This window comes from Saimiri boliviensis, chromosome 10 (genome assembly GCF_048565385.1).
Source record: "Saimiri boliviensis isolate mSaiBol1 chromosome 10, mSaiBol1.pri, whole genome shotgun sequence".
Lineage (NCBI taxonomy): Eukaryota > Metazoa > Chordata > Mammalia > Primates > Cebidae > Saimiri > Saimiri boliviensis.
The window spans coordinates 69,915,024-70,416,737 of record NC_133458.1 but is presented as its reverse complement, the minus strand read 5'-3'; the positions used below and the strand labels follow the sequence as shown (position 1 = coordinate 70,416,737).

The 501,714-nt window shown below is 37.2% G+C and overlaps 3 protein-coding genes, 3 long non-coding RNA genes and 1 other non-coding gene across 7 annotated transcripts; 5 read left to right on the top strand and 2 right to left on the bottom strand.

Annotated features, from left to right (window-relative positions):
- Positions 1-10,478: 10,478 nt before the first annotated feature.
- Positions 10,479-10,584, bottom strand: LOC120365459 (U6 spliceosomal RNA). Its single transcript, XR_005580394.1, has one exon. It is a non-coding gene; the product is annotated as a U6 spliceosomal RNA (small nuclear RNA).
- Positions 10,585-70,550: 59,966 nt separating this feature from the next.
- Positions 70,551-103,291, bottom strand: COL1A2 (collagen type I alpha 2 chain). The gene is made up of 50 exons (XM_003921214.4): positions 103,230-103,291; positions 102,549-102,584; positions 101,353-101,445; positions 100,013-100,066; positions 96,707-96,751; positions 96,560-96,613; positions 96,415-96,468; positions 96,054-96,107; positions 95,582-95,635; positions 95,021-95,074; positions 93,450-93,494; positions 93,103-93,156; positions 92,959-93,003; positions 92,523-92,576; positions 91,940-92,038; positions 91,752-91,796; positions 91,539-91,637; positions 91,070-91,123; positions 90,845-90,952; positions 90,429-90,482; positions 90,229-90,327; positions 89,268-89,321; positions 88,704-88,802; positions 88,232-88,285; positions 87,625-87,678; positions 87,414-87,467; positions 87,088-87,141; positions 86,081-86,125; positions 84,854-84,952; positions 83,525-83,632; positions 82,756-82,809; positions 81,743-81,796; positions 81,000-81,053; positions 80,842-80,895; positions 80,644-80,751; positions 80,230-80,283; positions 79,304-79,357; positions 78,143-78,304; positions 76,844-76,951; positions 76,061-76,168; positions 75,631-75,684; positions 75,437-75,544; positions 75,243-75,296; positions 74,764-74,871; positions 74,219-74,272; positions 73,974-74,081; positions 73,386-73,644; positions 72,781-72,965; positions 71,846-72,088; positions 70,551-71,019 (listed from the first exon to the last, which is right to left on the bottom strand). The coding sequence occupies exons 4-50, from the start codon at positions 100,013-100,015 to the stop codon at positions 70,873-70,875; spliced, it is 3,825 nt and encodes a 1,274-aa protein (XP_003921263.2). The 5' UTR covers positions 100,016-100,066; positions 101,353-101,445; positions 102,549-102,584; positions 103,230-103,291; the 3' UTR covers positions 70,551-70,872.
- On the top strand, positions 80,889-95,153 carry LOC141580090 (uncharacterized). Its single transcript, XR_012512121.1, has 3 exons — positions 80,889-81,116; positions 88,402-88,539; positions 90,154-95,153. It is a non-coding gene; the product is annotated as an uncharacterized LOC141580090 (long non-coding RNA).
- Positions 103,292-104,815: 1,524 nt separating the features above from the next.
- LOC141580091 (uncharacterized) lies at positions 104,816-122,408 on the top strand. Its single transcript, XR_012512122.1, has 3 exons — positions 104,816-105,076; positions 105,808-106,035; positions 122,118-122,408. It is a non-coding gene; the product is annotated as an uncharacterized LOC141580091 (long non-coding RNA).
- Positions 122,409-139,571: 17,163 nt separating this feature from the next.
- LOC141579962 (uncharacterized) lies at positions 139,572-387,799 on the top strand. The gene is made up of 3 exons (XR_012511953.1): positions 139,572-140,274; positions 255,405-255,493; positions 387,778-387,799. It is a non-coding gene; the product is annotated as an uncharacterized LOC141579962 (long non-coding RNA).
- Positions 144,004-147,629, top strand: LOC120365282 (histone H2A.V-like). Its single transcript, XM_074379872.1, has 2 exons — positions 144,004-144,040; positions 146,961-147,629. Exons 1-2 carry the CDS (start codon positions 144,004-144,006, stop codon positions 147,335-147,337), a joined length of 414 nt encoding a protein of 137 aa, XP_074235973.1. The 3' UTR covers positions 147,338-147,629.
- A 99,095-nt stretch (positions 387,800-486,894) lies between the features above and the next one.
- Positions 486,895-497,729, top strand: BET1 (Bet1 golgi vesicular membrane trafficking protein). Its single transcript, XM_010345441.3, has 4 exons — positions 486,895-487,070; positions 491,958-492,082; positions 494,560-494,616; positions 496,506-497,729. Exons 1-4 carry the CDS (start codon positions 487,052-487,054, stop codon positions 496,659-496,661), a joined length of 357 nt encoding a protein of 118 aa, XP_010343743.1. The 5' UTR covers positions 486,895-487,051; the 3' UTR covers positions 496,662-497,729.
- Positions 497,730-501,714: the final 3,985 nt, after the last annotated feature.

Here is a 501,714-nt window from a genome sequence, read left to right as displayed (position 1 = left end):
ATTGTTTAGTTGGGGTGTTGTCAGGTATTCTTTACAACTTTCCCGTTTAGCCATTCCTGAGCTTGTGCTTATAGGCCCCTCTTAAAATTATAGAACATTAGATATGAATGGAGTGTAGAGATCTTGTATACTCATTCCCATTCTTTTCATCCAAGGACTCTTTATTATGTTTTCATCCACGGACTCATATCTTGAAAGATTTTGTCACTTAAATGAAATCACATACATCACTGTCATGGATGTAATGCTAATAAGCAATAAAGTTAAGTAAGTGTACAAACACTTAAGCGCTGTTCCCTGCAAATAGCCTTTTAATTTTGGCTGTCATTCTGATCGGAGGTTAATCACATGCTTTAAGAATTAGATATTGTAAAAACCAGATAACTCTGCTAACAATATATGGTCTGCCAATCACATTCTAGACATTTCTATGATGTCATCAACAGCAAATTAGAATTTCTGATCAGCATGCAATAACCAGTGTTAACCCACAGGATCGATTTAATGCCTGCCAAAAGTAAAGAAACTTGACATTCTATTTAATTGCAATTTCCAGAAGGCTTTCTGAAATATTATAAATAGCTTCTGAACCTCCTTTTTCTTCTCTCAAGTTTAAGGCCAATCTCTCTACCTCTGCTCTGAATCTTTTCTTATCCTCCTTTCTTGAGGGTGTTGATTCCTCCATCAGTTATCCCCATGCAAATCATCCTTTTTCTGTATCTTCCAATTCTCCCTATCTCCTTGCTGTTTGCCTTCCTCCAATAGCTTTTTCTTTTTAATGAAAAACACTCATGGACTCTATTCCTGTGTGTTTACTTCGTGATCTCTTTCCTCCTCTGGCAAGCATTTAGAAATTTTTTTGAGCAGTGTTGACTCTCTGCCTTCACTGGCTTAATTAGCATTCTCTCTTCAGCCATTTCATTGTTCTTCACCAAGGTGGTGTGGTATGACCACTTGTTAAATCCAGGGGACACTTTATATTCTTTATCTTCCTGGATCGTTTTGTGGCATCTGACGTTATTGACCATTCTTCTTTGTTATTCATCAAGTTTTCCTCCTTGATGGATATTAATCAGGGCTCTGTTTTCAGCCCACTTCTTGCTGTTTTAAAATGATCTTAGAATCACTTAGCCATCATTTGGTGGTCCCATCCATTCCATGGGATCAATTTCCTTATATATACACACACAGACCTACACACACCACTGATTATGTCAGTTCATATTTATCCTCATACTGTAAGAACCATCTGCCTACTGGATATCTCTGCTAGGATATACTTCAGGTACCTAATACTTATCATTTCCTAAACAAGCTCATCGCTTTCTTTCTCCTTTATCTGTTTTCAACTTTTATGCTTTAGTTTTCATCATTAACCCAGTTATCCAAGCAAGTGTTTGAGTCATCCTTGCTTTCTTCTAAATAACTCTCAACTGTGCTGCCCCATCTCTAGCAACTTGATGTTACCTTGGTTAAGGGATGTTTTCTTGCCTGCATTTCTCATCCTTTTATGCATCTTTCTTAGGTCACTCAAAAATGCAATACTACTGCCATTCTGCCATACCTCTTTCCAGATGGAACTTTCTTAAATTCAAATCTGGTAATGTCATTTCCTGCTAAAAACTAGTTAGTGGCTCCATGTTTATTTCCTTACCTCTGAACTATCCAGAATGTTTACTAATGCTCAGCAGGTTGCCTCACATCTTAATAATATTTTTAAAAGAGAATGACAGAAACCATCTGACAGAAACTCAACTTATGCATTACTTTATTTTATTTATTTATTTATTATTATACATTAAGTTCTGGTGTACATTTGCAGAACGTGCAGGTTTGTTACATAGGTATACACGTACCATGGTAGTGATTTGCTGCATCCATTGCCCCATCATCTACATTAGGTATTTATCCTGATGCTATCCCTCCCCAATCTCCCCACCCTCTGCTCTTCCTCCCCTAGCCCCCCAACCCCCAGGCCCCAATATGTGATGTTCCCCTCCCTGTGTCCATGTATTCTCATTGTTCAACACCTACTTATGAGTAAGAACATGCGGTGTTTGATTTTCTGTTCTTGTGTTAATTTGCTGAGAATGATGGTTTCCAGTTTCATCCATGTCCCTGCAAAGGACATGAACTCATCTTTTTTTTATGGCTGCATAGTATTCCATGGTGTATATGTGCCACATTTTCTTTATTGAGTCTATCATGGATGGGCATTTGGGTTGGTTCCAAGTCTTTGTTATTGTGAACAGTGCTGCAATAAACATACGTGTGCATGCGTCTCTGTAATAGAATGATTTATAATCCTTTGGGTATATACCCAGTAATGGGATTGCTTGGTCAAATGGTATTTCTAGTTCTAGATCCTTGAAGAATCACCACACTGTTTTCCACAATTGTTGAATTAATTTACACTCCCACCAACAGGGTAAAACATTCCTATTTCGCCACATCCTCTCCAGCATCTGTTATCTCCTGATTTTTTAATGATTGCCATTCTAACTGGCATGAGGTGGCACCTCAATGGGGTTTTGATTTGCATTTCTGTAATGACCAGTGATGATGAGCTTCTTTTCATGTTTGTTGGCTCCACAAATGTCTTCTTTTGAGATGTGTCTGTTCATATCCTTTGCCCACTTTTTGATGGGTTTCTTTCTTTTTTTTTTTTTTTCTTGTAAAGTTGTTTAAGTTCTTTGCAGATTGCAGATATTAGCCCTTTGTCAGATGGGTAGATTGCAAAAATTTTTCCCATTCTGTTGATTGCAGGTTCACTCTATTGATAGTTTATTTTGCTGTGCAGAAGCTCTTAAGTTTAATTAGATCCCATTTGTCTATTTTGGCTTTTGTTGCCATTGCTTTTGGTGTTTTAGTCATGAAGTTCTTGCCCATGCCTATGTCCTGGATTGTATTGCCTAGGTTTTCTTCTAGAGTTTTTATGGTGTTAGGCCTCGTGTTTAAATCTTTAATCCATCTAGAGTTAATTTTTGTATATGGTATAAGGAAGGGATCCAGTTAGCTTTCTGCATATGGCTAGCCAGTTTTCCCAACACCATTTATTAAATAGAAAATCTTTTCCCCATTGCTTGTTTTTGTCAGGTTTGTCAAAGATCAGATGGTTTCAGTTGTGTGTCACTCCTTTGAAGGCCTCTGGTGTGTTCCATTGGTCTATATCTCTGTTTTTGTACCAGTAATGTGCTGTTTTGATTATAGTAGCCTTGTAATATAGTTTGAAGTCAGGTAGTGTGATGCCTCCAGCTTTTTTTTTTTTTTTTTTTTTGCTTAGGATTGTCTTGGCTTTGTGGGCTCTTTTTTGGTTCCATATGAAGTTTAAGGTGGTTTTTCCAATTCTGTGAAGAAAGTCATTGGTAGCTTGATGGGGATAGCATCGAATCTATAAATTACTTTGAGCAGTATGGCCATTTTCACAATATTGATTCTTCCTAACCATGAGCGTGGAATGTTTTTCCATCTGTTTGTGTCCTCTCTTATTTCCTTGAGCAGCGATTTGGAGTTCTCCTTGAAGAGGTCCTTCACATCCCTTGTTAGTTGTATTTCTAGGTATTTTATTCTCTTTGTAGTAACTGTGAATGGGAGTTCACTCATGATTTGGCTCTCTGTCTGTTATTGGTGTAGAGGAATGCTTCTGATTTTTTGCACATTGATTTTGTATCCTGAGACTTTGCTAAAGTTGCTTATCAGCTTAAGGAGATCTGGGGCTGAGACAATGGGGTTTTCTAAATATACAATCATGTCATCTGCAAACAGGGACAATTTGACATCCTCTCTTCCTATTTGAATACTCTGTATTTCTTTCTCTTGCCTGATAGCCCTAGCCAGAACTTCCAAAACTAAGTTGAATAGAAGTGGTGAAAGAGGGCATCCTTGTCTTATATAGCAGCCAGTCAGGGAGTTGCAAAGTCCCCACCTTCCTAGGACAGAGCACCTGGGAAAAGGGGTGGTTGTGGGTTCTGCTTCAGCAGACTTAAATGTCTCTGCCCAGCAGCGTTGAAAGGAGCAATGGATATCTCATTATGGTTTTGATTTGCATTTCTCTGATTAGTGATGTTGAGCATATTTTATAGGTTTATTGGCTGCTTTTATGTCTTTTGAAAGGTGTCTATGTTACTTTGCCCACTCTTTAGTGGGATCGTTTGTTTGTTTCTTGTTGATTTGTTTAAGTTTCTTATAGATTCTGGACATTAGTCGTTTGTCAGATACACAGTTTGCAAATATTTTCTCCCATTCTGTAGGTTGCTTATTTACTCTGTTGCTACTTTATTTTGCTATGCAGAAGCTCTTGAAAATAATTAAGTACCACTTAATTTTTGTTTTTGTTGCATTTGCTTTTAAGGACTTAGTCATAAATTATTTGCCTAGGTCAATGTCCAGAAGAGTATTTCCTAGATTTTCTTCCAGGATTTTTATAGGCTGAGGACTTACATTTAAGTCTTCAATCCATCTTGAGCTAATTTTTCATATATGGTGAGAAGTAGGGTTTGAGTTTCATTCTTCTGCATATGATTAGACAGTTCCCCCAGCAACATTTATTGAATAAGGTGTTTTCTCACATTGTTTATTTTCATTGACTTTATTGAAGATCAGTTGGTTATACAAATGCAGTTTATTTCTGGCTTCTTTATTCTGTTCTGTTTGTCTAGGTGTTTGTTTTTGTACCAGTACCATGCTGTTTTGGTTATTACAGCTTTGTGGTATAGCTTGAAGTTAGGTGATGTGATGCCTCTTTGTTCTTTTTGCATAGAATTGCTTTGGATATTCAGGCTCTTTTTTTGGTTTATATGAATTTTAGAATAGTTATTTCTAATTCTGTGAAGAATGACATGGGTAATTTGATAGGAATCACATTGAATCTATAGATTGCTTTGGGCACTATGGACATTTTTATCAATATTCATTCTTCCAATCATGAGCATGAAATGTTTTTCCATTTATTTGTGTTACCTATTATTTCTTTCAGCAATGTTTTGTAGTTTTTATTGTAGAGTTCTTTCATCTCCTTGGTTAGATGTATTGCTAGGTATTTTATTCTTTCTGTGGCTAATGTAAATGGAATTGTGTTCTTGATTTGGTTCTCAGTTGGAATGTTATTGGTATATAGAAATGCTACTAATTTTTGTGCATTGATTTTGTATCCTGAAACTTTACTGAAATCATTTTTCAGGTTCACAGGAGTCTTTTGGTAGAATTGTTAGGGTTTTCTTTTTCTTTTTTTTTTTTTTTTGAGATGGAGTTTCCCTCTTGTTACCCAGGCTGGAGTGCAATGGCACGATCTCGGCTCACTGCAACCTCCACCTCCTGGGTTGAAGCAATTCTCCTGCCTCAGCCTCCTAAGTAGCTGGAACTACAAGTGTGTGCCACCATGCCCAGCTAATTTTTATATTTTTAGTAGAGACAGGGTTTCACCATGTTGACAAGGATGTTTTCGATCTCTTAACCTCGTGATCCACCCGCCTCGGCCTCCCAAAGTGCTGGGACTATAGGCGTGAGCCACCATGCCCGGCCAAATTGTTAGGGTTTTCTATGTATAGAATCATGTCATCAGCAAAGACAGATAACTTCCTCTTTTCCTGTTTGGATTTCTTGAAAAAGACATATTTAGTACAACGAATTTGAGCATCACCCTTTAGATCCTTCAATCAAGTTGAGTATTCCCTGCCAAAATAAAACAAACAAACAAACAAAAAAACCCAAATATCCAATTTGTATTTATTCAATCACTTAAACACTGACACAAAAGAATAAATTTAAAGAAATCCTAAAGTATTACACAATTATTTTGTTTGTAGTTTTTGTTTAATCTGGAAGTTTTCACAATGAAAAAAGTGATACAGAAATCTTCTCAATAATCATTTGGAAGTTGTATAAAGTAAAAGTTTTATACATGATATAATATTAATTATATTAATATTATATCATGTATAAAAATTTTAATATAATGAACACATCCCAAATTTACATTAAATTCACATATGTCCTATTTGTCTTCAGATTGGAAGCACTTGAGATTCAACCTTAGGTCTCTGGTTCTTTCTGTCTAAATTCTTTTCCTATCTCAAGTATATTCTGTTTTTCCCACCTTTTTAGCTTCTCGTCTATCTTGTTTCCTTCTCCTACCAATTGTAGTGTTTACCAAATATTTGTACTTCCGAGAAAACTCTTCACCCCTTTCCCTGGTGGCTTCATTTGTTTTAATGGCTTTGGCAAAGGTGGAAGCAGAGGAAATGAGAGACAAGTGGACAGACTGGATTTTAGAAGTAAAACTGACAGAACTTGCTGATGGATTGCATGTGAGAGATTAGAGACAGGGAGAATCAAAAGTGATTTCTGTTTCTGGCAAGCAGTGGCTTCAGAGACTACTTACTGATAGGGGAAATACTGCAGTAGGAACAAGCTTAAGAATGATTATCAGAATATTTCTTCAGTTAATTCTTATTTACATTATATATTATGTTTAAAAGTTAAAACCCAGAAAATACAATACATATTAAATTTTCATATATGAAATTCTGCCCTACCCTACCACTCTTAATACTTTTTTCCCCAGGACAGACAAACAAAAAGTACATCTCCCACTCCATTCCCAACTTGCACTTTTTTTCAGGTGAAATCAACAGTTTCCCAAAATGAGTTTTTAAAAAATTGGGTGAGTGGGGGATGGAATGGTAGTGTAACAATTATTTTGCCCTGGGTCTTTCTAAAAAACTAAGAGCAATTTTCCTTTCTGTAGAATAGTTGGTTTAAATTAGCTAAAATTCAGTTCACTGGTTTTTCAAAGGCATGGAAGAAGTCCCTTAGGGATGGTGAATATGAGTATCTTCTATTGTTTCTAAAATAAAGGATCTTAACCATTGATCAGGTCAAAGTGAGGCAGTTGGAAGTGGAGAAGAAAACTAACTGACCTGCCTGGTTGCAAAGCCACATGGCCCAAATGGTACTGACATTTTCACTAAGGAAAAAAATAGAGGTTAATTAACTTAGTGGTGTTTCAGCTGAAATGATCAACACTGCCCTAGGCCTAAGGTAAGTTTAAGGCTGTTAGCAGCAATTTTGGCCTTCCACTTTACATTGTATCACCTTTGAATGCCTGTAAACAAATTAGGATTGCTTTTTGTGCAGGGCTGTGTAGCTCACACGGATATATGAAAATGTATTCGGTAACTGTCTTTAAAGCACTTTAAATGATTTATTCTTTAGCCAATTTTTCCTAAGGGATACTTTGTCTCTCACACTTCTAATTGCCATCTAGCTAGATGATAAAGAGCAATTTTCAACTAAACACTTAGTGGGTTGTACAAGATGACTCATAGATCTTTTGCTCTGTGCACACAGAACATATACTTACATTTTCCATCATGAAATTCTGTCTTTTCTAACTAGCATATTTTTTTTGGTGACATTTAGATATCATTTTAGTTTGGAGAAATGGCAGGTATAACTTTGTGGTCGTTAGAAAAAAGTTTCTACTACGGGGGTAGAATAATGTGGTAAAAAGAGTGTAGGTTTTGAAAGAGGAACATTTGGGATTTGACATTTGGCTCTACCATTTGCTAGCTAAACAATGTGGCAAATCATTTTACCTGTGGAACTTCAACTTTCTTACTTGTAAAATGAAGATAATCACACTTATCACTCAAAGTTGTTTTTATGACTCAATGAGTAATGCATAGTTCTTGACACCTAGGTGATGCTCAATAAAAAACTCTTTGTTTCCTCCTTCAAAGTTCATTTTCACTGATAAATGCACAAGCAATTGCTCTTAAATCTGTTCTCTTCCTGGCTATATCTAAAAGTAACCACGTGTCAGAGACCAGATATTTAATTAATAGAAAATAGCCAAGTCAAATGCAGATACATTCCCTTAGATAATTAAATAATCCTTGATTCAACCTGTTTAAAAAAAAACACTGTGACATAGAAGGTCCCTACTTTTTTTCCAAGCTCCCTTTTTGCCTTATTTCCAAGTTTTAAATAATTTTATTTAATAGTCTCTTTTTGTGATCATAAATAATCTCTGGAGATCATTCTTGATCACACACATATAAAGCTAGTTTCATGTTTTGTCATGATAGTTCGCACAGTTCAACAAGTGGTATTAACTGTATATGCTTCCTTGAACATCATTACTGAGTAGTTACAGAGGCCAAATAATTAAATTCTGTCAGGCAATTTCATTAGGGAATACAGGATTCAATTCTTTAAAAACCTGTGTTTTTTTTCTTCTATCCCAAGACTAGAAAACCAAGCCCCCAAAATTCTATCCACCAAGATTACACTGTCATTACTAATAGATTCTGGTGAATTTCTTTGTGTTTGAAGTCTCCCAAATACTTTGAGGTCCTTGGCTGGCTAGTAAGTGGTATTGCTCATCACCTGTGAGGCTTTAATCATAAAACAGGTGGTTTGTTGTTTTCTTTTTTGAGGAGGGGTGGGCAGTGAAATTTGTAGTCATTGTTTTCATATCTTGCTTCTTAATGATAAGCTTTCCATATTTGATTAAATGTCGTTTTGATAAGGACAGAGGCAGAGAAATACTGGGTAGAAGAGGGCAGTTCCCTGGAAAAGGCCTCACCCTCAAGCCCGGAAACTGCTGCCTAAATCAGAATAATTATTGCTGTTTTCCTACTCGAATGTTGCTTTTCCCAAACCACCCTGGCCTGCTGTGTGCCCTTCCTGTATAACCACAAAAACCCCAAACTCTACTGGCAGAAGAGCAGAGCAGCGCAGCAGAGAAAGAGAGAAAAAAAGAAGCATCTGAATGTCAAAGAGGCAGCTGGATGTTAAAAGAGGAGTTAGGCTGGGGATGCCCAAACCCTAGGGGAAGAATATCTTCCCACTCCATCCCATTTTCGGCTCCCTATCCCACTGAGAGCCACCTCCATCACTCAATAAAACCTCAGAAATTACTGTGGTTCAAGTGTGTGTGACCTGTCTTCCTGGATGCTAGACAAGGACCTGGGTACCAAGAGGGCAGGGTATAAAAAGCTGTCACCTTTACTCTCCACTGAGCTGGTTAATACGTAGCCATCTGCGGATGGCTACTGCTAAAAGAGCATTAATTGTAACACACCCCTAGGTGCTACTGTGGGGCTGGAGTCCAGAAACACTTCCCCAGGCCCTGGCACCCACTCACCTGGATGCTCCCACTTCCACATGGGTTTTGTGTGGTGGCTGAATAAATGAGCCACACCCATGTCACCACGCCCATGTCAAAAGTCCCGAGAAGGGGTCCAAGGAACTCTCCTATCTCAATTGATTCTCAAATTTGACTCCAGGGTGGACCTCGTATTATGAGATCAAAATTGAAGACAGTAAAATTCTCTGTGAGGTGCAATGCATAATTTTTTTTTTTGAGACCGAGTTTCACTCTTTTTGCCCAGGTTGGAGTACAATGGCATGATCTCGGCTCACTGCAACCTCTGCCTCCCACGTTCAAGTGATTCTTCTGCCTTAGCCTCCTGAGTGCTGGGATTACAGGTGTGCACCACCATGGCTAGCTAATTTTGTATTTTTACTAGAGACGGGATTTCACCATGTTGGCCAGGCCGATCTCAAACTCCTGACCTCAGGTAATCCACTCACCTTGGCCTCCCAAAGTGCTGGGATTACAGACGTGAGCCACCACACCCAGTTATAATACATAATTTTTAAATAAGAATTTAATCAGTGTTTTTCACATAAGTAAAAAAAATACTATGAACAGGGAGAGCAAAGACAAATATCCTGGGCCTTCCAATTTATTCTGTAATGTGTACAGTCTCAGAAATAAATTTGTAAGTAATAATTTATAAAATTTATCCTTTAATTTGACTACTCTTCTGATCAATTCTTACAATAGTGTTGGGCTAAGAAAAAATGTCAAGAAAACAATTATTTGGTACCTCTCTGCTTTATAAAGCAAAAGAAAAAAATCTTCATGATTTTCTAGCAGTCTTATGGGAAACTTCAAAGATAGTTTTATGTGTGAAGAAAATCCTGACATTTTTATTTTTCTGAATCTAGGATGCAATTGTGGGAAAGCAAAACCAAGAGTTACTGCAGTACTTTAGATCACCTATTAATATAAGGTCAGATGTGACTGGGAAACAATAAATTCAGTATCTATTGATCAAAATGACAATACAATATTTTAAATAACAAGATGATGATGACACAAAAGAAAGGAGTCTTACCTTTGCAGCAAAGGAGGAACTTTAAGTTTTTGCTGCTTAACAGTCAAGGGCTTGAAAAAAATCAGCACAAAATACAAAAAACTGTTTTGATGGGATATGGAATTTCTATGTTGTCAGAACAGATAGAATGTAAAGAAATGAACTTTTCCTACCCTTTGTTAAGAGGAGACCTAACAGTTTGAGACAAAGTGTCATTTTAGTACATAGAAAACCAAATTCTAGTTTTACATTAATATGGTAGTTAGCAGGAAAGGATTTCTTAGCTCCTTGCCCTCTTTTTTTTTTTTTTTTTTTTTAATGGAATGTATCATGATTCTGTGTGTCATCCTTGTTCAGAGGCCATGCTAATCTTCTTGTATCATTCCAATGTTAGCGTATGTGCTGCCTAACTGAACTCCCCTGCCCTATTTCTGTTGTATTTTTTTGAGGCAGGGTCCTGTTCGGTCACCCAGGCTGAAGTGCAGTGGCATGCTTATAGTTCACTGCAGCCTCCATCTCCTGGCCTGCCCTATTTAAAAACAGTCTTACAAATAAACTCATCAAAATGAAGGGAATGTTGCCAACATTCAAATATATTTTATTGCTCTTTTCCAACTCTTTATTTGCAGTGAGGCAAATAAATTGTTTTCTGCATACTTGCAACTTTCTATATCTATTCAAGGTGTGTTGTACACAATTCATTTTCACATTCTAGAAGAACCAAACCTTTTAGTTTAAGACGGAAAGTATTTTCATTACCTTGCATTCATAGTCATACTTTTCTGCTACTATTGCTTTAGTATAGTTTTGATTACTTCTATAAATTCTAACTTTCTAAGTAGCCGATTTCTATTTCATAGATAAAACTGGAAGGGGGCAAAGAAGTGTCTATTATATACACTTTAGAAAATTAACAAAACTCACGAATACATTCATATAACCTCCTAGAGTCACCGACATCCATTTTTCACTCTTTAAATCAGAGTAAACACAATCATTGGTTAGGAAAACACAATCATTAACACAAACAACAGATATACCCACTATAAGAAACAAAGTGTATATATTAAAAATACGTTGGGGGACCAAATTTTTAAATTCTACTTCCCTTAAAAATTATCTAGGTGTCCAAGTTATCTATTAAATAACTTGATCTAAGAATAGGCTAAAGTTTTAAAGTTAAATAAGATTCTTAGTTATGTTGACAAACTACAACTTAGAAAATTGTTTTTCAGTATTTTAATTCAAGAATTTAAACCATTTGTAGTCACATAACTTAATGTGGAGATTTAGAACTGAGATCCCCTATGTTAATTTGACTTACCTATTACTTAAAAAATTATTGCCCAGAAATATAAAGTTATAAACCCATATATAACTTTACTACTTGCTTCAAGAAATTCCTGAACAGCAACTTATCTATATAGTTCGTTAGTCTGACCAAGCAACTTTTTTTTTCTTTTTGAGATGGAGTCTTATTCTGTCACCCAGGCAGGAGTGCAGTGGCACAATCTTGCTTTACTGCAACCTCCGCCTCCCAGGTTCAAGGGGTTCTCCTGCCTCAGCCTCCTGAGTATGTGGTATTACAAGCGTTTGCCACCACACCTGGCTAATTTTTTATTTATTTATTTTATTTTTGTATTTCTAGTAGAGATGAAGTTTCACTGTGTTGATCAGGCTGGTCTCAAACTCCTGACCTCGTGATCTGCCCACCTCAGGCTCCCAAAGTACTGAGACACCATGTCTGGCCCAAGCAGCGTCTTTTATCAGGATAACAGATTGCTTACGTGGCCAAATAGGTAGCTTATTAAAAAAAAAAAAATTACTTACTGGCCAGACACAGTGGCTCAAGCCTGCAATCCCAGCTCTTTGGGAGGCTGAGGTGGACGGATCACTTGAGGTCAGGAGTTCGATACCAGCTTGGCCAACATTGCAAAACTCTGCCTTTACTAAAAATACAAAAATTAGACTGGGTGCATTGGCTCACGCCTGTAATTCCAGCACTTTGGGAGGTCGAAGTGGGTGGATTGCCTGCGATCAGGAGTTCAAGACCAGCCTGGCCAACATGGCAAAACCCTGTCTACCAAAAAACAAAAAACAACAAACTAGCTGGGCGTGGTGGCAGGTGCCTGTAATCCCAGCTACTCCGGAGGCTGAGGCAGGAGAATCACTTGAACTCTGGAAGTGGAGGTTGCAGTGAACCTAGAACTTGCCATTGCACTCCAGTCTGGGTGGCAAGAGTGAAACTCCAACTCAAAAAAATATATATACATGTATATATTAGCCAGGTATGGTGGTGGTCACCTATAATCTCAGCTATTTGGAAGGCTGAGGCAGGAGAATCACTTGAACCCAGGAGGCGGAAGCTACAGTGAGCCAAGAGTGTACTACTATACTCCAGCCAAGGCAACAGAACAAGACTTTGTCTCAAAAAAGAAAGAAAGAAATAAAGAAAAATTATTTATTAAGGCTTATTTCAAGAAGTTGGCCCTTCTGGGTCTCTTAATCCTAAACTATAAGTCATGAGCTGTCCTCCAGTTCAATTAGATTCTTGTCACGATAAACCTGCCAGAAACAACTGAAGCCTAGATCCCTAAACCTTATAAATATCCTCCTCTTACCATCCCATTTTGAGATATCACTAGGATCTCTCAAGGTGGCATTCTCCCTTGCTGTACCAGACCTAAAAAAACTGAGCTTTGACTGATCAACAGAAACTATAAGTTAATCAATGTTTGTTGCTTAAGGTTGAGAAATTCGTGGTAGTATTGTTATACAGCAATAGAAAACCAGTTCAACCCCATTGATAAAATTAGGAAAGAGTCATATAGCTGTTTTCAAGCTAAAAGTTATCAAACAAGCCTAATCTCTAAAAGATTCACCTTTATTTTATTTTTTAACATAAAACATATGACTCAAAAGATTCGCCTGTACAATATGAACTCATGTTTTCTTACAAACCTGCTTCCGATCTTGAGATTTCCATAATTTTTAAGCCAGTTTTAAATGAACAATTTATTTATTTCCTGAGAAATTTGCAAATGCCAGAGTTATATCAGTGCTTATTTTTCTCTATGAACCAATTAGAGTGGAACTATTTAGATTTGAGAGACTTTATAACTTATTTACATATATGAGGTGGAAAAATGTCAAACTCACAAAATGAAAGGTAAAGGTTTTTTCACAATTACGGATTGACTTACTGAGACTGAGAACTTGAAGTTTCAGTTCAACAACCTCAATCATGAGTCAACAGTAAACACAGAACCATGAAAATCACTAGCGCAGACCTCAAAGGAATATTTTACTTTTAGTGAGCATAAAATGTTTTCCTGATTGAGTTGAGCTCACAAATAGTCAGACAAGTAAACAACAAAAAAAAGGCTAACAAACCAGATTTTTTACTGTCTGTCACCCAACAGAAACTGATCCCCTTTATGTCCCGAGAGAGGTCGGTAGATGATCTCATCATAAAACCAGATTCCCAAATACAACTCTTTTTTTTTTTTTTTGAGACGGAGTTTTGCTCCTGTTGCCCCAGCTGGAGTGCAATGGCATGATCTCCACTCACTACAACCTTTGCCTCCTTGGTTCAAGCAATTCTTCTGCCTCAGCCTCCCGAGTAGCTGGGATTACAGGCGCCTGCCACCATACCCAACTAATTTTTGTAATTTTTTTTTTTTTTTTTTTTTTTTTTTTTTTTTAGTAGAAACAGGGTTTCTCCATGTTGGCCAGGCTGGCCTTGAACTCCTGACCCCAGGTGATCGAACTGTCTTGCCCTCCCAAAGTGCTGGGATTACAGGTGTGAGCCACCATGCCTAGCCCCCAAATACTACTCTTTTGAATGAAGAACAAGTTGTTGACTGTGTACCATCAGACTTAAGTATACATAAGATGCTTTTTTGACTATGAAATCAAGACTGTCATAATGGTCTGATGTACCCACTTGTCCCCAGGTCTGGCTGTAAAGTTAGATAAGACTTAATTAAGAGTTGACTAAGAACCAGGAAAAAAAACTAAAATCTCCCATGGTATACTTAGAGAATGATGATTTAGACTTATTTATTTATTTATTTCAATAGGCTTTTGGGGAACAAGTGGTGTTTAGTTATATGAATAAGTCCTTTGGTGGTGATTTCTGAGATTTTGGTGCACCCAATACTAAAGTAGTGTACATTGTAGCCAGTGTGTAGTCTTTTACCCCTTAGCCCCCTCCCACTCTTTCCCTTGAGTCCCCAGAATCCACTGAATCTTTATGCCTTTGTATCCTTAAAGCTTAGCTCTCACTTATGAATGGGAACATACAATGTTTGGTTTTCCATATTTGGGTTAGCACCAGGAATAATGATCTCCAATTTCATCCAGGTTGCTGCAAATGCCATTATTCTGTTCCTTTTTATGGCTGAGTAGTATTCCATGGTATATACATAAACCACATTTTCTTTATCTACTCATTGATTGATGGACATTTGGGCTGGTTTCCTATTTTTGCAATTGTGAATTGTGCTGTTATAAATATGCATGTGAAAGTATCTTTTTCATATAGTGACTTCTTTTCCTTTGGGAAGATATCCAGGAGTGGGATTGCTGGATCCAATGGCAGACCTACTTTTAGTTCTTTAAGAAATCTCCACATTGTTTTCCAAATCAGTTGTACTAGTTTGCATTCACATCAACAGTGTAAAAATGTTCCTTTTTCACCACATCCACGCCAACATCTATTATTGTTGATTGTTTGATTATGACCATTCTTGCAGGAGTAAGGTGGTATCACATTGTGGTTTTGATTTGCATTTCTCTGATAATTAGTGATGTTGAGTATTTTTTCATACATTTCTTGGCCTGATCTAGTGTGTTTTGGTATCAAATAGTCTAAACAAGGAGTAGGATGGCCAAAGGGGCTGTATTACTGATGACCTTGAATGTTAAGAAGTGACAGTAAATCATTTTTTAATATGTTAAAATACATTTTTTATAAAAGATAAAATCATAACTTTTATATTAATATGAAAATAAACATATGTTAAAGATTTTGTTTAATTCAACAGGAAACAGATGAAGTGTTACAACAAAGACAATGAAGAATTTTTAAGAATTATTAATCAGGAATATTTAAATGTGCTAATGAAGGTAAGACTGGCTTCATGGGGACAGATGGGAAAGGAGGCAAGTCAGTTGACTCTTCACCAGACAGAATTTACACTTCATAGACAATAATTATTGTACATTGCTATCAGTTGTCTACAAGAGAGTTGTAAATAGCTCAAGGACAATAAAGGACAATAATCAAATATCTGGAATTTTATGATGTAAATAATATATACTTTTATACATTGAAGCACAGTTCTTTCCTTATAATAGCCTCAACTGTCTTGATGATGGATAAGCAGTGAAAAAACATTTGAAAACTACTTTAGGGGAAAAAAAACTACATAAATTCATGGTTTCTTGGATGTAGCAAATGATTGGGAAATAGGATTCAGAGATCATTCATTACCAAGTGTGGCAATTGCCTACTTGTTGGGTGGATTAATTCATGGGAGCTAGGATAATGACTTATATAGTGTTGGGGACAATAAAGGGAAGAGGAATAAAACATTTTAAGAAGTGATCATTTTGGAAACTCAAGTTCTGTGACTTTTAAAGAGTACCCTGTTATTGAAAATTGTATTAGAATCCTAGATAGAATGGAAAAAGTCAAATTATCCTTGTTTGCAGATGATATGATCTTATATTTGGAAAAACCTAAAAGACTTTACAAAAACTATTAGATACATTCAGTAAAGTTTCAGGATACAAAATCAACATACAAAAATCAGTAGTTGGCTAGGCATGATGGCTCATGCCTGTAATCCCAGCACTTTGGGAAGCCAAGGTGAATTGAGATCAGCCTGGCCAACATGATGAAACCCCATCTATTCTAAAAACACAAAAGTTAGGGCTGGGCATGGTGGCTTGCACCTGTAATCCCAGCACTTTGGAGGCTGAGGTGGGCAGATCATCTGAGGTCAGGAGTTCAAGACCAGCTTGGCCAACATGATGAAACCCCCTGTCTATTAAGAATACAAAAAATTAGCTGGGCATGGTGGTGTGCACCTGTAATCCCAGCTACATGGGAGACTGGGACAGGAGAATAGCTTGAAGCCAGGAGGTGGAGGTTGCAGTGAGCTGAATTCGCACCATTGCACTCCAGCCTGGGCAACAAAAGTGAAAGTCACACACACACACACACACACACACACACACACACAGCTCTTGCACAGCAAAATAAACAATCAATGAAATGAAGAAAAACAAAAACCTACTTTGTGGGAGAGAATATTTGCACACTATCCATCTGGCAAGAAACTAGTAACTAGAATATATAAGGAGCTCAAAAAACTCAACAGAAAAACATTAAATAAACTAAGTTAAAAACATGCAGAAAGCTGAAACTGGATCCCTTCCTTACATCTTTTACAAAAATTAATTCCAGATGGATTAAAGATTTAAACATAAGACCTAACACAATAAAAATCCTAAAAGAAAACCTAGGCAATACCATTCAGGACATAGGCATAGGCAAGGACTTCATGACTAAAACATCAAAAGCAATGACAACAAAAGCCAAAATAGACAAATGGGATCTAATTAAACTCCAGAGCTTCTGAAGCAAAAGAAACTATCAATAAGAGTGAGCTGGCAACCACCATAATGAGAAGAATTTTTTGCAATCTACTCGTCTGACAAAGGGCTAATATCCACAATCTACAAAGAACTTAAACAAATATACAAGAAGAAAACAAACGACCCCATCAAAAAGTGGGCAAAGGATATGAATAGACAGTTCTCAAAAGAAGACATTTGTGCAGTCAGCAAACATATGAAAAAAAGCTCATCATCACTGGTCAGAGAAATGCAAATCAAAACCAAAATGAGATACCGTCTCACACCAGTAAGAATGGCGATCATTAAAGAGTCAGGAGGCAACACATGCTGGAGAAGATGTGGAGAAACAGGAAAGCTTTTACACTGTTGGTGGGAGTGTAAATTAGTTCAACCATTGTGGAAGACAGTGTGGCAATTCCTCAAGGATCTAGAACCAGAAATACCATTTGACCCAGCAATCCCATTACTGGGTATATATCCAAAGGATTATGAATCATTCTATTATAAGGACAAATGGAAACATCTGTTTATTGCAGCACTGTTCACAATAGCAAAGACTTGGAACCAACCCAAATGCTCATCCATGATAGACTGGATTTAAAAAATGTGGCACATGTACACCATGGAATACTATGCAGCCATAAAAAGGATGAGTTCAGGTCCTTTGCAAGGACGTGGATAAAGCTGGAAACTATCATTCTCAGCAAACTGACACAAGAACAGAAAACCAAACACTGAATGTTCTTACTCATAAGTGGGTGTCAAACAATGAGAACACATGGACACAGGGGGAGGAACGTCACACACCAAGGCCTGTAGCAGGGAGATGGTGAGATAGGGGAAGGATAGCTAGGGGTGGGGGATAGGGGAGGGATAACATTACGACAAATACCTAATGTAGATGACAGGGTGATGGATGCAGCAAACCACCATGGCATTATGTATACCTATGTAACAAAGCTGCACCTTTTGCACACATATCCCAGAACTTAAAGTATAATAATAATAAATAAATAAATAATGGGCAAAAAAAATCTTAATAGCTTTTTCTCAAAAGAAGATATATAAATGGCAAACAAGTTTATGAAAAGATGCTCAGCGTCACTGATTATCAGAGAAATGCAAATCAAAACTACAATGAGATATCATAATACCCCACTTAAAATGGCTTTTATCCAAAAAGAAAATAACAAAGGGCAGCAAGGATATGGAGAAAAGGGCACCCTTGTATACTGTTGGTAGGAATGTAAATTAGTATAGCCAATATGGAAAACAGTATGCAGGTTCCTCAAAAACTAAAAATAGAACTATTATATGATGCAACAATCCCACTGCTAGGTATATCCCTAAAAGAAAGGAAATCAGTATACAGAAGAGTTATCTGTATGTTTTTTTGGATACCCCATGCTTTTTTTTTTGCAGCACTATTCGCAATAGCCAAGATTTGGAAGCAACCTAGGTGTTCATCAAGCGATGAATGAGGCGTGGTGGCTCACATCTGTAATCCCAGCACTCTAGGAGGCTGAGGAAGGCAGATCACTTGAGGTCAGGAGTTTGAGACCAGCCTGGCCAACATGACAAAACCCCATCTCTACTAAAAATACAAAGAAAAAGACTAATTGAGAGTGGTGACAGGCACCTGTAATCCCAACTACTTTGGAGGCTGAGGCAGGAGAATCTCTTGAACCTGGGAGGCAGAGGTTGCAGTGAACTGAGATGGTGCCATTGCAGTCTAGCATGGGCAACAAGAGGGAAACTCCATCTCAAAAAAACAAAAAAGAGAGAGAGAGACAGATAAATGAATCAAGAAAAGTAGTACATATACAAAATGGAGTAATATTCCACCATTAAAAAGAATGAAATCCTCTCATTTGCAATAACATGAATGAAATGGGAGGACATGTTAAGTAAAATAAACCAGGAACAGAAACACAAACTTCACATATTCTCACCCATCTGTGGGAGCTAAAAATTAAAACAACTGAATTCATGGAGATAGTAGAATGATCCTTACCAGAGGCTAGGAAGGGTAGTTGGGTGGTAGTGATGGTGGGGACCTGAGTATGGTTAATGGGTACAGAATTTAGTTAGATAGAATGAATAAGAGCTAGTATTCACCACAGAGTGATTATAGTCAACAACAATTTATTGTACATTTAAAAAATAACTAAAGGAGTATAATTAGAATGTATACAATACAAAAAAATGATAAATGCTTGAGATGATGGATATCCCATTTACCTTGATGTAATTATCACAAATTGTATGCCTGTATCAAAATATCTCACGTACACCATAAATATATACACCATGTACCCATAAAAATTAAAAATAAAAACAATTTAAAAATGAAAGAAAGTGTTTTAGTTCTCAAGAAGTGGGAGCCAGAAAAACCAATACAAAGAGAAACTTTCTATAACAGAGTAGGCGTAATGGCATTTTAGGGAAAGAAAATCTATTTAAGAAAGTTGAGGATGACATCACAGAGGAGACAGATCTTGAGGGGACACTTGGAGGATTTGTAGGTGTTTGTCAGGAAAATTAGAAGAAAAGATTTCCAAGCAATGCAAAATGCACAAACAGAGGCAGAAACAAATGTGAAACAGCATCTTATGCTTGAGATTCAGAAACTAGAATATATTAGAATTTCTGAAGTATAAGGTGTTACGGGCAGTAAAGGTAAGGATTACAGGAGGTAAAAATGGACAAGTAATTAAAGGGTCTTCTAAGCCATGCAAAGGATCTTTACATTTTATTCTGTAGACAGTAGAAAGTTACCGAACAATGTTGAGAAGGGAAGTAATCTGATAAGACCCGCATCTTAGAAGGCGGAATGGTTAAGATGGGTTTTTAGGAAGGTTTGGATAAGATAAACATCAAAAAGATCACCGAGAGAGTTTGTAAGATAGCCCATTGCTCAACGAAGGCTATGGAAAGGAGAAATTTTGAAATATACTTAAGACATGGATTCATAGAACTTGGTAATCATTGAAAATGGAGAACAAAGAAGAGAAAGAAATGACTCAGATTTTTCTCGGATATTTTTGTCTTGGGCAACAGCAGTTGTATGTTATCTTCCAGATGCTATCTAGGGAGGAATTGGATATTCAGGTGAGAAGTCTAGGTTTGGGCTAAAAATGATCAATTTGGATATCATGGCTATAAATTAAAAGTATGGCCAAAAATAAGTCTTCCCATAAAGAGGATAACATAAACAAAAAATGAGAGAAAAGAAGAAGGAATCATAGGAGAGGAGTAGAGAAGGGAATACAGAAGAGGAGCAGGGTGAGAATATCAGAAGGTAAGAACTCCTTTTAAAAACCTGAGAAATTGGCCGGGCGCGGTGGCTCAAGCCTGTAATCCCAGCACTTTGGGAGGCCGAGGCGGGTGGATCACGAGGTCGAGAGATCGAGACCATCCTGGTCAACATGGTGAAACCCCGTCTCTACTAAAAATACAAAAAATTAGCTGGGCATTGTGGCACATGCCTGTAATCCCAGCTACTCAGGAGGCTGAGGCAGGAGAATTGCCTGAACCCAGGAGGCAGAGGTTGCGGTGAGCCGAGATCGCGCCATTGCACTCCAGCCTGGGTAACAAGAGCGAAACTCCGTCTCAAAAAAAAAAAAAAAAAAAAAAAAAAAAAACCTGAGAAATTGGGCTGGGCATGGTGGCTCATGCCTGTAATCCCAGCACTTTGGAAGACTAAGGTGAGTGGATCGGTCACGGACCAGCCTGGCCAACATGGTGAAACTCCATCTTTATTAAAAATACAAAAGTTAGCCAGGTGTGGTGACATGTGCCTATAGTCCTAGCTACTTGGGAGGCTGAGGCAGGAGATTTGCTTGAACCCAGGAGGCCGAGGCTACAGTGAGCCCAGATAGCATCACTGCACTCCAGCCTGGGTGAGAGAGCAAAATTCCATCTCAAAAAAAAGAGAAAAAAGAAAATCCTGAGAAGAATTTATAGAAAAATGAAGAATGTGAAATTGCAAGGGGATAAAGAAGATAAGACATACAAAGAAGGAGGATTCAGCATTCTTTTATGCCTAAAAGTAGATAAAAAGAAAAAAAAAAACTAAAATAATCCATTGGATTTGTTAACCAGGAGGACAATGATGACATTCATGAGGGTAGTATCAGAAGAATGTGGCAGTGGATTGAATGGTAGTGGGGGAGGCTGCGGATGAAGAAAAATTGTTCAATGAGTACAATATACGTTATTCTGGTGATGGATACCTCAAAAACACTGACTTCACCACTACACAATCTATGCATGTAACAAAATTGCATTTGCACCATATAAACTTATACCAAAAAAAATGTGGTGGAGGAATTAAGATTGCATTGATTAGAATGATAAGCTATGAGGAGCAAACCTAGGATAATTCTATCTTTATAAGTTTGGTTATTAAAGAAAAGAGAAACACAAGGTCTGAGAAGGAAATAGGTGACATTTTAAATCAGTTTCTGATAGAAATCATCAGTACATTTTTGCCATGTCTTTGCTATTGTGAATAGTGCTGCAATGAGCATGCATGTGCCTTTTTTTATTAGTGCATTTTTATATGGTAAAGCTAGCCTGAGCTTTTGAAGTAGGTAGAAGATTTTATGAATTATTGGTTATATTTAGAGAAGATGTTTAAATGTATGAGCTTCAGAAAATGATAATAATAATTATGTAATTAATTATAATGTCAAAAAGCATATAATAAAATGATTATACCTGAAAAAAAAAAGAAAAATTGTCTCCTTCAGGGGTTACCATCCAATATTATTATCCACTATTTTTAGCCCTCTTAAGGCTGTCTCAAATAATCATGCAATCTAAGTGAAAACAGTGTGCCAGCTCTGCCTTGGAGCCCTTGGGTAAGTTCCTTGGTTTTCCCTTTCAGAATTGACTCAGAATACACCATCTTTTTTTGATGTACTTGATCAATTATTAATTATTCATGAAACCATATAAACATTTCAGAGGGAATTTAGGAAAATCCTAAAGTGAACCAAGGGAGACATTGCTCTGTACCTGTCTCTTTTCCTAGTGTGAATTTAGTAGGAAAATATTTTGAGTTTGAAAAGAAAATAGAAGGAGGGATTGAGGAAATATTATCCTCTTCTTAAAAGTTTTGGTGAAAAGACAATTATGTGACCATTCATCCTTTTCATATTAGCAGTGTAAACAATGCCAGATTCTTTATAGCAATATTAGTGTTGGGTAAATTTAAACTCTTTTTCAAACCTCAATTTTACATCAAAAGTCTATGCTAAACTGTTTAATTTGCTGTTCTGGCATCTGAACATTTCAAAATTTCAGCTTAAATTAATATAATCTTCTCTGTTTACCTTATATGTGAACATGGGGTACCATTTTTTGGATCAATGGTTAAAGGAAGAAAAGGAAGAAGAAAGAAAAAAGGGAGGGAAAGAGGAAAAGAGAGAGGAACAAGGGATGATGGGGAGGGAGAAGGAGGACAAGAAAGAGGAGGAGGAGGAGGAGAGAACTGATGAGAATTAAAGAGGAAAAAGAAGGAAAGAAAAAGAAAGGAAAAGCAACCATCACCACCACTATGCTGATTCTAGTTTCAGTTTGGTTACTAGCTTGTTACAGAAGTGTTAGTTTGATCTCTCCTGGTATCTCACTTGGTGAGGATCTTGACATCAAGTGCTTTGTGGGTGCCATCAGGGCAACACTGTTGGAGGATTAAAAAAAAGCAAGCTGGAGTGAGATTATCTGTGTCAGGAATCTCTCAAGGTCTTCTGAATTAGCAGCAGTTGGAGGCTTACTGAAAGGAAGTATCAAAGACCAGGTAGTCTTAGCCAGAGATGCCTCAATAACCAAGAGAGAACTACCAAGAGGCAGCCAGATACATAATACTTCAGCTAATTTTCATAATTGTCTCCATTTTCCAGAAGCTGTAGTATTGGAAGGAATGGGGAGGAGGTGTAATGAGGGATATTAGGAATAAACATCTGAGAAAGAGAATAAAATTGAGCTATAAAGATGAACTAGCCTGTAATTCTAGCACTTTTGGAGGCCAAAGCAGGCAGATCAGTTGAGTCCAGGAATTTGAGACTGGCTTAGGTGACATAATGAAACCCAGTCTTTATAAAAGCAGTACAGAAATTAGCCAGTTGTGTGGGTAGTGCATGTCTATGGTCCCTGTTACTTGGGAGGCTAAGGTGGGAGGATCACCTGAGGCAGGAAGCTCACTGATCACAGTGAGCCGTGACCATGTCACTGCACTCCAGCCTAGGCAACAGGTTGAGACCCTGTCTCAAGAAAAAAATAAAATAAAATAAAAATGAACTCAGGTGGACTTATAATAACTGAAAGTGACCCAACTGCTTTGAGAGCAGCCTGAGTTATTATTAAGAAGAAGGAAAGTAAAATTGCACAGTGCAAGGCTGAAGGCAGTGATTGGAAAAAAATAAAATTTTGATGTTTGTTCCTCCATAGAAATCCAACTACAAAATAAACCACAAATAAGTGGGATCATTTTGTTGGTGGTAATGCTGTGAAGCAGAGTAATGAGTAGAAAGTGACTATGAAGAGAATAGTAGGAGGCTACATTTGCTCTGGTTGTCAGGAGGGCCTGCTTGAGTTGAGAGCTTCCATGATAAGAAAGAGCCACTCATTCCAAGCTCTGGAGCAAAAGTGCGAAACACCTAGGCCAGGCCAGGTGGCTCATGCCTGTAATCTCAGCACTTTGGGAGGCTGAGGCCGCTGAATCACTTGAGGTCAGGAGTTCAAGACCAACCTAGCCATCGTGGCAAAACCCAGTCTCTACTAAAAACACAAAAATTAGCCAAGTATAGTGGTGCACACCTGTAATCCCAGCTACTCAAGAGACTGAGGCAGGAGAATTGCTTGAACCTAGGAAGCAGAAGTTGCAGTGAGCTGATATTACGCCACTGCACTCCAGCCTGAGGGACAGAGCGAGACTCTCTCTCAAAAAAAAAAAAAAAAAAAAAAAAAAAAAAAAAAAAAAAGTGTAAAACACCCAAAGGTTCGGCTAAGAAAAAGGGCCAGTGTGAATGGAGTTATGGTAAGTGAGGTGAGGCGGAAGATGACAGAAAATACCTCCAGCAAAGTGGGCAAAGGTCAAGACCCTGTGTACCGTGGTAGAACATTCTGATTACTATTTTGGTTTCCTCAAAAAAAAAAAAACAAACATTTTTTTAAAGCATTTTCTTGGCCCTGGTATTCTGTAGAAGACTCTGGGTTTGTTAATTTAATTTTATTTGATGGATCACACATTCATAGAATACCAAATAATTCTGGTCTCAGGGGCAAGAAAATACTAAGACACCTCACACTTGTTTCCTTATGGATTCATTGCTACTATTATACTTAGATAGTTATAAAAAATTTATACTGTTTCACTTTTCATATCACTTAGCTCTTCATACTCAAAAATTAAACTCTTGTTCATCAAACATGTGTACATACTTAAGTAGTTATAATTAACATCTAGGATCTGGATAATATTATTTTCTAAAAGATTGAAATAATAGATTCAAGTGTTGTTGTAAATAGTTCATGTTAATCATGGCAAGAGAAAGGTATTAATTTGCTAGCAAGTGGAAAATGTATAGAAACAATTAATGTGATAGTATGTAGAAAATGTATAGAAAATAATGAAGGCAGGATGGCCGAAAGTTCTGCTCTGTGATATTTATGATTTAAAACCCAGAATGGGAAACCTTTCCTCTTGGACTTAAAGAGATAGACGTCATTAAACTACAGAGATAGAAGTCTCTGCCAGGAGCAGTATGCCTATTGTCTCTCATTAGAGCACCGTTCTTCCATAAAACATGTTAAAGATTGTGCAGCCTGTTAGAGACGTGTGCTTAGCCCTCTTGCAGCAATGTTTCTGGCTTCTTCTTTAATATGAATTACTGACCTGTCAGCACAATCCTTAAAGTTCTACCTGCTACATTTATGCAAATAGTCTCTCTGAATCCAACATGATACCTTTTAGTTAATCCTGGAACATAAGTATTGCAGCTGTCTCATGGAAGAAACTGAGAAAAAAAATTCTGTTCAATATGGAAATAACTCTATAAAGCTCATGATAAATGAAGGCTTATGAATTGTATGTCAGTTATTGCAGTAATCATTATAGCAGTATATTTTCTTGGGTTCTTATCGGAAATTACTTTCTTTTGCACAATCTTGGGAATTATTCCTGTGTTCCATTAGCTCTGCAAGATGACGTCCTAAAATGACGGATGCAGTTCTATTGTTTTGTGAGAGTGCTCTTTAACTGCTCTTAGGGCTCCTTGTTTGAATGCATATTATATTCTTTTTGAATACTATCTGAGAATATGATTCATAGTTTAGTCTTAATGTTTTCAAAAAATCACTCAATGAACAAGAAGGAAGCTTGTTCTGGTAGAAAGAAATAAACAGCAGAATGGGTAATCCTTGTTCTAGTCATGATTCCACTGCCAACTCTGAATTGTGGCGAATTACCTTAGGTACAGCGTCTCTTTTTCATTTATAATGTACTTTATTTTTTCTTTTTTCTTTTCTTTTTCTTCAAGGAACAGCTTTACTGACTAGAGCAGGATGTCAGGTATTAGCTACAAGAACAAAATATATTTGGAAGCATACCAGGCTCATCATCATGAAAAAGAACAGGGTAACAGATTACTAACAGCTTTCCTTTGAAATAACAAACATTGATTGTCTACATAATGACAAATAAGAAAATATTCTCATTAACTGAATTAATTGATTTAATTATAACTTATTCTTAAATCCCTCTTCAGTTTGTTTTCTGTTACCCTAAAATTGTCAGTATTTACTAAATACTAAGTATGCAACTTAAAATTCTATTGGTGAGTCTAATGAATTGATAGAAACAGGCTTCAGAAAGTGGGTAATAACAAACTTCTCTGAGCAAAAATAACATGTTCTAACCCAATGCAAAGAAACTAAGAACCTTGAAAAAAGGTTTGATGAAATGCTAAGGAGAATAAACAGGTTAGAGAAGAACATAAATGAGTTGATGGAGCTGAAAAACACAACACAAGAACTTCACAAAGCATATACAAGTTTCATACCTAATTGACCAAGCAGAAGAAAGTATATCAGAGACTGAAGATCAACTCAATGAAATAAAATGAGAAGGTGAGATTAGAAAAAAAAGAGTAAAAAGAAATGAACAAAGCCTCCAAGAAATATGGGATTATGTGAAAATACCTAATCTATGTTTGATAGGTGTACCTGAATGTGATGGAGAGAATGAATCCAAGCTGGAAAACACTCTTCAGGATATTATCCAGGAGAACTTCCCCAACCTAGCAAGGCAGACCAAAATATTCAAGTCCAGGAAATACAGAGAACACCACAAAAATATTCCTCAAGAAGAGCAACTCCCACGGACATAATTGTCAGATTCACCAGGGTTGAAATGAAGGAAAAAATGCCAAGGGCAGCCAGAGAGAAAGGTCGGGTTACCCACAAAGGGAAGCCCATCAGACACACAGCGGATATCTCGGCAGAAACCCTACAAGCCAGAAGAGAGTGGGGGCCAATGTTCAACATCGTTAAAGAAAGGAACTTTCACCTAGAATTTCATATCCAGCCAAACTAAGCTTCATAAGTGAAGGAGAAATAAAATCCTTTACAAACAAGCAATTGTTGAGAGATTTCATCACCACCAGGCCTGACTTAAAGAGCTCCTGAAAGAAGTACTACAGATAGAAAGAAACAACCAGTACCAGCCACTCCAAAAACATACCAAATGGTAAAGAGCATCGACACAATAAAGAAACTGCATCAATTAATGGGCAAAACAACCAGCTAACATCAAAATGGCAGGATCAAATTCACACATAACAGTATTAACCTTAAATGTAAATGGTCTAAATGCCCCAATCAAAAGACACAGACTAGCAAATTGATGTGCCGTATCCAGGAAATGCATCTCACATGCAAGGATACACATAGGCTCAAAATAAAGGGATGGAGGAAGATTTACCAAGCAAATGGAGAGCAAAATAAGCAGGAGTTACAATCCTAATCTCTGATAAAATAAACTTTAAACCAACAAAGATCCAAAGAGACAAAGATGGGTGTTACATAATGGTAAAAGGATCAATGCAACAAGAAGAACTAACAATCCTAAATATATAGACACCCAATACAGGAGTAAGTTCTTAATGACGTACAAAGAGATTTAGACTCCCACACAATAATAGAGTGTTAATACTCCACTGTCAATATTAGACAGATGAACGAGACAGAAGATTAACAAGGATATCCAGGACTTGAACTCAGATCTGGACCAAACAAACCTAATAGACATTTACAGAACTCTTCACCCCAAATCCACAGAATATGCATTCTTCTCAGCACCACTTCACACCCACTGTAAAATTGACCACATAATTGGAAGTAAATCACTCCTCAGCAAATGCAAAAGAATAGAAATCACAACAGTCTCTCAGACCACAATGCAATCAAATTAGAACTCAGGATTAAGAAACTAACTCAGAACTGCACAACTTCATGGAAACTGAACAACTGGCTCTTGAATGTTAACTGGATAAACAATGAAATGAGGGCAGAAATAAAGATATTCTTCAAAACCAACAAGAATGAAGACATGACACACCAGAATCTCTGGGACACAATTAAAGCAGTGTCTAGAGGAAAAATTATAGCAATAATTGCCCACATGAGAAGCAAGGAAAGATCTAAAATCGACATCCTATCAACAAAATTGAAAGAGCTAGAGGAGCAAGGCTAGCAGAAGTCAAGAAATAACTAAGATCAGAGCAGAACTGAGGGAGATAGAGACACCAAAAAAAAAAAACCTTCAAAAAATTAATAAGTCCAGGAGCTGGTTTTTTGAAAAGATCAATGAAATAGACCACTAGCTAGATTAATAAAAAAGAAAAGAGAGAAGAATCAAATAGGTACAATAAAAAATGATAAAGGGGATATCACCACCAATTCCACAGAAATACAAACTACCATCAGAGATTACCAAAAACAACTCTATGCACATAAACCAGTAAACCTGGGAGAAATGGATAAATTCCTGGACACTTGCACCCTCCCAAGCCTAAACCAGGAAGAAGTCAAAACCTTGAATAGACCAGTAACAAGGGCTGAAGTTGAGGCAGTAATTAATAACCTACCAACCAAAAAAAGCCCAGGTCCAGATGGGTTCACAGCTGAATCCTACCAGACATACAAATAGGAGCTGGTACCACTCCTTCTGAAACTATTCCAAACATCCAAAAAGAAGGAATCCTTCCCAAATAATTTTATAAGACCAACGTCATCCTGATACCAAAACCCAGCAGAAACTCAACAAGAAAAGAAAACTTCAGGCCAATATCCATGATGAACATAGATGCAAAAATCTTCAATAAAATACTGGCAAACCCATTGTAACAGCACATCAAAAAGCTTATTCATCACGTTCAAGTAGGCTTCATTCCGGAGATGCAAGACTGGTTCAACATACGCAAGTCTATAAACATAATCCACCACATAAACAGAACCAAAGACAAAAACCACATGATGATCTCAATAGATGCAGAGAAGGCCTGCGAGAAAATTCAATAGCGCTTTATGCTGAAAACTCTCAAAAAACTAGGTATCGATGGAACATATCTCAAAATAATAAAAGCTATTTACAACAAACCCACAGCCAATATCATACTGAATGGGCAAAAACTAGAAGCATTCCCTTTGAAATCTGGCACTAGACAAGGATGCCCTATTTTACCACTCCTATTCAATACGGTATTGGAAGTTCCAGCCAGAGCAATCAGGTAAGAAAAAGAAATAAAGGGCATTCAGTTAGGAAAGGAGGAAGTCAAATTGTCTCTATTTGCAGAGGACATGATAGGCCAGGCATGGTGCCTCATGCCTGTAATCCCAGCACTTTGGGAAGCTGAGGTGGGAGGATCACTTCAATTCAGAGGTCTGAGGCTGCAGTGAGCCATGATCATACCACTACACTCCAGTCTAGGTAACAGAATGAGACCTTGAGGATAAGAGAAAAGAGGAGAGGGGAGGGGAGGGGAGGGGAGAAGAGGGGAGGGGAAGGGAGGGGAGGGGAGTGGAAGGGAGGGGAGGAGAGGGGAAGGGGAGAGGAGGAGAAGAGAAAAGAAAAGAAGAAAAGGGAAATGAAGGAAATCTAAGCCATCTAAATTCAGTCTATGGGATAAACTCTACTCCTAGCCTAATGTGATTCTCCTTCATCAGCCTCCCCCAAGGTTTTATTGATGAATTTAATAGGATGGATTTATGGTGATGTTGCTTATAGTTTCTAGCAACAGAAGCATACTGTTCTTTTATTAATAGGTTTCAAGGATTATTAATGACCAATAGGACCACACAAGACTTCTATGGCTGAGATGTTTGAGTTAAATTTTAATTCTCTTTTGCCCATCATATAGTTTAGAACTGAGGCTTATGAATCTTATTTCATTTTTCATGGAAAATAAGCTGGCTTTTTGTGGTAGTGATACAGCCAATGAAGACCCCTCACCTGTTTCTGTTTCAACATAATTTCAGATAAATGTCTAAAACCAACTTCAAATATAGTATTTTCATGAATACAAACTTGGGGATTCCTCTGTGCTGAGCTTGCTTATTGGGGACTTAAGAAATATTAATGTCAGTTAATTGAATTCAGAATAATCTGGAAACTGATAGAAGTGCTTCTTCTTGTTGGTTGTCATGAAATTACATTACTATTGTTTGTGGTAGTCCTGTAAAATAGAGCTTTCACTTTTCCCAGAAACAGTAGAAAAAGCAAACATTTCTCTAGATAACATGAGTAAACATGAATAAAATGTATTTACAATATCCTACCTTGATGATGGATTTTCAAATCTGTCTGCTTTAAGATATTAAAAACCAAGAAAAATTGCACAGGAAAATAATCTTGTATTTCTTTATCAAAACTACCAAAAGTCAACATATATCATAAATTGGAGAAATCCTGTAAGTCTGGAGTATTTTATAAAGTGTTATCTTTTATGTGTTAGCTTGGTGTGCTTGGCAGTACAGGGAGGGTGGTGATTACTGACTTTCCCATCTTTAATTTAGTTTTTCCCACTAAAAGTGACAATCGACATAAGGTAGGCTGGGAAAACAACAAAAGTGCATTTTCCCCCCAATTAGAGGTAAAGAATGTATTCTTTTTTGTGATGGATTCCTGTGCATAAGGCTGAGTAGGATGTCAACAATTAATGAGCTGTTATAGTTAACACCATTGCTCAGAAGCAATAGGAATGCGAAGACAGGCCTTGTCAGTGAGAGGTGGCAGCAGCTGGCTTTCTAGATACCCTGCAGAACCCTGTATGGGGGCTTTACTTTGGTGAATTTATCAAAAAAATATGGCCCTGAGCTTGTCTAGACTTGAAGCTCTAAAGTTTTTGTCTGCTCACAGGAATGGATGCATTTCTCAGAGACAGATTCATGTAAACCAAACTCACAAGGCTGATGTCTAAAATTGAGTGCCAATTCATTAATTTTTAATAGGAAATAGAAGTGTCCCACTAACCAGAGAACTATAGTCTCTGTCTGTATAGATAAGTGAACATGAGACGTCGATTATGACCTCAAGCTTACCTGATGAACATAAAATCACAACAAAGGGAACAGGTTCAGTAAACATTCTTTAACAGTTAATGCCATCTCAGGATGCAGTCAGTTTTATTGGCCTGAGAGCTTCACTTCTCACTTTTATATCTCCTTTCATTAGTCACTCTGTGCTAAGTTTAACCATTAAAGGTCCATCTTCAATCATCTCCCAGTCTTAGGAAAAACTGTAATCTTTTATATACTGAGTGCAGGCAAAGTTTACTTTTGACTTTTGCTCTTGCCAGGTATCATTTATAAAATAAAGTATAAATTAAGATTACAAGTACAATTTTAAAAATGTGTATTTAGGCAGCACGCAGAAGTCACACGTATTCTCAGGAGGCTGAGTTTTAAACAAAGTTGAGTCATACGGAATTTATGAAAAAAATGCATTGATTGTTATTTACCGTTAAAGAAGGCCGGAAGGGTCATCTGGGTGTGGAGCAGGAGAGATGCTAGATCTGAAGGTCTGAAAAATGTCTTGTCTCTGAAGTATTCAGTAATAAGTATACTTAATGATACCTCATCACTACCTGGATGAAATATGCGTAAACACTGTCCGTGCGCTTCTCCTTGGATTCCAGACCCCCACATGCCTTAGTAACTACAAAGGTGATATCCTGAATTGTGCAAACTAAAGTGAAATTAAGCTCTCCTGTGGCATGTAGCTGGTTGACCTCTGGACTGTTGGGAAAGTCATATTGAATATATAGTTTTAAATTTCTTGCGCCACACTACTTTTGTTTTTCTTTACATTTCCAGTAAAGTGTGGTATGTGATAAAGGTCAGTGAAGAAAGTAAAGGAAAGGGCTTCAGGATTGCTCAATGTCCACTTTCACATCCCCCATTCCCAGATGCATGCACAGACCCTTGTGCAGTAGCATCTTCTGCAGAGGCTTATAGTCTAGGCATTGTTGGCCATGATTGACCCTTGTGTTCACAGGTACCACTTTGAGAGGTGATCTAGAATGGACCTAAACCCAACTATTAAGATTCATTTGTATTACAAATAAAATCAATGTCCATTCCCTCCATTTCAGAAAATCACATCTTTAAAGAGTTTTGTATTTTGGTCCTGACTCTGCTCTTTGCCAATCCAAAGTGTGTTTGTAGGTGGCATTTCCTGAAGATGTTCAAGGGAAAATAGCTGATTGGAGTCTCTGTTTGAGGGGAAACAAGGATGTTCTAGATTGGAGAATTCCTGATTCTTATTAGAGAGAGGGGAATGAGTCTATATTTTTGAGACGAAAGAAAAGAAAAAGGGAATCTGGGAGGCAAAAGTTTCTCAGAAGCAGTGGGAAAAGCCTGTGAAGTTACACAGATCTGTATTTGAATTCTGTCTTCTTGCTTACTAGAGTGATGGTGGATGAGTTACCTGGATTCTTTGCTTTAGTCTCATCAGTATAATGAGAAGAAGAAGATATCCAATCACAGAACTTATTATAACATCAAATGAGATCATAAACAACAAACCCATCAAGGTGCCTAGCCCACTATAATGTTCAAGTGTTAGTTTACTTCTTAACACATAATGTTGAATTGTACCAGGTGAAAAAGATGACTTCTGGGATAATAACCTTTTCTTCCTGGTTGATTGAAAGTTTCTCTTACCTTAATGTGATTGCCCTGATAAAACGCAGAAAAGAGCTCTTTCATGCCTTGTCTGCAGACATCCCTGCCGGCAATCTCTTTCCCTGATTCACTTAGTGTACTTACCCTTGCTGTGATCACCCATACGAGAGGGAGATTGGTTCAATTCTGCAATGAGGAGAATATTTCACTCTCCCACAGCGGCAGTAATGGCTCTTCTGCCCTTGGGGAGAGAGATAATAGGGGCTACTGAGTTATTTGAAAGTTTCATCTAGATAGTTTTGTCCTTTTCCACTTTTGTCCATTTGATCTTAAGCTACTTTTTTTTTTTTTTAATACTTTTTGATGGCATGACAAGCTGGGGTCTGGAGATGGTTCACTTATTGTTATATTCTTATTTGTTTTTCAAATCATTTAAGATGGATCCATCTCACTTAGTTTTTAAAATTAGTAGTTTCTTGTACCCTCTGTTTCTTAGACTTCTTTACCTTCTGTATGTTCTCTGGATACCATAAATACAGTATTACAGTGAACTAACATTTTTGCCAAGTAGAATCAAATCCAATCTCACAAACTTGTTTTTCAAATGTAAGAACTAAAGCTGTGATTACTTGGGGGCCAAGGGCATGAAATGAGAATAGGAAAACAAGAGTATAAAATAAGGCAGATTGTTTTCCAACAGGAATATAGATATATAATTAAAGTGATTTTCAGCTTTTTAGACATAGCCTAGATTTGACTGTATCTGGGATAGCAAGAATACTTTGTGTCTTTGATTAGCAATGAAAACATTTAATTAAAAAAATACATATTCAACTGTAATGTCCTATACTGTAAAGCCAATCAGCCAAACAGTAGATATAGGAATGGAATATGGTTACTATATACCTACACAGAAATTACATTTGGAGAGTGCTGATCACTTGGTTTTCAAACAAGAGGTGATGATTTGTTACAGTCACTACAAAGACCTCAAAGAAGCCATAGTATGTTTGTAGTTGAATTTTAAGATATAGAAAACTCTGAAAAAGCTTTTTAAGTTGTATTCAAATCGTTGAGTGAATCAGAGGTAAGAAATGTTCTAAATCAATAACCGACATTCTAATGTGACTTTTATGTAATTCCTCAAGAGGAGGTCCAGGAGACTCAATACAACGTGACTTCTAGTCAAGCCCAGAAAACCTGCCACCCTGTTCTTCCAAAAGTAAAAATGAACACATGGGAATGAGTAAGGCGACCCACTAGGGATTCTATTGCTTTTCACATGTTATTTTCCATTCTGCCTGCCTCTCCCAACAATTTCTCACCCCCTGCTATTTCTTTCACTGCCAGTATGGCAGAGAAAAACAAATGTGGTATTGGTACATATTGGTGAATATTGTACATATTGGTACTTGAGTAAGGTTTTCTATTTCTGTTCACAGTGCAAGGGTGCCTGCAGAGCAGGAAAATTTTTCTCCAGTCTCAATTGTCCCTTTGGCCAGATGCTGACTGATGTTCAGCTGAATTTAGAAATAGTTTTTTAAGATGATATTTCAATGCATTACTTTACAGATAATTAGGACATAAATTAGATTTCATAGAACCAACGTAGCAAGATGGTTAAGAAATTAAGCTCTGGAACAGAATCCTCATTCTATAGATATCTTATTAGGTATGTAACTTTGGGCACATTACTTAAACTTTTTGTGCCTCAGTTTTCTCACTTGTAAAATGGGGGTAATCATAATGTCTACCTGATAGGCTTGTTGTGGATCAATATGTTGATATGTAAAGCATTTAGAACATGAGCCAGGCATGTTCTAAATGCTTTACATGTTCAGATTAGTGCAATAGAAGTGTCTGTTTTCTTAAGTTTACAATTCCTTATTTGCAATTCTAAAATTGAAAAGCTGAAAAAAATTGGTTCGTCTTTTAGCAAACTCATTCAGTGGCAAGATCTGACTAAAACTGATCTGTGGCAACTTACAAACTTTACTTATCCCATTTTGCATGCATATTCATATGTATGATGGTAGAAGTATTAATGTGTTTGATTAAGAGCTACTGCCACACCTCTTGGGGTTGTTACATAAGATATCCACAACTTACTTAGATCCAAGAAATTCTGAATTCCAAAGGACATCAGGTCCTATGGGATTTTCAAAGGAATTGTTGAACTGTGTTGCTGTTATTTCATCTGATAAGACAATCGAGCCATTCCTGTTTTTTATTTGTTAATGGTTTGAAAATGTGAAGGCTTTCATACATGGTGGAGTTAAATAACACAGTTATCTATTAAAGTTTGGGAATGAAAATTCTGCTTAATCAGATATTCTGACTAGTACAGAGTTGATTTATGTATGATTGAGTATCATCAATCCTAAAGCTTTCTTCAGTAAGTGCAACCTATATTAACTGAACACGTCCTTTGTACCAAGTACTATGTTAAACAATGTACATGAATTTTCATTTAATTTTCTAAACAGGTCTGTAAAGTAAGCTTTTAAAGTCATCATCTCACTTTACATGTAAATAAATTGAGAAGTCATATAGGTAATCAGTGAAACTCAAATCCAAGTTTGGGACACTTGACACGCTTCCTCTTAAATATAAGTTGGTTAAATATTAGTTGACTATCCTTTGATTATTCAGAAAATATGACTCATGACATTATTGTGTTCCAAAGACATCATTAATAACATTACTAGTTATCATGACTGCATTTATTATGCCTTTTCTCTATGCTAAACATTGTGTGCTACAAGTAGAATTACACCTGAATTGTAATTCCAGTTTTAAAAAGTTGATTCAAAACACCTTAACAAATATTGTTTCATTATTTCTATTTAGTTTCACTAGATTTGCTACTCTGTGGTGAGTGATTTAAAATGAATAGTGAATAAAGCAAAGGTCTTGCTCTTTAGGAGCAAGGTAAAGTGGTTGCTCTGGAAGTTAATATATATAACTTTTTACTCTTAATTTAGAGTTAATAGGGTACTTAATTTAGGATTAATAGGTACATTTAGTCTACACAAAATGTGGAAACTTTGCTATAATATAGGCTTAATATCCCCCCACTATCCTTTATGTGATATAATTATACATTATGTGATCATAAATCATGATGTAATGTGCCTTATATATGGTAAATTATTATATATTATATGATTACATCCACATACACTATAAATCCACAATAAATTTTATAGTTTTTGACCTAAATATATTTTAAGGAAATTAAGTAGTAAATAGTATTTTATATTTACCCAGATATTATATTTCCAAGCATCTTCATTCCTTCCTGATGATCTGAATTTTCAGGTGGTATCACTTTCCTTCAGTCAGAAGGATTTTATTTAGAATTTTAGCAGATCTGCTAGATGACACATTTTCCTAGTTTTCTTTTATTTGAAAATTGTATCACAGTATTTCACTTTCATCCAATAGGATATATTAGCTGCATATGAAATTCTGAGTTGATGCTTTTTTCTCAGCCTTTTGAAGATGTTTATTTATGGAATTATGGCCACCACAGTGTTAGATGCAAAATCTGGGATCATTTGAATCCTATGTAATTATGTTATTCTTTTTCTGTCTGCTTTCAAGATTTTCTCTTTTTCTCTGTATTTCGGCAATCAAGACTATGATGTATCTACACATAGCTTCTTCATTTATCATGTTTGAGGGTCACTGAGGTTCTTCGGTCTGTATATTTATGCCTTTTACCCAATTTTGGAAAAATCTAGATAATTCTTCATATATTTTTTTCTGCCACATTCTTTCCTGTCATCCTGTGATTCTAATTATACATATGTTACATCTTTTGATACTGTCTTTGAGTTCTCTGAAGCTGTAACTGGGTGACAGGAGCAAGCTGCGGGGGTGTCCCAAGATGCTTACTGGACCCCAGAGCTGATGTGTTTTTTCCAGGTCCTTGGGAAAATAACACTTAAAATAACATTTTTTTGAGGTTCATCTGCGTTGTTGAATATATGAGCAGTCTGTTCTTTTGTATTGCTGAATAGTATTTTATTGCGTGCATATACCTGATGTGTTCATCCATTCATCAGTCAATGGCCATTTGGATGGCTTCCAGTTTTGGGCTATTTTGAATAATGCTGTTATCAACATTTGTGTATATGTCTTTATGTAGATGCATGTTTTTATTATTTACCTCATCTGCTTTTAAAACTAAGTATTGAATTCTTATTTCAGTTATCTTTTCCAGCTCTACAATTTCCACTTTATTTGCATTATTAGATTCCTCTTTTCTTATGAATATGCCATTCTTTTCTCAATTTTTATGAACATATTAAACATTATGATTAGTTTATTATTAGTTTATTATTGTTTGTAGAAACAAAGTCTCACTATGTTGCCCAAGCTGATCTCAAATTCTTGGCCTCAAGCAATCCTTCCACCTCAGTCTCCCAAAGCACTGGGATTACAAGCATGAGCCACAACACCTGGCCACAATGTTATTTTAAAGTCTCTATTGGTAGCCCCACTATTTGGGTCATCTTTACTTCTATTTCTTTCTCAAATTTTTCCTAGTTTTTTGTTATATATTCTAATTTCTTATCTTGCCTAACAATATTTGATAGAATACTGGATATTCTGTATGAAAAATTATATAGGCCTTAGATGATGATGTCTTTTCCCAATGATAATTTAATGTAATTTTGGCAAGTAGAGATATAGGTCACTTTTATCTAGTCAAGAGTGGATTCTATACTGTGATGGAACTGGTCTAGTTGTAATTTGCCTTCATTCGTTATTCTTTATTTCTAAGGTATAACCTTTTTATGGTCTCATATGAAATCATATGAGTGTGTTTCCTAGGTCCCCTCTACTTTTGTGAGTCCTTCATTATAATCTATATGCCCTTGGTACTACCATATTACTAAAATCCTTGCTTAGCTCTTTGGCATACCAGTACTTTCTGCTAGATCTTTAGGAGTCTTGCTTTATGTATATGCTGTTTTGGGGATGGCCACCCTTTGCAAGGAAATTGCATGCAGAATTTTGTGCTTACTTTTATGTGTTTTCTTCCTCAAATTTTAACTCTATGACATGCCCTCAACCCCAAACTCTGTCTCTTTAACCCAGTGAGAGTGTTGTCAAGTCAGGTTTGTCTTTCTTTTTAATCTCTGTTTCTCTCAGGTGCAAACGTGCAGATGCCTTGAAGGGAAACACAGGACAGAAGCTCAACTCAATGTGCTTTCCTTCTCTCCAGGACTGCTGCTTCTCAAGTCCTGTCTGCTACAAGTGCTTTTGAATGTTGTCAAACTATTGTTTCATGCATTTTATAGTTAATGTGGGGAAGAATTTATCTGATATAAGCCCTTCTGAAACAGCTGCAAGCAGAGTTTTCCCAATTACTTGGAAAAACATACAAGAAAATCCCTACTTTTTGCTACAATATAATTCTGTCATAGTAGTGAGTAATATTTGTTTTAATCAGATGCTTTTATGATGCATCAGTTTAGAGTTTCACTTGTGACCAAAATACTTGACATCAAATAAATCCCAAATTATAAATCAATGCCATAAAATTTACACTAGAATATAATAACTTAAAATTGTAAGTGCAGGCTGGATTTCTTTGTGGCATATAGAAAGGACTTCAACATATGTGATGCATAATATATTAAAGAAAATTTTATTGTACTAATATTGGGCTTCATAGTTAATGTATCAGTTACTATTGGCATTTGGTTTATTATATTTTAATCTTAGAATGTAAAAAAATTAAGGAATGACAACTTGGGTGCCCAGTTCTTTTTACAAGGTCTCTAATACAGTTAAATTATGTGCTACATTTTATCTAAGTAACCTTTATTGAGAATTGACAGAATTATTTTATTGATCTTACTTCTATTAAAAATATTATCACACATAAAATATTTATTGATATTGCTGTTGGTGACTATCAAGATGCTGCTTCTGCTAAACATTATTTTTAAAGTAGTGATTGGCTGGGCACAACGGCTCATATCTGTAATCCCAGGATTTTGAGATGCCAAGACAGGCGGATTGCTTGAGCTCAGGAATTTGAGACCAGCCTGAACAGCATAGTGAAATCTTTTGTCTACCAGAAATACAAAATATTAGCCAGCATGCACCTGTGATTTCAGCTATTCAGGAGGCTGAGGTGGGAGGATCACTTGCACCAGGAAGGAGGAGGTTGCAGTGAGCTGGGATCATACTGCTGTACTCGAGCCTGGGTGACAGAGTGAGAACCTGTCTCAAAAAAAAAAAAAAAAGTAAAAATTGCCAAATTGTTTTTCTTTTTTTTTTAACCCATGTCTAAGTTTTTGCAAACTTTAAGTATGGCTATTACATAACAGAACAGGAAGTAAGTTTTCCCTACTGTCATTGATACTTTGACAATTATCAAAAAGCTTAATATTTTATTATAATCCATGTGAATAATGAACATTTCCTTTGAGAAAGAAGCTTCAGCTTGACTTATAGAATTGCAGAAGCAGCTATAAAAATTTAAAGATTATATACAAATGTTATTTTTAAGGGAAAATTTAACACTTTAGAATGCACAAATGAGATTACTGTATATAAATTCAATGCAATGCTAGAGCCTTTGGGGATTATTGAACATGTAGGAATATGTAATTTTGTCTTTAGCTAAGCTATTTTACTATTCTGTATACAGTAAAACTAACTTGTAGAAAACAGGTAGCAATGCAAATAATTCTTGTCTATAAACATGCAAAGAAATTCTATCTATAGAGGAAAACCACCTTTTCTCCTATGAAAAAATCAGTTTTGCAAGTTCATTTCAATATTTCAGATTCATAAGTTTGTCTTCTATGAAGTCTCTTTTCAACCCATTGCAATGGGTCTGCTGATTAATTAATGAGTTAAATAACATCTTTGACATGTGTTCATTTTATATTTTTATGACAGTCAAGTTTTTACTTGTTTTGAAAATTATTATAATTGACATAATATGTAAGTTCAGATGTGGATGGAATTTAGGTTGATCGAAGAGGTGAAATGATGAGCCATGAAAGTGGGAAAGACAAGAGCCTGCTTCCTTCTCCAGGCTTAAAACATAGATCCACTCAATACAGGAAATAAGTCTACAAAACCACAGAGATTCCTCCGAATTTTCTTGTTGCTTGTTTTAGTAGTGCTTATACAGAGCCTATTTTTGCATGAAATCTGCTGCATACACTGCAATCCTTATTTTACTCTTTATTCCAAACATCATTCCTTTGTTTTTCTCTTTATTTCAAAGTTTATAGATTGGTTTAGTAACTAAAACTGTCCACATTTCTGATAACGACTATCAATAAAGAGGGAGTGGAATAGCTAGAAGCATAAACAATTACATATTTGCAAATCATTCAGATACAGGACAGTTTTCTAGGCCACTTACAAAATAAAATTCGGTGCAATTCTGTACCTCTTCCCCTGTGGAGAAAATGCCAAGAGTGATTTTCCCATCATTGCTACCGCACTAGATATCCAGATTTTCTCTCTCTTATCTTTGGCTTGGAGGAGTTCCTGAAGTATCATAATTAGAAGGTCAGGGTGGGGGGGTTCTCCATGGGGTGTTCAGACAGCACTTAGGAAAATCTTACAACCCAGGAGGCATCATCCCTGCCCAAAATCAATAGATGAAGTACTGCTTTCTACTGAAGTCCTTCTTGTTGCTAATGAGAGGTTCAACTGGGATAGTGACATTCTCATACAAGTGAAGACTCCTGCTTACTCATCTTCCATTTAATATCTGAGGACTGGATAGTACTCTTGGTAGAAACCCTTAATTAGGTCCACCCATTTGTTTCTTTCCAGGCAGCAGGCCCTCTTCTACCTTGTTTGGGCTCATGAGCTCCGGAGGCTCCTTCTGGTACCCTCTTTCCTTTATTCACCTCTTCCCAGTTACCTTTTAGACAAACATGGGAGAGGTGAGGAAAATCCATTCCTCTCTGTTCAGATTTCCAACACAGGCACTGTCTCTTTCTTCAAATTCAGTTCTCCTGTTCTTTTCACAATAAACCTTGATGGCTCATTACCCATAGAGGCTAAATCATTAACAATCAAAATTAGTTCTTTTTCTTAGTATCTGAACCCCGCCTCAAGACAAGGGAAAATATTTGCATTCCATCATTCTCTGCATGAAGGAAAGGAAGTAAAAATGAAATCGTTTTAGTTTGCATATTATAATAGTCACAAAATTGGTGTCTTGCCATGAAAAAAAATATGTTTGTTTGGGAAATTTTAGGAGGTAGACAACAGATATTGGAGCTAAAAATCTGTCCTCATTACTCGACTTTCCTTGGTTCAAAATACAGAAGAAATGCTACACTGGCCTAGAATCTCTTACCCAAATGACTTGAGGTCTGATGTACATTTTAGAGTTTAAACATTTTTGTATTTTAGAATGGTAACATAAATTCATATCACATATGTGGATTTATTATGTAACTTCTTCCAGAGGCACCTGGGGAAGCACTGCTTGCTTAAACACATTTTTTCTCCACAAACATGAATATCCACACTGTGTAGAATAAATAAATGCTGGCCAGGCATGATGGCTCATGCCTGTAATCCAAACACTTTGGGTGGCTGAGGAGGGCAGATCACCTGAGGTCAGGCGTTTGAGACCAGCCTCGCCAACATGGTGAAACCCAGCGTCTGCTAAAATTACAAAAAATTAGCTGAGCGTGGTGGTAGGTGCCTGTAATCCCAGCTACCTGGGAGGCTGAGGCAGGAGAATCACTTGAACCTGGGAGGCAGAGGCTGCAGTGAGCTAAGATCGCACCACTGCACTCCAGCCTGTGCAACAGAGTGAGATTCAGCCTCGTTCGCACATTCTCATTTATAAGTGGGAGCTAAACAATGAGTGCACATAGACATAAAGAAGGGAAAAATAAATACTAGGGGCCTACTTGAGTGTGGAGGATGGGAGGAGGGTGAGGATCAAAAAACTACCTGTTAGATACTATGCTTATTACTTGGGTGACAAAATAATCTATACACCAAACCCCTGTGACACAAAATTTACCCATGTATCAAATCTGCACATGTATCCTTCGAACCTAAAATAAAAGCTGGAAGGAAAATAATAAAAGAAGGTTAGCCCAGGACACAAGGGTTTTTATTTTTAAGTTTTTTTAAAAAAGGAAAACAAGAAGAAAAACTCCCACCAGTTCTGTCCAACTGGGATTTGGTCTTGCCTTTGCCTTCTAAATTAGGGACCTCACTGCATTTAGCAATTGTATTCTTTATATGTGTGTTGTGTGACCAATTAGTATCCCTAGATTCATCTTAGATTGAAAAACATCACCAGATAGAAATAGTTGCATTTATAAGACCTTACATTTATAGGACACCTCTCCCAGAAAGCTCAAAGCACAGCACTATGGCATAATCTAGTTTGTTCCTAGATTATTTCCATGTGTTTGGTAAGGGGAAGCTTCTGTAATTATTATTGTTATTGAACATTTCAGAATGGAGAAGTTTTGTAGGTTGTAAAGATCACATAGCATTGGTGATAGAAGCAGGAATGAGACACTCAGCTTCCATTCCAGCCTTTATTAGTGATTTTCAAACTGAGGTCCGCAGACTGAGGCCTAGAGGGCTGAAGAAGAGCCACCTGTGAAGCTGGTTAAAATGAGAGATCCCTGGACATCACTTCCCTAGAAATTCTTATTCAGTAGGTCTGGAGTCAGGCCCAGGAATCTATAGTCTTTACAAACATTTCAGTTAATTTCAATTCACAGACTGATTTAGGAACCAGTACTATATGTCATATGACAACAAAGTTACCCACCTTACACCCTCAAAAAAAAAAAATTGCCTAGTATGTTTTTTCCTATTCTTTTAAAACCTGCATGTATAGTTTTAATTTGTATATCATGTTAACAACAATCAATAGTTTGTTAACAGAGACTGATCAGCTTAAATGTATTTTGGAAATTTTACTCATTCATATTTATGGTAATTACTGGTATGTTTAGAATTATTTATACCTTCTCATCCTGAATTTTCAATGTGTTGTAATTCTTTTTTTTTCTCATGTCATTTTTCATGTTGCATAAAATAAGAATTTTCCTCATTTTTTTCCTCTTGTTAAAATTTTCTCCCAAAACTGGGAAATAAGGCAGAGGGAATAAAGCGTATTCTTTCATGTCATATTGGAGGAGACTAAGGACAGTAGATTACTTAGTGATCTAGAGGAATATGACAGTGTTTAAATTTGCTGTTTACTGTTTGACTATAGCTTAGATGCTACGAAGTTACATACTAATTTGTAGATTCTTATCCATTAAAAATGATAACCCTATTCATAACTGTTTTGTTTTGTTTTTTCCTAAAGGATATTTTGTATTGCTAAAATGTAATTTTCAAGAAGGTAAAATTATGACTCTCATAAAAAATGTTTAGATGTCAAACATTTTATTCAACTCATTTATTAACAAGGGAACTAGTAAGATATTAAAACAAGGTCAAACAACATTTGGGGAGCTATATTTATGTCATTTAATAACATGTTCAAAGAAAATTTAAATATAGAACTGGCTAATATTCTACAGGATGGCAAATCACAACCTTTGAAGTTGTCTTCTACCAAAAGAAATTATTTACATCTCCACTAAAAAAAAATGTAAAAGTTAATATATAAACTCATTAAATCTGGGACCCTTAATCAATGATAAGTAGTGAGTTAAAAAAGTACATTTCTGTAAATCAGGGGTTGATAACTATAGACTGCAGGGCAAATCTAGCTTGCTATGGGTCAAACCTAGCCATGCCTATTAGCTCATGTATTTCCTTTAGTTGATTTTGTGCTGCAACAGTAGAGTTGAGTAGTCATAACACAGAACCTGTAGCTTCCAATGCCAAAAATATTTACATGTTCTCTAGTTCTCTACAGAAAACATTTGCAGAATCTACCATATATATATATGTATACACACACACATATATTTACACATACATCGATAGATATACATTGCTTTATAAACTTATAGAAACAAACATTCACATGGATAACTCCAATTTCAATTTGACAGCTCAGAGTCCTTTCTAGGCTCCCTCTTTTTCATATTTGTGCTTTTTGTTTTGTTTTGTTTTGAGACAGTCTTGCTCCGTCGCTCAGGCTGGAATGTAGTGATACAATCTTGGCTCATTGCAGCCTCTGCTTTTTCAGGTTCGAGACCGGTCTCAAACTCCTGACCTCATGTGATCCGCCTGCCTCAGCCTCCCAAAGTGCTAGTATTACAGGTGTGAGTTACTGTGCCCAGCCTAAAGATATTTTCTGAGAAATGCTTTATTAGAAAATTTCATTGTTGTATGAACATCATAGAGTGTACTTACACAAACCTAGATGGTATCGCCTACTACACACCCAAGCAAGATGGTATAGCCTATGGCTTCTAGGCTACAAACATGCACAGTATATTACTGTACTGAATACTGTAGACAATTATAATACAATGCTAAGTGTTTATATATCTAAACATAGGAAAGGTACTGTAAAAATATGATATAAAAGATAAAAAATGGTATGCCTGTAGAGGGCACTTACCATGAATGGAGCTTGCAGGACTGGAAGTTGTTCTGGGTGAATCCGTGAGTGAGCAGTGAGTGAATATGAAGGCCTAGGACATTACTGTATATGACTATAGACTTTATTAACACTGTACACTTAACCCACACAAAATTTATTTTAAATTTTTTCTTCCTTTAATTATAAATTAACTTTAGCATACTGTAACTTTTTTACTTCATAAACTTTTTATTCCTTAAGTCAAGATAGAATTCCTGGATCTATTTGCTATGTCTCACAATTTCCTCCACAGGTTCAAGATGTTTACATCTCATTACCTCTGTTTTATGCTCTGGAAGAATTCCTCAGCAATATATTCAAGCTCACCAATTTACTCTGTAGTAAATATATTAATACCATATTATTCAGTCTATTTACTAAATTGTGAGTTTTAATAAGTGTATATGTGTACACACATACATATTAAAAAATATACATACAAATATATATTTATGTTTTTTATTTTTAAATTTTTATTATATATGTATTTTTATAGACAGGGTCTTGCTATGTTGCCCAGGCTGGAGTGCAGTGGCTATTCACAGGCGCGATCCCACTACTGATTAGTACGGGAGTTTTGACCTCCTCCGTTTCTTAACTGGGCTGGTTCACCCCTCCTTAGACAACCTGGTGGTCCCCACTCCCAGGAGGTCACCATATTGATGCCGAACTTAGTGTGGACACCCGATGGACATATCACATTACAGCCCAGAACTCCTTGGCTCAAGCGATCCTACCATCTCAGCCTCTCCAGTAGCTGGGACTACAGGTATGCACCACTGAGCCTGACTTTTTTTTTTTTGAAACAGAGTCTCACTCTGTCACCCAGGCTGGAGTGCAGTGGTGTGATCTCAGCTTACTGCAACCTTTGCCTCTCAGGTTCAAGCAATTCTCCTGCCTCGGCCTCCTGAGTAGCTAAGATTACAGGCATGTGCCACCATGCCCAGCTAATTTTTGTATTTTTAATAGAGATGGGATTTTTTTCTTCTCCTTTGGTTTAGTAGGGAGGTTTAGTCTGCATCTTAGAACTAGAATCTATAAATAAAATTTAAGCTCATAAATTTAAGTAAGCAATGACATTTAATATCTGTAGTTTCTTAAAGATTGACTCTAATTCTTCTTCATATTTGGAGCCTAAAGACTTTTCTGAATCATTCTCATTCATGTATAGCACCACATGGAAAACACATTTCCTGGGAGACCAAATTCTTTAACATGCTTAGCATCAATACATTGATACTATAACATGGAAGAACACTGATGCTTTATCTATGTATCGTATTTGACTAAATTCATACTTTGTTTTTATCTTGAATTAAATTAAGTATTCTCTTGAAAGTCAGTCAAGGATTTTTGACAGATAGCTATTTGGGGTCCTGATTATGGTTCTTATAAACATGTGTTATTTGCACAAATCTCTACTAGTTTTGAAAATTTGATGATCTATTAAAAAGATTTGTTTGGCAATTTCTATTGCCTTTAATTGTATCACCTGGCTCCTGCCAGGTAATCTTTGGCTTCTGCTATCACAATAACATTTTATTTCAGTGCTGCTTCATAATATCTTTTGAACGCATGCTAAGTGAAAATTTGGAATCTAAATTTAAGTCAATGTGCAACTATATAGTGTGTGAAACCAAAGGAGGTAACAGTCACAACCCAATGCCAAGATTTCTTCTTTACTTGGGTGAGTTTGTTTATGTGCACGCAATGCCAGCTACATTACTACTTACTTTTCAAAGTATTTTTGGACATAACGTGTGAAAAGGTATGCTTTATAGACAAGAAAACATGGTATTTTTGTTAAATATGTAAAATACTAAATGAGGAAATCTAGACAAAATAGACATAATAGTAATGGGATAAGAAGAAGCAATGAGATTGGTTTCTGTATGAAATAGGTCTCCTTTAGCTGTGTGGAAAAGGAAACCTGACTCCAAACAGCTTAAGAAAAAGAATGTATTGGTGCCCATCACAACATTTTAAAGGTTTGACACAGGATTGAGAATATCGTCAGGCCCTAGTTTTGCCACATCTCTCTAGTTTCACATTTCCTGTGTTGGCTTAATTTTCAGGCTAACTCTAGGCCTAACTTCTCCAAGGCTCAAGTCCAGAGGAAAAGAGAAAGTGTCTGCTCCAGCAGTTTCCACAAAAATCCTGGGAGCCAGTGTGGGTCATGTGGTCCCTGACCCAATCTCTTGGGGAATCTGTTGCTCCCACTGGCCAGGAACTAGGTCAGTCTGCCACCCAAAACACATGGATTGATAGCCGGGGGTGGAGAAATACTTCTGCAAGGGAGTTTGTGAAATTTAATTTTAAAAAGGAGGAAGTGGATATTGGAAAGTTAAGAACAACAAAATGTCATAGAGTATGAAAGACACAGAGATAATAGATTTTTAGGTTTTTAACTCTTGATTGTAGAATCTGAAAGTGGCTATGAGTTCTCTTTTATGACAGAACCAATCAAATTATAAAGGTTTTTAAAAGTCTCTAATTAGTTTTCTTTCATCAATCTTACATAATATTTCTGTTCATTTATTTATAGACTAAAGAACATTTATTTAGAGTCAAACCAAAAAAAATGTAGAAAGCTAAATAGAAAAAGGAAAAAGGAAATGTTTCTTTAATTAATCCAAGTGCACTTGAGACTGTTTTTATTTATTATGATGACCTGGAAAACTTTAACATTGCTCCATTTGGCTCTAGTGAATAGGTAAATAATAGTAGGAAAATTCTGTTTTCTCACAAACTAGAGGTAAACCAGACATATTGTTTATTATTCCCATAAATCCCAGATACAGTGCACTGCTTCTGGTCAGATCTCAATTATTGTTTACTGACCTACCCAGTAGCATAAATATATGTAAAATATTATTGCAGTATAGTATTCTACCTTCGGAATTGATCTATAACACCTTTCTTCTGAGGCTTTAACACAGATAAAAATAGAAAATTAAAACAACAGTATAAGTGGCCACTGGCTTTCTTTCTTTCTTTTCTTTTCTTTTCTTTTTTTTTTTTTTTTTGAAACAGAGTCTCACTTTGCCATCCAGGCTGGAGTACAGTGGTGAGAACATAGTGCACAGCAGCCTAAACCTCCTGAGCTCAAGCAATTCTCCTAAGACTCCCAAGTACCTGGGACTATAGGCATGGGCCCCCACACCTTGCTAATTTTTGTGTTTTTTGAAAGAACTGTTTTACATCTTGCCCAGGCTGGTCTGAAACTCCTGAGCTCAAGCAATCCTCCCGTCTCGGCCTCCCAAAGTGCAGGGACTACAGGCATGAGCCACCGTGCCTGGCCTCCACTAGCTTCTTTAACCAACAATACTCTCCACATTTCCCTGTGACTGTGGCCCAACATGCACACCCTTAGGACTAGATAAACACACAGAACTGAGTTGTTCTTCCCTAAAGGTCATAGTTAGTCTAGAGTGTTACCTGGCTCACAGCTTCTCTATGTCATTTGCAAAAATAAATGTAAGGTACCATCTCTCCTAAGGGTACTTGCATGACAAAAGGAGATTCTTCAAGACTCTAAATAAACCCCAGGAACAGTAACTGGGATTGTGGGAAGAGAGGTTCCTGGGGGAGGGGATATGCCAGAGCCCCACATTTTCCATGGAGTATCAGACATGATCCAGGTATTTTTCCGTTGAGCAACAAACATGATCCAGGTTTGGGCTTATAGATGTAACCTAGCTGTCTCAAAGTACATCCACTTCCGGGCATGAGTGTGACCTATAGATACTAGAAGCCCTCCCTCTTCCAGTTCGTGAGAGAGTGAATAAATAAAGACTTGGCAGCCATCTCAGAGAGGTTGCTGACACCTGCTCAGGACAAATCCCAGGGCAATGTGCTTTCTATCTTCATTGCATGTTCTGCAAGAAGGACGAAACTTTGTTTATCCTCCATCCAGCTAAAGAGATTATATTTCATGGCCAGCTGGTTCCCTTTGAGGCAGAATTTGGCTCCTTAAACATGGTACTTGTCTAGATAAATGTTTAAGTTGTTTCACAAAGGACAGAAGATCACCTTTTCTTGGCAGTTTTTTCACTTTTCATTAGTCTAATAGGGGTTATTTATATGTTTGCTGACAAATTTTTTGTTTTGCTTTCCCCACTAAGAACAGTAGAGAAATATTTTATGTCAGTAGGAGGAATTTCTTCTAATATATCATTATTCAAAGCATCCTCCCATGAGTTTATGAATATTGTCATATTAGGTCTGGAGTTATTGGCCGTCAGTACACATATTCTCAACTAATTTGGAGGGAAGTCTTTCTTCCTTTTGGTTTTTGGTGTATTTCCTTTTGCTGCTGTGTGATACTTTCCATACTCACCTTTCTCAGCATAGCCTTGTGTGGTTAGAATTCAAAATTAAAGTCACAGTGAAAAATCTTAAAAAGTATATCTGCTTCTAAAGAGCCATAAATATCTCCCAAAGCCCTGCAGTGAATAGTCATGATATCTATTGCAATGTCTAGCACACAATCTGCTTTGTTTTGCTTGTTACTTGAGTGAAAAAGATGTAAGTAGTTTTGAATTATCTGTTACTATACCCAAATAAAAAATGGGTAGGAATATCAACTCTTTTCATACATCTTCTATTATGGATTATTTTGATGTTTATGCCACTCATTTTCATGGAGGCCTCACCTGCCACCATGGGCTGGATCCTCATGAATGCAGTGGACTCAGATGTGACAAAGCTTCAGACTGTTTCATTATGGCCAGTTTGCCTGGTTTCACATTTAAAAAGGAGCTGGGAAGTGCCAGTCCCTGCAGATCAGAAAGCAGCGACCATAAACCAGGCTAAATGAGACACCTCTGATTTTTCAGGCATGACTGAGACTGATGGTGCCACAGCTGTGTAGGGAGAATGCATAGTAGAGTGGTTATGTGTGTCTCTGGAGTCAGGCTGTCTAGGTTCAGGACCCAGATATTCCCAATAACTTGCTGTGCACTTTACTTTTGGACAAGTTATTTAACGTCTCTAAGCCTCAGTTTCCTCGTAGTAAAATGGAGATAATAATAGTATCTAACTCACAGGGCTGATGTAAGGATTAAATGAGCTCATGCTACTGGAGTATATGGAACAAGGTCTGGCACCAAATAAACATTCAGTGAATGTGAGCTGCTAAGTCCTGTCTGCCTTATAACTACTCCTTGACTCTGCACTACTAAAGCTCTTGGAATCTGAAATGCTGATTTTGGCACTTGACCATGCATTAATTCCTTCATCTCCATTTATTGAGGTGATTTTAATCCCCTGCAGGTTGCTGAATATGGTTTAAACAGAGTGTAAGAGAATAGACTGCCTATTGTAGTGCTGTTCACAATTAAACTGACCTCTGATAAATACTTCCTCAAAGTTACAGGTCAATACTTAAAAAACTCAAGGAATATTGTGTCTATTAATGGCGGGTAAGTGTCCAGCTAATAGAAGCCTTACTTTGTTCCTCATTGCTAGCATATTGGGGTTAATTATAAGAATCTTTACCCTAAGAATTGCAATATCATAGGAGTGTAATTACGATGGGAGTGTCTAGAAACTTGCATTATATGAGAAATAGTTAAAAGAACTGAATGGTGCAGTGGATGAGAATTGCTGTTTCTTTCATGTTAGGTGTTGTTGGAGAGATTTGCAGTTTTTAGATTTCTATTTACATTCAGGCTTTAATACAAATCCCTGAGGCTGATTTGGGGTCATTACCAACAAAAGTCATAATTTAGTATCCTTACTCTTGCAGCTGCTATGGCTTTTTTTCTAAGTCAAGTTTGTCATGCTTGCAAATTTCTTTGTATAAGCAGTTCTCCCTAAAGGCTCCTTAGTCTTTACTCAACTGAGCTTCTTGAGGGAGTACCTATCAGTTTGCCAGGGAGCATAAGCATTGCTGAATCCCTAATCAAACTCACTTTATGCCCTGTCCCCCAGACTCAGTAGGCTCTAGAGCAATGAAACAGAAACAAATAAAACTAACATACTGTAGATATCCAGGAAGCCGTGTTTCATGATCAGCTAGAGATAACTGGGTTGGACAGAGTGGATTCGACCTTCTGAGCTGTTTGAGAGCACGCTCTTGGTTTGAAGATAAACTCTGTAACTTTACTGCCAACTGTACCCTCTTTTTTAGATTGCCTTGCACTCTGGGGAGTCTCTCTCTCAAGTGGTTTTTGCCATTCAGTTTTAATTACCACTGTAATTAAGTTTATGGTTTATCTGTGAAATTAAAAAAAAAAATGCCACGTTTATATTGTATTTAAAGTGGGGGACTGAGTATGTAAATATGTAGATCAAAAACATCAGTGGAATGCCCCAAACTGCTTTCTTTTATGATCTGATGTTTGGGATTATTGGATTTTGCACTTTAAAGAAAAACAATTACTTTAGCTTTGTGTTTGTTTTTGTTTCCAAAATAGGAGATAATGCAAATTCAGACAGCTATTTGCAGGTCTTTCCCATGTGGATGTGCCTACCCTTTAAAGCTTTCTACTACCTGAATGCCTCTAACTATAATGTTGGTTTAGCTATGCATTTTGGATGCTTTGCTAACCATTAAAGTTTGCTGTTTACACATCACAATTATATCTCCATAACCTTTTTTTTTTTTTTGGCAATAGTTAAAACTCACGTAATTGTAGGAAATTTGACGTAAATTTCAGTCCTTTCTGAAATACTTAAAACACTGGATTTTTTAGAAGTGCATGAGGAATATTATTTTAACACACAGCTTTTATTTTCACCAAGCCCACGTTAAACCAAGGTAATTTTGTTCCATGTTGCGTAATGTTCTTACTTGTGATTATTCCTGCAGGTTTCTCTCTCTCTTTTTTTTTAAATCACAACAACTAAAGGGCAATGACAGCTGCTGGAGTTACAATTGTCAGACATTTTAGGTAGTTTTCCCCTTTGCAATAGACAATTCTGTCAAATATACTAAATAGTGTATATGTTGAGATTGCCACCAACTGGCGAAAATAGAGAATTTTCATTTTAATGAGTAATTAAAAAAAAATTTTTTTCCCAGAATATGAATTTGTACAGTTAGGTTCTTTAAAAAATATGTCTCAAATCCCATTAGGAGGATAAAAGGTTTCATTATTACAAATCAAGTTAAAGTTCTACTGAAAGCATAAAACGATCATCATTATGAAACCATTTAAAGACCTTTATTTACATCTCTTGTAGCCTCCACAAAGAAGGAAAAGTGAAAAAAGTTATAAAACTAAATATATCAAAGTGTTATCAGTGGTTTTAGTTGAGCGTTATCAGTGATTATTGTTGATTAAAAGGGATCAAAATAATTTTTTTGCTTTCTTACACTTTTACTTACATTTTTCCTGCAGAAAGCTTGTACTGCCTTAAAAGAAAATATAAACCTAAAGAGGAAAAATAGTTATATGTAGGTAAATAATTTGAAATTGTATTTCATGCTCTATGAAGTGTTAAAAAAGAAAAAGCATCACCCTAAATCAATACCACATTTAACTAAAGAGATACAAAAGGAACAAAAGCTTAGAGATTGAATTGCAGCTTTCATCACTCCACTAGCACAAATTTTAAATTCAAATGCATACATAAGAATTTATTATGTAATACAGATGTCATTTCAAATCCATGTGCAAGGGTGCCTTGGTCATCTTACATGGTATAACAAATCTCAGATGATAAAAATTCTAAATTCAAAATTAAATAAACTTTAAAACATGTAAGTGATGCCAGGTGTGGTGGCTCATGCCTACAATCCTAGCACTTTGGGAGGCCAAGGTAGGCAGATTGCCTGAGCTCAGGAGTTTGAGACCAGCTTGTGCAAAAAGATGAAACCCTATTTCTACTAAAATACAAAATAAATTAGTCAGGCATGGTGATATGCACCTGTAGTCTCTCTGCTACTTGGGAGGCTGAGGCAGGAGAATTGCTTGAACTCAGGAGGTGGAGGTTACGGTGAGCCAAGATTGTGCCACTGCTCTCCACCCTGGGTGACAGAGCAAGATTCCATCAAAAAAAAAAAAAAAAGAAAGAAAAGAAAAATCTAAGTGAATATTTAGATTAACCAAAAAGGCAAAGAAAAATTATGAAGAAAAATATAAAGAAAAAAATTGAAGGAAAACATGTGTGTATGAAAATTGCCATAAAAGGAAATGATAAAAAGGAAAAATTATTTATAGCATACAGAACTGACAAAATAAATAAGACATTTTTTTAAAGGGTCTATGAGCATTTCAAAAACACATTTAACTTGAAAAGATTGTACTTTTTATAAAAATAAAAAATTTTGCTATTAAATTGGCCAAGATTTAAAATATTTTATTATATCCAATGTTATCAAAAGTACTTCATGTTGTAAAACTGTTCTGCTGCTTAAAATTATTTCTTATGAAGATATATAACAACATGGAAAAATGATCATATAAAATTTAAATTAAAAAGAGGATTTAATAATAACACGGTTTTTTTCTATTTGTCCAGAAGGATATATTTCAAAGTTTCAATAGTGATTATCTGTATTACTTGAGTTAATGGTGATAATTTTCTTCATTCATATTTGTATTTTTTAAATTTTTTTTTTTTTTTTTGAGACAGAGTTTTACTCTTGTTGCCCAGGCTAGAGTGCAATGGCATGATCTCGGCTCATCACAATCTCCACCTCGCAGATTCAAGCCATTCTCCTGCCTCAGCCTCCCAAGTAGCTGGGATTATAGGCATGCACCACCATGTCCAGCTAATTTTTTATATTTTTAGTAGAGAAGGGGTTTCTTGTAAAAATAATTGCAAGTATATAAACTGCTTCTTAAATTTTCTTTAAAATCAGGGTATAAAATAATACATATAGCTTCATTAATGTTTTAGTAAAGATACAAGCATGTGTGTATATCTACTTATTTATATTTTAAAATTCATATAAGTAGATTAAAATTTATTTTAGAATTTTAATAGTGATTATTTGCATGGTTACTTCTATGGCTATGTTTTTATGGTTTAAGTAGTGGTTACAGGTTATAGGTAGTTATAAGTGATAATCTTCTTCATTAATTTTGTAATTATTTTACTACTGATAAGCAAAAATGTATGTGCTCTATGTATACATTAAAAATTGTTGTTAGAAAATATTTGGTAATATGAAAAAACAGTCATGAAAACTCTAGTTAAAAACAGAAAAAAACACAACCTAGTATATGCAGTTTGTTCACTGCTAGAAATGGAAGCACATGTCTATTTTATTCACATGTGTATATTAATAGATTTTTAAAACTTGGAAGGGTATATTCTGAAGTTTTAATTGTGATTATAGTACTGCGGATATAGTGGATAGTTTTCTTCTTTATTCATTTATAACTTTTAAACTAGAAATGATAAAGCCTACACATAGATATCAAATATATATATCAAATAGTATACATTAAAGAAGTGCAGTGGCTGGGTGTGGTGGCTCATGCCTGTAATCCAAGCACTTTGGAGGCCAAGGTGGGCGGATCACCTGAGGTCGGGAGTTCAAGACCAGCCTGACCAACATGGTGGAACCCCGTCTTTGAAAAATAAAAAGTAAAAAAAAAAAAAAAAGAAGTGCAGTGTATGTCAATTATATCTCAATAAAGCTGATACAAATATATAATGCTGTCCAATAAAAACAATTACATCTATTATTTCTAAAAAGAAACATGAATAATTTTAAAACACAACAGTGTTCACTTTTTACTAGCTCAGTGTTTATTTTATCCCATTTGTATGGTTGGTGTAAAAGTAATTGTGGCTTAGTGCAAAAGTAATTGCAGTTTTTGCCATTAATTAAAAATAATTAAAAGTAATTAATGAAAAAATAAAAGTAATCATGGCAAAAACTGTAATTACTTTTATACCAACCTAATACAATACCCAAGACTTTTAAAAATATTTATTTGCTAGCACTTGGTACAGTAATGAATTAGCATTTTAAACTAATTTTTACAAGTTGGGATCTGCACATTCTTTGCAAGGTTGGTAGAGTGGGGTGAGTGGGGTAGAATATTCCTACTTATCAAGATATGTTAGTCCCTAAAAAGAAATGAACATCACATCCAAGAAGCTGACTACTTTGTGGAAACATTCAGCTATTTACTTTTTCATCACAAGATGATGATTTCGTATGATTCACAGATTTAAGTAAGCAAGCAAGCATGATATGAATTTTCAAAGTAAACCACTAATTTAGATCCTAACATCTCTCATTAACATATCCTGTGCTGAAGTAGTAACTTTATTGATTATGTGAACTGTTAAATAGTCCATCTGCAATGCAAATGTAACTTTAAAATTAAAAACCCGACATCAATTCATTTTCCTTAAGCAACTTCAGAACTAAATTAAATAAAACACTTGATATGAGGCAGCCAGAGTTTTCTGATGAAGCTTTCAAATATCTGGCATGTTAAAAGTGTGCTGTGCTGCTAGGTATGTGAAAGATGACACTAGAGAAAGAATGACAGTCTCAATCATTTTTTAATAAAGGAAAATATACAGTTCTGTGCCGTTGCATACTGCTTGACTGGTGGCAATGGTAATATGTATTCAGAGATATGATGATGTATCTGTTTGTCTTGCTGAGCTGTGCAGAGACCTCTTGGACAGATGCTCCCATGTGACTGCTGGCTGTATAGTTTGGTCTGCCTTCTTTGCAAGGCTCACAGTCTAAAACCCAAGCAGCTAATTTTTAAATACTAATGCATAGCACAGACCTAAGAATGAATAGAAATACTCATCCCTGAGGCATGTCGTGAGTTGATTATAATAAAATTGCTTAATTATTTATTAGTAATTCCTTTATAAATTACTCTGGTTTTGCTGGAGGGCATAAACTGTGAGAGGGGAGAAAAGAGAGAGCTGAAATAGTCAGGGGACACTGTGGGTAAGGGTTTCCCATACTACACAGATCCCTTTTAACTATCCTGCAAATGCTTTGGAAACAGGAATCTTTTAACAGGGAGTTGAAAGGTCAGATTTGTATTTTCTCTGTGTAATGGACGATGGATTTGAAGGGAATGAGAGCAAAGAGGCAGGCAGTAACTAGTTAAGGTGAAAGGCTGAAGTGAAGAGTTGCAGTACAGCTGAAAAAGAAGTGGAGAAGCCCCAAAAACAAAGGCTAAAGAAGGTAAAGCTATAGAAAAACATTTAGGAGGATTTGGTAGTTGATTGGATATGACAGCCAGAGGTAAAGGAGAGGAAATAATTGAATTTTCTGTTTTATATAACTAGGTAAATAGTAGTAACCCCCTTAACTGATATTGAAATCACAGGTGCTGATGCAGATTAGAAGGGGAAGCATAAGTGGCTGTTGACCTACTTTTCCTAATGGATACATGCAGTCACTCAGAAATTTTATAAGAGCAATTGTATGGCCAAAAATACAATAAACAATGACAGCAAAACTATAAACAAAGTCCTCCAACTAAATCATGAAAGGCCCGGAAAATATGAGAATCTTTTTATGAAGCTGATATCAGGGACATGGACAAAGATGGAAGAATTAGATTATATTAATTGTATTTGTTATGTTGCAATGGGAATGATTTTACTTGCTATAATAATGAACTCTGTTCTACTGGGTATTCTCACCTATTCATTCATTAGAATGAGGTTTTATTCTTTTCCTTTCACAAAGTAAATATACAATGTGATCAAATAAATTTTGATGATTGCCAACAGATGGTGAGGGGCTCAACTTGAGGACCATCTGATCTTTGGCTTTTCAGTTCTTTCCGGCTGTTCTTTCTACTTAATTACCTTCCCCTCACTTCCTAATCCCTTCCATGTAATTCTACACCAAGATTGGGTCTAGCACTATTAATTTTCCACAGCCTACACTGTTTTCTGATAAGATGTTCTTTCTTAGCTGGTTGCTAATGTACCTAAACAGTCTGGTTTTAGCAGAACCTTTCAATCCTATTTGAATCATGTCTTTGCTCAATTTATTAATTCAGTTAATGCAGAGAATTTAAAACTTGCTCTTAGAATTTAATCTCATTTCACATCTGACACAATGAATCAACCACCAGTGATTTTACGTGGTCAAAGAACCATTTCAACTGAGCTGTCTTTTAAATCCTTCTATATGAGACATATATTTTTTTTCTATCATTAAAACAGGCTTACTAGAGTGATATATATGCTGCAGTAACAAATTTCCCTTATTACCTGAATGCATCTATGCATCTTTTGTGAATGAAACAGAGAAAGTAATGCTGTAAAAGATATTTTAACAATATATCAGAGAAGCACAGAAAGATTAGCAATGTATGAACACTCAGAAAGCACCTCCGAAGGCAATTTTCTATAGATTTTGTGTGTTTATTTATATAATTCATATCTAGATTGAACCTTTTTTTCCTTGACAAGTGTATTTTAACATCCAGTTCAGTATAAAGAGGCTGCCCCTGTGTTCTGTTCAATAGTCCCTAATAACACTGCTTTACAATGGTAGACGAATAAAATTTTGTTGATTGAAACATGCAGCGTCATAATGGGTTCTCATGTTTCTGTAATGTTTAGTAGTAATTTAACCAAGTGCTTGTTCTTTTGAATCAGAAATTGTACATCAAAACTATATATCGTTCTACATATAGCCTGCATTTGTAATACAAGTCTTAGTTTTAAATATACCTTCTGTGTTTTGTGAATGCTAGTTAAAAATAATCCTATTTTCTTCTGATAATGAAGGTAATATATATTTATTTATTTGTTCATGCAGAGAAATTAAAGAAAAAAACTCTGGCGATATGCATCACCTCACTAGAGATAATGGCTATTAATATTTTTACATACATTATTTCTGGATTTTTATGCATATCTATATAAATAAAAATTTTAAAACAAACTTGAACTTATTTTGTATGTATTGATTTTTACACATAATCACTATGCACATTAACAGATGAATTTTACTCTCTCTGTGTGAGAAAGACAATAATTTAATTAAATTTTAAAAATTCCTCTTCATTTAGCTCATGAATCTATGCTTTGGAATAAGCATGAAATGAGGGATAGGAATTTGCTTTTTTCTTAATTCCAGTTTCTGTGTGTCTCACATAACATGTGCATCTTGCTACAGTGACTATGATTCTGATGGTAAAAATACATATTGTTCTTATAACATGGTCTATGCTCAAGCCAACAACTTTGATGCACAATCACAGAAACGGCCATGCATTCTAATACTAAAAGAAAAACTGTGGAAGTTATGGTATTTGGTCTCCAACCTAGAGATTTTCAAGGTTGAAAATTTTTTCAAAATTTTTTCTCCATTATGTGCTGGTTTAAAAACCTAACTTCCTGCATGAGATGCAACTCCTCTGTGATCTACTTGCTTATCTTAGCAAATAGTTATCAGTTTTTTTTTTTCTGTAAGTATGTTTTGAGATTTAAAATACTGGATTACAATCCATCAAATGGATGCACCATGTCTACTTAAACCAACCCACTATTATTAGACATTTGGTTAATTTCCAATGTTTTATTATAAATAAAGCCATGACAACTGCTGTGACTGAGATATGACATGAGGGTCAGTCATTATATTTGCACGTGGACTTAATGCTGTTGTAGTGTCTTTCTTTCAGGTACTTTTCCCACTGTTATAACGCTAAGATATTGGAAGAAGGGGGATGTGACTTCCCAATAACCAGTTGGGGGTTGCCTTCCCTGGAAGAGGAGGCAATAAAACATGATTTTAGAAATATAAGCTTTTGGTGTTTTTTTGCAGACTCCTTTCCATGACACCTGTTCAGAGGGTTGGATTTGAACATAGTCATGTGAGCCAGTTCAAAGAGTGTATTTGCGGGGCTTTTGAGAGCTGCAGTGTTCTAGTTCCTTCTGTCAGCTTTGTGCTGCAAATAGCCATGGCATTTCCCAAAGTTAGAAGACTTCTGTGATTCACGTGCCTGTTCTTCAGACCCGTACAGCTTTCCCTCCAAGTTTAGGTTGCCTTGGACAGCTGCATTCGGGGACAGTTATGTGCTGTTCGATTTATGCAGTGGAGAGAAAACTTGAGTCTCACAGCTTTCTGAGAACCCTTCATATGGACTCTACTGGGTCAAAAGTCTGTGGAAAAATCAAATATTAATTTACTAGCATTCATTCCTGGTCCAAGATATAAACTTTTTAAGGTTTGTGATATATACTGATAAATTTCTCACCAGATATTTTGTTCCAATTTATACCACATCAACTCCAGATGGAAGTGATAGTTTGTTTAAACCCTTATCAACCGATGGTTTTTATTTTTATTTTTATTTTTTTTTTGAGACGGAGTTTCGCTCTTGTTACCCAGGCTGGAGTGCAATGGCGTGATCTCCGCTCACCGCAACCTCTGCCTCCTGGGTTCAGGCAATTCTCCTGCCTCAGCCTCCTGAGTAGCTGGGATTACAGGCACGCGCCACCATGCCCAGCTAATTTTTTTGTATCTTTAGTAGAGACGGGGTTTCACCATGTTGACCAGGATGGTCTCGATCTCTTGACCTCGTGATCCACCTGCCTCAGCCTCCCAAAGTGCTGGGATTACAGGCTTGAGCCACTGCACCCGGCTAACCGATTGTTTTTAAAAGAAACATAGCCATAGATGAAGTGAGCTTTTTTAATTTGGTGTTTCTTTAATTTCTAAAGGGATTGAACATTTTTTGTGCATTTTACTAACCTTTTGTTTGTTGTTATTCATATTATTTGTCTCTCCCACACCCTTTTTTTTTCTGTACAAGCATTAAAAAACATTGAAGTCTAAGAACTCTTTATATTTCAAGTCTTTATCTAAAAACAAAATGTTCAAATCACTTGAAGAAACATAATATATATGTATTTTTCTTTTTTTTTTTTTTTGAGATGGAGTGTCACTCTGTCACTCTGGTTGAGATGCAGTGCCATGATCATAGCTCATTGCAGCGTCTACCTCCTGGGCTCAAGGAATCCTCCTGCCTCATCCACTGTAGTAGCTGTGAGTACAGGTGCACACCACCATACCTGGCTAATTTTTTAATTTTTTGTAGAGGCAGGGTCTCACTATGTCACCTAGGCTGGTCTCGAGCATCCCAAAGTGCTAAGATGATAAATGTGAGCCACCATGCTTGACCAACATATATATTTTAAAGGATAAAGAGGTGCTAGGAAGAGTGTGAGTTGAGTAGACAGGAAGCAGACATTCAAATACAAAGTATTTGAATTAAATTAAGTTTCTATTTTATCCAGAACATTACGGCTTTTGTGATGCAGTTTGTAATAGAGATGGTATTATGGTCTTTCATACCCTTGCCCCCTTTAAAATTTAGAGCTTCTGTTGTCTAGGTGGCTACATTTTATATCATATGACTCTCATGATGGGATACCTACTCAAAGGTCAGCACTGACTAGGCTGTCTAGGGATTTATGAACTATATCGAAATCTCTCTTTTAGGAATCAGAATGACAGATAATATAATAATGAAACCAATTAATAGCACATATGGAAAAAAAAACATGCAGAATGTGAATGAATCAAATTAGTGGTGAAGCTGTAGAGGAAAGAGATGAAAAAGTCACAAACTCCTGCTCCTGAGAGCTCTAAAGCTACCTTAAATAGAGAGCCAAGCCATGTCATGATGGTGTAAGCCTAGAGTCCCAGTCACTTGGGAGGCTAAGGCAGTCGATTGCTTGAGCCCAGGATTTCGAGGCCACAGAGTGCTATGATGGCACTGTGAATAGCCACTGTATTCCAGCCTGGGCAACATAGCAAGACCCTGTATCTAAAAAAATAAATAAATAGGCAGCCATGTTGCAGCTCCAGTTTCAGTAGGCTGTTACTTTTCTTGCTCTTATTTCTCTATGTATGTCCCTGTCACTTCAACTCCCTTGAGTGGATCCCCGTTAATTATGCTTAAATACTGTAAACCTGAAAAACAAGATGGTTATAAAGTAAAGTATCTACGACACAGATCTTGACTCTCTTAGTTGCTACAACGCTATACATACTCCAGCAGTAATTTTTATAGTTTCTTCTTTTGTTTAACAGTTGTTCAACAATATGAGACAGCCAGGTGGGAAAGGGTCCCTGGAAAAACTCCGCCAGCCTGCACACTAGGAGGCAGGCGCCCTGGGGTGGAGGCACAAAAGTTGCATTGTTTTCAGCGGGAAGTATCCTGGCTCCTCCTCTTTCTGTGTGGAACCTGAAATTCAAATGGCCAGGCGAGAAGCACTCTGGCAGGGACGCTGGCCTGGGGAGAGTCCCTGTTTTCCCCCTTTCTCTCTTTTTCACACAATAAAACCCTGTCTTACTCACCATTCAAATTACAAGCCTGAATTTTCGTAGCCATGGGACAAAGAATCCCGCCATTAGCTAAACTAAAAAAAAGTCCTGCGACAATAAAATTACGAAGTCTAGAGTCTATATTATTGGGCTAGATGATAGAGATACAGAGATGAATCAGACAATCTGCCACCTAGAAGTATGTAGTTCAAATACACTTTTCTGTATAGCGTGGTCATTCATTACTGCAGATTGTCAGATCAATGGTGACCAACTAGTTGCTAGGCAACTTGAAAGACAGGAATACAGAACGGATGCAGCTTCATTCTGTTATAAATTCTTCTTTGAAATGTTTGTCAAGAACTCTGAAGGATCTGGAGTTTTCTCTACTTCAAAGCTAAGATGTTAGGCGGCCGGTTTAATAGATGCCGGCAGAGGCATGAAGCTTCTGGGTCACAGAGACAGAAGACTTTGTTCCGGCAAGGCAAGGAACTAAAAGCTTTACATTTGCTTCAGGCCCCCTTTCCCCAAGTCCCTTGGGGAAAATGCAGAGCAGTCCAAATGGATGTGTTGCAATTGAGAAACACCAGCATACAGAACCCAAAACTACAATGGGCTTTGAGCAAACCTCCTTGACATTTGCCCTGCAGGGGGCTATTATCTTGATTATAGTGGACAGTGATTCCTCCCTTGGAGGAAGACATTAACTCTCTCTTCCAAGGTTGTACACTATCATTATACAAACATCCTTGAACAGATATTTCAGAACAAAGGTCATCAGTGTCTCTGCTTGCAAAACATGCAGAAATGTCAAACATCCATGAATTGTGTTCTAACAATGTTCTTTCTCTGGGTATTTTTTAAGACCATTTAAAATTGTGACTCATTTTTACTTTAAGGTGGTCCTGTATTCCTCCATATTTGCCATATCCTGTTTACTAGGTGTACTAGTTAAAACTGTTTTTGTTTTACATAACAGAAATTAACTTTCTCTAACTTAAGCAGAAAGGAAAGTTAGTAGAAGGATACCGGATTATTTCATAATTGAAAGAGCAATCAAAAATCTAGTACTGTTTTGGGACCTCATCCGCAAAAGTTCACAGTCATCTGTAGAGTGCTGTCATTATCATGCCTCCATTATTCCCTGCCATTCTCCACTCCAACTTTTAAATTTTCAAAAGAGAGGAGTTGAGTGGCTCAGTTTGGCTAAGGCTCTTCCTCTAGATTTTCAGTTATGCCTAGAGGGGAAAGGCCATGAAAGCACAGACCCAGTAAATCTTGGCTGTTCCTATAGAAAGAGGGATGATTTCTTTGGAGCTTTGGCATCCTTCGCAATTGCTTTCTATTATATCTGGATTCATTTTGATTGATATTCCATTGCTCACAAGAGAAATGCAGTTATTGTTTCGAGCATTATTTCATTTCACTTTTTAAATCAATTCAGTACTGTTTTGCTTTGTGTGTCATTTTCTGTTTCTTTTTTTTTTCTTTTTCTTTTTTTTTTTTTTGAGATGGAGTTTTGCTCTTGTTACCCAGGCTGGAGTGCAATGGCGCGATCTTGGCTCACCGCAACCTCTGCCTCCTGGGTTCAGGCAATTCTCCTGCCTCAGTCTCCTGAGTAGCTGGGATTACAGGCACGTGCCACCATGCCCAGCTAATTTTTTGTATTTTAGTAGAGACGGGGTTTCACCATGTTGATCAGGGTGGTCTCGATCTCTTGACCTCGTGATCCACCCGCCTCGGCCTCCCAAAGTGCTGGGATTACAGGCTTGAGCCACCGCACCCGGCCTTGTGTGTCATTTTCTTGGCCTTTTCTTTTCTTTTCTTTTCTTTTTTTAATACCATTTTCCAAATTTTATGGAGTCATCTTTTGAAGTGATCTGGGCTAATTTAGTAATTCAAGAGTTTTTGGTAAATATAAGTAGTCTCTGGTAGTTGAAGATAGATAGGACTATATGTCTTTCCTTGTCAATCTTGCTACCAAGAGGCATGTCACAAGTAGAGCAAGACTTGCCCTAAGTTTTGTTAATGTTAAATATTTATTAGCTAGCCATGTATCTTCAAGACCATATTTCAACAATGAAAAATTATTTTTGACATCTTTTATGCTAATTAACATACCCTCTTGTGTAGATTTTAATAATGGTATTTGAAATGACAGAGTAGCCAATTCTAAAGCTATGCATTTTCTTAATTAGGATATGTCCAAGATTACTCAATCAGCCCTGGAGTGTGGATTAATGTTACTTTATTGCCCTCATGCACATATATACATACAACCTCCCTTGGAAATATTTTTAAAGTAAATTACCCAACAAATAATATAATAGGTCAGATTTTAGGCATTTAGTCATGCACTCATGCTAATTTCCACACTCCTTTGTAATTAACATTCTTCCTGACTGGATTAATTGGGTTTGCAATAAGTAATCACATTTGTAATATTGCAACTGTTCCCAAATTAATTGCTCACATGTTCAATGAGCCATTACATGTTCTTTGTAAAACAGCTTAAAGAGCCCACTATTTGAGAGCTGCAGTCCTAAACATTTTGAGGAGAGGGATATAGAATCATCTAAAAATATGATAATGTTAATAAACCACTGATTCTCAAACTCAGAGAGTATATAATAACCACCTTGGTGTACTAATTAAATGTAGAAATATCTTGGCTCCACCTCTAGCAATTCTGGTCTGGTAAATATTTTGTGGGGTCTGGAAAAACGTAGAGAAGTACAATATACTGTCTTCCTAGAAGAAGACACCTATGCACAGACTTCCAACTTTGCCAGTGACTTTTAGTAGGGTTTCAGAACCTTGTGGCTTTAAGTCTACTACAGTTCTCAAGACCTCCTGCAAATTACAATCACCAAGAGAATTTTAAACAATATTGCAGACCAATTAGATCAAAATGTATGTGGTTATAGGATGACTAAACAGTCTGCGTAATTTTCTTCCCAACCCAGAATGGAGACTAGAGATTTTTTTCCCAATGTATCAATCTATTTTACTGAATTAGACTTACTTGGCAGTTATCTCACAAAAATGATGATAAAAAGACCAATCACCCTATACATCTTACAAAATACACCTTAATTTGTGTTTTGGTGAGAAGACGCATCATTTTTGTCGTTTATTTGTCTTTCCCTCCTTAAAGGTTCAAAGGATTTAGTAGACTTTGTTCTGTTTTTGATACATGGCCCTCCCAAGTTTGACAGAAAGAAAGCAAAGCTCTTTTTATAATTTATGGTGTCAAGGCGACTGTTTATTATTGATATTTTAGTTGAAGAAAGACTAAGAAAACATGTGAAGGTTAAAACTGACCATAAATTCACTGTATTTTTAAAAGCATGCCCAGCTGTAACTAAAAGTAGATATTTGTTGTGAATAACTCAGAGAAATGGTTAAATGGGCAATTTTCTAGAGGTTTTCTGAGGAAGGTTTTTTTTAAACAATTGTTTTGAATTAGGAACAAATCTTACGAAGAGCAAAGTAGCAGATGGAAACTCTAGTTATATTGATAAAGTTTTAGAAATTATTTCAGACTTCTGTATTATAAGGGAAAGTAGATCTATAATCAGTGTTAAAAACCATGTTGAAAATATCTATAATCAAAGCTTTTTCAATGTTTCTTTGAAGTGGATCCACTTATAATATGACTCATAAACATTCAAAGCACTGGCAATAATAGGGTAATTTAATATGGTTAAAGCCCTTTAGTGAATTCACATAGGCCAAGAAATTTCTCTGAGGACGTTAATTTAATAATTATGATTCTTTTTTTTTTTTTTTCAAACGGAGTTTCGCTCTTGTTACCCAGGCTGGAGTGCAATGGCGTGATCTCGGCTCACCGCAACCTCCGCCTCCTGGGTTCAGGCAATTCTCCTGCCTCAGCCTCCTGAGTAGCTGGGATTACAGGCACGCGCCACCATGCCCAGCTAATTTTTTGTATTTTTAGTAGAGATGGGGTTTCACCATGTTGACCGGGATGGTCTCGATCTTGACCTCGTGATCCACCCGCCTCGGCCTCCCAAAGTGCTGGGATTACAGGCTTGAGCCACCGCGCCCGGCCTATGATTATTTCTTATGCTGATAACTCTTGAGTTAGAATTTCTACAGCCAGCAACAAAGTTTTAGAAAATCAAATTGTAAAAATTAAGTGTCAGAAGTTTGGCAGATTTAACATGTATGAGTTATAGTCCTTTTGTGTAGAAGAACTGACTTCCAAGTAAGCAAAGGAGCCATTTTTTCTGCTTAGAAACCTTTTTTCCCCCTAAAATTGGATACACACCTAAAGGTATAGGGAGAGACCACTCAAATGTGAAATGCAAATTTGCTCTTTGTCAGCAATTTTATTTTTTTTACTGTGAAGGTAGACTTGTGGGTTTATTTTTGCAAAAAATTGAAGGAATTTTTATACTTTTAATAAAAACTGGATGCTTTTCTATTGTGTTGTGGAGAAGGACTCACCACAATTATGTTTGAGAGTTTGCTGGAAGCTATCTGTGGTAGGGGAAATTGCAGTATAATTGAATTGTAGATGCACTGTCATTTTAGACCACTGTTGTTAGAGAAGATAGTACTTGTGAAAAGATAGTTACTTTTCTTGTGATGGAATTAAAGTCTTCTGGGAGGATTCAGGCTTGAGGGGATAATGAGAGTGATGGTTCTAATGCTCAGGAGTGCTTACTTCCCACCAACCTTACAGGCTGCTATGCATTCCTATCTCTGATCCTAACAGTCCCATGGATAGTGTTATCATTATCCCCATTTAACAGATTAGGAAATGGTGGACAGGATATAAATCCAGATAGCTCTGGATTCCTAAACCCTATTTTTTTTCTATCACTCTCTCTTGTCTCTGTTCCGTATAATCCACCCACCTATTGCTTAAATCTTCAAAGGTGCTCGCTTTATCTTGGGGCAATATTTGTAGCATTGGACAGCTCTACTCAACCAAAAGTTCATTCTTTGCTTAAGCTTATGTTTTTCTCTTTGTGGCTTCCATTTATTGGCTCCATGGGAGAGATACTAACGATGGATCAGAGAGGGAAAGTAAAATAGTGAGTACTGAGAACATGAAGGTAGATCACTATGGAAGTTGAGGAGAAGACTGTGTGTCTGGCGTTAATAGGATATAAGCACAGGAAGCTGTTCTATTTTCTTCTCCTAAATTGGAATTTTCATTCTCCAATGGTATGCTTGTGGCAGTTAAAGGACTGGGGTGTTCTATTATCCAGCCAGCAGGGGGAGCAGTGAACTCAAATTGACATTCTTCAGGGATAGAAAGGTCCATTGACTTGGCACGGTATTTTATGAGTAGATGTTCCCACTCCGCCTAGCATTAATGGATTCCGTTTTTAATACATTGTTTATGTTTTCTTTCATCATTATTGTGGTTCATTAAGCCATTGGACACCAAGAGCAATACTCCACTACAAAAATATGTTCACTTTGCTAGTAAAATGCATTGTGTACTTATGAATTTCTTTAAATTTATGGTGAATCTCAATTTTAAAGATAACTTTCTAGATTCCAGTAGAATTGTTAATTTCGACCCAAATTACTCCTATGTTTGAGCTCAGAATAATAGGTTTGCTTTGGAGCAATCAGATGAAAAGATTTGGTTCTATGAGGTGATTTGAGGATCCCTGGGAAATAATTACAGTATTGTCCTCAAGATATTTTACAGTGCCAGGAGTTGCAAAGCTTTTTAGATTAAACTTTATCACTTTTAAAAATTAAAAAAAACTAATACATGCACATTTTACCTAAAAGGCATAGTTCAATTAATTGTTCCCCATTATTCCGTTTGTTTGCTCTTCTTTAAAAAGGTTCTGAAGACTGGTGCATTTTTATGCTGCAAAGTACAAGAACAGGTCACAAGGTATATGTCAAGCCCTGTTAAAGCATAGAACAGGGGACTCATACCAGAAAAGTGGAAGAATAAAAGACAAGCTGCAATTTAAATTTGGACTAATGCAGGTTGGTTCTCTCACGTCTTAGGATAGGAGAAGCATCATGTTCTGAAGTAAGACACTAAAGATGAGATATGAAAGTCATAGTTCAGACCAGCCATGGTGGCTCACACCTGTAATCCCAGCACTATGGGAGGCTGAGATGAGTGGATCACCTGAGATCAGGAGTTCGAGACCAGCCTGACCAACATGGCAAAACCCTGTCTCTACTAAAAGCACAAAATTAGCTGGGTGTGGTGGTGCATGCCTGTAATCCCAGCAACTCAGGAGGATGAGGTAGGAGAATCACTTCAATCTAGGAGGCTGCAGTAAGCCAAAATTGCATGTGGGCAATAAGAGCAAAATTCTGTCTCAAAAAAAGAGAAAGTTATAGTTCAGAAAAGTCCAGGGTTTAATGATGTGGATAATACTTCTTTTGTGCAGTGGCTTATAACATCTTATTGGGACATGGACCCCTAGGAATATCTGAGTATCTGATGAAGGCTGTGGACTTTCTTCCAAGAAAAATGCACATACCTACAAAATGTATTTAACATTCAATTTCAGGAATTCACTGATGTTCCTCTTCCCCTGAAGCCCATCAGGGATCCTTGTTTAGTATAATACTCTCTAAAATGGAAGGGGTGGTGCTGCATGCATCCCAGGGGCGTGCAAAATGATCAAATGATCCACTGGAGCATAGACCCATCTATTTGTATTTACTTTCTGTTTTTACACATTTTTTTTTTCTGTAGAGGTTTTATATTGCATATATTAGAACCGTAATATATGCATAACATTTATTTATAAATAAGTAAATTTGTTGTAAAACTCAAATTTTTACTAAAAAGGAGGCATAACTCAAAATTTATAGACTACTAGTTTAGAGAGTTGTGCTAATTAAGTGTAAATTCTACACTTTTATCTTCCTAAATTAGAGGGCCAGTGATCAGAAAATAAATCAAGAGGTTACCACTAGTGGTCAGGAAATTTTGGGCCTAGTGATGACAAGTCCATTTGCCAATACTTTACTCAGCACTTTCACACATTCCTGGTTTGGTCCTCCCAGCAGTTCTGTGAGATGATAGCTATGCTAATAGAAATCTCTAAGAGCAGGCATGTTAACTAAATTCGCAGATAACCTAAACAGACTTTCCCTAGGGCCCTGGGCTAGTCAGTGCTACTAAATCTGGTACTCATAACCTTGGCTGCTGACCACAAATTATGTGTTCATTTCACTGAACAGCAGGGATAAGTCAATCATTATGGGTTGTCTATGGCCCCATTGCTGCAGTTACTGGTGCTCCCTGAGGATATGGAGTTGTTGAATCCCTGGCTGATCCAGGCAGAGGGATAGAAAACATATTTTAACTACTTGATCAGAGGGCTAGGAAGCTGAGCTAACAATTCAGTATTAGCTCTCTCCTGTTGGTACTGTAATACCAACATATTTCAAAACAGATAGAGGACTCTGGAAGGGTTTAGATACATCTATGTACAAAAAAGATTTATAATGGGTTATTAAATGGGAGTTCTGAGGCTGGCTTCCAGAGAAGTGCCAAGTGCTCTTTCTCCCAAATTTCCCTTGGTGCCACTGTCAAAGGCAAAGTACTCATCTAGATGGATTGTTGTTCTGACCCAGAATGACATTTCCAACTTTTCTTATATATAATCCAATCTCTGAACTTCCTTTTCGGTGATATTAAGTGGAATAGCATAAAAAATCTTTTGGCATTAAAGATAATAAATGTGTTCAGCATTGCTCAGGTGTCTTTGCTCTTTGCCAGTGCATTAGCTGTATTGATTTTAGAATTTTAAATGACCCCTTTTACCAGACTTGATTAATATCCCCTCCCCAGATCCTGGCTACCTGCTTCTTCTCTCTTCCACGTGTGATTTCTCCCCTATCACACTCGTACAAGTTAGAGGTGGCTGACCTTCACTCGACCAAGGGTCAAGAAATGTGAGGAGTATTCTTTGGGCCCTGTGATCAGCCTCTAAAGAGCAGGCTGGTCGTGGAAGGGTCAAACCTTCAGTGCATTGCTCTATGTCCACATTGAGCCCAGGTCCTTGGAACACTCACAGTGGACCTCCTGGCTTGGTAAGTACCAGGCTGTTCTAATATGTGACTTCTAGAGAAGCAGCATTGAGCCAGCCAGAGAGCTTGAAGGTGAAATGAGATCTCTATCAACACAGGCCAGTTCAATCCAGATATCAGTTACTGCATGAGACAAAGGTTAATTTCCTGAGACTTCTTCTAATTAATTGTGTCCTCCATTATCCTCAGAGGATATGTCATTTAAAATTCTGTTCACACATTATTTTATTCTATCTCTGGAACTGAGCTATGAGCTCCCTGCACGCCCTGAAGATACTGTGGCCTGGTAGAGCTTTGTACATCCTCCCAAAGTTCTCTCAGGGCAGCTGGTCCATGGTGGATGATGATCCTTAGGCCAGGCTTGTCCTTCTCTTCAGGAAACAGGTGGGTGGGAGGTTGATGACTTCTTCCCTGGAGATGGCTACTCTTGAATCAGATTCTTTTCACTCGTTGACTGCTTATTTTCTTTCATAATATGTTAAGAGGAAATTTGTTGTAAATAATAATGTAATATAACTACGTTATTGCAAATTTGAAAATTTTACACCTAAAAATCATCCTTAACCTTCTACACAAATGCGCCTACTCTCAGCATTTTTTTATGTGTATGTTTAACATATCTAATTATAATGACAGCGTTCTCAAATAGATTTTCAAGTTTAAAAACTCCATTCTAGGCACTTTTTCTTTTGTTCAGTCATCGTCATAAATGTTACTGGGATACCAAAATTTATTTCACTATCTGTCCTATTATTATCTATTAGGTATGCTGTACTTTGTTTCCTCATTGTTGTTTACTGGATATACCATAATTTGGTTCTTCATTGTTATCCATTAGGTGTACCATTATTTATTTGACTGTTTTCTGTTGTCTCACATTGATAATGATTAAGTGATTATTAAGTGAGCATTGACTTAGGAAATCTGCTAATTCAGATTCAGTTTGACAGAGGTCATTATTATTATTTAGCATGGTTTTGGCCTCTACCTGGTACTCAATAAATGTTTTATTTTTCTTTTATTATAAGCCCGAGGGCATAGTTCATATTTGATCCAGAGACTTCTATTTTATCTTGTTTGTATGGTTATTTTAATACCAATTTATAGGGAGTACCAGCATTCTGATCCCAGGAGTTTTCTTTATATGGTTGATCAGGTATATTGATTCCTTCCTGTCAGACATAGAATATTAGAGCTACAAAGGACTATGGAAGTAACCTCATCAGGTGGTTCTTCAATTGGTGCGTATCAGAATTTCACAGGATGCTTAAGAATACCAATTTCTTACTAAATCTGAATTTGGCATATTAGAACCAGGAATCTGCATTTTGGTGAGTAGACCTTGCTAACTTTTTAGGGTTAATATTTCATTTTTACCATGTTCAGTCTTTTGCCTTTAAAACTAATTGAATCTTGAGATGACTTATAACACGAGGCAAATATTATAATCACAATTATGTTCTGCAACAGGAAATAAGCTCTAAATGAATCTTAACATTTTACTTGACACATTACTATGTTTAAGTGTATTAAAGATGTCACTGAAAGGTGCAGGGGAGGAAAATGAACTTGATTTGGCAGGTAGGTGTTCGTGGTACTATTATCCACAACTGTCTATTCTGATTGACAGCACACACATTACCTCTTAACAGGCATTGTATTCCGTTGCCTCAGATTTAAGTGTATGGCATTTTTACTGAATATTTGAAATTGTTTTAGTTAATAGTATTAATTGCTCGTAGACCAACTTTCAGACACTATTACAAAGTGCTTAATATATAATAAACCAAAAGTTTCTATGGACCTTTGATTATAGCAAAATTAGTTCAGCAATGCCATGTTGCTTAAGTATTACATATTTTGAGTAGGGTAAATGCTTAATAGTGCTGAAAAGGATTTTTTTTTTCGTATTATAGCATGGAAACTGAAATGCAGAGGCTCAGAGTTTCAAGATCACTCAGCCAGAAGGAACAGAGCCAGAAATGGAGTTCAGCTCTCCTGGGTCCTCGTTCTCTGCTCTTTCTACCACACCAAACTGCCCTTTTTGCATAATTTCTATCTAATCAGAGGCACTTGGTCTAATGGCTGGTAGAGATGCATATTTATATTGCAAAGAGCATTGAAGCAAGGAATTTTACTCAATATGTTCTTTTGGAAAACCAAACATGCTTTATTTCTTTTTTTCACAATTTATTTAAACATCTCACATATACAAAATAGGTACAATTTAATTTTTCTGCTTGCCCAAGAAACAAAGCTTCTATGGAACCATGGAAGAAGATGAAAATGAGACTGGCAAAGAACAAATGCTGAATTTGAAGAAGAGGACAACTTTGGGCAAATAATCTGCATACTTTTAATTGGGAATAAGATGGAAAATACGAATGCTAAATCAAAATTTTTTAAAAATACACCACATGATACAACTCAATACAGGAGTATTTCTTCTCAAATTCTTCTAGCACCATCAACATTCTTCAAGTATCTGAAATACTATTAGTTAGCACCTTGTATTATGAACAAAACATAACAAGGACCTCAGTTCACCTCTGTCTAGGTCAGCACCTAACAATGTGGATCACACTCACGAGAAAGTGTTTTGAGGTAGTTTAAACCTTTGGAAGTTTGGGTTTTAAACTTCCCTCTGTGGAAGATATTCAAAAGCCACAAGTGGTGCAGATGTTCATGGTTTTTATTTTATTTTTCAGTTTTTATTTTGGTTTTCTTACAAAGTTTGACATTTTCCACAACAGGTGTAAGAGTGTTGAAAAAAATTCCAAATTTTTAGGGGAGCAGGGGAGGGAGTTAATGAAATTGTATTGCACAATGCTCTGATCAATCCTTCTTCTTCTCTTTTGCCCACAATTTAAGCAAGTAGATGTGCAGAAGAAATGGAAGGATTCAGCTTTCAGTTAAAAAAAAAAGAAGAAGAAGAAATGGCAAAGAGAAATTTTTTTTTTCCAATTTCTTTCTTTTTTAATTTAGGTTGAGTTCATTTATTTGAAACAGACTGGGCCAATGTCCACAAAGAATTCCTGGTCAGCACCACCGATGTCCAAAGGTGCAATATCAAGGAAGGGCAGGCGAGATGGCTTATTTGTTTTGTATTCAATGATTGTCTTTCCCCATTCATTTGTCTTTTTCTGTTAAAAGAGAAAAAAATAGATACATAAAGCATCACTATTTCTGAATCCGATAACTTCTGAACCATAGATTTCATAAGAACCACATTTTGGCATATATCATTCTGAAGACGTCTGCCCCAGATCAACAAGTTAATCTTTGAAATAACAGTATCAAGGGTGTCTTTAGTGGGAGGGGCTCCCTATTTAACAAACAAACAAACAAACAAAAAAACAAAAAAAACCCTAACAACATTTCAATACACATTCCAAGTGACTTATTTCTACAAAGTCGTTTTTAGGATTGTGGTGTGTTCATCCATCTATGTGTGTCTTTGGGAGTGGGACCTGGGTGGGTAGGCAGTATTGTGAATTTTAATTTTTCTTCTATTTATAGCATATTATAGAGGAAGCATTAAAAGTTAAATGTAAGCTATACTAATAAGTAAAATAAAATACACATAACTATAAGTTATAGTTTAGGCCACTAAAGTCTCAAGAAGTTTTAAGTTATGGCATACATTACCTTTAAAAAACTTATGCTGAAGGAAAAATGATGCATGGACATAGTATACATTTCATTATTTCAGAAGACACTATCTGATCAGAAATACTCTGAGTTTTTCAACTGAATTTAAGTACAAAATTAATATGTATAAATAAATAAATATAAAATACATACAAAAACTGAATTTCGTTATGAAAAACACAAAATAAGTTAGGTCTTTTATTCTTCTGTTCATTTATTCCCCCATCTTTAGGCCCCCCTTAAGGGAGGCTCTTAGTTAGAACCATCCCCCTCTCATCCCACTTTCCAAAGCTATTCCCATATTTCACTGTTACTTACAGAGCAGCCATCTACAAGAACAGTGTAAGTGAACCTGCTGTTGCCCTCAGCCACAAGTTCAACATCATTAGATCCTTGCAGAATGACAGCCTTTTTCAGGTTGCCAGTCTCCTCATCCATGTATGCAATGCTGTTCTTGCAGTGGTAGGTGATGTTCTGAGAGGCATAGTTGGCCAGCAGGCGCATGAAGGCAAGTTGGGTAGCCATTTCCTTGGAAGTCACTCCTTCTACGTTATATTCAAACTACAGAAAATAAGAAGAAATTCTGGTTAGGTGGAGAAGGATTCAGATACTAAGAGTCAAACTGAATAAAAAAAAAAAATCTCAGGAAGAGTAGACTCAGATCCAAGCTTAAGAGAAGGGTAATTTTAAAGAAAACTTAATTCACTTGTCTTTGAAACATCAGTTACCTAGATGAACATAAGACCTACTAGGCTGAGGCAAGGTCATCTAAAAAAGGTATTTGTTTCAATTAATCCTTTCTGAATATGCTTCTGTTTTAGAATAATAGAATGAGGAGGTAGAACTTCTGATATTTTTCTTTTTCTATAATTTTGTAATTTATGGAATTCCAGTAGGCATTCAGTAAAGTTGGTGAAAAGGTTTGATTAAAAATTCAGAAAAGCTGCTCACATTTTGAAAATGCATATGCATGAGTGTGGGGTATATGCTAGCCAGTGCTCCTTCACACTAAATGAGATTAGTCAGTTTTTGCAATGATTATCAATTAAGTCAAATTTGAATAATGGCTTTGAATTATATGGATGCGTCCAATCAATCCATCTTCTAATGTGCAATCTAGGACAAAATGGAACCCAGGAAAAGAACAGGTTCTTTTAATAAGCCCATTTTTGTCAGAGATTAAAAGGCAGATAATTAACAGTCTTACCACAATATTATTTAGCAGAAGGAGAAGTGTTTGTGGGATTCCTCACCTGGCTGCCACCATTGATAGTTTCTCCAAGCCAGACATGCTTCTTGTCCTTGGAGCTCCTATACCAGTTCTTGGCTTGGATGTTTTCAGGTTGGGCTCGGATACAGGTTTCGCCAGTAGAGAAATCACAATATACTTTGATAGCATCCATAGTGCATCCTTGGTTAGGGTCAATCCAGTAGTAACCTTTTAAGAAAATAGCATTCAGATCATGAAACTTCTCACTGAGCAGAACATAGATTCTAATACTTACTAATGAAAGATACTGACTCTCATAAGTAACTTTTTTGGTTGTGCTCTTATACTGTCTACCCTGCATTTAAGAGGAAGGGGGTGCCTATTTTTAAGATTATACAGTTTCTTCTCTACCCACCTCCATGAAAAATCAAATTGGAGTACTTATTACTATGAAAAATAAAAAAATGCATTTTAAGAGAAACAAGGTTGGGTGCTGTTTGGGAGAAGATGATGCTTCATTAATTGGGTATGATTTCACATAGTGTAATCTTTACCCAAATGCATTTTTACTCAAAATGTCAGTAGAAACTAATTTTGAAAAGCTCAGTTTGTCAGAAGGGCCAGTCTGGTCTAGACATATTGACCTACCGCTGCTCCACTCTGGGTGGCTGAGTCTCAAGTCACGGCATGTGCGAGCTGGGTTCTTTCTAGAACCTTCAGGAGTAAGAAGGGTCTCAATCTGGTTGTTGAGAGACTTCAGAGTAGCATCAACTTCATAGTCCTTGGGTCTGAGAGAAGGTGCTGAGCGAGGCTGGTCAGCTCTGAAGAAGTCTCCATCGTAACCAAAGTCATAACCACCACCGCTTACACCTGGAGGCCCAGGAGGGCCAGGGGGACCAGGGGGGCCCTGCAAAGGTGAAAGTCAGAGAGGAGAGGTTTTGTATTTTGTTACACTGAGAGACATCCATGGCAGTAGATTTTCAATTGAGCTTTATACGGAAGCATGTTCTAATAAGTAAAAAATAATCAAGTTCATGTAAATAAATAACGTGCTCCCAGGCACATTTGCAGGGATGGGCTTAACAAGCCATTGCATATAGACAATTTCCAGATATTTTAGAGGATATATTGAAATGGGGTTAACTTTAATGTATTGCCGTAGTTGTCTTGGTTTACTTTGAAGGATATATTCCTTAGGTTGGTGATGTTCTTTATTATTTCCCAAATCATACTTACAGCAGGACCTTGGTGACCCTGAGGGCCTCGAATGCCAGCAGGCCCAACCGTGCCAGGATGTCCAGTGCGACCATCTTTCCCAGCAGGGCCAGAAGGACCAGCAGGGCCCTAAGGAAGACAGACACCAAGTACATGTGAGCTGGTGAATCCCACCAAGGGAGCAGCAGCCTGGGGCTCACTGCTCGCTTTAGCCTGAATAAGTGAAGTTATTCAGAGATGAACTGTCTTCTCTTGAATCCACCTACCCTAGGACCAGCAGGACCCACAGAGCCAGGAGCACCTTGATCACCATGGTGACCCTTTAAAGAGAGAACAGGAAAATCACACTTTCAGAGCACATGTCAAGAGACAGGTTTTTTTTTTTTTTTTTTTTTTTGGTCCAAATTGAATGGAAAACTTTAGTTTAAATGGACTCAGGATTGAGAAAATTGAAAATGTAAAGTGGGGCTCTTTTCTCCCATTATGTCTATTATATTCAATTATTTTTTTCACAAGCTATTTCAGCAGTGCAATATTAGTCATTCCTCTAATTATGTTTATTTTAAGTGGGGTTGAAGGACATTGTTGCCAGGAGATTTTAATATATGTATATTTCTATCTCCCTTAACCCTCACCTTTCATGTTGGGATGAAACAGCGTTATCTCCAAGAGCGAGATGGAGTTAGCCAGAGAATGAGAAATGGATATGATATAGGCTATAGTGGAATAACAGCAGTGAAAATATGAAGATTCTTTTGAGCTGAAGGCCCTCAGGGTCAGTTTATGTGTGAGATGGCTACAGTTTACTTACAGCAAGACCAGGCAGACCCTGCAATCCGTTGTGTCCCTTTAAGCCAGGAAGACCTCTGGGCCCTTTATCACCAGGCTCTCCCTTATCACCACGAATGCCTTGTGGGCCCTATAAAGAAAGAGAAAGATGGATAAGCCTAGTCTTTTTAAAAAAATGACACTCACTTCGCCACAAATACTGCTTAAGTCATTTACAAATGTAACTCAGGACATGTAAGGGTCTAGCTGGGCCCTTGCTTCTGCTCGCAATCTGCTTTAGTTGAGCTGCCTGTAAAGTGGCTAGATCCTTGTAACTGTTCAATGCAAACAAGCAGAAGAGACTTAAGCTAGCTCAAGTTATTTGTATCAATCCTCGGCATGGACTAAAATTTTTTAAAAATATTAAGTCTAGCTGATATATTATTCATTTTCTTAATAGGTGCTTCGGACTGATTCTCTCTAAATGTTAGTTTTGTAAAGAAATCTTCACCATGTACATACACTAGGACCTCTTGGACCAACAGCACCAGTAGGACCAACAGGACCAGAAGGACCCTGTGAAATGGAAAAGAAAAACACAACTCAGCCAGGCCCAAGATTCCCCTCCTCACTTCCCTGCCATCCCCAAATGTGAGGAAGTCAGAAGTGAAGCCCACAAGAATGCTGCACTGAGGGACTGGTATTCACACACTTACAGTTTCACCACGGTTTCCATGTTTGCCAGCAGGACCCACGGGGCCATGAGGACCAGGTGCACCTGCAGCACCAACTGGACCAATGTTGCCAGGGTAACCACGCTCTCCCTACCAAAGGCAAAATGAAGCTTAGCATCAATCTGGCTTGTATTTTAATCACTTTTGGATTAGAGAAAGATGAAAAGTATACTAACCTTGTGTCCAGGTTGACCATCGCGACCTGGGGGACCATCGTTCCCAGGATTGCCCTGTGAAGACACCACACAAATTAAGGCTCTTAGGGAGGCTCTGCTACCTACCAGCCCCTATGTCTTGGCTAATCACTTCCAGTGCTCTGTAGCAAACCCTTTTTCAGACTGCCAAAACTAGGGATAAACATCTGCCAACCTAGATATTTTTTAAAGATGTTTTAAATACTTGGGCCCAATTTTTCAGTGTGCTAGTTAAAAGCTCATTCTTTGGCCTAAGCAGTTTTTTATATTTTCAATACTAGGTGTAGATATTATGGAACAACTGATCGTCTTGTTCAGAAATTTGGAACAAGAGAACCTCAGCTCAGTATATAAAGTTTCACACAATGAAATCCTGCTAGGTTTTATTTTACAAACCAAGTGTTGGACTCACATCACGACCAGCTTCACCAGGAGCACCATTGACTCCAGGACTCCCCACGGCACCAGGGGGACCACGAGCTCCAGGAGGGCCAGCAATGCCAAGAGGACCAGGTTCACCCTAAACAGGCAGAGAAGATAAAATGACATTCCTCTCATTGGAAGGAATGCTAACCCCTGCCCCCACCTCCAAAACAGCACTACTCAGGAGATTCTAGTTTGAAGAAAGAAGGTAAACTGAATGTGAATGGGCCACACAATTATAAGAAGTATCATTAGTGTTATCCCTGTCCTCCTTCTCCACACGTAGACTGCCAGCTTTACGTAGTCATAGGATGTTGCTCTGTGAAAGCCTCGTGTCTTTCAGTATCCCAAATGAAATGAATTCGTAAAGTTGGTAGAGTTTATGGAGATGAGATGGTTTTTAGTTGTTGCCAATGTATAAGGTTTAATGGAATGATTCAGAACTTTCAGAGTTTCATTCTTCCTACAAGATAAATGATGCCAGCATTTCATATTGCAGAGGAGTAAATGCAATTAGAGACTGTATCGTTCTTAAGCGCGTAGAAAGAACAAAAATCATTCTGCATAATTTTAAGCTGTGTCTTTATAGTATGTGTCTAAGTAAGGTGGTATTAAAGCTTCTAAGATAAGTGACATGTGATCTGTATCAAGAAAATGCCATGAATAAAAATCTTAAGTGAAGTTATTCAGTGATCAATCTGTCACATTTGAAGTGGCAGCTTTTAAAATCTTTCCTTATGTTAATGTAGTCAGAATGGTGTCAAGCACTCACCAGAGCACCAGCAACACCTGGCAGACCACGTTCACCTCTCGAGCCAGGCAGACCCAGAATACCAGGAGCACCAAGAAGACCCTGAGGACCTGGAGTGCCAGGAGGTCCCTAAACAGGAGAAAAAATACTGAGTGTTATGAGTAAGACCCTAGGTGATAACACAGGTTGGCTTGAAGATTGTGAGAATAAACTGTCTTCAGCTTAGTAAAAGGCTAATAACCTCCTATTACTAGGACATATACTTGGATATCTTTTCTCTAGTGTTAACAGTGAGTTTACATCTTGGCATATATACTTTTGTATCTGGTTCATCCTTGAGACCAATGGCACAACATTTAAAAATATGTGGTTAAGATGAATAAAGACAGTTGGGGTGGTGGAATAGAGTTTTTATAGCCTCCAGGCAGGAAAACAAATTAAAAAATTATTTTAAGTTATTATGGATACATAATAATTGTACATAGTTGGGGGGGGTGTTCCTTGAAAAACTAAAAATAGAACTACCATATGATCCAGCAATCCCACTGCTAGGCATATACACAAAAGACAGAAAATAAGGCTGGATGTGGTGGCTCATGTCTGTAATCCCAGCACTTTGGGAGGCCAAGATGGGTGGATCACCTGAGGTCAGAAGATCGAGACCAGTCTGACCAATATGGTGAAACCCCATCTTTACTAAAAATACAAAAATTAGCCAGGCGTGATGGTGTGTGCTTGTAGTCTCAGATACTTGGGAGGCTGAGACAGGAGAATTGCCTGAACCAGGGAGATGGAAGTTGCAGAGTCGAGATCGTGCCACCTGGGTGACGGGGAGACTTCATCTCAAAAAAAAAAAAAAAAAAAAAAAAGGAAAGGAAATCAGTATTATCAAAGGGAAGCAAATTTTGACTTTGGCCTCTAAGGTTTAATAGGGGCACCTTTTAGAGTAATATTAATACTGAACAGTGTACGTTTAAGAAATTGGTAGCCTACTGAGATTGATTAATCTATAGTAGGATGGCCACAGCAATGGGATTCTGTTCTAATCCTAGTACCGGTAAGGTGCCCTCAATAGCTTAAAGAGCTGTTGTGATAAAACTGTAAGTTCCCTCATTTATTGTCTTCCCGATTTTGTGCTTTCTGAGAATTTGTGGAAGCCACAGCACCTCAGTGTGGCTGGACAGATTTCCTGGCTCAACTGAGCTCTGCTTGAAAGCCTAGAATACTCATCAACAAATAGATGCCATTTGAAAATTTGTTTAGGGGCTTTATTTTAACTCAACATAAGGTATTGAGAAAGAGGAGTTGGAAATCACTTACAGCAGTACCAGCCTCTCCAGAGGGACCCTTCTCACCAGCGAAGCCAGGGGGACCAACTGCACCTGTTTCTCCAGATCGGCCAACTGGACCTTGGTCACCACGAGGACCACGGAGGCCTTCTTTTCCAGCAGGACCGGGAGGACCAGGAGGGCCAGAAATACCCTGTGAGGAAATGTACAAGGTTGTTTCCTTTCTGTTAAGCACTAAAGATCTGGAAGAGAGCAGCAGAGATTCTAGATCCTAAGATGCAAACAATGTGATGCAATAAAATAATACCCTGGTCATTTGGGGGAAATATTTGGAGTTTTTTACAACTTTTCTTGCAGAAAGAAGCAAAGAAGCAACTCCTGTCTTCCTTTATGAGGCTGTAACAAAGCATATTATGGAGGAGAGAATGTGGTAAATTTCGGTGAGGAAAAACATCGTGCCACTGATACTCTGGCATATTGGAATCAGAACTAAGTAGAGTGATAAGAGTTAATGATAAATGAATGGGACTCTGAGTTTTGAAGGACTCTTCCTTTTCTTTTTTTCTCTTTCTTTCTTTCAGAAAGCCAATATGGACATTTTATTCATAATTGAGGAATCACACACGATTTTCAACTAGGTTTAATTAAATGCCTACAGGGAATGAAGATTTTTCTGTTATGAACCTGTAAAAAGGATTCCAAGAAATCAACATCTTTGCTATTTTTCTTTCCCTGAAACCTTAACCGGAAGACTTAATCCTTGGTAATTAATTAAATTTTCTTGAGTCCTGACAGGAGAGTCTGAATCAGAATTAAATTAGAGACCAAACCACCTTTAAATTCAGGAACAATTATACCTTAACAATGGAGGCAGAATGTTAGCCATAAAGGGTAATTAGATATAGAAATATCTGATATGTGACTAAAACTGTTCATTTTTTTTTTCAAAGAGACCATGCCCCTGAAAGGGGACTGGTGTTCACATGAATAAAAGCCTCTTAAACGGATATTATAAAATATAACTTGTGATGGTTTTACCTTAATGGTTCAGAAAAAACTGATTTCACACCAGGAGAGTAACAGCAAATAATAGTCATGTGTTTTCATGACGAGTTTCTTATCAGTTTCCTATCAGAAGCCAGGCCTTTCGGCTAGAGTAAATGAAGACACATGTTTGGAGTGATTTACTTACAGAGGGTCCTGGGGGACCAGTCCGTCCAGCAGCACCAGGGAAACCAGTCATACCCTGCGAGCCAAGCACATTAGAATTCCACAGTCAATATCAACTCCAAGAAGTTGGGTAAGATAGGAATTTCTTTTTCTTTTTTTTTTTTTTTTTTTTTTTTTTTTGGAAAACCAGTACACATGACCAGGGAGAGACCAAGGGGTAAGAGGTAGGCAGCTTTATATAGGGTATTACTCAGCCAGGACCCTGAAGGCCCTCCTTCTCCACACATCTTCCTTACCAGCATGCCACCAGTTGCAATGCCCATATTTTGCATTAAGGTTTCGATAGCCCTTTCTAAAATGCTGACATATTATCTTATGGTTCTAAAGGCATGAAGATAAGACACTATGTCCTTATTATATATTAATGTGTATACATTAATAACTATATTAACCACCTGGCTGAGTGGTAAGGAAATGGACACTTAACAAGTAATGGTGTTCTTGGAGGAAAGAACAACAAATGACCTAGAACATTCAGCACTGTCCAGTGAGAGAAGAAGTCAGTAAAGTCCATTTTTGGAGAGCTCTGGGTCTCTAGAGAATTGTTGTGATAGCATTGGCTGCAAAAGGGAACGAAGTAGTGAGGCAGAAGAAGGGACATATTAAGAAACAGATGAAGGGAACCAAAGAAATAGTCTTTACTACTTCACAATTAAACTGTCTAGGGTCCACTTGGTTATTACTTCCAGTTAGGTGATAGCAACCTATACTGAGTTCTAGCTGGGTTCAGGTTAACATCAATATTGGAATTTCCCTGAAGAGAACGAACTTGAACCTCAAAAGTTTCCTCATAGTAGTCCAAATTTACCAAGAATTTCAAAGCTTTCAATTTGTCCTTAATAGATTCTGAAGAAAGAAAAGTGGTCAGAGTCCATTGTAAATACTCACAGGGGGACCTCCATCACCACGACTTCCAGCAGGACCAGGGGGACCATTTGGACCCTAAATGCAAACAAAAAGATGGGGTCAAATCACACACAAACCCTTAAAAATGTTAATCTTTTCTTCAAAGGGATCATTCCTGCATCTCTTAGAAAAAAATGTAGAAATAAAAAATGACTATCAGAATGTTCTTCAGTATTACCACCCTGACGAGGTTATTAGAGAATTAAAATAAAACAATATTTATGAAACATTTATACATTGTAAAACAGTGTGCAAATCTTAATCCTTCCTTTATTTGCCATCTTCTCTCTGGTATATTCCCTGTTGTATAGTAGGCACTTGACAGATGTATGTTTAATTGTATGATCTAATGGGTAGCTACACAGGCTGTGTGGACCATCAGTGAATTCAACTTACAGATGGGCCAGCAGCTCCGACGGGGCCTGTGGGACCAACAACACCATTTTCACCCTTAGGCCCTTTGGCTCCTCTTTCTCCTTTAGCACCTGGTTGACCAGCAGCACCCTGTTGGAAGGAAACAGCTCTGTTATTCTAACCCACTCTATTTCCCAACTTAGGATATTTTCAGATTAATCTTCATTATGTGATACTCACAGCGGGACCAGCAAATCCATTGGGGCCAGCAGGACCAACCTCACCACGTTCACCCTAGGTGGGAGAATAGATTTTAAAATGTCTTAGCAATCCTAGGTTCATCAATGTCTAAACATCATGAGGTGTGGGTATCCAAAATGATCAAGATTCTTACTTACAGGGCTTCCCCGAGGACCAGCAGGACCAGCAGGACCAGCAGCACCAGCTTCGCCCTATAATGGGACCAAAGATGAGTCTGTTAATGTGCCTGACATGGATGCTTGAAGACTTGAGAGGTAGAGAAAACAGTGGTGGACAGTGGGCTATTGTCAGAGTCTGTAGCTGCCTTGGAAGAGATAACCAATACACATCTCATGGAGTAAAATGAAGTGGATTTTTACTTAATGCTATATTCATTTTGGGGGTTAAGTGGTATTGGTTGTACACTTGAAAAAACACTATAAATCAGTGCCCACAATACCAGGAGGAGGACATTTTAATTTTTAGATGGACACAGGGCTAATCTATTTGCTACAAGCTTTGCAATACAATAAATAAGATCTATTTTAAGTGGACTGTTCGATAGGCACACTATGTATTTTATTGATTTTTAAAAAAAAAACAATTGAAGGCTTTGAGAAGCCTCAGTGCATTAGGATATTGTTAATAGGCAACATGGAAAGACTTTAAAACAAATGATAGGGATTAGTGTATAGATCAGATAGGTGGCACATCGATAGGAAGGAAAAAATAATTTTAAACATAAAGCATTTGTTTCCTGCTGCTCTATCATAACAGCTAGGCTTTTAAATAGGTGGGTTTTATACCAAGGCCATAAAAATGAATTGCTGGGGCTCTTTGGGACTAGGGAAGGCAGGAAATTTTAGGTATTGTTGCTTGCTCAGTGAAAATGCATGCTTACCCGGTCACCTGTGGCTCCACCAGGACCAGGGGCACCTACAGCACCAGGAGCACCCTAGTACCAAAAAGGAAACATGTTATTAATAACACCCCATATCATCAAAAGTGAACCTAGTTGTTTCTTTTGCTGTGCTTATACAGTGACTGAACACTTTTACTGTGCTCTGGTTGGACATCAAGAAGGCTTCTGATGCATTTCAGTTCTAATTATCAAGACTATTAGAAGCCACTCTCAGAAGGAGAGTACTCCAGTAATAAAGGTTATGGAAATGTGTAAGTCAAAGGCAGGTCAGAAATTTGGGAGATCTGAACTTTCTGCTATTGTAAAATTCCCTGGAGAGCAGCAAATGAGTAGCCTTGCTTGAAACTGTTAGAACTATGTGATTCAAAGGAAGTACTATTACAAATGTGCTACAGTCAGTTTTCAGCTCCAAAGGAGAGGTGAAAAAAGGAATCAAGGCCACAATTGGTGGCCTGACACCACGATGCTGACACCCTATATAGGGATAATTAGACCATCGTGTGATTATCTTTGGCATCTTCATGGCATTAACAGCTAATCTTTAGGGCTGCTCTTTGGGTGACAAATTTCTGGGGAGTACCTTTGAATAACTACAGAACCTTGTTAGAGGTTCTGGCTTCTTAAAATGTAAGAGAGTATTTTTTTAAAGCTCTATTATCACTTGAAACAATCATTCAGTGTTCTATTAAACCTAAAGCTTTTGGTATACAGTCTGTAGTTGGTATAGTTAACAAAGGGAAGTTAGAAAATTCAGGGTATTATTTTCAAAGAGGTTAAATCCCATTCAATTTTTCGTTTGGAACATGTAAAATGATACTATTAGTAATAGACCCAGGAAAGAAAGGAATACTATTTTATTAAACTTGAATCGTGTGTGTGTGTGTGTGTGTGTGTGTGTGTGTGTGTGCAGTTCTAATTTGGAAAACTTCTCAATTCAAATGCTAAAAAAAAAATCTAAGTACAAACAAACACACAAACAAAATTCTACTCACACGAGCACCATCTCTGCCAGGGTTACCAATTTCACCTCTGAGACCAGGTTCACCCTGAAAGTATAAAGCAAGGGCAACTTTTTGTTTTCTGACCAAATTTTTGAATCAAAATTAATATAAAATTAATAAAAATAAAATAATAAAAAACTTTAATAAAGTTTTTTTTTTTGTACAGGCGATGCTATTGATACCGTCAATCATTTAAGATTTTTAGCAATGCCACAATTCCTTACTATTCATTTTGTAGAATGTTAATTGAGGAAAAAAAATGAGGAAAAAATAATGCAAGGCCATCTCCAGATTATTGTTAAACGATCTTTTCTAATTTCCGTACACCCTCCTGAAGCATAATCAAGCAAGGTACAGATTCATGTGGACAGAATTGTAAAGGAACATCACAATGGGCTGCAGCGCCTGATCACTCTTACGGCATAACTAATGCAGCAGCACGGTTGACAGCTGTTCAATATAGCTTCTTCCCATTAATTAGGGCAGGATGAGGCATTATTGTTAGTGGTATTAAAATGAGCCTCATGTATTACTCAACACCATCTGTTTGTGTGAAATTCCATGGTAGCAAGGAATCTTGCCAGATTAGTGAGTTTAGAAATGTGTAGGTGCTAGGTGGCAGAGGGAAATGTATGTAGATAGATATCAAAATGCTACTAGACCACCTGCCAAGAATTGTGAAAACCTGGGCATCCTTGTGCAGCCTTCTTCGCTAGAGTTCATCAACAATATATATTAGGGTTCAACACTGGGAGGGTACCTTTTCTCCCTTGCCTCCAGGTATGCCAGCAGCACCCCTCTCTCCTGGGAGTCCACCAGGACCAGATGGACCAGCAGTGCCCGCAGCACCAACAACACCAGGTTCACCCTTGAGTCAAACACATATGAAATCAATTTTAGTGGAGAAAGAAGAAAACAAAGAATCAAACTCTTGAAGAGTTCCAATTTAAACAGTTATCTAGAAAGGCTTCTTGTCTGCTTTGAAACACAAAGAAGGACTGGGCTATTGAAAGGAAGGAGAATATAGCAGAGAGGGATGCTGTTAATGACATGGTGACGGAAGAGATGAGGGTGTGGGAGTGCACAGCTGCAATTCTTCTATAACCTGCTTCAGTCCTCTTAAGGGTGGCAGGCATGGAGAAGAATAGGATAGGACAATGGGAAGCAGAGAGTAAAAAATGTTTATCCACACACATTTTTCAAGGATAAGTCTCTTAGCCCAGATAGAAAACACGGAAAGAGACCCTATCAATTGAGGAGATGTTTGTGTTCTAATCTCCTTAAGAGTAGAGACTGTATCTTCCATTTTTATATAAAACCCTACAATTCCGCACACTTAAAACCTGTTGACTAGCTTCTGAGATAAACAGATCCCTTTGAAAGTACTACCTCATAACACCTTAGTTTCTTTATTTCCTCTCCTTCTGACGTTGTTTTTATTTTTTCCCGAGAATATCTGTCCATATGCTAATACAGCTTTTGACAGCTAATGTTTACATTTTTTTCCCGAGAGTTAAGAATTAAAGCAATAGGCGTCATCTTCTTTTTATTGTGGTTAAGGTAAACTCTTTTTCAGAAATGTGTAATAAGTCTATTTTAAAATCTAACCACAGATTTTATCTTGGAACACAAGTTTCCAGACGTATTTTTTGGGTGAAAGTATTGCCCAAAGAATTTTCATCATCATAAACTCCTATTATTAAAATTTAGACTACTTTTTGAAATTTTACTCTATGGAATGAAATGTTAAGAAGATAAAAGTTTTTTCTCTGAAAAAATGTCCAATGTATACAATGTTTCTAGATTAAAACAAACGCATAAACAGGGCGATAAGAAAAGAGTAAAAACCCATACTAATTCATTTATGTTTGGGGAACACTGAATTTCCCCCCCCACCAGTTTGTTGCTGTTGTTTGTTTAGAATAATTCAGGTCCACTGGAATCAAATTGCTCTTTACTGAGAGGCAAGTCATCACAGAACTGGAAATAAATAAAAATCCGAAAAACAATTATCTTTCTATTGTCAAGTGTCTACTTATTCTAGGGTAGACTGGGCCAAACCAGCACTATATAAAACCTAAGAGTTTACCTTGTTTCCATCAGGCCCTGGGGGTCCAGAAGGACCGCGGCTTCCAATAGGACCAGCAGGACCAGCGGCACCACTCTCACCTGGGGGACCACGTTCCCCCTGGAAAAAAGTGATTAGAAGAAATATTGCACCATTCATCACTTTCAGGGGTACTGTTTTACATATGAGAGTTTACACTTGTGTAACTTTTGAGCCCTGGTTCTGCATTTACTAGCAAATTAAAATTTATTTTGTTACTAATTTCTCCACTAGTAAAATGAAGAGATTGATGAGATCTTCTCTAAAGTGTCACTTAGCTCTAATGTTCCGTGACTACAACTCCAGAATTTGTTGCTTCTAAAGTATAATATTCAACTTTTGAAATTCATTTTCCTTTTCTGGGGAGTCTTTCCTGTGATAAATCCATAGGTAAAAACAGATGCCATTATGTGTAGTATTGAAAGGAAAAGATTGTGTTATTTTGTTGAATACAATGGAGGTGTAGATAAGATTAGCTATTCTCCTATATATGCCCCATTTTTGTTGTGTAACAATGATGTAATAGTTATAATCATGTGTATTATAACATATATATGTATTTGTGTATATATCTTTGTTTATCTAAATATCTCACAATTTACATCTAAATATCAATAGAACATATAGCATTCTATAGCCCAGAATATTTATCACATAGGTTCACACTGTAACTGTTTCAAAAGACCTTGGTATTAAGTTGGTTCTTTGAGCTTCCTACATATGTGTTAACTATTGACATGATCGAATACTTTAAGGGCAAATTAATCATTTCAGTTATGCTAATATCCACAGAGAAACTAAGTCTATTTTTTTCATATGACTACCCATAAGTTCAGCTTTAGACTTTGAACATGAACACACATTGCCAAAATTAAATTTAGATCTTAGTAAGGTATTACTTTTCCTTAGCTCAAACTGAGCCACTGTCACAAATGTGGTGTAGTTGTCTATATAAATCACTGACTATAATATATATAGTAATTTATTTATGTTTCTTATAACCATGTAATCATTGAATAGGAAATATGAGCACTAAACAAAACAGTCTACTATCAGCTTAGAAATCTAATGCTCTCTACAGTCTACATTTGACTGTAGAAGAGCCCCAGAGACTTGTTGCAGGGTCATCAATGGCTTTAAGGAGAAAACACTACTACTTTTTAAAAACACATTGCCAGAGTTTATGAAAGTTAATGAAGTAGCACTTACTCTTGGACCAGCAGGACCAGGGAGACCAAAGTCACCAGGGAGACCCTAGGCAAAACATGAGAATAAATAAAGCATGAAATTTATGTGTGATCTCTAAATTCGCTGCTGATTAAGATATTTGAAAAATTTGAAAGAGTGAAACAAAGCCAGCGCTATCTACATGAGTGCATAAGTGCACAGGCTAATAAGAAAAACTTTTAGTGTGGAAAGATACAGACAGAGATAATTTTTTTGGTGACAGAAATGTATCCATCCCAGAGCTTGGTATCAAAAAACTGGTTTCCCATTATTTAGCTTATTGCCTTTTTAAAAAGTGACAAAACTGACTATTTCCTTTGATAATAAGATAAATAATAATGAACAATATTAGGCGTTGCCTATTTTTAGCTATATAACAGACTGTCTTCTTAAGAGAAATCATCATATTCGGTACATTACCTAGTTAATTGTATACCCAAGTGTATCTCTTTTATTACTGACCAGCTGTCTCCTTAATGTGCCCTACTGTTGACAAAGGAGACCAGGCCACAGAATGTAACTAAATTGAGGCACATTCATCACAATTAGAGAGAAAATGACTCAGAACTCATGCCCTGATTGTGGATAGCAGTGTCAGATCTGAATGCCAGGAAAAACATAAAATAAATTTTTCAGGGTCTAGTTTGATTGGAAATCATGCATTTGCTTTTTCATTACGGAAAGGAAATAATTTGTATCTTAACATTATCAAGAACAATACAAAAAGTAAGGCTATTAAATGAAATATTCATTGATAGATTTTACTTTCATAATGTGATGTTTCATTAAATCTGGAAAACAAAGTCATCAGAACTAAAGTAATTTGGCTCATTCTCTCCATCAGCACAAACATATGTAAAACACTATCATTAACATATGAAATATGAAATTTTCTTTTACATATGATAATTGCATAGCAGTGTGGGTATTAAAGAGGGGGAAATTCCCAAGTTTAGTAGTTACTATTTACTATTACTTGCTTTACTCACCCTTTCTCCTGGTTTGCCAAGTTCACCAGCTGGACCTGAGGGACCAGGCAGACCCTAAAAATGAAAAGAAATACAAACAATGCTATGGCTATGTTCAGGAGATTTGCTAATAATTAACTTTTGGGGGTGGTGGCTACCAAATATCAACATAAGCATGATTGTATGTTATTAAAGCATTACACAAAAGTTTGTTTGAAAAAATGCATCTTTCTTTGCTTCAGTACTGAAATCATGTTTATTGTGGTGGAGGAGAGGGATACAGAACGGTGATTTACAGCTGAATAGTGTGACCAAAGGTGGTATTGTATATGTTTGAGTTGACTTACCTGGAAGCCTGGAGGACCAGCGGGACCCTGTTCACCTTTTCCACCTTGGACACCCTGAAAATGACAGGAAAGAGAGCATAAATAGCATGTAAACATATGTCACCACTGCTGTCTAGCCATATAACTTTTGGACTGAAAAATGGAGATGGTCAGTTTGAGCGACTATATGCATTCTAGGGCAGAAGAGCACGAGAGTGGGAGAAATACTCACCTGTGGTCCGGGAGGTCCCTGAGCACCATTGTTTCCATCAGGACCTGGAGCACCCTAAAAATTTTTAACAGAAAGTCTGATGGTTACCTGAGAGCCAGGCAGTTTAAGATGTCTCAAAACCTCATGTATTACTTCCTTAAAACAAGTTTGTCATTTTAGCATGGATAAACTCACTGTGGGTTCCCATCAAAGCCCAAATACTGCCTACTAACTTTTTAAATTTTTAATTTGTGCGGGTATATAGTAGGTATATATATTTACGAGTTTGCCTGCTATTTGATAGGGCTCAAGTGAAGTCTGCAGATATAAGGCAATTTATAAAAGCCAGAGAATGCTGCTACATATTCATACCCTCTTAATTAAAAAATAAATAAAACAAAAGCAAAGTGCTTCTGTATTTTTGACCTAATGTACATTCTGATTTGTTTTTGCTCACTGTCTTACAAGTTTGGTTTAAAAAAAAAGATATTTTATGATAGTAAAAGGAACTGTGGGGATGCCATCTTGAAAAGAAAGGGACAGAATGATATCAGATGCTGAAAAAAAAAAAAAAGTCGTTCTTAGATGAATGCTATGTGAATAGATCTGTACACAGGTTGGCACCTACCCGAGCACCAGCAAGACCAGCATGACCTTTATCACCGTTTTTGCCAGGATCACCCTGTAGTAAAAATGAAAAACAAAACAGAACAAAAAACAGCCTTACACATTTAATGTCAAATTAACCACAATGATTTTGGAATGCTGATTTCCTGCTTGCTTTTGTGTTCTTTTGAGATCCCCAGTCTATGGATTCTGTTATCTAAGGATAATTCATCACCATGCTGCTCCGGGTACCGTAAGATGCCTCTGAGTCTGTGGAAGCATGGGGCTCAGGAGACAGATTTTCAGCAGGGATACAGGATATAAAAGGAGGTAAACTTTTAATGTGGTAAGAATGTGATAAGTGGCCTGTAGTTTTCCTGTGCTGAACGGAAACCCCCTGAGACTGGACTGATTCCCAGGAGAGAAATACTAGAGTTTTGGTAAAATATAGACACCAAAAGTGCTGAGAGTAAGAAAAATGTGATGATTCTTACAGTGGGGCCTTTGGGTCCAGGGAATCCAATGCTGCCAGGCTCTCCTCTTGCTCCAGCTGGGCCAATTGGGCCAGGCCTGCCGTCGATGCCAGGGAGGCCCTAAAAGCAGAGTTTATTTCAGGTTTACTCAGGGTCAACATGTTCTTACAACCTCAAGCTTATGATGCTGCCACAGGATGAAACAGAGTAATTTTCTGAACACACAGAGCTTCTTGTATAAAGCATCAATAAATTACAAATCCATTTTCCTTTTCTAACTAGGATGTTGGTGCACACATAGCCAATTCAATCTCATATGTATGCAATTTCCCTGGTTCCCTTCTCTTGCCATACCCTTGTCACCTGCTTCAATTTTCCCTGCCATGTTTTTCTCTTCCTTGCTCTGCTTTCAGTCCTGCATTCATTTGGACTCCATAATTACAATCTATTACTGTGCATTCCCAGTTGATGTATGTGTCTGATATTTATTTTCAATGTGCTCATGTATAAATAAGCCACAAAATAGACTTCATAAGGGTGCAATAAGTGTCCTTGAAAATATAATGGAAAATGAGCAATACTTACGACAGGACCTTCTTTTCCAGCGGGGCCAATATTTCCAGGGGAACCAGGAAGACCCTATAAAATAAATGAGGATGCTTTTATATTGGCATTTTAACTCACATATTCAAGAATCAGATTGACTGAAGTCTCACAAAGGCACTTCCCCACTGCCTCGTTGCCTAGGGTAAATCATTAGGAATATTAGCCACTAGCTGGGAAGTATGAAAAGAGCTCTGAAATTTTTCTTGTATTTTTTTTGTGGCTTTCCTTTTAATGAACTTTAGTGCAACTGATCCATTCATAGATATCTCAAGAAACTGTTAAGCAACATGCTATATGGGCAAAATGCATCATGTTGTTTACCTCATAATAGAAAAACTAATACTTTAAGTAAGCCATTTCCAAAGTGGATATTTTATTGCTATATTTGGTGTCCCTATTACTTGTTTATGGTACAATTACAGTTGATATTCACCCATAAGAGATAATGGAGGCAAAAAAATTACTCTATTGCTATGGATTAGAGTGTCTATGGACCTAAAGGTTATTTCTCCATAGCTAGTGTGATGCTGAATATATTACAGCACTTTGTGATTGCTGGAAAAATGACTTCACTTATGAATCTAATAAACGAATAATGTATAGACCTAATATATTTCATGAACACCTTATATAAAACTCACAAATTAAGATAAAAGATTCATGCTGATAGGAGAACCAATCTAATTTGGTTATATTAAAATAGATCTATTCTTCCAAAAACCTCATAGCCATTGTATCAAGTAATAAATAGAAAATTTATGAACTAATTAAATACATAAAAATATCTACTGAGATTCAATAAAGTTAAAAATGCAACTGTCAGCAAGACTACTAACAAATCTACTTTTGATGTTTTTATTGTTAGCTTTGATATTAACTAAACCTTTACAGAAGGAAATAATGCCAGGTGTGATTTGCTCAGAATCAGTCTGAAACTTACTCTGGGTCCCATGAGACCAGGCTCACCAGGGCGACCAGCATCTCCACTGGGGCCTCGGACTCCAGCAGGGCCACTTGCACCTCGACTACCAGCAGGGCCCTATTCAAAAGAGAGAGGGGAGGAAGTTGCTAAAGCTAATGACACACCCAGCACCAGAAGCATCAAGTTCCTTCCTAGGAAGTAAGCAATGGACAGCTTACCATGACGCCAGCTCTGCCATCAGCTCCAGGAAGACCACGAGAACCAGGACTACCCTGCAAGAAGGTACATGAAATAGAGGGAATTAAAGAAATCTCTTGACTTTAATAAGGTAGAGTTTGTTAAAACATAGCATGATTTCCTTATGGAGGAGATACAGACACAAACCAAGCCAAAACACTTCACCCAACCCCCAGAGGAATTCATAGATGAGCATCCTGCAAAAGTAGGTCAACATTGTTTCCAGGCCAATTTTATAACATATTAAATTGAGAGTCACTGATTTAATAAGGCAGATGGAAAGCAGATGCTTCTTTTGCCTAAGAAAACACAGTCAGTAATTTTGACCAATTCCCAAGGAAGAGGTGTCATGATCTGTCTCTGGTGTGTCTGGGTGTTGGGAGCATTTGAAACATACTCTCAGCCCAGGAGGTCCTGGAGGGCCAGCAGATCCAGCTTCCCCATTGGGGCCTCTCTTTCCTTCTTCACCACTGGGACCAGGAGGACCCTGGGGTCCAGCAGAGCCCTGTTTAATGAAAAGAACAAAAGAAGGGGGAGTAGAAAAATAATTTTTATGTGATATCCACCTGGAGAAACTGGAATGAAAAAATAATTAACTTTATAAAACTGTGGTGATACTTACGGGCTCACCCTTGTTACCACTCTCTCCTTTGGAGCCAGCTGGACCAGGCTCACCCTAGGATTCAATACAAAACAGTGGTCAAATGACAAACACTTGTCAAAACTCTCTTGCAGGCAAATCTCTTAGAATATTTGTGGGTCAAGGTGAAGAGAAGCTCAAGTTCTTTAAGAAATGTGCCTAGTTCATATTTAAATCGCCTACAGAGGAATGGTATTAGTCGAAGGGACAAAACTGATATTCTAAAACGTTGCCTCATTTGTCTTAAGGTAATGATCTAAGATAACAGGAGGGGCATGTCTGTGTGCATATAGCAGATGGGAATGTACGTACATATACATGAAATATAAACTAAAAATGCTAAGGAAGGGAAATAGGAATAATAAAACTACAAGTGGAAGTTTAGATAGTGATAAAATGATGGCAGAGCTGGTATTTCAGGATGATGAGAACCACAGTCGGTACCACTTACAACAAGTCCTCTGGCACCAGTAGCACCAGCAGCACCAACAGGGCCAGGAATACCACGGGGACCAGGGAGGCCGGGAGCCCCAGCAACACCAGGAAGGCCCTGTGAAGGAAAATACAGTGTGGTCCATTAGGGAGGTGATGGGCTGCAGAGGCAGCACACATTAAATGCCTTTAAAATTGTAGCAGCACATTTTAGCTACACAGATATACTCACAGCAGCACCCTTGGCACCAGTAAGGCCATTTGCTCCAGGATTACCCTACGAGGAAAAGGAAAGGAGAAGGGTATCACTTAATCGGAGTATTTCTGTTCTTCTTTGACCTCACCTTCATTCTTCTTCTTCCCCCTGCCCTGCCCTTGTTTTTTTCTACTCAATAAAGGTTAAAGACATTGGCTACTTACGGGAGGTCCAACGGGGCCGGAGAGGCCTGGAAGACCCACTTCACCACGGGGACCAGCAGGACCAGCAGCACCAGGGTTACCAATAGCTCCAATTTCACCCTAAAAGAGGAAATTAAACCAAGATTTTAACTAGCAAATAATGAAACAGCATATCTGTTTTGAAGACACCAAGTTTTAGGAAATGTCTTCATAAAACTTCAAAATTGCAATTATTTTTCTTAACTGTTCTATTACGACAAGATTTGAGTTTGGTTTTATATTTTCCTTGCCTGGTTCTGCCATCTTGGCTACTGTTGCTACCTTCCTTCTTCTGCCTCTCTGTGGTTGAAGTCAGTCCTAACTAACTTGGGAGAATCAATTTCCATGTTGCCATCTATATCAATGATCACAGTGCACAAATGCAGAGAGATGATCTATTTCAAATGTAGAGTGAGAAAACTGGTCATTCTATGTCCATTTTGAAGGTAAGGAATAATTAAGGTAACTTTTGTAATTATCTCTCTATCTGCAAATACAGTTCCAATCTTTCACATGACAGTAAAAAGTTCATCAAAGTAGTGACAATGGGCACCAATGTTTTTACCTTGGGACCAGGGGCACCTGGGAAGCCTGGAGGGCCAGCAGACCCAATGGGACCCTGAAATCAAAGCAGAAGGTGGTAAGAAATGTCCTCCAAGTAAATTAATGAGACAATAATAATGACAGAAAATTGAAGTTGTTTTCAATGGCATGATACTATTTGATATTAGCAAAGAAAAACCTGACAGCCATTCTGTTGTCATTAGGATCACATCAAAGGCAAGACATTCATGGTATCCAGGGTGGGGGAGATTTTGCTTCATACTTCAATCAAAAGTTCAGGTACTTATAAATGGCATACACTACTTATAAGTAGAGCCTTCAAAAGACCTCACAGAACATTTGGTAAAGTGTCTGAAATGATGCTATTTCATAAGTTAATGAACAGCTCCTACCCCACACTCTCAATTCCTTTCAAATTCCCCAGTGTCAAAACTTACAGCAGGACCCACGGGACCCACACTTCCATCACTGCCACGGGCACCCTAGGAAGAAAATAAAGAGGAAGATTGGGGGTAAGTTAAACGACAGTCATTAGAAGATTTTTTAAGAGGATAAAATTGAACAAAAATGGAAGCACTTACAGCTGGGCCAGGGGCACCAACACGTCCTCTCTCACCAGGAAGCCCACGGGCTCCCTAGAAGCAGAAATATTTTCAATAAAATCCAGAATGCTAATTTTAAAAAAGTCATAGGAATCATTTGCTTTGTTCAATTTCCAAGTGTACAAGAATACATTAAAAATAAATAAGTCACCTTCTAATTCCAACTAAAACGTAGTGGATTTCAATTAAGTAAGCAGAAGGCTATTAGAAAAATATCAAAGAATACAATGCTGAAGGATACAGTGATTAGCAAAAACATTAAAGAAGTTCCATCTCACAAAGAGTGTGTACACATTTAAATTTACAATGAAGTAATCAACACTTACTGTTTGACCTGGAGTTCCATTTTCACCAGGCGCACCAGGTTCACCCTACATGGAGAAGGATTCAGTTTTTGTTCAGTAAATATAGCAATTATTTTTTCTGACAGTGCAATTTTACCCTATTATTTCAATTTGAATCATTCATATATTTCATAACATTTCTTACACATATAGATTGTTTTTCAATTATGTCAGACACACAAATTTTAAAATGTGTTAACATGAGTTTTTATTCAGATAGTACCACATCTCAAGGTTCTAAGGTGATGTGGTTATTTGAGTGTACCTCCTCCCCAATTTCTCCATTACATTCTGGGTATCATTTATATATTAGAAATGATATCATAAAAAGAGATGGCAAAGGATAAATTTACTTTCAGTGTAACCATATTTATCCTCTTTAAAGTTATTTTGAACACTCAGTTATCACTTTCATAAAATGTGCATTAAAAAATTGAAGCTTCATAATATTTTTAGAGCTGTAGTATTTATTTCCAATCTATATTATTATCCTGAGTAAAAAACCAGGGTAGCAGTGGTAGTTGCAGGATTTACTACTATGGCACAGGTAAAAGAACTTTCTTTAAAATAATCTGATGTAGATATAGGGAAAATATGGTTTAAGAGACCTCATAAGGACCCTTCATTTCCAGGATTCTATGTGAAGTCTATTCCTTGGGAATAAGCATTGAATGGAAAGGGGGATAATTTCTAGCCTATGACTTTCTAACCTCTAGATGTGTGACTTTGGGCAAGTCACTGGCTGTCACTAAGCCTCAATGTCCCACCTCTGTCGAATGAGGGGATCTTGAAAGCTCTTTGCAGCTCTAACATTTTATGATACAATGATTAGTAGTCTGAGCTGTTATATCGGGCTCTTGGGAGAATGAGTTTGACCTTATCCATTTGTGTGGCAGCTGGAAAGTTAGAACAGACTCTCCATATTCATGTTCATTTCTGGTCCCACTAGTATTCGTTACTCATTAATTTGTAATTACGTTGGTATTCACTTTAATATCACATTATCTCCTTAATAGGAAAGAGAACATTTTATAGTTGAAAACGCTGTCAGAGAAGAGCCTAGCCAAGAGATAACACACTTCTGAGACTTTAATTACCTAATTAAAAATTTTTTGAGTGTGCACAGATAAATCACAGGCAAGAGGTTGAAAAGTGTATAGTGACATGAATGTACCTACCTAATTAGTGCGTGGCAAAGGAGAATTTACAGTTTAAAATAATACAAAGTGTCCTAATGTCTGATTATGTTTATTTACTTTTATTTTGGCTGCAGAGATACACTGAAATTATAGAAAGAGGAAAGAAAATGGAAGAAGAAACTATTAATATTATTTTTATCTCAATTGTTTAATTGGCATTGAATTAAATAAATATTAATAATTGACCTTTTGTCACAGACTCTCATAATCTCCATCACTGAAAGCTTTGAAGTACGGAAAAGGAAAAAAAAAACTTTTAGAATATGGGTAGTATTCAGTATAATATACTTTTTTGGAGAGCATGGGGAATTTCAATTAATTGCTTAAAAACAATGCTTCTAACTTAATATTTACCTTCACACCAGGAGCACCAGGCTGTCCCTTCAATCCATCCAGACCATTGTGTCCCTGAAAGGCAAGACTTATTATAAAATGCTGTTCCATTATAGTGTTTGGTCAAATAAAAATTGTATGTTTTTGCCATTAATCTCTCCTGGATGAATCTTGTTTGCTGCAGTAGAAAGAAGTCCAGTGTTCTAGGTCCCAGCAAATTCACTCTATTTCCCTAGGTAGGTCACTTAACTTCCTTGCCATTGAGAGAGAAGGATGGAGGACTCACATCTTTTCCATACTTAATAATTTTATGATTTTCAGACGGTTGTAAATACTCGTTAAATAATACATGTTCTATATAATTTTCCCTGTAATGAGCTTGTTTTTTGGTAGCTATGAACAGACTGAAAAAATTGCACCTAATTTTACTTTCGAGAAATACGACTCTTTAACTCTTTCTTCCCTTTGGCAAACTCCAGGAGTTTGAAACCGAGTATATGTCACCCAGGATTTTAAACATACTTGAGTTTTTTCCAAAAATTAATAGGCATTTTCCCTCATCTGAGTAAAGAATGTGCTCACCCTAATGCCTTTGAAGCCAGGAAGTCCAGGAGTTCCAGGGAAACCACGAGCACCCTTAAAAAGAAATGCGGAAAATGGTGAATAATGTTTTACCGTAAATAAAAAGACAGTGGCGTCTTCCCTCCAAAGTATTTATTCTCATCAAAGTTCAAGCTTTGAATCAAAGTCTAGTATACCTTTAAGCACAGAGCAACAAATAAACTTGCTCTGATGTGAGTAACTGAGAACATGGTATTTGCAGAAAACACAGTTTAGTTGCTTATAGTATGCTTGTTGTCATTAATATTCCATTATTTGCATGAATAAAATATATACACATTTTTTTACTAGGCTCTTTTATTTTGTTAGGTACCTCCGATTTGTGGTATGAGTTTGGGTGACATCTATGTTGTCATTTCGATTGATGCTAGTTTTAGCAACTATCTTATAGACCTATGATATCTGTGCTATCTACAGATGTAAAAAGTCTTACCTGTGGTCCAACAACTCCTCTCTCACCAGGTCGTCCGGGTTTTCCAGGGTGACCCTAAAACATGAAAACATCATCGAATCAACTTCTTCTTGGTAAACTATCAGACAAAATGGGGGCATCTCGGTTTTTACAAAAGGGGAGAAAGTTATCACATCAAAATGTGGATCCAGATACACATTTAGTATTTCCCTTAATACAAGCAGGTTAATTAATACCTCATTAAAATAATATTTTCCATATATTAAGAGTTCTGTCAAGCATATTCAGCTTTTGGCAGAATACTTAATTTGAATCTACAAAATCTTCTTGAGGCAAGAGTATTTAAATCGCATTTTGAAAGAGCTTAAGAGTAAATACTTACGTCTTCACCAGCCTTGCCAGGAGGGCCAGGTGGACCACGAGCACCTGCAGGACCCTAAAAAATGGAAGACCCATTGTTTCATTAGGGTTATATTCATAAACTTCCTAGAAAAAAAGTTATCACAAAGGCATAAAAATGTACTCACAGTTTGACCAGGTTCACCAGGCTCACCAGCAGGTCCTTGGAAACCTTGAGGACCCTAAATGAAAAAAAAGAAGGTTATACTCTAAGCCTTTATTTCTTAATTCTCTGTCTTTTTAAATAAGAGGCATTACAAGCTTTCGGTACTTACTGGGGCTCCAGCTGCACCAGGAGGGCCTCTAGGTCCCATTAAACCCTGTAAAGAAAACAGATATATCGATGGTTAGCACTGATTAGTTGTCATTGTGTTGGATAGGACTAACTTAGCAGTGCCACAGACATTTTGTGTTGGACAGATAAACAGAATGGTGGTTTTATTCCAAAGTATTTGTTCTTCCCAAGGAAGAATTTAAGGACTCAAGTTTCCTGCACTAGTTCCCTCCCTTTGCTTTTCCTTTTCTCCTAATCCAAATCAACAGAAATCAATGAGAATTAGATGGGACGATCATAGGTTCCTTAAAGTTGTGCATGATTGGGCATATTGAGATCGTTCTGATGCAATGAAGTGAATCAGTCTTTGCACAAGTGCAGAATATACAATTGTCTTCTCCACAGCAGATGAAGCATTTACACTCGGATTTCCGTGATCATATGGTCATCTTCCTATGTAATATTTAACTAAAAAATTGGTATTTTTTATTGCCACAAAGGCCATAAATTGAAAAGAATAGAAAGTCCTACTTAATGATTAGAGGGAAGTTTGTTATAACCTCATTGCCCCTCTAAGGGCTATTGGTGACTGATGAAAATGTCAAACAAAAGTGGATGTAATGAGGGGTGAAAAAAATAAAATATTATTGAAATAGCCTTCTGGAAGAGTCTATTATATCATATTATTGTCGAAAGTATGGCCCAAAATGATGGAAGGTTGTTTTCTCCCTTTGTTCTTTCTGTAGCACAAAAGTAGGGTAAAATAAACTGTTACTAGATTGTAAGCTAAGTACACTTTCTTGATTCCTCTTTGCAGTAATCAATGCCTGTGTAAGCTCATCCATAGGTCTGTTCTTCATAATGCTAAAAATATTCCATGTACTAGTCTCAAGTAATTTGTTCATGACATCAACCGTGGGGACTCTGTGGTCAAGGCTACCCTACTGTATTAATGCCTAGAGTGAAATAACATGGATTTTATTTAAAACGTACATCATTTTAATTACAAGAATTATTCATTTGGTTTTAGAAATTGCTCTGACATTAAAAGAAACTGTCGCTTTTCAATCACAATAGCTTTTTAGGCATACATTAAAAATAATTTTCTTTGACACCATGAATTTCTAATTACATTTATTTATTTTTTCATGTATTTGCAACAATTTCATTTACATAAAATGTCGTGTATTTTGTGGAGGCTGTGAGACACTATGATTACTCATTAATTCAGAGAAGAACCCTTGGGGGTTTTACAGTTATTGATTTTCCAACATGGAAAATTATTTTAATATTTTATTGCTGCCTATCTTCCCTATTTGTGAAACACGTATCTGTTGATTACATATGTCTGTGCATGTGTGTGGATGTGCAAGCTTAAATTATATTTCACTGATATTTCAGAGTAAAATACTTTGCTTTATGCCCCCCAGAGAGATGTTCCAAAAACATGGGAATCTGAAATCCATATTAATTTTCTCAGCTTAGTGGGCTTTTTAAAATGACATTTAGTAGCACTTTACTTTCCACCCACTTCGCTTCTTCTTGAGATATAGGTACTGCCTTAAAACTGACTAATATCCAACATTAGCTGAAACAGCTAATTTCAAACATCCAATATAAACAAAGCCAAAAGAAATGCTCTACTTTTGGCCGGGCGCGGTGGCTCAAGCCTGTAATCCCAGCACTTTGGGAGGCCGAGGCGGGTGGATCACAAGGTCAAGAGATCGAGACCATCCTGGTCAACATGGTGAAACCCCGTCTCTACTAAAAATACAAAAAATTAGCTGGACATGGTGGTGCGTGCCTGTAATCCCAGCTACTCAGGAGGCTGAGGCAGGAGAATTGCCTGAACCCAGGAGGCGGAGGTTGCGGTGAGCCGAGATCGCGCCATTGCACTCCAGCCTGGGTAACAAGAGCGAAACTCCGTCTCAAAAAAAAAAAAAAAAAAAAAAAAAAAAGAAATGCTCTACTTTTTCATTTCAGATATGAACATTTTAAATTGCTAGAAAAAAATCACGGAATTAGAAGTCATCAATTAAGGGTACATTATTTCTCAAGTGAGAGTTTTAATTTACAGAAAATATTATCTCACCCTTAGAGAGTATTAGCTTATTGTGGGCCATTAGTTCCAGCAGAACATCTTCTTTTGATGGTAGAGCACTAAATGCAGTGCCCAGGTAAAATTTACATTTTAAAGACCATGTTGACTTTGGGCAGATAAATAGCTTTGTTTTGAAACAATTAATGAAAATCACTAAATTGCATGTGTGTGTGTGTGTGTGTGTGTGTGTGTGTATATATATATATATATCAAATCCTGTAGTGCTTAATCAACCTAACACTTTGACTTCTGGCAATTTTTCCCTCTATTTTGTATATGCTGGTATACATTTCACATGCTTATATTAGTATTTTCCCCCTCAAACATCTCTCTAATGCTTGTTAGAAGCTTCATTTGTTAATAGTCACCATCATCATATAGGGAACCTTCTAAGTGGTATTCCACTGATAGGGTATGGTGCTGAATATTTGTACTGAGTGACATAAATGCCACATTTTTACTCATACTCTATGCTATATTGATTTACAACCAATAGACTAAAATATGATTTTTTTGGTCAAAATGTAGAAAAAGAAACATTTCCTATATTGTTAACTCCTTGAGGAAGGGTCAGGATCTGTCATGTTCCTTGAGATTTCCCCAGTGCATAATACAGTTTAGGACTCATTGAAGGTACCTGATTAATATCCATAGACTAAATGAGTGGTTTATTCAAGGACTAGGTACATAATCCATGATGTCGTCAAATATTAGACATCTTGCCTGGCAGCTACTTCTAGTTCTGTCACTAGTCACCTGAATGACCTTGAGAAAAGGGCTTAAACTCTCCCATTTTAAAATGAGTTAGCTGGTCTAGAACTTGTTGATCCTTTCCAACAAGTTCAGGGAACTTAATAAATATTTGTGTCTCTAAGTGTTGCTTAAAATTCTAAGCAATGTTAAAGAATTTTTAAAAAGTTAATCAGAGTGATTACTTTTTAAAATTGAGTTCTGGTTACTGTGTCCAAAGATAATATATTTCTTGGACATAAGTATATGACCTATCTTAATGAGGTATTTTTGTAAAGAAAAGTGAACTCCTTAACTTAGGTTTTCACAAATTCGAAGACAAAAAGAGTTGTTTTTATATGATCTAAGTATTGAGTGTTCACTTAGGTAGCTAAATAAAAGGCATTGTAAACTGTGACATAAAATAAAATTTTTATTTAGTAAAATTTTTTGGCTAAGATAAAGAGAGAAGCATACCATTGGTCCAGGGCCAAGTCCGACTCCTTTTCCATCGTACTGAGCAGCAAAGTTCTAGAGGGATAAAAAAAATTACATATGCAAAATATTTTTAGTTACTAGCCCTGTAGTTCATTTTCTTATTCCACTTGTAAACATTTTTCTGTTGTTATTGAAAAGAGGGCCAATGTTTTTGTTATAATTATTAGTTTAAAATTCTTATTGAACTAAATTCCTAAAAAGTCAGGAGAGCTGTAAGTTAAAACTTAGCCCACCCCTCTTTGAAATGGAGAACTTCCCTACTTTATTTTTTGAGCCCTTTTTCTGCCTTAACTCTGTGTCTCCACTTCTCACCTTTTACCTATACTCTGAGGAAGAGAAGCTTTCTAAACTTTTGACATTACTAAGGGCTCCTGATAAATTGAGCAGAGCTCGAGAGGACATCTTTGCATTTTCACCTGTTGCCCTTCCCCACCAGAGTTGCACAAAATGACTAAGAGATCTTTTTCTTGTTAGAGTTTCAGGAAAAATATTAAGAGTTTTCAAGTTTAAAAGAAAATTAAATTAAAATGGCCCTTGGAAGATAAAACTTTTACAAAATAGTTCACAGTAATAACTTTACTGTTAACGATCTCTCTTATAGTGGTAGCTCTATTAAAGAAGCTGCTTTTTAATGCACTTCATAGATAAGCAATCATAATAAGATCTTTGGGGGAGAAAGGTCTTATTTTACTGGCATACAGTTGGGTATTAGAATCAGGCTTCTGATTCACAGTGCTAACCAATTAAGCAAATATGTTTTCCTTCCTGCAGTGAGGCCATTTGGCACTCACACCATTGTTAAAGACATAAAGCTAAAAGAAGATATTAATGAAAAAAAGGAAATGTACTTTTCTCCAATTAGTTTTAAGCAAATTAAACCTAAAACCACTTTGAATGTTGGTTCAGCAGACTTGAAGCCAAGGAGAATAAAAAGGGTAGGATGTTTGTGAAATTGCTTAAGATCAAGAATTTCACTTATGTAATTCAATCTAATCAAACTCTTTAATAATGCAACACCTCTTATTTGTGCCTTACTGATAAAAGATATTAAATCTCCAAATTAAATAACGGTAATGATGGCCACAGCTAACTTCAGTGCACAAAAAGACCAGTCCTGTAATTGACAAGGGCTCACAAAGAGAATGGGTAAAGCAGAATCTTGACTGAAGAAACCAAATAAATGAAATAAAATACACTAATTTTCAAGTAGAAGAATTACCCCTTAACTGCTAAAAATGAATTCCACAATAAGCCTTCTTTCAACAGAGGCATAAGAAGCTAAAGTTAGCTAAAAGTTAGCAATACTGAAGACACCTTACCCCACCGAGACCAGGGGGGCCAGGAGGACCAGGTGGACCAGGAGGGCCTGTGGGACCATCTTCACCATCTCTGCCTGGGGGGCCTGGTGGACCCTGTTATGTAAAAAGTGAATAAGGTCATGGTTAGACAGGCCCTGTAGAAACCTAAGAATTACATGTGGGTGGGATCAGTTGTTTGGCTCTTTCTATGTGAAAGTAGGGTGGAAACTGAATATACTGTATTTGTCATTGATTGAAATTCACTTATGAGTCTATTTTACAAAGAGGGTTAGTAACTCTCAAGACATCACAGGGTAGTTTTCCTAAAGAATTGTCTCAGCCATTGAATATTAATTCATACTGAAGCTCCAGTATTCAAACGTAGAAATTAGAGCCAAAATGTATGCTTCATATGTTTAACAGTGCACAAGGATTTACTTAGAATTTTTATTCCCGATCTCAGACTGTGATGAACTTATTCAATTGTTTTGGTATGTTACATGTGAATGGATGAATTGATAATGACAGTTAATAAAGTCATTTTACCATAGGATAGAAAATCCTGCAGATTTCCTACCATTAATTACCTCATGTTGTTAAAATAATTAACTGATATAATTCTACTTATAATAAGTTGTTTGAGTGGAATACATGTAAGTCTCCACTTCCCTAATAGATATAAGATATAGGTATTTATATATTGGCAAAAGTGTTATATAATGCAAAATCACGTCGTTATAAATGTCAAATAAGCATAGCAAGGAGATTTTACAATGCCACAAACAAAATGTAAGTCTGACTTGTACATGTATGAATTTGAGCAGAGAAACATGCTACTGACTACTTGTTCACTATTATTCCCAAGCTACCTAAGGGATCTTACTCCAAAAGCAAACTAAATATGTTAAAAAGAGGACTGTGGTGGTAGGTAGATACATTTTCACTATGCATGTGTTGGATGGGTCAATTACAAAGCAGACCATGCAAAGAATATGACTGTAACAGTTTTGCTTTTTTAAGGGATAATTTTGACCTAAAACAAATATTGATTATATATAATAATGCTCATTCACCTCTTCTGCAGTGTATTATCTGTTTAAAGGGGTATACAATTATCTGGACATATAATAGTCTCATAGATTGCCAGTTCCTGTAGTTTCTAATACATAGTTATTCAAACGTGGGCCAAAGCCCTTTATAGTTCAAACATTACACACCCTTTCTCCGCGTGGTCCTCTATCTCCAGCTGGGCCCTACAAGAAGATACAAACAGCACAATAATAAATGTCTAAGAAGTAATTTCCAGTGAATGAGCAAATCATTCTTGATAATAATTAGTTGGTAAGACTGATCTAACTACAATGTTATTAGATAGTACATAAAAATTGGCACAATGCAATAGATAAAAGTATATTGTTTTTTATTATAATTATACGTAATTTTTTTCAACTGGGGGACTGGAAACCACATAGTCTTCAGCTATTAAGTTAATACTATGCATAGCATTTTGAGTAAGATAAAAACTGTAGATGAAATGATCATTTTGTTATATTTTTAACAGCACATTTATATAGTCAAAGCCCTTTAAAATAAGCGTTTTTACTACCTACAATTAACACAATATGCCTTCCATCTCCAGAATAAAATAAGTCTTTTTTTCTTTTGTAGGTAAATCACCAGTTTGTATCACATAAATGTAATTACAGATGATTCTGGAAGATAACAAAACTTTGTTATCTTAAACATAGAAGCTGTTTTATTTTATGCTTTAGCTAATGCATATTCATGTGAGCAAAATCTTGATAAAGTATTTTCCTTCTATAGTCTACTATAAATTTAGTTAAATTATGTTATCCCTGATAATTTTATATATTTATGAAGAAGTGTTGTACTCTTACCTTTCTTACAGTTTCCTAGAAAAGAGTAAATAAAAGATTATTATGAAGAAAATTGTATTTAAAAACAGCTTCAATTTTAGTGTAGTATACAAATATACCCTCACAGTACATTATATTACACATTTACTATTATCTTAGTTTAACATTTCAAAATACAATTTAAAATTTTACCAGTAAGTCAAATAAAAATATGTACCTACAGAACCAAATATATATATTAATACTTATCTGTAATTATGCCTCAAATTCAATTCATGAGCTAAGAATGTGTTCATAATAAATGCTTTTGCAAATGATTCCAAAGGAGTGAAAAGATTCTCTAGCTCACTGAAGTCTTCTGCTTCACAGTAGCTGATCCTAAAACTTAAGCTTCTATTGGATTATTTACTCTATATTTCTTACGAGTATTTTATAAAGCTAGCCTTATTCAGTAGTCCCACCCATTTTGGAAAATAGGGTGGGTACTTTCTAAGGCAGCCAGAAAGGTTTTGAGTATCATAATTCTTCACAATTTTCTTGGGAATCTGGGTTGGTCAATATTAATGTAACTTCTTCCCTTCCAAGAGAAGGCATCACTGTAGCCAAGGGAATCAAAGTATTTTTAAAAATTCCAAAACGAGTTTTACTCACCTCTTGTAAAACTGTAGAAAAAAAAAGTAGAAATAATTATTAGTATCACTTCATGGATCAATAGCAATAATTAACAAATAGAGACACATGTTAATAAAATTGAGTTACCCAATTAAAGGACCAATTATATTTTTTATTAAGACTATTTTGATGACTTGGAAATTATGCAGGTCAAATGTATGGCAGGGATCAGCAGGGTGATATGTTTGCAATATTAATATGTAAATATATTTTGAATTAAATTGTTAATTATTTACTATTTTATAAATGCTGTGAAATATTAATGTGTCTGAAGGATATTTTGAATGCTTAGCAATTAAGCTGGTAATGTGCACAGATGAATCACTGAGTGTAAGACAAGATTCGTAGATTGATGAAGGAATAATTTATGGTTTAATTCATTTTTAATACCTAAATATCTAAAAAAGGTAAAATTTAGGAAAGTATGTTACCTTAAAATTCTATATTGAATTTGTTTTTTATAAAACATTGAAGTGGACTTAATTTTTTTATAAAACATTGAAGTTACCTAGCACTTCACTGAGTTTGTACCATTCTTAATATCCTTTTTCAAAAGGTCTAAATTGCACATTATTAAATATGAAAATGAATTAATTCAGACATCTGAATTTTGCTTCAAATTAGTTCACTTAAATTAGGTAAGGTCATTTTACCAATATGTATCATTTTTGTCCCTAAGAAAGAGCTTTGTATAAATGGAAAACTGTGGATTAAAGATCATGAAAAATAATGGAAAAAATAAACGAAAGTAATATCCCCCCTTTTTGCCATAATTGCTTGGAGTCCTTAAAGAGTGAATTCCTCTCCTACAGTATAAAAATTATAGGTTAATACAGGATACAAGTGTGGCCAACCTTGCAATAGGATGAATCACCCCTAAAAATTGCTTTCATTAGGTGGCCAAAAAGTGCATTATTTGAAGTGAGAACATCTGTTTCAACAGTTATAATTCAGGAGGGTGGTCACATCCAGCACTGACATTTAAGGGCAATTTATGAGCATTACTGTTAAATTACAAGAATGATATGTTTACTTCATTGTGTCTATCGGTAGGAAGAATAATTATGCCTGACCCGATTAACGGAAGTCCTTATGATTTTGGAAATTTGCCTTTTAATTAGACAGACGTGGACCATTTTGAAGAATGCGTGTTTGATAACATTTATTCGAGACTGTGGTTGGCTGTTGATCAGAAGGTAAGTTGCCTTTGTACCTTCAAATTTCCCTAAGTCTGCGTTCATTTTAATCTCGAGGAGTCAACATTCTTTCCTTCCACTCTTAGCTCTCATATGAACTCGGTAATGTGAATCTGTTCACTGGTTCACTGCAATTACTCCTTAGTATCCAGTGTGTACACTAAAAGTGAACAAAGGGGGACCCCCCTCCCCACACACAAATGCATTAGTAATTATGCGGTGGTAGACACCGTGCTCTGTGGGAGGAGCAACTTTTCGGAGTACTGGGTGTGGTCAGACTCCACCATTCCCCATCTAGTCAATATCTGTCTAGTACTTTGGCAGCCATTTTCAAGACGAAAACGGAGTGATCTTCTTCATTCTGTTATGACATGAAAATCTGGCCATAACACCTAGAGCTGGAAAGTGGCCTTGGGGTCCCTTTAATCTCTGTCTCACATTTTAGAAAAGGCCGTTTGACCTGCCCATGGTCACGCGACAAATTAGTATCAGAGTTATGGGAAGAATCTCGGTCTCTTGAGTCTTCTGTCAATGTTGATATTTCTCAACTTGCTGTGGGCGTTTGATTATCATTGGGAATATGTCAAAAAGATAATTTTCAGGCTTAACAAAAGTTAGAGAGGATTTTAGTTTAAGAATGTTACTATTTCCATGACCAGAAAGTGAATTGAGACACTAATATTTCTTTTCAGAATGTATCTATTCCAAGTAGCATCTATTCTCCTTTCCAGGGTTCACTGACTAGCCGCTGGGGAAAGGCTCCAACCAGAAACGTTGATCATTAATCTATAAACCCGTAGAAGCTTTAATTGGGATTCCATTTGCTTCAGGCCTGGTCCCCTGTACTTTCATTTTCCTTCCTCCAGAGGGCGCCTCATAACCATCATCATCATCGTCATCCTCCTCCTCCTCCTCCAGTCAAACCCTTATAATGCCCAGAAGATACAAGCTCTTAGGAGGTGAGTTTTGCGTTACTTATTTGAAGGATTTTTAATGCAGGCCTCAAGTTTTACGAGGTGGACATCAGTGCGTTTATGGGGCCTGTGGGGTGGAGGCCCTTGAGTTCCTCCACCACACTAGCTGTTAATAGCTCATCCTTAGAGAAAAGACCTTCTGCTCCTTTTGGGGGTTACTAAGCTGACGATCCAAATGAGTTAACTGTCTCACTCTGAACTTAGAGGAAAAGTTCCCTAACTCTTCGCGAGCCTTCTACGTTTTCATTTTTAAAAGTAATTTCCATGTTTCTTATCAATTCCGGCGTTTTCCCTCATTCTGGAGAGCCTGCCCTCCAAGCGGACCTGGAATTCAGGTTACAGGTTTTCCTTTCCAGAGCAGGGTGCCCTTCCATCTAACCTCTCTCCCCGACCTCCCACAAACAAGCTGAAGGCACTTACATTGGCATGTTGCTAGGCACGAGGTTACTGCAAGCAGCAACAAAGTCCGCGTATCCACAAAGCTGAGCATGTCTAGCACTTAGACATGCAGACTCCTTGTGTCGCAGAGCCCCTGGGTCACCGGCGGAGGTATCACCTGGCGGGCGCGGGCATGCAGTCGTGGCCAGTACCTCCAACTTAGCCGAAACCTCCTGCTGCCGTGGTGCTAAAATAATAAAGCCCGAATCTGCCCTATTTATACGGCAAAAGTTTCCCTGGCCCAAGGGTGCCTCCAAAAGGGCCTCCACCAATGGGAGGGCTGGGGCTGGGGGCCCGGGCAGCCACAGCTGGGAGGAGACTGCGGGGGCGCAGAGGAGGGAGCGATCGGGGGAGGGACGTGGCCACGGGGCTGGCTTCTTAAATTGGTTCCATTCTTTTTGAGGACGTGGACACTTTTGAGGCTTTCAAGGGGAAACTCTGACTCGCTGTCTGCATACCTCCGCCCTCCCCATCCTCCCGCCCTCCCCCGCCCTCCCCCGCCCTCCCCCGCCCTTTCCAAGTTTGGAAATGCTGTGGGACACGTCGGAGAGCTCTGCAGCCCCGAGGTGGGCAGAGTTTGCAGATCTCCAGGCAGCCAAGCAGCTAGAGAGGGATCAGGAGCCCAGCGATCAAAGCAGGAGCTGTCCAGTCCTGCCTCACCTGTGCCCTGTAGGCCACCTGTAGGGTGGAGGGCTCCGGGGGGCGTTGGGGGGGCAGGGAAGGAGGGAGGGAAGACTCGACTGCGTGGCGCAGCCGGAGCAGGCCTCCCCGCCCCTCCACCCCTGCACCCCGCCCCCGGCCCCGTCCAGCTTTTCTCCAGTTTTGGGGCTCTGTGAGCCCACTGTTTCAGCAGTGATGCACTTTCTTTCTCTTAATGACTTCGGGAAAGAGAGGTCCTGTCTGTGGAGGGCTGGGCTGCAGTCGGAGGACGCCTTTTGTTGGCACGTGGGCTGGGCAGCAGGCTCCAGGCTGCTAGGCACCTGGCTTACAGGGAGGATAGGTTTTGCGAACTCTAGACTAGGCCAAGTCGCCTGGGAAGGTCCTTCGACCTCCTAGCTTGCCTTTGCTGAGGCTAATTCCGAAAAGGGTTTTTTGGGGGGTTATCCGGCATTCCGAAATGACTGCAACCGACCTGGAGACCCAGAACTTCTTTCTCGGTCTCTCCTTTCTGAGTCTGCAGTGGGGAATCTTTCAGGATTTCCAGTCTCCCCTCCTCTTCTCCACGGGCTCCTTGTCTGAATTCACCAGCTCTATCCTGAGCCTGGACCCTTCTACCTTCCCGTGAGCCCCGGATCCCCCTTGACCTTGCTGCCTACTCTCTGTCCCATCTCACAGCCACACCCAAGCACCTACCCGACTTCATCCTAACTCCTCTCCTCACCTAGGAGAAAACGCCTAGCACATCCAGAGGGTCTTCTAATTCGAGCTTGGGGTCTTCGTAGTCCTCGCTGGTAACATCCCAAGCAGTGCCCCCACCAAAGTGGAGGTTAACTCTTTCCCCAACACCCAACATCCCTCCCTGCTGATGTGGCAGGGTTTGAAGCAGGCAGTCGTCAGCATTTGGTGGGAGGCCCTGGACCTAGAAAGAAACAATGAAAGTGGAGAAAACGAAACAGGAATGTTTTCTTTCTTAAAGTGAGAAACAGGTTTCAATTGTAGCTGTTTTTGCATGTCTTGGAGGAAAATAGTTGATTAGGCGTTTGTTTTAAAGGAGGAATTTTTTAATGCTCACAGTTAGATCTCTGTTAAATAATTTTGTGACTCCAAATAAGGAGCAGCTTTTCCTGGGGATGGGGGTGGGACTGTTACTGCCTCCATCCAACCTTCCACTCCCTACTAGGGAGAGGAGGAGCTGGTACCTTGACCCTGAGGCGGGAGGCCAAAGGTCCCGTGTCCTTTTCTAAAGCCTCGTGGGATGCATTCCAGGCCCTAGGTTTGAAAGGCCTTGTGTGTGTGTGTGTGTGTGTGTGTGTCTGTGTGTGTGTGTCTGTGTGTGTGTGTGTCTGTGTGTGTGTGTCTGTGTGTGTGTGTCTGTGTGTGTGTCTGTGTGTGTGTGTGTCTGTGTGTGTGTCTGTGTGTGTGTGTGTGTGTGTGTGTGTGTCCTCTCCTCTACTTGGACCCCAGTGAGGTAGCAAGAGCCTAGTGAGAGTGCTGCTCTATCCCAGAAGTCATCGCAAGGGGGGCATCTTTAGGTCAGTTCTGTCTCTAAGAAACAAAAATGAGTGGGCTGTAGTTCCTTGAGAAACTTTTTCCCTGTCTTCCCCTCATCTCCCCCCTCTTTTTGCTTTGCCTTAAGGAAGAATTTCTGCAGAAGTTAACTCTATCAGCAACTTCTGTGAATAAAAGGGACTGAATATTCTAAAGCAGGTTACTCTTTCTAAACGTAAAAAAAAAAAGTTAATGAAAGTAAAAGTGGATAACAAAAAAACTGTAATAAACTCTTCTCAGAGATAAGCTTGGATGATTTTTGAAGTAACTAGGAGTGAAATAATTTGAAGGGGTGTCTGGTCAGTCCTAGAAGGGGGTTTACAAAGGAAGAATCCACATTCAGTTTTTTTTTCTAACTACGCAACAACGTTTGAAGTTTTCTAGGTTCTAACAACAACAACAAAAGACCTGAAGTTTGATTGTGTATTCCAAGAACATTTTTACCCTTTCCCTGAAATATCGCCATTACAGAACTAAAAAACACTTTTAGTGGAAATCATTTTTATCAGGAAAGAAAAACTTTAATACTACATCATAACACATTGTTTTCCCCTGCATTTCAGAACAATGAGCAATAATTTCTAAGAATCGTTGTTACTGCTCTGCTGAATTGCCTTTGTAGGGCATACATGTACATTTGTCCTGTGTTGCTGAGAGTTAAAGACTAATTCTGAGCAAAATGACTCAGGGTCATGATGCAACAGCTTTATGAAAGAAACCCTTCAAATACCCATCAGTGAGGTTATCTGATAAAGCTTCTGGGGTCACCTTGGCTCGATCACTGGAATTGCAATAGATACCCAAGATTTTAAACATTTCATTGTAGGTTTTTATGTGGCCAAAATAGTTGAAAATGTAGAATTTTTTTAGATGCATGATTATAATTTCTCTTTTAGCTAAAAAAGAAAAATCCTCATCAAGTTTTTGAGAACAAGCACACGTCTATAAACTTAGAGAAAAAACGTCTCTGCTAAAGGCAGCAGAGTGAACTGATAACTTGAAAAGCATTCTTGGAAACTGATGCAAATACCAAATGCCGCTGGGCTCCCTCCCTGCTGATGTGGCAGGGTTTGAAGCAGGCAGTCGTCAGCATTTGGTGGGAGGCCCTGGACCTAGAAAGAAACAATGAAAGTGGAGAAAACGAAACAGGAATCTTTCTTTCTTAAAGTGAGAAACAGGTTTCAATTATAGCTGTCTTTACATACATCTTGGGGGAAAATAGTTGATTAGGTGTTTGATTTAAAGGAGGCATTCTTTAATACTCACAGTTAGATCTCTGTTAAATATTTTTGTGACTCCAAATAAAGAGCAGCTTTTCCTGGGGTTGGGGGAGGGACTAGTAGAGCTGCAGGGGCTGACCCAGAGCCTGAACTGAGCGCCCTGTTGAGGGCCCTGATGGTTCCCTCGTGGGAAGTGGGAGGGGAAGGAGGGAGGGAGGAGAAAATGAGTAGAAGAAAAAACAAATAAGGAGTGGGGTGGGGTCAAGATTGAGAGTAGAGGGATGGAAGAAGGGAGGCAGAGGAGACTAAAGATTCCTACAACTTGAATTGAATTAACCCGCTGCTAGACGGGTTAATATCTGGGTCCCTATTCCCAAATGATTTTCTATGAAAGAAAATATAATTTCTTTAGCTTCCTACAACCCACTGATTACAAACTGGGCCCACATGTTTACATACGGCAAGAAAATGGTTGAGAGTCTGGCTAATACGAAAATGCAGAACAGCCTGACAAGGCCCTAATGTCTTAACCTTATATTTCTTTCTTTGACCAAATTAAACATCGAACTGACATCTTCTTTCAAACAGTTATTGAGGATCCACTCTGTGAAAATACCATGCTATCTCATTCTAGTTCCAGTTCTAGTTGACTTGGCTGCCAAGCAAGTGCTAAGAAGGTATTTGCTGATAATGTGGTAGCTGAAAAGAGTTAAGGGCTGATATATATATGTAAAATACATGAGTGTATATATATATATCTGTGTGTATACATGAAAATATATATGTATATGTGTGTATATATGTACATATACATACACACACAGATATATATATATATATATATATATATATACACACACATGTATTTATTTTTGAGAAGATCTCACTTTATCACCCAGGCTTGAGTTCAGTGATGCAATCTGGGTTCACTGCAGCCTCGACCTCCTGGGTTGATGTGATCCTCCTGCCCCAGCCTCCTAAGTGGCTGGGACTCTAAGTGCATGCCACCACACCAGGCTAATTTTTTGGTATTCTTTTAGAGATGGGGTTTTGTCATGTTGCCCAGCATGGTCTCAAACTCCTGAGATCAAGTAATCCACCTGCCTCTGCCTTGTAAAATGCTATGATTACAGTTGTGAGCCACTGTGCCCAGCAAGGGGTGATTTCTTTCTGTGACATTTGTTTGAAAAGTATAGGGATTTCTGCTCTCATATCAATTAGGATATTCAGTTTCCATTGATTATTTAAATGAGACAAGACATATGGTTTTCTTTTCTTTTTTCTTTCTTTTTTTTTTTTCTTGAGACGAAATTTTTGCTTTGTTGCCCAGGCTGGAGTTCAATGGCTCGATCTCAGCTCACTGCAACCTCTGCCTCCTGGGTTCAAGCGATTCTCCTGTCTCAGTCTCCCAAGTAGCTAGGATTACAGGCATCAGCCACATGCCTGGCCAATTTTTGTATTTTTCAGTAGACACGAGGCTTCATCATGTTTGTCAGGCTGGTTTCAAACTTTTTTTTTTTTTTTTTTTTTTTGAGAGGGCTCAATTTTTATTCCTTTTTTTTTTTTAATAATAAGAAAAAGAATAAAGAAGAAGAAGAAAGAGAAAGAGGAAGAGGGAAAGAGAATGGGGATATTGCTTTATTGCCCGGGCTAGAATACAGTCTAAATATGGGTATGCCTATAATTGTCCTTAATAATGGAGACATGAAAGAAAATGAGGGAAGAGAGTAACAAACAAGGAGCCAACCAACATTTCATTTAAACTTCTAAGTTGATATGATGTGGTACTGATAAGAGTGTATATTTTGTGTATTTAAAGTGGAGAGTTCTATAAATGTTAATTACATTTACTTGTTCCAGATCTGAGTTCAAGTCCTGGATATCGTTGTTAATTTTCTGTCTCATTGATCTGTCTAATATTAATGTTGAAGTCTCCCACTGTTATTGTGTGGGAGTCTAAGTCTCTTTATAAATCTTGTATGTCTGGGTGTTCCCGTATAGGGTGCGTATATATTTAGGATCTTTAGCTCTTCTTGTTGCATTGATCCTTTTATCATTATATAATGTCCTTCTTTGCTTCTTTTGATCTTTGTTGCTTTAAAGACTATTTTATCAGAGGCAAAAATTGTAACTTCTGTTTTTTGTTTATTTATTTTTGCTGTTTGGTCGGTAAATCTTTCTCCATCCCTTGTTTTGAGTCTTTGTGTATCTTTGAATGTGAGATGGGTCTGGATGCAGCACACCAATGGGTTTTAGTTTTTTATCCAAATTGCCTGTCTGTCTTTGGATTGGGGGATTTAGTAAATTTAAATTTAGAATTAATAATGATATATGTGAGTTTAATACAGCCACTTAATATTAGCTGGCTATTTTGCCCATTAGTTGATGTAAATTCTTCATTATATTGATGCTCTTTACTTTTTGGTATTTTTTAGAAAGGCTGATACTGTTTGTTCCTTTCTATGTGTAGTGGTTCTTTCAGAAGCTCTTGTAAAGCAGGCCTGGTGGTGATGAAATCTCTGAGTGCTTGCTTGTTCACAAAAAAACTTTATTTTTCCTTCACTTATAAAGCTTAGTTTGGCTGGATGTGAAAATCTGGGTTGAAAGTTCTTTTCTTTAAGGATGTTGAATATTGGTCCCCACTCTCTTCTGGCTTGTAGGGTTTCTGCTGAGAGAGCTGCTGTAAGTCTGATAGGCTTCCCTTTGTGGGTAACCTGACCTTTCTCTCTGGCTGCCCTTAGTATTTTCTCCTTCATTTCAACCCTGGTGAATCTGACGATTATGTGCCTTGGAGTTGCTCTTCTTGAGGAATATCTTGTGGTGTTCTCTGTATTACCTGGAGTTGAATATTATCCTGCCTTACTAGGTTGGGAAAATTTTCCTGAATAATATCCTGAAGCGTATTTTCCAGCTTGGATTCATTCTCTTTGTCACATTCAGGTACACCTATCAAGCGTAGATTAGGTCTTTTCACATAGTCCCATATTTCTTGGAGACTTTGCTCGTTCCTTTTTATCCTTTTTTCTCTAATCTTGTCTTCTTGTTTTATTTCATTGAGTTGGTCTTCAACCTCTGATATCCTTTCTTCTGCTTGATCAATTCGGCTGTTAAAACTTGTGCATACTTCACGTAGTTCTCGTATTGTGTTTTTCAGCTCCATCAATTCACTTATATTCCTCTCTAAATTGTGTATTCTTGTTAACATTTCGTCAAACCTTTCTTCAAAGTTCTTAGTTTCTTTGGATTGGGTTAGAACAAGTTCTTTTACTTCACAGAAGTTTCTTATTATCCACATTTTGAAGCCCGCTTCTGTAATTGGAACACACTCGTTCTCCATCAAGCCTTGTTTCGTTGCTGATGAAGAACCGTGATTCCCTGCTGAGGGAGAGGGGTTCTGATCTCGGGTATTCTCAGCCTTTTTTGGCTGTTTTCTTCCCTTCGTTGTAGATTTATCCATCTGTGGCCTTTATAGTTACCGTCTTTGTAATGGGATTTCTGAGTGGATGTCCAAATTATTGATTCTCAGAGCCGAAATCTGAGCAACCCACTGCACGGACTAAATCAGCGGCGTTAAGGTTGATGGTGCTTTTCTGACTCTGCACCAAGAACCGACGCTCCGAGGCGCCGGCAAAACCGCCTCGCCGGTCACAAGAGTCGCGCTGGCGACCCGTGGGGCTCCTCCGCTGGGAATCTCCTGGTGCGTGAGCAACAAGAATTCATGTGAAGGTGTGGCGTCCTCTCGTTCTTTGCGCTTTCACTGGGAGCTACAATCCCGAGCTGCTAGTGATCAGCCATCCTGGATCTCTCTGGTTTCAAACTCTTGACCTCAGGTGATCAGCCTGCCTCGGCCTCCCAAAGTGCTGGGATTACAGGCTTGAGCCACTGAGCTCGGCTGGTAAGAAGTATGCTTATTCAAGTATTATTTAGTGTTATGCCAAGCACTTACTGGTTGGTGGGTATATAATTATGAAACAGAATGCCAAAGTCGTTGTCCTTAGGGAGCTTATAGTCTGTTGGAGGATAGAGAAGAGTGTGATGAATACTGTAATGGAGGATTAGAGTGCTTACATGTTTATGGGAAGATTTAAGATGGATACCTCATCTAGGTTCAGGTAAGTGGAGTCAAGAAGAGCTTCTTGGAGAATGCAACATCCTTGTTCAGTCCTTAAATACAAACAGAATTTTAAAAAGAAGTGGGAGAGTGGTGTGGGAACAGAGGCACTAGAAAATTTGGCAATCTGAGGAATGGAACATTTCAATATGATGGGATTATGGTGAAAAAGGGGGAGGATAGAGGAAGGAGCTAGTGATGTGATTGGTGCATTTTGCAGGGACCAGATTTAAAAAGAACTTTTAATCTGGCATTTGGATTTTCTCAAGTGTGTTATGTGAGCGTTTAGATTATTTTAAACAGAGAAGGCAGGAAACTAGAGAGTTTTTTGAATAAGATGTCTGGGGCTGCATTATGGAGAAACGATTGGAAGGGGAGCACAGTAGAGACAGGGAGAACAGTTGAGAGGTTGCAGCAGGAATTCTTATGGAAAACGATGATGGTCTGAACTCGGATAGAAGTGGTGGAGCTCAAGAGAAGTTTGGTGAGCTCCAGAAATGTTTCAGAAGTAGAAGAAAAGTGCTCTGATGTTTGGTAATGGGGAGAGAGAGAGAGGAAGGACTCAAGGTAACTGGTTTTTGTAACTGGTTGGCTGGAGGTGCTGCTGTCCAGTGACTTGGGGAACATTTGAGAAAGAGATGGCTTGGGGTGGGGAGGGGAAGATAAAGAGGCCAATTCATGTTCAGTTTTGGCTGATTATGGGCCATCTAAGAGGAGTAGTCTCATAGATAATTAGATACTTAGGCCTCAAGTTCACAATCTATTTGGTTGACTTGTGGATAAAGGAGTCATCAGATGATTGATATCATGGGAGTGATGAAATCCCCCAGATTATATCTGCTTATAAAAGTCAAAAATAATCAAACGACAAAACGACAAAAAAAAAAAAAAAAAAGAAAAGGCTAGAAAGATTACATCAATTAGCACCTTGGTGGTCACTGGTGACCTTGGTGGCAGTGGTTTCAGTGGAACAAAATCTGGGTGAGCAAAAGTGGAAGAGGGAAAGGTGAGGTAATAAACACATGTGCTGTGGAATTTTAGCTATAATAGGAGTCCAGAAGGAGCTGGATAGAGTTTAAGAATGATATTAGGATTACTATGGAAGAGGATTATGCATGTTTATAATAAGACTATCTGAAGCAGCTGCCTAATTTAAAAACTTACCCCCATTTTAAAGCCTTCCATTACAATATTTTTAAGGTTTTCTATGTTATGTCTCTCTTCCTTTGCTTTTTAGTATTGAAGCAAGGAACATTTAAGTAAGTATGGATTTTTTTTTTTTCTCTACTTGGTAGTGAATCATCAATTTTTCTCATGAGGTCCCTTTAAAATGTGTAGACAGAGTTGATTTATCTCATATTTCATGAATTCCACTTTAATCTTCAGTGCCCCATTTTTCAAGTTTAGAAATATGAAATAGGCAACCACTTCTTTACTTACATGTGATTCTGAGTATTCTTGTATACAGATTGTATGGAGATAGTTGTTTTGTGGTATCTTGTTATTGACTATTCCAATCCCCATAATTCAGAGGGACGTGTTTGGGCACATAAATTTCAACTTTCAATTAAGTCCACCTTTTTCTTTCAGGAGATGCTGATTATATTTCTGCAGCCAGTTCCAAATTCATTCTTAAATTGAGAAACACCAGAATGCTGATGCATTCCAAAAGTCCACTCTGGTTTATTAGAACTTTGGTTGGCTTGGCTTCCAGACTCATATTTTTCAATTCTTTTCAAGTAGCTGGAAGAAATAAGGAGACATTTACTTCCAGTTGCAAGAAAGAGTCTGGGTGTTGATAATTGATTAATTCATCTATGAACTTTTTGGTTCATATATTACACAGAGAAAAAGAATTATAAAGACTAATTCTATGTGATACTATATGTGCCATTAATACTGTTTATATTTTATTTTTAAAAACTGGCAAATTAAGTTATTTATATTACTGATAAACTTTTTTTAAAAAATCTGAGATGGAGTTCTGCTCTGTTGACCAGGCTAGAGTGCAGTGGCATGATCTCAGCTCACTGCAACCTCTCTCCCCGGGGTTCAAGCAATTCTCATGTCTCAGCCTACTGAGTAGCTGGGATTGCAGGCACCTGCCACCATGCCCAGCTAATTTTTTTCTTTTTTTGTATTTTTAGTAGAGACAGGGTTTTGCCATGTTGGCCAGGCTGGTTTCAAACCCTTGACCTCAGGTGATCCACCTGCCTTGACCTCCCAAAGTGCTAGAATTACAGGCATGAGACACCACACCTGGCCACAATAAACTCCTTAAAATTTGATTTTGACCATTGGAATTCTTTATGTGAATAATCTTTCAGTTAGTTAATGTGATGTCATAACTACCTGTTAAATAATGTGCTAAGTGCAGTGGTGGAAATTTTAAATAAATTATCTCAAAGTGGCAACAATCATTATCTAAGTCTTAGAGGGCTTTATTTCTTTTTTCAATTTCACAAGTAAGACAGAAAGCTGAAGTGACTTGGGTATGGCTTCCTAGATATCCCAAAATGGATCAAGTCTTTTTGTTGTACATTTTCAATATGTCTTGTACTTCTAATATCTAATATTTACCACAAGACTGGTTGGTTAATTAATCAAAAGTGATAATTGTTCCTTGACTAGCTTGACTTGAATGTGAAGTTTTTTATAGCAGAGACAATGCCAATTTCATTTACCCTTCTAGCACTAGATCCTGGCATAGAGCCTGCTGAGTTGTAGATGCTAATCAAATAAACAACTGATTTGGCATGACATAGCTGGAAAATGGGGAACTTAAATATAAATGCTGGTCATTTACTTCACTGATGATTTACTATTCAACCCACACGTTAACATTTTCTTTTATTGATATAGTGGCAATCAACATGTGAAATTTGCTTAACACATAAATGTATTTTAGGCAGTTCACCCAATAGCCACACCTAATTGTGACCTAACAGCTCATAAACATTTTAAGTCAAATTTATGAAGAACAAAATACCATGAGAATAGGAAAAAGCTAATTTTGTTAATTATAAAGTCATGAAATAACTGAGAGTTGGAGGACAATTTAACATCAAAATCATAATCATAAATGTGTGGAAGCAAGATTTGTTTTTCTACCATATTCCTATTGCCTGTCAAGTGTCTAGTATACAACAGGTATTCAATAAGTGCTAGTTGCATGAATTAATTCCTTTTACAAATGAGAAAACATGCCTAGGGAGGTTATTTGACTAGCCAGCTTATGGTAGACCTGTAACTAGGGGGCTGGTCTCTCGACCGCAAGCCTCTTGCTCCTTCCTTTAAATTAAAATAACATCTAGCATTTTTCTGTAATATTTTTCAACATTTAACACAATCTGAAGAGTTTTACAAGGAGAAAATTATTTTTCTAGAAAATTGAAGCTCAAAGTTAGACTTTCTCCAGATCACTGGTTCTCAAAGGTGGTCCCTGGACAGTAACATTAGCATGACCAGAACTGAGAACATCCCTTTAGAAACACAGATTCTTATGCCTTATCTCAGACCCACTGAATCAGAAACTCTGGGTGTGGTTTCTTAGCAATCTGTGGTTTAACAAGCCCTCTAGATGATTCTAATCATGCTGCAATTAGGGAACTACCAGTGTTGGGAATGTGACTGTTATGGTTAAACTTGGATTTAGATAAATTACTCTGAAAGCCTCATGGAGAGTAGATTAGAGTAAGGCAAGATGGAAACCTGGAATTCCATTTACAAAGACAGCTTCTTTTCCCTCTTCTCCTTCACTCCAAAGTGAAGTGAAGGAGAAGGCAAACACATTTGTTTGTTCTCTCTTTAATATGTCTGTTGACTTACTACTTTTATTCTATTTTATTTCTAGTAGACCAATAATAATTGTATATATTTATGGGGTACAATGTGATGTTTCAATACATGTATACTATTGGAATACTCAAATCAGGCTGATTAACATATTTATCATCTCAAATATTATTTCTTTGTGGTGGGAACATTTAAAAAATCCTTTTGTTTTTTTGTTTGTTTGTTTGTTTGTTTTAGCTACTTTGAAGTATACAATACATTATCATTAACTGTAGTCACCATGCTGTGCAGTAGATTACCAGGACTCATTCCTTCTGTCTAATAGGAACTGCGTACCCATTGCCAATGTCTCCCCTTGCCTGTCTATGCCCTTCTTTTTTTGATTCTCCTTGGTACAAGGGGATGGGTAGTGAACATTCTGAAAGGCTATTAATTATTCTTTACAGTATTTGTAGAATGAAAGGGAGACCATTTTAATCCTTTTTTTTTTTCTGATCCCAGCTCTATTTAAAGTTATTGAGTTAACATATTTACCATGAAAAAACATGTACTGAAGGGTATATATGAACTCTTCAAGAAAGTTGAATGTGACTTGAGTAATGGTTAAAACCTGGTGCTAATGAAGTCAGGGCTGTAGCCTCAGTTCCTCTATGGATCAATTAACTTCCCCTGTTACAGTATCTTGGCATTCACTAATCAGTGAACTTGGGGTGCCATTCTCTTGGTAATTAAGCAGATCATGTGAGGCAAAAAAGATGCATGGTTTACTGCAAATTTATTATTCCTTCCAGAAAATGCCTTCAGAAGCCCAGGTGATGTTTTGAAACATTTTATTTGCACATTGACATCAGAGACATAGGCTTCTATTTCCTATAGTTACTGTGTCACATTTTGATACTTGAAAGGAAATGACACTTTGGAGCCTTGAAAAATGGACTTTCCTTCTGAAATACCCAGGAGAGTAGGTAAGAGAATAGATCTTCCCATTCAGAACTTCAGAATGTGTAAGATGCTGGACTAAAACACTCACAGAAGTCATTGTGTCCGTGAGTCCCTACTGGGTTTTCTGAAAGGGACCTCATTTTACCACTGTGGCCATTTATGCACACTGGCAGATATACCCCTGCCCAGACGTGGAACAGGACCTGTTGCATAGCATAAATTTAAGAAGCTCAGTTCTAGCATTTTCCAAGCATTGTTTATTACATTTCACTCTGGGGCTCTATTCTTTTGTCTGGGCTTCATACTGAAACAAAACTAAATTATATATCCATTCTATGTCATCTATCTTCTTTTCTTGTACTTGAGTTTCTCTTTTGATAATGTGCCTGGTTCTTCTACGATTGGTAAAAATCAATCACTCTCTTCACTCCTTCCTTCCTTGCCTCCTTCCCTCCCTCTCTCTCTCCCTCCCTCCCTCCCTCCTTCCTTCCTTCCTTCCTTCACAAGGAACTACTTCCTTCAACAAAACTACTACTGCCTGTGTAAGACACAATGTTAGAAATTCGGCCTGATGAGAGAATTGCTTGAGCCCGAGTTCGAGAGCAGCCTGGGCAACATAGAAAGACCTTGTCTCTACAAAAAATTAAAAACAAAAAAATTAGCCAGGCATAGTGGTGTATGCCTGTGGTCTCAGCTACTCAGGAGGCTGAGGTGGGAAGATCAGTTGAGCCAGGAGGTCAGGCTGCAGTGAGCTGAGATTGTGCCACTGCACTCCAGCCTGGGTGAGAGAGCAAGATCTTGTCTCAAGAAAAGAAAAAAAGGAGAGAGAAAATAAAGAAAAAAAGAACCAGGTCTGAGCCATGATCTTGGCAGCTAGCCATTTATTACCCCTTCCTTATACACTGGAGGTTTGAAACCTGCTTCCAAACTTCAGTGCCATGTCTGTGTATTCATGTCTGTTGCTGTTGCAGACCTAACTGCCTGGATCTCCAATAGTGCTTCCCCAGGACTCGACAGTCCTATACTTGTTGCAACACCTGCATGCCTTCGTGGAGGACCTCTCTGATGGCTGTTCTGGCTTATTGTCTCCATGCTTTCTCTGCTTCTGACTTTCATCTGTTGTCTGCAGCTGAGTGCTTTCCTGCTCTGCCTGATGCCAATCTCCACTTTGCTCTCAGAATCTCCATCTGAGAGAAGAGGATCGGTTTTGCCAGTTCCTCCTGCCACATCTTGTGTTGAATTACATGTTCAACAAATAATGATTAATTTCTTATTATTTGCCGAGTGTGGATGTAGGAATAGAAAGAGGAATAAGATAGAAATTTCAGTCTCAGGAGACTGTTACAAATAGAGTAGATTCTCCCTAATTGTGAGGACAAGGAGATTTTGCAGTTGAGGTACTTAAGATTTTAGGGGGATAATACAGTTATAGAGGTATTAAATGCAAACTTGCATGAATCTTCTTTGTATTATCTCTAAAATAGAACCATCAGGACAGCATGCTAAACAAAGAATATAAGTTAACACTTTTCAAACCTTAAATTAATAATAATGGTTATGTTACAGTTGCTTTCCATTTACCATCTCTTGCTTAATTGAAATTTCTCAGGGTCTTTCTCTTCTGCCATTTCAGTAAAATGCCCATAAATTTGCTTTGCTTTGCCAAAATAATATACATATAAAAGATCTTTCCCCTGAATCTGGTTCTCCAACCAAACGTGCAATGCCTTTCTGATTTCATGATTTCGACTTGTTGACTTCTGCATCCTCAAGCCCAGAGATAACTCCCCAAAGTATGTGCCATCAGGCATCTCTTACACAAATGCCACTTCCCTCCTTCCTTGTAACTGCAGGAGTTCCACTTTAAGGTCCTGGTTGATGTCTCCTCAGATTCCCTAATTTCCTAAAGCCTTAAGGCAGAAACCTCTGTTACTGTCATGCCATCTGCTTTCCCTTATTTTTTTAATTCTCATCACCCAATTTCCTCTTTGTCTAATTATCCCCAAAAGGAGTGGCTCATAATTCTTTTATACTGGAACTAAAATTGTTGTGGTTCGGAAAAAAATATACAAAGCGAAACTGCAAATACTGAAATATCTTGTTTATTAAAATTTGATGTAGAGGCAATTCATTCAGGGGTAGAGGTTACTGTAACTTACCTGACAAAATAATGCATTAGCTCTTTAAAGCAAAGATATTTTTCTTTAATGCAGTGAACAATGTATTAACAAAGGTCTAAGGGAGTTAAAAAGTAACTGGTTCTACTTGGGGAAGTTGAGGAAGCTTCCAGGAGAAGGGAATACTGGAACTGAATCCTGGAGAAATTCACTGAAACAGAAGAGGAAGAAAAACCCTTTCTAGGAAAGATGATACAATATTTGTAATGAGAGGTGACATTTATTGTAATTTGTACTTACACAGTTAATGTTATCATAATGTCCCTCTAGAACAGTGATTCTAAATTCAAGGTGATTTTGTCCCCCAGGGGATGTTTGGCAGTGTCTGGAGATATCTTTGACTGTCATACCTGGGGGCAGGGGTGTATGCAAGAGAATTTAGTGGAAAGAGACCAGGGCCAGGGGTGCTGCTAAACATCCTATCATACATGGGACAGAGCTGTAACAAAGACTTACCTCAAATGTCAGTATTGTCACTGCTCTATAAGGTAAGTCTCACAAGGGCTAGAATCTGTCTTCTTCACTACTGTGTCTTAAAGCCTATCATGGTTACAGTCAGAGTTGGTACTCATTTAACTTTTGCTAAGTGAGGAAAGGGATGAAAGAGAAGGCATGTTTGGGAAAGAGCAGTATGTATGTTAGCAGTTGGGGTATGATTAAAGAGCGGTGGGAAAATAAGGCTGCTGATGTGATAGAGAAAAATAATGGAGGACACCTTGTGCCATATTGAGGAATCTTCCTTTACTATATTGTTCATGAAGAACCACTGGAGGGTTTTATGTGGGAGAATGACGCCAACTGATTTATGTTTTAGTAAGATAACCAAGCAGCAGTGCAGAGTTCAGAGACTCGGCAGGCACTTAGAAGGATATTGTAAGATTGCAGGCCAAGGGATGGTGAGGCCCTAACCTAAAGCTGAAGCAGTAAAGATAGAGAGAGGAAGAGAGATGTTTAGGACATGGAATTCATAGGACTTGGTGATCAATTAAACGTGGAAAGCGGAGGTGAGTGTTCTAGCTTAGACTAGTAAGTGGGTGTTGGTATCGTTACTTGGAATGAGGAAGACAGGAGAAGAAACAGGATTTGTGTATATGCATGTGTATGTACTTGGCTTTGGATATTATTAGAACCTTAGTTTGTATCATTATCAACGGGACTTTTGTCACCATTACCCAGGTACGGAAGATATCAAGATATATAATTCCAGTTTTAAGGAGCTGACACGTTAACAGCAGCACTACTTACAGCAGACAAAAAGGTAAATATGACCCAAATGCCATCAATAGATGAATGAATAAACAAAGTGTGGCATATCCATACAATGGGACTTTATTCAGCCATAGAAAGGAATAAGGTGGATACATATGCTACAGCATGGATGAACCTCGAAAATGTTAAGTGAAGGAAGCCAGACACAAAAGGTAAGACACTATATAATTCAATTTACATGAAGTATCCAGAATAGCTAAACATGCACAGAGACAGAAAACATGTTAGTGGTGGGGAGGTGCTGGTGGAAGGGGATAATTGGGAATAATTGCCTAATTGGGGCAAGGTCTCCATTGAGGATGTTGACAATGTTCTGGAACTAGCTAATGGTTACGGTTGCACAGCACTGTGAATGTACTAAATGCCACTAAATTTTACACATTAAGATGGTTGAATACACTTTTAAGATGGCTTACATTATGAACATTTCATGGGAAAAGCAGTTTTAAGGGAAGCACAGAGTCTCATGAGAAGGAAAGATGAGTAAAAATATGGGAAATCAATGTAAGCCATTTATAACGGTCTCAAATAATACAAAATGTTCTTCAAACTGGAGAAACTGTCTGGATAAAGCCTCACCAGCAATGAAAGCTCATGGCAGGAGCAGGGAGCGAGAAAAGATTTAGGAGACCATTTGCTCTGTTTTTACAGTCCTGATGGCCACACTTCACGTGAGAGATAGTGGAGTTATTCCAGAGACATAAAGTGGTTCCATCAATGTCTTGTGACCCATCAATGGCAGAGGTCTGAAATAGAACAGTTCACCAATTCTTTGAACTTAAATCTTTTCCTTCTAAAGACTTTGTCTCCAAAATATTTGCAAAAAGTAAAGCCAGAAAATGGCAGTGGTAATTAGAAGAATTATAAATATAATAGAAAAAGAACTGTTTAAGAAATCAGAGTGGGAACTCTTGATACAATTTAAAATTGTAGGCTCTTTAATGTTTTGGATGAATTTCTCATACAAATGAAAATTGTAGGGTCTTTAATGTTTTACATGAACTTCTCAAAGGAAAAAAATTGAGGAATCTCTACTCTTTGTTTTTAAAAATGAAGAATGGGCAAAAAATGTACTGTAGGGAATAATAAGAAACTTGCTGAGCAGTCTCACTATTAACTGAAGGTATCTTCCTAAGGTAAGATTATTACGTATACTCTCTTATTTTCTACATCTCTTTTTTAAAAAAGAAAATATTATTTCTTCTATGTTTATAATTTCTTTCAAGTAAGACAATGAAGAGCTTGTATCACTGAATAGTTAGGATATCATCATTTCTCAATATTACTTAACCTACCTCTTTCTCATGTGAATCATTTCTTATTCATTCAGCAACCATGTACTGAATCATAGGAAGTGAGGATAGAAGGATGCTTCAAATGACAATTGCCTTCAAGTTGCTCATAATTTAGAGGGCATGCATGAGAGATAAATAATGTGAAAAAGATTTGTGATAGAAGTCTTTCTATCGGAAAACAGAAATAAGTCTTCCAGCTTTGCCTGAGAATATTAAGATGGATCCCCAAAAAGAGAAGATCAATCTTGATGGGTGAGGATTTGTTGGGTTGGCACTCTAGGAAGTAAAGAGGAATATGCAAAATCATGGCATCATGGTTCAATCAGGTGGTTCACTTACTAAATATGTATTTTATATCTACTATGTCTCAGGCACTGTGATGGGATTTGGGAATCTAAGGCAAGAGGATTCCTGCAGAAAAGATAGGTATTAAACAAGTCTACAGAATAAACTGTAATGAAATATCTTATGGGAAAACGTGTAGGGTGCTATAGGAATGCATAGTAGGAGTCCTGATCTAGTTATGGGACATAGAGAAGGGCTCTGAGGAAGTGACAAACTCAGAACTGCAATGGTGTCGTAGCTCGGACTGCTGTAATTTAATAGACCAGGTTGCTTAAACAACAGACAGTATTTATTTCTCACAGTAATGGAGGCTAGGAAGTCCAACATCAGGGTGCCAGCAAATTTAGTTGCCAGTGAGGACTCTCTTCCTGGCTTGCAGACACACTCTGCCTTTACATGGCAGAGAAAAAGAGAAAGAGAAAAAAAAAAGGGGGAAAGAGAGAGAGGGCACACTCTGGTGTCTCTTCTTCTTACAAGGACACTAATCTCATTGTGGGGTCCCTATCCTCATGACCTCATGTAAAAATAATTACATTTCAAAGGCCCCGGTTCCAAATGCCATCACATTGGGGGCTTCAACAAATGAATTTTTGAGGGACACAACCATTCAGTGAATGATAAATGGGTACAAATTGGTGGAGGGAAGGAAGATGAGTGAGATAGGATTTCATTCATGCAAGTATATTCCAAGTTAGCCAGAGGATAATTAGGGAGGGCCTTGAAAGGCATGTTAGAAATTTATTTTAACAATGAGAACCCTCTGAAAGTGTTAAATCCTAACCCAAATATGAACTCTAACCTCGCTGTAATTCTAACTCTGTTCAAATGTGTGTTTAGAAACACAACTCTGTGGTCTAGAGCAGGTGTCCCCAAACTTTTTACACAGGGGGCCAGTTCACTGTCCCTCAGACCGTTGGAGGGCCGCCACATACTGTGCTCCTCTCACTGACCACCAATGAAAGAGGTGCCCCTTCCTGAAGTGTGGCGGGGGGCCAGATAAATGGCCTCAGGGGGCCGCATGCGGCCCGCGGGCCGTAGTTTGGGGACGCCTGGTCTAGAGAATGGATTGGAGGAGGTAAGCGGAACTGAAGAGACTCTTCATGATGACAGATGAATTGTGGTAGGGTAGAGGGGGTGATGACATTGAGGTTGAAGAGAATTAGGTGAATTTGGGATGTGAGAACCAGGAAAAGAAAGTAATTAAATATGACTACCAGGTTTCTGCCTTGTGGTAACATTTCTGAGACAGAGAATCCTGGCAGAACTTGAGGGCTTGAAAATACAGAATTCCCTTTTAGGCATGCTGTATTTGAAATACCTGTATGTAATTCCCTATGGCTTCAACATGGGCTGCCTGTGGGAAAGAATCAGAAAAGAAGTGAAGAAGTAGATGCCAGTGCCCATATCATAGAGGCAGCGGGATATGTTGCTAGGAATGAGGAATAATTGAGGGATTCTCTACAGGGCACTTCTTGGTGTGATTTGTGGTTTAGAACAGTTGTTCTGGCAGTGGGAAGGTTAGCTCATGGGGACTAATATTGGATACAGTCAGCTAAGGGGCAGTTGCATCATGAAACATGGTGGTAGTAGGTTAAACAGGGTAAGAATTATATTTCAGAGATAGCTTCATAACATTTGTTGATAGAATATCAGGGTTAAAAGAATTGAGAATATCTAAATTTCCATTAAAGTGTTGAATAGATGATAGTTTCATTAACGGGGCAAGGAGGGGAAAGGCAGACTTCTGAATTTGAACTTAGATTTGGACATGGAATGCTTTGCAGAACACACTCCTGCCTAGCAGGCAGCAGCTGCTGGCTTCTGTGACATTGCCATGGATAGCTTTATTAATGCCTACTCATTTCAATTTCTCTCTATAACGTCTTTCTTTCTCTTGAATCTTAAGGATGGACTTCTTCTTATCTCCCTACAGTACCCTTTGGAGAAAAACCTTTTATCAAGGAGATACTGAATATCATCACTGATGTAAGCACTGCAACTAAAATAGGTTGACTACTGTTTTATGAACTCAACGATAGCATTATGTACACAACTAGCTGGATTTTTTTGTTATTTGAGACCGAGTCGCTCTCTGTCACCCAGGCTGGAGTACAGTGGTGTCATCTCAGCTCACTGCAACTGCCACCTCCCAGGTTCAAGTGATTCTTCTGCCTCAGCCTCCCAAGTAGCTGGGATTACAGATGCCCACCACCATGCACAACTAACTTTTATATTTTTGCTAGAGATGGCGTTTCACCATGTTGGCCAGGCTGATCTCAAACTCCTGACCTCAGGTAATCTGCCTGCTTCAGCCATATTTTTATTTGGATGCTTTGCCATATTCTCAGTTCAACATATTCATATCTCAGCTTTCCAGAATTCTACTGTTCTGTCCAGAATCCTTATTTTCACCTAGTCTCTTAGTGTAGTAATGTTCTTGTATTTGTATGCATCTGAAACCTCAAGATCATCTCTGATCCTTTCATAGTCTTTGTTCTTCAAATTCAGGAAATCATGAAGTTCTATTTTTTTTTTCCTTTAAGATGCCTGTTATTTCAGTCCTTATGTTACTGTCTCTGATATTCTAGCTAATAGACAAATAAAAAAAAAACATTCATTAAGCCCCTACCATGTGCCAGGTAATCAAAGAAGCTCAGAGTGTAGTGCTAATAAATGGACAAATGCATAAGCCAACAGCTACTGTTTAATATGATATGGAATCCTCATAGAGCACAGTGCACAGTAGAGGCATCAATGAGAGAGTGATTAATTTAAACTGTGAAAATCAAGGAAAAATATACAAGGTACAGCATTTAGAATCCACTGTTCATAGTTAGTATGGCCAGAATACAAATTGTGATTCAGAAAGTTACAGAAAATAAGGCCGTAAAGGGATCATATACATAAAACTAATCAAGAAATGCATCACACCACATCCAGATTGTTGTCCCAACTTTTTAGCTGCTTTTGATGTCTCTAGTTTTCCTTCACCAGTTTAACAAGAATTTATTTTGAAGCATATTTACAATGAATTTTCAAAGCACTGTCATGTATGTCACCCATTTAACTGTTACAACACTTCCTAGAGGTAGTATGCTCAAGCCAGTAACTTTCTCAACATTACATAGCCAAGTTTGAACTCTAGGTTTCTAAATTAAATCGCCAAATACTTGCCATTTATCTATGCATTTTGAGTACTTCTGCCAAAATGTCTATGCATTTTGTATATTTCTGCCAACTAGCAATGTTATGGTTACTTACTGCTCAAAAACTTTCATTGGCTTCCGATTAAAGAAGAACCTCTTTGCTTGGTGTTTTCAAGACTATCCGTAATATGGAACCATCATATATATTTAATCTTATTTTTTACTGTTCCATAAACTGTGACTTTGTGTTTTGGTTATCTGCTGGTGCCTGACAAACTACCTTAAAATAAGTGGCTTGAAACAACAAGAATTTTATTATATCTCCTGATTTATAGATCAGGAATTCAAGTAGGGCTTAGCTGGGCAATTGTTCTATTCTAATTTGGACTGACTGAGGTCTCTTAGGATCCCAGTGGCGGCTGGTCTGGTCTAAAGGGTCCAAGGTGGCTTTGTTCACATGTCTGTTTGCCCTAACAGAGATGACTAGAAGGCCGAGCTCAGCTGGAATTGTTTACTGAAATGCCTAGATCTGGCACTTCTAGCATAACAGGAAGATTTCTTATTTGGCTCCCAGAGAGTGTTCTAAGACAGCAAAGAGGAAGCTGCAAGACTTCTTCTGTTTTAGCATTGAACATTATGCAGTGTCACTTCCACTACATTCTGTAGAAAAAAGAGAGCCACAATGCCAACTGAAATCAAAGAGGATGGAATTACACAAGGACATTTTTACTTGGAATCATGTTCATTAGGGAGCAACTTCTGGAGATTGCTTTATATACACACTTGACTTTTGTCAAACAAATTTTCACTGTACTTGCTCATGCCACACATATTCCTGCATCTAGACCTTTAACTGTGTTGATCTTCCCAAAAGGTTTCTTCCTCCTTTTACTTTCCCAGACCCTACCTGTCCTTCCAGGCTTGTTCAGTTTCAACTTGAGCATTTACAATCTTTCTTTGAATACTCTAGTTCTTAAAAAATCTTCCCCATTTTTGAAATACAATAGCATTTATAGTCTGACAGTAGGAATAGAAAGAAGACTGAGTTGAAGATATTTGGGTAGAAGAATTAACAGGACAAAATGTCTATTTGGATGTTGTAGGCTAGCAATAGGAACTGGTCGGAGATGATATTGTAGCTTTGAATCTTGATAGGTGAGAAGATTGAGCATCATTCACAGAATCATGAAACACCAGATGGGCAGTGAGTATGGGAGAAAATGTTAATTCCCTTTTGAAATATGTTACTTTGGAGGCATAGTGGAAGAGCCAGGTAAAGGAGTTGTGCAAACAATAAAGAAAGAGAAATGGAGATTGGGAAAGAGATGAGGATTAGAGAAGTAGATCTGGAAGCCTCCAGGCAAGGAGATGCTAGTTGAGTCTGTGGGATTGAATAAGCCTGCCGAGGAGAATTTGTGGAGACGGAACACAAAATATCTGAAGACAGACTTGCAGCAGAAAGAATATGATGAATCAGAAAAAACAAAGAGAGATAAGAAGAGACCTGGGGGAGTGCCAGGGAGAGCAGATCTTCATAAGCCTAAAAGGAATGTGAAATGGTCAAGTGTTAAATGCTGAAAATGTGTTTAAGAAGCAGAGGGCTAAAGAAGATCATGATTATGAGCTCATTGACTATGGATCTAGAAAGTGTTGGGAGAAAGCCTGATTGTATCCAGTGTAAGTGTCCATGGGGTTAGGAAGCAGGAAGTGAGGCCAGGCTGGCCACTTTTTCAAGTTTAGCAGTACAGGAAAATAGTATATCTTCTACAATAGAATTACAAACAGAACTTTTAATGATGACTGTTCTTATTGGATGGTAGTCATTAAGGAAAGTAATGTACGTTTGCATGTATCTGTGTTTGCGTGTGTGTGTGTGTTTTCCGTGTGTGTGTGTGTAACTGTACACTATGCAGCAATGTTTTCTGAGCCCAGATCTGTATTTAAACCACTGGAGGAGCCAATTACACTTTCTAAGGCCCAAAATCAGACTTACTGAGTGCGACTTTATTTATTTATTTATTTATTTATTTATTTATGAGACAGGGTCTCACTCTGTCACCTAGACTGGCATGCAGTGGTACAATCTTGGCTCACTGCCACTTCTACTTCCTGGGTTCAAGTGATTCTTTTGCCTCAGCCACCTGAGTATCTGGAATTACAGGTGTGTGCCACCATGCTGGGCTAATTTTTTAAATCTTTAGTAGAGATGGGATTTTGCCATGTTGGCCAGGCTAGTCCCAAACTGCTGGCCACAAGAGATCCACCTGCCTTTGCCTCCCAAAGTGCTGGGATTACACATGTGCCACCTTGCTGGGCCTGAATGGGAATTTTTGAGGCTGGGCCCCAAGCATCTGTAGGTTAAAAAATGCTCACAAACTGACTTAAGGGTTTTGGTATATCCAAGGACCTTGAGTTTCAGAAAATAGTTTTTATCTTTATGGGGGTAGGGCTAATATGCAGTTAGGTTGTCAGAACAAAAATTGCAAAATGAAAACTACGATAAGAATTCAAGATGTGGCTAGGTGCGGTTGCACACGTGTAATCCCAACACTTTGGGAGACCGAGGCTGGAGGATTGCTTGTGTCTTGGAGTTCAAGACCAATCTGGGCAACATAGTAAGACCCCTGTCTCTACAAAGAGTAAAAAAATTAGCTGGGCGTGGTGGCACATGCCTATAGACCCAGCTTCTCAGTGGGCTAAAGTGTGAGGATCACCTAAGCCCAGGGAGGTCAAGGCTGCAGTGAGCCATGATCATGCCACTGTATTCTTTTTACCCCAGGACCCTCTATCAGAAAATAAAATAAAATAAACATTAACAATTCAAGATGTAAAGAAGCAAAAATGGAAGACAAATATCTCTAACTGAAGACCAACAGTTTAGTAGCTACAGAAGTCATAATTTGATATAGATTTTATTTTTTCTCCTTTCTTTTTTTTTTCTTTTGCCTTAGCAAGCAATATGGACAATTTTATGAAAATCTATCATCAGAATTCCAAGGCATTTTCCTTTCCTTTCCTTTTTTTTTTTTTTTTTTTCTGGGCTGGGAGAGAAGGATAAAAAGAATGTGGTTTGTGAGGCAAGTTAAACCTCAAGAATTTTTTCAAACTAAACACTCCCTAGCCATTGGATGTCTGGAAGTCTGGATATTGGGGGCAGGGAAGTTAGCAGAGCTGTGGCTGTAGGACTATTTGTCATTTCCTGGGAGGTGCCTGTGCTTAACCCTTAAGGGAAGCACATTTGAACACACTGGGCTTTGACCAAGAGGAGGGCCAACCCTCCACTTTTCAGATTGGTGTTTTCTTTCCCTACTGCTCTGTGGAAGAGACTGGCTTTCCTTGAGGGAGAAGCAAATAACAGCGCCATTTGGATGTCAACGATATCAGCGCTGTTTAATGCCTCTATGTTTTCACACTTTCTTGTGATAATCCAAAATACAGAAAAAGTGTCACATATTATTAATCATTTTTAGATAGGAATGCATTCATACTGTTATGTTGTGTGGATTTTCACAAGAAAATCTTTGTCAAAACTGAGTCTGGCTTTTGTTTTCAAACTGGTATGCCAGGAAAGTGTTACAAAATCCTGTCTCTCCTTAAAGTATAACAGCTGGTAAGAAAGCACAGCATCTCTCTCCCTCCCAGCCCTGGAGTTGTCCTAAGTAGCTCACTGCCAATACCATCCCCCATAGCCTCTCTCCACTTAGTAAAATCCTTTGCTAAGTTGATATCTAGTGGTAGGCAAAGGAAGCAGCTTGGGTTCGTTAGCTTTAGGAAGATTGAGGACAAGATAATCCTAGTTAAGAAGGAGCTTTTAAATGCAACAACTTGTATGCCATCTCCAAGATTTGTAGTTAGAGTGCTGTTCCTGAAAAGGAATAATTCAAGATGAAGAGTGGTCTTAGCCTTATTGAGAGCCTGAGCTAGAATGGGAAGCCCCAAACCAAAAATCACAATTAAGTCTGAAAGCTCTACCTCTTCGATTATGTGAACACCACTTGGCAGCTTTTTGCTGTATGCAGCTTACAGTAGATAACAACTTCCACTGTCCCTCTAATCAGTGTCTTACAGAACTGAGCTTGCTACAAATAAACAGGGACACAAGAATGAAGTGTCCACAAAACGGCACACCCTTGGGTCATCGTAATAACTACTTAGGTTGAAGAGAAATCCACAGGATTCATGAAGTCCTTAACTAAACACATTAAGAAACTATATATTACATTCTCCCCAAGTTAGGATAAGTGCTTTAAATAGCAGTCAGGAAGGAGAGGTTGGAAAGTTGATCTCAGAATGGCCTCTCTCTCTATCTCTCTCTCTCAAATAAAGCGTCAGTGTGTAACTCTCATCTTTTGAATAAAATTAAGTCCCCAAGGAAATAAAAGCAACTCATTTAAATCCAAGGATAAGCTGGGTGGATCCAATACACTTAAATGTTCATGTGAAAGCTAGTGAAGTGACTTAAAAGGTAGAAATTGGGAAGTGGGGGGAGAGAGAGAGAGAGAGAAAGAGAGAGAGAGAAAGAGAGAGACAGACAGAGAGAGAGAATCACAGAAGTTTTATAAGCGCATATATTCTGCTACAGAAAGGATGTCTGGTTTCTCTGATGAGGGCTGAGGGCAAACTCCCTCTGTGAGGGTGCCTCTCACCCTCATAGAGAGAGGTTGAGCCACGCTGGCTTCTCTCTGGAAGGGAGGGTGGTGGAGCCACCACCAGGCTAAGGTCCAGCTGGTCAGCTATGTGGCACTGCTGCTATTGTTGAACAAAATTCTTTCCTCATTACGTATCTTTTCTCAATTTAATAGAAAGTACAGTTTGGGATTTTTCTCTTCATGAACTTGAAGGCAATCCGAAATGAGAAGCTTATTTTCTCCCCATTTCACAAGGAACTAACTTACTGAATCCATAGACTGACACTTCTTTATATTTTATCATATATAAAATGAAGTCTAAGGGCACAGAGGAAAAAAAACTCAGAAACTTAATCAGTTCTATAGGATGAATATTCAAGGACAAACCATGATTTACCACAGAGAAGTCTGTTAAGGTTGATTGGCTGTTTTTAATGAACTCTGATTGGTTGGTGTTTTGCTTTAAATTAGTTGTGTGAATTTAATGATCAGCCTAATATTGCTCCCATCGTATATGTTAAGGGCGACTTCTAGAGTTGGGGCATTAATATTTTTGGCAAATTGTTTAAAAACTTGGCAAGCACAGAAATGAGAGAGGAGTGAAATACCCTTTGAACATCATTTCCTTCATCTGTAAATCAGGGGTAATATTTTCAAGGCCTATTTAATAGAATGATGAACAGAACCATTATTTGTGAATTAAGTAATTGCTCTTGAAAGTCAAACGGAAGGTGAGAGATAAGGATCCAGTTTCATTCTCCTACATGTGGCTAGCCAGTTAGCCAATCCCAGCATCATTTGTTGAAAAGGGTGTCCTTTCTTTACTTTATATTTTTGTTTGCTTTGTTAAAGATCAGTTGGCTGTAAGTATTTGGGTTTATTTCTGGGTTCTCTATTCTGTTCCATTGATCTATGTGCCAACTTTTATACTACTACCATGCTGTTTTGGTGACTATGGCCTTATAGTATAGTTTGAAATCAGGTAGAATGATGCCTTTCCTTACTGATATGTGGGAGCTAAGCTATGTGGATGCAAAAGCATAAGAATGATACAATTGACTTTGGGGACTTGGAGGGAAGGGTGGAAGGGGGTCCAGTCATAAAGAAAAATATTCTTAGGCAGCAAAGTAGGGTGAGTGTGACAAATCAGGTTATAAATCCTCTGCATCAAATTTGCCTACTTATATCTAGTTAAAATGCGTCTGTAGGCAGCTTTGGGGAGTGAGATATACAGGAAAAAAGGGAGATGCCATGAAAGTAACTTGAAAACTGGGGTATGTCTTAAGAAGGGGCAGAGAGACTAGGACCCAAGCCACTGTTTTTTGATATTTATCATAGTCAGACCTCTTTTATTTTCCTTCTTTCTTGGAACTAGCTCAGTGTGGTGTATTAGTTTGCTGGGGCTGCTGTAACAAAGTATCACAAAGTGGGTCCTGTAAACCTCATCTCCACCCTTTTTGGCATCAGGGGCAGGGGTGGGAGGGGGATGGTTTCAGGATAAAACTGTTCCACCTCAGATCATCAGCCACTAGTCAAATTCTCATAAGGAATGCACAACCCAGATCCTTTGCATGCACAGTTCCCAGTAGGGTTTGCGCTTGTATAAGAAGCTAATGCCTCGGTTACGATCTCACCCTTGGCTTACCTCCTGCTGTGTGACCCTGTTCCTAAATGGCCAAGGACCTTGGCCCAGGGTTGGGAATCACTGGGATAAGCAACAGAAATGTATTGTCTCACAGTTGTTGATCTAGTTGTTGGGAGGACTGGTACATAGAATTAATTAATTCTATATACCAGTTAATTAGTTAATTAATTCTATATACTAATTACCTCATTTTTAATGGATTGCCTCTTTAAAAACTGTATCTCCTGTAAAGTCACATTCTAAGGTACTAGAGGCTAGGATTCAACAAAGGAATTCTGGGGGGTCAGAATCCAATCCATAACATGGCATTGCCACCTTTTCCTGTATGCTTGGGTGGTCCTACAAGGAATAGTTTACTGGAAGTGGTGAGTGGAACAAGTGCTGTATAGAATTTTTTTTTTTAATGTTCATTCAGGGAACAGCTATGGGATTAACTTTAATTTTTTTTGTTTTTGTTTTTTGAGACGGAGTTTTGCTCTTGTTACCCAGGCTGGAGTGCAATGGCGCGATCTCAGCTCACTGCAACCTCCACCTCCTGGGTTCAGGCAATTCTCCTGCCTCAGCCTCCTGAGTAGCTGGGATTACAGGCACGCTGGGATTACAGGCACGTGCCACCATGCCCAGCTAATTTTTTTTTGTATTTTTAGTAGAGACGGGGTTTCACCATGTTGACCAGGATGGTCTCGATCTCTTGACCTTGTGATCCACCCACCTCGGCCTCCCAAAGTGCTGGGATTACAGGCTTGAGCCACCGAGCCCGGCCAACTTTAATTTTAAAAATGAAGAATGTCAACACCAAATCTTCCTTTAGAAAACTTCTAATCTGACCTCATCATTTTGACAAAAGAGCCCCCTGAGGGAAGGAGCTTGGTCACAATTACAACTCCTGATTGGATTTAATCAGGCTTTGATTTCAACTCCAGTGCTTATCCAGTAAACTGTATCCCTAAGAGGTAAAGGGACATACCTAAGGTCCTAGCAGAGCTTGGGGCCCTGACTCACTTCCTTTTCCAGAACTCTGTGCTCTTTCTGGTTAGTGTATCCTGAAGAGGTGCGAGATACACTTCTGAGCTTTATGTTCTTGTGCTTAAGTTTCCAAGGTCATTTTGCCATCTGAGACAACTATATTACTATGCACTATTGGAAGTTGTAGTGCTTTTTTCTCATCAAAATCTATTTTCACCATATTTTTACTGTGCGGTGTTTGCTTGACTTTGTATTTCTTAACTTGCTGGTTCGAACTCTTATAATAATGTTATAGCAGAAATAAAAAGAAGATTGGCCATTTCTAGTCATTTCTAGTCATTTCTAGTCAAAAGGTATCTATTTCCTGCAAGTTGTCAGGAAGAAGGAAACAGCTTCATATAGCTTTTAATCTTTTAGACACACAGCTTCAGAAAAAGAAAGAGTTGCTGATCAGTTTCTGTCCTTATAAAAAGTAGAATAAAGCCTCCTTAATTTAATCTTGTGAGTTTTTGATTATATGAAAACATTGAATAATAGAAATAAGATAATAAGGGAAAGGTTAATTGAGGAAAAGTTTTTCCAAGTATACCAGAATAAAACTGACAAAGAAGTAATTCTCTCTTGTTAACCACTCTATCGCTAGCATCTAGCATACTGCCTAGAAAATAATATGTGCTCAATAAGTTTGTGTTGAAAGAAAGAATGAATAGATGAATAAAAAGCAGGCTTCCAATATAAACAGATATTGGCAATACTTGGGCTGGTGCCTGATCTGTTATTCTAATTGCAAATCTTGCTTCGTTATTTATTAAATTTGAATCTCAACGAAGCAGTTCTCAGTCTTGTTTTAATTACCGTAGGTTCTTTAACGCAATAAGCCTGAATTTCATTAAAAGAATTACATTATCCAAACTTCATTAATTCGTAGTTTTCTTTTCTTTTATTTGGTATGGCATGGTGAGGTCTAATTTCGTTGAAATGACCCAGAGGGGAGTAAGCGATACCAAATAGGAGACAAGAAAACTGATTAAAGACAAGACTCCAGTGTTTACAAGAATCCCTGTCTTCCTTTATGAAAGCCAACCTCACCCGAGCAAGAAAGAAACAAAATATATTTTTCTAGAATAAAGATAGATGAGTGTCGTTGTACCTGAAAAATTGTTTGGAAGTATGGAAAATAATCACAGCTTTAAAGATAAAAATCATAAACATCTCCCCAGATACAGCAAACAGCATTACCTATGTGGAAGAAGCAACCTTTAAATCCAGCTGGTTGAGTAAATCCTATCAAAATAGTATAATATTTCTTCCTCAACTTTACTTGACTCCAGAAGTGAAATGAACACCTAAAATGTTGTCTTTTAAATATTATTCAAATTCTTTATTTTAAACTTCAGTGTCTTTTATGTTTATGATTGGCTTACGTGTGTGCACATAAGTCTCCTTGCTTAATTTTACTGCTTGCAGGATAAAAACAAAATCGACATTCTGAGGCAAATCCATTTGTCATCTCAAATGGCTAACTGAGATTGGCATTGGCCTTACCTAGCTGGGGCCTGGCATTCTCCTTTAGTGAAGAGCCAGTGCTGATTATAATCAAGAGAATACAGGCAAGAGATGGAGAATGGTTTCCTTTGGCTTATCTTATTGTCTATTTTATTTAGCTCTACCATCTGGTTTTCAGTAGATAACCACTGTTTTCCCTTATTCTTGGTACCAGGACTTATTTTCATGTCTACCAGTGTTACATTTTTCTCTGAAATGTTCACTATAGCATTGGCTTTTATAGGAATTTGATTCTTTTTCCCCCAGACATAAATGTGTTGTCCTCAGGCTCATTTGCCTACACTAAGCAAATAAAACTTCCATGCCTCAGTAAGCCTTTGCATCCATTATTATTAGTGGTGACATGCTATTGGGCCTAATGAAAAACCACTACATAATAATTAGATTTCATAGAGAAGATAACCAGCAAGCTTTCAAAAAAAGTGCCGAGTGTAATCAGAATGTTGCATTTTACTGCCACAAAGTATTAACAAGAGCTACTCTTCATTGATAATTCTCCCCCTTTCCCAAGCATTCAACTTGCATTTATAGTTAATCTCCACAACAACCTAAAGATGTTGGATTTTCTTTTTCATCACCTATATACAGATGAGAAAGTCTAGAATTCAGGCCAGACCACTGATAAGTGGCAGAGCTAGGCTCAGAATTAACTCTGCCTAACTCTGAAGCCCACGGTTTTGCAATAAAGAGCTGCCTTTCTATATGGTCTGTGGTTCAGACCATATTTTATGTAGTAAACTTAAAATTTCTAAGCACTTAGATCACTCTAAATTGCACCTTTAAAATGTCATTTTCCAGAATATTAATAAAAACCTCTATTCCATTGTGATTAATCCTAATTAAGTAAAAAATAGGGAAAGATCAAAACAAAAATATAGACAATAAAAGAAAAAATATTCTTCTCAACCAAATGCCTTCGTGGCACTTGTAAACTTAGAGCTCTTTCTGACTCCTGGCCAGAAATGAATAGGGCAATAGAAATGAAAGCAGAAACAGATGTGAGCAAGTCTCGGTGACCTGCCAAGGAAACGGTAATGTTCTATACAGACGAAGACACAAATACAGTGGATATAATCTCCTTAAAGCCATTGTTGTCTCTATTCACCAGGCACCAAACAAAGAGAAAAGTGCACATTGTTCATGGGTGACTTTTTAAAGCTTAGCTCTAAGGCTTGGCACGCAGAATTCCATTTCCGTTCTGAATGATTTTCAGTTTCTTTTGCTGAGCATTATGGGAGCAAAGTCTTAACTGATTGCAAATGTTTCTGTGGTAAACTTTTCCATAGAAGTCACCAGCTGGCTTTAACAGTGCTTATTCGTTCGCAGTAAAACTTGGAAAGAAGGACCGGGTAACAACAAAATCTTCCTGTAGGACATAATTATAAGAAGTTGTGAATAAATTTGTTTTCTGTGTTTGTTAAATGGCAGGGTGCTCAAAATGCACAGGTAAAAGAAAAAAAAGCACTTGGACTCTAATTCCTTCTCAGCCAGACGACTTCCAGTGGTTTAGGAGTGCAACCCAGAATAAGTGTGAGTGGTTTCCAGAAAAAACAGTGTAAGTGGCCAAACCAAGCAATCTACTTAAAGTTGGGCACAGCAGAGCTGGAGGCCATTATGAGTTTGAAGCAAGAGACATTATTTTCTTTCCTTCCCCCACGGGTGGACCAAAGTATTGAATTTTAATAGGGAATCCAAACCTGACTAGACAGCTGGGGAAGAATTGAATGCTTAGCAGTTAATCAGTGCTGTCATCTGTTGTGTATCTTCATTAAGATTGAAATTCTTTAAAATAGCCTTTCCCATCAGGATTAAAAGACAGAAAATCTATTATCACCATTTCTGGATCTTCCTTCTGATATTTCTCAGGAGTCAAAAACCTTCATTAAAACATATAGCCATCCTCAAAATGGACTTTCCTGAGAAGGACTTTATTATTTAAGGCATTTTTTTTTTTTTTAGTAGAAAGACAGCAGGACTTTCCTTCACAAAGTAAAATTATAAACCTAATAGGCAGTCAAGTAGCATATCCACCTAAAATACTTATTTAAAATAATAAACATAACAAATAGTCAAGTAGTATATCCACCTAAAATATTCGTTTTTTTTTTTCTCCTACTTTTCAGCAAAGGTGAATAATAAGGTTATTCCTAAGAAAAATCATTTTTCTTTGTTTTCCAGATAATGTCAGAGGTGGTCACTCCTATAACACAACCTCCAGGACTTCAGCACTTCATGGACATGGAGTCTGGGGTGTTTGTTTTTAAAATTAAACCTTGCTATTAGAGAGGAAACCTAAATGTCTGATGGCAATGTGTTGTAATGGCATTAAGGGAGCTCACTCACTTTAGTGTTCATTGCATCCTTCAAAGGGCAGGCTAGAGAGGGGCGCTCTCAAGCTGATTTGTACTTCGTTCTTCCTGCATAATGCCACTTCTTGTTTGTGGTCTGTGGAAATCCTCTCCTTTCTTGGCATTTCTCTCCAGAGGTCTGAGAGGTTTCTCTCTGGCAGGGACTCATGAACTGCGTCTCCCTCTCCATGTGTCTCTTACCCTTTTGGTATGATGAGTAATGCTTTATATATGAGGTCTAGGGAAAACTCAAGAACCATACATCTTTGAATCTTTTCATATAGTACCTAAGTTGAGTTCATTTTGAGAATTAAAGAGGAACTTAAAGGGTAGAGGAGGAGGGTTTTCCCATTGCTTGTAAAATGATGACACCGAATAGGTACTATCTGATCTGCTCAGCTGTGTTTAGACCCTGTTGTGACCTCTAAATTCCTGTGAGAATCAAACTCATAGAGAATATTCTTGCAGGTACTGCGATTGTCAGCCTCAACTCAACCCATAGCTGTGGACACCTTAGATCTGTGGTTTGCATTGTTTGTGTGGTTTTGGCACATTTATTGAATTCTAGATTGGGGAGAAGCACACTTCAAAAGATCAAATGGTGAATAGCAGGTTTAAGGAAAGGGAAAAATTTGGAAAACTTCCCAAAGTTACCACACTTTCCAACAAGTCACCATTCATCTTTAGAGCCTGTTTGAATCAAGTTTCTGAATGCTCTGTCAATACTTTTATATTAATGAAGTGAGATTCTCACATGTGCCAGTAAATGCTCAGCTTTCCTTTCATGCTGAATTGAGTTTGAACTCTCATCTCTTACCCTCAAAAAAGCATATTCTATATCATACAGCATGATCAAGTCAGCTCAGCATCCTATCTGACGTATATGATGATAATGTTGTGTCTCCTCAGTGCAGCAAACGTACGTTTTGCACATTGAGCTGATACTCTACAATGATGAAGAGTTGACAGTACACCAGTGTGCTGCAACTAGTTGAGAAACTGCCCCAGAAAGGCCTCACTTTCTGACCATTTCTAGCCTCAGCTTCAAGGTCTATTTCAGAGGTAGGCATTTGAGTGGTAAAAGTCTGTAACTTTACACATTTTTTTCTTGTTGATTCTTATGAAGAACTATAAAGGGTTGGAGATTTTATCCTGCTTGCAAACTAACAAGTAAGGCTGCCACATGAAACTTTCGACAGTTTCATGAATACTAGTAGAAGACACAAGACTCCTGGGTTAAAGACAAAGGATTTTTAAATTATTTATGGTAATCGTAATGGTCAGAGTAAACATTTTCTGACACTTCTCTGAGTCCCATAGAGTGATGTAAAAATGGGCCAAATGACATCTGCGTATGCAGTGGGTTGCATTCCAGGAGAGGAAAACTGTATTTATGGAACCCAAATATTTAACACTGGACAGTAAGTTTTCCTTTATTTACTTGCAGAGAGGCATCATCTCTCTTTTAGTGGATGAGAAGCATGCCTGCTCTTTGTTTCAGAGGGAAATACCGTCTGTTTCTTCTAAGGCTTTTCATCTTATTAACATCCTTGAAAATATAGTCTAGAATAAAAAAGCAATTGGTGTTTCTCCTGAAAAATGTGCAGAAATGTGATACCTACAAAGAATTGTCTCCTAATAATTTTGTACCTGTCAGAGAACTAGTAATCATTTTTAGGGTAAAGGACAGTTGAATATTTTTCAGCCGTAATCTTAATTCTATCCTAAGTCATGTTATGTTTCTGTAGGATTGTTTATACTGGTTTGGGAAATTAAGGAGGAAAAGAAAGGGATGAGAAGAGTTGTTCTTATATGCTGAATATATTCAAGGACTCAGAACTTCATGGTTCTTGGTAATGATAAGTAGTGGAAACAAATGATTCTAAATGGTGAATCCTCTTGTCTTTTGATTGCTCCTGAGCCCTTGCCTCAATAAAGTACCAGTGTGTAGTGTTAAAGTAAAATTTCAGCTGAATTCAATTTAAAGAGTTTAATTTAGCAAGGAATGATTCATCAATCAGGCAGCTTCCTGAGCAGAGTAGGCTCAGAGACTCCATTGCAGCCATTGGTGGAGGAAGATTTATGGACAGAAAAAGGAAAGTGAGATGCAGAAAATGGAAGTGAGGTAAGAAACAGTGAATTGGTTACAGCTTGGTGTTTGTCTTATTTGTACACGGTTTGAACGGTTGGCTACATTTGATTGGCCCAAACTTGGAGATAGGCACAAGGGCAGTCTATGGTCTGTTTACACCTCCACTTGTTATAGATAAGGAGGTACAGAGAAACCTTTAGGCCAAACTTAAGATGTGTAAAGAGGCAGCTTCAGGCTAACCTTGATTTAACAGTATTATGTTTTGGCTGTCGTCTTTGCAATGTTCAAACATTACACAACCACTGTAAGATTATTAAAATGTTTATACCATCCTCCCCTGCAAACTGGGACAGTAACCTTACTACTACAGGTAGATTCAGATTTTTAAAATTGGTTCCATAATTGTCATTGGAAAAACATCCACTTACAGACTGGAAAGAAATTATTCTTTAGGTAGTTCAGAGGTTGTAATCTCTTTACTAATTAAAAATGATATAATAAGTTCTAAACTTCAGCAGACTAAAAATACAAAGGAAGAGAACTTTTTGCAAATGGAACCATTAAAGGGGGTTATTTGAGGAGTAAAGAAAGAATAGTAATTAAAATAATGTCTCCATTTCAGAGGGGCTCCAGATCAGTCTCCTCTCTGAATGAAACATTTTCTCAGTGAGATGTTGGTCTAGTGAGCAGTGAATTTTAAATGATGGTTTTGTATGTTCCAGGAAATGTAAACATCAATACAAGAATTATGTCCTTCTCCTTTTTCATTATATTTTCCTCTCTCCAAGATGGATATATTCCAAGGTTAGAATTCTTACAGGGTTCTCTCTGCTAACCAAAAAGAGCTGCTTCATGAACGCTCTAGGAAAACACAGCTTCAGCAGATAAAAAGAATGGCAGGGAAAATGACTGCTTTGAAGTCAGAGAGATTATTTTCTCCCCGAGGTAAAGGACAGCTTCAACCTTCTCTTTTTTTCTGCCTGCCATTACTCTTCTTCTGGGTCTCCACCATGAAGTAAGTAATTTCTAGGTGGTTTCACTATGGAAAACTAAAAACACTCTGAGAGAATTTAGAGAAAACAGACATGCTCATCAGAAATGATGATAATGGGATAATTTTTCAGATAAACAAGATTATTTTTTAGTATAAGTATATTCCTGTTTTTTCTTAAATTTCACAAGCCTATATGTTTATTTTTACATCTTTTAGTGTGACTACTAGAAAATTAAAAATTATACATATGGTTCATACTATATTTCTATTAGATAGTATTTCTCTATAATAAGTATTGTTAGTATAACTTCCCTAGAATACAAACCTCATGAAGGCAAGGGTGGTTTTTTGTTGTATTTGTCAACATAAATGTAGCTAATTTTTCTAATGTAAGAAGTATAACATGCTTTTTCTTGAGAACCGAATTGATGGTTTTGGAAGAGCCGTTTAACATTGGAGGTCAAAAAAGCTCAGGTGCCAGGGTTATCTCTATGATCCCCTGCATTCTCTCAATCATCATTCCTTTCCTTTATTAACTTCTCTACTCAACCATGAGTCCACACATTATTATTTCAGGAACACCATGTCCAGTATCATTAATGCATTCTTCTTTGGCTTTTCATGTCTTCGATGAAACATGACACATGTCTCCTTATGTATCATTCGAGAAATAAGATTAGTACCAGATTAACTCAGTGATCTGCACTTCTGTGCTTGCATCCAACAGTGCAAGGTGACATTGGATCTGCTCTAAATGTACAATAAGCAACAGCAAATGGACCTTTTTCATTTCTGCATGTTTTGTTCAACTCCCACTCCTATTTTCTGAAAATATGTTTTCAATATCTGTTCTTCATAATCCTCCAACTTTTCTACCTTTTTCATTGCTCTCAGAGGTTATATTTTCAAGAGAAAATAGCAACTAGTATATAACATTGGGATCTCTCATCTCCCCTTTTCCAAATATACGTATCTGCCTACATCTGTATCTAATTAATTCTCCTTTCCTCCTGTTTAACAGAGGAGCTGTTTTCATCCTCCCTAACACTAGCATATTCACTTGCATTTTAGATTTGTATGCCATCTCTACCTCTGTCTCCCTTCCTGCCCCACCATTATATATGGGAATGGCTTGTACCTATCACTGAACTAATTATTCTTGCTAAGATCAACTATAGCCCCCGTGTCTCTAAATTCAATGGGCATTTCCAGGCCTCCTCTTACTTAACCTTCCTGTGACATTTCTCACTGTGGATCATTTCTTACCCTTGACTTTCTAAACACAATCCTTTCCTGCTTTCTTTCTACCTCTTTATTGACTTATCTTTGCGGGATGCTTCTTCTTTCTTTTGACATTAAATACCAGAATTCTTCAGTGCTTGATGCCATTTTTTCCTTCAGTACCATGATCTTATGCTTTCTCTTTATGTCTGTGGCTTCCATTACTATCTGTATGCAGATGACCCACAAATGTTCAACTTTAGCACACCTCAGACTCATATTTCTCTTTGACAGTAAAAGACTGATCTCTAAAAAATACCTCAGGCTCATTAAGTCAAAATGGAATTCTTTTTAAAAATCCAATTCTCCTCAAACCTGGTTCTTTTAAAGCATAATCTGTTTCCATGAGTTTTGCCCTCTCACCTTCAGAAAGTTCACACTTGCATTGCAGTGGGCCATCTCTCCAAGCCTTCTCTGATGTTTCCCCCAATAAATTGATTGCACAATTAATTCCATCTTATTATCTGTTTTTTGCACTAACATACAAGGCAAACAGAAACCTTAACTGGAGGATGAAGTAACGAAGACATAGCTAATACTATAATAGATCTCATTGATATCACTACCTTTGTTTTTAAAAATTATTTGTTTATTTTTGAGACAGTCTCACTGCATTGTCCAGGCTGGAGTGCAGTGGTACAATCTTGGCTTACTGCAGCTCTGCCTTCTGGGTTCAAGCAATTCTCCTGCCTCAACCTCCAGAGTAGCTGGGATTACAGGTGCATACCACCACAACTGGCTAATTTTTAATTTTTAGTAGAGATGGGGTTTTGACATGTTGTCTCAAACTCCTGATCTCAAGTGATCCTCCTGCCTTGGCCTCTCAGAGTGCTGGGATTAGAGGTATGAGCCACCATGTTCAGCCAGTACCTTTATTTTTATAGGCAAGGAATGTTGAGGCTTAGAAATCCTGAATTGGGATGGAAATGAACAAGATCTATCATTTTCAAAATCTGTAAGCATAGGCTCTGTTACACTGCCTCACCTGTTTCACAGGTGGTAAATGTAGTCAGTTTTTTTAGAGGTATTTAGTATATCTATTTCATATATGTTTTTAGACATTTTCAAAGATTAATTTAAATATGAACTTTAATGACATGTGACATATGCAAAGAAACTGTACAGATGATAAGTGTCCAGCTCAACAAATTTTCACAAAACAAACACAACTGTGTTATGATTCCTTACAACAACATGTAAACAACCAGCACTGAAAATCATCATTGATCTTCCCTTCACGTCATCACCACTGCTTCCTTTCTACCATCCTGACTTCTAACATTAAAGGCTAATTTCTAATTTACTTTCACAACGTAGCTCAAATCCATTTTCTAAAAATAGATTCACTGTGCCCCAGAAAAATAGATATATGTACCTATAGCAATCCACCATGAAGACCTCAGAACCCGTTTTGTTCACTATTTCAGTGCTGGAGTCAAGCAAGTTCTTTTCCCTACTCTGATCTGGTAATACTTTGTAGGACAGACATGACATCTTTGCCAGAAATTGGGCATGTTCATTCTGGTATGCCAACTTGGAAAAGTTCATTAATATCTTTAAGATTCATTTGTCTCATCTCTAAAATGAGAACAATAATATTACACTCTTAAGATTTCCATCATCTTGGAATATGTTAACACATACAAAAATCATATTACGGTGTTTAGAAAACAGCATAACTTCAATTAATGCTAGTTTGTGGGAGTTATTTTGAGAAATGGAGTCTTGCTCTGTCACCCAGGCTGTAGTGCAGTGGCACAATCATGGCTCACCTCCTAGGCTCAAGCAATCCTTCCACCTCAGCCTTCAGAGTAGCTGGGACTACAGGAATGTGCTACCACACCTAGCTAATTTTTTCAAAAGGTTTTGGTAGAGATAGGGTCTCACTATGTTGCCTAGGCTGGTCTCAAACTCCTGGCCTCAAGTGATCCTCCCTCCTTGGCCTCCCCAAATTCTGGGATTACAGGCATGAGCCACTGTGCCTGGAACAGGAGTTATCATTAGTAGTACTATATGCAGAATTTCATACCAAAATCTTTCAGAGGCAGTGTACTTAGTGACTTCCTGTACAACTTTTGGCAAATGACTTAACTCTTGAGTGTTTAAGTTTTTGTTTTGTTTTGTTTTGTTTTGTTTTGTTTTTAAAGAATAATAAGAAAAAGAATAAAGAAGAGGAAGAAAGAGAAAGAGGAAGAGGGAGAGAGAATGGGGGTATTGCTTTATTGCCCGGGCTAGAATGCAGTCTAAATATGGGTATGCCTATAATTGTCCTTAATAATGGAGACATAAAAGAAAATGAGGGAAGAGAATAACAAACAAGGAGCCAACCAACATTTCGTTTAAACTTCTAAGTTGATATGATGTGGTACTGATAAGATTGTATATTTTGTGTATTTAAAGTGGAGAGTTCTATAAATGTTAATTACGTTTACTTGTTCCAGATCTGAGTTCAAGTCCTGGATATCGTTAATTTTCTGTCTCATTGATCTGTCTAATGTTAAGGTTGAAGTCTCCCACTATTATTGTGTGGGAGTCTAAGTGTCTTTATAAGTCTTGTATGTCTGGGTTTTCCTGTATCGGGTGCGTATATATTTAGGATCTTTAACTCTTCTTGTTGTTGCGTTGATTCTTTTATCATTATATAATGTCCTTCTTTGCTTCTTTTGATCTTTGTTGCTTTAAAGACTATTTTATCAGAGGCAAAAATTGTAACTTCTGCTTTTTATTTATTTATTTTTGCTCTCTGTTTGGTTGGTCAATCTTTCGCCATCCCTTGTTTTGAGTCTTTGTGTATCCTTGAATGTGAGATGGGTCTGGATGCAGCATACTGATGGGATTTAGTTTTTTTGTCCAAATTGCCTGTCTTTGAATTGGGGAATTGAGTCAACTTAAATTTAGAATTAATAATGATATATGTGAGTTTAATACTGCCATTTAATATTAGCTGGCTATGTTGCCCATTAGTTGATGTAAATTCTTCATTATATTGATGTTCTTTACTTTTTGGTATTTTTTTAGAAAGGCTGATACTGTTTGTTCCTTTCTATGTGTAGTGGTTCTTTCAGAAGCTCTTGTAAAGCAGGCCTGGTGGTGATGAATTCTCTGAATGCTTGCTTGTTCACAAAAAACTTTATTTTTCCTTCACTTATGAAGCTTAGTTTGGCTGGATGTGAAATTCTTGGTTGAAAGTTCTTTTCTTTAAGGATGCTGAATATTGGTCCCCAGTCTCTTCTGGCTTGTAGGGTTTCTGCTGAGAGAGCTGCTGTAAGTCTAATAGGCTTCCCTTTGTGGGTAACCTGACCTTTCTCTCTGGCTGCCCTTAGTATTTTCTCCTTCATTTCAACCCTGGTGAATCTGACGATTATGTGCCTTGGAGTTGCTCTTCTTGAGGAATATCTTTGTGGTGTTCTCTGTATTACCTACAGTTGAATATTATCCTGCCTTACTAAGTTGGGAAAATTTTCCTGAATAATATCCTGAAGTGTATTTTCCAGCTTGGATTCATTCTCTTCGTCACATTCAGATACACCTATCAAGCGAAGATTAGGTTTTTTCACATAGTCCCATATTTCTTGGAGACTTTGCTCATTCCTTTTTATCCTTTTTTCTCTAATCTTGTCTTCTTGTTTTATTTCATTGAGTTGGTCTTTGACCTCTGATATCCTTTCTTCTGCTTGATCAATTCGGGTGTTAAAACTTGTGCATACTTCATGTAGTTCTCGTATTGTGTTTTTCAGCTCCATCAATTCACTTATTTTCCTCTCTAAATTGTGTATTCTTGTTGACATTTCGTCAAACCTTTTTTCAAAGTTCTTAGTTTCTTTAGATTGTGTTAGAACAAGTTCTTTTAATTCACAGAAGTTTCTTATTATCCACATTTTGAAGCCTGCTTCTGTAATTGGAACACACTTGTTCTCCATCAAGCCTTGTTTCGTTGCTGATGAGGAACTGTGGTCCCCTGCTAAGGGAGAGGCATTCTGATCTTGAGTATTCTCAGCCTTTTTTGACAGTTTTCTTCCCTTCGTTGTAGATTTATCCATCTATGGTCTTTATAATTACCGTCTTTGTAATTGGGTTTCTGAGTGGACGTCCAAATTATTGATTCTCAGCGCCGAAATCTGAGCAACCCACTGCGCCGACCAAATCAGCGGCGTTAAGATTGATGGTGCTTTTCTGACTCTGCACCAAGAACCGATGCTCCAAGGCGCTGGCAAAACTGCCTCGCCGGTCACAAGAGTTGCGCTGGCGACCCGTGGGGCTCCTCCGCTGGGAATCTCCTGGTATGTGAGCAATAAGAATTCATGTGAAGGTGTGGCGTCCTCTCATTCTTTGCGTTTTCACTGGGAGCTACAATCCTGAGCTGCTAGTGTTCAGCCATCTTGGATCTCTCTCCCAAGTTTTGCTTCTTTTCTAAGGATGCAAGAGGTAAGTAAGAATTAATGAGGCAAAGCTGGAAAGGACAGTGGGAAGGCCAAGGCTAAGGCAGTTTCTCGCTCACAGAGAGCTGGGCTACAGTTTCCTGTGGGCCGCATCCACAGACACTTGAAGACTCGCACCACAAGCCATGGAAGGGTGGGTGCCACTGCTGCCGTGTACAGTGCTGCGATTCTGGAGTACCTCACCGCTGAGGTACTGGAGCTGGCAGGTAATGCTTCTAAGGATCTCAAAGTAAAGCGTATCACTCCGCGTCACTTGCAGCTTGCAATCCGTGGTGATGAAGAGTTGGATTCTCTTATCAAGGCTACCATAGCTGGGGGTGGTGTGATCCCTCACATCCACAAATCTCTGATTGGAAAGAAGGGACAGCAGAAAACTGCTTAGAGGGTTGTTTTAACCAACCCTCTTCCTCCCCGTCATTGTACTGTAACTGGGACAGAAGAAATAATATGTGGAATTTTTAACAACAGTTAAATGGAAAAGCATAGACAATTACTGTAGACATGATAAAGGAAACATTTGTATGTTCTTAGACTCGAAGTTTGATAAAAGTACCTTTTCATGTGGTGACAGTGTGTGTGTTGATTGGCTAGGTTTCTCCGATGTTTTATACAAAAATGGAATTGATAAACCATTTTTTACAAAAAAAAAAAAAAAAAAAAAAAAAAAAAAAGAATTAATGAGTTGTTTTTGAAAGTATTGAGCTCCACAGATGAGAAAATGAAAGATGCTTTTTAAGTATGTAAAATAGCTTTTTGTTTGAAAGCACAGCAGTTAAAAGACTGGTATCCTCACTATCCTCTTGAGAGATGGTCTTTTTGAAAGCGTTAATGTCATATTTACTTTTGAAATCCTTCAATAATATTTGGATTAGATTCTAATATAAAAACTATCTTCATTGTAGAAAGATATTTAGAAGAAATATATAGAAAAAATAATCTAAAATTAGTTTGTTCTGATGGAATGAGGCAATGAGGTTAATAATCACCAAGGCACAAATATACATATATGGCTAGTTATAAAAGGGAAGGTTTGGGAGGCACGGAAGAGTAAGGAATCCTGGAATTCAGTTCCTTCTTTTCTGTTATCTAGTAGTATGACCTTGGGCAAGTCATCTTACTTTTTTAGGGCCCCATTGCCTTGCCTGTTAAATGAAGTTTTTAATCTCAGTAACTTCTCAATTCTCAGTGCTTCTAGTGGCCATATCACTTTTTATAATATCTTCCAATGAAATTTTATTTTATTTGGTAATTATTTTATTTTAGATTCTGGGGGGTACACATGCAGGTTTGTTATATAGATATATTGTATGATGCTGAGATTTGGGATACAAATGATCCTGACATCCAGGTAGTGAGCATAGTACCCAACAGTAAAATTTTCAGCTTTTGCTCCCACTTCCCCTTCTGGTGGTCCTCAGTGTCTATTGTTGCCATCTTTATGTCCATGTGTCCTCAGTGTTTAGCTCCTGTGTATAAGTGATAACATGAGATATTTGGTTTTCTGTTCCTGTGTTAATTCACTTAGGATAATGGCCTCCAGCTGCATCCATGTTGCTGTATAGGATATAATTTCATTCATTTTTATGATAGCATAATATTCCATGGTATATATATGTTACATTTTCTTTTTCTAATCCACTGTTGATGGGCACATAGGTTGATCTTATCTTTGTCATTGTAAATAGCATTGTGATGAACATAAGTGTGCATGTGTGTTTTTGGTAGAAGGATATATTTTATTTAGGATATGTATACCAGCAATGAGATTGTTGGGTAAATTGATAGTTCTGTTTTGAGTTATTTGAGAAATCTCCAAACTGCTTTCCATGGCAGCTGAACTAATTTACATTACCACCAACAGTTTAAGAGTTCCCTTTTCCCTCTAGCCTCACCAGCATTGTTTTTGTTTGTTGTTGCTGACTTTTTAATAATAGCCATTGACTGGTGTAAGGTGGTATCTTATAATTGTTTTGATTTGCATTCCTCTGATTAGTGATGTTGAGCGTTTTTTCAGATGTTTGGCAGCTGCTTGTGTGTCTTCTTTTGGGAATTTCCTGTTCATGTCTTTTTCTCACTTTTTAATGGGGTTATTTGGTTTTTGCTTGTCAAATTGTTTTTTTGTTGTTGTTGTTTGAGATGGAGTCTTGCTCTGTCACCCAGGCTAGAGTACAGTGGCTCAATTTCAGCTCATTGCAAACTTTGCCTCTTGGGTTCAAACAATTATCCTGCCTCAGCCTCCCAAGTAGCTGGGACTACAGGTGCATGCCACCTTGCCTGGCTAATTTTTTGTAATTTAGTAGAGATAGGGTTTCACCATGTTAGCCAAAGTGCTCTCTATCTCCTGACCTCATGATCTGCCCACCTCAGCCTCCCAAAGTGCTGGGATTAGTTTAATTGATGCTGGAAATTAGACCTTTGTCAGATGCATCATTTGAGAATATTTTCTTCCATCATCTAGGTTGTCAGTTTACTCTGTTGATAATTTCTTTTGCTGTACAGACACTTTTTAGTTTAATATTCGATCTCACACATCAATTTTTGTTTTTGTTGCAATTACTTTTGAGGAGTTTGTCATAAATTCTTTCCCAAGGCCAAGTCTAGAATGGTATTTCTGAGATTTTTTTCTAGGATTCTTTTGGTTTGAGGTCTTACATTTAAATCTTTAATCTATCTTGAGTTAATTTTTGTATATGGTGAAAAGTAAGGGTTCAATTTCATTCTTCTGCATATGGATAGCAAGTTATCCCAGCACCATTTATTGGATAGGGAATCCTTTCCCCATTGCTTATTATTAGCTTTTTTCAGTAGGGATAGGGTCTTGCCATGCTGCTCAGGCTGGTCTCGAACTCTGGGCTCAAGTGATTCTCTTGCCTCGGCCTCCCAAAATGTCAGAATTACAGGTGAGAGCCACCATGCCCGGCCCTCTATTGCTTATTTTGGTTGACATTATCAAAGATCAGATGGTCGTAGATGTGCAGCTTTAGTTCCAGGCTCTCTATTCTGTTTCACTGATCAATGTTTCTGTTTTGTACCAGTACCATGCTGTCTTGATTTCTGGAGTCCTGTAGTATAGTTTGTAGTCAGGTAATATGATGCCTTCAGCTTTATTATTTTTGTTTAGAATTGCTTTGGTTATTTGGGCTCTTTTTTTGTTTCATGTGAATTTTAGAATACTTTTTTCTAATGCTAAGAAAAATGACATGGGTAGTTTGATAGAATTTGCATCGAATCTGTACATTGTTTTGGGCAGTTTGGTCATTTTAGTGATATTGATTCTTCCAATCCATGAGCATGGAATGTTTTCCAGTAGTTTGTGTCATTTATGATTCCAGTGAAATATTTTAAATATGTATGCTAATTATTGATGGAACAGACATTTTTGAAGGCTGTATAATCATAGTCAAAATAAAGACTAAAGACCAAATCCAAAACTCTGTGTGTGTGTGTGTGTGTGTGTGTGTGTGTGTGTGTGTGTGTGTTAGTGGTGGTAGTTCAGGCACTGGAGAGAAAGGGGCTTAGACAATGAGAAAGATGATACAGTAGGTGACAAAGAATGATTGTTCATAATGTTAATCCTAGATTTCTTGTTTGACTATAGCTTCAACCTGAGATTTCTCAATTTGTGATTCAGACAAGCAGTGTGACACAGTAGAAATAGGCCTGAAATCACAGGAATCTAGTTTCCAGTCACTGTTCTCAGTGATTAGTAATATGATATTTGACATGTCATTTCACCTCCTGGGTGTTCTCAGGGGTGAAAAGAGGTGGTTGGGCATGACTGCTCAAGTCCCTTCAAGTTCTTAAAGACTGAATTTTTAAAAGGAGAGTGACCAAATTTACTGTGGTGTGGATATTGGGTTTGGGACCAATCTGAAGCTTGTAATTAAAGAAGAGTTCAGGAAGAACTATGTTATTTATTTTTTATGGACATTTGAAATATTTCTACCTCAACTTGTGTCTTAGTAAGCTGTATTCGCAATAATGCTATATACTAGCTACTGCAAAATTTAGTGGCTTCTAACAAAAAAAATCATGTTTCTCACTTGTGCTTCTGTAGGTTGACTGAAGTTTGGCTAATGTAGACTAGACTTGACTCCAGGCTGTGGGTAGCTTTGAGTGTCTCTATGGAGCCAGTGAACTATCCTGGGTATGTGGACTGACTCAGAGCTATATAGACTTGCAGAGGGCAAGTCCAGTTGTTCAGGCAAATTTCACTTTTTCCACCTAGGTTGTCTTTGCTAATATCCAATTGACTAATGTAAATAATATCACCAACTACAAAGTTAAGGGGCTCAGTAGTACACTACATGTATCATAAGACCATGGCAAAGGTACAGATGTGTAGCACTACCAGAGGAGAGTAAAGAATTGGGACCAATAATTAATATTTATGGCAATGTGACATATATGTATGTGGATGTGTAATGGAACAAGGAAAGCAAACCAGGCTTCTGGTGGGTTGAGTGAGAGAACAGCATAGGTTTGAGGGGGGAAGGATCTAGGCTCTCTAACTCTATGTCCATAATTGACTAACATGTATAGATCTAGTGAACTCACTAGTGTATTCACTAGTGAACTAGTTCCTTGTACTCTGATTCAGTGATGCTTCTAATGAATTTCCACAGAAAAACTATTCTTTTCAAAGTTGATGATGACCTCCATATTACCAAACCCCATAATCAATTCTCAATTCCCACATTATTTAACCTATCCATGGCATCTGATCCAGTTGAACACTGTCTTCCAAGTACACTTTTTCACTTGGCTTTACTTCTGCTTTAAGACCATTGCTTAGAACTAGTGACATGGGTCCATCCAACTTCAAGGAAAGCTAGCAAATTAAGGGAGCTGCAGGTATCCAGGGAGCACCGACTGCTTCTAGCACATACTCTGAAGGATTCTCTGAGCCTGCTTTATTTCCCTTAGTTCCATAATTTTGGTGTGTGCCTCCTGGCATCTTGCCTATGTATTGATAACGTTCTCTAAAGGTAAGAATTCTCTGAAGAATATGTAGATAAAATGGTCCTAAAGGGAACAGAGAAGGAAGAAGAAAGAAGCAGGGGACACATATATGATACTCACACTGTTTACTAGCTGATGATCTCAGTAGATTATTTAACCGCTTTGTGCTTCAATTACCTTATCTGTAAAGATAGGGGTGATAATAATAGCATCTCCCTGATAGGATTGTTTTGAGGACAATTTTAATGTACATGAGACACTTAGAACAGTGCCTGGAACATGAAGAACACAGTAAGTTCTAGCTATTACTATTTCATGAATTGAACAATTAAATTCTGAATAATAGAGAACTGAAAATAAAAGTGATTGTAAATTTATAAAATTTTAAATCATCTCCTGTATAAACCCTGGCCTAATGAGGAAGGTTCTCTTTTTAATATGTTTTATTACAAGGATTATGGAAACACATAAAAAAATAATCACAGAATGTGTTCCCTCCCTGCACATGTGGCACTTTGGCTGGAGGTAAACATCTTTTTTTTTTTTTTTTTGAAAAGCTGAACAAGAGCAAGGCAATAGAACAAATGAGTAGGGGGCACTTAGGATTGTTTTGGAATTGTACACCATATTGCTTTATTGGAACTCTCATTCAGTATCTAGGGACTGTGTGATGAGGGTCTCCTGATCGAAGGACCCCATCAGATGCTTTCAGAGAACTCAGGCTCGCCCCTGCTGATGTGGCTCTGTGATTATGGTTTGTCTTCTAAGTTGTCAGCAGGAAGGTATTCTTGCTGCCTTCTTTCCCTCTGCATTTCCAACAAGGAGGGACAGCCGGGGCAAATGAGACGGAATCTTTTTCCAGTTACATAGTATGCATATTTTATTTCAGCCACCGCCTATGAGAAACATCCTGAGTGATTTAGTGGTGCTGAGGCAAAGGCAGCCTATGTAAGATTTTGGAGTACATTGATAAATTTCCAGAAGATTATTTGGGTGAAATGGCATGGTAGGTTAATTATCAGATTGAGAGCCTTTTAGTTGCTATAGGGGAGATATTACAGTCCCAAATGCAGTTCCAAATTACTCTTAGAGCACAAAATGGTAAAAAATAATAATAATAATAAAATTAAAAAAAATAATAAAGAAAAGTACAAATATACATTTTTTTTACTCTAATTGTTTCAAAGGGGAGAGGGCACAGCTTTTAGAAGACAAGTGATTTAGTTGGTGGTACTTAGCTGCTAACTTTTACTTTGAGTAAGGGTATATGTGAGTTGACTCCTCATTCACATCGTCATATAACTCTTATTTCTTAATAAATGTTCCTCAGGAAGAAGGCCAAGTTGAAATTTTCCTTGTGCTGAACTAAGTAAAACATCAGCCAAAATTCCAGCCAACAGTTTTTGCAAAGGCATAACTTCTGAACCAGAGTCTAAACAAAGTGCATTATATTTTATTTACCTGTCTCTTTATCCCTCAGGTCTTATCACCTTTGATCCTCCTGTATTTCTTTCTCTTGGATAAATCTTTTTTTAAAAAAAAATTTCTTCCCCCCCTCTCCCCTTCTTGTCTCAAAAATCCATTGATAGCTTATAATGGAGCAGAATGCCTTCCTGGGCAGGAGGTGGGAGGTGGGGGAAGATGAAAGGCAGAAGATCTTTTATCTTTTCCCAAGAAATATGCAGACTTCTGAGGGTGATGCATATATAACATACCTTTACAATTTAGGGTGTCTGGATTGGGATTGGAGCCCAATCCAGACACCTTAAATTGTAATGGTATGTTTGTCATGCTGAGGTATGGAAGGTCTCTCCCAGGCCTCTTGATTAGGAGTATAGACTAGTATAAACTCCAGCTTTGCTACTTACTAATTGAGTGACCTGGAAAAAGTTACTTAAATTCTTAAAGGCTTAGTTTTTCCAATCTGTGAAATGGATTAATACCTGGCTAGTTGAGTAGCATTAGTAAGGAGGGGATTCAAGTACGCAAGAAGATGAATGAGCAGTCTACTGTAGTAGTAATACTGTAGTAATGTAGGTAAAATGAGGACTTGCAGTAATGAAGGATGGACAGTACTAATGGGATTGAAGGGGAGAGTGAAGAAATATTAGATTGGTAGAAATAGAGCTCTTAGATACCAGCTGGAGATGAGAGGGAGTGGAGGAGTCAATGATTTTGAAATTCCTAACTTTGTTCTCTGGTGATGCCATTAGCTGGGAATAAAAATTCAGTGCAAATATAATCTATTTTGGGTCTTTTGTTTTGAAGCTCTTGCAGAATATTCATGTGGCGATGTCCAGAAGGTAATTTGAAATATAAGTCTAGAGAAGTCATCAAATGTCAACATGTATTTACTGAGCACATAATATGTGTTAGATAATTTGTGAGACACGAATATATGATAGTTGTAAAAAGACGTAATTACCACTTTACTTTCTACTGGAGGAGAAAGATGTAAAATAAATACACAATAAAGTATATAACTAAAAATATATGCTATAGAAAGGAAAACCAAGAGATGCTATGAAAATATCTAGCAGGATGTGCTAATTTAGGCTGGGAAGTTTGGGGAGGTCTCTGCAGAGACTTAATCTGTGACTGAGGGTAAATTAGAATGAGGTGGTTGTATTTTATTCTTAGACTATAATTTCCATGAAGGTGGAAGATTTACTGTTCACTGTTCTATCCCTAGTGCTCAGAGCAGTGCCAGTCATGTGGCAGTCTTTTAATCTAAATTTGTTGAAGAACTTAATGAAAGAATAAGTAGAACGGGTGAATTGAGATGTCCCAGGGAGCAAACATAGAAGAGTGCTGAAAATTGACCTCCACAGAATAGACAGAAAAAAATGTGATGTTTATGGAGGAAATACATATTGAGCAGATAAGTAAAAGAGAAACAATGTGTGCCAATTAGAAACTTACTTGGCTGGCAGTAATAGAAAACCTGAAAATAATGACTTAAACAAAAGGCATTTCTTGTTTGTTTAGTTCTTTCACAAAGCAAGAAGACTGAACATGGATAGTTACTAGGAATGCTTAGATTACCAACATCAGCCCCAAGTTTTTCCATTTTCTTGACCTTTCTCCATGGATGTAGGTTGTCAGCTACAGCTCTAGTAATTATGTCTATGTTTTAGCAGAAAGAATGAGGAAGTGGAAGCAGAGATGCCTATAGATTTGTGGAAACATTAGGGTAGATTTCACTTTACGTCTAATTGGTCAAAACTATGTCACACCAAAAGCTGGAAGGTGACAAAGGAGAAGGGGTTGAAAATGTAGGTTGGAGCACCTTGTCAATGGTGTCTGCTCTATTAGGCAAGAATAATATCTTCATAATCAAGAGAGAAGAAAGTTTAAAGAAGGCAAATTGGCAACAAAATCAAATGTCATAGGGGTTGAAAAAGATGAGCTCTGAAATAAGACTTTGGATGTGACATTCAGAAGGGCAGAGACCCTGCCCATTTTGCTCTCTGTTGTATTCCAGGCACCTTCTCCAGCACCAGGGACAGAGTAGGCAATTAATCACTGACTAGGGAAATTAATCTGGCTGTGGTGTATTAGATGTATTGCATGCATAAAAGTCTGTATTGATCATCCAGCGTAAATTAAATTCTAATTTTCTCTAAGTAAATACTTTCTGGAAAGAGTGAGCATCTAGAGAGTTATCCTTCATATGTACATCAGAAACCAGTTAAGAAGAATAGACTAGAACTTAAAAAATATTTTCCCAAAGCTTAGTGAAACAAGAGAAAAGAACTCCCTGGAAGAATTTGCTTTTTTCTTTAGTTTTAGTAGCTGTTTTTGGTAAGTACAGATGGTTTATAGTCACAAGAAAGCTCTTTATGTATCATTATAGTCATTTGTTTATGCTTTCTTATTATAGGAAAGATTTAAAGCAGTTTTTCATCTCATAGGATAAGAGGGAAATTCCTATGACAGGCATTTATGTTATTGAATGTGTTTAATTAGTACCTTATATTTGCATAACACTTTAGAGTTTACAAAGCACATTAACTACATTGTCTCATTTGACTCTTTCAATGATATGAGGAGGTGATTAAGGCAAGTAGCACTAGCACCAATTTTACGTTAAAAAAATTCAAGAGATCTTAAGTAATTTATTCAAAATCATTTATGTATTATAAGAGATTGAGCCAAGACTTGAACACAAATTTCAATTCCTAATTGATTGTTTCACCAAATAAAGTTTGCTCCCAAATACGTAGAATTAGTTAGGTAGTAGTGTTGTGTAATGGAGAAAAATCATCATGTGAAACATCAAAATCAGTAGCTGCTTCTGCTTTCTGCCTTGTGTGGGTGGCAGTGCATACTCTTTATCAGTAGGTAAATAGAGTTTTGAAATCCATCCTTTGCAGAGACTGCTAAGAAAGGATGAAAGGGAAACAGCAATTTTGTGTTGATGACAATATTAATTGCAAGGCATGCCTTATCCAGGAACCCTGTGTTCTTAACTGTTGTTCTTCTTGTAGAATAACCACAACCATAACCCCCCTTTTCCATTGGAGAATCACATAGTTGAGGATGCCTTTCATTTGTGGCATTCTCTGTACATAGTCAAGAGACTTACCTATGCATTATTTTGCTTGAAAATAAAAACAAACTTCACCAAAGAGATAAATTATGGGTGTACAAGGTAGCTTGATTTGATTTAAAGCCTGGCTAGAATTTAGCATTTCAGGATTTAGCATTTTAACTTTTCAGGGAATATGGCTTTCTTTGTGGATTATTCTGTCTTTCCTTCCAATTTTACATTTCTACTTCAATTTCAAGATTAGGTTTACCTGATTTCCCTCCTTTCTTTTGGAGTCTATAGCTCATCACCATATGCAACTATTCCGTGTACTTTGAGTCTTTTGAGGGGAACTGTGGATATGTTTATTTAAATGCTTTGAACTCCCTACCTCATCTTCCTTGTGATCAACAAAATGATAATGTACACAACTTCTTAGGAAGAAAAACTATAAATCTACATGTGGAATTATAATTCCAGGGTTTTATTTTGTGAGGAAAAAAGATGACAAAGAAGAGAAATAACTCGCTATTCTATAAAAGATACTTATATAGTAAATTATTGCCCATTTGATTTGACAAAGTCTGAGTTTGTGGGCCTTGAGGCTGGGAGCAGTTCTGAGCTGCCTGAGAGATAAATGAGAGCTGCTGATCCAGGTGAGCAATGGAGCTGAGGGACTCACTTGTCACTAGGTGACTTTGGATATTATGACTGTGTGTGCTTGGAGAAACCTTGCAGGTGGACATGTGCAATAAATCAAAAGTAAGCACATCGGGGAGAGAACAACAGCTGTGTTTACACCCTTATGAAGTTATGTTGACCCTCCCTTGTGGTCCTTCTAGATGTGTTAGACTTGAGGACTCACTAATAGTTTATCTGAAACAGCTTTTGAATTCATTTATAAAGGTTTGAAGATTTATTTTATAGTTTTCTTCCAGGGTTCAAGGTAGATTTTTTCATTCACTCAACAAACCATTTTTGATGTTTTTGGTGGGCCAGATGCTGGCCAGCAGGATGCAAAAATGGACTAGGCACTGTCTTTATAACTAAGAAATTTATAACCCAATAAAGAAGGTAAGACACATGGACCATGAAAGAAAAAAATAATGCAGTATAGGAATATTTATTAATAATACTTTATATATTAAATATTTAATTGATGGCATACTGGAATAAACATGAGGACTAGAGACGTGTAAAGCAAGTGGTCAAAAGAAAGGAAGGCTCAATACAGATATACTCCATTCTATATTATTGATTGCTTTCATTTGCATAACACTTGTTTGAAAATAAATTGATTGCTTGTGGTGATACTCTGCTGAAATTAGTTATAAGGAATCAAAAGAATAATGCATTTGTTCAAAAAGCAAGTACAATTACTGAAGCCTACAAATAGGCAAAATTCAGCAACTAAAAACTGATGAATTATTTTTAACTCTGTGTTTGCTCACATTAGAGTCTCCTTGTACAATCTGTGGCACTAGAATTTGAGAATAATGTAAAGAACTTGGAAAGATTCAGAATTAAAGCTCAGAAATATGTTGGAAATAGGTCCTTAGTGCAATAGCACCAAGTGGCTTGGGAGAATTTAACTTTCCAAGCTCCCTAGATAGAGGTGCAATGTAAGTAAACCAGTGCTTGATACCCACGTGTAGCTTCAGGATAAAAGTTGGCATTCTTTCCAACAACCAGATTATCCCCAAAGGTTTTTTTTTGTTTTGTTTTGTTTTGTTTTTTTTGAGACAGAGTTTCACTCTTGTCACCCAGGCTGGAGTGCAATGGCGCGATCTCAGCTTACCGCAACCTCCGCCTCCTGGGTTCAAGCAGTTCTCCTGCCTCAGCCTCCTGAGTAGCTGGGATTACAGGCACGCGCCACCATGCCCAGCTAATTTTTTGTATTTTTAGTAGAGATGGGGTTTCACCATGTTGACCAGGCTAGTCTCGATCTCTTGACCTCGTGATCCACCCACCTCGGCCTCCCAAAGTGCTGGGATTACAGGCGTGAGCCACCGAGCCCGGCCCCCCAAAGGTTTTTTAAGTGGAAATTCTGGAGCCTCAGAATGTCCCTAAGTGATGGAAAATAAAATTTATGTGGAAAATCTATGGGATTTTCAACATCTGTTCTGCCCTAGGTACTTGAAAATATTCATCAAAATGAATGAAGATAAGGATGAGAAGTGACTCAAAAACTAACTTAAGTATTATTTTCTATACTTACTTTGTACCTCCTTTGGATTTTAAATAGAAAATTATTATTAATTTTTAAAATATTTTTAAGAACTTCCCCCTACTTCACCCCACCCCCTAAAAATTCAGTGTGCAATGTATATGATTTGGGGTAGATAGAGTATTTCCTTACTGACCTGGTAGATAAGAAAGAATAGGTTAACTTGTAGAACACTTTTTCAAAAAGAGAGTAGATTTTTAAGTAGTCTGGTATAGTTTTCAGGAGAATAACTTGAAGACCTACCAAAGTTCCATTTTGCCTTACAAGTAAAAATATAGGACCTATCTTTATGTGGAAAATGTAATGATATCTGAATAAATTATAGATTCAAGGAATCATGAGGATAAAATAGCCTACCCATTAGTCTTCCTGCAAACAGTCTTTATTTTCTTTTTACACATATCCCCTTGTTTCATTACCATCAGTCTCTGAAAGCTTTTCTTTATTCGCTTTAACATGCCTTCACTGAAGACCTTCTGTATATAAGATACTATTGCTAGGAGTTGTGGGAGAAGACAAAAATTATTAAGAGATGGTTACTCTGTTCTTTCAGAGAGTATACAACCCTGTTGGAAAAGAAATTATGACCTTCAAGGGTCTTGAAGCCTCAAGCTCATGATTTTTAATAAACGTTCTTATTCAAGTTTTAATATCTCATCCTTTATGATATTGTATATCCATGTTTTCATTGTTCTCTGCTCTTTTCCCCGTGCAGAAAAGTGGACAACTTAGGGTCACAGACTATTTGGTGAGCACAAGTTTGGTTGTAAATATTTGCATACCAATTCTCTGTCCTCCTCCACCCCCCTTAAAATGTTAACTATATTAAAATGTGGAGGTATTTATTTTGTGGTAGCCTAATTCTGAATAGTTAGTCTCTCTTTGGAATGCAGTCGTATGTTGAAATGAAAGCATATTTTGGCTTTCTGCAAGGATGTGGGCTTCTCCTTGGGTTTTCACATTTTCCTTTGTGCCTTTTGTGAAATGGTTTGTGGAGACTGCAAAAAAGCAGAGGCAGACTCCTTGCCTCACTCCGCCCCCCTTCCAGCTCATCATATCCTTACATAATCCAAGAGAAATCTGCTTTTGGTTAGAATGCAGTTGAGGGCAAAGTAAAAAAAAAAAATTGGATATATTAAATGTTCCAAGTTTGTATAGAAGTTCTGTCAAAGGAACAGCCTAAATGGAGGCAGCTGGAAATCATTAAGGAAACTTGCAGGGGACAGTGATTAAAGCAGGATGGAATTTCCACTTTCCCCGCCCCCTCTCTTTTTATGGTACTTTAAGCAAGTTAGTGTTCCTTTTGAAATTTGAATTAGCCCTCTGACTATGAGAGTTGGAAAATTATTTTATTCCTTTACTTCCTAGAGACCACTCCACTGATTTCTGAGGCTGTTAGTGCAAATGAATAAATGAACACATTTGGAACTAACTGGTGCTCGGCAGCAGTGTGCCTCATATTTCATGATTATCCTTGCATCTTCCTGGTCTGAGTCTGATTTGAAATGATAACCACTGAGAAACATTAAGAACACTTTGTGGCTGCTTTTCCAGTCTTATATGATAACTGAAGTCTACTTTTTAAGACCCCAATTTTTCCCTCCCTCCTTTCTCCTTTAATGGTTTCACCACTTTTCATCACAAGAAATAGTTGTAAATGAGTCCCTCCTTGTTCTTTTTTTTTCATTGCAACTTTCTCTAGGTTCAACTGCAAGGCATACTGGGATCTAAGCAGCAAAGGGTGATGGGACAGGTAGAGGCAGAACTGGGAAGGGCTGGGATTCCTCCCTGTGGGTGTGGCATGACCAGTCTTGATGTGGCCGGATGCTGCTACAAAGAGGTTGAATCTGGTCATTGGGGCAGAGCAGAGGAAGCACAGAGCTGGACAGAACTTCATGTCAGGTGATGCACATTTGAGAGTCTAAGTGTTGAGTCTGTTGAGAGGGTCACCTGGCTCATGGTAGGGCATGTGGGCTAGAGAGTCCAGGGCTCTCTGGGAAAGCACGTTACCATTACACCATCAGAAAACAAACTGGTCAGTTAATAATGGCCATAAGGAAAAATCATGGTGGGCAGGGTGAAGAGTGAACGCAACATCAGCTGGTACAGAACTCAGGGCAGCAAAATGAATTTACACTTTTTTTTTTTTTTGGCCTGCCTGAATGAGAGTTAGTCAGGGACTGGGCTTCAGCAGGTAGGGACAGAATTTTCTTCCCACTGGACTATATTAACATGAAACAATTAAGTGCAACCTTTCCCTCATTCTTCTTGAAATACCTACTGTAAGACTAGAAAATAGAACTTACTGGAGATTTTATTTTGGTGTGGGAAAATAACCTCATTATAGTGAACAAGCAGGTCCCCTGGAATGACATGACATGACAGCTTGAATCTTTCCCCTATTTCTTTTAACCCACTCAGTGGGACAAATTTTTTTCTGTTCTTGAATGAATTCCAGAAATGGCACAGGGGCTTTTTTTGATCACTCCACTCTCAGAAAATGAGAGATCCTTTGTGCGCTTCTAGCACCCAGAAAGTTTTATTTTGGCCCCTAAAACGTCTACTTCTATGTAATACCTTAATGGTAGACAAAGTTGAGGCTTCTCATTTCGTTTAATGCACGTCTCTGCAAGAGGCGGTGGCCTGAAGTAGGGAAGGAAGACACGGTGAGCTCTGTCTCAGTCTCTCCACCTCCTGCTTCTGTGCCTCCTCCTCCTCTGCCTCCAGCTTACTAATTGCAATTTCTGATCCCTTTGGGATTGGAAGGGGCTGAGAGAGAGGGGAGGTAAGCACAAAGCAAAGGCATTAGTTGATCATGACTGAAATTAGTTGATGCTGCTCAACTAATGATGATGTGCTCTCTGGGCTTGGGAGGTATTTAAAGCTGACACTTTCTCCTGGCAAACTTTGGTGCATTATTTGAAAACTTTCCACCCACCAATGCTGAATCACTAAGGTACCTAGCCTGCAGTTTTTTGATGTTCAGGTAAGTTCTTCGCTATACTTGCTCACTTACATGATAGTCTCCTAGTGGTACATTCCTGTGTTGGAGTTAATGTGTGTCTCTAGGCAGTTATTTTGGGAAATATTTAAAGGACCTCAAGGTTGATTCTTTTCTGTTGAATTCATGTAATTACACATATTCTTTACATCAAGAAATACTGTTGCAACCTTTTTTTTTGTATCAGCCTTTCTTTGTCTTCCATCGGATCAGAGTTACTAGTCAGCTAGAGTTTTCCCATTTCTCTGTCCTCTGTCAGTACCTGGGGCACACCTTGAACTCTCTACATGGTCCCATTGAGGCCACAATCCCTGGGCTTGAAATGAAGGAAAATACTCCTAATCCTTCCCCCATGGGAGTTGTGTGGGACTCAACACTCATTAGCAGTTCTCTCATAAAATCTACTTTGTAAATGTCAAGTTCCCTTTCAGCCTCTATTCTTCTTTATAGGCTGGAGGTGGGTGGTCTGATCAGGGTCAATTTTTTTTTTATTTGCCACCTCTTAGCAAGCCATGTATAGATGGTATCAAACTTCTTGATGGGTTGTAGGAATGCTTAACACTCATTATCTTAAGGCCATTGCACAGCTAAAGAAAATTAATCAAGTTTTAAAAATCTTGTTAAAACCCAATTCAGATATTAAGGTTTTATTGTTTTCTTGTAGGTAGAATCACTAAGAAAGAATGAGAGTTTCCTTTTTCCTCCCAGCTTTATTACCTTTGAAGACTTTTTTAAAAAAATTTAATGTATGTTCTTTATTTTCACGGAAGTCCAAAGTGCCAAGTGAAACTTCATATATGAATCTATTATTAAGACATAACTCTTGCTAAGGCTAGCAAAACAAAACACTACTTTGGCAGAGGTCTTAAAGTCTGTAGTTGAGTAGACAAACTGTTAGATTGATTAAAGAGATTTTCACACAAGGACAGTCTCCTAATTTGTTGAGCATTGTATCTCAAGGTTAAAAAATTCTGGCTACATTTTAAAGCAGGGAAGATCAATTAGAACATTCATTAGACTCCTATTTACACTTTAATTGTCAACTCTGCTCATTTGTTGAAAGCCTTTTTTAGTCATTAGTGTCTGTCAGTAAGAAATATGTCTTAATTTCACTTATATTCATTTATTAATTCTTTCATTCAATTGACAAACATTAATAATGTGCCAAGCCCTTCGCCAGCTTTTAAAAATATATTAATAGAAAAAGTCAAAGCTTACCCTCAAGGTCATATTCACCCCAAATTCTTATGTAATCAAAATTAGTAAAAAGGTGTTGCATTTTACTAAATTTAGAAAAATAATTACCTTTCACAATAGAAATACATAAAGATGACCCTAAATAAATGTACATACTGATTATTCTTTATGCTTGTGTTTTTAGCCCGTATATGTTTCAGGTTTAAAATGTCTTAAGGGTGCTTCATTTTGGCTGCTATTGGCCTTGTATTCTATTATATATTGGGTAGCTCTTGAGAGTGGGCACTGTGTGTCTTCATTTGGACTCTGTAGGGGCACTAGAGGGTCAGTATGCCTCTCATTTTCTGTTAAGGAGAAGGGGCCTACCTCACCACTGGAGTGTAGAGAGTGGAGCCAGTTAAATTTTCTGGTTTCTGAACAAGGGGGTTACTGAATACAGCCTCTGGTGAGACTCTTATAGTATACAGCCTCTGGTGAGAATCTTCAGAGGAAGAATGTAAACTTTCCAAAATCATCTACATGCTATATGCACACTTTAACAGGTTTTGGGTGGGTGGTCTTAATGTCTAACACAAAGTCTTTGGTGTTTCTGCACAAGATTTGGGCCAGGAATTAACCCTTTGGACCTAGGTCCTGCTGAGTGTATGGCCCACACATTTCTGAACATTTAGCAATGAAACTACAGCAAGAAGTTTCTTCTCTTGGAGTATAATTCCAGTCATAAAATAATTTTGCATTAAAGGTTGCATGCTAATTTTTCAGTTTGCTCTAGTACATTTTAAGTGCTTTCTTGCACCTACAATGGTGGCAATCACTGTGAAGGATGCCAAAGGCACATTGACCATAGTTTTCTATATTAGAAAGGCATGTAACAACAGAATGTGATGGCCAGAGGGCCAGTCCAAGAGCCTACCAGCTGCTCTGCCATGAACTAAGTATGTGAAATTGGTCATGACATTTCATTTGTTTGGGCCTCAGTTTCTTTTCTTTCAAGATATATTTATGTTATTTTATTTGAAATATCTGGAAATATTTCAAGCACATAGAAAAGTACAATGAATGCTATAACAAACAGTCATATACCCACCAATGAAATTTAACAGTTGTTACCTTTTTTAAAAAAAGGGTAAAGTGTTACAGAAAAAGTTAAAATCCACCCTATCCTATTTTCTCTCCCTTCCTGTCACAGAGATAATCACTTTCTTGAAGTTGATGCGTGTTCTTGCTACCCAAATTCTTGGAATTAAAAAAACTATCTAGAGTACTATTTATGTGTTTTAAAAATGTAAACCAATTGTGTCATATTGTTTCTGTGTTTTTACAACTTCTTTTGTTCACTTAACATTATATTGGTAAGATGCATCCAGGTTGATACTTGTGGTTTTATTTATTCTTTTTATGTATCTACTGTACCATTAAGTAAACACTCCCCCAAATTTTCCCCTTCTCTGGGCTTGAAATTTTAGTTTGTTGCTGATTTTCTACTCTTTCAAACCATGCTGTAATGAACATTGTTGCTTACAGGTCTTCTTTTACACATGTCTGAAAGTTCTTTAGCGTAGAGCTTTCTAAGTTCTCCAGTGCTGTGCTCAGAGTGGGTGTCACTTTGGGTCCTTGGAAGAGCGGATAGAAAGATGAGATTAGATGTATAAGAAATTTATTTTGGAAAGTGCCTCTGAAGGATAAAGAAGGAAGAAGTAGGATGTGGCAGAGAGAATCTTGAGATGTCAACATAATTTTGACACCTGTGAAAGAAGAGAGGAAAGGGTACATTGGATCAGAAAACTCAGACCCCAGCACAGTTCTGAGATGATATACCCCTGCTGATGGGAACTCCTCCACCAAAAGTTGTTGGTTGGTGGAGTTCAGTGTCAGGTAGGAACGGGCTAGCTGTACTACCCTGTGCTATGCTCAGGCATGAGCTAGGGACAGCTGGGGAAAGTATGAACCCCAAAGGTGATAGCTGGAGCTAATAATCAACTAAGTTGCCAGCACAGTTTTCTTGAAGGAGATCTTAGCAACACACCTCTATGGCCAATGCAGATAATGATTGCCTCAGCCCACAGACAGGCAGAGGCAGCAGAGATCTGGCCGATTGTGAGGTCCCAAACCTCTAGGAACTGTGGCAGTGTTACTTGGAGCTTACCATTCCTACTGGAATAAATTCCTCTCTCCTATTGGCTCTGGAGATTCCTCTTTTTTCTTTGGAGGTAGGCTATGTATTGAACATTTTTTTTTTTTTCATTCTGTTTTATCATGTATGTCTATGTGGCTTAACAGGAATAGGTTTGTGTTTCCTCAATTCTCCATGTTATCAGCATTGAAAGACTTTATTTTCTTGATCTATAAAATGAGTCTTAGACCGCAGCACAGTCTGGAATCAATGCTCTCAGGCCACTTTCTGCTTTATAATGTGATTCTAATTTTATTTTCTAAAGTACCAAAACAAGTAGGCAAAACAATGATGTTCTATGGAGTAGTGTAGTCAGAGATAACATAAGGAGAAGCTGGAAATATAGGTCTTGATTGAAAAATGGTCACAATATGAACTGATAGACCATTTACATTTCGTAGAGTAGAGGTATTATGTAAGTCTTTTTAGTAGACATCTTTGAGGATAGGGTTCCTGGCTAATTCACCTTAGTGTATCTGACACTAAATACATTGCTTGAGTCATAAAAAATTTTTTAAAAATATATTAATTTGAACTTACTTGAAAGAAGAACCAGTACTATTGTTTATTGGGGGAGGGGGCTTAGTTCTGTATTTAGAGACTTACATTTTACATTTTAATGATATGTGTAGGCAGGAAAAATAAAAGTTAGGGTAAAAGTAGTTTACCTTAATATGCATATATTGGGTAGAGAATTAAGCTTAATAAGTAATGGAAAAGAAGGTAGAGCTTGAACCAGAACTTAGGGATGAGATGATCTTCATTTCATTTTAGAATGGTTGGTGCAATGGAATTCATCTGACAAGGTTATTGAAAGGTAGACAAATTACTGGGTTCTTTGAAGAAAATGATACAATGCTCAAACTGTCTATAATAGCAACAGCTTATGGGTCTTTCTATACATGGCTATTCAGGTGATTTTCTGACAACAGCCAATAATATTGTGGAAATGAAAGCAAATGGCCCCAGACTGACCAAGTCTTAGATAGATAATTTGCAAAATTCACCATTGTCATGGAATCAGATGCCACAGAGGTTCATTTTCCATCTTTATGACCAGAGTTGTCCCTTACTCAGCAAAACCGTTTTAAAAACTACACCTCCTTTGTTCAGCTGAGTCACAAAGGCTTTCCTTCAGTAAATGTATTGAACATTAAAAAACTGATCTCAGTGAACTCCGTTTTCTCATTTAGTAACTGTAGCATTGGTGTTAATGTCAGTATAAGTCTGGTGGTTATAACCAAAGCAAGAGGAAGTCTCCCTTTCAGTGAGTTCACATGAATTTGAGTCTGGTGATTTAGGGTTCTGGGATTTCCTATCCTTTTCTAGCATTTATAAATTCAACTTTCATTTTCAGATTTTCAAAGGCCGCTTGAGGCTTCAAGTAATTCCTCTAATTATAACTTAAAGTATAGGCAATTGCATTTCATGAAGCTAACAATTATCCAGAGTATTTTATTAGGGAGTGAGTTATTGAAGTCTGCATAGTTTGTGAAACACCCATCAAAATAACTGAGGAAGAAAAGAGATAAACTAGTTTGGAACAATGAAGCTTGAAAACAACTCTGATTATGTCTGGAGTTTACATGGTAATGAGTCCTAATTCTCAGGCTTTAGGATTCTTTGTAAAAATCTTTACAGTCTCTCTTGCTTGCCGTTATTCAGAAAGAGATGCTGGCAATGTTTTCATTAACTTTTAAAATATAAACACTCAGTGCTAATGTGGCAGCTTACTATGCTTTTGCAGGCTTCATTTTATGTAATTTAAAAAATTTCCCCGTGACATAAGCAACAATGCTCCCTTGAGAATGGATGCTAAGGGGGAGAAGCAATTTACCTAAAATCATGTAGTTTAGAAGTAGCAATGCTGAATTGCAAGCCAGATCGTCTGCTCTAGAATCTAAACTAAAAAGCCCATTAAGTGATCATATGACTAGAATGGTAGAGCAAATACTGACTGAGAGGCATTTTTCAGATGATTTTAAAAATTTGAATAAGTAAATACTCAAAAATGACGTTAGAAAATAAATACTTTGATTTAAGAATCAGTGCCAATGTGCATTTGTTTGTGTTTTACTGACTCACTTTTTCCTAGTTCCTAGTCATACTCGTGTGCCCCTATAACCTGCGGATGGTGATGATCCCGGAATAAAGGAGAGATTTATTTACGGTCAGACATGGTTTGAATTCTAACCTTCATTTATTAGTTACATAACCTTGGGCAAGCTCTTTGGTTTACTTACTTCTGAAGTGGTAAAATAATAATAACAAGATTTTTATACCTACAATTCAAGATGAGATTTGGGTGGGGACACAGCCAAACCATACCACTGAGCAACTGGGCAGTTTTCAGGGGGCAGTAGGCAACAAGTGGCTTTTTCATCTGTAGCATTTCTTTAAAAATATAAAATAAAAAGCATAAGTTACTTCAGATATGATGCCTATAACAATGATGATTGCATAGCTACCACTAGCTAACATTTATTGAGTACCTACTATGTGCCAGGTATAATGTACTTTGCATAAGTTCTCATATTTATTATAACAACCTTGCTATGGACTGAATCATGTTCTCCCACATTTGTATGTTGAAGCCCTGCTTCCCAGTGTGGTTGTATTTGGGAACAGGGCTTTTATGGAAGTGATTAAGGTCAAATGAGGTCTTATGGGTAGGGCCCTGATCCAGTAGGTTTGCTGTTCCTATAGGAAGAGACACAGAGGGCTTGCTCTCTCCATCATATGAGGACAAGGTGAGAAGGTAGACATCTTCAAGCTAGGAAGAGAGTCCATATAAGAAATTAATCCTGCCAGACCTTGATCTTGAACTTTCAGCCTTCAGAATGGTGAGAAATTAAATTTGTTTTTTTCTAAAGTCACCTAGTCTGTGGTATTTTGTTCTGGCAGCCTGAGCTGACTAATGCAATCCTTTATAGATGAAGAAACTGAGGTCTACTTAGATCATTGAGTTAAAGTACTGACACTATTCTAATTCTGTTTTTAACCTCTCTGTTTTTTCCAGCCCAGGGTGAGATTTGGGGGGACTGCTTTGTGATTTTTTTTCTCTAACCACATGTTTCCTTCCATTTTCCCCTTCTATTTTTTGTAGTCTTCCTTAAGAATTATTCTCTCAGTACTCAGCACTCTCCATTTTCTGATTTTTTCCAAAATCCTATCTCCCACCCCCATGCAAGCATCTTGTTATTGTGTTGTGTCCTCTCTCATCTCTTCAAAGTGTTTTCTGAAAACTGTTTCCTCTCTCAGGCGCTGAGGTTTTTTCTCACTTATCAAGCATATCTTTCCCCATCTCTATTACAGTACTGTTTCCTCAATGTTTCCACTTAGATAAACATCTCTTGAAAGACAATAGCTTTTTGTTGTTTTTGTTTGCAACTTTGGGAAAGTTCTTGGTGATCTGAGGCGAGAAGTAATGAGAAAAATAGGCCGATAATTTGTCATTTTTCTAAGTCAAGATGTAGTGATTTAACCTCCACTTACTATCCAGTTTTTAAAGAATTTAAAGATGATTTATTTTGTGTTATTTTTGTAAAAAAGCATTCTATCCATCTCTCTGCTACTTTAATTATGAAGCAGTTCTTTCAAATTTTGTATTTTCTGCTGTGGGGATGCAAATGTCCCTATAGCTTATAGAACTGTCAATATCAAGACACACAGTAATGAACAGTAGACATGTTTTTAGTTTTGAATACCCAGGGCCATCCTACTGTTTACATTACTCATTTCTCTCATGTTAGAGGAAAATATAGATACTCCCCATAGATCTTCCATTTCACCAATTTTGTAAGTCATTCTTTTTTTCCTACTCCGTTACCTAACCCTGTAATAAATCATCAAGTCTTAGAGCTACAACTTTTTAAATATTGTATCTCTTGCCATCGGTCTTGTTTCTAGTCCCTTTGCTCTTATCTCAGGCCTTCTTATTGCTGACTTGATCTCTCCTCTTGTGTTTAACACTTCCATGACTTCTGGAAGAGAGGATAACAAAGGTACGCAGCAAAGCACATGTCTTTCAGGCTTAGTTTTTATCTATAAATTCAATCTTTTTTTTTTTTTTTATAATCTGCACATGTACCCCAGAACCTAAAGTATAAATTCAATCTTAATCTTATCACCTGTCCTTTCTCCTGCATCCTATGCCTAGAAATTTTGAACAGTTGATCCATTCTGCATGCATTCATTGCCAACTATGTGGCAGGCCCTTTGCCAGACCTTGGGGATAATCAATGATAATCAATGTATAGTCTTGTCCTCTTGGAATGTGTAATTTACAGGAAATATGGGATAGCTAGCCTTGAGTGTATTAAGCGCTGCAGTAGGGAAGTTCTGGCATGCTCTCAGGGGAGGTAGAGGTAATATCTAACTTGGACTTGAAGAGGTAAAAGAAGTCATGTTATATCCAAGTTAAGACCTGAAGGTTGAGAAGTGCTATTCAGGTTCCACCAATGCTTAGGAGTTGAGGGCAAGGAGAAACTATTTCAGGCAGAGAGAACATCATTTTCAGAGCTAAGAAAGAGCATGTAATTCATATTCAGAGAACACTGAGCAGTTCATTGCAGTTGGAGCAGAAGTGGCTGAGTGAGCTGTGTTGGAAGGTGAAGGTGGAGAGATGCAGTCTTTAACAGTCAGGCCTTTTAGGCCATTACTCAGGCTGTTCATTCTGTTGGAAATGTCCTTTTCACTTCTGCCCACCAGACAGCCCCCTCCCCACTCATAGACTCAGCTTAATTATTATCCCCTCTGTACAGTTTTTTTCTCCCCTTGCTCAGGGGTACAATTTTTATCTAACATACTTGGGTTTACACTCATATCACTATATCTGTCTCTCTGACTACAGGGTCCACTCATGGAAAGCAAAGTGGATCACTGATTTGTCTTTATATCCCTCTTGTTTTAGCAAAGAGACAGTTATGAAGTGGGTCCTCAATCTGGAACATTTGTTATTGTCACACTTTTTTAAAGTGTCCTGTTTTTTCCACAGGTAATAAAACACTTTTCTAACTGAAGTCCTGGGCTGAGGTTTTGTAGGTATGTGTTACCTTACTTTAACATATCCAGTGATATATGGGGCTAGGAAACCACACAGTGGAGTTGTTTATTTGATTCCACAGGTTTACATAAAAAGCAGGCATGGCTCCCAGGGGAAATGTGATCAGGGCTCCAAACTGCTCACTTAAAGACTGAGTTTCTTGTGAGAATTGAATGAACAAAGTTTGAGAAGAAGGGTGTATGTCAAGTACCTTCTGTACTGAGAGTCAAGGGTTGAAGCACAAAGATTGAAGAGTTGCTACTGGTTTCTCGTGGCAATGGACAACAGAGTCTATCCTGGTCTGTCTCCTGGTGGTAGCCTTAGATTCGAGAAAGGTGGTTATGTGAGTGAATTCGAAGAGCTGTATCAAAACGACCAATGCCAGGCTTGGCATGAAGCATTCTTGAGTGAGTCTAATATCAAAGATTCCACCACCTTCACACTTAGGGGAATACCATGCCTGGGTCTAATTGGCAGACTCCTACCTCTCTGGTGTGGGTGATTTACAGGTTAGAGAGTTTGAGCACAGAGTAGACGGCCCACCGGTGGCTTTTTTTTTTTTTTTTTTTTTTTTTTTGTAATCAGTAAGCCTCCAAGTTATAGTAACAACTGAGACACAGGGATCAGCAGAGGCAAATACTTCTGTCAGAAACACATGTCAGCAAGACCATGAGATTGCACAGCCCACCTGGAGTGTTATTCAATACTTCATTTAGTCAAGGCTGTTTATCGAGGATCTGCTATATGCCAGACACTTCTCTAATTATTCAGGATATAAAAGTAAAAAGTCAGGCAAAATGTTTGCCCACATGGAGCTTATTTTCTAGAAATAAATACATATAAAATATTATTTCAAGTGGAGATAATTGTCACAAAGAAAAAACAAGCAGCAAATTAGGGTAAGGAGGTAGGGTGTGAGTGAGTCTGTGAGTGTGGGGGGCTCATCTGAGAGAGAGAGTGGTCAGGGAAGCCTTTCTGAGAGAAGCTTAAAAGTCAGCAAGAAGTGCATGGGCATGTGGGTAAGAGTGGGCCCGACAGAGGAGGCAGTGCAAAGCCCGAGGATGGAAGGAGATTGGCATATTGAGGGGCATCAAGAGAGCAGAGAGAACAAGGAGAATGTAGCGGGAGACAGTGCTGGAGAGGTGAGATGAATAATGGATCCTGAAGGGCCATGCAAGTCTGGAAACCATCAGCAGGTAAGATTCATCTTTCTGAACAATCACCAGCACTGTAACTGCTGGTGGTGGGGTGGAGAACTTGCATTAGTTTAAGCAAGAAAAGAAAAAGGAGCCATTCTCGTGGACATAGGTGGTCATGGTGGAGATGCTGAGAAGTTGGTGGATTGAGGATAAACTCTGAAAGTGAAACCAACAGAATTAGTTTAGATAAAAGTTGTGAGGAAAAGAGAAGAATCAAGATGGGGGGTGAGAGCAAAAAAGATATTTCTCCAGGGCTGTGACCTTTACGTAGTAACTCTGTAATTACTTTACTGCTCATTTTTAACAGAACCTCTAAGAAAGATGCTCTCTGCCCATTAAGCCCTGAGCTGTGGATCTCTACATAAAGGCCTGGTCCTGATGTGTTAAACCTCAACTGCACTAGCTTTTAGCACACACAGCTTGTGTGGATTTCTAGGAGCCAACACCAAGGCACATGACCCTTACTTACTGGGACTTTTATATACACCAAGGTTAGTGGAACCTTGAGGAAACAGGGACTACCTGCTCATTTAGGAAAGCAGGAAGTCATGGTGGTTGTACTTTGGAATAGGGCTTTTTTTTTTTTTTTTCAAGGTGGTGAAACCTGGACTTATTACTTCCACAATATTGCACATAGGCACCAGGAAGTGCCCCAGATGGGTGATATATAAGCAGCAAGCTGAGAAAGCTTTAAACACACCCTTCCCTGCAATGACAGCAAAAAATCCTTTGGCATATAATAGCAGAATTTCTGCAGAGATAGGACAGCCTTCTGAAAATGTTGGCCTTAGTGAAAATCCCAGATGCTCTTTTTTTTTTTTTTCTTTTTTTCTTTTCCCAAAAAGTATTTAAAAGTTTTGAGTTTTCATGGTTCCTTCCGAATATGCTCTTCTTTTTCCATGGGCTGAACACTGGCAAGTCTGATGTTTTTTTCTCTCTAGACTTAGAGGCTTAACTCAAAGTAGAGGATTAGTGTAAAGCTTTGTGTCTCTACATGTTCCGACTAAATCATTGAATTGAGGTGAGATGCTTTTCACATTATCCCGTCTGTCTCCTCTACCCAGTACTGAGGAGAGAATTCTGGACCCAATCACTCAGTCATCAACTGGTTGTGAGGATAGTTGAAGCCAGAGCCATTTAGCCTCTTCTGGGCCATAATAGACTGTGCCTGTGGGTGAACTATATCTTTAATTATTTCATTAGTTATATATGAAGATTATATATGAAGATTATATATGAATCTCTCCATTCTTATTTGCTTCTTACTTCAAGGATTAGTCTTTCTTTTATTTAAAAAATTTAATTGACACATTATAATTATTCATATCAATGGGATACAATTTGATGTTTTGATACATATGTACATTGTAAGGTTCAAATCATGTATTTATCATATCCATCATCTCATTCATCTACCATCTTTGCAGGATGAGAACATCCAGTACCTCCCCTGCTCCAGCCACTTTGTAATACACAACACCCTACTGTTAACTGTAATCATCCTACTGTACAACAGAAAAACAGAACTGAGTTTTCCTATCTAATCATAACTTTGTATCCATTGACCAACCTCTTCCAATCCTCTCCTCTCCATCCTCTCTCTAGACACTGGTAATCACTGTTCTACTCTCTACTTCTATGAGAGCAACTCATTTTAGATTCCACATATGAGTGAGATCATGTGGCATTTGTTTTTCTGTGTCTGGCCTAGTTCACTTATTATATCTCCTTTAGGTTTGTCCATTTTGTCTCAAATAACATGATTTTTTTTAATGGATGAATAGTATCCTGTTGTGTAGATATACCATATTTTCTTTATTTATCTATTGTCGAGCATTTACGTTGATTCCAAGTCATAGCTATTGTGGATGGTGCTGCAGTAAACATCAGAATGCAGGCATCTCTTTGATGTATTGATTTCATTGCCTTTAGACATATACCCACTAGTGGGATTGCTGGATCATAAGCTAGCCTATAGTTCTGGTTATTTGAGGAAACTTCAAACTGTTTTCCATAATAGCTGTACTAATTTACATTCCTATTAACAGTGTGTAGGGGTTTCCTTTTCTCCACATCTTCATCAATATTTGTTCTCTTTCTTCTTTCTGATGATAGCTATTCTAACTTGAGTGAGGTAGTGACTCGTGGTTTGGATTTGCTTTTTCCTGATGGTTAATGATGTTGATACTTTTTTTCATGTACCTGTTGGTAATTTGTATGTCTTATTTTGAGAAATGTCTAATAAGTTCTTTTGTCCATTTTAAATTTTTTTTTGCTATTGAGTTGTTTAAGTTCCTTATCTATTATGGATATTAACCCATTTTCAAACATATAATTTGCAAATATTTTCTCCCATGATGTACCTTGTGTCTTTACACTGTTATTTTGTTTGCTTTGCAAAAGACTTTTAAACCGATGCAAAGATTGATCTTTTAACAGCATGAATATAGTTATAAACCAACAAAAAATTCTGACAAGTGCAGGAACAGTTTTGTGGTTCATTTTTATTGGAGGTTTATATGTGTGTAGGAAGCAGTGATAAGGAAGATTAGGGAAAGGGTTTTTTTTCCTCAATATTTCTTCAAGGCAAATCAATACAAGAAGCTTATACATCCTTGGATGCTACATTTCTAAATATTTTCTTTGGAGATTCTCACTTCTTTGCTAATTGTATTAGTTATCTCTTGCTGTGTAGCAACTTGCTCCCAAATCTGGAGGTTCAACACAATTAACATTTCTAATCTCAGTTTTTGTGGGTCATAAATCTGGATGTGGCATCTCTGGTTCCTCTAGCTCAGAGCCTCTCACACTATAGCAATCAAAGTGTTGCCTAGGGCTCTAGTCACTTCAAGGCTTGACCTGAGGAGGGTCAATTTCCAGACTTACTCACATGGTTATTGATATACTCATGATGGCTGTTGATGGGTGACATCAGTTTCTTGCCATGTAAGCTTCTCCATATGGTTACTCACAACATAATCATTTGCTTCCCCTAGATTAAGGGCTCTGAGAAAGACTGACTGTTGGCAAGGAAGATGGAAGTCACATTTTTTGTAACCTAATCTTGGGAGTGATATCCTGTCACTTTTCCTGAATACTGTTCATTAGACTGCAGTCACTAAATCCAGCCCACCGTTGAGGAGAGGGGATAACACAAAGACATGAGTATCGGTAGGTCAGAAATCACCAGGAGCTATTATAGAACCTTCTACCATACTAATTTATTAACTAATAAGCAAATAATTATTAAAGACATGCAAGAAAAGCTTTGTTCTATGAACTAAAATTTTAGATGTATCCCAAATGCAAAAAAAAAAAAAAAAGGAGCATATAATGTATTGTATTTCTTAAAATGTGATTTACAGTCTGTCTAAGAAGAAGCATTTAAACTGTAAAAAAAAAATCCTACAATAACATTTCAGTATATACTAAGTGTTCAGAGAATTACAATGGTGGGGAAAAACTCACTGTGAAGAGACAATTTAAGAACTGTATTCAATCTAAAAGAGAGAGACCATCTAACACAGCTGCAATGGAGTAAGACATTAAAGGATGACTATTGGAGACATACTTGGAACCAAACAAGAACCAAACCAAATAGCTCTACTCCTTTCTAAAATGTTTCAGGATCCTCTCAGAGCCTCATTCAAACAATTCCCCTTCATTCTATCCTCCCTCTCTGCCACCCCCATACAAATTACAGGTGCAAAGGAGAGAAAAGATGAAGGAAGAGGATTTTTAGTTCTAAAGATGTGATTTTTTTCTAATTTTGTTTCTTGAACTTTCTGCGGCAATTTGTTGTGGAGCTCCTCCTATTTGTAACTGGAAAGTAAATGATGATTAGCATAATTTTTTTTTTTTTTTTGCTTTGTGTATGTGTGTGTGTGCTTAGAACCCTGTCCAGGGCCAGCCTTTTATTTTGTCAGTGAGGAAAACAAGGTCCTGAGAAGTTCAATGACTTACTCAAGTTCACATAAACTGGGAAGAGAGCAGGGATTCTCTGTCTTCCAAACCACTGCTCTTTCCACAACATCCTACTGCCCTACCTAATGTGCAAACACCATAGACTCCACCTGGATTTCTTAGACATCATAACAGATCTCACCACAAGTCCAGTGAAGGATTGTCCTTACATCATACTTGAGGAGCCCAGTCAGTTTTGAAGGTGATTCTTTTATTTTGCTCATACCAAGTAGTACTGGTTCAGTTTTTTGATAGCACTGTGCTTACTAAATACCATTTATTTAGTCAACATTTAGGCTTTTCTTTCCAATGGAATACTCAATTTAAAAAATTAAATACATTTTACTGTATTTAATAATGTATGCTTGCTATTGTGGAAAGAAGAGAGCAATAGAGTTACACAAAATTGAAATGCAATTTGAATTTAAATTTCAAAAAAGATTGGTTTACACTTAGCAATAATAGAAGTTCACAGAGATATTCTATTAGGTAACACTTAGAGCGGTTGTGTATTTCTAATGTTTTTTATGCTAAGATGGCACTCTGGGCAAAAATAAAACCCCAAACTAGAGATTTAAGTAATAGAGTCTTTATTAAATCTGTATTTTAAGTTTATGTTTATATATGGATTTAAACAGTAAATCTCTTATCTCGATTCTTGAAGTTCTTATGCATTTTCCAGGAGATGTTTTCCAGACACGGAGAAGAAATGAAATAGCATTACCACTTAACTATTCCTTTATCCTCTCTGCACTTCTTTTGTATCCTCCTTAATTTTAAGAATTTATGGTGCTAGCCTGAAGTTCATAAACTGTAATATTCCTGTAGAAAGTGATAACAGCTATGTTAGATATTGTGATTTTTTAATAAAAATGATACAGTATCTTTCCTTGACAGATATCTCAAACCAAAAATTAAAATATGGTTAAGCATTACAGATGATGTTGATATCTGTGTCATTACTTTGTGAAGACTAAATCTGTTTAGAAGAATAATGGTGGGTTCAATTTTGCTGTGACAGAGTGATCTCCAGTGATACTGTCAAGTGAAACTGGTAACTTGAAATTAAGTAAATACTTGTGGCTATAGTTGTATTGACTTATGAAACAACAAAACCCTTCATGAGCACCTATTAAGTCCTAGGAAAGATTGTCAGCATTTCTACAACCTTTACTGTGTGGTATATTTCCAAAGGCATTATCTATTGCACACTCAGACTCTTCTGTAAGATGCGCTTGTCTTCTTTACAGAAAGAAGAAGAAATCAGAAAGATAACGTGACTTACTCATAATCACATAGTCACTGGGATTGGATCTTAGGTTTTCTAAGTCCAAGGCTGGCACTTTGCCACTTAAATATTTTTGGGTAAGTAATGGGGTGTTTGTATGCAAGAAATGCACAAAAAGCACTTGCTGACACAGAAGTCAACACAAACATGACATGGACAAAGTGAAATGTTCCTTCCATGCTCCACTTCTTCTTGACCATTTGGTGTCTCTTCATCTCACCCTACTTTTCCATATTTGTGAGTTTGGCTATCTTTTTTTCTATAGATTGGATTGTTTTTTTATTTTTTTCTGCCTGTTGAAATTCTAAATACTGTTTACGTTCCATCTCAGATATAATTAATTGATTTGGTAGTCTGTTGATTTATATTGAATGTTTCCCTCCTTAGCCTTGGCCCCTCAAAACAATGCTATTTATACATGACTTTCGATGCTTTATCATATGGATATGTGTGAGAATGACTCATGTTCATATATGTCTTGACTTAGGAGGGTCAGCTTCATAAGAGCATAGAACATTGCTTGTTATTTCAGGGCTTTCCTTGGCTTGTACATTGGAGGAGCTAGGTATCCATATAATGGATTTAATGAATTTAGTGATTTGTGTGAGCAGCTCATGGCAATGATAAGCCATGAAATGAAGAATTTATCTTTTCCTGTCTGGGCAGTAGGAGTTGGAACTCCCTTAGATGATCAAGCAGCAATTGCAGAGCAGAGAGAGAATGGCAGACACTAGCAAAAGAGCCAGTTGTAGCAGGTGGTGGTAGTGAGAGTGACAGAAAGCAGGGATGTCTAAGGTTCTCCTTTACAAGCACTAATCCTGCCTCACTTGCCTGCTTTATTATGCATCTTTCCCAATCAACTGAAAACATCATGAGCTTGTTCCTCATTGTATTCTCAGTGCCTAGCAATGTGCAGGGTTGGAAGAGGAGCTTAGAAATATTTGTTGAGCCGGGTGCGGTGGCTCAAGCCTGTAATCCCAGCACTTCGGGAGGCCGAGGCGGGTGGATCACGAGGTCAAGAGATTGAGATGTCCTGGTCAACATGGTGAAACCCCGTGTCTACTGAAAATACAAAAAATTAGCTGGGCATGGTGGTGCGTGCCTGTAATCCCAGCTACTCAGGAGGCTGAGGCAGGAGAATTGCCTGAACCCAGGAGGCAGAGGTTGCAGTGAGCCGAGATTGCGCCATTGCACCCCAGCCTGGGTAACAAGAGCGAAACTCCATCTCAAAAAAAAAAAGAAAAAAAGAAATATTTGTTGAGTGAATGACAAGACAGCTGAATCTTTTACAGTAAAAATAGAAAAGGCGAACACATGTCATGTACAGATTGTTAATTCATTGATCATGGTCTCTGCATAAAGTGTTTTGATTGTTAGTGTGTGTTTTTGTTCATTTGAATGGCTTATGCCTTTGTAAATTTTGTTTTTTCTCATTTCCATATGTCTTTCTGCTTTTAGTTACTTTTCTATGCTGCCAAAACAAAATAAGGCCAACAGCTGCCTCCACTTGTGTTGCCTTTAGTATTGTTATACAATCTCCCATCTCCTTTAACTATATCCTAAGTACGTTTTTGTTGGGGAGGAAGGAATTTGCAGAGAAAGCCAAGTCAGTCAATCCTGTCTTAGCACAATAATTTACTCTTATATGTATAGCAGTGGAACTAATTCACCTCAGTTATTTCCTAAATATTCTTTGCATGCTAAATATCTTCTTCAACACCACCTTACTCATTCATTATTTTCTCAGTTTAAAATAAAATCATCATAGGGACATTCCTTCTGGGAATATATATTAATTGAACCCATTTCTTTTTCTTTCTTCCTTTTTTTAAAGTGGTGAATTCCTAAACCTTAGTGAGAACTTTATTTAAAATATTCTAGATGTAAGAGATTTAAATATACTTAAAGGGGGCTAATTAAATTTAATATGTACTCTCTCAAGGGAAATGAAACAGCAGTGTACGTTACTTTCATTAGTGACTTTATTATAGAGATATAAACCAAAATACCTAATAAGGAATATTTGAGGATTAATTGATTGACCTTTAAATTGTTTGTTAGTGGGTATCACATACTTATAAAATACATCTTTTGTGTATTTTCTTAATAGGTGACAGGAAAAAGTCAAGATGTTATTGATAGTAAATTAAACCTTGTTAAGTCTTGGAAAGGCAGCCAGGGTCTCCTGTGTCTCCTCATATCCCAGACTGGGTCCCCTGATTTTCTCAGATCATGAGATGTGAAGGAAACTGTAATTAGTTGTCAAATCAAAACATCATGTCATGTAAGAATTCAGAATGGGGTCATCTTTGTTACAATGACTACAATAGCAAAAGCCAATCCAATGTATATGCACAAAGAAATTGCTTAAAGAATAAGGAGGCAACCCTGTAATATCTTGTAGACTGATTGTTATTTTCATCCAGAAAAAAATCAATATTTACTAATATTTAGAATCCCAAAGAAACCCACCACAAAGTAAGCCTAGAATTTAATAAGATTTGATTTATTATTTCATGATATTTTTGTTAACTATTTTCTTAAGTGGACATTGAAGTACAATTAAACATAATTCATGTATTGCATGTTGCTTTTGTATTTCTTTAGCTTAAGAAAAGGGATTCAAATACCACTTGTGCCAAATATATATGGACAATTCCCAAATTTGCGTGTCTGGCCTGGACTTTCTCCTGTACACTTGACTTGGCTACTTTATGTATAGTAATTGATAAAGTTTGTATATTTGTCCCTGCCCAGATCTCATGTTGAATTGTAATCCTGGTTGGATCATGGGGGTGGATTTCTCATTAACTGTTTAGCACCATCTGCCTGGTGCCATTCTTGTGGTAGCGAGTGAGTTCTCAAGAGATCTGGCAGTTTAAAAGTGTGTGGCACCTCTCCCACCATCACCTTGCTCCTGATTTTGCCATATGATGTGCCAGCTCCCCCTTTGACCTCTGCCATGATTGTAAGCTTCCTAAGTTCTCATCAGAAGCCAAGCAGGTGCCTGGTGCCATGCTTCCTGTACAGCCTGCAGAACTGTGATTCAATCAAACCTCTTTTCTTCATAAATTATCCAGCCTCAAGTATTTCTTTATGGTAATGCAAGAACAGTGTAATGCAGCAATAGACATCTCAAACTTCAAACATCCAAAACCAAGTGCCTGGCCTTCCTCACCTCCATTCTTACTCCTCTAACAGCCTTCGTTATGTCAGTTAATGACAACCCTTCCAGTTGCCCAGGTCAAAACCCTGGAAGTTACTCTTGACTCTTCCCTTTCCCTAGTCTCGATCCATCGAGTTTCAGAATGCATGCAGAATCCGACCACTTTTTACTACCTCATTCTACTGTTTGGGTCTAAGCCTCTATTATTCCTTGTCTGGGTTTACTACAAGAGAGTCCAAGTGATCTCTGCTTCAAAATTTGCCTTCCTGCAGTCTATTCTGAGCGGAGCAACCAGATCATTCCTTTAAAGATATATTATACCCCTCTTCTGCTCCAAAACCTCAAGTACCTCTCCATTTCAGTCAGAGTAAATGCCACGATCCTTACAATGGCTACCAAAGCTCTACATGATCTGGCTTTCTCTTACCTCTCTGACTTTGTCTGCAACTACTCTACCTGGTTCATGCAGCTCTAGCCATACTGGCTTCCTTGCTGTTCCTGGAAAATGACTCTTCTTAGAAAACTCTTTCCTCAATAACCACATGGTTCACTCTCTTTCCTCCTTCAAGTCTTTCTTCAAATGTTGTCATCTTAATGAGGCCTTTCCTGATGCCCTTTTGAAAAAGGGTAATTTTTAATTTTGAAAAGGTAATTTTGAAAAATTACCACCTGCACCCCTAGAGTGGAAACAGCATATCTTTTGTTCACATTTATGAGTTCTATTCGTGTTCTAGATAGTCTGTTTATTCTCTCTAGCTTCTTCATTATAAATTTAGGGATATAAACAAAATGTTCTGTAAAGCCCTTTGGGCTCTAGTGTTTTTTTTAAAGATTCTGTGAGACCAATTTAAACCTGCCAAACTGAGTAGTTAGACCTGAGCTTGAAAGTCTATTATCAGTGAAGAGAATATAGGTCCCATTTCTCCCAAACTCAGCTCCTGTACAAATTATTAAATATAGCATGAGATGTTTACTAAGGCAAATATTACATTTCTGAAATAAGTCTAATTTAAAGGTGTTCTTGGTTTTGCTCATTCCAGGTCACTTTGACTAACTGAATAGTTGGGAAGCCTTAAAAAACGAAACTAAATTCTCTGGGTCTGGTTTCTTCATCCATAAAATGAGGATATTGTGGTAGATGATCTCCAAGTTCCTTTCTAGATTTAGAATTCTTCCTTTAAAGGAGGAAAATCAGACATTTTCCCTCATAGTCATGATTGACTCTTCAACTGGTCTTATAAAATATTCATATGCAATTTGATGACTAGAGACAAACTCCCTTGGCTTTGGGTAGCATGGCATCATTCCCATTGAGTATGATTGTAGATATTTCTTATTATAATTCTGTTCATATGCTTCCATTCCACAGAGACCTCAGAGTTTAGAATGAGTGTGACTCTAAGAAACATACCCATGCATTTATTTTCAGTGTTAGATGATTATGCAAAAGGCAAAGCAGAATGCATACACTCAGCAGCTGCTTCATTCCCACGTGTGCAAAAACTTCCTAGTAGAACTGAGAGTTTTATTATGTGTGACTATAATGGTCAGAAAACCATAGGTATCTGAATATTTTAATGTAAATACTCAAATGGTTTTTGGAGAGAAGGCTCTTTTCCAATCTAATGTGCTTAATACTTTCAATTCTGAAAAGATCAGTTTTCTGTTTTCCTTCATAAAGGATACTGGTGAATAGTAGCCAACTTAAATTATCAAGTTAATGAGTCATTTTTTCTTTATGAACTCTACTTAAACATAATTATTAAACTGTGATTTTAATCAATACTTAAAGACTATTTTTGTATAGAATTGAAGCAAATAATATTTTGTAAGTAGTAACTGTTAAGTATATAACTACTTATGGATTCTAGGGTATGATTATGTAATTAACCAGAATGATTGTATAAAAAAGACATTTTCTGGTTTGGCATAAAAGTAATTTCTGATGTAGTTTTGTTATTTGGAGACATGGTGCTTTGAAATGTATGTTTCTGTTGTTTTCAAATACTTTTGAGGTGTTATCTAATGAATTTACACCAAATTCCTTTGAGAACACAAAGGGAGTAAGACTGAGATGACCATTCCCCATAGGGCAAAGCTTGGGTACCCAGATAATGAAAGCACATATTCTCCAGAATACAATTATTCAATATTTGATTTCCTATTGAGTCATGTGACTAATATTCATTCATTCATTCATTCACCAGTCAGTATTGTTCCAAGTTAGGCTTTGTTGAGACTTTGTAGATGTGATTGTCTGTTACTGGGAATCTATTGGGAATAATGCACTAAAATGCCCAAGGATAAACCAAAGGATCTTTAGTGACTTTGGTACTTATTCTAATTCTTTTTCTATTTTGTAGAGAGCATATTTTTGTGGAACTGTGAACCTAATTGAAGTCATATGTCACCACTCTTGGTGTTTCCAGACAGGCAGACCAGCATCAGCTGTGCTAGAGAAGCTCGACACTCATAATGTTTTTCTCTTTATTACAAGGGAGTTTAAAAAAGTATATATATACTTTAAGTTCTGGGATACATGTGCCATACTTGCAGGATTGTTGCATAGGTACACACATGTCATGGTGGTTTGCTGCCTCCAACCCCCTGTCACCTACATCAGGCATTTCTCCCAATGTTATCCCTCCCCAACCTCCCCACTCCCTGCTATCCCTCCCCAGGTTCCCACCCCGCAACAGACCCCAGTGTGTGATGTTCATTCAAGGGAGATTTTAAGAAGACTAAACATTGTGAGTAGTTGTAAAGTCTGAGAAACACTTTTAGTTATAAATCCTGGGATTTCGTATGCATTTTCCTTTAGCTAGAATTTAACTTTATTTCTTTTTAAATTTATTTATCCTTATAAAGGTTATTTCTCTTCAGTATACACATAAACACATAATCTTGAAATGATAGAGTTTTTTCTTACTTCTGGCCAACTGTGCCAGGCTATATTCTTGACCCCTTCCTCCAATCTGGGATAGGGTTCCACTCAGAAGCTTCAGGAATTTGATCTCAGTGGACTATAGAAAGCTGCTTTGTTCTTGGCAGTTCATGTTTCCCAGGAGCTGGATGCTGGCTCCCTACCCCATGTCTCCTGGTTATTGCTGTGAAGGGCAGACCCTCTAGAATAGTAGCAACAGCCCAACTAAGAGGATTTATTTAATTTCATCTTAACTGCACCAAAGCAAGTTGATTGGGAGGAAAAAGCCCAATTCTTGAATGTCTCCAATAAGGATTGGTTACTATTGTTTTTTAAAAACGTTTTCCAAGCACAAACTATGAGACCTAAGAATAACAGAGGAAATTGGAAATTTACTTACTTGGAAGGAAGGAAGGGGAAAGAAAGGAATAAACAAGAGAAGAAAGAAAAATAAGGAGAAAAGAGAAAGAGGAAAGGAGCGAGAAAAGGTGACGTGGCTGTTGTTAACATTAGTCTCTGAAACCAGCTGGAATATTGTGTGTCTCTTAGCTTCTGCATAATGAATAAAGGTTTTCCAAATGATATGGGTTTGGTTCCAAGAGGGAGGAGGCCACGTTAGCACTCATTCCTTCAGAACCACAGTATTGCAGGCTACACCATCTCACTGCCTATTTTCCTCGTCCACCAAAGGGGAAGGGGTGGAGTTGCCTTTAATTATTAACCTGTAAAATATCCTCTTTATTATTTGTGGTCATTGCAAAAGAAAAAACTTATATTTGTCATCTCTGTTCTTATTTTAGTCCTTTCCTTCAGCCTTTCCCTACTAAAACTTTTAACTGAACGGAACTCCAAATTTAACAGATGTGTGGCAATTATTGGACCAAAGAGAGAAAGCCAAAGAAGTCAGGTCCTGTGTGATACCCCACCCCCACTTGGCAAATCACAGAAAGAAATCCCTAAGAATGCCCTAAACCTATCTCTGGAGCACCTCTTCTTTGCTATATCAGAGAATAGTATCCTAAATGACTGCTTTTTATTTTAATAGTTCCAAGGAGACAAAATGAAGTTTATTCCTTTATTATATTCCTCAATCATCTTTGAGCATTTTCTATACAATTAATTGAGGTTTCTCTAATCAAATCTAAAATGCCTTATTAAGGAGTCAGGAATAACAAATGAGAGTGTAGACAAATTGATCTGAACTTTTATTTGGCTCCCTCATGCTTAGTTTTCAATGGATTATTGTTTGAATCTGTATGTCTTGGAATTTTCATGTGTGAGATTTACTGTGTGAATCTGAGTCACGATGACACTGATATGTGTTATGTTCCTCAGAATAACAATAGAAAAGGTAAGGAAGTATAACTCTATCACCAAACTATGAGGGAAGAAAATTTCTCTTGGCATTTCTTTTTTACTGGTGAAATAGAATAATTGTTTTCAGGGTTCAAGATCTGCTATTTGAACATAAAAACCGTGTTTAGCATTGTCCTTATATGCATTGGGCATCTGGTGTTTGCTTCATGGATGAATGCCAATTGGCATGATAGAAAATATAAAATCAAATGAATGTATGAAACATAGTTTTCCTGCTAGTTCTCAGATGTCTTGGAAATTCAAATTGACAAGTAACTGAAATGATCATTATTTTGACACATAAGGGGTAAGTAGTCTTCTATTCCCAGTGATTACTTTAGTGGCTACTTTTTGCTTTCTTTGACAAATTTACATGCGCAGAGGAATAGAAGACTTGATCAACTTTCAAGTTTTGTAACTACATAGCTTCCATGATTTTAGGAACATACAACTAGGAATTGCATGTTTAATGGTATAACCACAGACAGCCAGATGTTTAATATATCTTGAAATGAGCATATTCTGGCTATAATTAAAAGCTAGTGCTGTATCTTCAGGAAACTAAAGAAATTAGTCTAATAAAACACTATGTAGTGAGTTTGATAAAACACTATGTAACAAGTCATTCAGGCTTTTTCTTTGCTGGGGCAAGGAAGTATTTGACATGACTATAATTTTTTATAAGGGTGATTTAGGATAAAATGGCACTATGGGGAAACCAATAGGCATGATGAAATGGTGCTGAAGATTTTATTCTTTCTATGTGGTGAATTTCCAGTGCTAGGTTACATTATGGAAGTCATTAATGGACCTAACAAGTTTTCTGAAAAATTATCATTTATCCTAATTGGAGTGAGTAAGCAGCTAAATAGACTATAATGGAAAGGACAAATAGACCTATGGGTTGAAACAAGGTTTGTGTCCAGCAGTTACTCATCTGTGGAAAGGATCCAACTAAGCTGGGTACAGTGAAGTGAGTTGGTCCAGATTTTTGAACCTTCCATTTTGATCTGGCTAGGAATGGAAAAGACAATGAAGGGAATTCCAACAAACACGAGCCTATCCAAAGTCCAATGGTCAAAGGAATTTGTAGGAAGCTAAGAAGTGATGCTACCACTTAGATCCAAATACAAAAGAAAACATAAGCAGAGCTAGAGCAACTGAAGTCAGAATGCAGGTATACAGAAGCTAAGATGAGACAAAAGACAGGCATCTAGCTCCAAGGCACTGAAGTCACAAGAATACCTCAATACTTCAGTTCTGAGGTAGGGAATGATATGATTTGTCTGTGTCCCCACCCAAATCTCAACTTGAACTGTAGCTCCCAGAATTCCCACATGTGGGAGAGACTCAGGGGGAGATAATTGAATCATGGGGCCCACTCTTTCCTATGCTATTTTCATGATAGTGAATAAGATTCACAAGATCTGATGGGTTGATCAGGGGTTTCTGCATTTGCTCCTTTCTCATTTTCTCTTGACACCACCATGTAAGAAGTGCCTTTTGCCTCCTGCCATGATTCTGAGGCCTCCCCAGGCATGTGGAACTGTAAGTCCAATTAAACCTCTTTTTCTTCCCAGTCATGGATAAATCTTTATCAGCAGCGTAAAAATGAACTAACACATGGATCCATACAAATAGAAGGTATATATGTGGCCCCTGCTTAGAATATGGATTGGCCTCAGTTAAAAGGCAGACTTAAGCTCTAAGTTGAGAGTTTGACAGGATAGGCATATCTACTAGTTGTGCTTACTTGAGACTAGCAATAGGAAGCCAGGCAGGATATTATATAATCATCAATTATGTAATTAATCATTATACAACGTTTAATCAAATATATCGATCTTCCAGTGGATATTCTGTGACATGATTTTAAGTATATTGCATTTGCAGTCTTTACTAAGCATAGGATTAGTTTTTTGGCCATGAAAACATGTTGTTCTCTTTTACTTGTCATAAGAAATAGCTGTGTTTCTTTTCATCCTCACTCATGAGTTCTAATACCCCAAATATTAATACAGGGAATATTTTGTCCTCAAATTGCATTTCCTAAGTTCATTCATTCACTGAGTATTTATTGACCAACAATCATCTGACAGATTTAGTGATAGGGTCTGGGAATAAAATGTTAAGCTAGTGTGGGTGGATTTTATTGTTTTGTTCACACAGCATTACTTTCCCTCTCTTCTAGTGACAGTACCTTTGTCATTTCAGGAAACCCTCCCTCCTCTATTCCAATTCTGGTAGGGCTGCCTATCACATGGCCCCACTGGCCCAGACCAGATGGCTGGGAGTATGCCCCATGACTATTACCCACAGTGGTTCCTGCCCCTGGCTATAGCTATTGATCCAAGCACTGGACCCATTCCAGGGCACGGGTCTAAACCCAGCTCAGATTTTGTACTTGGATGATAAGAGACAGAGAGGTTTTATTTTTTTAATTGTGATGATGTATTCTAAAGCTGTTTATAGCCAAACCACCTCCTACCCCAGGTTCTCTCCTACCATTTTCAGGAAGTTACTGATGGTGAGAAAGAAGATCATTAATATATCAAGAGAAGTACAGGTGAAAGTTGGTGAGCTAGAGATGAAGAGATGATAGAGATATAGAGACCATAGATGATAAATGGAGCTAGAAATAGAAAAAAGGAGCATAGAGAGAGAAGCACAGCTGAGAGATGGAGATGAACAAAGAGAAAGAGAAGACTGACAACTTCAAATCAGTATCTGGAATGCCTGAATATATAGCCAATACATCCACTTTTTAGTGTATGTGCGTGTCAGTAGGCTTTCTGTCACTTGCAACAAAAGGAGACTTCTTTAATATTAAACAGACAAAATATTTGCCCTCCAGGAACAGAGAATCTACTGGGAAGGCCCAGAGTTAGGTAGGTAGTGCCAAGGAGGTGGGGTAAGATCTTGGACAGATAAATGCAGGTGGTAGGAATTAGAAAGAGAAGCTCACCATGCCAGGGAAGACTTCTCACTGAAAATGTCGTTTGATGTGAGACTGAAGCATCTCCAGGGGGTGAGTGAAGAGTGAGGGGAGTGCTGCAGATAGAGGAAGCAGAATGCTTGAAATTTTTAGGGCAAAAGAATGCAAAACAAGTTTGAAAAAATGCAAGAAGTCCTGATTATCTCTGGGGGGTAGTCAGCAAGGGAGGAATGTAGACAGATGATTCTAGAGAGGTAATCAAAGGGCAGATCCTGTGAGGCCTCCTAAACTGGTTAAGAATGTTATGGGCATATCACTTATTTGCTTTATATTAAGTACTAGCTATACTCTAGACATTGGGCCAGAAATTCAAGACAGAAGCAATAGTTTGTCTCTGAAGATTAGTCTAAAGACTTTTCTTAGATTTAAGTATTTAAAATATTTAATAATTCAGTTTTTTTAGGTCTTTCATATTTTCTCTTCCAAATGAACATTACTTCATCAAGAGTCAAGAGGAAAAATTGAAATGATTGTCAGATTACTAAAATATATTATGACTTCGACTTCTCAGTGCCTCAGTTTTCTCATCTAACATAGCTTAAGATGAGTAGAGGTGGCTTCTTCAGGGAATATGCAAATTAAGAAGCTGTATTTTATACAAATGACTGATGCTTTTCTGCAATTTTAGTTTTTGTTGAATTTTCCAGTTTACAAACTCAAGAATAAGCTGTCAAGTCTTACACTTTGGACATAAAGGAAAGTAATAGAAACTGCCATACACAAAGGCCCCTAGTTCATCTAGAAGGGTATATCAAATCCTTTATGTTATGCTGAAAGGTGTCCACTGAATTGGTCAATGCAGTTATTCTGACTGTGAAAGAAATTGCAGATTAATCAGTAATATTGACAGAGGTGATTGTTAAGAATGGGGCGTGTCCTGAATTAATTATTTTTGTCAGATGAGCATAGTAAAATATTTGCACAGAAACTCACCTGGCTATCATGAGACTTCAACTTTTTTGTTTTAAATCAGTTTACCCTGGAGTAAAGATTGTGAAGTTGGTAAATTAATCAGCGGCAAGGGTAAAATTGCATATGCTACAGAATTCAACTTCACAAAAATCTCCTTATTGCCTCTTTTCTCTAACGGCATTAATGATGAGAGTGGAATGGTTGCCCTCACACCTCGAGACAAGTGCTGTTCAGGGCTTGATTAGATGAGGCCAGTCCTTCTATTTACCTGCATTTCAGGCACTCATCCACTGAAGTGGTGAAATAATGATGACAATGCTATTATTAATTTAAAAATTGTGTTGATAGTTTTGATTAAAAAATAAAGGAACTGTGGGACTAGAAGAAACCTGGAAAAGACAGCTCATCTTAGATATATAACACTTGACTCTGCTTGTTATGGTTTTCAGAAAAAAGAATTCAGAATTTAATACTCTGTACTGTTGGGGTATGTGTTTATTCTTCATTCATTCACTTGTACTGTTATTCAGCAATTATCTATACAGGGAATGGTATGAATTAGGCAATAAGGCAGACATAATTTTTCAACTTTCATGGAATTCATAATCCAGTAAGGAAGAAGAGCAATAAAACAAGAAAGTAAGATAAATGATGACATACGTTGTACTAAGCTAAGTACAGCAGGCCACAGGGGCCCATAATGGGGGCTTTTCTCACTTGGTCTTGGGGATTGGGGAAGGCTTGTTGGAGAAAGTGAGTTTTAAGTTGAGTCTGAAGCAAAAATAGGAGTTTTCAAGTGAAGTCAGGGTTTGGATGGGGCAAGGAAAGTGGGGGGAAAAGATAATTTTCTAGGCAGAGGAACAGCATGTGTGAAGGCTGGAAGATAAAAGTTGCAGGCAATGATTCATAATCTCCATTGTCTTAGACATCAGGCTAAGGGTGGCCTTTACTATGAGAGGTAGTCTTCCTGTGTTTGTTTTCTGAATCATGCCTCATTCACATCATAAAGGTTTACAATCTAGTTACGCTCCTTTCCATGCTTGTTGCTTGGTGAAACTCCATCAAAGGACTGAGTCTGGGCTTGGGTGTAGCTTGGAAGGAAGAATGTGGGCAGAATTCTACCTGGGGTCTGGTGGCACTGGGGTGAAAAAGTTAGTGATTAAGAGTGCAGGCTCTAACTTAACACAATCTTGTCTTGGAGTCTCAATTCTTCTATTTCCCAAACTTATGTAAATTTAATATATAAACAGTAACAAAAAATATTTCCTATAGATTTGTTATAACAAATTAGTGACTGATGCCATGATCAAGAAAAAGACAAAATCTTCAAAGCCTTCAAAACCAGAAAAAGATAAGGAGTCCAGAAAAGGAAAAGGAAAAAGTTCGAAGAAATGAAATCATTTTTCACTAACAACAGCCACTTTTTACTCTCCCTCCTGACCAGTCCAGTTGGTCTAGAGAAAGCCTTGTTTTTTTCCAGAGCAACCATGTTTTAGCATAATGGGATGATCTGGTGTCCCATTATCAATAAAGGGTGGTACAGCTAGAAGGGTATGAGCAGTAGGCTCATGTACACCTCTTATAAAGGTTGATAGGACTGCCTGGGTCCTCCACTGTCCCCTGTCAATCTAGTTAGACATGCTTCTGAATGACTAATTGGAACTAGAAACTACACCTGGACTTTGGAGTCAGATTTTAGTTAATAATGAGCCTGGGAACAGTAATACTAAGGCATCTTTTGTAGGCTTAAGAATTTATCCTAATGGCCTTTATAGGACCAATGCTGATTTTTTTTTTTTTAAAGTAGTTCCTATTATGTGGTGAAATTTTGTAAATAAATGATTATACAAAACAATCACCACCTAGAACTTGGTATTCTTTGTGCATTATCAGATGTCTTTCAAAGTATAAATCAGGAATAAAAATGTTCCATATCAAAAAAAAAACAAAAAAGAACAAATTAGTGAAAGAAATCCCTTGGTACAATGAAAGAAATCCCTTAGTACATTCTCTATAGGTATTAATTATTACTGTTATTCTTGTTGTTATAATTTGTTTCTCATATGATTAGAAAAAGCAGAAGTGAGTTTAATCATAGTTACTGAAGAAAACCATTATTTCTTACTTTCTATTCTTTAGATTTATTTCAAAATCATGACATCTTGTTCCCAGCTATTGACTTTACTATTTCAGCCACATGTGGCCCATAAGTTGCTAGATGTGTAGTTCTGATTTAAAATCCCTGAGTGTGTGTTTATCACTAATTTTGGGGAATATCAGACTATTGGAAGCCCAAATCTAATTAGCATCTGATAAGGTTTGTATGTTTCTAACAGCATAAGGCTGTGAATGGCTTACCCCTTGAATGTGAAAGAAGATAGGAAGCATGTCATTGAAGTTCTGTTAGTGATAGTCACAATGACATCTGCTTTTTAGACGTGGATCTTGTTTTCCTAGAACTGGGATTTAATGCATTATATATTTTTCTCTTCCTGGGGGAGAATAGTGAAAGCAGACCTAAAACTAAGCATAATCAGTTGATTGTTTAAAAGGCAGAAAGGTCATGAAGATACAAGGAGGGAGAACAACAAGCTAAAATTACTAATTCTAAGCCCCAGTGGAAGATGAAGAGGCTTTTATTTACACATCCTGGCCTCAAATCTGAGACTACCTAAGATAAGAGGCATAAAGGTCCCCATTTCAAATTACCAGGCATCTGTAGCTAATGACTGTATTCAGTTATAGTGCATATGGCAGCTGAATGTTCTCTCCGACTTGTTCCTGCTATTATCCAGATAGCTAGTCTTGTTTTTCATTTTTGCTTTTTTTCTTGCTAAAATCACAGAGCTGAGCAAAATAGTAGCAAGCCATCGGGACCTGCTAATCAAATCTGAGATACCAGGGCTCCAATCTAAGCTCATCATATGACTTAAGAGGCCCTCATTTAGACAGGATCTGAAAAGTCCCTTCTAAAGCCTTTACAAAGTGAGAATAATCTTCATTAAGTGCTACAGATTTCACAGAACAAAAATGGATTAGGGGCTTGTCACAGGAAAGATAATTAATGTGCTGGAGAAAAGTATAGGCAATGGAAAGAAAAATTTCTCCATAAGAAAAGAAAAAAAATTTACAACAGCCAGGGCGGATAATGATTAACTGTTAAGAAGTAGTTCCTGCTGGCTTCATTTTTACAGTATAATTAAGAGAGAGAGAGAGGTGGGGTGAGAAGACACACACACACACACACACACACACAAGGAAATAACTCACGTGCAAATACAATCTCAGAATTAAAAGATACATCAATGGTTTTCTTACATTAATATTTATTCATCTCTTCTTAATCTAAAAATTTATTTTTTTCCTATGTTAAAGTCCTCCAAAATATCTTGCCAAATTGTCTTTCAATATATTATTGGTCAAAATACTGTTGTGCATTGGGAAATTATTTTGAAATTATTTTCTAAGTTATTTTGTAGCTGAAAAAGTCTTAGCAATTTTTCTCTACTGTTTAATTCTGCTATCTTGCTGCTCATAGTTCTTGCTGAAATTGGTGTTACATTAGGCCCTGAAGCAAATGGTTCTTTTACCCTCTTCTAATTTCCTCCTTTCCAGACAGTGGGGCTTGGCTTTTTATCAAGGAATCAAATGCCCACCTGATGGGCCTGCTGGGACTTTTTCCAATCTAAATACATTTCTTTCCTGGGAATGTGTAATCATTTGCAAGTGAGTACACAGCTGAAAACCTGTTGATAGGAAATGCTGGAAGAGCCAGTTCTTTTTCTGTGGTGCTAGATGTATCTTGGACAAAAATAATTAATACTTATGACTTGCTATTTGCTTATAATTGCAATAAAAATTCAAGAGGAAAGAGGAGATTGTTCTTTCTTAGGTAGGGTGTCATATGATATCTGCAATTTGGTGGAATTATACTGAATTCAGAATAGAGTCCTAAGCTTTGCATTTCGATTAGATTCCATCCACTTGAAATATGATTCCATGTTAAGCATACACAAAAAAAATCTAAAAAATGAGTAACATAGTCTTGCTTCATGGTTTACTGGGAAACAGAACCCAAAAGACTTCACTGAAATGAAATGATCATCATATGGGTTGTGTTAAAGTGCAGCAGTGTACAGAGAAGAAGCTCTTAATTCTGCCTGGGATTGATTGCATGTAGGTTTGGATTTCTTGGAGGAGGTAGGGTTGAAGTTAGTGCTTGAGGAATTGAGTAGGGTGTCACTTGGCAGAAAAGTGGGGAAAGGGTATTTCACTGCCATCAGAATTATCTTGTGAGATACAAATGTGATAATGACATTCTATTGCTCCAAAGCTTCCAATAAATTCACTTTACTTACACACACACGCACAAAGCCCCAAATACTTAGAACTCATTATTTTTTAACACTCTTTCATAAATGGGTGCTTGACAACATAACGTTTTTCGGGTATCTTTGAGGGCAGGTTTTATGTGCAGAAAAGACTGCTTGTGATTCTTTTCGATTTTCACAGTACTATTTGACTTACTACAATTATTTTTCCTCTATTGTTTACATTTAACTCAAAAAAGCATATCTCAGAAATTGCTTTCAAGCAGGTCTTCAAAACCTAATTAATTAAAATTATTTAAATATTTTATGAATGTATACATTTAAAATACATGATTTTTTAAGACCCTAAACTAAGTAACAAATAAAAATTTTTTAGTTACTTAAGTAAATTGTAAGAAATATAATAAATTAAACTTTGATGTATGATGACCTAAGTTTTTTTTAAAATGCCTTTATACTATTTCTAAACTTAGGAAAATTCTGTTATGCCTTTGAAATTAAAGTGCAAAGTTTGATAAATTATCTAATTATGCAATTTAAATGGGAATCACAGAACTAATTTATTTGATTCTCCAATATGCCAAATTCTCTTATGCATTAAAAATATTAAAATACCAGGACTTTCAAGATGGCCGCCTAAGAACAGCTCAGGACTTCAACTCCCAGTGAAAGTGCAGAGGGTGAGTGGACGCCGCATTTCCAGACGAACTCTTATTGCCCACAGACCAGGAGATACCCAGGCAGAGGGGTCGCCAGCGTCGCAGTCCCAGCCGGTGCGGCTGTTTTGGCCCCCGCGGGGCTGATTCCGCCCGCGCGGCTGCTGTGACCACTCCCTGTTGCTGCCGTTCCCCGTAAAAAAGCCACTGGTCTGGGAGCCCTCTTGGCTGGCGAGCAGAGCCCTGAGACGGCAGAATAGCCCATTCATCTGAAATAGCGAGCCAGGCCAGGAGATTCCTAGGCAAAAAATCCGCCAGGAGCCGGCGCCGCGGTTCGAGCCGACTCCGTGAGTGGCAGCACGGGAGATCCCGGTGCCTTTTCAACAAGCGACCAGAACGCGGGGTCGTTCAACTTAAAAGAGCCAGGTGATCAGGCTCGGTTGGTCCCACCCCTCCACCCCCAACAACAACGAAGGCAAAAACAGTGGTTGGAAACCCTCTGGGTTGAGCCCTTCAAACCGAGCACAGCTGAACCGGGACGGTCCGGCTCCGTGGGGGAGGGGCTTCCGCCATTACTGAGACTCTCCACCGCTACGGAGGCAGGCTGCCGTTGCCGAGGCAACCCGCCGTTGCCGAGGCAACCTGCCACAACAGAGAGAGTCCGCCATAACAGAGGCGGGGCCACCATTGCCCAGACAGTTCTAACTACGCCCATATAAAAAGGACTACAGGGAAGAGCTCAGGGCAGCTGGGCGGAGCCCACAGCAGCTCAGCAAAGCCCCTGCGGGCAGGCAGAGGCTAGGCGTGCTGCTAGCTGGGCGGGTCCGACCTGAAAAAAAAAAAATCAAAAAAGGCAGTAGTGCAACGGAAACTCATAAAGCTCCAACTCCCTGGGACAGAGACAGACAACAGGTGGATAAACCCACAAAAATGGGTAGAAACCAGCGTAAAAAGGATGAAAACTCCCGAAACCAGAACACCTCTCCTCCTAAAAGTGATCACAACTCCTCACCAGCAAGGGAACCAGACCGGATGGAGAAGGAGGGTGATGAAATGACAGAATCAGACTTCAGAAGATGGGTAGTAAGAAACTACAACGAGCTAAAAGAACATGTTCTAACCCATCGCAAAGAAAATAGGAACCTTGAAAAAAGATTGGACGAACTGCTGACGAGAATGGACAGCATAGAGAGGAGAATAAGTGAATTGATGGAGCTGAAAAACGCAACACGAGAACTTCGTGAAGCATGCACAAGCTTCAACAGCCGAATTGACCAAGCAGAAGAAAGGATATCAGAGGTCGAAGACCAACTCAATGAAATAAAAAGAGAAGGCAAGAACAGAGAAAAAAGTGCAAAAAGGAATGAACAAAATCTTCAAGAAATGTGGGACTATGTGAAAAGACCTAATCTACGTCTGATAGGTGTACCTGAATGTGATGAAGAGAATGAATCCAAGCTGGAAAATACTCTTCAGGATATTATCCAGGAAAACTTCCCCAACCTAGCAAGGCAGACCAATATTCAAATCCAGGAAATACAGAGAACACCACAGAGATATTCCTCAAGAAGAGCAACCCCAAGGCACATAATCGTCAGATTCACCAGGGTTGAAATGAAAGAGAAAATGCTAAGGGCAGCCAGAGAGAAAGGACGGGTTACCCACAAAGGGAAGCCCATTAGACTCACAGCAGATCTCTCAGCAGAAACCCTACAAGCCAGAAGAGACTGGGGGCCAATATTCAACATCCTTAAAGAAAAGAACTTTCAACCCAGAATCTCCTATCCAGCCAAACTCAGCTTCATAAGTGAAGGAAAAATAAAATCCTTTGTGAACAAGCAAGCACTCAGAGATTTCATCACCACCAAACCTGCTCTACAAGAACTCCTGAAAGAGGCTCTACACATATAAAGGAACAACCAGTACCAGCCACTCCAAAAACACACCAAATGGTAAAAAAGCAGCAACACAATCAAGAATCTGCATCAACTAACCAACAAAACAGCCAGGTAGCATCAAAATGACAGCATCAAATTCACACATAACAATACTATCCCTAAATGTCAATGGACTAAATGCCCCAATCAAAAGACACAGACTGGCAAATTGGATAAAAAGCCAAAACCCATCAGTGTGCTGTATCCAGGAAACCCATCTTACATGCAAGGATACCCAAAGGCTCAAAATAAAGGGATGGAGGAAGATCTACCAAGCAAATGGAGAGCAAAAAAAGGCAGGAGTTGCAATTCTCATCTCTGATAAAATAGACTTTAAAGCAACAAAGATCAAAAGAGACAAAGAAGGACATTACATAATGGTAAAAGGATCACTGCAACAAGAAGAGCTAACGATCCTAAATATATATGCACCCAATACAGGAGCACCCAGATACATAAGGCAAGTTCTTAATGACTTACAAAGAGACTTAGACTCCCACACAATAATAGTGGGAGACTTTAACAGCCCATTGTCAATATTAGACAGATCAACCAGACAGAAAATCAACAAGGATATCCAGGACCTGAACACAGACCTGGAACGAGCAAACCTAATAGACATTTACAGAACTCTCCACCCCAAATCCACAGAATATACATTCTTCTCAGCACCACATCACACCTACTCTAAAATTGACCACATAATTGGCAACAAATCACTCCTCAGCAAATGCAAAAGAACAGAAATCATAACAAACAGTCTCTCAGACCACAGTGCAATCGAGTTAGAACTCAGAATGCAGAAACTAACTCAGAACCGCACAGCTTCATGGAAACTGAACAACTTGCTCTTGAATGTTGACTGGATAAACAATGAAATGAAGGCAGAAATAAAGATGTTCTTCGAAACCAATGAGAACGAAGACACAACATACCAGAATCTCTGGGACACATTTAAAGCAGTCTCTAGAGGAAAATATATAGCAATGAGTGCCCACATGAGAAGAAAGGAGAGATCTAAAATTGACACCCTATCATCAAAATTGAAAGAGCTAGAGGAGCAAGATCAAAAAAACTCAAAACCTAGCAGAAGACAGGAAATAACTAAGATCAGAGCAGAACTGAAGGAAATAGAGACACAAAAAACTCTTCAAAAAATCAATAAATCCAGGAGCTGGTTTTTTGAAAAGATCAACAAAATAGACAGACCACTAGCCAGATTAATAAAAAAGAAAAGAGAGAATAACCAAATTGATGCAATAAAAAACGATAAAGGGGATATCACCACAGATTCCACAGAAATCCAAACCATCATCAGAGATTATTACAAACAACTCTATGCACATAAACTAGTAAACCTGGAAGAAATGGATAAATTCCTGGACACCTGCAACCTCCCAAGCCTAAACCTGGAAGAAGCCGAAACCCTAAATAGACCAATAACATGGTCTGAAGTTGAGGCAGCAATAAAGAGCCTACCACCCAAAAAAAGCCCAGGTCCAGATGGGTTCACAGCTGAATTCTACCAGACATACAAGGAGGAGCTGATACCATTCCTTCTGAAACTATTCCAGACAATCCAAAAAGAGGGAATCCTTCCCAAATCATTTTACGAGACAAACATCATCCTGATACCAAAACCCGGCAGAGACTCAACAAGAAAAGAAAATTTCAGGCCAATATCCATGATGAACATAGATGCAAAAATCTTCAATAAAATACTGGCAAACCGATTGCAACAGCATATCAAAAAGCTCATCCACCATGATCAAGTAGGATTCATCCCGGGGATGCAAGGCTGGTTCAACATACGCAAGTCCATAAACGTAATTCACCACATAAACAGAACCAAAGACAAAAACCACATGATTATCTCGATTGATGCAGAGAAGGCTTTTGACAAAATTCAACAACCCTTTATGCTAAAAACCCTCAATAAACTAGGTATTGACGGAACGTATCTCAAAACAATAAAAGCTATTTACGACAAACCAACAGCCAATATCATACTGAACGGGCAAAAACTGGAAGCATTCCCTTTGAAATCTGGCACTAGACAAGGATGCCCTCTCTCACCACTCCTATTCAATATAGTACTGGAAGTTCTAGCCAGAGCAATCAGGCAAGAAAAAGAAATAAAGGGTATCCAAATTGGAAAGGAGGAAATCAAATTGTCTCTATTTGCAGATGACATGATTGTATATCTGGAAGACCCCATCATCTCAGCCCAAAATCTCCTGAAACTGATAAACAACTTCAGCAAAGTCTCAGGATACAAAATCAACGTGCAAAAATCACAAGCATTCCTATACACCAGTAATAGACTTCAAGAGAGCCAAATCAAGAACGAACTGCCATTCACAATTGCTACAAAGAGAATAAAGTACCTAGGAATACAACTAACAAGGAACGTAAAGGACCTCTTCAAGGAGAACTACAAGCCATTGCTCAACGAAATAAGAGAGGATACAAACAGATGGAGAAACATTCCATGTTCATGGTTAGGAAGAATCAACATCGTGAAAATGGCCATACTGCCCAAAGTAATTTACAGATTCAATGCTATTCCCATCAAGCTACCAATGACCTTCTTCACAGAACTGGAAAAAACCACCTTAAACTTCATATGGAACCAAAAGAGAGCCCGCATAGCCAAGTCAATTCTAAGCAAAAAGAACAAAGCGGGAGGCATCACACTACCGGACTTCAAACTATACTACAAGGCTACAGTAATCAAAACAGCATGGTACTGGTACCAAAACAGAGATATAGACCAATGGAACAGAACAGAGGCCTCACAGGAAATACAACATACCCACAACCATCTGATCTTCGACAAACCTGACAAAAACAAGCAATGGGGAAAGGACTCCCTGTTTAATAAATGGTGTTGGGAAAACTGGCTAGCCATGTGCAGAAAGCAGAAACAGGACCCCTTCCTGACACCTTACACCAAAATTAACTCCAGATGGATTAAAGACTTAAACATCAGACCTAATACCATAAAAACCTTAGAAGAAAATCTAGGCAAAACCATTCAGGACATAGGTGTAGGCAAGGACTTCATGACCAAAACGCCAAAAGCAATGGCAACAAAAGCCAAAATAGACAAATGGGACCTAATCAAACTCCACAGCTTCTGCACAGCAAAAGAAACAGTCAGTAGAGTGAATCGGCAACCAACAGAATGGGAAAAAATTTTTGCAGTCTACCCATCTGACAAGGGGCTGATATCCAGAATTTACAAAGAACTAAAGCAGATCTACAAGAAAAAAACAAACAAGCCCATTCAAAAATGGGCAAAGGATATGAACAGATACTTTACAAAAGAAGACATACAGGAGGCCAACAAACATATGAAAAAATGCTCATCATCACTGGTCATCAGAGAAATGCAAATCAAAACCACATTGAGATACCATCTCACACCAGTTAGAATGGCGATCATTAAAAAATCGGGAAACAACAGATGCTGGAGAGGATGTGGAGAAATAGGAACACTTTTACACTGTTGGTGGGAATGTAAATTAATTCAACCATTGTGGAAGACAGTGTGGCGATTCCTCAAGGACTTAAAAATAGAAATCCCATTTGACCCAGCAATCCCATTACTGGGTATATATCCAAAGGATTATAAATCATTCTACTACAAGGACACGTGCACACGAATGTTCATAGCAGCACTGTTTACAATAGCAAAGACCTGGAACCAACCCAAATGCCCAACGATGATAGACTGGATAGGGAAAATGTGGTACATATACACCATGGAATATTATGCAGCCATCAAAAACGATGAGTTCACGTCCTTTATAGGGACATGGATGAACCTGGAAACCATCATTCTCAGCAAACTGACACAAGAGCAGAAAATCAAACATCGTATATTCTCGCTCATAGGCGGGTGTTGAACAATGAGAACACATGGACACAGGGAGGGGAGCACTACACACTGGGGTCTGTTGGGGGAAATGGGGGAGGGGCGGGGGTGGGGAGGTGGGAAGAGATAGCATGGGGAGAAATGACAGATACAGGTGAGGGGACGGAAGGCAGCAAAGCACACTGCCATGTGTGTACCTATGCAACAATCTTGCATGTTCATCACATGTACCCCAAAACCTAAAATGCAATAAAAAAAAAAAAAAAAAAAAAAAAAAAAAAAAAAAAAAAAAAAAATTAAAATACCAAATATATACATATGCTCCTATTTATAACTCCCAAGTTAATAAAGTGGTTTTAGTTGACTTTATTATCTATGTATTTGTTTCTAAATTCCCTAGGGTTATATGACATCCATTGTAGCAGAGACTGCTGGCTTCCATGTAGTTTATAATCTTTTGTTCTTTCTTAGTAACAAGATCTTGGTTTTAGTTGGAGTAGCAGTAGGCCAGATAAATTACATTTCCCAAATTGTTTTGCATTTTGGGGTGCATATGAGAACAGCATCTGGCCAGCAAAGTGGTAGTGTTGTGTGTGATTTCTAGGAGAACTGTTTAAAGAGCAATGACTTATTTGGAGGAAGACAGGCACAGATCAATTAATTGTAATAGTGATCTCAGGCTGCCATAACAAAGTGCGGCAGACTGGGTGACTTCAACAACAGAACTCTATTTTCTTTCAATTTTGGAGGGTCAGAGTCCAAGATTAAGGTGTTGGCAGGTTTTGTTTCTTCTGAGGCTTCTGTCTTTGGCTTGTAGATGGCCACTTTCTTGCTGTGTTTTCACAAGATCACTCTCGGTCTGTGCGTCTTCTGTGTCCTAATTTTCTCTTTTCTTCTTCCTCTTCTCCTTCTCCTTCTCCTTCTCCTTCTCCTTCCTCTTCCTCTTCTTCTTCTTTTTGTTTTTTGTTTGTTTGTTTTTTGAGACAGCGTTTTGCTCTTGTTTCCCAGGCTGGAGTGCAGTGGTGCAATCTCAGCTCACTGCAACCTCTACCTCCTGGGTTTAAGTGATTTCTCTGCCTCAGCCTCCTGAGTAGCTGGGATTACAGGCATTTGCCACCAAGCCTGGCTAATTTTGTATTTTTTAGTAGAGATGGGTTTTCTCCATGTTGGTTAGGCTGGTCTCAAACTCCCAGTCTCAGGTGATCTGCTCACCTCGACCTCCCAAAGTGCTGGGATTACAGGAGTAAGCCAATGTGCCTGGCCACAATTTTCTCTTCTTTTAAGGACACCAGTCATATTGGATTAGAGCCTACACATATGCTCTCATTTAACCTTAATTACCTTTTTTAAGGTCCTGTCTCCAAGAACAATCACATTATGTGGTACTGAGGATTAGGACCCCAGTGTATGAATTTGGAGGGATGCAGTTCAGCTTATAATGGCACTAGAGAAACTTGTAGAATTTTACCAAAGTGTGGAGGTCAAGGGTTGCTTCACAGAAGTGTTGAATAAACACAGATGTGAAGGATAGAAATGAACAATTAAGACATGGGGTAAAGTATAGTTCAGGAGGAGGAAGTGGGGAGAACAAAGGCACATAGTGGACAGGGGAGCATGTGGCAGGGTTCCTAGAGTGACAGAGCACCTGGTGAGAGGGATGGCCAGAGAGGAAGATGGGCGAGGCTGGGCAGGATCAGGGAGGTTAGGGACCCCTTTGTCTTATGCCAAAGTAATTGAAATCCTTTGAATGTTTGAAACAAGGGTGGCATGATCAGATTTACATTTTGAAAAGGTGATAATGACTGCTATTTGGAAAACAAGTTGGAGGAGTGCCGGAATCAATGGGGGAAAGAATATAGAGAAAAGAAAAGTAAAAAGGCATGAGACTGGACCGGGAGGAATGCCTGCATTAAATGACTGGGGAAGGAAGGGTGAGCCTCTAACTTTTTCCAAGAAGCAGCCCTGAGAAGGAGGTAAGAAAAAGATCAGTAGCTGGAGGAGGGCATGGGGTCAGGTTTTTATTTTTTTTTATTGGAGAAACATGAACATGTTTAAAAGTTGATGGGCAGCTGCTATGGAAAATAGTTTGGTGGTTCCTCAAAAAATTAAACGTAGAAATGACCATAAGACCCAGCAATTTTACTTCTAGGTATCCACCCAAAATAATTGAAAAAAGGATTTGAACAAAAGTAGCACTATTCACAGTAGCCAAAAGGCAGAAACAACCCAAATGTCCTTTAGCTGACAAACAAATAAAATGTGGTCTATTATTACAACTAATAATATTCAGTCATAAAAAATTAGCAAACTGGGCTGGGCACAGTGGCTCACGCCTGTAATCTCAGCACTTTGGAAAGCCAAGGTGGGCGGGTCACCTGAGGTTGGGAGTTTGAGACCAGCCTGGTCAACATGGTAAAACCATGTCTCTACTAAAAACACAAAAATTAGCCAGGTGTGGTTGTGCACACCTGTAGTCTCAGCTACTTGGGAGGCTGAGGCAGGAGAATCACTTGAACCCAGGAGGCAGAGGTTGCAGTGAGCTGAGATCACACTAGCCTGGGCAACAGACTGAGACTCCATCTAAAAAAAAAAAAAAAAAAAAAAAGCGAAGTAGTGAGTATTGATACATGCTGCAAAATGAGAGGACCTTGAAAACACTTTAACTAATGCAGGAAGGAGGAAGAAACCCTTGGAAAGGGGGCTGAGTGTACTGAGTGTATCAATCAGGGACTGGTGGTCAAGGAGATGGGAACGATTCCAAGTCTTTCATACCATGGGAATTTAATTCAAGGCATTGGTTGCATAGATTTTGGCAGGACTGGGAGATCAAAAGGTGAGAACTGAAATAAATGGCTGAAGGATTATGAAGGGAGAAGTGGATTCTCAGTGACTGGAGGGTGCTCATGCTCATAAATCAGCCCTTGCTATTATACTATGCTGCTGGGGAAACTGGCACAGCCAGTCCTGGACCCATTTCTGCCAGGGCTAGAACCACTAACAATGTGCTGCTCTGGATGGGCTGCTGGAGCCCAGAATTCCCTGACTCTTGTGTCATGACAATTGCCTACAACCAGAAGCAGGAAACTGATCCCTCTTTCTCACCTTCTGATCTCCTACCAATGTCTCCTATCAGCAAAAGGAAGGCAGCTGATAGAGGTTCTGAGAAAAGATGTTTGCAATTTTTAAGTCCCAGCATTTCTCTTTAACCTGATGGTTGTTTTGGTTAGGAATATGGAATTGAACTCCGAATTCTGAATATTGTGCAGAAAAATCTATACTTCTGAATACATTGATTTATATCCGGTAAGAGTTTCTGCGGTATGTGTTATTTTCCCCAAGGAGGGAATTTTTTTTTTTAATCTCATAAAGGGCAGGATAATTTGCATTGCCTTTTTGAGTTGTTTGGAAAATACGTTTCTCTCTCTCTCTCTCTCTCTCTCTCTCTCTCTCTCTCTCTCCCTCCCCCTCCTCTCTCTCTCTCTCTCTCTCTCTCTCTTTCTCTTTCTCTTTTAACACTTTGGTTGCTTTTGAGTATTAGTGAATTCTTTCCATGTCCATTCGGATACGGGTGTGTACTGGAGTGACTGTGCTCTCCATCGCATGCCTGCCTCTTCCTCTTGGACACAAGAGTGAGGAGCTGGGAGGGAAAGGGTGCAGGCAGAGAGAAAGCAAGAAAGCACAATAACCAAGATGGAAAATATGCCTGAAGGTGGGGAGAGAGGCTGGGAGAAAGACACCAGAAGAAATCTGAGAGGCCAGCTTTAGGGGTAGAGAACAGCTGTACTGCATATTGCTTTCTGACAAATCAGTTGAAATGTTTCATAAAAGTCCTCAACCCTTTCAGCAAATGCAGGGTTTTTGTTTTGTTTTGTCTTCTTTCTTCTGAAAAGCATATAATGGGGTTGAGAACGCAATGTTTAATTAAGGGGAAAACGGTTCAGTTCCTGTGAGTAAATTAATTTCCAGCTTTAGGCAACTTAGTGAAGTGTTTCCTAAGCCAAATGGAAGACTCTGGAAAATAAAGACCCCCCAGTAGCTGATCCGATGAAAAGAGATTTAAGGTCTAGGATTTTCAGAGGAATGTACAAACATTTTTGGTCTTTGTAGTAAACCTGTTTTGTATTGACTAGGCAAACCAGAACAGACAAATGAGTATACTTGGTCAATTCAATTTTCCAAGACACGTCAACAGAGTTACAAGGTGACTTGCAAGTGGTGGTGATCTAGAGATCCAGGGTGAAGAGGACTTTTGGGAATCTGGCTTGATATAATTATTCAAGTTGCTCCTTTTACTTGATGGATCTGTGCAGTTCAGGCCTCACATTTTGCTTCATTCACACTGTATATTTGTATACAGTAAGGGAAACTTCATCTGCTAAATGATGTTAGGAGATGATTGAGAGTAAACATTTAAAATATTTGCTTTCTATTTTGCTTATTGGGGGGGGGGTGCATTTTAAAACATGGGGCTATGCTAGATATAGTTGGGAGATATGGTAATGAAAAGGACAGGGAACTCTCCCTACCGAGGGACGTAAGAAATACAGGCAATCACAATGGAGGTCAGATATCAGCAAGGCCACTTATGTAAGAAAATTCAGATGAAGGAACTTAACGCAGTCAGTATTTGCTAGCTTTTGGAGGATGAGTAGGATTGAAAATGGGCAAAGGATGGGGAAGTAGGGAGTCACTTCAGAAAGAAGGACATAGCATGAGACAAGTTATGGGAAGTAAATAGATGGATTTAGCTGTCTCCAAGTTCATAAGAACGCAAGTATGAGAAACAAACAAACACGAATAAGAAAGGTAACCAGATCATTAAAGCCTGACTTCCAGATTAAAGAGTTGGTTGGAGAAAGCAAACCCTTGGAAATAACATCAGGAGGGAAAGGAAATCAATAGTGCAGTGGCTTCTGAATCTTGTCATAGTATCTAATACTTTCATCTGTGGATACATTTGTTGCAAGGTTCACAAGATTAACTGAAGAAGTTTACACCGTTATTAAAAAAACTAGAAAGTTGTTAAAAGTTACTTCTTAGATTTCATCTTTTAATTAAGAACAAATTATTAGCAGATCTTTGTTGTCTTAGTGTTTCAAGCTTGTAATGTGTAACAGAAGATGAACCAAGTGAATAGCCATGTCAGTTTACAAGCTTGTATTGCACCAAACTGGTATGAAGCAAAACAACTAAACTTTAATTTCTGCTTTCAGGATAACTTTTTACTTATATAACCAGTCTATCAATTCATCTCATACTAGACATGGGGTATAAAACAAGGTTATGCTTCACTTAGTCTGCATTAACACTGTTTCTTTGTATTTAAGGGGGCTATTCCCTTTTTAAAATTTCTTTCTGATACCTTGTGCATATTTGAACAAACAGGACAGAAACATTTAGAAACAAAAGTATTTAATGGTTTTCTCACACCATTGTAAGCATAGAATGGTGGATTCCATTGAAAAGTCTGAGTTTGTGGGCTTTCTTAGGTGGATGAGGGATTGGGAAGGAGCAGATTCAACTCCTCAGAGCTATAGCATTCATTTTTTTCTTTTTTTGAGACCAAGTCTTGCTCCATCGCCCAGGCTGGAGTGTAGTGGCATGATCTCAGCTCACTACAACCTCTGCCTCCCGAGTTCAAGAGATTCTCCTGTGTCAGCCTCCCAAATAGCTAGGACTACAGGTGTGTGCCACCACCCAGCTAATTTTGTGTATATTTTAGTAGAGACAGGGTTTCACTGTGTTAGCCAGGATGGTCTGGATCTCCTGACCTCGTGATCCACCCATCTTGACCTCCCAAAGTGCCGGGATTACGGGCCTGAGCCACTATGCTCAGCCTTACAGAGTGCTTTTCAAGTGTGGCAGTCATGGATACAGACTCCTCCTTCTCCCTTTCAATGGCCCAGTTTTAGGATTGGGTTGCTACTGCTCTCTGTAACTGTTATCTGAGACGTTTCAAATGTATCTACATTTAGTTTTGTTGGCTTCTTGAACATTTCTTTAAAACTTGTCCTTATGAATGTTAGCAAGGTTGGAAGCTGCCAAAAAATCTGGAAGTGGGGAAGGGAGAAGGAACTTTGTTTTGATTGTTCTTTTACTTTATTGTCTGGCTCCTCCTCCACAGCCCCCCTTCTCCGTCTCTCTTCCCCATTCCTCCCTCTCTTCCTCTGCTTCCTCCTCCTTCTTCTCCTCCTCCTTCTTTTCTCTCTCTCATACACACCACACACACACACACACACACACACACACACACACACACACACATTTTTAGAGAAGAGCTGCAATTCCTCACACAATTCTCATCTGTCTTGAAACATTTTGTTTTCCCCAAACCCAAGACAATGACACGATGATGATGTATTGTGTGTGTGTGTGTGTGTGTGTGTGTGTGGGGTCTGTGTTGTGGAAGGGCTGAAAAGAGAGTTGACTGGAGCTTCTCCTCCAGGCCTCAATCTGGCACTAGCCCATTTCTCTCTTTTCCCCAGGTGGTCTTAGATAATGGAGGAAAGTAAAAGTTTTTCTTGTGTCATGAATTACGCTTTTAATTTTCACAGGCTTTTAGAACGTTCTGGCCCTCTCAGTAAAAAACACTTGTGGCCTCAGAGCTTGGAGGTCAGATGCGGGGGAAATATTCCCCTCAGGCACTCTGATGTCTTTTCACAGTGGAAGGCTGTGAGGCTCTCACAGGGGGGAGATTCCATTTGTCTGAGCCTGCAGAGTGTGAGTCACTGCCCAGGAAGGGCAAAGTTCAGCCGGAGGAGCTAGTGAGCCCTTGCTGCCTTAAAGGCACAGCACAGTGATACCACTGAAAGGAGGAGAAAGTGCTAGCCACCAAGAGGCTGGGCTAGTCCTCAGTAATTTCCAGCTGCATTATTTATGTGGAGGTCATTAGTAAACCTAAATTTCAGTGAAAAGTCAATCATTTACTCAAATTTCTCTGTACAGAACAGAGAAACGCATACGGGATTTTACAAGCCTCTGTGAAACTGAGGTCACCTGTATCTTCCACATGGAGAACAAGAATATTTATTGTATGATTAAAGTTCTGATCCATAGGGGGAGGAAAATCATTTGCATGTCACGATTTTTTCCACCTCCTTAATTTTCAACCCACTCACTTCATAAATTAACAACAGGTAGCATCAATCTCTCTTCAAAATATGTAAGACACTTGTAACCTTGTGGGGGAGGGTCCTCAGGTTTTACCAGCTGGTGAGAACAGGTGTTGTCATTAACTCGAACACCCACATCATGAAGTCCAAGACTCTGCTTGCTTGGCTGCAGGAAGTCCAATGTGCTAGAGACTCCTACTCTAAATGCATTTCCAGGGAGTATGTAGGTATACTCATAAATACTTCCTTGTCTTTTCTTGCTGAGATGACCACTAAGTTACCCAGCAGCCTAGGGTCTTGACAGACGTGGAAATGCCTTTTGCACTTGGCATTCTGATTGCATGCATCTTGGGCATTGCTGCCAGGATTTGGACATACTGTCACTGCCATGATTGGTGCTGGAGGAGCTAAAACTCAAGGACGCTCCCACACAGGAACTATTATGCTGTCATTGTAACCTGTGGCCACTCCAGGGAAGCGGAAGGATGCCAGTTATTTCTGTGATCCTTTCAGTTTATGGGTGGGGGTGGGACAGATTATTTTCCCATGTACTTGACAGGTTTTAGATATGTATGAAGAAATAACTTATATTTAACATTTTTATTTGAGAAACTTTGATGTGTACTTCAATTTACTAGCTATCACCTTTAAAACTCTTTGACATGCAGAAATTATCTGGTTGATTTATCATTGTCTTTTGAAGGTTGACTCATTTGGAAATGACGTGACATTTGCATTTGAAATCAGTACTGTATTTATTTCATTGTTCCGAGCCTTTCCAAATAAATCTGTGTGTGTGTGTGTGTGTGTGTGTGTGTGTGTGTTTTGGTAGGATAATTCTGAGAAAAATAATAATGTAGCAATCAGTTAGGACTCTGTGGGTTATCCATAGTTCACAACTCTTCCAACTTCAATCTTCACAAACTTTGAAATAGCAAAATGACCATGTTCCATGGAAGGGAATATTGTACTCCAGGACCATGGCTGGAACAAGATTAATAACAGTAACTGTAAAAAAATTAAGAACAGGCAACAGAATTTTACCAATATTTCTTCATTTCTAATATCTTTAATAAAGAAAGATAATAAAACTGATCTTAAATATAGAGGAATTAAAATCTTCATCATAAAGATAAATGCATGGAGTCAGGAAAGGCTGAGACTGGTTCACGTTCTCTAACTTGTGGTTCAGGATTAACATAAGGACACATACTACACTACAATTTTTAAAAAGATGCTATGAGTGATATTCTTGATCAGTAGTACGGGCACCATATCCAAGATATTTTCTATTATTTTTATACTTGATACCCACTTAGATCGCTGTATATAGAATTTAGACTACCATTGATCAAAAAGAGAAAAGTTGAAATAAAAACTACAATGCTATTCATGGTCTCAAATGGCAGCCACCATAACTTATCTAAACTCAAAATATAGGAAAGAAAGACTGTCATACAGTAAACTTTTATTAAGTGCCTACTGTTTGTCACATACTTTTCTGTTTCTTTACCTGAATTTAATCACTTATACCTCCCAACAGCTCCTTGAAGTAATGGACAATGAAACAGGCCCAGCAATTTTAAGAAGTTTGCCCCAAACCTGGAGGTAGATGGTGAAGGGCTAGTATACAAACCACAATATGTATACCATGGTCTGGTATGGGAGCACATTCTGAATCACCATGGATACCTTTGGATGTGAAATGTGCCTGAAATGATGAAAGTTTAGCAGAGAAAAGAACGGAAGGTCACAATAATCTCCTAACAGAGAAAGCATGTCTTAGCAAACCAAAGACTTTGTACTGCAAACATCTTGTTTTACAGATAGAGAAACTGTAGCCAAGGCAGCTCAGATGACTTTCTGCTAGTGGCAGAAAGAAGACTGGAGATGAAGTAGGTTTTCCTGACATTCATTACTTCCACCAACATTTGTTGTCCCAAGCACCTTTTTTAGGTTTTTTTTTTTTTTTTTTTTTTTTTTTTTTGAGACGGAGTTTTGCTCTTGTTACCGAGGCTGGAGTGCAATGGCGCGATCTCGGCTCACCGCAACCTCCGCCTCCTGGGTTCAGGCAATTCTCCTGCCTCAGCCTCCTGAGTAACTGGGATTACAGGCATGTGCCACCATGCCCAGCTAATTTTTTGTATTTTTAGTAGAGACGGGGTTTCACCATGTTGACCAGGATGGTCTCGATCTCTCGACCTCGTGATCCACCCGCCTCGGCCTCCCAAGGTGCTGGGATTACAAGTTTGAGCCACTGCGCCTGGCCTTTTTTTTAGGTATTAAAGAGAGAGAACAAGACAGATAAGGTCCCTGCTGGTGGGAAGAGTACAGCATGACCAGAACAATGATTTGACATTTGAATAGACAACTAAGTGGAACACCCATATTAAAATATTAGAGTGTGGGATGGACTATGGACAGGGGAAGGGGAGAAGCTTTATATCAATTCTACTCCTTTTTATAGATGAATTCACTAATGTTCAGTGACATAAATAACACGTCTAATTAATAAATATTAGAGACAAGATTCAAACCTTCACAATAGATGGGAGTTGGGGGGGGCATGGAGAGAGAGACAGGTAGAGAGAGAGAGAGAAGAGAAAAGTAAGAGAGTAAGAAGGACATCGCAGACTCCTGGTTAGTGAGTAGCCCTTAACATGAAACAGTAAGTCTGGTTGGAGCAAGATGACAAGTTAGATTGTTAGATTTCCTGGAACCAGAGATACCTTTTTTTAATTTTCTTTTTTGGCAGAACCTAGACAGCCCAAAGAAGCCTATCATTTTCTTCGTGCTTAATATCTTTAGAAAGTCAAACTCATGGTTGAGCATTCGGTTCAGGTTCTTCAGCTCTAGGTCAGGGAATCTGATGTTAGGGAATATCTACCACTCTGGTAGCTGCAGAGGACATGCGAAAATGCTGGAGCTGTGAACAAACATGCCACCTCCAAAAATTAAAAAGAAAAGAGTTTATCATATAGGTGTGTGAAGATTCATTTCACTCTGAAAGGTCAGTTCAGCTGTGCCACTTCTATATAGCTCCTTGGAGGGAATTAGCAAAGGCAGTCTCTTAAGGTCTAATTACTGGAATAAAGTATCCATTTCTGAAGGCAATTTGTAAAAGCATCCCTCCAAAAGTCTCCCCATTTGGTTGACAAATTAGAAAAGGAGCCCCATTTGGAGAAGGCAGCCCTGAGTCAGTTTTCTTGGATGGGTGGGCTGCACCACTGCTCAGGGTCCTGGTCCCTAAGAGCCAGATTTAAAGAGCCAGATGGGAGTGAGATCTGAACAACTCGCTCTCACTTTCTACAGTTCTGTAAGGGTAGGGAGTAGGAACTAGAATGGGGGTGCTTTTTTTCCCTGTGAGAATTGCTACTGATCCTGTGGAGGGTTTCCCAGCCAGGAGACTCCATCACACTGGCTTCTCTGAACCCAGAGCTCACTCACCTCCCTTTCGAAGCTAACGTGGCAGAGCTGGCTGGGAGGCGGTTACTGGCTCAGAGCCCTGAAACACTGAGTCATTCCTAGGATGGCTGGGACTGGAGGCACCGTTCCAGACACTTCCACGTTGTCTAAAAGAAAAAAAAAAAGTCTCCACCATCCAGCCCAAACTGTTAGAGGCAGATTCCTTGGCTCTGAAATGAGACCCATCCCTTTTATGGAAGGCCATTCCACCATAGAGGAAAGCCAGAGTTTCTTTTCTATTTTCTACAGAACAGGGAGAGACTGTCAGAGGTGAGAGATGAAAGGGGATGGCTGAAGGGAACTGCATGTCTTTTCCTGAAACTTTTGCATGTACATGATCACTCTTAGCTTCTAAAGACAAAGAGGTGAACTTCCTGGCCGATACCCTTCAGTGTTGATCACTTTCATGAAGCCCCCAGTGCTGTACTAGTGCTATGGACGAATCAAGGCATCAAAAAGCATGAAGTTTGTGATTTCAGAAGAAACAGGACAAGACACATTGCACATCAAATCCTGTAAAAGACAACCCAGCATGGCCAACAAAAATAGGCCATTGCAGCTGTGCTCTGGCTGAGTGTTTATTTATGGGAGAAGAGAAAGGTACAATCAAGAAAAGGGGGAATCATGTCAGGATGTTATTGGAGTCAAGCAGATTGACTGTCTGGAGTGACATCCCTAGATGTGTAGAGTAGAGGCTAGCGATTGGGTCAGAGGCAGAAGAACGTTGGAGGCATGGACTTAGAGTCCCGGTATTGATTTTAAATTGAATTCCAGGTTTTGCTGCAATTAAAAGCTACTGTAAGGTTTTGAGAAGAGACATGGTATGATCAAATCATTAGAGCAATGTGGTTTTTATTTTAATTAGGAAACACCACAGGGACGGGAGAGATGAGAGGATCAGCTAGTGAGGTAATTCGCTAACCAAACAAGTGTCGGAGCCAAGGAGGTCGTTCTTAAATCGACAAATTAAAGCTACAGGGTTGTCTCACATTCTAACAAGAGGTTTTTACTGTTGCTATTATTAATTTTATCTGATTCAGTTACCTTGTTAGTTCTGACAGACTTCGATTGACAGCTTGATTAGCTTTCTCTTATCTGTCCAGAAACACCAAAAATGGTACCATTTTATCAATTTATGCCTTTATATGTGGCCAAGGGTTAAGCAAAGTCAAGAGAAAAATGTCTAGGCTAACGGTGGTGACTGAATTATTTCTCTATCTTATTTTGAAAAGAAAGAATTCGCGTTTTTCTTTCTCATCATCATCCCTAGTTCTTTTGGGGGATTTTAGTCTAAAATCTGAATGTGCTTACCAGCTGGGAAAAATTTGACATTTACTTGATTTTGTCCTTTGGAAGTTAAAAGACAAAAAAAAAAAGGCAGCTTTATTAAACACCAAGTCTGCTTATTAATTTCTTCAATCCCTTCCCAGGTTGCAGGCTCTTTTCAAAGCTCTGATAGACCTCTAACCAGTTTTCTGAAGGTAATTTCCCAAAGTGCTGCCTCTAGCCATAGAAAATGCCACGTAGGTTTCTGGATTTATAAAGGCTGAGAAAGCCATTTTGGTTATATTTGCAGTTTTTTCTGTGGTTCTGGGTGGTAACGTCCGATTGCCAACGTTATTCTTTCCTTCTTCTGGGAAGAGCCATAATTATACTTGGCTTGGTTGACACAAAGCCCTCTGAAAAATACGAAGCTGATCCCTCTAGTGTTCTTTTGTGAAGACTACAGTACAGAATGCTGAAGGGAGGGAAAGAGCAGCACAATGCCACAGACAACAGCTCTGAACGTCAATTTGTTCTTAAAATGACATTAATAAAATGACTTGCAATGACAGTTCTGTGTGCTGCATGGAGTATTTACAAAAGAAAATGTTGATACTTTTAAACAATTCATGTATGTATTGCAGGTGTGCAGTTGGCTACCATTAAGGGAGGATGTGTGGTGTTGAGAATTATCCGAACGGATAATAAACAATTTAAATAACATTGTCCATAGTTATCAGAGGTACAGAGGCAATGTAAACTTGCCTCGTTTTCAGAAATGAATTTACTCCACTGGTTAGGATTGTCTGACTATATTCATAGGCTTTTTCTGGTCATAAACAGAGAAGAAGAGATTTTATATATTTCTGCATTCTGTTTCTGATGTTCCCTGATGTTCAATGAAAAGAGTATGCTATCTTCTTTATGTTTTTCTTTGACATTTTCTTCTACATTCATTTATTAAACAGCTATTCTATTCCAGACACTGAAGATACAAAAATGATAAGATAGACTCATTTTTCTCAGTAAACTACATAATCTCACTGGGAGGTAACTTCTAACTACAATAGAGATGTATGCAAAGAGCTTGGGACAGGGAAATGATATTAATGATTAATATTAGCAAAGGGGATGAGATATTTAAACTGGGTTTTGAAGAATGACTGAGAGTTAGAACTCTCAGACTGAAGATGATTCATGATTTGGCGTCTTTAACTAATAACTTGGTTGGGTCCATGTTTTAGGGAGAGCTGTGGCATGGCGGCCTTAGCTCCTCCTGCAAGCCACCTCAGGATTCGTCCAGTGTATCTTCTAGGAGCTCCCACCCTTCACATTAAGTAAAAAAGAGCTAAGCCATAGAAATGTCAACATGCATTTTAATGAACATAAAATAAAATGTGGAAGCATCATAGGGATGTATATTTGGACTGCTCCTATAATTTGGAGCAGAAAGAGAAACTGCAAACGCAAAACTAAGTGAAATAGTGAGAGTAGAACTAAATTCATTGTGCAGCTAAAAGCAAGTCCTGATTGAAGGACTCAGGCTCTATTTGATGATTTCTAAGAGCCCTTCCAGTTCTAAGAGTCCATGAGTCAATTTACAGAATTATTATCCCAAGAACTGATTGTCCCAGAGAGTCTAGGTAACCACATATCCATTTGAGATCCTACCACACTGATATTTCCACCAGGCATTGCCTAACAAGTCTTGTATTTAAAAAGTCCCCCAACTGACAAGATAATCTGAACAGTGACACTGATATGAAAGTTCACTGCCTGGAAGACATTGAGGCAGTTCTCAAAGGCTTTTAACTCGGACTCACTTGGGCTATAGTTTTGCACATTGAGATCATTTTGTTCATAAGTAAAATATGTCATCTGCAGTTATTTACATTTTACATGTACCATCAAAACCAATTCATAGTCATAAAAGTTAAAAGCATATTAAGGGTCTTAAAATATGTAGAATGCAAAATTGCATTGTCATTCAGTATGAATGTCAATATGGTAAAAAAAAAAAAGATCTTATAGGCAGTTAAAGTATTATTGTTTTATTGAGACTTTAGTATTTCAATAACTCCCTAACCTTACAACAAAACATGGTTTAATGGCAAAGGCACCAGAGTATCCAACTAATGAAATTACTCAAGTGTAAAATGCCATAATAGGCAGTACTGAAGCACATATTAAATAGGAGAATTGAGAACTACAGATTTAAATTGATCATGCTCATTTCTGATTCTCACAGTTCTTTGGACATCAGGGTTTCTTTTGTAAAACCTTTCTTCTAGGCTGTGAGTTCCCATTGGCATCTTGAGAGTGCCCTTGTGTTTTCAGCCTCTTCACTCCTACATTCATCACAGTGCAGATTGTTGCATCCATCCTCCCAGTGTAAGATAATTTTTATACATGCTCTCAGAACAAATGGGTCCTAAATTAATCTGGGAATCAAAATTTGAATATTTAAAAGGAGATCTGCATTTTGTAGTGGGCATATACACTAATTAAAGAAGGAGTATGGAAAATGAGAGACTACATATCTTGAAACAGGGTACAAGTTCATTATGCTCTTGAAATCTAAGGATGTTTTACACCTGAATTTCCCAGGGATCTACAGCCTTTGTAGATAAATGAGATCATACCAATGTTCAGTTTTCATGAATGATGTTGGACTTGAGAATTCCCAAAATGCCCATCTTCTACCAGATGTTTTAGAAAGTATCTCTAGATGTCTCCCATGTGTGAAGGAATAAGCAACTTCCCCTGACCTGCTGTTGTACTTCTGCATACCACAGGGACTTTCTTTCTGCTTTGACCTGCATTTTAGTTCCCCATTCAGTGATGCCAGTGCTTTCCCAGGTATATTAGCTACTGTGCCTAACACTGCTGATTTTTACTGAATATTGACACAGGTTCTTTAGAATCCTTGAGATGCCAATCTGGGAAGAGAAAGAAGAAAGGCAGAGAGAGAGGAAGGAGAGAAGGAAATATTTTTCTTCCTGATTTTGTTTCATGGTTGACAGTGCTGTTTCTGCCTTGATATGTTACGTAGTAAAACATTCTTTGAAGGTTTTACTTACAGCTCTTTCTCATTGAGACTCAACCTTCTCAGTATGCATAGAAAAAAATCAAAAGGTAAATTTGGGATTCAGAGTTATTTTTATATTCTTTTCAATACTTAAATTTTTCATTTAAAAATCTGAGTAGGTATTAATTTTTACTTAAAAAGAAAGAAAAGCATCTATAACTTAGGGTTCTGAGCTTTAGTATGATGTCCCCAGACTAAAACTTGACAGGGAAAACCAAAGTCAGTTTACCATTCTGAGTTAACAATTTTATCAATTGTTGATTTGTACCCCATTTATACATAAAGAGAGTTTGATGGCATCTATGATAATCAGAGAAAAGCCAAGGTTAGAAGTGAAAGATACAGCCCAAAGAAAAGGAGAGTAGAAAGAGTGCTCAAGGAAGAAATAAAAGTAATTTACCCTGATAAAAAGGAATCTAAGAAGACTAATGGAAAAAGACCTTGTCACAGAGGAAAATGAGAAAGAAGGAGGCACTGTTTACATCAATAGGTAGTTCTCTGTCTTCATTTTCTACGGCACTATATTGTGAAATCCTGCTAGCTCTTTGATAGCTCACCTCGAGGGCTAAAGTAAGGAATCCAATTACTTTTCTAGTAGCTGTTGTGACGATCAACTATACTGTGGCCTTTGGGGACAGTATTTGTATCCTTTGACAGCAATTAATGAAACCAATAAATCAATTAGTTAAATTAAATTAAGGTACACCCAGCTGTTTCCACAGCCTATCCATGTGTAACTAAATGTGATTATAAGGGTGCCCTTGACGTAAAACGGATACAATTCAAGTGATCTTTGCTGTCTCTATGTCCTAAATGTACCCCGTTTATATAATTACAGTTATGCTACTTTTGTCTGGGCTCTATATTGGAAGAACTTTGCTTGGGGAGAGGTCTTGATAGAGGCAGCAGAAATACGCTTTGTACTGCTGAGTGATAAGCGACAACACCAGGCACCAGTTCTTTCTGTTTATTTTTTTCTTGGAGTTAATATATCTCAATTTTTCTTCAAAAATAATCACTGTATCAATACCCATTTTCAGTTTCAAGGAGGAGGTCTTCTCTTCTTCGACAATGCTGACTCCTCCAACTTCTGTCTTTTTCTCTAGGACTTTCTGATTGCTCTCCTTCCCTCACTGGACCATGCTGCTCCTCTGGTTAACCTCATTTTGTTTTCCTACTTCCCAAAGAAGTAAACTGTTTCCCCTGCTTCTGCTTCTTCCCCACCTCCTCCACACATCAGCATTCTCACATCTCCAGCCACTCTTCTCCATGTTATCAATTGCCTACATGATGAGTAGGCAATTGTTCTGCTCCACTGATAATGACAGTTAGCTTGTCCCCGCCCTGTATCCTCTCCTTGACTTCTTTCTAGACTTGGACACTCTGGACCAATCCTTCCTTCCCAAACTGCTCTGAGATTAGCCATGCTACATATAACCACATTCTCTCATTACCTGTTTGAATATTTTTTTATCACCTTCATTAATTCTTACATTCATAAATTCCCTCAATATCCATTAAATATATATCAAGTACCCACTTGGAAAGCATTGTTTTAGGTCCCAGATATAAAGATAAATAAGACATGCCCTTGAGCAGCTCATAGGATAGTAGGGGAGGCAGAGATGCCAGAGAGCTATAACATGGCCGAATTGTAATAAAATCTTCTGCTACAAAGCTATACAGGAAGAAGAGGATGATTTTTTTTCTGGATGTAACAGAGAAAGACAAGATAGATTATATCTATATTGAGTGACCAGGATAAAAAGAAGAGGTAAGCTATTTCAAACATGAAGAGTAGGATGTGTAGAGACCTGGAGTTATAAAATCTGATATGGAATTTGGTGACTCTGAGAGTATTGTCTGTGGAAGATAATGTTGAAAATGTAGGTTGTAGTGAGACTCTGAAGAGCTTTGAATGCTGGACTAGAGTTTAGACTTTTTCACTAAATGTGTGGGTTAAGATTTTTGAGAAGATTCACATGCTCTTAAGTGAGTTGCAAAAGACACTTGTCAGCAGTGTGAGGAATGGATTGGAGTTAGGGGGACCATTAAGAAGCTCATTTCAATGGTCTGGGAGAGAAATGATTAGGACCTGAACCAGGATAGCTTCGGTGCGAATGGGTACTAGACAGCTTGTGCAGAAAAAATAGATAGAAGATAGTGCTGATTTGATGTTGAGAATTGAGGATAGAGAAAAACAATTTAAAGATAACTCCCATGTTTCTGAAATAAATTTTAGGAGCTGTCGTGTCCCTGTGCAAATGTTTCAATACATTCTCACTGTCTCTTTGCAGTGTTTGAAACCAGAGTTTCTGTATCAGTCAACATTCTTTTGGTTGTAAACAATAAAAATGGACTCTTCCTAATCAGTCTGAGAAAAAAAAATTTCAAAGGATACTGTGGTTTCTCACAAAGGTCAAGAAAGGTTTGAACAATCCAGCATCATGAAGGGCAGAAATCAGTAGTGACAGGTATCTCAGATAGGGAATTCATGAATATTTTCTCTAGGATTCTATTATTGAAGTAAATGAATTCCCACAACCCTAGGCTCTCAGTTCAAATCTGTATACACTTGGTGTCTGAATGAAGTCTCAGTTTCATTCAGCTGAGACTACAAGAGCAAGGTCAGACTGTACAACTCTGGCCACTAGAGGTCATATCCTTGTGTTGAAGGTCAGCCTCTAAATAAAGAGGGGTCTTTGGGAGTTGGACAGATACCCCATGGGTGGGGTGTTCTATATGTCCGAATTGTTTTATATCATATATTTTTTCCCAGAAAAAAAATCACAAAAATACATAAGCAGTTTCATAAATGCTTTGAAAATTATGCACAAACCCTTATTAAGAACTCTTTTTCTTAGAAAATAAAGTTCACACTTCTTAGCCTGACTTTTGAGGACCTTTGTGATTGGATTTTAAGAGCCTCTCACTGGTCTTGTATCTCACTCTTTTTTCTTCAAACACCCACAGTTAAAAAACAAATTACTTTCCAAACTCTGAACCTGTAATCATTTCTTTTCTTTATAAGGAATGTCCAAATCCTCTTATTGAAACTAGGAAAAATCCTACTCATCCTTTAACGGTCGAACTGAAAACCTGTTTCTTTTATGAAGTCTTCTTTGACTCATCCATCAACACAGGGGTGATGCCCCCTCTCTTCTTGTTACTTTAATACTTCATACCTATTTTTCTCATGAGATTTATTACTTTCTTCTTTCCATTATAGTTTCTATATAGCTTGTCTTTGCTTATAGATTCCAAGATGATCAGAAACAGAAACTAGGTGTCATTCAGCTTTATGCCTTGCACCTGCAGTGTTCTCTGCTTGTGTGGGGCACTCAAGGCATGCTTGTCAAATGAGTGAAAGGCTACTTACTGGGGAAGAAAGGGCCCCTGTCTAATTTTATCCTGCTTGTATTTTTACAAGCTCTTCTTTTCAGAGGAATGAGGGTTTTGTTTGTTTGTTTTCGTTTTTCCTTATTTTTCTTTTTATTATGCTCATTTTCTTGGGCTTTGTGTTTTATCTCTGCTTGTTTTCTGGCAAATTCTGTCTTCTCCTTTTTCTTTTCATTTTCCCATCGTGTTAAAGTTTCCCTCCTTTAGTTTTCTAAAATTATTATTATTTTGAATGACTTTTTCATTTTCATTTGTCCTAAAAACCACAGCCTTTACTTTGGCTTTATTATTTACAGGAGAGAAAAATCTGATGATTTAGACAAGCACTTTCTCCTAAGTGAAAAGCATTGTTTCCAGATGCACTAAAGGGGAGCTATAAAATCACAGAAAACAGTGACCGATATTTACATTTTAAACAGCAGTGTTTTGCTCATTCCCACTCCACTCCAATGTTTTTACTTCCTTAAAGATGATGGATTTAGAGATCACCACTAAAATATTTAAATTAACTTGAGCTGAATGAAAGAGTCCCTTCTCTTTGTTTCAAGTGCAAAACCACACTTGCAAAATGGCCTGATAGGAATCTTTCCCTGTGTAAACTCTTTCCTCCTGGAACTAGGACCAGGGGTGGTGGGGGGTTGTTAGGCCATGCATGGAAAAACAGCATCCTCTGCTGGTGGGAAGGCCTCTGAGGCTTGAGAAGCCTGAGTGTGGAGAGTCAACAAAGCTTTGGAGAATTCTTGGCTAGCATATCCACTCCAGATTGGAAATCAATTCAAGATTTCTAATGATTATCGCTCATGATATAACTGAAACTTAGTGAACTTCACAACGTTGAAAATCAGTAATAAATCTTTCTATCCTTCTTTTTTCTCCTTCCCCAGGATTTTCCTGTTAACAATTTCTGTTATTCTTAACTCTCTTGGAAATTCTCATTATGTAAAATTTTTATTATGGTTCCACAACAATGTATGTTGGTTCAATGAGAGAAACTTGATGTCATCATTATCATTAAATACTTCATTAGAAATCAGCTATGGCAGTGTTCTTGGGTTCTCTGTGTAACTGCTTTATTAGGGAACCCATCTCATAAATTGATGTCTTGGTATTTACACACCCTTGGCTGGGGTCCACAACCAGCCATCATTCAATGAAATTTCTATCTGCAGCAAATATGTGTGAAAATGAATGTATCTTGTGTTTATTAGAAAAATATGGTACTTGACATTTTATTCTGTCTCATAAAGACCACGTTGGCTCAGCTTGCCTTCTCCTACTCTTTGGATGTCTGTAATTTAGTTGACTCATCCCAAATTATTGGCTTTACCATGCTACTCATGGAATCTTGCAAAGTGGCATCTCTCTCTGGGGCTGGAGGGGAAGTAAGTTGCGGTAGAGTTAAGGACGAATAATCACTGGGTAGGTATACTGACTTTTATACGATTTATGAATTGCAAAATCTCATCCATCCATCTTTGTAATTGTCAGGCACACATAGTTTGCTGTTGTCATGACTGACATATTTCTCAGAGGCACCTTCTGCTGTATGAAGGAATATGAAGATAGGAGAATGTTCCACAGGATTTTTCATTAGGAAAGTCCTCAGGAAGTTCCATTTGTAGGTATTTTCATATGAACTTGATGGGTTGGCAGTTTCTTTCATTAGCATGCTTCAAGGACTGTAGTCCATGCTATTACTCTTTATCTGTAGCTCATTAGGCCCCATTGTGTGATGCTCCCCACCCTGCATCCATGTGTTCTCATTGTTCAACACCCGCCTATGAGTGAGAACATGTGGTGTTTGATTTTCTATTCTTGTGTCAGTTTGCTGAGAATGATGGTTTCCAGGTTCTTCCATGTCCCTACAAAGGACACGAACTCATCATTTTTGATGGCTCATAGTATTCCATGGTGTATATGAGCCACATTTTCCCTGTCCAGTCTATCATTGATGGGCATTTGGGTTGGTTCCAGGTCTTTGCTATTGTAAACTGATCAGCACATTTTCTAAATTTCAAATTAGTTTCAGTTTAAGGTATTTTGTTTTAAGAATGATACCCATTTTTTTCTCAGGAGGCCTGAAGCAGATCTGAACCAAGTCTTGGTTTATCAAAATTTTTTCTTTGTTCTGGTTTCATCGAGAAGGCTAATATCTAGTAACTAATATCTGCATATATTCTTTTGCCTTATAATCACAACCACATCCACTTACAGTTCTATATTCTAATTTCTTTATGATGAAGCAATTAGCATTAAACCATCCTGAGCTTATTATGATTACAGTGGCTGCTATAATCATAGTTAGTCGTAACTATAATTATCATCACAAATATAGTGGCTATTAAATTTTAACAACTCACTCTATCATTAATATAATCGTTATTGTTAACTTCATACCCTCCTATAAACTGAATAATAATGAATAATTGACAAAGAAGTGGAAATACGAATCACAAAGCACAGAATAAGAAATCCCATTCCCTGTGCTAATGGAGTAAGTACCAAAAGCTTACTTATCAACTTAGAGTTTGAGACTCAGCACATTCTTCTCAATACCGATAGTTTTATGAATAATGTTAAGTCTACCAAGTGAGCTTCTGCTTCAAAATCTATTTAAACTATAATACAAATTAATATAAAACTAATAGAACAAGCAAGAATTAGATTGGGCATCTAGGTCAGCATCAAGCCATATGAAGCAGGAGGGAGAAAAAGAAAAATTTTCTTTTCTTGGAAGCAAGGCTAATGATAAGCCAAGTTTAATAATCGTGCAATTTTCTCGAACCTCCAGTTCTAGTTCACTACAGTGGAATCTCACCTAAATCGTGCAAGGATGGTGGGAAAATGGCTATTTCATTTCCACTTAAGATCACTGAGCAGAGGAAATAAACGTAAACCTTGGAAACAGGCTTCCAGCCACATGTCGGAGGCTTGTTCTTGCCTGTAGCTGGCTTCTTCCTTACGTGGCTCTCAGCGTTTGAAAGTGCCAGGAGTTTGGAATGCATTTCTCCCAGTTGTTGTAAAAGATTCTGGGGTGTCAGGGAAGAAGTCTGGAGGTTAGCAGCTTTTGCGCCTCTATTCTTCACTCTTAACTTACCGTCTGCAATTCTGTTTCCACAGTCTCTCCTACATCTGCCCTCTACCGGTCATTCTTAGTAAACCAGTTTAGTGCTGGCTTTTCCATCTCTTGGGACTGCTGTTGGAGATTTCATACTTACATACTCTCCTCTTCCCATCTCCAATTTTTCACCTATACTGCTCCTGATTTTTTCTTCCGCCAGAACATTAATTAATAATCTATTCTATCTTCAACACTGTGCTATGTGGTGTTATTCCCTTACTTAAAAATCATTACGGCTTTCTTTTGCCTATTTAATAAAGTCCAAATACACTCAGTAAGGTTACTCTCCTAGAATTATCTCCTAGTATGCTCCATCCTAAGTGCTATGCCTCAGTAACATGGTTCTCTGAATGTAGCGCGCATTTCCACATCATTTTATGTTTTTTTTAAAGCTGTTTTCTCTGCCAGGAATGTTTTCGCCCTTATTTTTCTGTCAAATGCTTGCTAGTCCTTCAAGACCAAATTTAAACATTTTTTTTTCATGAAGTATTTCCCAATTGCTCCTCGCATTCACCTTAAAGGTAGGATTAGTGGCTCTTTTCTGTGTCTTTCACTTATACTTTTCCTGCAGTTCTTCATCTATTGCATATTTCAGTCATCAGCTATGTGGCAGGTGCTATGATAGACATGGAGGATGAATGACACAGGCAAAGACCCTGTCCACAAGGAGCTCATCGTCTTTTATTTTGGCCTGAGCAACTACAATGATAGATTTGTCAGTTACTTGAGAAAGGCTATGAGGGGAAACAGGGCTGTGGGTAAAATCAAGAATTCAAGTTTTGGAATACATTTAAGAGATCTATTGTAGAATAAGGTGACTATAGTTACTAGTAATATATTGTATTTTCAAAAATTGCTAAGTAAGATGATTTTAAATGTTTTCATCACAAAAATGATATGTATATGATGCAGTGTGTATGTTACTTAGTTTGAGCCATTCTTCGTGTATACATATTTCAAAACATCCAGTTGCACATAATGAATATACATATAATTTTTATTTAAGTATATAATATATATAATTTTTATTTAAATAAGTAAATTTTTAAGGAATCCAGTTTTTGACCCGATTGTGAAACACTATTGGATATACACGTAGAGGCACAATGTGGCTACATGAATGAGTCTAACATACAGCTGAAAAGGTATGTATTTGGGAATTGTCAAATATATGTCTAGAAGGCTCATTAAAGTCATTAGATGAATGAGATTTCCTGGGAGAATGAGAAGAGAAGAATTCTGAGGACTAAACTGGGGATCACTTGAATGCTAGAAAGACAAAGAAGAGCCAGCACAGGAGATCAGGGGGAGCAACCAGTGAGATGGAAGGAGACCCAAAATACAGTGATAAATGAAGAAGGTGTTTTAGGAAGGAAGGTTGGGCCCAATTGTGGCAGTGTTTCTGATGATTTGAAGATGGTGAAGTCTAAGAATTTATCTTTGAATTGGTAATGAGCTGGTCATTGGGGACTCCACCAATAGTTGATTTGTGGGGTCAAAAGCTGAACAGGAGTGAATAGAGGAAAGAAAGAAAAGAGAGGAAGCAGAGGCAGCAAGTATAGGCAATTATTTCTAGTGTTGTAGTGTCAAGGAGGTAGAGAAGTCAGGCAGTTGGTGGCAGGAGGAGATATGGGTGGGAGATCCAATGTTTATTTGCATGATGGTGGACTGACCCAGTAGCAATGGAAAAGGTCATGATATGTATGAGAGAAAGGACAATTGCAGCAGCAGTATCCTTCAATAGGTAAGAAAAGGGTTGTTCTTAGATAGGAACACTGGCCATTGATTCATTTTAATTAGGGGGAATGCAGAGTAGATGAGCCCAGATGCAAATATTTTGGTACATTTGGTAGTAAAAATGGTGGCAGTGGTTGTGGAAATTCTCACTTTTTTTTTCTTTTTTCCTGAGTGAAGTAAAAAGCCAGTTCAGTTGAGAGTGAGAAAACAGGGAAAAGGCTTAGAGGTTTGTAGAGGGAAAAGAAAGAGTAAAATAATGATCTAGGAAAAAAGAGAATCCGTCTTCCTTATATTCTGTTTCTTTTAAATTCTATCTTTCCCACTGGAACTCCCCTCACTGAACTTCCAGCAGGGTCTTTTCCCCAGAAAAGGGTCTTGAAAAATATTGGCTGCATTAATTAATTGGAACCTCTTCTCTTTCAAATCTGGACCTAGAGGGGTCAATGGTTCAAGGCTGTTTCAGAGGCTTTGGATAGTTAGACCACTCTCCCTTGTAAAGTTTACCCACTCCCCCTTCCATCTTTCTGTATTTTAAAGTAGTAATTTAGCACACTTGCATCTGAGCCACATTTTGCAAAAATATGTTTCTGTTGACATCAGATAAGAGTTGAGTTGTGAAATACATCTCTTTAAAAGATTAACTATGCTTCCAAAAAGGCTCTTTGTTGTGAGATTTGCTACCAGATGGGAAATTCTAGGCTCTGGGTGTTAACAGTATTCTTGTGATTGCAGAAAAATAGCTTCATTTTGTGTAAGCAAAATGAACATATACATGTGAAACATGATGACATTGTAAGTAAATATGCAAATAAGAATGGAAAAACATAGTTAAATTGCTTATGGAGTAGAGAAATGAAAATGGAAGAAGGTTGTTTGTTAATTAACTAGAGCATGCTTAGAAAATATTCTCTTTACCACTTGCTTTCCCAGCATGGTTTCAGGAGCTGGGCTGGCAGAGGAAATATTTGATACAACCCTAACTCTCTTTTTTTTTTTTTTTTTTTTTTTGAGACGGAGTTTCGCTCTTATTACCCAGTCTGGAGTGCAATGGCGCGATCTCGGCTCACCGCAACCTCCACCTCCTGGGTTCAGGCAATTCTCCTGCCTCAGCCTCCCGAGTAGCTGGGATTGCAGACACACGCCACCATGCCCAGCTAATGTTTTGTATTTTTAGTAGAGACGGGGTTTCACCATGTTGACCAGGATGGTCTTGACCTCTTGACCTCGTGATCCACCCGCCTCGGCCTCCCAAAGTGCTGGGATTACAGGCTCGAGCCACCGTGCCCAGCCTCAGCCCTAACTCTCAAAGATGGTACAGTTTTGGAGAGAAGCAGTCCTTGTTTTAAAGCATTGGAAAAGTGCTAATATAAGGTGTGGCAGCAATTTTGAAAGCAGCAGAAATCTGGTTTGGGCTGATTTAGTTAGGAAAGGCTTCCTGGGGGAGGCAAATTCTTATTTCTTTGAGTGTAACCTTTGTTTGGAGGGTTTGCTTTGATCAAGCGGAAACTCTCTGGCTTTAAACTCTTATTATACTGGGCTTTCTCTCGAATTAATTTTCTATGAGTATAAATCATGTCCCTTCAACTGCAGTGTTCATTATTTAACAGACGTGTTTAGAGCCTACTAAGCGGCTTGGCACCATGGGTGCCTTGTGAACAATTTGGTGTCTGCCTTTGAGAAAATCATAGTGTATTAGAGATCAGCTAGTATGCTTCCTATTTTTTTTTAAACTCAACTATAGTAAGAGGGGTAGGAAGGCAGCAAACCACACTGCCATGTGTGTACCTATGCAACAATCTTGCATGTTCTTCACATGTATCCCAAAACCTAAAATGCAATTAAAAAAAAAAAAGTTTCCACTTCTTGCTAAACTATATGTCAATTGTTTTCCTCTCTTCAAGAAAAATGACTTTTTACGTTGATCTATAGAAGCTTCTGGCAAAAACACTTGCCCAGTATGGCGCCTGAGCTGCTGCTAGATGGGGAAGGTTGAGGAGTTATAAGGAGCATCTGCTGGGTGAGCACCAGGTGAACCTATTTTAAGTTTAGTGTCTAAGCAGGAGATGAATTTCTTTTCAGAATGGGCTTGTCCTCCCCCTTCCACTGTAGAAGATGCTAATTGTTGAGAAGCTTCACTTGCAGCAGATTCTGGGCTCTTATGTATAGAAGAACAAGGAAAGACTGATCCTTTTCATTTAGCACACATTTATCAGTCACCTACTATGTGCAAGGCACTAAGACAGACAAGGAGGATGCATAACAATGGCACAGGGTCTGCCCTCCACATGCTTATGTAGGTTGAGGTATACCTTATCTGAAATGCTTGGGACCAGGAGGGTTTGGGATATCAAATTCTTAAGAATTTTGGAATATTTGCATATACTTAATGACATGCCTTAGAAATGGGACCCAAGTCTAAACATGAAATTCATTTATGTTTCTTATGCACCTTATACGCATAGCTTGGAAGTAATCTTATGCAATATTTCAAAATAAATTTGTGCCTGAAACAAAGTTTTGATTGCATTTTGATTTTAACTCATCACATGAGGTCGAGTGTGGAATTTCCCACTGTGGTGTGGTCACGTTGGTTCTCAAAATGTTTTGGATTTTGGGAGCATTTTGGATTTCAATTATTTTTATTAGCTATCCTCAACCTGCAGTCTATTTACAGACAATAAGTAAATAGAGAGATACAAACTAGTTTGTGTACTGATTATCATTATGAAGAAAAACAAGCTGTGTAAAGCAGAGTAAGGGGGAATGAGAGAGAAAAGGAGAAACGGTGCTGTTTTGGATTGAGTGCTCAGAGAAATCCACTCTGATGATGTGAAATTTGCACAGAGACACGAAGAAAGCAAAGTAATGAGGAGCATGTGGGTCAAGAAAGAAGCTCATTCCAGAAAAGCAAGTGACTTAAGGAAGGCTAGGAGCATAGGCACTGTCCAGCTAGCAAGTGCAAAAGATGACCTCTGCAGGAGGCTGGCATGGCTGGTGTGGCCGGTTGTGTGACTGGAGGGGACAGTGGGAAGGGGGTGGCAGCAGCAACCTGCAATGTGGGACTCACAGAAGCACAGTGTGAACCAGCCAGATCTCTCTTCTTAGCCATGCTGGCCGAATATCTCCTATCTCATGGCAAGGACTTGATTTCTTAGAGAGTTCTGACTCTGTCATCTCAAAAACCCCCTTGTTATTTTCAGGGAGTTCTGAGGGTGTTACTGCCTAGCTTATAAAAACCTTTACAGCTTCCTTCAGGGCACTTGGGAGAGGAGCTAATTCCTTCCCATGTCCTTTAGGGTCCTGGAGAATCCAGTTCCTGCCACCTCCCCAGCTCATTTTGGACCAGGAGTCACCCCCTCTTCATCCATTGTATTTCTTCCACCATGGCAATTTCTTCTGATTCCTCCTTTAGCTTCCAGGTGCTTTTCAGACCCTCCTCATTCAGCAAACCACATGGCTTGTTTCTGCTCCTGCTCCTGCTGTACATCCTAATATTGGAACCCTTGACTCAGAAAGATCTTCCTAGGCCACCTAATACAAAAGTAGCTGCACCCTTCACAACATCGCCTTGCTTCCTTCATATCTCTTAATATTAACTTGCTTAATATTAATTTTTTTCATATTCACAAAATCTCAAAGGATCTCAGTTATTTAATTGTTTATTAAATCTTGGCTTATGTGAGCAGAGACTTGCCTTGTTCACTGCTGTCTCCTTGAGGATCTGTCAGGATGCTTGCCATGTAAGAGGAATCCTACATTTACTATAAATATAGGTGCATGAGAGAAAGAATATAGATGCCCTAAGATTAACAGACTCTAAAAAATGATCACAGTCAGTATTCTGGAGGGTAAAACCAAGTAAGCGGTATACTTAAAAAGTTTTACCTTAACAAGGCTTACTTCTGTCTGGGTGCTGCATTATATCTTCCAAGTTTGATCCATTGACCCCTTTTTATTCCAATAAAGAGACTAATCTGGTTCAGACTATTTTCATTTTAATGTCTATCTCTAGTGTGTCTGAATGAATTAATATAGACCCAGCGTGGAATTGCTTGGAGAAAAGGTACTGGCATTTTGAAGCTGTAAGACTCTGATTTTGTTTAAATGATGCATTGTTCAGGCATTCATTGGATGACAATGTGAAAAATGATTTTTCCTGCCTTTGCTGTCAGGTGGTCTGATTCACTGAGATATAGAGGGGGCAGGAAGGGGTACACCTACGGAGAGAGAATTAAACAATGAATGCACTGGTTTCTCTGGAATCAAGTAAAAAAATAAAATTTGATTTTATGTTTATTCAGCCACTGGGAAGAACACAGCTGTAATAATAATCCACAAAGGACAGACATTTGACTTGAATACTTTCTCACTTCTGTTAGCTGCGACTTGAAATGGGGACTACTCCCTGGCCTGCCTCTGGACTCAGGCTCTTCGCTTTTCGGAGTGGGGTCAGTTTTCCAGCAAAGAATAAAATCTAGGGTGCCTGAATTTTCACCAGGGGAGGTGGGAGAGGAACACAGCCCAGAAGAATAAGTGGGTTTTCTTTTCTATTTTTTTTTTAAACAAGATCCAGCACATTGAAACCTGTCTTTCAATTACTCTGTTGAAAGAACAAATTTTAAAAATACCTGTTTGTAAAGGGCAAAATGAATATAAAATAAGTGAAAGGACAAATAGAGGTCCTGTTTTAGTGTAGGCAAACTGATGCACAGAGATCAAATGTATCCTTAACTCTAACTCTCTCATCTGCATATATACAGATGGAAAAGTCATTTCATCTGCTCTGGGAAAAAAACAACAAAACTAAAACAGTAACAAAACCCACACTATTTGTTCATTTCATATTTGAAGTGAAAGCCTTTCAGCTTCTGATTAGTCTCACCAAATGGTGTTTAACTTTAAAATGAAAATTTTGTCATTATCATGGTTTAATTTTGGTTGACCTTTGATACTTCCTTCCTCATCTATTGCTATAGAGTACTGCACTGTCTGGTATGGTAGCCAGCAGTCACATGTGGCTATTTTAATTCAAATTAATTTAAATTTAATAAAATTTAAAACTTATTTGCTCAGATATCATCACCACTTTAAGTGTTCAATAGCCATAAACTACTAGCTACTGTATCGGACAGCATAGATACGGGGCACATCCCTCATCACTGAAAATTCTGTTGGGATAGCACTGTTCTAGAAACTAAAGGCATGAATTGGAAGACAGCATGGTACAAGAGAATTTTCAACATATTTTTTAGCCAAGGGAATAATTTCTTGACCAAAATTGTATGTGGAAACTCAATATATACAAATGATAGTTACGGAGCTGCTTCTGGATCCTTGCTCATTTACCACCTACTCTAGCCCCTCAATCCCATGCCCAAACCTTCCAGGTTATCAGAGAGCAGAGGTTGACGATCACAAGTGCAGTTGGTAAGGTATCATTTTCAGAGTGAGCACACCCAGGTTTGAGTTTTGGCTCTTCCTCTTGCTAGTTTTGTGAACTTGGAGCTCTTGGAAATTTCTAAGAGTCAGTTTCCTTACCTGTAGTATACATCAACTATCTCTGAAGGTTGTGAAGGTAGGTTTAATTTTCTCATTTTCAGATGAGGAATTGAAGCTCGGCAGAACTGCCTGCCCTCCAGACAGCCACCCAGTGGAGGCCAGAGCCGAGACCAAACCCAGTCCTCTCTCAGTGCCATTTCACTCCACTGCTCTACAATTTCCTGTTCAAATTGAAAATTTTCAAGCCAAGCCACTTTTTAAAAACCAGCTGTCTAGATGTCACTTATGATTTTTTATTTCCTGGATCAATATAACATGTGAATACTTCTGAATGTACTGAAGCAGAAGTTGCCACCCTTGAACTGGCAAATGCTGTTTGAGTTAAGTCAAATCTTTGACATCCTTCATACTTCTTTGGTATGCTTCATGCTCTTCTCTTTGCAGACGATGGAAAATAAAAACAACAAGCAAGTGAAACTCCCTGACTTATCAACCTTACTCAAAAAATAAGTGATTTTTTTTTCAAAAATCTTCTTCAGTGGTGGGACTAGAAGCCAATCTGATTGTGAATTTGGAAAACTCACTCCTTTTCATGGGACTGAGCGTGAACTCAGTTGGCCTGTGTGACCTCTGCCACTTTCAACCACAGCTGACCATGCAGGAACAATTTTGACAGATGTAATAGAAAGATTAGTGGCTCCTAATATTGAAGTAACTATAAAATAATATTAGGGTAGGATAACCAGGAATGGCAGGAATTTTATGATTATGATTAAGTGGCTTTCTTTAATTTGATCCGATGCTCCTTCCCCTGCAACTTCTGCTTCCATATGATTAATAACTATTTTTTGAATCAATGAAATAATGATCATTCTTTAATGCCTTAGTACAAACTATCTTATTAAAAGTTATGCAGCCTGGTCCAAAGATGGAAAAGAACAGAGGATGGGGCCAGAGTCTTTGCCAGGGCACTGCCAAGAAGGGCATGACCACTGGAGACACTTGAGTGGATGGATGCTGTGTGTCCTGGAATATACATGAAGTTGAGGTACAGGCATGGCATTGACTATGAGTAGAGCAGTGCAGAAAGAAAGAAAGGAGCAAACTTTAGAAGCCTCACAAGTTTTCCTAGAGTCATCCCTGTGAGCTTCATATTCTATTTGTCCTTAGGAAATTCTTCTTTTATGTGGAGCACTGCATGCCTAAGATATTTTTAATGTTTTGCTCTGCCAAGTGCAGCAGTAAGAAGAAATTTCCAGGTAGAGAAACAGAAGAATTGGAGGAAATTCTTAGAATTGTGCACATAAGGCAATTCCGTTGCACCATTATCTGCTGTGGTCCTTTGAGAAAACTAAGTGTTTATTGCCATGATTGCAAATCAAGTTAGTCTTTTTCTAGGGTTTGGGAAGGCTTATATTGGTTCAGGACCAAAATGAAGCTAGAACTAGAACTTTCCCAAGAAGGCACAAATAAATGGATGCATGAGTCTCAAGTTGCACTGGCAACACTTTGGAGACGTTTGCTCTTCCGCATCACGAGGATTGTTTAAGCTCTCATCCCATTGGCTGGCTGTGTGGAAGTTACCCGTTTTGTGAAGGTGACCCTGACTAAACTTTGTACAGTCCCTTCAGGTTAATAGTGAAGTCCTCTAACATGTTTTCTGAACCTATCGGCGAAAGAAGAAAGATGCCTACCAGTGCAGAGGAAAGGAGTGGATATATTTTAAGTCTTTTTATTTCTGTCATGCAGATGACTCAAGTATAAAAACAAGAAATTCTTCCTAATGTTGATTAGGGAACTCAGGCTTCGTACTATAAGCAAAACAAAAATCAAAGTTTCATCACCAACAAACTGTCCTATCAGTTGGTGGCACCTTTATCCACATCCTTTGCCCAAGGCAATGCTGATAATAAGGCTACGTGTAGTGAAATTTAGTGAAAGTGACTGCTTTGGGACTATTTATTTATTTATTTATTTATTTTCGAGATGGAGTTTCGCTCTTGTTGCTCAGGCTCAAGTGCAATGGCATAATCTCGGCCCACACAACATCCGCCTCCCAGGTTCAAACAATTCTCCTGCCTTAGCCTCCTGAGTAGCTGGGATTATAGGCACGCACCAAAACGCCGGGCTAATTTTGTATCGTTAGTAGAGACGGGGTTTCTCCGTGTTGGTCAGTCTGGTCTTGAACTCTCAACCTCAGGCGATCCACCCACCTTGGCCTCCCAAAGTGCTGAGATTACAGGCGTGAGCCACCGTGCCTAGCCTGGGGCTCTTTATAAACTGTTGCACCAGAAGTACATCTCTTTTAGTTTATGTTTATGTCATGATAATAGCTGCAAGGCTTTACAGCTAAAGGATTCCTCTCTTATATTGCTATTTCCAGTAGTGCGAATAATAGATATTCTAGTGGTGGTAGTACTGGAAGCAAAAACTGCTTTTCTGCTGCTAGGATTCTATGAATCCTATTACTTTCACTTCGGCTACTCCTATTATTGTTCTCTCACTAATTGTGCAGGTGTTGTGTGTCAGGGCTTTTGATACATGATGTTTAATGGTTACAGTCATTCTGTGAGGTGTGTAATATAATTGTTATTTTATAGAAGAGGATACTGAAATTCAGAAAAACTGATGCATCCACGCGAATAAATTGCTGACACGGGATTTGATCTTAGATGCATCTGCCTCCAAAGCTCGTGCTTTTGCATCACACTTTGTCCTTCATCTGCCCCTCACAATATGGTCATTGCTCCATAATCCCTATCTTCAGAGGATATATATTAAGATGTACACAGCCCAAGGAGTGTGAACTTCAAAGAACTATGCCGGAAGTCCAGATGGTTGTCCAAAAACGGCCTGTTTCCTTTGTGTTCACTGGATTGTCTTGAATGCTTCAAAGTTATCTTAATGTCATTTCAAAGGCAATTGAGGGAGCATCCATGGAGATAAATTGTGCCTGCAGCCTGTTGCTGAATGCATATTAAGTTCTATTCATGGATTTCCTAGCAACCAGAGCCCTATGACGCACGGAGTCAGTGAGCTTGCGTTGTACTTATGTAGAGAAATTAAATCACTTGGATTTTATTATTAATATTTTTAGAAAGCCTCACTAGATTAGCTGTTTGAAATGCATTGTTATCTGAGTTCCTATCAGCAGCTGGTCCCAGTCACATTGAAGTCATTGAGGACTCTAATTTTCACAAATGCTTCAGTGACAGATTATCTCCGTTTATATATATATATATATATATATATATATATATATATATTACAATTAAGTTTTTAGTTGGGAAATAAGGAAATTACAAAAGGAAAGTTGCTCTAGCAGCTTGTGCTCCTGGCAAAGTTCTCAAACTTGATACAAACATAACATAAATGAGTAGCAAGCATCCTGGTGAGAAGCGACAACTGGGCTCTTTTGATTCAAAGGGACATGGTGAAACCGAAGAGCGTAATTTTAATAAACCCAGCTCTTCACAAGACATTTCATAGGGGTGAAATATTTTTCATTTTAGGGTTCATTGAATATACTGTTTTACAAGCTTAGAAAATTACCACATTTCTTCTTCATAGTCCCAACCAGCCTAAAGTGGTACAGATGTCTCTTAAGTTTTTTTTTTCAAGTTTTAATTTGTGTTTTATTGGACATACAAGCCAAATATATGTGTGGTCTGCTATAGTGGTATGAGTGTGGCATGCCAATGCATGGTCAAACACATGCACATACACATACACATGCATACACATAACTCTTTGGGAATATCAACAATTTAGACATCTGATTTCTGCACTTATATTCTTCATAGGAGGTATCTCTAAGGCATTGAGACCTCTTAAAGAAATATCTTTGGATTAAATATCCAAATGAACATGACATATTTGAAAGTGATCAACTTGACAGAGTGGCCACTTAATCCAGTGATTTTGCTTTGCTTGGAATACTTTTAAAATTTCAGTTCTAAAGTTGGCTTTAGTGGCACATTTTTTTAAAAAAAAACCATTAATGATGACAGATATTTATTTGAAAATACATTCTGTTTGTGCTTCTTGAGTGATAATTAAAAATGGAAGTTAGCCATTAGTGTTCCCATTACCCAGTACCAAAAATTATGAAAATAGGAACACATTTGGGGATACCAATGCATGAATCTCAAACAAGCTTAGGTTGCCACAGTGAATGGCACACACAATGAAATGGTAATCTGAGGGATCAGCCTAACCCACCAGTGCCTTTGATGTGGTAAAGACATCAGAAGAAGGGTTCCTTTATGTGAATGTAGTTGCTTATGTGATTGTCATGGCAAATGTAGATTATTTCCAGTTAACAATGGTAACCAGAAAGGTAAACTGAGGGTTTTCACAAATGCTTAAAATATACAATCTCATTGACTACTTGGAACCAAGAAATTTAAAAGTACCATTCCATCAAATCTCTATAAAAATTATCTAAATGTTCTCTGCTATAGCTATTTGTTTTTCGTAGTAGCGACATATGTAAGTAAACAGCAAGATATTGGTTACCTGCATGTTTTACCCATATCTTAATTATCTCCAAAATAATTTGAAGAGTCTTAACAATAGAATCTTTAAGAAAAGTTTAAATAAATAAGAGTGACATAGGATAATACTTATGCTAGAAAATATAAAAACTTCCTAGCAGTCAAAGTTTCTAGGAGATCATTGTAGGTCACCTAATCTCATAATCTTATGTGAATAAGCATTTCAGTTCCTCAAGAGCATCAGAAGGAAGTCTCCATGAGGGTTTTTGTATAACTCATGAATTATAATGCTCAGAATCTTTGCTAGAAATTTTACAAAAATTGGAGTTTTTCTTATAAAATTATTTCTTATATAGACAATTGATAAAAACAAGAACACAATGCAACCAGCCCAATTGTCCCATAGAACTGATGTTTACAGACTTTTAAAATAAATATAGAACTTGAAACTTATGTTTGTCTTATCTGAGTTTCTTCCTCAAAAAACTAACCCTCAGGACTCCCAGCCAGTATGAAGGAATTGGAACTCACTAGATCATCACATCCAGACAAGAAGCCAGACCCCTCATCTCCCATGATTTCCTTACCCTTCTCTAATTCCTGTTTACACACACATGTAGTTAGATTCCTATTCTGGTATATAAACCCCCATTTTTACTCTGCAGGGAGACAAAGTTGAGACTGATCCTCCATCTTCTTGAGTGTAGCACCTGATAAAAGCCTTCTTTCCTGGCAATTCTCATTGTGTCCGTGATTGGCTTTCTGTGTGGAGAGCCAAACCCCTGATGTTTCAGTAACAATAATATTAAAGCAGAATTCAACTAAGGCATAGTTCTAGGTTCTTTAGGATAACTCTTGGATTTGACTTGTGCCCCAAGCCATTTTGAACTCCAACCGTGGTGGCTGAGTATGCCAGACACATAGACACATTACCTGAAGCCACAGTTAGTCAAAGCCTCTTGGTCATGGTGAGTTGAAGGTATGAATTGCTCTCTGCTTCATTTCCATTGCCACCTCATTTAGAAGCCTAATGTGCTCAAAGGTTTCTTTGTAGCATTGATTGATAAAATGTGCCCCTTAGAGCCTCCACTGGGACCCCTATGGTCATCATGGGCTATCACAGCACTTACCCTGCTTATAGCCAGAACAATTCCAATTCTACACATCACTTTTTCAAGTGAATTCATGTCCACAAAAACAAAAGGTTTGGAAACCACTTTTTTATAGGCTGATGTCAGTGGCTCATTCACTCTTGGTGAGGAGTTTGGCATGAAGCCTTGCTTATTTACAAAAATGAGCAGTTTTCAGACTTTCAAACACTTCTGTACTCTCCAAAATCATTGATTATGCATGGATTTCGTTTCAGTGTTAGTTTAATATTTCATATTAATGGCCACCTGTTGCCAGATGGGAAAGCAATGGTGGTGTCCAATGAAGTATGCCCTTACAGTGCTGCACACGGCTTACAGGGCTGCTTTGGGAAAACAGACCTCTGAGTGTTTTCAGCAAAAATTAATTATTTTGGAATGAATGCACCAGTTTTCCTCCAAGTGGCTAAATGTCAATAAACTGGAAATAACTTGTCTTTTAAGAGACTTTAATGTTAGCGTAAATTTGTGTGTGTGTGTGTGTGTGTGTGTGTGTGTGTGTGTGTGTTTCAGGGTGGGTGAAAGAAATGACCAAAGATATCAACCCTCTCTGGCAATGTGCCAATTGAGAGGAATTTAAAAAGATCTCAAAGAATAACTGATTTCACATAGAATGTAAATTTGGATCTAAGCCATCATAGGAATTATCTTTACTTCTGTCATTGTAGCTTTTCATTGACAGACTATATGGGAATAACTGAAAAAAAAAATGATTCATTACTGAAAGAAGGGCATCCAGGAGACAGGATCTAGATGGTCTTGCTGATGGCAAGAGAACCTTGATTAAGATTTGCCAAAACTGACTGAAGAAACTAGGGGAAGACAGTGAAGTCCAGTGTTTCCTTCACTTTTAAAATTTACCTACATCTTTTAGAAAATATTTTAAGTTTCAAAAAATCCATTAGAATTATTCAAAATTTCAAACCTTAAAACCAAATAACTTTTTTTCTTTTTATATGTAATACCACCATTCATTTGAATGTGTTGGTTGTTTTTATAATTTCTACCCTCTGATCTTTGTATTGTTAACATATAGAAATTAATTCACTACTTGTCTTAGCCTGAAAATATCCAGAATTATGTATTCTTAAAATTTAAGAATCTAAAATAAATAATAACATAAAATAAATAATATTTTATGTCACTAATGTCTTTGATAATCTTTGATAATTCCTATATCTCTATTAAAAAGTCATTCTTAGGTTATTACTATATTCTGTTTTTCCCATTTTAACCTTATATTATTTCATATACCTCCATGAGTCATCATGGCTCACATGTGTGATTTAAAAATCTGCATAGTATATATTCATATTAACAAATATTTGCTTAGCCGTCACAAGGTTTTCTTAAAATGAGGATTAAATGGTAATATTCATGAAGGGCTCAGTACTATATGTCTCATAACAAGTGCTAAATAAACATTTGTTTAAATAAACTGTCTTATTGTTGGTATTTTTCTTGCTTAAAATTTTTGAATTATAAATCATGCTTCACTGTCTTTAAATATTAAATGTGAAATAAAGATTCTAGGCTACTTCTTTGCGATATGATTCTTCAAACAGAAATACCAGGCAAAAGGCTCTGGTTGTTTTAATAGCTTTTGCTTCACAGTATTTTCTAATCTACAGCAAGTCTATAGATTATAGGCATTCATAGTGCAGTTAGTAATGTCTCTGTTTCTTCATAGTTCCACTAACTTTGGGTTTTATCACTGTTACTTAATTTGCTAACGTATCAGGCATGTTTCTGGACAATTGAACAAATTGCGGGACATAAAACTTCTGCATCAGAATCACTTAGGATGTTTGTTAAAAATGTCAGAAACCTGGCTTTCTTGCAGATCTACTCAAAGCATATCTTGAGGTAGGATTTGAAAATCCCAAGGTGAAACAAGCTTTCAAGGCAATTCTTAAGCACTCTGAAACTTCAGAAACACTTCCTTATAATTATCTCAATTTATTTTTCTTCAACTGAGAGTAAAACTCAGCACACTGTTTTAGACTTGCAGTTACTATAGGGAATAGGTACATTTTCATAGTAGTAAACGAATCTCTTAAATCTTTGCTTTCCCTCCCGCATCTCTCTGCACTTTTCTGAGCTAAAATAGTGTGGGTGATTATCTGTTTTAAGTGAATTTGTTGCTTATGGTTTGATACATAAATCCTTTTAGAGGGCTAGATGTTATAAAAAAAATCTTAATAATTGAGGGAACATGCAAATTGCAATTGCATCTGATTAGCAGTTACACATTCTATTAGTTTAACCATACAAGCTAGTGTTGAAAAATGAAATGAAAGATGTGGTCACCTCATTATCAGAAATCACTGCCAAATGACTTGGCAGAAGGAATGGCAGTTTTCTGGGGGAGAAATAGAAACACAATACCATGGTAAAATAAAATAAGATAATGAAATTAACCAAAGATATCTGATACATTTTATATACAAGGATATGTTGTAAGTCATTCATTAAGTCATTTTGGTTTAATTCACTCTATCTCTGAAACTTTCCTTTCATTTTTATGTTTATATGAGATCCATTTACATAAAGGAAAAAATGGCCAGGTACAGTGGTTCACGCCTGTAATCCGAGCACTTTGGGAGACCAAGGCAGGTGGATCACCCCTGAAGTCTGGAGTTCAAGACCAGCCTGGTCAACATTGTGAAACCCCATCTCTACTAAAAATACAAAAAAATTAGCTGGGAGTGATGGCAGATGCCTGTAATCCCAGCTACTCTGGAGGCTGAGGCAGGAGAAACACTTAAACCCAGGGCGGCGGAGAGGTTGCAGTGAGCTGAGATCACACCATTGCACTCCAACAAGAGCAAAACTCCATCTCAAAAAAAAAAAAAAGGTGGGGGGCGGATTATAGTGGACTCAGAAAAAAGTTAATGACATTAAAAAATACTGATAAAAAAGTAGGTTACAAATACAACATAGTAAGCAATTTTATTGTAGGTACAGATGAAAAGTTGTGCTTTGGTTTCATGCCTTTTATGCAATTTTTATTCCCAAATATGCCCAGTCATGTGTAGAGTTAAACTAAAATGAAGGAAGATGGCCATAAAGGGATAAACTATTGTTTCCCAACTTGTAAAAGCAGGAAGACACTCATTGCCACTAAAATAAGAGAGAAAGAGATTTATTTAGGAAGCAGTCTTTGAGAGCAATTTTGAGAAAAGAGATTAGATTTTGGAGAAAAAATGCAGGATTACATTTTTCTGGCCCTTGCTAAGTATAGACTTACACAGAGAGTAGAAGGGAACTAACACTTCTCCAGCACTTTGTGTGGATAGGCCCTGAGCTAGAGATTTCATACAAGTTTTCTCATTTACTTTTTCTAAAAAATTGGTGAGCAAATAATAGCATGCACTTTTAACATTCCAAACAAGGCATAAAATCCACAGTGTTTGGGAATCTTGCATATGTGGAGAAATACTTAATCCTTTAGCCTGATCCTTGGAGCTTTTATTATTATTATTATACTTTAAGTTCTGGGATACATGTGCAGAAAGTGCAGGTTTGTTGCATATGTATACGTGTGCCATGGTGGTTTGCTGCACCCATCAACCCATCATCTACATTAAGTATTTCTCCTAATGCTATCCCTCCCTTGGCTCACCACCTCCCCTAGACTCTTACCCCCTGACAGGCCCCATTGTGTGATGTTCCCCTCCCTGTGTCCGTATGTTCTCATTGTTCAAATTCCACTTATGAGTGAGAACATGTAGTGTTTGGTTTTCCATTCTTGTGTTAGTTTGCTGAGAATGATGGTTTCCAGCTTCATCCAGGTCCCTACAAAGGACAAGAACTCATCCTTTTTTATGGCTGCATAGTATTCCATGGTATATATGCAGTCTTTATCCGGTCTATCATTGATGGGCATTTAGGTTGGTTCCAAGTCTTTGCTATTGTGAACAGTGCTGCAATAAACATAAGTGTGCATGTGTATTTATAGTAGCTTGGTTTATAATCCTTTGGATATATACCCAGTAATAGGATTGTTGGGTTGAATTCCTTGGAGTTTTTAATTTTCTTTCAATTCCTTATTTATCTCCTACCCTAAGATTCTTCATGTCTTTTCATCCTCAGAAAATGTCAATATTATCAATGATTAGAGAGAGAGAGAGATAACATACTGCAATATCTTTGGACCTCATTAAACATTTTCTACCATGTCATTTTAATGGGTCCATTGTATTCTTACACAGCACCATGTATAAATAGGAGACTTTAAAATATAGAGTTAGTTGAAACACAGTGGAAAAGCATTTTCCTGAATGGGGCATCAGCATTTCTTTTTCTGAACCTGTGTCCTCTTCCCCTATTTTGGCTTTATAAGGGAAGGCAGGTCACACAGCATTTCCATTTGTCCATCTCTAAAATGTCTGTTGGTTATTCATCTCTCTTCAAGGCTTATGGTAATGCATCATAGCCATATATTAGGTAAGCCACAAAAATGCAGACTAATTTAAATGACAGTGATTTAGACTTATACAATTTTAGAAATTATCTAGGCCGTCAACTATATTTTGCAGAAAAGATGTCTGAGGCCCACAGAATTTAAGGGTAGAACCAAGATTAGAACCTGGTTCTCAAATCCTAGTCTCATGCTCATTCTATGTTATTGAAACGGCCTTTGCAAAATTATGACTGACACAGTATAAGACTTTATCGTCTCCATCTTGCTTCTAACCTTGAAGCTGTCCTTGTTCATTCCTGGGCATAGGCTGAACTAACTTTGGGAGAAACTTAGTATGTAGTTTATAGTTTAAACAAAGACAGTCTTTCCCAGAGGAGATTTCCTTTTTGCCTGGGGACTAGACTAACATTAGCCACAAGATTAGAAATTACGGTTTGGGAGTCATGCACTGAAGGCTACAAGATTCTGACCCTCCCTAAACTGCTCCTAAGATCAGGGATTGAGATATTTTGCAAACCCTTCACTTGATGGATCAGCTGGCACCATGCAGTTGGATAAACTGGCTCGTCTAATCTTGTGGCCCCACCCAGAAACTGACTCAGTGCAAGAAGGCAGCCTTGATTCCCTCTGACTTCAGCCCTGACCAATCATCACTCCTGGCTTATGGATACCCTCTGCTCACCAAGTTATCCTTAAAAACTCTGCTCTCCAAATGCTAGACAGGGGAAACTGATTTGAGTAGCAATAAAACTGGTCTCCTGCACAGCTGGCTCTTCGTGAATTACTCTTTCTCTGTTGCCACTCCCTGTCTTGATGAATTGGCTGTGTCTAGGCAGTAGGCAAGGTGAACCCCTTGGGTGGTTACATTATCACAGCTGATTTCCAAAGAGATCATTTTTCCTGGACAGTGAAATAATAATAATCTTGCCTTTCATTTGCATTGTATTTTTAGATCCATTATATTCTCTTAACAACCCTCTAAAGTAAGCCTCATGATCCTCTTTTTTCCCCAGTAGAAACTAGGGCCAAGAAAGATTAAAATGTGTCAAAGCATCATAGATAGTTACAGAGATGGTACAACTCATAATGGTAACATCTTTCATGCCAGAGACTATGTTATGGCCTTTATATGCATTATCTTGTTTTATCCTTGCTTGAGTGAGTAGCCGAGCTATTAGTAGCCCAGTTTTACTGAAGAAAAAAATTGTAGTGAGGTTGAGGTTACCCATCTGGAATTCAACATATCCAGGATTCAGATAAATTTGCCTATAGAGGGGCTATAGCTCAGTGTTAGAGTATTTGACTGCAAATATATACTGCCAGACTTCAAAGCCCACATGCCTAATCACTTTGACATGTTACATTTATATGTTGATTCAGTGTCATTCAATGCTTTAATTTATTCACCAAATTGTGAAGGTCTCCTTTTGTTTCAGGTTCCATCTCCACACTAGGTGCTAGGAAGAATAATAAGACATGATTTCTGGTCAAGAAAGGTGAATTTTTTTTTTTTTTTTTTTTTTTTTTTTCTGAGATGGAGTCTCCGTCTGTTGCCCAGGCTGGGTGCAGTGGTGCAACATTGGCTCACTGCAACCTCTGCCTCCTGGGTTCAAGTGATACTCATGCCTCAGCCTCCTGAGTAGCTGGGACTACAGGGGCACACCTCCTTACCCGGCTAATTTTGTATTTTTAGTAGAGACGGGGTTTCACCATGCTGGGCAGGATGGTCTTGATCTCCTGACCTTGTGATTTTCCCGCCTCAACCTCCCAAAGGCTGGGATTACAGGCCTGAGCCACCATGCCCAGCCAATTAGGCAGAATTTTATATGTAAAAATACAATGCAATGAGTGTTACAGGAACTTTGATAGAAAAATGTAAAAGGTCAAATGGGGACAATTTAGTTTGTATCGCTGATTTCTTTTTTTTTTTTTTTTTTTTTTTTTTTTTTTTTTGAGGCGCAGTTTCACTCTGTCACACAGGCTGCAGTGCAGTGGAGCAATCTTGGCTTACTGTAGCCTCTGCCTCCAGGGTTTAAGCAATTCTTGTGGAGTAGCTGGGACTACAGGCACCCACCACCATATCCAGCTAATTCTTGTACTGTTAGTAGAGATGAGGTTTCACCATGTTGGCCAAGCTGGTCTCAGACTCCTGGGCTCAAGTGATTCTCCCACCTCAGCCTTCCAAAGTGTTGGGATTACAGGTGTGATCCACTGCACCCGGCCTGATTTCTTCACATTTAATACCCTTTCTAGAAATCTATGACTCATAGAAGATGAGTTTGGGTGGGCCTGAAGAAACAAGCCATGAATCTCAAGTTGAAGTTGGTCTCTGTGGCTGACTCAGTAGTTAAACTGGGTCTTTCTTTCTTCCCTTCCATGAAGAAACTTGATGCAGGCAGAGCTATTTGAATAAGCAAGATTGTTGACATGTCATGTGGGGCAATGGTAAGGGTTAATAATGAAAATAATCAGAAAGCATTTGCTAAATGTTAAAAACTCCAAAGCACAGTTTTAATTATCTCATTAATCACAGATTGATACAATTTCAGAGTTTAAGGTCAAATTTTTGTATTAGTCCGCTTGAGTTGCTGTAATGAAATGCCACAGACTGGGTGGCTTAAACAACAGAAATTTATTTTCTCACAGTTCTGGAGGCTGATATGTTCAAGATCAAGGTGCCAGCAGATTCCATTCCCGATGAGGGTTGTCTTCCTGGCTCGAAGATGGCTGCCTTCTCTCTGTGTCCTCACAGGGCAGAGTGACCTCTATCTCTTTCTCTTCTTATAAAGCCACTATTCCCATCCTGAGTGCTGTGCCCTCATGACCTCATCCAACACTAGCTACCTCTGAACGGCTGCTTTTCCATCACGTTGAGGGTTAGGATTTCAACATATGAATTTGCAGGGATACAAGTCAGTCCACAGCAGTGTGATTGCACAGTCAACAACAGTGTGAAAACTATGTAAATCACACACATTTATTATTCTGTTTCAAGCCTAAGGAAACCATATTATCTTATACCCTTATGAATTTTAAATTTTTAGCATGACGTTTCTGAGAGATTTGAATGAAAAATGCAGCTATTTGCTTAGGTGCTAAAGTGAGTAGCATGGTAGAATTGGCAGCAATAAACAAATAAGGAATCACATTCTGCTGGTATGAGTTACAAATGAGAAATTTCTGCCAAAATTCTTGCAACCAAATAAAAAATTAGCATAAAACGTTAAATACCAAAGTCATGCCTTAAAGCTGCTAGTAACATTTGACAATGTTGATCTAATTTTGGGATATGTTTGCAGCTAGAGTTAAGATTTTATTACAGTGAGTGGAGTAATAAAAATCATCAGAATAAGAGTCTGGTGAGGAATTAAAATCAAATGTTAGCAGTGAGCAATTACCTGATTAGCACAAATAATGATATTGTAAATTTTTAGAAAATCCAATATTTTATTTTCCAGGCAGAGCAAAAGTGGCCTTCAGTCATGAAGAACGATACATTTAAAGACTTGGAGGTTTGAACTCCACCAACTCAATATACCTTGACAAATCACTAACTTTTTTGAATTTTCTTATATACGAAATCTCTCTTCCTCCCTCCCTCCCTCCCTCCTTCCTTCCTTTCATCTTCCTTCCCAACTTAGACTTATTAAGGGTCTATTCTGTGCTCATTAAGGGCACCAGTGCTCAGAAAAAAATTCTCAAAGCTAGAAAAAATTTTTCTTATAAGATGGGTTTAAATAAGATTTTGTATAAGAAAAGGTTGTAAAAGTGTTCAACATTTTAGGTATATTAAATGCTTTTCCCTTTGGACTTGACTTCTGATTTCAGAATTAATAAGCCAGGGAAATTTTGTTCATGGGTTTTTTAAAAGAAATAAGATTAGTGACTTAGATAAGTTAACTGAATTCATTAAACCAAATCATTTTGTATAGTTTCTCAAGTCTTTTGCATTTTCAGCACAGTGATCATTACTTTAAAAATAAATGGCATAATACTAATTATATATTCTGAATTTTAGGAAAAGTAGAAACTCTACCTCATTCAACCTTATTATGTATTGTGAAAGTTACCATACAAAATCCACTGAGCCACATAGGGTTCGATGACATAGTAGGTCGACAGCAAAAAGATCAAATTAATACACATTTTGCTCTCATTCCCTGCACCAGGACCTCACGTTAATTGTATGTCTTCCAGGCATTGCAATACCAGTCACTGGCCTTCGGTTACTGGGCACTGACCTCTCAGGGGCTGTGGTGATGTTGATGATGCCATAAGCCCATGTTTTTTCCAACTTTCTCCCCATTATCACTCTTTGTTTTTCCCTGCCTTAACATATTGAATGAGAAAAGAGAACATGATTGGATGGCTGAAAGAAATTACACCTTTCAGTTTCCCCTGAGAAGCCTCTTGGGACTTGGAGGGAGAGAGCAATTCTGCTTTTTAATATGCATTTTCCATAAATGCCTCAGAAATGAGTGCTGCCTCTGAATCACTAAAGCCAATTACATCAATCTATCATAAAAAAAGTTCTAAAACACATCTCTTCTCCTACAGAAACACAAAGGAACATGTCCCAAATGTATACTATAAAAGGCTCTCCCATAGTGGGGTTGCTTAGAATTAAGAGCTACATAAATTGAATTTCAAATCAAATGCGCCTATTAGTATAATAATTGTTCAAAATGGGATTCTAGGTCTCAGGTTGTCAATGCTGCAGTATGTTTACATCTGATCTTGTCCTTGACATTACATTTTAACTATTGTTTTCTTTTAGGGTATCCAAGAGCCAAAAACATGTTATATAAATTCATGTCTATTTCATTCAGGTTTTAACAATTTAACAAATACTTCTAATGCGGTCGTTTTACACAGACTGCTTGGCTTTGTATTAAATATTGCAAAACTGGTATTTACTGAGAAGAATTTGGATCATTTTTGAAACTTTTTGGGTAAACTAAGTTCAATGTAAGTAGAAAACCTGCAAACGTAGGCACTTTGTTTGTTTATTAGCTTTTTACATCAGGTTTTCCGTGAAAGAAAATAGTTGTGTAGAATTCCATTTTAAGCAAACACCATCATTGTTGATAGCAGTCTCAGGAGAATGAATCAGTGAGTTTCCTTGAGCAATTGTTTGTTTTTATCTCAGTGTATTCTGAATATTTTATAACAGATGTTTCCTTCTACATTTTATCTGCTAGAAAGATTAGTGCCCATACACATAGCTCACTTTTTGCAAATTTATCAGACTCTATAGCAAGTGCTTTGTATACAAATATCACTCCTAATTCTATCTTTTCTTGTTTGACTTCATTTGATTGATATCACTTATAACAAATATATTTTACCTTGTTGCATTATATATTTTTTGAATTTTCTTAAGTATTTTTCTGGAAAAAAGGTAGAGTTCAAATAAATACTAATTATTCATAATACTGTTTGCATGATTAATGAAAGCACAGGAAATGATAAATATTAATAGTCAAAAGCCAAATGCCATTGGATTGAGTATAATTAAGCAGACTTATTGAAGGAGGTAGGACGAGAGCTGAGTCTTAAAGAATGAGAAAGATTCACAAAGGTGAAGATAAACAAAGTTAATTCTATCCTTTGGTAGATAAAATTATCCTTAGGGTACTATGCCACAGTCTTAATAGAAAGAACCAAATACTGAGAGTCAGATTTGAGTCTGCACCTCCGCCTTGCCACTCACTGAATGTAGAATTTTTGGAAAGTTGCTCAGTCCTTCTGAACCTTAGCTCAGCATTGTTGTGAGGATAGAGCAAGACTGTGGATTGTAATCCCATGAATAATCATAAACTTAGCTACATGATTGTTTGTGTCACATCCCTATCAAATTAAGAACTCCTGTGATTGTTTTTGTCCTGTGTCCTTGTGTGAGACCAACTCTAGGTTCATGGACATGTGGGTGTCTTCAGTGTTCCTGGTAGTCTAATGTTTTAGGGAAAACAGTGGCCTAAAACTTTAAGGGAATGTTTCTGGTGGTCTAGAACTTTTAGGGAAAGCAGTAATTGCTCTGCAGAAGGTCAATTTTAGGCTGGCTTTGAATTCATCAGCTAATCATACAAGATTTCATTTGTGCTTAAATAAACAGATGTAACTAGTGACCCATGTTCTTAACAAATTGGTTTAGAAGCTAATTAAATATCCTCCTTTTGCACTTAGCTATGCTCTTGTTTATGTATGCAGACCTGACTTCTTCACTGCAGGTCTCCAAAAACCAGAATTGGGTGCTCTGAACATGCTCAAGAGAAAGTCAGACTTGAAACCCATTGTGTAAATAACTGTTGTAAAAAAAAAATCAAAAACCTACAAATAACTTTATTTTGTCACTGTAATTACAGAGATGTGGAAAAATGTGTTTTCTAAAAGATGCAAAAATCTGTGAGACCTCTTAATAACACATGGTATGTTAAGAAACAGCTGTTCAGTTACAACATTAAACACTGGTTCTTGGGATGGGTCTTGTCTTATTTGCATTTGTAAATATGTATTGGGTGGAGAATCTGGATAAAATATCACAGAACTTTATCTTTAGGCTCTGGGATTTGAGTTCAACTTTAATTCTTTTGCATTGCTTTTGGTTTTCTTCTTTGTCCCGTTGGTTTCTGACTGAACATGGAAACAGAAACTTCACAAGAGGTTTTGAGGGAATAGAAATGCTTCTCAAAATTGAAATAAAAATTTCATCATGGACACATATTCTGAACTGCTTGCAGGGAACAACAGCAATTAGAGAAGGATTTTTAAAAGATGGGAGATAAAAGGAGTGACAAGTGAAATTTATATATTTTTCCCTTTCTTTTATTGTAACTAATTGTTTTTGGTGCAGAAGGTTATTGCTACTTGGGAATTTCTTATGGCTCGATTAATATGAGAATCATCTTTTCTAAAAGAAAAGGCCAACCTTACTTGTATCATAGAACTTAAAAAAATCAGACTCAGAACACTGGAATACTGTGTAAATGCACTGATTTAGGGGAAAACATATTGAAATGAGAGGAAAGAAAAAGGAGAGTATACAGAATCACCTGCTGATTCTAAGGTCTCTGTGATTTTATTCTTCCTCTTCTATTTCTCATAAACTTGTTGAGAGACTGAGTCTCCCTGGATATCCTTGGATATTCCTGACATGAGGTTTTCCCAGATGCAATATTGAGCAAGGTAGCCTCAGAGCAGTTTTAGACTAGAACATTATAATTATTTTAAAAAAATGTTGCGTTTCCAGCTTCCAGAGTCTTTTAAATTACACATTAGCTAGTTCACCCCCCATGGAACTCAAATATCATGGAGTAACAAAGGAAAAACAACTGGTGCTTTAACTCGGCATTATTCAATTCTTAAACTAATACCTTGCCTTTTCTATCACCTTTGGTGTATGGGACAAGCAGCCACTACCTTAGTCAATTATCACATGCATCTTTTTTCCAGGCACCTTCAAGATCAGTTTCTAGGTAATCAATTTGATCCTGCAGGCAATCAGATGGGTCTCTGGTTGCTTTTAAACTATAAGATTAAACCTGGCATATACAATGCCCCAATAGACAGTCCTTTCTATTTATTTCCAACTATTAGTAGAATTGATGAATGTTAGGATTTTGAGAACCTAAATGGAATCTTCTCTTCAATATTCTTATCTACCGACCATCTTAGTCAAGATTTGGCTGACTGTTAGAAAGTACTTTCTTATGGAAAATGAAGTTTTATTTTGCCATGTTCTGGGCTAAGTTCTATTCTTTTGGTACTTTATGATATTCTAAGTCCTCTGCTACATAGTAGCCCTTGAAAAACTGAAAAGAGCTGTAGTTATAGAAAACTATAGATCTCATCCTCATTTTCTTATCAAATTCAAGATAATAGTTACAAGCTTTCTGCTTTAGTGTTCCTCATTTCAACTTACTTCTTTAAGCCACCAACTCCACTTATTTCTTGGCCATTCTCTCATTTTTTACTTTTATGTCAGGGTATAATCAGGAAAACAGAAAACATACTAGGTATTTCACAAGACAACTTAATATGGGGAATTAGTTAAACAGGTGTTGGAGGAATGAAAAAAGCAAAAAGCAAACACTGAGGTCACACAGAGATAATGCCTGTAGGAAGAAGCTACCTATATACCTACCATTCTAGGACTGGGGATGCAAAGGGAAATCTGGTGTTTGGGAAGGGTCTCACAGAACTAGGATGCAGACATTTGAAGAGGGGGTGCTGTCCTGACTGCTTCTGGTACCTCAGCAGCCTGAGGAGAAGCTTTGCGGAGCTGGTCCTCAGACTTCTGAGGAGTGCTAAGCTGTGGCCACACCTCAGTAGCTCAAGGAGCCCTGTGATGCTGGGAAGAGGATGGTGGTTGCTGGTATTGGCATCATGGCAGCTTGGAGGACGGCCTCTGTTAAGCTGGGGCTCAGTCCTTGAGTGTGGAGAGCTGCCTGCTGGGTGATTTTATCCCTAGGGAGAGGGAGGAGACCTTGGTCCTGAGATTGCCTCAAGTGGCTGGACCCAACAGGAGAAAGAAGTAACCTTCCCTTCACTAGTGCCTCCTATGGTCAGAACCTAAGAGGAAGTCAACTGGCAGAGGAGAAATGCATCGTGCCGATCTCCAGCTCCAGTATCCTGCAGCTGAGTAAAGAAAGATGGGTTTGCAATGGAAAGAAATAGCCTAGAAAATTACTTTTAAAAACTCATTTTAAAAATCCTTTGGTGAGAAACTCAAATAGAATTTTGTGTTTCAATTTCAGCTATATTTTCAAAGAAGGATTAAATTCATAATATGAATTTTTGCCTATGTATTCATGTGTAACCACACAGGCAGGGTTGAACTAGACATTCCTATTTATTTTATTTGTTTTTTTAAAATATTATTTATAGTTTAACTTTCTTGCAAATCAAGTTTTCTCTAGCTTGAAGATTATGTATTTCTTCTTTGGAGACCTCTTCCTGCCTCAAATGTATTTCTTCTAGTGTCTAACTTCATTAAATACAGAATAAGAATACAACATAACTACTAAAACTCAAATTACCAAAATAGAAAAGCTACAGACTAGCTCACTAGGGAAGTTAAATTGAAGTAAAATTAATACCACAGACTTTGTTCAAAATTTTTCTTGTCAGAATAGCAAGAATGAAGAAAAAAATATATTGATGTTGAAATACTGCCTTTTCCCTTTGAAGAAAAGTGAAAAAATAACCTTTTACTTACCATTCTTGATTTTCTCCTTCATAGTGAAAAAAGCATTTGCTGTAAATTCATCCACTGAGTATGCAGGGAAAAGAAACCTTTGCTCTTCTCCAAACATTTCCAGAGTTTTCTGGATTGAGAATTATTAAGACTGATGAAAAAGAAGAAGAATGGTTTCCTGATCTTGAAAATGCACTTTTTTAGGGGGGTTATAAAATTAAGAGCACTGTTCTAGGGATTCACACTGCCTATTTCTAGTCCTGGCTCTGCCATTGAAGACCAAGACCATTTGCTATGTAGTTCCTTGAATATCAGGTTTCCTGTATGTGAAAGAGCAGTATGCTTTGGGACACCAAGGTAGGTGGATCACGAGATCAGGAGATCGAGAACATCTTGGCCAACATGGTGAAACCCCATCTCTACTAAAAATACAAATATTAGCTGGGCATGGTGGCGGGTGCCTATAGTCCCAGCTACTCAGGAAGCTGAGGCAGGAGAATTGCTTGAACCCATCAGGTGGAGGTTGCCATGAGCCGAGATCATGCCACTGCACTCCGATCTGGCAAAAGAGCAAGACTCCGTCTCAAAAAAAAAAAAAAAAAAGAGGAGTGTGATCTCTCAGTTTTCTCAGTTTTAGTAGTCTGAGAACAAGCCTTTCTAGAATGTTCTTGGCTTTTGTTTTGTTAAAAGTAGGGGCTTTGGGAAAGAAGAGGGGCAAATAGAATGCCTTATTATTATTATTATTATTATTATTTTTTGTTTGTTTGTTTCAGTGTTAGCCTGCTTTCTTTCTTCTGAGTTTCAGTGGACTATGGAGTTGACAGTCATTGTGACATTTTAGAGTCAGGCTTTGGTTCATATTTTATTTCTGCCTTATAAGCTGTGATATTTGAAATTATATAATGTCTCTAAGCCAAAGTTTCTCATCTATTTGCAGTCATAAAGAGTAATATAAAACCTATCCCAGGCCAGGTGCGGTGGCTCACACCTGTAATCCCAGCACTTTGGGAGGCTGAGCAGGTGGATCACAAGGTCAGAAGTTTGAGACCAGCCTGGCTAACATGGTGAAACCTATCTCTATTAAAAATACAAAAATTAGCTGGGTATGGTGGCGGGCACCTGTAATCCCAGCTACTTGGGAGACTGAGGCAGGAGAATCGCTTGAACCGGGAAGTGGAGGTTGCAGTGAGCCGAAACTATGCCATTGCACTCCAGCCTGGGTGACAGAGTGAGACTCTTGTCTCGAAAAAAAAAAAAAAAAAGAAAGAAAAGGAAAGAAACATCAAAAACCTATCCCAAATCTTTCTGAGGAAAACATGAGTTAATAAATGCAAAGTTACCAACATAATCCTTCATACCAAAATATTAATAAAATGGTTAGTAGCAATAGCTAATCAATATCCTTGCGTGTGCTTCTTTGGTTTACTGGTGTGCAATTCAGTGACAGCTATACCAGCCTGCACACTTTCATGCAAAAATTTGGCCAACTCACATACAGGGTGCAGTCTGCAGAATGTGTAGGTGCTGCTACACTGACCTTTGTCTGGATTTCTGTGTGTATCTCTGTGTGTGTGTGTGTGTGTGTGTGTGTGTGTGTGTGTGCATGCATGTGGAGAATGGTTGGGTGAATTTCCCACCCTGTTGTCTTTCGTTTCCTAGTATGTAGGAATTTCTGGATAAAAGTGTCTTTCTCTGCTATAGAACAAAGGATAAGTCCAAGCTCTCCTTAATGTCAGACTTGTAAACCATGTAGGAATAGAGGAAAGAAATTTTGACACTATCATATAGGGATGGATGAGGCTGTGAAGACGTTATCAGAGCTTAATGGGATGAGGTTGGTTCTTCCTCTTCTAAACCACATTTTCAAACAACACAAAATTATATGATGATTTAGTGATTTACTAATGTAGCTTCATTATGAGTTAGCTGCTTGTTCTTCAATATCTAGTAACAGTATTATTTAAAATTTTAGGGAACAAAGACTATGAAAGTTTAAATGTCCTGCTCCAGGATACTAGTAAGTTTAGGTAACATTGCAAATGGAAAGTATTGGTCTCTTTATCAAATTCCAGTGGCTTAACTGTTAGTGAGGCTTGCTGTTTGTCCCAGCCATCTTTGCTATGAGTCCCAGGCCCACAGCACTTTGCTTTTCAGGCCAACAGGTGGTGTTACTCAACTTGTGCCTTCTTAGTAAACACCCTTTCCATGCTGGTCACCAGCTCAGTAACAGCAGGCGCCTACATCAGAGCCGGCTGTGCTGATCCAAGCTCAGGCCCCTTGTTTCTCACCGGCACTGGGTCTCCTTTCCCCGCCCCCATTTATTCTGAACTTCTCAGCAGCTCAGCACAGCAAGCCTGACAGGACCTGTCTTCCTAGACTGTTAATTTCACAGCCGGATGAATAGAAAGGTAATTTATATGGGTCAGTCAGATTTAAAATGCTGCTGTGTCTCCTGACGAGGTGGAATGAGAGGATTTAAAAGAATTACTAGTATGGTCCAGAGCGGCCGTCCGTGGTCTCTTCGACACAGTCCTATACCTTTTCCATTTGGTAAATGCCCCACGTGGCCTCCACATGTTGACTATGGATTACAACCAAGATGAGAAGCAAGCCACAGGGGGAAGATTTTTGTTTTCATTTATTTTTAATTAATTGCAAACTTCCTCTTTCATTTGGCTTGCCATGCTCTGCAGTTCCTGGTGACACAGGAGCTCTGCCAGCATTAGGAGCCACTGTGCTGAACTGTGAGAGGCTTAAAAGCACCAGCCAGCTGCTTTGCCCTCAGTCCTCAGGGAAGGTTGGAAATGCATTTGCATGCTTGGCATTTCACCTTCCAAAATGGCCCAACCGATGTTGCTGAAATCCATGTTTCTCCTTCCTTAATTCTCTCATTAAATCATATTTATAATTATAAATCATCATTTTCAAAACATATTGGTTAGCTTTTTAGTGGGTGAATAGAATGCCTAGAGGCACTTTAAGTACAAGTCCACAGAGAGGTTTTCTTGCCCTTCAGGGATTTACTGACGTTACTGGACCTAGCTGGTTTGTATAGGGAATAGAAGAGAAGATGTTCAAAGAAATGCCTAAAGACAGAGGCTCGAGAATCAGTCATATCTGTTTTGCTGTTAGACTGATGTGAGTTGCAACCTAGCTCTGATGATGAATAACAGTGTGATCTTGGCCAAAATTATCATCACCCTCATCCTTGATCTTCAGCTTCTTCATCTGTAAAACAGTTGTAATGAGAGCTAAATACAACATATTTGAAGCACTTTACACCTATGCTGCATGCTCTGTAGATGGTGGCAATTATTACTATAATCTAAAAGGAGAATAGAAGTATAAATTATCTAAATATTGAATCATGTGTCTTAAAATCTAAATGGAAAACTTCTTGTTTCGACAAAATAATTAGCCAATATAATGAAAACATCCTCTTGCTACAAACACCTAGGAAACAGGAAAATTTAACAACACCAACAACATTACTGGATATCTGAACCCCTACGAAAGAAATAGAATTCTCCCCATGTCCATTAACTGAAGCAGGAACTGAAAACTTGAACAGCAGTGGAGGGAAGCTAACCCTGCCTAGGTGGGGCACTTTGTCCTAGGAAGGTGCTTGGGTTTTACAACCTAGATGGAGCCAGGGAAGGAGGCCTTGGGTCCAAGCAAGTAAAGGAAGGTAAAACAGACGTGTACCTAAAGCCAAGACCTTAGGGATTTTCAGTGTAAGTTAAAAAAGTAGCTTAAAAAAAAATCTTCTCAGGCAGCTTGGGGTGATAGGAAGGAAATGCAGAAGCTCTGAAAAATGAAGTCATTTGGCGTCTCCCCTGAAAATCACAAGCCATTACCTCACTGGAGTTTGGAGTTTGATTTTACAATTCCTGCTTGTTTTGGAAATTGGAAGCCTAGAAATTAATAAGCAATTTGTCCAAAGAAAGTAAAAAGAAGATAATATAAAGGAAATAAATAAAAGTTAATGAAATAGAAAAAAAAAGGAAATAAGAATGAGTGCCAATAAAGACAAATATTGATTTTTTGAAAAGGTAGAATAGGAACATTTTGAGTAAGACTAATGAAAAAAGAAAGAACTTAAACATAGAGAAATTGTATTAGGAATAAAAATAGACAATTGCTGTGTGTGTGTGTGTGTGTGTGTGTCCAGAAGCTATGCAGTGATAAACATGAAAGCTTTAGTCAAAAAAATAAAATTATAGAAAAATTGCGAATTTTACCAAAATGACTAAGGAACTTTGTAATTGTTAAAGAAATTAAATCAGTAGTTAAAAGTAAATCCAGACGAAATTCATCTGACTCCAAGGGCTAAATGAGCAAGTGTTACAAATTTGAGAAATATATAATTTCTTTTTAATATAAACTTCTCTAGATAATAGAAATAAAGAAATGCTCCACAGCTTGTTCCATGAGGTTGATAAAAATGTGAAACTGAAGTTTTCAGAGCTCTAGTACCACAGAAGAGTAATTTGTCAGAACTATAGTATCACAGAGGAAAACTGCTAGCTGATTTCATTTACGAAAACGATGCAAAATCAATCATAAATAAAATATTAACAAAACAAACCCAACAATTGATTAAATATATATGGCATGACCAAGTGGGATTCATTGTAGAAATGCCAAAATGATTAAACATTAGACGCATTTATTAATTTTGTTTACATATGAACAGATTGAAGATGCAAAACAATTATCTCAACAGATTCAGAAAAATTACTTGATAAAATTCAGTACTCAGGGTAAAAAACAAAGAAATTTGTAAATTTATAATAAAATTGGAAAATGAGAAAACTTCCTTAACCTGATATAGAATATCAACCCAAAAGTCTCATAAATATTAAACTTAGTAGAGAAACATTAGAAGCTTCATCTAAGTCTCCTGTAAATGATGCCTGCCATCACTATTTCATTTAAATATTGTACTGGAGATTTTAGTAACTGCAATACAACAAGTTAATAATTTAAAAAATTTTCTCCTTCATACCATATGCGAAAATAAACTGCAGCTGGATTAAACTGGATTTTACATTTTACTAAATGTAAAAAGCAAACCACTAAAATTTTCAAGACACAGAATAATATTTTATGACTTTAGGTAAGAGATACTCCTTAAACAACAGACAACTATAAAAGAAATAGTGATAGACTGGGTTTGTTAAATTAAAAACCTATACATAACAAAATATTCCATAAATGGAGCAAAAAGCAACCTATACAGAAAGAACATATTTTCTATCTATATAATTGACAAAGGAATGGTATTCAGAATACATAAAAGCTTCTCTATATCAGTAAGGAACAGAAAACAACCCATTTAAAAATGGGGAAAGGATATGAAAAAGCAGTTCACAGAAGGGGAAACTGAAGGATTTCATAAATATATGGAAAGATATTCAATTGCATTGATATGCAGAGACTATACATTAAAATAATATAAAATACCATTTTATCCCAAGAGATAAGAAAGACAATGTATCTATTTATCACCAAACATGGTAAAAATGTAGGTAAACAGAATGCAGGTAATGCAAGCAGGAGGATAAATTAGTACAACCACTTTGGAAAACAATATTTAATTAGTAATGATGGAAAGCATGCATCCTAAAATTCTAAGATTCTATTTCTAGTTATACTTCTTAGAAAAACTCTCACACATGCGCACAAGGGGACATCCACCAAGATTTTCACTGCAGCACTGTTTACAAAAATAAAAAATGTGAAGATAATATTAACCGTTTCTTGGTAGGGAACTGGACAGATAAGCTGGGTTTATTTATACAATGAATATTGTACAGCAATTAAAATGATTTCAGTAAATCTAATATATCAGTATGAGTAAATCTCACAGAGTATGTTTAATGAAAATAGCAAGTTCTAAAAAGATACATGCAATAATAGTATGACTTGTATAAAATGTAAAAACACAGCAACCAATAACATACATTATTTATGGATACATGCATAAGTGGTAAAATAGAATAACTTAAAAGGGAAAGATAATTCATACTCAATCAGGGTGCTTGTCACTCAAAGAGGGGAAGGAAAGCATGTTTCTGATGGAGCTTTATCTGTGCCTGTACTTTTTGTTTCTTGTAAAAATTCAAGCCGGGCGCGGTGGCTCAAGCCTGTAATCCCAGCACTTTGGGAGGCTGAGGCGGGTGGATCACGAGGTCAAGCGATCGAGACCATCCTGGTCAACATGGTGAAACCCCGTCTCTACTAAAGATACAAAAAAATTAGCTGGGCATGGTGGCACGTGCCTGTAATCCCAGCTACTCAGGAGGCTGAGGCAGGAGAATTGCTTGAACCCAGGAGGCGGAGGTTGCGGTGAGCCGAGATCGTGCCATTGCACTCCAGCCTGGGTAACAAGAGCGAAACTCTGTCTGAAAAAAAAAAAAAATTCAAACAACAAGGAAGCATATTAAGCATATTAAGCAAATGTGATCAACCAATGACATAGTGGGATTTGAATATGGTTGATATGTAAGGGCTGTATTATTTCTGTATTTTTCTATTTGTTTGAAACGTTATAATTACAACCAAAAATTTAAAAAGTAGTCAAGATGTTTTATATATTTCAGATGAAGCTAAGAGCCCCATTCTTCTTGTGGAAGTTGAAATATGTCTCTTGATATGTATCAGATGGAATTGTTACCTGCCAGTGTTTTGTTGCAATTTACTACTGTGATTTTTGTTATCAAAACAACAGGATTTTCATGTCTTCAATTTGAAATATATTTTAATATTGATTATGCTTCTTAAAATTGAATGTACTATTTGGAGATGTTTATATATGCTCTCTCCAATCCCATCTCACTCCAGCCAATTAGAAATCACAGATCCAGAGAATTAGTAGTACACATATATTTTTTTGGAAAGCTCATTAACAGGGAGTTGGTGAGGTAACAGAATAAGTTATTAGAGCCAGGAGTCCTTGGCTTCTCTATTTACTAATGGCATGACTGTTTTCTGAACTCCTCATTGCTGGAGTTCGTTTACCTTTAAAATGGAAATGTTGACTTATCTCTAAATCCTTTCTAGCTCTCAGGTTTTGTAATTTTATGAAGCGTGTGGGTGAAGTCAGTCATAAAACTCAGTGCGACTGAAATATATAAATTGAGGAGGAGCCAAAGGGCTCCTCAGTCTCACAATATCTCTTCCTCTGTCTTTGCCAGAGTGTCACTGCTTTTGGATTAAAGTAATGAAGGCTGAAATTTGAAAGCCAGTGTTTTCTGAGAAAGATATGCCATTATTGTTCATTAATGTCTTGGCAGAAATTGACTGTAAAATAAGCAGGCCAGATTGGCATGCTCCTTGAAAGATTATGGGAAATAGGACAGGTATGTTTTGGTCAGAAGGTGAGGTAGGAAGGGGTTAGCAGTGCTTTAGAGGGGTCCTCACCATTTAGAAAGATGCATAGGGCACTGTGTGCTTGGAAATATGGATGCGGAATAGGAGGAAAGGGTATGCAGAGGGAGATGGTGCAAAAGCAAAGACAAGCAAGCACTGCACCAATCCATTAGGGCAACTCCCAGAGTCACCTCTTACATTTCAGCTAATGAAGCAGTTTCTTGGACACAGAAAGAGTTTAGATGTTTTTCCTAAACATTAGAAAGAGTATTTTAGAATTAGAAATTAGAAACAGTATTTTAAAATCCTTGGATTGTGATATGGGTCATATTCTCATCTTAGGCTGAAATCAAAGAGGAGGCATCTGTCAAACTGCCAAAAGAAATGCCCCAGCAGGTGTGATTCTTCATCACTTCAGCAATCTTGTAACTACAGGATCCTAACTACCCTAAGCCTTATGCCTCTGTTAGAGTTACGTTAGGGTTAAATGAAAAAGGTAGAGGAAAAGTGGTACACTTTCCACAATGAGCAATCTACTCTTACAATGAGCAATCTAATTTTTTTCACAATGAGCAATCTACTCATGTAGGAAATCTGAATTGATGTTTAAGGTTTTAAGTATTCTACAGGAGAGATTTAAATGTAATTTCCTTGAGTCTTAGTTGCTAATTATTTTAACTAAGAACTCTAAATTAAACATTCTCTATTTTGAAGGCTTTAAGGAGTTTAAAGCAATTGCTGTCACTGGAAATGTGTTTAGTATCCATTCTCAGGAGTGGAATTTAATCAGCCACGTAAGGATGGTGACCTCAGAAAGACAGCCAGAAGCATCAGCCTTAATTGTATCAAGAGCTCAGTGTCCACACAAATGAAAAACTACCTTTGACTGGTGGAAAGTTTTGGAACTTAAAATTCAGTGAATTTGAGGCCATCATGTATGGAATAGCTAGAAGCTTGCTTTAAAATCTGTCTTTCTACAGGCTGACCTGGCCTAATAAGCAACTCAATTTAAAAAAAATAATAAGATTGATGATTTGGGGGCTGAGACAGCAACTATTTTTTTTTTTCTGCCTGATTGTACCCCAAATGACATTAGAAATTGTATAAAAAAATAAATTCGATTAATTTTGCTGCTGCTTTGTCAGTCCTACTGAGGAAGCTCTAATCATATATTTTTTAAATAATCTATAAATATAGTACTTTTAGTAGTCACTGAATCTGTAAATACAGTACCTAAGGCAGCACTTTCTTACCAAGTGCATACCAATACGCATTTCAATACTTAAGAATACATGGCTCAATCAAATGCTTTCAAATGTAGATTGTTTACTCATTCTGCCATTTAAAAAATGTCCTGCTAAAATTTTTATTTTCCTCTATTCAGGTGCTCCAAAGAATTTGAGGATAAAAATGTTTGCATTACTGTAATAAGAAGTGGAGCAGGATTTTATTTTTCTCTCTCTCTGAGTTGTGGTAAGTCCCAAATCTGTGGTGGAAAAGTGCTAGGTATCTAGAATTCTAAATGCAGCAAACGGTTGCTAGGACCAAATAACTTTCTGCAGAAAATAAGCCCTGCAAATACAGTTCTCTCCCTCCCAATGAATAGAAGAGGACTTAGGAGTAGAGAAAAAGAGCTGCATTTCAGGGAGTTCATGTTCCTTAATATGGCTACACGCCACTTGGATATCTGCTTAGACAGTGGGATATCTGCTTAGACAGTTGACTTGCGGCATGCCCCTGAAAAGAAAAAGGCAATTTAAGAGAGAGGTGACAAACCTTCCAGGTAAAGGGAGGGCTGGGGCTGAGGCAGACACCCTAGTTGTTCCCAGTTCAAGTTTTCTTGGTTCCAAGAGTTGTCTGAAATAAGTAGATGACATAAGGTGCTGTAGTCTTGCTAGACCTGATGTGTCACAAGGAGTAAAAGGTCCTGATCATGGGCAATCTGTTGGGCATCTGCCAGAAGCCACAGGGTTCTCGTCCAAATATCAAGGGAATGGCCCCTGCCTGGGAAATCTGCTAGGGTGTTAACCGCTCCTTTGCAGTGGGGCATGTTGGACCTAACCACTTATTTTCCTTGAACCCACAGACAACAAGCAAGAATGGTAGTCTTGGCCCAAGTGATATGGAAAGGCAGCCTCCCGAGTCAGAAGACATGGCATTTCCCCTCTGCCAGACATGATATTCTCTTCTTTTACATGGTCACTATCCTAGTTTAATCTATCTTCATCTCTGTTACCGTGCAAACACATTTTAAACTGGTTTCTCTGCATCTAGCCAGCTTTTCCTCCAGTCATTCTCCAAACAGCCGCTAGAATGATCTTAAGGAAGGTGAATCTGGCCATTGCACTTCCCAGATTAAAACTCTGATGGTTCTGCATGCTACCTTTAGGATAATTCAGACTCTTTAATTCTGCTTTCCTGGTCTTTCTAGCCTCATTGTTTGACTATGATGAGCTTCTTTCAGTGCTTCTGCCTTGACAAAGTGTTCTCTTTCTCTTCTAAGATTTCATAGTATCTTCTACTCTAGTAGGAATGCTCTTTCCTAAAACACTGTCCTCTTCACCTCCCACTTGCTTTGGATCTTCTAGTTCTCACCTGACCTTTATTAAGTAAATTAAATGTTGCTTATCATGATACACCTGACCATCAACGCTGGTAACATTTGCTACTCCCTCCAGTGTGGGGGCAAAAACCTGCCTGTCCTACTCACAGCACTATTCTGGCCCAGAGTACATACTTCATAGATATTTGCTGAAAGAATAAGAGTTAATTAGGGACCATTTAATCCTTGGGCACTAAAAAGATAAAATCAGTTACCTTAATCAGATCAAAACTGGGCCCTCTGCCCATACCATATTAACTTTTGACTCAGACCAGATGCTAACATTATATCAAGGTATCAACCGGAGAACAGTGAATATAATCCATCATTTTTTAGACAACAAGCAGAGGCCAAAAAAGCTCTTGGTGCTTATAGCAGAGTTTATTCTAATGACCATGAATCAGATATTTTCTCCTAATCTCGAACTGCCCAAACCATGTATTTTGTATCCCAGCCTTTTCTTGGTCTGCTACCTGAAAAATCATCTTCTTGGTCTAATCAATTTTTGTGTCTGTATGTGAACCCAGGGAAGGCTTGGGCAAAATTGTGACGTATTCAGATCTACTGATATGGATTAGCTGTGTTCCTACCTAAATCTCACCTCATATTGTAATGTCCATAAGCCCCACGTGTCAAGGGTGGGACCAGGTGGAGGTAATTGAATCATGGGGGCAGTTTTCCTCATGCTGTTCTCGTGATAGTGACTGAGTTCTCACGAGATCTGATGGTTTTATAAGTGCTCGGCATTTCCCCTGCTTGCACCTGCTCCAGCCTGCCACCCTGTGAAGAAGGTGGCTGCTTCTCCTTTGCCTTCTACCACGATTGTCAGTTTCCTGCGGCCTCTCCAGCCATATGAAACTGTGAGTCAATTAAGCCTCTTTCCTTGATAAATTACCCATTCTCGAGTATTTCTTCATGGTAGTATGAGAACAGACTAATATTCTGTAATTGAGAAGCCAGCCTGTGAACTTTCTCTGCAGGTTTCCTCCTCTTCTCAGGCTGCTCAGACCTTTCCTACCACAGTCACTTTATGAGAATTTGCTTCCTTAAACTCACTAAGAGTACCCACCCTTTTAAAAAAGTCAGATTGGGTGTTTTGATTGTTGTATTAATTAGCTAGGGCTGCCGTAACAAAGTTTCACAAACTGCGTGTTTTAAACCACAGAAATTTGTATCACAGTTCTGGAGGCTAGAAGCCTAAGATCAAGGTGTCAGCAGATGCTTCCCATCTAAGCACTATAAGGGAGAATCTGTTCCCTGCCCCTCCCTTGGCTTCTAGCGGTTTGCTTGCAGTCTTTGGCACTTTTTGGCTTGTAGGAGAACACTTCAATCTCTGCCTTCATCTTCACATGCTGTTCTCCTGTGTGTGTCTGTGCCCCAGATTCCCTTCCTTACTCATAAGGATCCCAGACATATTGGATAACAGGCTCACTCTATTTCAGTATGACTTCTTCTTAACTTAAATAATGATATTTGCAACAATCCTATTTCCAAGTAAGTCACATTCTGAGGTCTATGCCAGGCGTCCCCAAACTTTTTACACAGGGGGCCAGTTCACTGTCCCTCAGACCGTTGGAGGGCCGCCACATACTATGCTCCTCTCACTGACCACCAATGAAAGAGGTGCCCCTTCCTGAAGTTGTGGTGGGGGCCGGATAAATGGCCTCAGGGGGCTGCATGCGGCCATCGGGCTGTAGTTTGGGGATGCCTGGTCTATGCTTTCAACATGAGAATTTAGAGGAAGGTCATAATTCAACCTATTATAGGTACAAATTGGAGAAATTTTCACGTAAGTGAAAAATGGAATTCATTGAAAAGGTACAAGGTAGTTTTGAAAGATCCCACTGACTGCAACTGCTTGAGAGTCCTTTCCAGGTGCTGTGGCTGAGAAAAATTGACTCTATTTCTTCCATCCTTGAACAATTAAACTCAAGTTCAATGAGCCAAGCTTGGGTCACATGCATACTCTTTGGCTGCAAGGAATGGCGGTACGATGGTGAGGGCAAGTTTTGGCAGGAGGACCTCTGGTTTCCATAGTGAAATGCAGGTACTTGGAATTCAGGATGGGTGAAAGTAATTCCCCAGAGAGATCTGGGAATGTTAGGGGAAGTTGGTGATTGGTGGCTAAAATCCTTTATTTTTTAAAGAGGAAGTTACCTCAAGAGGAATGGTTTCCTTCTGGTGTGAACCAAGTCTAGAGCTATTTCTAGGCAGATAGAAGTTGGAACTTTGGGAAGCCCTTTGATTACAGAATGCTCTTCTACTTGCTTGATATCTCTTTAGAACAGGTACCATCAACTTTGGAGGAGCTCACATTTGTAAAGATGAGAATTTCCTAGACGTATCAGGGGAAGAAGCAGGCATTAAGATCTTCCAGTTCTTTGGGTGTTTGCCTTTTCATACCAATCCTCAGACCTAGAGAAGCCTTCATGGGTTTGCACACAGAAAGCAGAACCAATTATTGATAGAAGGCAATCTGAGTGCTCCCTAACCCCAAGCAGGGAGGTCTCAGGGAGACCTCTTATGCACTCAGAACAGCTCTGGCAGCCTCTTCTGCAGGGACTACCTTGCTTTTGGCATTTGTCTTTTTTTCCCAGGATGATGCCTCCCCCTCTGCCACTTTTGCTCTCTTCTGCTGTGTGAAGATGCTGTTTCCGCCCTCTAGGTATACATTATCAGTTTGATCCTTGGACTCTTGAATCTGGCTTTAAAAATCCTGTATATCGTACTAGAGATGTTAGATTTGCAAAGTGAAATAAAACAAATGAGTTCCAGCCTCTCCTGTTACTATGCTGACCTTGTAATGAACACTTGTGATTGCTTGAAAGATCACTGGAGCAGCACCATCAGCACCTGTAGCTTCCCTAAATGTGTTGGCAAGATGGGAACATCTTATCGGATTAACTCAAGGATCAGTAGGCTTGAAAATTTACTTAGAAGATTAAATAATCTTTTATTGTGACTGCTTCTACTTTTCCACCCAACTCTTCTCTAATAAAATTTCTACTTCAGCCAGTGAAAATAGAGAGGAAGATTATAGCTTCAAGAGTTTCGGAAATGTGTTCTTGCTGGAAATTCACTATACACACGACTACTCAAACTCTGTAAATAAATGTGAGTAACGATTTAATGATTTCCTGACACTCTGGACTTTGCCCAACTGGAGAATTGCACTCTCTCTCTTTGTGTGTGCTTTCCCCCAGTACCTGACGTGCCTGCATTTGGCCTTTGTGACTCCTTGCCCTCATGCTGCCCTGCCGTCGTAGCTTATTTAGGTCACTCTCCCTGTGCACATTCACCTGCCCTGCTTTACATCTCCTTCCCCTCATCCCTTCTTTGTGTTAATCACTTTTTCTGATCATCTTTGTTAGGAGGAGATGAATGTTCCAGGATAACACTTGTGGCCTTCTGGAAGCTCTACCCATTCTGCTCCATTTTTATGTAAAAATCAAACCTCCAGTTTCTCAACCCTCACTCATTCACCTACCACCTTCACGATTTTGTCATATTTTAGTAGCCCTGATAGTATATTTTTCTTTGAACCAACTCTCATCTTAAACTCCAATGCATATTCCATCCTTATCCTAAGCAATAATATCTATGAAACAAGAACTTGGACCTGTAAATTATATAACTAATACATATTAAAGTAATATATAGCTATTAAAAATTCTATGTAAATAATCTTAGCATCAGTGGCACCCTCAATAGTCTATGTCAGTTGCCGTATAATAGAACTTTTGCTGATAATGGAAATGCTGCATATCTGCATTGTCCAGTATGGCAGTATTGAGCATGTGAGTATTGAGCATCTGAAAATCTATATCTGAAAATAATTTAATCAATTTAAATTTAAATAGCCACATGTGGCTCATATCTACTGTATTGGGAAATAAGGGCCTACATTGTGATGCCACTGAACTAAATTATCAAATTATCTCTCAGGTTTTTTCCAGCTCTAAAATTTAAAAATAAAAGCTGTAGGGTTCCCACAAGTAGGAATATCTGGGTAGCCAGAAAATGAGCATGGTCCCAGAACTAACAATTTTGAGCAAGAGGGACCTTTTCATTATGGCTAGTGAATAGTACAGTACTTGGTACCAAAAAAAAAAAAAAAAAAAAATTCAAGGGTGGTAGCTTTAATCGACCCTCCAGTCATATCACTAAGATTGTGGCCTTGGTGATAGAAAAATAAGATTTAAGTGACCTTTATTAGTCACTTAAACCTTATCTATCGACCTGTTACAACAATTAAGTCAGGGTTCATTGTGTCCAGAGCAGTTTATTAGAAAGGGGTACGGACTACAGAAGCATAACTCATCGTATGTGGTCAGGGGACTGTTAGTCAGGGATACATTTTATGAAAGTTAATTTATTGAGCTGGAAACTTTCAAGCACAGTTTTTCGTCCAACTTAGTTTCAACTTTAACAAACACAAGAGTACTTGTAGAGAGAAATTCTCCTCCAACGCACACTCTTCTGGTGATTACCAGCAGGTCCACTGGCAGCAGCTGGATTGAGTGTCTGAGTCAGCTTGGCTGATTACCTTAATCACCTTAATCATAGAATCTACCCTCCCTGGAATGGCCTCAACACTGAGAGTGGCAGAATGGCAGAACAGCCACTCAAAACTAAAAACTCTTTGTTAGAACGTGTTCTGGGGCATTTAAGGAAGAGCTTGTGATTTGCAGGAAGAACAAGATAATTTCAAGGCTTTGTCAGTTCTTTGCTAGTTCTTTTATTAACAACGAGCTTTCCAAGAACATCTTCGTTAGAATACACGGCACATCCTTGAGAGGTGCTGCTGACGTCTCAGGTGAGCATCTTTTCCCTGACTGCTCATTAACGCTTTAAAGTAGTATATGGTGACTTTTCTTTCTCTGTCTTCATTCTGAAGCCCCATCAATCTACACATATTTGGGAAAGGTGAATGGAGCTCCCCATTTATCAACTGCCAGAATAAGAAACAGGGCCTCAAATATTCTCCATCCTCAACACTTATTAGTCATTCAGTTTACTGGAATCGGACTCCCTAAGTATTCAAGTCACTGCACCAAATTTATTGTCTATACTATACTTCAAATATTACATCAGAATATAAGGAGCAGCAACAACAAAATAAACTTGCATACTTGCAGCAGTAACTCTGTCATTGAAATTTTTATATCCTCTGATGATTTTATAGGTTTAAGCTTGTGAAACAGCCTGGAGAGACTGTTTGTTTTCTCCTAGCATTGCCTTCTGGTAAAAGTTACCATGGAAATAGTGGTGATAGTATTATGCTGTATTGCGTAAACAACTACATTTTTCATAGGCATGACTCACATTCAGTGATTATAATGGATGACCTCTTTACTGAAATAACAAGGCATGAATATCAACTGATCTCTAATTACTAATATTCAGGCAAGATTTTGAAGAATATAAATTTTAGTTATAGCTAGAACTAGTTTAGTATACTTATCAAAAATGTTAATTGCCCAAAATAATTAGGAACTTTAATCTTGGGGGCACAAAGACCTGGGTTTGAATTCTGGTGCTCTTCTTCCATCTTCTGTGACCTAGTTAGGCAGATTTCTAAACTTCTGTGTTTATCCAGTTTTCTTGTCTATAAAATAGTAGTGATAAAATATAACTCAAAATTTTCTGTGGGAATTAAATGAATAAATGTCCACAAAATGATTAGGGTAGTCTCTAGCACAATGTAAAATCCATGTAAATGACAGTGGTACCATTCTAAGTTTTAACCAATCCTTCCAAAAGCAGTTCTAACTTTAAAATTTTAGATCAGTTTTTAGAACATTCTAGAACAAATTTATTTAGAACGAAATGATTACAATGCACACTTAGTTATACAGCACTATTTGGCAAGCACTGTTCTGTGTGCTTCACATAACTTATGTAATTGCCACAACAACCCAAGGATATAGGTAATGTGATTACCCCTATTTTACAGATGAGAAAATTGAGGCACAGAGAGAACAAATAATTTGTTCAAGAAGTCACAATGGAGGCAGGATATGAACCAGTTCACTGGGCTTTAGAATTATTGCTTTGACTCAATTCTACTGCCTTGTAGAATCAGAAACAGGTTGGTTTATGATTATAATTAATTACATTATAATTATAAACACAACTTATGTTAATCAAATTTTAAAGAATGTATAAATAATTAATGAAATCTTCAGTACTCTTGTGAACCAGATAACCACCATATTTTGCACCACCCAGCCCCTTCTGATGAGTATTTCTATTCAGAAGACCCTCTGCATTTGATTTAAGACTCAGGATTTCACTTTTCTAGAATAACTTAGTTTGCTGCATGTAAGAGAAGTTCCTTTTTTACCCTCCAAATCTCTTATTCTTATAAAGTAAGTAAAACTTCAGTTTATTTGTAAAAGTCATCCCGAAAAGAAAACTAGCACCTGGTGCTAGGAAGATGAAGGGATCATGAAGGTGTTGAAGGATTTCTCCTTAGTGCAGCTAAAGATGGGGTTCTTTGTCCCATGCCCACAAAAATTCAGGTTCGAAGGGAATTTGAATGGTAAGACAGGGTTTTACTGGGTGAAAAGGAAGAAAAAGGGAAAATGAGGACTCTTGGCCAGGGTCCCTGGTAGAGAGCGCTTCGCACTTCCCACCTTCCCTTTGATTCCCAGGTCCACACAGAAAGAGGAGGGGCCAGGCTCCTCCAGCCTGAAAACAGTGTGAACTTCCTGAGGCTCCGCCCCAGTGCCCAGCCTGCTTGGAGGTTTTCTGAGACTCCCTCCTACCTGCCTTTCTCAAAGGATATAAGAAAATAATGCTTGTTTATTTGAAAATCAAAGTTTTAGACCACTTAAAAATAGATTGGGGAATTGGGCAGCGACTTGGCTCTGTGATTAAATGAGTTAAAAAATATAACAAACAAACATGTTATACAGACACCAATGTGATAAGTTCTAAGCACTAAAAACTGAATTTGGGGGAAATTAAATGCCATTGAAATATTTAAACATTTGGGGATTTCCAAAGTACATATTCACAAGGAAACATCCTGGTAAATATGTTTTAAAACACATAATTAAATAATTCAATTCATAACTATATGTGGGCATATATTTAAAATTGTATTTACTTTTATAAGCAATATCATATGTATTTCTTCATTTTATTAAATCTTCTACAAGCTCATTTTAAAAACTGAGAAGTAGATTTGTTTTTCATTATTACAAATAATTCTGTAATAACTACTCTTGTGCGTGTATTATTTCATATCCCTTATTGTCTTTAATTGCATTCTATAGTAGTTTAACTACTAAGCTGAAAGCTCTAAATTTCAGGGCATATTACCAAATAGCTTTTTACAAAAGTCATGCTTATTTAAACTTTTACTAAGTGTGAAATAGAATGTGTATCTTTGCACCTTGAATATTATCATTAAATAATTTCATTTTTTAATTTACAAATTACTATGAGACTGAACAGACCATTGGTAGTTTTCTTCTGAGTATTATCTGCTCATGTTCATATTTTGACCAGAATCTTAATAACATTTCTTAGTAATTTGTGTCAACTTTTAACTATGTTAAGGATATCTGTATTTATTACTTTAACACATTTTTTCAAGTTTGTCACTTGTATTTTAATTTTACTTGTGATTTTTTTATAAATTTGTTTCAAAATCAAGATATATAATGGCTTATTGAAAATATAATCCAACATTATATTTGCTTTAATAGAGAATCATACTAGCTAAAGGAAAGGTTTAAATAAAGTCTACCCTCTAGTTTGACATTTAAGATCTACTAGCATCAAGGCATTGAAGAGAGAGGACATGGAATCCTTACAAGGGCTCAGAAGTTATCCTGATAAATGAGCATATTATGCAAAAGACACATGTTTTCCCTTTCACCATTCCTACTAATCCTGTTGTTTATTTCTTTCTGGTGTGTTCATATTCAAAATGTCTTAAACATATTTTTTAGAATTTATACTGGATTATAGTACTGAAACCCTGTCTTCTCTAGCATTTCTTTTCTTCTGTACTATTTGCTTTCTCTGCCTATAAGTTTCCTTTGTCTTCTTTTCAGAATAACACTTTCTATTAAAGAAGAAACTATGTTAAAAAAAAAAAAACTTGATTGCATTTGAAAAACAAATAGAAGGCTCTCTATTGTGGGACAGGATGGGGCTATTGTTATTGTTAGCCTAAGGCACTTAGATCTGTACATGAACCTTGCATAAATAATTCCCCCAAGAGCTTAGAGAATAAGAACTTTTGACAGGAAAAGCTTTGCAGAGACTGGTTATTATTTTTGTTCTGTTTGAAAATTAGGTAGGGGTCCTGACCAAAAGAAGACACTAGGTTGAAAAACATAGTCAATTTCAGCAGGACATCTGGATTAGCTGAATAATAGTCTTGATAAAAAGGATCTATGAACAATCAGATGAACACCAGCTCCTTCCAGAGCTTACCAGAAAATGATAGATGCGGGGGACAGTTGTTGTCTTGTTCTACTTTCGTCCAAACTCCAAATCCCAAATAAAAATGGGTGTTTTTTTTCTTACCCAGCCCTCTGCTCAGTCACTAGTTATACACCATAGGCAAGAGGAAACTGGGTGATAAACCCTTTAGTGGAAAAGTTCAAATGACACTAGGCAGTCTCATCGTTGTATGCATGATTCCACGTCCATGTGATTCCTTCAGCTATTCCTTCAAACTCCTTCGACTTCCTTCTAGGAGGAAGAAGATATTTTAATGGCTCTTTATGTTGGGGAAAATGGGACTAGTTAAAATAATCCTGTAGGTTAAATCTTATTTCCTGAAAACACTTTGTTTCATGTTCAATTTTTAAAGGTACATTACTATTGATTCACTTGGTCCGCTGCTGTATAAACCTGGCAGAATCAGTATGGCATAATATTCATTTTCGCATCCAGATGTTTATCTACTATAGTTCCTCCATACTGGGATAGGCCAAAGAGATAAGGAAGTTCAGTTTTGAAAAATCACTTCAGTGACTGTGTGTCTAGGGCCTCATTTGCATGATCAGCTTCTGGCTTATCCCCCAGTGTGGTTGCTTTGTGTAGTTTTTCTCACGCTTTCACAGATTCCTCTTCCTCTGATTTCATTCATTTAATCAAGCCAGTGGTTGACAGGACCATGCTTTAATCTGGTTTTACCAGTTTTCCAGGCAACATCATTCATTAGGCATTCACTATTAGCCTGATATACTAGTGCCATCAGAAACCAAAAGGGAGAGGAAAGTAGTTTAAAATCAACTCATTAAACACTCAACTTCTTTCATGAAGTCTCATGACATTCCCAGCTACTAACTGTCCTCGTAACACATTCCCTAACTGTCAGAATAGCTGTCATTTGGGGTACTCTCCTGAAAACACACGTTGCTATGCCCCTCTACTGGACAATACTGTTTCAGTGAGTGTGAAGTGGAGCCGAAGTTATGCTTAAAGAAAACCCGGAGCCAGGTGCAGTGGCTCACGCCTGTAATCCCAGCACTTTGGGAGGCCAAGGCGGGGGATCCCCGAGGTCAAGAGTTTGAGACCAGCCTGACCAACATGGAGAAACCCTGTCTCTAATAAAAGTATAAAATTAGCTGGGTGTGGTGGTGCATGCCTGAAATCTCAGCTACTTGGGACGCTAAGACAGGAGAATAACTTGAAACTGGGAGGCGGAGGTTGCAGTGAGCCGAGATCCCGCCATTGAATTGCAGGCTTGGTAACAAAGAGCGAAATTTCATCTCAGAAAAAAAAGTGGAAAAAAGAAAACCCCAGATATATTAAATATATTTTAAACATCCCTACTTGGGTCTTATGATTAGGCAAACTTAGAAAACTGTCTTAATTACTGCTTCACATCTTCTGCCTCAAAGATCTGATGATTTAATTACATCTTAAATCTTCCTTGTGGAGAGATTTCAAAGAAACAAGAGGGGCATTTTGATTTTTTAAAAAGTGGTCATAGGGACTAGAGAGTGAAAAGATAATTAAGGAGAGAGACAGGAGAAGTGCTTCACTGAAGAAAAAGGGACAGAGTGGGCATGAGTGGGGAGACAGAGCACTCTAACGGTCCAGGCAGCAGGATAATGACCTTCTTATTGGTCTTCCTGCCTCAGCCTCTGTAGCCTCAATTCCCTCACAGGCGTCACAATCATCTTCCTCAGGCCTCTCTTTGATTGCATTATTTCCCTTCTCTGAGTCCTGTGCCAATGCCCAATTACCTCTCAAGCCAAATTAACACTCTTAATCACAGGCATCAAAGCTCTCCACCCGCAGGTTTCCTGGAATGAATGGCCAGCCTCATCCCAGCTCAGGCTCCTGCTGCAGCACCCAGGCTCTGTGTGCCAGCCCTTGAGTGAGACTTGACAGCTTACTGCTGGCAGAGTATCACCTCAGCCTCTGACAGCTTCCCCTTCCTTTCAAGGAAGTTGTGTGCTTTTCTTTTATTAAAATACTGCTCAAAAGTAACTTTTTCAGTGTTAGTTTCAGTGCTTGTTTATTGACCAAGACAGCCTTAAAGTTCCTCTCAGCTTTGCTACATTTTAGACTTTCAAGAAGAGTTGTCTTCTTGACAATTGTCTCTATCCCCTGTTAAAATATCTTGAATAAGTCTTCCTTGCCTGTTTAACTTTGTCTAGAGCAGTTTTTTATTGACATTACTTGGCATCCTAGAGATATAACTGTTGTATTAATACACTACCAACACATTTCAGAAAAAGAATATATGTTTGCATGTATTTTATTTTATCTCTAACGTGTAAGAGTCTTCAGGTTGGTGACTGACTCACTCAGTACTAAACTCTTCTGAACAGGAATTGTTGTTAAACCAGGTTAATAAAATCTCTGTATGTGATTGAGCTTTCATTCCCTGGAAATGATGTTTTTAAAAATTCTGAAGACAGAACACTTTTTCAATAACAATTTTTTTTTTATTGGGTCTCTTTCTTTTTTTAAGCTCTGGGAAAGGATTCCTAGTCAGAAAATGTAGCATTTTCTTCCAGATTTATACATTGCTGTGATGTAAAAGGTAGGATAATTTGTTCCATATGTGTTTTGGTACAGAGCTGCTGCCCGATTAAATGGAACTCCTGGACCAAGTTTCCAGTTGAACAGAGCTCCAATCCTGTTAATAGAATTGAAAAGAAATAGAATGAATTTTAAAAAAAGACAAAGACAAGAAAAAAGCCAATAAAAATATATCTTTTATATACAACATATACATATACATTATAATTGTCAGGTTATATTGTTTTTGTTGATTTGTCAAAAGCAAAAAAACAAATGCTTTGTTACCACATAGTTTTTTCAAACAAACTTGGGGGAATGTGATACATTGAGTGTGGGCAAATGTCTGCTAACAGGAGTTTATATGTTTTGTAAGATTGTCTTTTGTAAGATTGTGTTTGAACAATTTTTGTTTTATACCTTATCAACATAGTTTTTCCATTAAGTGTGTAGGAGAAGGTCAATTGTTGGATAGTTTTAATAAGAACAATGAAGATTTATAGCTTTTGTTTCTAATATTAAATTCCATCTAGATGAGCCTTGTTTTCTTTCAGCCAAGGCAAAGGCACTCATTTATTATTGAGCTGCGAATGAGGGCTTGCATGTCTGTGAGAGGCACAGGTTTTTCTTGGCAATGCTGAGTTGCTTTGGGAATCACAACTGCTCTCTGCAGTCAGAGGCTGGAAGAAATTTGTGTTTTCTGAGGACTCCAAAGGAATCCCTGACCTCTCCTTCTTGGGAATGTGGATTCAAACTTCACAAAAAGTACGATGAATTAATTCCCCTTTAACATGAGAGCTTTCTGAAAGGATTGTTTAATTTTTGGACCCACCATTTCTGGGTTTTCATAGGTATTATTATTTCAGACTTTAGGTATTGAATTGAAATGAAAAGATTGTCACTTGTGTAAAAGAGAGCTGTGAGATATTGATATGGTGTCGGTTAGTTAATAGTTAGGATTTTGCTAAATTTTCAGGCCCTGATCTTAAGCTAAAGAAAAAATACTGTAGATTACAAAGAAGCTGTGGATGACCCTTAACATTTATTTGCATGTGAATATGAGAGTATGCATTTGAGAACCACTACAACTAGAAAGTGCAGATGATGAATTTGAACCAATCTGCCAAATTGCTTGCAACAAGCCAGCATTATGTAATTTTCTGTTATTGTGTAAAACCATCCCTTATCATTTATGAATACTGTTCTGTGGCTGTGCTTATTAGACCCTTTTAAAAATCAAATAACTTCCGGTTAAAACGATTTCCATTCTTTCCATTTTCTACCTAGACATGCAGATAGAAAATTGATTCTGTGGATACATTTGTTAAAATAAAAACTTTAGGAAAATTGAATTTAACAGTTTAAGCAAGTGAAAAGAAACAAACAGTTTGTGATTTGGGCTGCCCCAACAATCAAAACAGGTTCCAAGAGACTCCAGGGCTGCAGCATGGTCAGGTAAAATTTATGGACAGAAAAAGGCGAGTGTTGTACAGAAAACAGAAGTGAGGTACAGACACCCTGGTTGGTTACAGCTCTCGGTTTGCTTTATTTGAACGAGGTTTGCAAGGTTGGCTGCCTGTGAGTGGTTCAATATGACTGCTGTGACTGGCTGAGACTCAGCTATTGTTACACAAGCATAACCTGAAGTTAGGTTTCCAGTTTGTCTATGTACTAAGGTAGGTTGTGGTTCATATGTAAGAACTCAAGTATGGATGAGTATGGAGGCTTTCTTGGGCAAAATTTTAGTTTGATTTAACACATTTTATGTTTTAAAGTTTATTAAGAATCATTCTAACAGTGACCTGAGCTATTCATGAATGAGCTTAATATCAAATATGGCAGTAGATAACATGTGGGGTTTTAAAGGTTTTTATTCCCCCTCCTTAGGTTAAAAGACTATATGAGCAGTCAGACTTTTACTAAGCCCACTTTTAATTCAGATCTTTTAGGTGTGAAGGGCTGAGCTATGGGAGAGATGTTCTAAATGATTAATGATCTAACCTGCCTCCTGCAGTCAACCCTGTCTCCCCCTGTGTCAGCTCTCTTAATTCTTTTGCCTGGTCTCCCTTCTATACCATTCTCTGTTAAGTCCACCCAAGCATGACCACTTCAACTGTGTTTCTGAGCAAGTCTCGAAGTTGATCTTGTCTGTGAGATGAAGTATCAGAGTTTAACTGGTTCTGTGAGGAAGGTAATATTTTAATTTTAAAGGAAAAGACCGGGTTTTTCAAACGGGGATGCAGTCATAAAATGAACTTTATCCCTGGAATTAATGTGAGTCACGCATGAATCCTATACTCACTGTTCCCATTCCCTGTCCACTATGTGCCTTTTTTATAGCATCCCAGTTCACTAAACAACTCATAAACTCATCTGGTAACTAATTTAAAGGAATATAATGAAGAAACTCTGAGAAGGTTTCTGTTAGAGAAAATGCCATATAGCAGAATCTCCAAAATGTGAACTTTTTTTGTGGTGTTGTTTTCCTTGGAGGGAGGCTATTGACTTGAGGAATTTGAAAGTTTTTAGAGGAAGGGTTTAGAAAAATTTGGAGTGAAACTTTTTTTTTTTTTTTTTTTAAATTAAAAGGTGTACTAACCTGCCAAGTTATTCTCCCAGAGATGAGCTCTTTTGAAATATAAAAACCTGTTAGGGAGCAAAATCAGGGGGTCCTGAGTCCCAGTGGCAGAGATGAACAATTCCTAGAGAGAGAGAAGGGGTGGTATCTGTTTTCCATTGCTGCTGTAACAAAGTACACATTTAGTGGCTTAAAAGTGCAAAAAATTATTATCTTACAGCTCTGTAGGCCAGAAGTTCAATGTGATTCTCACGAGGCTAAAGCCCAGGCATAGGGCTGTGTTTTCTTCTGGAGATTGATCTGCCTTTTACAGATTCTCAAGACCTCCTGCACTCCTTGCGACATAGCTCCCTACTTCCATCTTCAAAGTCTACAAAGGCAAATTGAGTTCTGTTTCTTCTATCTCTCTGGTTCTCTGCAGCTAGAAAGAGCTCTCTTCCTTAAAGGACTCATATGATTAGATTGGGGCCACCTGAAAACTCTAAGATAAGATATTCCCCATCTTAAGTTCTTTCACCCTAATTACATCTACAGTCCTTTTTTTTTTTTGTCATGTAAAGTATTCATATTGATAGGTTCTAATATTAGAGTGTAGATATCTTTGGTGGGGGCATTATTCTACTTAATATTGGAATCAAGGGCCGCAGTGGGTTATTAGGCAGGGATGCAGGCACTTGGTCTATGAGACAATCTCCAGGGATGGAATTGGGTGAGGTAAGTGAGGTACTTTTCCCAAGTGCAAAATCTAAGGGGACACCAAAACTCGTTAATCAAAATCGGTAATATTTTGAAGCAATATTTAAAAAAGTAAAAATATATGTAGAAAATATATGGCGAACAAAATAGCAAAATTTTAACTAAAGATAAGCTGTTATTTGATTGCTTTATGGCCTTACATTAATATGTGAAGGGGGCAGTCACATCGGTCCACAGCTGAGGGTTAACAATAGTGTGCCAATGGACTGAGCAAGGTGGGGCTTTAGGTATTTTTATATTTTTTGGTTGGGCAAATTTTATTACTATGTTTCCCTTGGTTCAAAATGTGAAAAGATATGTTGATACTTGCCTATATGGGTGTACATTTTTCCTTTTGCCTTAGGCTACCAAAAGGCTTCATATGGCATTGCTACAAACACTGGCACTTACGCTGTGGATAGGTAGCTGTAGAATCAAATTAAAAGATGAAAACATTGGAGCCCAGATCAGTGAAGTGAGATGCCCTTTGATGAAATAGAGGGCACCATCCCCGCACTTTGGGAGCGCCGAGGTGGGCGGCCGTGAGGTCGGGAGTTCGAGACTAGCCTGGCCAACACAGTGAAACCCTGTCTCTGCTAAAAATACAAAAGTTAGCCAGGCGTGGTGGCATGTACCTGTAGTCCCAACTACTTGGGAGGTTGAGGTGGGAGAATTACTTACACCCAGGAGGCGGAGGTTGTGGTGAGCTGAGATCACACCACTGCACTCCAGCCTGGGCAACAGAGTGAGACTCTGTTTCAAAAAAAAAAAAAAAAAAAAAAAAAAGAAAGGAAAAAGAGAAATAGAGGGTGCATGAAGAACTGCCATACCCTGGCAGGACTCTACATCAATTTCTGTATCGTTAGCTGCAGCAGTATCATTCCACCCCTAAGATCTGATTTACAAGGACAAGTTCCATCACTAGCAGCTATATTGGGTTTCCTTATTAGCACCACAATGAATCTCTGGCTTTCTTTTTTCATAGTGTTTGGGAATCTCCTTCAAGCTCAAGGCAGTTAATCTGATGCATAGCTCCAGCTATAAAGAGGAAAGCTACAGAAGTGGCCCTTTCAAAAACAATTCCCAAATTCCTGTCCTTGGGAGTTTTTAGTTATATTGTGACATGGTCATAGAAACTGCGGTTATTAAACTAGTTTGGTATGCTCTGAGAATATTGCTGTAGAGCATGATTTGCTCTTTGGGCTGGAATATGTAGATATTAGTTTCAAATGCATAACACTCTGGCACCCAATTTCATAAAAACAGGAAGAAATAATGGGTTACCTCAGTCTGTAAATTCAATCACCATGGGGGATTTTATGATTTTTTCATGAGTGGGGATATGAAATGTATGCTAAGCATAATGACATTTTCTGGAATTCTGATGCATCCTTTCAATTTAGTTTCAGTCAATCTCACTTTTCCCTCTAAGATACTCTTTCTCATCATTCTTTATCTGTATGTTAAATTCACTGTCTGTTCCTCAGCAGTTTATGCTATGCTTAGGTATGATTTTATTTGTATTTATCCTGTTTAAGGATTGTTGAGCTTCCTGAAGCTGACATAGTTTTCAAATTTGGGAAAATGTTTGCATTATTTCTTCAAATACTTTTCATACTATTCTGGATCCTCTCCTTCTGAGATTAGTTGATATTTACTGCAAATCCCAGATAATATTTTCCATGTGTTCTATAGTCTGGAGAATTTTTGTTGACCTGGTATCAAGTTCACTGATTTTTTTTTTTTTGTTGTGTACAATCTGTTATTCAGCACATCCAATGGGTCTTTTTATTTCAGAAATTTTACATTTCAAGTCTAAAATTTCCTCTTCGTTTCTCTCAAGATTCTGTCTGTATTCTCATTATGTTCGTCCTTTCTTTAAGTCCTCTAAACATATTTATAATCGTTTTTTAAAAGTCTTTGCTATTTCTAACATCTGAATCATTTTCAGGTCTCTTTCTATTGACTGCTGTAAATTCTTATTATGCATTAAATTTTCTACTTCTTTACATATCTAATAGTTTTTACTGTATGTTGGACACTGTAGATTTTACATAGTAAAGAGTTTCTGGGTAATGTTATTTTCCTTTAGAGATTATTGTTTTGTTGTGGCAGATACGCAAATTACTGATATATCTTATTGACACTTCAGGCTTTGTTTTTTATGCTTTGTTAGGGTGGGTCTATTTTTGTTTTATCCTTCGTATCCTAGGATATAACTCTTTATATAGTGCACAGTCTTTCTGGAAGCCACGTGAATGCCTGAAATGCTCAGTGAGGTCCATTTACTCTTGCTGGGCCAGAACCTCCCACAGCTCCTAAAACTGCATAGCCTCCAATATTTTTGCTGAGTTTTCAGCCCCACTGCAGCTTCCTCTTCTCCAATACTTTTCCTTGCAAATTAAAGCCAACTCAGCAATCCTGAACTTTCTTTTCTGTCTCCTTAGCTCCTGAGCAATGGAGACCAGTGATCTCCAGCTGGGCTCTAGTACTCTTTATTGAGGCCAGGACACTTCTCCCGAGCAGGAAGGCCCAAGATCATCCCTTACATTGACTGTTATCTGATATCTGATAAGGTGATTAGTTTTATAGTTGTTTGTGATAAGAGGGTAAGTCCAAAACCAATTTCTCAGTCAGGGCCAAAAGCAGATATCTCCCTCTTGTATTTGAAAGTTATTACTTCAACATGCAAATTTCAGGAAGCAGGAGTTTCCCCTCAGATTTTGACTGTGTACTTTATAGAAAATGTACAATCTGGGAGAGGCTGAGGGTTATAAGAAACATCTTTTTAGTTGGGAATGAGAAGGGAAAAAACAGATGTGAGAGTGTATAACAAAAACTGAATTCCTTTTGCTTGTAATCACTCTCTTTTCTCTCCTTTCTCCTATCAAAATTCTTTTTGATAGTATTCCATTTGGGTCCTCTCTTGATATCTCTTTTCTTCTATAATACCTTCCATAGAATCTTATTTCACATACTTGTTTGGATTAATTTTCTTTTTTGAACATTGACATCTTTGAATTTTTACTCTTTTGGAATTTGATCCCTGGCCAAGAAACCCCAAATTTTCTTGCATAATTAAGCTTAAACCATCCTTCAGGCCCTAGTAATGTGCTGGGAGTGATTCTCTGCTCATGTACGTTTCCCTATACTCCGGATTCCTGACTTACCCTCCCAGAGCGTTTGTCAATGTCATTTCTCTTCCTTGACTATACTTGCCTATGAGATTGTACCACCTACGACCAATTTCTGAAACGCAGCTAAACTTATTAATGTCACATGCATTTTCTGGGTAAGTCTGTGTGGCTGGGTCAGTTTTTTTTCCCTCTGTCCCTGTTCTCTATTCCTCACGCTAAATAGAGTATAATTTGGTTTCTTCCAGTTCATTACTTGCTTGCTTGCTTGCTTTCCTGCCTCTTGTTGCTTTGCACTGTCCACTCAAATTATTTTGCATTAGAAGATTGTGGTAGGTTATTAGCTGAGTACATATAATTGTGTTCACATGAGACAACTCTATAGATGTATGCTGAAGTTTGGGACAGTATGGTACTAAAGCCATCTCTAATTTCCAAGAATATTAGCACATACTTTGTTACTGGCTTCTCACTATTGGCTATAGCAGATAAAAGACAATCTGATGATGTTTTTAAGTGGTTAGCACTGCAGCTATAATTTAACATATTTCTTTGGTATTCAGGGAAATGTGTCATAATATATATGACCTATGTGTGACATTATCCTAAAGAAATCCTTCAACTCATTGCTGTTTACATGAATGCTAATAGAAAAGTCATCGTTTTATTATTAGTAGCAAATTACTTATTTTATAAATAATGGCAGGCTGGCCTAGCCTGACCTCAAGGTTGAGGACTAGCTCTATAAAGAATCTTCATAGTGAATCATACTGGTAGCATTTGAGGACATTGCAGTCCGTGACTCCTGCTTCTCATCTCCTCTCTGAAAGTTATTGTAGTTTGCAACTGGTCCAGGGAGGCGGAAAGATCATGTCTTATCTACTTTGCCTGTAGCAGTAGCTCTCAAACTTTTGGGTGTACTAGAATCACCTTAAGGGTTTGTCAAAACAGAGTACCACTTTGAGTTTCTGTTTCAGTAGGTCTGACAGGAACCTGAAAATTTGCATTTTTAACAAGGTCCCTGGTTTTTATTGAGAATCATCCTCCTAAGACATTTCAGAATCTTCTAAACCTGAAAATCCTCTAGAACTGATTCTCCTTTTAGATACTTCTGAAACATATTGTTAGTGACTCAGCTTTGGTTGACCTTCTGTGGCATTGCCAAAGTCACTTAATGCTTCTGTGTTTCTATATCACTGTCTGCAAGATGGAATATGTTGTCTAAGGCTTAACAATGCTTAGGCTCACATGGATAGTGCTATGGATTTGCAAGTATTTATTTTACGGTATTATTTTGCAGACTTGGAAAATTCCCCAGAGAAGTTATGGTTAAGGCTCCATATAGAAACTTGAAAATCCCTATTTGGCTTCAAAATTATTCACTCTTGAGCACTGGCTTACTCAGAAAAAAAAAAAAAAAATCATCATCTTTTTGTTATCTCAGTCTCTATGAAGTTATAGTTAAAAATAATTTTTAAAGTTAAATTTTCACTAAATTCTAATGCCTGATGATGCATTTGATCAAACTTTGCAACATTTGAGAAAGTTGTAAATGGCAAGTTAGGAAAGCTTTAATTTTTAAGGGTTGTAGATATACAAATTTAAACGTATGTAAAATATTAATTGTAATAAAGTTTGTTTATATAAACAAAATATTGATATAATAAGAATGTCAGATTACATTGAAAGATTCTTTGGGTCAGAGCTCCAGGATAAATTTGTTTTATTTTGTCACCAAGGTCTCAGCCTTAACAAATGCTTACTTTTGGCATTCTGTATCCTTAGAGTAATAACTCAGCTTTCTTATTTGATGTTGATGATAATACTACACCATCCTCTATAAGGTTGTTTTGAATCTTTAAACAGAGTGTGCTTTGAAAATATTTTGGGGCAATATTGGTCACTAGGTAGTTGAAATCTCAACCATTTAAGTGCATTGATCCTGCAATAATTATGCAAATAGAATTTTTTAGTGGATTGCTGTTCTTAAGGTGTAAGGGAAATCTCTATGGCAAATCAAAAAACTCAAATGTCAATTAAAAATTAAAACAAAATATGAAACAGAAAAAACCCAGAGGTAAAAGATAGGATTGTCCAGGCAAAAGTCTCATCAGTTTTTGGAGTTGATAATAAGCCTTGGATTAGCAGAAAGGTGAAAGAGATGAACTTGAGAGTCTCATATTAATTTAAGATGCTCAAAGTGGGATAAAGTATTCTAGCTCAGTGGTACCTTCTGGCTCTCATATCTATCTCTGGAGATAAGTATTCCCATTTTAGAATCTTAGGATTTCTATAGAGTAAGTTCAACTAAACAAGTTTGTAGTAAAAGTGCCCAAGGAAACTAGCCACTGTGATTGAAAGTTGGAAGGACAGCAAGCAACAGGTATTTGTCAACAAGGACTTCAAATGTTAGAGTTTGGATGTGTGGAATGTAAATAACTATGTAAAAAATGTAAAAGGCAAATATAAAATAGTGAAACAAGAATATGTCAAAATGGCTAGGCATATTTAAAAATCATTGACATAGAATCTCTAAATATAAAAAGGTCAAAATTAAAAGCATAATGGATATGTTAACCACAGAGTTAATACCATAAAGAGAGAATGACTAAATTGAAATATAGATCTAAAGAAGCTCCTCTAAAAGCAGCATAGAAGTAAAAGGTAATAAATATGAAAGAAAGTTTAACAGTCATGGTAGACATTATAGAATGAAAAGAACTAATGTACGTTTATTTGAAGAAATACCTGAAGGCACATTGGCCAAAAAAAATTTCAGATTTGATAAAATACAGAAGTCTACCAATATGGGAATAAGAATATATGCCAAGCAGAATAAAAAATAAATTCATGTTGTGCAAAGTTTTAGCAAACTTTTAGTGACAAAGAAAAGATCTGGATGACAGAGAGAGAGAGAGAGAGAGAGAGAGAGAGAGAGAGAGAATACATATTACCCATAAAACAGTAACAAATAGTCTAACAGCAGACATTTCAACTCAATAATAGAGGCCAAAATATAGTAGAATATTTTCAATATGTTGGGGAAAACTATGTACTCTCTAAAATTAGATTTTAAGAACAAGAATAAAATAAAGATAATATAAATAAAAACTGGCAGAATTTATGATTAAAAGACCTTCATTTACAAAGGCTATATATATATGTGCACATATTTTAAAAAGATGGAAGATCTGCAAGAACAAGTGGTATGCAAAGAAAGCAGAGCTATTTTAAGAAATCTAGATAAAAATAACCTGTATAAGATATTAATTTTAGTAATACCCAATTAGGGAATTAAAAATATATAACCTCCTAGAAAACAATAGCATGTATATTGGAAAGTAGTGATTGAAATCAAATTATTATGAAGCTCTTATGTTTTTACAAAAAAAGATTGACTTTAGGCTTTGTTTAATATGCACAATATAATTTTATGGATGTCTTTCAAAAATAGAAATAGACCATACAATTTCTAAACAAATAGAAGGAAGAATTGCAATGAGAAAAAGACAAACTAACAGAGAATTCACTTATTTCTTCTTCCATAAGGGAAAAGGAAACAGTAGTGAGACAGAGAAGAAGCACAAAAGCCAATAAACATGTATTCATAAGAAAGTATCATTTAGTTATTGCCACAAAATTACTTAGTAACAAATCATTCAACAACTCAGTGAATTAAGATAATAAGGGCCAGGTGCGGTGGCTTAAGCCTGTAATCCCAGCACTTTGGGAGGCCGAGGCGGGTGGATCACAAGGTCAAGAGATCGAGACCATCCTGGTCAATATGGTGAAACCCCGTCTCTACTAAAAATACAAAAGAATTAGCTGAGCATGGTGGCGCATGCCTGTAATCTCAGCTACTCAGGAGGCTGAGGCAGGAGAATTGCCTGAACCCAGGAGGCGGAGGTTGTGGTGAGCAGAGATCACACCATTGCACTCCAGCCTGGGTAACAAGAGCGAAACTCCGTCTCAAAAAAAAAAAAAAAAAAGATAATAAGCATCTGTGTTTATGGATATTTAGGTTTGCTGAGGACTGGTGATCTAGTCTTTGCTGAGTTAATGTGGTTTTGATATGCTCCACATATCTTTCATCCTCCTTGTGTGGACCAGCTGGCTAACCAAGGGCTATTTTTCTAATGGCTACAGAAGAAACACATAGAAGCATAATTCTGTCCTTATGCTGTGTTACATCTGCTAAAATACTATTTTCTAAAGCAAGTCCTATGGCCAATCCTAAGACTGCTTTTATGATGTGAGGATAAATAAATATTTATGAACAATAATCTGATATGAAGAACAGTAAATAAATTCACCCATTATTTATACCATAAATAAATATAAATGTAATAAATCCCCTAATTATAGCAATTTAACTGTAACTGCTAAAAGTTAAAGATAGAGATTGTCAGACTGAATTGAAAAGAAGTATAGAAACTTGGGAAAACTGATGATAAAAGAATGGAAAAAAGATAACCAAGAATATACAAAACAAAGTAAAGAAGTTGTGAATGTTTATGTTCCAGGATGATAGGGGGGTGGCGGTTGGTAAGGAACAGCAGGGTGTTCCTGGGGAGCTGGTAAGATTCTGTTGCTCAGTTTGGTGAATTTAAAAATAGAAAAGGCAGGAAGGCAAGCAAAGCAGGTGAGCAAGCTGTGGTAGCTGTATTAAAATTGAATAAAATAAAACTTAAAACACAGAGCATTTTTAAAGATAAAGTAAATCTTTATAAACAGTGAGAGGTCCAATTCACAAGAAAAATAACACGATTAAACCTGTATGGGTCTAGCTAGACAGTACCAAAATACATAAAGCAAAATATGATAGAACTACAGGATAAATTGACTACTAGAAAAATTAACAGATTCTCGAACTCCTTATGTCTTTATTTTTAGAACATCAGAAGAAGCAATATAATAATATGAAGAATTTGAACAACTTATCAACAAGCTTGATTTAATGAGCATACATAGAACTGTATTTCCAACAATCTGAGAATACACTTTCTTTTCTACTATATCTGAAGCTTTATATACTAGGGCTTTATATATGGTATCATATAGATCTCAGTATTATTAAGATAGAAATAAATAAGCAATAAATTTTACAGTCTTCATTTGGTAATGGATAATAACAAATACTTAGAACTGAATAATGAAATTAACATATGACAAAACCAAGAATACTGAATATTTTGAAGATGTGTGTATATGTGCTTATAATAGAATGCTTACAATAGAATACAATTTAATGCTTACAATAGAATACAAAATTCTGAAAATTAATTTGTTCATTCAACTAAAGATCTTACACAAAGTATCAGTAAAATGAATTCAAGGAAAATAGAATAAAAGATAAAAGAAATTAATGAAATAAAAAACATAATGAAGAGGAGAAAGAAAAAAGTTATTTTAATAGACAAGTAATATAGATAATCCTGTAGCAGAATTTATCAAGTCAAAAAGACAAAGCCCAAATAAAATAATTTTATGCATTTTTAAACAAAAAATTTGAAACAGATGAAATGGATAGATTTATAGAAAAATTAAAACCTATCAAAACTGACTCAATAAGAAATGGGAATTCAAATTAGTAATTTAAAACCTCCCCCTATTAAAAAAATAGTAACCTCAAATTTATCGATGAATTATTTAAATTTTTAAGTAAAACAGATAATTCTAACCTCATACAAATTCTTTTAGGTAATGGATAAAGAGGAAATTCTACACAACTTATAGTCTAATATCAAACACAGTTAAGGACTATATGTGGAAAAAATTATGGTCTGATCTTACAAATGTCAATGCCAAAATAAAAAATAGAGTATTGACAAAACAAATCTAGCCATGTATAAAAATCATAATATGATCAAGTTGGTTTTATCCCAGAAATGTAAAGGTATTTTAACAACATGAAATCAATTGATATGTTTCCCCACATTTGTAAAGGAAAAATATCATTTGAACATCTCACTGAAAGCAGAAAATCATTCTATATAATTAAACAACCATTCATGATTTCTACCCTTTCTGACCTAGCAATGTAAGATATTTATCAAAACTTCACAGCAAACATCATTCTTAATGATAAATTTTGGACATATTACTTTTAAAATGAAGAACAAGACAATATTTTCTTCTATTGCTCTTCCTTTTCAATATTACACTGAAGTTACTAGTCAATGAAATGTAAGTAAAATAAATATGTTTTGGAAGAGAAGAAACAAAACTGTTATCTACAAATAGTATTGTTTACATGGAAAATCCAAAGAATATAGAGATAGTTTCTTAGAATAAAAATAGGTTTGCTAGGAAAGTGACTAGATATGAGATCAAAAACAAAAGTCAATTGTATTTCTAAACACCAGCAATACATAGAAATCGAAACTTTAAAATCCACCATTTTCAGTATAAGCAAAAATTATAACGTACTCAGGAATAAGTATAACAAAACATGTGAAATGCCAGTATAGAGAAAATTATAAAATATTATTGAAAAACATTAAAAAATAAATGCAGAGAGATGCCCATATTCACAGTTAAGAAAAATCAATATTGCTAAGATGTCAATTTTCTTTAAAATAAATGAGAGTTTCAGGGCAAATCCAGTCAAGCTCCCAAAAGGGGTTTTTGAGGAACCTGACTAGTTAATGATAATATTTGAATAGAAGATCAAGGGGTCAAGAAGAGCCAGGATACTCCTGAAGAATAAGAATAAGGTTAAAAGCATAGCCCTACCAGCTACCAGACCTGCTATCACGCTAAGCTAATTAAGATAGCATGGTCTTAGTGCAAAGGTAAAAATTGATCAGTGCAACAGTGAGTCCAGAAATAGATCTCTTTATATATAAAACAAAGATATATAACTGAGATGGAGTTTTATAAATTTTACAATGATAGTTATTTATCCATAGAGGATAAAAGAAAAGAAAATAGAATTTACTTTTGCATACAAAAATGATTTCTGGATAAAGAAATATATTAGGAAAGGTAAAACTTAAAAGTAAGAAAAAATTTAAAAGAACACCTTTATGATTTCAGAGTAGAAATGTTTCTTAAAATACAAAAAGGATTAACTAAATGAGAAAAGTTTGGTAAATTCAACAGCAAATCTAAGCTCTTTAGCTGCAATTACAAAATCTATAAAACCATGAAATGTGAAAGTTTGTTTTTATATATAACCTCATTTGGTGGCAAAACAGACAACATAAGGCTATTCATAGCGTTTATTTAGAGCAGATGTAAATATTCACCAATTGTGCCCTGGGATATATTAATGAGTTTGACTGCAGAATTCTCTCTAGACTCTGCTGGGAATAATAATATTTAAGATATGCCCTATATAATCTTTCTGAAATGGATAAAAACAGCCTGAATCTGAAATACATCTGGTCCTAAGGGTTTTCAATAATGGATTGTAGAACTGAATATTAACATTAAGAATGAGAAACACATGCATTGTTATGTATATGTTAGTTAGCTAGATTTAGCCATTTTACAATGTATGCATATTTCAAAACATTGTTTTGTGTATGATAGTCAATTTTTATTTGTCAATTAAAAATAAAAAGAAAAACGTAGTTCAGAAAATAGTTGGTGACAAGGATGTAAGAGATAAGATACAGAGGACTGCACAGGTACTTTGGTATATAGGTAGGTAATATTTAGGTAAATGAGGTAGAGGGTCGTGATTTTACTTTGTTTCATACATTTCATGTATGTTATATGTATGCGGTGTGTTATATATTATGTAATATGTATGTGAAATAACTCAAACAGTGAAATACCGCATGTTCTCACTCAGAGTTGGGAGCTAAATATATGTACACATGGGCAGATTGTGGAGTAATAGACATTGTAGACTCCAAAGGGTGGGAGGAGGGAGGGCCGTGAGGGATGAAAAATTACCTAATGGGTACAATGTACATTATCCAGGTGATGGTTACACTAAAAGTTCAGACTTCACAGCTATACAATATATCTACATAACTACAGCTACAGAAAGTTCAAATTATGTATAAATATCACATGAAGAAATGATTAAATATATTATAAAGTGTGTCTGAAAGTTTTGTATTATTTGAAAATACTTATTCATTAAGAGAAATGATCTGACATTTCTGTGGTCGCTGCCAACTCAAAAGAAAGTAATGCTCTACCTGTAGGTGTCTGAGTTCATTCTAATGTTGTTCAACTGATACTAAACCTCAGTGTTTTGCCACTCGGTGTATTTTTAGTAGATTGTAAACAAGAAAAAAAAATCATGCATCGTTAGCAAAGTTGCCTCACATATTAGTTTGCTCAAACTTTTTTATTTTTGAGGCGGAGTTTCGCTCGTTACCCAGGCTGGAGTGCAATGGTGTGATCTCGGCTCACCGCAACCTCCGCCTCCTGGGTTCAGGCAATTCTCCTGCCTCAGCCTCCTGAGTAGCTGGGATCACAGGCACGCGCCACCATGCCCAGCTAATTTTTTGTATTTTTAGTAGAGACGGGGTTTCACCATATTGACCAGGATGGTCTCGATCTCTTGACCTCGTGATCCACCCGCCTCGGCCTCCCAAAGTGCTGGGATTACAGGCTTGAGCCACCGTGCCTGGCCAATTTGCTCAAACTTTGATGTTTGGTTTCATGCATTCTATTGCTGTGAACATCGTTTTGTTTTTATATTGTTTTCAATAACTAAGGAATTTTAAGAGCATTATTTTAAATATATATACTTGTCACATTAAATATCTTGAGTTTTTATGTGCATATTCAAATATATTCCTTTTGTTCTTGTGGTTGGATAAAACACTAACTATATTATAATATATCAAATAAATATCTCTTGTGGACCATAAAATGCAGATGGAGGATATTTTAATTCTTTATTCTTTTTCATTTTTTAAAACAGATTATTTTTCTTCTCACAAAATTGATTTCATGGCTCATGAGTGTCTTAAGCTAGTTTAAATAAAAAGTTGACCAGGTGCAACCTTTGTTCATGTGCACTAGAAGTTCTGAACAAGAATATCAGCTGTCCTTATTCTTAAGCTTTAAAATGGTCGATGCTTAATGGATGGGTTGTCTTCATATTACAACGTGAATTGACCAATTGAAAACATTCTTCCTCGTCACTCCAAAGGTTTCGATTTATTTCTCCTCTTTTCAGATATGGGCTAATTATTCCATAGATAACTGCATCTCTTTAAAAGCAGAAGCCTCTTGTGTTGTGAATTTAATGCCATGGTAAAGAACAGGCACTGCAAACCACAAAAAAGCATTGAGTCAGAGACAGAGAAAAGCTGTCAAAGCAGTTAATGTGATCTTGTTTGACAACCTTGATTCCTGAATCAGGCACTCTTCTACACGGTTTGGGCACTTAGGCTGTGAGCGGGAGGTGTTTAAACAGACAGCATCTGCCTCAGCAGCCGGCCTTCCTGCCGCCTCTCAGCAGGAAGGGCATTCATCTCCTTCACATCTCTTGTGCATTAATTTAGCAAAAGAGTTGTCCTGCTGGTAAGCCAAAGTAATCAGAACACACAGGAGATGAAGCTTCAAAAAAAATCTGGAGCCATTTGAACAACAACTCTAGGACTCTCTCATTGGCACGCTTTGGAGCACATGCACTCAAAATGTGTAGACACCTCTTTGGAATTTGGGATTTTTGCCCAGATTGTCAGGAATTACACTTATCTGAGGAATCTCCAGCCCCCAGGCTGAAATGCAGAGGGAGATTTCCCATGACGTGCCCTCAGGGCATCGGCGATTCCACAAGATGGGGATATTCTCAAAGGAAAGTAGAGTAGCCCTCCTAAAGGGAAATTGATATGCCTTTACCTTGGCAACTATTATCGTTTTTTTCTGCTTTTCTGCAAGAGAAGAGATTATATAGCAGATGATCTTGAATGTATTTACAGACTTATTGTAGAAAATAAAGCATTATTAAGATTGGATAGATCTAACACTTTATGCATTTTTTTCTTCAAAAGGGTCAAAATAGTTTTATAATTTGCAGTAATCTGCTTTGTAAAAAAGCGTACAATTAAATATTTTGTTTCTTATTAAAATTAATAAACTGGTGAAAATTAGAAGTAAATACTAATCATCATGAAAGAAGAACTATTATTTTTTAACCTCCTAATTATCAGCTAATATATTCTCTAGCCTCTAGAGATTTTAATGCACTTTATTTATATCTACACAATTTTACATTATTACTTTGTGCTTCTATGGAGTTCTCTTTTTATTTACTGAAATATCATGTAATCCTTGAAATATTTTTAAGGGCCACATCAGTAGAGTTCCAGATTCTCCGAGTTGAAGTCCCAGAGGCTTTGCTTACTAAACTGTATAACCTTGATCAAATTGCTTGAATTTTTTTTTTTTTTGATATTTTTCATCTTTAAAAGAGTATATTATGAATGGCTATTTGATTTTATATAATTGTCATGGGAATTAAATGGGCTAGACCATATAAAATGCTTAGAACTATCAAGTTGGTACATAACTAGGTCCTCAATAATCATTAGCTATTATTTTTATCTCCTCCTTAGTTCAGCACTTAAAAATTCTTAACAATGCCACATGCTTTTTTTCTTGATGAAATATGGCTTTGTAGAAAAGTTTTGCAATAGGAAAATTGAGCCTATTATTTTTCAAAACCTAGTTTTAAAATAACCAGTGAAATGAAGCTAATAAACAAATAATACTATTAAAATTTCCTTTTTATCACTTTAATTATCAGCAATGGCTTTCATTTTTGCTTACATGGATTTTGAAAAACAAGTTTGTATGGAGAATCATAAGATAGATATATATAATTTATTTATTTTTTTTAAAGATGGGGTTTCACCATGATGGCCAGGCTGGTCTTGAACTCCTGACCTCAGGTGATCCACCCACCTTGGCCTCCCAAAGCGCTTGGATTACAGGCGTGAGCCACAGCGCCCGGCCAAATCATAAGATATTAACAGAGTAACTTGTATTTTATTCTGATCTAGTGAATTGCTCCCTACCCAAGCCTACTTTAAATAGAGTAGCTTCAATTTTATGCATTTTTAATAGTTGAGCTCCTGTGAAATCTGCATTTGAATGAACGGTATCTCATCAACTAAAACAACCAAAAATTTTGAAAACTTCATACTTAGTCCACACATCTCATTCAACAGATGAGAAAGCTGAGGAGCTGAGAAGTGACATAACTTGTTGACTGGATGGCATGTGCCCTCCTTAGAAGTCATAGGACAAAGAATCAACTAAAAATGACTTGTACATGTTTTCTGTTCTTTATCTTGAATACGTAAAAAATTTCAAGCTACAAGTGCTTTGAAAATATATTTCTGCAAATTGTAGAGAAGAATGTATACACTTTAAATAATATTGTTTTTCCCTGTGTGACATATTTAATACTTACGATGTTTTATGTTTTTATGTGAATTATTTTGTTTAATATCTTTGAACAACCTTCTACGTAGCTTTTTTTTTTTTAAATTCTTATTTTATAGATGAGGAATGCAAGTCCCAGGATCACCCAGTTAGGGGTGAAGCTATGATTCAAACCCAGCCTGAAAGGCTGCAAAATACATGCTTTTAATCAGCCCTGTACTAAATTGAAGACCACAGAGGTTTAAGTCACCTATGTCATCAGTAATGAATGTACAATTTTAATCTTCTGATGGTTTAATAATCATAATAAAAATTATTTGAAGTATAATGAAAACAAAACCATGCAGTGGGAAACAAGTAATTGGAAACTAAATATAATGTAAGATACAACACATTTTACTCCCAGGAATCACTAGTGATGAGAATTGCACATAACTTATTGTCCTAATGGGAAAAGCCATTTTTAGTCCCTCTGCCTCCTATGAAATAAACTATTGCTTACTCCACCCAACTTCCTAGTGGAGGTCCAGCCAAATACCATCTAAACCAGGTGTTTCCAGGAAACGCTCCTTCATAGGGCTAACGTTTCTAACACTTGCCATCCCATTAATGATTTTCTTCTCTTCCTGACCCCAAATGGAATTAACAAATGCTATCTCCAGCTATGGCCCTAGAGTTAGTCATATGAAGATTATTATGATATTTCTCAGAAGACACATTTTACATCTTATAACCAATGAACCATTCTTAAAAATTTCTAGTGAGAAGTTTTTAAGTTGTGGTTTGCTGTTTAATGTTTTTAGTGAAAATGGGGATTTAATTATTGCATCCATCCTGTAAAAGATAGTAGGATTTTGTGGTTAACAGAGCAATTCATTTCTGACCTAGGAAAGATTGTAAAATTGGGTCATAACTCCCACCCCTCGAAGCAGTCAGTAGGTGTAGGTAAAATTCAGTGTCCCCAACCTCCCGCACTAGAAAAGGAGATAAATTAAGATCTACTCAAGCTTTTGTTATCTTGAGCAACCAGTGATTACAAAAAGCCTTTAACTCTTTCCCTCATTACCACCTCATGATGATCATTCCTCCCACCCCCAACATGTAGAATATACCTTCTCCCACTGCATACATATCTTCACAATTTTTAAAAGTTAGTTTGACTACCCACTGAAGCTAATATGGTCTCTCTTATATTCTGGTAGCACTTTCATGTTAAAAATAAGGAGGAAGAACTGTTTCATTACACAGACTGGTCATAAGTACTCAATTGCTTATAGTAAGAATCAAGAGATAAAATGATCTACTGATCAGCAGCTGTACATCCAGACTTAGAAGGCAATCCAACCTTGAAGCATTAGAACAGTCACACTGTTTTGTGTTGCACTTTCCAAAGAAGGCACTAAGAACTCAGTATAGATAACACCGAAAGTTGGACATGGGATTATAGAATATAAAGAACTCAGAGTGATGCCTTTTCCTAAACTGTGTCTCAAAATTTCCTTCAATTCCTTGAAATCTCTTCTGAGTCTCCTATGTGTCTACACTACTAGAGCTCATGGACTACACACATGACACGCATTTCATTTGAAATGGCAAAATTCCTCTCTTATTAGGACTAGGCTGTAGTCAGTGGAATTATTTTCCCTGTGGCTGACAGCACTGCTGTGGTGTGCTTAGTAAATAAGTAACCTGCCAGTTACATACGTATTTAGACTTCAGTAGGAGAGTAGACTCAACAGGTGATGGCAATTTTCATTAATAACTTTTCATGCTCTATAGGAAATGGTTAATTTTTCCTTTATTCCACAGCTTTATTAATGCATAATTGACAAAAATTATACATAAAATGTACAGTGTGATGATTTAATATACATACGTATTGTAAAATGATTGCCACAATTAACCTATTTAAAATATCCATCACCTTACAGTTACTCTGTGTGTGTGTATGCGTGTGTGTGTGTGTGTGTGTGTGTGTGTGTGTGTGTGTTGAGAACACTTAAGGTCTACCTGCTTAGGAAATTTTTCTAGGAAAAAATGTGATTATTAACTTTAATATTCTTTGTGTTTGGAAAGAAAAATATATTTTCAGTTTCCAAAGTTCAGTTAGAAAGAGCACATTCTAGGGATTTTAAAAAGGTTGTCAAGCTCAATTTCCTCTAGGGAACACTGCCATAACTTCATCCAGAATTTAAAAACTAAGCAGATTAAAAAAGAAAAAAGCAGTAGATAGATTTAAAACCCCTTTTGTTATAGCATGCAGTTGCTGCTATATTTGGCACACCCAGCAGAAACTTGCTATTCAGTAACAAAGAGGGGCAGTTTATCTGGTTTGCTCATTTTAGACACTAGAATCATAACTACAGTGATGATTGAAATCAGGTGCTTGAATTCCATCTATAATAGGATCCAAGAGTCCTTCTATTATAAACTTCATCAAGATAACTAAATGAGATTGGTTGAACTAGCACTGAACAATGGACTCTATACAAGTTGTACACATTCAGTGGACAGCATGACTACAAATAATAAACAGTGGAACTCTGATAGCAACTTACAGTCATTTCTCAATAAGACTTCATGAAGATATAGCCAGATAAAGCCAAAAAACATATTGTCCTCATTCCTGTCTTCTTTCTAATTTATCTGCTGTTTCTCTCCCTAATTCATCTGTCTCACCATCCTCTATCAGAGAGTGGAATTGTACTTCTGTGGATATGCGACAGTTTGTTTTGTTTGCTACTGTATCTGCAGCAGCTAGCATAATCTTCGGCACTCCTTAGGTTTTCCATAAACAAGTCTAATGAGTGAGCACAGTTCTTTACTAGATTCAAGGTCCTTATTGTCTTTCTGGAGGTGTCTCCATTGCTATTGCCTTGGGCTTTGTCTTGGACAGTCAGGTTATTTCTCAGATAATTCTGAGATGTTGGAATTGTGGAAAGATTTTTTTCAAATTTGTTTTGCTTATTTTAAAAGTAATCCTATTGGACAGCAACACTGCTTGTGGAAGGAATTATAACTGTTATTGTGTTTCGAAAATATACCAAAGCATATTGAAGAAAATAAACATGATCCATGATCTCACTGCTCAAAAATAAATGCTTGCTATTTTGATAATTTTTCTTTTATGTTATCTTATGTGCTTATGAACTACATGACATATTTAATTGAGCTAATATTTGAATTATAATTTCATAACTTGATTTTCTGATTTAATATTATAGAATTTTTCCCAACGTTGTTAATTATTCTTCAAATCAGTGGGTTTTAAATAAGTGGCTCTGATATTTTACATTTAGTTTATCATAGGATTTTTTTTTTTTTTTTTTTTTGAGACAGAGTTTCACTCTTGTTACCCAGGCTGGAGTGCAATGGCACGATCTCGGCTCACCGCAACCTCCGCCTCCTGGGTTCAGGCAATTCTCCTGCCTCAGCCTCCTGAGTAGGTGGGATTACAGGCACGCGCCACCATGCCCAGCTACTTTTTTGTATTTTTAGTAGAGACGGGGTTTCACCATGTTGACCAGGATGGTCTCGATCTCTTGACCTCGTGATCCACCCACCTTGGCCTCCCAAAGTGCTGGGATTACAGGCTTGAGCCACCGCGCCCGGCTTCATAGGATTTTTAAAAAATTTTTAAGACTATTCTCTATTCCAATTATTTTCTTTGCTGTTGAAAATAATGTTTTAACCAGACTCTGGACTTAGACTACAATTTTTATCCTACAATGCTTCCTTGGATTAAATTCCCAGAAATGGAAATTCTGAGTTATAGAATAAGAATATTTTAAGGAAGATGCAAACTGTTAAATTTATTCCCAGAAAGATTGTAACAATTTTTATTGGGGCACTTTTCTTTCACAAAAAGATTAGCAGGTAGCTAGAATTCAAAATTAAAAGGAACCACCATAGCCCAGAAGCATAAAACCTAGAATAAGAATAAGAATATTTTAAGGAAGATGCAAACTGTTAAATTTATTCCCAGAAAGATTGTAACAATTTTTATTGGGGCACTTTTCTTTCACAAAAAGATTAGCAGGTAGCTAGAATTCAAAATTAAAAGGAACCACCATAGCCCAGAAGCATAAAACCTAGACAGCTACGTGCAGCCTTTTCTCACATACCACCTCTATTTGCAGCAGCCTGGGGTTATGCTAGTTCATCATTTCATACCCATTGTTTAGACTTTAATTGTTTTTTTCAAATTGTTATTTATTTTATTACAAGATGGGGATCTCACTATGTTGCCCAGGCTGAGCTCAAAATCCTAGGCTCAAGTGATCCTCCTGCCTTGGCCTCCCAAAGTGCTGAGATTGCAGACATGAGCCATTATACATGGCTTTTTTTTTTTTTTTTTTTTTTTTTTTTGAGATGGGGCCTGGCTCTGTGGCCCAGCCTAGAGTGCAATGGTACAATCTTGGCTTACTGCAACCTCTGCCTCCTAGGTTCAAGTGATTCTACTGTCTCAGCCTCCTGGGTAGTTGGGATTACAGGTGCCTGCCACCACGCCCATCTATTTTTTTTTGTATTTTTAGTAGTTATGGGGGTTTGCCATGTTTCCCAGGCTTGTCTCAAACTCCCAAGCTCAGGTGACCTGCCAGCCACCTCAGCCTCCCAAAGTGCTGGGATTACATGTGTGACCCACGTGCCTGTGCCTGGCCTCCTATGAAATTTTTTCTAGAAATCACTGGTTCCAAGATTGGAGTGTTATTGTTTCCAGTTTGCCTTCTTTGGGCTGCTTAGGGCTTATCCTTTTACCAAAGTACACAAAGGCTGTATAATCAAATTTGCAGATAGGGTTATGGTTCAATTAGTATAGTCAACATTTGTGCCTAGAAAGCTACTGGGACTGTAATCTATTGTGTGTGCTTAGGGAAAGTGCACATTTACTCTTTTGAAATGTCATCCAATATATTGTGTCAAATAGACTAAAGCAGACCGTACCTGTCAATAATCAAGTGAAGTAGAAGCAATGATTGCAAAGTTTAAATTCACGCAATGAGTTTGCAAATATGTTGGATAAACAGTTAAAGCTGAGAGTTCCACACCATATCATATGAACAAACAATACCAAAGTTGTTTCAAGTTACTGTTTCCTAGAATAATAGATGAAGCTATGTCATGTATGGATTTTCATGAAATTGTTGCCCAGGATTGAGAAACAACTTGTTTATAGCCCAGTTTAGATTCACAGCCTCTAGTGTTCTTTATTATGCCTCAGAATAGTTTGAGTAAATGACATTGAGTTAGGTACACAACAAAATTTAACTTTTTTTTTTTTTTTAACAGAACAGTCAAGTCATGTCTTCCATTCCTCTTTTCTTGTTATCTAAATGATAATATGTCTCAGATGCACAAGTGTAGAGAGGGAAAATACATTCTTCCAAGGAAGAATAGGCTTATAACAGCATGGAATCATAGGCCCAAGGACTGACTCTGGGCACTATCTAAAATAATTATCTGTGAAAAACAATGTCATACTAGTGTCAGGATAATTTCAATTCTCTTCAGGCAATTCACAGATTCAACCAATGTTTACTGACTGATTGCTATTTACTTAAAAACTCCTTTAGGCACAATGATAAAACTGTGAACAGAAAACAGATCTGCCTTCCCCTTATTTCCTTGTGATCCAGCATGGAGAGGGAGACATTCATCACATCGTTTCATAAACAAAGAGAGGGCCAAGGCAGAGAGATAATGAGAGGATTTAAACTGCTGAGATTGGGGAAAGCTTCCCTGAGAACATGTCACTCAAGTTGAGAACAGAAAGAAAGATATATAGGTGTCTCAGTCCACTTGGACTGCTATAACAAAATACATTAGACTGAGTGACTTATAAACAACATGTAAAAGTTATTTCTCATGGTCCTGGAGGCTAAAAAGTTTTATATCAAGTCACCCACAGATTCAGCGTCTGGTGTGGGCTCGCACTTTGCTTCAAGATGGTGCCGTCTTGTTGCATCTTCTTGTGGTGAAAGGGGGCCACGGTGCTCACTGGAGCCTCCTTCTTAAGAGGCACTAATCCCATTCATCAGGATGGAATCCTCATGAACTGATTACTTCCCACAGACCCCCATCTCTTAATGCCAGCATACTGGGTACTAGGTTTCAGCAGGTGAATTTTTGGGGGACACTAACATTCAGACCATAGCAATAAACATTAACTAGGTAAGGAGAGGGTACATGAGAATGAGGATGGAGAAATCGTGTGTTTGAAAAAAGTAGTCTGCAGGGTAAGGTTCTTAACCATTTGGGAAAATATTGAGCCAGAGCATAAGTAATGGAGAATGTAGATTTAGCTAGGGAAAGACACAGCTCTTTTATTTTTCTGAGGTGAGGGGAACTAAGATAATTGAAAATGTAGATGTGTGTTGGTTTGATATCAAGGACATGATGTAGATTCCATCTGATGGGTTCTACTTCCTTGTAAAATTCCCATATCTTTATTAAAAGACAGTTTGCTGTGTTTGAGAGATGAAGAGAGTGGTTTGAAAGAGAGGAAAACTTTTAACATAGTCATTGAGGTGAGTGTGAGAGTGAATGAGCCAGAGAAAGTTGATGAGGTTGTTAGGCAATGCTGAAGACAACGTTTGAGGCTGGTGATTACAGGTTTACAATGGAGCCAATCTGGCCTATTGAGTGATTTTGCCTGGTTACACTCAGCTGCTGAGAGGCAGCCATCAAAAAAGCAGATAGTCACACACACTCAGTTTTGCGGTTTCGTTAGAAAGGAGTAATGAATAAATCAGAAAGACAATGAAATTTATAGCATTGTCAGGAATATTACTGAAACAATGGAACATGTACTCTAAATGATCTCAGGAGGAAAATAAAGAAGAAAGCTGGAGATAAATTGAGAGGAAATGCAGGGAACATTAGCCTGGAGACAATGACAAGCTTTTAATTACTTCAAAACAGAAGTAATTAAAAATACCAAGCTGCAAGGAGGAGAGTTAGTGGTCAAAGTTTATGAATAAATACATTTGAATTATTGCTTTGGACACAGAGAAGTCCGAGACAAGATTGTGCTCATTGGAGATGCAGAGACTGAGAAACTAAGAGGTCAAAATACTGGGCCAGGTAATTGGAGGGGACCTGGATGACAAACAGGGATGGTGTCTTGGAAGTGGTGGAGAATATTACAAGTCAGGACTCAGTTCCCCTAGTGACCTACAGATAGTGATCCTAACTTTGGAAGATGCCAATATTTAAGAGATGGAGAGTTTGATGTGATTGAATGGTGTAAGTCTCAAAGGAGCATTTTTTTCTTCTCTCATTTTATTCTTTCCTTTCCTTTTCCTTGTAAAAGAATAAGGTAATAACAATCTGAAAGTAGCAATGGAGAACAAGAACATCAATCCTAGTTCCTAGATTAAGAGTATGTGTGATATGAGAAGATCCTTTGAGGTTAGTTATCCCCTGAGATAACTTGAGAGCCTTCTAAGCTGAGAGCCAGGTTTTAGATACAGCAGAAGGTAGATGGAGCATTCAGAGAGAAGGTCAAAGATATAGATGAATTAGATAATTCTGGAATAATAATTTGAGACAGTCTAATAGGAGGGTATGAAGGATGGTATAAAGCAAGAGGGGCTGGACCAGGAACAAGAAAGTACACAGTATTATGGAGATTACAGTGTGTAGAGGATTGAGACTGGAGGTCTTACATTTTGAAAGTTTAAAAGGTTTTAGTCACAAAAGAAAATGTGATGAGAACCAGCTCCTGGAGTAGGGGGTGGGGGTGGTTTTCTCATAGTGGAAAGGTCATGGTGGGATCAGAAACTGCAAATTCTACATGCTTTTGCTGACTGTTGACAGACTCCAAACTTCAGATCTCAAATGCAGCACAGGATCTGAGGGCCTCTTTCATTTCTTTTAAAAAATACTTCCTATTGGTCAGGCATGGTGACTCACGCCTGTAATCCCAGCATTTTGGGAGGCTGAGGCAGGTGAATCACCTGAGGTCAGGAGTTTGAGACCAGCCTGGCCAACATGGTGAAACCCTGTCTCTACTAAAAATACAAAAATTAGCTGGGTGTGGTGGCAGGTACCTGTAGTCCCAGCTACTTGGGAGGCTGAGGCCGGAGAATCACTTGAACCCAGGAGGCAGAGGTTGCAGTAAGCCAAGATTGCACCATTGCACCCCAACCTGGGTGACAAGAGTGAGATTCTGTCTCAAATCAAAACAAAATGCACCAAAAAAGCCTTCCTATTAATTGTGGTGAATATTTACATGTAATGTTGTTAAAACTTTTAATTTTTGTTGACTTTGGTGTAATATTTATTTGAGCTAGCTCATTGTGTATGTGTGCATATGTTTTCCTTTTCCTCTGACTCCACTGTTGTCTTTATTGACTATTTAATATGACTGGTTAATTGGTTGTGTTTTATTAACTCTTCCTTTGGTGGAGCCTTTAAAATATGTTATGCTACCCACTCATTTGAGCTGAATTTATGAATATCTGTTGTCTGTGCAAAACCAGAAGCAAAGTTAAAGACCATGTGGTATCAGTAGAAGTTACAACCTAAGTTTCCATCATTGACTGAATGGATTAAAAAAAAATATGGCACGAATACACAATGGAACACTATTCAGCTATAAAAAAAAAATAAAATAAAATTCTATCATTTGCAACAATATGGATGAACCCAGGGGACATTATGTTAAGTGAAATTAGCCAGGCTCAAAAAGACAAATAGAGCATGATCTCACACATATGTGGAATCTAAAAATATTGATCTCACGGAAGTACAGAGTAGAATAGTGGACCAGAGGCTGGGGAGAGCAGCAGGTAGTGGAGATGAGGAGAGATTGGCCAATAGCTACAAAGTTACCATTAGATAGGAGGTGTAAGTTCTGGTGTTCTATTGCACAGTAGACCATCTGGAGTCAACAATAATGTATTGTGTACTTTAGTATAGCTAGAAGAGGGAATTTTGAAAATTCTCTCCACAAAGAAATGACTAGTTTGGGGATGATAAATATACTGTATACAATGTATATGTATCTCAAAAGATCACATATACACATACAATTATTACATGTTAATTTAAAATAAAAGGACCCTTGTTAAATACATACATAAATAAATGCTGGGGATAGGTGATTAAATCAAAGCAGAATGATAAAGAGGCCAGATGAATAAAATGGAGTTTAGAGTCGAGCAGGGCAATCCTGTATCTGTTTTCTTTTCTTTGAGGCCTCCACAGCCAAGGCATGAACAACCATGACCTGACAGGATCTTGGGTTGGCTTTTCAGATGGTTCAATGCACACATTTTCTGTCATGGAAAGGTCTAGGATTACCCTGTAGTTTTAATGTCCTCTTATTTCACTGTATTATATCATTGTTATTTCTTCTGAAGATCTAAATATATTCAAAAGAATATTATGCCACTATTATATATGTAAATATTATATCTGTGATATAGATAGAAATATACCTACAATATATTGTTAAATGAAAAAAGTGGATTATCAAATTAATGTGTGATGGCACTTAAGTATTTGTGTTTGTGTGTCTGTGCATGTTATAGGCTTAGAAGGAGGAGTCTAGAAATGTCTGCTGAAGTGTTTATAGTGATTATTACAAAGAGTGGGGATGTGGTATTTACTTTTCTGCTTTTTTATTTGTTTTTTGCATCAATCAAATAATTGCATATAACAAAATATTGCCAAATGTTATATATTTATATGCATATCCTACGTTAAAATCTTATTATATTTTTGTCTCCTTTTAAAATGATGAGTCTATATTTGAGGTTGGAATCACTGATTCAGACTTTATGACTTGGTATTATAATTTTGAAAAAGGGACACATTTTTTTTTGTGCTTTTATAGGTGACATGCACACACACGTTTCCATAACTTTAAGTTCTTTCCTTTGATAGTTTGCAGAAAAACAATGTTTTGGGTCTGAACTACATATTGATTCATGTGTTTCTTCATATGAAAGTACGTGATATCACATATTAGTTTGTAAACTCTGAGCCAGTTGAAGTGCTTAAAATCTGGGACAAATAATGAGAAATATGAAACTTTGATAATTCTTAGGAAGGGAAGGAGAAAGAGTTCTGGGAATATAAGTTAAAATAATGAAGATCTCCATGTTTATGAATTAAATAAGCACCTTGAAAACTTCACCTAGCAAGCAGTTTTCACTAGCACACTATGCATTCAGCAAGAAGGAGCAAAGGAGAGGGGACTTGGCCTAAATTTAGGGAATAGAGGTGGGACTACAGAAGAAATTGAGGAGGAGGGACTCTTGGAATGAGCTTGGATAGATAGGAGTTAGCCAAGTAAAAGATTACTATATGAATAAATGGCACAAAAGGGGTTGGTAGGGAAGTATCATACCAATCGGGAAATTCACCCTTTGGAAAGAATAATAAATGGTGTTAAAATAAACAGAGATAAGTCTTGAAGGGGTTAGAGTGCTCAGTTGATACCACTGATACTAATCACCAAAGCTTTTGGCGTGAGGTTTTCTTTATGGTTGGTGCACTATGGAATCCCTGCCTTAAATTAACATAACGATACCATTCATCCTCCTTTTATTGCATGTCTACCTAAAATTACAATTGCTGGCATTCATATTTTCTATCTGGTGGTTGCACACGACAGAAAATCCTTGACAGCAAAAATTGGATTATGTGTATTCCCTGAGTGGAGTTAAGTGCCTGGTATATCGCATGTGGACTCTAGAGATACATGGAAGTGAATGAATTTGTTGGCAATTGTGTGTGTGTGTGTGTGTGTGTGTGTGTGTGTGTGTGTGTGTGTGTTTAGAGGGTTTTACGTGCAGCATTCAACTCTTCTTTTTGAGAAATGAGGAAATGTGGGGTAACCAGCAAATAGAATTCCATACCCTGATGCTGCCATGCTTCCAACAGCAACATAGAGAAAAGGATGACAAATATCCTGAGATAGACCATTGCCAAAGAAAGAAATGTGAGATTGGGTTTTGTGAGAAGCTAGGGTAGGTAACAGAACTGAAGTGGATGTTAAGCTAGAGACTGGAAGGAGAGCAAAATATTGGCATTCTTTAAGCTATTGTAAGTTCCCCAAATGTAAAATCCTCATTACATGTAGTAAATTTCATATTTCTGCAGTTCACTGGAACCCTAGGAGATAAAATACTACAGATTAAGTTCCGGAACTGAAGGGGAAAGGATGCCTTCCTGTGGTCTTCTGGTTCTTAGTGTAGTAGGGACCAGAAAGTCTGAGGCTTGAGAATAGACTCTAAACCCCATGGTTCGTAGAAAGGATCAGAATTGCCAGGATAGCTTTTCAAAATAGGTACAAGTGAGCCCACCTTCAACACTTGCATTGAATCCAGGTATGTGTATTTATGAAATACTTCACAACGGAAGTTTATGGATAGCCCTGGATGAGAACTGTTGATAAAGCATATATAAATAACAACACAGTGGCAACAATAACAACAGCTGCTCTACCACTCATAAAACATTTTAAACTATGTTATTTTACCTAATCTTCATAATAACCCTGTGAGATAGGTAATGCTAACCCATTTTACAGAAAGAGAAGCTGATATTTGGAGAGGTCTAATAAATTTCCCATTTCTGTAGAAACAACAGCAGAGGAAAACTCAATCCTAAGTCTTCTGACTTTTCTAGTTTCGAATTCTTCTTTGGCATGAAGTATTGTACGTCATACTGATCACGTTTGAAGTATTTCTTTTTGCTGTCTAATTCACCATAATTCCTTCCTTACATGTATCCTACTCATTGGAATCCCACTTTGGAAAGCTGTTTTCACACAGATATATTGGCAGGTTTCTAGAAATTTTGGTTTGGTAACTCCACTTTGGAGTGAGCAATATTGACAATAATATCACTTTGATAACTCCATAATAATCTCAGTAAAATAATGTGGAATATTTTTAATTGCAAGAAATATACGGGGGATTTCCAATGACTTTTTTTAAGGGAATTCCAGATGCCAGATTAATGTTGTACTAATATCAGGGGAAAGTAATTAGCCTTAAAAGCTTAATTCTGTCCTTGCCCCACAGTTACACAAGACGGTGACTAGATACTAACTTTTGAAATCAAAGCTTCAAGAGCATATGTACAGATGTTCCTATTGAGCAATTTCCATCCCTGAAGAAATTTCCCAGAAAAAAATTTTTGCCTTCCTGAATTAGGAGCTTTCAAATACCAGCCAAGAATTGGAGTATGTTTCCATTTAGGTTCTAAAAGCGTTTATAGTAATTTGTTGTTTGAGGAAGTGCTTCGGTCCTTTGCCTTTGGGCTTCCCTCACAGTGTAAGCTTTCCTTTCCACAAAGGATTTTCTATACTCACATTTTTTCTTTTGCATTTACTACATTTAATATTTATTTCTATAATCTTGCTTTTCCTCTGTGTCTTGAAAGCTCATTACTTTTCTTTCCATGGAATTAATCTACATAGAGTAATGTCCCTTGATGATCGATTAATTATTTAATAATAAATTATTATTCATGTAATCTTGATTTTAACAAAAATCTTTTTAGACAATTCCCAAAGTTTCTAGAGGTCAAAGAGAACAAATTCACAATTTAATCACAGTGCATAAAAATCATGGAGGCAGTACATTTGAATGAGACGGACCCTAAAGGATTGAATGCAATATATTTAGGTAAGACATTATTCAGTGGCAGCTTTAACTTTGAACTAAACTAATACAGCTCTCAAATGAAGTCTCAGAATAGACTGATTTGTTTTTGAGTTCATCCATCTAAAAAAATAGAAGAGTTGAGTCTATTTATAGGCCCAAGTCCTTTTTATTACATCTCTCCAGCCTATCATTCAAGGTGGTGAAACTCAGGGCTGTCGCTGCCTGACTTCAGCACGGAGAGGTGAATTGTGGAATGATACCATTTAGTTCACATTGTTGATGAGCCTGTGGGAAATAAAAGCTTGGTAAAGCAAAAAGGGAGCCAGCTCTGGTATCTATTTATCTCAGGGCCCTTTCTGGTATCTGTTTGCCTGGATGCACAGCCTAAAGAATGACTTGTACTAGAAATGTCTTTTCTATGTCATAGAATAAATGAGAGAGAAGATGGAATATGTCTACTTTGTCAAATGAATACTTTCTCAAAGACTGCTTACTTAGTCAACTTATTTTTGGCTAAAACGCTGACATTTAAATCTCAAATTCTGCTGTATTCCATTCTCTTTCCGTCCTTGGCAGCTTTGAGGACAATTGCTGATGCTGCCTAAGAGGTTATAGCCCCTACTGTCCAACAACACATATTCTTCCTTGAAAGGTAGATTCTGACTGAAAATTGAGGCAGAAAATTAGTAGTCTGATTAGAAAGTGAGAGGTTTTTACAGAAATGAAAAGCTCTACAAGTGTTGAGCCAGAGCATCAATTCTGTTCACTAAGTAAACAGAAACTGGATCTGCTGGAAGAAAATTCGTAAGATTAATAATATTAGGAGCCATATTCATATTGCAGATGCTTGATAAAAATATCTGTCAGTGTAGCAACGTCACAGAATATATCCCTTTTTAATATAACCCTTATATCTAGGTACAGATACACTCATGTTGGTTATTATTTATTTTAAGACAAGTCATAATCACCTTAGAATAATACGGAACTTGAATCTCTCTTGTGAGCAAAAAAGTCATTAAGAGATGGAAGTAAAAAATAAAATGGCGAAAGATATCTCAATGTCCTTGAATGATCCTTTGCTGCCATACATAAGATCTTAAAAGAAAAATTCCAGCACATGGTTCAAAAAACTATAATAATAATAATAGAATAAGCATATAATTCAGGCCTTTGATTATGGTCAGTGGAAGACAGAAACAGGGAGAGTTAAACAACAACAAAAAGGTTACTGTGAAGAGGGATATTTCCAGCATAGAAAAGAAATAGAAAGTTTAGAGACTGTCTTTAGCTCAACAAAAAGTAACTACAAATGGAGCTGAAAACTTAGATATCTTCCAAAATTGCTTAGGTAGAAATAAAAAACAACAATGACAACATAACAATTACGTGATAAGAGATAAGAACACAATAAACTAATTAAAAAACACTAATAAAACACTAAAAATTTATGAGATAACAAAAGTATAACCAAACATATTTATCATAAAAATAAATATAAATGGGATAACTCTTTAATGAAAACAAGGCCAATGGGAGTTTGGGTATAAAAAAGCAGAGCATGTAGTTACAAAAAACCCACCTGAAGCAGTGATCTTAAATATCTAAAAGTAAAAGACTGGAAAAAATATACCATGCAAATGCAATCTACTAGAAAGAAAGTATAAGTGCTAATACACTAAAAACGTTGAATTTGAGGCTTAAGAAAAATGATATGTGTCTAAAAGCATTACTTTATTGTAATGAAGAATTCTAGACACACTAAAGGTAAATAGAAAACAAATTCAAAAAACAAAAAAAACAAATAAAAATGGTTAGGGAAAGCCAAGAGCTTAATACTTAGAGAAGAACTACAATATAATACAATATATAACTCTCAAGCTAGCTTAATGTTATGGGCTGAATTGCATTTCCCCAAAATTCTTATGTTGAAGTTGTAACTCCCACTACCTCAAAATGTAATTGTATTTGGAGACAAGGTCTTTAAACAGGTAACCTGGTTACATTAAATCATAAGAGTGGGCCATGAGCCAATACAACTAGCATCTTTTAAAGAGGAACTTAGAATACAAACATGTACAGAAGAAAGGCCATGTGAATATACAGGAAGAAGATTGGCATCTATACGCCAAAGAGAGAGGTCCCAGAAAAAAACCAACCCTGCCAACACCTTGATTTCAGATTTCTAACCCTCAGAATTGTGAGAAAATATATTTCTGTTGTTTAAGCCTGTGGTAAACTCAAACTACAGGCAAAACACTACAGACTGCCTGTCTTATTTCGTTGTGGTAGCCCTGGCAAACTAAAACAATTTTACACACACACACACACACACACACACACACACACACACACACACACAAATAACCCATACATAACGTGGTATCAACCAGGAAGACAATCTGAAAAACAAAATAAATGTAAAAATAAATTATTATTCTATGGTAATAAACACCAAAACATGGAAATGATAAGTAATTTTCTAGGCATATAATAATTATACATTTAAATTATTACAGAATGTTTAAATTATTACAGAACCAGTAAAAGATATAAAGGGATACTTTTATAACTTGACGTGGAAAAGACCTTTCTTAGCCTGAAATAATAACTAGAACAATAAATAAATAAACATTTAAATTATTGACTACATAGAAATTGAAAATTTTTACACTGTAAAAAAATCATTCACAAGGCTAATAAAAATTAAATAGCTGCAATTAATGTGATAGAGTATAATATATAAAGAATTCTTAAAATTGAAAAATAGATTATTACTGAAGCAAATAGACAAAAGGATATCAACAGTCAATTAACCAAAGAAAAATAAACAATCAAAAAAACCAAAGAAAAAAATATATGATTTGCTGATCATATATACATATATGGGTAGGTACATGTGAGTAGGTAAACATAAATCTCTATGTTTCAGCCATATTAGTAATCTAACAAATGCAATCAAACATGCAATAAAATATTGCCACCTTTCTGGCTGGCAAATTTAAAAAGAACTCATCAAACTCAGACTGGCAAGAGAATGGAAACTGGCTTTCTTATGTACTGTTGGAGGGAGGATAGACTGGCACTTTTTTCCAGAATGCAAATTAGAAACAGATGTCAAAACCTGAAATATGCAATTACATGTCTAAGAAATTATCCTAAGTGAATATACATTAGTACAATGATTTATGAACAATAATGTTTACTGTTGCTGTATTTCTCCTTTAAAAAAATAAATTATATTACAAAGAATTTTAAACATACAAGAGTAGAGAGAGAATTCATGAACCATTAGTAGAATCACCCAGTTTCAACAAACTAACATTTTGTTAATTTTGCTTAATCTGTCCCACCGTGGGCTTTTATTTGGGGAACTTTGCACTTGGGTGTGGGGTATGTTGAAACAAACCCAAAACAATACAGACACTTCACAAATACTTTGATACTTATGTATCCTTTACAAATACTTTAATATAACCTAACTAGAATAAGCTATTAATATTATTTAATAACCAGACTGTTTAAATTTAATTCCCAATATTTAATCCACAAAACAAGCTCCATTTGAATTCTTGCCCTTCTTAGTTAATTCTTTCAGTTACTCAAACCAAACACCTTAGTGTCATCTTTACTTTTATCTTTCTTTTGCGTCACCCAGATCTAGTCTGATAGAAAATCTTGTCATCTCTACCTTCAAAACATACTCATAATGCCACTACTTCTTACCATCCCAAATACCATTAGCTTGACTTAAGCCACTGTTTTACACCTAGATCATGGTAGTAGGCACTAAACTTTTCCCTGCTCCTGACTTTGGCTCACTGCAATCTATTCTCAACATAGAAGCAAGATACATAGTTAGAATCGAAGCCAGGTTAGATCTCTTATTTCTCTGCTTAGTGCCCTCAAATGGCTTCCCATCTCACTCAAAATAAAGGTCAAAATACCTTCTATGAGTTACAAGACCATTCATGATTACACTTCTGTCCTTATGTCCCAGTGCTTTTCTTATTATTTTGTCTATTCTATCCTCTTATTCCTCAATGCCATTGCACTTGTTCTTGCCTGGATGCTTTTTCTCTAGTATCTGTATGGCTGCCTTCCTCACTTCCTTTATATCCTTACTTTTCTGGTTACCCTATTGAAAACTTCTAACTTGACATTGTCTTGGTCAGCTCAGGCTACTATATTAAAATACTGCAGACTGAGTGGCTTAAACAACAGGAATTGTTGTCATTCTAGAGACTGGAAGTCCAAGATCCAGGTGCCCACAGGGTCAGTGTCTGGTGAAGGCCCACTTGCCTTCTTGCTGTGAGCTCCCATGGTCATTCCTTGGTAAAGAGAGAACTTGCTGCATGTCTCTTCCTCTTCTTACAAAGGTGCTGCTCCCATTATGAGGTCCCTACTTTCATGACCTCATGTAAACCTAATTACCTTCCAAAGTCTCCACCTTCAAATACCAACACATTTGGGTCAGGGTTTTAGCATATAAATTTAGGGGGGAATACAAACATTTAGTCCATAACAGTCACCTGTACTGATAATGCATATTCCTCATCTTTGTTTTTTTCCTAACACTTGTCACTTTCTAATATATAATATATTTCACTTATTTATCTTGTGAATTATTTGTATTCCTTCATTAGAATTATAGCTCCATGAAAACAAAGATTTTCATCCTTATTGATTGATTCTCCACCGCCTCAAATAATGTATGGCCCATAGTAGATGCTCAGAAAATTATTCTTAGTGTTAAATAAGTGTCCAAAATGTCTTCGGGGTTCAAGTAGGCCATGAAGATTAAGGAAATACAGCCCTTGTGAGAAATAGCCTGCTAAACTGTGGGACGTACAGTGTACTATAGGAAGTCACTAAACTATGTTCACATCCATAATTGTGTATATTTTAATAGTCATTCAGTGAATTTATAAATTAAAATACCTCTTTGGAAAAGTATCTAATAAAGTTACAATAAATACACTAGGCTATCTGAAAAAGGAGATGCAAAATAATGTAAATTCCAAGACTGATATGGGCATCTGTTTATTACAAAACAAATACTTTTTTTCTTTTCTTTAGAATCAACAACTGTGAGAAATTGGCTTGTTTCCTTTAGGTATGCTCAGAGTATGTTTTAAGCAACATGATATTCTTACATTACCCATCATGTCTTCAATATCCATAGGGTGAACATTATGTAAATATTCCTTAAAACTAAACAATCCTGTTCAGTATACAGTGTATGTTGTTTGCCACTAAAAGCCATGATTCTGTGAAAGAAAAAAGTCGTTGAGACATCCTAAAAAAAGAACTACATTCTAAGAGAATTCCAAATAGGAAATAGCTGATATGATTAAATTAATGTCAGGAACACTTAACTTGAATTTATCAAAATGACATAACTTGGAAGAAATTTTAAGATAAACACATTTGCTAAGTTTTTCAAGGAATAGAGTTTATAGGAATAGACTCTGAAAACTAGCTGTTGGAAAAATTGAAATCATATATAGGAAAATTATGACTGGGAAAAGTGGTAACTCAATGTGGTACTTTTTCTCAAAAAGCCAAATGAATGTAATGGGGAGACGAGACTTTGTAATTATTAATGGCCATTTTATACATTTCAGAAAATGCAACAAAGAAATGAAATTTAGCAAGAATTTTACACGTTTTACTATTTCCCAAATTATGTTTTCTTTTGTAGATTTCAAATCATAGGAATTTTGGATTATATATGTAGCCTATTGAATTGGAAGACTGAAAATACACAACACTAAGTTTAAGGGCCATGTTAGAGATAAATCTGTATCTCAGGTAGATACCTCTAAGAGACCCTTCAAATGCAGTGCTGTATTTGAGTTAAAAGTCTCCTGTCGCATTCAGTTATGGACACATAGAATCTAAATCCTTTTTTTTTTTTTTTTTTTTTTTTTTTTTGAGACGGGGTTTCGTTCTTGTTACCCAAGCTGGAGTGTGCAATGGGGCGATCTCGGCTCACCACACCCTCCGTCTCCTGGGTTCAAGCAATTCTTCTGCCTCAGCCTCCTGAGTAGCTGAGATTACAGGCACGCACCACCACACCCAGCTAATTTTTGTATTTTTAGTAGAGACAGGGTTTCACCATGTTGACCAGGATGGTCTCGATCTCTTGACTTCGTGATCTGCCCGCCTCGGCCTCCCAAAGTGCTGGGATTACAGGCTTGAGCCACCGCACCTGGTAGAATCTAAATCTAAGCATTTAGTTTAACTCTTGTTACACAAACGTATGGATCATGCAGGCATCAGGAGCTTTCTCATGATCATGTAAGCCAGGTGATATGAAGCTATTATGTTTACCAGTCTTCTTGCTGTCATTGGGATTCCGAGTCCTTCTTGTTACTATATCTGATTGGCTAAATTAAACACACACACACACACACAGAGAGAGAGAGAGAGAGAGAGAGAGAGAGAGAGAGAAAGAGAGAGAGATTAACAATATATATTTTCATAATTGTATTACGCAACTCAATGCTGTTTACAATGAGGATAGGCAAGATTCGTAAGTGTAGAATGAAGCCAGTGAAAATGGCACATAAGTTATTTGGTTGGTTGGTTGCTTGCTTGCTTGCTTGATTGATTGATTGTAGCTGGCATCTAGGAAAGATCAGAAGCATGTAGTGACTCTGGATCCAAAGCCTATAGTGCCTCTGGATCCAAGCACAACTACCTAAAATTACCCTATAAATCCAGAAAGCAAGAAATAGGCTCTGAAAAAACAGTGTATTTGCAGTGCTGTTATTATATTAGATAAAAGCAGAGATCAGTGTGAGGGGCCTGACATAATGTAGTCTTTAACGTAAGTTTAAAAACTCAGGAAAAAAATTAAAAGAAGTAAGAGGACATTGCTGAAGGATGTATCATCTATCACTATTTTCAAGTTTTCTGTCTTTTCATGATGTGGCATTCTTTTTAAATTTTAGGATCATATATAAGCCATCTATCATGAACATTTTTTACATGTTTTGCTTTTTATAAATTTTACTGATGCCCCCTTAAAAATTTGAAAGTCCAAAATAAATTGCAGTAGTTCATCAAGATTTAATTCAAATTGGGGTTCCTTGCCTTTGTTTGAACATATCTTTGAGATCTCAATTCAGTAACTCCATAAAGATGGATTATTTTAGGCAGTGAACCCACATCTGCCTTTTGTACGTGAGTCTATTGATTTACTTATCTGAGGTGTGTGTTTGTGATTTAGGCCGAGAAAGTGAAATTTTAACAGGACAAGAAATATGAGTTGAGTAGTAAAGGATCCCAATGATATCCAGAAATCTCCAAGGGAAGGAACTGCTGAGAGAATTGCAATGCCTGGTGCTCCTTGAAACACCAATGAGCATCAGGCATTGCAACTGAGGTCCTGAGGATGGATTCAGAAAGTGAATATCAGCACTATGATGTCCCTCTGCACAGAAAAGGAGCCCAGGAAACCTTACACTCACTCTCATTTGTTTCCCACCAAATATGGAACATTTTAAAAATTCAGGCAGCTTGTTAGATTCAAATACAAATAGAACCATATGGACAAAATAATAACTGGTGAGAATTAGAAAATGCTTACTCTTAAAAAATTGATGTAACTTTAAAGGTAAATTTAGGGCTGAAGATAATTTTATTTAAAATGTATCTCGCCTTTTCATTTGTGTGTTAAGAAGAAACAAAACAGAACAAAAAATTGAAGTTATGTTGAGGCACATGTTTAAAAAGAAATGCTTTTTGAAATGTGGGAAGATCTACAGGAAGGATCGAGGAAACCACAATGACTTTCAAAACGTTAGAATGCAATACTGTGGAGTTTGCCCAGGAATTCTTCTTGGTTATAGTGGATATGCTGGATTGACTTTTTAAACATCTGTTTCAATCTCCTTCTAAGGCAGAGGCTGAAAAAAATTCCAGATGGATTTGAACCTAGGATTCTAGATGTGATTTATGTCTTGCCCATCAGAAGTTCTCAAATGACAGTTGCATTCAGAACTGAATTAACTGAGTGAGCTGAGGCCCAGGGTGTGAAACACTCATATTTTACATGCAAATTTGGCAGAATTTGTATGACTCTGCAGCCAGCAGTAGCAGTGGTGGGCTCCTGGTCCCAGATCCCAGTAAAGGCAAGGGTGATCCTTGAGTCAGCAGTTGGCTAAATTCCCAGAAGTCACATTGCCTTGGCAGGCCGGTTCAGCTGTGTGGTTGTTATAGACATTCCTGGAGGCCCAGCTCAGAGCCTGCTCCTATAGTTCTTGCAACAATTTTCTAAATACCTGATTTCCTATACTAAATTATTTTTGAATTTTCTTTACTAAGTTGCCTGTATTAAACTCTTCTACTTAAGGCAGCAAAAGTGTTTTCTGTTACTTGCCATGAAACTTTTACATGATGGTAGAATACCATTATCATATACCTATCCTTATTATATACTTCCAATGTAGTCCCTCCAGAAGGGCTTAGGAGAGGAAAAGACTAAATGTATTAAAAGGCCAACCCACCCTCCCACAAATATAATTGTTTCCTTCCTGTTTTGTTTCCTCCAAAATTAGAACCAGACCACCTCTTTGATCTTTGACAAGTTACCTGACCCCTGAGATGTCTACCTTATAGTGTTATGAGACCTAAATTATAAAATGTATAAAGCACTTAGCACAATTCCTGGTACATAGTAAATGATCTGATCAATAAATGAGATCTCTTCTTAGCATTATTACCTCTGTATAGACATCTGTCACTTATAATGATGGATTCATGATAAGTGGTTTGGATACTCTTGAGGGAACAAATTAGAATTTATCTACTTTTCTGTCTCCAGATCCTACAGAAAATTTGACACTTAGTAGGTATTTAATGCTTCCTGAAGGAGTTTTTCTATACGAAGAGTCTATGATTCAAAAGGATTCTCAAAGTTCTCAAAGAAGTTTTATTTTCTTTGGGAAATTAGAATATGCCTTAATGCTTCATAGAGCTTTCCTTGTACAGAATAGGTAGAAGAGGATACAAGATCTAAAGGAAGTTTCTTATCCATTTCAGATCCTACTTCATGTGTGATGAAAGTAGGGCCCACAGTGACTGCTCTGTGCTCACACTCACAAACCTATAAGCTGTTCTTTATAATCCCCCATTAGATTTTTACATGATATCACATTGAGTAGGAGAAGGCTATTAAGGTCTTATCCAATCCTGGTAGTCTGTGGAGGCCATGCTGTTAATGCCAGCTCAGCTGCTGCTGTAAACACCTGCATGGAGGCTGGCACCCTGGCACCTGCTAGCAGCCTGTCACAGCTGATGAGCATGCTGCAGCTGCAGCTGCTATTGGGATGTGCAAACAAGGATGGACCCCACTGCCACCACCCTATGAAGTACTTTGGCTGGCATCATCCTTCAGAGTGTTGTGACCAGCACTCTGGGAGCACCTCGGTCCTTCTAGTACAGCAGGTTCCTAACCTTTAGGAGCCAGAGAAGAAAGCAGGGGCCCAATATCAGTCCCCCAGAGTTAGAGCATGCAGTCCAGGAGTCCTGAGCTGAGCCTTGGCCCCCTAAAATCCTTGAGAAATTAAGCCAGTTAATGAAACACACCTTGTACCACAATCAAACCTTCAAGGCCATCAAATAGAGTAAAAGAGAAAAGAACCCATCCAAAGGACAGCAACTGATTGAAGAAATGTTAGTCCACAAAGATGAGGAAAGAACCAGCATCAACCAGTGAAACATATCTGACAACTCAAAAAGCCAGAATGTCTTCTTTCCTCCAAATGGCAGCGGTAGTTCTCCAGCAAGAGTTCTTAACCAGGCTGAGATGGCTGGAATGACAGAAATAGAATTCAGAACATGGATAAGAACAAAGATCACTGTGATCCAGGAGAATGTTGAAAATAAATCTAAGAAAGCTAGAAATCACAATAAAAAGATACGGGAGCTGACAGGCAAAATAGCCAGTATAGAAAAGAATGTAACTGACCTGATAGAGCAGATAGATAGAATGTAACTGACCTGAAAAATGCACCACAAGAATTTCATAATGTGATTGCAAGCATTAACACCAGAATAGACTAAGCTGAGGAAAGCAGCTCAGAGCTTGGTGACTGACTTTCTGAAATAAGACAGTCAGACAAGAATAAAGGGAAAAGAATAAAAATGAAAGAAACAAAAGCTCTGTGAAATATGGGATTATGTAAAGAGACTTAATCTATGACTCATTGGCATCCCTAAAAGAGATGGAGAGAATGAAAGAAACTTGGAAAATACATTTCCAAATATCATCCATGAGAAATTCTCTAACATAACTAGAGAGGTCAACATTCAAATTCAGGAAATGCTTCACTAGGAGATCATCCCCAAGACACATAATCATCAGATTTTCCAAAGATGAAAGAAAAATTGTTAAAGGCAGCCTGCAGAGAAAGGACAGGTCGCCTACAAAGGAAAGCTCATCCGACTGTCAGCAGACCACTCAGCAGAAACTGTACAAGCCAGAAGAGATGTGGGGGCCTATATTTCAACATTCTTAAAGAAAAGAAATTTCACCCAAGAATTTCATATCCAGCCAAATTAAGCTTCATAAGCGATAAAGAAAGAAAGATCCTTTTTTGACAAGTAAATGCTGAGAGAATTCATTACCACCAGACCTGCCTTATGAGAGTTTCCTGAAAGAAGCATTAAATATGAAAAGGAAAGACCACTACCACCCTCTGCAAAAAACGAACTACTCAAAGAGTAGGGAAAAAACTAGAATTCATTTACTTTTCTGTCTCAGGATCTTATACAAAATTAGTAGGTATTTAATGAGCGTAAATTAATTGAGCCATTGTGGAAAGCAGTGTGGCAATTCCTTGAAGAGCTGAAAATAGAACTACCAATTGACCAAACAATTTCATTATTGAGAATATACCCAAAGAAATAGAAATCATTCTTTCATAAAGACACGCATACGTATGTTCATTGCAGCACTGTTTACAACAGCAAAGACGTGGAACTGAAATGCCTGTCAATGATAGACTGGATAAAGAAAATGTGGTACATATACACCATAGAATACTATGAAGCCATAAAAAAGAACGAGATCATATCCTCTGCAGGGACATGTATGGATCTAGAGGCCATTATGCTTCGCAAACTAACATGGGAACAAAAAAACCAAATACCGTATGTTCTTACTTATAAGTGGCAGCTAAATGGTAAGAACACATAGACACAAAGAAGAGGACAAGAGACGCTGGGACGTACCAGAGGATATGAGAAAAGAAAAGATTACTATTTGGTGCTAATTGTAAGCCTAGTACACGGGTGGTGAAATAATCCATACAACAAACTCCCATGACACAATTTTACCCATGTAACAAACCTGTACATGGACACTGAACCTAAAATATAAGTTTTAAAAAAAATTTAACAAAGGAAATAATATGGTCAGAAAAGACCATGTATTAATACTAGTCTATTTATATGAAACGTCCAGAATGGCAACTTTTTAGAGACAGAAAGTAGATGAGTGGGTGTTTAGAACTGAAGCAGGCGAGGTTGTTGGTTGGTTGAGGCAATTGTGGAGTGATAGCTAAAAGTACAGGGTTTTCTTTTTGGGTAATTAAAATCTGCTGAAACTGATTGTGGTAACAGTTTCACAATTCTGTGAATATCCTAAAACAATTGAATTGTATACATTAAATGGATACATGTTATGGGATATGAAGTGTATCACAATGAAGCTGTTATGAAAAAAGTTTCCAATGTAACAAAATGATAATCAACCTTTAGCTGAAATTCTATCAACTTCAAACAACGGTTTATTCAACAAACTCAGATTTAGACAGTTCTTTAAAATACCTGGTACAAAGATTGTGTGTGCAAATAGTATTGTGGTGAGAACAAATGCTTTTCTCAAATTGCCTATTTAAGTGCTAGGGAATTTGACCAAAAAAATCAGAACTCCAGAATTATACTGATAAATAGCAAACTTTCACATGAATGACTTCTGTCCCTGTTAAGCTTTTTTGTTTCGTTATGAAAGCCATCACTGTCTGGAATTTTACTTACAGTATGATGCAAATAAGATTTCTTAAAGACAGGAAGGTTCAATAGCAGATTGAAGATGATTAGTCAGCAGAGAGGAATTTCTAACATCCTGGTTGACTTTTAGCAGAGTCCACTCGCTTTCTTTTCTTTTTCAGTGTTACTATAGGGATCATGGAACTATAACCACATGTGGTTTAGACAGGAAGCGTCTTATACTTTATCAGAAACTAAACGGCAGAGGGCAGCAGCACCGGGTGGTGAGCAGGACAGGACCCCAGAGCCAGAGGTCCATTCTTGGCCCTGTTGAGGGTCACTGGGTGAGGCCGGTGAATCATTTATATGTCTCTCAGGCCAACTGTCCTGTTCATTATACATTTTCAGAGTAGATCCTGGGAAAAGATTTATCAGCTTATTGACTTTAATTGTTTTTAGAAAACACTCTACAATTGAATTCTCACTTTCCTTTTATTAAAATAAAAACACTGTAGTATGACACTTAAATATCAAGTAAGTTTAGGAGAGAATAGAAAAACATCATTAATGGCTACAACCGAACTGTCTAGAGGCAAATAGTTATTCTAAAAATTAAATGTATTTTAGGTGCAATCTTTTATGTTGTTCAAAGAGATTATTCTAGAGACTGATAAGAAAATTTCCAAATAATTATCTATAGATCCCACTTCACATAAAATTAAATACTTTTCTCCATATGACAAACTCATGCCTGAGAGAAATGCCATCCCAAAAAACTATGCATGTGCACATTCACATGTGTGTATGCATGTTTACAGTGTGCTCATAACTTAGACACACAGTATTTGTAAGAATTCAGCTATTACAATAGGACAAGAGACATAATTAGCAACATTATCCAGTAGTCTAAGTGTCTTTTGTACGATAAGCTATTCAGAATTTTAAATGTCAAGGTAATTTTAAAATTAAGATGCATCATTTGCCAGTAAACTTAACATTCATGTTGGCCATTTGTGAAAAGTTATTTTAAGTGATTATTTAAATGCTTTAAATTGTAATGTATGATTGTCTAGCCTTCACCCTTGTAAGACTGGGCATTAGGCTGTTAGACAGTCGCATTCTGAGATATTCCTTTCAGGTACATAGTGAATACTTTCTTGCAAAATGGATTTAAAACATCCCTCACACTTGTACAGCTCAAAGAAGAGCTCAGATTCAACACCAAGCAGAGAGCCTTGGCCCCTCATTCTCACTCCAACTCTCTTCCTTACACCCAGCCACTTTTCCCTCACACAGGAAAAATGTGTGTGTCACAGATTCCATGTGTGTATTTTGTGACAGATGGAGAAAGAGAGCTGCAGCATCATACTGACTACTCCTTGGGTTAGGAAACGAAAAGCTGAACTCATGTTACAGGTTGGTCATAGGATCCACATCCGGTTCAGCTCACAGAGAGGAGTCTATTCCATCAGCTCCATGCTGAAAGAAGTAGTCACAGTCTGTGGTAAGCTAGTTCAGCAGAACCAGTGTCTCTTACGGTTCACTGTATATAAAGTCCCTGTTACAGGATTCCTGTTCTAGCAAGTGGAATTAACAATATCACAGCAAATTCTTACCCTGCCTTCAAAAATTCTAAATCTGTGAGCAGATATTGTGTAGTACTTTTATCTGAATAGGAATTGTAGCATTTATTATTATACCTTTTTTTGAGACAGTCTCTCTCTGTGTCACCCAGGCTGGAGTACAGCCACACGACCTCCAGGACTCAAGCAATTCTCCTGTCTCAACCTCTTGAGTAGGTGGGATTACAGGCATAAGTCACTGCACCCAGCTCATTTTTCTATGTTTAGTAGAAACAGGGTTTCACCACATTGGCCAGGCTGGGCTGGAACTCCTGACCTCAAGTGATCTGCCCACCTCAGGCTCCCAAAGTGCTGGGATTACAGGTGTGGGATTACAGGTGTGGGATTACAGTGCTGGGATTACATGCCACCCTGCCTGGCCTGTAGCATATATTATAAAACGTTAAATGAGGAAGAGTGGAAGGTGTATTCTGAAAAGTCTAACATTTCCTAGGAAAATCTATTTTTCATGTTAAATCCCATATTACTCCATACTGTCTACACTAATTATATCAGGAATGCCCTATTTGTTTAGATAAATTCAAGACAGAATGGTTGATTAATCCTAAGAGCTAGGTAGCATAAATAAACCAATTTAGAAGCTAACTGGAAATGAGGTTGGGGCAAGAACCTGCATTAAGGTGAACGAATGTAAATTGAAATGCTTTGGAACTTGTAGCACATTTGCTTAAGGTAAGGTATTATTATAATAATTGAAGAATATTATGTTTTTTAACATGATTGCTAACTCTGCATGATTTAATTTTAGATGCTTGCCAGTAATAATTATGATTAAACACCTGTTTTCATGACATGCAGCCTTTCCTAAAGATTTTTTAAGTGTATAGAAAAAACTTTTTTTTCTTTCTGGTATTCTCTTGAATATCAATAAAGATGTCCAACTCAGTCAGTCCTGGGTCAATGTAATCAATTAACAATTTTTATGGTTTATTGCCTGTGAACCAAGGATTTAAATTCTGCTGTCTCTTTTTCATTACTAAAATTCTGAGAAACACATACTAGAGAAACATCTTTTGTTGCTTAATTGATTGTCCTTGGACAGGTCTGAAACCAATAACGAACTTGCACAGATGGGGCTGTCCGGGAAGAGATAGGGCAGTATGCTAATCACCTTGCATCTGCTATCTCATTGGCTCTCTACAAAACTCTGAAAGATAAATAACTACTATTAACTGGTGAGAAAGATTAGTTCTCTAAATGATCCTCCCTGGTTTTAATTAGCTGATACCTACCTTCAACTGAGTGACATCCTTTCTTTTCTCTATAAGAATACTCTTGGTTAAAATATTCTCTTACAGTCTTATATGAGAGGAGGAGAGATGGTAAGGGGAGAGGAGAGATGCTCTGGTTTTAAGCTTCTGCTTTAAGAATTCTCCCTTTTGGACAGCCTCATATTGCCTTTGCCTTTTCTGGAATGGTGGGCCTTATTCTTCATGTGTGAATCCTAAACAAGAGTGTGGTAAGCATAATAATGGCCTCCAAAGATGTTTGTGTCTTAATTCCCAGAACCTGTACATATATTAGCTTGTATGACAAAGGAGAATTAAGGTTGCAGATGGAATTAACGTTGCTAATTAGCTGGCCTCAAAATGGATTATCCTGGATTATTCCGGTGGTCCAATGTAATCACAAGGGTTCTTAAAAGGGGAAGAAGGAGGCAAAGCCTCCAGAAAAGAACCTGCCCTGATACCATGTTGATTTTAATCCAGTGAGATTCTTATTGGACTTCTAACTTAAAGAACTGTCAGATAATTTGCTTTAAGATTCCATATTTGTGTAATTTGTTACAGCAGCAAATATTAAAATAATGCGTAAAGCCAGCCAACACAATGTTCTTCTGAATATGGGGAAGATTGAACAGCTTTCAGTCTCCTCCTGCCCTTGCCCACTTGTGTATTTTCTTACATGTGGATCACTTAGTTGGACCAAAGAAAAGTGAGGGCCCATGGTAATGTTCTGGGGCTTTCTAGTACAAGCCCAAGATGCCTTGACACTGGAAGGTCAACCTTCAACTTAAAAGGTCAGAGGCACTTTGATGCGAAGTTTATTAGGAGACCCACACCAGGATATAGTTGCATTTCTATTAACCATGTTTACAAATAATCTGGAGAAGAAAAATATGTGAAAGTTATGATAACATTCATAAGGAGATTACTCCTCATGCAGGTCACAGTCTTCTTTTGAACCTACTTTATTTCACCAATTCTTAAGAATTTTTTGAGCACCTTATCTTGAATTTGATTGGTTGAGTACTACTGACATTGAGAACTTGAAAAAACAAGCAGAAAAAAAAACAAGCAAACAAAAAAGAGGCTTAGAGAAAAACTCTTCCTTAATCTTCTCTGGTTGAAGTTGGTTGAATGGGGTGTAATGGGAGCATGAGAAAGTTATTACGGAAAGGAGACAGAAGAGCTGAGTACCTTAACTCTGGTGGCAGAGCTTTTGCTGAAAACTAAGATGACTTGAAAGCAGAAAAAGTCATGAAAATTACTTTCTTGTAATTATGGTCAGAAATGATTTTTTGAAGCCTTCAGGTTGATTTCTTGTATCACCTTCTGGAGGCCTGGAACTTCACATTCAAGACACCAGGTTATAACATTTAAATGAAAATGACCTTAAATTTTTTTTCTAAAATTCCGTGCTTTGAATCCAGGTACTGTTAACCTTGGTTGGGTTTGACCCACTAGAAATGTTTCCACTTGGCTCATTTGTGTGGACAGCAATGGATTCTTTCAGTGCCCAGCATTCTGCCCATTGCTGATTTTGGCCCTGGGCAACAACAGATCATCTCTGGACTCACCTCTGTTCCCCAGTAGGAAAAATGAACTCTCAGTGATGAGGGGATACCTTTATGGGTTAGTTTTTGTGGTCAGATGGGCAAAACCACAGTAGGCAAGGACTGACAGTCACAAATGCAGTTTACTAATTTCTCTCAGCTTCCATTCTCATTCTCATGGCTACTTAACACATTCATGACTTCTCTGAAACTCCGGAACTATTCCTAAGCCCCTCACTTATCAGGAAACCTAATCTCCCATCCTGTGGAAAAGGGAGAACTCCCATAACCTCCCTTAATTTTCCACAAATGCCAAGCTGTCTGGACCCCTCCATAGCTCCTTCTTTTCTGTTCTCTCCTGATCTAATATTTCTTATTGGCTCCTTCTGTTTTGCTATGTATGTGCTCAGAAGTCTCATTTTCTGCAGTCAAACATTTCTTACACAATATTGTCTACTCTGGAAACTCCCAAGCTCGCTCTCCTCTCCTTCATCAATGTGGTTTTTCGGTAGAAAGTATATACTTGTTATTTTATTTTTCAACTCCATTTTCATTGCTCACCCCCCAGAAATTAAACTTCTGTTCCTTCCTTTCTAATGAGGTTGTTCCCATGGTGGTCATCACCATCTACTTCCTAATTGACAAATCTAGTTTCGTTATTTCAATTATCGTTGCATTTTATTTTAAAATAATTAGTAACCATTTTGTTCCTGGCATTGCTTTAAGCATTTTCCATATATTGTCCCATCTAGTTCTCAACATACTCCTGTGTATTAAGTGTTGTTTTCACATTTTATAAAAAAGGAAGCAGCTTTACGTGACACTATTAACAACTTCCTCCATCTGGCATATTTTCTCCTCTTGGTTTTTATAAGACTACTGTATTCATCTTTATTTTTCTCTGACACTCATTCTTTCTCAGTGCCCTAAATCAATCTCACATTCATATCTGCATGCCTGTCTCAATATCCTCTACCCTGTGTTCCTGAATCATGTTTTTAATTGCATAACTAATATCTCTACATTCATACTCAAGAAACCAAACCTAACTCATTATCCTGCCATTCATGTTTTCAGTATACATTTATAGAATCTGTAGAATCTGTATCATATGCCTGGAATTGTTTGCTGTGCTGAGGACATTAAGATGTACAAAACACAGCCCTGTCCTTGACGACCAGGAGATGAACTTGCAAACAATTATAATACAAAGTACAGGTTCTACAATAGGAGTATGAGAAGCAGCAGGTCAAGAAGCAAGAGAAGGGAATCTGTAACTGGTGGATGGTTCAAAAAAGTTTCCCGAAAGAGATGAAACCTCTTGCAATCACTATGAAAAAGATTTCTAAGGAGAAAAGGAGCGAGAAAATTGACACTCACTGCAGGACAGCCAAGCAAATACAAATGTGTGGAGGTTCTAGAGAGAGAATGGTATACAAAGGACAGCCATGGTTTACTAGCTTGGATGCTTAGGGGCTGGCATTCTCTACACGGTTGACAATATCACTATTGTTGATCGAGGAAACATCTGGCTTTTCCCTCCTCTAATAAATACTGTTGCAATCAGTATTGTTGACTTCATTTTCCATATGACTTTTTTTTTATTTTGCCTTTCATATCTTCTCTTTCTTCCTGTGGTCACTGCCACAGGAAGGTTCTTATCATAAATCATTGTGGAGGATTTATAGCTTAAGGTTTGAGAAAGGAACTCTGCCTTCTCTGTTATCAAGCCCTTAACCCTGTTCAAAAATAAGTATGCCTACAGATCCAGGATGCCCCATTCTGCTAACTTAAAATTATGCTGGTTTTGAATTTCAAAATAGAACTAAGCAATTTTTAAAACATCAGAATAACTTTTCTCAATGTAAAAGCAGTTAACAGTGAACTCTATTTTTTTTTTTTAATTTGTGGAAGATATTCTTGTCATTTTACTTATCAGAGTGGGGTGATCAGCATCAGAAACCAGGAAGACGTGGTTATAGCAAGTGGAAGAAGACTTAAGGGCTAAACAAGGGTGTCACTGTAAAGGATGTTAGTATAAGAATGTGTCAATAAAAGGGCTTGGAATATGGGGATTACCAAAGAAGCTGTGAAAGAAGCCAGAAAAGCCAGCTGCTTTTTGTTAAGAGAGAGAGGAAGAAAAAATGGTAATGGGTGATCCATGAATGCACTCAGATTCCCAGCTGCACCACACCATGACCTGGGATGGCTTGAGTGAGTCTTAATTTTCATCTCAACAAATTGTTTCTGTGTGAAAATATTACTTTGTTTCTTTTCTCTTAATTCTTTTTCAAATAGTTGTTTTGTAGATTTTGTTTAATCCTCACCCTAACTTTGTAGATAGGAATTATCATTGTTCATTTCACAAAGGAAAGAAACTGAGACAGAGTGGTTAAGAGGTTTGCTTAAGATTTTTCAAAAATCTAGTAATGAACAAAGGTATAGAATCAGTTCAGTCATCCAGGAACTCTTGCTGTTATATGAGCCTAAGAGTCAACTATTGAGAGGACTGAAATTATGTGCCAAAATATAGAATTCTTCTTTTTTTTTTTTACTTTTTTATTTATTTTTTTTAAGGCTAGTCAAGTGAAGCAGTGGGAGTGGAGAAGGAACAAAGAAATCTGTAACTGGTTGTGATCAATTAGTTGTAAACACCACTGCACTCGGACCAGCCCAAAATACAGAATTCTTGAATGCTGATTCTGAAAAGTTTGGAAATCAGAGTAAAATTTGCAGATATACTAAAGAAATTTTCTAAAAAATATCTGAAACTTATTTGCTGTAAGTTTGGATGATAAAGTTTTGTTCTTTGTTAATCTTATTTGTTCAGGCATGTTCCCAATTTCATATAGCCATCTAAAGTAAATATACATATCACACTGGACACTGTAATTTGGGCTTAGTAAATTAGTCATTATATGATTTGGTATTTGGTGAATTTGGTTATCATAAAAATAACCACAACAGGTGTTAAAAAAAACTTATATTGTATTGCTTACTTCCTACTGATAGGTCTCTTTTCCTCTTCTAACTATGTAAAAAAAAACAAAAAATACCTTCTGCTTTTTCCCTTTTCAAAACCATCTAGAGTATTAAAAGGAGGAAATGTATTTCTCACAGGAGTAGGTCCCTTCTCATGGAATCGAATAACAGATTCCTGGCTAAGGGCTCAAATGTCCTGCTGAAATCTTCAGACAATTTCAACATCCACAAAAACCATGAAAACAATAAGTAAATGTAACTTCAATTGTTTTCTTAAATGTTTCTTCTAGAATTTTATAAGTATAGGTATTAGTCCATTCTCACACTGCTATAAATGCCCAAGACTGGGGAATTTATAAAGGAAAGATGTTTAATTGACTCATCATTCTATATGGCTGGTAGGCCTCAGGAAACTTACAATCATGGCAGAAGGAGAAGTGGCATGAGTGAGAGTGTGTAGGAAAAACTGTCAAACACTTATAAAACCAACAAATCTCATGAGAACTCACTGACTGTCATGAGAACAGCATTGGGGAAACTGCTTCTGTGATCCAATCCCTCCCACGAGGTTCTGCCCTCGGCACCTGGGGATTATGGGATTATAATTCGAGATGACATTTGGGTGGAAACACAGAGCCAAACCATATCAGTGTATTTAGTGCAATCTGCTATGGATACATTTTCAAGACTAGGGACAATTGTGACAGAACCTGACAGTCATGAGACAGGCTCGTTAACCTCATTCTTTTACCTGTGGTAGAGGCATGTGAGTGCTCCCTCACTGTTGATGACTTTTTCCCAAATGTCAAGTCTTTCTTAAATCTTTAGGGGATAAAATACTATCCAAGGTCAAGGAGAGCCCTTTGTAGTTTCCCCTTCAAGCTCAGTGAATTTACTCTCTCCAGAGATGGACTGCTCTAATACCCAGCAAAAAGGAAATCTCCAGAGCAATTCCACAGGCACAGCCTGCTTTTTCTTGCTTTCATCAAGTTTAATCAATTTCTTTTAACAGTGCATAATTTCAGACAATGCATGCATGTTCTCTAGAGCTTTCTTTGGGTTGTATCTGAGGAGAGATTATTTTTACTATGTTTTGTCAGTCTGCCTTGCTTGACAGTCGTGCATTTGGAGAGACTGAGACTCATCTCTCTCTTCCTTGGATTCTTGTAGGCTCTGACTTAACTTTACAATTTGGGATGACCTGGAAACTGAGAAAAAGAAGGAGATAGGCTGAATATTAAGGTGTTGCTTACCTCTCTCTACTATTGTGCTAGGGAATAACGTAAGGGGACAAGATTCCCCAAAGTAGTAATTTTTTACTAATATTTGTGTGGTTCATTTACAAATTCACTTATTATATTTACAGTTTAATAAATCACATGGGAGATAATGTTTTAAGACCATAACTGCTTTAATCAGGTAAAAGGATGCCACAGAGTCTGACTTGAAGACAGGGTGAAGGATTGCTATTTACATAATTGCAAAGGTACTTTTTTAGTGTAAGCAGCTCATAAAATTAAAAAAAAAAATTTAGAATAGTTCTGTCCAAAAGCAACATAATGTAAGCCACATATATAAATTTTAATTTTTTCTAGTAGCCTCTCCTGGAAACAAATCATTATCCCTCATGTTTCTTATGGGCAAGGCAGTAATTGTCCTTTTATTCTTGTCTATCTTTTAAGGATGTTTGTATAAAAAAGAACTTTGGAAGATAGAGAAAATGTGGCACTGTGGAACAAAGGGTAGATTTTTGTTGTCTGGAATAATAATGTCTCTCTCCAATGCAGATATCATGTAGGTTTGCTTCTAGCTCATCATAAAAGATTTTAATTCCCTCAGCTGTTAAATGAACCCACTGCACATACACAGCCCACTTGGGCTACTCTGCACTGCTCCCAAAGGACTTGTAGGAACAACGGGAACCGATCGTTTCCAAACACGAAACTCATGTTGTTGGCCATAGCATGAGTAATACATTCCTTTGTTTCTGACCAAGGAGAATCATGTCTTCTGTCAGCATCCATTAAAATGTGGCAGGCTAACTTGTTAGCCTGAAAGTAGGATTAAAAACTCAGACCTTCACAGTTAAGAGTAACATTGAAAAAAGTAAAGGGATAAAATTAATTAAAATAATATATTTTATATAACCCAATATATCCAAAATAGCATTTCAACATGTAATCAATATAAAAATTTATTAATCAGATATTATACATTTTTATATTAAGAATGTCTTCAGATCATAGAGAAATGGATGATCTTGTATTTGGTATGTATTATACATAAAACATGGGAAAATGCAGGCAATGTAACCGGAGTCAAAAGACCATATTCATGAACTCATGAAACCACTTGGAACACCAGGAGAAGACTTAGCTAAATCAGAATCCATGCAATACTATCTTATACTCTGTAAGCAGAAGATGTATAAGAAGTTAAAATGTGATAGAGACGTTAATGGTCACCAAATATTTTACTTGTTCCCTTATGCTTTCTGATTCCCTCGCAACATGACGTTTTCTAACTGAGGCTTTTTGAAAGCCTATGTGCCGTCTCCAGTTTCTTATCCCCTGAGTGAGACATTTTTTATTTATAACATCTGATCTCACATATTCATGCAGATTATGTAGCTATAAGATGGTGAAACTTCCACCAGCCTCCACTATGTGTAACATGGGCACTAATATTTGTTATGTTAAGCCACTGACATTATGATGATGTTTGTTAGCACAGAAAAGCCTAGAATGTGCTAATACATATATTAGAATTCTTTTTACATTTGGCAGCTCTGAGAAGTTAAAATTATTTATTCTTTTAGCATTGTAATCATTTATTGATATCAAATATAATTTAGCTGTATATTAAATCTAAAACCAAGACCTTCTAAATTTCTTTTTAATTTTTAATTTTTTTTTATAGTAGGATATATTGATGGATGGTGTTGTGGTAATAAGTAGAAATACAAGTTGTAGGTAAAATATGGATTCTATGTCAAGAAACTTGAGTTTTAATTCTGGTTTATCATTAGTGTGTAACATTTGCTGAGTTACTGCACCTCTCTGGGCCTGTTCCTGTACTTACAAATGATAAATAATATCAAATACACCTTTATACTGAGATTCTATTATTTCACTGTAAAAAGACAGAATAAATTGAAGACAACATTCTTCTCTCACAGCTACTGTATAGCTCTGCTTTCAGAGAAAAATTATATTAATATTTCAAAAATTTACCTTAAATAGTTTTATTCTTAATTCCAAATCAAAAAATTTTATTAGTGTTTATTGTATTGAAGCTGGTTATCTTGATTTCTTGAGAAAACATAGTATTTTCTAAAATGATGGTATTTGACTGTGGCAAAATTGTTGGTCATCACTTATATGATCTACAATTAGTTTGTAAGTTCATCTCTAATCCCCGGTAAGTGAAGAGAGGTATATCAAAGCCCAAAAAGCCACTAGGAAGCACTGGTATTTATTGAAAAAATTCAGTTTGTTTTTAAAGAATTATGATTGCGTTTTTCTTCTGGATTCGACCCCACAAACATAACATATCCCCTCACTCCCACACAAATACACATATATACTCTGGCTTAATTTTTGTGGTTGTTGTTGAGCCAGTGACTTTTTAAATTGTGCTGATGAGTTGGAGAAAGAAGTATTTAAAAATCTCAGTCCAGACACCCACAGCCACTCCAAAAAACTTGTGCCCAACCCCTGCTCCCCAAGGTTGTCTCACTACTTAATTCTTTAAATATTCATTCTATGAAAATATATAACTTGGTGATGATCGCATAAAACAGGATTCTTCCACGATATTTTAGAAGCAATAGGTATTACTGGCAGGTAGATTAGAGAAAGGCTGTTGGATGGAAAATATAAAAATTAAAGACTTTTTAAGAAAGTAAATGAATTAATTGCCAGGCAACATTGACAACTTGAGAATAATTCAGTCATCCCTTAGGGTTTGGAAATTTAGTAGAAGCTCTTTTGACCAACTTTAAATTAACTGCCTTGCTAGATTAACTCTCACTTTCCATTCTCTCTGTAATCATACTGATGGGTGTCCATGGGACACTAGGTGCTCATGGCTAAGTGGCTACTCTCTGGCCAGCCCATGTTCTTCTGTGGCTTCCAGTTGGGTTGTATGCTTACTAAGAAAGAGTAAGTTGTGCTTGTTATCAAACCTGTTAGTGCCAACTGTACTAATTGTGTATAATAGGTACATAATTACATAATTGCACATAATTTCAACTGATATTGAAATTATGATATTTAATTAGATATAAACAAACCAATGAAATACAAGTTTAAAGAGGTCTTGTTTCTATGGACTCCAAGTGGCATACTTTGGAAATACTAAGAAGAAGTGGGTAGTTTAAAATAGTTCTTGCCACAGTAGCTCTAGCTAAGAACATTATAGAAGATGGTGTGTTCATAGAAAAATTTCCTTATTCAGGTTGCTTCACAAGCGTCATTAAATTTTTGGTCCACATTAAAGAAAGTGAAACTCGAAACTGAAGATGACACATTACAGGTTTTGTTTAAGAAAGATGATGTAGAACTCTGATAATTTGATCCTCACTTAATAAAAAGACCTTAGCTCCCCATCGAAAGATGAACATATAAAAGATGAACATATGTAGTGGCAAATAAACATATGCATAGTTTTAAGTTAAAATGTTTAAGATGTATGTTCTAACTATAAACCAGCTTTTTGATTAACTGAACAACTACTGATCCCAGTCCTGTTAGATAAGTAAGCACCTACCCCACATGGATTCAATTTAAGTTTCCTTGAGTAAGCAACTTTGGAATTTACAACACTTCTTCAGGTTTGTAAAGTTGACTGAGGGAGTTGGGGAGAGAGATTAGGAATCTTAAGGGACAAGAAGCTAATGTTGCTGCCACCCCAACACAAAGAGAATGATTGTTTTCAGAATTTAATAAACTGGAGCAAGAAGAGAATCTCAATCAAAGTAACTGTGGTAATGCTGAGACTCCATTTAAAAGCTGATATAGAGGAGAACTAACTATCTTTTCTGAAACACAAGATACATGCCTATAGTAAAAGAAAGAGGATTAGAAAAAGGGGGAGAGATACAAGGGTGAGGAAGAGAGAAAAAACAAGAGAATAGCATTAGGGGGCGGGGGAGAGAGGAGAGAACAAGGGAGACAGGGCAAGAAAAGGCATATTCGTGTATTCTTAAGGATCCTACGGTGTCCCCAATTTTTCTGTTTGTTTTTTATGTTAGAACTCCATCTATATTCAAGATCATATAGTAGCTATTGACCTTTTCAGTTAAATCACTGTTTATATTTTTAAATGGAGTGCTGAGCATTAAAATTATGAACCACCTTACAATATAAGAAAATTTATGATTCTATGAGCCATTTCTTGTTTTCTTATCAATTTAAATGAGTAAAAGAGGCTGTCTCTGCCACAGCTTAGGTTCTCAGAAAACAGTCGCTGAGATGAAAATGAGCATGCAGTCAATTCACTAGGGAATGTTTTCTGCATGAGCCACCATGGAAGGGAAGCAGAAGTAGGCAGAGGAAATAGTTTGGCTCTAGTTTGTCAATGGGTCCAGAACTTGATGCAATCTCAGTGAACTCCTCAGTGAGTAGAGGCAGCCTAGCAAATCAGTCCTCTCCAGCCAAGGGCAGCGACTGAGGGTTGAGAGCTGTCGGCAAGCCAAGCACAGTCCTGAAGGCAGTTTAGCATCCATGAAAATCTTTGTGTTCCATTTTGGGACCAGTGTGTCTTAGTGGGGAAATTGTAGCCATTGGGGATAGGCATTTGGTTCCAATACTAACTTTATCATAAGCTGTGGAAATTGGACAAGCTATTTAACTTCTCATGTTTCTCTCTGTGTCCTCATCTATCTATTACTTCGATTTCTAGGGAAGGATAAAAGGAGTTAATTTAGATAGGAGACTGGCAGATAGTAGTTGCTCAATTAATATTGGAATAATCGACTCCTTCCCACTATTTTACAATTGATTAAAGAGATCTATATAGCCTTTTAAAAAGCCTGTACATTTTTCTCTTTACATCCTCCTTTTTCTATTTGTCATTTAGAGAAGAAAATTAATATTTCTCAAGCTATGTAATTTAACATGCTACTGTTTATGCTTCCAAAGAAAAATTTGTATATAAAAATTTTCCAACTAGATTTCATGTATTTTAAGGAAGAAAAAAAGCTAAATCAATGAAATAGCCTTTTTATGTTCTTCTACTCACTGAAACCAGAGATAGAGTATTCCTGTTAACAGTTAAGATGTTTTATAATCTTCTCCCATGATCTTAAAGTTCTGGGACTTCTGGCACGTTCTCACACTCACCCAGTACTTTTTCCTCGAAGGAACTCAGGACTGTAATAGCTACTGTTCTTCCTCCTAGACCAATGGTGGCTACGTCCCATTAAGCTTGAGACACAATAGAGTAGTAGCAGAGTGATTCATAAAGTGTAATCTTTGAGAATCAACTGGAAAATTGTTACAGGTGTAAATTCTCAGGTCCCAATTCAAACCTATTCAATCAGAAACTACAGAGGTGTTATTCAGCAGTCTCTTCTTTAGCAAGTCAGCCAGGTGACTTTAATACACACCAAAGTTTAAGGATCACTAGAGTCATATATCAGTCAGTGTCCTAACAGGAAACAGATGCCATATGCAAATTAGGGTAACTCAAAGAAAGCCTAATAAACTATAAAGTTACCAAGGGTGTAAGGGAAGCTCCATTACCCTAGAGTTTGAAATAGCAAAATCATTACCATCCCTAGGCCTGAAGGGATGAGAGGAATAAGGGGTTACTGGAACCCAAAATGGGAAGATCCTGTGGAGAGAGATGCCTTGAGAGGAGTGACACCTCTGGGACCCAGGCCAAGTCTTAGTTTTCCACAAGAGGTAGCTTCCTTCTTTCTGTGTTTGTTGGAGCTCTCCAGTGGCTGAATCCAACCAGAAGCCAGAGGCAATGGGTCCAGTGGATGTCTTAGTAACACATGATAAGGAAGGATAAGGTGAGTCTAAATGGGCAAATGAAAGAAACTCAGCGTAAGTAGTAAAACTTAATGTCAATGTTAATTGTTATTCACTTAAAAGGTCTGTCTCCCTTAATTTTAGTCTTCCCAAGTAGCTAATTATTTCTGCTTTACTTCAGAAGGGACTGCCTTGCAACTCTCAAGGGATATCCCTTGTTTTTATTCTTCAAGGTTATTATTGGCCAGAGTCTGAAAAATCTGTGAAACTCTTAAGGCAAGAGAGAAACTTGAGTTCAGAGGATTACATCATTTTTCTCTTTTTCTAGTCCTTACCATCATAGGAACTGCTACATTTGAAGCTAAAAATATGCCTGCCTAACTGGACAAAAAATGAGGAAACAAAAGTATTCGTAAGGATGAAAAGCCATGCGAATTGTCTATGTTGCTAATGACAATTGGTACAAAAACTTTGGAAACCAGTTTGATAATATCTAAAAATATAGAACAGGTACCCTATCACTCAGCAATTCCAATCTCATTTATCCTAGATTAACTCATACTCATAAAATTAATAAGGTTTTCTTTGTAATAACTAGAAAATAAGCATGAACCCAAAATTCATCAAAAATGTATTATTGATAAATAATAAACAGCAATAACTTATTGATATTGTTATACCAAAGCATACCAACAAAAATAAATGAACTGCTTTATTTAAGTATATAAGTTAAGTATATAAACATGAATGAATCTCTCAAATATCTTTTTAAATAAAAGAAACAGGTCAACAAAGTGTACATACAATATTCCATTTACATAAAGTTCAGAAGTAAACAAAACTAAGTAATGTGTCATTTAGGGATGCATCTATATATGGTAACATCACCATGAAACAGGATGCTTATTACAAAATTCAGAATTGTGGTTATACATGGTTATGTGGGTAGTTATATACATATACAATTTATATGTGGTTACACCTCGTGTATATAAATATCCATTGAAATTCAGGTTGGCACAGTGGATTAGTTGTACCTTTGGGTATTTTATTTTGCTGCAGATTGTCTGCTTGAAGGTTGTCTGATGTGTTAACTTCAGATACTTCTAGTTCTTTTGCCACACCTGAACCTGGTATTGGAATAATACCTGGTGTGACCCTTTGCTTAACAACTATATTTCTGTACCACTTTAAGAGCCACTCTGTTTTCCTATGGGTAGTAAAATTAATTGGCTGAAGTATAAGTTTACTTTTATTCAAACATTAGTTACCATCACAAAATGTGTATTATGTAAACTTTTAAAGCACACAGAAAAATGGAGAGAATATATAATGATTATCCATTTGTTCTTCACCCAGTCTCAACAGTTATTAATATTTTCAAAATATTTTCCTAAACCAAATTTAGATTTTTAAAAGTGGCATTGGCTTTTTTTTAGTGCTACATTGTGCATAGAAGTAGAATGAACATATTTTGGAATTTAATAACTTTGAAATATATTTCAGTTCATTGCTTACACTACTTCTGTGATTTGGAGCATTTTTAGTTATTTTTTTATGTAGTAGAATAAATTGCATTTTTAATAGCATCTCATATGGTTGCCTGAGGTAATACATTCTTATGCTGAATTATAATTCAGTATAAAAATGTCTGATTTGTTTCCTAAATTAAGCACCATCATTGTTGAAGGAATTAGGATTTAAGGTTAAGAATTGAAAGTTATTATTTGGCTGATGTCCAGTGTTTTCTAATGAACAATACTTAAGGTAGGATTATAACCATTATCAGAGAAAAAATTAAGTCTATTTTTGTCTCTTAGTGTAGACGTTTTCACTTGTAAGTTATGTTAATTTTATACCTTTGGCTTATTCTAATAATCTGATATTGATATCAGATATTATATTCACATAAAATATTGACAGATTTGTTATTCTTTCAAATCTAAATAACTGTAGCCAGTTTTATAAATAAGGGAAAGAGTAATACTTTGCTCTCCCATGCAGATGGCTTGCCTATAGAGGAATTAGGGAAGACCAAATGTGAATCTTTGAAAGAATTTTAAGGTTTTAATTATAGCAGTGGATTAGTCACAGTAGTTACAAATTGAGCCTGTATTTTACATGAAGGTACTTAGAAAAATGGTAGGACATTCCCTAAATTTCATCCAGGGGCAGAGGACAAAGAAAACTCATAGAATACTTTTAAAGGTGCAGTGAAAATAAAAGGAAATTTTTCTTTTGCATACCATCCATAAGTTCTGCTTACTGTCTTTGTATATTTCATCCAAGAAGTTCATAGTGATTGCACATATAAGTGATCAGAGAAGATTGGGATTCCGTTTACAGATGGCAAGTAGTCCCACTCAGATGCTTTATCGATTATTGAAGGGATATGAGAAGAGCATCGATAATGGATAAATCTAGTAATCATGGTCTCCCTATATCCTTCTTTCAATCCTGTGAAGATGAAACCAGGGTGGTGGAGATGGTTCATGCTCTGCTCAAAAAGAGGAGTATTCCTAGTCTAAGGGACCAGGACAGTGTCAGGTATTAAGCTCTACACCTACTGAAAGGGCCACACTAACACCTAGTATTATTATAATTCCATGTAGGACATTCTATTTCTTAGCAAAATCATGACTCAAGCTGTCCACATACCTTCAAATCCTGAAGTTGTGTGGAATGATTCTAATGCAAAGTCCTCTTTTTTGTGCATAAGCTGAGGTTATACTTTAGGCATTGGTTAAATTAATACCACTTGCAGTCACAAACTCTAACATGTGTAGTAGCTCAAGAAGGACAGAAGTTCAGTTATTACATAACTTCCAGAATTGGTGTTCCTCATTGGTAGACAAATCTCCTTCATGCAGTGAGTCAAGGCTCTGGGCTTTTTCCATTCTATGGCTCTGCCATCTTCAGCACATGGCTTCCAAGGCCATTGTGCCTGTCGTTTCGAGCTGGCCAAAGAAGAAAGGGCTTGGAGATGTTTTATAAAACAGAAGTTTTTATAAAACATCATTATAAAATGATGGTGCCAATCATTTCTGTTTCTAGATTCTATTGCTTAGGCTTAAGTCACATGGCCACCTGCAGCATTAGTGAGTCACCTAGAAGGTAGCAGAAATCGGCTCTGATGGCTGGCCATTCTCAGCCACATTAGACACTTCCTTCTTTGTGTATGTAGGGTCCAAGTGTCTTACACTTATGTTTACTTAGGGTTTTTTTTTTTTTATAAACAATGCCGGCCATGGCCTGCCACACAGCAAAGTTGAGATATTCATTCAACTTTATGTAATTAGTTCCCCATGGCTTTTGATTTCAAGGACTAATAATATCCAATTCTTCTGGCAGAAATTGTTTAAGGAAGCAATTTAAAGGGCACTAATTTTGGGGAACTAATGGAGCAGCTTAGTATTTGCTCATTAGAGTCCATCATTGCCAACAGATTCTGGTCTTTGAAATAATTTTCATAATAACTCGACTAAATTTCTTCATGAAAATAAATGGCGAAGATTAACTAAAATTTTGCTATAGGATGTAGATAATTAGTGAGTCTGTGTTTTCTAAATGTCTCTGTCATGAGGGCAGAGACAAGAATTCTAAATTCTTTCCTGCAAAAGGGCAGCACTAAACTATACACAGAGAATTGTGAAATTTGAATATGACTCTGACATTCTATTTCTATATGATTTTAGAACCGTCATTTCATTATTCTCTGTATCAGTGCCTCATATACAAACTATCTTTTATGGATGTTTTTAAGAGAACCTTTAGATGATAGGTATCAAATGTTTTTTAAAAATTTAAAGATGCTATGAGAGTGCTAGACAGTGTTTCTTTAAGTTGTGAATTACTGTTAAGGATTGATAAAAAGAATAAAAATGATGCCTTGGTTAAAAAGAGACCACTCAGCCTCTGGCAGATGTTATTTTTATGATGGAGATTGGTTATTTCTGGCCGACTTCTGATTGCTGATTGGCAACGCCTTGGAGTTGGCACTGTGCTACACAGAAAGTATTAAGGATGGTTTTGTTGCCTTTGTGCAGCCCTCTGGACTTGACCCCTGCTAGAAGTTTGGGTTTGTTTTTCTTGCAGGGGCAGGGAAATTTGCTCTCCTGAATGAATATTCTAGGGCTTCTTTGTGAAGGTGCATGGAAACCCAGGCTCCTTTTTGTACTTTGAGAGGCAGTGAGGTGAGCATTTCAACAAAAAGGTGAACATTTTAATTTTTACCTGGAGATACTGGTACATTCAAAAATAAAAAGTATTTCTCTGGAAAAATTAATAAGAAATAAAATTACTTTGTTATTGAGCAGAGATCTACTTTCATGATAACTTAATGATTTTCTCTCTGAGAATCACTTTTCTATTGATCCTTTACATAAACAAATATATGTATATGTTGCCTCAGGGAAAATCAGGTCAGAGAAATAAAATATCTTAATGGACTGATATTTGAAAAATGAACAAAAAATGTTAGAGTGCAACAACTCCTTTTTATGGTTCATAAAATTCATAAGTATCCTTAAAAGTATCTCTAGCTAGTACCTTTTAAAATTCCTAAGTTTACTTTGTTAGCTTCATTAGGTGAAAACTGTTGAGATTTAGAGAAATTCTTTAAAAATATAAAATGGAATTTTCTCAAGGAATTAACAACTGGCTTGGCTTAGGGATTTTGGAAACTGTTCAGAGTAGCATTATAAGCAGAATCTGTGAAAGAAACTGGAGAGCCAAAAAATTAATGCAATAAGAGGAATATTTTGTTTGATTTTATTTTTGGCCTTTCCTTACTAATAGGTACATTACTAACAATCAGCTCTCAATTGAGATAAAACTCCTGCTCCAACTACTATAACTCATTCAGTGTCTGCTTCTTAAGTGCCTACTGTGTGCTGGACACTCTGTATAAGTGTCCAAGGATGTGGTACTGAAACCACCTGCAGTGACTAATTTGAAGTTTGAAAATCCTTTTACAATATGCTCAGGGGAAAATCCTTGAAGGCGTTTCATCTCAAAAAAAGAAAAGAATACTTCTAAGTGAAAGAAAATGAGACAACACCAAACTGTTGCTGTGATTTTTCCTTTTAAAAAATGAAAAGACTGCAGAAACTGCCATGAGGATTGTGTCCTTTACCCAATGATATTTTTGAAACCAGTGTTATTAACCATCGACATCATTGTCTAAATAGCTTTCATAAAAGTTAGTAGTTTAGAAATAATAGACAGTTAAATGTCACCTTGTGAATTATAGAAGCAGTGTGGACTTCTGAATCTTCTCTTTCTCAAGCTAGCTGAACCTTTCCTGGTGAAAGGAAAAGAAAGAAGATATACTTTCAGCAGCTACCTGTTTTCCCTTGAGGCAAAACGTCTCATAAATTGATATTAATGAAAGCATATGTCTAGATTCTGGTGTCTCTATGACCTATAAAGGCCTAAGACTATTGCCTCAAAAAGAAAAAATTAGTTAATTCTGATCTTTTTGCTGTGACTTCAGTTTTATTTGATTACTGATTTCATGATGGAGGATTATATTAAAAATCATCCTAATATCAATTACACATTTCAATATTCAAAATTTATTTCTAACTTTGGACCAGTTTCTAATTTGCTTATCTTCTTGATATCCCTAGTCAGTGGCCTTATGAGACTCTACCAGCAATACTAACAATAAACCAAGATCATATATTATCAATCTCACCAAGATCATACGTTATCAATCTCTGTCCCTGTAACCCAGTCCTGATTGAGACAAAAAATTCTTAGGAGACTTGAGCTGAAACACCTTTTCTTTCTGTCACTTTTGTTTTCCTTCTCTTATTGGTTGTCCATTGGATTTCGCCTTCTGCTTCTGAGAATAATTGAGTATTAGCTTTTGTCACTCATTATTCAGAAGATTATCTATCTGATTAAGGTATTTCTACTTTTCTCAGCATTCCATATACTTCTTATCAAAACTGAGCCCTTCATCGAACAGCAGAATATTGCTATATGGAAGAGGATACTTTAAAAATTAAGAAGATGGTGGCTCATGCCTGTAATTTCCAGCACTTTGGGAGGCCGAGGTGGGCAAGGTCAGGAGTTTGATCACAAGATCAGGAGTTCAAGACCAGCCTGGCCAATATGGTGAAATCCTGTCTCTACTAAAAATGCAAAAATCAGCCGGGCATGGTGATGGGTGCCTGTAGTCCCAACTACTAGGGAGTCTGAGGCAGTTGAATCGCTTGAACCTGGGAGGCAAAGGTTGCAGTGAGCCAAGATCGCACCACTGCACTCCAACCTGGGTGACAGAGTGAGACTGTCTCAGAAAAAACAACAACAAAAAAAAAGAAAACAAAATTAAGGATGTGAAAGCTGTAATCACCATATCAATCAGTGTTCTGCAAGGTTACACAAGGGCACATTCCTTGTTGTCCACGAGGCTCTCCTATTATATTCCAAGTCTTCCATGTTTTTGACTATTTTTATTGCCTCATAGAATGAGCATCTTGGTTTTCCAAGCAGGGATGTAATTGATATTTACATAAACCTAGTAATATCTTACATTATGTATTTGAAAATACTAATTTACATGGGTCAAATAATATTTGACAAGAAAAATATGATTGATTTCAATAACTGGGGCCAAAAAGAAAATTTATAACAAGGAAAAAAAAGAAACTGACATAATAGCTGGATTCTGAAAGTTGAAGAGGAAAAGAAATCAAAGCACCTGGACCAAGCTCCTCCCACAGTGTAATATCCTTATTGTGGAAACATGCTGTGATTTTAAAGTGGGAGCTACATCTTCAGGGCCAACACTTAAACAAAGCTGGGAGTGAGTCTTTCCCTTTCTCCTCTTGAAGTGGACTACAATTGCCACCCACGCTAATGATTAAGACCTTGTTCTTATTATTATCAATAACTTGTCTCCTATAATGCACAATGAACTCCAGCTTTTATTTAAAGCTAATTCCTCCACATGTACCATGCCTTTACAATGGCTACCCCTCTCTCTCCACAATCAACTTTTCTCTCCCAATGCAGCATACACAAATGCTGTAACATCTCCACTTAAAAACAAAATAAAAAACCAAAACCAAACACAAAAATACTTTTGTCCTTTGACAGTAGATTTGCCTTCAGCTGCCACCACATTTCTCTGTTCCTCTTCATGACAAAAAAACTTAAAGAGCAATGTTTCTGCCTATATCCATTTTCTTATCTAACATTCTCTATTTCACTACAGTCCCCATCATTCCACTAAAACTGCTCTTTTCAAGTCACCAGTGACCTCCATGTTATCAAACATTGTGGTCAATTTTCAGTCCTCATATAACTTCGCTCTTCACTGTCACTTGGCACTATTGATCTTTTCCTCCTTTTTGAAACAACTTTGCACCAATCCTGCAGGGCAGCACTCTTGACTTTTTTATTCTTACTTTAATTGCTTCTTATCAGTCTCCTATTTTGGATTTTCTCCTCTTCCTGATCCCTAATGCTAGAGAACCACAGGGCTCAATTGTCTTTTATTTTTTAGACTTACTCCCAGGGTGATCTCATTCTTTCCCAATGGTTTTGTCAGAGACATTTGAACCAGAGTGACTCCACCTTGAATAGGTATTGGGTAAAATAAGGTTGAGACCTACTGGGCTGCATCCCCAGGAAGTTGGGCATTCTTAGTCACAGGATGAGACAGGAAGTCAGTAGAACTGGCATTACAAGAAGCAGGTTGTAGAGACCCTGCTGATAAAACAGGATGCAGTAAAGAAGCCAGCCAAAAACCAACTATGGTGACAAAAATAATCTCTGGTCATCCTCACTGCTCATTCTATGCTAATCATAATTTACTAGAATGCTAAAAGATGATCCTACCAGTGCCATGACAGTTTACAAATGCCATGGCAACTTCTGGAAGTTATCCTATATAGTCTAAAAGGGGAGAAATCCTCCGTTCTGGGAATTGCCCATCCTTTTCCCAGAAAACTCATGAATAATCCACCCATTGTTGAGTATATGATCAAGAAATAACCACAAAAAAATAGCCAGTCAGCAGCCCATAGGGCTGCTCTACCTATGGAGTAGCCACCCTTTTATTCCTTTACTTTCTTAATAAACTTGCTTTCACTTTATTCATGTTCACCCTGAATTCTTTCTTACCTGAGATCCAAGAACCTTCTCTTGGGATCTGGATTGAAACCCCTTTCTGGTAACAGTTTTAGTTATCAGTTTCATGTTTCACCTCCACATTTCTGTCTCCAGCCCCAGACGACTTCTTGATCAAAATATTTTTGAGCATCTGTTTATTTGATACCTACATATAAATGTCTAATGGACATCTTAAAGTTAACATGTACAAACTGTACTCTGAGTTTCTTATATCTCTTTCCTAAACTTGCTTTCTCTCAAAGTGCTCCATGTCATTAAATAGAATCACTACATGGGCCAAAGTTCTATTACAAAGACAAGTAGGGACAGAGGGATGTAATGTTGTTGCATCCTCTAAATTTATCCTCATTCTACTAAGTATAAGGTTCTTAATTACACTCCAGCCATATGCTATGCTCCTAACTAATGGCAATATCTGTGGGAGAAAACAAACACTTTTCAGAAATGTGATAAACCCTAAATCCTTCTTTATATGCAATCAATAGTACATCATGGAACTAATTCCCATCGATCACTACTTTGTTCTAGTCTAGTTTGTGTTCTGCTTAAAACATGTGACCTAGTGATAAGTTGCAGCCCAGATAATTAAGAGACAAGCAATTTAAATACTGAAGTATACCCGGGAATTATAAATGGCTCCAGAATAATGTTCTGAGCGGTTTTATTTATTTATTTTTTGTTTGTTTCTCTCTTTTAATGTTTCCTTTTTATTTTTTCACACCTTTGTCCCTGCTATTATTGAAGTTTTGTTTTTCTATTTGAACTTTTCAATTTTAGATTTCTGAGTCAGAACTAGGGGAGTCTTAGTTCTTCTCAGTCCTCGAAGTTATTCTCAAAACAAATCAATTTGCCATTGTATTTAACAAACTATGTATTTATTTATCAACCACTTTGATACTTAAGGGATTTGAGAACTGCCAATCTAAAAGTTCGTGAAGACCATATTGATCATGAGGGCTTTTTTTGTGTGTATATTTTTTGTTTTGTTTTGTCTACTTGCTCTGCACCAGTGTTTAGCATGCTACGCAGCTATTTGATCTCTTCATCTGCCATATCAAAGTAATGACAGATTCTTCTAGAGCAATAAACAGAAGATTAAATGCTTGAAAAACATGTTGAAAGTATATAATACTCTAGATATACAGATTTTAATCTTTTGATGAGACAGAAAGGGAAATAATACTTCAGAAAAATACCTGTTTATTTCATTTTGATTTTTACTCTGAGGAATTGAAGGAGTAATCATACTTCATATGCAAGCAAAAATGAACATCCTAACATATGTATGGATATTAAAGCCTAGCTAAGTTTTCTTTTATTTTGCTGTGTTGAACAAAAGGTTAAATTTTATTTAACCAACCTGATATGGCAAATACTTTGTAGAATGAAGAGATTGCAAAATGTAGAAAAAACAGTTTTTTTCCTTCAAAGGGCTTAAGCCAGAGTAAAAGATTTCACAAAAGCAACTGTAATTTTATATTTCTACAAAAACTTTGCTCAAGCTTGAATATTTCTCCATGTATAATCAAAGATATACAAATTCCCTATGAGATATTTTATACTACAATTTTAAAATCATTTGAAAAGATTAGTAGAGTCCTACTTGAGAACATCCAGTGGACTTTCCTATAACCAAGAACTGCTGCAGACTTACAAACATATCTGTGTTTGAGTTTTTGATCAAGCTGATACCTAAAGTGAGTTTTAAAAAAAATATTGATAAGCTTGTCTAATTGCTGTTAATTTCCTAACATCAAAGTGATTGAAATGGGCCAAATTCTGTTGAATACTCAAATTCAAAACTTTACTTGTAAAGTGATAGTTCACAATAGAAATATCTATCGTAACTTGACTTTAGCTTTTAAATATGTTTAAAAATATCACTTTAATTTGATACCACAAAAGTGACAGTGTGGCAGAACAATGTATTTTTTAAAAGGTTGTGGGCTAATAGTACCGTCACAATCATACTGAGGCTATTGATAGATTTGTACAAAATGTTGGATACAGATGCTGTCATGTTGCACTGTATATATGAAGTTTCACAGTTACTACAATTAAAAAAAACAACAATTTTCACCAACGATTTTCTAAGCACTTTGTATGAATTTATTTAATCTTTTGATAGGCAGAATCATGGCCCCTCAAAGATATCCACATCCTAATTCCCAGAATGTAGAAATATTTTGCATATGGCTGGGCGTAGTGGCTCACGCCTGTAATCCAAGCACTTTGGAGGCCAAGGCGGGCAGATCACCTGAGGTCAGGAGTTCAAGACCAACCTGACCAACATGGTGAAACCCCATCTATAAAAATAAACAAACAAATAAATAAATAAATAAAAATAAATATTTTACATATAGGGCAAAAGAGACTTTGCAGATGTAATTAAAGTCAAGGGCCTTAAATATAGAGATTACTTTGGATTATCTGGAGGGGCCCAGTCTTGTCACATGAGCCCTGAGAAGCGAAGGACTTTTTCTGTCTGAGATCAGATAGGTGTAGTAGCAGAAGTGAGAGCAACGTAAAATGTGATGTGGACTCAAATGTGATGTGGAGAGTAACACATGGAAAGTTAGAGAAGAAATGAGAACCAGCTGCAGGATCAAAGATTGGCCTCTGGCTGACAGTCATGAAGGAAATGGAAATTTCAGTCCTATAACAGCAAACCAAATGAACCTGGCCAACAACCTAAATGAACTCAGAAATAGAGTTATCCCAGGAATCTGCAGAAAGGAACGCAGCTTTCACGACACCTTGATTTTTCCCTTGTAAGACGCTAAGCAGATGACTCAGCTGATCCATGCTGTGGAATTCCGACCTAGAATACTCTGAAACTCTGAAATATAACAAATGGGTGTTGTTTTAAGAAACTAAATTTGTGGTAATTTGTTACAGCAGTGTTAGAAAACAAATACACTTTTTTTTTTGAGATGGAGTCTCCCTCTGTCACCCAGGCTGGAGTACAGTGGCACGGTCTCAGCTCACTGCAACCTTAGCCTCCTGGGTTCATGTAGTTCCCTGCCTCAGCCTCCCAAGTAGCTGTGATTACAGGTGCCTGCCACCACACCTGGCTAATTTTTGTATTTTTAGTAAAGACAGGTTTTACCATCTTGGCCAGGTTGGTCTTGAACTCTTGACCTTGTGATCTAGCTGCCTTGGCCTCCCAAAGTCTGGGATTATAGGTGTGAGCCACCATGCCACCGTCTAATACACAGTTTTATAGCAGCTTGTGAATTGGTACTATTATTTCTCTGGTTTACAGATAAGGAAACTGAGGCACAGAGAAGTTAAATAACATGCCTCAAACACCCAATAGTAGAGCTGAGATTTTAGTAGGAGAAATGAGCCATTACATGGCAGAGTGCATTAAGGGCATGTCACAAACCAACAAATTCACTCTATTGTAGTCAGAAATATATTTTTATGGAAGGAAGATGTAATGTGTGACTAGTGTGTCTTTTGCATATGATCTGTAATCGTTCATTAACAGTAGTATACCAATAGTTATTAATAAACTTATAAATATTAGTAATTTTCTTTAAGCAGCATTTTCCACTTTTATCAGTTTATTTTAGAGAGGCACAATTAAATTGGCTCATCAAACGAATTAATAACTACAGAATGAAAGTTTCTTACTGAATTGAAAGCATAATAACTGTAAATAATGATTTAGGTAATGATTTATCATGTTCAAAACAAAAAAATTAAATAAAATGGAAAATACAAAACATTCCAATAACACAATTTCTTTTCATAAGAATTATTGTAAGATCTACATGTAGTTGACCACAGCATGGAGTTCTGTATGAATTGCTAAGAAGTACGTGCTGAAGTCTGGTTAAACTTCCTGGATTTTTAGAAATCAACAGAAAATATATGAAAATTGTCTGTCTACTTTAACAACTATCTCTCAGAATTATGTGCAAATATGAGCACCACAAAAATTGATCTGGCCACACAATGAACAAAACTTAGCACATACTTCTTACAAAGTGTCCTTAGAAAATTCACAATGATAAAAACTATGCACCGCTGGAGACTACAGAAATGATGGTCATTAAAGCGCTGCAATAAAGTAAATTAAATGAATTTAGTCATAAGTTAATGTTAATAATACTAAACATTGTAAAATGTTATAAATATTAATATTAAATGAACAATAAATATCAATTTAGAAAATTATTAATAAATTAGTGAAAATATGAAGGAAGAATTATTTTCTCACAAATATATCTTTCAACTCAAAAAGTACAGACACGTCAAACAGTGCCAGTTATATTGTATTTAAAATGCAAACATGAACATGCTTTGGAAAGTTTTATCACTATCTGTTGGTCAACATTGTTGTAACACTGTTAGTCACATTTTACAATGTAAAATGATTTTTAATTTTTTGTGATGCTACATGTTCAACATGACTAGAATAAGAAAGATGTTATATATGCTCTATCTGAAATATACACGGGATTTATTATGAGTAAAAAGGTTGTTATGTCAAATAGTATCATTGCAGCCTATGTTGAGTAGACTTGGAAGTCAGATATACGTTGGAATATTCCTAATATTAGATAAACGTTTTACAATCAGTTTTGTCATGCTTCATCTTCTCAATCCTTGCAAATTTTCTGTACTTTGTCAAAGGACAGTGATTATTAGCAGTTTTTTGCATTCTGAAAATCTTTGGCTAAGTCATGGAAAGGTTCATAAACATTTTAAAAATTACCTGAAAAAATGAAAGTATCTTCCAGTAATAATTATAAACATTTTAACTATGTTAGCAAGTTTTCAGCAAACTTTAAATTTTAGTATTTATAAAATATTTAGTTGATGAAATACAAGTATTTTTTCAATAACTTTTGCAATATATTTTAATTTTGCTAACAAATTTTGCTAGTAATTTTTTAAAATGTTGGCTTTGATAACATGTTTGAGGTATTCAAATTAAAGAGAAAAAGGGGAGCCTTGTTTACCTCTGGATATTCATAAGTTCAGCTGTTGTGATTGGATTAAAACAGCATGAAGCCTTAAAACTGATCTCAGTATTAATCTTTCTACATAGCCTAATGTTGGAATCATATAGATCGAAAGGAAAACACAATACAGCTCACATTGCAAAAATAAGTCTCCAAATGTGGAGGACAAATAACATAAATGTTGTATACATGTTTATGTTTTATAGACCCTCCCCCATCTTCCAAACAATACCTTAATAGTCATACACATTTTAAGCTTAGCAGTCACTGGAATATACAATTCTTGGGTATATAATTTAATTTTTTATTGCTTTGGTCTAGAATTTATCGTTGTTTCTGTATGTGCTGAAAGTAAAAATAAGCTGTCTTTTGACCGTTTATTCAAGTGGTACAATGTGACATAGACTTGTCTAGAAATCTATGAGTAGCATAGGCTTTGCAAACTCTACTTGTAAGATGCCAAGAGGCTCTTGGCAGCATTAGTCCAATTGTTCCACATAGGGTTGTGCTGTTCCAAGTTTGTCTTTAAAGCATTTTTGTATTCTAAGTGTTCTAACCTTTCTAAAGATCACTTTCAAATTCAAGCTAAATAAAATGCTTCTTTGTGTTCTGTTGCTTTTCTGCAAAGAACTTGACTTCTTTTATACCTTTACTTCTCTCTCTCCTAGCCCTTTAACTCTTAGTCCTTCAAGAAAAGACAAGATGATAATATCAGACTCTTTTTTTGGAAGTAAAACATGATGTTAATCATCTGTCACAACAAGCATTTATGTCAAACTCCTGCAATATGGGTTGTTAGTTGTTGGAAGTGGTGATAAAGAGAGGGTGTCAACATCTTCCTTATATGTCTTTGAAATTCAAGTGGTCCTCATTGTCTGGAATTGGACATCCAGAGAGCAGACTATTTAAATAGAATTTAGACTTTTTCTGCTTTTTTTTTTTTCCTCCAAAGAGTCCTACATGTCTTGCATAATTCTCTCCAATAAACTGTCAGTATATAAAGAAACAATCCTGAATTAAATTGAATAGTTTTATAAACAAAGTTCTGGAGACAGTGGATTATAAAGAAAGGAAAGAAAGTCTTACTGATATTAAATCATTCCAATATGTTGGAACTTTATAATTTTTGCAACATGATTTTCATTTTAAAGTACTCAAAATTTGTTTTAGAAAACAATGTGTATTCTATTTAGTAATAAATGTTGTTTTCCGTAAAATTTTTACTTGAAATACTGTTCAGTTAATTCCTCTATGTTTCACTTGAGTCATCCAAATTACATTAGTGAAAATTAAATTACTCTAAAATGTAAATTTATTCAAGCAATTAATTAGTGTATTTTGTTGTCCTTCATATTAAATGATGATATATTGAATGATGAATTGGAATTTTTTTTTCTGTTGAAGAATTACAATTTTTTTCTATAATAACAATTTTTAAATGTGCTTGCCTGGCTTAAAGTGTCACAAATTCTCTTTCCACTTTTAAAGTGATAGCCATTTCAATGTTCACCTCAATCGGTTGTCAAAAAGATGCTGAAGTACTAAATAGCGTCTGAGAAAGCCCCCCTTTTCCATCCAGATGTTTAAGTCTTGTTTATGGGAGGTAATGAGATAATTCTCAAAATCTGAACAGTATTGAATCAGTTATTCTTTTTAAAAACTATACTAGAAAAATTAGAATTGTAAAAATAATTTTAACAGCTTTATTCAGATATTCACAAAGCATACAATTTTGCCATTTAAATTTTAAAATTTAATGGGTTTTGGTATATTCATACATTTTTACAATCATCACTGCATCGATTTTGAGAACATTTTTGTTTCTCCAGAAAGAACCCCTATATTTGTTAGCAGTCACTCCCTAGTCTCCTACCCCAGTTCCACCCCAAGTCCCAGGTGACTACTAATCTACTTTCAGTCTTCATAGATTTGCTTATTCTAGACATTTTATATAAATGAAATCCCACAAAATGTGGTCTTTTGTGACTTGCTTCTTTCATTTGGCATAATGTTTTCAAGTTCTCCTTTGTTGTAGCATGTATCAGTATTTCAATTATTCTTATTAACAAAGGTTAATTTGCTATATGGCTATCCCACATTATAATTACTCATTCATCAGTTAACTGACTTTTGAATTGTTTCTACTTTTTAGCTATTAACAATAGTGCTGCTATGAACATTAAAATACAAATTTTTATATAGACATATATGCTTATTTATATTGCTCGTACACCTAGCAGTGAAATTGCTGGGTCATATAGTAAGTCTGTGTTTAGCATTCTGGGAAACTCCTAAACTGCTTTACAAAGCAACTGCACAGTTTTACATTCCTACCAGCTGTATATGAGGGTTCCAATTTCTCCACGTACTTGACAGCACTTATTATTATCTTTTTTTTATTATAGCCCTCTTATGGACATGAATTGGTAACTCACTGTGCTTTTAATGTTAATTTTCCTAGTAACCAAGAATGTTGACTTTTTTATGTGCTTATTATGCCTTTGTATACGTTCTTTGGAGACAGGTTATTTCAAATCCTTTGCCCATTTTTAATCTGGTTATCTTTTAATAATTGCAATGTAAGAGGTCTTTACATATTCTAGATAGAAGCTCTGTATCAGATATATGATTTACAAATATTTTCTCCCATTCTATGGGCTGACCTTTCACTTTCTTAATGGTATCATCTGCAGCACAAAAACTTTTAATTGCCTAACTCAACGTCATGGGGATTTATTCCTATATTTTCTTCCAGGAGTTTTATGAAAAACTAGAATTCTTTATCCTTTGAGAGAAAAAAGAGTCAAATGTTTGGAAATAGCAATGATTTATTCCCTTCTCTTTGCCATTTATAAATTTTTGATGACTTTAGATCATCTTGAGATGTGTTAGCAATTACAGAAATTCTAGAATCTCTTAAGGCAGACATTGTACGTACACTTATTGTTTGCAGTGTCTCTGCTCTAAATTGTGACCTCCATGGGGTTCAGAAATATTGAGCCAACTATGGAATAGACTCACGTAAGCCTGTGTGAATGAGGACTCCAGGAAGAAAAAGTCATTCCAAGGGAAGAAGGAGTCAGATGTGAAAAGGTTGACAAAGCCTTAATCACTAAAGAGAAGGCACAATCTGCATCCAGTGTGGTGTCTGTGTCCCAGCTCATATCCTCTAATAATATGAGGACAGCTGTCTGAAGGAGTAAAAAATGGGAACACCCATAATTAACAAAACAGGGGGAGAGTTTTTCCTCTTCTTGAACTAACCATTGTAGAGATTTGTCAACTGCCGGGCTCTGGTGCTTTCACTGGGGTTGAGGGGAGTCTGTTGAGATTGTGAGGAGAGTCTATTGAGACTGTCAGGAGAGAATATTCCCTGAAGACTCTTTAGGGCACAGTGGTACCAGGAGGAAACTGTTGTACTTGCTGGGTGTAGAAAAATCCTATAGAAGTAGAAGAGGTGGTGCTCAGCATTAGTATGCCAGAGCTGAAGGGGAAAGAAACAGGAACCCCAAAATGGCAACTAACCACATGGCATTTGGAATTGTAGAAATGCATGCGAGGCACTGCCAGTAATACACGAGAAGGAAAAGCCAGGGGCAGGGTCTTTCATTAGCAGGTTTGAGCGCACTATGGAGTAGATCCATGTAAGCCTGTGTGAATGAGGAACCAAGAGGACTCCAGGAAGGAATATCATTCAAAAGGAAGGAGTCAGATGTGAAAAGGTTGACAAAGCCTTAGACACCAAAGGGAAGGGCAAGTGTGCATCCAGGGTGGTGTTTATGTGCCAGCTCGTGTTCTTTAATGATTTGAGGCTTTATGACCAACCACTCTTGATACTTCCCTTAGCTTCTCAACCACTACATATTGAATAAATGATGTAAAGGCAATCTGAAGGTGATAGCTATGGAAGAAAAAATTGACAATTGACAAAACATCAATTGTAGTCTTTATTTGATACAGTTCTCCATTGGTGTACCTAATCTGTCTTTGGGATTTAAGCATTTGGAAGATAGACTTTAAAAGATGCATTTTTCAATCATCTGATGGTGGAGCAAAATTATCTCATCCTAGAGAATTTAAACATTAATTTTTCCAAAGTGGAGTCAAAGGATATCAAAAACTAATATAAATGTTATGGAAAATTTCTTGTTTATCCATTTTACACCTATATGATGTTCTAAAAATGAGGAATATATTTAACTTCTTTTTTTTTTTTTTTTTGAGACAGAGTTTCGCTCTTGTTACCCAGGCTGGAGTGCAATGGCGCGATCTCGGCTCACCGCAACCTCCGCCTCCTGGGTTCAGGCAATTCTCCTGCCTCAGCCTCCAGAGTAGCTGGGATCACAGGCACACGCCACCATGCCCAGCTAATTTTTTGTATTTTTAGTAGAGACGGGGTTTCGCCATGTTGACCAGGATGGTCTCGATCTCTTGACCTCATGATCCACCCGCCTCGGCCTCCCAAAGTGCTGGGATTACAGGCTTGAGCCACCGCGCCCGGCATATTTAACTTCTTAATCAGGATATTTCTGATGATCAAGTTTTGAAAATAAAGTCTTTTCTTTGTGATTCTTTGGCTCTGAGACAAAATTTAATGAATTATAATGTTTCAAAAAATCCTAAAAGATGAATATGCTGTCAATAATGAAGAAAAATGATCCATTATCAAAAAATATAAACACTACATGTCTTTGCAGCTGCTACGCCAGGTTTTTCAACCCTATAGGAATAATCCCTGATGAAATAAATTAATTGATGTGCAGTTTTGTTTAAAGCCTAATTATTTTCACATGTTCAGGAAAGCTCACGTTGAAGAAATATATAATTGATTATGTCACCTTCTTGCTTAAGTCCCCTTGGTGCCCCCTCCTACCACCTGTTGCAGCGTGGGTTTCCCAGTAAGGGGTCCTCAGTAAGAAGACTTGGAAACTGACGCTATTGTGCAAGAATTTTGTTAGGAAGTAGAAGGGGGAAGAAAAAACTAGCAGAACAAAGCAGAGAGAGAAGTAAAACTGAGAAGATTTCTTATGGGGCTTCAGTTGACCTTAAGGCGAGATTAGAGGTTGAGATAACCCTTCTGAGTTGTCCTGAGTTGGGGGTCAAGGAATTAGACCTTATCCACCCATTTCCATCAGTCATTGAACGTGGACTGCCACGGGAAGGAGGAGGCATGGCTTTAGATGTGATAGCTCTCTCTAGCAGAGGGAAGCTCCTTAGGTGGCTCACAACTGAGGGCCGAAGGCTGCTGACTTTCTGCTGGCTGCACTCCTAGAGGCTGGGGAAGTATGCCATTTATCTTTGAAAAGGGATTGAGTATTATGGCATCTACACACCACCCAGCAGGATGAAGTCATCCTGGTTTATTAATATCGCTTGTAATCCCAGCACAGATGCAACATACCTTTCCAGATATATCCTCTGCTATTATCCTGCCTATACCCTGAGCACCAGTCAACTGCCCTGCTCTCGTATGTCCCTGTGCTGTTGAAAACAATAACCCAAGCACATTCACTTCCCATCCTTTAAGACAGGCGTCCCTAAACTACGGCCCCCTGAGGCCATTTATCTGGCCCCCCCCGCCGCACTTCAGGAAGGGGCACCTCTTTCATTGGTGGTCAATGAGAGGAGCACAGTATGTGGTGGCCCTCCAACGATCTGAGGGACAGTGAACTGGCCCCCTGTGTAAAAAGTTTGGGGACGCCTGCTTTAAGATGTACCCCATATACTCCCTTACTCAGAAGTAATGCTTTTCCTGTGCTTCTACGATAGGATTTATCTGGCATTACTATTATCTGTTTCCTTATGAACTCTTCAAAAGAACTCAGCTGTGTTTCATTCATGTTGTAGACAAAATACTTGATATAGAATCAGACAGGTAGCAAGGGTCTTATAAACATTGAGTGAACAAATGAATAATAAAAGAGCAATAATTCATATAAACAAAGAGGAAGCAGATGTCATTGATTCCTTTCATGGAAACTGATTATTTTATTAAAAACATGCCCAAATACAGAAATCTAGTAGACCAAATTTATCCCAGTCCTGGTACATGTCAGAAAGTGCTTGGATTGTGGAAAAATACAAATAAATAAGAGTTAGCTTCCCTGCCTTTAAGGCCCTGGTGATCTATTTGAAACGATAAGAAGCAAAAAACATTTAAAAGTAAGTGGTACAATATAAAATAGCATTTACTATGAGAGCGCATGAGAAATCATGGGCAGCCCACCTGAAGTGTGTTACAGAAAAGTATTTATGAGTTTTTGGTCTAGAATTCAGCTTCCACCTTCCCACAGAACAGTATCTGATCTGATTATTTATCTGATCTTATTTTTTATCACTGTAGTACTAACAGTGATATAAAAACGAATAGTATTTATTGTGACATTTTATTCATATGTCAAATTTAATTAATTGATTAATATGTTCATATACTCAACAAATGTTCTGATGAACATCCACTACATACCAGGCACTGGGGCACAGCTGTGAACCACACAGATAAGCCTGGAAACAGGAGACAATGGCCACAATAAAGGGAGATAAGTGTTATGAAGAGGAAGTAAAATGTGCTATATACAATGTGCTATGGAGGTTTTCCCAGGCTGGGGATTTTTATGTAAGGTAGGGTTAGGCGGAGGATTTAAGGGACTGATGTAGACTGAAGCTTGGAGGGAAGAAAGGAGAAGGATGAGTTCCAAGTAGAAGGAAGACAGGAGAGGAAATACGCATATAGAGTGCATTCACCTTGTGGTTGGAATGTTGAGAATAAAAGGAAAGAAAGCTAAGGGCTGGGCAGATAGGTGCAGGGCAGATCATGGCAAGCTTTATAATGAGATTGGTCTTTATCATAAATGTCATGAAGAATTAACAGTGGTCAGAGATACTCTCAGGTTTGTATTTGTGAGAGATCCCTCTGGAAGCAGAGGAGGAATTGTAAATAGGGGTGATAGCAGGGAGACCAAGTGGCTAATACCGTAAGGAAAAATGGACAGCGTGGCCTGAGATATCGGCAGCAGAGATAGAGAGAAGTGAATGGAAAGTTAGTAGAATAAATGTTGACTGGAAATTGATATGCTATGGAGGATGAGGGAGAGAGAGGAGTAGGGGACTTCCAGGCTCAAATGCCAACAGTATATCTCTCTCCCTACCTGATGCAGGCAGTGGGAAGGAGGCTTGATTTTGCTGCCTCTTGGGTACAGACAACTGTGGAGTAAAAGAGCCTTGTCAAGGCAGGCCCAGCAGAGTCAGGGATGGAAAGTAGCAGCTCCAAGCAAAGCAAAGTGAAGGAGATCAGTTTGGGGGTGAGGGGCCCATGCCTAGTAGGGAGGAAAACTCAGATCAGAGTAGCATGTATGCACAAACACACACATACACGCACGTGTGTGTGCACGCATGTACGCTGCTCCTGACATCTGAAACTTGTAATATTCATAGGTCACACTCAGTGTTATTAGCTAGTCTGACATTCAGAGCCAGGCCATTTTATTTTCCTTGGACATAGACAGTTTCTAACCTCAGACAAGTTTACCTTGAAACTGATAAAATGGAACAGAGCAAGGCCACTTTATACTTTTGCTGAAGCACAGACAAAAACATAGTTACTGTTCCACCCACAAAATACTCAAATACAGAATTGCACTTCTTTTCTAAGAGCACCCAATCTAGACTAAATTTGGCTTTCTTAGTTCCTCTCCCAAATCACCAGGCCCAAGCTGAAACCCTGTGAAACGGTCTTTCTAATACTTTCTGAGACACCCCACAGTTTCCCATGTTGTGTATTCTCCCTCACTACAAAGAATGATAACCCAACTTGTTCAACTACACATAGGTTTCTGGTGGGTTTTGGCTGAAGGCATTGATAGTAAGTTAGGAATTTCTAAATTAGCAACCACCTGCTTATATGTGAGGCACTGTCATTTTAGTATTATCAAAAGGCACACCATGGTATCCAATCAATATCTGTTCGATAAACAGATATTTATAGAAATGACGGAATTTGCACTGCAGTAATTCTCCTGTTCAGAATTCTTTCTGACCAGTTTCTGGTCTCAAGTTCTGATCTAATCCTGCACTGAAAAGGAAAACAGGGGGGAAAAATTAAAACAAACACAAAAGAACAAATCCCAGAAGATTTATGAGTAATGCTGCTTCAGTCACGACAGCTTTTGCTCAGGGAACTTTTAGCATTACTCATCTTTAATTACCTTAATTTCATGCTTAACCCAGGCACAGAAGAGATGTTTGTAATTTCAGATGAGAGAAAATGAAATTCCCCTCAGCAAAGTCAAATTTTAAAATTCAAAAGAAAGAACAATGTGCCGGATCACATACTTTTTATTAAAATCAACTTTTTATTAATACATTACAAGGTAATTTTGTGGTAATACATTATTAAAGAGCCCAAATTTTCTTATGAAAACAAAATAAAGCAAAACAAAATCCAAGAGAGAGAGAGAGAGAGTAAGATAAAGAGTTAAACAAAAATCTGTTTATCTCTAGGAAGTGAGAAAATCAGTTTTAATATTTTTCTTTAAGTTCTTAATATTAATATTTCCCAAATATTCAAAAAATTTCAAGAATTATTCTATAATTAAAAAGAAAACAAAAGTGATCCAAACCAATAAATGAAGCTGAGTGGAATAAGAAATGTATTAACTATCTAAGGCTTGATAAAGATTAAGGAAAAAGGAGATTTGAGCTTACACAGATGATTGTTTACATTAATGTTAATCAACCCCCTCTTTTTCTCCTTCTGTAGTTTATTTAATGTTGATTAAACCAATGGCTCAAAGACCAAGAAATCACCTCCTGAAACTTTTGATAAATTTCAGTTTGCCAAACTAATTATCTGAGTTTGAGAAAGAAAGTAATGAGAAAATGGAAATATGAAAAAAGTTACTAACCCTTGTTCATTATGGATGATACTATTTAGCAGTTTCTATGAGAGGCAAATGCTAAGATCATATTTTGCATTTTTAATATACTTCCTATATTTGTTGAAAAAATCCTAGTGTAAACAAATATATCTCACTAATGAGGATGCTACAACTGATACTCCTTTTTTTGTGAAAAATACCAAATTTTTTGAAGAACACAGAAAATGTAGCAGAAGGCAGCCATTTAAAAAAATTATAGCTGAGTTTCTTTTTCATTTCTGAAATGTAAGTTTTATTAGGAGCATGATACGGATGAATAATACAACAAAGAAAAGAATGACCACTCCTTATTTCTTTCTTTTTTTTTTTTTTCTTTTTACCACTCCTTATTTAATGGAAGATATCAGTGTAAGACTGCAGACTTTGTATTTCCAAACTGAAGATAATGTTAGGCACAACCCAATTCATTTTGGGAGATTCTACATCCAGACAATGACATCCCAACTGGGACGTGTCTACATTCAACTCTTGTGCTTTTCTGTACACCTTGCCAGTGACCTTTAACCTTGTTTCTTTTTTAGCGACACGATTAAACCTCAAGTTCTCAAAACTTCTCTTTATTTTCTTTAAATATTTATGTGGCATTCAGCACTTTTTGGAAAGCTATGAGACTACATCAAACCAAAATTAGGGTTGTAAGCTGAAAAGTCTGGAAATGACTGTTCAAGGGGAGCCATTCTGAAGATAAATGTCATTTCATAAACTGGAAAAGCAGCAAGGCTAACTTATGGTTGCAGACCAAAGCGATGTTGATTTCAGACCACAGAGGAAAATCTTAAGGGTGAAAAAGATTAGAGAGGCACAGATGAGGGAATCATCCATATTCAAATGAAAGCTTCTAACTTGTGTATAACTAATATTTTTTAAGGCAGTAGCAAGAGGTTTGGGGATTTTTTTTTTTTTAACTTTCTGTCATTTCTGTGTTCTCTGCAACCATCTGCCATGGAGTGGTGATTAATTTTACTTGATATGGCCATCACAACCCTGTCAGAATCATAAAATGATACATATTGGAGTAAAGAGATAAAATGTAAGAATTAATAAACAATCCAATGTCAAGACAAAGTTAAAGATGGTGGAAAATTTCTAATCTGATACAAAAAATCAAAATATAGACCTTCACTCTATAACCAAGAAAGGTAATGTCCTTGTCATGGCATATTCCTGCAGGGCTCAAGTGAAGACGGTGTGTGAAACCACGGGGCCTCCCTCACTAGTAGATATTTACATTGACTGAAATACATTGAAGCTGAGGAATCTTCCGGTGAGGGAAAATGGTGGTGATGATGGGAATAGGAAGGGGAGACCCTGTCTGTAACGGAATCCACCCCAAGAAAAGAAAAAGTCTGGTGTAGGAAGCTAGACCCAAGAAGCAATATCTGAGGTTCTAAGGGGAGTATTGTTACAGGTTCTGTGGTGTTACTGGCATTTGAGTAGACCACACCCAGATTCTGAAGGACAGGCTGTTTTTGTAAAATCACCAAAGTGAAATCTCTCAACCCAGCATCTAGTGCCTAGGGGCACCTCATATCTCTTGAGCTTATGCTGAGCACAGGAATACAAATCTATAATGGGGTGGGCAGGAGTAGAATGGGAGGAGTGTCTTTCCAATTCTATTATCTACCTCTATATGGTAAGAGGCCGTCTTAGACATAAACTGTATGAAGATAGCAAATTTAGAATCATTATAGGCATTCTCATTTTATGATATGATATGAGAATGCCAGGTTACCAAATGCTAATTTAGGCATGTTATCACAGAATAACACATAAGTAGTTTCTAATGTTTATCTCACCTTTTTCCAAAGACAACGTGTAACGTGTAAATACAGTTTACAGGGAAATAATAAAGCACCTCATGTAACCACCACCTAGCTTAAGAAAAAGAATATACTGAACACAGTGTTTTCTCACCTTACTTTTATTTATTTACTAGTATAAGTACATATCCCTGAACAGCACATTATTCAGTTTTGCATGTTTTTAATTTTACATAAATGGTATCAAACTAAATATCTTCACTCACTTGCTGTTATTGCCGAACTTTCAGTTTTCAAGATTCATTCAAACTGATGCATTTAGTTATAGGTCACTTCTTTTTGTTCTATGTGAAATCCCACAGTATAACTATAACACAATTTATGTCTGTTACAAGTTACTTCTGGTTGTTTCTTGTTTGGCCCTAATATGAACAACGCTGATGTGAATATTCTGGTTTTATGTACACACATGTAAGTTTCTCATATGGTATTAAGAAAGCTATTGCTACATTAAGGGGTTGTTAAACCTAGGTATAATGATAAAAAATTCTTTGCAAAGAGGTTGTGCTAATTTTGACTTGTCCTGGTACTTTATGGAGTTCTCCTTGCACCACATTCTCTCCAACACCACCTATTATTAGATTTTTTTGTTTACTTCATTTGTTGGAAGTGAAATGATATTTCACCGTGATTTTATTTTGCTTCTCTTTGATGATTAATAAAATTAAGCATCTTTTTATTTGCCTATAAAGCCATTCATGTTTTTATTTGCCTATAAAGCCATTCTTCCTCAATGAGTCACCTTTTGTCTTTTCTCTGGGTTTGACTTTTTATTATTGTTGTATCAGAGTCTTTGCTATGTTCTGGATTCTAGTCCTTGCCAGTTATGTTTTTTTGCAAATAACTTCTTCCAGTAGGAGGCTTGAATTTTTATTGTCCTTTTGTTATCTTCAATGAAAATCAATTCCTAATATAAATTTTGACATATTTTCAGTTTTTTCCTCTATGCTTTTTTTATTCTTAATGCAATCTTTTTGAGAATAAAGGTCATAAAATATTCTTTTATACTGTCTTAGAAGGGTTTCGAAGTTTTGCTGTCTACATTTAGGTCCATCTGGAATTGAATTTTGTGTATGGTCTTATTTCACTTTTTTTTTTTTCCATCTTTAGAACCAATTTAGTAAGCAGTCCATCTTACTCCACTGATCTTCCATGGTGGCTCTGTAAAATTCCTGTTTCTGAGCCCCCTTTCCTGTTCAGTTATTTCATTTATCTGTTCACTTCTCTATATTCCAAGATGGCACTGTCTAAATTATTAGGTCTTTCTTAAGTGTTGCCACCTCATAGAATAAATCTCATTTTTTCTCTTGAGAGGCAATTTTCTCTTCCCATATTTTCTTTAACTCCATATTTTGAGTTATTATTTGAAACAATCAATGCTATTTAGTTTTACAGTTTTTTTGCCCACCATTCTCTGCTGAAGTTAACTTTGCTTCAGAGATCATTTTCCTTTTTCCTGAAGTATAATTTTAGAAGTTATTTTAGTGAAGGTGTTATTGGTTAACTCGGTTTTTGTTGTTGCTAGTGTTTTATTTTGTCCTCATTCCAAATAAAAATAATAATTTTTCTGAGTATGCAATTCTAGAATGACAATTATCTTCTCTCAGGATTTTGAACTTTTTTTTCATATTTTGCTGAAAATATGAAAAATATTTCATATCATTATTGAGATGTTGTAAATTTAACTGCCATTCTTGTAGATAATTTAGGACCAAGTAAAATTAATAATTGCCTTGAGCATTTTGTATCATGCAATTGCTGTGAATTCTATCTCTAAATTTGTATGGAACATATCTGTGGTTATATGCTTAGGCATTGCTCAAAGGGCGATTTCCCTTCCCTGCCCTTCCCTTCCTTTTCCTTTCCCCTTTCCTTCTTCTCCTCCTTTCCTTTCCCTCCCTCCCTCCCTCCCTCTTCCTTCCTTCCTTTCTTTCTTTTTCTTTCTTCTTTCTTTCTTTCCATTCCTTCTATCCTTCCTCCCACCCTCTCTCCCTTCCCCCCTCTTCTCTCCCTCCCTCTTCTCTTTTTTCTTTATTTTTCTTTCTTTCCTTCCTTCTTTCTTTCTCACTCTTCCTCCCTCTCTCCTTCCCTTCCTCCCTCCCTCCCTCCTTCCTTCCTTCCTCTTTCTTTCCTCTCCTCTCTTTCTTTCTTCCCTTCCTTCCTTCCATCTGTTTATTTAGGAGCTTCACCTGTAACCCAGGCTGAGTGTGTATCCCCAGTGATTTCCACTGAGAGTGTTGCTTGTTTCTTGTTTTGGTGTCCTATCTAGACTAGAGTTTTTACTCCTGTCCCTGAGTACATAGACCTCCAAACCTAAGCTCTTGACCACAAGGGATTGATTTATCCCCGTAATTAATACCTGTCCCAGTATTTATTTATTTCTCTGGTTTCATAATGCCTTACAGCTTCTGATTTCTAATGATTTCCCCAACTTTGCCTAAAGCTCAGCCATACTTTTAAAAAGATGAGGTTTATGTTTTACCAAACATTTCAGGTACATTCTCTATAGAATGTTTCTTCAGATACCAAATCAAATGTATTGTGAGAAATCGAAAACTCAGATATTTTCCTTCAAACTTTCCTCTATTAAAGAATTGGTGAACTTCTTTGTCAATTATAGGACCACAGGCATTTTGCTTCTTCAAGATCTCAATCCAATACTAATTCAATATCCCAGCTGCTAGTATTCCTAATCTTCGTAATTGCTTTCATTGTCTGATATTAGTTCACTTCTCTCTGCATATTTTTACTTTCTTTTCCTTGGATTTTTTTTTCTTGTGTCTTCTATTGACTTTGAGTGGCATTATGGAAATTATCAAATAAAGAGCAAGTTCCTGCTCTAAACCTAAAGAAGTTTTGTCTTGGTTAGGAGAAATGGATCAAAACCATGAACATAGCATATGTCTTTCTAAAGGAGTAAATAAAGTGTAAATATTTGAAGTATAATGAGAAAGGGGCCTATAATTGTTTGGTGGGATAAAATAAAATCTATGAGAGTTGAGCAAGCTTCCTTGGCTAATTTGAAATCCCATAATCTAGGGGACTAATAGGATATAATAAAATTTGTCTGTCTTGTGGGAACTAGCACTAGTCTATTGTTTATTTGAGACATATGGTAAATTTTTCTCAATTCCAGAATGTTAGAAGATTTTGGAAACTTCAAACTGGCCTTAATTTCTTTCTTTTTTTTTAATTTTTATTTATTTATTTCCATTTTAAGTTTTGGGGTACGTGTGAAGAACATGCAAGATTGTTGCATAGGTACACACGTGGCAGTGTGATTTGCTGCCTTCCTCCCCTTCACCTATATCTGGCATTTCTCCCCATGCTATCTCTCCCCACCTCCCCACCCCCCGTCCCTCCCCTATTTCCCCCCAACAGATCCCAGTGTGTAGTGCTCCCCTCCCTGTGTTCATGTGTTCTCATTGTTCAACACCCGCCTATGAGTGAGAACATGTGGTGTTTGATTTTCAGCTCTTGCATCACAAACTGGCCTGAATTTCTTTTGCCAGTTTTGACAATTTTAGATTTTATACAATCTTTACTTTGGTGTATCAGGCATTGACAAAGCTTCAGAGTTGTAGTAATATTAATACCAAATGTTCTATGCACCATAATATAATGCTCAGTACAAAATAGTTGTGCATAAAATATTTGTTTTCCAACAAACAGAAAATCTTTTGAGTTGTTTAAACATTAAACAAAGTTAGAGGAATCAGGAGAGAAATTTGTTTTGAATAGTGATCATCAAACTTTGCTGTAGAGATACGCATAACAGTTGTTAAAATGGCCAGGAATGCTATAGGGTTTCTAGATAAATCTATGATGTATGTAGAAATGAGAAAATGTCTGTAAAATCACTTTTCTCAAAGGTAACGGAATGCTTAGAACCCAACCATATCCTATGTAAGTGCAGGCACATTTAATAAGGGTTCCACTTTTCATCAATAAGTGCCATTGCCTAGATCTGGGTCTCTAGACCAGAGACAGGCTGGATTAGAAAGAACCTAGCAAAGAAAAAGCTACCGCCTTTTGGCCAAATTCATTTCCTGCTCCAAGGGCCTGTCACTCTCATTTTAATTGAATACGCTGATCCCTTTTTGCACACTGCCTCCTCTAATGTCTTTTCATCATATTATTAGCAAGTACGATGTCGACGTATTACCTTTGTTTGTGTATATTTGTGAAATGGCATCGCTTTTAGGTGGTGAGTAGCATCTCACCACCTTTTCCCACCTGCCAATTCTACCAAGTCCTAAAACTGGCCACATGATGATAGAGCACAGAAGACAGACAGAACATTAAGCCTCCAAGAGGAATGGGGATGAGCTAGGAAAGTGAAAAGCTACAAATAGGTCCAGATATACTGTCATGAGCGGAGCTATATAAAGCATGGGCTAGATTGAGCATAGTATAACCTATAAAGCAGAGATTTTTGACAGACTTACTTCTAGTTCCTGGCACATAGTAGGTGCTCAATAAATATTTGTGGAAGGGATAAAAACGTTAGTAATAAGAGTGTTCAATTTGAACTTAGGGGGCTCATTTGTTTTCATACTTTGTTTAATAATAATATAACATCAGTCAAAGTAGAAATTAATCAGTTTAGGTAGTTTCATTTTAAAGTTTATTTGTACAAAGAACATTAGGAAATTAATAATGTATTATATTCTTGTTTTTCTGCATTATCCATGCCTGAAGTGAGCATAGTTGTTGAGGCTATGCTATCTGAAACAGACATTAATATTTATGTGGTAGCAGCTACCAGAAGAGCAGACATAGTACCCTGGGGAAATAATTCACTTTCTTTGGATCAGCCTTGCATCCCAGATCCTCATCAGTGAAGAAATGCCCCCAGAATATCTTCACTCAAAACCTCTCACACTTTCCCTCTCTGTCTTGTTTCTAGGTTTTCTATTATTCTTCCAGGGTTCCCATCACTCTAATTTTCCAGTGAAGCAGGTACTAATAAACGTATTAATTTTTTAATAAGCTGAAAATGTTGTACAAATAAAGTATTTATGCAACTTGATGCAGTAAACGTTTTTTTAAAGTGAGTTGTAACAGCAGGTTGTTAAATATATGTTGGCTGAATAATAATACATCTTTTAAGTGTATCAGGAAAGCTTGTCTTGTAAAAGAAATTCTATAGTGAGTTTTGGTAAATTTTAATGTTTATCCACTGAAGTAGTTAGTGGCAAAAGGTAGAATAATCACCCTTTATATAATGAAATTTGTATTCTCATGCCTTGCAATTAAAGCGGATATATGTCTGTAAAATAGTTTATTTATTTATTTATTTATTTTTAAGAATAACATCCCTGCGTGTACCATTTAAACAATTTAAGCAAATGTTTAACCTTTGTTAAGAAATACTATCAAGAGAAATCCAGATGAATTCTGGATTCCTAACCTGATTCAGGTGGTGCTAAGAAAAATTCCTCATTTAAATTCATTTAGGGATCACGTAGATAAATAAAAAAGTGATCAGGCTAGTTGTCATGCAATAAGCAGTGGCCAGGACTGTGACCAACTGAAAATTGTATGCTCTAGTTCAAAAGTTTCTGTCAACTCTTGCCTAGTGAAAATGTTGCTGACTACTGCCAGATTTTCTTTTTCAAGAAAAAAGAAATATTTAATGTGAGTTTTTCCATTTGTAAAACATTAGCAAACAAAATCACAAAATGGGTGAAGATATGATCAGGTCCTTTACAGAAAAACCCCAAACTGCCAATAGACATTGGAGAGGTTGAATTAACTTCCTGTGTAATCAGGAAAATAAATACTAAAACAAAAATGAGAGCTCACTTTGATCCCATTAGATTTAAACAGGACCAAAATTTTGGTCCCATCAGACGTAAAAATTGCCGGAGTCCAGCAAAAAGAATTCTCCAACACTGTGGTAGCAGTGTAAATTGGCACAACCACCTTTTAGAGCAATTTAGGGATATTAAATAAGATGAAAGATGCATGTGCCCTATGACCAGCAATTCAACTTCTGGATTACAAGCTAGAGAAAGCTACATACATTGGTACATAAAGACAGTACATAAATGTTTGCAGCATCATTGTTGGAAGCAGCAAAACTTGGAGACAGTCACACTCTCCAGCATAAAAAGTTCAGAAAACTGTTCTGTGGTATAGTCTTGTAATGAAATGTGGTGCAGCATTGTAAAAGTTATCTAAAATGACATCACAATTTAAAATACATGACTAGGCAAGTAAAAACTCAAAAGGATGAAAGATAATATACAGCTTGTGCAAAAAGTTTAAAAGCCTGTAAAATAACCCAGTAAAAAACATATATAGGTTAGATGCAGTGGCTCATGCCTGTAATCCCAGCACTTTGGGAGGCTGAGGTAGATGGATCGTGAGGTCAAGAGATCGAGACCATTCTGGCCAACATGGTGACATCCTGTCTGTACTAAAAATACAAAAATTAGCTGGGCATGGTGGTGTGTGCCTGTAGTCCCAGCTACTCGGGAGTCTGAGGCAGGAGAATCTCTTGAACCCAGGAGGCAGAGATTCAGTGAATGGAGATCGCACCACTGCACTCCAGTCTGGTGACAGAGTGAGACTCTATCTCAAAAAAAAAAAAAAATATATATATATATATATATATACACATACATATACACACATATATACACACACAAAAATATATATAAAAATACATATATAAATAAGTGTATAAAATATAAGTAGATATATAGTACAAAAATTAAGTATTTACACATATGTAATTTGAAAAGAATGAAAAACATGCATGAGAATAATAAGCATCAACTTAGAAGAGTGATGACCTCTCGGGAGAAAGAGGTTGGAGAGAAATGGAATTAGAAGAGTATACAAAAGTTCTTACTTTAACCATAATGTTGTATATATAAAACAAAGTAAAGATTCAATAAAGCACAAAGGATTATCTGAATTTTCATTGTTTATTCTCCATATTTTAAGTAAATCTAATTAAATATTTTATTAAAACAATTTGTACAGGAAATTGCTCTGTTCAAGTATAGGAGAGCATGACTCATATCCTCCAACTCTATTGGCTACTCCTTTTTAGTCTTTTTGATTTATTCTTTTTCAGATGGTGGATCTTTCAACATCTGTGTTCTACAGAGCTTTGAAATGGGATAGCATTGCTTTTTTATCTATACTTGTTCCTATGTGCTTTCCAGTCTCTTGGTTTTAAAACCACCAATATGCTAATGACTCTCCCAATTTCTATTTCTACCCTGAATGTCTCCTAACTCCCCCCGACTCATTTATTCTGCTGTCTACTGAACATCCTCACGTGTATTTCTGTTAGACATCTCAAACATAACACATCCATTACCCAACTGCTGATTCCCATCCCAAAGTTTCCTTCCTGCAGCTTTGCCCATCTCAATAAACACTAATTCCATTCTTCTGGTCACTCAGGCCCCAAACCATGAAATCAACTTAGAATTCTTCTCTCATATCTCATGTACAGTTAGCAAGGTGTATGATTCTACCTTCAAAATATTGAGAATCTGACCACTTCTACTGCTACCACTTGGTCGAAACCAGTACCAGCTTTGGCCTGGATTGCTGAAATTGTCAACAGATCTGATTCCTTCCATTCTTGTACCTCTTCAGCCTATTGTCAACACAGCAACTACAGTGATCTTTTAAACTGTAGGCTAAGTTATGTCACAATCTGACTAAAATTCCCTAATGACTTCCCACCTCATACAGAGTAAAAGCCAAAGTCTTTCCAGGTCCAAAAGGCTACACAGGGCATGGTTCTCATATCTTCGTATTCATTTCCTACTTCTCACTGTCACTTTGCTACATCTACTGACCTCATTGCCCTGCCTTCCAAAATCTGAGACTGATCTCAGGGTCTAGAAGCCTCTATGCTTCCTATATCCTCTATCCTACTTTATTTTTCCACATGGTTCTTATCACCATTTGATATACTATCTACTTTTCTATCTATTTTTTATATTCTATTTTCTCCCCCATAATTTATGTTTCATGAAGCCAGGAAAGTTGGTCTCATTTATTGCTATATCCATCTAATACATAGAAATGAATCAGTTAATATTTGTTGAATTGTTTAATAAATGGTGATAAAAATACCTTTATATAAAGAGTAGGCTGGGGCTGGTGGCTCATGTCTGTAATCCCAGCACTTTGGGAGGCGGAGGTAGGTGAATCACAAGGTCAGGTGTTCAAGACCAGCCTAACCAACATGGTGAAACTCTGCCTCTACTAAAAATACAAAAATTAGCCAGGCATGTTGGTGTGCACCTGTAATCCCAGCTACTCAGGAGGCTGAGGCAGGAGGATTGCTTGAACCCAAGAGATGGAGGTTGCAGTGAGCCAACATTGCACCACTGCACTCCAGCCTGGGCAACAGAGTAAGACTCCATTGCAAAAAATAAAGAAAGAGTGAATAATTGACACAATCAAGTTTTTAAAAAATAATCTTTGTAGATTAGAATTATGCAGATCAAATTTTCATGGATATTGTAAACAGCTGGATTTAGATGAACAAAAATCAATTACATATAATAGAATGTACTTATTCCCATGTAAAACAAACAAGCATATTTAAATTTATCAAACATTTCATATCTGTTAACTTGGTTGATGTGAAAAAGTTAGTGTAGATAGCCTGCATTTAGAGTAGATGATGAGAGAAAGCTAATTGATGATACTATACAGGGGTCAGATTTTAATTATCTGGGGAAAAGAATAAAATCACACCTGATTATCTTCTACTGTTTACACGAGTCTAATTCGTACTGAAATGAGGTACCAATTGAATTGTCATCCTAAAAATTAACTGTCCTTAGCTTTCTAAGAACATCCAGTCATTTTTGGTAACTATCTTCCATGTCCCTCCCTTTGCAGCATTACCAATATACTTCAATTTTTTTGATATTTTAATTGCAGATGTAATAAATATGGAGAAAGCTATGCAAAACATAAATATGCAACTTAATGAGTTGCTGAACTCAAGCAATGGTGAATCTAATACACTTTTCCTTTCCTGTGTCTACTCCTAATCTTCCAGATATTTATTCAAGTCTTTTATCCTTTACATTAGTGTGTTACCTTTCTTTATTAAGATTGTCTTAAAGTTGATCTCTCCTAGGGAAGGAGATACGTGCTCTTTTTAAGGAGGGATCAAAACTTCTCTTTCTTTCCATCAAAGTCTCTCTTCAGGGCCTTGAACATTGAAAGAGCTCAATAAGGGTGTGTTGAATACATGAATGAATTAAAAAGTATAATTGTATCAATAGATGGCAAGGATGCAGGGGTACATGGGTGCCAGTACACCCCAAAATAATGAAATGGAATCACTGTAAGTATTGAAATAAATGAGACATATTATATGATGATCAACCATCCCTTTCCTATTTTCTAATGCTTAATTTAAGAATGGAACATTTGATATTGAAATGTTAGACTTTATGAAGATGCCACAATCTAAATGAACCAGTTAATGAGGCAGAGAAAGAATGAGACAAGAACAAGGCTTTCACAGCATCTTTGCATCAACAGCCAGGCCATGATGGGAAATGTTCCCTTACTGCAAGAGACAAGGAATGCAATCAAGTTCCTTAAATGACTGCTGTCTAATGTGTTAATTAGGAGAACATAGGCTATTTCCTTTTTGTATAACCCTTCCTGAGCTGCTGGTTATGACGATAAATTCACCTGTCTCCGTAGAAAGGGAAAACAAGCAGAGTCCTCAATTATGTCAAGTAAACAGCATCTCTACCATCTCCATAGAATATAAAAGCTTTCTGATGTCAACTTTGTGCTACTGCTTCAGATGTATAGAAGGGCAAATAGTAATCTAAAAGCACCCATTACTCTGCTGCATAAAGCAAACATTGATAAAATTTGATGAGTTTTATCCATAAAGAGAATTATGAAAAAAATTAGTGATTATCTATCCCGTCCTAAGTTCATCACCTTTGTAGAATGCTTGCTCCTGAAAATGTTATGTCCCAATGAACAATGTCTATCCACTTTCATAAATCAATACTGCTGCTAATTATTTTAAAAAGTAGTTTCTTTGGCTGGAGATCTCAAAGTGCTAGAGATCTTTGAGATCTACAGTGATATTCTGAATTCTAAGCAGAAGAATTAAATCACCAAACCAAAAGATTTACGGTTATTTTTAATGCCTAGATTTCTGAATGAAGTTTCAAGAAAAAATTTTAAAAATGCATGAAATGCAGAAAAGTTAGCAACTACTGGAAATCACATAAAAATATGAAAATTGTTGTCACACAATAATACCCTAAGAATGGTTTGTTATTTGATTTAGAATTTCACTGTGTTCATAAGATCAAGGCAGACTTTTCACTGTATTCTTAAGGCAGACTTTCCATTCTCGCTTGCTTTGGGATTATTTGCTTCTCCTTGTATGGTTCCTTCTGCTGTCCAAATTCTTCTACCAAAGGAACGTGTAAAGTTTATTAATCTCTCAAATTTGTTGTTCATTTCTGTCTAAATGAAAGTGAAAAAGAAATAGAGACGATATCAAATTTAGAATACAAAAGAGACACAGGTCAGAAAAGAAAAAGAAAAAAAATCTGATTTCAAATTAGAAAGTAATCCAAGGCTCACTAATATGAATTCAATTATGTCATCTGTTTAGTAATTATGTTATGAGAAATACTGAGTGTCAGACCATGCCAGGAGCCGAAAATTATAGCTTACATTCAGGTAGGCACTATGTCAGAATGCATGTCAGAATGGAGAACTGGGCAGAAAACATGGTGGTTGTATTTATCAGCTAGCACCATTTTACAAATCATCCCCAAATCTAGTTGCTTAAAACAATGATCTTTTTCTTTCCCCCAAGAGTTATGGGGATGGCTAGTGGTTCTCCTAGTCAGTGGCACTCTAGCATGCCAACTTCAGATCAGTTAGGTAGCTTTGCCATGTGGGATAGACTTTCTCTGAGACCTTGAATGGGACAACTGAGCATACTCAGCTCTGCTCCATGCAGTCTCCATCTTCCAGCATGATGGTCTGTCCTTGTTCCCATGATTAAGGTAGAAAACCAAAGTGCCCATGGCCGGGACTAGCCTGGCATTCTACACATTTACGTCTTCCACATATCAAAAAGAGATCAAAAGGGTAATCACATCAAGTCAAAGGGTAGAGTAATACACTCTACTAATTGAAGGCAGAAGCTGCAAAATCACATTGAAAAGAATGTGGGAAGAGGAAAAGGTGAAAAATTGTGGCCGCACAATAGTTTTACTTGGGGACAAGAAGGAACATAAGGTAACCTGAATTTGACTTCAAACTAACTCAACTAAGATAGTGGAGTTTACCAAGTGAGAAAGGTACAGGCAACAAGGCACATATAAATACTACCCACCATTTAGGTAACAATGTCTTCAGATGAAGAGAAGCTTTAATTTATGCATCAGCATAGGTGATCAGCAGTTAGCACTGAAGCACCTGGGAAGGTAGGTGGTGCTGAACCCTAGCGTTAAGCCCTAACTTTACAGTGATGTGAGATCAGGGTGAGCCTGGGCCAGTAGGTAGGGAACAAACAGGGTAGTTCTCAATAAGCTACATTTTATTGCAGGAAAGTTTTGGCTTATTTGGAAGACTGTGGATACCTAGGGTTCATTGTTTCTAGAAAATCCAATAATTTCCAAGCCACATTTTTATTTTACTTTAGTTAGTTCTTGCTTTCCTTCTGACAAAATCCCTTTGGGGTCCTTTATAACATATACAATGATTCATTGCTGTGTTCTCAGCTTAGGTACATCTGACTGAGAGCAAATATTCAACAGCGAAAAGAAATGAGAAGCAGACTCAGCCATTCTCCTCTGATTACATTGTGACTCAGGAGGACACCCACCAGTAGTTTTATTCATTATTGGATATTAAAATCAAAGGCCTTTAATATGCAGCAACAGAGTTGTCCAAATTGAAGCCCATCTGTGCACCCTTGAAGTTTTCATAGCATGATACATAGGCAATTTTAATAAACTTATTAGTTTTTTAGTCTACCCCCAAGGGAAGTAAAACTTCAGAATTTTCTTGATGTTTCTTGAAGCAGCACCAGCTCTTTTTGCAATCTAGGTATTTTAAGACAAGATTGCACTGAGGATGAAAGATGCAGGCACCAATTTTAAGAGCTGCCTGCTGCTTTTAAGTAGCTCATGGTGTCTGTCCCAGGACATAGATCTCTTTTCTCCCTCTTACCTATCTCAGCTGATTTCTAATAACTCCATCTGATTTTAGATTTTTGTAATTAAACACCTCAGATCTCAGTAACTCTGGTCTCAGAACCTCTGCCTTTTAAATTCATCTTGCCTTCTCTTGTCATAAATATCAACGAAGGGGACTTAAGGAATAGAAAATATATTCTGAGTGAACTTCCGATGTGTAGTTCTTCAGATGCTTGAAGAAACTTTAGAGGGAACAAAATTCTGCTGCTAAGGCCTGTACTTCAACTGCCTTTGATTCTGAAATTTAGAGATCTGCTTAACTTCTTTCTCTGCTCATTTAAAAATTATCTTTTACTTCAAGTCCCATTCCAAATACTAGAACATTCTTCCTAATCTTCTTTCATGGTTGAGGGGACAAAGCAAGAGATCATATAGAAAATGAATTCCAGAAAAGTCAAACAGATGTGCAATTAAACCTTAGAGAATTATTTAAACCTCACTAAGTTTTATTTTCTTCATATTCAAATGAGGTTTAAAATTGTTGCTACTTCATACGGTTGTTGTGAGGATTAAATGAGATACGACACGTTCAATTTTCATGTTACATATTCAATACAAGTAAAAAATCATTATTGTTGCTACTAGACTAGGGAAACGACTCACTCAATCTTCAGAACTGTCTTAAAGGCAAACAGAATATATTACCAGACAGAAGCAGCACTTCCTGTAGCACTTGCCATTAGTCAAACATGGTTACTAGCACTTTATATGTGGTAACTGACTTAGTACTTATTACAAATACTTTATGTATGTTAACTCCTTTAATGCTCACAACAGTGCTATGAGGGAAATATTGTTATTTTTCTCATCTTGCACATAAGGCAACCTTGACGCAAGAGTTTACAGCTGAGGTCACATGACCTGAAAGTTTCAGGGTCAGAATTTTAACCTAGCCAGTCTGATCCAGAGGCTGCTTTTCCAATCACCATATTGTACTGCTTCTGGAAAGAAAATGCCCTTTGCGCGGAAGGAATGCCACAGTTATTGTAGATTTCTCCTGTAGTTGCATAGCTCTAATTACATGTATGGTTTATTGACTGACTTGGGTATTTCAAAATGATTTCCCTTCCCACTTTCAAATATAACGTCCACAGGGGCAGAGACAATGTGTATTGTTTTCTTTATGCTGCGTACAATGTTCTGTATACTGCGGTCTACAGCAGGTCTTACTGTCTGGTTTGCTCCTTCTTGCATTTTTCCACAGGGTTTCTAGGAACTCTTAGTGGGTCCTGGGAGCTAAGAGTTAAAAAAAAAAAGCTGTGGTTTGGCCTCCCTCACCCTTGTGAAATTCTCATTAACAGTTTTGAGGCAGCAAGGCCCCTGTCCATGTAAAAGAATCCTAGCGTTCTGTAGAACGACACTCATTTCTGGAAGCTTCTGAAATGGCGATGTCCACAGCTGCCAGCTTGGTGGTGAGCCCTAGCGCTGCTGAGAGTCTCACTTGCCAGAGCCAGTGAGTTCTCTGGACCAAGGTTCAGTTGCTTTGGAAAGCTGGAAGGCGAGAACCAAACCAAAGAGAAGCCAGAGAACTCAGAGGAAAGAAAATACTGAGCTGTCTTTGTCAGTCACTAAAATGTTTTCATTTAAAGATTTTTGGAACTGCTTTAAAATTATATTTTGTAGGCAATCAAAAGGCCATTCTTATAGACAATTGAGGATACTGCAGGAGGTTGCATAAGGTACCTTAAGTTTAGCAAGTAAAGAGTTTAAGATGAAAAAAACTTACGCAATTTGCTATCCTAATAGCTCTACAAAAAATCAATTTCAAAATCTAAAATTAATATTTAAAGGATCAAACTTTTTCCAATTTCAAGTGTTTACTACGACACAGAACATCTATCTATAAGGTGGAATATATTTTTGACTACTTGGTTAGTGCTCTGGCATTTAAAACCTGTTTGGACTGTCCTGCTTAGCAATCAGGGAAATGTGGGTACAAATCCAAGCTCAAATTCTTATTTGATGTATGACCCTGTGGAAGTTATTTAGTTCTCTCTTAACTACAGTTTATTCAACTATAAAAAGGGACAATACTATTTCTACCTCCTAGGGCTATTTTGAAGATTAAATCAGATATGACATAAAAAGTGCCTGGAACTTAGTAGTTGTTCAATTAATGCATATTCCTGTATTGTCTGATAAATTAGATACTGGCCATTTATGAAAATATAAATACCCTGAGAATAGAGACTTTGTCTTGTTCACTAACATATGGACATTTTAAAGCAGTGCCTGGCATAGAATAGTAGCTCAAAAAATATGTTGAATGAATGAGTATTTGAAACACTTTGGGCAAGTTTGAGCTTTGTAACAGGTTTGTAGTGAGGACTGGATCCTACTCTATGTTAGCTGAAGAGATGCAAAGCTTCCATGCAGACTTCTATATAAGTGTCACCTTAGAGCTAGTTTCTATTTCATATGTGATTTTTGGCTTTTATCCCCTTTTCCTTTCCTCTCTCACTTTTTCTTTCTGATTCTCCTTTGTGTTTCGTATTGACCCAGAGTTTACAAATTATCAGTCCTTATCTTGCTGTAAGGATGGTGATCTGTTTTCCTTACCTGACTCTCTTTCCAGACGTTGTTATCAGAAACTTCTGAGTTTTAGGGAAACTGGCTCACTTTTTTACTGCATGTAAATTTTGGTTTAGTGAGTCTGTGGGAAAATAAAACTAGGAGTAATATAATTCTTCTTCTTCCTGCTATGGTATTGTGGTCACAGGTACTCCAGAGAACAAGTGGAAATGGAATGTGGGGATCTCGACAATGCAAAACTCATTCTGTAAAAAGAATTGCACAGAGTTCCTAATAATTGTCAGTTATATATTTACATATCAGTCTGAACTCTTGCAATGCAAAGATTGACCATCTGATTTAAGATGAGAGGGAGAGACTGGTATCAATGCCGTACTTGTATTACTGAAAAACTGAGTTTTGTGGGTCTAGGGTCATAAACAGTCATCCTGGTATCTGTAGGAAATTGATTCTAGGACCACACCTTCCATACAAAATCCACAAATGCTCAACTGCTTATATAAAATAGTATAACCTGTATACTTTAAATCATCTGTAGCTTACTTATAAAACTGAATACAATACAAACACTAAAGAGTTGTTTTACTGTATTGTTTAGGGAATAATGACAAGTTAAAAAAGTCTATACATGCTCAGTACAGAAGTGACCATCCACTTTGTTTTCTGAATATGTTTGATCTGCTGTTGGTTAAATCCACAGATGTAGAACCCATGGATAGGGAGGGCGAACTATATTATCGAAAATTTGCAATAATTCTGCAAGGAAATCCACACATAGCCCATTTAGAAAGGGTCTGGCATAGCATCATGATCTGAGCTTAAAACTGAGCCATGTTTATTAATAGCAGTGAACTGAATCCTCAGGTTAACTGGGCTGTCCGAACTCCCTGAGAACCTTTTAGCTAAGGCTTTAGGAGCCCATCATATCCTATATTCATTATTTTTAAATTTTTGTTTATTTATTGGTTTTTTGAGACGGGATCTCATTCTGTCACTCAGGTTGGAGTGAAGTGGCACAATCTCGGCTCACTGCAACCTCTGCCTCCCAGGTTCAAGTGATCCTTCTGTCTCAGCCTCCCAAGTAGCAGGGGACTACAGGTGCACACCACCACATTTGGCTAATTTTTGTATTTTTTTAAGTAGAGAGAAGGTTTCTCCATGTTGGCCAGGCTGATTGTGAACTCTAGACCTCAGGTGATCTACCTGCCTTGGCCTTCCAAAGTGCTGGGATTACAGGCATGAGCCACCTCGCCTGGCCTGGCCCCTATATTCATTTTTTAGGCTGGAACCTGTAGGGAATAGGAGCAGAAACATTATCCTTAATGTCTCTGAAGAAATCTGCCCTCTGATTGTATCACAAACTGAACACAGGTTTGACAAGTAGAGAAGAGCTACATGAGAACTGCTGGACTCTGATGGTGAAACAACCATACAAACAACTTTGTGGGCTAAGCAGTAGGAAAATAATTTATTGACAAGGTAGGACTTGAATTGGAATTTGATGGTGAATAGGACAGAGAAGACAGAGGGACAGAGGGAGCACAATCCGGGTAGCAAGAATGCCATAGGGAAATAAGTTCCAGAATGGTGCAGGAGACTGGTGGAAAACAGGACTGAAGGAGAGTTTTGACATGAATAGGATAGGCATGGGGTCGGGGGGCTCTTTGTTTTTGTTTGTTTGTTTTGGAAAGAAAATGGCATTGAAAGCATAATTTATTCAACAAATAGGAATTGAGTAAGCCATCAAACCAGATAAATGAGTAAAACTCTTTGCTCTAAAAAAGCTTAAAATTAATCAGAATTTATTTCAGAAGTCTTGTTTTAGAAAGGTATATTTGAGTGGATATATGGGTTTTAAATGAACATTTCAGGAAGGGTTGGGAAAAAGTTTCATTATTAAGTTAAATGTAAACCCTGTTAAAGCCTTCATTAAAAATTCTTTGGTTCCATTCTTGGTCCAAATCTACTTAAAACTCAATTGAAGCACTTATTGGCACAAAAATATCTGTGGTTCAGAAAATGTCTCCAAAGACTGGCATTTAATTTTGTTCATTTTCAGAGTTTGTGTTATGAATTCTGAGGGTGGTTATAATTTCTGGATTTAGATCCTCTTAGCCTGATAGCTCTTTTTTAGGGAGTTTAAGATGCTCATTCTTTATGCTGGCTATGACCTGCCAGGGTCTCTTATCCAAAGCAGATACTAACATCTGTTGTTTTCACTTGGGATGCCTCAGATTGCATGAGCCATATTACTTGTCAAGATTGGACAAGTGACTCACAGTGTTTATCTTTCTGCTAGCTTCCGAAGTCATGTTGCTGATATTGAAATGTCAATTCTTTGACCTTTGGATGCACATGGGAGTCTCAGAGAATATTCCAAGCATTTGAAAGCAACTTGTGAAAATCTGGTACTGGAAAGAAACATAACTTGCAATTGAACAGTCTTTGGGGTTAATGCAGTACTGTATTAAAACAGCACTTTGTGTTCCTGGAGGTTTAGTTGAGCAAATTTAGAGAGCAGTGTAGGTTAATGTAATTACTCCTTGGAATTGCTGAATTCTTAGTGATAAGTGGCTTGGAAATAAGTTATTTTTCTAGGGCTATATATTTTTGGACTTCTTAGGTACATGCATTTGGGATAGTGTCCTGTAATCTGTTATACAGAACTCTTCCTTCCCAGGAATGCCTAAGACTCTGTACAGCATTGTTCCAATAACATCTTGATGAATAGGGAAACATTTGTACATCCCACAAACTTGAGCTAATTAAAATGAACATGATTGTGACTGGGTAAAAGGCAAATGCAATTTTAAATAGTAATTAGCAAAATGTATATTCCAGGGTAAAAATGAATGTGGCCAAGGAAATGAGGCTTATCAGGTCTTTCCACTGCTTCACAAATCTTCTATGAATTAATAATTACTGACATTTGTATGAAACAATGTCATTCTCAGCACAAGTTTCCGCTTTCCACATTATAACTACCTTTATAAAGGCTTACCTCAAAGTGAGAGGAATTTTTAAAAGTCTTCATAGTACTCTTCAAGCAATTAGCAAGGAAGCAGTAAAGAGAAATAAAGGCCTAGCTTTTTCTGCCCTCAAGAATTCTGGCAGTTGACATAAAAGCAGTGAGTACATTGAGAAGAGAATCTAAATGCTATATAATTACGGAGAATCTCAACTAGATGAATTAGCAGAGAAGACCGAATTGGAGAAACAGGGTCTGTGATAGTCATTACCTTTTAAAAGCCTTTTATTATATTAAGGTAACACAATCAGAATTTTCTATATCTTCTAAGGTCCAATAAAAACACACGAGAATGGAACAATGTAAAATTTATTTGTCCATTAGTGTAGCATCACTTTGAAGTAAAAGCAAGAGTTTCTGCTATATCTCTTTTTCTTAAAAAGAGTGACAAACTTGCATTTGAAGTTTGAAACTCTTTAACAATCAAAGGTTCTCATCCAAGAGGCACTTTTCTATGTTTAAACATTATTTATTAATCAGAATGAATTATACATTCAACATTTTCTTCAGACTCTCTCTAAATTAGTTTAACCTATTTGGAAAGCCTTTTAGGGCTTTAGTAAGAAAGTAAATTATTGAGATTAAAAACACAGGGACTTCCTTTCAATAACTTCATAGCTCTACATTTATGTAAGAGGAGTTGCATTCAGTTGCCATTGGTTTGAAAAAGAAAAATTTGAACATCAAAGCAATAAAATTTCTTGCCCCTATACTATTGGAGTAGTAAAGATAAGAGTAGCCATAGCAAAATGAGTCAATGGTAAGATTTGAAAAGGGTCCTTCTAACATCTTTGATGCTATTTTTGAAAACGTTCCTAATGTATGGTGATTTTGTGAAAATTTATAGATACATTTTTTCCCAAAAAACCTTATACCAGTTATTTGATTTTAGACTCAGAGAAGACTCTGATGCATGAAAGTCATATGCCATTTCACAATTTTAACAGATTAGTAAACTTAAGCCAAGGGAAATAAAACGACTTGCTTAGGATCACGTATTTAATAGCAGTTGGGATTAGACAACTGGCTTTCCTGGCTCTGAGTCAGAATCCTTTCTGTAATAACAAACAGGTGTTTTTCTCTCGTCTACCATCACAGCTGTACCTACATCTCCATCTCTAAAGAGGAAAGTGCTAGTGGCATCAAGGTGGCAGTCACTTCCGTAATCCTATGTACATGCATAAGTGTATCTTGATATGCCCAGAGCCCTTCCTTGAAGAAGCCTGATAAGCATCCACTATTCACTCTTATGTTTTTTTCCTTGAGAACTGTTCCATGGGTCACAAAACCATGACGTCAGATCATATGAGTTAGGTTCTTGTGTCAATTACAGTTTTGGGTGCCTAACTGCTTCCCACCTTCTTAATATGAATGGCTCAGAGAGGAAAGGGTTATGCTGTAACATACACAGATGTTTATAGACAGGCTGGAGAGCTCTTGCGGTAGGCACTCTCGATCTAAGGTTATTGGATGGATGTACTTTGGGGAGTCTATAAATCTACTAAGAGTGTACCTGCAATCTCCAGGTATGAGCATGTGGTTATTTTTCTGGAGAAAGGATCCATAAACGCATCACATGCTCAGTGGGATCTGTGACTTAAATGGGTTTAATTAGGAACAACTGCTTTCTTTTGAGCATTTATCAGAACACATGCCAAAAATCTGTAGCTTTAAAGCAAATGGGAAAAATCCTAGAAATGCTGTTATCAAGCTGAGTTTCCTAACATGTGAAACCATTATTACTACCTCCAAGAGAATAATACAAGTATGATGTCCACAAGAATTAGCTGATATAAGATAGCTATGTAAAAGTGTGCAAACTATGTTAATATACATATGTTTTATAAGAAAGGTATCCATCAAGCCAGACATCCTGGGATTTTGCTCTCAGCTGATATTCTAACACCTTTATATCATAGAATTAAACATGGTTATAAAATAGTCCTTTTTTTAAAAAGTTAAATTTAGGTTATTTTGTCTACAAGTCCTCCTTTATTTGCTCACAAACATGTAAAGTACATGAACAAGAAAAATTTTATTTTGTGATAGTATAGGAACATTTTGAAAACAATGTAGAACATATAAATAACTTATAGTTAATTGTTAATTATTTTTTCCAGCACACAATACTAAAAGCTGTATATTATATGTTAACTCAATACTGTAAAAATGTGTGGGGTGGATAAGACAGGGTATATGCTCAGAAATTGTTCAGAGGAGGGCTGTATTTAAACAGATTGAAAGTGGGAAAATAAACAGAAAATGATAGATAAGCAAAAAGGAACACAGAATTAGAGGAAGGACAAATATTCCCTATAACACCCACTTTGCAACCAGTTAGTTTCCAATCAGTGTTAGGGAATATAGACTATATTTTCTATGGATGAAAAGTTTAAAATAATGGTATGGCCAAGTATTCCCAGTGCCTGGTTTGATACCTGACATATAGTCCATAAATATTTGTTCAATAAATAAATTGCTCTTTAAGGGGCTACATTACAGTAAGCCACATTCCTAATTGCATTTTGAAAATTATACCATACCCAGTAAAAAAAATGGTGGCCTATGCTTGACTCCTCAGATCTGCAAAAGTGAATCCTTGTAGATCTGGCATGGTGGGTGGCTTGCACAATACAGGATCTCTTAAATCATCATTATCTCAAAAATTTATTTGAATGTATGAAATTAATATTTTCTCCTAAAGACCTTCCCTTATCTGATCATTAAATGATCATAGATAACATTTATTGAAAACCCATTCCATGTCATTCACTGTCCTAAGTATCCTGCTTGCAGAATTTTAGGCTCCACTTCAGCTCTTGGAGTCGGGTTTAATAGATTCCCAGGCCATTCAGATGCATATTGATGTTTGAGAAGCACTGAATTCATTCATTTAATTCTTGCAACAGCCATGTGAGGTAGTGCCATTATTATTTCCATTTTAAAGAGGAGGAAATAAAGGCACTAAGTTGAGTTACATACATAAGGACACTCAGATAGCAAAGGGTGGAGCCAAGATTCAGACCCAGAGAGGCTGGCACAAGATCTGTGATAGGTCTCATGATATTTTTCTGTTTGATAGCGCTACCACCAGCAGCAACCCCAAATCCATAACAGTTAAAGCGTAGTAAAGGGAACAACGACACCTTTGAGCAGGAAGATTAAATGGAATCTGGAGAGTTCTGCAAAGAGGAAGCCTGCTGTAGCACAAAGGACATGGGATTTGGAACAAGAGAGACCTGACTTTTGCTTCTATGATCAGCCTGATCTTGTACTAGTAATTTATCCTATCAATTCATTTCCTCATCTGTTAAACTGGGCTATAATTTCCCAGCTTGTTACAAGAAGTGATGATAACATATTCAGCTACCTTGAAAACTATCTGGAACTGAGTAAGTGGTGATGATTGTCCTTACTGGAAAGGGATCTGCAATTACATGTTTGTCATAAGTAGCTTGAAACCTTCATTTGAACATTAGAATAGTTATATATCATTTTGAGCAAATATTCAAACAAAACCTGCACTTTTCCCTCAATTGTTTGAACTAGAAGAGAAACTACTTTTAAAAATTTCACCAGCTTTGGTAATTATTAAAGAGTTAATTTAGCCATTTAGAAGGAGTAGGTTGGTTATAATAAAGGACAAGTTATTTTTCAGGCATAGGTCTACTACAATAAAAAGTACTGAAAGAGAGAAACTTCTGGAACTCTCTATCAGTCTCAAGATGTATCTGGTCCTCAGGTTTTATCTTTATTTCCTAGGAGCTCTTGAACAAGGACATCTTTGGGAATAACACTGTAGGCAGGCCTGAAATTGTTCTGGGACATCACCAGTACTAGTTTCACATCTGACAAACAGAGGAGAACGTATGCAATTTCCCTGGAACTTTAGAGAGGTAGAAGCAGAGTAGGCCTGTCCTCCCTTTCCTTTTGGTCTCTGATTTCTCATGAAAGACATTGAACTTATCCACTAAACTTTGGATTTTCCAATTTTGGTTATAAATGATTTCCTTATGTGCTGATTGTAACGATAATTGAAACAGTGAGGTAGGAGTTATACCTAAGATCCCAGAACCACTTCTGTTCTGGTCTCTGTGAAGATTCATCATCAAGCTAGGTATAGGGCAAGGACAGAAAAATAAGCTCTTAGCTACCTAAGGAAAGGGAGCCTTGGCAGTTAATTCAGTTATCAAAACCCTGGCAGCATGTTAACACAATTGGCCCACTCTAAAGTATATAATCTATTTTTCTTTAGCTCACAACTGTTTCCTGAGTACTATTAGGTTCTTACACCAAGGTTTCCTGAGAAATAAAGCAATTATATTAATGTTGTCAATCACTACTACCAGGCTGACCAATAAAAACAAAGTTAACCCTACTAATTAATTGCTAGCAATCACTAACTAACTTGAAGAAACTAATAGTTACACAAAACAGAACAAGGACATGCTCTAAGTGATGTTTATAATGTGTCATTTGAAAAACAAAAAATTCAATTCTTCCCTAAAATAGAACCCTTCAGCTCTAAGTAAAACAGTAGCCTCTTTCTTCTATTTAGTTTTAGATAGGAATATATGTTTGTATTGCCATTGTCATGCATGGCTTCTCAAAATAAGTCTGGAATGGTCACTACAGATGTGTGAATTGCATAAAAGTTACTTGAATAACATTGTTCTATCAGAGTCAAAGACAGCCAACTCCTTCTCAGACCTCATCATGATTGAATTGTCACTTGGGTTACTCTGGTTTGGGGTTTCTAATTTAACAATAGCTGAATGAGCTTCTTTGCTTGGGATTTTTGGAAAACAAAGGAATCATCTACATATTCTTTAAATACATCAGTAAATTGCATTGAGATCATTGGAAATTTAATTTTAGTGTATCTTTAACTCATTACAATATATTTTTGCAGATTTAAAATGTCATGAGCTTTTACACAGGTTGAAGCCCTACTTTGGAATAATGCCTTGGTGTTTTGATTGAAATTGTCAGTAGAATTATTTATGCTGAAAGTTCATTTTTCTGGAATTGTAAGGTACCTCAGGCAATCTGCAGTTTACATGGTATCTCTAAGGTGGTGATTTTTAAAGAAATTAAAATGATTCATGAGTAGTGAGTTAAAAATGCTGATTCCTGAGCTGATCCACTAGAGATTCTAGTACAGTAGGTCTGGTGTTGTTAACAAGAATCTGCATTTTCATTAGACATCCAGGAAATTCCAATGCACAGGGATTGTGGCTCATACTCTGAGAATCATGTCTATAAACTTGAACCCAGAATCCAGTCTCTTCCAGACACTGAGCTTTCTGAACCTTATCAAACCCTAAACTCCTCTGAGCCCTAAGTATCCAGGAGGCTGAGGATGACATGGGGGTTGCAGCTCTTTCAGGAGCTTTGAAGGCGGGTGATAGTAGCAGAACAGCCATTTAAACATGGATAACCCCAAAGTTAAGTGTTAAATTGGTGACTTCCTGAACAGCAGTCATCTGGCATTTGTGGGTTTAATATTCATGGTCTCAGCACTATGCCAATGATCTCATGAGTACTTCAAATATTTATTAGTTACTTTGTGAAGACAGGATACTGAATCCATGTCCTAAGAAGCTAGTATGTAAACACCAGTCTCTTAGCTAGGAGGTGAGAAAAGCCCACCAACTAACCTCCACACCTCAGAAACTTTTTGGTGTTCTCTATTTTCACAAACTGAGTCTTCTCCACAGATAAAAATGTGTTTTTGGTGCTGTTGTTGCTGTTTTTTAGTATCTACAATAAGGTGGAAGTGGCTCATTTTTTCATTTATTTTGTTTTCATGGAATGGTTAGGAAACAAAGATCAATTCTTTATACAATCAGGTGTGCAACAGATTTTATGAAGTTCTTCTGATTTGGTCCTTGTGAACTGCAGTATTTTTATACTGTATTTACTATTTCTGCTTTTATATCAGGGTAGCAGAGGAGCACAAAAGTGACAAAGTGGCTGCTGAGTTATCCTCCTGAGAGGGAACAGAAATTAAAACGGATTGTTAAACTGGGGAAAAGATGGATAGAATCACTCAACTGTCTTTTAAATGTGCACTGCATGATGACAGTGATATTATTAACTGTCAGTGGCAGAAGAGCAAAATTTAAATAATTTTATTTTCCTCTTTCCCCACAAATTAAAACCACAATACCCCATGGTTCTCTTTTCAAATTAAAAATGGTGAGACTTCGAGCGGGCATTCGGGAGTAGACAGAAGGGAGTTAGGCTGGCAAGTAAGTTATATTTCTATACTCATGATGAAGACTACCTCATTCTTATGCCTGCCTGTTTCATTCTTATGCCATTGAAAATGTTATGGCCTTTGCCTAGTTTTACCAGAAGTTCATTTAATAACAATTTTTGATTGTCTACTATGTGCAGAGCACTGAATGAGCTACTAAGTGCAAACACTTGCCTTTCTTCAAGGAGTGTACGATAGGAGAGGAAGGCATGAGTATAACTTATAACCTCAGGCAGAAGGCAGAAGTGGTATTAAAAATGTAAAACAACAAGTGGGATAAAGCCAAGAAGCAACTGTGACAAACACAGGACCAAAGATTAGATACCAGCAGTCAACAGGGATGCTACCTGCACAGGCATATGCCTGCTGGGTATTTGCACCCGCAGAAAGTGACAAAGGCTGTGGGAGAGAGACAGACTGTGAATTCAGAAAAGTTCCTCCTGATTAAAGGGATCAGAGGAAAGTATTTGGGGCTTTGAGGAACGGATGGAATTTGAATAAATATTAGATATGGGAAATGGCTGGAAATAAAAAAGGCATGCACTCCGAAAAGTCAGTTAATGTTCAAAGTATAGCAGAGGGTTTCAGCTGTTTTCTGACTCAGGGAACATTGCAGATGGGCTGTGGGGTAGAGAGCTCAGGGAAGGACTGCAGGTGGACAGGGAGAAATTCTAGGAGGCTGAAAACCAAGCCAGGCACTGGAAGAAGGAGTGGAGATATTGTCTGGACCAAACGAAAGATTAGGAGTATGTGAGATACTTCATCTGCTCTTGTCCCTGTAGGCTTTCGGGTAGCAGGAGAGATAGAAACCCTGAAAGGAAGATTGAACTATAGGATTTCTGACCCTCTAGGCGTGAACTAACCAACAAATCATGGCAGTGGAATAAAAATTAATCAGAAATTACATTATTAAGTTGCTTTACTGAAGTAGGCTGGGAGCTCAGATCAGAGATCTGATAATTACGTAAATAAAGAAAATCACATTTTCTTTATTTCCCCAATTTGTGAAGGTGAAATTTATACTTGTGATGCATCTAAAGCATTTAGCTCTTATTAAAAGTTGGATATTGTAGCAGCTGACAAAACAGGAAGATCTTCAAGATGTTTAAGTCAAACTTTTTTTTTTTCTTTTTTTGCCAGTTAAATTCTTTTATCTGATTGTACTGGAGGTAGAAAACAGATATTTTTCCCACCCTCTGTGTCTTTGATTATTTTTCTTGTTCAGGGTGATTCTTTTATTCCCCCTCTAGCTTTCTATTTGTCAAGCCTTAATCCATTTCAGTATCTCTACACTAGATGATGTTCAACCCTAACTATAAAAGTATGCCAAGACAATGTTGAAAAAATGAAGATGGCATTTTAGAGGATGTAGACTGCGTTCACCTAGTATAATGATTGTATTTTAATTTACTAAGAGTGAAAAATAAATTGTAAGAGATCATAGCTGACTTCCATTTGACTTTTAGGCCCCAGTGTCAGTCTTGATCCGTCTCGTTTTTATGAGCAATGTGTATAACTTTTTATGGCCTTTATGATGGAAAACATTATGCCTTCTAGTGAGTGTTGGCACTTACTTGAATCACCAATCTGAATGTTGACTCCTGGTTTGAATGGGCCATTGTACATTCCAGGCCTCTGAGTCCTTGGTAAATTAGTGTTTCTTCCATGGCAGAAGTCTTGCAATTTGGGAAAGTTGTATGAAAATACAACTCAAGTGTTCCCATAATGTGGAATGATTTTATTTTTAGTTTCTTTTGACAGATCACAAAGTAATCCAACCCCAGTCCTATGATTTCTTACTGGTATTGACCAAGAATGAGTGAGGGAAAATATTGTTCCTTTTGTTTCGGGACAGAAAATATTTGATCTGTTGGTGCCTTGATGTTAGTTCATTTTCCAGCTACTCTGTTTCATGCTCTGCTCATTTCCTCATGCAAACTTCTTAAAAAGGGGCACAGTGATCAATCCCAGTCCTGGGAGAGGCAAGCCCATGGTTTTGATGGAGCAAAGAATGGGGAATACTTTCTGTTTCATTCATACACTCTTTGAGGAACCCAGGAATCCACACATTTCACTTGGGAAACACTCTTGAAAGCAGGGGAAAGAATACACAGGACAGGAGTTCATTTTTCTCAGCACCTTCATAATCTGGCAGCAGTGTTGAGCCTCAAAGCACCATCTCTTGAAATCAAGCTAGATTGTCCCTACCATTTATTTATAAGCAAGAAAAGTCGACACTCTGTGTTCTGGGTCTGTTATAGTGAGTGGCTCATTTTCTAAGTTGAGGATTAAGGAATTGGTTCTTGCAAATGAAAATATACTGTGATCTCTGCTAATGAGAAATTCTGCAGGTGGTTACATGGCTGAGTGTAGTTATTACCTGTTGTTGGGAGTACTTTGTTAAGAACCTTGGGGAAGAGATAAGAGGAGAAAAAAGAAGGTGACCAGCATTTAATAGGTTATGATCATTGCCTTCATTGCCTTTATTTATTTTGCTAAATTCCCGTCATAATTTCCGAAGTGAGCTGCTTCATTTCGCTATCTATTATTAAACATACCAACATGGCACTCCTGGTGCTCGGGAAGTGCCCTGGATACTGAGAGCAGTGAATGAGAATGTGAATCCATCCCGAGTCTTGGTGTGTAAATTAAAATAAATGCCCTTTTGAGCAAGGTACTTGACTGTGTTGTGCAGAAACATAGCTTTTATTGCCTTTTTAATACCCTTAATTCTCTCAGGGTGTGAAATCCACTATTAATTTGTCCGGTTTCTTTTAACCAAATCCCCTCTATCCAGGTAGGATATGTACTTCAAACACTGCTGGAAATTTTCTAAAATATGGTTGAATGTATATCAAAATTTTCCATTCTTAAAGATTGCTTAGAGGAATCAAAATATAACATTTTAACAGATAAAAGGAGTTACTACTAATTATTTAAATTGCTCGTTTCAACAACATTTAACTTATTTGTTCAATATAGTATTATAGTTCTATAATACTATATATAGTGCATATATTATTTATTTTGTTTCTTTAGTAGCAGCACATGGTCACTTAAGATAATTTGGAAGGGAAAGAAATGAAAGTTATTTTAATGTAGTTTCACACCCAGAAATAAAAACTGTTTATATTTAAATATATTTTCTCAATCTTGGTTTATTTTTATAACTTGCTTCCTTACACATTTGTAGTGTTTCTCCCATATTACTAAATAGTTTTAAAGATGTGCTTTTGTGACTAAATAACATTCCATTAAACAAAAATGCCATAATTTCATTAATGCTTTATTATTACTCATTTAGCTATTTCTCATTTTTTGCTATTACAATCACATTATGGTGAATGTTTTTGTGCATATTTGATTATTCTTTTAGAAATGTGAATTAGAAAAATTCTTGAGAGTTAAATTATTGCATTAAAAATATTAACATTTTAACACTATACACACTGTCAGATTGCCCTTTATAATTTGCCCTGGCAATTTACAGTTTCTTCAACAGTGATTAAAAATGGTTTTTTTAACCAAGAGAAATCAGCTCTTCAAATAAAGAGAGTTTGTAACTGAAAGAAAAGGTGTTTAAGATGTTAAAAAAAAGGTGTTAATAATTTCAGAGGCTGTGCTAGGTGACACTGAGATGATAAAGCAGAAAACCATGTATTGTCTATTTCCAATTCCTGCCTCTTCAGTGATTTCTCTCAGCATGGGCTGCAATGCCAACAAAAGTTGTTGTTACCCTTTTGTTTTCCCTCTTTTCTTTATCTCTTTCGGTTCCTTCCTTCCTCCTTTAGTCTTTCTTAATTTCTTTCCTCTTTTCTTTCTTTCTTTCTTTCTTTCTTTCCTTTCTTCCTTCCTTCCTTCCTTTCTTTCTTGTGTTTTTTTGTTTTTTTTTTTTTGTTTCGTATTTTAGAGGAAGAATAATTCCTAATACTCTCAGAGAACCTGTACTAGTTTCTCAGACCACTAAAGTGTCACCGAAACTCTGATCAGTTTGGTTTCTGAAGGACAGAATGATCGCTCCAATTTTTCACTCCTCCCTATGTTCATACCTCTTTTCATGTAACTTGACAGTTCTGCCCACTTAAAGTGGGGTGTGCTTCCCATCACATAACTTGATTTGCCAATAGAGTGTGGGCAGAAGAAACAGTGTGCCAGTTCCAAGCTTAGGTATGAAAACCCTTCCCATGTTTCCACTTGCCCTTTTGTGCCTCTGCCATTGCCATGATGAGAACACACCCCATGAGAAACATCCGGGGAAGACATCAACTCAACCAATAGTGAGGAGCTCAGACTAGACGAACCTACAGTTTGAAACAGACTGGCAGCCTTGTCCAGCCTTAATGAGCTGACTGGCAGCAGCAGATTAAAAAGAGCCTGGTGGAGACTAGTGAGCTGCTCTTGCAGACACACAGTGGCATGAGGAATAAGTGTCTACCGTTGTAGGCCCTTTGGGTTCTATAATGAATTATAATGCAACCATGGCTGATTGATAGAGATAAGTATATGTGGACTACTTTCCATAATGGCTGTGCCAGTTTATCCTTCCAACAGATCTGGACGAGGGCTCTTGCTTCCTCTTATCCTTGTCTACAGCATTGGTCATATTATTACATTTTCTAAGTTTTCTTAATGTGATGTTTATCTTATTTCATTTTGAATTCCTTGGTTTTAAGTTTGAAAAATCTCTTCATGTATGTATTAACCATCTGTATTTCCCCTTCTTTCACATGCCTATTTATGTCCTTTGTATATTTTTTTGCTTTAGATTGCTTATGTTTTACTAGATTTGCAGGAATTCCTCAAATATTCTAGATATGAAATCCTTGAAAGTTTTAGGCATTGCAGATATATTTTGCTAGTCTGTCACTTGTCTGTCAACATTATCTAAGGGTGTCCATGAAATATTTAATTAATTTTGATATAATTCAACTTATTAATTCCCACCCTTCATATGCTTGTGTTTTTAAAAAATGTAACTTTTTAAAAGCAATAATTCTCTAAACAAAGATTTCAAAGGTTTTATTCTATTAGCTTTTAACTATAGTTTTCCTTTTTCTTTTCCTACTTACAACTTTAGTACATTTAGAATTTTCTTTTAAATACATTGTATAGTTTTTCCTCAGTGTTTGTAAACAATTTTTCTAAAAATTATGACTCTAAGATAATATGGCTAATTATAAAACCAATATATAAGTTGCAAACATTCAGTACATTTGTCTCTATAGTTGTCATGTTGGGGGTCCCAGTTATATCTAAAAATGCTTAAAACCCCTTTGTAATGGCTCCTTCAGCATTTCCTACAGTAGTTACATAACTTCTTCGAGAATATGCTTCATTGTGGAAAATTGAATCTGGATTTTGAAAATCACTCAAAATAAAGTGGTTTATCAAGTTCAGGAATATCAATTTCAATGAGAAAAATAATGCAATTGATTTACCTGTTGATATAAAGAGGTGTGTGTGTGTGTGTGTGTGTGTGTGTGTGTGTGTGTATTTTATTTTTGTTACTACTTTTCATAGATGCAATGTACCAAAGTATTAAAGAATATGGGTCTGGGCTTCAGAATGACTGGTTCAAATACTAGTTCCAAGTGGCCTAGATCAATTCTATATACCTCAATTTCTGTACAATAAACAAATGTATGAACTTATTCAACAGAATTATTGTGAGGATGGCATGAGTTAGTAGTGCCTGGTGTCAAGTGAGCATTCAGTTAGTGGCAGCTATCATCATGAAAATCATCATTGCCTGAGTCATCCCATATGATCTAAGAGGCTTGCGTCTATGAGAGAAGTCATTTCCTTAGTCCCACTTGTTTGATAATTTTCTTTTTCATGATTGTTGCTGGAGGCTGGATCCATCTTTCCTTACAACACACTGCAGTGATCCTGGGGAGATAGCATTTTTCTATATACTTGTCTTCTGCTCCCCTTTGGATTTTATTTATTTCTTCGTCGTACACACACCAATCAGAGAACAAAATTACTTACACACAGCATAATAATTCCACACATATTTATTCCACACACTTTTGAGGCAAACAAGTAATTATTTCTCTGTCTTTCAGATTTAAGAGTTTATTCTCAGCTTGCTGCCCTCAGCACTTTCACAAGCCCGCAAACACAGTAAATTTTTCTGTGATGCTTAGTAACCATCAGCTTCCATTAACATATGTTTAAAATGTGCAACAGTTGCAGCAGAATTCTATCTTTAAAATTTTGTCAGCTCCTAAAGGAATAAATTATAGCTTAAATCCAATATGCAACTCATAGGCCCTGGAATGCTACTAGGCAGCATTTTTAACCTTCAACCAAAATAAAACTTTCCCTCAAATTCAGGATATTGTGTCAGAATTAATGACTTAAATAGACATCTTATATTACCAAATTATAGGCAACAGTAACTACCCCACTGATTCTTAGTTATCAGAAATAGAATCCTTTTGCATATTTTCTCTGGCTTAAATTTTTACCCTCTTAATTACCTGCTTTTTTGCTGTTGGCAGGCTTGCAGGGACAATTAAGTGCTAAGAGAATTATAAATGTTAAATTGGAGAAACAACCTGTTACTAAAGAAAGAGGGGATTAAAAATTATGCTTTTTATGAAACATTTCTCCTTTTCATTTGTCAAAAAAAAAAAAAGGAGAGGAAAAAAGAGGAACAAAAAAATAAATAAAATAAAAACAGAGCTTCACAAAACCAAGTTTTCATGACATGTTTGGTTAGGGCTAGCATTATAATCTGAGACAACACTACATAAATCATTCATTCCAATAATGAACTATGGGAGTATGACCACCAGCCTTATTTCCATCACATCTATGTTGTAATCATTATAGAGAAAGGTGGTCAAGGTAGACCTAGACTCTGGCTAGATTAGTAGAGGAGGTAATGGAAACAGACTGGAGTGTGAATAAAGTTGGAAGCAAGCTGACGTTGGAGAAAGTCAACATGCTCTCCTGGCATTTTTGTGGTACTCAGATGAAGGAGCAGGGCTGAAGGGTAGCAAAGGCATATGAGTGATAAAAAGTTTGGGGCAGAAAAGAAACAGCAGCCTCAAACTCATTGCAATCATTATTCTACATAATCAAAATTAAAGATGACCATTTACCAAAGAAGAAGTAAGTTGATATAAAAGTCAAGATTCTGAATTCATTTTTATTGCATGCAGAAAACAAGGTGACAGTTTCCCAATGTAATAACGTATCAGAAGGATCTGGCCCCAGCAGTTTTGTTGAGTATGGGCAGTGATAAATGATTCAAGACTAACACCATCACAGTAAATAGCTTCTGTTTTCATCACTGACTTTGTACATACTTAGGGTGGCTCTGTTAAAGAGAATTAAATGCACAGCACCATATGGAAGAATTGTCTTGAGTTTTCTTTGTGACTGACAGTAAGATAACACATTTTAACATGCAGGTTATGTTCAGACCAGTAAAGGTTAGGTTCATGAAGATTTTCTCTTCGATATTTGCCCTTATTTCAGAGTATGACGTTATAGCATTAAGTAAGTTAAATATAGCCACTACCCAACAATACCTCAATCTGCCACCTTCCTAATACATACATTGGCTGAATCTCTTCCTGATGATTACATCTGTCTCAGGAATAAGCATCAACATTTATGAAGCTGTTTATTTGCTGCAAATCATTCAACTCCTTAATAAAACTCATCCATATTCAATTCAGCCTATATGAGTCATACCACATTGTCAGCCAGAATATTAATATTTCAAGATATAATCTGATATAGATCAGAAGGCACTATGAGGACAATTCAACAATTTACAGTTTCCTATTTATTCAGTACAGGTGCATTTTACTAAGCATAGCTAATGCCTCATGATGTTGTTTTCTTAGATCAGAAATTGTTAGAATCAATCAGTTATAAATCTTCACGTCTGATTAGTTGTATATAAAATCAGGGTAATTCTGTACTACAAACAAAATTACCCATTTTTTTGACCGTGTGGTAATATATTTAACATTCATAATAGAATTATATATGCAGAGCCTTTTTCAAGACACTTTGTCTTTGCAGAAAAAGGCAGGAAGGAAGAAAGGAAAAAGATGAGAGAGGAAAGAAGATAGAAAGGCAGGTAGGACAAAAGGGAAGGAAGGAAGGAAGGAGGGAAGGAAGGAGGGAAGGAAAGAAACAACAAACAACTGAATTGTGTTCATTCTTCTTTCCCTTCCAGCCAGTAAAAACTAGTTAGACCTCAAGAGTTGAAAAGGTAGACTAAGATCTGAGTAAGACGTGTGTGTGTGTGTGTGTGTGTGTGTGTGTGTGTGTGTGTGTATGTAATGTTAAATATTTAACATTCTTCTCTCTCTCTCTCAAACATTAATTAAATATATATTATATTTCAGTGTATTTCAGGCAGATCCTTACACACAGACTAGAAAGAACAGAAGCATAGGAACAGATAGTTAAAGAATAATGCAATCGTATATGAGCTATATTGACTATTTAAATATATTTAGCAGACTGTTTAAATATATTTAATCATCATGTGATGAGCTCCATGAACTTTAGCCTATTTGCAAGGATGTTAGACGGTCTCAATTCAAGGATCTTAGATCCACTACTAGTGACCTCAGAACACTGATGCTATACAGATTAATAATAAAGAAATTTGTTGCCATCACAACTGTTTCCTATATTTGCAGTCCTCGATTGTTACTCTAACTAGTGGATTGTAGAATAAATCACTGTTAAATTATATTTAAAACTTTGTATCTTATTGCTAATGTATCTTGGAAACCATGATTAAATTGTGTTGAAAGTGAAACTAGAATCTTGAGGACTAGGATGCTGTAATCATCATTTTAGTGTTTATTACTTTTATGTTATTAATGAATCAGAGAGATAACAAAAATCTCCAATTTATCAGGAAAAAAGTCATTAAAAATTGCAACTTTGAAGTTTCCAAAACCTATTCCCAATCTAAACAGGAAAGAAATGAGAGAACACAGTATTTCTGAACAGTTTGTAATGAGAAATCTGTCCAAAAGTATTTACATAACCAAGAGAAGCCCCTAGAGAAAGGAGGAATTTGCAGGTAAATTAATGCAATGGATTCACAGGAAAAAAAGGGGGACTATTGTAAGGCCCAGAGGTGCACTTTACAATGAATAATTCCATCAAAATTATACGTGCAAATTAGATCAATTAAAGTGGAAGATGCTCAGTCACATACTGGTCTAAGAGTTAACAGTTGTGAGAATAGAACTAAAACCAATTCCAATTGAAATTGTCAAGAACATCCCAGGTGGAAAACAAAGTAATTCCTAAATTCCTAAAGTAATTCCTAAAGGAATTAAGTACAAGCATTATTTATTTTCTTTGTTTTTGTTTTTTTTTTTTTTTTTTGAAGGTTGACGTTAGAAAAAATTATAAATATTTTTTTCTGGCTACTTGTCTATTCTCAGTGAACAAGAAAAATAACAACAAAAAACACACAAGAGAAAGGCACAGATCTTTTTCTAAGGAGTACAAAAATGCTGACCCAAAGTAGGTCCAAGGTGATGACCCCCGTTTTACCAAAAATTAGAGATGACCACTTAATCTCCTACTTTTTGTTAGATTCACTGAAATAAAATGTTTATTTTTAACTAAGGACTTGCAAGAGAGAAATGTAAAAACTAAACATGTTATTTTAAGAAAAAGCTAATTTGTGAAAGGTCAGTGCATATCATAGATGAGGTGAATTGGTTTGCATAGCAAACCGTTTATTGCTCAGGTGTCTATGGCATCAAGGGCGCTCTTTTAGTTTCACCTGGACCCCTGTATTTCTGATCAGCCATAGGTCGAGTAGCAGCTCTGCCTTTATAGGTAGGGCTCGGTAGCAAAATCAGGTACCAGCCCACTTGGAGAATGGGGTGCTTCCTCTCTTTTCCACATTGTCCTTCATCGTGCAGCAGACTAGACCAGCCTTATTCTTAATGGCAGAGGCAGGGTGTTGAGACAGTGGTAGAACATGAACTCAAAAACCTAAATTTGAAACTGTTACACTGTGACTTCCCCCATATTCTGTTGGTTAAACAGGTCAGAATGGCATTCCAGATTCAAGAGGTGGGGAAATTGAATCCACCTCTTGATGGGAGAATTTCAAAGTCACATTTGCAAAGGGCCATTTGAGAGATCATTATTTGGGCCATCAATGCAGTCAGCCAACAAACATATAAAAAAAAGCTCATCATCACTGGCCATTAGAGAAATGCAAATCAAAACCACATTGAGATATCATCTCACGCCAGTTAGAACGTCAATCACTAAAAAATCTGGAGACAACAGATGCTGGAGAGGATGTAGAGAAATAGGAACGATTTTACACTGTTGGTGGGAGTGTAAATTAGTTCAACCATTGTGGAAGACAGTGTGGGAATTCCTCAAGGATCTAGAAATAAATACCATTTGACCCAGCAATCCCATTACTCGGTATATACCCAAAGGATTATAAATTGTTCTATGATAAAGACAAATGCACACCTATGTTCAATGTGGCACTGTTTACAATAGCAAAGACTTGGAACCAATCCAAATGCCCGTCATTATCAGACTGGACAAAGAAAATGTGGCACATGGAATATTATGCAGCCATAAAAAGGATGAGTTCATGTCCTTTGCAGGGACATGGATGAACCTGGAAACCATCATTCTCAGCAAACTGACACAAGAACAGAAAACCAAACATCACAAGTTCTCACTCATAAGTGGGTATTGAACAATGAGAACACATGGACACAGAGAGGGGAACATCACACCCTGGGGCCTGTTAGGGGGTAGGGGACCTAGGGGAGGGTTAGCAGCAAACCACCATGTCACGTGTGTACCTATGTAACAATCCTGCACGATGTGCACATGTACCCCAGAACTTAAAGTATAATAAAAAATAAAAGCAATAGTGAAACTAGGAGTTGAGTTTTTTAATTAATTAATTAATTTTTTAACATGACCTGCTGGCAATTCTAAACAAGGGTAATGAGAAAAATACTCCTCCCTACAAATCTGTCTCTTTCCCCAATTGGGAATGTGCTGGGTACAATCACTGGGATGAAGATGCTAGCTTCTTTTTCTGGATTCGAATAGAGAATTCAAGTTCCCGGGAACTGTTGGCAGTTCTCTTGTGAAAAAATCTGGACCTGTTAGTTGAGACAGCCCAGGGAAGTGGAGCCCAGATGTGGATCTTGTTGATGATGTAACTTGAATCAAGCCACAAATTAAGTTGCATTGAGCCTGTACATTTTCAGCTTATATAAGTGATTTCTCTCTTTTTAAAGACTATCTGGTTTGCTTCAGAAATCCAACCTGTACAATGAGAGCATCATTTCTCCTCCGCCGCCGCCTCCTTCTCCTTCTTCTTCCTTCTCCTCCTCCTCTTCATCCTTTTCTTCTTCCTCCTTCTCCTCTTCTTCCTCTTCTTCTTTTTCTTCTTCGTCTTCTTTTTTTCTTTCTTCTTTTTCTTTTCTTCCTCTTCTTTCCTCTTCTTCTTCTACATGGGGTCTTGCTTTGTCACCTAGGCTGAATTTATTCTATTTTAAAACCAACTGCTGAGGTGAAACCCTCTTTGGATACTATAATTTGTGCTTATCCCTTAGGGTCAGCAAACATTTTCCATGAAGGATCAGAGAGTAAATATTTTAGGCATGTATGTACCGTTAATAAAATTCTAATCGAATTAATTATTTACAAGTATATTTATAGTCTCTGTTACCTACTATAGTCAACTCCTCCATTGGAGACTGAAAGCAGCCATCGGCAAAATGTAAACAAATGATCGTAGATGTATTCTTGTAAAACTTTATTTATGCACAACAAAACTGGAACTTTATATATGGGTTTCAAAATGTTTTTTTTTTTCTCTGATTTTCCCCCCAACCATTTAACATTGTAAAAACCATTCTTAGGACTCAGACCTCACAAAACCAGGTAAGCCATAGTTTGCTGCTCCTTGCATCAGATGATTTTAAGTATTCACACACACATATATGTATGAAAAATCAATACTGTTGCTCTGTGATTCTGCAAAATATAAATTATTTATACATATATATGTGTGTGTGTATATATATATAATTCTAAAACATGCATTTATAACTCAGTAAAGGGTTTTTACACATTTGACTGCTAGTCCAAGTCCTCTTTTTTAACGGCTTCCTATGCTGAATGCTTAATATTCATATATGAATAGTTGACTCCTTATACTTATATTGATAAAATACTGGTAATCCTAAGAAATAAGTTGTTTCCATCTTTTGTCACAAACATTTTTACTCAGGCCACCTTATTCCCAGGCATAGTACCTTTTTAGGGTACATGCTCAATTATTAGTAGAAATGTTTTATGTACATTTTAAATTTTAAACTTCCCTTACACCTTCATAAACAATTGGTATCCTTAAATGTTTTAATATTTTGACAATCTGGTAGATAAATACATTGTTTGAATTTATATTTCCCTGAATATTAGTGAACTTGAATTCATTTATGTACCTGCATTGGCCATATGTATTTTCTCTTCTATGAATGGATCATACCTTTCTTTTACTAATTTTTTACTGTACTACTTGTCCTTTCCTTATTGAATTGTAAGAATTCTTTGTATATTATTGATGAAAATCTTTTGTCATTACATTGCAAGTATTTTCTACTAGAATGTCCACATCTACTTATTTGATTAGTATTGTATATTATCAATCAGAAATCCTAACATTTGAGACAACCAAATTTATAAATTTTTAGTATCTTGTCCCAAGGTCTTTCCTGTTTCAAGGACATAAACACAATCATTTATACTTTTTTCCATTATTTTATTTTATTTTCATTAATATTTAGGTATTTTTAATTCATTCAGAACTTAATATTATAATTGTTATGGATTAATATAACTGTTTTTATTAAATCAATCATCTGAGAAGTACTTATTGAATAATCTGTCATTTCTCCATTAATATGAAATGCTACATCTATCATGGTCTAATTTCCCAAATACGTATGGTCAATTTCCGAATTATCTTTTTAATCCCTCTGATATATTTGTTAATGCTTTAGTCAATTCCACACAGTTTTAATCACAATACCTTATGATATACTTTAATGTTAAACAGGGAAAATCCATCTTTTATTATTTTTAAATATTGTCTTGCCTATCACTGTGCTCTACTCCTATATGTGAATTTTGGAATTAGGTTTTTCAACTGCCATGAAAAATTGTATTGGGATTAATTGAATTGATATATTAATAAGAATTGACAGCCAAAATACTGAGTTTATGCATCTACAAATATGGAATATATTTTTACATATTAAAGGGTTTTTAGAGATTCTTCAGTAACATTCTGTATTTTCCCATGGATTGAAAAAAATTAGCTGGTTATATTTCTAGCTATTTTGTCAATTTTGTGTCTATCAGAAATGACATATTTTTTCTTACTATACTTATTGTATTATAATTGGTTTTCTTATATTATAATTAATTATGCAAGTCTCTAGACAAGCTATCAATGTTTGTATGAAAATGATTTTTTCTTATATTTTGCTATTATTTGCTATCGTTAGCTATATTTGACTCCAGTATTTTATGTGAATCATAACATAAATTTAGTAGCTTGCTCTATTTTCCTATACTCTGTAATGATTTGTATAAGTTGGGAATTTCATGTTTCTTGAAGGTTTGGTACATATCATCTGTAAAAGAATTAGGTATTAGTAAGTTTTCAGGGCCAAGACATACTTTTAAGTTGTGATTTCAATATATTTGATGGATTATTGTCTACTCGAGTATTCTACTTATGTTGTGCTAGTTTTTATCATTGAAACTTTTTCTCATTGTATTGTGCATTTTTTTGAACTTATTGGTATAATGTTACACGTATAATCTTTACTTTTTAAACCTCTATCTTTTGTTTAGTTATATCCTAGACCATTGCTATCTTTCTTAGAGAATCTAACTTTTAAAAACAGAAAATTTCATTTGTACTTTATATTCAGCGTCAATATTTAACCAATACCTAAGTCATCTTTCTCAACAGGAGATTGATATGCTTTTATTTTCTTCTCCTTTCCCTCATCTCTTCCTCCTACCTCTCATGCTGATATTCTTTCAATTGTTTTTTCCCAAGTGGCTACTGAAATCAGAATTTCTGGGAATACTCATATGTATCTATTCTGGAGACATTCCCCAGGTAATTCTGATGGTCCAGGTTTGAGAAATACTGATGCAAGGCTTACTGAATCATTTGTCCTACTAAATTAATATTTCTCAAAATGTGGTCAATTGAGCTGATGTCTATTAAATAGTAATCTCTTAACTGTATCTTAAGGAAGCTTTCTGGGTGAACCTTGTATACATTGAAGTTTAAGGACTATCACTATACCCCTACTAAGTTATACTCTTAAAATACCTTAGTTTGGCTCCTTACTATTGTTACAATTGATGAACTATCTTGAGGTTTTGGTTTTGCATAGGAGCCAAGAACAATAACAAAACAGAAAACCCAGGTATATAGAGAACACTTCAATAATCTTTGCAAAATTGTTTTTAGGGATCTTCTATTGATTGTGATTTTCCAGGCAATAAAATAAAAGATAACTTTAATGTTAGTAATGTTAATTATACCTGCTTTCTGGTTGAATTATTGTTCCTTTTTCTACATCATTATTCTTTGTTGAAGGAGGAGGAGTGGCCGTCCTATACATTGTAGGATATTTACCAGCAACCCTGGCCTCTACATACTATACACTAGTAACAATCCACTCATCCAGCTCCCTCAGCTCCAGTTGTGACAACCAAAAATATCTTTGGACAAAGTCAAATGTCCCCTGGAGAACAAAATTGCTCCAAGTTGAGAACCACTGAACTGTATGATTCTCTCTTCTGACTCACTTTATAGTTAACAGTCTCATATAAGTATTTTAATTGTAAACTACTTTGAACATTCATATGAGTAGAGTTGTAAAGTATAAACACATTTAGAACAAAGACAATTATAACCTTATTAAAAATTCATTAATATTCAGTAATAGATTAAGGTTTTATATAATTATCAAAAGATTCCAAAATAATTTAATAAGTTTTTCACTTCAATACGACCTTTTTGAGATCTGTGAAATTGTTTGCCATCCTGAGCTTGTTTTCTTGTCTAAAAATTTAGGTAGTTTTATCAACAATACTTCAAAAATGTATTACAGATCTTTAGTACATGATAGCATGTGTAATCTGTGGATGGATATTACAGCAGATAACATATTACATAGAACTGGTCAAGTGAAGGGCAGAAGAAAGGAATCATGGGGTTAGTGTTTGTCCTTCATTCTATTTGGTTTTTTATCCAGTGCTCAGGAAAATGTCCTAAGAATGTTTGTCATTGTCTCTATTTGCAGATGACATGATTGTATATCTGGAAGACCCCATCATCTCAGCCCAAAGTCTCCTGAAACTGATAAACAACTTCAGCAAAGTCTCAGGATACAAAATCAACGTGCAAAAATCACAAGCATTCCTATACACCAGTAATAGACTTCAAGAGAGCCAAATCAAGAACGAACTGCCATTCACAATTGCTACAAAGAGAATAAAGTACCTAGGAATACAACTAACAAGGAACATAAAGGACCTCTTCAAGGAGAACTACAAGCCATTGCTCAACGAAATAAGAGAGGATACAAACAGATGGAGAAACATTCCATGTTCATGGTTAGGAAGAATCAACATCGTGCAAATGGCCATACTGCCCAAAGTAATTTACAGATTCAATGCTATTCTCATCAAGCTACCAATGACCTTCTTCACAGAACTGGAAAAAAACACCTTAAACTTCATATGGAACCAAAAGAGAGCCCGCATAGCCAAGTCAATTCTAAGCAAAAAGAACAAAGCAGGAGGCATCACACTACCGGACTTCAAACTATACTACAAGGCTACAGTAATCAAAACAGCATGGTACTGGTACCAAAACAGAGATATAGACCAATGGAACAGAACAGAGGTCTCACAGGAAATACAACATACCCATGACCATCTGATCTTCGACAAACCTGACAAAAACAAGCAATGGGGAAAGGACTCCCTGTTTAACAAATGGTGTTGGGAAAACTGGCTAGCCATGTGCAGAAAGCAGAAACAGGACCCCTTCCTGACACCTTACACCAAAATTAACTCCAGATGGATTAAAGACTTAAACATCAGACCTAACACCATAAAAACCCTAGAAGAAAATCTAGGCAAAACCATTCAGGACATAGGTGTAGGCAAGGACTTCATGACCAAAACGCCAAAAGCAAGGGCAACGAAAGCCAAAATAGACAAATGGGACCTAATCAAACTCCACAGCTTCTGCACGGCAAAAGAAACAGTTGGTAGAGTGAATTGGCAACCAACAGAATGGGAAAAAATTTTTGCAGTCTACCCATCTGACAAGGGGCTGATATTCAGAATTTACAATGAACTTAAGCAGATCTACAAGAAAAAAACAAGCCCATTCAAAAATGGGTGAAGGATATGAACAGATACTTTACAAAAGAAGACATACAGGAGGCCAACAAACATATGAAAAAATGCTCATCATCACTGGTCATCAGAGAAATGCAAATCAAAACCACATTGAGATACCATCTCACACCAGTTAGAATGGCGATCATTAAAAAATCGGGAAACAACAGATGCTGGAGAGGATGTGGAGAAATAGGAACACTTTTACACTGTTGGTGGGAATGTAAATTAATTCAACCATTGTGGAAGACAGTGTGGCGATTCCTCAAGGACCTGAAAATAGAAATCCCATTTGACCCAGCAATCCCATTACTGGGTATATATCCAAAGGATTATAAATCATTCTACTACAAGGACACGTGCACATGAATGTTCATTGCAGCACTGTTTACAATAGCAAAGACCTGGAACCAACCCAAATGCCCAACGATGATAGACTGGATAGGGAAAATGTGGTACATATACACCATGGAATATTACGCAGCCATCAAAACGATGAGTTCACGTCCTTTGTAGGGACATGGATGAACCTGGAAACCATCATTCTCAGCAAACTGACACAAGAGCAGAAAATCAAACATCGTATATTCTCACTCATAGGCGGGTGTTGAACAATGAGAACACATGGACACAGGGAGGGGAACACTACACACTGGGGTCCATTGAGGGGAAATGGGGGAGGGATGGGGGGTGGGGAGGTGGGAAGAGATAGCATGGGGAGAAATGACAGATACAGGTGAGGGGACAGAAGACAGCAAACCACACTGCCATGTGTGTACCTATGCAACAATCTTGCATGTTCTTCACATGTACCCCAAAACCTAAAATGCAATAAAAAAAAAAAAAGAATGTTTGTCATAGCTCTGTGTTTGATGCCAGCTCCAGATAAGCATTGGTCCAGAAAAATAAGTATTTATTTATGGTATTTGAGATGCAGTTAATCTTGGATTTTTAGAGCTAGCTCTCATTAAAATTACTAGCACTTCTATTTACATATTTTTCTGTCTGTTGACATTCTGTAAAGAAATATTTAAATACCAAGTGGCTATATCTATGTGCCTCCAAATATGGGAATAAAATGAAAGCTAGAGTCATCTAAATGTTTCCTATCTTTGCATGTTTTTTTATATGTTTACAACACGAATTAAACCAAACAGGACAGATAAATTACAGGAGGTCCCATTTTCCTACATACATTAAAGAAAGCATGAGAAAATTGGGGTAATTTGAGGACATTTTGTTTACATAATTAGAAAATATGTACTTCACTAAAATTCACTGCTCTTTTTAAAATGTCTAAAACACAGAGATACACTGTTATGTTACATTCAGGATCCTGGTATTCATTAGAGTTACACTGCTTTACATAATTAGAAGGCCACTGAAAATAAAAGCAGTTTACTTTCATTCAATTAACACTAATCAAGCACATATATTATGCAGATGTTGTGCCAGGTGCTGGGACGACTAAGATGAATAATTATCGCCCTTGCCTTTGGGGAGCTCACAGTCCAAGGGGGGAATAGACCATTAAGTGACTAGCGGTAGCATAAAGTGCAAAGAGGTGCATACTCAACCATGTGAACACGAGCTGTGGATGGAGGGACCAGCAAGCTGCTCTGTGTGGCTGGAAGTCACAGAGCTCAGTGGGGGGTTGTTTCAGAACCTGGGCTGCAATGGTGGACTACAGACTTCACTCCTTAGAGAAAAAATAAAGGAAAAGTATTTTCTTCATAGTTACATTTGCTAAAGTTATACAAAAGCAGCATAGGTAGTTTTAGTACTTTTTTGCTGCTTTTATTGTAACAAAATAAATCAAGATTTTGTTTTTGTTTTTAACTCAAATCTGACCAGTGATATATTTACCAATAAAAATACCCAAAATCAAAAATAATATCTCTATTACTTAGAACTTCTGGTTTCCAATAGAAAATTTCTTTCCTCTAACTACACAATTTTCACTAGTGTTATATAAGAACGTTTTCACTAGTGTTATTTAAGAACAAGCAAAGTTGAAGTGACAAAACTTGTGGATGTATTTTATTTTCCTGAAGGTCATGTAAATTATAGACTTGGTGCTCCATGTTTCAAACAATTGAAGCCAATTCCAGTCATTTTTTTTTCATACTAAGATAGTGGCTAACGGTTTATCTTTAGGTAATCTGGTATCATAAAACCCAAGTCCGAGCATTAAGCCACACTAGCCTAATGGGGTGCTCAGGAGATATCCAAGTGTGTTAAGGGTACCATCAGCAAAAGCCTTGGCTTCCCAGGTAGTTGCTCGCTTATTCAGATGTCCTTCTTCCAGATCAGGTGTCCTGAGCCTCCTGGTCTTTTTTCCCTTTCTCTTTGCCAAATCTGCTAGTAGGAAAACATCCAATATTTACATCTTGGTATAAATTTACACTACCGCATGCTTCTCTCTGGATTACTTGCTTTTAATGTCTTTCCTTTTATTTTGTATACAATAAATTGCAGATATTTTTGAGTAGAAAAAGGAGATAACATTGAATGAGTTATGTTAATCCAGCTCTATCTCAGTACTTAGCACAACGTGGAAAGTGGGAGATGCTTAGTAATTACTCAAAGACTGGCTATTAGTGTGCTCATCAAATATTAGCTGCTTAAGAAAGGAAAACAAAGTATGTAATTTCCTATCTTTAAATAATGTTAGAGGTGGAAGAGTATATTAGAGACCATCTATTTTGCTCTCCTCACTTTACAGGTTAGCGAGTTGACAGCTAGTAAGTGAAGATTCGGGAGCCCAGGATAGCACAGCTGGAAAGAGAATGCAGATCTCCTTAGCAAAATTCATTTTCCATGATGCAACATGCTATTTCCCATGGAACAGACAACACAATTTCTGATGCAAAAAATTGAAGGTGGATAGAGTTAATAATACACAAATCTTAGCTGTGGCATTTTGACTCCGATATTATTATTTCTGACTATCTTTACCATGACATCAGTCAAGCCCCAGCACTGGAAACACTCTACAGCATTGCTATTGGTCAGTGATGCCAACGTTTGTTTTGTTTTCAGAAGTACTAATCACTTCATCACTATTGTCCTGTTTACATTTCATCATGCATGGCTTTTTTTGTTTGGTTTTGTTTTTTATTTCCATAGGTTTTGGGGGAACAGGTGGTGTTTTGTTACATGAATAAGTTATTTAGTGGTGATTTCTGAGATTTTGGTGCACTTGAGCAGTATACACTGTACTCAATTTGCAGTCTTATCCTTCACTTCCCTCCTACCCTTTCCCCCGAGTTTCCAAAGTCCATTGTATCACTTTTGTGGCTTTGCATCCTCATAGTTTAGCTCCCCCTTATGAGTGAGAACATATGATGTTTGGTTTTCCACTCCCGAATTACTTTACTTAGAATAATGGCCTCCAATTCCACCCAGGTTGCTGCAAATGCCTTTATTTTATTCCTTTTTTACATACATACCTTTTTGTGGTACAGTTGAGTGTATGTGATGTTCTATCTTTACTGAGAGTTTTAGTCCCAGTTTCATCAAGTTTCATAAAAAATATGTTCCATTTACATTTGTAAGCCAAATGTTCCCTAGGCTTATCAGCCTGTAATGACAAAATGAAAATACATTTCCTTTAATAACCATATTATGATGACTCAGAACTGTCATCACATTCGACTACAGGGAATCTAGTCTGTCACTAAGTTCCACCTGGGAATGGAACTACAACTGTCTTCTGAGGTTCTGTCAGTCTTCTGTTTTCTACTTTGCCCAGTGAGTTGCTGCTTGCTCCGCTTCAGGTCACCTCTTGATGTTCTCAGAATGCAATGTCTCTGGAGCTATTATCCCTCCCCGTAACCCATGCATTCTCAATAAGGGTGATAGCAAACCCAGAGGAGTGAAAATTCATCCTTGGGGGGTGATAATATCTTACTCTTTTTATGTATGAAGCACAGAGGTACATATGGGTATGTAAACAGATATATACTGTCTATCTGTAATACTAAAATTTCATAAGGGGAGGTGATTAGGGGAAAAATGCCTAACAAGGCTTCTTAGAGGGTTGGTAACAACAACAAAAAAAAGTACAGAAACACTGCTTTAACCCTTCATTCCAAGTGTAGAAACAGTGCCAGCCCCTCCCCTTAACTTTCGTAGTCTGCCTTAGACCAACCTGCAGGTGTTTTACAAGATTTTACTAAAGATTGTGGGGGTTTCAGAAGATGAGCATCCTGAATTAGTGTTACCTGTGGTCTCACATGGATCATGTCTGCCCTTAGGGTGCTTCACAACGTGTTTCCCTGCCTACTTTTCTGTCTGGAGCTGCTGCTTTTCAGGGTGATTGACCCTGGGAATCCCCCCTTTCCTTCAGGGTACTTGATACTCACAGTGGGTAACCTTGCCTCATGACCTCCAAAAGGAAAATCCTATTGGAATACCACAGTCCAGTGCAGTGCTGTTTTCAAACCTGTGATATCTGGTCTTACATTCTGCTAAGAATGTAACGTCAACAATTCCATCAAGATTGAGATTATTAAAATCCAACCCAATACAGTTATGATTTCCCTTCCATCTGATATGAGATCATATTAGCAAGGCCTCCCATCATCTTGAAGATCATAGTGCCCAGTTATCACACAAACATTTAGAAAATGGTCAAGAAATTATTTGCATGCTATAATGGTTAGGGGCTGGGCACAGTGGCTCGTGGCTCATGCCTGTAATCTCAGCACTTTGGGAGGCTGAGATGAATGGATCACATAAGGTCAGGAGTTCAAGATCAGACTGACAAAAACCCCATCTCTACTAAATATTCAAAAATTAGCCAGGCATGGCAGCACATGCCTCTAGTCCCAGCTACTCAGGAGGCTGAGGCAGGAGAATCACTTGTACCCGGGAGGCAGAAGGTTGCAGTGAGCTGAGATCACACCACTGCACTGCAGCCTGGGCAACAGAGTCAGACTTCATCTATAAAATATCCACGAAAAGTCTTGAAAAACCTATTTAACATTATTCTGTCTTCCTTTAAATACCATCACGTGTGCCCTAGCAGAGTTGTCAGTGTTTGTGTAGTTAATATATGGTTTTATACTATTTCAGATCAAAGTGTACACTGACAGTAAATGAAAGACAAGTTTCCAGGTTAACCAACTGGTCTTGCTTTGCCTAGGGCTTTCTCAGTCTTACACTGAAAGTCCTAAGTCCCAGGACAAACTTAGGTTGTTGATCACAATAGTTTCTTGCTTAGTTCAGTAACTACCTGGAGACCATTCTGACAAAGGTGACATAACATGAGCAGGTATTAGTGTGACCTGTGGTACAGTGCTGGCTTTGTTTCCTTGCTGCCACATTCTCCCTTACCCTATTCCACTCTATAAAAAGGAAAGCTGCACAGCAATATTTTTCATATATTCCAAGTTAAACATTGTATCTTATGATCAATATGTGAACACACATATATTTCAGCATATATTTAGATGGCCATTCTGTAACAGGCTTCTACAATAGAAGATGCTATTATATCTGACAGCAGGAAGGGGTGAATCACCCTGTTTGGTAATCACAGTTTGCTAGTTGTCAAAAAAAAAAAAAAAACCATTTTAAATATTGCATAGTATTGCTTAGCTCCCTGCCCCTCCTTGTCAATGCCACTGCTTTGTCTCCTGAGAGACCCAATATGTTAGGGCATGTCCATTGAAAATTGAAGCTGTATAATCTATTACATGCAAAATAGAAATCAGCCTCATGCTGTGGATAGCATTGAAACAGCCTTGTTACATCTATAAAGATTGCTCTGATAAGAGCATCCCCAGTTGACCAACATATGGGCACTGATGAGGCTGTGTGTCTCTCATTTAATTTATAGTTGGAGCATTTACCTTTGAGGTTTAACTAGCTTTTCAATGGTACATTTCACACCTGTTCAGTATTACTAATCCCAAAGACTATTTTCTTTTTTATCCCATGGAATTATCCAGAGAGGCCCATTAAGAAAAAAAAAAAGCAATTCAGAGAAATAAAAATGTGCTTTATCCCAGAGGTTATGAGATAGCATGAAGGAGGGAAAATGAATTCATCTTCGAGTTTGCAACTTTAATTTAAAAAATAATGTCCTACATATGTAAAAAAAAAATGGGTCCATACTTCAGGAAGCTTTTAATGAGCTTTAAAAATCTCTATTAATTTCTAACATATATAATTTATGTATTTGTGAAGTTCCTACTATATAGATTAATGGGTAAAGACAGCTCTTACTTTTCTCTTCACCAGAAAGAACAGAGTTTAATATCTCATAACTTCTGTCTCGGCTAGAGAAAAACAGGAGATGCTCACTCTTCTATTTTATTAATGGAGAGACCATAACACAAAGATATTTTAACAGCTTTGTAAGCTTATAATTTGCCAGCATGCCTGAAATATGAGCAAGTTAGCTCCTATATCCCTCAGAGTTATCTGGTGGGAAAATGGTCCCCTTTTTTTCTCATATTTTTTTGTTCTAAAAAACATAATTTGTTAAATTTATGAAAGATTTATTTTCTGGTAGGTTTATAGGGTGATGCTCAGGTACAGCCAGGAAGGAAACCAAAAAATCAGGTATTAGAAATTCTGTGAAACCTAAGTAGAGAAGAGAAAAAGTTTCCATACATAAGCTGGAATAAGTGGAGCATTTGTACTCTTCAAAGTTGTTGCTTTTGCTATATCAGGATTGTGATCTTTGGTATTTACTATTGTTTTGAAATGCTTAAGAGGTGGTCTCCTAATTTATGATCTGATACAATTATTGTAGTAAATTTTGGTACTATGGAATTAAATCAGATCAATTATGGAAGATTTTATGTTATTTTTCTACTTACTTTAGAAAAATTTCATAGTGCCCTAATTGCTTGATAGAACTGCTCATATTCCACTAAGATAAAACTGTGGTAGATTCTATCATAATATTTAATTATGAACGAAGGACTTGGGTACACCAAAGAGAATTATGACCAAATATATAGTTTAAAACACGTGATTCAGTTTTATTTGTTTCAACATCACAACTTCAGGTCCTAAAAGAATTGTGGCTCTATTATTTCAATAATCCGATCCTGATATAAATATCTCTTTTTTCTCAATTATCTCTACATTCAGATTTTTAGACTAATAGAGCATTGGGAAACTTAAGCAAGTTTTATAAGATACTCAAACTTTTTGAAGTTTTGATATATGCTTTTAAAAAAATCTCTTTTGCTGTTTTCTTTAGCTAGAGGAAGCATTTGAGGTATGGGTTGTAAGAAGAGGATGCAATGAATGTTCTTTAAAAATAAGTTTTATGGAATAAAAACTTACTAAAAAATAAGTTTTATAGGCTTGATGGGAACAATCTGGTATAATGAGAAGACATTATTGGGAATTGTTGGCTCACCATTTTAGTGGCTTGATTATTTAATCTCTGCCTATTCTCAAAAGAATCTGAGATAGCTTACAAAACATTAGTCAAAGATTTGAAGCATAATATGAAGAGCACCCAATATAAGTATAATTTTAAAACTCATCAATAAATGAACACTGACCTCTCTTAACAGCAAAGCACTGAAAATTCTAATACAGACAAAAAGATGTGATACTGGGGAAGACAAATGAAGGAGCCAGAAGGACTTAAATGCTCATCCTGACTTTTTTTTAGGGCTTATTTGTTAGAATCATAGAGTGACATCATGGTAAAGTCTTCTCAAACCACAGCCTAAGATGAGCTGACTTTACCACTCTTCATATGTTCCTCACTTGGGGAAATCCAAAGTTTGAGTTACAGTTTTATTGGATACCAGGCTTTGGGGGGAAGCACATGTAAGCAAAAGATAATTAATTGCTTCAAGACGTGTTTTTACCACCTATTCCATTTACAACCTGAAAGGTATGCCATCTTTTGATTATGCCAGTTCTTAATAAATGTTTTTGGAATAAATGAATCAATATTCAAAAAAAAAAAAAGCAACAGAAAACTAAGGATCATACATTCTAGTCACACAAGGCTGGAGCTATGCACTTTTCTTGAGCTGGTACATTTGTCTATACTTTGTCTGCAGGGCAGACTGCAATCCCTTGCTGTATGGCTTTTGAACCAATACTAAGAAGCTAGTAAATACCCTGGGTTACCAAAGAAAGAGTTATTCTAAAGCATGGGGGAATAAAGGAGGCATACTGCTGACTTCCTGATTCTCCTCTTTGTTCTTGTTTCATTGATCAGAAAAAAGAAACAGAGGTTGTCAGAAAAAGTTGAAACCTATTCATGGTTGTGAAACTCTGTAAGAGCAACCTTCAAAAAGGAAGCAAGAGGAATTAGAGTTTAGAGATAATATGTAGACATTTAAGTAATGAGAGGGTGGAGGATGGGCATGATGAACAGTGCATGACAGCAGGATTAATTTAAGTAAAGCAGTTTAGGTGAGAAAAGAATATATTCTTAAGACTTCCGCTCGTTGGAACGCTGTGCTGTGCAGAGTAAGAAGAAAATCGACATGATTCAATTGCTTTTATGGGTTTAGATGCCTAGAGGAGTGGAGACTTGGGGCTACAATTTTGAAGGAGGGCTGAGATTCAATTATTTTGGCTTTACTATGTTGTCATGCTTACCATCTGAGATCACTTCCCCTTTTAAAATTTTTTTGTTTTGTTTAGCTTTGCTTTGTTTGCATGTTCAGCAATGCTGAGCGTTATTGCTTCATTTGGCACTAACAGTGACCCTCAACTGTAAACGGAATGTAACACTGCCCTTTTGTGAATCACTTTGGGCTCCCCTTATTTTGCAAATGGAGAATCTTGACTTCTAATAAAACTTAGGAAATCCTTAAAAAAAAAATGTATGTAATACAAAAGGATGATAAATACATTAGGAAATTGAGGAGATAGGAGAATAAGAAACATTAATTAAATACCCTTCATAAACTGCAGGACAATGGAATGCATCTCTATACTAAAGTTTTTCAGCCTTGGCTGTACATTGGGATCACACAGGAAGCTTTATAAAAAATTTCAATGCCTGATCCCGACCTCAGAGCAGTTAAATCAGGATTCTGAGGGTGGGGTCTGGGCACTGCTACTTTAAATAAAAATCATACAGCTTATACTAATATGCAACAAAAATTAAGAATTATTGTCTTATCCCAAAAACAATCCCTGAAATCCTAAAACAGACGAACAAAAAATCCCTTGTGTTCTTTCCTTTAAACGTAAAGAAACCCAGTAGACTTTCATTGCAACCTAATCTCTCTCTTACATCATTACTTTAGTTAAAACTGACTCAAATGCTTTTTAGGAAAAAATTATTTGTCACTACCCTAACTTGTTTTTGAGATGCTTATCATCTTGTGAAAGCAGAAACAGAAAATACTAGTTCAAAATGCAGAAAAAGTAACTGTTGAGTAGTGATATAAATATGGTGCTGTGAGAGAAAGAAGTGATTCAACTCAAGAGGAGGGTGTGAAGAATCACAAAGGACTTCATGGAGGAGATAGCATTTGTTCTAGACATTGAGAACTAAGAAACAACTCTTAGATAGAAGGTGGAGGCAAATGCATTTGTGGCTGAGGGAGGAGTAAGCAGAGGCCAAGAATGGCCACTGTATTCAGGGATTTCATAAATAGAAGAGCCCCATAAGGCAGGAACATGGCTAAATAATTATGTTCACAAGTAATTCTCATACTACATTTCTTACAACATATATTTTCAAGGTTGAATGCAGCAGGAAAATATTTCCCATTTGACTACCCTGGCATTAATGAAGGCTGGTATCTTCTCTGTGTCTGTGGCAAGATAACTAATTGAAATATTGTCCTTGTCATCCCTAAGATTTTCCTGCCTCCATTTTTTTTTTTTTTTGAAGCAAGTTACTAGGCTTTGTGGTTCTTGCAGTCCTTGTAGCCAGAATCTGAGTAGGATGAAAGACAGAAGAATCCCAAAGCACATTATTAGGAAAGTTTTATCAGTGGAGATTTTGTTAGCGCTCTGGAGGGTGATGGGAGAGAGAGCCTTTGAGAGGACAAAAGGATTTGAGACAGGGTTCATTCTTCTGGGCCAAGGGGCATCTCAGGAGGGAGATCTTGACACCTTGGTTCACAGCATTAGCTTAAGATTCTCTTACTTACATGGGTAGGGACACAACGAGTCAGGGAACTAAAGGACCAGAGTAGGCAACAGCCATTAGGAGGTCAGTAGCAGCCAGGATATACTGCACATCAGCAGCTCGTCCCCTCCAGGTACTACAGAAATCTTTGAGATTTTGCCGTAACCAAAGGAAAAGAGGCCGTCATAACTGATACAAAGCTCCTACTTCTCTGAAGGACGATACAAGGTGAAGAGTTCATACACGCTCAAGTTTGTGGACCAAAATTTCTACCTGGTAAATGCTTTAGAGTTCTTGGCCTTAAAAGCAATACCATGGGCTGAAGAGGGTAGGGGAGAGGTCAAACTACCTAAGTTTCTGCCTTTAGTTTTTGGCAGAGCTTCTAGAATATAACCAAATTTTTAGTATACACTAAATTCAAGATAGTTCGTTACATTGCTTTATCTTCATAGTGTCCCTATAAGAACTCATTTTATTATGCTTATATAGATGAGAACAGACAAGTCAACTTGGTAAAGTCACTCAAAAAGGATACTGGGAAGCTGGATTCAACCCTAGGCAAACATGCCAAGAGCTTATTTCCTTAACTTTATTTCTGTGTCCCCTCCCTAGAATATTTATTCTGTGTCCTACTAGTGAAACATACACACTAATAAACCACAGGATAGGAAGGCTGTCAGCAGAGGACTTACTCTATTACTCTTCCTCCTTGATAATATGAACTGATTAAAAAAAGGGGGGGGGGGTGTGCTGAACAAATTCAAATCCTCACTATGCCAAACTTCCTTTTAGAGATAACTGAAAAAGAAGCAGCTCCACTATTACCCAGCCTGCTCTTCTGGTGTATCTCTGCATATTTTTCCCTTTTCTGACAACTGGAAATTTCTCTCTGCCAATGACTACCTGCCATTTACATTCATTCATTGTGCTCTGATAAAGGGACATCATAGCTTTAAAGGCGCGATTCCAGCAAAGTAACCTTCAAAGAAACCATCCCAAACCAAACTCGTATAGATCTCTGTCTCCCTGCTCCTTATCTTAAAATGAATATTTGAGAAGAAAATCCTTTTGCCACATATTCACTGGGAAGGAGGATGAATTGCACTTTCCAGACGTGAGGCAGGATTTTTGATAAACTTTGAGATATGTTGGTACTTTATGCGCCTGTCACTTTGTTTTGCCATAGTAGTTTTGTTTTCTGACAACTTGTTTAGTGATATCAAGAGGCCAGTGGGAAGGTGACCTAAATAGGGAATGAAGTCCCTAAATGGTACTTGTGTTGAGGAGTGGCTTCTCCATAAACTCAGTTCATGATGGAGACCTTAGGAATAAAGGTGCCCGAAAATTTTCCTGGTGCTCAATACTGTATTCCTCAGCCTTTATACAATTCAGTTGAGAAAATATGTACGAGATAGAGATTGGACAGAATAGATATGTCCATTTTGGTATATTCAGGAAGAGAGCAAAATGGAGACAGAATGGATGCCTCAAAGTAGGATTACAGAAACATTAGTAGCTTGGTAAGCAGTGGTGAGATTTGGGGAGTTTTATTACCAGTTTATATTTTTTTAGGATTCACATTTTTCTAAAGTGGGCATTTATCATTCATATTAAATAATTTAGAAGCAAAAAATGAATAAGAGACATAGAAATAGCCTTATAGGACATCTGCAAAGAAAGGAAAACCATATAACTCTAGCTTGAAAATATCCTTAAATACCAATTAAAATCATACAAAATGTTCTGTCAACCACAGGCAATGCCTTTGAGACCCTTGGAATGGGGAAAAAGAACAATGACATCTGTGCTCCGTTATGGAGGAAACAGCTGAACAAGTCAGCACAAGGTGGAGGTGACCAGTGGAGGGGACTCAGAGTTCTTGAGGTTCCTGGAGATCACTGAGCACCAGGCTTCCAGACCCCTTTATATCCAGGCTCACTCTCCTGAGACACACGGCCTGCCTGAAGGGGACTAAATGAGTTTGGCCTTTACAGCCCAGAGAGGCATAACAGAAAGTGTAGTGGGAGATGGGGATTTATTTTGCTATTTGCTGTCTCTCCACTCTCAATCTCTAAAATGCCTTTCTTTTTTTTAAAAAAAAAAAAGAAATATCTTTATTGGCTTGGGTTTTTCTAACCACAGAAAAGAGAAGTGAGGAGACCAGATTGGGAACTGAGGTCAGAGAAGTATCTATGGGTAGACCCTGTGCTGTGAGGAGACGTAGGGGATCTACTGACGAGCCTGTCTGGCTGCTGCTCTCTGGCCACACAGGGCATTTGGTTACCCGTGCCTGCTAATTAAGGGGCAGTACAGCGGCAGCTTCTGATGGATAACTTGGTTGTTTTGTTATAAGGAGCTTCATTTCCTCAGGATGAATTATGAAGATTTTTTTTTTCTTTTTGTTGTTTTAAAATAGGGCTGTCTTATCTGAGAATGTGTTAATTAAAGTTATCAGGTATTGCCTTGTTTCTAGTCCTACACAGAGTAATTTGATATGAACAAATTACTCTTTGGAAGACAGCTTCCTGTACTTGGAATAGCAGCTGTTGTAACTCTACCAAGAAGATCTGCCCAGAAGGGATAGGGCATGAGGAGTAGGTTTGGAGACAGAAAGAATAAAGGAATGTTCAGATCTCACTTGAAGGCAGGTGGGACGCTTGTGGTGGCATGATTGGGTCCCCTTCACTTTCTGCTTTGCCTCCTAAACAATCTGATGTTACCTACCCACAGACCTCCATTTCCCTGGTGCACTCCCCTGGCTGGCCCTCCTGCTAAATCTCTTTGCTGACTGAATGTTAGCCTTCCCTAGCCGGAAGCTAATCAGAAAAAACACTACCTCTATCTCACTAGGTTGGAATGCAGGACTTTGGGAATAGAAGCAACAGCTGTAAGTCCTAACCTCACACTCAGTCAGGTATCCAACTCAAATACATGACCATTATTCAGGAAGCATCTGCTGTGTTCAATGGCTTTGGGAAAGTCCAGAGAGAGATGCAAAGATGGAAACATTGTCTTTATCCCCATGTAGTTTAGGACCCCTCTTGGGAAGAAAGCTATTGTTTCCAGTAATAATAGTAAGCACAGTAAGAAAGATGCAGTGATGTAGAATGGGAAGGGGATTCAGCACATTCTCAAGTGAGCTCCTAAATGGAGGGGTGAGAAGACTGTGACTTCATCCTCTGCATCCAGGCACTGCTGGCATGTCTGGTGCACAGTGGGTGCTCTGCAGTGTTTGCCATTATTGAGAAGGGGTATCCAATGGTGTGCATACCCCTTTGAAAGGGCTTACTAGTCACGTGAGGTGCTGCTAGAAAGTAGGATTTTGAATTAGAGATGAGAATTGGAAGGATATTCTAGTGGAAAAAAACAGAATATGAGAAATGGTTCAGAAACATGGAATCCCTGCTCAACTTCCTGTGTTCACTGTCCCCTGCCCCTTCATCCAGGGATTTTGAGGACAGATTTCTCTACAGGTAATTGGAAGCAAGACTTACTTAGTGAAAATAGTTTCATTGGTCTCTTGATCCTGACAGAACTCACAAACCCTCCTTGCTTGTTTGCTTCCTTCCCTTAATCTCATTCTTTCATTCGTAACCTTTCTGCATCTCCCTTATGTCCTGCTTTCATTTTCCCATGTTCTGAGCTCCCATCACCTTCTTTATCCTGTCAACCAAAGGGACAGGGCACAAGTACAGTTACCAGGTCACCAAGCTAAACAAAGGGCTTTAGAGTTGGTCTTTTGTGTGACTGTCCTGCCTCTAGGTGTTTCTCTCTTTTCTGTGGATAGCATAACAGAAGCTCAGAAAGTTGATGTGCCTGCAGCATGACGTAAATGGAAGTCACAAACATTCATTTTTCACTTCTTTATTTTGCCTTCTGAGTCGTGGTGCCTCTGCATAATTTAAATCTTTTCTCTCCCCACTGTCTTAACCCCTGAAAATCTGCAACAAATTCACATACATCTTTAGCTCTTCACTCTAGAATTACAAATAAAACTTTTAAACAATGTTTTGGTTTCTTGTGAAGTCTGAAAATCCAGTGTATGTCCTTGGTTTTATAATAAAAGGCTGGTAAAAAGTCCTTTTTTTTAAAAAAAAAAAAAAAAAAAAAAAAAAACTTCATATTTCTCTACTCGATTGTCCAGTTTTGGCTTTCCTATTTTCCCTCATCTTTTTAAGACTGCCTTCCAGGTGTCTCTTCAAATAACTTGACAGCAGCCCTATTATCTTCTAAGAACCTAAATGCACTTTGGCTGCTTTAGAAAAAAAGTGTGTGTTTTTTCATCTTACTAGGCAGCATCTGAATCTTTCTGAAAACACAAGAAAAGAATATACAGAGAGCCTCCCAGTAGCTGCAAGTCCATGGAAATTAAGTTCATTAGTGTTTTGTATAGTCACCTTTGCATTTAAAATGGACTATTTTGTTTTGGATATAGGTGGAGTAAGATATAAATGTACACTTATTTGCTTCTTAGTTTATCATAGGAATCCAAGTAAAGAACTAAAGACAAGAGAAAAGGAGGAACAAAAGGCAGCTCTGTTGCTTTTATCTTAGGTTATTTCAGAAATAACAAAATGATAACCCCGCCAAATTCTCAGCACTCTCTTCACGTTGGTTCCACGGCTCTCAGTGGGTAATTTGTCTGGAAAGGAATCTTTTAGCCTTTCTGGCTACTAAGCCATGACAGATAAAGCCACAAGGTGTCACTATTGCTAAAATCGCTCTCACCTACAGGATCGCTTGCGGTAATGTGAATGCAAATTAGATTTCACTTTTCTAAATAGGCTCTCTGGGAGAGGTACTTTTTGACTGGCAGTATTAGCTGCCTCTTTCACTCCAAACAAACTATAGCTTTGGCTAAATTATCTAGTGAAGCTCAGATTTCTAATATAGAAATTGGGTAGGGGATTTCTGTCTTTCATGGTAGTTTTTAGCCTTAAATTTGAAAGCTTTGGTGTAGCTGAGTTTCAGACATAGCACTTAGTAGGCACTCAACAAAAGTTAGCTCCCTTAACTTAAAAGCAGGGAATGGAGTTGGAAAGTATGCAAGGGGAAGAGGGTGGTAACTTTTTGAGGTCTCTTTCTTTTTCTTTTTTTAAAATTAGATTTCAAAGCTGCAAAAATATCAAACACAGAGGGTTGTTGTTAATAGCTATGCCATTTAAAAAATGTTTAGGGAAAGCTAAATACTATAGCTTCCTCTTACATAATCACCATATCAAAGCCTCTAAGAAGTCCTGCTATAAAGAAACCTACTTAATTTTGTTTAATCCAGTTTCTCAAATTTCTTTGAGCAAAGAACATATATGTATATATATATATATGTGTATACACACACATACACACATTTATGTGTATGTACATCTGTAATATATTTATATATGTGTGTATGTGTAATTATTAACATTCAAATTGAAAGACTTTAGTCTTGTTTAATTTCTTTGATGTACATACAAGAAAATGGAAACCCAGAGAGTAAGGTTTGGTTCACAAAACATACGTCTTATAAATGCCAGGGTTGGTTTAGAACCACTATTGTGTTAGCATTGGCTTGTACAAGTTCACAAGAGCCATTTATGCTCTTCTCGTCCTAATTTTGTGTTTGATGATGTCAGGTTCATAGCTTGAAATCAGCTACTGTGGGAATATTTACACCAAGGAAATCAGCAAACACTACAAATCATTTTTTCTTTTTTTTGAGAGAGTAGGCTTATCAGTATGCTACTGTTAGAACCCAGGTGTTCAAATGCCCAATGCTACATTTCAGTGATTTTTTAGTTTCTAAGGCACTTTGAAGATCGTATGGCAAAGAAAGGACAAAAACTCAGACTATTGTTTCACTAAGTGTATATGTGTATGTGTGGGTATAATATATATGATGTCTATATATTATCTGTAGTATATGTCATTTCAGGAAGAAACCGAATATTTCCCTCTTATACTAGGAGATATTTCTGTTTTTCAGCTGGGTTCTAACTGGCGAGGCCACAGCCAGTCAAATTTTAAGATGGAGAAAGAATGTTTGCTAACTGTTCAATATCTCTTTTAGCCCACCCCTGATTTCTGGGTAGCTTCAGGGGCCAGATCAAATCAATGGCTCTATCCATCCCACAGCTGGTTTAAGGTGGTTTATTTCATGGATTCATGGATGGTGGGGGTTCAGAGACTTCCAAGTGTTTCACAGCTGTTCTAAAAATTTTTCTTTCTTGTACCTCTCTATCTTATCTATCTATCTGTCTATCTAGTTTATGGTAGGAATGCAAGAAGAGGTATTCAATGGTGTGGCTTTATCTAGATAGATTGATTGCTAGAACATATATATTTTCAATATATTAACTCCTCATTACTGATATATATTAATATATATCCATCACTGGAATACCTGATCCATGCCAAACACTGCATTAGCTACTTCTCATCTCCAGTTTTAGTCTTACAGAGAAAACTGAAATGCAGTGAAGTTGAATAACATTTCCCCAGTCACACCACTCATAACCATCTGCCAGACTTTAAATGCTATGACCCTTCCCTTGAGCCATTTAGCCTTTCTTCTGTATAGAGAAAGATGGGGAGAAGTGATCTGCCTGGCAAGAACATTCTTGGACAAGAAAATATACCAGGAACAAGGAAGAAACCACTATTTTGGAGAGGCCTCTGTCAACTCTTTAAACTCACACTTTCCTAAAATAGAAGGGTGGAAATGGAGAAGTTCCATGCCTTGTGGGGGAATATTACAAAAATATGTTGGGAGACAGAGAGAGATTGCTGCAGTTGTTTGTTGGGTACTGGACAGAGAAAATCTGGAGAAAAACTAGAAGATTTAAGTAGTTTTTACAAACGACAATTTGGGTGTTAAGCCATAATGACAAGCTGCTTCATGCTTCTTGGGAAATGACTTCAATCATTCATCAGTGTTTCAGTCATGACAACATTAGCAGCAACAAAGGGTTTGTAATTTGCAAACAGAAAACAAAAAAGCACATAGCCTGTGGGCTGTGACATTGGCCTTATCCCATGGGACAACTGGGTTGTGTGTGGGTGCTATGGAGGCCCAGTGCCCAGACATACGAGAGTTGGAGACACTGGTCTGTCCATGGCTCATGCCTCAAGCTCCACTCTTAGAGGCAGGGGTTATGAGAATCCAGTATTGCAATAAGACCAGTGAAGAATCCCTGATATAAGTTTTTTGGTTTTTTTTTGTTGGTTTTGTTCATTTGTTTTTTGGTTTACAGGATAAAGCTCTGGAGCTACGAAATCACTTTTGCATTCAGGCTTGGATATTCAATTTGTGTCCTCTATGGTCTACTGGTTGAACTCCACACAGATTTTTCATCTTGAAGAGTTTATATGTTTTATTGATACATTCTAATTTGATGCTGCAAAACTTGAAATCATATCCCGTGCCACTATTCATGACTCAGATCAGAAAGGTGCCACTTCTCTATGAGTACAGTCACTAATGGTCAAGCTTCCAGAATCAGGCCTTCATCATCTGAGGATGGATGAATTTTCTCTCTTTTTAAGCACACTGTATGCTGATTTTATAAACTAGGTTGCCTATGTCAAAAGATCCCTGTACTGAATAGTATGCTGTAGTAGAAAGGTCAGTAATGTAATCTCTCATGACTACAACTCCCTTCCAAAGGGGTTCAAGAGTTATTTACAGCTGATTTCTTATATAGCTTGTCATGTTCTCCATCATATTACATGGAATTATTCTTCCACACTAGGCCCATGAACTATGATCAGGTCAGCATTTGAACATGAACGCTTGTTTTCAAATTGGTCTAGAGTTGTGTGCCATGTACAGTGGTGGCAGTGTGGAGTTTGGCAGCTATAGAATAATAGCTGATGAAAGAAGTGGCCAAGGAGAAAAAAACCATCGAGTGTGCCTATAGGGTTCTCCCACCAGGACAGCTGCTGCAGTTTGTGGCTCAGCACTGGATTGATCTCATGGTAGACAAACCTCCTACTGAGCCAGTAGATGGAAGGTTTAACTGAGGCACTCAAACAGTAGGAATCTACAAATATCCCTGAACTGGGAATAAAACCAGTATAAGAATGAAACAGGATGAAAATTTAGAGTCTGATAGAATCTGAAGTTTAAATAAAAAGTAAGTAAAATATTCACTAGAACAGCAAGATCTACTATCCATTGGTGTTATTAAATGGAGTTGATGATCAAACTTTCACTGCCTTCTATTTTATTTTAAACCCTGAAAAGCATGATAGACTCAAAAGTTAATTACAAAAAGGGAGGGAAACTACCTCACAGTCTTTGTCTGCTTATCTTTATCCACCATAGCAGTCGATTAGTACTGCTTTATCTGAGGATGTTACAATGCAGACACATCAACAAAGCTCATTTATTAATTCTGTTAACAAAATTAGACTGTCAGAGCTTGCTCCTAAATTTCTGGATCAAAGCTGAATATTAATAAGTAAGCAATAATTGAAAATAGAGCAGTGTCTGCTCTACAGAACTCCCCATTCCCAGCTCTCCACCATCTTTGAACCTGTAGCTTTTACTATATTTGCTTAGAACACCTATACTTAGGTCCTTGCTTAGGATCTTCTATTTCTTTGTTGTATGGAAAGCAGATGCTTTCTAGTGGGACATTCAGTCACAGTCTAACTCCTATGTGCTTCTTCATTTTTCTTTTTGCTATTCCCCTACATTATAGCTTGTCTCCAACAACACTGATCTTCTCACCATTGGCTAAAAATAATTTGTTCTCCTGCCTCTATGTTTCCACTCATGTCATTATTTCCAAAAAGAATGCCCCTTTCTTCAAATTCTAACCCTCAAGTCCTACCCATCTTTCAAAATGCAGCTAAAAATAACTTAGTTTGGACTCAAGAACAGGATATGAACTTGTCTGGCTGGAGTCATCCAAAAAAGTGATTTTCAAAATTTGGTATGTATAAGAATCACATGCAGAGCATGTTACAAATGTGGATTCCTAGGCTTTACGTCTAACATTTCTGATTTAAACAGATCTTGGGTGTGGCTCCATAACCTTCATTTTTTTTTTTTAAGTACCACCAACTGATTCTGATGCAGTGTTTGTGAACCATTTCCTAAAAGAATTGTGTAAACCAGACACCTGACACCTTGTGTTTATTGTTTTGCTTTTTCTATTTGATTTGGATATTAAGAGAGAAAATAACATCATTAAATATTTTCAGAATAAATAAAATTTCACCTACCAGGAGTTCAACTACCATTTGTTCTGTGAACAGTAGCAGGCAGCTGAAGTAGTATTTTTTCAAAATCACAGATTCTCAAATCCCACTATAAAGGTATCTACTAGGTGAAAAGGACAGCATTAAATAGTGTCACCCACATCGGTGGTTCTTACTCATGTCCACTGACTGGTCTTGACCCTTGATAAAATTTTCACCACTCTATCTAGAAGAGCAATAGGGGAATAGGATACATTTTTCACAAAACTGTTAGTTTTCTTTTTAAATTTAAATGTGATGTTTTATTTGGGCACTATGTCTTTCCTTTTACTTGCTATTAAATATTTTTGTATTTCCACATGAAATAGTAATAATAAATGACTATATTTTTTGATATCTTAAAAATTTCGCCCCTATAATCGACCCCATTTTACAAAAATGACCAGCTACTACTGGTCAGTAAAATGGTAAAGTACAAGTACTCCTTAACTGTGCATTAATTCCAGCATCTTCATTCCAAAGTGCACCTCCTTTTCCCAGGACTCTGATATGTAAAGCATGATACAGCTGCTGGGTGTCTGTATGATTTTTTCACAAACCCTCTGCAGACAGTGCCATGGGGACTAGCTCCACCTCCTCAAAGAAACACTCTCCCCTAGACATTGACTTTATTGAGGACATTCCAGATCTTTGCTAAATAGCTTATTGTGATGCTTTTCAATTTTGTTACCTTAAAAGTGCTGCTTTTTCTTATAAGATGGTGGTAGTGAATGATAGAATTTAACACCCTTGAAATAAATTAATACACCCCTGTGATGCAGCACAAAGGACGCAAAACACACAAAGTACTAGACTTCAAGGACTTTATTTTGATTCATCTCATTTGTATTACTACATTGAGTCTATTATATTTCTACCAAGGAATAGAAATTTATTATTAACCCTCAAGCAGCATTTCCTTGGCATAGAATGATAGTGCAGCAAAGGCACTCTGAGATGTTTTTCTCTGATGTGGAGGGAGCCATCCACATCACTTATCTGCACTTCCTGGCTGGGAGTTACTAACAGCTCTGTCCCTAGAACAGATCAGACCTAATGATCATAGGACATTCTCTATCCAACTGCAGAAGCCAAGCATCATTTTTGAGAATGCTTTAAAAATTCTTATTATGAAAATATAGAGCCTTGGTCCCTGTCTTTAGAATTAGAAGAAAATTTGTCATTCTTTGGGGCTGTAATTGTTTCCATTAATTGTCCATGGTTGAGACTTGATGCCAGCTAATTTACCAATACCTTCAGAGGTGGCTGAGGAGTCTAAATATATGGCCTGAATTATTTGACAAACAACCACTGTCTCAGTTCCTCCAACCATGGAAAAAATTATGGTTTTTCATTAAGCATACATCTAGCTAAACTTAGTAAACTATTACTTTGCAGAGAAGCTTGGATCCTATTTTACTTAATTTGCTTTGTATCAAAATTGTTCAATTAAACCCAAGCTGAAAAATAAGGTGTTCTTCTAGTGTTTATATAAAAACCATTTTTCCAAATGAGTTTCTGTATGAATATACACAGTATTTTCTCAAAAATTAATAGTTTTCAGTTGAAAAAAAAATTATAGCACTATATATTAATTATCCAAAGCACTGGTTTTATTTATGACCTCTTTGACACAACTTTCACCTCAGTAGTCTCAACCACAGAAGCCATGAAGAAAATAAAAAAGGAGCTGAATGTAGGTTTTCAACTAGAATGGTGGTTAATTACTTCTGCTCTACACTATTTGTGCTGTATGGTCAGTAATATGCTAATGAGTTTCAATTAAGTTATCTTTGCAAAACTGAATTACCTTTGGAAAATTCTGCCAAGAAACAGGAGTTGGGTCATATGAGGTGGGATATTAAATAAATATTGTCTTGCTATCAGTGAAAATATATGCTTAACTCCTTTACTCTCCCATTATCTGTGGTTCAGGGTCACTGATGTGTGTTATGGGGTTATGCTCATGAGTGCAAGTGGCTTAGAGGGAAGTAAAAGAATTAATAGGCTAAGCAACTGTAGCTCTAACATGTTCTGTGCAACTGAAAGGTGTTCATTGAACTGTTCCACCCTAAACCTTGACAGCAGAACATGCTGAGGTGGGAAGGTGACTAGTCTGAAAAAAGGGGCTGGAATTAGAACAATATTTGTCATCATGTTCTCCCAGAGCACCAACCTCTTAAAAATGAGAGGGTAAATACGTATTCTACCTTCCCCTACCACTTTGGAGGTTTATATAAACTAAAGTGTTTGAAACTCCTGTAATTAAAGAAAGACCAGCTAATTATTTAAACTTGTTAACCAATATCTCCTGATATTTTTTCAACTAAATCCTTATTTTGAGAATCATTCATGGAATTGGTGTCCTCACATCTGAGAACAGAAATTTTAGGAGGATTCCCTCCATTCCCAGAACTGGTAAGAGTGGCTCATGGTACCAAACCTATATATATAGACAATGTGGTATGTGCTGAACTGCTTTGCTTCCGGGAATCTGGGATTTAGCTATGTGCTTGGCAGAAGGCCCCTGTGTGATTAGCCCCACTATAAACACTGGACACTGGGTCTCTGAGTTTCTCTGGTTGGCAACATTTTATATGCATTGTCACAACTCATTGCTGGGGAGACTAAGGGCATCCTGTGCGACTCCACTGGGAAAGGGTGCTTGGAGGTTTGTACTCGGTTTCCCTGAACATCACCCATGTGCCATTTCCCTTTGCTGATTGTGCGCAGTACCCTTTCACTCCAACAATCAGAACTGTAAGCACAAATATCTGCTGAGTCCTGGGAGTCCTCTTAGCAAACTGTCAAACTTGAAGGTGGTCTCAGCAACCCCAAACAGGTGTGGAAAGCAAGACAGACATGACTCTATCCTTGTAGAACTTACTATCTGAGGATGTAGCTATTAACATCAACAAACAATACTTACAAAATAATCACTTATAAATGGAAATTTTAAACATTTTTTTAAAGGAAAAGTGGCAGTTTCTGTGAGACAAGTGCTGGCAAAACTGAATCTGAATTGGGGATACTAGAAAGGCCTTCACTGAAGAAATGAGAATTAAGCTCAGTCCTGAAGGATGGGTAGGAGTTATTTACTCAGGACAAAAGTGGGGAGGAGCAATTTGGAAAAAGGGAGTAAGAATTGCAAAGGCCCTTAGCCTTGTTGAAGATGACAAGTCTAGTAAACAACAGACCACTATTTAAAACTGGTTTCCAGGACCTCTGTTGTATGATCTTTCCATAGCACTTAGCACAATACTGCTTTACACCAATCGTATACAAAAGTTTTCACTCCATTTTAATCCCTCGACACTCTGATCTTGCCATTCTATTGCTGTGTATATCAGGGGAAGAAAGTCCAATCATGCCAAGGACCTTTATGGATTGAAGTTGATCTTAGAGTCAAAAGATTTGGCTTCTTTTATACAGTTCCCTTATTAGGGAACTTCTGGGTGCTCTCAATAGTCTGCACCTTGACCTAGGTGGTGTATCCATGAATGTGCTCAGTGTGTGGAAGCCTATTGAACTGTTGCACACTTAAAATCTGAACACTTCTTTACAGATGAAATTTAGCTCCAAAAAATGTACTGAAAAAATGTGAATTGCTACCTTGTTACTGTTAGGTAAAAGTAGCCCATCCCCATGTCCGGGGCCCACATCCAGCAGGCCGCCTCTGGAGGTTGGTCTGCCCAGCAACAGGACTAGCCAATCGCCTTCCCGCGTCGGCCCGCCAAAACCCGTACACGCCCCGACAGCAGCCCGCCAAAACCTAGCCACAGGGCTCTTCCCTCTTCTTTGTTTAGCCTCCACCAATCATCTCCTCACTTTGGCCCGCCAAGGCTAGGCCAACCCTTGCACACCACGATGTTCCCACTCCGCCCATGTCCAACCTCCACCAATCACTCCACGACACCCCACCTACGCGGGCCCCCCTCCCTATAAAAACTCTCTCCGGCAGCTGCTGGGTGCAGCTCTTCCCTCTCCCGCTCGAGTTGCCCGCAAACCCCAATAAACCTGGACTCGGCTTAACAACTCCTCGCTCTCATTTGCTTTGGGAAGGGTCTCTGCGGGTCGCACAGTTACTATCTTGCCCTGTTATCAACATGCTATTTGTTTTAACTTTGGACAAATCATACAGTCTCACTGAGCCTCAAGTTTATCCTCTATAAAATGAATGAGAACATCTGCCTGCAGTTTTTTTTTAACTTTAGTGGAAATCAGATGTCTTAATTAACAATATTATCTGATTGATAGATTCCATCCAGCCTGTGATGCCATTTGAAAAAAATCATACTCATTTCAGTTGCCTCTCAATTATTCACTACTTAATTATCTAGTCTGTGAGTCTTCTGGACTTAAGATACGCTCTTCCAAACTGTTTACCCATAAGAGTCATTGCAGCAGAAAATGCAGAAATAAAGAAAAGAATTTTAAAAATTATTTTGCTTGGCACAGATTTTGATAGAAAAGGAGGAGGAATAAAGTCTTAAGTGTTTACGTTTTAGTGTAGTTTTTAGATTGTCAATGTAGTTCCATTGTGTATGCTAACTTGAATCTGTAACAATTTATTCTGATTATTAAAAATAATTGCAATTAATCATTGACTTTACATTATCATAGACCAGGCGTTATACATAATAGCATATATTATATAGAGATAGATGTAGGATTACAAGAGGCTTTTATATAAAACTTTACTAAATTAAGAAAAAAATGACATTTGTCATGGAAGATCATGGAAAAAAGAGTATAGTTGAAAAGATGGAGAAACAGAGGGGATGGAGATTGAATTAGAGGTTGAAATCTTACGAAGACTTGGGAAAGACAGGAAATAGTGCATGACACGTTAGAGTAAGTAAAGCAAGGCATCACAGTGCTTAGGTTTAGGTAAGAAAACAGACAGGACCTTTCGGTCCTGTGCAAGAGGAGGGCATTGGTTGCTGGGCCCTGCATACAAGATTAACAAAGAGGAGACACAGCTTTCTTCTTCTTCACGCTGCCCCATCAGTATCAGCCAGGCCTTACTCTCATCTATTTTACATAAAAGAGGCTGACACAAAAGATCATAACATATGTGGTAGCTTCTCTGAGAGGTATTCTTTAACATACGAAGAATTATCAATGAGGTCAGCTTGTTGAGAGAGGTGCCAAAAGTTGAGGGCAGGCAGGGTTAAGTGGAATTGTGGCTGAGAGGCAGACCCAACTGAAAGAAATTAAAGAAGTCACTGCACAAGGGAATGCTCTTCATATCTAGGCTGGTCACAAAGTAAGAACAAACTTGCAAACTTTGTGTCTCTTTTCTACTATTCTGCTATCACTTCTCTGGAGCCTTTGTCTTATCTATAAAAGAAAGGCTTACAAATGGGTAATCTCCAAGGTCCTCCCCAGCTCTGACAGCCTTGGACTAACCCTTCCATGTGAGTGTAGCCTTTTGTACTGTATGTAATACCACATTGCCTATGGGGAGAAAACTAGACTGCAGCATAGAATTATGAATTTGACCTGCAAAATTTAAGCTGTTTTGATTGTATTCTAACTGTTCTCCTAAGGGAGCAGTTCTGTTTCTTCAGTATTTGGAAACTAAACATAGTTCTTAAAGTGAATTGGAAAATGACTGTTATCATCATTCAATGTGTGGTCTGTCTCCAGGGCTGGTTAGAGGGCGCGTGGCTATTTGAGGTGGAGGGAATGGAGCAGGAGATGAAGTTTATTATGCCAAGTACTGTGCCCACTAGAAATCTCAGGAAACCTAGCCTCTGGAACTCAGTGGAATTTGGAACCACTTGATGCTTGAAATAATTCACTTCTGCCTAAAGGAAGAAAAAAAAATCTTTCCAATTGTTTTCTCTTGAAAAATCACCAGTTGTTCCAGACGTTTTAAAAAATAGCAGTATTTGGATATATTGTATTTTAAAAAGAGTCAGCAAGATTCAGTTTACATTTGCCTCAAGGCTTTGTGACTTCATGTTTGCAGTCAATGTGAAAAACAGTTTGAGATACCTGTTAAACTTTGAATACAGCGGGATTTACTATCTCTCTTTTTGAAACTACAAATAATCTTATATATTTTGGTAACGAGGTAGGAAAGAAGCAAACCATATCCGTATTCTTAAATGTTCTGTCAAGGGAACTTGCTCTACTTTAGACCCGTAAAATGAACCCAGCAACAGTTCCCAAATCCATCTTTTGGATGAACCTAAGAGAATTCTTAGCTCAGAATGGCTTAGAGAGAAAACTTAAATATCTGAGTCATGTGGAATCTACTTAGAGGCTGGTTATTTTCATAATGAATTTAATAAATTATAGTTGCATCAAGAACTCTGAATTACAGGTACTGACAGAGCTATTTCGTTTATTTTATCTGCTTATGCTGCCAGGAAGGCCCCACATATATCTGAAAAGATGGACCATAGTAAGTTGTGCCACAATTAAAGTGGATCTTTTTTTTCCCCCTTTTAAATGACTTCATGTGAAAGTAAATTAAGGCCTCTTTGGATGGCCACTGATATGTCCTATTGTCTTAGGTTAAGTTCCTTGGAAACAGATTCTGAGACAGTTACTTGTGAATAGAAATTTTACTGGAAGGAAGCAAAATTAAGCAGAGGGATAAACTAAACTGTGATATAGTCACAACCAAGGTCTCAGCTATGAAGCTGTGACTGCGTTTCAGATTTGTCCTGAATCGAAGTAAGGATCCCAGGCCTTTCCCCTCAGGTAAGCAGTCGCTGGGGGTGGGATGTTCTTGGGGAGAGGCGAACATATATTTGAATGACACAGAACTCTTGGGCAAGGGAAATTTCTGGAAAGCAATTCAGCTATGAGCTGACAGTAGGCTACAGTCCTGACATAGGGAAATAGGTGTCCCAGCCTTAAAGGGAGAACATGGCCTTCAAACCACCACATCCTCTATAGTCTACCCCATTGGGCTGCTCAAATTCATTTACTCATATAAAAAAGGTTTGCCTCATCAGAGACAAGTCCTTCAGGATTCTAGTTAGTCCCTTTATTTGGGAAAATTTAAAGAATATTACTAAGATAAGCTCTAGCCCTGTTTCTGTACTTAACCTAAGGAACTCAACTGACATTCATCACTTCTCACCTCCACCAACTCACTTCTAGCTACCAACTTTTCTGGTTTAGATGGCTTAATTGTTGGGGCAACTCAGACTCTTATCCATAAAGGGTCTGAACCCCTGGACACTGTGCCTTTTCAGATTATGGCTATTACCATATCAATTTACTGCCAATTTGGACAGGGCAGTACCAAGAGATGTCCCAGTGGACTCTAAGGTGGTCAGATGTATTCTTCCCTGCCTCTACGTAAGGCTTCCTGTCCCAGTGAAAGACCTGCCTCTGCCTGATCACCAGGGTCAATTACTTCTGCCAGAATAGTAATTCCTTTTGTAGTTTGCCAATCTTTCGGCCCAAGAAGTCTGAAATGACCAGATGACAGCCACAACGCAAAGTTAATAGGAATCAAAAATTCCTCTGTCCCTGGTGGGCACATTACCCCTAGAGGAACCAGGACCTTTAAGCCAAAAATGCCCAGAATTGCAGATATGGGAAGCACAATGTCTTCAAGTGGATACCTGGAAGCAGAGCCACTCTATTCTACCACTTGTCTCTGTACCCACGCAGTCCACCTATTGGAAACACAGCACCATATACAAATCATTGGCTTAAGGTGTACCTCAGAGTATCAGTTTCAAGCTGGTACCTCATCTATGCTGTTAAAAGGCCATCTGTTCCTCTATCCAACTGGTGGCTTCTGTGTGCAGGTGACTCGCATAACCACATATCCGCTGCCATGACTGCCATACCCTCTGTGATAGTTAATTGTATATGTCAGCTTACATGGGCCACAGCGTACTTAGGTGTTTGGTCAAATGTTATTCTGAGTGTTTCTGTGAAGGTGTTTTGGATGAGAATAACATTTAAATTGGTGGACTGAGTAAAGCATATTGTCCTCCCTAATGTGGATGAGCCTTATCCAATCAGTTGAAAGAATGAAGATAACAAAAGGATGTCCTTCCCCTAGTAAGACATAATTTCCCTGCCTAATGGTCTTCAAACTGAAACATTGGCTCTTCCTGGTTCTACAGAACCTTTTGGCCTTTGGACTCAAACCAGACACTGGCTTTGCAGATTTTTGGACTTGCCAGTCATCATAACTGCATGAACCAATTCCTTATAATAAATCTCTTCACACACACACACACACACACACACACACACACACACACACACCCTATTGGTTCTGTTTCTTTGGAGAACCCTAACAAGTACATCTCCTTGCCACAAGGCAGGTTTCTTGGTTCAAAGCCATGTTATTCAGAATCTTATATGGTGGTAATACTGCCTGAGGCCATACAAGCAGAAAAGACAATCTCATATCAACAGTAGTAATCAATTTCAGGTAAGATGAACAAATTATCTTTCCTAGATGAAAGGGGTCCAATGTAATCAATTTGCTATCAATAGCTAGTAGTTCTCTTCAAAGCATGGTGCTATGTTGGAAATTCAGTGTTGATCTCTGTTATTGGCAGGTTGAGCATTTAGCAGCAGCTACACATGCCTTGGCAAATATGCACTCATGCTGTTGGACATGTGTATAGCTTCTATGTCTGCCACTATAACTACTCTATTCATGTGCTCTTTGTGTCAGCCCTGGGGTAGCCAGTGGCAACCTGGCTTTGTCAGCCCAAGTACTCTGTCTACTTTGTTTTAGTTTTCCTCCATGTAGGATGCCATAGACATTATCAGTCAACACAGGAGACTTTGACACTTTGTGCCCAATCCCATAAGTCTGTCTACTGGCCTCTTCTCCAGACTGCCTTGTCTCTACAGTCCACTAGTCTCTCTCCTGGATCCTGACCAATCAGCCAAGTCATTTGCCACTGCTCCTCAGTCCATACATATTCTTATCATGGCTTATTTTTCTTTCTACATAAAGTGAATAACCAGGTGTACCACCCAAAGTTTTGCCCCTAGGTAGGATCTCCTTCCACCATGGTTTTAAGGGTCATATGAGTGGAGCTGTAGTGTAACAGCAGTTCATTGTCATCTTTCACACAGATATTGAGCTGGCCCATCTATGAACCAAACTCAAGCTTTATCCTCGTACTTTATGTGGTTATAAAGAATCCTTTACATGGGCCAAACATGGTAGCTTATGCCTATAATCCCAGCATTCAGTATCACCTGAGGTCAGGAGTTCGAGACCAGCCTGGCCAACATGGTGAAACCTTGTCTCTAGTAAAACTACAAAAATTATCTGGGTGTAGTGGTGCATACTTGCAATCCCAGCTACATGGGAGGCTGAGGCAGGAGAATCGCTTGTACCCAGGAAACAGAGGTTGCAGTGAGCAGAGATTGTGCCACTGTATTCCAGCCTCAGTGACAGAGCAAGACTCAGTCTTGGAAAAAAAAAAAAAGAAAAGAAAAAAGAAAGAAAGGAAAAGAAAAAGATTTTTTAATGTGACTAAAGCTCTATATAAGCCAAGAGGGAAAATGTATGGGTGCAATACTAGTGAACATTGGACATCTGGGCTACCTCCTGGTGAGATACAAGCATGCTATGTCCTCTGGCCCAGCTTATGTCTAATTCAGGAGGTACCACTTCTAACTTGTTTTCTGCTGGGCTTGCTCGATGTTATGATTTAGTGGGTCTGACAGTAGCCAACTCTGTAGCCATGGCTGGTGGAATCAGGAACAGAGATTGTTTATTTTTTGTTAGCAAGAAAAAAAATCAAGATTTCTGATTTTTGTTGTAAGAGGGGAAGGAGGTATTTTCTAAGTGACCAAGATATTTAGAGACATCCACTGTATTCAGGAGCAGAGGACTTCATAAAAAGTGAAAGTAAAGTAATGAGAAAAAAGAATGAAGAAAAAATTGAGAAAAGCAGCAGCTCTACAATTCAGGGTATTCAGGATGTGACTGCTTCCCTTTTAATGTTGTGGATAATTCAAATGAACGTCATAAAACAAAGCTAATGAGCAGCTTTTGGGTTGCTAAGTTAGTTTTATTATTGTTGGCGGTTATGTGATATCTATCAATCAATCAACCATCTAATCTATCATATCTATCGTGTCAAGAAAGTTTTCCAGCCTGGGTGACAGAGGGAGACCCCATAAAAAAATTTTTTTTCTTTGAGATGGGGTCTCCCTCTGTTACCCAGGCTGGAGTATAGTGGTGCGATCATAGCCCACTGTGGCCCCCACCTCCCAAGCTCAAGCAATTTTGAAAATTTTACTTCAATTTTTGTAGAGACAGGGTTTCACTGTGTTGGCCCAGGCTGGTCTCAAACTCCTAGGCTCAAGTGATCCATTCACCGTGACCTCCCAAAGTGCTGGAATTACAGGTGTAAGCTATGGCACATGACCCATAACACTTTTTTAAAAAAAATTAGCCAAGCATGGTGGTACGCACCTGTAGTGTCAACTATTCAGGAGGCTAAGGCAGGAGGATTGCTTGAGCCCAGGATGTTGAGGCTGCAGTGAGCTATGATCATGGTAGAATAAGATTATGTCTCTAAATAAATAAATAGTTTAGAAGCCAGGAGTTCAAAGAAAATAGAGAAAGCTGTGATTCCTGGTGTTGCAGGAGACTGTGATTTGCTAATTGTGACTTGCTGCAGGGTAAAGAGAAGCTCCTTCTCACCTGAAGAGATGGTCTTGGGAAAGAAAACATGACACATCTAGTCCTGTTAGTCAGCTGATACCCATCCTCCCATCCACATGCTTGAAACACACAGAAAACTGGGCCTTTTCTTTTTTCTGATTTACCATATTATTAAAGACAAGAACCCTGGCTTGTATCTTTGATATCTCAAATGATATCCATTTGATCCGTGGAGAAATTAGTATTATGGTTCTCAGACTTCAGTGAACATATAAATCACCTAGGAGTATATTAAATTCCCAGGAACCACCTTCAGAGGTTCTGATTCAGTGAATTTAATTTTGTAATTTTCAGCAGGAAAAGCACTTCAGGTCATTCTGCTTGGAAACAATACCTTGAAAAACATGAATCCAGTGGACCCATTTGAGGAGGTATTGGCCAAATGACGTTAATGTTTTTGTGGAGTTCTTGGTCATTGTGATCACAGTGATAATAACTCTTAATGAAATGTATTATGTGGTATATTTTAGTATCTGCATGCTTTTGAAGCAGTGGGAAGTTTTCTCTTCCAATTGACATAAAGAGTAGATTCTATTGAATTTTCTTTTTCTCTGTTCACTAAAATGAAAGACACACATCAGCAGTGCAGAGAATTAGTTGAGGACGTTTGTAATGATTCAGATAATACTTACACGTCTCGATTTGAACTTTGGTTTCTCATTTAGGCCCGGTGACAACTCTAAAACCATTGTGCCACTCCATAGCTTGGACTGCTGAGAACTAACCATAAAGTTTAAAGAGAACCTCAAAGCAGTTTTTTTTGAAAAATGAAATGTGACCTATAATCCCAGCACTTTGGGAGGCTGAGGCGGGTGGATCACGAGGTCAAGAGATCGAGACCATACTGGTCAACATGGTGAAACCACATCTCTATTAAAAATACAAAAATTAGCTGGGCATGGTGGCACACGCCTGTAGTCCCAGCTACTTGGGAGACTGAGGCAGGAGAATTGCTTGAACCCAGGAGGCAGAGATTGCGGTAAGCCGAGATCACTCGGTTTCGAAAAAAAAAAAAAAAAAAAAAAAAGAAATGTGAACAAAAACTTATCTATTGCATTTTTTTTTTTTTGAGACGGAGTTTCGCTCTTGTTACCCAGGCTGGAGTGCAATGGCGTGATCTCGGCTCACCGCAACCTCTGCCTCCTGGGTTCAGGCAATTCTCCTGCCTCAGCCTCCTGAGTAGCTGGGATTACAGGCACACGCCACCATGCCCAGCTACTTTTTTGTATTTTTAGTAGGGACGGGGTTTTACCACGTTGACCAGAATGGTCTCAATCTGTTGACCTCGTGATCCACCCGCCTCGGCCTCCCAAAGTGCTGGGATTACAGGCTTGAGCCACCGCGCCCGGCCTTATCTATTGCATTTAGTCACTTTTTATTGACAGAGAAGTTTCCATCTGAATATCTGAATGAAACATTCATTAATAGATCTTTTGAAGTACTATTTATTGCCTTTACTTCTGAAGAAGAGTTTTTAATTAAACAAACTTCCCTTCTTCTCTTTCTCTCCTTTCTCTCCTTCAAGGGCTATTTTGTGTGTGTGTGTGTGTGTGTGTGTGTGTGTGTGTGTGTGTGTGTTTTACCTATAGTGGGTGCCATGAAACTCAGCACTTGGTAGTGTCTTCCTTTGCCCTCTATATATCAAATAAGAAAAAGAACTGAAAGTGACATGGAAGGGGGAAGGGGTGTGGTCCTTGGCTAGGGCTCCACCCCTGGGCCTTTGCCCATGGACCTAGGTGAGGACACACATTTTTATTGTCCCGCCCAAATGTTATGTATCCCAGGATCACCCTGGCCTGCCATGCCCCAATCCTGTGCCTATAAAAACCCTGAGACTCTAGCAGGCAGACACAACAGCAGAGGAACACACAGGCACCTGGACATTGAGAAGAATGCACCCATGGGCACCAGCAGGTCTGCAGGCCATCGACCCAGTAGAAGTTTGGCCCAGTAAAAGTTTGGCCCGCTAGAAGGCAGAGTTTGGCCAGGGCAGTAGGAGGAGAACCTGGGCCGCTCAGTGGCCTGACTCCAGGGGAAATCCTTCCTGCTCCATCCCCCTTCTGACTTCCCCATCTGCTGAGAGCTATCTCCACTCAATAAAACCTTGCACTCATTCTCCAAGGCCGGGTGTGATCTGATTCTTCCGGTACACCAAGGCAAGAACCCAGGATACAGAAAGCCCCCTAACCTGTGACAAGGTAGAGGGTCTAATTGAGCTGGTTAATAAAAAGCCACCTATAGACTGCAAAACTAAGAGTACACAGTAGCACATGCCCACTGGGGCTTCAGGAGCTGTAAACATCCACCCCTAGACGCTGCCCTGGGGTTGGAGTCCCACAGCCTGCCCGTCTGTATGCTCCCCTAGAGGTTTGAGCAACTGGAGACTGAAGAAGTGAGCCACTCCCTCTGTCTCAAGCCCTTCGAGGGTGACAAGGGAACCTTTCTCATTTCAAAGGCACTTCAAAATGTGAAAGCACTATGTGCCTATAAAATGACCATGATCACATAGGAATGGCTAAATGATTTCCCCGTTGCTACAGTATGGATTACTGAGAAATAAGTGTCTTCTACTCTTGGTTCCCAGCATATGGAAATAGAAGGTACTGACTTGGCAATATTTGATAACCTTATGTAATTTTATTTATTTTTTGGTTCTGTGTAATGAATCTCATAAAACCAATTCCTACTACCATCATCTATTGTCCAAACACATCTGATCGTGACTGTAAAATAACTGGATGCTCTAAGATCAGGAACATCTGACACCTGGCCTTTCTTCCTTTTTTCTTTTTCCCCTTATAGAAATAGTATTTGACCCTGAGGGCCCTTTTCTGATGAACCTCAGTATGACTCCAGAATCCTTCTTAACACGTAAGCCAGGATTCTCTGCCAGTCAGCAAGGGTTTCCTACCAATTAGTCAAGACTCAGAGTGTCATCTTTACCATCCTTCTCCTAGATACCAATTTTACGTTATAGGTTCATCTGGACTTCTGGGAAAGAAACTAGTTATGGCATCATAAAACCTGGGCTTCTAGTCCTGACACTGCCATAAACAAGCTGTACTACCCTAGTAAGTTAATCTATTGGAACCTCCATTTTCTCACCCACAATGTAAGATATTTGAACCAGATGCTCTCTGAGGCACCTATTGCCAGCTGTGGGAATTTGTAATTTGGTAAATGGAAGCCAGACAATCACAACCTGGTTGGGCTCTTAGTAGTCATAAGAATCCAATAAAATATACTTCTTTTGCATTTGTCTGCCAGAAAAAGAATATTTATGTCTGACATAACAGCTAGATGTTTGTCATGAGCTTGTGTTTGTGAATTCTTGGTGGTCTTTAATTTTTATAGTCCTCTGTGAGGAGAGCAGTCACACTGTTTATAATAGAAGTAACTAAGCTTTGGCTGCATGGAGTATTTTGAAAGGGTCTATAACTCAATTTTATAGTAAACATTTCTGGGTCCCTCTGGAATGGCACTTTAAGGTGATAAATGTATCTGTTCCTTAATTCTACTATGACAGCCATGCTCTAGCTCTCAAGCAAACTTTATGCCCTATCCCACTTCGAGAGGCTTTGAACAGTGATGTTATATGTCTGAATCAATGGCCTCCTATTACAGTAAACAGGCCAATCAACCCAGGATGTTGTGGTTATCAAAACCCCAGAAAGTTAGTTGTTCCTCTGTGTCCTGCTCTAGCTTCAAGCTTCAGGATGAGCTCCAGAGTCCCATGAAGATCAGAGCCCAAAAGCCACCGGTGCCTCCTGGTGATTTCATCATCAGCCCAAATAGATCTGCTGGTTACTATGAGGATCATATGCAATAGGAGGTAGGAAAACACTGTGTTAACCCTAAAGCAAAAGAATGGTGTTCTCTGTGAGAAGAGGAACACCTGGTAAACATGGCTGAAAATGACTCATTTTATGAAGACAAATCCTGAGCAGCCAAATAGAAAGAAATGCAAATATTCAAAGATGTTTCATAACTTCTTGATGAAAGTGCAAGTGGAAACGCAAACTGTTTTTTTAAGTCTGTGATCGGTGTTCCCACCAACACTTAGGAATATGGACTCATCTGAAGAACTGGGTGCATAACTGCGTGCATGGGTTTTCTTTCTGCCACTGTTTATCTCCCCCTTCTCCTCTTCCTCCTCCTCTTCCTCCTCCTCCTTTTTCTTCTTCTACTCTCTCTCTCTCTCTCTCTCTCTCTCTCTCTCTCTCCCCCCCCCCCTCTATAACAGCTTAAAGATTTTAAGTGCAGGATGTTATGTCTGAGGACTTGAGCTTGGGTCCAGTTGTTTCCTATAGTTTTCCAAAATGTTTCTTTTCCTGATATTTTTCTAATCTTAGAACAAAAAGAAAATCTATGACTCACTCAATATGAGGTCAACACTCAACATGACAGAGCTCTCTTTCTCTCTGTGCAGATTTCACTTCATGCTTGCAACCTTGTTGTTTGTGAATAGAAATCCTATTTATTTTGTATTTTACTGGATATTTATCCATATATTAAGCAGGTGTAAGCTGTACACAAATCTTATCAGTGGCCTCACAATATGCCTGGAAATTGTGTGGCATCTGAGAATTCACAAAGTGTCCTCTGAAGTGTGACACAGTGTTAAAGAGTACTGGTTTTGCAGGAATCTAACACCTTAAAAAAATAAGAGGGAAATATGAGGACAGGCAGAAAACTTTTCTACATTTTTTCCCATAAAATAGTTTTGAAGGTCCCAATTTCTTTCTATTCTATATGATATTTAAATTTTAGACTATCTGAAGTTTCCCAAAATAAATTCACATAGCATATAATTTCATGGATAAAGGAATTAACTGCCCAACAGAAGCTGCCCCACTGATTTATTTGTTAATGGGCACGACTTGTCATGATGACAGGAGGTTATTATAATCATGAAAAAATAGTAGATATCTGGGAATATCTTCTTTGGTTTAAGGTGAAGTCAAAGTTTTCTGTGAAGTTCACAAAATGGACATCAGGAAAAATCACAAGTACCTAGATGCCCTTGATCAATATTTATTCTTGAATAAAAGTTAGCATTTTGAAGATGGTCAGCAATATATCTTCTATATTATCCTAAAAGCCAAAAGGGACACAGCTAGGAGAGGTGTTCAAATCACTATTCAATATCAGAAAGGATCTGAAGATATGTGTGCCAGGCTAATTTTTTTTTTTTAGATTTTTACATTCTTTTATTCATATTGTCTTTGAAATCTATGTATATTTTACACTTATAGCACATCTCAGTTCAAACTAACCACATATCTTCTGGCTACCTTTGGCTACTGAATACCTTACCAGACATTGCATTTACATAACATTAGTATATATATATATATATATATACATATATATTTACTTAAAGTTCTGGGGTACATGTGCAGATCATGCAGGTTTGCTACATGGGTATAAACGTGCCATGGTGGTGGTTTGCTATGTCTATCATCCCGTCATCTACATTAGGTATTTAGGTATTTCTCTTGATGCTATCCCTCCCCAATTCCCCCATCCCTGCTATTCCTCCCCTAGTTCCCCATCCCCCAGGCCCCAGTTTGTGATGTTCCTTTCCCTGTGTCCATGTGTTCTCATTGTTCAATAACCACTTATGAGTGAGAACATGCATGTCTGGTTTTCTATTCTTGTGTCAGTTTGCTGAGAATGATGGTTTCAAGCTTCATTCACGTCCCTGAAAAGGACATGAACTCATCCCTTTTTATGGCTGCATAGTATTCCATGGTGTATATGTGCCACATTTGTTGTTGGAAATTAAGGAAAGACTGGGGAAGTCTGGGTTTAACAACTAGCAGTATATGTTATTCAGTGCTCTGAACAGCAGCTATGTACAAATCATTATAGAAGAATGCTAGTTTGCTATGATTTCTGGGCACAATAAATCTTCACTGGGCACAATACAGGAGAGGAACAGTCATAGCATCAATAACAACATTCTTCATTCATCCCTCTTGAGGGTAAAGCAAAATGTAGAGATTGTGCAGGTCTGAAGCCCCTTATTCCCAGTCCTCAGCATCTTGTTTTCTCCTTGAAATTCCTGAGATTGGAGGACCTGGAAGATGTTCCTGGCTTGGTAGGTTTATGAAAAATGTGCTGACCTTGGAGCTGCTTTCTGTGGGTTGTTCTGGTGCTTTGCTGGATGCAGGTCCAGGGAGCAGCAAGTTAAGGCAGCCAATTCTGATGACAATAAATGATCACAGCAGTTGGCCTTCAAGAAGAGACCAGAGCAACCAGACAGAAATGCAGGTGTCTGAGCAGTTAGACTAAGTCAGTTACAACTGCTGCCACATTTGGTTTGCAAAAGAAGCTAAGAAAAATTACAGGCAAGCTAGAACTTGAACGGAAATGTTAATCTGGTTTCCTCATTCATAGAAAGAGGATTATGCAACTGAAGGACATTTCCCCCTTACAACTGGGCCACATGGATAATAATATCTAACATCTATTTTCCAGTTTACAGAGATGTGTTGTTTTCACAATGCAACAAGTTAGATATTATTTAACAGTTAATTGAGTAGAACAGGGATGCTCAGATAAGCCTGGTGGTCATCCAGTTATTCAGGCTTCTATTCATTCATAAGATGATTTTTGCTATATACACTACTAGAATTCAATTTTCAGAGATCATATTCAACCTTTCTTCTCTTCAGATCTGATGGTCTGTGGTGTTACAAAATAAAAAAGGTGGTACCTTACCATCTGTAATTTTAAAAATTCCATTGGAAGATTATTAAATATAAATTACTTGTAAGTTGAGATAAAGAGGGTTATCTTTGAGCTGGAAAGAAGAGAATGTCTTTATCTTTCAAGAAAAAGTTAAGTACCATTTATGTCAGAAAGGAATTTATATAGAAAAGATATCAACAATCATGTTTGGAGGGCATGGTAGATTTATCCAAAATAATTTGTTTATTATCCATCATCTGAAGAAATATTAACTAACGTCCTTGGCTAGTTTTTGATTATACTGAATGAAATAGTAACTCCATTTGACCAGGAGTTAAGTATTTCAGATAGCATTATCTAAGTTTTTTAAGCATGAGCTGAATAACAGTGAGTGAAGAGAATTCACTAAAAGTTTCTCTCCTAGGTGGGGTAGAACTTGCAAGTTATGCAGAAATACAAATTGTAGCAAATAGCAGCAAATTGAAAAACACAGCTCTAGGGATTAAGGCAGTCAACAAAGAGATGGGTCTCTTATCACTGGCTTTTCTCTGAAGTTGTCACTTGCATCTAGCTCTGCTGAACTGGGCCAGACATTTCTTACAGGGATGGAACCAAGTCATTCTGCTTAGAAAACCATTCTCACAGGTGGCTACATCTCTGCTCTCACAGTGGTTTTCAGTCCACCATCCTTGACCAAATAGATCTTGTTGCTGCATGGCTTGTTTGCTGAACACTGTATTTCATACACAACAATGGGTGGTGCTCTCTGGCCCCACCACAAAGTTGCCTTGTATGCTTAGATGTCAACTGGAATCAGAAAGTCAGAAAAGACATCTTGAACGGGCTCTGTCTAGCATAGGAGTTTTCTTCTGCTACAGGGTTCTGGCTAATATACTCATTCATCACTTTCTTTTTCTGTGTGCAGAATGAGGAGATACCTTTTTATTTGGTAAAGTCTATAATATTGAAAAGTTGTCATAGAGCACAGGCCCATTTGACAGTGAATCAATGGTAATTACAGAAGCACTTTAGCCATCTTATCTGACTACATGGTTAGGAATAAGAGCATTTGATTCCTTGACCAGAAATTACCTCCAACTCCAAAAATAGACATAAAGGATAACACAGTTCTCCTAACAAGCAAAACAAGTTTCTTGATTCTTCTTCTGATTTTTCAGTTAGCTCCACAGGGATGTTAATTACTTTAGATCACTGACCAACACAGATAGCCAAACACTTAAAAGAAATCATAACTAAATGACAGACTGAAAAAAAAGACATTTTTGAGAGATGTGGCAAAAAATAAAATATAATACAAGTGTCTGAGCAGAGCCTAGTAATTATATGCAAAATGAATGAGGCAAAAGCAAAAAGAGATTTTGCGTCATCATCTCTGACATAAGAATAATGGATAACCAGTCACCTGCTGGTAGTAGACTGGTTATTCACTCCCCACTCCGCACCCGACCCTCCCCACCACCCAAATATCCACATCCTAAAACCTGGAGCCTGTGACTATTACTTTACTGGCCAAAAAGGACTTTCAAGATGTGGCTAAGGATCTTGAAATAGGAAGATTATCCTGGTGAGCCCTAAATGCAGTCACACATGTCTTATAAAAGGGATGCAAATGCCAGAGAAGAGAAAGCAATATGACTATGGAGGTAGGGATGAGAATGATATGACCACAAGTCAAGAAATGCTAGCAGCCACCAGAATCTGTTAGATGCAAGGGACAGATTCTGTCTAAGAGCCTCCAGAGGGTACTGCCAATGCCTTGATTTCAGCCGCCAAATACTGATTTTGAGTTTCTGGACTCCAGAACTAGGGAGAATAAATTTCTGTTGTTTTAAGACACCAAGTTTGTGATAATCTGGTATAGCAACTTCAGAAAACTAATACACCATCAATGAATCAGCCAAAATAGCCACTACAGATAACACTTTCAGCAGGTGTTTTTTTGTTTGTTTGTTTTTCTGGTTGATGACAATCTACATAAAACAGCTGTCAGCCATCACTCAAGGAATTTCAGAGTGACTTTCAATCTTTTGGTCTGTTTCTTCTTTTTTTTTTTTTTCTTTTTTTTTAAAGGCAGAGTATTAACTTCATTTAGCAGTTACAGCTGCTGACTTGGAAGTCCTTAGCAGCAGCGTAGCAGATGAGTGAGAACAAGAGTTATGGATCCTGAATCCATAGGGAGGTCAAATGATACATAGCCAGAAAAATGCCTCCATTGCAAGTAAAGACAAAATATTTCCTTTTACATATTGTACTAAGGATCAGGAAAGCTAAAATTTCATCTTGATTTCTAGTGATTGTCTTCTTGGCAAATGACTTAGTTTCTCTAGGTCTTAGGGTCCTCATCTTTGAATGAATCAATAAGATATACTGTGAAGTTCCTTGAACCCTTAACATTCTATGAATTTATCCAGCCCTCAGTTGAAATTAAAATTTATAACAAGCTCAGCTTTATGGATAGTGTTTGTGGTCCCCTCTATGGGTATCAGACATCTCACCATCCTAATTCTGGATAAAATGATATAACACATTAACTTTTCAATCTTCATTATAGATGTTTTCATTCTGTTATGGTTGTAGACACATTACACTAGAACTATTAGCTTAAATGTTTGTCTATCCCACTAAATGACAATCTTCATGAAAGAAGGGACTAGATCTTATATATCACTGAATCCTCATGACCAAGTACTTAAATGCTGGTACAAAGTAGGTGCTTAGTAAATATTTGTTGCATAGATGCATGGCCAGCTGGGTGTCTTCTCTTCTATGATAGGATATCAGAAGAGAAGTGGGCAGTAGAATCACTGAGAAGGTCCCAGGAAGGGGACCACAAAAACCAAAAACCAAAAACCAAAAAACATCATCTACATCTCTTATCTGTGGTGGACAGTACAGTTCTCAAATCATTTATCCCAGACTTTCCTCATAGCTTAAAACCTTTATCATGTTTCCTTAGAGAGAAAATTGAGTGCTCTTAATCAGAGGTTTGGTTTCTTTTTAAAACATTCTTTATCTCTCTGAAGCACCATTAGACTGTTAATTGAAATAAAAGAGACTTAATTTGTAACTGGGACTTGATAAAGTGGTAATTAGAAACAAATACTATATTGCATTTGAATGCTTTTCTTGTTATTAGCATGTCTATTGATTCTTTTTAAACCATTCTGTTCAGTTGAATTTCAGAAGATGAATTTCAGGTATTTTTCCATTGAAAATGACAGTGAAGAAAATTGCCAAGCAATGAGACATTAAGCAAAGAAATGAGTACTTGGCTGGGCTATTTTTCATAATCTTTGCTATTTTTAAAATAATTAATCCAGCCTGTGAGGAAAAAAATATTGTGAGTTATGCCCCACTCCACCTGCAAAATTTGTCTAAAAATACGGTGTTATCAAGAGTGGAACTGGACTTAATTTGTAACATGTTACTCTTTAACACTCCTGGCTTAAAAAAAAAAATCAGAATTCTTAATTTATAGCAACTTTAGGAAAGGGTGCTGATACTAAAATAAAAATATTTTGCTCAGTTAGGTAACCCTGTGTTTAAAATCTTTTCTGTTACTAGGAACCAAGAGATTTACAATGTTTTGTTTCTTTTTAGGCTAACTTAGGACTTCTATTGAGAGATAGGTTCCGTTTTCCACATCATTCTCAAACAAGCCATTCAAATCACTACAGTTTATACTATAAGATACTTTCTATTACACTCCGGTACATTATTATCTAGTGAATATATACTCAAATTAGTTACAAATACTCATCTTCATTACACAATTAAACTGGACATACTTTAGCTAATAAATAAGATTTCCTTTCCAAAACTAACTTTCTATCTCTGTTAAATCTAATTCCTGGGAAAGTTGGATCCTTAGAAACTGGTCTGTGGGTGCAAACAAGATCAAATCTAAACTACTCCTTCAAATCTAAACTACTCTCTGGCTTCACCAACCACACACTAGAGTATGTCTGCTACTAGTGAGGCTCTGCCTCATTATGAAATGATTATTCCACAAAATCTATATCAATAGTGAAAATAATACACTTTTAAAACCCTTATTATTGGGCTGACTTTTTGAACGTCAGCCAGCTTTAGCAGAATGTGAACATAGCTTCATGCAGAGTTAGATGCGGAGTGGCGTGCAGTTCCTGAGTTCTCTTATCCAAGTCACCATTTTTAGATAAGATCTCAAAAGAATCTGGAGATACTAGACAAAGTTCCCTAGTGAACTGAGATTCTCCAAGGAGAGTTCTCAGAATCACAGGGGAATTTATGACGTTATCATTCACATTTACCCCTTCACTAAACCCCTCCTCACCATCCCCACTGACTAAAAACAAAAAACAAACAAAAAACCATTAGACATAATCTCCCCAAACAGTGTAACAATGTTCTCTTTCAAGCCTTAGTTTCTGTCATGGGATGAAAAGTGTGGTGCTGACAAGGATACACTTTCCCTGGAAGAGACTCAGAAGAAATGGATGAATATAGTGGCTTGGCTCTGGGAATTCAGAATTCAGAAGGATTCCTTTTCCTCCAGAGAAAACCAAGAGCAAATCAAATTGCCTGGTCTCCTTTTAGCTCTCTCATTTTCATTTTGCATATTTGAAGTGCCTACCTAGCCTTGCTTCTGAATTCCACAGCTGGTCCAGAATCACTGGATTACCTACTTTTCGGTAGTTATCAATGTTATCTTCCTTTCTACAAATCAATAATCTGAAAGTCATAAGTATAGTTTAGGAAATAAAAGCGCAAACATAACTAAATGAGACAGTGGGACTTGTGCAAATTTAATATCCAGGTCAAACTGAATTCACCCAACAAAAGGAACAGTAACTTATTTTCTTGTACCCACCACTTACTTTCAAACAGATTTTGATTATGTTGATTGTTGAGGATGCATGGCAAAGAAAAACAGCTGGAACTTGCAATCATAAATCTTAGGTTCTTCTTGTTCTGGGTTTGCTGCTAATGAGCTTTGTGACCATAGGCAAATCACTTAACCTCTTTGTGCCTTTTCTGTTTTCCCATTTAAACATAAATGATAGTGTTTGCCCTAACCTGACTTCTATGACCACTTTAATACAGCTCATGTTACTTAATATATAAACTAAATTTAAAATGAGATGTACCATAGTGAATTATCCTAATCCAACTCTCTTTCTTGTTCCATTATAACAGGATGAAGTCACAAAGTATTCAGGTAACTAACTTGACACTGTGAAAGCCTTTCTAAAAGGCTGTCATTTTTAGGAAGAAGCTGAAATTGAAAAGACAAATGAATGGCTCTTTCTCTCAGGGATCACTTTCCTTGGGAGTGAAACAAACCCAGCATCCTAACCACTGACCGTTGTGGGTATGGAATACATGTTAGCGAGAGGAATGGGAGGGATACACAGGAAATGAGGAGGGTGACTATGATTTGAACTATTTGCAGAGTCAGACCTTTGGGGTCAGTGGTGGGGGCAGTATGTAATAAATGCTCTGAGATGGGTGCCGGAGACCTTGTTACTGGAAAAGACTGTTTGACTAACCACCATTCTTCTTTTTATCTTTTTCTCCAAGATGAAGTCTTGTTCTATCACCCAGGCTGAAGTGCAGTGGCACCATCTCGGCTCACTGCAACCTCTGCCTCCCAGATTCAAGCCATTGTCCTGCCCTAGCATCCTGAGTACCTGGGATTATAGGTGCCCACCACCCTGCCTGGCTAATTTTTTATTATTAGTAAAGATGGGGTTTCACCATGTTGGATGAGATCTCAAAAGAATGGAGAGATCCTGGACAGTTCCCAGATCCTGGGAACTGAAATTTTCCATTTGAGGCTGCTCTCAAACTCCTGACCTCATGATCCACCCACCTTCGCACCCCAAAGTGCTGGGACTACAGGTGTGACCCACTGCGCCCACCCCATTCTATTAAATGTTACACATCCACTTTCACAGAAGAGTATGGAAACTATGTATGTCCTCTCCCTTTTTTGTGTGTCAGACTTGCCAAAGGAAATGCCTGGATGTTCTTAATATCTAAAAGGCTTTAGAAAGGAAAAGGCAGAAAGCTTATCAATAAAGGCTCACAAAAAGACAGGCTTGGGGTTCCACGGCATGCCTTTCCCACTAAAAATACAAATGGGTGTATCTGATCCTAGGTGCTCTAATTTCTGAATTCCAACCTACAGTCGGCTATTTAGTCGAAGATAAGTATGATTTGCTAAATTATATAAACCCAGCCAAAGTGGCAACGTTTTCCCTGTCAGATTAAGAAAGTTTAATGAAGTCGTCTGTTATGTAGATAGCAAGGATTAGGGTTAGGATTTGAATGCAGCTCTCTCTGACTGTCAAACTGTCAAAGTCAGTAAGTTTTTTACTTCTCCACCCTGAGGTGATAGCTGTGAATCACATCCCTAGCACTTATTTTAGTCTGAAAGGGTTTGAAGTGATTTAGAAGTGGAAGGAGTACCTCATTTCCGATTGCATTCATGAACTTTCTTCTCACTCACAGATTGTGAAGCCCTTACTGCTGTTGTCATTACTGACACTCATTTGCAACATATGGGTTCACTGAGTTTTCACAGGTGGAGCTCTGGCTGCATTTGTTGACTGGTAAGTGGAAATTCGTCAAAAGGACCCTTTGAAAATGAGCAAGGAAAATATCAAACAGGAAAATGTTGTCACTTGAAAAAGTTATGCAATTTAGAGTATGACTGTGCTTTCTTAAGAAATCTAGGGTCTTAAAAAAGTTTTAAATATTTTTACTCAACAAATGCTTACATAGCCCTTACTATGGGCTGATAGTGTTAGTGCTTAATAATTATTAACTCATCCAATTCTCATGAAAACTTGATGGGGCAGATACTATTATCATCTCTGTTTTGCAGATGAGAGAGTTGGGGCATACTGAGACTTTGTAATTTTTGCCCAAAGTCACATATACAATTTATGGCAAAGCTAAGATTCAAATCCCAATATTCCTGCTCTAAAATCCATACTCTTGAGCATTCTGCTATACTGCTTCCAGAAAAAAGTTGGTGTACATGTGATGTAAACAAAAATTCAGTGAAGTGAATACTAAGTAGTATGAACCTGAATATTTTCTCCTTTGGTTTTTAGGTTTTTGTTAGCAGCCCATGTAAAAATATCTTTAAAACATTGAAGTTAGGAGTTTGATATTTAACATATATTTAATTGAATATTAAATATTGAAATTGAAACAATTTTCAGTTAGTGAGGATGCCTTAGAGGACTCAGGCCTCCATGTCTACTTGCTGGGGCCAGCTCTACTTCACTGTGCACTGGAGGCTGGAGGCAGCCCATTGCTTGCTCATGTGTATCCAGGAGTAGCATGTGCATGGGATATGGTGGGCCTTTGAGGTTGAATGAATGAATGCCAAACCTTATCCTGCCTTCTGGTGATGGGAGCTTGACTCAAGTGCTGAGGGAAGACATTTTCTCTTTCCTGCCTTCAGTGGACCTTGAGATACATTCCTTATGTATCTCCCTGAAGAGATTCCATTCTCTGTTCCTTGGGACTTTTCTATTTCAGTCCTACTTCTTTATGCCTTTTCCTTCTTGTTAAATCTTCTGTTTTCACCACTCTTTTATTGTGTAATATATATCTTAGTTACTAATATATATCTTAGTTAACTAATATTTACTGAGCAATGATTATGTCCAAGCTCTCTATTGATGGTTTCATTTTAACCATCATAAAATTGTGGTAAACTCTTAAGTAAATGCAGCTTCTGCCATGTGCAAACAATTGCATGGCCTTCAAGTGTCCCATGAACCTCCTAATAGGAGGCTGCATCCATTTCCTGTGGCTGCTCTAACAAATTACATCCAACTTGGCATAACAAACACAGATTTATTCCCTCACATTTTCAGAGGCCAGAAAGTCTGAAATTAGTTGCACTAGGCTAAATTTAAGGTACAGGCTAGATTGATTCCTTCTGGAGACTCTGAGGGGTGAATCCCTTTCTTTGGCTTTTCTAGCTTCTGGATCCACCCACAAACATTGACTTGTGACCCTATCCTTACATTACTCCAACCTCTTGCTTTCACAGTCACATCTTCTTCTTCCTCTTCTGCAGTGAAATCTTCTTCTGCCAGGACAATGTTTTAAGGACACTTGTGATTACTTTTAGGGCCCATCTGGCTAATTTGGACTAACACTCCCATCTCAAGATCCTTAACTTAAGCTCACCTTCCAAGTCTCTTTTGACATAGAAGGCAAGTGTAATGGTTAGTTTTTGTGTCAACTTGACTGGTCCATGGATTGCCAAGATACCTGGTTAAATGTTATTCTGGGTATGTCTGTGAGGGTTTTTCAAGATGAGAATAACATATGAATTGGTAGACCAAGTAAAGCAGATTGACCTCTCCAGTGTGAGTGGGTCTCAACCAATCCCTTGAGAGCCTGAATAGAATACGAGGTACAGTAAGGGAGAATTCACTCTCTTTGCCTGTCTTCAAGCTGGGACACTGGTCTTTCCCTGCCTTCAGACTCAGATTGGAACTTACACCATTGACTCTCTTCTCTCAGGCCTTTGCATTTGGACTGGAACAATACCAAAAGCATTCCTAGCTTTCTAGCTTACCACCTATAGATTGTAGGGCTTCATGCTTCCATAACCATGTAAACCAATTCCTTCTAAAAAGTATGTTTTCATATATTGTGTATGTGTGTGTGTGTGTGTGTGTGTGTGTGTGTGTATGTGTTTGGATGTGTGTGTATCTCTTCTTGGTTCTTGTTTTCTGAAGAATCCAGACTAATATAACATTTATAAGTTATAGGATATGAACATCTTTTGGGGCCATTTTTCAGCATGCCTAGATACTCAAAGAGATTTATTTATACAGTATTTCTAAGAATCATATATTCATTTTTTATGTTCATTGGACAAACCAAAACCACAAAATATCAAATATGTTTTTTTAGTAAAACAGTCAGAATGCAATTAAGCACAGTCATAACTGAATTTTATGAGGAGCCATTTTCGCTCTTCAGCACCATCCCCAAAAATCTTTTAAAAATTATTGTGTGACTACTATTTCTTTTTCAACCAAAATTTTGGAATCACTCAAATTCTTATACAATTTAAAAATTTCTTACTGAAACAAATGGTCTCTTGACTTTTTGCTCATTGCTTAGAGGGTATGGTAGCTTTAGAACCTGGGTCCATAAATTATTTAACATTCCCCCCAAGAAAGAGGCAAACTTTTCTTCCTGTCCTTCCCCTCGCACCTGAATAGACATTTGTGATGATTTCAACAAACAGAATATGGTACATGTGATGCCAAATAATTTCATAATCTAGATTAAAAAAGGCCATGAAGATTTTGTCGTGTCCTCTTGGGTAATGACCTCAGCTGCCACTTTATAAGTGTGATTAACTTGAAGCTGCCATGCATGAGTGATCACATGGAGAGCTCACACTGAAATAGAGAGATGCCTGAGAAGCTGCAGAATTCCATCCTCTAGCTGTCATGTCTCCCCAGTGTTCAAGTCTTCCAGATGAGGCTTCAGACATTCAAGCAACTCCAGCTGGAGTTTGCAAACTGCAACTTGCAGGCCAAATCCAGTTTACTCCCTATTTTTGTAAATAAAGTTTTACTGAAACACAGCCATGCTCTTTTCTTATATGCATGGTCTACGGCAGTATGCTATAATGGATGATCTGAATAATTAGACAATGACCACTGGCCCTGCAAAGCCTAGGAATATTTGCTATCTGGGCCTGTACAAATTTGCCAATACCTTTTGCAGAGTGGAGACATATTCTCCTCGTGGTGCCCTATCCAAATTTCTGAAACTCTAATAGCATAATAAATGCTTGTTTTACACAAGTTAGTTTTAGAGTAATTTGTTATGAAGCACTGGATAGCTGATACAGAGTTAGGGTGATATCACTAGGACATTTCTAAGAGTCTTTTTGTTTTTGAAGTATATACAAGCTTATTGAATATTCCTGATTTTGAAGAAAATCTCTGTCAGCTATAACATTTCTCTCCTTTCTTCACTGAAAACTCTTTTGAAGGGTATATTTGCAATTTTTCTCAGCTTATTTCAACTAGATTTTTGGATTTTATCTTTACCATTTCACTACAATAGCTATTATCAATGTCATCAAGGGCACTTGCCAAAGCCAATGTGTTTAGCTTGCTGAAACTCTGTGGAGTTTTCTTTAAAAAAAAAAAAAAAAAAAAAAATCTTGGTTGATGATTATTTCTTTCTGGTCTCCTTAGTTGACCACTATTTCCTTTTTTCTCTGAGTCGCCAAGATCCCACATTTCTCTGGGTTTTTATGTAACGTGATTCAGCATGTTTTGCCCATTTGTCTGTGACCCGTCTTCTTCTGTTAAATTACTTCTAGTTGTTAAATTACTTCAGGGAGATTGCTTTTGAGTCCTCAACTTTTCTTCATCTACTTTTTTCTACTATTTCCCTGGGAGAATTGATCCAGCTCTGTGGCTATAACTATCACTCCTGTATTATATACATATATATTTAGGATAGTTATATCTTCTTGTTGCAATAATCTCTTTACCATTATGTAATGCCCTTATTTGTCTTTTTTGATCTTTGTTGGTTTAAAGTCTGTTTTATCAGAGACTAGGATTGCAACCTCTGCTTTTTTTTTTCTCTCTCCTTTTGCTTAATAAGTCTTTCTCCATCCCTTTATTTTGAGTCTATGTGTGTCTTTTTTTTTTTTTTTTTTTTTTTTTTTTTTTTTTTTTTTTTTTTTTTGAGACGGAGTTTCACTCTTGTTACCCAGGCTGGAGTGCAATGGTGCGATCTCGGCTCACCGCAACCTCCGCCTCCTTGGTTCAAGCAATTCTCCTGCCTCAGCCTCCTGAGTAGCTGGGATTACAGGCACGTGCCACCATGCCCAGCTAATTTTTTGTATCTTTAGTAGAGAAGGGGTTTCACCATGTTGACCAGGATGGTCTCGATCTCTTGACCTCGTGATCCACCCGCCTCAGCCTCCCAAAGTGCTGGGATTACAGGCTTGAGCCACCGCGCCCGGCCTCTATGTGTGTCTTTGCATGTGAGATGGGTCTCCTGAATATAGCACACTGATGGGTCTTGACTCTTTATCCAATTTGCCAGTCTGTGTCTTTTAATTGGGGCATTTACCACATTTTCATTTAAGGTTAATATTGTTATAGTGAATTTGATCCTGTCATTATGATGCTGACCGGTTATTTTGCCCATTAGTTGATGCAGTTTCTTCATAGTGTCAGTGGTCTTTACAATGCATATAAATACATACACAGCAAAATTGAGAGAGAAAGATGCAAAGATATCTCATATGCCCCCTGCCCCCCCCACATGCATAGCCTCCCCTATTATCAACATTCCCCAAGAATAGATGTTTTATTATATTGAAAATTATTTCAAAAATCCCAATATTTTAAACTAGGATTTGATAAAGAAGGTCATGAATAAGCAAGTGGCCCAAAGCTCTAAAGACCCGATAAAAACAATTCATATAAAACCCATAAATAATACAAGTGCTTCTAATTGACAGAACCAGGGTCAATTAAGTTTAATGCCAAAGGATATGAAGGAGAGACATAATTGTTGAATATTAAAAATCTGAAAGAAGAAACATCTGTGATCCAGTGTTCATTTAATATAAAATTTATGGCATACATTTTAGAATAGAGTAATTTTCCATATCCTGCGGGGGTTACATATTTTTAACTTTTTCTTTTGCTTGTAGAGATAATTTTATATTTAAGCTTAAATTCCTATTCTATCTATCCAAATTGAAGATCAATTAAAATATTAAGCATTAAAATATTTGATTATATGAGAAAAAACTATTAGGTAAAATATTAATGGAAAGAATATTAAAGTGTTTGGGGCTGTATTAAATATTTACTAGCTATAGCCTTTAATAAATTAACAGCATTGCCAAAGTTTTTATTACTGCTGCAGCTATTAAAAGTGGACACCAAAATAGCCATAGCATTGAGTATGAATAAATTAACCTTTCAAATGAATATTATGCCATTTAATTAGTTTTATCTTACCATCTTGAATATTTGCATTAAATATTAACTTTCAGCTAACTCAATGTGCATAGCATGGTGGCCTATGAATTTGGATAATATGAGGACTAGGGTTTTATTTTAAAGATGTTCTTCGCTCTTATTCTAAGACAATGGCATCTTTTTCCCAAATGAAATAAACAAGTTTAGTTCAAATACGTGTATATGCTATTTGTATCAGTAGGTTACACTTTTTTTTTTTTTTTAATGCATACATTCTCTGTGTGTGTGGTAACAGCAGGCTTTTTCTCTTTGGGATTTTGAGAAGTCACTTTCCCCTCCTGCTCTCTTCCTCCCACTATCAGACATTATATTAGTGGCTTAGGTGGAGCTGTCAATCAAAGTTCACCTCCTTAGCAAAAGGTAAGCACTTGACTTACTCCAGACCAGGTGGCTGGACTCTTCCTTCTGTAGCAGAATGAGTCACAGATGAAAAAGCAATTGGAGCTCTGGGAAGAGTCCCATTGCAGTCAGGATGCCTAAGCTCTTCTGCTTCTTGTTCCCTCCTATTCTAGTTATCTACCTTCTTTAGCTTGGTGACTTGCCCCATACCCTGCCAATCAACTTCATTTTTGTTTTTCACCTCCAAACACAGACACACACCTGGTTTTATTTCAAGTTAACCACAGTTGCTTTCTTTTGTTTTTAATACCCTCTCTGAACAAATTCATTTGGGTTCACATGAATATGAAACTAAGATCTGAGGATATGTATAACATTATGAACTGCATTTAAAATATAAAAGCAGATAAGAATTGTTGGAAATAATTTCACTATAATATAGTGAATATATATGGTATATGTGTGTTTGTGTGTGTGTATGTACATACATACATAATCTCCATGTTTGCCTCATCTAAGTTGCAAATACTTTTATGCCATGAATATTTCATGTTAGTAGCAAGAGATGTTATCCAAATTGGTTTTTGTGTGTTGGTGTTAACGGCATTCCAGCATGACCTACTTGGCTGGAGGAAAGTCCTTTCCAGCCCACTGATATTTATTTGAACTGTCTGAATTCTGTTAGCTAATGTTGGTTCAAACAAACACCACTGAAATAAGAGTAAATACTAAGCAAACCCACTTACTTTATTGTAACAAGTGAAAATCCTATGTTTTGATAACAGCACTTTCTCCTAATATTGAGTGTATGCAAATTTTCTCTTAACTTTTCATGGACCGTTTTACTTTCCACTACAAAAATTAAGAGGTTGCAGAGAGTGCAAAAACTTTTAGGAAAAAGATAATCTTTTAGAAACAATAATACTTCTTTTAAATGCTTATTATTACTCATGTCTTCTAAATCAGCCCTTGCAACAACTTGAAGGAAGGCATTATCTCTGTTATCCAGGTGAAGAAACCGAAACCCAAAAAAGAAAAATTAAACTTCTCTGAGGTCACCCTTTATTTATGAAGGCGCAGGGCTAAAATTTGAACAAGGATATCTCTGTCAGCAAAGCCCATGCTTTTAACCACTGTACTATTTAATTTCTATAACAGTTTATACTCTGTTTATCAGCCCGTGAAAGAATATCTACAAGGCACAAGGAAGAAATTGGATACAATTTATCACACAAAATAGCTTTATAAAATCAACTCAGATAAGACACTTGGGTAGGTTGTATTTGAAGAAAATAAAATGATTGGAATATGTATCTTACAGATTCCAATCTCTGTTTTCTTACTCTGATCAGTAACGCAGAACTCTCAAGTTTACCATGTAATACCTATGGCTGCTGGAGAGACAAGTTCAGTGTTCTCTTTAACAGTAAAAATAGAAAAACACAAACAAATAAAAAACATTTAGCATTAAAAATTGAAAGAAAAGTGCCATAATTTTTGTCTAGGATGTTGCAACTCCTGATGTGAATATTAGGCATTAAAAATAGAAATTTATTGAAACTCACTTGCACAATTGTGCTTGCTTAGAAGAGAATGTGGAGGGTGGGTGTAGGGGACAAAAATTCTGAAACAAGAATATAAATACATGGGTAAGGAATTTTCACTAAAAAATAGATTGAATGAAAATTCATACCAAATCTCTGTAAAATTGTTTTCTACAGCTGTCATTATAAAAGTGGAATTCCTGTACCAACAGCATCAGCATCACCTGGAAACTAATTAGAAATGCAAATTTTCTGCAAAAATTTTTTCCCATTCTGTTGGTTGCCGATTCACTCTACTGACTATTTCTTTTGCCGTGCAGAAGCTGTGGAGTTTGATTAGGTCCCATTTGTCTATTTTGGCTTTTGCAGTCTACCCATCTGACAAGAGGCTGATATCCAGAATTTACAAAGAACAGATCTACAAGAAAAAAACAAACAAGCCCATTTAAAAATGGGCAAAGGATATGAACAGATACTTTACAAAAGAAGACATACAGGAGGCCAACAAACATATGAAAAAATGCTCATCATCACTGGTCATCAGAGAAATGCAAATCAAAACCACATTGAGATACCATCTCACACCAGTTAGAATGGCGATCATTAAAAAATCTGGAAACAACAGATGCCGGAGAGGATGTGGAGAAATAGGAACACTTTTACACTGTTGGTGGGAATGTAAATTAATTCAACCATTGTGGAAGACAGTGTGGCGATTCCTCAAGGACTTAAAAATAGAAATCCTATTTGACCCAGCAATCCCATTACTGGGTATATATCCAAAGGATTATAAATCATTCTACTACAAGGACACATGCACACGAATATTCATTGCAGCACTGTTTACAATACCAAAGACCTGGAACTAAACCAACCAAACCAGCCCAACGATGATAGACTGGATAGGGAAAATGTGGTACATATACACCATGGAATATTACGCAGCCATCAAAAACGATGAGTTCACGTCCTTTGTAGGGACATGGATGAACCTGGAAACCATCATTCTCAGCAAACTGACACAAGAGCAGAAAATCAAACACCGCATATTCTCACTCATAGGTGGGTGTTGAACAATGAGAACACATGGACACAGGGAGGGGAGCACTACACACTGGGGTCCGTTGGGGAGAAATGGTGGAGGGACGGGGGGTGGGGAGGTGGGAAGAGATAACATGGAGAGAAATGACAGATACAGGTGAGGGGACGGAAGGCAGCAAACCACACTGCCATGTGTGTACCTATGCAACAATCTTGCATGTTCTTCACATGTACCCCAAAACCTAAAATGCAATTAAAAAGAAAGAAAGAAAGAAAAGCAAACATTGCTATGTAAAAAAAAAAAAAAAAGAAAAGAAAAGAAAAGAAATGCAAATTTTCTATCAACACTAGACTCACTAGACCAGAAACTCTGGGAGTAAACCCCAACAACCTGTGCTTCAACAAAGTTTCTAGGTGACTCTGATGCATACTCAGCGTGAGAAGCACTCTGCTAGAGATACAGAGTTCCACTTCCTAGATTTATGGTTGAAGCACATAACTCCCTGACATTAGATGAGACCCAGAGGGGCTTTTCAGGAAGGTAGAGGGAATCCCAAATAATGCAGCTTTTGGTTTATCTTCAATGTCTGATTTCAGCAATTTCAACGACTATCTGGTTAACACATGTTGCAAATATAAGTCTTGCTCTAGACTTGGGTATGCAAAGAACATTATTATGTATCTTTTGTTCATTCCACATCCCATCAAGTTGGCAGGGAATCCAATCATAGGCTATCACGGAGCCTCCTCTCCCCAGTTTTAAGTGGGTCCTTGATTGTAGGGGAAAGTTAAGTCTACAAAGATTGGGCGTATCAGAAAGTCATCTTAGGTTTTTAGTTTTCACTGTTTACCACTGAGAAATCCACTGGGTAAGCCAAGAGGGCTCATTAAGGTCTGGCAATGTTACTATTTTATGGCAGGCTTGGGATGCAACAGCATTGGTGAGATTATCATCTTTTGTTTGTATAGTCTGGTTCTCCTAGAAATAGCAGGCAGGTGTGCTTGTTGAGTCTTGCCAATACTCTTATGAGATTTCAGGAGGCTGAGAACAGTTCCACTATTTTTGGGGCCACAGTTTCTATCCTCTTTTCACTCTGAAGGAATTTCTGTCTTTGTATTAGGAGAGTGACCAGAGAAAACTCTCCCCTAATAGGAATTACATCTGTGGGCCAGAACTTTCAAAGAAAACTGGAATAGGGTTGTCTCGAGATGCAGCCCCTGCTTTGTACTTTCCAAAAGCCTCAACACTTATTGGTTCGATGAAAGAATAAAATAAATGATTATGGTTGCCTAAACAAGTTGTTTCTGCATGCTGCTCACTTCCACAGTCACCGGACCAGAGTTCATACCTTTGTAATCTTTCTCCGTTCTGGCTGCTGAGTTATAGGATTAGACTATCCTAATTAGGGTGTTTAAAATGTTATTATTAGTAGCTGTTCTTAATAAAACTAATCATCATAATTCATTTTTATTTACTGAGCAACTGCTGTGTGGCAGGCAGTGTGCTAGAACCTTTCTATACGTCCTGTTTCTTTTTCAAAACAACCCTATGAGGTACTTCTAGTTTCAACACTTGAAGTAGCCTTCCCAAGATCACACAACTCTTAAGTGGAGGAAAAGAGATCAGGATTCAGCTCCATCTGTTTCCTCTCCCAAGAACCTGACAGAGCTTTGGCTCTTTTCCTATGCCACAGTGCTTCTTGCTCTATCTTTCTAGGGGCAACCAACCAATGGAATTCACATTTGGATCAGTTATCCAAGGCTCTTCAAGAACACCCAGAGCACCCACTATGTGTCCCTTGGAAGTAATCAAAATGACTGATTACAAATGTTTTCAGAAAAAACTTCTTGGTTGCAGTGCTTTCTGGTCCTGCTCAGGGTAATGAGTCAGAGTCATATACTGTGGAAATAATAGGTTTTATCTCCTGGAACTAACTTTAGAAGCTTCATGCATTTTTTCTTTGAAGTGTGAAGAGTGAGCCCCATCTGCATTTGGACAATGCATTTTTTTTTTTCTTATATAGAGTCTTGCTCTGTCACCCAGGCTGGAGGGCAACTGCAATATCTTGGCTCACTGCAACCTCAGCCTCCCGAGTTCAAGCAATTCTCATGCCTCAGCTGCCTGAGTAATTGGGATTACAGGCATGTGCCACCATGCTTTGCCAAATTTTGTATTTGTATTAGAGATGAGTTTCATCATGTTGGCCAGGCTGGTCTCAAACTCCTGGCCTCAAATGATCCACCTGCCTCAGCCTCCCAAAGTGCTAGGATTACAGGCATGAGCCACTGTGCTCAGACAATGTATCTTAATGAATTACCTGGCCCAAGGGCCCACACCAAAGAAGCTGTGAATTTTAACATGACTATTGGAAGTGGCTTAAAAAGGAAAAATAGGGTAATTTAATAAATTCATATTAATAGCAGTCTTTAGCATTTATAAGTATTAGGGTCTGTGTTAAGCATTCCAAATATTATCATGGCTAGTGCTGTTAAAACCTCTCTGAAGTGGTTCTCTGTCCCCAGTTTTGCCATTTGTTAAATGGGCATACTATCCTCTCCATTGCAGAGGTATTGGGAGGACTCAGTGAGAGGGGACTTGGCACATGACAGGCACTCAATAAATGTTAGTTATTATTACTTCCTCACTTTTAGAATGAGGAAATTGTGGCTTGGCTACACTGAATGGCCCAGGTGGCATGGTAAGCAAGAGAGTTGGATTTTTACCTGCATGGTTCTGGAAGCCTCATTGGAAGCCCCAGTGCTCTCCAGCCTCCCTGTGCCTCTTTTCAAATACCAGGGAATGAAGCTTCCTTTCCAACCCTCAAAAAGTGCACTTGGTCCTCTTAGACCTGATTACCTTTGCTTACTCCAGAACTTAAGAAAGACCATTTATTGAGAGAAGGTGTAACATTTATTATCAAGAGAGTTAAGAGGAGTCCAGATAAACTTTTCTGTAAAAGCCATTGACACTTTCATTAAGTAATGACCTGTCCACTAAAAAGTTCTCCTTTGAGGGATGTCTCTCCAGTGTGGCTCCTACAGAAGTCACCCACCTGCCCACCACCTTAATGTAATCAGGCAACCTTTGCCTGTGACAAGCCCCAGGCTGGTGAATGTTAAAATGCAAACACAAGGAAATGACTTTTTGATTGACATGACTGTTTTATGGATTGCCCTCACAGATGAAATCAGTTAAAACAAATCAGTTTATGCACCAACATATACTTAAGAAAGATTGTATCTGGAAATTTCATGGCAGTTGTGATCTTTTCTGTTTTTGCTTTTGAAGTTCTCAATGTCTGTCTTACAATAAGGGGCAAAGTTAAGAAAGAGAAAGTCAGCTATAGTTCTCAATTTTAGTTGCATAAGATCACACTGGGAGTCTGCTACAAAAGCAACTTTTTGGGCTTCAGAACAGACATTCTGGCTCTATAAGTTGAGAATTGAGCCAAATATTTATTATTACCATTTATTTCTTAAAAATACTGCCAGAGATGTCATTGGGCTTTGAGAAATCAGAAGATGAAAAATAATGGGTGATGTGCTTTTTCATTAACAAGAAAGAATACTTAGAATATAAATTTCACATATGCTTTCTTTCTTTTTTTATTTTAAATTTTTTGTGAGCACATAGTAGGTATATATATTTGTGGGGTACATGAGATGTTTTGATACAGGCATTTGAAGTGAAATAATCACATCATGAAGAATAGGGTATCCATCCCCACAAGCATTTATCCTTTGTGTTACAAACAATTCAAATTATATTCTTTTAGTTATTTTAAAACATACAATTATTTTTGACTATAGTCACCATGTTGTGAGATCAAATAGTATGTCTTATTCATTCTCTCGCTCTCTATTTTTGTACCCATTAATGATGCTGTCTTCTCCGCCAGCCCTCCACTACCCTTCCTAGCCTCTTGGCATTGCCCTCCAGCCTAGGTGACAGAGCAAGACTCTCTCTATATAAGTGCATTTTCCAAATGCAGATGGGGCTAACTCTTCATACTTCAAAGAAACAATGCATGGAGCTTCTAAAGTTAGTTCCAGGAGATAAAACCTATTGTTTCCACAGTATATGACTCTGACTCATTAATGCATAATCATTTCAATGTAAGTTTTTAAAAGGAGGAGGAATAGGAGATATGCACTCAGGCTTGTTGCTCAAGAGCTAACTTTTTCTCTAATTCTTTAGAGAGTTAGAGAATTGTGGGTGCATGAGAGGCTCAGTCTGGGGATCCCAGGAGTTGTGGTGGTGATAGGAACAATGAAGAGAGGATACCATCTAGCTAGGTGTGGGAAGGAAGGTTTTTATCACCACACTCTTTTTAATTTATGGCAATATTTGAGGTAAATATTGATGTCCTCTTTTTAAATATGAGTAAATCTCAGAGTGTAGGTAACTTCCCCAAAGTGACACTGTCAATGAGAGGCTGAGATGAGTTTGAATCCCAGGCTCATGTGACAGCAGGTGCTCTTCCTTCTCAAACTCTTCCTCTCCAGTGGCAGGGAAGCATAAACACAGACCCTGTAGGATGTCAAAAATATGCACCAAAGGGCTCCCTTTCTTAAGTTTCCTATTTTATCTTCAGATTCATGTGTACTTTTGCATCTTCACAGTATATGAAGGTAAAAGGAATGATTATTTCTTCAAAACTTCAAGTAAGATGTCAGTCCAGAAGATGAGCCATGGTTACCCCTTGGCATTGACAACCTCTAGTAGATAAGGGATGTGTGTCACCCAGGGGTGAAGCTTGCATCTTGTGCTGCTGATTGACTACATTTCAAAATGTAGTCAAAATTTACAATCTCAATCTAAAAGTAATCTCAAATTGGAACTGAAACTTTGAGCCAATAAGTAAAGAAAAAAAAAATGCCACGTCAGTTGCATCAAACTAAAGTCTTCACTTTGGTCAATATGCTCAGCATTTGATTTAACTGGTTAGTTCATTCAGCTATCTTTGAATGTACTTTGTCTGCTATTGCTCTCAGATGTTGCCCCTTCAGTTAACTTGATTTGAAGCCTAACACAATACATTCTCCTTGAAAATTGAAATTAGAAAAAATCTGATTTTATTAAATAATAAAAGGTATATATTACAATGTATCCACCTGGAGATGAGCATTAGAATTCCTGAAGTCAAAGGTAAAAAAGTGGAAGAGGAAAAGAGTTTAATAAAATGTATGGTAAGATATTATCCCAACAGAGAAAAAGCAAATGTTTTCATTTGCTTGTGAGTTGTCAGGCCTCAATTTCCAAGTAGAACTTTGTTGTTTTTTAATGAAGAGCATGTTTTTTTATAAAACGTGTCAAAATTACAAAAAGGTCCTGGCATTTTCATCTATCACTCTCTGCATGGGTTCCATTTTCCTGCACCACAGCCTAGAAATTGTTTACAGAAAAACAACAACAACAACGACAACAACAACAACAACTCTTAGTGAATGTGAGGCTCACCTTGTGTACCCTCTTTCTCTTAAAGATTGTAGCTCTGCCTGGCCTCAAGTCTCACAAGTGCTAATAGTTATTTTATATGTTTTCTGCAGGTTTTTCAGTTTAAGGTGGAAGAATAAGTACAATACTAGCTATTCATTATGTCTGAAACTATAAATTGCTCACATGGTCTTTGAGCAACACAAGTCAAATTGTAAGAGTTATTTTTTAAATTACCATTAATTCCCAGACTTTTGACAGAAAGAAAGTTCAGGGGGAACTTTATAAACATCTCATAGATTTTCCTTTGGATTTATCAATTTAATTAAAATCTTACTTGAGAACAGTCAACTGACTTCAATCATCACAGAGAATGATTATTACAAAAGAAAACTAACAGACCAAAATAAGCCTAGGTGATCATTATTCCCAAAAGCTTCCATGTAATTGAGTTTTTGAAAATTCAGAATCCATTGTACTATATAAACAACATTGACCTTCGTGAGCTTATTTTACCAAAAAGTTAACTTGGATTTAATAGACTACTTTTAGGATATGTCACCATAATTTCTTTGAGAAAGCAATGTCCAATGTACCAACTAGAAATTAAGAACTTCCATAAAAGATTCCTGATCTCTACCCTCTCCCCCAACCAGATTTAAGTCACTAGCTCATATACACACCCATTCACCCAGTAATAGAAGGGATTACCCCCTTCATCTTAGCAATTTATACAGAAACCTTCTCCCCTCTCCTTTATCTCATCTACTTCTGAAAACAATCTTAGGCATCTCAAAATAAAGGCACAGAAGTAAGACAGCCATTTAGATACGAATAAGATTTTAGAATATATTTGCAAGGAAATGCAAATATCATTTTAGCAAATGACCCTGGCTTATACTGTTGAAGCACATAAATGAGGAAATTGCTCAGAAACACAGTAACAGGCGGCACTTCCATCATGGTGATGATGATTCAGACTTGGTTAGAGTTTCCAGAGATACCTACTTCCCCTTATAGTTATTGCCTAACTTTAAATCCTTTCAAATTGGTTGTATACTTGTGCACATGAGAACTGATCTGAAAGAATCCATTACTTCCCTGTTCCTTCCAGGAAACTGTGTGTATCTATGTAAACATCATAACCAGATGAAAAGAACCTCATTGGAGTGGGCCAGAATACCCCGGTTATATATTTCCCTTGTGGAACCCAAGCCTTGGAGTTCCTAAACTAAGGTTAGAAACAAATAACCTGTGATCACACATTACACCTACGTCCAGTGCATAACCAGTACCTGCAATCAGAGTTTTCTGTCCCCTACTGATAACCAAGATAGAAAACCAATTTTGTTTCAACCTGAATTCAAAATTATCATTTTGCATATCACACCAAAATAGTAAATACAGTCAAAACAGCAGTTCTCTGCCTTGTTTTTAAAGTATTTCTTCTAGTATTTTCACCACAACATATACTTGTTTAAAGGGCAGCCCAGTCAGGTTCCTATAAGTGGTGTGAGTATTGGTTTGCTGGATGAGGGGAAATTTCTGAGGTGTTCTCTTTTTAGTGGATGTGATTTCTTTTATCTTTTTTCTTTTGACTGCTCTCTCTGCAACACACTAGAGTTGATCCTCACTGTTTGTTGCAGAAACAGCAGTCATAATAGCATATATGGGTTGCATGAGTTGTTAAGAGTAACCAAGCAGATCATGGGAAAGTTCTGGGTGAGCCTCTAATTAGCATGTGACCTTGTGCCACTTACTCAAATACATAGACTTAGTTTCTTTACATGTAAAATGAGGTCTTTTAGGTATCTTCCAGCTGTAACTTTTTAGATTCAAAACTAGAATCTGTCTATTCAATATATAAGTTCTGAAGGAAATTAATTTTTCAAATATGATGTCAAGGACTAAGAACAAAGACCTAATGTTTTGAGGTTTTTCATCATAAATATCTAAAAATATCTTACTTAATAGACTTGGTGATTCTACAGGCCAAATCAAACCAGTCCCATGCCTGCCCCAACATGAATGTGCACATACAGCAACCCCAAACATATGTGCATATGCATGCTAAAATAAAACACCTATATCCATAATAATGGCTAGATTATAGTGTATTAATAAGAAAATTAAAAATTAATTAGGAAGAAAAGTAATATATAATGGCACAATTACGATTTAAAATTTATATAGCTACCCTTTTCAGGGAAAGCTAATATTGGGTTTTAGTTTTTGTTTTTTTTTTTGATGATTAACAAAGAAATAGCCAATTAAAAATAAAAGCTGGATGTAAATATGTTAATTTTATAAAGATTCAAAGGAGATGTATACTTAAGATTTGTGTATTTTTCTGTTTGTCTAGTTCAATAATAAATTTAAAAATGTTTCTAAGTGCTGGAAATGAGACTACATCTCAATTCATTGATAAATAACATCTTTGTTGAGAGGCCACTGAAATATCAACCACATCTAAAGTATTATATAGGAAAATTGTGACACATATTTGGATAGATATAAGAAGGCTATAGATCATGCAAAAAAGCAATGAAATTATTAAATTACTCTCTTGCCATCGGCAGTTATGTTTTATATGCAAAATTATGCTTAAAAGCCCAGGGTATGGCTATTAGAAACATGAACATTAAAAAAGTTGCAAAGATTTCTACAAAATCCTCATATATACCATATTGTGAAATCACCACCATACTTAAACAAAAATGACTTTGTGTTGATGCTAACTCAAACAAGAAAAAATTAAAAGGTCAGGACACTTGGATTGGGTTGATCCTTGGAAAATGAAAGAATCTCTCTGTTGGGCAGCTTCTCTCTATTCTATAGGAGGCTTGAAGAGGTGAGGAAGAGACCCATAAACAAATTTCTGGTACTACTGCTGGTCTCTGAAGGGCATTCTACCAGGAGTAATAAACTCAGTTGGGAACATAGAGAGTAAAAAAATTATGCATTCCTACCTTTGAGCCAATGTGGGAGGGCTATACAAATGAGCAGTCACTAAAAATATGTGCTATTTAAAATGACAGATCTAAGATACATCCAAATTGGGTCAAACATCTGCATTTCTCAGGCTCCTCTGGTTAGTGAGATCAGACTAGTTTGGAGAGTTGAGGTCATTTCAGTAGCCGTCAATAGAGGTGCCACTGCCTTGGCCTATGAAGGAAACTTTCTCTTCATCCTCTGTATCTAAATATAGAGCAATAGGGCTTTGAATTGTTCTGAGAATGGCAAAGACTGCCTGAAGTTAATTAAATAATAAAACATGACTGAGCACAAATCAGCAGTGATTAATCACATCTCAAACATCTTTTTTTTTTTTTTTTTTTTTTTTTTTTTGAGACAGAATTTCACTCTTGTTACCCAGGCTGGAGTGCAATGGCATGATCTCGGCTCATGGCAACCTCCACCTCCTGGGTTCAAGCAATTCTCCTGCCTCAGCCTCCCGAGTAGCTGGGACTACAGGCGCATGCCACCATGCCCAGCTAGTTTTTATATTTTTAGTAGAGACTATGTTGTCTCTTTTATATCTTTAGTAGAGACTATGTTTCACCATGTTGACCAGAATGGTCTTGATTTCTTGACCTCATGATCCACCCACCTCAGCCTCTCAAAGTGCTGGGATTATGGGCATGAGCCACCGCACCCGGCCACATCTCAAACTTCTGCTGGGAAACTAGAGATGAGGATGATGGGCTCAATATGCTGAAAGTAAGTTAAAACCAGTTGAGGCCTGAAGCCTGATGTGCCTTCTTAAAGCTAGTAAAACCTTCAGAGAAATGCTCTTTATGTATGTGTTTACAGGAGGTGCAACATACATGGCTCAAGCTTCTTTTAAATAGGATGAGTTTGTCACAATGAACTTTGAATTTTCATTATACTTTCCCTGCACAATGGGAAGGAGTAGGTACTTATTAATATGCATAGTATATTGATGAGAAAACTAAGGATAATATAAACTAAGTGACTCAACCAAACATCACAAGCCACAAAAAAAGAAACTAATTGAGGAGAAGAAGAATTTGCAGGGAGCAGAGGTTCACACAGGTAGCAAGGTGACACTTCAAGGCAGAAAACCTCTAATGTAAGGCCAAAAAATTGCAAATATATTTGGAAAGTAATGGGAATCTATGAATGTAATTTGATAAGAAAAGTGGTACTGTAGTGTTTAATGGTGATTATTCTCATAGCAAAGAACAGGATTCAGAGAGAGAGAAATTATCTATATTGATAGACAATAAATTATAATAAAACCTGTTAGAACTATGTTCTAACACCTCTGTATGGAATTTATATACATCTTCTCATTTAATCTAAGAGGTAAGTAATATTAGTGTCTCCATCATTTGAATAAAGCAATCCTTGCTGTCAAGAGGCATCACAAGGTGATGTATAATTGAATAGCAAAGCCTGGATTCAAAGCTACATCTACTGCTTTCCAGTGGTCATGTCTGATACCCATGGTGTATCCTTGGAAAGAGGAAGGGAAGATACACTTGAATAGCAATCACTTTAAGCTAAGATGTCATTATCTGCTTGGGCTGCTGTAGAAACATTTTACTAATAGTTGTTTTTACCTTCTATATTTGTTATATATTACTGTACAACAAATTATTCCAACATTTAGCTGCTAAAAATAACAAATATTTATATTCTCACACAGTTTCTGAGAGTTGGGAGGCCAGAAGCTATTAAGCTGGCTTGTTCTGACTTGGAGTCTGTCAAGATGTTGGCAGAAGCTACCATCATCTGAAGGCTCGACTGTGTCTAGAGGATTTGCTCCCTAGCTGGATCACATGGCTGTTGGAGTTCCAAGCTTCTTGCTAGAAGTTCTTAGTTCCTCATGAGAGGGTGGCTGGCATCCTCCAGAGTAAATGTTTAAAGAGAATGTGGTAGAGGCTGCATTGTCTGTTTTTATTAGGAGTGAGTCACTTAACCCATCCACACTCAAGAGAAGAATTAAGCTCAAACTATTGAAACAAAGAATATCAAATAATTTGTGAGCATACTTTAAAACCACCACACCCTTTCTTTAATCAGTTCTACATGCTGCAGTTACTTTAATCTTTTATAAACAAATCTGAGCATGTCTCTATTTTTATTAAAGGTTAAATAGTATCTCATTGGTTTGAAGATTAAAAACCCAATGTCTTTTGTCCTGCTTGATGTAGCCACTGCCTCCCAACCCTGCTTTTGTCATCTCCCACTCTTCTTTGGCCTTCTGGCCACACTCTCTTGCTTTCAGTTCCACCAATACACAAAATTCCTTTTGGTTCAGGACCTTTACACCTGTTGCTTCTGTGGTCCAGAATTACTTTACTTTTGCTTTTACTTATTCATCATGCAGGTCTTGATCCAAAAAATCATTCCTCAGGAAAGCTTCTGTGACTCATCAGCCCTCATCAGCTCCCCAACTACAAGTTCTTGTTGTAGCTTGTACTTCTCTGTGGCACTGATTATAGTTTACAGTGTCATATTTCTCTGATCTTTTAGTTTTGGTTTTAAGGGTCTGTGGCTGTTGTGCTCACCATTGAATCCTAGTACATGATACAAGGTATGGCTGGTATTAGTGTTTAATAAATATATCTGTACTGAATATGCTACTAAGAACTGAGGATGAATTGATGCAACAAACACATCTGCTTTGAGATCCACATCAAAAGTAGGCAAATACATCTTTTTATCTTATTTTTAATAAAGAAAAACAAATTTTGATGGCATATGCCAACAATGGGAGCATAAACAGAGGGAAATTAGAGGAAGACAAAGAAGTGATATATGTAATCAAAACTCTGCTGTGGTATCTCAGAGCTGGCTAGGTCAGTGAAAAGATGAAGTCCTAATCTTAATGGCATTGATCCTGGACTTAGACTTCAGAATATATCTGCACATCAGGGTGGCTCTACAGGTGGAAGCTTACTTACTATTCTTTAGAATTTTTATTCTGATGTTTTCCTTTATCAGCTGCCCATGACCCCATCATCCACAAACAAATCTTAAAAATGCACACATGGCAGTCGCTGTACCATAATCCATGGGCAGGAGCAGTACCTAGAGAATCACTTCTTGAGTTTCATCTTTGTTAACATTTCACTCGGGAGGCTCCTGGATCAGAACCATCCTAGGATTTGGTGAGTCTCTTGCAGTAGGTACAAGCATTTGGGTGAAGGTTGGAAATTGTCCACAGCTACTCATTGTGTTGTCAAACCCTTTGCACTTGTAGGGACTATGACGCCTGCATTTCTGAGTTTATTCACATAACATTTCAAGTGAAAAACAAAAATAGTTTCTTGGGAAATGAATTCAGTCCCAGCAGCACAGCTCTGAGCCTAGAGAGAACAAAGCGGCTTCTAAGAATAAAAGCAAATTCCATGTTTTTCTCATTATGGTTTCTCTTGCTTGAGCCCCTTAAAACCTATTCTATTGTGTCCAGGCCTGAAAGCTTCTAGTGATTTGACTGAGTCTCTCTAATTGGGTATTTGCAGTTCATCGTATTTTTCATTAAAAAAATAAACTCATCAGCACTATAGCCTCCGGGGTCCACAAGGAACATGTTTATAGAGAAGAAGTTTTTGTGTTTCTTAGCATGAAACAAAGCCCATTACACAAAATCCTCAGAAACCTACCCCAGCCTCAGCAAGCTGTGATTTCAAATGTGAGCACTCGCTGTCACAAGCCATAAATCATTGCTAGTGACAGGCCCACAGGGCCCTGAGAAGGCTGTCCCTTCATTCAGCTAGGATATTTGAGTCTGCGGGGCTTTAAAAAGACATACCTCCAAAAAATCACAACCGTTCATTTTAGGTTGAGGCTGTAGGAAAGACATTTCCTTCCAAGTAGGAATTTTTGAAGCACTTACTAACTTACTATGTGTCTGGCATATGATAGGTAACACATATGCATGTATATATGAGGTTGAAACAAGTTTCTTGTTTTACAGATGAAGCAATGAGGTACTAAGAGATTAATGACTTGTTCCAGGTTGCACCAGTAAGGGGTGAAGTCAAAGTGTAAAAAAGGGGCCATCTAAACCCAAAGTCTCTTGTTTTCCTACCACAGTGTATATCCTCTTAAATAAGTTGAAGTTTGCACAAAAGCCTCTTTAGAATCTTACTCTAAATAGGCAGATGGAGTAGGAGAAAGAGGGCAAAGGAGGAGCGACCTGGGTTTGGGTTCCGTGTCTGCCACTGTGACAGCCTGTGTTGCCTGCTGGGCTGTTTTCTTCATGGGGATTCGGTTGGCTGCCCTGCTAGAGGAAGACTTAAGTGCAAGCTATGCATCAAGCAACCAATATGTCAAGAACTAAGAAGAAATAATGTTCCACAAGGATAAGCCAGCAGGAAGAACACCAAATTAATTCCAATTGCTGCCAGAGGGAAAAAAGGCATTTTAGCAATTGATACCAAATGCCGACTGTTATGAGACAGAACATAAGAGCAAGTGACTTGAAGTTAAACCTAACCCTGTTGATTAATAGAAACCATCAAGCAATTGCCTACTAATAACAGCTGCCTGGAAGGCACTGGAACCTATATAAGAAAGTCTCAATTGTATTCAACCCACACATTTCACAACACTTGAAAAGAGAGAACAGGGCCAGTGACTATATTAATATATATATAACTACCATCTTTAATCACTGCACTTAAAGGTTGCTGATTTACATTGGCTTCATAGTTTTCTCCTCCTCTTCCCCCTCCTCAAATAGGCCTCTAATAAATGATGAAGCAAGAAAGAAATGAAGTGCAAGTAAGCAAAGATAGTGCAATGGGCTGACTTGATTGTGCTTTTCTGAGTCAAACTAAGGTGGATTTAACTAAGACAGGTGAGAAATGAGATATAAATGGGTACCTGATTAACCCTATATTTACCAAAAATTTTATATAGCAGAAACCCATTTATCAAAATTTTTTTTTGCTAAATTGAAGTTTGACTTTCTATAGTTTCCAAGTGAATTTTTAAATAAAATGATTACTTGAGTTATTCATTACCATAAATCAGTTGTCTATAGTGGAAACAATTGCTGTGGAGTTACTTATGTCCTGAGCTGAAATAAACTCCTTTCTCAAATTCAGTATGCTTGTTGTATGTCAGGAGACCATCTACAAATACCTGACTTGTGTCCAGTCTCAGGTAAAAGTTCCTGAAGGCAGCTAGTAAGTACAGAGCAATGCTGCAAGGTCTGATTAACATCAATGTAAGTCTAAGGAGTCTAAATTTGTATGATTTTGTTCAAATATGAGTTTGCCTTATGAAGGATCCAGAACATTTTGTGACTTTAAACCCGGTTGTCAAACTATGGCTCCAGGGCCAAATATAGCCTCATTCACCTGTTTTTATAAATAAAGCTTTTATTGGGATACAAACACCTAGTGTCTATATCTGTTTTCAAGATTCAAAGGTAGAGTTGAGTAGGATAGACAGAGACACACAATCCTGAAAGTATTTACTATCTAGGTCTTTACAGAAAAATTTTGTTCTCCATGATCTAAATTATGCCCAATTTTCTTTCAAATTCTATCACATAAACCCATGAAATAAACAATGCTTATTAAGATCTCATTGTGGATAAACTAGATCACTCACCATTTACTGACTAATCCCAGGCAGAATCTCCCTCAGAACAACGAACAGAGTAGAGATAATGGCACTGACTATTTGCACGTACCAAAGTTTTACAATAATGACCATCACTCCAATCTTTTAAGTAGCAAATATTTACTCATGGTCCCTCTCTCAGGGCTCTCTTTTTAGTGTTCTGGAAATATAGGACATATGAAGTTATCTTAGTCCATTTTGTGCTATTGTAGTAGTAGATCTGAGACTGGGTAATTTATTTAAAAAAAGAAAGAAAGAAAGAAAGAAAGAAAGAAAGAAAGAAAGAAAGAAAGAAAGAAAGAAAGAAAGAAAGAAAGAAAGAAAGAAAGAAAGAAAAATTTATTGTCTCATAGTTCTGGAGAGTTCTGGAGGCAGAGAAGTCCAAGATCAAGGTGCTGGCATCTTGTGTGGGCCTACTGGCTGTGTTCTCACATAGCAGAAAAGTAGAAGAGTGAGAACCCTCTCTAGCAAACCCTTTTTGTAGCAGCATTAATTAATTCATCAAGGGGGAGCCCTCATTACCTAAGCACCTCTCAAAATGCCCCACCTCTCAACACTGTTGCATTGGGGATTAGGTTTCCAACACATGAATTTTGGGTGACACATTTAGATCATAGCAGAGTCCCAGACCATACAATGACACAGCTGAAATTCTGCCTGGATAAAATAGATTTACAAAAAACAAACACCCACCAGATTTAACTAAGAATTAGTCTCAACAACCTATTCAGACTTTCAAGTCCCTTAGGTTTACAAATAAAGTAAAATAAAAAAGCATTCACTTTCTGTCATGGCAAGGTTCTGTTTACATTTATGTGAAGGCATTCCTAATTCTTTTGGTAATGATTATGGTAATTACTAACAAAAACTCACAAAACACATAAACAATTTGACATGTAATGGTAAGAGGCCATACACATACATTTATACCAGTGTGTCAGTAAGGGTTCAAGAACTCAGACAGAAAGATGACAAAAAAATCCCAGGCCATTGAGATTTAAATTTGAATTGTGGCAAAACAGCAGCATGTTGAGACCAGTAAGGTAATCACTGAGCACATTCTTGCCCTGATCTACTTCACATGTCAGTTTTTAGCGCCCTCAAATTATTGCTTTTGAATGATAGCTTTATTATTAGAAAATTGCTTATACCAAAGCTGGATATGACCAATACTTTATTTGATGTTTGTCATTGTGCTGTGGACATATTTCTGTTCTCTATAATGTGTTGATTGCACATTTATGAGAAGATAAGGGCTCTTATTAGTTCTCTCAGAAAAGAAACATGAGACATTTAAAAGTTGGCAAGTTTTCTGGCAGTATTCTACACGAGTTCATGACATTTCCATGAAGCTGTCTATAACACATAACCTATCAACCTCTTTGACACTATCTACACCAAAATATCCCAAAGGCAGTCAGAGGTGAAGGCTCCAGAGTCTAATTAACCTGGAAGTGTCAAGTTTTTTCCAATTCACTCTAGCTTGAAGATTCTAGGAAATTTCATACGTTCATTAGTTCAACAAATATTTACCAAGTTTAAGGCCATGTTCAGGATACAAAAGTGAGTAAGAACAGGTCCTTGCCTCAAAGCAACTCAAAATTTATCTGAGCCATAAGAGAGTGAGAGTTTGAGCTATAAGTGAGCCAGAAAATTCCTAACAGAAAGTTCTGAGCTTTTCTGAAATCAGTCAAATCTAGCCTATCAGAAAATCAGTTCCTAACTGAAAAGGATTTTGCTAGAAGGAAAGAAATTGAAGGTGTCTAGAAATGGTTGTGGTTTTTAAACCCATTTTCCTGATGCTCGAGCTTAAAATTTCACACAGCAAATTTCTTATTGCTTTAAATCAGCCAGCACATATAATGCAGAAGTTTAACACTATAGTTTTTGAAAAATATAAAGCTATTTATTGCGTTCCATGATCTTGAAAGAGCAAATCTCTTAAAAATAGTAATGTTATATCTATTGTAGTATTTGAAGAGGATAAAAGGAAAGTAAAAATGCAAGAATGCAGTTAGATCCAGGAACAGAAAAAAGACTGAAGTAACAGGAAATCTGAATGAAGTGTGTAGTTTAACAGTATTACAGCAATGTTAATTTCTTAGTTTTGACAAATGTACCATGAATATGAAAATGCTAACATTAGGGAAATCCGATGACAAGTATATGGGAACTCTCAGCTCTATTTTTGCAATTCTGTAAATTTAAAATTATTTCAAAACAAAACTACTGAAAAATAAACCATCCCTAGTTATTGTTGAGAACTACTTTGCTTTTATCTTATCTTAGTATATTTGTGAGATATTTCAAATAAGAACGTCCAAAACTGGCCAGTTAGATAAGGCATTACTAGGACTTATCTCTTTCTAAGTAAGGATATGCAAGTATAGATTTCCAGTGGGTCTTTCAAGCGTGAAATGATTTGTTATGAGAATTAGAGACAAAAGTGTATAACTATCTGTAAAAGTAGAGCTAAAAGATTTTAGGTATCTTTTTCCCCGTGCTTCTCAATTTATTTGTCAATACATCTCTTATGGTCAGAGAATTAAGGTGTACTCCAGAGCATGCTGAGGTTTGCCAGAAGTGACACATCTATAGATGGAAACCTTCTTTCCAGTCTCAAGGTTGAATTTTACAGATTCACACAATATATGATGTTGTATATTATGTACTTACTTAACTTTTCCCAAAATTTTCTTGAAAAATTAATGCTTTTCAAAAAGTTGATGATCTTAGAAATTGCTTGAAAAAGTGTTAGCTGATTATTCCATGTTGATCTAAGAGTATTTAATCTTTGGCATAGAACTACAAAATTTGGTGAAGTAGCAGGAGGGGAAAGAAGGACAGACAATCATTTGAGAAGTATAGAGTTTCTGGTCTACAAGATTTCATGCCTTGGACTCAATATCTCCATCAACTGATAGAAGACTAGTCACTAGTATGCTGGGTGTTGAACATATGGAATGCCATTCTCTTTTTCCCAGCCACAGGATCCTTCAGTCAGTCAGGACAGCTTTCATCCCAGATAATTCTGGAGGAACTTTCCCCCTTTTTATTTCCTGACATTATTATTTTTCTTAAGTTCTGGGGTACATGTGCAGATCGTACAGGTTTGTCACATAGGTATACAGGTGCCATGGCTGTTTGCTGCATCCATCCCCATATCATCTACATTAAGTATTTCTCCTAATGTTATATTTTTTTTATTTGGCCATTCTCTGGTTTTTCCCCATATGAAAATGGGAAGAACTTTTTTAAATATTCCAAATTCAGTTCATTTAGCAACCCAAGGAGCTGGCATGCATTTTAAGGTGACTTTCCTTGCAACTACCATTAAGCTTTTTTCAGTGATGAGGCATCATCATGGAGTATGAAATAATGAATGAGAATATGTGCCCTCAGAGTGCCCCTTCCATCAGGGCCACAGAGCACAAGGTGGAGTGAACTCAATCTGTTGAGGTCAGGCAATACAGATCAGACTGCAACTTCGATTTGAGAAATTCCAACCCCAAATTCCATTTATATAATTAAAGTCCAGTTTGAATTCTTTAGATAATTCCCCAATTTATGCATTTGTTTAGTTTAATTGAGCCTGGCCTGACATTTATAACTCAGATATAATTTTCTATAATCATTCAGGAAGTTTGTTTGCCTGTTTCCTTTTCTCTTTAATTCTAACTGATGACGAAAGTTAGTATGGTAAAAACTGTTCTACCTAGTATTCTATCAAATAATTAGAACCTCAATGTAATGTTCACCTAAAAATTGTAATTAGTGTGAGGAACTAAAAATCACAATTATTACATTGTACAGTCATGTTCTAAGAACTGGAACACAAAATCTAAGGCCTTAATGTTTCTGATATGTGGTTTTGTTACTGCAGCTCCAAAAAGCAGGCTTGGTTTTTACCTTCTAAAAGGGAGACAATAAAAAAAAAAAAAATTGAGTCATCCTCTTTTTAAAACGAAGTACAATAAAACAAAATTGAAGTAGACTCAGCCAGCTCCTGAATTATTTTAGAACGACATTACATCTGATCCTCGGATCTCCAGCTTCCAAGAAACTTTATAAAGATGCATTCACTGGGGCATGTGACTAGAAGGAATGAAAGAGATTTTGGTAATGTGGCACTATGACATTTTAGAATTGTCATTTATCTCCTGTTTTTCACAAGGAAAGAGTGTTTCCTCCATTTTTCCACTGATGCCCTTTTGAATTCATCTCTAAACATATTTTTGAGAAATTGGAAAACGTAGTTTGCCAAGCTTATAATGTACGCATTTTCGTGAGTTGTAAGTATAAACCAGAATTGTCTTTTCTACATGATATTATTCTGATCATAGCATGTAGTTGAAAGAAAATTGCTGGATTTACTGATCCCCAGTATTCATGGAATATTAATGAACTGAATTTTTTTCCTCTGGGTTTCTCTTGAGTTCTATGAAAAGAAATATGAATTTTAATCAGACCACATAATATAAAATATATGAAAAAATTTCTTTAAGATTTTATGTTATTTGGTGGAGTTTATTCTTTTGCCTGGTATAATATCTAAATTGCATTTGGAAGGCATGAATTTACAAAACAAAAATCTCTCATTTTAATATTTAATAATCTTACAGTAGGTAAGGGTGTAACAGTGTGGTACCTTCTGAATCTGAAGGTCAGAAAAAAATATCCCATGACAGAAAACTGAAGCTAAACGATAACACATCTCTTCTCTGCAGCCCAAATATCCCTAATAAAATTACAATAGGATACTGGCTGTTAGAAAGCTTATAAGATTTTAGCAATTGTCTTGGTTCATTTGGCCTGCTATTACAAAATACCTTAGGCTGGGCAGCTTATAAACAACAGAAATTTATTTCTCACAGTTCTGGAGGCTGGGAAGTCCAAGATCAAGGTACCAGCTGATTCAGTGTCTGGAGAGGACCTGTTTCTTCACAGATGAACACCTTTCCATTATAACCATTATAACCCATAATGAAAGGAGCTAGCTAGCTCTCTGTGGTCTCTTTGATAAGGGCACGAATTTTGTTCATGAGGGTTCTTCTCTCATGACTTAATCACGTCACAAAGACACTACCCTCTAACACATGACATTGGGGATTAGGTTTCAACATATGAATTTTGGGAGGGCACAATCATTTAGACCATAGCAGTATTCAGCCTCAGAAGAGTTACTAACAGGAGACAACTTACGTGCCAAACTGTAGCAACTGTGAATTCTATTATATAGCACACTTCCCTTCTCCGATCCTCAGAATTTTTAAAAGAAAATGCTACCTCCTCTCTGTATGTTTTTGATGGGGTATCAGTTTTGCTTCTTTCTCTCTCTAACTGGGCTGAGCAGATGGCCTAGGCCTAGTCAGTCACAGTACTCCATTCCCCTGAACACAGCAAGTGGAACAAAGATAAGCACAGGCTGCAAGTAATGCCCGTAAGAGTCTTGTCTGAGATTGATATAGAGCTACAGAGAAGTGTGATGCTTTCTTTCTGCTGGTTGTCAAGCTGAGATGTTGTATAGTTGGGGTTACAAGTGGCCATCTTCTCTGGCCATATGGAAAAAGCTGCCAGCAATAAGAAGTAAAGAGACTATCATGCAGATAAAAAAGACAGCCAGACAACATGGGGAGTAAGAGATACTGTTAAAGAGAAAATACGAATGTAGATTCAGTCATACCTGAAGGCATCATTTCTGGACTTCCTGGTTAAGTGAACCACTAAATTACTTTTTTGCTTAAATTCATTTGAATTGTAACCAAAAGAACCCTGACTAATACAGACTGTGTGTCTATGTTAAATAATATATTGATGGTTCTACTTAAAGTGTGTTTGTTATATAGGTAGATTTTCCTTGTTGGCCAAATGGACAACTTTGGAGAGCATCACACAGAGCCATGAGCAAGGATTAGAATAATTGGCCTTCCAGTTGAACCAGTCCTAGAGAACCGTGGGTTGGCAATGCTACAGCCAAATGACCTACCTGAGAGTCAGGCAACAAGAAGGTAGAAAGGTTAAGTCTGTAATTAACACAACCTGAACTGTAAACTTTTAAAAGCTGTAAGTCAATGAAAACTACAGTGAAGCTACGAGAGGAATGATTTAGGATCATTCCATCTCAAGTAGCAGTTCTAGGATGCAAAATACTAACTAGAGATCCAATAAGTCTCTTCCTTACAAGATGTCTAAAAGAGTAACACAGAACCTCTGCAAAGTATAATGAAAGACAAAATGCAAAATACAAGCTGGAGCAAACAAACTCTAGGGCACTGTTAAGACCTCTATGAATTTATGCTTTAGTCAACTTTTGATTTCACAGATACTACGTGAGTTTAGTAAGTGTTTAGTATGTGTTTAGTAAGAAAAGCTGTCATTACATTTCTTTTGCTAAGAAAGAAAGAAAACAGGGGGTCCAAAAAGCCTAGAATAATCTTTGGGTCCAAGGGATGGGTCATCCTTCTTGCTCTGTGTCCCACAAACCCTACATGACAATATGATCTTCTGTCATGGCACAGCTTTCTCAAAATCCTACTGTAACATCACACATCGCAAGGTCCTGCAGATGGAGGATGGGTTGAATTGTACTTATCAGAAATTTAATAGAATCAGAACTGAGAATACAGAGAAATAGTTGCAAAATCTGAATAAGAAGTCAAATTTTATTATCCCATAGTATAAAAAATGGAAAAATACTATTGAGGTGGAGATTAAAAAAATTTTTTAAATGAGCCTCACCTCATAGACATCATGCCACTCATGACACATCATGCCTTCTCTCATCTTTTTCAAGTTATCCCATGTCTCTGCTCAGGAGCTCCCTGTGTAGACCTGCAAAGGAAGTCACAGCTTTTCTACACTCTAGCCAATCCTAGTCAATATAATATACTGACATGAAGAGAGATACCATGAAAAGTCAGGTCCTGGCCAAAACTTTTTTCTGTGACTAATGTATTTTCTTGGATTCTCTGGATCCACAGAATGACTAACCAAAACACTAACTTTCTTAGCCATGCCTTTCAAATGGTACCAGCAAAATGAACAATGATAATCTCACACCCTGTATTAGCAACATCCTGACACTTCGTATACGGTCATGCCATGCTGAACAACTGCCTTATACCTGTAATAGAAGCTCTTCATTCTCACAGTGAGGGGTTACATTGTTCAATCCTTTGGTGAAGTCCCTCAGCAAAAACACAGGCCTGAGCCAACCCATACAATCCGCCAGACCAAAACTTGAAAGAAATTCTTCTATAGGGAGTTAAATGTGATTTTAGATGTTCCTTGTGAGATCTCACCGGAATTCTACATTTCCACCAAAAAGGAGGTTTAGCCATGAAAGACTTGGCCTTCCTTTTTCTAAACTTTCTCAGGATTTTCATGTGGAAATAGTCCACACAGATTTAATGTTCTCAGCATTTACTCATGTGTGTGGCTTTCCTCCAAACTTCCACGCATATTTCCCACATCCTGCTTTCCTTGAAAAGTAGAATATTCCAGGTTTGCTCACTGTAAAGCATAACAAAGTAATTGTTTCACAGTTCCCGCAACTCTGCTTTCAAGTGGGTTCCCCAGAGTCTGCCCCCACATTATGCAGTGGTTTACAGTCACCTGGTACAGCCAGACTCAGATGCTTCCTTGCCCCTGTCTCACATGGCCAGTTCTCACCTGCTGACCTCTCTCTTGTGTGACTTTTCTTTCTCTTTCTTTGTCCTTTAAAATTGGTCTTTACACTATGTATTCTGACCATTTTGCTAACTCATCAATGTGTGGTTGAATTCTAATCCCCTCCAGAGTGAAAATAATAAACATTTCTCTCTTTTAATCACAGAGGATAATTTTTACATTGACATCAAATGTCTTAAATCTATAGCTATTCCAGAAATCCAAAGAAATAGAGGGGGAAAAAAAAGATGCCACAAAAAGCAAAAAACAAACACACTGATACAAACAGCAAGGGTCAAATGTTGACCCTCTTCTGTTCAAACATCTCATCTTTCTCCTTGCTTTGCTATCTATTTGAATCTAATTTGTTTTCCCTTAAAAGGTGGTAGAACTTTTTACACTTCATGGGATTTACTTCTAAGGTATCAAAGTCAATATTCCCAAGCACTGTAAATCCTGCTTCACAGTATTTCATTTACAGCACTTAAATTATTTTATTTGACATTCAATACTACTTAAATAGACCTCAGGCAAGTATCCATTTATTTTTAAAATGCATTGAAAATTTGTGATATGCCAGAGGAAGGGACAGTGATAAAAGGCCAACAATTCAGGATTCTCTGTGAAAAATGGATTATAGGATGAGAGAACAGATAGGGGAAGAATAGTTGAAAAGCCGTAATAATGTAGGTGTGAAATGATTATGGCATGGATTAGATTGTATTGGTAGTGGTAATGGAGGAAGAAGGGAGAGGCCAATTTGAGAGATATTTCATATGTAAAATCTACAGTCTATGTTGACGGATTGCATTCTGGGTGTGAGCAGGATTTAACTGCCAATGCAGGAGATGTCAGGGAACTCCAAGATTTCTGGGTGTGCAACTGGAAGGATGAAAGTGCTATTTATGAAATTAAGAAAAAGTAGAAGGGAAAATTTGGGGGAAATAGATCATGAATTTGGGTTTAGATAGGTTGAGTTTGAAGTACATCTGAATAATCCCCCAAAAGATGTCAACAAGGCAGCTAGACATACAGGTCTGGAAGTCACAGGCATGCTCTGTGCTGGAAATATGAATGTGGGAGTAATTTGCGTATGGCTTTTCATGCCAGGAAAATAACTGTAGTCATCTGGTGTGAAGTTGTAGAATGATGAGTTTCTAGGAAAGTGATTCCTGGAGGAGAAACCATCAAAAGAGACTGCGGATGTGGTCATAGTGCTACAAACCAGTGCCAAAGATTGGGATAAGACAGACACTATAAACATGAAGAAAAGAATAAAGTTGGGGTTAATGATGCTGAGAAGTTATGCAAGAAACAATGTGTCAAGTACCTCCCAAGTGCTTTAAAACATAATCTTATTTAGTTCTCACAGTAACTCATAGATGGGGAAACTAAAGTTCATAGAAGATGAGATGACCCTCCCAAGTTCATGCAACTCTGTAAGGCAGAACTAAAGCTTCATACCCAATGTTAAAGACACCTGATTGAGTCTTCTTGCTGATAACATATATATATATTTAAATTACAGATAAAATGCTTCTTCAAAATAAAAATGGAATAAATTTGTAAATCACTTTTTAAGTTGTCAAAAAAAATCACCATAGTCTTTCTTTTTAGGTGTTGCCTGTTTCATTTTATCAGTAACACATGAACATATTTAAAAGAGTTTATTCTAAATATACAATCATGTCATCTTCAAACAGAGACAGTTTGACTTCCTCTTTTCCTAATTGAATACCCTTTATTTCTTCTTCTTGCCTGATTGCTCTGGCTAGAACTTCCATTACTATGTTGAATAGGAGTTTTGAGAGAGGTCTTCCTTGTCTAGTACCAGTTTTCAAAGGGAATGCTTCCAGTTTTTGCCCATTCAGTATGATATTGGCTGTGGGTTTGTCATAAATAGCTTTTATTATTTTGAGATACATTTCATTGATACCTAGTTTATTAAGAGTTTTTAGCATAAAGGTCTGTGGAATTTTGTCAAAGGCCTTCTCTGTATCTATTAAGATAATCATGTGGTTTTTGTCCTTGGTTCTGTTTATGTGATAGTCTATGTTTATTGATTTGCATATGTTGAACCAGCCTTGCATCCCTGGGATGACGCCTACTCAATCGTGATGGATAAGCTTTTTGATATGCTGGTGCATTTTGTTTGCCAGTTTTTTATTGAAGATTTTTGCATCAATATTCATCATGGATATTGGCCTGAAATTTTCTTTTTTAGTTGTGTCACTGCCAGGTTTTGGTATCAAAATGATGTTGGTCTCATAAAATGAGTTAGGGAGGATTCCTTCTTTTTGTATTGTTTGGGATAGTTTTGGAAGAATTGGTGCCAGCTCCTCATTGTATGTCTGGTAGAATTTGGCTGTGAACTCGTCTGGACTTGGACATTTTTTGGTTAGTAGGCTATTAATTGCTGCCTCAATTAATAGCCTACCAACCAAAAAAAGAGCTTGTCATTGGTCTATTCAGGGATTCAGCTTCTTCCTGGTTTAGTCTTGGGAGAGTGTAAGTGTCCAGGAATTTTTCCATTTCTTCTAGATTTACTGGTTTATGTGCATAGAGTTGTTTGTAGTAATCTCTGATGGTAGTTTGTATTTCTGAGTAATTTGTGGTGATATCACTTTTTACTGCATCTCTTAGATTCTTCTTTCTTTTCTATAAGTCTGGCTAGCAGGCTATCTATTTTGTTGATGTTTTCCAAAAACCAGCTCCTGGATTTATTGATATTTTCAAGGGTTGTGTGTGTGTGTGTGTGTGTGTGTGTGTGTGTGTGTGTGTGTGTATCTCCTTCAGTTCTGCTCTGATCTTTGTTATTTCTTGTCTTCTGCTAGCTTTTAAATTTGTTTGATCTTACTCCTCTAAGTTTTTAATTGTGACAATAGGATGTTAATTTTAGATCTTTCCTCACTTCTCATGTGGGCATTTAGTGCTATAAATTTCCCTCTAGATACTGCTTTAAATGTGTCCCAGAGATTCTCATACACTGTGGCTTCGTTCACATTGGTTTCAAAGAACATCTTTATTTCTGCCTTCATTTTCATTATTTTCCCAGTAGTCATTCAGGAGCAAGTTGTTCAGTTTCCATGTAGTTGTGCAGTTTTGAGTGAGTTTCTTAATCCTGAGTTCTAAAATGACTGCACTGTGGTCTGAGAAACTGGTTGTTATGATTTCTGTTCTTTTGCATTTGCTGAGGAGTGATTTACTTCCAATCATATGGTCAATTTTAGAATAAGTGTGATGTAGTGCTGAGAAGAATGCGTATTCTGTGGATTTGGGGTGGAGAGTTCTGTAGATGTCTATTAGGTTTGCTTGGTCCAGATCTGCATTCAAGTCCTGGATATCCTTGTTAATTTTCTGTCTCATTGATCTGTCTATTACTGACAGTGGAGTGTTAAAGTCTCCCACTATTATTGTGTGGGAGTCTAAGTCTCTTTGTAGGTCATTAAGAAGTTACTTTATGTATCTGGGTACTCCTGTATTGGGTGCATAGATATTTAGGATAGTTAGCTCTATATGTTGCATTGATCTTTTTACCATTGTGTAATGCCCTTGTTTGTCTCTTTTGATCTTTGCTAGTTAAAAGTCCGTTTTGTCAGAGACTATGATTGTAACCCCTGCTTTTTCTTCTCTCTCTCTCTCCATTTGCTTGGTAAATCTTCCTCCATCCCTTTGAGTCTACGTGTCTCTGCACATGAAATGGGTCTTCTGAACACAGCACACTGATGGATCTTAACATTTTATCTAATTTACCAGTCTGTGTCTTTTGATTGGGGCATTTAGCCTGTTTAAATTTAAGTTTAATATTGTTATGTGTGAATTTGATCTGGCCATTTTGATACTAGCTGGTTGTTTTGCCTGCCATTGTCTCAGCCCAAAATCTCCTTAAACTGATAAGCAACTTCAGCAAAGTGTCAGGATACAAAATCAATGTACAAAAATCACAAGCATTCCTATACACTAATAACAGACAAGCAGAGAGCGAAATCATGAGTGAACTCCCATTCACAATTACCACAAAGAGAAAAAAATACCTAAGAATACAACTAACAAAGGACGTGAAGGACATCTTCAAGAACTACAAACCACTGCTCAAGGAAATAACAGAGGACACAAACAGATGGAAAAACATTCCATGCTCATGATTTGAAAGCATCAGTATTGCGAAAATGGCCATACAGCCCACAGTAATTTATAGATTCAATGCTATCCTCATCAAGCTACCTTTGACCCTCTTTGCAGAACTGGAAAAAACCACCTTAAACTTCATATAGAACCAAAAGGAGCCCATATAGCCAAGACAATTCTAAGCAAAAAGAATAAAGCTGGAGGCATCATGCTACCTGACTTCGAACCATACTACAAGGCTACAGTAATCAAAATAGCATGGTACTGGCAGCAAAACAGAGATCTAGACCAATGGAACAGAATGGAGGCCTAGAAAGTAACACCACACATCTACAATAATCTGATCTTTGACAAACCTGACAAAAACAAGCAATGGGGAAAGGATTCCCTGTTTAATAAATGGTGTTGGGAAAACGGGCTAGCCATGTACAGAAAGCTGAACCTGGACTTCTTCCTTACCCCTTATACAAAAATTAACTCCAGATACATTAAAGATTTAAACATAAGACCTAACACTATAACAACCCTAGAAGAAAACCTGTGCAATACCATTCAGGACATAGACAAAGACTGCATGACTAAAACACCGAAAGCAATGGCAACAAAAGATAAAACAGACAAATGGAATTCAATTAAACTTAAGAGCTTCTGTACAGCAAAAGAAACAAGCATTAGAGTGAACCAGCAACCAACAAAATGGGAAAAAAAAATTGCAAGCTACCCATCTAATAAAGGACTAATATCCAGAATCTACAAAGAACTAAAACAAATTTACAAGAAAAAAACAAACAACCCCATCAAAAAGTGGGCAAAAGATATGAACAGACACTTTTCAAAAGAAGACATATATGAGGCCAACAAACATATGAAAAAATGCTCATCATCATTGGTCATTAGAGAAATGCAAATCAAAACCACATTGAGATATCATCTCACGCCAGTTAGAATGGCGATCATTAAAAAATCTGGAGACAGATGCTGGAGAGGATACAGAGAAATAGGAATGCTTTTACACGGTTGGTGGGAGTGTAAATTAGTTCAACTAATGTGGAGGACAGTGTGGCAATTCCTCAAGGACTAGAAATAAAAATACCTTTTGATCCAGCAATCCCATTACTAGGTATATACACAAAGGATTATAAATCATTCTATTATAAAGACACATGCACATGTATGTTCATTGAAGCACTGTTTACAATAGCAAGGACATGGAACCAACCCAAATGCTCATCAATGATAGACTGGATAAAGAAAATGTGGCACATATACACCATGGAATACTATGCAGCCATAAAAAAGGATGAGTTCATGTCCTTTGCAGGGACATGGATGAGTCTGGAAACCATCATTCTCAGCAAACTGACACAAGAACAGAAAACCAAACACTGTATGTTCTCACTCATAGATCGGTGTTGAACAACAAGAACACATGGACACAGGGAGGGGAACATCACACACTGGGGTCTGTTGGGGGTTGGGGTACTAGGGTAGGGATAGCAGTGGGTGGAGAAATTGGGGAGGGATAACATTGGGAAAAATACTTAACGTAGGTGATGGGGGATCGAAGCAGCAAACCACCGTGGCATGCATATACCTATGTAACAATCCTGTACAATCTACACATGTACCCCAGAACTTAAAGTATAATTTTAAAAAAAACAGGTTATTATAAAAAGTACCTCAACTCTGCCCCATCCCCATACTATTTCTGCTTTGGAGAGAAATCACTTTTAACACTTTTAACTCTGTAGTTGTTCTTAGTTATGTCATTGTACTTATTTTTATATTTCTAAATAAGTGGTTTATGCTGCTATTTCTAAATGTATAATTTTGGGGTACTAACCGTGTACCTGTTATGGTAGATGCAACCTCATTGCACATGCCCACTTTCCTGTCTCTTCCTACCCAGTCTCATTATATCATAATTTCAGTTATAGAAATCACATTATACATTAATGTAACTTGGTAAATATTGTTCATTAGAGACAGATGTTGTATTATGTTTATATTTTCTCACTTTAATAATTGCCTCATTTTAACTTACATGGTTTTAAATAAACCTATCCTTAATTTCCTTTCCTAATTACCTCATTACAGTCACCATAAACCAACTGCTAGTTGTTTCAAAATGCTCAGATTTGTCAACTAAGTCCTCTCACTCCCCAGCATTACATGCCTCGTTACGTTTTTATTTTCCCTCCATCTGCTTTATGTGTTTGGGCTTTCAGCTTTCCCTGGAGGTATGTCCTCCTCTTTGGCTCTCATCTTTGTCTTCTTTTAATAATGGAATCTATTATAAGAGCATGGAAAGCAATGCGATACCTATCCCAGGTCATTGATACTTCATGTGTTGTATCCCTCAACTGTGAAATGTAAGGATTTGTTCTCTACAGAAAGCAGGTGGGAAAAAAAACAGAGAGATTCTATTTACACCTTGAAATCAGTTTAAGAGGCCACCATTTGTCACTGTGGGTATTGAAGTGTGTTGCCTTATCAGTGTCACAAGCACCAGATATATTGATTTAAGACAATAACTTAACTTTCCATAAGGACCCTCTCTCCACTAGGGTGGTGCCATAATTATTCTTAGTTACAGAAACATTTGAGTGAAGGGTGATTTCAAAACAATTTATAAACTCCATACATACAACATCAATCTTGCATTAAACCAAAGCATCTTTAAAATGTAATTTATTTCAGCAAGTTATTATTCCTAGTTTTTAAAGCACATTATTAAATATTTTATGAATATTTGTTGTCACTTTGTCAGAAATATAATAACATCAGGGAATCTTACATTCGTTTCTAGGAAAATAATCAAACACTAGGTTGTAGAGCAAAGCAAACTGGTTTACAATCACTTTTACCCCATTTTTGCAAAGACCATTGTTTCAGAAAATCATGCAGTCTTAAATATGCACAGTTAGAAACTAGATACTCTTAGATATATTAATTAGATTGCTCAATCTAACTGCCATTTGCTGTAATATAGACATAAGCTGGATTTTATAAAGGGCCATAATAATCTTGCTCTAAAAATAAATAGACTTCAGGTTGGATGGCACACAAACCACAAAGTGGTTAAGTCATAAAAAACATAGAAGTTGTGAGATTTTGTTTGGGCAATGTTCTCTGATTTCCTTTGGAAGCATATGTATGTAAGGAGGAGAAAGGGGAGAGTCAATTCCTGAATAAACATTTATTGACACCGTGGAAAGCACAGACAGACAAGAACTATACTCTTGGAGTTTATAAACTAGCAGGGAAAAATAGCCAAAAACGCCTAAGTCAAATTTTAGTTATGGCTATTTTACATACTTTAAAGTTCTTTAAAGTAAGTACTATGCTAATAAAAGTTCTAACAGAGAAACATGGATAGATGGAGAAATTAATAAGTGATTTTTAAATTGCAATCTGAAGGATGATGTAATAGTTTTCTATTGTGGCTATGTGAAGAGCACAAACTTAGTGGTCTTGACAAGATAAATGTTTTATTTCACAATTCTGTAGGATCAAATTCTGGCATCAAGATCACTTCATTGAATTCTGACATTGAGGTAGGTCCCTGGATTAAAATCCAGGTGTCAGCAGGACTGCATTCCTTCCTTGAGGTTCTAGGTGATAATCTGTTTCCCTGTCTTTTACAGTTTCCAGGAGCTGCCCTCATTCCTTGGCTCACGGTCCCCTTCCTCTGTCTTCAACACCAGCAACATTATCTCTCTCTGTGCCTATTCCCATAGTCACATCATCCCCTGACTCTCTTCTTCTACCTCCCTCTTCTATTTTTAAGTACGCTTCTGATTAAATTGGGCCCAGCTGTATAATCCAGGCTACTTTTCCTATTTTATGGTGAGTTGGTTGGCAACTTTAATACTATCTGCAACCATAATTATCCTTTGCCATGTACACATCCACAGGCTCTGGAGACTAAGATGTGAACACCATTGGAGTAGTCTACCTACTACAGAGGTTATAAGTTTAACAGAGTATAAAGAAGGAAAAGAATATTTCAAGCATGTGCTGTTCCATGAACAACATATGTAGAGACCCAGGGAATGACAAGAGCAAGGCAATTAAAAAGATGAACAGAGGACAATATTCCCTGAGGTCTGAGAAAAGATGAGGATAGTGATTTGGAGATGAGGTCTTCAGAAGAAATTAATGTGCAAACAATTTAAATGAGGTCATAATTTCGGCAGAAGAGATGAATGGAAACAAAAATAAGCCACCAAAATGTTTGCAATCTATTCATCTGACAAAGGTCTAATATCCAGAATCTACAAAGAACTTAAACAATTTTACACAAAAAAAAAACCCCACAAATAATCGCATCAAAAAGTGAGCAAAGGATATGAACAGACACTTCTCAAAAGAAGACATTTATGTAGCCAACAAACATATGAAAAAAAAGTTAATCACTCATCATTAGAGAAATGCAAGTCAAAACCACAATGAGATATCATCATCAGTTAGAATGGTGATCATTAAAAAGTCTGTAAACAACAGCTGCTGGCAAGTATGTGCAGAAATAGGAACACTTTTACACTGTTGGTGAGAGTGTAAATTAGTTCAATTATTGTGGAAGACAGTGTGGCGATTCCTCAAGGATCTAGAACCAGAAATACCATTTGACCCAGAAATCCCTTTACTGGGTATATACTCAAAGCATTATGAGTCATTCTAGTATAAAGACCCATATACACGTATGTTTATTGCAGCACTATTTACAGTAGCAAAGACTTGGAACTAACCCAAATGCCTATCAATGATAGACTGGATAAAGAAAATGTGGCAGATACACACCATGAAATACTATGCAGTCATAAAGAGGAATGAGTTCATGTCCTTTTCAGGGACATGGATGAAGTTGGAAACCATCATCTTCAGCAAACACAGGAACAGAAAACCAAACACTGTATGTTCTCCCTCATAAATGGGAGTTGAACAATAACACATGGTCACAGGGAGGGGAACATCACACACCAGGGCCTGTCAGTGGGTGGGAGAAAGGGGAAGGAGAGCATTAGGACAAATACCTGATGCATGCAGGCCTGAAACCTAGATGACGTTGATAGGTGCAGCAATCCACACGGTACATGTATATTTATGTAACAAACCTGCACGTTCAGCACAGTATCCCAGAACTTAAAGTAGAATAAATAAAAATTTATGGAATAATTAAAGCAAACATACTCCAAAACTTTTCATCTAAGTTATGTGCAGACATATTCAACCCTCAATTTTAAAGTGACTATTTTGCTTTGTAATAACGAGTCATGTTTTGCTGGGAATGCTGAAAGTTATATTCAAGTTTCCCAGATTTCTGCCAGAACTATCAATAGAAGAAGAGTCATTGCTCTTGAAGGCTACATAATAGGTGGAGAGCTTTTAGCAGGAGACAGAAAGGCTTCCGCATATCTTTCTCACCCAGGCAAACTAGTTTTATCTATTTGATATGATAATTCTTAAAGGATAATTTATCATTATCAGTGTAGGTTACATGGATTTTTTTTTTTCTTTTTGGCATCTAAATGTCCTGAGAGACACCAGTAAGCGTCATTAGTACATAAGACGATTCAACTATTTTGCTCTTGGAAGTGTCTATGAGGGGAGTGCTACTCTGAGTCTAAACACAATTCTCTGTGCTAGATAAGGTGCTCTTAGGCAGCCTGAAATCCTGATGTTACCTGCAAAGGTTTACAGGTAGGTCCATTTTCGATAATCATTTTTTGGGGAAAGGGGAGCATTGCTTTAATCAAAGAATTATCTGCCTTTAAAAAGCATAAAATGATCACTTTAGGGATACCATCTCAATTTTCTCTCTCAACTCTGCCAACAGGGACTGATTGAACAAATTTATTTTCAGTACAGCCATGAAAGTGAATTCAAAATCTTTAAAGTTAAAATGACTATAAGATGAAATATGCCTTAGGTCCTTGTTTCACATTTTAAAAACAGTTATAGAGACCAAAATGATTTGATAAAATTATAAGTAGTAGTGGATGCTAACGAGAAGAGAAAACCACAGGTAAAAATTCTGGATAGTACATCTACTCACTGTATTGCTGATTTCCATCATTATGTGGGTTGAGGAACACATACTTAGATTCCTTGCCACATATTACACTTTTTGAAGCATACCTGAATTGTTCAAGAATATCCTCTAGGTATGCCAAAACCAGAATCCCCCTCAGTGAGTCTCAAGGTAGGGTGCATAATAGATTCTTAACGATATTGTGCCTGGAACATAGAGAGTCCCCAAAATGCAATTTTTGATGACTGAATGAATGAGTGAACGAAAGTGGATAAGAAAAAAAGTTGAGGTGGGTGGATCATGAGGTCGAGAGATTGAGACTATCCTGGTCAACACGGTGAAACCCTGTCTCTACTAAAAAAAAAAAAAAAAATTGAGTCTTGAGTACCCACCCTTTTAGGAAAATAGTTGCTCTTGCTGTTTTTCCAACCAAATTTCATCTGTGTATTTTGAAGAAGAACCCATTTTTATTCTCCTTTTCCCCCATAAAAATGCTAATACAGGCCCATCGTAAAATTCTTAAAACCATCAATTGGTTCAAAGAGATATAAGAAAGAAGGAATACCATCATCACTGATCATTACTGTTCCCATTTGGTAAGTATCTGTCTAGATTTTTCTCTGTGTCTATCTGTCTCTCTACACACACATGCACACTGCATGTATTTATAAGTTAAATGTATATATTTAAATATGAATAAATATTTTTTCATAAAAAGAATACTTAAAATGTTATAAACATAATTTTATGATACTAGCAAAATTTATATACTGGTTAATTTCATCGATGTTGTTTCTCTTTTGGGTGGTTTTTTTTTTTTGAGACATAGTCTTGCTCTGTCGCCAGACTGGAGTGGCACAATCTCAGCTAACTGCAACCTCTGCCTCCTGGGTTCAAGTGATTCTTCCGCTTCAGCCTCCCGAGTAGCTGGGACCAGAGGCGTGTGCCACCATGCCCAGCTAATTTTTGTATTTTTAGTAGAGACAGGTTTTCACCGTGTTGGCTAGGAAGGTCTCAATTTCTTGACCTTGTGATCTGCCCACCTCGGCTTCCCAAAGTGCTGGGATTACAGGCGTGAGCCACCACACCTGGCCTCTTTTGGGTTTAAAAAAAAAAATTATGGAAGAAATATTCTAGTGTGTTTACATCCTTTTGCACTCATTCTCTTCTTGAGACATGTATCTTCTTGGGAAAGGTATACTCTGCCCCAATGTATATAATTGCTTAAAATTCTGATACATATTGCCAAACTGTCTTACAGGTTTTATTGACTTAAGAGTTTAATTAGCAGTTTATTTCTCTCCTCAATCAACCCTGGACATGTCCATTAAACATTTTATTACTAATCTCATAGGTTATATTTCATATATAATTGTTAATACATAATATTAAATCAGTAGCAACTTTGAACATCAGTGATTATTTTGAACACCACCCTTATCTTAACATCATCTGTGGGGAACATTCCCGTGTGAGACCCCCAAAAGGCGTGAGTCTCACTATATGGTGAGTTTGATCCCAAACACAGTTTCCTACTGGAGGTAGTCGAGCTATCCGGAAATATATGAACTGAAAGATGAATGATCAGTTTCTAATATCAACCACAATATCGTTTGGGCCTAAAACTATGCGGTGCTGCTAGACTGAGTGACCCCCTACCGGCAACCAGTTCCTGCTTTTAACCTTTTTATGACTTTAAGAATAAGCCTTAAACCTTACCTGACTGCCTTGTACCCTAGATAATGGTTTAACTGTCGATATTTGCAAAGCAAATGCCACCATAAGGGATGGCTTTGATTTCTGATTCAGAGACTCCTGAATGGGGAAGTTGAGTTAAGTTGAGTCAGGATTAGACAAAGGAGAATCCGATTAAAAGATATTCTGATGAGCAAAACCAGAAAACCTTTCCACATCTCAGTTCTAAAACAAGGTCAAACCAGAGATACCTGCAGCCAGGAGGAATAATGTTCGGATGTAAACAAGCTTTGTGATTACAGGAAATTCTGTTACTTTTTACAACCTCTGATTGCATATCTGACTTCTCTATTGTATAGGTCATGTGAGGCATACATTTGCATTCCTCTTGCTATGACGTAAACCAGAGCCAAGAAAGTGTATTTATTCCTGGCATTTGAAAAATAAAATTTGCTGTTTAGGCACAGCCTATCAGCCCTCCGGATGCCTCGCTTTCTCTCTCTCTCTCTGTCTTTATTAATTTTCCAGGCGCACTCCCTCTTCCAGGTATTGGGACCCTCTTGCAGGTCGAGAGATGCCAGGCAGACGTGCCTACCCATCCCGGACGGCCACGACAATCATCCTTATCTTAATAATACCTTCTTTTGAGAATTGCCTTTATCTTAATAATTATCAAAATATTCCCTTTTATCAAATGAATTTTGAAATGTTTATTTCAGATTGTAATGATTTATATATTCTGACAATATATATTTTTATTTTTAATTTTTAAACCTTGTGTATTAGTAAATTATTATAACAACTGAGCACATTTATAATAGCTCAATTCAATGAAGAAGTTTTAGGGCCCAGATGCCTTTGATCTTGTGACTTCACTCTCCCTTCAGGCCTTATCATTGTCCACACCCAGGAAGGGGCAGGAAGAGAGTATGGTAGAGACATACCAGCCTTTTATAAGCCACGGCCTAGAAGGTTGAATGAATTACTTTCACTCATATTTCATTGGCAAAAATAAGCCATATGGCCACACGTTGTGGCAAATGGGATAAGGAAATTTAGTCCCCAGCTGAGCTATTACTTCCATCTACAACCGCATACTATAGAAAAGATGAACAGAATTTAAGGTACAGATACCATTTCTGACATAACTTGTTTCTGATGTTTTTGGCAATCAGATGCTATTACATTTTATGATATTAAATCAATCATTCTTTCTCCTCATAAAATATTTCCTGATTCACTGAATGGGGGCATAAAGCAGCAGCCTAGAACTTGGAGTACTTTTCTCACTGGGCTGGGGAGACAGAAATTGGAGTTCAGAGCTCTCAGGAGAACCATTCAGGACTTGAAGGACCAAGATTCAAGGAAAAAATAAGGACTGCAGAGAAGTGAGCCCAATTTTCTGCATGTAATCTGCCCTCAATATGTTTGTTAAATCCTAGCTAGTTAAGTGTAGTGAGAAAGTCTGACAAAGCAAGCAGAAAGCAGCTTCTAAAAGGCTGACCTTTAAGCAGAGAACATAGTAATTACATGTTACCAGGAAAACAGAATTTTGAGTTCATGGTCAACCAAAGAAGAATGCCTCATTCTTCCTGTTGAGAACATGAAGGGGCTATGCTCTAGGAGTAAGGACAAATAAAAAATAGACCTATTCAATTGGATATAACTAACTCACAGAATAATATTAAATAACTTGAAAAAATTAATACCTGACAATTCCACTAAAAGCTCTGTTTATGAATAGAGTGATAAACTACAGAGAATTCATAATGATTCAATATTTCCCCCCTTTCCTCCCTTTATCTTGATTTTACCTTATTTTTTAACTTTGCTTTTCCCTTGAAATAATGCTGGTGAACTGCCTTGGATTGGTTGGCTGTTTTTATTTTCATTTTTTCACCCACAGAATATGATTTGCTTGATCTTCCATGAGTCAAGCAGCCTCTGTGGGTGTACCAAGTTTCTTGTTTTGAAATCACATTTCTAATTTTAAAAATTATTTTTGTTAATCTGAAAATACTGTCCATTTTAATTTTCTATGGAAAATGTATATAGAGATAAAAAGTCATAGAAGCCAGAACTTTACATGTTTCTAACAAATAAGGAGAATAAGCTTCTCTGTAGAAGGCATTGTTCTGGAAAAAAAAAATTCTAGTTATGCCTTAGTAAGTATATTTTATTACTTCAACAAAACAGATTTTTAAAGAAATATAATGTGAGATTCTGGAAACAAAGCTTGCAAAAGAAAGAGCATAAGCCCTTTCTACTATTGTGGTGGGGCAGTGTATTAGTTCATTCTCACACTGCTAATAAAGACTTACTGGAGACTGGATAATTTATAAAGAAAAAAGGTTTAATTGACTCACGGTTCCGAATGGCTGGGGAGGCCTCAGGAAACTTAGGATCATGGCAGAAGGAGAAACAAATACATTCTTCTTCATGTGGTGGCAGGAAAGAGAAGAAAGAGGACCCAGAGAAGGGGGAAGCTCCTTATAAAACCATCAGCCCTCGTGAAAACCTACTATCACGAGAACAGGATGGGAGACGCCACTCCCGTGATTCACTTATCTCCACCTGTTCTCTCACATCACACCTGGGGATTATTGGAACTACAATTCAAGATGAGGCTTGGGTGGGGACACAGCTGAACCATATAAGGAGGATTGTAGGGAGTTTGTAGAAAGCAAAGGTCAGATTTAAAATGTAGTCTCGTTAGTAGCATTAAAACAAGTTCTCCGGTCTAACACGGACTCCTGTCCCACTCCCTTGCTTCTAATACACTCAGAAAAATGTGAGTATCCATGCATGCTAAATACAGATTAAAATAACAAGGTATCTATATAAACATAAAAAATTTATATAAAATTAGAATAGATCTCATGAGGTATTTGAGATAAAGTAATTACTTTTGCTCTATACCTTTGATTTAAGGATATTTATGAAAAAGGACTTTCTTATTTTGTAGTTATCTGAAATATTTTATAAGATGTCCCTAAAAGCTCAGCTGGGCTCATCATAGAGAACATAAATACAATTTAAATTCTGTATTTTGGCCATATTTTAATTTTAAAAGTTTAAGCATAGTTTGCTAATTATACTCCATTCTTCTTGTAACAGTACCAGTTCACAAATCTGTGGTAAATCAGTCCCAGAATAATTTCATTTTACCTGCACAGACTTCAGTTTTATGGATGTTTTACTTTTCAAATGTGTAGATACTCTCTTTTTACTAATTTGTTTCCACTTTAATTTTTACTGAGACTTTCATCTGTTTACCTAAATATTTGATGCTTCAGGCCTTGCATATTTCAAGAAAAGCCTATTTCAGACTTTAAAAGAACTGGACAAAACAGATAATGTAACATACTATGTGCTGAGACTGCAAAAGCTGAGATTGTATGCTTTTTCTCTTTTAATAAAAAGCTTTTCAAATTTTATGAATTGGCATTACAAATACTCTACAATCCCATCAAGACTTAGCAGAGGTGCTAGGAACCAAGACTGAAAACAGATGAAAAAGGTAATATAAATAGTCTCACAAGTGACTCAGATATTAAACCTACTTATTAAAACAATCATAACAAATATTTTTAAAAATAGGTGAAAAGTAATGAGAATCAGATAGCTTCACCAGTAAATTCTTCTAAATACATAAAGACTAAGGCCACATAACCTTGATTATAACATTTGACATTATTACAGAAAAAGAAAATTACAGGTAAGTTTCTCTCAATAAACATATATAAATCTTTAATTCTTTTTTCAGATCAAAGTCAATAATATATAAAAATGAATACTATACAAGATCCAGATAAATTAAGTTTAACCCGGGAATGCAGAGTTGTTTTAACATTTGAAGATCAATGTAATTCAGCATATTTAAAGAAGATTTTACATGCAGTATCTCATTTGTTTCAGAACAGAATTTGATAAAATTTAAAAACCACTTGGCAAACTAGAAATATAAACTTCTTTAATCTGACAGTATTTATAAGAAATCAAAGAAAATGTTATACTTGATGTTTTAATAGTCAAAGCTTTCACCTTAAATTTGAAAATGAGATCACTGTTGTTCAAAGTTATAGTGGAGGTCCTAGACAGTAGACAGGGAAATAAAGGAAAATAAATAAAATACCTAGAGATTATCAATAAAGAGATAAAACTGTTCACTTTTTACAGACAACTTACTTTAATCAGTGAATAATCTTTTGTCTCATTTTTATATAGCATCAACAGTCAGCAAAGGAAATAAGAAAGATGTAATTTACAATAGCATAAAAATATCAATACATAGAGATACATGTAGTAAAATTTTTGCCAGATCTCTATACAGAATACTACAGAACAATATGTAAGAAATCTCAACATAATTAGGATGGATACATAGTTTAAGAATTGGAAAACTCTATGCTGTTAAGTATATTATTGCTGCTTTAATGCAATACAATCCCAGTCAAAATACTACATTTTTTAAGTGAAACTTGACAACCTGTTTCTGGAAGTTATATGGAAATGCAAAGGGACAAGAAGAGCCAAGATATTTTTGAAGAAGTATATGGTAGGGAGACTTGCTTTACTGAGTATTAAGTTACATGATAAAACTATTTAAGATAGTGCATTGCTGCTGCAAGGATAAAAGAAGAGACCAATGGAATAGGTAGAGAGTTTATAAAAAGGCCACATATATAGTGGTACTTGATTTATGAGAAAATTACCATTACACAGGATCAGGGGAAAGGACAGTATTTTCAGTAAGAATGATAATGGAAAAATTGGGTATCCATACCGAAAAGAAATACAACTTGATTCTTACTTCATGTCATATGCAAAACCTATTACAGTTAAAGTATAGGCATAAATGTGAAGGACAAAAAACTTTAGAATTACAGGAGAATTATCTTTATGACCTCAAGGTGGAAAAGGTTTTCTCAAACAGAATATATAATATTCTAGCTATAAAATAATATAATTTCTGTTCATCAAAGGACATTATTTAGCAGTAAAATAAGGTAATATAAAAGGTGGAAAGAGTTATTTGCAACACATATGGTAGACATAGTTCTTGGAAAGGGAATATATGAAGACCTCCTACAAATCAATAATAAATAATGACAGATACAATAAAAGGGGCAGAAAACTTAAACAGGCATTTAATAAAAGAGGATATTCAAATAGTTCAAAAACATGAAAATGTGTTCAATCTCATTAGTAATAATGGGAGTGCAAAATCAATTAAAAGATATACCATTGGGGAGAAATGCCAGATATAGGTGATGGGGGGATGGAGGCAGCAAACCACATTGCCATGTATGTATCTATGCAACAATCCTGCATGATCTGCACATGTACCCCAGAACATAAAGTACAATTTTTTTAAAAAAGATGTACCATTATTTGTTCATTTCACAGAATTTGGCATCATCTCATAAATTTAGAATACAACTATACAATGACCCCAAAATTCCATTCCTGTATTTTATACACTAGGGAAATACATGAAACTGTGCACCATGTGAAAATGACAAGACTGTTCAAAGTTGAGTAATTTGCAATAATTCCAAACTGAAAACAAATCAGATGTCTAATAATTAAAGAGTAGATTCGTAACTTTGGTACAGCAATAAAAATAAAGAAATGAAATACAGCTATTTATACCAACGTTGATGAATTTTAAGAACATACCTTGGAGCAAAAAAATCAGTCACAGAATACAAACAAAACTATCATATTTAAGAAGGAAAATCCATGATAAAACTTATTTAAAAGGGGCAAGTTTAAAGCAAGGTCTACAGTAACTCTGCTATCTCAAATTTACTTTTCCCACAGCTGGGCCTCAAGGACATTCTCAAAACAAAGAATACTAAACTCCCATCTTGCACCATAAACCAGTAGAAGACCAAACACAATGGTCCCGTGACAGGAAACAAAACATTTTGATTTAACAACTTTTATACCACCAACTGTTCTGCACTTTCTCTCATTTTCTCCTAGATAAAGCCTCTCTTTGTTTCCCTTCTTTTTTGTTTCTTTTGTCTGTACCCTTGTATTCATTATTTTTTTAAATCTTTAAGCTACTTCAGACTCTTTCCATTCTTATATGTTACAAATCTATCTCCCTCTCTCTAGCTTCTAGCTCAGGGATCGTAGACTTGCCTCTCTAAGACCTAAGTAAATTCCATGTACTTACCTCACTAAAAATATATTAAAAGACAACCATGTGTTTACTCATGGAGGTGTGACAATATCAACAACTCACAAGGAGGAGACTTGATTTGTGAATAGCCAATCAACAGATATTTATTGCATACTTTCTCTGTACTGTAGAAGTCAAAGAAGGAGACAGGCCTTCAATGACTATAATTGGAAGAGCAAGATAAACTTCTTATTTAGTAGAAAGTTAAATAAGGATATGTAAACTAAGAAATATTTAGAATGAAAAAAGGAGAAATCATTCATAACGTATTAATATTTTTCAGGGCAATGCTATAGACAGCATCTATGGTAAAGTCTAAAGAAATTTAAGAACACTGTGCAGTGGGTTGATACCTTTGAATGAAATGATCACATGGTAAAGACTTAGGGGCTTTTTGTAGATTATGAGACATGGAGGGATGTGAGGGAAAGAGCAAGAAGAAAAAAGGAAGAAGTGAAGGGAATAACTGCAGTAAGGGAAAGAGTGATGATCACTGAAAAAAAAAAAAAAAACAGAGGAAAGAAACTTTTATGTCCTTTTTCACTGCTAACCTACTGGTATCTTCTTTGAAATGTGCAAGAAACAATATGTAGATTAATATGTCTAAATTAAAGAGTGTAGGATCCTTATAAGTTAGAAACTGGGGAAAGCTTGTGAAAGAGAGTGGTTGACTGCACCCTATAGAACCGTGATTTGATACAGAAGATCCTGATCAAATGGAAAGGTATAGACGTGGGCTTCTAAGCCAGTTGCTTCTACCTTCTGTGCCTCCTTTGGCCTCTTAGGGGTCCCTAACAGGGAACCTGCAGGATCCCCTATAGGAGGCATTCCCTGCCCAACTTTCAGTCTACTGTCTGTATCCAACAAAACCACCACAACTGTGGTAGCTTCAAAGAAACTGAAACATACCTCTTCATACTTCCCCACACAGGTCACAGAGAATTCGTTAAACGCCTTTAAATAGTAATGAGATGAGATTAAAGTTCAGGAAATTTTACTCCGGTGTGGTTGGAGAAAATGGACTTGAGAACAAGGAAGTTAAAAAACTGGCAAGATTTGAGGTATTTGAAAGTTGTATTAATACTGTTAGTTTTGGAATGGAAAGAAAGGGGACAAAAATGATATTTCAAATGAAGTCTCAATAGGGCTTGGCAGATGGGTTGTTGTAGTAAGCAAAGTAGAAAAAAAATCCAAACAACCCAGAGGCTTTGGGCCTTAATGGTATTTTAACAGGGACCAAAAAACAAAACAACAAAAAAAAAAAACAAACAAAAAATAAAAAACCCACCCACGAAGGCAAGCTGGTTTAGGAGTGAAAACTATTCAGTTTGAGATTATGGTGACATATCTAAACAGGAATGTTCAAAGGAATGGTAGAAATAAGTTAATGGAAATGAAGAAAGGAGGCAGGTCTAGAGTGATAAACAGGATGTCAGTAGCGTCTACAGATAAATGACACATGGCTACTCACTGTCTGTCTCATTTCTCCCGCATCCATTTATTGCATTACGATCGTGGTGCCAACTGCTTAGCAGGCCACTCACTAAGCTGGTTTTGGAATGAAGAAGAAGGGGCAAGTGTTGATGTTAATAGAGACTGACAACTTCTGCTGAGGCGTGCCTGTGAGTAACTCTTAAGTCAAACAGAATATTGAGCAAAATTGAACTAACCTTGTCTTAAGGCCTTCTGGAAAAAGAGATGTCTCAATACACTCTGACAAGCTACTTCATTATTTCACTAGCATTAGAGTCTGTCATGCCTTTTCTTTTAACAGTAAAGTTAACCCTTACCCGTTAGAATAGTAGAGTGCTGTGATGACATACTTGACAACCAATCTTAACCTTCACTTGTGATAAGGGTGGATATTCATGATCTGGTAGGTAATAAAAGACTCTTTGCAACTCTGTTTTTAATTTTTTATAGTACAGAGTTAAGGCACTAGATAAATATTTTAATGATGACACCTGCAATCAGAAAAAGAAAAAAAAAGAAAGGAAAAAAGAAAGAAAAAGAAAGAAGAAAGAAATCCAGATTTCATAGGATTGTATAATCATGAATATTAATATCACACATTATCATTTAAAAACTTTTTTTTCTCTTTGTGAAGTTTTCTAACTGTGCCATAAAATTCACACTGGCCTAGAATGAGGCAACCAACCTAAGTGCCCAGAAGTGCCATATTAATACTTTAATAAAGTTTGAGCAGCCGGGGCAGTGGTGGCAAATTCTCTTCACTCTGCTCCTATAAAATCAGTTTTCTAATTCTCTCTGTAACAATTATTTCGACATAACTCCTTGCTAACAGTGATCAAACTACCTTTTTGATCTTGGGGCCTTATTAATAGAGATTTTTAGGTGGGGGAAGCACTTCAGCAAGAGAAGAAATCAGGTTCATAGTGTCTCCCATTTGGCAATAAATAGCTTTTACAGGTGAGTAAACCATAAAACAAAGATGGCATTTATTTTATAACTGCAAAGATTGTACCTTACAACTCAAGTTTTATACCATCAGAAATGGTGTCCCTATGGAAAAGAAAAACCTTGCTAGAGAAGAATTTTTAATTAATAAAATGCTCTATTTCATTAAAATGTGAAGCATGTATCTGATTTCAGAATTCCTTCCCATAATGAACGAGCTACTACAGAGATATGAGGCAATGCAGACTCTGTCAACAGTTCCTGTAAACTGCATGGAAGTCACAACTTGGGACTCTACCACTACTACAGGGAGCTTCAGAGAACTCTATGTGCTTCAAACAAGTTTAGTTCTGAATCCTTGCCTTCAGAGAGAAGACAGTCTTCTAACACCAATAAAGAAAATTCAAGAAATGAAAATAAACATAAGTGAAGTTACATGGCCAACTTCACTCAGGCTAAGAATACAAATCATTGCTCTTACTAACAAACCATAACTTTTACAGCCAGTTTATGAGAGTGATAAGGGCTTCAGGGATGTCAGTGAACACATGTTCTTTACTTTTCTGAACTATTCCATAAAATATGTTTATGGCTTAGAAAGGAGACAGAGTTTTTATGCAAATACTCCAAACTGCACACATGCTCTAAAGTACTAGTGAATAACATTTTTTCCTTGAAGACATGCTCTTAGAGAATCTGTTCTGCCCAGTTTTGAAGACCCTACCTACTCATCTACTGCCAATATCAGCTAATTGGACTGACCAGGGATGAATAACTTACTTACATTTGACCAATTAGATTTTATCTGGTGATTACATTTCAACATGAGGTGTAGTTGGGAGAGATATCTAAACCATATCAAAGTACAAAATACAAATTGTGTAATTTTAGTAATTTCATGAGTAATGTGCTCTTATGTTTGCATTTAAAACTGTCATTGCACAATATAAATATCAAGGGTAAAATTAATTGTAGTAATTTTTTTCTTTACACAGAAGAATACTAAATAGCAAATAAAAACACCATGACAAGTTGGTGTGGGAAGGGGAAAAAAATGGTAGAGAGATTACAGAAGAAATAAATTTTAATATCTGAATACCTTTAGCTGCACTTTCCCCCCTGTTTTCTGAACTAAAGGCATAAAATTTTCATTTTGCCCTGAGCCCCCAGAAACTATGTGTCTGGTTGTGCTGAAGACTTAAGATTGGAATTGTGTGCCTAATTTTTACTAACCATGGCTGAGAAGCATGGCATCAGTGCTAGTAATATTCCCAAATTATGGAAAAGAAAGATCAAATTGGTGACTCTTTGGAAAATCCTTGGAAATATTCTTTGCATTCTTAAAACATTTAAGTAAAAGTCGTTCTTTCTCAAACATGAATAATCAAAATAATTTTTAAACACTCGATTTCTCCTTTCATGGCATTGCTTTATTTTATCACAAGTATTACAACATTATTTTTCTTCTATTGGTCTTCACTGAAAATATGTGGTATTTCTGCTGTCCTGTGGGTTACACAGACTCTAATAGCCATGTGTTTTCTGGGCTGAGTTGGGAACCTGACCATCATTTCAGTCTTCAGGGAAAATATGCTTTAAATACCAAACAACCAACTTAGAAACTTTCATTCTATAGCTTGTTCGTAAATCAAGAGCTTTCTGTTTTTAGTTTACATTTTGTTACAGTTGAAATATGATGCCCACGATACTGAATTTGCTTAATGATTGGAAAATGTGTTAATGTTTATTTAGCCAGTTTTGAGAGTTTGATGTGCTCTTTTCCCTTTGATTGGTCCTGAAATTTGGTCAGGAAGAGGTAGGACAAATGGGCAGGAGGCAGACAGGAGAAAGAAAAGTTCTAGTTGAGCACCTCGATTCAGACTTTTCCTGTTTATATTCTTGCTTTTGTAATTACTAGAAGGAATACTTAATATCATTTTAAATAATTTTTAGTCCTTTATCTCCTAGAGACCTGGGAACATTAGATGTTTCCTGTGAGATTATCCTATGAGAATAGAGAAGAGCTTCGAAATGCTATTCATCTCTAAGAACTTTATTTGCTTTCAATCACTAAGAAGCATTAGGGATTATTTTTTTTTTTTTTTTTTTTTTTTTTTTGAGATGGAGTTTCGCTCTTGTTACCCAGGCTGGAGTGCAATGGCGCGATCTCGGCTCACCGCAACCTCCGCCTCCTGGGTTCGGGCAATTCTCCCGCCTCAGCCTCCTGAGTATCTGGGATTACAGGCACGCGCCACCATGCCCAGCTAATTTTTTTTTTTTTTTGTATTTTTAGTAGAGACGGGGTTTCACTATGTTGACCGGGATGGTCTCGATCTCTCGACCTCATGATCCACCCGCCTCGGCCTCCCAAAGTGCTGGGATTACAGGCTTGAGCCACCGCGCCCGGCCAAGGGGTTTTAATTTAAAAAGGAAAAAGGCACAATGAGAAAAGTGAAAATGATTCCCTCTGATCGCTAATGTCAACTATGGTCACATTTAATAATTCTTTTTCTGCACATTAAATTCATCTTTCCTGCCTCAGCTTTTGAGTGCATTTTTTTCAAGACATTATCTCTAATTTGATACTGGCAATGGTAGCTAAAAACAATAATTTGGATTTTTTTTAGGTAACAAGCTCAATACGAACTAGCTTTGCCTTACTTCAGTTATATTCTTAGTACATTATATATATTTTTTGCTTTTAACTACATTTCGTTCTTATGTCTTACTACTATGTAAAGAAAGAATATATTTTAGTAATTCAAATGATTAGTTTTTGTAAATATTAACAGATTTTAAAAAATGACAATTTCTACATTTTCTATCAGCAAGCCTTCATTAGGACAATTTTTAAACATGTTTAATTATAAAACATGCATTGTTTTAAATCAAACAAAGGACTGGCACAGATTTAAAGTTGTAAAGGGATATCTAGCTATCATCTCTTACTGAATCTCCATCTTTTTTTGTAATTGTCCCTGATTTTATCCTCATTTATTTCCATTGCTTTTAGAATATGGAGGTTTAATTTTAATGAAGATTTTTTTTCTATCGAAACGTTATTGAATAAATCTTCCTTCTCAGGTTAATAACTCTCATTAAAAGTAGTTTTCATGTGTTTTATACAAAAGCAACGCAGAGACTTGTGCCACTATTATGGTCAAGATTAATAATGCCTTGGGAAACTACGAGGAAACACGAAATGATCAGAGATCACATATTTGTGGAGTGGAGACGATTCCACTCCCATACATACGGCAGCAGCAACAAAATTGCAGACACCCAGTGGATTTTGATTACCTACTGTGTATCAGATTTTTCTTTCTCCGAAAACCATGATTATCGTATTCTCATGATAAATAATCCTGTGAGACAAAATGAACTTCTAGCATTAACCCTGATACCAGCAACATCTTCATTCGCCAACAAGCTTTTAAACCCCTAAACTGGCGCAATGCCTTGTGTAAAGTAAGCAGTATTTCAATAACCCTTGTGTAAGTTAAAAAACAAAATAAGTTAAGTGGAAGGGAATTTAGGGGTCCTTTGGTCCCTATAACAACTAAAAGTCTTGGTTCCTCAAGTACAACAGATGCAGTAACAGTAACAGGGAACTATTCAGTGTCTCCGATGACACCCCACGCCTTTCTTGGGCTGCTCCCATCTGAGCAGGAGTCTCACTTCAAGGAAGCTGGTTTTCTCTCCTTTGCTGGTGAGGTACAAAATCTGTTACTTTTGTGGATGTCGGATTACTTGTTTGTAAACTGAGAAACCCGAACAAAGTTTTCTCTAACTTTCACTGCACTATCTCTGGAGGTAGGAGGAAGTACAAGGCTGAATCAGGAAAGATACCCCAATCCACCTCTTGTGGGCCCGGAGAAGCAGATCTGTTAGGTTAAACTTGGTGGTCAATAAACTGAAAGCAGCGACCCGGAGGGCCGCGAGACAAGCAGGGGGGATGTGGAATAAGAAACCCAAAGAGCCGCATCCGAAGCCGCCCCCTTTTTCGGAAGCCCAGTCAGCCCCTGGAACCGGGTTCACACCACGCCCCCTGCAACACGCTATGCGTCAGTGAACTACATTTCCCAGAATGCCATTCAAGCTTCTTCCCAGGGCTCCAATGAGCGCCCTAGTGACGCCATCAGCCGGCGCGGTGTTTAGAGTCTACAGCTGTCGTGGCGCTTTGCTGGAAGAAGTTGGTGTACGGGGAGGTTCTGGTACTGAAGACGTGGTTCGGGTCACCCCTAGCTCTTTCCTACCCACCTAATCCCACGCGCCCGCCTTTTTCCTCTCTCCTCTGGCAGGATGAGGCGTGCAGGCCTGGGTAAGAAGAGGGCCGAGGTTCGAAGTTCGGGGCCCTAGAACCGACAATGCTGGGCGCGGGAGCGCGGGGGCGCGGGAGCAAATCGAACCTGTCTTTTGTTCTTGGCATTTGGTCCAAAAAGCAGGCTCTTTAGAGGGGATCTTTTGGGCCTTGTCGAGTGGAAACACACCATTTGTCCCAGATCCTAGGAGTTTCCTTAAGTTTGAGTCAGATTCAAGTTCGGATGGTAGGCTAGAGAAAGCATTGGACTGGGGTGGGTGTGTACAGGTGACATCTCAGTGGTCGAGTGTTTTAGTGTTATTGACTGAGCTTGGTTATGGACACTGCTATGTTTTCCAAAGCCCGACTCCAGTTTCTGTTTCTCTACTGGCCCTGGATCTTAAGTTTCTTCAGAAGTGGAATTTTAAGAGTGGGTAATTGCACGCAAAGCACACTGATAATGGTCGTTAGTCTGGTAACAGTGAGTTACAAAGGTAAATGTACGTGTCATTACTGTTAAAGGTCCTGAAACTGTAACATCTAGGTCAAAGGCGATTTCTTATCTAAACCTTGTGCCACGGTTAAGGCAGTAGAATGTAGTATGGTTTGGTTACTTAACATTTGATCTTGACCTTGGGGTTTAGGAAGCTGGCTCACCAGCAAGAATAAGTTAGGCACAAGGAATTTTAATGGTCCTCTATAGTAAGAGACAGCTAATAGAGCAGCATTTTCTGGTTGTGAAGGTTTCTCTTAGGACACTATTTAAAAAAAAAAAAAAAAAAAGACTGCTAAATTAGAGTGCAGTATACTTCAAAAAATAAATGAAACATTTGAAAAAACAGAATGTTACCTATCTCAGTCATTATAAGATTGAAAAAAAGGATTCCAAAAAGTGTCAGATATTTAAAGTCAATGAAAGTTGCCAATAACTATAGACTTGTTATTGATTAATAAATTGTAGTATGAGAAAGTTTTTTAAATGAAGTTTTTATGAATACTTGGATCATTGAAGAGAAAAAAAATAATTTTGAGCAAGTTTAGTTTTATATGCCTAAATGTTTTTCTTGTTCATCATCATTAATGACAAAAAAGGATTTATTGTGTGCCTGAGTAAGCTCTAGGTATACAGTTGTTTGTTGCCCTGTTTGTGCTCCCCAAAGCTTCCAGTCTAGGTGGGGAGTAGGAATATGTGCAAAGATAAATTATAGTACAAAGTAGTCGCTATACATTCAAATACCAGATAAGTTCTGCACATAAGTAATGGTCTCAGAGACTTCAGATATAGATCACAGTATACTTTGTGGAGAAGATCCTTGTGTATTTTGTGGAGACATAGGAATTTGAAGTAGACCTTGAATAATGGAGAGTGGGGGAAGTGAGTTCCAAATGGGAACTCAAAAATGTAAGGGATTATGACTAAGCCAGTTTGTTTGAAGATGTGGTTCGGGTCACCCGTAGCTCAGGGGATGCGGGATCACACTGTGGAGATCTTTGCATGTGAGGCTGAAGAGTCTGGATTTCATGGCCAAAGAGTTTGGATTTCATCAGTAGGCCTCTAGGCCCTTTTGAGTATTTTTCTGCTGTAGTATGCCGTGTTAAATTGCAGGAAAATGACTTGAGAAATGGTTCTCAACCCCGGAAAGTTTAAAAATTGTTGCCTGGACCTCAGCTCAGCCAGTAAAATTAGAATCTCACTAATTTAGGGCCCACTACCCCATACTCCTTTTTTTTTTTTTTTTAAGCGCTCTCCTGTGATTGAGAGGAGAGGTGATTACTTAGGTAACTGCTATTGCTATAATTTATATGGATATGAAGTGACAAAGGCTTTTTTTACACATTTTTTTCTTTTCTTTTCCCTCCCTCTCTCCCTACCTTCCTTCCTTCCTTTTTTACTTTCTTTTTTTTCTTTTCTTTCTTTCTTCTTTTTGAGACAGAGTCTCGCTCTGTTGCCCAGGCTGGAGTGCAGTGGTGCAATCTCAGCTCACTGCAACCTCCACCTCCCAGGTTCAAGAAATTCTCCTGCCTCAGCCTCTCGAATACTTGGGATTACAGGTGTGCACCACCATACCTGACTAATTTTTGTATTTTTTAGTAGAGACGGGGTTTCGCCATGTTGGTCAGGCTGGTCTCAAACTTCTGACCTCTGGTGGTCCACCCACCTTGGCCTCCCAAAAGTGCAGGGTTTACAGACATGAGCTACTGCGCCTGGACTTCTTTTCATGTTTTTAAGTATCAGTGTATATTGACCTGAAAATTTAAATTTGGGATTCTAGTGAATCTGTTAGATACCCATAGGCAGAAGCTGTCACACCACATATGCGTCTCTACGTGGTTCTGTTAGCTTACTGATAGAACCTATCCAAAAGAAGTATCATTTGTCTAAATTAACAAAGGCTGAGTATGATCTTCAGTGCTCACTAGCTTTTTTACAACTTTTCATAGCAGTACACCACCAGAAGATAAGTGGTTCTGTTCAGAATAGCAGTTCCAACATTTTATTTGTTTTTGTTTTTTTGTCCATTGTATTTGGGGTGGCTCATATTTTGAGAGAAGATCAACTCTTTAATAGGAGAAATGTGCATTGACATATTTTTGGAAAATAAACAAGAATTTCCCTTTGAATAAATAGAACAGCATGGAAGCACTCTAAAATTAAGATAGGCAAAAGCAACTAAACAAAGGAAAGAAAAAATAGTTATTAATTTAGAATGAATTTCTTGGTGAAGTTGTCAAATGATTGAATTCAACCAGTCAGTACTTACTGCGTAAATGTTACGTTATATACTTAGAACCTCAGCCACACAAAATAAGAAGACATTATTCTTTCTTTAAGTATCTTGGTCCTTATTAAATTAGAGTTTGCACAGAGTATTATTGATTAATAGAATGAGAATGCAGTTTTAAATGGTGATTTTAATTGACTGAGGGGAAAAGTATGCCCACTCCTTAAGTTCTTTTATAATAACACACGTGGAGCACTTCATGGATAGTGTGTCAGCAGGAAAATTTAAATAGTACAACTCTCTTCTGTTTGGAAAATACTTCTTTAATATTTTGTTGTGGTTTTTGTGGTGCTGAATATTGCCTAGGTATCTGCTGCATATAAAGTACTTAGTAGGTACAGGGAGGATATAGGAGCATGAGATACTGTCTGCCCTCAGAGAAGCATATGATTCCATTCTCGACAAAGATATGCACATTCAAAGTTCAATAACAATGAACTCAGATTCTTTTCATTAATTAGTTCACATCATATGTTCATCAAATGTGCCTTACAGTGTGTATGTATTTGTATGTTTATGGGGGAACATACAGTGATGAGTCATACTTAGTCTCTGCCCTTATAGTACTGTACAGAGCACAATATTAATGTTACGTACAATTAGAGCTGTAAGAAATCAGTGAGAGTTTTGCTTCATAGGGAAAATGAAATTTGTATCGTGCCTTGAAAGAACTTCCTATTCACACCTTGACTGTCCTTCAGTGATCAGTGCTGTTACCTTCCGTCACTGCTGCTACGTCTGCTCTTTGAGCTTATGGAGACCTGTGTTACCCAGACTGGTCTCAAATTCCTGGCCTCAGGTGATCCTGCCTGGCTCAGCTTCCCGAGTAGCTGGGATTATAGATGTGAGCATGCCAGCTGGCTCTGCGACCTCTAGTTTTGATATCATCCCTTTCCCCACATTCTCAAGCCACTGCTATACTTCAATATCTGTCCCATCTAATCCCCACAATCCAAATCTTCAACCCCTCTTTTGGCAAACAATCTCAATCTCTTAGGGCTCTGTTTTTCTGCAACCCCAATACTGTAAACTTGCAACTCTACATTAGTCCAACTATCCAGCTTCTGCTGGACTTACTTAGGGCACACATCTGTAGAAAAAAAATCACACACCTGGGAGGGTTGAAGCCACTATAGTATATTGCCTCAAACAAGTTTGTTTTATCTTTTGTAATCCTTTGTGGTCCCAGTCACTTTTCTCCATCATTTCCCTTACTGTATATTCCGAGTGATCACCCATTCTTCAGCAGATAGCCTGTTTTCTTCCTTTACTGAGAAAATTGATGGCAACAATTATGTTTTTTAAAAAAAGTGTAGTTAACTAACACCCTGAACTATGCCGTTTCCTTTGAATTAGCCAGCATATTTATGTGTGTATTCACTGTCTAAGGCTCACTCCATCTGTTGTTTGATAGCCCAATGACTATCAATTACTATATTAGGCAGGGTGGTGAGCATTCTTGTACCTTAGAGTTCCATATAGTAGCACCTAGAAAGAATGATGAATCTGATACATGGTAATTCTTCAAATATATGTTGAAGAATAAATGAATCTCCCTTTTGACTCTCAGCTAACATTCTGCATAAGTTATTCTCTCTCTTTCCTAGAGCTTCAGTTTGCCCCTTCCCTGCTTTGTCTCTTCCCTGTCTCGCTGTCTATTTAAAAGAAAGAGATGCTAGTAAAGGACCCTCACTGCTATAAGCTCCCCTCCTGCTGTATTAACCACTTTTTCCCTTCCTCTTCATAGCCATGTGTCTTCAGTGGGTAGGTGATGTAACTGCTTTTAGAACTTTTATTAAAATACATGTTTCTATTGAGGAGGGAATGTATCCTGAATATCCTTGTGTATTAGTACCTATTTTTCTATCTTCTGGGCAATCAATAAGCAATCCATGAATGTGTATCAAAATGAACTGAACTGAATATTCTTTGGTTAATGGAGGGTAATGGTAAGAATTGGTCTGATCTCTGTTTTGTTATTTATTTTTAAAGTTCATTTGGAATATGAATATTAGAGATATGTGGTCTGCAATGCCCTCCAGGGGTCTTTTTCAGTTCTTTCCTAACTATCAATGTTTCAAAAGTGGCTTCTCTACAACTACCTTTGTGACTCTGATCCTTGCAGGTGAAGGAGTACCTCCTGGCAACTATGGGAACTATGGCTATGCTAATAGTGGGTATAGTGCCTGTGAAGAAGAAAATGAGAAACTCACTGAAAGTCTGAGAAGCAAAGTAACTGCTATAAAATCTGTAAGTATATAACAAATATTATATGTGTTTTAAATAATATATTTCTATACATATGTATTACATAGTTATAAACTATATATTCCTATTGAACCTCATCCTAAGGAATTCATTTACTTAGACACTGTAGTTTTGTGAGGTCAAAGTACATTCAAAATTTAGACTGTGCTTTGAGTAAGTTAGAAAATGTGGCACATCAAAAGACAGGGTTTTTTTTAATACTTGAAAAAAATTTTCAGCTGTGTTTTATATACCGTACGCTGTCTGCTGTAATGTCTCAAACAGAGCTGTCCATCTTCCACCCCCAAGTAGCTCTTTCACTCTTTTTAATGCAGTCTTCTAAGCTATAAATCTTGATCTTTCTTATTTCGACCTTAGTACTTCATTTCAGTCACTGAGTCTCACAATGTCTTTTTAATGTTTCCATCTTTGCCTTTCTATTTCTAATACTATCCCCTGGTTTTCTTAGTTGAATTATTGGAAGAACCTCTTAAACTATCTCTTCCTGGTTTTTTGCACATTATCTGAGCTACATAATCATTGCCACAGTCCTCATTTAGAATATTTCTTAAAAACTGCACCCTGCACTCCCAGAAGTCTTCAGTGTCCTTCCACAATTCATGCTTGATTAAATCAGACAGATCCTTCAAAAATTGATCTTAGCTTTTGATCTTGTCTCTCACACTTCCAGAATGTGTTTGTGCTTTCTGCTAGACAAATTAAAGTATGCTTTGTGTCCTGTGTATGCTGTCACTTTCCCACCCCATGTCACACTATCCCTTTGCCTTAGGCGTCCACTTCCTTCTTAAATCAATTGAAGTGCTGCTTATCTAGATCGTCCACTCCTCATTGCACCCCCTCCCTCCAAACTTTTACCTGATTACCACATCCAAAAGTGACTTTTCTTCTTATGAACATAAAACCATTTGTGCCATTTCTGTAGCACTTATTCATAGTGATTTGCATTGGCATTATTTGTATGCAAAAGGAATTTATCAGAATGCAGGTTTTCTATTGTGCTTACTTTATAGTCAGTGTAGTACCTAGCATAATTCCTTATCAGTGGTATTAAGTAAATTTATGTTGAACAGAGGAATTACACAAAGATGATTTTAATATATGTGATTGATACTGCATTATAATAAACATGATGTTCACTTATAAAGCATTCAGTAGAAGCCCATGTTGCTAAAACTTGATATTTCATTATAGTCTTTGAAAAATCGAATTATATTCTGTCTGGAGACTGTTAGATTTTGAAACAGGATTGTTTTCAAAGTCATATTAAACCGAAAGGAGCTGATTTATGAACTAAGTAATACTGTATAATGTTAATTTTAAAAATACAACACTGGGAAGGACTTAAGAATTAAATGCCTTTTAAAAACTCTCCAATGTAGATAATTTAGATTACTTGTTAGAAGAAAGTTGTGATGTCCTGGAAGTTTTTTCTCTGGCATGAATGAGAGTGGTAGAAAGAAGCTGGGTAATGTGGGCTTTATAGTTACTTTATTATCTCTGAGTTGTTAAATCTGGGACGAAAGCTCATGTTCTGATCTATAGAATTCTAGTATGGTTTTATATCAATATTATCTCATATGCTTTCACACAGATGAAGAACAATATTTACAATGGCTTACCAAGATTTGCAGTAAATGATTCTATTTATTCAAGTATCTTGGAAGTAAAGCCTTTGATGAATTTGTCCTATAAAGTATTAGATAGGTTTTGGTTTCAATAGCTGTTATAATCACCTATAGTATTGTTTTTTTATAAGCTATGGCTCTCTTCTGCAGAGCTTCAAGACACTAATATGTATTTTTTTTTTCAATTTATTATCCTATTTTCAAGTAAAGACCTTTAAAATCTAGGGAAATAATCAATTTAGACGTATGTAAAGTAATGCAACATTTCATTAGGAAAATACTGAATACTTTTGTCTAGATTTGAGTTGGTTATATGGGTACTTGTCGATCTTTTAAAATGTAAGAAGGTTGGGTACTAGGCTTAATTCATGGATGATGAAATAATCTGTACAACAAATCCACGTGACATGAGTTTACTTATATAACAAACCTTCACATGTACCTCCAAATCTAAAATAAAAGTTAAAAAAAATAAATATAAGGAGGAAATATACAGATAAATGCTTTTGTGGGAATATAATAAAGATACGAAAGCATGCAAGTGTAAGAGAATCAGAGAGAAGTAGTATATACCAAATTAAAAGATGGACTTGAATATTAATTTGAAATTATAATAAAGAGGAAAGAGAAAATGTCCTTAATTAGGAGGAGTAGAAGTTCCAAATTTATTTTTTATTAATCTTGTTGGAAAAAAGTGTCAGAAGAAGAGAGTTTATGTGTTTAGAAGACCATTTCATTTCAGAAAATGTGTATGCTTAGAATGACATTATTTTTACTTTCTAACACTTGAATACTTTTATGTGAGTAATTGTGTGTATACTTTCTTCTTTATAGCTTTCCATTGAAATAGGCCATGAAGTTAAAAACCAGAACAAATTATTAGCCGAGATGGTAAGTGGTTGTGATTTTAACTTTAAGAAATTTGATCTAATATTCTCAAATAATATAATTTCAACTTTTATTCATTTTGAAATAGATACAGAGATCCTAAGTCCTTGATTCCCATCTATTTGTATCTAATGTGTTTGGAATAACTATGGGGTTTATTTTTGCCATACTTTTTCATTTTTCATCTTGTCTCACACATGTAAGTGGGAGGAATAAGTAGAAGCCAGTATATCTTTAAGTAGATTTAATTTAATTTAATTTAATTTAATTTAGAAAGATTGTTAAAGACTCAAGACAGATGACTATTTTGAGTCGTCTTAGAAATCTCAGTAGTAGAGACTACTAGTAATTTATTAATCAAGCAATCAAAAAGCACTTTATATTCAACCAGCCAAATGTTGTTCACTTAATGGAAATGTGTACTCTTTTGCTCAGTTTCCTAAGGATCACTTCTGAAAAAAGTGCTTATAGATTTGAACAGCCTGGAGCCTTTTATCTCTAACAACATACACCTTCTCCTGTTAGCGTCTCCTTCCATTTGTTAACATTTATCTTGAATGTTAAGCTTCTCTGAACTTTCTCTGGTTCCATGTGCTTTTAAAATTGTACTATTCAAAAATGAATTTGGCATCAAAAGCAGTATTCTTACTAAGCTGTGCACTATAATTAGCTGGGGACCTTTTTAAAAATATAAATGCCTGATTCTGTCTTTAAATATACTGATTTAGAATTTTGTGGGGAGGTATCTAGACATAAATATTTTGAATAAAGCATCTCAGGTGATTCTGATGCATAATCATGGTGAAGAGCCATAGATGTAAAGTGTATGAGCCACACAGACACTGAACTATACAAAGGATATTATTATGTCAGGGCCTTTACACCTCAGGATATTAAAATTTCTATGAAATTATGTGTAACATTTCTAGTCCATATCTAGCCCTCTCTCATTGTTAGGATTTTCTAGCTATGTTTTAATATGGTAGTTTTTCCCCATCCATATTTATAGTCCTTATCACATTTTACTACCTCTGTATGTTATTTTCTTAACTTTTAATAGACTCCACTTTACTTCAAAGTCAGCTGTCTAAACAAAAGGATATTAAAAGTAAAGGTCCAAGTTTGGGCGTGGTGGCTTATGCCTGTAATCCCAGCAAGTTGGGAGGACAAGGTGGGTGGATCACCTGAGGTCAGTAGTTCAAGACCAGCCTGGCCAACATGGTGAAACCCCATCTCTACTGAAAATACAAAAAAATTTGCCAGATGTGGTGGCATGTGCCTATAGTCCCAGCTGCTCGGGAGGCTGAGGCAGGAAAATCACTTGAACTTGGGAGGTGGAGGTTGCAGTGAGCCAAGATCACACCACTGTACTCTAGCCTGGGCAATATAGCAAGACTCCATCTCAAAAAAAAAAAAAGTAAAGGTACATTTAACTGCTAACCATATTACGTTTTGGATGAAATCCTCTACTTGGGTAGAAATCAACCATTTGACCACGGAGAGCAATGGCACAACCAAAGTGGGGAAAAAAATCTGTGTGATAATGCACAAAGTAATTACTTTTATTGTTAATCGTTTTTTTATCCACATAATTGGAATAACATCTAAATAGTTTTGAGTTTTTTAATTATTCTGTGGGGCTGAAAGAAGTGTTTTTGGATAATGAAAGAGCTTTTTATTCATTGAAAGAATGACTGTATTTTGCATGGAGTAGTCAGGCTGACTACCCAAGATAGTTGATAAAACTGTTGATAAAACAGGCTTCTGAATTGATTAAACACAAAACTGTCGTTATAAATGTACTATGATAACAGTTATTCAATTACTTGGATGTGCATATGTAGACTATTAGAATCTAACTGTTATATTTTATTTGCTTTTATCTCTGATAGGATTCACAGTTTGATTCCACAACTGGATTTCTAGGTAAAACTATGGGCAAACTGAAGATTTTATCCAGAGGGAGCCAAACAAGGCTACTGTGTTATATGATGCTGTTTTCCTTATTTGTCTTTTTTGTCATTTATTGGATTATTAAACTAAGGTGATGCAAGTAATTGTGAATTTGGAATTTGTTCCAACTTAATGGCTTAGAGTACCACTTTGATAAAAATCAGCATCAAAACATTCCTAGTTTTCAAATACTATGGCATTTTCCATTGAAAATTGCTGAAGTTTGCTTATTTTATAAATCGCATTAGTTAATACAGTGCTCTTTGAATACTGTTCCTTAATGACTCATTTTAGCCCCTATTTTCAGGGGTAGTGAGATGATATGACTCCACTAATTTCCAGTTTCTTTTTCTATTCTTCGCCAACAGTAGGATTAAATAGCATTATAATATTTTGTTATAAATGCAGGTTTATGCCCCACTTAAGGAAACTTAGTGGGAGAGTTAACAGAATGCCTGGAGGATCTACTCTGAGCTCTTGAATTAGTCAACCAGTTCGTGGTAGAATGCTAATTGAATTTTCCTAACTGCATCAACCATAATAATATACTCCATTCTCCTCCTTTTCTCAGTTAAAATTGTAGGCTGATTTCTTTTTACCTACAATCTTTCTAATAATTTTTTATGATAATGACCCCTCATTCCTTTCTACCCAGAGACCTCATTCTTTAAATAAAGCTTGTTATTTTTGCATATTTCTGATAGGGCCCATTGTAAATGTATATCAGTATAGTTATTGTTTCATATTAACTTTATAAATTCTTTTGACTTGGCTTATAATAGTTTTATGATTTTAACTATGAGGCAGGACATTTGATTATCATTTGTGACAGAATAATGTGAAGTTAAGTAATTACTGAACTCTAAATGGAAATAGTATGCAAGAAACTCAGGCATTGAACTTGAAGATAAGAGTACTGTTGTTTTAATCCAGTGTATTTGTTTATGGAAAGAAAAACACAAAGGCAGTATGTTGAGTAAAAAATATTAAAATATTGTTAAATACTCTGTATTACTATTTTGGAATTTATCCATTTATAGGCTCCAAAAATAAATTTTTAAATAAAATATATTAGTCGACTGTGTTGCTTCTTTATTTGTCTCTTTTACATTCTTAATAGAATCTGAGATGTGGGCCTGAAAACTCAGATTCCAACCCAAGTCAAGCAAAGTTAATATTTGTATTGATGGAACTTGCCTCAAACAAAGAAGCAAATCTTGACTGCTATTTCAAAAATCTCCTTCTTTGTATTTTTGGTTATGACTGTATTTTCTTTGATTTTACTGAGTTCTAATTCTTTTTGTTCATCCCTAATAACCTGTCATTTCGGGTCATGTTTTTTTCTGGCTGCATTTGTCAATATTCGGGCCTCTGACAGGTTAAAACCACTGGAACTGTATGTGGTTTAGTGACTTAAACAGGTAAGCCTGAGGTGTGGGAGAGGCACTGGTTTGAGTTAGATGACCCGGGTTCACATCTTTATTCCTTCACTTGCTCAGTGCTTTTGTCTTTGGTTTTTTCATGACATCATCTATTTCATAGGATAGTTATGAGAAGTAGATAAAGTGCCTGGCATGTGATAGTCCCTCGATAAATGTTGGTTCTCAGTATCATTAACAGAAATTCTCAGAAAAGGTAGTTATTTTAAGGACAAGACAATAGGTTGTTTTCAGGCTTCGGGGTAATGAAATACCTCCAAGTACGTATTTTCATCAGGCAATTGGAGAGTGACTCATTAATTCAAGAAGTTTTTAACTGTACTTTACCAAGTATGTGACACCAGAGCTCAGGGGAGACTCAGAAATCATTGTTAATCATTCAAGTTGTGAAAAACGGGAAGAGCAGAGGCCAAAGAAAAAGCTTTAAAGATGAAAACAGGAGAATCGGCAATGGAAGTAGAGGATATCAGAGCCTTAGGAAGACCAGCGATGGCAAGAAAAGGATGGATTTCAGGATTGTTTGGCCATTTTATGAAAGTGCTTTGTAAAATATTTAAAAACTTTAAATTTGGACAGTATCATCAAGCAGATAGAGATTTCAGGAAAAGGGGTTTTGGGTGATATAAAAGTAATTCTCATCACTGCATGGTTCAACATTTCTTATGATTTTATTTCTAAGAACTATGTAAATTAGGTCTCTTCCTGGCATTTTGTCTTGTCCCTTCACATCACTGTGTCTGCTGAGATTCCTGGCAGGCAGGGAACTCCTCTGGACACCCTGGCATGTCCCTAACCAACCACAGAGATCTTTCTGCCAGCACCCTCTTTTTCCATTTATAACAAATATGCAACATTTTAAGCATCAGAATTCTGGAGCAGAGAACCCTAGCACTTGTCTCCATGAAAAGCTCTGGTTCTATAAAATAGTTTTCCTAATTTTTTAATGCTCCCAAATTTCAAGTTAGACATACTGAATTTACATCTTTGAGAGAATGTTGAAAAAGTGCTTGATAATTTGGGTTTATGCAGTCAGTAAATAATGTCATCAGTCCATACTGGTGAATAAACTGACTGAATATTTACTGAGAAGCAGACTAGTATCATGGCTAAGACCAAAGGCTATGAAGGTACACTGCCTCAGCATAAATCCTGGCTCCATCATTCACATTATGACTTTGGGCTGATGACTTCTCCATCTCAGTTACTCTATTTGTAAAACAGGAGTAAGAACTGTATAAAGATATAAAAATACATTCAGGCTGGTAGGGATGATTAAATTATTAACTTCGAAATAATAATTTTTTACTTCTGTGGTGTAAAATCTCCCACCACGCTTGACTCCCAGCACTATTGTGACAGCACTGGAACACAAGAGTTGTGAACATACATGCACAATTGGCTCTCATAAGTTGGTACAAGCTAAATTCAGCACACCCTGGTTATGTTTATGAATGTTCTTTGGAAGATTTAGAAGTTATTTGTTTCCCAAATGAGAATCTCTTACTTAAATTTTAATAGAGAAACCTCAGGTGACATGAAATTAACTGGTGAATTAATTTGAGGATACTTTTCAAAGGCAATAGACAGATTATTTACACATTTTGCATATGTTAACTTTTTCTCAACTTGTATGGATAAATTCTTCCTAATTTATTGGCCTTCCAGCTTCTGGTAGTTGAAATTCTGTATAAAAATGATATATGACAGGCCGGGCGCGGTGGCTCATGCCTGTAATCCCAGCACTTTGGGAGGCCAAGGCGGGTGGATCACGAGGTCAAGAGATCGAGACCATTCTGGTCAACATGGTGAAACCCCGTCTCTACTAAAAATACAAAAAAAAAAAAAAAAAATTAGCTGGGCATGGTGGCGCACGCCTGTAATCCCAGCTACTCAGGAGGCTGAAGCAGGAGAATTGCTTGAACCCAGGAGGCAGAGGTTGTGGTGAGCCGAGATCACGCCATTGCACTCCAGCCTGGGTAACAAGAGCGACACTCCGTCTCAAAAAAAAAAAAAGAAAAATTATATATGACAAAGGCACGTGGTTATTGTTACTCTGGCTTTCTCCATGCTTTTTCCTTCAGTTAAATGTTCAAGCAGGAGAGCGGGATCCTTCTGTTTCTTTCATACAGCTTTGCTCTCTTTGTATATATATTGGCATCTATAGCGCAGCCAAGTAATTCACCCTGTCCTTTTAGAATTTTTCACAAGCCTTCGAAGGACTATTGCATAAACCGAAGAGATATGCAAAGTGCCAAGTTCAAGTCTTAATCTTTCCTTAATCTTCAAAATGAAGAGAAACATAAAATGTTTTTGACCAAAAAAATCAAGCATATACTAGATGTGAGACTCAGTTCCTTCAAGCTTAATCGTTTATAACTTTTGTAGCTAAAGTATAATGCAAAATATAACCACATTATACATTGTAAGTATTCTACAAAGTCTTTATGACACTTAGAAAAGAAAAACTGTTTAATGTTTCCTTTTGATTAATTTTGCTAATTTCAACATGGGTTACAATTATGTAAAGAATTGTTTCTACTATGCTTTCTCAAAGATCTATGATCTATGATTGGACTCCTTGACACTGTTTTGTGTATGAACAAGACTGTGGTGTGATTCACTTGACAACCGACAGCTGAATCTAACTTTATTAGTATTTATGGCTTCTCTAATGCCTGTAATTAATTTAGAAATGAGCAGAAAAGATGAAACACAACATAAAAATGTCTACATGCCACAGATATTAATATATAATGAAAAACCTTGTCAGGTCATCAATTTACATTTTAAAATAATATTTATAAGTATTGCTTTCTCCTCAGGTTTATCTCATTAATTAATAAATTGTTCAACCAGCTGGTAATTTATTAAGCTTTTGTATTATTTAATAATCCGTTTACTTTAAAGCACATAAGATAAACTCATTTTTAAGGAAACGGGAACATGAGTTTTATGTGAGGTAATTTGTATTTCAGAAAACTTACTGGAATAAAATGCTTTAGTCTGATTATAGACAGATTTAATGCTTAGTTTCTTCAAAGGTCTTAACATTTTAATTTTACATCAATATATATTTAACTTATTTAAACATTATTTAAAATCTGTATGAGGTGAGTTGAGTTTGTTTTGTTCACACACAAGACAATTTCAAGGAGTCCAAATATGTTATGATGATGTCTATTAAAGATATCCATACTACACGATTAAAATTCCTTTCATAATTAATGGATTATCTTCTAGATTACTGCCTGAAAGACAAGCAAATTTCTGAATGGTATGTGCTAGTCAGATCCCTTAAACTCTTTGTCTGAATTTATTTCTCATGGCTTAATAATGTTTAATTTAAAACTATATCTAAAATAGTTTTTAAGATTCACACAGAGAGCTTTTAAAACCAGATCAATGGTGATATAGAAAGCATTCTTTTTATTGATTACACTGTTTTGTCTTCAAAATTGCCACAAACCCCACAAACACCAAAAACATGATATATTTTTGACTCTAGCAAAAAACTAGAGAAGTACACAAATTTATGTTTGCATTCACAACCAGTCATTTCAGGCAACTGACAATGCCAGGCCCCCTACTGTGAAGTTTGTAGCAGATGGGACAAGACAAATTGCAAAGTTTAGTTCACTTCTTCTTTTATACAGTGTCTCTGAATCTACCTTTTGGGCATGGCTAGCAAACCACCCTAGGGCAGTTTCTC

Coding starts and splice junctions, on each gene's coding strand:
- COL1A2 (XM_003921214.4), bottom strand. Junction 81,797..82,755: donor CTGGCAGAGATGGTGCTCGT/GTGAGTAGAATT, acceptor TTTTGGTACTAG/GGTGCTCCTGGTGCTGTAGG. Junction 75,685..76,060: donor CTGGTGAAGCTGGTCGTGAT/GTGAGTCCAACA, acceptor GTGTCTTCACAG/GGCAATCCTGGGAACGATGG.
- LOC120365282 (XM_074379872.1), top strand. CDS start 144,004: ATGACATCTTTGCCAGAAATTGGGCATGTTCATTCTG. Junction 144,041..146,960: donor AATTGGGCATGTTCATTCTG/GTATGCCAACTT, acceptor AGAATTAATGAG/GCAAAGCTGGAAAGGACAGT.
- BET1 (XM_010345441.3), top strand. Junction 492,083..494,559: donor AAGTAACTGCTATAAAATCT/GTAAGTATATAA, acceptor TCTTCTTTATAG/CTTTCCATTGAAATAGGCCA. Junction 494,617..496,505: donor ACAAATTATTAGCCGAGATG/GTAAGTGGTTGT, acceptor TATCTCTGATAG/GATTCACAGTTTGATTCCAC.